This window comes from Ambystoma mexicanum, chromosome 10, assembly GCF_040938575.1.
Source record: "Ambystoma mexicanum isolate Mex_15411 chromosome 10, UKY_AmexF1_1, whole genome shotgun sequence".
Taxonomy (NCBI): domain Eukaryota; kingdom Metazoa; phylum Chordata; class Amphibia; order Caudata; family Ambystomatidae; genus Ambystoma; species Ambystoma mexicanum.
In genome coordinates this window covers 772,279,828-772,856,543 of record NC_090932.1, presented here as the reverse complement: position 1 = coordinate 772,856,543, position 576,716 = coordinate 772,279,828, and the positions used below count along the sequence as shown (strand labels likewise).

Genomic DNA, 576,716 nt, shown 5'->3' with positions numbered 1-576,716 from the left:
AAAGGGAGTATCCTTTTTCAACAATGTAATAATCGGTTGAACTATCTCAGAAAAGGAAGGTATGAATTTCTGGTAAAAGTTGGCGAATCCCAGGAAGGGTTGAATCTGTTTCACGTTAGTTGGAACAGGCCAGGATAATATGGCTTTTACTTTTGAGTGATCCATTCCAATTCCTTCTGGATTAAGGACAAATCCTAGATAGTGAACAGTAGAGACATGGAAAAGACATTTCTCGGGTTTAGCCAGGAGCTTGTGTTCACGTAGCCGCTGTAAAACTGCCTTAACATGCTCTTCATGCTTAAGATGATCCTTGGAGTATATCAGAATATCGTCCAGGTAAACTATGACGAAGAGGAACAGCATATCGGAAAAAACACCCGATCCATGAAATGTTGGAAGACCGCTGGGGCATTGGCGAGTCCGAAGGGCATGACCAGATGTTCAAAGTGACCAAAGGATGTTCTAAAGGCTGTTTTCCATTCGTCACCCTCCCTAATACAGATCAGATGGTAGGCACCTCTGAGATCCAATTTTGTGAAGACTACAGCTCCTCTCACCGCTTCCAGGATATCTGAGATTAAGGGCAATGGGTAGCAGTCCTTGAGGGTACATTGATTTAAACCACGATAATCAAGACAAGGCCTAAGCTCTTTAGTATCTTTCTTGGGAGCAAAAAACAACAAAGCCCCCACTGGAGATTTGGAAGGTCGTATGGTGCCATTTTCAAGGTTGGTATCCAAGTATTCTCGGAGGGCCCTTTTCTCTGGTTCGGATAAAATGAACATCCTTCCAAAAGGAATCACTGCTGAGGGTTCAGTATCAATAGCGCAGTCTTCAGGTCTGTGAGGGGGTAGGGCCTGAACTATGGCAGTTGAAAACACATCAGTGTAATCCTGATAGGCCCTAGGAACCTGGGTGATATTTGAGACCATGAATGGGCCTTGCTGGTCTGTCAGCGTACCTTCAGAAGATGTCGACGAGGAATCCAGGGATAGACAGTGAGACATACAATGCTCGGAACCAAGAAACAAGGATCCTGCTGCCCAGTTGATGTATGGGTTGTGCTTCTGTAACCAGGGCATACCCAGTACCATTGCGTAATGAGCAGACTTTATGATGTCAAATTTGATCACCTCTCGATGATGGTTTATCGAGAGCTGGATCTCTTTGGTTTGTAGGGTTATGGGTCCTGAAGAGAGTGGTCTTCCATCGATAACCTCTACAGGTTGCATGATGCCTCGAGTTTCATATGGAATGTGGTGGGTAGTGACCCAATCTTGATCTACACATTTCCCCATGGCTCCACAATCCACCAATGCCAAAATGGGGTAGGTTTCGTTCTTGGATGGCGATAGAAAGGCCTGCAAGATCACAAGATTGTTTTGTCCAGGAGAGTTCAAGGATGGAATAGATGTGGAGCAAACCTCTCTCTCCCGAAGCTGTCCTCCATCTAGGATCAGGAGCTGGCATTTCCCGAACGCCGTGGAGGAGCTAAGGGACATTCTCTCACAAGATGTCTGTCTGAGGCACAATACATACACAGCCCAGTGTGAATCCGTCGCATTCTTTCTTGCGGGGATATGGGTGCACGGAAGGCCCCCAGTTGCATGGGTTCTGGATCTGTATTGGGGGAGGAGTGGGCTCAGCTTTAGAGGAAGGTTCTATGGAGGTCTTTTGGTAAGGCATTCTAGTCTTCTTCTTTTCTGCCTTCCTTTCCTGGATACGGAAGTCTATCTGTAAAGAGAGGTCCATAAGAGCATGGAAGGAACCTGGGCGAGCCACTCTGGCTAGCTCAGCTTTTATTTCTTCATTCAGTCCTCTTCGAAAAAGGGTAAAGCAGGCCTCTGAGGACCAATCTGCTTCTTTGGCCAGTTGCTCAAAGCATGTCACATATGTAAGCTTATCCTGGGAACCTTGTTGGAAATCCAGTAGGCGTTCCTGGGCACTGTAGACCTGTTCTGGGCGGTCAAACATGGTCTTTAGGGCCTGTACGAATCCATCATAGTCATTCAGGAGGGAATCTCCAGAATTAACTAAAAGCGTAGCCCAAGTTAATGCATTTCCGGAAAGATGCGAAATCATAAAGTCCTCCTTTGCCCTGGGGGTAAAGAAGTAGTAGGGCTTAAAGGTAAAGTTGACTAAACATGAATCAAGGAATCCGCGAAGGTTTTTTGAAGAACCGTCGTATTTATCTACTACTCTGCCCAGCAATACGCTTTCCTTGGTCGCGGAATCACAGGACAGGACTAATTGTTTTAATGCGGCATTCTCAGCTTCAAGATTCTGCACTTCTGTTGTTAACTCCTGCTTACCGCGCATGAGGTCTTGAACTGCTGCCTACATGTCCGTATCAATTTCAGTTTGTTGGCGTCTCAATCTGTCACAGGTTTCCCCCTTCTCACCTGTCTGTGTTCTTTATTGGAATTCTTTGAAGGAGTCTTGTTGCGCACAGTTCAGGTCTTGTATAACCCTGTGCGAACGTCCTCGGGTTCCAGCGTGTGTTCAGCGTTCCGACTCTTGGAACGTTCAGAATGTCCGGGAAGTCCTGGAAAACGATGAAGAGTGTACTCGGAGACGGGTACATGGAGATCCGGGATGCAAGAGGTAATAAAGAGGAAAGGAATGAATGAGGAGGGAAAATTAGGGGCCAGGAACCAGGAATCAAAGAAGGTAGTGAGAGCGAACTACGGCAGCACACGTCTAGACACTGCAAGCGGTAGCGCTGAGACGCGCGGCCCTGCTGGAGCTGTCTTCTTTATAGAATGTGCTGCGTCTGACACGGAAGCTGGTAAACAATGTTCCATGTTTGACGGCCATGTTGGGAGTACTGCTGAGTGCAAGCCCCTATGTGTCAGGGACCAGGAAGTCCAAAAGGGACGCGTCCGATGGTTCATGACAGTGCGTATAAAATGTCCTGCTTGCCCACAATAGAGACACAATTTGTTAATCTTACGTTGTTCCTTTTCTGCCGCTGATAACGGTTCTCTTACACTACCAATCTGCGTTGGTTCCCCTTCACTTGTCCGTCCTCCCCTACTCCTATCTAATCTCACAAATGGGGCTGCTTCTGGTCTCTTCTTGGCTCCCTTCCTTGCGTAAGCCCTGATAAAATAACACTGTTTGCTTGGCCACTGGCCACACGGTTTCGATCATCAATCTGTTAAACTGTGTTACATATGTTACTAAATCCGGGCTCCCTGCTTCAATCCCAACAACTCTTTATCCTGTGCTAGTGACACCTCCCGTCGGTCAAATAGCCTTCCAAATTCTGCTAAAAACCCATCCCAATTATATAACAGAGGGTCATCCTTTTGCACCAATGGCATAGCCCATGCCGCTGCATCTCCTGTTAAATATGAAATTACAAAGGCCGCTCTAGCCTGAATTGTCTCGAACGCTGTGGGTTAACACACAAAAAAAGTCTAAATTGAATAAGGAACATAATGTATTTTCGAGGGTCCCATGAAAAGCGTTCAGGCGCTGCTAAAGGTACAATACTGGGAGGTTGGACAATTACCGTGGGATTCTGACTTGTGGAAGCTCCCATTGCACTGGCACCCTCCAAAGGGGTACGCTGTGCTACCAAACTCTGTACTTGTGTCTTTAAATTATCATATTCCTGTCGGGCATGAGCTAATTCCACCTGAATGTCTTGAAACGGCTTTAGCACATCAGCCAAAGACGGAGGAGTCGCTTCCATTTGGCTTGGGTGGTCGTAAGTATCCCAATATGTGCGTGGTTTATTATGTCAATGATACACAATAATGGGTAAGAGAATTCGACACTCTCCCCCGAACCACAGAAGCCGAATTAATTCGACCCTCCCACTGTGGTTGGCACAGGTACCTGATAGATAGAAAAACAGGTCACCACGTGGCAGCAGGTGGGGGCAAGAGGAGTTAGGGAGAGGTTGTGGATAGGGTAGGGGATTTTAGGAACACCGAATAGAGGGTAAGGGAGCACTTAGTTTGGATAGGACAGGGAAGTAACAGGGTAAAAACCCTAACCTACCTAAGTCAATACTCAGTACCTTGTAATTACCATGTACATATAATTCCTACCAATAACCATGCACCATATGTTCCCTGTTTAGTAACACCAATGAGAAGTACACCTTGATACGTGTACTGATTTCACCCTAATACATGAATAGCATGCGTAGCAAGCAAGATGAACACATACAGCTGGGAGTGTTCCCACAATGATAGACAATACACATGGCCCTCAGGGCAAGCAGAAGCAACAAGTACAAACATTGAGCATAACTGGTAAACCCCCAAATGAGGATGTCACTGGGCATTGACATTAAACACAGACAATATGCAGCCTGCACACTCACGTCATGAAGGTTCCCCAAAACCTAGTTAACAGCACTGGCTATAGGTGAATTTCTGCACACCAAGATTTTGAGCCCCTAATATTCAATAAGTAAAGAACATGCTGGAGCTGTTCCCCTCCGGTGCGTTTCGACCTGTGAATAGTCCATGCTGAGCTCATGTTGATTCACGGATACCATTGTCTCTCAATCACAACGCCCCCACCTTATAAATGCAAGTTCGTATGAACAATAAATGCTAGTTTAGAGCGCATACACATTTCAGTCCCTGAGAGCCCTTCCCGCACTTATTTTAGGTCCGGGAAGCCCCATGATCCTTCCCGGACTCTTGTTTTGCAAAAAGGCAGCCGCCAGAGTCCTCTCCGCCCACCGCTGCAGAATCATTCAAGCCGGTTCAGAGAACGCAGGAAACCATACGCGGGCGCCTCTCTCGGTCTTCCTCCAACACAGCTCCATGCAGAAACAAAATAAGCCACACCTGCCATGTGCCGTTGGCCCGTAATAAGCTGTCTGCAATCAATGTCAGCTGGCCACATGCGCGAACGGCTATCAACTACATATTTTTCCAAGTGCTGCTGGGAATTGTAGTTTTTAGTTTATTCTGTGCCCCTGGCCCTTTCAGAGCCCTCTACACACTCCTCTCCTACTCCAAACCGAATTCCTGACACCAATACTCCATGTAAGATGGTTTGCACTTGGTCTGTGATTTAAAGAGACTAGATAAAGCTAATGGCAAGTTTACATGTTTCTGGGAGACAGTAGTCAGTCCCAGAAAAATTGAGTCAGGGGGAAGTCTAAAAGACAACCCTTTGTCACTGCATTGAAGGTGCTGTGTAACACACAACAAAATGATGGTCATGGAGTAGGTGAGGCTCCAGAGCCCAAGATCACACAAATGGTAAAAACACACACAGCAAAACACATGTATGAGTGGGAAAAAAGGCTCACGCTCTTACCAGGTGAAAAAAATAAATCCTAGAAATCCAGCAAAGCTGCTCGGGGACTCATTAGGTAAGGGAAATTACTGCATAAAAACGAACAACATCAAAGCGAAATATTCACAGGACATTGCCTGTAAATTCGACGTCAGACCAATTAACAAATTATCAGAGTACTTAAAGTCATTCCCCTCACCGAAGATCAGAGACATCTTTATGAGAATGAGGTTAAATATTTTTCCAACACGTGAAATCATGGCCGCTAGGAGAAAAATCACAGATAACAAAACATTCTGCAGGTTCTGTGGCAATGAAGAGTCAACTGAAAGCCTGCACCACATCATGATGACATGCCCAGCCTTAAGCGAAAAAAGAAACCTATCGAGAGGGTGGTTTATGCAGAATCAAACAACATTCTCCCCAGAAGATCGATGGGCCCTAATCATAGCAGGAAATGAGAAAAAACTGATATATGCAGTAGTGCCGTTTGGAATAAAATCATGGAGAATACTCAAACTGGTTGAGATCCAAGAAAGAAATGAAACAACGTGACACAACAATCGCTAACAGGTTTAATTGTAAAAACGTTTTTATAAGTTCAGCAAATTAGACAAAGTGACAATCAAAACAATTGAATAAGATGAAAGGTTTGACATGCAAACCAAAGCATTTTAAAAATAAAAAATACATTTAAAAAGTATGGAAAATTAGCCATTTATGAGAATTCTCCCTAACACTCGCCCCCACCGCCCCAGACTAAGGGGCAGGATTTTATCCACTCCCGGATGAATCTCTACCTCAAGTCGTTTAAAAACATCCTAGAGAGACCATTAGCATTTTGGTGGTGACATCCTGCTCTGTGCTCAATGGTGAAATCAAACCCTTGCAGGCAGATTGACCATCCTAGAAGTTTTGGGTTGTCCCCTTTCATTTGCATTAACCATCTCAAGTGTTGGTGGTCTGTCTGAATCACAAAGGTAGATCCATACAAGTATGGAGACCAAACAATGGCAAAACATTCACGCTCTATGTTTTAAAAAAAAATATTTTATTGATTTTATTTCAACAAACAACACAAACCAAACTTGCAGCGCATATAGTAACATTTTGAATATACATTACATTGTCTGTGTCCACTGCTTCACCCATTCCCTCCCACCCTTCCGAGCCTACTCTCCCTCATGTTCTATTTCAGCATCTTGCAGTGGGGATTCATTTACAATGGTTTCTGCTGGATCCCGGTCACTTGACCCATCTTGCATGGGTCCAAATAGTTCAGCAATTAGTTGTTTCCAAGCTAACAAGTTCTCGGCCTCCTCCTCCCCCCCCAGTCTTGCTCGCTTCCTGCCATACTGCAGTCTCAGCCTCAGCCCATTTCTGTAGGTCTTTCCACCATGCTTCTATTCTTGGTCTGTGGCATGCCTTCCACCCATAGCTATTCTCCTCTTTGCATGCACGTACACCAGATCTTTCAGTTTACTCACATGCTTGAGTTTACGTGGTCTAGGAAACCCTCCTATGAAGCAAGCCCACACTGTATCCACCACTATCTCAATCCCTTTTTCTTCCAGCCTATGTGTTATTTCTCCCCAAAATCTCTCTATTACTGGACATGACCAGAACATGTGTACCATTCCGGCATTTTCTTCGTCACATTTGGGGTATGATTGTCGTCCTGCGTTTTTGAATTTGGCTATCCTCTGGGGTGTCATCTACGCTTTGTGGGTTATATATAATTGTATCTGTTGTAGTCTCGCATTTCTTGACACTTTCTTGTGGTACCCTTGGGCTCGCTCCCACATCCCATCACTCATTGGGGCACCCACTTCCTCTTCCCAGTCCCGTCTCAGTTGTACCACTTCCTTTCCCATCATCAGCTCATATATTCTAGATATTTCATGTCCCCCTTCCACTATGTCATATATTGTGTCTATGGTGGCATCCGGTTCATCTTCTAATACTACTTTGGACCATGTCTCTTTGATTCGCTGACCACCCTATGGTATGTGATATACTTCCCCGTATGTATCCCCGTTTCCTCCACCAGCTCCTCAAAATCCTTTATGCTCCCTGCTTGCCACATACCTCCCATTGTTGCTATCCCCACCGGTTCCCAGTGCTTCCTGATCATCAATCTTAATTGCTTTTCCTTTCCCGCCAGCGCGACTAACGGCACCTGCAGGGAACACAGGGCTGGTTTCTCCATTAGCTGACAGGCTCTTCGCCATATCTCCCACTCAAGTATCATCATCTTTGGGCGTCCTTCCATATCCGATTTGAGCAAACACATCATTTCTTTTGTGAAGAAAGGGGCACAGTCCAATCGGAACAGCCTGGCTTCTGAGGTTGGTTCCCCAGAGAGTCATTTAGCTACATATTGCAGCTGACTTGCTATATAGTAAATTTCGTAGTTTGGCAGTTTTATACCCCCATTCTCATGTGGGTTTTGTAGCTTCCAAAGGGCCACCCTGTTCCTTGTCCCATGCCAGAGGAATTCCCTGCATATGCTATTTATCCTAGCAGAAAATCGTCTCAGTATCAAGTATGGGATATTCCCAAAATAGTGCAACAGTCTTGGCAGGACCACCATATTAAGCATTGCCCCTCGTCCCATCATCGCCAAGGGGAGCTTCACCCAGAATTTCATACTATTTTCAATATTCTTGATAGCTTTCTCAGTGCTGTATTGATGCTCTGCTTCTACCGTATAATATATGTCTATCCCAAGGTATCGGAATGTGCTGACCTCCCATGTTATCTGCAAAACTGGTAACTACTCTAAAGGGATCCCTTTATATCGGCCCAGTGGAAATATACAAGATTTTTTGGGGTTCACAGCTATGCCTGAAAGCCTCGCAAATCGCTCCATCACTTCCAGGACATACTGGAGGTTTTCTTCCGGGTACCGTAGATACAGCAACGTATCATCTGCGTACAGGGAAACCAAATGCGGTTCCCCTTTTATGGTGATGCCTATTATGTCGTACTGTTGTCTTAGATATATCGCCAGAGGCTCCAGGGCCAAAATGTACAACATGGGGGACCACGGGCATCCCTGCCTAGTGCCTCTGCTGAGTTGCCACCTCTCTGATATTACCGCTTTTTTTTTAACCCTAGCTAGCGGTGCCCTATATAATAATTTGGCCCATTTTAGATATCCAGGTCCTATTCCATAGTTGGCAAGGGCTGCAATCAGCCATGCCAATCTGACAGAGTCAAAGGCCTTTATTGCATCCAGCGATACTATTGCTATTTCGCCCACATCCCCGTTTGTGTGTTCAATGACTCGGTGGAGTCGTCTGAGGTTGTTGGTTATGTTCCTTCCAGGGACATATCCGGTCTGGTCTGGATGTATTAATTTACCAATGATCCTCCTCATTCTGTTTGCCAGGACCGCAGTTAGTATTTTACTATCTTGACTCAACATTGATAGAGGTCTATATGAGCCGCAATCATAGCCAGGCTTGTTTGGTTTGGGAAGTGGTATGATGATCGCCTCTCTTAGGGACTCTGCTAGTCTTCCCACTTCGTATGCCTCGTTTAGCATCTCTAAAAGCGGGGGGAGCACCTCATTTTTGTACATTTTATAAAATTCACTAGGGAGTCCATCGGCTCCCAGGGTCTTGCTGGTGGGTAGCTGCATCACTACCTCTTCCAGCTCCTCCAGAGTGATCGGAGCATCCAGCTCCTCTCGCTCTTCTACGCTCATCTGCGGCAATCCAATATCCTCTAGTGTTTCCCTTATTTCCCTGTTATCACTTTCCTCTGCATCTCCATACAGGAGTCGGTAATAATCTGCAAATTCCTGATTAACTCCTTCTTGGGTGTCCACTATGCGCCCCTTATCCTTCGTTATCGTTCTGATCGTGGGTCTAGGGGTCTCGCTCTTTTATAGCCATGCCAGGGCTCTTCCTGGTTTATCCCCTCCTGCATGCTGTCTCTCTATGTACTTTTTATAGCTGAGATTGCACAATCTCTCCCAGTGTCCCGTACATTTCTGCTGCAGCTTGATTATTGTTTCATTGTTTTCCTTGGTATTACCTCCCCTTCTCAATGCTATTTCTAGCTCTGTTTCCGCTTCTTGTAGTTCGGCTACAATCCCTCCTTGTAGTCCCTTGGACTTGGCAATGGCTATCCCCCTCAATACCACTTTAAAGGCCTCCCAGAGCATGCCTGCTGTCTCAACACTGCCTGTGTTAATCTAAAAATAGCTTATTATTTCCTCCCTCATGTCCTCCCTAAAAATAGTATCTTTCAACGCCTCTGCTCTGAGGCGCCATGTCGGTATTTTTGCTCTCGGAGTCGGTATTGCCATACCAGTATCAGCAGCGAGTGGTCTGAAAGGACCCTCGCTTTATATTCTGTCTGCACTACTTCTGTCATGAGCTCTTTTGTGACGAACACGTAGTCCAGCCTGGTGTGTACATTTTGTGGAGCTGAATAATGCGAATATTGTCTGTCCTGCCGATGGTGTGACCTCCATGCATCCTCAAACCCAAAGTCCGTTAGCAGTGACCGCAGTCTCCTGGCGGCTGGAGTGGGCCTATCTATCTTGCCATCTGATCTGTCTATTTTCGGGTTTAGTGTGCAGTTAAAATCTCCTCCCCAAATCACTGCCCCACCTAGGCACATGCTGAGTTTGTTATATAGGGTCCTAAAGTATGCCGCTGTGTCCTGATTCGGGGGATATGAGTTTATAATACATATTTAAAAAAAAAAAGTCTACATTGAATAAGGAACATAATGTATTTTCGAGGGTCCCATGAAAAGCGTTCAGGCGCTGCTAAAGGTACACTACTGGGAGGTTGGACAATTACCGTGGGATTCTGACTTGTGGAAGCTCCCATTGCACTGGCACCCTCCAAAGGGGTACGCTGTGCTACCAAACTCTGTACTTGATACACAATAATGGGTAAGAGAATTCGACACTCTCCCCCGAACTACAGAAGCCGAATGAATTCGACCCTCCCACTGTGATTGACACAGGTACCTGATAGATAGAAAAACAGGTCACCATGTGGCAGCAGGTGGGGGCAAGAGGAGTTAGGGAGAGGTTGTGGATAGGGTAGGGGATTTCAGGAACACCGGATAGAGGGTAAGGGAGCACTTAGTTTGGATAGGACAGGGAAGTAACAGGGTAAAAACCCTAACCTACCTAAGTCAATACTCAGTACCTTGTAATTACCATGTACATATAATTCCTACCAATAATCATGCACCATATGTTCCCTGTTTAGTAACACCAATGAGAAGTACACCTTGATACGTGTACTGATTTCACCCTAATACATGAATAGCATGCGTAGCAAGCAAGATGAACACATACAGCTGGGAGTGTTCCCACAATGATAGACAATACACATGGCCCTCAGGGCAAGCAGAAGCAACAAGTACAAACATTGAGCATAACTGGTAAACCCCCAAATGAGGATGTCACTGGGCTTTGACATTAAACACAGACAATATGCAGCCTGCACACTCACGTCATGAAATTTCCCCAAAACCTAGTTAACAGCACTGGCTATAGGTGAATTTCTGCACACCAAGATTTTGAGCCCCTAATATTCAATAAGTAAAGAACATGCTGGAGCTGTTCCCCTCCGGTGCATTTCGACCTGTGAATAGTCTGTGCTGAGCTCATGTTGATTCACGGATAGCATTGTCTCTCAATCACAACGCAGACACCTTATAAATGCAAGTTCGTATGAACAATAAATGCTAGTTTAGAGTGCATACACATTTCAATCCCTGATAGCCCTTCCCGCACTTATTTTAGGTCCGGGAAGCCCCATGATCCTTCCCGGACGAAGTCTTATTTTGCAAAAAGGCAGCCGCCAGCGTCCTCTCCGCCCACCGCTGCAGAATCATTCAAGCCGGTTCAGAGAACGCAGGAAACCATACGCGGGCGCCTCTCTCGGTCTTCCTCCAACACAGCTCCGTGCAGAAACAAAATAAGCCACACCTGCCATGTGCCGTTGGCCCGTAATAAGCTGTCTGCAATCAATGTCAACTGGCCACATGCGCGAACGGCTATCAACTACATATTTTCCCAAGTGCTGCTGGGAATTGTAGTTTTTAGTTTATTCTGTGCCCCTGGCCCTTTCAGAGCCCTCTACACACTCCTCTCCTACTCCAAACCGTATTCCTGACACCAATACTCCATGTAAGATGGTTTGCACTGGGTCTGTGATTTAAAGAGACTAGATAAAGCTAATGGCAACTTTACATGTTTCTGGGAGACAGTAGTCAGTCCCAGAAAAATGGAGTCAGGGGGAAGTCTAAAAGATAACCCTGTGTCACTGCATTGAAGGTGCTGTGTAACACACAAACAAATGATGGTCATGGAGTAGGTGATGCTCCAGAGCCCAAGATCACACAAATGGTAAAAACACACACAGCAAAACACATGTATGAGTGGGAAAAAAGGCTCACGCTCTTACCAGGTGAAAAAAATAAATCCTAGAAATCCAGCAAAGCTGCTCGGGGACTCATTAGGTAAGGGAAATGACTGCATAAAAACGAACAACATCAAAGTGAAATATTCACAGGACATTGCCTGTAAATTCGACGTCAGACCAATTAACAAATTATCAGAGTACTTAAAGTCATTCCCCTCACCGAAGATCAGAGACATCTTTATGAGAATGAGGTTAAATATTTTCCCAACATGTGAAATCATGGCCGCTAGGAGAAAAATCACAGATAACGAAACATTCTGCAGGTTCTGTGGCAATGAAGAGTCAACTGAAAGCCTGCACCACATCATGATGACATGCCCAGCCTTAAGCGAAAAAAGAAACCTATCGAGAGGGTGGTTTATGCAGAATCAAACGACATTCTCCCCAGAAGATCGATGGGCCCTAATCATAGCAGGAAATGAGAAAAAACTGATATATGCAGTAGTGGCGTTAGGAATAAAATCATGAAGAATACTCAAACTGGTTGAGATCCAAGAAAGAAATGAAACAATGTGACACAACAATCGCTAACAGGTTTAATTGTAAAAACGTTTTTATAAGTTCAGCGAATTAGACAAAGTGACAATCAAAACAATTGAATAAGATGAAAGGTTTGACATGCAAACCAAAGCATTTTAAAAATAAAAAATAAATTTAAAAAGTAAGGGAAATTAGCCATTTATGAGAATTCTCCCTAACACTCGCCCCCATCGCCCCAGACTAAGGGGCAGGATTTAATCCATTCCCGGATGAATCTCTACCTCAAGTCGGTTAAAAACATCCTAGAGAGACCATTAGCATTTTGGTGGTGACATCCTGCTCTGTGCTCAATGGTGAAATCAAACCCTTGCAGGCAGATTGACCATCCTAGAAGTTTTGGGTTCTCCCCTTTCATTTTTGAAACCCTGTCCGGCGTTTGCATGTTTGGGGGGCTACGGTAATAAAAACCGTAATTATTTTTCACAACACTTTCAGCATTTTGAAGTTGGGGGTTTGGCTCGAACCCCCAACCTCTCAGGTACAGGTCAGAACACTTACTGACTGTGCCACGGAGACTGGCTTGCAAATGTGTGTCCAGCAGGCGATGTAATATCAATTAGAGCTAACGCTCATCTTGAATTAACATGCCATGATTCAGAGACAAAACTGCACAAATGAGATTATAAACAGTTTATAGAACGGAGAAGTGCTGGAAATATGGTTGGGGGGTGGTTGTGGGGGCGTGTTGGGGGAGGGGCGGTAATTGGTGGGCTGCAATGGGGTAGTCCCTCTTTTATGTTGTTGGCCGTCCTGGTTTTTTGTTTTGAAAATCTGGTCACCCTAAATTTTATGTTCAGTGCAGCACTTAGTCCCTGCCCTCCCTGCTCGGTGTGATATGTGCGGTTTCAGAGCCGCAGGTCCCCAACACGCTGTGTTCTTAGCGGGCGTCCCCGCCTCCAACAGTTTGCTTCATGCGCTCATAAGCGCTACTGTTTTTGGGGAGGCGCCGGTCACCCGTGTGCCTCTGTGCCTTCCGGGCCTCACGGGGGCCAGGCTCGCTGTTCGCTCAACCGGCCAACCCGACTCATGGCGCAGTCTTCGGATCCCACACGGTACAGGTCACCGTGCGCTCTACCCTCCACGCCGGGCAGTCAGGGATGCCATATATACGTCGCGGGTCTACGGACTCCGTGTCCTCCTCTGTCTATGGGCTTGTGTTCGTGTGCTGTCATGACAGCCTTCCTGCTTGCAGCAGCTCATCAGCTGTTCCCTTCTCAGAAGTCTGCTCCTTCGTCGCCCTGATCGCCTTCAAGAGTCCCTTTGTTCCGAAGTCACCGCCATCTTGTTGTTGTTGTTCCGGGACGCAACCCCGGACACAAAGTAACACATCTCTTATTCACTTGATCCGAATCATCCTCTGATACGCGTTTCCTGGTCCTTTAATGTTCATACGTCTATGATGTTGATTTGGAACCTCAATCTTCCGTCAGGCAGCTCGCGCTTGGACGGATCATTTGCCGGATCACAGAGCCCTCTGGAGATACAGCCTACTCCATGGCTGCCAAGCCACGCCCCAGCTCACGCTCTATGGTTGCCCACCTTGTTTCTGGTTCCTTCAGTTTCCTACTGATGAAGCAAATGGGGTGCTCCCTACCTCCAGTTGACTAAGGACTGCACCTATACCTATATTGGAGGCATCTGTCTGCACAATGAAGGGTTGGTGATAATCTGGAGCTCCTAGGACTGGAGTTTAATAAAGGGCTTTCTTCAGGTTTTCAAAGGCTTGATTGCACTCCTCATTCCATTTAACCTTTTTTAGGGAATTTTGGAGAAGAATATTTTTTCACATTCAAGGGAGAAGCTATGGACCCATAGTTCTCTATGAAATTCATGTAGTACCCAGTGAGACCTAGGAAAGCTCTCACTTGGGTTTGAGCAGTAGGGGTGGGCAAGTTTTGCACAGCTTGTACTTTGCTGGGCAATGACCTTATCTCACCTCCTCCTACCTCATGACCAAGGTAGACCACTTTACTCTGACCAATTTGCCATTTTCTTGCCTTTATGGTCAGATGGACCTACTCAAGAGCCTGCAAAACATATCCCAGGTGATCAATATGTTCTTTCCATGTAGGGCTGAACACTGCAATGTCATCCAAGTATGCCATGCAGAAGTCCTCCATCCCATTCAGAACTTGATTAACCATCCTTTGAAATGTAGCAGGTGCATCCTTTAGTCCAAAAGGCATAACCTTAAATTGGTAGAGGCCTGCTGGGGTAGAAAATTCAGTTTTCTCCTTGGCATGGTCTGTCAGTGCTATTTGCCAATAGCCTGAGGTTAGCTCAAATGTACTGAGGTACTTGGCTGAACCAAGTCTATGCACCCGTTCATCTGTCCTTGGCAAAGCATGGGCATCAGTCTTAGTGACTGCATTTAGAGCTCTATAGTCCACACAGAATATCAACTCCTTGGATCCTGCCTTTGGTACTAGAACAACTGAACTAGACCATGGACTTTTAGATGGCTCTATAACCCCGAGATCAAGCAACTTGTTGACCTCTCCTTTGATGTGGGATCTCACATGTTCTGACATTCTGTAACCTCTGCTTTTCACAGGTAAACAGTCAAAAGTGAGAATATCATGCTGGCCCCAAGGGGTCAAGCCTGGTGTTTGTGAAAACAGGGAGGCAACCTGATTCAGCAGAACTTTGCACTCCTCTTGTTGTTCAGAAGTCAGCTGAGAAGAGAGATTAACTCCTTCTATCTGTTAATCTAAAGGTTGGCTTCTGAGAAGGTCCGGTAGAGGTTCACTCTCCTCTTCCTCTTGAGCTGAAGCTGGAAGCAAAGCTCACACTTCTGGTCTCGAGACATAAGCCTTTAAACGGTTGGTGTGAAAGACTCTGGGAGCCTCCTTAGGTCTGCCTAAGTCCACCAAATAGTTCACCTCTCCAAGTTTGCCCACAACCTTGAAGGGTCCTATCCATTTGTCCTGCAAGGCCCTCTGCCTTGTTGGCACCATAACTAATACAAGCTGGTCTTGAGTAAACTCAACCATGCTGGCCTTCTGGTCATGCCAATGTTTGACCAGAACCTGACCTGCTTTCAAGTTATCACTTGCTTCTGCCATCATGTGTGACATTCTCCTCCAGAGACCTATCACATAGTCAGTCACTCTGACTGGTTTGGGGGAAGGAGCACTCTCCAACCCCTCCTTGATCAGGGCCAATGGACCTCTGACTGGATGGCCATAGAGAAATTCAAAGGGACTGTAGCCAACTCCCTCCTGAGGGACTTCTCTATATGTAAAGAGAAGGCATGGCAGTAGAAGGTCCCACTTTCTTATAAGGGTTTCTTCTAAAGCACCTATCATGCTCTTCATAGTACGGTTTTACCTCTCTACCAATCTATTTGTCTGTGGATGGTAGACTGTAGAGAACTTGTAAGTGACACCACAGTTTTTCCACATGGCTTGCATGTAGTGGGACATAAAATTGGATCCCCTGTCGGATATCACTTCCTTAGGAAACTCTACTCTGGTAAAAATACCAGGTAGAGCCTTAGCCACAGCCTGGGTTGTAACAGTTCTCATAGGTATGGATTCTGGGTATCTTGTGGCATGGTCTACTACAACCAGGATAAACCTGTTCCCTGAAGATGTGGGAGGGTCAAGGGGACCGACAGTTTCACTGCCCACCGTCTCAAAAGGAACTCCCACTACTGGGAGAGGCACCAGAGGTGCCACATTCTTGGCTCCACTCTTGCCAGAGGTTTGGCAAGTGTGACAGCTCCTACAGAATTTGTCAACTTCTGCACCCATCTTAGGCCAGTAGAAGTAGAGAGAGAGCCTTTCCTTGGTCTTCTTGAAACTTCAGTGACCAGCCAAAGGTATCTCGTGGGCTAACTGTAGGAACTGGAGTCTGTTGGCAAGGGGCACTACAATTCTTTTGCAGTCCCCAGGGATATACTCAGTTGGTTCACTGTAGAAGAGGCCATCTTCCCAGCTTAATATGTGCTTTCCAACCTCTTGCCCATCAAGTTGGTTAGCAGCCTGTTGCCGAAGAACTTCAAGAGTAGGACACTCTCTCTGTCCTTTGCTGAATTCTGCCCTGTTGGGTCCACCTTCTGCCAGTAAAGACTGCAGCTCAGGATGTTCAACAGGGTCAAGATCTCTAACTAAGACAGTGTCTTCTTCCAGATCGGATTCTTCAGATACTGGCTCAACCACACAAGGTTGCACCTCACACTCTGCCTCAGCAGGTGGAGTAGTCAGTGACTTTGGACAATCTTGGGGATATCCTTGTTGGTGGCACAGGGGCGCTGTTTGACTTTTTCCTGGAGGTCTTGGGTTTCCCCTTTGCCTCTGTTTTCTTAGAAATGGTAGTGAGCAGCTCCTGTGGAGTGGGAGTGATCGTTTCCTCTATCAGCTTCTCTGGAGAGCCTCTCAAGGTTCTCTCCCTTGCAGACCTAGTGATCTCCTGTTTCCTTTTACTGGGAGGCCTGGGGGTGCTTGACACAACTCCAAGAGTTTTCAGGTCATTACCCAACAGGACTCTCCCAAGCACTTCACTCTGCACACTAACAAGTATTTTGACAGTCATATCATTACACTGGATGAGAGCTGGTAACTGGGGAAGCATTTGCACAGGGCCTCCAGCTAACTTGGTGAGGCGTTTGGGTGCCTTAGCAACATCCTCCACCTTGAAAAATGATTCATCCACCACAGTTATGCTGGCTCCAGTGTCTCTGATGGCAGGGGTCTCCTGTCCATTCACAAGAACACTATCTTTATAATACTCTTTAGTATTATCTGGGATGGAATTATAGACATCTAAATTCGGTTGTACCCACAAGCCCAGTGACACTAAAGAAACACTAGCTGAGACTCTCATGGGTTCATCAGCCAGTAGGTGAAAGTTTCCACTTGCCCTAGATACTTCTTCCTTAGGGGAGAAGGCTAAGGAGACAGTGTGGACCCCTGAAGGTTTACCCTTACATCTGGGATCCCCTTTCACATGGTCAGTTGACCCACAAACATAACATTTCCCAAATGTCTTGATGAATGCAGGTTTGTTCTGACCTCCATCTGGTTTGGGTCCAGATGGTGCACTAGCCTGATTTGGTTTCGCTTGGGGTTTACTCTTATGTTGCTGTTTGTGGCCCTCTTTTGGATTGGAGGTATTAGAATTCTCCCTGTTGTCTTTCTTTGGCTGTTTCCCCTCATCCTTTTTCTGAGTAGCCCCAGAATCCTTGTGAGTAGCCCTGTTAGCTAGTTTCTTTGGATCTATCTCATTAGAATCAGCCAAGTGCTGTCTGAGCTCAGGAGAGCAGACATCAAAAATAGACTCCTACATTACAAGATTTCTCATTCCTTAACTCTGTAACCCTTAATCCAACCATCTAAGTTTTTCAAACACTCACATACCCAGGTAGCCCAAGGGGTACCAACATGCTTTTTGAGGGCCCTGAACCTCTTAAGGTACTGGGAAGGGGCCTTCCCAAATCTAGCAATTAAAGCTAGCTTAACATACTCATAATCCATCCTATCCACCTCCCCCAACTCCATTACAACATCAGATGCAACAGGGGGTAGCCTAGAGAAGAGCCAGGGAAGCAATTGATTCCCTGTAAGACTTTGAATCCCATGGTTATATTTCAACATTGCCAACCAATCCAAAATATCAAGCTTAACCTCATACATACCCACAATTTCTTTAGGCATACGGGGTCTCTTAGGACTGGAAGACCTAGAAGACTCTGGGAGAGAAGTGTTTTCAAGAGACAATCTTTTCATTTCCAGTTCATGATTCAACTCCATTTCTCTGAGCTTAAGTTCTTGGTGTTTGTGTTCAGTTTGAGCATTTAAATGTTTGAATTCCAGTTCAAGCCTCCTTTTCTCTAGAGCAATGAATTCAGGACTGAGTGTGGGACCTGTGGGGGTCCCAGTGGACAAGGGTTGAGGTTGCTGAGCAGGCAAGGGAGCAGACAACCTACATTAAGAGACACATCTACGTCTTCCAACTCATCATTAACAGACATATTATCATCCTCAATACTTTCCACATTTGCTAGGGGGTCAGGCATTTCAGACCCACTCCATAGAATTGGATTCTTTAACAAATTTTCAATCAATTCAGTCTTTTCGCCTTTGGCAGAGAGTTTCCTTTCTTTACAAAGATTTTTCAGATAAACAGCAGTGTAACTCAGGAGGGTCTCCTGAGTGTGGCTTTCCATATCAGACATGATTAATATTGCTTTTTAGTGATGTTAGCCTTGTGGTTAGTTGATCCAAGGTAATAGCAGGGTTGCCAGACATTTGGTCGAAAAAAATTGGTCGACCAGACAAATGGTCGAACCAATTTGGTCGAAAACCAAATGGTCGAATTATTATTTTTTTTTATTTTAACCCTTTTTTTTATTTTTTTGGGGGGGTCCCCCCCCAAGCCCCTTTTATTCTCTAAAAACCCCTTTTTTTACTAAACGAAAACCCAAAAAAAAAATATATAAATAAAAAAAAAATTCGACCATTTGGTTTTCGACCAAATTGCGTCGACCAAATTGCAGTCGACCAGTTTTTTTTCGACCAATTGACTGGACACCTAATAGCAGCACTCTAAGTGTAATTACTATACTTTTATCCTCACCGCTGTACACCAGTGTTAGGCAGAATTATATGCAGTACCCTTTTGGAACACCACACACAATTAAGACTACAAGTGACAGTACAAATTGACCTTTGGTACAAGCTTGTACTACACAGTTAAAGTGGTAGCGATGGCTGAGCAGCTAGACTTATCTCAAGAGTAAGTGAGCAGTATCAAATAGTTACACAAAGGACAGCAATTACTATGATTCAGGCAAACACTGACTCAAGGTGTTCAAGTAAAATAATATACATTTATTTCACTTTTCAGTTATATAACATTACACTATTATAAGGAGTTTAAAAATCACACTCTTAATACACCACACAACTTCCCTTAAATTCCAGACAAGTTAAGCTCACAAAATGAAGTGGGAGGAAAATGGCACTCCAGCAATTTAAAAGGGAGGGAAAGACAAAGTTAATAGAAATTGAACCACACCAACAGGTAAGTACTCAGGGTAATAGAGCAAGAGGAACTACAGTGATAGAATCAGGTAGAAAAGGCTTAGGGCCAAAGTCAATAGGAAAAAAGTCTTTTGCTCAAGATCACACGGTTCAGGGTAGTGTGCGGTAAAGTTCGTGCCACGCATTTCAGACAAGGTTGGTTGGTAGAAAAGTTAGTTGAAAGAGAAGAGAAGGACAAGCCCTCGGATTGGAGAAAGATTTCACACACTTTCCCCGCAGCTGTACACTTTCCCCGCAGCTGAACGAAACGAGCAACCGGGTTTGCACAGTAACTTAAAACGGAGAGGAAGCTGTAGCTGAGGTGGACATTCCTGGTGGTTCCAGCCGGCTCACGGTTCCTGAAGCGACTGTCAGACTGACACAAAGTAGGAATACTGGAGGGGCCTGCACTACCCAGGGAAGAAACCAGCAGCAGAGCAAAGCAATGAATAAAAGGTGCGCTCCTTAAAACCCAAGTAGGGTCCGACCTCCCAGGCTATCCGGCCAACTGTAGCTCTGTACAGCCAATTCGACTATAGGAGGGGTCCTGGCTTGCAGTTTGGGCGAACTGGTTGGTCCCATCAGCTCAAGAGAAGTTTCCTGGAGGATCTTCTCTTTCAATGGATTCTGAAGATTCTGACCTGCAGCAGGGCTTCACCGGGCGGTTCAGTCGTGTTAGGGGTCCTCTTCCATCAGCTCCTCATTGGTTCTTTTGTTCCAGTGGCGACTCTGCCTTTCCAGTCCCAGAGACCTGCTTCCTATGCAGTTTTCCCCCATTCATTGAGCCTGACTGTCAATCACACAGCAGGCTGGCTGTCCTGGCAGGACAGGCACCCAGCCAATCAAACAGGAGTGCGACTTGGGTTACCAAGGGAACCCGTGGCAGGTGTTAAGGTGAGAATCACGGGAATGTTGCGTACCTGAATTCCTGGTCGATCTCGACGGGGCAGCCAGGCTGACAAGAAGATTGGGTGACGCAAGCAACAAGCCCCTCCTCCACCCTGAATGGATACTGGGTAGAAGATGGCAGATTCCCAACGCCACAAGCTGGATTCAGTGACGACGGAACTGTGCAAGCACAGGCAGGTGAAGTAGAAGGAGATAATCCTTGAAGAGGCGAAGCTCCGGAGTTCAAAGATGAGAGAGTTGTTCTCCAGAAACTAGCAGGGGATGTCTTGAGAAGTTGAGAGTCCCAAGTAGTGGGAGCGTACTCCCGTAGCTGGCAATGGGTGTTGCGGTGACGAGAGTCCGAAGGTGTGGGAGCCTACTCCCGTAACAGTCACTGGAGGCTGAGGTAATGAGAGTCCAAAGGTGTGGAAGCTGTACTCCCGTAGCTGGTACTGGAGGCTGTGAAGATGAGAGACCAAAGGTGTGGATTCCGTACTTCTGTAGCTGGTACTGGGGACTGAGATGATGAGAGTCCAAAAAATGGGGAAAGTCCCAAGAGAAGCACTGGAGGGAACCACAGAGAAATGGCCTGGCCAGGAGGATAGGAGGGAGTAGGCAGGCAGGAAAACCAGGGCTGGCAAGGGAGAGGAACCAGGAAGAGAAGGGAAGCAGACTGGAACCAGGGGGGAGAGACCTGGGAACAACTTGCCCAAGGGGAGACCAAAAGGCAACAGGCAAAAGGAGAAGGGGAGCAGGTCAGGAAACTGGGGAAAAGGCTAAGCTGAGCTAAGCAAGGGTGAGCGAGGACATGATCCGGAACAGAACGCGTTGAGACGCGATCTGCTCCAGACTGCGTCTCTCCCTATATGGGCCGCCGGCGCCTGCGAGGCCCGGAGCGCAAGCCTGATGGTTGCCAGGCGCCGGCGGACCCAGAATGAGGCTTGAGCAGCAAGCTGCTCCAATCCTGGGTGACCGCCCCACGGCGCATGCGCGGGACCGTGACCGTGGTCCCTGATGCACGCGCCGAGGAGCCGCAGCCCATGTCCCCGGAGCTCTCCCCCCGGCGCCTCCCCAAGCGCGAAAGCGCGAATAGAGGCGCCAGGGAGGAAGAGCGCGAGCAATGAACCCCGGTCTCCCGGTAAGCGTGACACTATACCCCCTCCCAGGAAGGCCCGGAGCCCCAGGTTTCCAGGGAAACCGGTGATAGAACTCGCGCACAAGACGCGGAGCGTGCACATGTCGAGAGGGTTCCCAAGTGCGATCACAGGCCGGGTACCCCTTCCAATCCACCAGGAAATGGAGCACCCCCCTGCGATAGCGGGCATCACAGATCTCCTGAACCTCGAATTCTGGAACTCCCTGTACCAGAACAGGGGCCGGACAAGCACCGGTACGACCATAGGGATCTACCACATAGGGCTTCAGGAGGGAAACATGGAAACAGGATGACCATGCCACGAACGGGGCAGCTGGAGACGAAAAGCTACAGAGGACAGGCGTTTAACAATCCTAAATGGGCCAAAGTACCGAGGAGCCAATTTAACAGGTAGGTTGCGAAGAGGCAGATTCTTAGAGGACAGCCAAACCCTATCCCCAACCTGGAAATCAGGTTCCACCCGCCTCCTACGGTCAGCCTGAACCTTCATATGGTCACGAGCAGCCTTCAAAGAGTTACGTGCCAATTCATGCTGCCGTTGGATAGTTGACCCCAAGGCATCAGCGGAAGGAACCGTACTGGTCGGTGCAGGGTGGAAAGGAAACAACTTGGGATGTTGTCCCATAGAGCAATGAAAGGGGCTGGTCCCAATGGAAGAATGAAAAGAATTATTGTAGGACACCTCAGCTAAATCTAGATAGGTACTCCAATTGGTTTGCGTGGCATTTGCAAAACTACGGAGGTAGGTTTCCAGTGTCTGGTTCGTTCTCTCCGTGAGACCATTGGACTGCGGATGATAACCCAAGCTTAAGGCTCTATGGATACCAAGATGACCACAAACTTTACTCCAAAAGGAAGAGAGAAACTGAGCCCCTCGGTCAGAGATGATTTTCTCAGGAAGACCATGTAAACAATAGATTTCGTGTAGAAAAGCTGTGGCCATCTGGACCGCGGTAGGTATCTTCACGAAAGGGATGAAATGGGCATATTTCGTAAAACAGTCCACAACGACCATAATACAAGTGTGCCCTGCAGAGGGAGGAAGGTCGACAATAAAGTCGGTAGCAATTGAGTGCCAAGGGTTTGGCGGTAATTCAGTAGGAGAAAGCAACCCCAAAGGATGTTGTCTGGGAACTTTGGATTGAGCACAGATCGGACAGGCCTGTACATATCTCCGAACCTCTCCAGCCCAGCCAGGCCACCAAAATTGTCGTGATAGTAATTCTTGTGTTGCACGAATCCCTCGATGGCCTCCAATGGGGGAATCATGAACAGCGTGCAAAATGCCATCACGTATCTCTCCTTCAGGGACGTACAGTCTTTTCCGAAAGAATAAGAGGCCATGATTTTCAGATATTGAGGGCCGTCGAAGCAAAACTGACCTTCAGGAATCAGACCGGGTGGCGTCCGTTATTGACTGTAAGAGTGGTGATAAGGTCGATAGAAAATGATGAGAAGAGATCAGTGGTTGAATCTGACTGGAGTTGTCTTCTTTCTTCTCTATCTCCAAGGACCGAGACAAGGCATCTGCTCTTAAATTCGAGGACCCGGGGATGTAAGTAATATGAAACACAAACGGAGAAAAGAAGAAGGCCCACCGAGCTTGCCTGGGTGTCCGACATTGCAAGGAGCGCAAATACTGCAGGTTTCGGTGATCAGTACGGACCTCAACCGAGAAGCGGGCTCCCAATAGGTGGTGTCTCCATTCCTCAAACGCTATCTTGAGAGCCAACAGTTCCTTCTCAATAACTGCATAATTCCTTTCGCTAGGATTCAACTTGCGAAGTAAGCCACGGGATGTTCAACCGATGTAGCGGGATCCTTCTGTAGAAGTACTGCCCCAACGGCAAAGTCCGAAGCGTCTGCTTCAACAATGAAGGGCAATTCATCCTGTGGGTGGCGTAGGATCGGAGCGGCCATAAAGGCTGACTTCAAGGCGTCAAAAGCTTGTGTGGCAGAAGAGTCTCACAGGAAAGCAATCTTGCTGCTCGTCAGTCTAGTGAGAGGTGCAGAGATCTCAGAGAAGCGTGGAATGAATTGCCTGTAAAAGTTGGCGAATCCCAAAAAGCGTTGCAAGGACCTTACATCATGAGGCTGTTGCCACTCTTGAATTGCTTGGACTTTCTTGAAATCCATCTCAATACCATATTGACTTATTACGAAACCTAGGAATTCTATCCTGGATTGATGAAAGGAACACTTCTCCGCCTTAACAAACAGATGATTGTGGAAAAGTCGATTAAGGACCTCTCGTACATGACTTATGTGTTCCTCCTTTGATCTGGAAAAGATTAAAATGTCATCCATATAAATCCAGACTGAGATTCCAATTACGTCTCCAAAGATGTGATCCATGAGCCGTTGGAAAACCGCAGGGGCATTGCACAGACCAAAAGGCATCACCCTGTATTCGAAATGCCCAAATGGTGTCTTAAATGCTGTCTTCCATTCATCTCCACTCTTGATGCGGACCAGATGATAGGCCCCTCGAAGATCAAGCTTAGTAAAAATCCGAGCCTGATGTAGGGTCTCAAGGATACTACGAATCAACAGTAGTGGGTACCGGTCTTTGATGGTAATATCATTTAATTGCCGGTAATCTACACAGGGTCTTAAAGTGCCTTCCTTTTTCTTTACAAAAAACAAAGGAAATCCAGCGGGAGATTTGGATGGTACGATGTACCCCTTACTCAAACAGTCCGATAAGTAATCCTGCAACACTCGTCTCTCCTCCCGAGACAAAGCGTACAGTTTGCCATGGGGAATCTCAACACCAGGAGACAGTTCTATGGCACAATCGAATGACCGATGAGGTGGCAGGGGTATGTTACTTGGTTCAGCAAAGACTTGTTCGAAGTCGGCATACTCAGGAGGAATCAGTAATGTGGAACAAAGGCTGGTCCCCTTGTCGCGAAGTTCCAAATTAGTCGAAGAAACCAGAGTCTGGACTGGCAAGCTGCATTTCGAGGTACAAGAGGTGGAGGAGAAGGTCAAGGTGTGCGTCCTCCAATCAATAACCGGATTGTGATGCTGGAGCCAAGGTAACCCTAAGACCAACTTATAGGTAGGTGACCTGATAACGTCCAAAGCAAGCCTCTTCACGTGATCGGCGATCCGAAGACTTAATCCTACAGTGTGCAGACGAACCGGTCCAGAAGACAAAGGAGTGCCGTCAATAACCTCCACAGGAAGGGCTGTGTGTCTGGGCAAAAGAGGAATCTTGTGGCTGCTAGCAAAATCCTCATCGATGTAATTGCCAGACGCTCCACTATCCAACAGCCCAAAAACTTCAAGCGTCCGACCGGGCAGTTGAATCTGAACCCTCAATGTTTGTAGAACAGCAGGTTGCATGGGAAGAAGAATCGAGCAAAAGGTGGAAAGGTCTGAAAAAGGGGTGAGACCTGTCGTTGCCTTTCCTCCACACGACAGGTCCTCTAGTTTCCCGACTTCTTCTTCTGTGGCCGTAAAGGACACATGCCCAAGTAGTGTCCGGCAGCACCACAGTACAGACATAGGCGTAAAGTTCTTCTTCGTCTTCTCTCCTCGTCCGATAACGGCCCTCTCACTGCTCCCAACTGCATAGGTTCTGGTCCAGATTCTGTTGAACCAAAAGCCCCAGCGGGAAGACTGGCTGTTCTGGGATCGACTTTCTCCAGCCGACGTCTCTCAGCCTTTCGTTCGGCTAGTCTCTGGTCAATGCGAAGCACCTGATTAATTAAGAGTTGGAGACTCTCAGGTTCGGTGATGTGAAGTAGTTTGTCCTTGTATTCCTCCCTCAACCCCTGGCGAAACAGGGTCTTTTGCGTGACTTCTGGCCATTGTGAATCTGTAGCCAGCAGGCGGAAGCGACTGATGTATGTTATTATGTCGGAACTGCCCTGCTTGACGTCCATTAGCTGATTCTGTGCAGCGGCAGCCAGATTGGGTGTATGAAAAACCTCCAAGAATGCCTTCTCAAAAGCAGCAAAATCATTCAAAATGGGGCTATTAGTAGCCACAAAAGGTGTAGCCCAGGCTAGGGCATTCCCAGTTAAATTTCCCAAGATATATCCGATCTTGGCCTTATCATTATTGAAATAGGTAGACCTGAAAAGGAAGTGGATACGACAGTGGTTGCAGAATTCCGCCACTCGACGTGGGTCTCCATCGAACCTGATTGGGGCAGTATGGGCCAAAGAACTTTCAGCCTGCGGAGCACCTCCTGTCCCCTGAGTTACCATCTGACGTAAGACTTGATTTTCTTGGTGTAAGGCAGTCATTTCTGCTCTGAGGGCTTGCAACTCGTTCCGCAGGTCCTGTGTGTCTTCCATTTCCAGATCGGAAGGTAGGCGTCTCAATCTGTTAAGGTGAGAATCACGGGAATGTTGCGTACCTGAATTCCTGGTCGATCTCGACGGGGCAGCCAGGCTGACAAGAAGATTGGGTGACGCAAGCAACCAGCCCCTCCTCCACCCTGAATGGATACTGGGTAGAAGATGGACCGATTCCCAACGCCACAAGCTGGATTCAGTGACGACAGAACTGTGCAAGCACAGGCAGGTGAAGTAGAAGGAGATAATCCTTGAAGAGGCGAAGCTCCTGAGTTCAAAGATGAGAGAGTTGTTCTCCAGAAACTAGCACAGGATGTCTTGAGAAGTTGAGAGTCCCAAGTAGTGGGAGCGTACTCCCGTAGCTGGCAATGGGTGTTGTGGTGACGAGAGTCCGAAGGTGTGGGAGCCTACTCCCGTAACAGTCACTGGAGGCTGAGGTAATGAGAGTCCAAAGGTGTGGAAGCTGTACTCCCGTAGCTGGTACTGGAGGCTGTGAAGATGAGAGACCAAAGGTGTGGATTCCGTACTTCCGTAGCTGGTACTGGGGACTGAGATGATGAGAGTCCAAAAAATGGGGAAAGTCCCAAGAGAAGCACTGGAGGGAACCACAGAGAAATGGCCTGGCCAGGAGTATAGGAGGGAGTAGGCAGGCAGGAAAACCAGGGCTGGCAAGGGAGAGGAACCAGGAAGAGAAGGGAAGCAGACTGGAACCAGGGGGGAGAGACCTGGGAACAACTTGCCCAAGGGGAGACCAAAAGGCAACAGGCAAAAGGAGAAGGGGAGCAGGTCAGGAAACTGGGGAAAAGGCTAAGCTGAGCTAAGCAAGGGTGAGCGAGGACACGATCCGGAACAGAACGCGTTGAGACGCGATCTGCTCCCGACCGCGTCTCTCCCTTTATGGGCCGCCGGCGCCTGCGAGGCCCGGAGCGCAAGCCTGATGGTTGCCAGGCGCCGGCGGACCCAGAATGAGGCTTGAGCAGCAAGCTGCTCCAATCCTGGGTGACCGCCCCACGGCGCATGCGCGGGACCGTGACCATGGTCCCTGACGCACGCGCCGAGGAGCCGCAGCCCATGTCCCCGGAGCTCTCCCCCGGCGCCTCCCCAAGCGCGAAAGCGCGAATAGAGGCGCCAGGGAGGAAGAGCGCGAGCAATGAACCCCGGTCTCCCGGTAAGCGTGACAGCAGGGGTCCGAAGATCCCTCCCTCACCACATCCTGCCTTCCCAGACCTTCAGGCACCTTAAGGAGGGCTTCTGTGCAGAAGTAAGTGGAAAGACATCGAACAAAGGAATCATCCCCGGTTTGGCGCGCAGAGAAAAACACGAGAAAGACTTTAACAAAAGAAATGGTGAATAAACCCAGCCGGAGCCAAAATAAAATGTATTTGGTCAAGCGGGTTTATGTTCGAGGCTAATATAATAGCCTAAAACAATACCATGGTTATGTAAGATAACCGCATTAGAAAATTTAGGGTAGTTACCACTGCCACCAGCCAAGTCTTGATGTAAAGGGAGCAAAACAGTGCTCCAAGAGACACAGGGGGTCATTCCGAGTTTGGAGGTAAGTAACAGTCCTTACCGGCATGGCGTAAATAGCGTGTCCGTGCTGTCATTAGTCCGCTAATAGAGGACTATTAAGACTTCGCGGGCACGAGCTTTGCGCCATGCCGCTAAGGTCATGATCGCCATGTCGTTAAAGGCACGAAAAAAGGCCCCTTGCGGCATCTTGATGTCATGCCTGCACCATGGGCACACACATTGGCAACCATCATGGACTATTTGTTATTCATTTATCTTCAGAATACTCTTGGAACAACCCCTATTCACACTTTGGTAGTTAATTCCCATTTGCGTGACTTTGGTGCTTTCTTATTTAACTCAACTAACTACATGTACCACAATGCACCTTGCTACAGCTACCAATTCCTGGCCATTCCCATTCATCATCATTGGAACCATAATCCCCAGAAGCCCTAGGGCTCTGTGCTGCTTCCACCATCTCAGGACTAGAGAGGGAGGAGGCAGATTGTATTCAGGTGTGCTGCTCCAGGTGCTGCCAATTAGCCTGCCTCAGTACAAGGCAGGGCGGTATTTAAGCAGCCGTCTGCAGGAGCTCTGTCTCTTGCATCAAGAGTCCTCCCAGCCCCTTTTTGCCTTTTGACTCGAATTTGTATGCTGTTCCTGCTGCTGCATTTTCCTGCTTTTGTTCCAGTGCTCTTTCCGGGCTCCCTGCCTTGCAGCCTGCTACACTCTGCTGCCTACAGCCCTAGCCTTTTGGGCTCCCTGCCTCACAGCCCTGCTCCTCTGGGCTTCCTGCCTTGCAGCCTGCTACACCCTGCTGCCTACAGCCCTAGCCTTTTGGGCTCCCTGTCTCACAGCCCTGCTCCTCTGGGCTTCCTGCCTTGCAGCCTGCTACACCCTGCTGCCTACAGCCCTAGCCTTTTAGGGCTCCCTGCCTCACAGCCCTTCTCCTCTGGGCTTCCTGCCTTGCAGCCTGTTACACTCCGCTGCCTACAGCCATAGCCTTCCGGGCTCCCTGCCTCACTGCTCTGCTCCTCTGAGCTCGCTCCTTGCTGCTCTGCTCCGCTGGACTCCCTGCCTTGCAGCCTGCTGCTCTCTTCTGCTTTCAGCCCTAACCCTCTGGTCTCCCTGCCTCTACGCCCTGTTCCTTTGGGTTTGCTCCTTGCTGCCATACTGCTCTGGGCTCTCTGTCTGCTGCCTACCACAGCTCTCAGTCCTGCTCCTCTGGACTCTCTGCCTTGCAGCCTAACACAGTCCTCTGCAATCCACTACAGTGTTTCTGTACCTTGTAACATTCGGTACTGCAGCCCTGCTTCCTTGTTTGCAGCCCCCCTCTTACCCATTTCTATTGTACTGTTTCTTCCTTCATTCCCTTCTGCTTGATTTCTCTTAGACTTCCTTGTCCCTGGTTATTTCTGTTCTTGTCTCTCTTCTGTCTTATGTTGATCCTTTGTACAGAGCTTGACTGTTGGTTTCCTGCAGGCAACCTCTGCCCCTTCCCTTGTCTCGTTTTCTGTTTAACAGACACCCACAGCTGTTGTTCCCAGCCATGAGCAAACAGAGTGGGCCTCTGTAATAGTAATCCGTGCAGAAGGCTGGAGTTTCCAAAGGTCCGTGGAACACTCTTTTTCCATATCTGCATACACTCCAAGAGGGAATCCAGTTTGTTTGTATCTTTGCATTTCCTGCCCCTTTCTGTTCACAACTACAGTTGCCTACTTTTCTTTCCTGATGAGTTTCCTGCTGTGTGTGTACTTATCTGTCACCTTACATCAGCACAACCACCCAAACCCTACCTGGGGGCCCTGTGCCACTCTTGACAGAGTGCCATCCTTGACACTTGAATAGCACAGATAGCACTACCGGCATGGCCCAATGCGGCATTATCGGTGACTGTAATTAGCGGTCACTGCTAATAACGTTCACCGCTAATAAGCGGAACCGGAAGTAGCGTCATCGCACAGGAACGGGAAGGAGCACGGCAGCCATCTTTAAAAACATAATCCATTGCCATTCAGACCACACAGGACCTGTTGGACTCTACTGTTGTTTTGAAAACATCCTCCTATCACACCACTATGCCCAAGGCCCTTAAGAAGAGAGCTGCCCGCCAGCGGAAGGAGAGATTTAATGAGGATGAGCTGGACATGCTGGTTAGGACAGTGCAGGAGCATGCAGGGATAGTTTTCTCCAACAACATGAAGAGGCAGGCAATACTAAAAAACAGGAGATCTGGGCACTTGTTGCTCAGAAGGTCAGTGCTGTTGGGAACACCCCACGCACCATCAAAGACTGCCGTAAGCGCTGGGACGACCTGCAACTCAGAGTTAGAAATATACTCTCAGTGAACAGGAGCCAGGCAATGGGAACAGGAGGAGGTCCCAGCTCACCAATCAAGCTCACCCCATGGGAGGACGTCTGCGCCAGCATGATAGGAATGGAGGGGATAGAAGGTGTTGGCGAGATGGAGTGTTGTGCCACAACATTGGGCGATGGAGGTGAGTGTCTTAAGAAAACATTGTATTGCCAAGTCTGATGAAAGTCAACCAATATGTCAGTCCAAAGAGTCAAGCCATGGTCCAACACACACACACTCCCAGCAAAGTAGGCGGATGCATCACAGAGACATGCAGATGCCTGCTGCAAGGCAATGCCGTACCTGACACATACCACACAAAGATGTAAATGCCATGAGTCACACAGCGTGCAGGCCCAAAATAATATGCATGTCAGATAGCATTGCTCTTGGCCAACATGAGTGACGCCGACGTACGCCTGCATAACCCACCCATGTATCAAACAACGTGTTCATCCAAACACAAATGCCTTTTACACCCAATTGTGTGGATGATCAATTGTCCAAATGTATGTATGATGCCTATCAAAACATCACTCATGCCGTCCCACTCTTCGACCCCCACAGGCTCTGACCATGACAGCGATGAGCAGGACGCACCCCCGCAAAGACCACACCCCGGAAGAGGTCCCGGGATGACGCCAACTGCCCTTCGACCTCGAGGGGACAACCCAGGGGCCGCCGTGCACCAACAGGCAAGACACCCCAGGTTGCCATTGCACCGGTGCCGCCAAGGCCCATAGAGGGTGAAGCATCAGCACCCATTGGCCATCCTGAGGAATCAGGCGAGGCACTACATTCAGAGGAGTCCAATTTGGCTGGGGAGGTGACAGCCACAGCACCCCTGGCTGTGGAGGACCAATAGGATGACATATCAGTGCCCGTTGAGGACGATGCATTGGAAGTGGTCCATACGCCAAGTCCACCGGCATCCCCCCAAATATCGTCCCTCGATACTGACCACGCCACCACCCTGGAGCAGTCTGGTCAGGAGCAGATGGAAGGACACTCAGTCCCATTCTGACGAGTATGGAGGCTGAGCAGGCTGAGCAGGACAGTCAGGGACCATCAATCTCCACAGGTGCACCCACAGGGCCGCAGCGGTCAGAGCAGCTGACTGCCCTTGTGCGGCAATTTGTTGAGGACAACAGACTGGCCAGACAGGAGTGGCGTGAGAACTTCGCCTCTCTAGGCAGGTCCATCACGGAGAACACCGCCTCCATGACCAGATCCTTTGCAGATAACACCAGCCGCCTCTGCGAGGAGGTGTCGGCCCTCCGCCAGGTCTTAGGCCGCATAGCCAATGCCATGGAGGCAGGGCATCTGGCTACCCAATCCCAGCAGGCGGCCACACCGTCTTCATCCAGTTCGACCTAGACGAGCCCGCTTTGCAGGTCGGCACGTACCCTACGCCGGCAAGACATGCCACCACCTGGACCAGGGAGTGCCAATTGATAGTCAGGGCAGCCTCATGTAGGCATTGGAGACTTGATGGGACATTTGTGGGGGAGTTGTGGGGGAGGCGGAGGGGGGTGAGGGTGTGTGGGGGACTTGTGGGGGAGAGGGAAGGGTGTGAGGGTGTGTGGGGGAGTTGTGGGGGGAGGCGAAGGGGGAGGAGAGTCAGGGTGCGTGGGGCAGTTGTAGGGGGAGGGGAGTGAGGGTGGTGGAGGCTTTTTGCACTTTCGTTAACATTGTTATATTTAATACACCTGATGTGTGAAAAGCAAGACCTGAGTGGACATTCATCATTGCGCATGTGTCATTTATTCATATACAGTGCATAGTGTACATGTACCCCCACACCCAGTGCCCTCTGTCCAACTATCATGTCACCCTCTGCTGCCATGTGTGTCAGAAATATTGTGCAATCACTGACTGGCACACAGCACGTCCCTCCTGTGCATCGGCACAGCGATGATGTCCAGCCACATCTTCTTCATCCCCTTCATCATCACCAGGTGGTAGCAGTTCAATGTCAGGGGGCAGGGCACGTTCCGGCGGATACACATATTGTGCAGCATGACACATGCCATGATGATCTTGGCCACCTTCTCATGCCTGTAGAGGAGTGCCCCACCCGACCGGCAGATGCAGCGAAATCGTGCCTTCAACAGGCCAAAGGTCTGCTCGATGACCACACGGGTACGGGTATGGGAATGATTGTAGTCCTCCTCGTGCCTGTTCTGTGGGTTTCGGACAGGGGTGAGGAGCCACGGCATCAAGGGATAGCCACTATCACCTGCATGAGAGGCAATAAAAGGTAAACGTTAGTCGATTCATGATGGAGAGCTGTACTAGTCACACATGCCTGCAGATTATCATTGCCCACATGCACATGTCCCTGTTGTATTTACGCCATTTTCAGTCCCTCAATGTGTCCTGTGCCATGGACTAATGGTGTGGGTTGCATCTTCAAGATGATACATCGTGTGCACTGACGCCCTGTTGCAAATGCATCGTGTACGCATACAGCTGTGTTAGTGTCAAATTTGTGAGGTGTTGTGTTCTGTGAGATTTACTTAGATGGAGCGTTGGCAGTAGTCTGTGCAATATTGGGCAATCAGCACTGATCATTCCCATGGTGACATGCAGCACTCCTGTGGGTGTGGCGGCCCTGTGCCAGACAGTGGATTCCCTAGTTGGTTCAGTTTGATGCACTCCCAGGGATGCTTGTCCTGTGTGGTGATATGCTGGAGACAGCAACATAGTGCATATGCACTGCATGGTGCTGGATGGTGTTACGGAGGGTGAGGGCCGCTGATGAGTGGTGCACGTGTTGTGGGATGTGGGGTGGTTTCCTGGTAGTCATGTAGTGATAGATGTCGACCTTTCTTCACTCCTATGGGATTTGGGTGTCATGTACCGTTTGTGATGCTTTGGGGCACAGTGTTCGGTGATGTGCACATCGTGCAGTCACATCAACATTGGCAGCATGGTTGTGTGTGCATCTCTCCCCCCATTTCAATGCCATGTGCCAGTCCTGCAATTTACCAAGCAGCCAGGCACATCGTCCAGCATGTCGCTCCATGAAGCATGGTAGCGTGAAGTTCCGCAGGACCATAGAGGCATGAGTTGATCTGGGATATCGGGCACAACAATGTTTGATGATCTTGCTGGCGTCACATACCATCTGCACATTGATGAAGTGGTATTGCTTGCGGTTGCGGTACACCACCTCCATGGCATGCAGGACCTCCAACTCCACGTGGGTGCAGTCGAGGGCACCTACACAATTTGGCATGCCTGTCAGTGCATGGAAGCCAACTTTTGCATCAAATATCTCCTGGGGAGTCCGTGGTAGGGATATGTAGTCCCTTGTGTGCTTGAGGAGGGCATCCAGCACTTGGTTCAGAATCTGAGAAAATAAGGGTTGTGATATGCCATGCATGTGCCCCACTGTGTGCTGGTAGGTGCCTGTGGCAAGGAAGTGGAGCACAGACACTACCTTCAGTAGAGGGGGGATGGCGGTGCGTATTTCAATGAGGCTGACAATGTCGTTGTGTATCAGGTCCACAATGGTGGTCCACAATGGTGGTCCACAATGGTGGTGATGGTGTCCCAGTCCAGATGGTACAGGGTGTGGATCTGCTCAGGGGTTAGGTTGAAAGGACTGGCTCTGATGCGAGGGATTGGTGGCTGCCTGTGTGGTAACGGTGGCTGCACTGGTGGGGCATGCTGGGCCTGTCTCACCCTCCTTCTCCTCCTGCGTCTCCTCTGTGGTGCTGGCCGTTGTTGTTACTGCTGTTGTGGCAATGCAAGCATGTACTCCAGCTCCAGTAATGCTACTACTATTGAAATCATCTTGGTGTGGGAGGAGGTGTGGTGTGTGGGTGTACTCCATTGCATCCACCTGTGCTAATTGTGTGCACCAGTGGCAGTTGGGATCACTGCAAATGACATTTTACGGTTGGTCTGCGATGCCGGTATTTACGGCATGCCGGTAAACACTTTTAACGCCTTCATGAAGCCGGTATTTGCATGTCCGCTTCACTTGTGATCTCCTCCAGTTTACGGCATGCCGCTAATGCCGGCATGGTGGGCTGCGTGCCCGCGCACATGCCGCTATTAGAGATGCTGTAATTTACGATGCCGGTAATAGCGGTCAGGCTGGTCAGAATAGCCCGTAGCGGTAATCGATGCCAGTAATCCTTTACCGGCATCGTTTTTCCCTCAGCACTAACCTCGGAATGACCCTCACAGACAAAAAGGGATGGGAATGAATCCTTTCCAATACTCCATGTAGGATCATTTGTACTGGGTCTGTGATTTAAAGAGACTACATAAAGTTAATGGCAACTTTACGTGTTTCAGGGAGACAGTAGTCAGTCCCAGAAAAATGGAGTCAGGGGGAAGTCTAAAAGACAACCCTGTGTCACTGCACTGAAGGTGCCGTGTAGCACACAAAAAAATGATGCTCATGGAGTAGGTGAGGCTCCAGAGCCCAAGATCATACACATGGTAAAAACACACCCAGCAAAACACATGTAAGAGTGGGAAAAAAGGCTCACACTCTTAGCAGGTGAAAAAAATAAATCCTAGAAATCCACCAAAGCTGCTGAGGGACTCATTAGGTAAGGGAAATTAGCAATTTATGAGAATTCTCCCTAACACGGAGCGAGGAGACACCTGCTTCCGTGCTAGCGGACTTGACTCCAGTAAAGAGGAAAGGCAAGCAATTAATCACAACCGGTGAGTCAGCGGTGAGTCAACAGGAGAGCAGATAAGAACTGGCTGTGGTGAATGAAAGTTGTAAAGTGGCAAAATGAGACCAGTCCAAAGAACTGTAAAATTGTAAAGGGGAGACCAGATGCAGAAGGAGACCGGCACCAAGTGGGTGCTGCTCTGAGAAACTCTGGTCGATCCCCGTCTGAGTAAAACTAAAGAAAACAGAAGGCCGCAGGAAAGCCGCCATGATAGGTGAAAGTGGTCATACAGGAGGCCAAGCAAAATCCCTGTACAGTAGGCCTTTGACCTACAAACTTTAAAGAAAGCAAGGGAAGTGAATCCCACCACATGAGAAAGCAAGGGAAGTGAATCCCGTAAGCATTGAAAGTATAAGTGAATGTGAAGTTCACAAGTGTGAACCCGGAAGAGGGATGCTGACAAGAAGGGGGGGAGCAAGTCTAAAGTCCCAAGGAAAAGTGTGTTGACAAAAGTGAACCCGGCTGAGAGATGTCCACTGGAACTGTTTAAAAAGACATAAGATTTGTGAGTGAAGGAAAAGCCAGGAGGAGGAGGGAGGCTGAAAGTAAAGGCGGTCCAACGCCCCGAAGAGGGGGACCCAGCGGTGGATAATCCTCACCCTACGTAAAATCAGGAAAGTTACTTTAATTTTGTTGAAGGAACTTTTGTTTTGTTATTGAATACGTCAGGCACTCAAAGGCAAGAGACTTTCGAGGAAACAAGACTTGGCTATCGACGGTCCTGAAAGCTGCAAGTGGAACTGTCGCCTCGTGCTGGAAAAGCTCGAATGTGTGCTGTGCTCCAAGATCCCATCTTACTCCGCTCAAAACGTGGGGAAGGGAGATCCAAGCTACCGCATCCTGACATATTATTTTGGAAAACTTCCGTCTTTTCTTGAAAACCATCCCACACTCTTTTTGTATTAGTTGTAAGGTTTGGCAATAGGTTTCTTAGTATAGGCCCCTTTTATTTGACACAACGCCACAAGGACTGCCTTATTTTCATTTGATGGTCGACGCTTGCTCCAATATTATATTTAGGTTTAGATTAGATGTTTTTCCAACCTGCATACAGTTTAATGCTTAGTCGCTTGTGTCTGTCTTTACTGTTGCCACCATGAGTTGCTTACAAAGAGTATATCAAAGCGGCGTGATCCCGACCCCACAGGAAGAACCAGTGATGCCAACCTGAGAAGCTAGAGGTAAAGGGAACAGTGGGAGACCTGGAAAGGGCCACCGACAGACGCTAAACAGAGAGTATCACAAATACTGAGAGATTCATCACACTCAACCCATTAAGGGTAAAAGCAGCAAAGAGTATAACAAATATCAAGGGACTCATAATTCTCATCCCAGTAACTGTGCAAGCTGCAGAACTTCTAATGACTACCAAAAGATTCATCATACTCATCCCAATAAGTGTGAAAGTAGAGTATATATCAAAGACACACTCATCACAGTGATTATGAGTGACTGTTAAACAAGTACAAGGGAGAGAGATATTGAGGCAAAAGAAATCCAGAGGAATAGAAGCCGTGTCAGGCCTGTGGCCTGTCACCGCAGCAGCCTCTTACCTGGCGATTATATCCCCAATGAAAGGCATAGAGGACCCTGCAGGCAACACGGGCAACCACGAGTTGGGCGTGGTATTCCGGGAGCAGGCTAGTTACCGACACGTCCGTGATGGGTGCCTCCATAGTTCTTCCTTGTGCGCATGCATGCTCGTTCACTCTGGGTTCCTTTCTTCTTGCCGGCATGATGTCCCTGTTACTATGGGGATGACGCCTGCTGCCATGAAGGCACAGTGGGAGTAGCGGGCTATTTAAAGGTAGCCTACCCACCACACGGATGCGTCTTATTGCCCTCTGTGTGGTTGTCTTTTTCACTTCCAGCGTCTTTCCTTGTCCTGACCTCTGTTTCCTTCCTTCTTCGTTCCTCACCTGATTCCCTTTCTTTAACCGGCCTCTACTGGCTCCATTCTATGTTCCTTCTCTCATTGTCCTCTCTCTGCCTTTCACTCCCTGGGATTGTCTGTCTGCCCACCTTCCGGTCTGTCTGCCTGCCCGTGGTCAGTCCTTTTCCTACCGGAATCCTGGCAAAAGTACTACACCTCCCATTATCTGCATTGGCTTATTCGGGCATTATTCGTGGCAACTTCCAGCTTTTCCGGCCCGCGATCGCACTGTCTCCACATCACACTAATCCGGGAAAGCTGCACTGTGGTGTGGGGAGATGGCCTTCGGATCCTGTAGCCTATCACTCATATAGGTGAAGGGCACAGGGGCCACTTCCTGCACCATATTAGTCATCTCAAGAAGCCTGCAGAAGTACGGAAGACAGACCAGGGAGACCACAAAGCCAGCTGCAGTGTGACTAGGTGCTTGGCACCAAGACCCTTGAGTGGGTAAACCACGAACTGTAAATAGGTCAAGACTGGATACCTGAGAGAAGATGGAAGAGTCCCCTTGAGAAATTAAAGGAACTGATTAACTACGTCACAAGGAACTTTCTCAAGATACATTATTACGGCTGAGAAGGCGTTTCCAGGAGAAGGGAGTCATTCTCCTGGAACCTTTTGTTTATTTTGTAGGTTGATTCAACCTTCAGTGGTAGGATTCAGTGTAGGGTAGTTTTTGGATGGAGGACGGACTATTTTGATTTGGACTACCTTACTGACAACAAGCACCATAATTAGATTTCAGTTAGTTAGGGAAACAGCTTTATGGTAGGAATAGATAGGGCTTTTGCTTATTGTTTGAATAGAATCACTGGTAGAAATGTTAACTTTTTGTCCACCTTCCTCTGACCTGCCACACTTGATAATGCTTGAATCAGATAACCCATTCTGCACCATATCTTTGTAGGATTCGGCAAAAAGAAGGGGGGTGTGACGAATCAGAAGAAGGACTCGGACTACTGTGTGCCATGTAAAAGGTTTTTATTTAAAATAAAAGGAAAATTCCTGTCTGGCCCTAAAACTAAAGGTCCCTGTCAATGTCCAAAATTAAATAGCTCTGAGTACAAATCTTAGAAGCTAACTGGTCCTACCAAAGTCCCTTCTAAAAACAACAAAAAGAAGGAGGCTGGAGCAATGGCCTCTGTCTTTGGCTTCTGGTTTGCCCCAACACTTGAATCTCTTTTCCTATGTACAAAGTTCAACAATGTCCCAAAACACATTTCCTAACTTACTTTAGGTTCAGGTATCGAAAGTTAATGTCTTTCATACGGTTTCCTCTTCCTCAGGAAAATTAGTGTTTTCCACATACCGTTTCCGCAGATTCGATTCGGTTCTTGAAACCCCCCAGGTTCTCTTCCTCTATAGTTATTAAATGTCGGGTTGTCAGACTCCTCGAGGTCCCCTGGTCTTCTGATAGGCTTATCTTCTCACAGTCTCAGTGGGGCCTCAGCCCTTTTGGGTTTACTGGGTTCCCACAACCTGGCTGGCTCTCCCAGCCTCAATTATTAGTCTATTTGCTTCTCAGGACTCCCTATAAGCCTCTGGTCTTCTTCTATCCTTGTTGTTGTTTGATTTAAATGGGGCATCTGCCCACTCAGGTTTCCCAGTCTTAGTTTCGCAGGACTCTCCAGAGCCTGATGTGTCAGGAATATGGGGTGGTGGAGACGAAAGAGGTGTCAGGGACTTCGGGCAGCTTAAAGAATGTTATATAGGCCAAGAAACTACCTTTCCCAGCAGCCTCTTGGGCATCTAGTAGTTCTTACCGTGCACTCGTGTGGCCAGCTGATACTAATTAGTGACAGCTTATCAAGGGCCAACGATGCACCGTAGGTGTGGCTTATTTTGGGTTGTGAGGTGAAGCCATGCCGGAGGACTGCTGAAACCGCTCGAGTCTGTATTTATTTTTTCTTCGAGCAGACATTTCGAGCAGATACGCAGCAACAGGAGGACAAGCGCGGTTGCTCGACCGGGACGTTATGTTTCCCTGAGCGGCTCTTTGGAAGGTGCAACGGCTGGAAGAGGAGCCGCGTTGCTATCACGGCTGAACAGGATTACGTCCGGGAAGGCTTCCGAGCTTCCCAGAAGATAAGATAAGTGCAGGCAGGGTTTTCTGAATTCTTTTTATGTTACGCGTTCATGTTGATGCCACGTCTATAAGGAAGAACTTATAATGTGCAGTGCATATGTGTATAAGAACTTGTGAATTCACAGTATTAGGGCCCGGAGAGGAAAAATAGAACTTGAGTTTGTAGAGGATTGGTGCTTCCATTTTCGGGGCACTAACACTGGAAAGATGCACAGACTTCATTTGAGTATCAGTGCTGCTAACTTGATTACTCAGATTGTGCCCAGCAGCACAAGATAATGTTTGGGTTCGTTATGACTCTACATGTTTTATGTTTGTAAGTGTGCTACCGCTTGTCCATTGGGCCATGTGTTCTGTTCCTTATGTAGGGATGACATTCCCTGTGTCTGTTTCATTTTCACTTTCATATATGTGGTCCATGTAAGTGTATGCCAACCTGTGCTTGTATTAAGGGGTATTAGGGAGTGCACGTTTTTGCTAGAAGGTGCGTTATTTGACCTGTATTAATTGATGTACTGATTTTTGTGTTCTGGGCTATGACACTCCATAAGGTATTAGATAGTGTAGGGTTTTTCCCTGTTACTTCCCCGGTCCTATCCAACCTTGGCATTTCCTATTTCCTCTATCCGGTTTTCCTAACATTCCCCCTCCCATCCACAACCTCTCCCTAACGCTCTTCCCCCCACTGGCTGCCATGTAGTATCCTGTGTATATATATATATATCAGGTATCTGTGCCAACCACGGGTGGAGGGTCGACTACATTCGGCTTCTGTGGTTCGGGGGATAGTGTCGACACACCTTCCCCCATTATTGTGTTCTTGCTTACTGACATGATGGCCCTCTGTTAGGCTTGTTTTGTTTTTACTCGGGTTTGTCAGGCTCTCGTAACCTTGTCGGTTTCCCCAGCCTTGATTATCAAATTGTGTCCCTCTCAATTTTCTCCTCAGAAGCATTTGCTTCCCTCCTGTTGCTCATCTCTGCAGCAAATGCACTTCTCGTGTGGAGCTTGGGGATCCGGGATCTCTTCTGCAGTCAGCATCGGTTATCGGGTTCCAAGCCCACCACGGCTTCCCTGTGGTTGTGCCACCATATGAAATAGTTGCTTCTCCATCTCTTCCCGACCGTGTTTTCCCGTTCGATCAAAATGCCAGCCTTCCAGTGTCTGGCTAACGATTTGCTTGTGCTCTGCAGTGTAGCGTGGCTCCGCCCAACCAGGACGTCTTCTCATCAGAGGCTCTGCGTAGCAGTCACCCTCCTCCCTGCTTAGGAGTTTCCTAATCGGAATGGGAGTCCTTGTCCCTGAGAGGGGAGTCACTGCCAAGGTGGTCGTCCTTGCCCAGACCCCTATGAGGAGAAGGGACACATTGTCCGGATTCGGCATGGTCACAGGACAATTTTATCTTTAGCTGTCAACAATAGTGATGAGTATACATGCTTGGATAACCAATAAGTAACAGTAGTCTAATTCTGATGACGACAACGCAATAATATATATATATTTTTTAAATGTATTTATTTTATTTTAATTATTGGATTTTCTGATACAATACAATGTGCAAAAAACACATTTCCCAACACCCCTATTCAACGCCCCATCCTCTCCCCGCTCCGCTCCCAGTACACGGATGGGGAAAAATGCAACAGTGAACATGAGTTAGGATATTCCTAGTAGATGTAGTCTGTACGAACAGTACTGTTCAATAAAATCCCCTTGAAGAGAATCCAGAATTGGTGCCCATTCCATCGAGAGCTTGGTCTGTTCCCCCATTATCGCACATTTGACCCATTCTAGGGACACATGCGTGTCTAGGGACACGAAGTTCCATAATTTGTGAAAGCAGTCCATAATATGCAGAGGGTCTGTAGATTTCCACTTGTGGGCTATAAAGAGTAGAGCGGCTATGTGGAGGATGTAAAATGCTTCCCTTCTATGTTTTGGCCATAGTCTATTGTCCAGTTGCGCCACGCCCAGGAGGATTTTACCCACAGATTACTGTGCTCTTGCCCCAAACATTGCCTGCATATTTTCATTTACTTTGTCCCAAAACTCCTGCACTTTGGGGCATGACCACCATATATGTAACCAGTCCTCCGACCCCCCACATAGTCTCCAGCAGAAGTCCTGAACAGTCGGGTTTATCTTATGTAATCGTTCCGGGGTATAGTGCCACTGAAACGTGATTTTTAGCCAGAATTCCCGGATCTGACAAACGATAATCGTCCGTAAGCAATTTATGATATGATATGGTATTTATAACGCGCCTAAGGTGCACCGAGGCAAGGGAGGGGAAACAGAGGGAAGACAGACAACGATCTTACTAGGCAAGGTGTCATTCAGATTGCGCAAATGTATGGGAAGGGGGAAGGGAAGAAGGGAGGGGAGGGGACAGTGCAGTACATGGGATAAATGGAATAAATACAACAATAAGTAAAACGTACGGCCAGCTGGTGGCAAGTGCAGGGGTAAGTGCAGACAGGAGGTGTCAAGTGCTTGTAGGGGTACTGTAGGGATACAGAAAACAGTCCCTGAGTGCAGGAGCTGCCAGGGAGGCAGTGCTGGTGTGCAACTGGCAGGTCAGGGGACTTGGGCCTGAGATCAGAGGGTGGCCAGGTAACCAGTGCAATTTCAATTTCAGCCTGGAATTCAGCAGGGGAAAGGAGGAGAGAAAGCAGAAGCAAAGATTAAGGTTTTGAGGTGCTTCCGCAACCGGAGATGATTCTCCTCAAGTTTCAGAGAGGCAGGGAGGCTGTTCTAGAGGGAGGCCCTTGCTAAAGAAAGAGATCTACCACTAACTCGTTGCTTGAAGTAGCGACTGACCCTGAGGGAGTTGGAGGCGGATGAGCGAAGAGCTCGAGAAGGAAGATATTTAGCAAGAGACAGTTGAAGGTATCGAGGCCCCAGGCCCCAGAAGGCCTTGTGGACAACTGTAACGCTCATCTGATTCCCACGGAGGCGCTGATCCTGGCTGGGCTGCTATCGTTTCTTCAATTGAGAAGCGTAGAGCTCGGACGACTCTCAGGACTGGGCTTCCTCTTATCGAATGTCTGACTTGCAGGGTAAGTTTTCTGCAGGTGGAAGAAAAAGGGTTAATCACCGTTTGATGGGATTCCTTCTCCCACCAATCGCCAGTTTCTCCCACAGCCTAGCTTTCTACTTGTCTCGGCGAGCTCTCACCTTAGGCGTATAAATGCTGAGCTCTCCATCCTGCGTCTGGTGCAGGGGTGCGTGGATTCCAGTTACGTCACTGGATGAGTTCAGTGTTGAGGCTCAAGTCTTTTGCGGCCTTAGTTGTGGCACTGGTGCTGGGATGCTGAAGAGCGATGCCGCCGTTACTGCACGAGCGGATGCCTGTAAGTATACTGTAGTCTTTAGGCTTTAAAAGATGGGCACCTCAATAATGTCCCTTTTCCTTTGTTTCAGGCCTCGGGATGCTGTGGGGATAGTTTTCCGTTGCCGCTGCACGTGCCGATGCACGTAAGTATAATGTTCGTTGGCCGCTTTTAATGGCACCTCTAATAATGTCCTTTTTCTAGTTTTCAGGTGCCGGGATGCTGCGGGCTTTATATCCGTTGCCACTGCACGTGCCGATGCACGTAAGTATAATGATCGTTGGCCGCTTTTAATGGCACCTCTAATAATGTCCTTTTTCTAGTTTTCAGGTGCCGGGATGCTGCGGTTGATGCGGCCGCTTCTGCGCGTGCAAAAACTGGTAAGTTAAGATGAATGCGACTGCCTTCACCCGAACCCCTTTTTAATTATGTCCTTTGCCTTTCAGGTGCAGAGAAGCTGCCGAAGAGAAGGCCGCGGTTAGCTCCGTTGCAATCACGGATAGATCAGGTAAGCGGGCGCGGCTGCGAGCGAGTTGCACTTTTCTAACCTTATGTTTATTCTTTGCAGGTTTTGCCGGTGACTGGATTCCGGGATCTGGTAAGTATTGTTTTGTGTCTTTCTTCATCCACAGGTTGCTGCGCGGAAGCTGAAGATGACTCTGGACCTGGAATGCAGGAGCCGACTCGGTGAGCGTCCTGCTGCTGCTGCAGAATAACGCGAAGCACGTGTTTTTCATCGGGCGTGGTTTAAATAGCAGAGAAGTGCTTCCAGTGTGTGTTCTTCCACCGGTTCCACCCAGGTAAGAAAAGAGTTCCTGAATGGAGGGAATAGTTCCTCCCAGCCCTGATGGCTGGGGACTTCAACCAGACTGGATTGTTCTGGGTAAATATGCAGCATGGTCTGCCTCAGGTAAGTCCACCCAAGCATTATTACACTGTTTATCAATATGAGCCCGGCGCCTATGGTGCCGGAACTGAAACCCTTCATGAGCCTGGCGCCAAGGGCGCCAGGACACTGTCCAAAGGGCCCCTGTAGGGGTCTGCTAGGTCCGGAGTAGTGGAAGACGGGTCTGCTTCTGAGGGCGCTGGGCCAGTCCTGGCCCCTCGGGAGTAGCGCCCATGACAGCACCCCCTCCTCAAGGCCCCTCCCAAACTTGTCCTCCCCGGGGGTTTTGGTTTATCGGGAAAGGTTCGGTGAAATTTCTGGACTAGACGAGGAGCATGGACGTGGTCATAGGGTTCCCATGACCTTTCCTGAGGTCCCTAGCCTTTCCAGTCGATTAGGTAGAATAGCTTCGATCTGATGATTTTAGAGTCCAAAATGTCTTTTACTTCAAATTCGGGCTCCCCATTCACTTGAATGGGCTCTGGAGGATTGGTCAATCTGGTTCGAGGTTGCATGGGTTTCAAAAGAGATATGTGAAATACAGGATGTATTCTCATATGGGTTGGCAATTCTAATTTAACGGCCACTGGATTAATTATGGCCGTAATTGGATATGGTCCCAGGTATTTGGGGTTGAAGGTGCGAGGCCCTTTAAGCGATAAATGTTTGGTGGACAGCCAGACTTGATCCCCAACCTGGTATTGAGGGGCATTGCTTCGGTGTTGATCTGCTCCTTTTTTGTACCTCTCTTTAGCTTGTTGTAGATGTGCAGTCGCTTCCTTAAAAGCTTGGGTAATAACAGTGTGCAATTGATCCACGGCGGGTGTTCCAAGATCTTGAGGTGGATCAAGGTTGGAGGTTCGAGGATGAATCCCATACAAGATGTAGAAGGGACTCTTCCCGGTACCCGAATGAACTGAATTGTTGTAAGCATATTCAGCTATCCAAAGGATGTCCTTCCAGTTACTCTCCGACTGTTGTAGCATGCATCGTAAATATTGCTCGAGAGTCTGGTTTGTTCTCTCGGTTTGCCCGTCGGTCTGGGGATGATGGCTGGTCGAAAGTCTTACATCGATTTGAGCTAATAGACAACAGCTACACCAAAAGTGGGAAATAAACTGGCTCCCCCTATCTGAGATTAGTACTGACGGGAAGCCGTGTAGCCGGACGATGTTTTCAAGAAATACTTTGGCTAGGACTGATGCTGAAGGTAAGCCTTTTAGCGGAATGAAGTGGGCCATTTTAGAAAACAGGTCCACAATAACAAGAATGGTGTTGTACCCGGAACAGGAGGGTAAGTCTGTGATGAAGTCCATGGAAAGGGTATGCCAGGGACACGGTGGGATGTCTAATGGTTGCAGAAGACCAGCCGGCCTCTTCTTCTGACCCTTGTTTTGAGCGCACACACCGCAGGACATCACAAATTCCTTTATGCCTTTTCTCCACGAAGGCCACCAGAAGTGTCTCTTCACCTTTTCTGTGGTTTTGGCAATGCCAGGGTGACCCTCAATTAATGAATCATGATAGCAGGAGATTACCTGTCTTTGTAAATCGGCGTGTGGTAGGAACAATCGTCCTTGGAAATAAGGCAAGTCATTGCTTACGGTGAAATCTTTTCCATTTTGTAACCAGTTCAGTAAGTCTGGTGAGGTTACAAGTTGTTTAGTTTTTTCTTCAATATCCTCAATGGATTGTGAAGAAATCAGACCCACGATCCTTTGTTCAGGAATTATTGGTACAGGTTCTGGATTGGCAACGTTATCTCCCATTCCAATTCGGGAAAGAGCATCCGCTTTGCCGTTCTTGTTGCCGGGGCGATAAGTGATCACAAAGTCAAATTCAGCAAAGAATAGAGCCCAGCGAAGCTGTCTGGAGGATTGAGCCTTGGCGGTTTTCAGATACTGCAGATTTCGATGATCGGTGATCACTGTGACGGTGTGTCTGGCCCCGAGGAGATAATGCCGCCATGCCTTAAAGGCTGATTTAATCGCTAGAAGCTCTTTGTCTGTGATGGTGTAGTTGATCTCAGGCGCCGAGAACTTCCGAGACCAGAATGCCAGAGGATGCAGTTGGTTAGTCTCTGGATCTCTTTGTGATAGGACTGCTCCCATTGCTAACTGGAGGCGTCGGTTTCAACGATGTAAGGGAGGTCTGGGCGTGGGTGTTTCAGTATTGGCGCCGAGGTGAATTTAGCCTTTAGCTCTTGGAAGGCTTGTTCTGCTTCTGCGGACCATTCAAAGCGTTTATTTTTTCTTAAGAGGGCGGTGATGGGTTGTACCACTCGTGAAAACTCTGGAATAAATCTACGGTAAAAATTGGCAAAGCCTAGCATGCTTTGAACGCCTTTCACGGAAGTAGGAGACGGCCATTTGAGGATAGCGTCTACTTTTCTCGAGTCCATGTGGACTCCTTTGGGTGTCAGAATAAATCCCAAAAATTCGACCTCAGTGACATGAAAAACACATTTTTCGAGCTTGGCAAAAAGTTTATGTTGGCAAAGTTTTTCAAGGACAGCCCTAACATGATTTCGATGGTCAGCTTCTGAAGATGAGTACACAAGAATGTCATCTATGTAGACGACAACGCAGACATCAATGAGCTCTCTGAGGACATCATTCATAAAATATTGGAAGGCGGCCGGTGTATTGCATAGTCCAAAGGGCATCACTTGGTATTCAAATAGCCCATACTTGCGAAAGGCCGTCTTCCATTCATCTCCTTCCTTGACCCGTACCAAGTGATAAGCTCCCCGGAGATCAAGCTTAGTATTAATACAGGCATTTTTTACCTGGTCAAGGAGTTCCGGGATCAGAGGTAAGGGGTACCGGTTTTTTACTGTTATCTGGTTCAGAGCACGATAATCTATACAGGTTCTGAGGTCACCTTCTTTTTTTGGTACGAAGAACAGAGCCGAGGATGCAGGGGACTTCGACGGACGGATAAAGCCATTGGCCAGGTACTGGTCTAAATACTGTCGCAGATGAAGGTTCTCAGGCTCGGTAAGGGCGTAAATCCTACTGCAAGGGGGAGTTGCACCGGGTAGCAAATCTATCTGACAATCGTATGATCTGTGGGGTGGCAAGGTGTTAGCCTGTTCCTTTTGAAAAACATCTTGGAACTCTCGATACTCTAGAGGCAATTGTGGACCGTCAGCCGTTACTGACGCTAGGCCAATGTTGGGTCGTGGATAACAAGTTGGTGTGCACTCTGGGAATTTTATCGTCTTTGCTCGCCAATCAATCTGAGGATTGTGTTTCTCCAACCAAGGAATCCCTAGAATTACTTGGAATTGAGGAGCCTTGATCACGTCGAACACAATTACCTCCTGATGCCCGTCTTGGCCTAGTATCGTCACTTCAGTAGTGGTATGGGTCACTGGTCCGGAGGCGATTTCCGTCCCATCCACCGTGGTAATGACGTCTTTAACCACCTTTGGACAAAGAGGTAAGTTCATCCTGGAAGCCAAGTCGCGGACCACATAATTTCCAACTGCTCCGCTATCAATGTATGCCTTAATTGCATGCAAACGATCCGGTTGCTCTGGGTTTACGAGGACCATTGGCATTATGAAGTGCGAGGTCAAAGAACTGGTTTTTACGCTCAGCAAGCGGACCTCTACACTTGTCGGGCGAGGTCGTTTCCCGGCTCAGGCTTTTCAGAACTCTTATCAGAAGCTCCCACTGTCTTCTTAGGTGGTTTCACCGGGCAATCTCGAAGAAAATGTCCTGAATTTCCACAATAGAGACATAGTTGCATTTGTCGTCTCCTGTCGCGTTCTTTCTGGGTTAGGGGACCCTTTACAACCCCAATTTGCATAGGTTCGACGGCTTCAACTCCTTTGGTGTGACTTTGAGGCTTAGGGAACACTCGTGTTTCAAACCTGGATCGATCCGCCTTTCTGTTTTGTAGTCTGTGATCCAATTGGACCACCAAATCAATGTACTCTGAACAATCCTGAGGAGGATTCACTACCTGGGCAAGGACGTCTTTGAGTTCGCCACGCAAACCCCTGTGAAAAAGCGTGATTCTTTTGTCCTCAGGCCATCTGGTTTCCACAATTAGCCTATTGAATGATGCAATGTAGGCCAAAAGATCTTGATTGCCCTGTCGTAGGGAAAGGAGTTCGTTGTCCAGTGCCTGCCCCCGGGAATGCCTTGCAAAAAGTCTTTCCATATTTGCCTGGAAGGTCGGGAAATCACGAAGGATCGGGTCATCCTGTGTAACCAGAGGGATCGACCAATCAGCGGCACTGCTGCTAAGATACGAAAGCACAAAGGCTACCTTATTCTGGTCAGTTGGAAAGGCTGCAGATCTACAAAGAAAGTGCAATCGGCATTGATTTATAAACACCGCAAACCTTTTAGGGTCACCAGAGAAGCGTTCAGGCGGTGCCAATGGCACATTTCCAGGTAGGTTGATTTGAACAGGATTGGCTGAAGCCGCTGGTATATAGCTCCCTCCTGAATTAGGTAGCGGGGTTTGCCCCGCTTGTGTCTGTAATAACTGTCTGGCGAGATCATCAGTTCGTTCTTTTGATATTATCAATTCCCTCCTAAGGGCATTCGTTTCCTGGCGGGCAGCATGAACTTCAGCTCTTAATTCCCCTAATAACTGGGCCAGTTGGTCTGTGTCGGAAGTTTCCATAGCGCCTGGGTAGGAGGTTATTGGTGGGCTTCGCGTTCTGTAACGCTCACCTGATTCCCACGGAGGCGCTGATCCCGGCTGGGCTGCTATCGTTTATTCAATTGAGACGCGTAGAGCTCGGACGACTCTCAGGACTGGGCTTCCTCTTATCGAATGTCTGACTTGCAGGGTAAGTTTTCTGCAGGTGGAAGAAAAAGGGTTAATTACCGTTTGATGGGATTCCTTCTCCCACCAATCGCCAGTTTCTCCCACAGCCTAGCTTTCTACTTGTCTCGGCGAGCTCTCACCTTAGGCGTATAAATGCTGAGCTCTCCATCCTGCGTCTGGTGCAGGGGTGTGTGGATTCCAGTTACGTCACTGGATGAGTTCAGTGTTGAGGCTCAAGTCTTTTGCGGCCTTAGTTGTGGCACTGGTGCTGGGATGCCGAAGAGCGATGCCGCTGTTACTGCACGAGTGGATGCCTGTAAGTATACTGTAGTCTTTAGGCTTTAAAAGATGGGCACCTCAATAATGTCCCTTTTCCTTTGTTTCAGGCCTCGGGATGCTGTGGGCGTAGTTTTCCGTTGCCGCTGCACGTGCCGATGCACGTAAGTATAATGTTCGTTGGCCGCTTTTAATGGCACCTCTAATAATGTCCTTTTTCTAGTTTTCAGGTGCCGGGATGCTGCGTGCTTTATATCCGTTGCTACTGCACGTGCCGATGCACGTAAGTATAATGATCGTTGGCCACTTTTAATGGCACCTCTAATAATGTCCTTTTTCTAGTTTTCAGGTGCCGGGATGCTGCGGTTGATGCGGCCGCTTCTGCGCGTGCAAAAACTGGTAAGTTAAGATGAATGCGACTGCCTTCACACAAACCCCTTTTTAATTATGTCCTTTGCCTTTCAGGTGCAGAGAAGCTGCCGAAGAGAAGGCCGCGGTTAGCTCCGTTGCAATCACGGATGGATCAGGTAAGCGGGCGCGGCTGCGAGCGAGTTGCACTTTTCTAACCTTATGTTTATTCTTTGCAGGTTTTGCCGGTGACTGGATTCCGGGATCTGGTAAGTATTGTTCTGTGTCTTTCTTCATCCACAGGTTGCTGCGCGGAAGCTGAAGATGACTCTGGACCTGGAATGCAGGAGCCGACTCGGTGAGCGTCCTGCTGCTGCTGCAGAATAACGCGAAGCACGTGTTTTCCATCGGGCGTGGTTTAAATAGCAGAGAAGTGCTTCCAGTGTGTGTTCTTCCACCGGTTCCACCCAGGTAAGAAAAGAGTTCCTGAATGGAGGGAATAGTTCCTCCCAGCCCTGATGGCTGGGGACTTCAACCAGACTGGATTGTTCTGGGTAAATATGCAGCATGGTCTGCCTCAGGTAAGTCCACCCAAGCATTATTACACTGTTTATCAATATGAGCCCGGCGCCTACAGCGCCGGGACTGAAACCCTTCATGAGCCTGGCGCCAAAGGCGCCAGGACACGGTCCAAAGGGCCCCTGTAGGGGTCTGCTGGGTCCGGAGTAGTGGAAGACGGGTCTGCTTCCGAGGGCGCTGGGCCAGTCCTGGCCCCTCGGGAGTAGCGCCCATGACAACAACACAGAGGGTTTTGAACGTAATCCTCGCACCCACTGGGAGACAGTGCAGAGATTTCTGTCCTGGAGAGATACGATCCCTGGGCTTGAGGCCAAGGACAAGCCTCGCAGTCCTGTTCTGTATGAGTTGCAGAGGGCGGAGAGTAGAAGCAGGCAGATTGAGAAAGAGCCTGTTGAAATAGTCTAGCCTAGAGAGAACCAGAGCTCTGGAGACAGTGAGCTTCTGGGCATAGGATAGGAAAGGAAGAACACCTCTGAGGCGGTGCAGCTGGTAGTGTGACTTCTTAGAGACTTCAGAGATATGAGGAGAGAAGGAGAGTGTGGAGTCGAAGATGACCCTGAGTTTTTTAGCTTTGCAGGCGGGAGCAGCAAGAGAGGCCCGCCAGAGAGTGACAGGAAAGGAGGGAGCGGGTGTGCTAATGAGGAAAATCTCAGTCTTGCTGGCATTAAGGCAGAGATCATCGGTGGCACACCACTCCTGGATAGCAGACAGACAGTCAGAAATGAGTGAAGGAGAAGAGGTGGCTGAAGGTAGCCTGAAAATGTGCTTAGTGTCATCCGCATAACACTGGAAGTTGGGGCAGAGAGCAGCAATGCGGCGGGCAAGAAGTGCCAGGTATTGGTTGAACAGCCAGGGAGAGAGGTTAGACCCCTGGGGAACACCACAGGTAGAGATAGAGGAGAGGAAGGACCTGAGTTGGACCTGGGAGGGTCGATCAGAGAGGAAAGAAGTCAGCCACGCCAGGGCCTGACTGGTGATACCCAGGTTATCATGCAGACGGTTGAGCAGGATGGCATGGTTGACCGTGTCAAAGGCAGAAGAGCGATCCAGTAAGATGAGGACACAGTGGGTGTTGGAATCAAGGTTCGAGAGCAGGTCTTCACAGATATTCAGGGGAGCAGTTTCTGTGCTTTTGGCAGCTCTGAAGCCACACTGATGATCATGAAGACAATCAACAGATTCAGTGTGTAGATTAAGCTGGGAGATAGCCAGCTTTTCCAGGAGTTTTCCCAGTGATGGAGATTGGGCGATAGATAGCCGGGCAGGTCGGGTCGGCATAGGGTTTCTTAAGAAGAGGGTGCACAAGGGAGTGCTTCAGGGGGGATGGGAAGACTCCAGTGGCAAAGGAGTGGTTACAGAAGTCAGCCAGAGCAGGAACCAGGAAGTCAATGTGGTCCTTGATGGTTTTGGAGGAACTAGAATGAACCTGTTTTGACGAGACTTTCATAGATCAGACTTGTCTAGAAACCTTGTCTACGGAGAACAGGGGAAAGGCAGAGAAGGAGGGAGGAATGGTGGCCAAAGAAAGGCCAGAGGAAGAGCAGAGAGGAGGCGCAGAGGAAGAGAAAGAGGACAGGATGTCCTGAGTTTTAGAGATGAAATGAGAAGCCAGAGCCGTGCAGGTGGCCTGGAGAGGGACAGGAGAGGTAAAGACTGCAGCAGGATTGGTCCGTTCCTTGCAGATTTTAAAGAGTTTGGCCGGGTTGTTAGATGAGAGATGCGGGTTTAGATGTGAGCTCTTTTCTTGGTGCGGTCAGAGAGCCTGTATTGCCTTTGGAGCAGGCGGCAGGCCAATATGTCAGAGGATGTACCAGAAACCCGCCATTTCTTCTCAGCCACCCTATACTTGCTTTTGAGGGTGACGAGGTCTGAGTCATACCAGGAGTTGCACTTGGCTTTGGGCTTCAAGCAGATCCTCATGACAGGGGCAAGAACATCGAGAGTATCAGATATAGCAGAGTCGAGCATGGAAAGGGCTGTGTCAGGGTGTGAGTCAGCCAAAGGGATGTGAGAAAGTGGCAGCGAAAGCCTCAACTGACACACGCTTCATGGGTCGGATGACGGAGAAGGTGGGTGGCAGTGCTGGAGTTGGCTTGGCCTGAATGGTATAGAGGGTGAGCATGGAGGAAAGGACAAAGTGATCACTCCAGAAGAGAGGAGTGGTGAGAGGGATAGAAAGGGGAAGGTCAGAAGAGATCAGAACATCCAGAGTGTGCCCTGCAGAGTAAGTCGGGCCAGAGGGGAAAATAGAGAGTGAGAGAGAGTCGCAGAGGTCACAAAAGAGTCCTGAGGAAGGACAGGAAGCATCCAGGTGGATGTTAAAGTCTCCAAGAAAGAGGCGTTTCGTGGTCGAGACCAGGAGGGAAGAGGAGAGGTCCGCCCATTCAGAGAGGAAGGAGGAATCTGTCATGATTCCTGCCCCTCATGTCCCCAGCCCTCCAAGATGTCAGGCTGGAGCCAGGCCACGACCACCTACATGGCCCTCAAGGGCCTCTCCATCCCTCCAAAGACCCACTTGGAGTCAGACTTGGCGCTTGTGGCACCAGACTCACTCACTCCCATAGGATAACATTGGGGATTGGACTTGTAGTGCATTGATGGGGACAAGATGGATGCCCCCACATATTTTGGTTCCCAGAACTGCATGTGCAGTCTTGTCTTTTGGGTGTGGTTCAGCCCAGAGGCACCTGGGATACCCAGAGACTATTTAAGCCATGCCCAGGCTGAGAAACATGCTTTGTGTTTTCTGCACCTGCAGCGTGACACTCACCGTGTTCGGATCGGTCTCCAGTAGGCCTGCATCTTTCTTCTGCGCTCAGCTCCTGCAAGAACAAGAACACTGTTAGGAATAGCCTTACCTTGCGGTGCTTCTGCCCATCATTCATCGCTCCTTCTGTTCTGCGGGCATCTTCGGCGGTGTCATTCCCATCCCGGCACGCTGCTTCCTAAGGAAAAGGGAAAAGACCAGAAAAAAGGCATTAGTAAGCATTTAGTAAATCTTCGCTTATTTTTAAAGACTGTACGAGCTTTAAACGCTTACCTGAATCCCAGAGCGCTCTGGGGTTACTCTGTCTCCGGAACTTCTCATACATCTGCAAGAGGGAAAAGACACTCCAGGTTAGCGTGGAAACATCTGGAGGCGCCGCATACCGTGCTTACTCACCGCATTTCTTCTTCATAACTGGCATCCATGCTGAAAACGTTGTGGCACCTAAAAGACACAGAAAAAGAACTCAGTTCAATACAAATACGAAAGGGTCGTATCGCGCATCACGCTCTCACTCACCTTCAGCGCTACTCATCTAAGCAGCACGTCGCCATCCCCGGACGCCGGCCATCATCTAAGAAAGGAAAGGAACAAAGTTAGAGAACTGTTCAAAAGACTCATTATGCTTACCTGTCGGACTCTTGCCAGTGAAGTAACTAGGCAGCAACGAGCCCGCATCAATCAACGCGCCCCTGCGCTGAAAGCAGGACGGAGAGCACACTTTCCAAGAAAACAAGGTGAGCTGTGGATCAAAGGGAAGTGTTGGACCCCGGGGAAGAAGGGGTTCAAGCACACAGAGACAATAGGGAGTTAAACTCTACCAATCCTGTGTTTCAGGCCCAGTCTCCAGTTGAGTAGACTCCAGGGAAGGGTTCAAGGTTGTAAGAGGTCAGAACAGGCTGAGTGACGTCCCTGTGGATACCAGGTGAGCGTTACAGATCTAACTAGGTGGTCGATAGATAGTAGCCACATTAAGGGAATAGCTAGGAGAGAGAGAGAAAGCCTGCAGACGAGGCATTCAAAAGAGGAGTAGGCCTGTGTAGGAATGACAGATGCAGGAATCCACTTGGGGAAGATCAGGGCTACACCCCCTTCAGAACATTTGGACCTGGGTGCATAAGAGGATCTTGTAGCCGTCAGGGAGGAGAGTGTCAAAGCTCGTGACAGAGCTAGTCGTGAACCATGCCTCGGTGAGACCGAGGACATCGAGGTCAAGTTCCTCCAGGAGGCGGCAGATGTCAGAGTAGTGTTAGACAGCTGAGCGAGACTTAAGAGTGGCAATATGGAGAAGGTTACTGTCCTTGAAAGACTTCCGGGGAGGGGTCTAATTTTTCATTTTTGAAATTAGATGTTTATCGCCAGTATTTGTGGTGAGAAAGTTTTCATATGGCGTAAGTGGTCTCTGCGCTGCTGCTCTGTTGGATGGAGCCATCAACCAATGGCGCACCTGAAAATATGTGATCCGCCCAATTCGTCTTTGCATATACAATAAAGGATTTAATGTAATTCCCATGAAACATGTCTCAGTATTTTGTGCAACCCACCCTTTTCCATTGTTGGTATGAGTTAGCCTTTAGGTTTAGGCACAGAGGGAACTATAGATTTGCAAAAAGCAGGGTGAAAGGGGAGGGGAATGTTGTGATGCTATGTTGGCGGATCACCCTTTTCCACAAATCATCCACCACCTCCGTAATTTCACTAAGTTGTATGTTACGAGGCCAATCTTTTCTAGGTAGCCATAGTTTTTCTCCCATGTGCGGACCCACTACTGCTTTTTCCATTTGCCCCCATCTCTTGTACATGTCCCCCAAAACCATTATTTTATGACTTGTAGCTGTGATGTGTGGTAATATTCCCGAAAATTTGGGAGGCCTACTCCCCCTCTATTTGGAGGAAGCATCAAAGTTTTCAAGGCGATCCGGGGGCTTTATTTTTCCATATGTAGTTGGATACCAGTTTGTGTAGTGTTCAAAAGAATGTGGCTGGGACTGGGATCGGGAGAGCTTGGAATAGGTATAGCACCTGGGGCAGGACTACCATTTTGATGGAATTAATCCTCCCAAGCCATGTTACTGATAGGGTGGTCCACCTCTGCAATTAGTTTTGGATATTCGCCATTAATGGTTGGAAGTTTACTGTATAAAGTCCCCTTAAAGATTGTGTAATAGTAACCCCCAACATTATAATACTTTTGGGAACCCATCTGAGTTGTGTCACCTCTTGCGCCTTTACTAATTTATCTTGTTTAACTGATAAGTTTAGTTTTTCCGATTTTGTGATATTAATCTTCAGGCCGGCCACTAAGCGAAACTGTTCCAATTCTTGCAGTGCCATGGGGAGTGATATAACCGGGCCCGTAACCATGAGGAGCATATCATCCGCATACACCATCACTGTGTGGGCGTTATCCGCCAAAGGTTATGCCTTTGATCATCTCTGATTGCCATGATCATGATAACAATGGTTCTAAGTGTAAGGCATAGAGAAGAGGAGATGCAGAGCATCCCGGTATCGTACCCCTCCATAGAGGGACTGGAAGAGACAGCTAGCCATAGGTCTGTTATAGTTGGCTCGTACCATAGCAATACATCTAGGGCCAAAACCTATTGCTTGCAGGGTATTAAAAAGAAAGGACCATTCGATTCTGTTGAATGCCTTTTCTGCATCAAGCAATGCCAGCACTTCAGCATCCCCCTTTTTGGCTACTTTTTCTATTAGGTGGCATAGCTTCCTAAGGTTATCATGGGTCTGGCGATCTTTTATAAACCTTGTTTGGTATGGGTGAATCAGGTTTGGCATTAGGCGCTCTAGCTGGTTCGCCAGGACCTTAGTGTAAATCTTTGCTTCTATAGTCATAAGCGTAATTGGCGATATGATCCAGATTTATCCGGATCTTTCCCTGGTTTAGGGAAGAGCACTATTTTGGCTTCTTCCATAGTGTTGGTTATCTTGCCAGAGGCCACAAATGAGTTGGAACCCATCTGGACCCGGCGATTTATTGGCCGGGAGATTCGATATCGCATGCAGTACCTCCTCTCAAGTAATATAATTCGCGAGCATTTCCCTGTCCATCGTGGGGAGGTTTTGTACATTTGTGGCCTGTAAATATTCCTGTTGGAGTGTTTGGTGTGGTTGATCTGACTCATGCCCAGAGGAATAGAATGCCTTAAACTGTACAGCAGTTTCTTCCGATGTCGTCATCCTTTTACCCGTAGAGCCTTCGATTCCCAGAATTGTTTGGGCAGCATTTTTATGTTTACATTGTCTGGCTAGGAGTTTGCCTGCTTTATTAGCTTTAATATAATATTTTAGCTTTAAATATATCAAGCTCCTTTCAGCTTGCTTTGTATGGAGAAGGTCTAATTTACCCTTTGCATTTCTATATTATCTTTGAAGTCCCGCACTACAGTCATCTCCATCTGTTGCATGATGTGTCGAACTTCAGCTCCAAGATATAATTCTATCTTCCTCCTGAGCATCCCCCTGTGTGCCTCTGCCGCAATAATCTCCCCTCTCAGGGTTGCTTTGAATGCATTCCAGGTCACATCCATTCTTGTCTCCGCACTGGTATTAATTAAAAAGAATTCTGCTATTTTGCACTTTAAATAGGCGCAAGTGACTTGGTCCATTAGCAGTGTGCTTGGAAATCTCCAACTTCATAACTTAGGTTGTGATCTGGGAAGGGTGAGGGCAAGAGTCTTCGGGGCATGGTCTGAGACAATTATGTGTGGATTTCTATCTGCAAGATTCTCCCTATCATCGTGGCCAAAGCTCAGATGTAATCTATTCTAGAAAAGGATTTATGGACATGAGAATAATGAGTGCATGCAATTTCATCTCCCCGCAGGGATGTCCAGGCATCCCTTAATGCTAGTTGGTCAAATTTTTCAGTAAGAGTATGCAACGCCGAAAGTTGGGAATATTTTGTTTTGGAGCTTCTGTCCCGGGAAGGATTCCAAATGATGTTTAGGTCCCCAATCGGTATTGTTTCGCCATCGCTAAAGTGTTCCAATTTCGAGAGGACCATTTTCAAAAATCACTCTTGACCTGAATTTGGTCCGTACATAGACACCGCTGTGAGGATTCATGGTCCTAGCTGAAGTAGAAGGAAATGATATTGTCCTTCTTTATCTGCGCTCGTCCTGAGAATTGTTACCTGTGTGCCTACCTTAAATGCGATTAGTACCCCCGCTTTCTTCCCTTTGGCATTAGCCTGCACAATCTTTGGGTATTTTCTGAGTTTTAATCTGTATCTGTCTTGTAGTTTAATGTGGGTTTCCTGGAGTGCAACTCAGTTGGGTTGATGTATGGCTAAAAGATGTTTAAGTTTTCTTCATTTGACAGGGGTATTTAAGCACCGAATATTAAGTGTCAGACACTGGAATATATGTTGGTAACTTGGTGTGCATTATTTGCGGATAGTCTAACGAATCACGCTTAACACTACTTTCAAAGTATCCCTGTGTATCTCCCAACCCCCCAACATTTCAAATGACCCAATCCACCTACCCCCCGCACACCCAACTTTTACCCTTCTGAAGGCGTCCCTCCTCCTTCCTCCTTCCCTGTTGTAGGCCACCCTTGCTAATCCAACCTCAGACTCATCCCTCAGAGATAGCCTACCTATGAGACCAGGGACACGTGCGGGTATCCTAAAACCCCTTCAATTACTTTTTATGGATTCCAAGCTGAGCTCTAATCGTGCCCCACTTAACTTATATGTTAGGTTTGCAGCTCGATGAAGAGTTATCCGTGTCTGCCGATTACTCCTTTTGCCAGGGTGTCCTTGGCTTGTTAGGTGTGTGGGGCCAGGCGATCTAGGGAGCCCTCCAGCTTTTCCTGAGAGACCGTTCCGTAGTGGACCATTGCCAGGGACGGTTTTGACCAGGGGTGCCACTAGTGTGCCATTAAGGTGACCTGCTATTGTCAATGTCTGGCATAATAATGTCTTTGGGTAAATATATTTATTAACGTTTTCATAAATGTTCTTCATACCACTGAGATATTTTTCTATCCTTTTGTATCTGGATGCCCTATTAAGGAAACCAACATGGATGTGGGTTTAAAAATGTGCTAATTTTAAGTGGTGCTATAGAGCACGCCCAAGATGGCTTCGACACTCTGAGCTCTGTCTTGCCTAGGGTAATCAGTCCTGATGTCCTGCATCATCTTGACGTGTTCATGGAGCATTTGACTGTGTATTTGTTCCTGATGCTGATGTGCCACTGTTGGTAGCCTGAGGAGGTGTAATCGGCCCTGTGAAACAGGCATTGTGTCAAGAGAGACACAGACTCAAAAGCATTCATTTTTAAAACCTTTATTTACTAAGGTTCTGGGGTTGGTGGAATGCCTAACTGGCCCTAACTCTAAAGGGATGGTTCCCTTAACAGATGTTTCTAATGGCTGTCCTTGTCCAATAGTCCAAAATAAAAGTCTGTGGGCCTCATTACGACCCTGGCGGAAATCGAAAAACGATGGCGGAAATGCAATACCGCCATCGAATAGCGCTCGGTGCGATCATGACCCGTCACCGCAAAGTACGATGCCATTAGCGACACCGTAGTGAACGCCAACGCTAACTGCACCAAATAGGCGCGCGCGCGCCATGCCAAACCGTAATTACCACCATGGCGCAACGGTACGCGATTTCTGACCCTAGCGGACATGCACCTAACGCCATCAAGCACGGCGGAAAGTACCATTCCGCCATGGTGAGAAGTACGGCATCGCGAACCAACCGTAAACGGCCCTACTGAGTGCCTGTACACCGCTCCCTGGCCACATTGTATAACTCCCCGTAGGTGCAATGAAGTCACACAATGCAACCAGTGAAATGTACTAGTCATCCATGCCTGCCAACGAACAAATGAATCTCAAGAGGGGCCAATGGGAGCTGCAGGGCACAGATGGCACGAATACAGAAGCTATACAAATGGACATGACCTCAGTCTCCCACCAAGAAACGCACGCAAACACAGGCACCTGTGACCAGCCATATTCCGATAATCACATCATTCCACCAATCCAACTGGCTGACCGGCATCTGTCACACAAAAGCTAATCCCCCGCCCCTGAGCATGACATCATCAAAACAGTCATATTGGCAGCCCTTATCCCTGACCTCACTGGGCTTCGTAGGCAAACGCGCCCAGCACAGTACCACGCAACTATACTCCGAAGCTGGAACCCAATGCAGATCTCCTCACAATACATCGCTCCCCAAATAGGAATATGCCACATCACTTGCAAAGAAGAACGCTACACGGTTCATATCAGAATAGAAATTTAATGCACAACAAATTCACCAAGCCCATACAGCCATTAGGCCATGAACTCCAAAATACATTTCACCATTGTGGGCTGCATCCGCAATAAATGACCAGCTACTTCTTGTGTGACGCCCTGTTCCTTCATGGTACACAGGGGCTACATTCTCGTACGAAAAGGCAACATGGAAGCGCCTAGAACCGCAGGGCCGTCCCAATAGGGAGGCACTAGTCCAGCTGAAAGGCCGAAATGTTGCTCCTAGCCACTAGTACTGCGTAAGGGCATGTGGCCCATTGGCGATCGTCCCATAAGATCGTAATGCTGCTCCACTGATTAACACGAAGCAGCAGGTGTCGGGAGTAAAATCCATCTGCAGGAGTGGCATACAGATGGCAGTGGCAAAAGGGGAGGAGATACCTGTCACCCAAATGAAATGAAAAAGAATAGTATGGCCATCAGAACTACATTTGAATTACTCACTTCAATGATCACACCAAATCCACAGCCATATGCATGCTAGCCCACTCCAAAGGATCATCACCACCCAAAAACCACTTGCGAATCATAACTATCTATATCGAGGTGAAAACACTATCACAAACGAGTGTACCTGTGCATGCGTCTGTTAAAACAGAATCCATCAGATGAGATTGGTAACGTGCATAGACACAAGTGTCTGAAGGCGCGTCGAGACAGGGAGGGCTCAACAAGGCCAGATAGACGATGGTCCCACTATGGCAGCCCTGCACCACATAGCGCAGGGGAGGCGGATAGATTCCAAGAAGCCCTGTACATGGCAAACTCTGTATCAAATCATCTGTCCATGCATCCATACATCATTCCCTCATCCCGTAATGAAAACACCTGTTTCCATACTCACATAACATGTGAAATTTCCATTGAGTCTGTGCGTTATGCAGCCTGCAAAATCCACTGTGCCCCAGCCCGTAATTCCAGTGTTGTGAAGTAACATGTATTTGGGAACGTCCGGCCTTATCGCCCACTTCGCTATTGCGCATCCCAAACTATTCATATCAATCATTGCATCCTCGCCATGGCCCCTGTCCCAAGGACATTGAACAATAGAACGTTATATTTGCAGTCAGACCTGTGGGCATCTCCTCGCCGCTAGCTGAAAACCGAAAGCGCCGCCCTTCGAATTCCTCATTTGCAACATCACGTCGAAAAGGCATCTGTGGCCGCTTGAAATCACAAATTAATCCATCTAGTGCAGCTGTGTGTGAAAATGGCAACTGCCTTCACTCACAAATGGGACGCCCCGCCCGTCGGTGAACCTCGGTACAGTGTTGCATGAGGGTCCACCGTTACTCGAGTACTACGTTCCACTGACCCTTCACAAGTCTGTTTGCGACTGCAAAGATAGTATGTGAAACAATGGGACCATAGCCGAATGAACATATCAACCAATGTTACACTGCCATCGGGTACAAATACATGATTGTAATAGCAAGATGCCATTCGTCGAATTGCAGCGTTGTGTGCGGGACGTGCTCGCCCAAAGGGGAGAGCAGCTTGCACAGGTGGAATGAATCACCACAGGTGGAGGCCATACAGCCTGAAAACACATAAATTGCACACCCAGTCTCCTCCCATAACCACACCCACTCCGAAATGCTACCGGCAGGACTAGCTATGTTGGCCCTGGGGGACCTGATAGCACTGCAAGTACTCCAACTTCAAGAAGAAGACGAACACCAACTACAACCGGCCGCACGGAGGAGACGCAGGAGGAGGAGGAGGGCAAGGCAGGGCCAGCAAGGGCCGCCAGCACAGCCACTACCACCATGCAGGCAGCCCGCAATCCCACGCCTCCGAGCACATCCGTTCAACCTCACTGATGAGCAGATCCACACCCTCTACCGTTTGGACCGGGACACCATAACCGCCATTGTGGACATGACACAGGCTGACCTTGTCAGCATGATAGATAGCCCAACCACCATCCCACCCCTACTGAAGGTGGTGTCTGTACTCCACTTCCTGGCCACAGGCACCTACCAGCACACAGTCGGACAGTTGCATGGCATATCACAGCCACTGTTCTCACGGACACTATTGCAAGTGCTCGATGCCCTCCTGCAGCACGCAGACGACTACATCTCTCTACCACGCTCGGAGCAGGAAATTACCAACACAAAAGTGGGATTCCATGCACTTGCCGGCATACCGGGTTGCATTGGTGCCATCGACTGCACCCATGTGGAATTGGTCGTCCCACATGCCATGGAGGCCCAGTACCGCAACCGAAAACAATTTCATTCTCTGAATGTACAAATGGTGTATGACTCCAACAGGATCATTACACATTGTTGTGCCCGATTCCCTGGATCAACCCATGATTCTATGGTCTTGAGGAACTCTACAATACCACGCTACATGGAGCGACACGCAGGGAACAGATCCTGGCTACTCGGTGAGTCTCATTTCATGCATGATGATGTGGGGTATGTGATGCGGCAATGACCTGGCAGGAAGTGGGGGGGGTGCGTACGTAGCAATGGCATTCCTCAAAATTCCTTTATTGTCCACATACAGGTGATGCCGGGTATCCACTGAAGAGATGGCTCCTCACACCAGTCCGGAACCCACGGGACCAGCATGAGGAGGACTACAACCATGCCCACTCACGTACCCGTGTAGTCATAGAACAGGCATTCGGACTACTGAAGACTCGTTTCCGCTGCCTCAGCAGGTCTGGCGGGGCACTCCTGTACCGCCATGTGAAGGTTGCAAAGATGGTCATGGCATGTGTCATGCTCCACAACATGTGCGTACGTAGAAATGTGCCCATGCCCCCTGACGCAGAACTGCAAGCACCTGAAGATGGTCATGATGAGGGTGGGGATGTGGCAGCACCTCAAGGAGTCCGCGAGGCACAGGAGGGCCGTGACATTCGTCAGCATCTCATAGATGCATGCTTCTAGCACTCACGCCTGGTGGCTGATACATGGACACGGGACTCGTGGCACTGTGTGTGTCTGGAACATGCACAATATGGACTGTACGCCTATAATGGCCTCGTACACAAAGATCAATGTCCACACATCTCATTGGATGATCGTGCATTGTTTATGGCATATGTGATATCATGTTAAACACCCTATCGACCCGCCACCCAAGTGAGCCCAACACACCCCCTCCACCCTCCTACCTCCCCCCCGAACACCAGTGTCCAAAGATGCTCATTGTCAGTGGGCAGTCGCTATTGCAAGCCCCCTCTCCGGGTATCAGGGGCACCCCTGCCTGTGGAGCGCAGGTTCCTCCCAGATCTACGTTGGGGGCTGCCCTGGACGGAACTTGCAACGGATGATGTCTCTGCCTGCTCACGTCCATGCATGTCCCTAAGGGTTTGTGAGAGCTCAGTGAGCACACGGCGCACTGCGGCAAGTTCGGCACATACGTCTTTGGACGTCGCATGCAGTTCCCCCCTCAGGCTCTCGGTGCTTCTCTCCATTTGTACTCTCAGGCTCTCGGTGCTACTCTCCATTTGTACTCTCAGGCTCTCGGTGCTACTCTGAATTTGTGCCCTTAGTGTCTCTGTACTTCTCTCCATTTCTGCCCTAAGTGTCTCAGTTGATGTTTCTATGTCTGCCTTAGTGCCCCCACATTCATCGGCATGGTCCTTGAGGAGCGTGGCCAGTTGCTGCTGTTGCACGATTACCTGGTCGAGGGACTGTTGCCTCTGCTGGGCCATGGCCACAGAGTGGCTGATCACCTCATGTTGCCTTGCCACAGGGCTTGTGGGGATGGCCAGTCGTCGTCTTGTGGGTGCCCCTGCGTGGTATCCTCATGGTGTACGGGATGGAACAGACAGGGGGATTGAGACAGGTCATGGATGGATCTAACTTCGACATCCCCGTTTTCTGTGTCGGAGCATGCTGCCATTAATGCAGTGTCACCTATGGTGCTGCTGCCACCAGAAGCAGTGCCTACTGTGGCATCCATTGGGGGGACCTGTGGTGGTGCTGTTGTGGGCATGCTGGCTGCTGGGGTGCCCGTTGGAGTTCCCTCCTCTGTGCTGCCACTTGATTTGTGCTGCTTCCGTGTCTTGATGCGTGCAGCTGAGGTGGAGGGTCTTTGGCCGTTGGTCTTGGCCCTCTTTGCAGGTGTGCTGGTAGGGGTGTCCTGGAGCTCGTCGTTTGGATCGGACCCTGTGGTGGAGTAAAGGAGGGCGAGCGTTATTAATGGGTCTGTGGGAATTGGAATGGCAATGTATCACATGCATTGGGGTGGTACCTGAGGGTGATTTGGGTCGGGGCCTTGGAGGTGGTTTCATTTGTGTGTGGAGTGAGGGTGCAGTTGTTTTGCAGCCTGCAGTTAGGGTGTGCCTGCTGCACGTGTAGAGGGTGTTTTTAGGATTTTTAATTATTTATGTATTTGATGTGAGTTTTAAAGTGTGCTATCAGGCCTATGTATGTGGACGTTCTCCTGGACATGTGTTACTGTTGCACTATGTGGACACGTGGTACTTCACATGATTGGACATTGTGGTTTTGGCATTGTTTTATTTGGGACACCTACCTGATTCTTCGGATGTCTGCACTCCTTTCTCCATCCCTCCGACTCCCTCTATGCTCTCCATTCCAATGGTGGAGGCACAGATTTCTTCCCAGGGGGTCAACTTGATGGGTGATTCCGATCCTCCCCTGGTAGCTGTGGCAATGTTGCGGTTGGCAGAAAGTATGCTACGGACGCGTATCCGCAGGTCGTCCCATCGCTTTCTGCATTGCTGTGGGTTGCGGGGTGCGGTCCCCACCGCACTTATCCGCTGTGCCACCAGGGCCCATATGGCCTTCTTGTTCGCAAGTGCCGTCCTGGTCATTTGCGTGGAGAAGACGGCGGCAGCATTCTCCTGGAGGGTCTCTGTGAGCACGGTGAGTTCCTCATGGGAGAAGTGGACCTGCCGCTTGCGGTCGCACGCTTTCTTCGCTACTTTTCCCATTTTTCTTGGTTTCACTAGGGTGGATGACGGGTTGGGATGTGTCTCAGGGTAGTATTTTTAATGGTTGTGTGGAATTTGTGGTTTTATAGGTGTACGGCGTGATGTTTCCCGTTCCGGGACCATGCTTTTACTTCCGTTTCCGTATATTTCCGGTCACCGTACTTTCCGGTTGGCGCTCACTGCGGTGTCCGCTAAGATGGGTGGCGGTATTGCACCTAGGGCGCCGTACGGCGGCGGTGTGGGCCGTTTTGGGGTCATTTCCGCCATCGCGGACTTTGCACTTCCGCCATGGCGTGGTGCTCGTGCCCGATGGGTCGGAATGAGCCGCACTTTGCTCCGTCGTGCAATGGCGGAAACGCTATTTACGCTATGGCGGTCCGGTCGGTTGATTTCCGCCATGGTCGTAATGAGGGCCTGTGTCTAAACCTATGCTTGCTGTACAAAATGTGATAGGAAGTCTTCTTAAAGGAAAAAATGGTGGTTCAACAAAAATGGCAAAACCAGAGTTGCTTTCAGGTAGTCCTCTCACCATGTTCAATTTGGTCAATGTCACAAAGATGGTTTCACTCAACAGGGCTGTTCGTAAAACCTTCTCCACACGGCCCTTACACTGATTTCAATACCCTCAGTGTCCGTGAGTTCCTTGGCATTCCCTTCCCCTTGGGGCCACAGTTGCAAACCCTGGGACACCATTGCGACCCCAACTTAAAAATAAATGTGAAAAAAAGAATTATTTTATGACCCTCCTCCCCAAAAAAACGGGTGCTCCTGGTGTAGCAGGCTCTCCTGTGGCACGGGGGGACCCGCCACACCGGTATTACCCAAGTTGCCCGCAACCAAATTGGCTGAATTTGTTTGCACCTGTTTTGACCGGAAATATATGTGGGGGGTGGGTTTGGGGTAATACATAATATAGGGGATTGGGTCGGGGGTTCCCCCTTATATATTTTCGGTCAAAACAGCCACAAATAAATTGTCCAAATTGCCCATGGGAAATTTGAAACGAGTAATTCTTATACATCCGCCACAGCAGGTCTGGTGGGTCCTTGGCTCAGTCCTCACCCATCAGGGTGAAGGCTGGGACAGGGAGGCACTCAGAAGGGGTTGGAGCTGACCGTGACATGTGGCACATGTCACATGCCACGTTCAGCTCCAACCCCTTCTCCCTCGGCTTCCTTGCAGCTCACATACAGGTGTGGTGTCACGTGTCCGGACGGACAGAGTCACGTGACACAGTGCGCGAGTAGTAGAAATAAAGGTATCACCGGAACTGGCGGGGTTACACCAGTCCGGGTTTAAGCAACCAAGAAAGTGGTCGCGTCTTGTGTCCTGCGCTGCCCCGCGCATCGCGTATCAGCGCAAGCATCGGCCCGAGGCCCTACCTCTGCCTCGTGCATCCGCACGTGCCCAGCGGATGAAAATATCACACTGGCGACGAGGCGGTAAGTGGTTCGCGAACCCCGAGATCAAAGGGAGCTATCGCATCCACGGACCCGCGTCCTAGGAAAACCACGAGGCCGGTAAGCGCCGACGCCGGCCCCACCCGTTTTCGTCAGAATCCACCCGCATCAGCTGTGAGCGAAAGCAACATTTCGAGCTCCGGCAGCTGAAACAAGCCATCAGCAGCACCCACGCCACATGTGAGGTGAAAAGCCCACGCATCACACGCGGCCCGCCCTGCCATCATACGCGGCCCGCCCTGCCGACAACGCCGCACGTGGGACCACGCGCCCTTGAAAACACAAGGCCCAACAGCAACAACACGGCGAACAGCAGCATAGCGCTGCAACACTGCGCAGCATAACATGTCAGACCCGACATCTAGCCCAACAGGGGCCGGCACTTGGTCTTCGTCAAGGAGGAGCATCACCGACGAGCGCACTGACCCCACGCTAACTACTTTCATGCCGCCATTCGACTCTTTCACCAATGGAGCGGCCATCAGGTGGGAAATATGGCTACAGCAGTTTGAGATGCACCTAGATGCCAGAGACATCACTATACCCAAAAAAATGCGCACCTTTCTCCTACTCAACATAGGATCTGCCGCCCTGCGCCTATTCAACGCCACGCCAAACCGCGGAAGCAACGCCAACTACGCCGCAGCAAAAGCCGCACTCACCAACATGTTCAAAGCAGACCTCAACCCGGACTACGAGCGTTTCGATTTCTGCATGACGAGACAACGAGAAAAAGAAACAGTGGACAAATTTCACGCTCGCCTTCGCGAAATGGCTGTAGGCTGTGAATTCCCAGACGAGGAGTTCGCCATCCGCCTCCAAATCATCAATGGAATTTCCTCCGAAAAACTTAGGAGAGCGATACTCTCGGAGAAAAATGTACGATTATCCCGCATCCTCGAGATGGCGCGACTCCGCGAACAAACAGAAGACCAGGTAGCAGTAATGGAAGCGGCCATCCAGAAACTACCGCTGGACGACCATAGACCTGCGGAAGACGTAGCAGCCATCTCCCGACAACAAGGCACTCGCCCAAAACAAAACCGGAGACCTCACTCATCACAGGGACGAGATCAAACCTGCAAATGGTGTGGAGGCCCATGGCACAAAGGCGAATCCTGCCCGGCGTGGGGATCCACGTGCAGGAAATGTAACCGTTTGAATCACTATGCCGCAGTCTGCCTGAACCCGCCGGGCAAGAGTGACAAGGACCCTGACCCACGGCCTACACGGGAACCGCGAAGGAGATTCGCGCCCAGAGGATCCCGCCAACAAACGCGAAAAGGAAAAGCCAGAGCAGTCGATGAATCGCAAAGATCACCAGCCACGAGTGACAGCGACGAAAGCGACAGCGACTCCTCTACTGAAAGGCAAGGCAAAGAGAGGAAGAAAAAAGTGAAGAAGCGAGTACACCGAGTACATCTAATATCAGCGGTCGACCCACGAAAGTCACGACGGAAGAGGAGACCATCATGCACAGTCCTCTCCAACGGAGACCCACTGAAAGTAATCATTGACACGGGCGCTACAGTAAACGTCATGCCCGTGACCGAGTTCAACAGACTCAACCCCAGACCAGAACTCCTCAAGAAGAAAGTCAGGCTATACGCCTATGGATCCAAGAAACCCCTGCCAGTACAAGGGTCGTTTAAGTCGGATTTTGCTCACAATAACGCCAACTGCCGTGCCCGTATATACGTAGTTGAGGCTGGGTGCGAGACCCTCCTGAGCTGCAAAACAGCCGAAAAGTTGAAGCTGATACACTTTGCATTCAGTGCGCAACACGACGAACTACACAACCTCTTAGGACGGCACAAGAAGCTGTTCCAGGGCATCGGACGCCTCAAAGGGAGAACCGTCAAGCTCCACATAGACCCCACTATCGAGCCCAAAGCAGTACGACATAGACGAATTCCATTTCATCTGAGAGATGCTGTAGAAAAGGAACTACTCAAGCTCGAAAATGCAGGGATCATCGAGAGGACGTCAGGACCAACCCCGTGGGTTTCACCGATGGTAGTAGCCCAGAAACCGAAACAACCAGGCGCGGTAAGAATATGCATCGATATGAGGCTCCCCAACATAGCCATCGGCCGTGAACGCCACGTCACTCCCACCATCGACAAACTCATCGTGGACCTCACGGGAGCGACGATCTTCAGCAAGCTCGACCTCCGGTCTGGCTATCACCAGCTGAAACTATCCAAAGAATCCAGATACATTACAACATTTTCGTCCCGCCTTGGCCTGATGAGGTACAAGAGACTCAATTTTGGGATATCGTCTGCTGCGGAAGTGTTCCAGCACGAAATCGGCAAAGTCATCACAGGGCTCGAAGGGACCACCAACATCAGCGACGACATCCTAGTGTACGCATCGAACAAGGACGAACACCATGGACGCTTAGCAGCGGTTCTAAAGAGGCTCGAAGATGCAGGCCTGACCCTCAACGCAGAAAAATGCGAATTCAACAAAAAGGAACTATGTTTCTTCGGATACATATTCAGCGCAGCAGGTGTATCCCCTGACCCGTCCAAGGTACAGGACATAAAAGAATTTGAACCACCGCAATCCGCCTCGGAAGTGAGAAGTTTCATGGGGATGGCCACCTACTGTTCACGCTTCATTCCTGATCTCGCAAGCATTGCAAGCCCACTCAGAGACCTAACCAAGAAGGACCGAAAATGGGAGTGGACGGAGACACACCAACAGGCATTCCAACTAATAAAAGACACCCTGTCCGCTTCCACCACCATGGCGTTTTTCAACATAGATCGACAGACCGAGCTTCTCGTCGACGCCAGCCCGGTTGGCCTGGGAGCAGTGTTGACCCAAACAGATAAAGATGGCAGAATATTCCCAATCGCATTTGCCAGCAGAGCCCTCACAAAACCCGAACTGAACTACGCGCACATCGAAAAGGAAGCCCTGGCAATCCTGTGGGGGTGTCGCCATTTCAAGGTATACCTGCTAGGAAAACAAGCAAAGGTCTTCTCCGACCATAAACCCCTAGTCCCGATATTCCGGGGCTCTGCCCCGCATCCTCCAGCCCGCATAGAGAAGTGGATGCTGCAACTGCAACCTTATAACATCGAGGTAGAATACCGCCCAGGATCAGACAACCCGGCAGACTACCTGTCCCGCCATCCGCGGCCGGCCACAGACAAAGAGCAACACCATGCAACAGAAACAGACGAGCACGTCTGTCATATAATAGCGTGTGCCCGACCGCGAGCCCTGACACTGCAAGAAGTATTGCAGGAAACAGAAGAAGACACCGTCCTGCAACACACGACCGCTGCCATCCAATCAGGAAATTGGAAAAACTACCTCATGTCAATGACTCACCGAACAGCCACAGCCCAAGCCAGACTCAGGGCCCTGTTCGGTATTAGACACAAACTCTCAGTAGCCCCAGAAGGAGTGATATTGAAGGGACACCGAATCATACTACCAGAATCCCTAGAAGAAAGAGCGCTCAAGCTGGCCCACAGTGGACATCAAGGGATCGTCAAGTCAACAGCTTACCTAAAATCCAGAATGTGGATGCCAAACATGCACCAGAGGATAACCGAGCTCGTAGAGTCTTGCGCAGCCTGCCAAGCATCACGGAGACCAGCAAACCCAGAACCAATCAGCAACGCCCCACGAAGCCGAAAACGGTGGGACGCAGTTAGCATGGACCATTGCACCATCGCAGGGGAAGGATACCTGCTAGTAGTAATTGATGAATTTAGCAGATACCCCGAAGTAGAACATGTAGCTTCGACCAACGCCGAGACCACCATCCTCACCCTGGAGAAAATGTTCGCCACACATGGGATCCCGAGGAAAATAAAAAGTGACAACGGGCCATCGTTCACCAGTCAAGAGCTGCGTGAGTTCTTCAAAGAAGTAAACGTCAAGCATCAACGCATTACCCCAAGATGGCCTCAAGCAAATGGTGACGCTGAACGCTTCATGTGGTCACTGAACAAAGTCATCAGGATTGCCAAAGAACAAGGACACCCCTGGTTGAAGACTGTGTATCGGTTTCTGAGGACACACTGGCAAACCCCACACTCAGCCACTGGAGTCAGCCCAGCCGCCCTCATGTTTGGAGTGCCTATACAGGCGGAATTACCGGTGCACCCCAACTGGACAACGCCAGATCCGGACATCCTCGAGATGGATGCAAAGCGGGAAAGACACAATGAACGAGAAAGCATCGCCAGACGAGCCTACCACAGAGAACTAAATCCAGGTGATACAGTCCTCGTCAGGAACCGGGCACCGCCAAAGAAAATGTCCCTCAACTTCGAAGTTCGCCCATGGACTGTCAAGACCACCAACCATAGCATGATCACAGCAACCCGAGGAGAAGAAACCGTAACCAGGAACGTTTCCCACTTCAGGAAAGTGCCCCAAGAAATGTGGGAAGAGCACCCGTCACCCCAGAGAGGAGAAGTAACACGCACACCCCAAAGACTCACACCACAGCGGAGCGCAGAGGCACCGCAAGAAGAAGGGATAGAAGCGGAGGTTGTCACCGAAGATCCACCCCGGGAAAGAAACACCCAATACAATCTGAGAGAAAAACCCAAGCCGTCATCCCGCCTCCAGGGATACGTGGTGGATAGAATACGTCGTAAAAGACTGAAGCAGAGACACCTACCTGTTCAGAAGTAAGACTGAGTACACATGCTGTTGTTAGCCATAGTGAATTGTGTTGTTGTTAGCCGCAGTGAATTTACCTCCAAGTTGGGGAGCAATGTGGTGTCACGTGTCCGGACGGACAGAGTCACGTGACACAGTGCACGAGGAGTAGAAATAAAGGTATCACCGGAACTGGCGGGGTTACGCCAGTCCGGGTTTAAGCAACCAAGAAAGTGGTCGCGTCTTGTGTCCTGCGCCGCCCCCGCGCATCGCGTATCAGCGCAAGCATCGGCCCGAGGCCCTACCTCTGCCTCGTGCATCCGCACGTGCCCAGCGGATGAAAATATCACAACAGGAACCAGAAGGCTCTCATAGCTTCCTGGTTCCTGTTTCTGAGCAGCATCGAGGGGCCTGGAAGGATGACCGAAGCTGCAAGAAAAAGGTAAAACAGCTTTTTTTTGTAATATGATGTGTGTTTTGCATGTGTGATCTGCGTGTCAGATGTATGTATGTGAATGGTGGGTGAATGAGAAGTGACGTGATGTGAGTTTTTGAACGTTCTGGGTGGGTGTGGGTGTGTTTGTGCCTGTGCACAGCGAATGTAATGAGTGGATGTAAGAGAATGTGCGAGTGACTGATGGGTGAATGAGAAGTGATGTGATGTGTGGTGTTTTTGAATGTTCTGGTTGGGTGGGTGTGTGCCTGTGTAGACGATGCAATGAGTGGATGTAAGAGAAGGTGTGAGTGACTGGTGGGTGGGTGATTGAGAAGTGATGTGTGTTTTTGAGTGTTCTGGGTTATGGGTGTGTGCCTGTGTAGAGAATGCAATGAGTGGATGCAAGAGAAGGTGTGAGTGACTGGTGGGTGAATGAGAAGTGATGTGATGTGTGTTTTTGAGTATTCTGGGTTGGTGGGTGTGTGCCGGTGTAGAGAATGAAGTAAGTGGATGTAAGAGAAGGGGTGAGTGACTGGTGGGTGAATGAGAAGTGATGTGATGTGTGTTTTTGAACGTTCTGGGTGGGTGGGTGTGTGCCTGTGTAGAGAATGCAATGAGTGGATGGAAAAGAAAGTGTGAGTGACTGGTGGGTGAATGAGAAGTGATGCAAAGTCTGTTTTTTAATGTTCTGGGTGGGTGGGTGTGTGCCTTTGTAGAGAATGCAATGAGTGGATGTAAGAGAATGTGTGTGTGAGTGACTGTTGGGTAAATGAGTATACATGTAATGGTGTGTTTTTGAATGTTCTGGGTGGGTGTGTGCAGCGCCATTGTAGAAAATGCAATGGGCGGAGGTAAGAAAAGGTGTATGATTGAGTGACTGTTGGGTGAATGAGTATGAATGTGATGGCATGTTTTTTAGTGTTCTGGATGGGTGGGTGGGTGCGTGTGTGCCTTTGTAGAGAATGCAATGAGGGCATGTAAGAGAAGGTGTGAGTGAGTGACTGGTGGGTGAATGAGCATACATGTGGTAGTGTGTGTGAATGTTCTGGGTGGGGTTTGGTTTTGTGCCTGTGTGGTGAATCCAGTGTGAGCGAGTGTGAGAGGAGATGTATGGGTGAGTGACCGCTGGGTGAAAGGGGATGCATATGTGTGTAAGGCCCTGGGAGACTGGGGATCACTTAAGCTTTATTGTCACATCCTTTATTGACTTTGGTATTTTTGGGCAAAGGCAAGTTTATGTGTGCCATTCCCTGGCTAGACTGGCATTTTGATGCAGTCAGTCTAGCCATTGCTTACTGTGGCATGACATTTATTACTCTGCATCTTTAAAAAAGCAAGCATGATAAGTAGTGTTACCTCGCTAGCCTGATGTTTTGGCGTAACAGCCTGTATATTCTTCACTGTAACATGACGTTTTATTAACTGAGCATCTATGATGAATCAAGCAAGATCGTGTTCTTATGGGTCTAGACTGGCTTACATTGGAACCAGTTTGGACAGGTTTTCCTATTGGGACATGTCACTTTTAATGGCCAAACCAATAGGGAGTATGTACTAACATAGGAGTACTGGCATATATTGGCAGAGCCAGTTTTGTGCCCAGTGCCAGCAATGATACTATAGAAAAACATCTTAAAGCGAACATAAGTGTGGTATTATTTGGGAATACTAGCATAAGTTGGTGGAGCCAGCATGGAAATATATGGGCACAGCCAGCATACCAATGTTTTTGTACTGGCATATATTGAAGGTCCGGCATGATAATGCATTGGGAAATGCCCTGTGCACTTTTGGGACTTGCATCTATTGTACGTTTTCTCATGATTTACCCTACACCCTACAACACCGATTATTGGCCTTTTACGCACATTGTTGGCCTTTTACCCACATTTTCCCAGAAAGTGTGCTTTGTAATGCACCATTTTAACTAATTATTCAAAGCATATACTCTGGGGAGGGAGAAGAATCCCCCCACCACCTTCCCAACCCATTTTGGTTAGTTCGGGCTCCCTCGCTATGCTCAATTTCAATCACATACTTGTGGCAAATATTTACACCCTCAAAAAAAACAACTCACCACTGGTGGCTGGTATAAATGTGGACCAGGCACCTCCCCCTTCTCTATATGTTACGTTAAACATTTAAGCTTTCACTTGCAGTAGTGCATTCCCTGCAGCGGCATAATCATCATGGACATTTACGCACACGTGGTGGTCCGGACCGGCCCGGTGTATGGCGTGCCCTGTGCTTTGTTAAGGAGCTTCGGGGTGGGGGGTGGCACAGCAAGCTTTGCAGGGGAGATGCCAAATTCTGTGCTACGCCATTGGGCACCACAGGGTCTGACAAAGGGGTAGTGTGCAGTGCGCGCCTTGAAGTCTGCCAGTGAGGCCCCGGGTGAGAAGCAACTCGTTGGTGTTTTCAATTTTAAATAACTGTGGTGCTATGAATTCATGTGTGCTGCAATTAATTTAATTAAATGGTGTATTTTTTTTAAATCCTCTGGCACCCAGTATTACGCTAAAATAATAAAAACTATGGGGGGGTTCTTGGGTACATTGAAATAAACTTTCCCAGGTATTATACTCCAGCAAAGATAACATTATCAGGTGCACTGCCCTCTGTGTACGCAGACCAGTCTAATAGGTTTTTTCTATCGTAGTGGTTTGTTGATACTAAATCCTGGTCAATTATTTAATTTTCAGGCCTTGCTTGTGAAGCATTTTTCTCCTGGTTAAACAGCAGCGTACACCTCCTCAGGCCAGTGCTTTTTTGGCTTGTTTAACACAGCAACGCCACAGATAACACATACTTCTGTGTCCATTGATCTATAGATGTTTCAGACACTAGCTGTCGCCTGCATTACGGATTTCGGTTACCCTGTTAGAAATATTGCATTATGTATGTTTTACATACACACACCACATAGAATCTGGAAAATGGCCTTCCGCGTATGTGTATTCGTGGACAAATCATGCCTCCCTCTGTGCTTCGGGTCTTATATCTGGCTGAAATGAGAGCATCTGGAAACATGGGTGCTAGATGCATCTTAAAAATCTGAAGGTCATTTGCCATCACTTCCTGTGATGCCATTTGGGGGCGGGGTCAAATTACACCACTTCCTGTGATGTCATTGGGAGTCAAGGGACATGTGATGTCACTTCCGCTACCCCTGGTATTTTGGTGAAATGATATCCCTAACTTACACTGTTACATTCACATCGTTGAAGTCTTCTCTTTAACGTCACTCGAATACTCAAGCAAACACGGTCCTCTTTCTTATGTGTTTCAAATGCCACTTTGTATCGTGCTTTTCATAACCCGGCTCTGCAATGCTTTCAGACGCAGCATGCTGACTTCTGAGGTTCGTCTTCACAACGGTTCTTCGTTCTGAGGTCAGGGTCTCATCGCCTGCCCCTCAGACACTACTGGGCTCTCTCACGGGCCCAGAGAAACGAGCACTTGCATCTGCAATTTCTGCAGGAGACCAGCTCGTCTTTCGGCTCCCATACGCGGACTCTCCTGGGCTCCCTGGAGACACGGCTCCCTCGCCACGCTTTTGCTCTTAAGAACTGCATCTTATTGGCATCTTGGCGTACCAGTCTCTGGCCCTTGGTCCTGGGCACCTCTGGCATCTCAGCTCTCCTCCTAACTCGCTCTTCTGCTTGCCCTCCCACTCATTCTTTCCTTTGTGTTAAACCGCACCTTTTATAGCAAATAGACCAGTCAAGTGGAGTCAGGTGTAGTTACTAGGGAATGCCTGACCATGCCTGACTCTATTAGTTCGACAACGTGAGTTCTTTCTATTTCTCTTATTTTCCCAGTGTTATTCCTATGGGCAATCTTTAATGATCTTAGTTGCCTCTTCCTCGTCTCAGTGTTTGTTGGAAATGGGGGGGGGGGAATTGGGTGAGATTGAATTTGACATTGACAGGCTATAGAAGGGGATTGGTAAAGAATATGGGAAGACCTCTCAGCCCTAATTTAATAGACAAAAGGTGAATCCTTTTTATTAAAGTATTACCTATGTTACGCACCCGGATATGAGAGTACAGGCCTGTACAACCGACCCATGATCTGAATAGGGAAAAGACAAAGAGACGTTGGAATTGAGATTCGGTTTTTGTCTCACCTGGCTTCCCCCTTTTTACTGGGGTTGCTCTGGAATACTCGATTTGTCTCTTTCTTGGGTTAGGAATAATGGGGTCTGCACCCATTTTCCCACTGGAATACCGCACCTCTCCTAGGGTATTCTCCTGAGGGCAGCCTCGGTCTCCCCTTCCCAAGTGATCCTCCCTCGCTTGTCCACCCCCAGGTTTTGGATCCATAAGCGATGGGCCTCCCCTGGATACCTGAATAGAGGATTCACAGGGTCTACATGGGAGAAAACCTCTAGGTTTCTCAGAGCCCTCTGACTGCTGAAATCCTGCAGTGACTGTTTGGTGCCGAGCCCTGCTGTATCACTGCATTTGTATTTCCGGAGCACTGAGGCTTGGCAGCGCTTGTGCTTGCCTGGAGCTGGATAGGAGCTGACCTGGTGGTTCCTCAGCTCACAGCGACGAACGGTGGAAGACTGGAACTGGGGGGGTGACACCGGAGGCACTGGGAGAGCTGCACCTGGAGTGGTCGGTGGAGTGCGGCTGCGAGAAGGGGAGCCGCAGTGACTAGCTGGGACACGACAAAGGTTGTCTGTGCAGGGCCTTGGGCACCGTGCCTCTTTGATGGCATCGCCCAGCGTGGACTGGCACAAGACTGGTGCTTGCCTGGTTGGTGGAATGGACTGTTTGGTGGTGGCACACTGGGGTTAGTGGGCCTTGTGTTGGCCCGTCGATGAGCACTGCAGCCTCAGCGTGGGACAGCGGCGCTCGCCCACAGATGGATGGTGCAGCTGTTGACAGAGCATGGCGAATTTTGGTGAAGAGGCAGCGGAGGCCATTTTGGGGTCCCTCCTGTCCTCCATTGGCCCACGCAGAGTGGGGAAACTGTCACCGACGCAGGATTTAAGACTGGGAGTCACCCGGTTTGGGATTTGATGTTGTTCATTCATGCAGATTCTGCCATTGTCAGTTGTTCTTGGTGGCTGCCTCTACCTGTGAGGAGCGGAGGTCAGTAATTACACTGTCACAGCGCAGTTGGGGACTGTAATCTATTCCCATCTGTTAACTGGGAGTGCAGGGGATGGGGCCTTTTTTGGAGGGGCGGGGTGCCTGGATTTGTGGTTTGGGTACTGCAGGAGCTGATGCTCTTCCTGTGGAGCCAGTGGGAGACGGGAGCTGTTGGTCTGGGGTGGCAACTAATGCCCTAGAGAGGACTGGCACTGGTCACTAGGAATGGCTGCAATTGTACTTCTTTGGGTCCGTCTCTCTGGGTGTACTTACTGGAGCATGGCTGGGGTGTGCAGTGCTTCACTACCTTGGTGAAGAAGGCCACAAGATGCTGAAGGCACCAGCAAAAATTGGAGAAATACACTGGGGGCTGGAACAAACAGCCTAAGCCAGTGATATTCAAACTGAGGGGCGCAGGACCCCAGCCTGAAATGAAATACTTTTTTTTTGTTAAGAAAAAAGAAGGAAATAAAAAGATGGCAACATGCAAGTTGGTGCTTATCCCATTCTACCATTGCCCCCCCCACACATATGTCAAGGCCAGGCTTAGGTGTTGTGGGAGTGGTTGACCGAGGAAATAGATACCCTGTGTGAGAAACCTGAAGGTGTCTCACCCGCTAGTCCCTGGGGATCTGTCATCCAGGTGGGCAGGACATGGCCATCGCTTTTGGATCGAGTTCCTGGGGGTGGACCAGTGCTGGAGGATCACCTGGGTGAGGGGTGTTCAGGGAGGGGGACACTGCATCGGGAGACGCGGTATCCCCTTCCCTGTAACACTTTTACCCCATCCTACCGGGTAGGATACTTAGGAACTCAATCCCCGCCCCCTTTACCACACAAAAACGTTCTCACAGACAGCCCGCTAGGAAAGAAAACAGACTAACACTCGAGCCTGACATGTCCCAATACAATGGTCAGGCAGATTCAGGCAATCACTGACCATCGCACACACCTGACTTACATTACACTTCCCCGCACTGATAAAAGGCGGAGCATGAGAGCACCCTCCGAGCAAGGCAAAGCACATGAGGAAGCAGCAATTCCAAAATGGCAGTTTAACACGAGGAGAATGACAGCAAAACAGAAGAGGATCGCAAGGAAGGAAGTGCCCTCAACCTTTTTGACGAGGAACTGTTACTTTCACAAACCCGTGAGAATAGAAAGTGTAAGGCCAGGAAACCAGGCTGAAGAATCCTGCATTGTGTGTCAGAGTTACCCAGGGCTCTGGTGCGTCGATAATCACGGCGCGGAGAACCGCTTACCGCTGTGGTACTGTCCTTGGCTCCTACAACAACGCAGCACCAGTGAAATCAATACATCCGGTGAGTTTGGGAGGCCAATACCAGTCCGGTCTGTGTTGAAGCCAAGGTTGCAAGCAGCAACATTGTATGGTGAGCGCTGAAGTGAACAGTGTATGAAATGCATGTGGTAACTAATGTGCGTTAAAATGGAACAACAGATGAGTGATTGAACTTTGAAACAAAGATACAATAGCCTTGACAGAGTGGTCCGGCATAGTGTGGTTGCTCATTCGAAGGTGTATGTAAGGTATCCAACTGAGAGTTGAGAAAGTTGAAAGAGTGGCAAAGAACTGTACATTGAAGTGGTCCTGCGACAGGTCAAGAAAAATCCTGTGCACAATCGAAAGTCTTCGTTGTTGATACTGCCAAACAAGATGATGACAAAATAGAGAAAGTTGGTCCTAGCCCGAACGAGGAAGATCAGTTGAAAAAGTTGATGGCAAGATAGAGACAGTTGGTCCGAGCCAGAACGAGGGTGATCAATTGAAAAAGTTGATGGCAAGATAGAGAAAGTTGGTCCGAGCCCAAACGAGATAGATCATTTGTGATAAAGCAAGTTTGTGTTAAAGTGAATTAAATCGGTCCGAGCCCAGCGGAGCGCGAATGAACATTGTGTTGAAACAGATCTGACCCTGGCTGAGGTGGATGTGGGGTGAATAGTGAATCACCCAAGAAAGTGGACCCATGAAAATCCTACAAAGTTTGTATTAAAAGGAACCTAAACCTGGCTGAGGGGGATCGAGGCTGAATAGTGAATCACCTAAGAAATTGAGTATGTGTGAGATTCCGAGAGGAAAGGAACTTATTATTTGTTCATTGCCTCAGGCCCTCTGCAAGAAGAAACTTTGAAAGGCACAGAGACATGGCCAAAGAAGGCCCTGATGCTAAAAGTTTGAACTGCACCCTCGTGCCAGAGAAGCCAGAGACTGTGCTAAGCTCGAGTGTGCCGCCCTGTCACATGCAGAAAAGGTGGGAAAGAGAGGCCAACGGCCAGAATATCCTGACATATAATTTCTTGAACACTTCTTTCTGTTGCATAACATTCTTTCCCACCCTATTTGTATTTAGAGGTAGGTATTGGCAGTAGGTTTATTAGTATAGGCCCTTTTATTATGACAAGACACTACTAGGACTGCGTTATTATTATTTGATGGTTGTAGCTTTCTCCCATCAGTAGATTTAGGATTAGATAGGCATTTTCCAAACCCTTTTTGAAGTTCAATAAAAACCCTTGAACTGTGGTCATTTGTGTCTGTTTTACTGTTGATATCATGCCTTCCTTACACCTGAAAGCGTGCTCTCTATCCTTTTCCAGAGAGCACGCCAACAGGGTGTTTCAATCCAGTCGCAGGAACTAAATGGGATCGGGATTATATAAGGTAAGGGGGGGGCCCTGGGGTTGTTTGTGGAAAGGGCGGGTGGTCTTGAGTTGTTTTTGTAGCAGGCTAGGAGAGCCCTGGGGTTGTTTTCAGAGCGAGTGGCGGGACCGCTCCAAAAATGCCTTTGTTGCACAGTCCCCCTACACACCTGGCAAAATCAGATCTCCTTCTGAGGTGCTGTGGAGCCCAGGGGACAGGGATGATATTGTTTTATAGGACATCCCTCACAGATGTCCAGCAATAAATAACATGCCTGCCCGTGTGCTCCCCAGTGCCTCGCATACACACATAATCAAGTTGATTGTGTGAGTGTGTTAGGCAATGTGGGGCCCAGGGGACAGGAATGGTATATTTTTACTGGACATTTATCTGGATGTCCAGTAAAAAAATACCATACCTGCCCTCTGGGCCCCCCAGCGCAAATTGAAAACTGTTTTGCTTTTTAACCAATTTTTAAATACATTTTTTTAAAGTATGATCTAAAATGCAACATTTTAACCCATAATTTAAAAAAGATTCCCTGGGGGAGAACCCCTCCCAAGCCCTCCTTGATTGGTTCGGGCACCCTCGCAGGCATATCTGGGGGAAATATTTATGTACCTTCTTTTGAAAATTTCACCAGCCGCCACTGGCCCTGGGACTCTGCTGGGAGTGTGATTGGGGGAGCCCAGGGACTGTGGTGGAAGCAGAGTGGGGAGAGCCCAGGGTCCGTGACTGGGTAGGGAGAGCCCATGGACTGGGCTAGGACTATGTTTGGAGCAGGTGAGGGAGCCCAGAGACTATACTGGGAGTAAGGTATGGTGACGTCGTGTGACAGTTTATAACCATTTGGACTTACTGGACATTCAGCATTTTAGGGTGGTATGGCCTGTCCAAATTGTGCTCAGGAGGTGCCCATGCCAAACATGTTTGAAGACTACTGGCCTGAGCAAAAGCTGCAACCTGCGGATGAAGGGCCAGAACCGGGTCCTGCTGAAGGTGTGGTGACTATGGCCCAGCTGATGGAGGCTATCCTGAACTAGCGAACATCACTGAAGAGTAAGGTGCAGACAGTACCTGATGAGCTCTCATTGGTTAGAATGGACCTCAAGAAGATGGGTGAACGGGTCACAGAGGCTGAGAAGAGAGTGTGGGATGTAGAGGATTTGGTTGCCTTGCTGCAATCTCCGATCAATACGTTGGCTGCGGCCATACGAACTATAGAAGTTAAGGCAGAGCACACAGATGATCGGTCCCGGTAAAGTAACATCAGGATTCTGGGGGTTGCTGAGTGGGAGGAGGGACCCAGCATAGATTTGTACTGTGAGCAGCTTTTTACAAATACTCTGAAATTTAAGGGATTGTTGATGTGGTTCATGCTCAATGGGGCGCAGAGGGTACTGGGAAGGAGACCCCCGGTCGGGGGGCCCACCAAGGGCCATCATGGCAAAGTTGATGAACTGCAGGGGCTAGGGTGCTATCCTTCAAGATGCTCGGAGGACCTCGGTCCATAAGGCGGGGGGAATGCGAATACTGGTGTTGGGGTAGTTTCTCCTGGGTATACCAGAGGGCGTCTGGGGGTCTACCTAACTCTTGAGGGCCCAACTCCCTTCCCCAGAATAACGGAGGACTCAGTCAACAGCAAGTTAGAACTGCAGTTTATTGCAAAAACCCACAGGGATCATACAAGACAATCAAGTTCTCCAGCACGTCTCAGCTCTCCGTTGTGTGTGGTTCAGTTTTGTACAAATATTACGTCATCGCCTGGATCCTTCCCCGAAAACCTATGCACACAGAGGATTGGGTATCGTGAGTAATAGTACCTATGGAGGTCACCTATAGAGGTTAATCTACTGGTCCTTGCATGTCAGGTGGCTGGCCTGTCCTGTCCCCAAGGAAATATCTATTACATTGTTGCAGAGTAATGGGCTTACCACTGGTTCGTACCTTTTTCCATCCATCCCTGAATTTCTAAGCTGTGATTGGTTAGGGCTGATCTACCCAGGCCTGGTACTCAATTCAGATTTCATCCCTCTGTGCACCTCTTCAAGGTGATGTGAACGATTATGTGTCTGCATTGTAACTTGTGTGTACCACTTTTGCCTATGAGAATGTGCTCCTACGTTGCAACACTTGTTGCTTTCTACGTCTGACTTTGCTGGGATCTGCTCTGCTTTCCCACCCCGAGTGAATGTCCATTGTCTGGCTTGGCTGTACCAGGTGCTTAGAGACCACAAAACTAAGCTTGCATTCTTGAGGATTTGTTCGTATTTTCTGCAGCTGTCCCCTGTCTTTCTGAGTCTGCAATGTACCTTAGTTATCTCTGACCTTGGCTGTGAGCTCGACTTGCACATCTTGCAGCCTGAACCAGCTCTTCTCATCTCATGCTCAGTGGCTTGAGGCCTTCTGTAACTTTCTTAAACTTATAATGCAGTTTCTGTATTGTTCATGTTATGCTTAGTTTCCTATAGGTTAGTGCTACGTGGTTCTATCAGGCTCCATATATATGCCTGTTGTTCCATGCGGTTTATTGATATAAGTATCTGCAAGCTTGCTCAGGATCTCTTGTGCCTTGTGGTTCTGCGTTGCTCCATTTGGCTAATGACAAAAATAATAAAGCTATGGTAGTATGTATATGTATCTGTCCTCTAGCTATGGAATTGTGTAAGCATGTTCTTCATGTATGCAAGTGTGTGTTCGTGTAAGCGGTGCAGGGCTGCAACTGTGCGTCATGTCTAACGTTGCTACATCGTGGTATCACTAATGATGTCATCAAAATGGGGCTTTGTGTTTTAGTCGAGACTGTTCATAAAGGTGTTTCCGTCCACAATCTTTGTTTCTTCTCCTATACCTAAGGCTGGCTGAGAGGATACCTTGCTGTGTATTTGTCAATCATTGGTGCACTCGGGATCCGTCGAAAATAAGATGGGTAGCTGCAAGCTTTTCTGGCTCTTCGTCTTGTCATGAATCTGGGGGTGAGGAGTAGCATTCTTGGGACAATCTCTTCAGTCCCCCCTCTGGTTGACTTCTCAACCAAATCTTCATATTTCATACCCTTCGCTTTTGGTTGCCAAATCTTTGTTATCCCTCCAAGGTGTCCATGATAATTTACGTGAATGCGAAAGTCACACCTGGGTTACACCACACCCATTTTTCTTCATAGATCTTAGCATTGAATGGATTGTCCCGCTTCATTGCTCATGTAGGAATAGTGCACATTCTGCTATTCTTGCTCTCAGCTTGTCTCTTTCGTCCACTATTTTGTCCTCTGCTCCTCCTATATTCACATCAATCATCACTTTCATTCCTATCGATTTCTCTGCCGTCTTGCGGCATTGAGCGATGCAGATCTTGATCACACACAGTGCAACTAGTACCAATATTACTGCTTCCAGTAATACCTTCAGTCCATCTGGCAGCCATGAAGGCATGCACGACCAGAGGTATGCCATCCAGCTTTGGTCCTTCCCAGTCCCCTTGGCTTCTTCCTCCATTTTGACATGCATCTTTGACAGCTGGGTCACTGATTCTGTCAGAGTGCCATTCTCTCCATCATTGGCAGGTATGATGTGCAACAGGAGCTTCCAATTTTTGCGCAAACTTCTCCTTCTATTGCTGTGAGAAAATCCAGAACATATCTATTCTGGAGCGCCATCAACCTTACTGCTCAGAGCTCTTCTTTTATTGCGTTGAAGCCATTCACCATAGAGTTGATCATCAGCATCAGCTCCCACCTGGTAATCTGCAGCCATTTCACGTTTGTATATGTCTGTAATGTTGGAACCACTGACGCGAAAAACATTTCAGTCCTGCTAAATAACCTATGTTCTAGTGGCACATCATCTAGTGCTGTGTCCAATGCTTCTGGGAAATAGTTACCACTTCTTTTCACTCTGCTCACCTCTTCTGGTCGTTTCTCTTCTTCCTTGTCTTCTGATCTCCTGTTCTCAGTGACCTTTTCTTTCTTTTGTCATTGTCCACTTTTGGGAAGTCATTGAGTTTTATATCCTTCTGGGGCACTATCAGTAATGGCATGTTGATGTGTCCCAACAAGCAAACTCCTTCCCATTCTGGTGGTAGCTTCTTGTATGCCTTGGATCCGCACGCCCAATAATGATCCATCAGTACTGCAGTGCCTACCTTCATTGCTGGGTGCTTTTCAGTGTACCTGCATTCCGGTTTTCACCAACCTTTACTGCTCCATTACTCTTCTAGCATAATGCTGTTTTTTTCAGGGGTATTATAGGCATTGGCCCAGCTTCATTCTCTACCCAAGTGATAAGATTTGCACTCCATTTCTTTAGGCACTTATCGTTTTCTCCTTGTACTGTATTCACTGGTGATTGTACTAGTGTTTGTGCTTTACTTCCCACTACTTCATCTTTCAATCCTTATTCTGTGTATACTTGGCCATAAAGAAGTATCTGTGGTCTTTCCCAGCATCCTGGTTCTCCACCTATTTCCTTTACCCCCCTCTTCGGGCAATACTTCCCCTTCAATGTTATTGTTTTTGTGTTGCCTTTCTGAGACCCATCAGTTATGTACTTTATAGCTTGATCTAACTGTCAATAATTGTTCATTGTAACTGTCTTTATACGGAAATGTTTCTCGAGACATCTTTCTCAATGTGGCTGTTTTCCCTTGAAATCTTCCTCGATTTGTTACCATTGACAGGGACATCAGGCATTGAGCTCTTGCTGCCGGTATTTCAGTTGCTATGAATGTTCTGGAGGCACTCATGGCATAGGGGATTCATGAGCAGACAGCTCTCCCCAGTGATTTCCTCACCTACTTTGGTTATGTGCTTGTACCACATGTTGTTAGACACTCAAGCAGTGTCAGTGATATAGAGATCCACTCCCCTCATGTCTGTGTCATGATCGCCTCAAGAATCAAGGGTTCATTGTGCAGACATGCCAGGACCAGATAGTTAGCAGCATGGCGTGTCAGACATTCCTCTCATCTATCAGTGTTAGAATCCAGAGTGGGCTCCCATAGAGCTTAATGGTAGAGGGTTTCCCCCAAGATGGCTGCCTAGTTGGTTACGGACAGAATAGCTCGAAGGAACTAGTAGCTAGGATTGGAGGACTACATAAGCCCTGCCGCGCGTTGCCTCGCACTTCGCGTTCGTTCTGCTGACAGCAGTGCAACGCTTACCGGCGCTCTGTTCACAGACGTGTCAAAACAAAAGGAAAAGCATGTTATAAAACTTATCGAAGTATCAGGAAGTTCCACAGAGCAAAGACCCTATGTACCTGACTAGAAGTTTTCACCGCAACAGTTCTCCAAGTAAGAGGAGCTTATCTCCGAACTCCGTGTCACAGACAACTACATTCTTCTTCTACCTACGACATTCCGTAACCTGCAAAAAAAGGTTTTTTGGTTAAAAGAGACATAAATTACAGAACGCACGCAGATACAAATTACGCACTCACTTACCACATTCCAGAAGAAAGCAGCTTCCGAGTTCTCCAAGACTCGGGCCACACAGCGAAGTCCTGCAGCAAGCCACGACGCCCATCATTACCGCGCGCCTTCACTCACTACGTGCGCCACCTTAACTCAGGACTGCTAGACTTTGTGGTGTTCATTGTACACGCCTGTGAATCCTCACGTGTGAATTATTTCTCTCTTCAAAACCTGCAAATAAAAGAGAGAAAACGCCCCTCTAAACACTGTTGTCCCCAGCGTCTTCCACACAAGCAAGATTACAGCAAAACCAGAATTGTCAAGATACTTACCTCTTCAGAAGATCCCCAGCAATCTTCATTCTGGAAAAGTCTTGCCTGCATACCAACGCACCCCTGCATGATAGCAGGATGGAGAGCTCCCCAAAACCAAATCGCAGCTGAGAAGGGAAGCGGGCACCCAACACAAATTGTAAGAGCTCACAGCAGGGGTAATGGGAGCCACCCTTAGAATGTAGAGTCCACATTAGAATCATTCCTATTTCTTTTCTCTTTCATTTAAACAGGGGGAAACTTTTGACCAGTAACAGCAGCCCAAAGAGTTTTCAGGCCACTTACGCTCCTGCAGTGACAAGGTAAGCGTTACACTGTGTCAGTACTGCGTTTACCTCTCCTTACCATACTTTCAGTGCTCTCCTGTCCACCTGACATGGTCGTTCCACCTGCTGAGGTTGGGGTAATGTTAGTAGAGGATACAGCAGTAGTACTAGCTACGAGCAAAATTCTCCAAAATACAAATACCAATACCCCACTCGGGAATAAGAGACACTACAAAATAAGCACACTTTTTATTATTTCACTCATCTTTTACCTGTGCTGCTGGATCCTTGTGCAGCTTGAATATATCAGTTGCCTGCTTCAAATGTGCAAAAGTAGGTGTTATTGTGTTAGTGTTAAATTAGTTGCAAGCCCCATAGACCATGTAGTCATTTATTGGTATCAGGTAATATTATCCCCACCCAAAATATTGCCGTATATATGGTAGTCGGGAACGTCCATAGGAGATATTTTTAGTGGGGATAATATTGGGTTTTTTTGGGAGCAGGGGTTGCAGGGGTGTCACCCACTCCTTTAAAAAAAAATTGGGGATTGCAGGGGTGTCCCCCACAGGTTCCATGCCTTAATATCGCCGCAAAAATATGGCAATATTTTTGTATGGTGATATTTTTGCGGGTATATTAACACATGGAACCCATTTATTGTGAAAACAAATAGCTGTTCCCACACATTTCTAATTCCAGGGTCTCTTGTTATGGCAAGAACTGAAGGGTTTTCTCGTTCGAGTTGTGGGAAAGCTTGGGCCAGGTATGCTATAAAAACAAGGAAATATACTCTAGGTGAAAGTGCTTGGAATCTGCTGGGTCTTCTAATAAAATGCAGGAATTGGCCTGATAATGTATCAGGTTGGAAATCATTGGGCAACATGAACAGTCATCAAATATCACAGTCTGCTTTCTTGAAGAATGTGTGTAGAGAATAAAATAACAAACAGACAGTGTATCCTCACTCTGGATGTTCAGGAGGTCCTTGCCCTGCTGACCTTGAACGAGTAACCTTTGGGTGTCCTCCACTCGGCAGTGTACGTTCAGAATTATCTTGTTGCCTTCTTGCTGAGAATCATTGGCCCTGTCGATCTCGTTGCCAGGTGAGGCTTCCGCTTTGTAGGGCTTGATGTCAGAGAGGTTGTTCCAGACAGTTTTACCTGTCCGCTGCCACCCTGTCAGCGATATAGGAACCAGTAAATCTGGGTGCATCCCATCTCCTGATAAAGTTTCTCAAAAGGACTGTAACCAGAATGAACAAGTGGGTCTGTCAGCGAGTCTCTCTGTTCGTTGTCACTGTTGCTTTCTCCGCTGGCTTCTGGGCCTCCCTGGTGTCGTATCCGGTGAGAGATAAAAGAGGCACTAGCAATCAAGGAAGTAATGTAGTCAAACATTTCCTGGCATAACACAGCTGCACTACTGTCAGCATCCTTCAGTACCCTAGTGGGAGGAGCCAGGGAGAGATGGATGCGCCGTCCTGTCACCACCTCATGGGCCTTTAAATAGTGGTTGGACCCGGGCTTATTGCACAATGCAAAAAGTGCCAGGGAGAAGCAATGAAGCCAATTTTTATTTGTGCTCTGTTTGGTTTTGGCAATAATTTCCTTCAAAAGGCCATTAAGGCATTCACATGTCCTTTTTCTTGCAGTGATAAGCACGTGGGAATACTTACCGGACCAGGAACCTGGCTGCCCTGAAGGCATCTGGATGGGAACAGGGGCCTGCCTCAATCCACCAAGAGAATGGGCAGACAACCACTATCATGTAGCGGTAACCTTGGCAGACTTGGACCATGTCAACATAATCGACGTGGAGATGCTGGAATGGGCCAGCTGGGTGAAGTATGGCTCCTCTCACAACTCTCAAAGTATGTCCTGCAGTGAACTGTTTACAGATCAGGCATCTACTTATAAATTCAGCCACGTGTTTAACCAAATTAGGACAGAACTGTTATAATTACTATTGTAACAATTCTCTGCATTAATAATTTCAGACCTTTCCCAGCAACGAAACGAAGTAAACAATAGCACTCTCACTAACCTGAATCTTGAGAATTCTTTGGAGAAAGTGAAAATCCCCCGAGTATCTCTACCTCCTCCATTCCAAACCACTGGGAGGATGAGGCAGAGAACCCCGGGAAACCCTCTGTGGAAAAAAAACCCAGGACGTCCTGGCTGGGTAGATCTTTGAGTCCCCTGAAGGAATAAGAATGTCTTCAACGGAGGGGATTTCTGATGGTTGTCCTCCCAAACTCTGGCACAGAATTAAAGGACCGTCTTAAGTTAGATATCCCAAGTTAAGTAACAACGTTCATATATATTTCACCAAGATTACCTGATCTACTGGGATTCAGAGCTGGAAATATCGGTGTGGGATGTTTCAACCCACTAATCCAGGCCCTGCAACATTACTGTGCATTGCTGGCAGCAGAAGCATCAGAATGGCCGCCGGAAAGCATGCTGCTTGCTAAAAATCACAAGAAAGTGCACAGTAAAAATCTTAAAAATAGGCCGCCATCCACTTTTGCCTATGTCAGTGGAAACACAGGAGACCACTGCCAAAACCCATCATTTGGCTGCCCAGAGAGCAAAATCATTGCAAAAGAAACACAGAGCTGTTTTCAAAATCCGTTTCCGCTGGCTGTCAAATTTGCAAAAATCATGGCTCACAAACCACCCAAAAAGATCCAACCTCCTTGTTGGGTGGTGAACATCATTCTACTTCAAGAACCCACATAAATACAATGTCCACAGAAGTATCTGAACAAAGTCCACTTTTGAGGATGGTTGAGCTGGAAGAAATCTGACAAAAATGGGTGTAATACCGTTACTCACCTCTGTCAGAAGCCAGCAATTTATAACTTATCATGTGTAAAGTTGTACTTTGAACTCAAACTATGCCAAAGAAAGACTTGCTATCAGAAGCCTAAGAGGTGGATACAATTCAAAACTATATTATAAAAAGGCTTGAAGTAAGAAATTGGTTGATGTATTTGTTAAAAATGTAAGTTATATTTTAAGACAAGTCAATTTCAGACATTGGGCCTCATCACGACCTCGGCGGTAATGCCTGCGGTATTAGTGCGTGGGCTATTAGCGCGACCGCCATAGCCCCGGGCGCTAAAAGCGCAGGATCAAGAGTTGGGTGGATTTGGAAGTCCCCATTCCCCATTGAGCCCATTCGGGAATGCCCTATTCCCCATTAGGCTTCCCCATTTCCCGCCGGCGGTATGAGCGCGAATTCTCGGCGGATTTCACACCAGCTCAGAGCTGGGTTGAAATCCGCCGAGGCCCTGATTCGGCGGACCCTTAAATCCGGTGGTAATAGCGCTACCGCCAGATTTAAGGGTTACTGTCGAGGTCGTGATGAGGCCCATTGTGTTTAAAAGTTAACGTTTCCCACACTGGGCTTCAAACACATTCCACATCTCGTCCCTAAACAAAGGAACCTGTTCTCCTGTGCTCTGCTAAGAAACTGGCATGCTGGTGTGAAAAGGAACTGGGAGGGGCACCCTGGCCTATTGCTCGGAGTGCAGACAAAGGGCTCCCTGGAGCTGAATGGAGATGCTAATTTGGGGTGTCAATAGAAACTGCCCTGGCAGGAAGTAGGCCATATGACTCTCTGACTCAGCCCAGCTGTGGAGGCGGGCCAGACTGGAAATGTGGATTTGACATTGGATTAAATATATGTTTAAGGAAAATACTTCTAAAATATTGTACCGAACAGACAAAAATATGAAACGTAGAGATTATTAAAATGAAAAATTCACTCACAGTTTAAAACTAGTCTGAAATCCGTGCGATGTGCTGAGACTGAACCACAAAAGTTTTTAATATGGTAGCTATTGTAGTTGTGCTAGGAACATGAAAAATTACAGAAGTATGACCAGTTGGCATGTGCATGTATATGTAAAAAATTGTACAGATCCGAAAATGTATAACCAACCAAAAGCGGGAAAAACTGTCATTTGTGAACCGAAACTCGTAGGAACATGGGACTTGAACAGAGACGCGCCGTAATTAATCGGCGATGTGTATATGTAATATGAACAAGTTGTGCATATGGGAAATATGTTTTTGGGGAAAAATAGATTTTCTAAGTAAAAGCAAAGGGGCGATTCTTCCCTAAGTTGTAAATGGCAGCATCATGATGACACCTGATGACACACAGTTCCTTTCTCAAATCAGCGGACAGGGAATTCTCTGACCTATCAGATCCTTAGAGGGTTGGGCATAGACAATCAGCCTCCCCACCCACTTTGGAAAATGGATAAATAGGGACTGTTGAGGACCCACAGACACACTTTCCACTCATCAACTGATTCCTTGGCGAAGCACCGTGCAGGAAGATCCAGGCTCCAGACATAGATCCAGAAACCAGCCTCTAGAACTTTGAAGCAGAAGGAACCAATCCCAAAAGCTGAACTCTTCTCAGCTGGCCTTCAGAATCTTAAGCAACCTGATTCTAACCCCTAAACTTCCAAGCGGCACCACAAAATCCAGCAGCCTGGCTGCGCTGTTTTGTTGTTCTAGCTAAGAACCCCATGCCAGAACTAAGATCCAGACCCGTAGAGCAGAGCTGTAACCCAGAACACGTCAGATGCAGTCCAAGAGGCTGCGCAGACCAGAGTGCCTTGCTGAGAGCAGAGTCCAGGTGCCCTGATCCTGTCCGGTGGCGAGTGAAGTCCAAACCCTTGACCAGATCTTTGACGGGCACATTCCATAACAAAGCCATAGGAGTGAGTATTTAGTATAGAACTGTCCATTGTCATCTCTTAGTTTAAAGTAATCCTATTCAATCCATTTAAACCTATCCAGAACTGCATTATAGAATCTTGTGTCCATCCTGAATTCTTCTCATTATATAGCCTGTGTTAATTGTAGCGATAACCATCAGTGCGCAGATATTTTCTGAAGAAAGTCAAATGTCCTGGCGCACAACAATCAGAGTGGAAGGTGCCCTGTTCTGGTGGTTGTCCCATTGGGTATCTTATACTTTCATAGCCCCTTAGTATAAGTCCATATGGATTCCTAATCTTTAAAGCGCAACCTTTCATTTTGAAATTTTGACTCTGTTTCTGAGAAAAATCTACCTTCACAAAAATCTCTGTAACTTTTGTACCACACGTCCTAGAAACGAAATTCAAATGTCAATGAAGCTAACATCCTCAGCTTTCAAACGAACCCAAAACGACATTCCAATTCCTTATAGTTTTTCCATAATTGCGTGTGCCACACGTGGAAAAGTTGCAGCGATTTGCAATTTGGCTCAATTTAATTCTATGTTAAAACAGCTATTTCTTGATTTCAACTTCTGGATTTCGTTTTCAATCTGCTAATCATTCTACAATCATCGCTAGTGTTGACCTGAACCAATCCAAAGCAACTCTCACTAGTTCTGAATTCAATTTAGCGTATTAAAATCATTTTTAGCATTTTTCCCATTCAATGAAAATCACATTCAAAAGCATTTTGACTTGTTTTTAAAGCATTCCTGTTCTCTCTAAGCTTGCTGGTGGAAGTGGGATTGAAACTGCAATTGTTGTTGATTGTTATTCCTAATACCTGTGTGCCCTCATTCCATCTCTTCATATTGCATATTGGGGGAGTGAGTAACAACAGGGGGGAAAGAGTGATTACATTGTCTTTGGTTAATTTCATTTCAAGCTTATTTCTGTGTTGCATTTCTTCCTATCATTGCAATCTCTTGAACCCATAAAAGTATTCTCTGCTATATTATTCTTCCTAGTCCTACTCCTAATTGATTAAAGAGATTGTTTATATTGTAATATTACCCATTGCTGATCATTGTTCATATTCATAAGTGTGATATTCAGATATTATCCATATTTATAAAAGTGTGATATATATTGTTCAATTCTTCAAATAAATCTTTTAATTTGCAAAACAAACCTATTTCTTGATTCAGTGAGACCAGGGGAATTCAAAGAGAGGGGCGTTATAAGGGTACATCATCCAGAATTAAATGAACCTTTGACATAAAAATATATAAATAAGGATTTCCATTGGGCATCCGTTGGAGTGGAGTGCTAGATTGAAATCACTTACAGATTGGGGGCTCGTCCGGGATTTCTGGATTAGATCTACCACTTGTGCAGCTTAATACAGTGAGCTAACGGACAGGATACATAAATCCTGTTGGGCTACCATGCTGTGTTACGCTGTAAAAGCACCCCTCAAAAGGGAACACTCTAAGGAAACGGTCTGTTTTGCAAAATAAGATAAAAAACTTCTGTAAGTCAGGAAGGAAATCAACATTTCCAAAATGGCGACATTGGTAGACATCAAGATAGCTAGAGAACACCTTTTACATAAGTTATTTGTAAGAGGTGAATGGACTGAGCAGGACCAGAATGTGTGGTTGCAGGCAATCACACCACAGGTCACTGCAACAGGGTCAGGCATATGGAGAGACCAGGATCCCTTACATATGGCCCTGCGCGAACTATATATGGCCTCTAAGGCCAAGGATGAGCACAACAAGATTTCCAAGATAGCGGCATATCTATACTTGTCCATTGGAGCCATACAGGATCAATATGCTGAAGACCAAGATCTGGCAAGTGGTGTAACGCTCACCTGATTCTCGCAGAGGCGCCGGTCTTGACTGGGCGACTACCGTATCTTCAAAGGTGATGTGTAGCACCCGGTTGGCTCTTTGGGCTGGACCTCTGTGCACTGTAGCAGAGTAAGATGTCTGCAGATAGAAAATATGGGGTTAATGAACTGGGGTTATTGGGGTGTCCCTATCTCTTTCCTCTTCTCCTCTCCTGTAGACCCCCAAAGGTTAACACTCTCACCTTAGGTAAGTGAATGCCGAGCTCTCCATCTGCCTCGGGGCAGGGTGCTGTAACCAGTTTCTTCACTGGGTAGGTAGCGCAGGCCTCTTGACTTCAGAGGACTGCTGTCCGTCGTTTACTGCACGAACGGTAAGTTTCGAGTCATTCAAATGTCTTTAAAGTCTTTAGTAATGATGTCTCTTGTTTTGCAGGGTTCCGGCGATGGCGGATGACGGGCTGAAGTGAGTTGAAGATGGAGCCCGTGTGATGAATAGAAGCGCCTGGAAGCACGTAAGTAAGCGCTTGTTGCCTGCTTCACTATGCGCTCTAACTGTCTTTTTATTTTGCAGGTACGAGTTCGGAGCGGCTGCAGGGTGCCGGAATACCCACTGGATTAGATGTGGAAAGGAGTAATGGCACGTGAGTATTAAAGTTCCCCAATGTCTTTAAACGCACCTTGTTTTGTCTTTCAGATGCGGGATGCAGCGCCGAAGGCCTCCGGAGCGTACGAAGAGTAGGTAAGCCTTTGCCTTTCAGATGCCGGAATGCTAACCTGTTCTTTCTTGTCTTTATAGGTGTTGCTGAAGACTGGATTCAGGATGGTAAGCCTTTGCCTTTCAGATGCCGGAATGCTAACCTGTTCTTTCTTGTCTTTATAGGTGTTGCTGAAGACTGGATTCAGGATGGTAAGCCTTTTTCCTTAGGCCCAGGACCGGATGCAGAAGACACGATGAGCGTTCTGCTGCAGAGGTTGCAGAATAACGCAAAGCAAGATTCATCCACCGGGTGTGGTTTAAATAGCATCCTGTAGTGCTTAGGTGTCTCCTTCCACAGCCACGCCTAAGTAAGAAAAGAGTTCCTGGTAAGAAAAGAGTTCCTGCCTTCCAGAACAGTTCCAGTGTTCTGAATCTAGGGAGTGGCTCCAGCCCCACCCAACAGGAAAAGTAGTTCCAAACAGAAGAGGATCAGAGGCTCAACTGGCAGGCAAGTAAGCAGCATGGTCTGCTGAAGGTAAGTCCACCCAAGCATTATGAGCCCGGCGCTTCCAGCGCTGGGACTGGGCATATTTATTAGCCTGGTGCCACTGGCACCAGGACTGGGTCCAAAAGGTCCCAATTGGGACTGGTTGGCACTCGGAACCTGGGTTATGGATCTGCTTCCAAGGGAGTTGGGAAAACCCTGACCTTTTGGAAGCAGAGATCATGACAAGTGGGCAACTGATGGCATTAGATAAGGCCCAATCTGATCTGGACTCTTCTGAGCAGAGGCTGCAGAGGAGTCAGGAGTCAGAAAATGAAAGCAGGCAGTACATAATTAAAATAAAAGAGGACATGGGTAACCTGCAACAGGAAAAGGCAGAACAGGATACTAGAATTCTGGCCTTGCAGAAGGAGTATCAAGAAGTTTGGACTCCCCACTGCAGAGCCAGAAAAAGCTGGAGCAACAACTGGATTTCAACAGGGCATGCACAGAGCAGATAGTCACCCTGCAAAGCCACCTAGATAGAGAGAAGGCAGAGAGCAATAAATTGATTTTGAAAGACCTGGATACCCAGGCAGAGTTTGATGAAGAGCGCCAGAAAGCTAGTGCCCTTCAAAGGCAGAAGGACGACCTGGCGGCACAGAGGCAGGCTCTTACTCAGGGAAGGGACACCTTAGGCCAGGAAGGCTGTCACTTAAAAGGGAAATTGGAAGAAAATCACCTGGCCCTCCAGGGACTGGGTGACCTCCAAAAAGAGCATCGAAACTTGTTAGAGCACACCAGCAGGGTGGAAGATGCTCTGGCAAGGAAGGAACAGGCTAGTATGGACAGGACTCAGGAGGTAACCCTCCTGCAGCAAAGACTGGCCCAGTCCTCAAAGACAAACCAGTAAGCACAGAGAGAAAATGAGGCTCTCTGTGAGAACAATGATAGGCTCCTCAGACAGATAGCCATGCAAGAGAGACTGATAGAGACTAGTAAGGCCTTGATTGAGGAACAGAAAGCTCAGGTTCTTGCATGGCAACAGGGAGCAGGGGCTGATAGAGATGAGGTTCACTGGGAAAGGGAAACACCTGAGCATAACCTCAGGAACACTGGTACCAGAGGCCTTCATCTCTCTCAGTCCCTGTACTCTGCCACCCCCATGTCCCCTGGCACACATGAGTCCAGGGCCACGGGAATGCTAGATTACTATCCAGTTAGAAGTATGGGTCTCATAGATCAGCACCTCCCAGGTATGGATGGGGGGGCATCTGGGTATGGGCACCCAAGTACTGTGAAGTGTAGTGGGGAATTCCAGGAGAGTAGGCCCACTTAGGGCATCCTGAAAACCACCGCCCAGTTAGGACAGTGAGGGGGTACCCATCAAACCCTGGGAAGAAGGAGGAATCAGACTACTCCTCTGAGCGCCCCAGGACACAGGAGACTAGGTCCCCACATTCTGCCAGCCATTCCCAGGCTCGCAGAATCTGGGAAAACCTGGAAGACCAGACGGGCACCTCTGGGAGCAGTGCCTCTGAGTCAGAGGATGATTGGACCAGGGTTACCCGAACCAAGAAGACCAATAAGGCAAAAAGGGCCTTGCTTAAGGACCCTTTAAAACAGATCAAGGCAATAAGGAGCGTCATCACGCCTTATCATAAGAACGCTAAGTATTCTGTTTGGGAACACTTAGAGCTCTTTGAGCAAATGATGGAGACATTCCATTTGAAAGACAGCAGTAGCTGCATGCAGTATGTGAAATGGACATTCTCCCCAGAATACTCCAGTTTCTTTGCGGGGCGGGAGGACCAAAATCATTCAAGATGGTCCACATATAGGGCGGCCATCTTGAAGCATTTTTCTGTTCACAGAAATCCCCAAGAGGCTCGCAAGGCAGCCTACAAATTGCAATGTGGGGAGGATCAGGCCCCACAAGAATTTGTGCAGGAGTTAAAGCGTGCCTTTGCGCAGACTCCCAGAACGGTGCGCACGGACATCAAAGAATTTGTTAATACTTTTTTCCATGCTCTACCAAAATACATCATGACCCAGCTAGTGAGAGATTTTCATGAGAGAAGATCACTAGACTGGGATATTGAACAGGCCACCCGGATCTATGAGGTGCAAAAGCCCATAGACAACAAAAATACTCGGAAAAGCCCCAAAACAACCAACCCGCCTGCTGCTGCTAAGGTGGCAGAGGTAAAGGTTGCCCCCATTTTGGATTTGGAGATGGGGGGCCTAAAAACTTGCCTGCACAGCAGAATAATTCCAAGCCCAGAAGGCCCTCGGGCCAGTCACAGAGAGGGAGCCAAGGAGGTAGTCCCACCAATGGGGTGCCTCACTCCCCTGACTATGTAAGTCCCCGCTACAAGGGGAACAGACCCATCCTGGGTTATGTGTGGACTCCTCCTACCCAAGGAGGGGGATCCAACCAGGCACCCAACCCAGGGAACTTCCCTCCTAACTTCCCCCAGGAGGGCAGAAATTCCCCAAATCCTGGGCAGAACTTTTTCCCAGGTATCCACAAAATGTTCAACCCCAGAATAATCCATCCTTCTTTCCCCACTTTCCTGAGCCCAGACAACCTAATCTGGGAGAGGGGAGGCCAAGGGTGTGGAGGGGGACCCAAATCTTCCCAAACCGGGGTATTACCAGAGAAGGGATAGCTACCCTTCCTAGGATCAGCCCAGGGGAGAAAACAGAACCCTGTTTCAGCCTGAGCGTGTTTCACAGTTAGAGCGCCAGGTCCAAAACATGGCACAGGATCTGGGTCGCATGCTGAGGGCTCAGCAGAACCCTCAGATGGGCATGCCGGCACAGAATGCCTCCAACTCTGGACCTGGTGCTCCAGAACAATGACGGGGCAGCACCCCGGCAAACCACTGGTTCCCAGGGAGGAGGCACAAGGGGAAGGGGGTGTAAAGCCTTGGAGGAAGCTTCCTTTCCCACTTGTAAACAGCCCCTGGAAACCCAGGAACCGGAAACAAAATCTCCTGCCCCTGAAAGTCTGCCACCCAAGGAGCAGAGGGGGGGGGGTAGGAGAAACAAAGGACCCAAACAGACCCATTTTGTGGAGGAGGTACAGATCTTTAAATTTGAAGGAGAGGGGTCCTCAGAATATCCTGGGAAAAGGATCTTCTCCTTCAGAGATGGGGGAACTCCTCCCAAAGAAAAATGGGTCCCAAAGGATTCAAATCCAGACTGGGTAGATGTGGGGACTGAGCTAGCGCCGCCCATCATCCAATCCCAGAACCAACAACATGAAAATCCCCTGGTTCAAACCCATCTTGGTGACTACCTCCAAAAAGGGGGGGCGGCCCAGAACCTGAACCAGGGGAACTCAACACTTCTCCCATCTCCAGCTGCCAACTTTTCTTTGCAGATTCCCAAGGCTCCCCACAGAATTCTGTCCACATCTCTTCTCTTTCAGTGTCCAAAACTAAAAAACGAACCCACCAGTTGTCCAAAAATATACATTGGCCCTCATTACAACACCGGCGCTAAACCATGGCGCTATTAGCACCATGGTTGGTGCCGGTGTTGTAACGGGTCCGCCATGGTTCAATGGGGAATTACCACCCTATTCCAGGGTTGGCGGGGCGGTAATTCCCCATTGAACCATGGCCATTCCCTATTCCCATTTTCGCCCCATAGGGCTCTATGGGAATGGGGAAGGCGCTAAGTACGGTACCGCAAATTGCGGTACCGTAGTTAGCACCAAGGTCCCTTTACGGGTCCCTACTTTAACGGCTGGTGTAGACCAGCTGTTAAGGTCGGGTCCCGCAAAGGGACCCCGTAATCAGGCGCTAATGGGGTAACGCGCCGCAGCCTTTTATGGCGTTGTTAACCCATTAGCGCCAGGGCCATAATGAGGCACATTATCTGTGCCCCCTTGCGGAGAAGGAGGGAAGATACTATGCCCCAGTTCAAGTACAGGGGCAGGGTACAATGTTGGCACTGGTGGACACTGGATCCCAAGCTACCCTTCTGTCTAAAAAGGCCTTTGATGAACTGAATTCAGGAAGGGGGGAGAATTACCAAATTCCTCTCACCTCTCGTCCTGGACAATTTCAGAACTTTGACGATAAGGAAATTCCTGTTGAGGGGACTGCGGATATGGACATTAAAATTGCGGATATGGACATTAAAATAAACATTGAGGACCCTGAGAACTTTCCCCTGATGGATACCGATTACATAGGGAAAGAGGACCTCAGAGTGTTGATGAAATGTCCAAAAATGTTCCGAATCCAAGACGGTTTGTTGGTGAGGAAATCCCTAGCTGGCCATGATCAGTGGGTGGTTCCTACTTCATTCCGAAGCCTGATGTTAAGTCACGCCCATGATGCGGCCACAGCCGGTCATAGTGGGTTTCATAAAACACTTGAAATCTTAAGAGAGGTTGCATTCTGGCCACACATGGGGCAGGACCTCAACAAATACTTGAAGGGGTGTCTTGTGTGTGCACAATTTCAGCCAACATCCCTCACACACCGTGCGCCTCCCAAAAGATGGAATGACACTGCCATGGTCAGATTTGCAAGTAGATTTCATTGGGCCCGTGATTCGCTCCTCTAGGGGGAATAAGTACATGTTGACCGTGACATGCTTGTTTACTAAATGGGTGGAATGTCTCCCGGCCCCAAACTGCAAGGCAGAAACAGCAGCTGCCCTGATGATCAAGCACATCTTTTCGCGTTTTGGACTACCCCAAAGGATTGAGTCAGACAGAGGTAGCCATTTCACCAGCAAAGTAATGACAAAGATGTGGGAGATACTTGGGGTTAAAAGGAAGCTACAGATTGCTTACCGGCTAGCCTCTAGTGGTGTAGTAGAGAGATATAATAGAACAATTGTGAGCATATTAAAAAAGTTTGTGGCAGATTCTGGGCCAAGTTGGGATATTCGATTACCTCTTGTCCTAATGGCCATCAGATCTACCCCTTCATCTGCAACTAATATTTCACCGTTTGAGCTGATGACTGGACGCAGGATGGTGCTTCCCCAGCATCTGCTGTACGGGACCTAAGAGCAGACATTGATCAATGCCTCGACAACTCATGAGTATGTTGAAAATCTAAGAAAACACCTTCACTTCAAGAATGCACATAAATACAATGTCCACAGTGTCATAAAGTGACTTCCAGGCTTCTTGGGATTACTTATATGTTTATTACAAGTACTTAAGTCACAGTTACATGAAGTTATATACATAAGTGGACAGGACATAACACTGGCTCCCATCACCCAGGCTGGGGAACTCTCACTGGCTGGGTGTGGAATCCTTGGGTAAACATTCCGACATTCACAAAGCAACACTCCCCATGACATCACCAGCTTTCACATACAGAGACAAGCACATCACAACACATCTCCTTCCTTTATTGATAAACATTACAAACACACTCAGGCACAATATAACACATCTCCTTCCTTTACCGATTCACACTGCACCCAACAGATACATCAAATAGACACAACATATCTCCCTTCTTCTCAAACGTCAACACACACGGACAAGCACACCACAGCATATTCCCCTCCTTTCCACATCCATCACCAGCATGAGTGTGTTTGTAATGTTTATCAGTAAAGGAAGGAGATGTGTTGTGTTGTGATGTGCTTGTCTCTGTATGTGAAAGCTGGTGAAAGTAATGTCACGATCCCATCCTCGTTGCCATTGTAATGAAGTTGAACACACCAGGTACGTTTATCATATGTTTATTATCTCACGTGAAGACATCTAACAAAGACCCCCAACACAACCAACAACCAGGGCTTAACTGTCAAAGCTTAAGGAATAACAAAGTAAGCAGCTAGGCATTCCGGAATGGATTTATGTAGTAATCATGCGGAATGGTAAGGCTTATATTTTAAATTAACTTTAATACAGCAAGCCCGCCGAAACATCTACTGCTCCAGCTGCCTCCAGTAACTGCCACTGCTCATTCGCAATTTACGAGCAGACAGAAGCTCACGCGACGGCACGAGCCAAACTAGCTATTGCAATTCTCTACATATCTTCCCCCTTAGAAGGACATGTTTATTACAAACATTTTATAATATAAACTCTATCATAAGACAAAAACATTTCTGCAAATCAATATCAACAGAACTAGAAATTATTTTAAAAATGAATTAAAATGGTTGCGTTTAAATCATTTACCAAATCACAAATTAATTTACTCACGAAAAATAATCTTTCATCCATGCTGGTTTAAACTTCAGTCTACAAGTGGTACCGCACTTATTCACACCACTCATATTTCCACTCTCACCTCCTTTCTCAAATGATTTCCCATCATCTTGGACAGTTTCTCCCATATTATAAGCCTTCGCAATTTTTCCTTTTGACCATGCTTGTCCTCCTTCCAAGATTACCACTGACTTCCTGACCGCTAATATTCTCTTAGGACCCAAATATTTACTTTCACAACACTTATTCACCAATCTAGGATTCTTTACATACACATACTCCCCCACCTTCCACTCTCGTTCTTTCACTTTTTCACGAGCATTGAAGCCCTCTGTATTTTTTTCTTGTCCAGCCTTTATAAGTCTCATTATTTGCTCTCTATCTACTTGAACCACTTTGGCAGTCCCCAACCACCCCAGACACAATTTGGTGCCCGGTTCCCTACTCTTCAACGACACAAAAGGTGACACTCCTGTTACTGAGTGTGGAGTAGTCACAAAACTCCACGTAATCAAATTCAAAACTTCCCTCCATGGTTGCCCCCTCTCATGGCTAACTTTAGACCTTCCTTCAACCATCGGTTGACCCTCTCCACCAGACCATTCGCCCTTGGGTGATACAACACTGTTTTGATGTGCCTAATACCATAACTACTTAGGAACCTCTTCATAGATTCCGACACAAATTGAACCCCATTGTCTGAAACCAGTTCCATTGGCACTCCTTTCCTGAAAAACACTTTTTCTAAGAATGCTATCAACTCTCTAGCTGTAACTTCTTTAACTGCCTCCCATTGAACCCATTTAGAGTGAAAGTCAATTAGTACAAATATAAACCTCAGACCTCCTCCCAAACCTTTTACTGGACCCATAATATCTACTGCAACTTTGGACCAAGGCTGAGAGGGAACAGGATTCAAAATCATGGGAGTTTCACGCACAACTTTAGTCTTGTCACTGGTCTGGCAAATCATACAGTCTTTTACCCACTTTTCAGTCATTTTATCAATCCGTGGCCACCAATAATTCTGTCGAAGTTTTCTTTTCATGGATCCCTCTCCCAGGTGACCCTCATGAGCAAGTTCAAGTAGCCTTGACCTGACCGGCTCTGGAGGAACAATACACCTCCCTCTTCTGAGTTTACCTTCAAAAATATTTAACTCTTCCTTAAGCTCCCACCACACATCAAAATTCCTTTCCAAATTACTCTTTTGGGGCCATCCCTTCACTGTCCACTCTTTGATCAACTTAAGTTCTTGATCAGATTCTTCTCCTTGCAACCATATTTCCTGATTAACCGCTTCCTTTACTTCTGCCACTACTGACTCTTCCATTCTACCATCATCAACCTCACCATCGTTGTCCTCAATCGGCAACCCTGGATAAGCAATCTGCTACTATATTCCTTTTTCCTGGAAGAAAGCTCACTTCAAAGTCATATGTACGTAATCCTAAACCCCATCGACTTATCCTGGGTGAACCTAAAGCCCACCTTCCACTTTCAAATATTTGCACTAACGGTTTGTGGTCTGATCTAACAACAAATTGTCTGCCCCACAAAAAATACTTAAAGTGCTTAATGGCCCAGTACATAGCTAAGGTCTCTCTTTCAATGACCGAATATTTCGACTCCGCTCCCCTCAATGCCCTTGAAGCAAATGCAATGACCCTTTCCTTCTTATCTTTGTCATACTGTATTAATGTAGCTCCAAGTCCCAGTATACTTGCCTCTACCACTAAAACTGGCTTATCATACAGATCGAACCTTCCGATTGAAGGAGCTTCACTTATTCCTTTTTTAATGCTTTCAAATGCTGCATCACATTCTGAAGACCATTCAAACTTGGCACCCTTTTTAAGTATCATTCTTATAAGACTTGAAACCATGGCAAAATCCTTGACAAATCTATGATAATATTCAGCCAGCCCCAAAAAGATCTCACTTGATCTTTGTTAGATGGTACTGGCGCATACTTCACTGCCTCCACTAAACTTTTCTTTGGTTTCACTCGAGACTCATCAATTTCATGGCCAAGATATTCCACTTTCTGAACAGAAATCTTGCACTTATCTCGCTTCACTGTCAAACCAGCTTCGAACAGTTTACTCAATACATTGGATAAAATCACATCATGCTCAGCAACACTACTTGCATACACAAGCACATCATCTTGAAACACTATAACATTCTTTATCTCCTCTAAAACAGTGTCCATCACTCTCTGAAACACTGATGCCGCAGAGTCAAGCCTAAATGGCATTCTGCAATACTTGAAAGTACCAAACGGTGTTATGAACGCAGTTAGATGTTGACAATCTTCTTTTAAAGGAATCTGATGATATGCTTGAGAAAGGTCTATCACAGAAAATACTCTTGCACCTCTGAGAGTAGACAAAGTTTCCCCAATTATCGGCAAAGGATGCCTGTCCACAAGAATGTTCCTATTTACGTCTCTCATGTCCACACAAAGTCTTATCTGCCCATTTGGTTTCGCAGCTACTACAATAGGGGATAACCATTCTGAGCTCTCACATTGCTCTATGATACCCTTCTGCATCAGAGACTCGATTTCCAATTTAAGTTTCTCCCTCAACTCGTGAGGTATTGGTCTCACTTTGTGCACCTTTGTTATTGCTCCTGGTTTCAGACGTATTTCATGTTCAAATCCTTTGAGCATCCCTAAATCTTCCTGGAATACTTTTGTAAAATCTTTTTCCCACTTGTCCTTTACTTCTGCTACCGTAACTGGCTCCTCTGCATTTGCTTGAATTCGAATGCCTAATTTCTGTTGCTCACCCCAACCTAAAAGAGCAGAACCTTCTTGCGTTACATATACATCTGATTCGCAACTTCTCCCTTTATACTTAATAGCCGCTTGGAACTTTCCCAACACCTCAATCTTTACGTTACCATAAGCATATGGTTCAATGCTGTGTTCCTTCAAATCAGCCAGTCTTCCTTGTAAACAACTTTCATAAGTTTTTTTGGATACTAAAGTCCAAGGTGAGCAACTATCAACTTTTAGGGTAACTACTCTTCCATTTACCAAAAACACGTCTGTCGGAGAACTTCCTCTATGGGAAACCTCTTTAATCTCCAATACATGTTTGGCCTGTACATTCTGGATTGTGCAAGCTCCGTCTTCTTGTTCAGGAATTCTCCCTCCAAATTCAATGTTCTGCACTTGACCTGCCTCTCGACAAACTCTTGAGAAGTGTCCTCTCTTTTTGCATTTTTGTCACATCGCGGCAGGCTTGGCGACTGTGGAATCGCTGGCGTAGGATTGCGGGCGTAACTGTCCGCCATTGCGCTTCCCGGCACGGTACCTCTCAGTACCGTTCTAGACGTTGCACGCTTGCGAAGCCGGAGGTATAAATACCATCACTTCCTGCTTCAAACGCGTTGCCACGTTTCCAGTTTTCTTCCATGTTGCTGCCGCTCTGTTCTATTCAGCTGCTTCCCTTCTTGGGGGTTTTCTTCGCTGTTTGTTTCCTTTTTATAAGGATTTCCTGCCCTTTTTTGGCCCCTGTTGCTTCCTTTTTGTTTCCCTTCTCATTACTTTTTCCCCTATTATTCCAACCCGTTCCATTCTCTCTTTCTCTCTCTCTCTCTCTCTCTCTCTCTCTCTCTCTCTCTCTGTCTCTCTCTCTCTCTCTCTCTCTTTCTCTTCCCTTTCCTTCTGGTTTACTAGTTTGCTTTTACCCCTTGCCTACTTTCTCTGACCCTCGGCCTTTCTCCTTTGTCCTCCTGATTACCCGACCTGTGCCTGTTTTCCGGATTGCCTTGGTCCTTCCACTTGCACCTCTTTGGATTTACTGTTACCGACCTGTGCCTGCTGACTGAATTGTCTTGTCCTCCCCCTGGTACCTCCTTGGATCCGCTGACACCGACCTGCGCCTGCTTTCTGGACTGTCTTGCCTCATCCTTGTGCCTACTTGTTGCTTCCTGTATTCGTTGCTGTTGCAAGAGACACTTACTTCTTCCCACGCCTCCCTGTTGGAGTCTGTTTGGTCCGCACCGCTTAACATACCCATCTCCGGGGAACTCCATTATCTTCTCCAGCGCACTCAAGCAAAGACATCAGGGTTTTTTTGTGCCTTTGGCTTTTTCCCCTATTTGGTACTCCCGGTGGGTCTACCCCAGTCGCCCTTATCCTAGAGGCACGGTGGCATCCTATCGAGGGCGTCCGTTTCTTCACAAAAAAAAGGAGAGATCTTCAATACGTCAGGAAGGTAAACTCAAGAAGAAGGTGGAAGGTGAGGAGTTGGGGAAGGGGGAAGAATCTGAATTATCGTCTGAAGTAGAGGACATATCTGATGTGTGTGACAGTTTGCAACGCCTTCAAATAACTGAGATGGCTACCCCCCAGCAAGTACAGGAACTGGTGGCTGCCGTTCAAAACCTGAACTTGGAGGTCCAGAACCTCAAGACAGCCAATGCTAAACTACAACAAAGAATGACCGAGAGAGAACGACTCTCAGCTGATCTACCCCCACTCCCGTTGGTGTCTGGCAAATTTGATGGGTCGCCTAAATGGGTGAAAGAGTTCCTAGATGCATGCAATCTCCACTTTTCTTTCCGTCCACAGTCATTTGCTTCAGACCATGCCAAGGTAGGGTTTATGATCACCCACATGATGGGTAATGCCTTGGCTTGGGCCCCCACTTTTGGTTAATCAACCTGATCCTGTGCTGCACAATTATGATGATTTCAAGATCCTACTGCAGCAGACTTTTTTGCGAACGGAAAGTACTTTTCTGGCATCGGAAGATCTTTTGGATATTCGACAGGGCAACACAGATTTACTCTCCTACATAACCACCTTCAAGCAGATAGCCGCAGAAGCCGGCTGGCAAGAACAGGCCCAATACGCCATCTTTCGTCGAGGGCTGCGAGAGGACCTCAAGGATGAGTTGGCACGGATAGCCCGTCCTGCATCCCTTTCGGATCCCATCACTGCCACTCTTCGGATCGATTTCCGTCTGTCAGAACGACGCTCCGAAAGAAAGAAGGCCAAATTCTACAGTCTCCCTCCCCCAGAGACTCAGTCACCTTTCTCTGTTCCGACATCTCGTCAAGGTAAAGATGAACCGATGCAGATTGGTACAGCTCGAGCTCCACTCACCCCGGAGGAACGCAAGAGACGACGGGATGGTAATATGTGTATGTACTGTGGAGCCTCTAATCATTTGCTGCAAGACTGTCCGGATGTTGCCCCTAGACGTTCGGAAAACGGACGCCCTCGGTAAGTGTTAGGACGCACTCCCAAGGGGTCATTCCAAGTCCTTATGCAACTCTTTCAGTGACTTCTTCAGAGATACCCGAGGATTCCAGGTTAATGGTGCTTTCTGTAGTCCTTTCGTTGGGAAACACAGAGATCTTCACTCAGGCTTTGCTCGACTGTGGCGCTGCACGCAACTTCATCGACACCCTGTGGGCTGAACAGAAGGGAATCAAGCGACTGGCCAAACAAGAAGATCAGAAGGTAGAGGGAGTTGATGGAGAACCTCTGAGTTCCGGCATGATAACCCACACTACGGAGGAACTCAATCTACGCATTCGGAAAGGATCTCCTTTGATATTATTAGAGCTGCTCACTTCCCCATAATATTGGGGATAGGGTGGCTTAGAAGACACAACCCTCACATTGACTGGTCCTAGAATTTACTCAGCTTTCAATCCGCTTTTTGTAAGGCAGAATGCCTCCCGGAGCCTAAATTCGAGACTGTCCAGACTACTTGTATCTACGATTCTAGACTCATTCACTGCCTTCCTTGTCACCTCCAGGAATACGCAGAGGTAGTTACCGAGAAGGTTCCTAGTGAGCTTCCTCCCCACAGACCGGAAGATTGTTGTATAGACCTGGTCTCAGGAGCACTAGTACCTTTTTGTAGGATGTTTCCTCTCTCGCTCAAGGAAAGACAATTCCTCCGGGAGTACCTGGATAACAATCTGGCCAATGGGCTCATCAGGCCTTCAAGATCTCCGGCAGCAAGCCGATAAGCATTGCAATCCAGTACCCAGGTGGGAGGTGGGTTCCTGAGTCATGTTATCCACAAGATACTTGCCGCGATGGGTACATCCTTCCAAGCTTTCCCCTAGATATCTGGGTCCTTATACTATCACACAAGTAGTCAACCCGGTGGCTTTTAGATTAAGATTACCCAAAAGGCTACATAGGGTTCACCCTGTGTTCCATGCTTCCCAACTGAAGCGTTTTCATGAAGACACTTGGTCCCGCCAAGTCAAAAAGACCCCCTTGCCTGCTAATTCCACACAGGAGGAATTTGAGGTTGCCCAGATCTGTGATTCCCATTACCGCCGGGGCAGATTGGAATACCTGGTGAGATGGAAGGGTTATCATTGGTCGGAAAACTCCTGGGAACCGGTCACTCATGTCCATGCCCCACTTTTAGTCCATATGTTTCACACCCTTCATCCGGGCAAACCTGGGGGAGGCCTCCTTAGGCGGGGGCATACTGTCACATCGCGGCAGGCTTGGCGACTGTGGAATCGCTGGCATAGGATCACGGGCGTAACTGTCCGCCATTGCGCTTCCCGGCACGGTTCCTCTCAGTGCCGTTCTAGACGTTGCACGCTTGCGAAGCCGGAGGTATAAATACCATCACTTCCTGCTTCGTACGCGTTGCAACGTTTCCGGTTTTCTTCCGTGTTGCTGCCGCTCTGTTCTATTCAGCTGCTTCCCTTCTGGGGGGTTTTCTTCGCTGTTTGTTTCCTTTTTATAAGGATTTCCTGCCCTTTTTTGGCCCCTGTTGCTTCCTTTTTGTTTCCCTTCTCATTACTTTTTTCCTTATTATTCCAACCCGTTCCATTCTCTCTCTCTCTCTCTCTCTCTCTCTCTCTCTCTCTCTCTCTCTCTCTCTCTCTCTCTTCCCTTTCCTTCTGGTTTACTAGTTTGCTTTTCCCCCTTGCCTACTTTCTCTGACCCTCGGCCTTTCTCCTTTGTCCTCCTGATTACTCGACCTGTGCCTGTTTTCCGAATTGCCTCGGTCCTTCCACTTGCACCTCTTTGGATTTACTGTTACCGACCTGTGCCTGCTGACTGGATTGTCTTGTCCTCCCCCTGGTACCTCCTTGGATCCGCTGACACCGACCTGCGCCTGCTTTCTGGACTGTCTTGCCTCGTCCTTGTGCCTACTTGTTGCTTCCTATATTCGTTGCTGTTGCAAGAGACACTTACTTCTTCCCACGCATCCCTGTTGAAGCCTGTTTTGTCCGCACTGCTTAACATACCCATCTCCGGGGAACTCCATCATCTTCTCCAACGCACTCAAGCAAAGACATCAGGGTTTTTTTGTGCCTTTGGCTTTTTCCCCTATTTGGCACTCCCGGTGGGTCTACCCCTGTCGCCCTTATCCTAGAGGCACGGTGGCATCCTATCGAGGGCGTCCGTTTCTTCACAAAAAAAAGGAGAGATCTTCAATACGTCAGGAAGGCAAACTCAAGAAGGTGGAAGGTGAGGAGTTGGGGAAGGGGGAGGAATCTGAATTATCGTCTGAAGTAGAGGACATATCTGATGTGTGTGACAATTTTAAGCAGGAAATGTTTCTCGCCGGACAGAATGTGCTCGTTGAAATATGTCGATTGCTGCCACACTTATAGCACTTGACCTCCTTACTCATATTCAATCTTCTAATACCTTTCACAGCCGCCACTTCTCCTCTGGCTTGTCCCCCTTCATAGTGGACATGCACTTGTGCGTCTGTTCCATGCCTCTGGCCGTTTCCACTGCCACCTCTAGAGACACATCTTTAGTTAGGAGCCTTTCTTGAATCTTCATGTTGTTAGTACAACGTACTAACTGGTCTCGTATTAGGGAATCTGTCAACTGACCAAATTCACACGTGTGGCTCAAAGATCTTAGTGCTGCTATGAAATTCTCTACTGGTTCAGTGGGGTCTTGGATTCTCTGGAAAAACTTATGTCTCTCAAAAGTTATGTTCTTTTTTGCCTAGAAATGGATTTCTAGCTTCTTCTCCGCCAGGGCATACTGATCCACCTCTCCCTGGCCTTCTTGTGGAGGTAGCGGTAAACCATCGTAAACACTGCGACCTTCTGTGCCCAGATTGTGTAGAAGTATTGCCTCTTTTCTAGCCGCAGCAAACTTGTCACCACCAATTGCTATTAGATAGGTATCAAAAAGCTTCTTCCATCTGTCCCACCTTATTGGCAGGATGCCTGGTTCCATCAAGAAAGGTGGAGGCGGGGCCATACTAGCTGCAGCCATTATTCCATGTTCTGATGCCAGCCGCTACAATAGTTTAGATTTCAAAACACCTTCTCATTTTATCTGATCATGTGTACTTTCCATGTAAGGTCACTAATTGTCCTTGTGCAAACACTTCTCATACTTCACTTCTGTATTTATAATGTGCAGCTTTACTTTTGTCCAGTAGTACAATTCTCCCCTTTTTTTTTTTTTTAATTCGTGAGAAGTTGTGCTTGTTTCTCAGTTGTCTTTGCAGCTGGAGCGTTTATATATAACTTTCAGACCACGGGGCGGTTGGGCTTGTTTTATCCTTATCTGTAGGCGTGCCAAGGGAATCTGTTGTGACTTTGCTTAGATTAGCATCCGAAGCAAAGAACTGCCCTTGTCTTCAGGCAAACTCCTCCCCGCTTCCCCTGTGCCCCTCCTCACCTGGAAGTACACTTTCTGGCGGAGATCGGGGTCGGTGTGTGTTCACTGCGCTCCCCTGTGCCTCAGTGAGCCTTGACTCAACACAGTCAGCAGCAGGCTCTAGCGGTGCCTCAACTGCGTACCCCTCCTCGACCCAGGTAGCAGGAGGCGCCGGGGCACATCAGCCGTTGTGCGTGTCTTGACGCGTGTGGGTCCCCAGCCGCGGGCTCACCCTGAATCCTCATCGCCAATTGTAGTAATGACGCAGGACGGTAAGGCTTATATTTTAAATTAACTTTAATACGGCGAGCCCGCCAAAACATCTACTGCTCCAGCTGCCTCCAGTAACTGCCACTGCCGTCTCGCGACTTCTGCTCATTCGCAACTTACGAGAAGGCAGAAGCTCACGCGACGGCACGAGCCAAACCAGCTATTGCAATCCTCTACAATTTACCTCACAGGCCATTCTGGAATGAGACTGCTTCACTCAGCCATACTCTTTACCTATTGTGAAATACAATACATAACTTGCCCTTTATACAACACACCACCCTCCCTTATAAATAAATTATTTATTCCAGCAATAGTACAGAGAAAAATATATAACTATTTATGAAGATAACACGTGTGTCTATCTCTTTAGCTTTGCAACTCTAGACATATTCCAGATTTGACTGTTTTCTAGCCCCACAGCATTTCTGTAGACCCGTACAACTCTAACAGGGTCGGTATAAAGAGGCTCTCCTTTCTTTGAGACAACAGCTCTCCTTATCCGAACCCAATCTCCAACCTCAACCACAGTTCTTTTTCTTGGATGTGTCACGGCCGCCAGCGACTGGCGTTTGTGGCGAAGGTGGACACGAGGACGCCATTAAAATGTTCCATTACGTTCCTCCTCGCCTATCAGACTCGGTCTAGTTGTTTTCAAGATGGCCGCCGCCGTTTGTATATATCTCACTCGGCTGCCGGCGGTTCGGCGCGTTGCAACTGAGTTTATTCCTCGCCCTGTTGCTTGCGCTAGTTTGCCTTCTAATAGTCTGACTTGCTATTCTTCCTGTTTTTTTTCTCCACCTCCCGTTCCCTACGGGCCCCCCCCTTTCTCTGTATCCTGTTTGCCTTCTCCTGTGTTCTGTTCCCGTGCTGAATCTCCTACACCTACCTGTAAACCGCCCTATCCATTCACGCCGACCTTACCATTTTTCTGGGTTTTCGGCGAAGGATCATTCAACCTACTAGAGTGCCGACGACTCCCACAATCTTCACGTCTGTATTGGATCCAGGGTTTTTTTGCAGTTCCAGTGGCTTTTTCCCCTCTGGCTGTCGCGGAGGGGAGTCACCGGGGGTTTTCTCTGTCTGAGAGTCACGGTGGCTTCTTTCCGAGGTAGACCATATCTTCTAAAAAAGAAGAAGCCGTACACAGGACTTACCCGCCGGAAGAAACTGGACTATTCAGGTGAGGAGGAAGAGATTGGGGAGGGTTATCAATCGAGTGAAGACGAAGATACAGCTGATCACCTAGCAAAACCCGTAGCCCATAGTGCCAGTCGTGATAGTTTGCAACGCCAAACAGAAAACATGGCTACGCCACAACAACTGCAAGAGCTGGTGACAGCTGTCCAAACCCTCAACGTAGAGGTCCAAACACTAAAGGCTGACAATGTGGCGCTCCAACAAAGAGTAGCGGCAAGAGAACAACAGACAACTGATTTACCCCCACTACCCCTGGTGTCAGGTAAATTCGACGGCTCGGAAAGAAAGGTTAAGGAATTCCTGGAGGCCTGTAATATTCACTTCACCTTCCGCAGAAATGCCTTTTCCACAGATCATTCCAAGGTGGGTTTCATGATCACGCACATGACGGGAAACGCCTTGGCATGGGCTACTCCATTGGTATCCCTATCAGACCCAGTGTTGCAGGACTACGTGGCCTTTAAGGAACTGCTGCGACACACCTTTTTGCGAACCGAATGCTCACACGTGGCTAGCGAAGACCTGCTGGATATACGTCAAGGGAGTACCGACTTACTATCCTATATCTCCTCTTTCAAGAAACTTGCTGCAGAGGCAGGTTGGCAAGAGCAGGCCCAGTATACCATATTCCGCCGGGGCTTGCGAGAAGAGCTCAAGGATGAGCTTGCCCGGATCCCGCGCCCAGACACCTTTCTAGATCTTCAAACTGCAGTTCTAAGAATCGATTTCCGCCTGATGGAACGAAGAAATGAAAGGAAGAAGGCTCGAGGTCCACATTCTTTCTTGGATATACCCCCCGCCTCCTCCTCACCTGTATCGCGTCACGCCAGAGAGGAACCCATGCAGATCGGAAGCACCAGATCTCCGTTGACTGCCGAAGAAAAGAAGAGGAGACGTGAAGGGAACCTTTGTTTATATTGTGGGGCAGCCAACCATTTGCTGAGAGACTGTCCCGATGTGCCCCCAAGGAGGTCGGGAAACGACCGCCCTCGATAGTCAGTGGAACGGACTATCGAGGGGCTACACCTTGTTCCTACACTACACTTTCTGTGGCCTCATCTCAGATGAGCGAAGATGTGCGTCTCATGGTGATAGCCATAAAACTCCGCTTCCGGAAGAGGGAGGTAGAGACGCAGGCTCTACTGGATTGTGGGGCGGCTGGAAACTTCCTTGACACTTTTTGGGCTGATAAGATGGGTCTGCTAAGGATTGAGAAAAAGGAGGACCAAAAGGTTGAAGGAGTGGATGGTACACCCCTATGTTCAGGTCTCATTACTCACACCACCGAGGAGATTCAGGTGTCTATACACCAGCATTCTGAAATCATAAAGTTTGATATTATACGGGTGGCCCATTTCCCTGTCATCTTAGGAATAGGCTGGCTCAGGAAACACAACCCAACGGTGGATTGGTCTAAGAATCTACTAAGTTTTCATTCCGCCTTTTGCCTAAGAGAATGCCTTCCAGAACCAACATTCGCAACTGTAAAGACCATGTCCGCTGTTGAAGGCAGTACAATCCATTGCATACCGAAATGTCTTTCAGAATACAACAAAGTCTTTCAGGAGCAGACCCCCATTAGACTTCCTCCACATCGCCCAGAGGATTGTGGTTTCGACCTAGTGCCACAAGCATTGGTCCCCTTTGGGAAGATGTATTCCTTCTCAGTATCGGAGAAGGCTGTACTCCGATGCTACCTTGATGATAATTTAGCAAACGAACTCATAAGACCTTCCAAATCCCCCGCTGGGGCCTCTCTGTTTTTCATACCCAAACGGGATACAAAGGAGCTGCGGCCCTGTATCGACTATCGGGGATTAAACAGAGTGACCATAAAAGATCGATACCCTATGCCCATTATATCAGAGATTCTAGAGGCGGCCCAAGGCTCTGTTGTATTTACTAAACTTGATCTACGGAATGCGTATCATCTACTCCGCATAAGAACAGGAGATGAGTGGAAGACGGCGTTTCGCACTCCCTATGGGTTGTTTGAATACCAAGTCATGCCGTTTGGCCTAGTCAATGCACCATCTATTTTCCAGAGATTCATGGACTGATTGTTTTCCGACCTTCTTAACCTTAACACAGTGGTTTACCTGGATGACATTTTGGTCTTCTCACGGAGCCAGGAGGAACATACCCGACATGTCAAGGAAGTTCTGCGCAGACTACAACATCACAGTCTTCTGGTAAAACCTGAGAAATGTGCATTTGCTCAATCCTCATTGTCTTACTTGGGATTCATCCTATCCGACAAAGGGGTTACTATGGACCCAAGGAAGGTGGATGCCATCTTGTCATGGCCATCGCCTTCTTCGGTTAAGGACATTCAACGTTTCCTGGGGCTGGAAAATTTCTATAGGAAGTTCATTCCAAGTTTTTCCTTACTCACTCTTCCTATTACATCCCTTCTCAAGAAATCCACAGGCCCTTTCATCTGGTCTAGTGAGGCTGAAGAAAGCTTCCTCAGCTTAAAGCACAAGTTCTGTGCAGCTCCTATCTTGAAACAACCAGATCAGCTACTACCCTTTATCCTGGAAACTGACGCTTCTGCAGCAGCCGTAGGTGCTGTTCTTCTTCAGAGAATCAAGGACCTAGAGCATCCAGTGGCATATTTCTCAAAAACTTTAAATCCTAGCCAACGCAACTACTCAGTCATAGAGAAGGAATTACTTGCTATGAAATTGGCTTGTGTGGAATGGAGGCATTTGCTCCAAGGGAGCCTACACCCGTTCCAGATACGAACAGACCATAAAAATCTGCAAATACTCAAGCAGCAAGAGTGTTATAACACCCGCCAGGCCAGATGGGCTCATTTTTTCGCACAGTTTGATTTTGTCATCACATTCATCCCTGGCTCTCAAAATCTAGTGGCCGATGCTCTCTCCCGCAGAGACGATGTTATCTTCCCTTACAGAAAGGAGTTTATGTTTCCTCGTACCCGGATCATATCTACAGTATCTAACTTCTTGGATGAAGTACGAGGAGCCTGCCTCCAAGAACCTACTCTCAACATGGGAAATCAACCGGTCACCACTAAGGACGGGTTGCACTTTATCCGTGGAAGACTGTTTATTCCTTCCAATAGTCTCAGAAGACGAGTCACTCAGTGGTGCCACGATTCCAAGACTGCTGGTCACCGAGGAGTACGAGGTACTCTGGAACTTCTCCAAAGGGCTTTCATCTGGCCAAACATGAAGGCTGACACGCAAGCCTATGTTCAATCCTGTATGGTATGCTTACAAAGCAAATATTCCACCTCGAAACCTATGGGGCTGTTACAACAGGAGCCGGTTCCACTTGGCCCCTGGAAATGCATTTCTACGGATTTTATTGTGGAGTTGCCGGTATCCCGAGGCTGTACCTGCATTATGGTAACTGTAGACGCTTTCTCGAAACTTGCACATTTTTCTCCATTGACAAAGATCCCATCCGCCTCGGTCATGGCTGACGTATTCCTCAAGGACATTTTTAGGTTACATGGGCTTCCTCAAAAGATAATTTCAGGCAGGGGCAGCCAGTATACCTCCAGATTCTGGGCAGCATTGTGCAATTCATTGGGCATGGAGAGAGCTCTTTCGTCGGGGTTTCATCCCCAGACAAATGGACAAACCGAGAGGTTAAACGGTACCTTAGAGCAATACTTAAGGTGTTTCATAAATAAACAGCAAGACGACTGGGTGGACCTGCTTCCCACAGCAGAGTTTGCATACAATAACGCTGTCCACACGGCTACAGGAATTAGCCCATTCTTTTGTACCTACGGATACAACCTGCAGTCCATAGTTCCGTGTTTCTGGGAGGAAACTAACGTTCCTACTTTGGAGAACACCCTTGCGCAGATCAAGGAGGCCCATAACACAGCCAGTCAGAGCCTCTCTAAGGCTAGCAGTCATTATAAAGAGCAAACGGACAAACACCGAAGTCAAGTTCCTGCCTGGGACAAAGGTTCCAAGGTCATGCTGTCCACCAAGTTCCTTCCTCGATGGGTTCGGCCTTCTAAGCTGTCACCCCGCTACATCGGACCTTTTGAGATAACTTCAAAGATAAATCCTGTGGCCTTCCGCCTGAAGTTGCCAAAGGGACTCAGGCGGATTCATCCCGTGTTTCACTCATCTCTCTTACGCCCCTTTGTGCCAGATACCCGGAAACAAGCATCCCCCAAGCTGTATACTTTGCCAGTTCCAGCTTCCGAGGAATATGAAGTTTCTCGGATACGGGACTCCCGTTATCATCGGGGACGTCTTGAGTATCTCGTTCATTGGAAAGGATATCCCTCCTCAGAAGACACCTGGGAACCACAGTTCCATATTTACTCTCCTCAACTGTTACACAAGTTCCACCGACTACATCCAGAAAGGCCGGGTGGGAGAAGCCTTCGGAGGGGGCATACTGTCACGGCCGCCAGCGACTGGCGTTTGTGGCGAAGGTGGACACGAGGACGCCATTAAAATGTTCCATTACGTTCCTCCTCGCCTATCAGACTCGGTCTAGTTGTTTTCAAGATGGCCGCCGCCGTTTGTATATATCTCACTCGGCTGCCGGCGGTTCGGCGCGTTGCAACTGAGTTTATTCCTCGCCCTGTTGCTTGCGCTAGTTTGCCTTCTAATAGTCTGACTTGCTATTCTTCCTGTTTTTTTTCTCCACCTCCCGTTCCCTACGGGCCCCCCCCTTTCTCTGTATCCTGTTTGCCTTCTCCTGTGTTCTGTTCCCGTGCTGAATCTCCTACACCTACCTGTAAACCGCCCTATCCATTCAGGCCGACCTTACCATTTTTCTGGGTTTTCGGCGAAGGATCATTCAACCTACTACAGTGCCGACGACTCCCACAATCTTCACGTCTGTATTGGATCCAGGGGTTTTTTGCCGTTCCAGTGGCTTTTTCCCCTCTGGCTGTCGCGGAGGGGAGTCACCGGGGGTTTTCTCTGTCTGAGAGTCACGGTGGCTTCTTTCCGAGGTAGACCATATCTTCTAAAAAAGAAGAAGCCGTACACAGGACTTACCCGCCGGAAGAAACTGGACTATTCAGGTGAGGAGGAAGAGATTGGGGCGGGTTATCAATCGAGTGAAGACGAAGATACAGCTGATCACCTAGCAAAACCCGTAGCCCATAGTGCCAGTCGTGATAGGATGCTTTTCAATGACTCTTTTCACCCATTTGTCTTTGCGAGCATCCATCCTTTTTATCACAACATCCACAGCCACATCTGTTTCTCTTCTCTGCCCAGCCAAGCTGGCGATACCAAAGTATTTGCCCTTCGACCTCTCATACGTTCAAATGGGCTCGCTCCTGTTTCAAGACCTGGAGCCATCGATAACGCATATAACCATTCTCTCACAGCTACTCTCCTGTCTAGTCCACATGCATTCGCTCCACGAATAGCTTCCATGATACATTGATTAACTCTTTTGACCATACCATTTCCTTGGGGATAATATAGGGGAGTTCTTCTGTGCCCAATCCCACACTTATCAAGATATTCTTGGAACAAATTCCCCTTAAATTGCGGACCATTATCCGTGAGAATACTCCTGGGTAGACCTTCCCTCTCAAACACACCTTCCTGGAACTCTATGATACGGTGACATGACACTTCCCTCATAATCTTGAATTCAGTCCACCTCGAGAACGTGTCAACCAGGACAAAGATAAACATTCCTCGACCCGCACCCATATCCACTGGCCCCAAAACATCCATTGCTAAATACTGCCACACTCCCTCAGGTACATTTGTCATCCCATCAAATTCTTTCCTTATTTAATACAATCAATACATGCACCAACAACCCTCTCAATTTCGCGGTCAATCCCTGGCCACCAATAATCTGCCTTTATCACTTCTTTGGTCTTACACACACCAATATGTCCTTGGTGGGCAGCTCTTATCAACCTTTCCCTCAGACATCTGGGAACAACCAATTTGTCCCATCGATAAAATCCTCCTTCACAGACAGTTCAATCCTCACTTCCCATAGTGATCTTTCCTCACCACACAGTAATCTTTTCTCAGGCCATTCCTCTTTTACAAAAGTCATGATGCGTTTCCACATTTCATCAGATTCCAACACCCGAATCCATTCTTGCTTTTGTATAATACCTTCCACTGTAGCAAAAACCATATCACTCTCACCTCACACGTTGCTTCCTCCCTCACTTTTGCAGTTTTCCAATTTTAGTCTTGAAGCATGATCAGCTTGCACATTCGCTTTGCCCGCAACTACTTCTATGGTAAATTTGTGGCATTGTAATCTTGTCACCCAATAGGCACCTCGCCTTGAGACTTTGTCAAGGCCTTTACTCTCAAATATCGACTTAAGTGGCTTATGATCAGTTCTTAAGGTAAAATCCTGACCCCACACAAAATTCTTTAATTTCTCTATGCCCCAATGGCACGCCAAAGCTTCTTTTTCCAGAACGGAATAATTCAGTTCTGCACCTTTCAACATGCGAGAGGCATGCATAACTACCACCTCTGCGCCATCAACATCGGCCTGCAACATTACAACTCCTATGCCTGTGTCACTGGCGTCAACAGAAAGAATAGTTTTCTTCCTCGTGTCAAACATCGCTAAAGGTTTCGCCAAATCGATCTTCCTTTTCATTTCTGCGAATTCTCTCTCACACTCCTTGTTCCAGTCAAAATCAACACCCTTTCTTAACAACGCCCTTAAACTAGTCACACAATCGGCATAATTCTCAACAAAGCGATGGTAAAATTCAATGGTGCCCAGAAACGATCTTGATTCTGCTTTATTCTTTGGTGGTTGGATTTTCAAAATGGTATCCACCAAATCCCTTTTTGGCTTGAGTCCTAGCTCTGATATCTCATGACCCAAATATTCTACAACCTGAGTCATAAAAACACACTTTTCTCCATGTCTTAAAGGGATGGTGCACAAATGTGCTAGGTGCGTGATGCGCTGCACACCCGTCACGTGATCAAGTCACTTGTGCCGCTGGTCATGCACCTAGCACATTTGACGGCCAAAAATGGGGAGGGGTCCGTCCCTCGGCCAATGTCGCACTCCTCGCCAATGTTGCACTCCTTAGAAGTCGGGTTGGAAACAGCTCCGGGCACTCCCTCCACCAAACAGCACGAACGGGTACCGATCGCACTGCTGTCCTCGTATCAACGTTTCCAATGCAGGGTTTCCAACAACCAGGGCTTAACTGTCAAAGCTTAAGGAATAACAAAGTAAGCAGCTAGGCACTCCAGAATGGATTTACCTCACAGGCCATTCTGGAATGAGAATGCTTACTTTGTTATTCCTTAAGCTTTGGCAGTTAAGCCCTGGTTGTTGGTTGTGTTGGGGGTCTTTGTTAGATGTCTTCACGTGAGGCAATAAACATATGATAAACGTACCTGGTGTGTTCAACTTCATTACAATGGCGATGAGGATGGGATGGGAGGAGTGATCCCTGCTTCTCTGGACACAAACACAACGTTTAGACCCCCAACGGCTACAGGTTGGGAAAGGACGGTATTTGCTGTCAGAGCCGCACTGAGGGAGGAAACTGGCATCCAGGTGGCGGTCGCACCGATTCAGCCGTGAGCCCGCCAAACCCAGGTTTTCACAGTGTGCTGGTCCGGCATTGGAAACGTTGTCCGCCTGCATTGGAAACGTTGATGCGAGGACGGCAGTGCGATCGGTACCCGTTCGTGCTGTTTGGTGGAGGGAGTGCCCAGAGTTGTTTCCAACCCGACTTCTAAGGAGTGCAACATTGGCGTGGAGTGCGACATTGGCCGAGGGACGGAGCTCTCCCCATTTTTGGCCGTCAAATGTGCTAGGTGCGTGACGCGCTGCACACCCTTCACATGATCACGTCACCTGTGCCGCTGCCAGGCAAACAACACGGAAGCAGTCAAGTCACGAGTGATACGTTCAGGCAAACAACGCGGAAGTAGGAGCGACGCTGTGCTGTGCTCAAAGCCACCGCGGTGCTCATTCGTTCACAGATAGCGTTTAAAGGAAGGTGAGCACAACGACCCGCCCAGGCCCCAATCGGGAAGGCGGTTTTGGGAAGTGCTGCCAGTGAGGACCACAGGTGAGCAAGAGCGTGAGCACCACCCTGCTACGCTCTTATTGTGGATTTGAAAATTGGAACGGTTTTGTGTCCATCAAATGATTAACTGTTCTGTGTCCAATTCGGCTGAGTACAGTGGACTGCACTTCAATAATTCACATTACTCTGGAATTTTATGCTGTGGATGTGTAAGTGACTGCCTCTGTCTCGCATCTTTTACTTTGGGCGAAACTCACCAGGATTTGTGAGTGACTGCCCCTGTACTGCATTTTCCCCTTTGGGCGAAACGCACCACTGCTGCATTGCATACCGTGAACAGAAGATATGGCATTGTCCGGAGTTCCTGGTCCACAAGTGTTTATGCCCACACCTGGCCCTCCCAGAATTAAGTGGGCCCCTTGGAAAAAGGGATTCTTACACTATGTTAAAGCTACGTGTGGGAATGGGATATCTGTAGAGCGTTGTCAGGTTTCATGGGGTTTGGTTTAATGTGGTGGAATGAGTGTATGATTAACATAAAGTATGGTTTGGGCCTTAACTTTTAGTGCAGAGTGTGGAGAGCTTCCCAAGCCAAAATGGAGACTTCCAAAAGGATCAGTGATTGGTCAGAAGTAAAAGAAAGGCATTGTTGGAACATTCTAAACTGCCTTTCATTGTCAGAAGCCCAGCTGGAAGGTCTTATGTTTGAAGCTCTTAAGATTTAAAAACTTTAGCTAGGCCCTTATGCCTAGGATTTGTTATTTGGATCAGGAAAGTGTTGGAGAATTTAAGAAGAAACTCAGAAAAGTTCTGGTAGCAAAAAGAAGCAAGTTAAGTGACTTTATTATTTTTTCATGGAACTTTGTGAAATTCAAGAAAGAGTTAAATTTATATACAATTTATTAACTAGTTCCTGTTTTCTTATTCTTTGTTTAAAGAGTAGTTTGTTTTGTTCTTTTAAGACTTTATTTTTGGATTTCTTGAACAGTACTCTTATTTAATGAACTGCGTCACATATTTTGGGCTTGGCAAAAGGAGGTCTGTTCATCGTTTCAGCGTCGTGTGTTTTTTCGGCCGTATAAAAATGATTGAGCATTGTTCCTTCTAACAGTAACAGTGCTTTCTTTTAACGTCGGGCTAGCGTTAGAAATCTTACACTGTCTCCGCAAGTGACAGTGTTATAGATACGCGATCCTGAAACGTTTTGTTTTATTTACTAACATTCTAACCTGGCGCGTGTACCTCATTAAGCTGCCTCTTCAAGGATTAGTGTCAGGAACTAAGTTATTTCCTCTTTCCTATTTGAACAAATAAAATGAATGAGAGAGAAATACTAATCAAGTACGCATGCGCATATGCCATTTTTGAGCTCTATTTTCTGTTCCTATGCGCACACCATTTTAGAAGGAAAAGGAATCTCTTCACGCATGCGCATACCTCTAGTCAAGTGAACGCTTCTTTGAAGAGCGATTTTTACGCAAGCAAAAGATCCAATTAGTGAACACTCCTATCTTTCCACATGCACAAACAATTTTAAATGGAATAAGCCAGAGTGTCATATTTGGAATTTGTGTTAAAGCTAGAGATTCATACAAAAGACGGATCTAGCATTTCCAGATGGGCGTGTGTGTGTTTTGGAATTTGAACTGCTAGAAGATTAATTCATGGAACTGAGAGAGTGAGCTAAAGATAGCAGTTTTCCAATACTGAATTGAAGACGTTAGTAAGAGCATCAGAAACTCTATTTTTTCTTTAGTAGAAAATAAACACTTCCTCTAGGTTATTCATAGAGGATATTCAGGTATGGTGGCGTGTTTATTTACTCAATTTGATAAAGAGAAGTCAGAGCCTAGGAAAAGAAAGGTTAGTGACTAAAGTGTATTTGTTGTTATTTTATCTACAGGTTAAAAGATAAAGAAGCTGAGCAAAACCTGAACTTTATTATTTTGTCCCATTTTCCCCCTTTCCCTTGGGGATGCTCTCAACTGAACTGTTTGTTACCAGTTAAGAGGTTAGCGTCCAAAGGGGACTGCGGGGGTTCAGCAGCTTCCGGGGACAACATCCTGATTGAAGATAAGCCTGACAAGCGTAAAGTGGCAATGTTGATGCATTTCCCTGGTTGTGAGGGTCAGAGGATATATGACACCCTCTCTGATGTTGCTGAATTGGATTTGGAAGGGGGAGCTAATGACTTTGATGAGGCATTGGCTAAGCTAGATAAACATTTTGAATCCAAAACTAATACGGTGATAGAACGGTCCCATTTTGGCATGAGGTGTCAACATGAAGGAGAAACTGTTGAAGATTACATTATAGCTTTAAGACATTTGTCTCTAAGTTGTAAATTTGGTGGTGGGTTGGATGAACACATTAGGGATCAGTTTATGCTTCACTGTTCCAATGATAGAATTCGTGAGGAGATTTGGTAGAAGGATGATCCCAATTTGGAGGAAGTTATTAGTATTGCAAAAAGGATTGAGCATACTTTACAATGTGTAGCCAAATTGTCAGTAAAGGAGAGTAAAACTCCCCAAAACAGTGAAGTCTTAAAAGTGGGAGATAAAAAAAAGAATTAATGTGAAAGAAAAGAAGAGACAGAAAGTCAGAACTAGTAAGCGTTATGAGACTGATCAAAGTAAAGGTGGGGGGTGAGCAAGGAAATAAACGCATCCAGAAGGATAGCGTGCAAGTGAATATTAAAAGAGATGAAAGGTTGTGTTTCCGATGTGGTAGTGCACGCCACTTATCCACATCTCCTATATGTCCAGGAAGGCGTGTAAATTGTGGGATTTGTAAGAAATGGGGTCATTGCAAAAATTGTTGTAAAAACTATCGGATTGGTGGTGGGAAAGGGACCCTTTTGATTGAAGAGTATGATGGTGTGTCGTCGGAGGAAGGCGATTCGTCAGAGAATTAAATTGTTACTGTGCACATGGTACGATGCTCTGGGTCTGATTAATGTGAACACCCTTCTGCCTGGGTAGAAGTGAATGGACATCAAGTGAAAATGCTAGCAGACTCATGTTCGAAGGTCACGTTAGTGTCCAAAGTGGTATTTGAGAATGTGATAGGTGGTTCTATGAAACATTTGGTTCCCTCTGACAAGGTCCCTGGTGGGTACAATGGAGATAAAATAGATATTTTGGGATGTTGCAATGCTGAGTTCATATTTAAAGAAAGGGTGACATAGGGAAAAATATATGTTACTAGAAGGGGGGAACTTTGCTTGAATGGAGGGAGCAGAGGGGGTTATGCATTAAGTTAGACCCCAATAGTGAGGAACAAGTATTCAATGTGGCCAATGTGACCTCCAAAGGTCATGAGATGATTGTGAAATACCCAGAGGTTTTCAGAAATAATGTAGGATGTCTTAAAGGGATGGTGCACAAAATTGTTGTAAAAGAGGGAAGTAGACCAGTTGCAGCTAAACTCAGACCATTACCGTTGTCAATACGGAAGGTGGTGCAGGAAGAGCTTGTAAAGATAGAAAAGGAAGGTATCATTGAGCCTGCCAAGGCAGTGGAGTGGATTTCTCCTGTGGTGGTGGTGAAGAAAGGTAATGGAGATTTGAGGGTGTGTATTGATCTAAGAGAACTCAATAGGTGTGCTGTGGCTGATCGACACCCACTTCCTAATATGGGAGAATTGTTGAGTAGAATTGTGAATGCTAAATTCTTTGCACAACTAGACATGGTAAGTGCTTACCATCAGATCAGTTTGGACATCGAATCTCGCAAATTAACTGCATTTAGTACTTATGAGGGAATATATCAATTTCGGCGCATGCCTTTTGGATTAATATCAGCATCCTCGGTGTTTCCAAAAGTTATGGATAAGTTATTAAGGGATGTCAGTGGAGTATGGTGTTTCCAAGACGATGTCCTGATATGTGGAAAGGATGAGAGCGGGTTGAAAGAAAGGCTTGATGTAGTCCTGGGAATTTTCAAGGCTAGAGGTATAACGTTACGTGGAGAAAAGTGTGTTTTTATGCCTCAGGTTTTGGTATATTTGGGTCATGAGATATCAGAGCAAGGACTCAAGCCAAAAAGGGATTTGGTGGATACCATTTTGAAAATCCAACCACCAAAGAATAAAGCAGAATTGAGATTGTTTCTGGGCACCATTTAATTTTACCATCGGTTTGTTGAGAATTATGCCGATTGTGTGACTAGTTTAAGGGCGTTGTTAAGAAAGGGTGTTGATTTTGACTGGAACAAGGAGTGTGAGAGAGAATTCGCAGAAATTAAAAGGAAGATCGATTTGGCGAAACCTTTAGCGATGTTTGACACGAGGAAGAAAACTATTCTTTCTGTTGACGCCAGTGACACAGGCATAGGAGTTGTAATGTTGCAGCCCGATGTTGATGGCGCAGAGGTGGTAGTTATGCATGCCTCTCGCATGTTGAAAGGTGTGGAACTTAATTATTCCGTTCTGGAAAAAGAAGCTTTGGCGTGCCATTGGGGCATAGAGAAATTACAGAATTTTGTGTGGGGTCAGGATTTTACCTTAAGAACTGATCATAAGCCACTTAAGTCGATATTTGAGAGTAAAGGCCTTGACAAAGTCTCAAGGCAAGTTGCCTGTTGGGTGACAAGATTACAGTGCTACAAGTTTACCATAGAAGTAGTTGCGGGCAAAGAGAATGTGCAAGCTGATCATGCTTCAAGAGTAAAATTGGAAAACTGCAAAAGTGAGGAAGGAAGCAAAGTGTGTGGTGAGAGTGATATGGTTTTTACTACAGTGGAAGGTATTATACAAAAGCAAGAATGGATTTGGGTGTTGGAATCTGATGAAATGTGGAAACGCATCATGACTTTTGTAAAAGAGGAATGGCCTGAGAAAAGATTACTGTGTGGTGAGGAAAGATCACTATGGGAAGTGAGGATTGAACTGTCTGTGAAGGAGGGGTTACTGTATCGATGGGACAAATTGGTTGTTCTTGGATGTCTGATGGAAAGGTTGATAAGACTGCCCACCAAGGACATATTGGTGTGTGTAAGACCAATGAAGTGATAAAGGCAGATTATTGGTGGTTTGGGATTGACCGTGAAATTGAGAGGGTTGTTGGTGCATGTACTGATTGTATTAAATCAGGAAATAATTTGATGGCGGTGTCCCAGCCGATGGGAAAGTCAAATGTACCTGAGGGAGTGTGGCAGGATTTAGCGATGGATGTTTTGGGGCCGGTGGATATGGGTGCGGGTCGAGGAAGGTTTATCCATGTCCTGGTTGCCACGAGGTGGACTGAATTCAAGGTTATGAGGAAAGTATCGTGTCACCGTATCATAGAGTTCCTGGAAGGTGTGTTTGAGAGGGAAGGTCTACCCAGGAGTATTCTCACAGATAATGGTCTGCAATTTAAGGGGAATTTGTTCCAAGAGTATCTTGATAAGTGTGGGATTGGGCACAGAAGAACTCCCCTATATCATCCCCAAGGAAATGGTATGGTCGAAAGAGTTAATGGATGTATCATGGAAACTATTCGTGGATCGAATGCATGTGGACTAGACAGGAGAGTAGCTGTGAGAGAACGGTTGTATGTGTTACGGATGGCTCCAGGTCTTGAAACAGGAGCGAGCCCTTTTGAACTTATGAGAGGTGGAAGGGCAAATACTTTGGTATCGCCAGCTTGGCTGGGCAGAGCAAGAGAAACAGATGTGGCTGTGGATGTTGTGAGAAAAAGGATGGATGCTCGCAAAGACACATGGGTGAAAAGAGTCAATGAAAAGCATCCAAGGAAAAGAACTGTGGTTGAGGTTGGAGATTGGGTTCGGCTAAGGAGAGCTGTTGTCTCAAAGAAAGGAGAGCCTCTTTATACCGACCCTGTTAGAGTTGTAAGGGTCTACAGAAATGCTGTGGGGCTAGAAAGTGGTCAAATCTGGAATATGTCTAGAGTTGCAAAGCTAAAGAGATAGACACACGTGTTATCTTCATAAATAGTTATATATTTTTCTCTGTACTATTGCTGGAATAAAGATTTTTTTTTATAAGGGAGGGGGGTGTGTTGTATAAAGGGCAAGTTATGTATTGTATTTCACAATAGGTAAAGAGTATGGCTGAGTGAAGCAGTCTCATTCCAGAATGGCCTATGAGGTAAATCCATTCTGGAATGCCTAGCTGCTTACTTTGTTATTCCTTAAGCTTTGACAGTTAAGCCCTGGTTGTTGGTTGTGTTGGGGGTCTTTGTTAGATGTCTTCACGTGAGACAATAAACATATGATAAACGTACCTGGTGTGTTCAACTTCATTACAATATCCCATCCTCGTCGCCAATGTTGTAAAGTGACTTCCAGGCTTCTTGGGATTACTTATATGTTTATTACAAGTACTTAAGTCACAGTTACATGAAGTTATATACATAAGTGGACAGGACATAACACTGGCTACCATCACCCAGGCTGGGGAGCTCTCACTGGCTGGGTGTGGAATCCTTGGGTAAACATTCCGACATTCACAAGGCAACACTCCACATGACATCACCAGCTTTCACATACAGAGACAAGCACATCACAACACACAGAAGTATATGTATCTGAACAAAGTCCACTTTTGAGGATGGTTGAGCTGGAAGAAATCTGTCAAAAATGGGTGTAATACCGTTACTCACGTCTGTCAGAAGCCGGCGATTTAAAACATATCATGTGTAAAGTTGTATATTGAACTCAAACTATGCCAAAGAAAGACTTGCTATCAGAAGCCTAAGAGGTGGATACAATTCAAAACGATATTCTAAAAAGACTTGAAGTAAGAAATTGGTTAATGTATTTGTTAAAAATGTAAGTTATATTTTAAGACAAGTCAATTTCAGACATTCGGCCTCATTACGACCTGTGCAGAATGTGTTTAACGGCGCCGGTAATGGTGCCGGCGCCATTAAACGCATTCCGCACCATTATGAGTTTCCCTCGCGGGACCCGATGTGGACGTCTGGTTTTACCAGACGTCCAGAACGGGTCCCGTGAGGGGACCAGGGAGCTAACAACAGGCCGGTCGTAATCGGCCCGTTGTTAGCTCCCGCACCCATTCCCATTGAGCCCTATGGGGGCTCAAAAGGGAATGGGGAAGGTCCGGGCCCGGGTTCCCTGAAGGAGGAATTACCGGGCCCTCCAAACTCGGAATGGCCAGGTAATTCCCCATTCAGGGAACCCAGACCCGATTTTGAAGGCAGACATGCCCTTATTAAGGGCATGGCTACCTCCAAAGTCGTAATGATGCCCATTGTGTTTAAAAGTTAAAGTTTCCAACACTGGGCTTCAAACACATTCCACACCTCTTCCCTAAACAAAGAAACCTGTTCTCCTGTGCTCTGCTAAGAAACTGGCATGCTGGTGTGAAAAGGAACTGGGAGGGGCACCCTGGCCTGTTGCTCTGAGTGCAGACAAAGGGCTCCCTGGAGCTGAATGGAGATGCTAATTTGGGGCGTCAATAGAAACTATCCTGGCAGGAAGGAGGCCATGTGACTCTCTGACTCAGCCCACCTTTGGAGGCAGGCCAGACTGGAAATGTGGATTTGACATTGGATTAAATATATGTTTAAGGAAAATACTTCTAAAATATTGTACGGAACTGACAAAAATATGAAATTTAAAGACTATTAAAATGAAAAAATTGCTCACAGTTTAAAACTACTCTGGAATCCGTGCGATGTTCTGAGACTGAACCACAAACGTTTTTAATATGGTAGCTATTGTAGTTGTGCTAGGAACATGAAAGATTACAGAAGTATGACCAGATGGTATGTGCATGTATATGTAAAAAATTGTACAGATCTGAAAATTTGTAACCAACCAAAAGCGGGAAAAACTGTCATTTGTGTACCGAAACTCATAGGAAGAGGGGACTTGTACAGAGACGTGCCTTAATTAATCAGTGATTTGTATATGTAATATGAACAAGTTGTGCATATGGGAAATATGTTTTTTGGGAAAAATAGATTTTCTAAGTAAAAGCAAAGGGGAGGTTCTTCCCTAGGTTGTAAATGGCAGCATCATGATGACACCTGATGACACACAGTTCCTTTCTCAAAACAGGGGACAGGGAATTCTCTGACCTATCAGATCCTTAGAGGGTTGGGCATAGACAATCAGCCTCCCCACCCACTTTGGAAAATGGATAAATAGGGACTGTTAAGGACCCACAGACACACTTTCCACTCATCAACGGATTCCTTGGCGAAGCACCCTGCAGGAAGATCCAGGCTCATGACATAGATCCAAAAACCAGACTCTAGAACTTTGAAGCAGAAGGGCCCAATCCCAAAAGCTGAACTCTTCTCAGCTGGCCTTCAGAATCTTAAGCATCCTGATTCTTACCCCTAAACTTCAAAGGGGCACCACAAAATCCAACAGCCTGGCTGAGCTGTTTTGCTGTTCTAGCTGAGAACCCCGTGCTAGAACTAAGATCCAGACCCGTAGAGCAGAGCTGTAAAACAGAACCCGTCAGATCCAGTCCAAGAGGCCGTGCAGACCAGAGTGCCTTGCTGAGAGCTGAGTCCTGGTGCCCTGATCCTGTCCGGTGGCGAGTGAAGTCCAAACCTTTGACCAGATCTTTGACGGGCCCATTCCATTCCAAAGCCATATGAGTGAGTATTTAGTATAGAACTGTCCATAGTCATCTCTTAGTTTAAAGTAATCCTATTCAATCCATTTCAAACTATCCAGAACTGCATTATAGAATCTTGTGTTCATCCTGAATTCTTCTCATTATATAGTCTGTGATAATTGTAGCGATAATCATCTGTGCGCTGATATTTTCTGAAGAAAGTCAAGTGTCCTGGCGCACAACAATCAAAGTGGAAGGCGCCCTGTTCTGGTGGTTGTCCCGTTGGGTATCTTATACTTTCATAGCCCCTTAGTATAAATCCATATTGATTCCTAAACTTTAAAGCGCAACCTTTCATTTTGAAATTTTGACAGTGTTTCTGAGAAAAAATCTACCTTCACAAAAGCCTCTGTAACTTTTGTACCGCTCGTCCTAGAAACGAAATTTAAATGTCATTTTGAAGCTGACATCCTCAGCTTTCAAATGAACCAAAATAGTTTTTCCGTAATCACGTGTCCCGCACGCGGAAAAGTTGCCGCGATTTGCAATTTGGCTCAATTTCATTCTATGTTAAAACAGCTATTTCTTGATTTCAACTTCTGGATTTCGTTTTCAATCTGCTAATCATTCTACAATTATTGCTAGTGTTGACCTGAACCAATCCAAAGCAACTCTCACTAGTTCTGAATTCAATTTAGCGAATTAAAATCATTTTTAGCATTTTCCCATTCATTGCAAATCACATTCAAAAGCATTTTGACCTGTTTCTAAAGCATTCCTGTTCTCTCTAAGCTTGCTCGGGGAAGTGGGATTGAAACTGCAATTGTTGATTGTTATTCCTAATACCTGTGTGCCCTCATTCCATCTCTTCATATTGCATATTGGGAGGAGTGTTGTGGACTTGATGGTCGTGCAGAGTATAAATACCTCCGTCCCCAAGTACCCCACAGACAACACCAGAAATACTGCCTGTGCGGTCTTTGAGGCCACAGGTGGAAGTCCGTCGAGCCGATTTGGGAACAGCCGGAAGAACCCCTTGAACGCTGTAAAGCAAAAGGTTAGGCAGTTATGCACAGAACAGGAAGGGCAACTAAAGACACAGGTAAGTCGGTGCTGCTTACCTAGATGGCCCAGGGATGTGAGGAAGGGCTGAACCCCGGAGCAGGAGTTGCTGGAGGCTAGGAAGGCGGATAGGTAAACACCTAGAGTGGAGGCTGGAGGCCAGGTTACCAAGCAGACAGACGTGATCCGTAGAGTATCCAGAGACGAAGCCGAGGTCGAGTAAACAAGAGGACCAAAGTTCGAACAGGAGGGCGAGGCAGAAGCAGTCCGTGGAGCAAAGCGTGATTCGGTAACTGAAGATCCAAAGTAGAAGGGCAAAGCGAGGCAGTCCGTGAAACAAAGCGTGGTCGAGGAAAGAAAACAATCCGTAAGTTCCAAAGCGTCACGTGATCCAGGAGGAAAACAGCTGTGAAGCAACGCTCCATGATTCCGGAAGTCTTTTATATCCTTTCAGGGGTCACGTGATACGTGACACGGGAGCGTTGCTGCGTGAAGGGCAATCACATGATCCGTGCCGCGCGGGTCTCCGTGGGCAACGCTTTGCGTTGTAGCGAGATGTCAATCTCCAGTTCAGTTGCCAAGAACGGGAGGGGCGATAAACGCCGGGTCTGCCATACAGTGTTCTAACAGGATGGTTGAGGGTCAATGGGTTACGTGGACCCAGGTAAGTGTGTGGGGTAGTGGGAGACGTAACAGAGTCCCCCCTCAAAGGCCCACGACCCCGTGGGCAGGCAGGGCAGTCCCTATGAAAACGGGCAACAAGAAGTGGGGCATGGACATCATTGGAGGAAACCCAAGAGCGGTCCTCGGGACCGTAACCCACCCAGTCGACGAGATATTGAAGGCGACCCCTGTGAAAACGGGAACCCAAGATAGCACTGACCTCGAAAACATCCGGAGAGGACACCGAGACAGAGGGTGGCGGAGCAGTGACACGGGTAGGGGCCAGACAAGGCTTGAGGAGAGAGGTATGAAAAACCGGGTGGACTCGCCAAGAAGGAGGGACAGCAAGGCGGAAGGCCACAGGGTTCAAGATCCCAGTGATTTTATAGGGACCCACAAAACGGGGCAAGAGTTTGCGACACCCAGGTATACGCAAGTGTCGGGTTGACAACCACACCCGATCCCCTACGCGATAAGCAGGGGCCACCGACCGTCTCCGGTCAGCCTTTGATTTCATCAAGGATTTGGCCTCACGGAGATGGACAAGTGTTTGAGCATGGACGTCCGCAAGGTCGCGAACACAGGCGTTGGCAGCAGGGGTGTCGGAGGAGAGATCCGGAAGCGGAAGGGTGCGCGGATGTTGACCATACATGGAATAGAAAGGAGAGAAACCAGTAGCTGAGTGTCGTGAGTTGTTATAGGCGAATTCAGCGAGGTGGAGCAGATCGTACCAGGAGTCCTGGTATTGTAGGGTCAGGCACCGCAAGTATTGTTCCATGGCTTGATTTACCCTCTCAGTCTGTCCATCGCTTTCTGGGTGATAGGCAGAGGAGAAACGAGCATCAATTCCCAGTAGCTTGGTAAGGGCACGCCAGAAACAGGAAGTAAACTGCGACCCGCGGTCCGATATGATGACCTGTGGAAGACCAAAGAGACAAAAGACTGTCCTGAAGAACAAGCGGGCTAGCGTTGGGGCCGAAGGTATGCCGGTGCAGGGAATGAAGCGTGCCATCTTAGTGTAGGAGTCCACCATAACCCAGATGGCATCATAACCTTGTCGGCGTGGCAGATCCGTGACAAGGTCCATGGAGATAGTATGCCACGGTCGGAGGGGTATGGGCAATGGATGGAGTAGGCCTAGGGGGCGTCCTCTACCTGACTTGCATTGGGCACATATCGAACAGGTGTTCACGTAGTTCTCTACATCCCTTCTCATGGACGGCCACCAGCACCACCGGTGTAACAGATCCAGGGTGCGTTGCTGCCCGGGGTGAGCGTTTATGGCAGCATCGTGAGACCAGGCCAGCGCTTGGTTGCGCATATCGCATGTGGGAAGGAACAACTTGCCCTGAACAAACGGCAACCCCTCTCTTAGTACAATATCCCATTCTGTGAGTGTATGCGGGTGTTGGGAGACCCATTGTCTAATAGAGGCAAGCAGTGGCTGGGATGGGGTACACAAACAAACAACATGTCCCTTCCCCAACAATGTGTCTGGAAATGAAGACAGTGGTTCCCCCCCAGGTGAACGGGACAGGGCATCAGCCTTACCATGAACAAGACCTGGCCTGTGCTTAACCACGAAATCAAAAGCAGCGAAGAACAAATGCCAACGCACTTGTCTGCTGTTCACGCATTTAAGAGAGGCCAGATCCTGTAGATTCTTGTGATCCGTGTATACTACGGTTTGGTGTTTCGCCCCCATGAGGTGGTGACGCCATGATTGGAGGGCGTCCTTGATGGCCAACAGCTCTTTCTCGGTCACTGTATAGTGTGACTCGGCTACAGTGAACTTCCGTGAGTGATAAGCCACCGGATGCAAACTACCCGTGGTTGGACATGGTTGTGACAGTATGGCACCCAGAGCAAACGAGGAAGCATCAGCCTCTACTACGAACGCAAGGTCCGGGTCAGGGTGCTGCAAAACGGGGGCAGAAACAAATCTGGATTTAAGTGCCTCAAAAGCCTCCTGGTGTACGGAGGACCAGACGAAAGGGACGAGAGGGCTGGTCAGCGCAGTCAGGGGAGATACAATGGAAGAAAAACCGGCAATGAAACGCTGATAAAAATTAGCAAAGCCGAGAAAAGACTGGAGCTGTTTGAGGCTGACAGGGACTGGCCATTCCGTGACAGCACGGACTTTTGACTCATTCATAGACAACCCTCCAGGGGTGATGTGAAACCCCAGAAACTCCACCTCCCTTGTATGAAACAGACATTTCTCGGGTTTGGCAAACAGGTCGTTCTTCTTGAGACGGGAGAGTACCTCTCTAACATGAGTAATATGTTCTTTCAAGGAGGATGAATAGATCAAAATGTCATCCAGATAGACCACCACGTACGTATCCAAGATGTCCGAGAATACATCGTTGACGAAACGCTGGAACGTTGCAGGTGCATTACAGAGTCCGAAAGGCATCACTGTATATTCGAATAAACCCTGTCTGGAGCAAAATGCCGTTTTCCATTCGTCCCCACGCCGCATGCGGACTAGGTTGTATGCCCCTCTCAGGTCTAATTTGGTAAACAGGGACGCCTTTGTCAACCTGTCCAGTAGCGTGGAGATGAGCGGAATGGGGTACCTGTTCTTCACGGTGATAGCGTTTAACCGTCTATAATCCACGCATGGGCGCAGATCACCTTCCTTTTTTGGGACAAAAAAAATAGGGCTGGCAGCTGGAGAACAGGAAGGACGGATATGACCCAAACGCAAGGCTTGCTGAATGTATTCTTTCAAAGCCCGTTCTTCCGACTGTGATAAATCCGGGAGAAGATCAATAGGACAGTCATAAGGTCTGTGTGGAGGTAGACCTTCCGCTGTGACTTTGTCAAAGACCATATGATAATCATGGTAGTCCACGGGAATACCTGCCATAACGGCTCCCACCGTGTGTGTTGGCGAGGTGTCAGTGGCTATTACCCTGATACTGGAGGAAGCCAAGGCGCCAAGGATTCTGGCGGGAGAGGAGAGGGATTCTGGTTCTGTTAGGCAGAAGTGCTGGCATTCTTCTGACTCGAACGTTACCTGTCCCGTTCCCCAGTTAATCAAAGGGTTGTGGTGCCTTAACCAGGGGATACCCAAAATAACCCCGAATTGTGGCGTGGTGATGAGGTCAAATGACAGGCTCTCCTTATGAGTGCTCTGTATCACCACTTCCAAAGGAGCAGTTTGGTGCTTAATCGGACCAGAGGCCAAGGACGTGCCATCGACCGCTTGCACTGGTTCCGGGTGTTCTTTTTTGATCAAAGGCAGATTGAGACGATGGGCTAATGTGATGTCTATAAAACAACCCGTGGCCCCGGAGTCGATCACAATCTGAACGGCATGGACGATCTCCTGGGTAGGTTTCAACAGGGCCTGGACCACAACTGGTCTGATAGGACCGAAGGTGGGTTCAGCGGGGGTCGTGGATAGGCTCGCCGGTGCCCCCTGTATCATGGGCGAGCCTTCTGAAAACCCGGTGCCTTGTTCTTTGGTCGTCGGGGGCATTCTCTTACGTAGTGACCATTTAACCCGCAGTAAAAACAGGCGTTGTCGGTTCTCCGACGTTCCCGTTCAGACTGCGTTATTGGGCTTCGGATCCCACCTATTTGCATGGGTTCAGTACTGGTGGGGGAAGGAACAGGGGTTGACTGGCCAGCAAACGTGGTTTCTGCCTTCCGTTCGGACCTCCGGGCGTCCACCTGTAGTGCAAGGTCTACAAGATCCGTAAATACAGAGGGAAGAGCAGGAACCACTGATAGAGCGTCCTTCAAGGAGTTGCATAACCCACGGTAGAACACGATCGCCTTTTTCTCCTCTGGCCAGGAGGTCTCAGCGGCGAGTTGATTATAACGGGTGATGTACTCGATAAGTGATTGCTTTCCCTGTGAGAGATCTAGTAATTCCAGGTCCCTTGACTGGGCCTTGTAGCGGGTGTCAAACACTTTAGCCATTTCCGTTATGAGGAGCTCAAAGTCATATAAAGCAGGATGGTCGTTCTCTAACATTGGGTTTGCCCAGGTAGCCGCTACACCAGAAAGATGGGACAAAAGGAATGCAGCTTTTGTGATAGAATCGGGGAAGGCATGGGGTCTACACAAGAAGTGGAGTTTGCATTGGTTTATGAAGGTGCGGTATTTCCGCGGGTCACCCTGATAGCGTTCTGGGGCGGCAAGCGGGAAAGAGGTCGGTAGCAAAACAGGTGTGGGTGCGGAGGCCGGGGTCGGGACAGGCAGTACTGGAGGGGCAGGGTCTCCAAACTCGGCGTCTGCAGGCAAAGGATAACGTGTGCTTTGCAAGGCGTCCAAGCGATGGTGAATGGCGGTCGTAGCTGCCGCCATGTCGGTCCTAAGGGCCGCTACGGCCTGCATTAGAGCGGTCACTGGGTCCCCGGCGGAGGGATTCATACTCTGAACGGCCAGAGGCTTCACAGTCTGTTGTGGACTTGATGGTCGTGCAGAGTATAAATACCTCCGTCCCCAAGTACCCCACAGACAACACCAGAAATACTGCCTGTGCGGTCTTTGAGGCCACAGGTGGAAGTCCGTCGAGCCGATTTGGGAACAGCCGGAAGAACCCCTTGAACGCTGTAAAGCAAAAGGTTAGGCAGTTATGCACAGAACAGGAAGGGCAACTAAAGACACAGGTAAGTCGGTGCTGCTTACCTAGATGGCCCAGGGATGTGAGGAAGGGCTGAACCCCGGAGCAGGAGTTGCTGGAGGCTAGGAAGGCGGATAGGTAAACACCTAGAGTGGAGGCTGGAGGCCAGGTTACCAAGCAGACAGACGTGATCCGTAGAGTATCCAGAGACGAAGCCGAGGTCGAGTAAACAAGAGGACCAAAGTTCGAACAGGAGGGCGAGGCAGAAGCAGTCCGTGGAGCAAAGCGTGATTCGGTAACTGAAGATCCAAAGTAGAAGGGCAAAGCGAGGCAGTCCGTGAAACAAAGCGTGGTCGAGGAAAGAAAACAATCCGTAAGTTCCAAAGCGTCACGTGATCCAGGAGGAAAACAGCTGTGAAGCAACGCTCCATGATTCCGGAAGTCTTTTATATCCTTTCAGGGGTCACGTGATACGTGACACGGGAGCGTTGCTGCGTGAAGGGCAATCACGTGATCCGTGCCGCGCGGGTCTCCGTGGGCAACGCTTTGCGTTGTAGCGAGATGTCAATCTCCAGTTCAGTTGCCAAGAACGGGAGGGGCGATAAACGCCGGGTCTGCCATACAGTGTTCTAACAGGATGGTTGAGGGTCAATGGGTTATGTGGACCCAGGTAAGTGTGTGGGGTAGTGGGAGACGTAACAGGAGTGAGTAACAACAGGGGGAAAGAGTGATTGCATTGTCTTTGGTTAATTTCTTATCAAGCTTATTTCTGTGTTGCATTTCTTCCTATCATTACAATCTCTTGAACCCATACAAAGCATTCTCTGCTATATTATTCTTCCTATTCCTACTTCTAATTGATTAAAGAGATTGTTGATATTGTAATATTACCCATTGCTGATCATTGTTCATATTCATAAGTGTGATATTCAGATATTATCCATATTTATATAAGTGTGATACATATTGTTAAATTCTTCAAATAAATCTTTTAATTTACAAAACAAACCTATTTCTTGGTTCAGTGAGACCGGGGGAATTCAAAGAGAGGGGCGTTATGTACGGGTACATCATCCAGAATTAAACAAACTTTTGACATAAAAATATATAAATAAGGGTTTCCATTGGGCATCCCATCCTAGGCATTGACTTAGTTGGAGTGCTGGATTGAAATCACTTACATCAGTGTTCGGATGGGAGACCAGAAGGTGAGTAGCAGGGAGAAGGCTGAGTATTAGGACAGAGCGGAAACAATTAAACAAAGAATAGAATCTGTAAATGTTCGTGAAATTGTGTCGAGGCAGAACCTATCCTGTAGAGTGAAAATACTCGGCGTGGGCGTTCTGCGTACTACCCTTCCCTTTCCTGGCTTCACGGACTGAGAGTGTGGTGAAAACGAAATGGGAAAGATCCCGCTGTCTAAAGTGAAACTAATCACGTTAGTAGACAACAGAGGAGGATACACACAAAGAGACACTGATAGCTAGAAAAGCATAGCAAACTTACGAGTGTTGAATTTTGGCAGTAGCAATGCGTAGACATTCTTGGGAAGCCGGTAGATGAAGCGAGTGAAGAGTTAGGGGCGGAGTCAATAGAACAGGAAGTAACAATGAGACTGGAACTGCACATGGCGCTTCAGCCACCATCTTGGGAGTAGAAACAGATAGAGATGCGATCCGCCGCCATCGATGCCACAGGGACCATCGAAAGTGATCCCTCATAACAAGAACCATGTTTCTCCAATATGGGTGGCAATGACTTCCTGCCATGTATGAGTTGGATAATGTTACTGTGTCAGTGCAGTGTGCAATAATGCTAATGGTATCACCACTTTCCCTGTGTTATTCTGTCACCATAAGGCATCTGTTGGAGAAACTGTACATCCCATTTTGATCCACAGATCTTTCTCCTCCCTGGGTGCTGCTCCCTTCAACTCTATTATCTGTGTTTCTGGTAATACATTGTACCCCTACATTGTACCCCTCCTTTAGTACCATTGTCCTTGCATGGTCACAGGCATGGGATGCAGCCTCCATTTCTAGTAGTTCTCCAAAGTATGCGGTGCACTTTGCTTCTGAGTCTGCTGCTTCGTTTCCCCTTAAGATAGGGGGCCTCATTCCGAGGCTGGCGCTATCCATGGAGTAAATAGCACCATGGTAAGCAACCATGGAGCTATTTACTCCATGGAAATCCGGCATGGTGAATGGAGTAATTACCGGTCCATTCCAAGGTTGGAGGGACCGGTAATTCCCCATTCACCATACCGGTTCCCCATCCCCATTCCTGCCCCCATAGGGCTCAATGGGAATGGGGAAGGAGTAAATTACGGCACCGTAAATTACGGTGCGTAATTTACTCCAAGGTCCCTTTGCGGGTTGGATTTTTAACGCCTGCTAAAAGCAGGCGTTAAATGCCAACCCGCAAAAGGGAATTCGGAATATGGTGGTAAGTGTTAACGGTCACCGTTGCCATTAACGGTGACCGTTAACCCTTACCGCCAGCCTCGGAATGAGGCCCAGGGTCTTCCCCTCTTGTGTGTGCCTGGCACTTCACTATCGCTATCTGCACGGGATACTGTATAACATCAATTAATTTGGCCAATTAAAGTGCATGCTGCACTGGTGACCCGTCTGCCCTCCTGAAGCCTCTCCTCATCCATTGCGACATTCTTGAGTGTACTGTTGACATTGGGCCTCATTACACGGTAGGCGCTAAAAAACGGGATTTACCGGCATGGCGCTATTAGCGTGTCCGCCCTCACAGGAGACCGCCAATAGCGCACCATTACGAGTAAGCGGACACCCGCATAGGGCCATGCCGGTAAATGACCCTACCGCCATGGCGCAAAAGCACCTTACCGTGCCCGCCCAAAGTGCTGATAGCACCTCCGCCCTCACTGTACATGCTATTTGCGGTCACCGCTATTAGCGATGACCGCTATTAGCGGTGACCGCTATTAGCATCGACCGTTAAATAGCGGAAGCGGAAATAGCGTCATCGCACCGGAACGGGAAAGAGCACGGCGGCCATCTTCAAAATTACAATCCATTGCCATCCTCTGCCCCCTGGACCATATTGGAGTAGTGAGCTGTGTGAAATCGACCGTGACACCTGCATCATGCCCAAGGCCCTGAAGAAAACATGTGACAGGCAGCGGAAGGAAAAGTACACCAACGAGGAACTGGTCATGTTGACGCAGACCCTTGCAGAGCATGCAGAGGTCGTCTTTGCAAATGATATGCGCCGTGCCACCCTGCTCAAGAAGAAAGCCATCTGGGAGGAGGTGGCGGTCAAAGTCAGTGCCGTGGGCACCAGCACGCGCACTGTGCGTGAATGCAGGAAGAGGTGGGACGACCTCAGGCTGCGGGTGAGGGGCATCCTGGCGGAGAACCACCGCATTGCCACTGCTGGCGGAGATGGCTCCCCAATACACCTGAAGGAATGGGAGGAGACATGCGCCAACATGATAGCCACCGAGAGCATTGAGGGAGTGGGCAGCATGGAGGTCGGCGTGGCTACCACTTCTGATGCAGGTGAGTGTACACATGACGGGATGCGGTGTGAATGCACAGTCACCCCCATATGTGAGCCCAGGCCCCACTCATGCATGGACACACATCCACACATGCACCCATCCATCACCATGTCAGTGTCAGACCCAAACACACACACATGCACACATCACCAGAGACAAGTCCCAAACTCAAACATGCATGGATGAGGCACTGAACTGGCACATCACCTGCATCCATAACTGCTAAGTCCCAATGTCCACAACTGCATGAACCCTGTGATTCACATTGAGTATATTGAAACGCAACCAATGCCATCCCCCTTCTCGTCCCTGACAGGCTCACATACAGATGGGGAGGATGCTGCTGATGCATCAAAGGCACCACCTACATCAAAGAGGCCAAGGGCACAGGAGCCGGAGGAAACCCCTGCAACATCCAGGGGCAAGGGTGGAAGGCCACACCTGAAGAGTGGCAGCCTACGTCACAGTGCCACTGCCAGGGCAGCAGTAGCTGCACCACCAACTGTGGGCCCACCACCGGAGGCAAACCCACTGGCAACAATGCCAGACACCCAGGGCCCACCATCAGCTGCGGCAAGCTCTGCTGGTGAGGCAGCCGCCACTGGCCCCCAGTCCGATCCAGAGGACACCCTACTCCAGCAAATGGAGATGCACACCCCAAGCCCCCCAGGAAGCCCAGAGCCCATGGCATCCCAGACCCCTGGTTCTGATGGGACTTACGAGGACACCAACCCTGCAATAATGTCACCCATGCTACCATCACCAGTTGCATTGGAGCCATCTGTGGGCACGGCATCCAATGCTCGGTCACCCGGCACTGATCAGCAATTCACCGCCATCCTGCAGCGCCAACAGGAGCTGGCCGTGCTGGTTGGGCAGCATGTCGCTGAGGCAGCAAATCTCACCGAGAAGATAGTCCAGACGGCGAGGCACTCCACTGAGCGCATGGACGCCAACACGGACAGGATCTGCAATGAAATTGCAAGTCTTAGGGAGGTGCTTGTCCGCATGGCAGACACAATGGACCGCCACTTTCACCCACAAGGCCAGTCTGCCCCATCCTCGACTTCCGGGTCGACTCAAACAAGCCCCCTCAGGCGCTCGATGAGAACCACCAGGCGCACGTCTGGCAACCCTCAAGACCCTTCCAAGGACAATTGCAATTAGGGGGCTAATGGGGATACCCCGTTGTGCATTGGCCATGGCAGAAATGGCAGAGACATGAGGGACTGTTGTGGGGGGTGGTGGGAAGGGTGTTATGGGTCTGTTGGGGGGGGAGGGTGTTATGGGTCTGTTGGGGGGGGAGGGTGTTATGGGTCTGTTGGGGGGGAGGGTGTTGGGATGTTGTGGGGGGGTGGGAAGGGTGTTATGGGTCTGTTGGGGGGGGAGGGTGGTGGGATGTTTTTGGGCTTGCACTACTACACCTTCATGTCACTCAATACACTGGTTTCTGAACAAAACACAGGCTTGGACATCTTCATTGTGTGTGTGTACTTTATTGGCAACAGGGTCCATTGCGTGCTTCAAAACATACACCAGTGCATTACCCCCCATATCCATGTGACAGTACGGAAACATGTTTCTCAGAATATTTGGTGGATCAGATGCCGTCTCACAGCACGTCCCTCCTGGCCATCCCCTCTTGCAACACCTGCATCCCCTTCACCTCCGTCCTCATCACCATCATCATCCTCATCAGGTACTTCTATTTCTACGTCAGGGGGCAGTGGCACATTCCGTCTGATACACATATTGTGCAGCATGACACATGCCATGGTGATCTTGGACACCTTCTCATGTCCATACAGGAGAGCACCACCAGACCTGCTAATGCACCTGAAACGTGACTTCAATAGTCCAAAAGTCTGCTCGATCACGATGCGGGTACGGGTATGTGCACGATTGTATTCCTCCTCGTGCCTGTTCTGTGGGTTCCGTACAGGTGTGAGGAGCCAGGGCTTCAGGGGATAGCCCGCATCACCTGTATGGGGGAATGAACGGGGTCCTGTTACTGTTCACCTCAAAATCGGCCTGTTCACATCACACAAATTGACATTGCATTGTGATTCAGGTACTAAATTGACAGCATTCATGCAGATGGTCTGTGTGACAGCAACGTGCAAGGGGGAGGTCGACCCTGCAAGTAGAAATGCCACATTCATGCCTTCAACAGTAATTGACATGTCATGGGTGAGGGCAGGTCTTAGGTGTCCCTGGCCCATACAAATTAGGTAACACACTGCTAGTGTAATGACATCCTGACACCGATGTTGCCATGCTGTGAAGCATCACTTCAGTGGTGCCATAGGTGTGTGGTTCAGTGCTATGTCTAGGGGTGATCCCTTTGCATGCATTCAAGGGCGCGTTGCTGGATTGATGTTGTGCTGCACTGATTCTGTATTACGGTCTTGACACCATGTTGCAGGTTTGTGTAATATGTGGCGTGGCATGATGTGCAATGTGGATGGATGTGTGATATTTTGCAACCTGCATTGTTCTCAATGTTCTGCACCTTCGAATTGCGTGTGGGTTCCTCTCAAGTACATCGTGGCCTTCCCTGAAGGACATTGGCGTACATCTGTATGTCCAGTTCCCCTACGGACGCCAGTCAACACCCAGTTGGAGTATGTATCTCTCCCCCCCCATTCCCCCCATTCACACCCAGTTGGAGTATGTATCTCCCCCCCATTCACACCCAGTTGGAGCATGTATCTCTCCCCCCCATTCCCCCCATTCACACCCAGTTGGAGTATGTATCTCCCCCCCCCCATTCACACCCAGTTGGAGCATGTATATCTCCCCCCCCATTCCCCCCATTCACACCCAGTTGGAGTATGTATCTCCCCCCCCCCCAAATCACGCAGCCATGTGCTTGCCCTGCTACTCACCAAGTAGCCACGAACGTTGTCCGGTGTGTCGCTCCATGTAGCGTGGGATAGTTGAGTTCCGCAGAACCATGGAATCATGTGTTGATCCTGGGAATCTGGCACAGCAATGTGTGATTATCTTGTTGGCGTCACATACCATTTGGATATTGATAGAGTGGAATTGCTTCCTGTTTCGGTACACTACTTCATTGTGATGTGGGACCACCAATTCCACATGGGTACAGTCGATGGCCCCGATGCAACTTGGAATGCCTGCCAGTGAATAGAAGCCAACTTTTGTGTTTGCAATCTCCTGGGCAGTCTGTGGCATGGATATGTGTTCAGGTGCATGCTTCAGGAGTGCATCGAGTACCTGGTTCAGCGTGCGTGAGAATACTGGTTGTGAGATGCCATGCATCTGTCCCACTGTATGCTGAAAGGTGCCTGTGGCCAGGAAGTGGAGCACACTCACCACCTTCAGTAGCGGGGGGATGGCAGTTCTGATGTCTATGAGGCTCACAATGTCGTCGTGGATCATGTCCACGATGCTGGTGATGGTAGCCCTGTCCAGACGGTACAGGGTGTGTATCTGCTCAGGGGTCAGGTTGAATGGACTGGCTCTGATCCTGGGTATTGGTGGGTGCCTCTGTGGTATGATTAGGTGGCGTTGTGGTGCCTGCTGTGCCTGTCTTGCCCTCCTCCTCCTCCTCCTGCGTCTCCTTTGTGCTGCCTGTTGTTGTAGCAGCTGCGCTGCAATGAGGTCCTCCAGGCCATGTAATGCTGCCAGTATTGGAACCATCTTGGTGTGGGGAGGGGTGTGGGAAGGGGTGTGGTGTGCTCCTTTTGAGCTGCCACAGTCTCCATTGCCTTCACCTGTGCTGATTTGGTGCACCTGTGGCAGGTGGGAACACTGCTCATTTCCCTTAACGGGTGGTCCGCGATGCCGGTATTTGACCATGGCGGTAAGGGGTTTGGGGGGATTTACCATGCCGCTATTAGCATGTGCAATGGCCTTGTGATGCTGTGCTAATAGCGGCATGGCGTAATTAACGGGATGGAGGGTCGCGCGCACGCGGACTGCCCGCTATTAGTGGCACCGTAATTAGCGGTGCCGCTAATAGCGGTGTGCCGGTCGTGATCCACATGGGGATTTAACGTTACCGGTAATACATTACCGGTAACGTTAAATCCCTACCGCCATCCGTGTAATGAGGCCCACTGTGTACATGGAGTCTGAGTATACTGTCACCTCTTTCCCTCTGCTGTGATCCAATGCTAGTATTAAGGCCACTAGCTCTGCTGCCTGTGCAGAATAATGTGATGGCAACCGTGCACTGACCACTACCTCGCTTGCTCCATCCTCTGTGAGCCTCACTACTGCAGTTCTTGTATGTCTGGCCCAATTGGTCAATTGTTGAGGAATCATCAATGTAAAGAACGTATACTACTCAAGTGCATTCTCCTGTATTTTACGGGTGTCACTGAACTCCTGTATGTTTTCTGTGCAGTAATGTGCGTAGTCACCTTCCTGTAGGATGTCTGCGAGGAAAATTGCTGGGTTAACCACTCTGCACCTCACCGCCTTAAGTGATGGGTTTGATAGTAACACCTTGTTTCCTGATGCTCTCTGTTATCAGTGTGTTTTTTGATTTCGCCAATATTGAAAAGAGGGCATGCTCCATATAAAGAGTGGTGCTGCACCCCATCATAGTACCTGCTGATGTGTCTACTCCAAATGCGGCAGCAGCCAAGCATTTCGGTGCTGGACTGCCCATGTGGGCGGGACAAAGACTGATATGCAAATAGTATTTCCCATCTGTGAAAGGTACAGTGAGCAAAAAGCAGATGGCTTCAAACTCTCAAAGTGGTTTAAAACCACTGAACAGGTTATCATGCCATGTTATTTCGAGAGAGGGGCGCCTGCTACCACCTTTTTTGTATTTCCCACTGTAGTAGGCTATGGGCTTGTGTCCCAAACTTGTCTTTTGTGTCAGTAGTGCTTTCATTATCATCCCATCGGTGTGTGAGAACAAAAAGAATTCCTTTTTATAGTCTAGGATCCCTAGCTCTGGAGCTGTGCATATTGTTTTTTTCAGCTCATCGAATGCCTCTGTCATTTCTGTTGTCCATTTAATTGGCTTGTGTCCCTTCAGTGCTTTCTTCAGAGCCCCTAGAAGAGGCCTGGTGTAAGTGTTGCAGTCAAAGACCCATGCTCTTAGATAATTGCATAACCCCAAATATTGCTGCATCTCTCTTATTGTCGTGGGTTTGGCAGTCTTGTGTATTGTCTCTGCCCTCTCTGGCGTCACCTATCAGCCATTTTGTGAGATCATCTGTCCAATGTATAGCACTTCCTTCTGGCAGTACTGTAGTTTGGCTTTGTCCACCTTGCATCCCTTGTCAGCTATCACTGTCAACATGTGTACTGAGTAATTTCTGCACTGTTCTTCTGTCGTGCTGCAAATCAAAATGTCATCTATGTACTGTATGACTGTGCTTTCCATCTGTACATTGCCTAGATCCATCTGGAGGACCCTATTGAATATGGAGGGTGACCCATATTACCCTTAAGGAAGCCTTGTATGTTTCCACTTGGTATTTCTATACATAGAGGAAGTCAAGTCTTGTGAGTCTGGGTGTAGTGGTATAGAGAAGAAGGCATTCTTTAAGTCTTTGGGCCTCATTACGAGTTCGCCGGTCCGGATTCAACGCAGCCGGTAAAACTGTACCGGCACTGTTTACTGGACCGGCAAACTCTAACCTCCGATCCCGGAAACACCACCAACTGCCACCTCGGAGACAACACACCCAAATTGCATTGGTGCAGTAGACTGCACCCACATAGAGCTGACCGTACCACGTGCAATGGAGATGGTGTACCGCAATAGGAAACTATACCACTCACTGAATGTACAGATGGTATGTGATGCTGGACAAGTGATAACACATTGCTGCGCATGTTTTCCGGGGTCAACACATGACTCCATGTTCCTGCGGAATTCGACATTGCCCCGGTACATGGAACGCTATGCTGGACAAAGCACATGGCTATTGGCTGAGTACAACTGCCAATGCACGGCCCTGTGAAGGGGGGGTGTCCAGGGCAATGACCTGTGTGTCCCTACAACTGGCAATGCATCACCCCCTGGCCAATGAAATGGACAGTCACCACAACCCACACTTTCCAAAGCTACACATCACAGGTGGGCACAGTGTGCCCGTACACACCCTGACAAAGGAGATTCACAACCAAGACATGTACTGGTAGCACAAGCCAACACGACATGAGGCAGTGATTACACCCACTCACCCAATGCACCAGTGCCCCCCCAATGCACATGATGAGTGCACATCCAACATTGTGCATCGACCACATCATCACAGTGTCCAATCACTGACTCCTCCATGTACGTACACCACTGCACGATGCCAATCTTATCAACCACAAATGAGCACGAGGGCAACTACATATGCACAGCAAGTCGTTGCACAATGTCCAAGCACCAATGTGGACAACAATGACCCATGAATGGCATTCGTACACTGGTCAGACCATTGCTTGCACCATATGGATGAGTGACTAATGACACATGATTGCACTGCATCTGATCAAGGCATGGATACCACAATCACTAACATGTCCCCTCCATTTACATCCCATGTACAGGATGAAGGATATGCACTCACGCCATGGCTAATGACGCCCGTATGGAGGCGACAGAACAGGCATGAGGAGGCCTACAACAGGGCACACGTCCGCACATGTGGCATGATCGAGAGGACATTTGGCCTACTGAAGGCCAGGTTCCGCTGCTTGAGCAGATTTGGCGGGTCATTGCTGTACAACCCAGTGAAGATGGGTAAAATAGTGCTTGTGTATGCCATGCTGCACAATATGTGCATGTGCAGGAACGTCCCTCTACCCCCAGACACAGAGGATGATGGTGAAGTAGATGATGAAGATGACAATGGGGATGGGGATGGGATGGCTGCACCCCCTCGCAGGGGGGCACATGATGGACAACTTGCACGGGATGCACTCATTTGCATTTACTTTTGAGAGACTGTACATGAACATCATTGCATGATTATGATGAAACATGTCAATAAATGGATTGATTGCAAATGAAATAACGGATGTCCACTCGTAAAATCATTTCAAGAAGTGATTTATTTTCAACAAAACAGGTAAGAAGGTGAATTGGATAGGAAAGCTGTACACCCGTGCCCACCCACCACCCAAACATACCCACCCCCAACCATGCCCCAGACCACTAACCCCATCATGGACCTCCCCCACCACCCAAACGTACCCACCCCCATACACCCAATGTTTCCCAGATTGTCTTGTGGACAGTCATTGCCAAATGGCACTATTTCCAGCCGCGCTTATGTCCATGAGCGTCCTTGCCAGAGGGCGCACTCAGCTGACTGGGGCACCTCCGTGGGCTGCCAGTGGCAGAGCTTGTTGGAGTGGTGCTGGTAGGTGGCACTGGTGTTGCGACTGGGTGCACACGTCCAAGAAACGCCTGCTGGGCCACATGCATGCACTCGGCAATGGAGGACATGACACTGTTGCCCTCCCGGACATGGCGCGCCAAGTTGACATTTGTACTGGCGAAACGCCCGATGGCCCTGGAAAGCCGACGCACCGAAGTTGCATGTTGCTTCTACTCAGTCACGCACTGTGTGCATGTCCAGGGGGCATGTACGGAGTGTGTGTTGCTAGTCATCTGGGTGATTGATGTGTGCATTGGGTCACTCCTGCCCTGGCTGGGGTGGGGGAGGGTCATCAATGGATGCATTGGTTCACTCCTGCCCTGGCTGGGGGGTCCTCAATGGGTGCATTGGGTCACTCCTGCCCTGGCTGGGGGGGAGTTAATCAATGGGTGCCTTGGGTCACTCCTGCCCCAGCTGGTGGGGGGGGTTCATCAATGGGTGCATTGGGTCACTCCTGCCCTGGCTGGGGGGGAGTCATCAATGGGTGCATTGGGTCACTCCTGCCCTGGCTGGGGGGTTCATCAATGGGTGCATTGGGTCACTCCTAGGGTCCATTCACACTCATGGCTTTGTACATTGTGCACTTACCGGCATTAGCAGGTGGGCTCACTCCTGCCTCTGCGTTGCCAATGCCCTGTATGCCCTCAAGGTGCAGGACATTGCTGCACCGCTCTTCCCACGACTGCAGTTTCAATGGGGATGCTGGGCCACCACCAATGCCAGTGCTGTGCTGGCGGTGTGCAGCAATGAGGTTTCGCACTCTCAGCCGGAGGTCATTCCACCTCTTGTGGCAGTCCTTTACAGTGCGTAGTGTCACCCCTACTGCAGTGCACTTGCATGATGCTTTGGGCCAGACTTCCTTACGGTGTTGCTGGGTGTTGAGCCGCTGGTCTGCACTGAACAGCATTTCTGCATGTTCCACTATGTGCTCAACAAGCACTGTGAGCTCTGCCTCACTAAACACACTGCTTGTGCTGTCTTCTTGCTGTCTTCTTGCAGGAATCCTTGATGCCATTGTGGTGGATGATTCTCACAGCTCAGGGAGGTGATGTGGCCTGTGGTCTCTGAGGATAGCAGTAGATTGTGGTTTAAATAATGGCTGCCTCCCTCTTTCCGGGTTTTCGCAATCATGGTGTTTCCGCATCCCGTGATTCCGTGTCCGTGCAGGCGGGGGTGGTCACGGTTATGCCACTGATTTTTGAGGCGATATGTCCATGTCCTTGGGTGTTTACGTGCCGGCGGTGACACCGTTTCCGCATTGGTCTGGTGCGCACGACCGACAAGCTGTAATCGACCATTGATTCCGCAACCTTGCAGTCACGGAAACGGTGTCACCGTCGTCACGGAATCTGCAGGTTCCGGGTCGGTGAACTCGTAATGAGGCCCTATGACCATGAAACAGGCAGCTTCCACTGGAATGCTGCACAAAATGTTCTCTGGATTTGGAACCAGAGGATACTCTGCTTCTACAATAGGATTAAGAGGGCACAAGTACTGGATAAAACTCCATGACCCCACCTTTTGATTTCTTAAATGGGTACACAGCAGTTTTGCATGGGGACTCTGATGGTACTTGAATGCCTCGCTCCACTGTCTCATAAATGCCCTTGTCTTCCTCCTTTGAGAGTGGGTATTTTCTTACTATGGGTGAAATTGCTCCTGTTTTCAGTTTGATCTTTACACCTCCCACTCCTTTCAGCAGCCCCAAATCATAGGGACTGGTGGTCCATAGAATGTCTGGCACCTTGGCCAAATCCTCCTCGCAGAAGGATGGTGCTTCCAGCGCCATTGCTGTCCTCTTTGGTACCTCTCTGTATTGTATTTTAAACCAATATGTCACACTCTTTTCGAACACCATCTCATGTTCTGACCCTTCGTCTCTGACTAGCTCTTTGTCTGTCACTGTGGTTAGACTGTACCATTCTGCTACCGCGATTACTGCTCGCCATGGTTGTCCTGTGTCGTCCATCCCATGTACTGCTATCCATTCATCCCCTACAATGACTGCCTCAATCTCTATTGGTATTATTGTTCTTCTGCCTCATCCACTGGTATCTCTTGTCTGAACAAGTACTCATTTGGAACTCGCCAAACCTTCCCATCAATCCCTGGGAGCCATGCAATTGCAATCTCAGTCCCGTATTGGAACAGCTCCTCATCCACTGGCAACCCCCTCTGTATCTTCCGTCCGCATTATGCTTGAATGATTTCTCTTACATTAAGGAAGTGTATTCCTGGTGTAGAGCACAGTATTCCCTTGTCTGTGAAGGATATGGTCATGTTTAGTCTGCTCATAATATCTCGTCCCAGTACGTTTACAGGTGTCTGTCGAGAGTAAAGTAAAGGCATGGATAAATCGTGTTCCCCTATAGAAAGGGAGATATTGTCTGTAAGGAACCAATCCTTGAGTATTCATGGCATCACCTGAGAACCTAAATGTTCCATCTCAGATGCAGGACCTTGTCGCCCTTGTGTCTACAAGAAAGGAAAACATTTTGTCCCCTGTCGCCACCCCTATGCGAGGTTCCCCCGCAGGGTTGGGTATGATCGACAAGATGGAACACATCAAGTCTGTATGTGGGCTGTCCTATTGAGAGTATAAGGACATCCCATTCCCAGAAATTTGATTGTACCCCACCATGGTGACCCCCCAAGTTTCTAATGGGGGCCATTGCTCTGGAGTCTATGCGTGCCACTGTCCTGTCATTTGTCTGCATACTGTTCTGCACTTGCTGTGTGCTGCCTTGAGTCTGTGGTGATTGCATATACTGTGGTATCTGTGCCATGGGCAGGTCTGCTTGCGGGTGTGCGCTTGGTGTCGGTCCTGACTGTTGCTGTGGTTGGTCCTGTGTGTAATAGCTATCCTGGTGTCCTTGATAGGATTGCAGGTACTGTGCTCCCCAATTCTGTTGCATCCCCTACTGCTGCACACTCTTGAAATGTGCCCTATCTTGTCATGCCGTTTGCAAGAAGGAGTCCCTGGCGTCTAGGAAACCGATGGCCCTCCTCCGCCATTAGAATGTTCCACCCTGACTTTTCACTTCCTGTTGTATCGCTCTAGTCTTTTCTGCCTGTCTTTCCTCTGCTTCCTTATTTAACCACACCACCTTGCTTGGTTCAGTGTGTTGCAACTTTTTGCCGTAACGCTCCGTACCTCGCACTCTGTGCCTTGTTGTTCTACCGTGCCTACTTTCGCTTTCTTACCGGTCCCAGTGCGGTGCCGCCTCTTCCTTCCCGCGTTATTTTTTGTCTTTTTCTGCCTGCTGTCGGAAGTACCTTTTTGTTTTCCTGTACCTTCTTTGCCTTTGCTTTCCCTCTGTTTACTTTGCTTCCTCCTTCTAGTCTACTCCCCTTTCTCTCGGCTCCTCAGCCCCTCCCTCTCTTACTCGCACCCTGCCCTCCTACCTGTTTTCCGGTGTCATTTTCCTCCTCTTACCTGTCTCCCTTTTCTGTCTTGGCTTCTGTCCTTTATCCTTTTTTCGGCTTTTTTTTCGCCCTGCTTACGTTCCTTCTTTTTGGAATCCCGATCTGCCGGTGTTCACGGAAACAGCACCCAACTCCTTCCATCACGTGATCATTGTTACGGTCACGAGGTCCTTCACGTACCTGGAACCACTATACACCTGGAGCCAGCGTCTACCTGGAATCAACACTCACCTGGAACCAGCCCTTGTCTGGAGATACCGCTACTCTGCAACAAGTCTCAACATTCAAGAGAGGTTTTTCTAAGCACCCGCTTTTTTCCTCTCTTCGTGGCTTCTTCGGGAGGGGGTCCCTTGCATTCCTGTTCTACCAGGGAGACAGGGTGGCTTCTTACCGCAGAGGGCCTTTTCTCTTCACTAAAAGGAAAACATCAAGGAGAAAGGGGCGAAGAGACAAGTCATCCTCAGAAGATTCAGGTGAGGAGGAGTGGGTTCAGGATAAAGACATTCTAGTTCCGAAGAAACCTGTGACAAGTTTGACAACCTTGACAGTTTGCAACGCCTGAACATTCCTACAATGGCTACTGCTGAACAGGTTCAGGAACTGCTAACTGCTGTTCACAATCTCACTCAGGAACTACAGACCGTAAAGGCTGAGAACGTTGTTCTTAAACAACGAGTGGACAATTAAGAAAGAGCCCGCATGGAACTACCTCCTATTCCCTTGGCCTCAGGAAAATAGGACAGTTCCCCACACAAGTTCAAAGAATTCATGGAGGCATGCATCATACACTTCACCTTTCAAGCCCAAACATATGCTTCTGATAACACCCGTATAGGGTTCCTCATCTCAAATCTCACTGGTAACGCCTTGGCTTGGGCAACACCACTAGTTACCATTGCCAGCCCGTTGTTACAAGATTACAGTGGATTCACTGCTCAGTTCAAAGAGACCTTTGAGAGACAAGAAATAGCCTTGGTTGCCAGCGAACAGTTACTTGACATACGGCAGGGTAACTCCGACTTGCTATCCTATATCTCTCATTTCAAGCGAGCCGCTGCAGAGACAGGGTGGCAAGAGACAGCCCAGTATGCCATGTTCCGCCGGGGTCTAAGAGAGGAATTGAAAAAAGAACTGACACGGGATCCCAGACCCGCAACCTTGTCAGAATTGTGGTCAACCATCCTTCAGTTGGATTTCCGCCTTTCCGAGAGGCGTACAGAATGACGAAAAGGCTGAACCCCTCTTACCTTCCCTGAGCCCTGTTCTACCACTTCCTCCTCATTACCACAAACCAAGGAAGAGCCCATGCAGATCGGTGTCATACGGGGGCCTCTTACTCCTAAAGAACGAAAGAGAAGGAAGGACAATAATCTGTGTCTGCATTGTGGATCTAAACAGCATCTGCTAAGAGACTGTCCCGAAGTTCCACCCCGACGGTCGGGAAACGCCAACCCTCGGAACTGGTAGGGACAGTTTACCGAAGGGAATTGCCTGGTCCCTATGTCTCAATGTCAGTCACTTCTCTTTCATCCACTGAGGACAATCGTCTTATGGTTCTGGCCATTCAGCTAACCCTTCGCTAAAAGACCCATGACGTCTTGGCGTTACTGAATTGTGGTGCAGCAAGGTGCTTTATGGATATCATGTGGGCTGAGAAGACAGGTATTGAACGTCTTGAGAAGGACGAAGACCAAAAGGTGGAAGGGGTTGATGGTAAGCCCTTAAGTTCCGGTCTGATCACCCATACTTCACCTACAATGACCATGAAGTTGTTGCAACATACAGAGACTATTCAGTTTGACCTCATCTGAGCTGCCCATTTTCCGTTCATTTTAGGGGTTTCTTGGCTATGTAAACACAATCCTACCATAAACTAGAAAACAAATCAAATGTCCTTATCATCTGACTATTGCCTAAGAACTTGTTTCCCTGCGACCAATTATGCCACTGTTCAGGCTATTACTAATTCTTCTACAGCATCCAATACCTTGGGTATCCATACCATTCCCATCGACCTTGCCCAGTACAGTGAAGTCTTCCAAGACAAAGAACCCCAAGAGTTACCGCCTCACAGACCCGAGGACTGCGCCATAGACTTGATTCCAGACGCGCTGGTGCCCTTTGGGCATATGTTCTCACTGTCCCTTAAGGAAAAAGAAGTACTCAAGAACTATCTGGACTCCAACTTGAAAAATGGGCTGTTTCAACCATCACGCTCCCCTGCTGGGGTATCTTTGTTCTTTGTTCCGAAAAAAGACACAACAGAGCTAAGACCTTGCATCGACTACCGAGGTTTGAACAGGGTAACGATCAGAGACCGGTATCCGATGCCATTGATCAAAGATGTGCTAGAAGCCGTTCAGGGGGCCACTATCTTCTCCAAGATCGACTTACGTAGGGCATACCATCTACTACTTATTCGGTCTGGAGACAAGTGGAAGACTTCATTCAGGACCCCTTTCGGTCACTTCGAATACCGCATGATGCCCTTCGGCCTGGTTAATGCCCCGTCCATGTTTCAATGGTTTATGGATCGCACATTCTCTGACCTGTTGTATCATTGTGCAATTATCTACCTGGGTGATATTGTGGTGTTCTCAAGATCCCCCGATCTTCATTCACAACATCTTCACCAGGTCATTCAACGACTTAAAGACGCTCGCCTAACGGCTAATCCAGACAAATGTGTATTCCAGGTATCCACAGTCACCTACCTGGGGTTTATCCTGTCTGCCGAAGGTATCCGAATGGACCCTGGCAAAGTAGAAGCGATTTTACAGTGGCCTAGTCCTAAGTCGGTAAAGGAAGTCCAGAGAATTTTAGGACTGGCCAATTTCTACCGCAAGTTCATTGCAGATTTCTCTTATAAGGTTCTGCCCATCACCAACTTGTTAAAGAAATCCTCATCTCCCTTTACATGGTCCGACAGAGCAGAGGCTGCTTTCCAACAACTTAAAGAAGCCTTTTGCTCTGCCCCAGTGTTACATCAGCCGGACCAAAGCCTGGCTTTCATAGTGGAAACCGACGCATCTTCTGCAGCATTGGGGGCAGCATTGTTACAAGAACATGAAGGGATTGAATATCCTGTGGCATACGTTTCCAAAACATAGACACCTAGTCAGAGCCATTACTCGGTTATCGAAAAGGAGCTTCTGTCTATGAAGGTAGCTTGTGAAGAGTGGCGACATCTCCTGCAAGTGGCGGTTTATCCTTTCGAATTACGAACTGACCACAAGAACCTAAAGCTTATACAGGACATGGAATGCATCAATTCTCGGCAGGCCCGATGGGCCCATTTCTTCTCCCAATATGATTTCGTGCTGACCTATTTGCTAGGTACTAAAAAGCTACTTGCAGACACCCTTTCCAGGAGGCCTTTTTTTGGAGATCAACAGGAACAGCAGCCTGATCTCATGTTACCTCAGAAGAGGGTAATATGTACTCTGAATTCTTTTCTAGAAGGGGCACGCAAAGCTACTGCAAATCTACAAACCCCCCCTTCGGTTAAACCTCCAGAGGATCTTCTTTTACAGGATGGTTTATATATCTTCAAACAACATTTGTATCTACCAGACCTTGAATCCCAGCAAAGCGTCTTGAAATGGTGTCATGACGATCCGGTGGCAGGACATAGAGGAGTCAAAGGCACTCTCGACCTCCTGAAATGTCAGTTTTGGTGGCCTGGAATGGAGAAGGTGGTCAACGACTACATGTTGTCTTGCCCGGTTTGCTGTAGGTCTAAATACAGCACTCAGAAACCATTTGGGTACCTTCAACAAGAAGATCCACCTAGAAGACCATGGAAGGTGATCTCAACCGACTTTATTGTCGATCTACCCCCCTCAGAGGGTTGTTCATGTGTTATGGTAACTGTGGACAGCTTTACCAAGATGGCGCACTTCACTCAGTTGGCCGGACTTCCTACAGCTGCGGAAATGGCTTCCGTATTTGCCAAAGAGATATTCCGCCTACATGGGATTCCGGACAAGATCATATCTGACAGAGGATCCCAGTATGCCTCACGCTTCTGGAAGGAACTCTGTCAAAGATTGGGAATAGAAAGAGCTATGTCCTCCAGTTTTCACCCACAGACTAACGGCCAAACGGAACGGATCAACGCATCCCTAGAGCAATACCTTTGTTGTTTTGCCAACTCGCAACAAGACAACTGGGTGGCTTTATTGCCCACAGCAGAATTTGCCTATAACAACTCAACCCAAAGCGCCACCAAGCTTAGCCCTTTTTATTGTACTTATGGGTTTCATCCTCGTTTTTTACCTATAAATACATTCCCACAAGCTAATACTCCATCCGTCGATGTTTTGCTTACCAGCACTTCCGAAGCTCACAGGATGGCATATGATTGTCTACAAGCCAGCAAGACTCGGTACTGCTCCTCCAGTAACCCCCGGCGTCTTCCTTCTCCCAAATGGCAAAAGGGGATTAAAGTATGGCTGTCCACGAAATATCTCCCCCGATGGTTGCACCCCTCCAAACTTACCCCTCGCTATTTGGGTCCATATACTACCCTGGACAGAATTAATCCTGTTGCCTACAGACTTTGGTTGCCCAACTATATAAAGCGCATTCATCCAGTGTTTCATACCTCCCTGTTAAAGGAGTACTGGGAAGACACATACAAATGGGGAATACCGAGAGGCTAAACACCTAAGGACCTGCCTCCTGAAGAGTATGAGGTCGCCTCCATCCGGGATTCCCGATATAAGGGAGGTAGGCTGGAGTAGCTCATACATTGGAAGGGGTACTCTCTATCGGAAGATTCATGGGAACCCGTTACCCACCTTCATTCCCCTCGTCTGGTGCAAAGATTTCATCGTCTTCACCCTGGGAAGCTGGGTGGTGCACCCCTCAGGAGGGGGCATACTGTCATGCCGTTTGCAAGAAGGAGTCCCTGGCGTCTAGGAAACGATGGTGCCTCCTGCGCCATTTGAATGTCCCACCATGACTTTTCACTTCCTGTCGTATCGCTCTAGTCTTTTCTGCCTGTCTTTCCTCTGCTTCCGTATTTAACCACACCTCCTTGCTTGGTTCAGTGTGTTGCAACTTTTTGGCGTAACGCTCCGTACCTCGCACTCTGTGCCTTGTTTTTCTACCGTACCTACTTTCGCTTTCTTACCGGTCCCAGTGCGGTGCCGCCTCTTCCTTCCCACGTTATTTTTTGTCTTTTTCTGCCCGCGGTCGGAAGTACCTTTTTGTTTTCCTGTACCTTCTTCCCCCTCCTTCTAGTCTACTCCCTTTCTCTCGGCTCTTCGGCCCCTCCCTCTCTTACTCGCACCCTGTCCTCCTACCCGTTTTCGGGTGTCACTTTCCTCCTCTTACCTGTCTCCCTTTTCTGTCTTGGCTTCTGTCCTTTATCCTTTTTCGGCTTGTTTTTCGCCCTGCTTACGATCCGGGTTTCCCTCTTTTTGGAATCCCGATCTGCCGGTTTTCACGGACACAGCCTCCAACTCCTTCCATCACGTGATCATTGTTACGATCACGAGGTCCTTCACATACCTAGAACCACTATACACCTGGAGTCAGCGTCTACCTGGAATCAACACTCACCTGGAACCAGCCCTTGTCTGGAGATACCGCTACTCTGCAACAAGTCTCAACATTCAAGAGAGGTTTTTTTAAGCACCCGCTCTTTTCCTCTCTTCGTGGCTTCTTCGGGAGGGGGTCCCTTGCATTCCTGTTCTACCAGGGAGACAGGGTGGCTTCTTACCATAGAAGGCCTTTTCTCTTCATTAAAAGGAAAACATCAAGGAGAAAGGGGCGAAGAGACAAGTCATCCTCAGAAGATTCAGGTGTGGAGGAGTGGGTTCAGGATAAAGAAAGTTCTGAAGAAACCTGTGACAAGTTTGACAACCTTGAAATATCTGCCTGCACGACCAGCATTGTGGTGGCTCCCTCCCTCGACTCTGAAAACCCCCTGCATAATCCCCTGGGCCCTGTTGCGCCAGTGGCGTATACCCTCAAAACCCTCCACGGGAAACCCCCTTGATTGTGATCTATCTGTTGCCCATACCCAGGTCGTCTCCATGGCCCCCCTCTTCCCCAAACCTGTGCCGCAAGTTCCCCCACCCCATGAATCTTCCCTGCATGTGCGGTGGTGCATAGTGCTGCTGCTGTGTCCCCTGTTTGCTTGTGCTTGTCATTACCGCCCCTTCCATGGCGTACTTAGATAGTTTTTTTCTACACTAATTTTGCTTCCTCGAACTTTCTGTCCTCCGCCTTCTTCTTAATTTTCTCTTGCAATAGCCCACAATGATGAACGATCGTAAGCTGTATATTTGGCCAAGATTTTGCTTCCATGCCTACCAACTTCTTCAGCTACTTCTGAACAGTTTCCGGCAGTCCCAGGCATAATATGTGGTGAATACTGATACTGTTTTGTCCCACGGTTCTCGCATTTCAAGGCCCCAAAGCTCTTGGATCACCTGAATATAGTGTAAGGGGTCTTCGTCTATCTCCATCTTGCGAGACATAATTGCACTGATGTCTGACGTGTCGAGGTATTGCGTCCTTAAATCTTTGCATACGGCAGCTCTGCAATTTGCAAATGGCGAACCATTGTGTGCCGTGTTTTGGGTTGTAACTCTGGGAAACCCTGCTCTCTTCCATACGTCATCAGCCGCTTCCTTGATGATCGCTACCAGTAGTCCTTGTACGTCCCCTACTGCTAACCTCTGCCCGCTGTCATTCATTCCCTTTCATAAATCCATTTCCCAGCACCCGCGGTCAATAAGGGTAACCTACATCTCATATTTTCCTTTTCAGTGTGCTTCCATGGTATATATTGAGGTCGCTCCCCCCTTTTACAGTAGGGGCATTTGTGTAAATCCTACCTCCCCACTTGCACTTCTAGTCAGTCTGATCTCCCTGTTGGCGTTTCTAATGTCAGTGTATACATCTATTGGTTTGTCGATGGGTATTCGAGCACAGTTGTCAGATCCCCCCTGTGATCCTCTCTCTAGAACATGCTATGGCTGTCTTCCCCTTCCTTCACCCTGGGAGATCTCTAAGTCTCTCAACATATGGTACTAGGTCATCGATGTTGCATAATTCATCCACCGACCGTGGTGTTTGAGCGTCCTTGCTACCTCCAATTCCCCCAACACCGGCACCTCTCTCCCATGTCACACTTTTGTCCGCACCAGTCCCCGTGGACTGAGGCCTAAGTCGCTCACCTCCCATGTCCCAGCTATCCCTTCCTTCGTTGTCTGAACCTGAGCCCATATTACTGCAAAAATCGTCCACGAAACTCAGTCTACTAGTAGTTGTATCTGTGTTAGGCTTCATGAGGCGGTCGATGTTATGCAAGTCATATCTGCTCCCTCCCCCACAGGAACCTAGGCCTGCTCTATCCGATATCATGGTAGTCCCACCCTGTGAGGTCGTCCTATCTGGCTCTTCTCGTCCGCCCCCTCCAACTCTATCATCTTCCCTGCTCAATGACCATCGTGCCTTTATGTCCCGAATTGCACGCTCATCCTCCTCCTTGTGCACACGCTCTCTCCCTAGTCTCTCCACCTGCAAATTTCTTCGACCCCTGTCTACCAACATTCTTTTTCCTGCTCATCTGCTTCCCTCCGACTCTCTATTTCTTCTTGTTCTCTTTTCCTCATTTCCCACAGCTCATGCTCCTCTCTCTTCCTTTCTCTGCATTCCCTCTCTAATTTCTCTTTGTGCTCCCTCTGCCCCTGTTCTTTCTATTCATCCTTTCTCCTCTCTCTCTGGTTTCTCTCTAGTCTCTCTTCTCTTTCCCTCTCCTTTCTGTCAGTTTCCTCCATTATCTCAGCACAATCCGATGCTTTGTTGCTCTCCTTAAGGCCTTGTATTGCTTTTGTTTCTCCCTCTACCTCTCCATTCGTCTTCCCTTCCAGTTTACGGAGAATCTGCCCCCTACCCACTTGTTTGTGGCTATGCCCACTAGGCCCTCCTTCTGTGCCTTGCTGTTCGCTCCTTTTTCATGGGTCGACTGCCTAATGACCCTCTGTCCTTCTTCCTTGGTGTATCGTGGTGGTTTATATATTGGGTTTGAATACCCCTCTGCTGCTTTTAGCTCTCATAATGGGTACATTGCCTGCTCATCGTCTGTGTCCTCAGAGGTCTCGCTTGCAGGACAGGGTGGGGAAGCAGAAAGTGGGGGCGCAGGCCCATGCACCTCCTGCGGGCGCAGCATCCACTGACGCCCCCTGCGCCCCACTCGCCCTCCTGAAACATTCTCAATAATTTGAATATTGCCATGCAACTTACTAACTTCTTCCCCTTAAAGGTATCCTGTATGTGTCTGAAGAGTGATTGCTGCACATCCTTGGAGAAACTTCTGTATGCCATGGTTTGGTCACTCTGTTTGCAAATCTTGTCTTTATAAGGTGGGAGGGTCTTACGCAGCTGCTTTAGGGGCATGTCACCCTCGCACTTCCCTTGATACATTGCTCTTGCTCTTACCTGACCTCAAATTGAAGGTTTAGATAGTCTGCTGTTGAGGGAGAAACACAATGCCTTTTAATTCACTACAAGCCTCTCAGGCTCCAAAGCCTGTCAGGCATGCTCCGCGCACTGCCCCTTTCTTCTTTTTTTAATTATTTTTTTTTGTTTATGGTTTAAAATATAAACCTTTACAAAATGAGTGCAGTAAATTAATTAAAATAGAGAACATAAAATTCTGTCATACATTATTTGTTGTTAACAGAAGAATTAAAAGCTCATAGTCAAAAAACAATTTAGTTTAAGCAAAACCTTTTGACAAATCTTAGAAAAAAACCTATAAATCATACCACTTTGTACTTTTTCCATTAACCATCTGACGTTCTCTCAAATAATTCGGATTATATAGTCAGTCTTACTCCATAAACAATTTTTTTTTATTTTATAAACAAGGAATCGGAATAATCTCAGACAATGGACAAACTAGCATATTAATGATTACACGTCGATTTGAATAAACGAGGACCACTTAGTGTTACGCTCATCTGGTCTCTGCTGAGGCGTTGGGTCATGGTTGCAGCCCTCCCTGAATTTGAATCACCCCCTCCAGGCCTCTCCCTCAGTAGAAAAGGTGTGAGCAGTGGTACGTGGTGATACTGCTCCTGCGTGGAGATAAGAGTGTGTGAGTGCGACAATCTGTGATTGTTATACCTCTCAAACCCTTCACCCTAAAGTACGGTTTCTGTGAGCATACGCCGGCCCATAAAGCTCATCTGTGAATTATGGAAGATAAGCTCTCCATCCTGCTACTCCTGGTAGGGGCACGTCGAATGGGATCTAGTTCCTTCACTGATCCCTGATAAGGATTAGTCCAGTCCAGCTGCGACTTATGATTGGTAAGTCTTTGTTGAGCTCTTGTGATGCCGTTCGTTCTGTTTAATGTCTTCATATGTTGCTCCTATTTATGCCCGCAGTAATGTCTCTCTTCTGTTTTCTTCCCTTAGATGGAAATGCGGCCTCAATGCAGCTGTGAGACACGAGACACGGACGGATGGAAGATGGTTGCTACCGCAATGTTCGACAGCAGGCAAGTGATGGTTTAAGGAAAGCGCAAAGTATGGCGAAGCGCAACCTTAAGCTGACTGTTTTTTCGAAGTCTATCCTTGTCTTCTGTTTTTCCTTGCAGGCGCTACTGTCGACGATGGAGTGTGTTGTGCTGCGGTGGCAAGAAGAATCTTCGGGATTCCGGAAAGTGTAAAGATGAATACTTAGTTCGCCGAAGAGATGTACAGGTAAGAACAGCTTTGTCCAGTTGGTAAGTATGCTGGTAGGAAGCAGGATGTCCAGGGAGCAGGATCTTCAAAGGTAAGTCTGACCTCAGGCGACGGTGAGCGTTACGCTGCTTGCAAGTGCAGAATAACACGAAGCATGTGTCTTGAGGATCGTGTCAGCTTATATAGCTGAGATCGTGGGCACGCCCATTAGGGCCGGCTTACAAGCCACACCCTGCCACTCCTAGGGAGTGAGCATGTGCAAAGGCAATCCATTAGCATCCACAACCAAGAATACACTTGGGGCTGCTTAATGGATGGAATGTTCAAGGTTAATGCATCCTGCTTAATGGATGGAATGTTCAAAGTTAATGCATCTAAAGTGCTATGTCCATAATAAAAGCTTTTTGAGGTTAAATGGATGTTCTTGTTTACTTTTGTTCATGAGCCTGGTGCCAAAGGCGCCAGGACATTGTCAACCCAGGTCTCCTGTGCATGCGACCCCTGCATGCCTGTGCCCCTGACTTTATGACCATGACAGCACTCCCCCTCAAGGGTGGATCTCCTCTCGGTCCTGGTTTGGTGGGATTATTGTGATGGCACTGTCTGATTAAACGCAGAGCATGGTGTCACGCAGCGCGCGCCACTCACCTGGTCTGGGGGTCGGGGTCCTCAGCTGCGGCGGTCTCCCTCCTGGAGATTGTATCCGCGTTGGCGCCTTTCTCCTTGGCGTACCGCGGTCCGGGCTCCCGGCTCCCTGGGCGCGGCCATCTTGAATGTCCTGCGCATGCGTGGAACGTCAGTATCCGATGTTTCGCGCATGCGCAGTGACAGCGGTTTGCGTTCCAGGCCTCACTTTGGTCCCAGGCTATAAATAGCCTTCGCAGACACGGAAACAACGCGTCTCAACGCGGTTTGTTCCGTGTACACGCTCCAGGAGCCCAATCCTGCCTGAGTCTCTGTTCTGCTCCTGTCCTGTTCCTATTTCTACCTCGTGCTTAGCCCAGTGCCCCTTATCCTTTGCTGTGTTCCTTGTGCCCTGCCCTGCCTTGTTACTTGCCCCTTTGGGTTCCAGTCTGGTACTTGGTCCTTGGGGTTAGGTAGGTCCCTGCCTGGGTTCCTCTCTAGTCCTGCTCCATTCCTTTGTTGGGAAGGGGTCCGGTCCTGGGGTGTTCGTTCTCTTCCCCAACTCCTTCTTCCTCCTTGAAGGGTCTGCCTCCCCATTTCCTTTTCTACTGGTCTTGTGCCCTGCCGGTATCTGTGCCATTACTACCACCGAGGAATTACCGAAGATCCGTCCCTCGAACTGCTGGTACCGAAGAGGACTTCACCTGGCCTTCTCTGTCAGTGTTTTCACTGTCCTGACGTCACGCAAATACAGAGAAGTGCTACCCGTGACGTTGGGAGCTGGTTCAGCTCAATCCTGTCATTCATTGTCAGGAGGGTGTTGGGTCGGTTCCCCGCGTTGCTCTTTCATCTTTGCGAAGATCCATCGACAGACTGGCAGCCTCGTCTCCTCGCTCCCCAGGAAGAAAAGGTAACCAGCGATCTCGTGACGCCTCTTATAACAGATTGAGACGCCTTTCCTCCAGCTCCGACATGGCAGACATGCAAGAACTACGTGAGGAAGTACGAGCCATGCGTCTCGAGATGACCACCCTGCGCCAGGAGAATGACACTCTCCGGCAAGCAATGGGTCGAGGATTGAATTTTGCTCCACATCCTGAGAACTCTATGGCCCACACAACTCCTATGAAGTTCGATGGTGATCCTCGTCGAGTGGCGGAGTTTTGTACCCATTGCCGGATTCATTTTCAGTTTCGATCAAGCCATTTCAATCAAGACAAGGCCAAGATAGGGTACATCCTAGGTAACTTGACCGGCAACGCTCTAGCGTGGGCTGCTCCCCTGGTTTCCGCCGATAGTCCCTTGTTGAGTGATTTTGCTGCTTTTGAAAAAGCCTTTCTGGATATCTTCAAACCACCAAACCTGGCTGCCGTGGCCCAGAACCAGCTGATGGAAATCAAACAGGGATCTGGTGACATCATTAACTACATTAGTCGGTTTCGGCAGCTTGCAACTGATTCCCAATGGCCCGAAATTACTCAGAAGACTTTGTTCCGTCGTGGGTTACGAGACGAATACAAGGATGAATTGCTGCATATTCCTGAACCAGAAACCCTACCCGCATTGTTGGATCAGGTCCTCCGTATCGACCACAGACTGGCTGAAAGGAGAAGTGAACGTCGTCGAACGGAGAGATACCATCCGGGTCTCTCAGTACACCCTTCAGGATCTACAACCCCGACTGACGTGGGTCCTGAGCCCATGCAACTAGGAGCTATTCGCGGACCATTATCTGAGGCTGAGAAGAAGAGAAGACGTCAACAAAACCTATGTTTGTATTGCGGAGGGACTGGACATTATCTAGGTACCTGTCCTCTACGTCCCTTGAAGAAGTCGGAAAACTAACGGGCCCGCTGTGTGGTAAGAAGGCAGCGGTGGGCCGTTTTTCTGATTCAGACCTTCCTCCCATGCACTCGGTGCCCTTATTGGTCATGGAAGTCGGTATTGCATGGCAAGGGAAATGCATTACGACCAGGGCTCTTCTGGACTGTGGAGCATCGGGCAATTACATTGATGCCTCGTTTGCGGTTTCCAATGGGATCCACCTGTATCGCAAGGAACATTCAGCAGTGGTTGAGGTAATCGATGGTACACCGTTGTCTTCGGGTCCTGTGTGCCAACATTCCGGTCAGTTATGGCTATCAGTGGAAGAACATCTTGAACGGATTTCGTTGGATGTGATCATGTCTCCCTCCTTCCCGGTAGTGCTCGGCTTGCCTTGGCTGCTTTACCACAATCCACAGGTCAATTGGACTTCCCGAACCATGGTCTTTTCTTCTGCACGTTGTTCTCAGGAATGTCATCTTCGTGATACCCTTCCAGCGAAATCTGGTTTGGGGCTACCCACTCCTGGAAACACCTCTGTCCGCCTATATGTTACTCAGTCCATACCACAGGAATATGCTGAATTTCTCAAAGTATTCTCCGAACCAGAAGACATTCCATTGCCTCCTCACAGACAGTTCGACTGCTCCATTGATATACTGCCTGATGCAGTCATTCCTCATGGCAAGGTTTATTCTTTGACGCAATTAGAAAAGGGTGTCCTGCAGGAGTACATCGAGGATTGCCTTGATAAGGGCTACATTGTACCATCCAAATCCCCTGCGGGATTTCCGCTTTTCTTCGTCAAAAAGAAAGAGGGTACTTTGCGCCCGTGTATTGATTATCGTCGGTTGAATGAAATCACGTGCAAGGACCGATACCCCCTGCCACTCATCCGGGACATCATTGAATCCTTGAAATCAGCTCAGATTTTCACCAAGTTGGATTTAAGAGGAGCCTACCACTTGGTGCGGATTAAAGATGGTGATGAGTGGAAGACGGCCTTCAAAACACCTTTCGGGCATTACGAGTATAGGGTAATGCCGTTTGGACTCTGCAATGCCCCGGCAGTCTTCCAACGGTTCATGGATGTTGTCTTTTCAGATCTTGTAGGAGTGTCAGTATGGGTATATCTGGACGACATCTTGATTTTTTCTTCTACTCGCATGGCTCATGTTGAACATGTTCAGGAAGTCCTCCGTAGATTATCTGCCAATCATTTGTATGCCAAAGCTGAGAAATGTCAATTTCATCTGGAAAGTGTGGAATTCCTAGGCTATGTAATCAGCCGCACAGGAGTTCGGATGGACCCCACGAAACTGCAAGCCATACAGGAATGGAAACAGCCCCATGATGTTAAGTCACTGCAACGGTTCTTGGGCTTCGCTAATTTTTACCGACGTTTCATTCCTCATTTTTCTCGCTTAACTGCCATGTTGACTCGTCTGACCAGCAACAAGATTCCTTTCTTTTGGGATTCTCAGGCCGAAGTGGCATTTCAGGAATTAAAAAAAGCCTTTATGTCAGCTCCTATTTTGAATCATCCGGATGACAAAGAACCATTCTTAGTTGAAACGGATGCCTCGGACTATGCAGTTGGTGCAGTCCTGTTGCAGCATGATCCAGTTACAGAAACAGAACATCCTGTGGCCTACTATTCGCGGAAGCTGTCACCCAGCGAAAGAAATTACGCTGTGATCGAGAAGGAACTTTTGGCCATAAAAGCAGCCTTCGAAGAGTGGCGTCATCACTTGCTGGGTGGTAAATATCCAGTGGAAGTGCGCACAGACCACCGTAACCTTCAGTTTTTACGTTCCTTGCAATGCAGAACCTCACGGCATGCACGTTGGGCCTTTTTCTTTTCTCAGTTCGATTTCGTGGTGACTTACATACCTTGCTCTCAGAACATAAAGGCTGATGCCCTGTCCCGATCCTTGGAGGACGACATAGACAGAGCCAAGACCAAGGAACCCTTGATTGCTTCGAAGCATTTCCTATCGATGTTGACTCCTCAGCTTCAGCAACTCTTAGATGCGACTCGGGCGGATCCCTCCAGATCCCTGGTATTGCGACTTTATGATATCTGTGAACGCGACGGATTGCTTTTCTTCAAGGATCGCCTGTACGTCCCCACTTTGAATCTTCAAAGGACTGTCCTACAGAATTGTCACGATTCCGTTGTCTGTGGTCATCGTGGGGTCAATACCACCCAAGAATTGGTTGCACGACAATTCTGGTGGCCAGGATGGGCCAAACAAGTTAAGCAATATGTGGATTCTTGCCCTGTTTGTGCTCAGGTGAAAGTTCCACGCAAGAAACCCCTTGGTCTACTGCGGCCTACGTCTACGCCACCGTACCCATGGCATACTATTGCCACGGACTTCATTGTTGAATTACCGCCCTCTGGTGGGAATACGTGTATCATGGTAGTGGTGGATTGTTTTTCCAAATTGGCTCACTTCATACCTTTTCCGAAGTTGCCCACTGCCTCCCAGATGGCTCGACGTTTCTTACATGAGGTGTATCGTCTTCACGGTCTTCCTGAGAAGATTTTGTCGGATCGTGGTTCGCAGTTTATTTCTTCTTAGCGCGCGCCACTCACCTGGTCTGGGGGTCGGGGTCCTCAGCTGCGGCGGTCTCCCTCCTGGAGATTGTATCCGCGTTGGCGCCTTTCTCCTTGGCGTACCGCGGTCCGGGCTCCCGGCTCCCTGGGCGTGGCCATCTTGAATGTCCTGCGCATGCGCGGAACGTCAGTATCTGACGTTTCGCGCATGCGCAGTGACAGCGGTTTGCGTTCCAGGCCTCACTTTGGTCCCAGGCTATAAATAGCCTTCGCAGACACGGAAACAACGCGTCTCAACGCGGTTTGTTCCGTGTACACGCTCCAGGAGCCCAATCCTGCCTGAGTCTCTGTTCTGCTCCTGTCCTGTTCCTATTTCTACCTCGTGCTTAGCCCAGTGCCCCTTATCCTTTGCTGTGTTCCTTGTGCCCTGCCCTGCCTTGTTACTTGCCCCTTTGGGTTCCAGTCTGGTACTTGGTCCTTGGGGTTAGGTAGGTCCCTGCCTGGGTTCCTCTCTAGTCCTGCTCCATTCCTTTGTTGGGAAGGGGTCCGGTCCTGGGGTGTTCGTTCTCTTCCCCAACTCCTTCTTCCTCCTTGAAGGGTCTGCCTCCCCATTTCCTTTTCTACTGGTCTTGTGCCCTGCCGGTATCTGTGCCATTACTACCACCGAGGAATTACCGAAGATCCGTCCCTCAAACTGCTGGCACCGAAGAGGACTTCACCTGGCCTTCTCTGTCAGTGTTTTCACTGTCCTGACGTCACGCAAATACAGAGAAGTGCTACCCGTGACGTTGGGAGCTGGTTCAGCTCAATCCTGTCATTCATTGTCAGGAGGGTGTTGGGTCGGTTCCCCGCGTTGCTCTTTCATCTTTGCGAAGATCCATCGACAGACTGGCAGCCTCGTCTCCTCGCTCCCCAGGAAGAAAAGGTAACCAGCGATCTTGTGACGCCTCTTATAACACATGGACGTGTTCAGTGGGTTCCCAAGTTCGGTCTTGAGGTACGTAACCTTTCCAGTCAATTAGGTAATACAATTGTGATCGAACCACCTTGGAGTCCAGGATGGATTTGACTTTATGTTCTGGTTCTCTGTCTATTACTTCGGGCTCTGGAGAGAACTAAGCCATGAATTGGACTTCATTGGTTTGAGGAGAGAGACATGAAATACGGGGTGAATGCGCTGCTGTCGGCGATGGAGCGTGTCATGCTCCGGTGCCAAGAGGAAGCTTTGTCGTTCCGGAAAGTTTAAAGATGAATACTTGGTTCACCGAAGAGATGTACAAGTAAGAACAGCTTCCCCCAGTTGGTAAGTATGCTGGCAGGAAGCAGGATCTTCAAAGGTAAGTCTGACCTCAGGCGACAGTGAGCGTTACGCTGCTTGCAAGTGTAGAATAACGCAAGCATCTGTCTTGAGGATCGGGGCAGCTTATATAGCTGAGATCGTGGGCCCACCCATCAGCGCCGGCTTGCCAGCCACACCCTGCCACTACTAGAGAGTGAGCATGTGCGAAGGCAATCCATTAGCAGCCAAACCCAAGAATACACTTGGGGCTGCTTAATGGATGGAATGTTCAAGGTTAATGCATCTGAAGTGCTATGTCTATAATAAAAGCTTTTTGGTGTTGAATGGATGTTCTTGTTTACTTTTGTTCATGAGCCTGGTGCCAAAGGCGCCAGGACAGTGTCCCCCAGGTCTCCTGTGCATGCGACCCCTGCATGCCTGTGCTCCTGACTTCATGACCATGACACTTAGTTATTATAGTCACTCACCCGAGTCCATCTTTATAAAATTAGTCAAATAACTAGCTTTGTTGGTACTAATTTCTCTTAGAGAAAAACAAATAAGGCCATTAGCACCATTAATGATGTTACATTCTGAATTTGACTTACTTCATACATTCGCCATTTACTGCCAGACAAAATACTTCATTTATTTCGGATTTCCGCCTATTTGACACAGTCAGTTTTAAGTGATTTATATATATATAATCTAATACATGGAACTAAGCTAGGCAGATAGCCACTTGGTTGAGGCATTTAGTTTGCTGAGATTAATGTCTCTCTATCAGATGCATTCACTAGCCCACAAACTTCATCTAGGAATATAACAGTGGCCAATTTTAGTGCTATTGATTTCCCATTAAGCATATTCCACCAGACATCATCAATATTGAAACATTCCAAATTATGGACAAACTTACCAAATGCACTCACACGTTGGGATTTTAGGCCATCACATTCCAGCAAAAGATGTTTCAGTGTTTCAATTATTGAATTATTATAGCAAAAACGACATGGAATGTGCTTATCTTTATCCCCTGCACGGATTAGCAACATTTCTCATGTGAGTAAAACATTAAAGCGAAATCTCAAATAATGCACCAATTATGATCGAGGAATTTGATAAGGTATGACTCCGGATTGGCCCTAGGTTTCCCATAAGGGACTAGATTGTAATAAATCCTAGAGGCACGTGCACTCTCAGTTATTCTCAACCAATCTCTATACTGCAGAAACCGCTTTACTTTGTCGGGATTAGATAATAACATTTTATACATTAGCCCAATATTTTCAAGAGTTAAACACAGGAAAGCCCAAGTAGTGCATTGATCTTATTTTTATAAGAGTATGGTCATTCAAAGTCCATCTGAAACAAGGGATTTTTGTCCGACTTATGAGACAGATTGTAACTGATTTCTTTTCATTTATGGTTAGGCTGTTTTCTTTAACATAAAGAGAGAGAGCAGCGAGTTTACGCTGAAGGCCGATAGGTGTACCATCAACCAACAGAAAATCGTCTGCATAAGCACACCAACTTATCTTATTTCCCTCAATATTAGGAGAAAACAGGGAGGCAATTTATAAGGACTCACCCGCATCCGACACATATAAATTAAAAAGTGTTGGGGCAAATAAGCAACCCTGCCTAAGTCCATTAGATGTATTTATGTTATGCGATAGGTTGCCTTCCAGTTTAAACGTATCGGAATTACTGAGCCCTCATTCAGATGGATTAGAATTGCTAAGATTTCCCGGGGCATCCCAAGATAGAGAAGCTTTGACCATAATATTATTCTGTCTACCTTGTCAAAGGCAAGAAAGAGATCAATTGCGGCCATAAGAATCGGGCTAGCTGATTTCTTACATGCTTTTTCAAGTAGTAAGGTAAACAGGAGGCCCACAATTTCTGTTCCCATGCCTTTCGGAACACCAAATTGCTGGTCAGATAAGATGTTATTTGATTTGGTCCATTCAACTATGTGTTTCAGGACGAGTCCTGCAAAGATTTTTGAGTTCACATCCATAATTGCTATAGGCCCATAGTTTGAGGGCAACAGCCTATCCCCTTTTGTATATGGGAATGATATATGAAACAGCTGGAATACTACGGTTTGTCTTAATTTCAGAAAATAAGAGAAAGAGAGCTTTTGCCCAAACCTCCGGATTTGCTTTTAAGGTGACATTTGCCAAACCGTTAGGGCTTGCAGCCCTAGATGAACTGGAGGAGTTGATCGGATTTGCAATAAGCAGGATCGACGAATTACAATCCCAGGGGTGATTTCTGATGGCCCTCAAATATTCAGAATTTGAAAATGTTCCTGCATACACGGAGGTAAAATGGGTGACCCAATTGTCCTCTTGGACACAAATCATTGTAGAGCTACCTGTGAGGATTCCAAATGATTTATTAAACTCCAGAGCTGACTGCTGGAGGTCTCTCTTAAAGCAGTCATCATGGCTTCATTATCCGCTTGGAGCATAAAAGACTTGTAGTTCTTTAACCAGTTTTTCTTTGCCTGTTTGATTGCTTGAATTCTGTTAACTTTTATCTCATGATCTAATAAGGAAGTTAATATCCTTCTAATACATCGGTTAAACCAATTTTGTTTTTGTCTCACCAATGAATCAAAAACGTGTATTCTGCGGGATAGATGTGGCGTACTTTTGGTAAGTTTGATAGAATGTCCAAGCTGAGATTTTAAATAATACTGAAAGATGGTAACAGAAAACAGATGTTGCCTTTTGGACCAGGTAAATGTATGCTGTTCACGAAGTTAAGTAGAATTTAATCTGCTTACATTTCCCTCATGCCATTTAATACGATTACATGCACCGTTTATTGACAGTCCTTCACTCATTTTACCATAGTTAATGGGGTTAGGAGCCCATGCCTCCAGGAATTTATGATCACTTCATTCTGAGTTTACCACAGAGAATTTCACACATACATCGAAAAGCGTCTTGGACAGAAAGATATGACCAATGCATCATTTTGATTGTCCATTAGACCATGTGAACTCATTTATAGAAGAATTAAATGAGGCATTCACATGAGATAGACCCCAACTTTCAAAAAGATTGCGCCAAGAGGGCGCTAGAGAGCCATCCAAGATGGCCGCCTCCTAGAGAGCTCCGTGTGGCTCTCCATTAATCCTGCGACATCCTCACCTCTGCGGCATCCGATTCACCCAAATTTGCCACCGGGTGCGCTCGGGAGGCGCCACTGTTCACCCCGAGCCCATTATCCTCTCCAACGGCGGAGCGCCGGCCGAGATCCGGCCCGGGCGCCAAGGCCCGCGGACCACGCCAGCAGCAGGCCGAGAGGGGAGGAGCTGTCCTGGCACGAAACACAGAAGAAGCGGCGTGCCACCCGGCGCCCAGAGTTAGCAGCGACCCGCTGGGTCAGAGAACGAGGCCACACCAAGAAACGGGCTGACGTGCGCACGACAGCGCCAAGAGACACACGATCTCCGTCCCTGCCGCGGCCTGGCAGAAAATCCAGCAGAGAGCGCGAAGGACTACGCTACGCAGGTAGGATCCCCATTCGGCACGCAAGGTCGGCCTTCCCGACCCACCAGGCTGCATAAACCCCGGCGCTCTCACCAGACACCGAGAAAAGCTCAGGAGGCGTAACGACGAACCCCTCACAGACTGCCTGCCTTGGCGCCCACCAGAGTAACGGCCACGCTCGGCCTAACCGACACATTGGCAACACAAAATAAAAGGGAGTCCCCCACCCCAAAACGGCAGACAACATCTGAAGAATTCTCCCGCTGCCCCTTCATCCCGACACGGCACAAGCCCCATCACCTGGCGACGACTCCCCACTCCAAGGCCTGACCAAGTTCCAACAGGCGGTAGCAGGAGCGCCCGCCTAAAGCGACGGAGGCCACCCCCGCCACCAGACGCCACGAGTCCCCCGCCAAAATCGGGTACTCCAAACACGCGCAACGCCAGCCATATAACCCCCACACTCAGCTGCTTCCAGCTTGACAAAGGTGGACATCGTAGGCCAATCTCTCAAAACAGCGTAATACCCGCCAAAACCACGACGAAAGCATCGGACTCGTCACAAACGCCAGTGGAGGGTCGCCAGCTCCGCAACCGCCACACTCTCAAGAACTCAACGCAGAAACAAGAGCGTAATGGGGAAAACAGATAAAAACCAAAAGAAACTGAACTTCGAAGCAAGCCATACCAATAAACCTCCCAACGACGGGAGCAGAGCAGCGTCCCCAACGCCCGCTACTTCCAGGTCGGACGAGCATATACAAAGCTTCGACATTAGGGAAATCCTGATGGACCTCAAGGCGGGAATTGGCGACCTAGGCAGCAAACTCGACAATCTCTCGTCTAAAGTGGACCAACTCCAACACAGACTCGACAAGCACGCCGACAGGCTGGACACCGTGGAACAACGGGTCTCCGACCTAGACAACGGCACGTCGGCCCTGACCACGCGAATCTCCACCCTGGAAACCCAAATGAAGGCAGTCTGCGCCAAAAATGAAGACTTAGAAGGGCGCTCAAGAAGAAACAACATCAGAATTATAGGAGTTAGGGAGAAACAACTTCAAGGGAAAATGGAGGACCATGTTGAACTGATCTGCACGACGCTCTTCGGGAAAGAACTCCTCTCCCAGCTGTTTGTAGTCGAACGTGCCCACAGAATCCCAAATTCAAGACCAGTCCCCGGCGCAAACCCACGGCCAATTATTGCAAAACTGTTAAACTACAAAGATCGCGACGCGATAGTCAAAGCAGCTAGGGAAAAAGGGAACCTCCAGTACGATGGAGATCCAATTCAGTTCTTCCCAGACTTCTCTCCCAGTGTACAGACACAGAGACGCTCCTTCACCACCGTAAAGAGGAGACTGCAAGACAACCAAATACTTTACTCAATGCTATACCCGGCAAAGCTTCGCATTCAACATGATGGGAAAGCTCTTTTCTTCCACACACCTGATGATGGCGACGACTACTTGGACCGTGCTGGCTGCAGACCTGCCCCAAACAACCCCAGGCCGCAGCGCGAAAACCAAAGGCGCAGAGAACCACCATAACTAATTGTCCCGGGCAGCTAAGAGAGATGAACTCGTACCTCCAGCGCATCCACGCAAGCCTTTACCGCAGAGAGACACTCCTAGTTTGTAGGAGAGCCACCCTTACCTCTCGGGAGGCACCTAGTGCCCCATCACAGCAACCCTCACTGTTTGTTTATGAAAGGGGAACACCGCGGGTCTGTTGGGGGTTGCCCGCGCGAGGGAGGGAAGTTACGTACACCACACCACCTCCAGTTGAGGTGTGCATCCTCACAATGGTTCAACAGTGAGGAGCGTCCAGGTTCCACGCCATCTCCCCCACACCCCGCAGCTTCATCAACGCCAGCTCAGCGCCCAGCCTCCGAACCCCCCGACTCCATCCAATCCGCCAGATCATCCCTAGCTGCAATACCAGCAACCTTGAGACATAAACGACGAATCAACATAGACCCTAATCTATTCCATTCAATGTCATAACCTGGAACATAAGAGGAGGCAATGTCCCATCGAAAACCAGGAAAATCCTCCAATACCTCAGAAGACACGAAGTGGACATAGCCATGATCCAAGAAACACACTTGCTCCCGGGGAAGGACCGCCAGTGGGCCAAGAGTTGGGGATGCCACAGGTACTTCTCCTCTTACTCGTCGTATTCCAGAGGGGTCACGATCCTTATACACAAGAGGATCGGCTTCCGCCTTATCCACACATCCAAAGACTCCGAGGGGAGGGCAGTCCTCGTAAGTGGCATCATAGAAGGCCAGAAAATCACCCTCGTCAACTCCTACGCACCAAACGTAGACGGCCCCGACAACTTCAGCTGGGTGCTATCCCATCTCTCGTCTCCAGACCCCGCAACCATAATCTGGGGTGGGGACATGAACACAGTACTGGACCCGGTGAAAGACAGATCCCACGTTACCCCACATCCTCCGTCCAGAGCCTGCCTCCAAATAAAAGAAATATGCAAAGCATTCGACCTGAAAGATTCCTGGAGAGCATCTAATGGAGAGCTGCGAGATTACACATTCCACTCCGCGCCGCACAACTCGAGCTCCAGAATCGATTACCTTTTCACTTCAAGGTACGGCCCATGGACCAGCGGCTCATGCGATATCCTACCAAGAACTCTTTCGGACCACTCCCCGGTAACTCTCGTCCTCAACCCAGCTAATCCCAAACGCTTCAAAACAGGCTCCATGCGAGACGTGGTCTTCGCCTCGGAACTGAAAGAGGAGATCTCAATGTTTCTAGAAGCCAACACAGGGTCAGTTTCCTCAGCCAGCACGCTCTGGGAAACTCTAAAGTGCTACATCAGAGGGGTCTGCCATGCCAAAGAAAATGGCATCCTGAAGCTAATACGGCGGGAGCTGGCAACCAGCGAGGAGAAGCTAAAGCAGCTAGAACTTCAAGGCACCAACACAAACAACCCAACAAGTTCAGTCGCCCTGAGAGAAGAGCTACAAAAATTCAGGAACGCTGCCGATCGCGAAGTGAAATTCCTAAACCGCGACAGATTGGTCAGGCAATACGGCGAGGGGCAAAAACCGGGCGCTCTTCTGGCAAACCTGGTCAGAGCCGACAACAAACTGCCCCCGATAGAAGGGATCAGGACCAAACAGGGACAAATAGCCCACACCGACGAAGACATGGCAGAAGAATTCAGGCTTTTTTATCAAGAACTCTACAGCACTAGACACAACGGAGACCCGACCGCCGCAAGGGAGTACCTAGAGGACACTGAACTGTACTGGGTTGAACAGCCCCTGCGGGAACCACTAAACGAGCTAATCACACAAGAGGAGATTACTGCTGCCATAAAATCCCTCCCGAACTCTAAAGCTCCCGGCCCAGACGGCTTAACCGGGGAATTCTACAAAGCCTTTGCACCCACCATCGCTCCCCTTCTGGCGGCAGTGTACGAAGAGTCGTTGGATAGGGGATCCCTCCCCCACTCTACCCGCGAAGCCAACATCATCCTCCTGCACAAACCAGGCAAACCATCGGAGGACTGTGCATCATACAGACCCATCTCCCTCCTCAACCTTGACAACAAGATACTCGCGAAGGTGCTTACCAACAGGCTTCTTCCACTGATGCCCGCCCTGGTACTGGCAGACCAGGCGGGTTTCATACCGGGCCGTAATACAACCTTTGGCATCAGGAGGCTGTTCAGCGTCATCGAAGCACTCGATCCTTCAAGTCAAGCAATCGCAGTCCTCCTCGACGCCGAGAAGGCATTCGATTCAGTGGAATGGCCGTTCATGTTCACTGTACTCACCAGAATGGGGCTGGGCGCTCGCTTCATCAAACTTGTCTCTTTATTGTACAACAAACCACGCTCCAACATCATCGTAGGCACGGCAAAATCTGCTCCCATAGAGCTCCAACGGGGTACCAGACAGGGCTGCCCGCTCTCGGCACTCATCTTCGCCCTGGTAATGGAACCGTTGGCCTCCAACCTAAGAGAGCATAGACAACGAAGAGGGCTCGTAGTTGGATCACACAAGCTCATTACATCCCTCTACGCAGACGACGTGGCACTGTTTATCCGAGATCCCGAGGAAAATCTAAACCCGGTCATGAGGGAAGTAGTCAAGTTTGGAACAGCCTCCGGCCTGAAAGTCAATCCAGCAAAGTCCATTATATTCCCGTTGACCCCTGCTACCAAACCATTCATTGATGACTTTCAGCTCACATGGAAAACGTCCAAAGTCCGATACCTGGGGGTCCAAATGTCCCTGAATTACCACGAGGTGTTCCGCGACAACTATGAAGAGGTAGTTAAGTCCCTCCAGGATAAAGTGACGCGGTGGAAGTCATTACCACTAACGCTCTGGGGGAGAGCTTCCCTAGTTAAGATGGTGATTCTGCCAAAATTGCCGTACCTATTCACCAACATCCCTATACTGCTACCCCAAACCTTCCTGAAAAAACTGAAGAGTATGGTCCTTGAGCTGCTCTGGGCAGGCAAACCAGCCAGAGTGGCATACGCAACACTGACACTCCCAGTGACGAGCGGCGGTCTCGCCCTCCCAGACCTGGAGAAGTACTTCTGGGCAGCACAGGCACAATTCCTCAGCCATTGGTACACCACCCATACAATTAGGCCTCACATGCAAGTAGAGCGAGCCCTGGCTACACCAAACTTGTTAACAGCAGTCGTCTTCAGCCAAATTCCCGTTCCCAACCACACCATGAATGCAATGCTTTCAACGTACAAAGTCTGGAAGAGACTAGCTCAAATATACGGGGTACAATCACGATACTCTCCACTATTGCCCGTAAAGTTTATCCCGGGGTCCCACTGACATCTGAGAAAGTATTTCACCAGTGGGTTGACAAACTACAAATAAAGACCCTGGGAGACCTCTTCACGAAGGACGGCTTTATAACACCACAACAAGCAAAATTGAAAGGTGGCAACACCGCACTTGACGTATTTCTATACTTCAGGACCAGGTACACTTTACAAGCTCTCTTGCCAGACTTTCCCCAGCAACCCCCAACCTGGCAACTACTACACAATGCCATACAGGCGCAAGGCGAGGGCAGGCTGGTGTCGCAAATCTACAAATCCATCATCACGGACACGACACCTAACCTTACTCAGGCAAAGACCAGATGGGAGAGGTCCCTGCACAAAACTATTCCAGACGAAGACTGGACCTACATCCTGAAACAAACACAGAAAATAGCTCTCAACTCTCGCCTCAAGCTAATTCATTTCAACTTCCTCCACCAGACCTATCACACACCAGCAAAAGCTAACAGACACCACCCTGAGGCGGCTGCGAACTGCGAGAGATGTGGGACGCAACCAGCAGACTTCGTCCACCTCGCATGGGATTGCCCCGAAATAATACCTTTCTGGACCCGAGTCTTAGAGACGACAGCAGCAATAGTGGGAGAGGAGATACAACCGAGCCAAACTGCAGCCTTACTCGGCTTGACAAATTCACTTTCCGCCCCGTCGAGGAAATTGGCAGGACTCCTGCTGACACTGGCCCGCAGGAGAGTGGCCATGGCCTGGGGTCGAGGCCCACCTCCAACAATCCCCGCCTGGCGCAGGGACATTCTTTACTGCCAGGATGTGGAAACGGACTTTATTAAATCACTACCCTTACATGCCCGTCCACCTGACATCTGGGTACCGCTAGTACAATTCCTGCTAAATGAAGCTGAGGAGACACCTGACATTCGAGCAAGCACCTCTGGCACAGGAACAAGCCAGCTGTGAAGATACAGAGCTAACAGCACCGTCCACATGTCTCAAGTAACTAGAACAAGGCAGCACATCCATAGGAGTCACAAGACTGAGCGGGAGAGCAGGGGGTGGGGAGAGGGAGGGGGGAAGCGAGACATGGCGCTGAGTTAAAACCACCCTAATGTGGGTGTGTAGATGTTTTGTTTTTCAAAAAAACCAAAAATAAAGGTTTTAAAAAAAAAAAAGATTGCGCCAAATCTGGCCTTGGACCACTTTCCTGGAGGGTCCGTAAGGGGCACTATCGATTGTCTGATTTTTTTTTTACAATATTTCCTGTGGAAATTGAGCCCATGTTTTTACTTAAACCAAGACCATATTTAATCTCTGAGTTCAAGTCTCCCGCGACTAATGTGTAATCCTTTATAGTTAAGCATCATGGTCGTCATACAAATGTTAAGTCTGTCTATAACATCTGCCAGTTCACAGATGGGGTTCCAGTATATGTTAATGGCTAGAATATGAAGAGGTAGACGGTCATTAGAAATTTCTAAAACCAGGGCCAAAACTCCAGAAGTTATATCCATAGCTTCAAGGATTTTTGTTCCTACAACATTTTTTACTGAAATTACTAAGCCACCTAAGGGTCTGCCTCGAAGCCCATTCCTTGCTAATTGTTGTGTGCAATTGCAACCATCTAATTGTAGAGCAGTGGTCATCCAAGATTCCTGGATACAAATCAGCTAATATGATTAAAATTTAGCACAAAGGTCTTTAGACACCATGAAATTAGAATGACCTCTAGAATTCCATGAGAGAGTATTCCATTGAATAGGTAAGGGGCGGGGACTAAAGTTTTTGGTCAATGATTTTATATGGATTCCCTCAAAGAGAGAGAGAGAGCCATCTCCAGCCTTGCTCTTCCTCACCCTCTATCTGGGCTCTTCCATTGTTGTAATTGTGCGTTTTTTGTTCAATGGTTTGTGGTCTGTTAGAGTACTCTTCAGGGCCCTTGCTTGTACCAAGCCATTACTAAAGATGAGAAGATCATACCCCATTTGGTGGAATTGTTCAGATTCTTGTAGAATGGCATCAAATATCTTTCTAGAGTTTAGAACAATCCGTACACGGTCGAATCTAGTAGGATGTATAAAGTCCACAAGTTTTAGATCAGCTGTAGAAATCAGCCTCAACTGTGGAATTTTATTCAGTAAGTTTAGAATATGGGAACGGTGTAAAATGATGTACCCCCTACATCGCATTAATTATAAAGAAGTATACTGGGTAATTCAGGAAATGTTATTCTGCGCCAGTTAACATTTCGCTGATCACTGTCATTAACATGAATGGGCAATTGGGGCCTATATTCAATTGGCATCATCTCCACCTCAGAATCATTTGCCTGCTCTTCCATTTGGACTTTATTAACCAGCAAATTGATATACGCTTTATCATTTTCTTGATCAACTCTGGAATTTCTATTGGTTGACAGTGCAATATGTGTTTGGTTGGTGTGTCCCTCTATTGCTGGTGCCAAAAATCAGGGATTGGTACTTAGAGATGGGCCATATTTTTGGTCTGGGTTACTTAGACTAGACAAACCAGGAAGTAACTCCATTATCGTTGATTTTCTGATGTTTACTAAAGCTTGATTTTGAGCATCTTCATCAGCAAGGTCAGGGGTACACAAGGGAGAGTTTTGAATGGGCACCAAACAGGGTTCGAGATTTTGAGTCTTAGCCTTAAATATTGATCTCGAGGGGGACTTTCAGGGCTGATAGTTGTTCCTGAAGTCCATAGACTTCAGGTCGGCATCAGAAGGCAGGATCTGTTTCACATCCGCAGGTTGTGATACATACCCTAATTTATTTGATTGTGCTGATGTAGTAGGAATAACAACCTCTTTGCCCGGTATTCCTTGAGGGATGGTCTGCCTGGAGGTGGATTTTTCAACTACACGTTAAAAGGCAGATAACTGTGATTGTTTTATTTCTTTACAATCGCCTGTTTGTTTATCAATAGGTGGGTCTGTTGATCCATTAGAAGATCCTATCTCCCCTTTATTGTTGTTATTTTATTGACAAATAGTTTGGGATTGACATCATGAAATTGAAGGGCCACTCGACTTTCTTCATCAAGTTCGTTTCAATCTGAGATGGCTACTTCAATTGGTAATATATTTTCCTTTTTTTAAGTGCTATTTGCCTTCTGGTTTTTATGGAGCATCCTATTTTTGGCCCTTTGATCCAGGTGATTCTGTCGCCGGATAGAGTGTATCCCTTGGAATTAGTACTTGGTTGGTATGTGTGATCCAAGCTTATTGATACTGCTATCTCCTTGTGAGTATGTTGTCATGCGACGCATTTCTAGTTGGCGTTTGTGGCCCCGTGTGCACCTTTCGCTCGGGTGCACGTAGCGTTACTTAGCCACGCCTTCTTCTCTGCTCTGCGTGTTGCAACCTCTCACAGTGTTTTTTTCTTCGCTGCCGCAGACTTGCGAAACGCTTTCTTTTTGCACCTCTGTGCATATTTTTTTCATCCTCCTTTTCCCCCTTGTGCTTTCTCCGTCCTTTCCTCTCCCTTCTGTCTCCTATTCTACTCACGTCCTCCCCGACACTTCACTCTCCTCACGGGGCTCTCTCTATCTGGCTCCTCCTTGTTTTCTCTCAAACTGTCGCCTGAGGCTCATTGTTCTCAGAAGTTTGATTTTTGGAGCATGCCTTTCCCGACGCCTCCTGTGGTGCTACTTGTTTTCATCGGATTCCTCTGCAACTCCTACGAGCCCAGATTCCATAAGGAGACCTGCCGGATCCTCATCAACAGTGTTTTTTTTTTTGCCTACATCCGGCTTTTTTCCCCTTTCTGTCCCTCCGGGAAGGGGGTCATGGAAAGAGCGTTCTTGGCAGCCCTCACTGTGGCTTCCTCCTGTGGGAGACACAAGCAGCAAAGAAAAAAAGAAAAAAGACTAGAGCACATCGAACCCTCAGCCCAGTAAAGGAAGACCTTGATACTACAGGTGAGGAGGTTGAGGAGGGAAGTCGGGACTTTTATGCCAAACCAGACGAGGCAGTTGACAGTTTGCAACTTCAAAACCCAAGGATGGCTACTCCCGAGCAAGTGCAGGAGTTAATAGCCGCGGTACAAAATCTCTCTCTCGAGATGCAGAACATGAAAGCGGAGAATACTATCTTAAAACAGATGGTGGCAGCACGCGAGCCACCCACTACAGACCTGCCTCCAATGTCATTGTCAACAGGAAAGTATGACGGGTCTCCCAAAACTCTAAAAGAATTCCTTGATGCCTGCAGGGTGTATTTTTCTTTTAGAACCTGCACCTATGCTTCCGATCATGCCAAAGATGGTTTCCTGATATCAAATATGATAGGGAACGCCCTAGCTTGGGCCACCCCTCTCGTTACAGGAGCTGATCCAGTGCTCCAAAATTTTGATGCGTTTGTGGATTTAGTAAAACGCACTTTCCAGAGACCCGAAATATCTACGGCAGCAGGGGAAGACCTGCTGGACATTCGTCAGGGACAAACCGATGTGTTGTCATACACCTCTTCATTCAAACGATTGGCGATGGAGACCGGTTGGTCCGAACAATCACAATTTATTTTGTTCCACCGCGGTCTACGGGAGGAACTAAAAGACGAATTGGCTCACTTCCCACGACCTACCTCCTTACAGGACTTGATGACTGCTGCGCTTCAGATGGCATTCAGGATGCAAGAAAGGCATGAGGAGGGACGCAAGACACGCACTTCTTTTACAAGGACCCCCTCTCCTCCTTCACCTACGGTCAAACACCACGAAGAGCCCATGCAGATTGGAGCTGCTCGTCGATCTCTGACTCCTGAAGAAAGAAAGGGGAGAAGGGAACAAGGCCTATGTGCTTATTGTGCTTCGGATCGTCACACAGTACGGAATTGCACCGAATTGCCCCATAAACCGGCGGAAAACGCAAACCCTCGATCCTAGAAGGGACAGGTTATCGAGGGCAGTCTTTTAGTCCCTATGTAACTATGTCAATCGATTCCTCGGATGCTTCTGAAGACTCCCGCCTCATGGTGTTGACAGTGAAAGTTACTGTTCATGGGAACCAAGTGGAGACCTTGGCGCTCCTGGATTGTGGAGCCGCAGGGAATTTTGCAGACACGCTCTGGGTGGACAAGGTTGGAGCTAAACATATTGCTCGCAGACACGGCCAAAAGGTAGAGGGAGTGGACGGAAAACCTTTGAGTTCAGGACCCATTATCCAGACTATCGAACCTCTGCTGCTCACCATTCTCCACCATTCGGAGGACATCTCTTCTGACATTTTCGAGCGGTACGCTTCCCGTTGATTTTAGGCATCACCTGGCTGCGCCAACATAACCCCAGTGTGGACTGGAAGTCAAATCATATGATTTTCAATTCCAACTACTGCCAAACCCATTGCTTCCAGGAGATACATTACCAAGAGGTGAATATTTCTTCCACCCCTCTTAACACAACCGTTGGTGTTCATTCTCTTGCTCAATTATTGGAGGAATACCACGCAGTGTTTGCAGAAGCTACTCCTATGGCGTTGCCTCCTCACAGACCGGAGGACTGCGCTATAGAATTGGTACCCAATGCTTTAGTACCCTTCGGCAGGATGTTCGAATTGTCGAAGACGGAAAAAAAGGAAGTACTTTGGAAATATCTGGATGAAAATTTGTGCAACGGCTTCATTAGACCTTCAAAATCTCCTGCTAGTGCACCCTTGTTTTTTATCCCCAAACCGGATTCCAAAGACCTCCGACCATGTATTGACTACAGGGTACTAAACAAAGTAACTCAAAAGGACAGGTACCCCATGCCACTCATCCCCGACGTCTTGGAAATTGTTCAGAGTGCATATGTTTTTCTAAATTGGACCTGCGCAACACTTATCATTTACTCAGAGTGCATTCCGGAGATGAATGGAAAACTGCGTTTAGGACACCTTTTGGCCTGTACCAATACCACATGATGCCATTTGGGCTTGTGAACGCTCCTGCCATCTTCCAGAGGTTTATCGACCGGATTTTCTCAGAACTCTTGTTCATGTCGGTTGTCGTTTATCTTGACGACATACTGATTTTTTCACAGAATATGCAAGAACATCTAATGCATCTCAAGGAAGTATTAAAGCGCCTCAAAGAGCATCATTTGTTGGCTAAAAGGGAAAATGCGTTTTCGGAGCTTCTTCGGTACCCTATTTAAGGTTTATTCTTTCACCTCAAGGGATCCAAATGGACCAAAAGAAGGTAGATGCCATTCTCCAATGGCGAGCTCCTTCCTCTGGCAGAGAGGTACAACGATTTCTGGGCATGGCAAATTTTTACAGGCGATTTATACCAGGGTTTTCCAATATCGTCTTACCAATCACCAGTTTACTAAAGAAATCTTCGATGCCATTCATCTGGAGCACTCAGCCCGAAGACAGCTTTCAACGTTTGAAGATTTTTTTTTGTAGTGCTCCCATCCTACAACAACCAGATCAAAGTAAGCCTTTTATCCTCGAAACAGACACCTCAGCCGCTGCCATAGGAGCCGTTCTGCTGCAAGAACATGACAATGAAGAACATCCCATAGCCTATTTGTCAAAAACCCTCACAACGAGTCAACAAAACTATTCAGTCATTGAAAGAGAGCTCTTGGCCATGAAAAAAGCCTGTGAGGTTTGGAGACATCTGCTGCAGGGGAGCAGTCACCCTTTATTTATCCGGACTGATCATAAAAACTTACAAGTTCTGCAGTCTTTGGATTATATTAATTCCAGGCAAGCACGATGGGCATACTTTTTCTCTCAATATGATTTCCCCATCACTTACATCCCTGGAAGTCAGACCACCTTGGCAGACACCCTATCTAGAAAAACACTTACCTCACATACAGCCTCCTCCCCTGAAAAACTGTTCCCCAGGAATAGAATCGTAGCTACCATCACCACCTTTTTTCAGCAGATCAGAGAAGCAGCCGCCTCTCACCCGGAACCACGAGACTTGATTAAAAAGGACTGCCTTTTTTTTAGAAATCAGAAGATATGGGTACCGTCCAAGACTCTTCAAGAAGGCACTTCAAGAAGACATCCTGTCTTGGTGTCACGACCATAAAACAGCAGGCCATAGAGGGCAAGCCAGTACCCTTGATTTGGTAAGAAGAGCCTTCTATTGGCCGGGTTTATCCAATGACGTCAAACGATATGTCAGGACCTGCGGGTGTGCAGTCAGAGTAAATACAGCACCAAAAGACCTATTGGTTTGTTGCAACAAGATACTGTCCCTGATCGTCCTTGGAGCAACATCTCTACAGATTTTATTGTGGATTTGCCACCTTCACAAGGATGCACTTGTATTATGGTGACTATGGATTCTCTCACCAAGATGGCTCACTTCTCTCCGCTTCCAGGTCTCCCAACTGCTGACGGCATGGCACTGATTTTCATTAAAGATGTTTTTAGGTCTTCATGGTCTCCCAGACAAGATCGTATCTGACCGAGGTAGCCAATATGTGTCCAAATTCTGGAAATCACTTTGTGCCGCTCTGAATATCAAGCTTGCGTTATCGTCTGGTTATAATCCCCACACAAATGGGCAGACGGAGCACTTGAATGCCACACTGGAACAGTATCTACGCAGCTATACTAACCTGGAGCAGGATAGTTGGGTGGACTTGTTGCCTACGGCGGAATTCGCCTACAATAACGCCAGTCATTCGGCAAGTGGGATGTCACCATTCTATTGTTCATACGGCTTTCATCCCCGAGCCATTATTCCTCTCTCTCCTCTTCGATCTGCACTCCCAGCGGTAGAAGAAGTACTGTCTCGTATAAAGGACACTCAAGAAAAAGCAAAACTAAACTTGATAGACAGCCTTAAGGCCTGCAAAAGGCAGGCCGATCGACACGGCAGGTCATTCCTGATTGGAAGGTGGGCTCCAAAATGTGGCTATCTACTAAATACCTTCCAAGATGGTCTCATCCATCCAAACTGTCCCCTCGTTTCATTGGGCCCTATCATATCACCTCTAAGATCAATCCGGTGGCTTTTCGTCTGAAACTGCCTCATGCTCTAAGGCGAATTCACCCGGTGTTTCATGCCTCTCTTCAAAGAAGCGCTGAACAGTCTCGCAGGGTCTGATCTTTCCTCGTTCCTTCTCACTCACCTAATACATCAGAATATGAGGTTTCCCAGTTACTGGATTCTAGATTCCGTAAAGGGCACCTGGAATACCTTGTGCACTGAAAAGGGTTTTCCCATGCGGAAGAATCTTGGGAACCCATATCGCACATCCATGCCCCGGTCCTTCTCAGGAGATTTCACCGGTTGCATCCAGGAAAGCCGGGGGGTCTGCGCCTAAGAGGGGGGCATACTGTCATGACGCATTTGTAGTTGGCGTCTGTGGCCCCGTGTGCACCTTCATGTTTCCTGATTCCCGTCATGTTTGAGTACCTACGTGCATTTGACGGTCTAGTCTTTTCCGCTCGGGTGCACGTAGCGTTACTTAGCCACGCCTTCTTCTCTGCTCTGCACGTTGCAACCTCTCACAGTGTTTTTTCTTCGCTGCCACAGACTTGCGAAACGCTTTCTTTTTGCACCTGTGTGCATATTTATTCCATCCTCCTTTTCCCCCCTTGTGCGTTCTCCGTCCTTTCCTCTCCCTTCTGTCTCCTATTCTACATACGTCCTCCCCGACACTTCAGTCTCCTCATGGGGCTCTCTCTATCTGGCTCCTCCTTGTTTTCTCTCGAGCTGTCGTCTGCGGCTCATTGTTCTCAGAAGTTTGTTTTTTGGAGCCTGTCTTTCCCGACACCTCCTGTGGTGCTACTTGTTTTCATCGGATTCCTCTGCAACTCCTACGAGCCCAGATTCCATAAGGAGACCTGCTGGGTCCTCATCAACAGTGGGTTTTTTTTGCCTACATCTGGCTTTTTTCCTCTTTCTGTCCCTCCGGGAAGGGGGTCACGGACAGGGCATTCTTGGCAGCCCTCACTGTGGCTTCCTCCTGTGGGAGACACAAGCAGCAAAGAAAAAAAGAAAAAGACTATAGAGCACATCGAACCCTCAGCCCAGTAAAGGAAGACCTTGATACTACAGGTGAGGAGGTTGAGGAGGGAAGTGGGGACTTTTATGCCAAACCAGACGAGGCAGTTGACATATGTCTGCAAAGGAGCACTTTTGTATCAGGTCCTGTGTCACCCCCTTAGTTGACAGTAAATTGGTTTGACTTTCCACCCTGTCACTTGTATGGGAGCCTTGGGATCTCATCAAGTTTTTGGTAGATGAGGAATCCCTTGGCTCACACTTTTCTGGGCCCGTGGCTCTGCCCAACAGGAAGCCTTCCAATCTATTTACCTTAACTAGTGTTTCTGAGGAAATACGCTTGAGTTCTCTTATTTCCAGATGTGTGAGCTCATGTCCTTTGTCTAAAAGATTTAATATTCTAGAGATCACATGGAGTGATTTTTCGAAATGTTCATTATCGCCCATAATTGGTGAGCTAGTCAAAGAGACAATAGGGGAGGCTTCCTGTTTGGCAAAGAACGGCTGTTCTTCAAGTACTGAATTTCGATATGTATAAGATGGTTGCATCAAAGTAGGGTCTTCGATGGGATTAGACATGGATTCTTAATGCGGACATATGAATAATGGTGCAGATGGTAATGGGATATTAGCATTTGGCCCAAAAAGCCCATGAGTAGAAAATCTACTGTTAAGTATTCCAATCGGGCGTCACACACTCGACCAGGATACTTGGTCTTACCCTGGAATGTGGTGCTCAATAGGAATACTTTTTCTTTAATTTCAACAAATTCAAATTGAGCCGGTACCCGACCCGTCTCACCCCCCCTTTTACAAATACCCTGGGTCACAATGGACCATGAACCAGGCCGGTTGGTGAAAATACAATATTTATTTATTTTTAAAGTTCACAAAAATAACACTAATTGTAATATTGGGTAGCAATCACCAATGGGGTGTGTGACAATGAGACAATCAGACGGTGTTAAAGGGAAAATAAATGCTTGTCTTTTATTCAGACTCAACAAGGTTGGCAGTATAGTCAATGACGCAAAGTCTTTTCTGAAAAATTCCTTCTGAAGTTCCTTCTGGTTGAACAAGGTTTTCTCTGTTTTTCCTGTAGGGCACTACGTAAGGACCTCTCTCCATTCTTTTCTTCTTAGTCCTCATACACCCAGGTGCTCCCTGTAGCTCCTGACTCCACATCTGGTCCGTTCTGAAATGAGAACAAGAATGAGCACACCTTGACACACTTTCAGGCTGCTTATATAGGCAGGACTTAACTGGCCAATCAGCATCTACTTCCGGCCACAGACCATAAGAACCCAACCAAGCCCCGCCCCCTTTTTCCTGGGAGTATGGCGTCTGGTGTATCCCTACGGCCGGGTTGAGTGATCCCCTCCCGTTGCCCAGGTAAGTACAGAGTGAACGGAGGTATGGATTGTATGTCTGTGTGTTTTGTGGAAGACTTCTATGTTTTAGGACCCTTTGTATTCGGCCATTCAAACCATGTGTGGCATTACTGCACCGAGGTTGCCTCTCGACCATTCCGCGGTCGGATGGTACGTTGCAACACTGTGTGTTTAGTGGTTGACTCGTGGCTCCGCCGCTACCCCGAGCCTCCCCAACCTCCGGTCTTTGCCTGGGTCGGTGTCCAACATGCCGTCTTCCTCTAACCGCAAACGGCAGACTGCCTCTTTGTCCAGGGAGCCGTGAACCTCATTTCGGCATGGTTGCTCAAACAGCCGCGGAGATGCTACTCGGCCTCGTGTCGGCTGTTCGAGGATGGGATGCCCGTCTCGCGGCCTTCCCTGTCTGCAGTTTCTTTCCTCCATGGGTATGGTGGGAACTGATCTCTCCACGGGTTGACTTTGCCACTCTTTTGAAAAAGGTTTGGTTAGGTTCCGCTGTGTAGGGGGAACTGGGTTCTGATTTGGTGGGCTCCACCACCCTTCTTTTAAGTTGGCCGTGGTAATTTCCTTTTCTCTGATTTCCGCGGGTAATGAAGCCTCGCCACCACTGTCCCTGGGTACTTCATAGGGATATAAACTGTCGCCTTCACTGTCCGTGGGTGCTTCACAGTGGTATAAGCTGTCCGGGTCTTCACATACACCCCCCGAAGCATTCAGCCGATCGGGCTGATCTAGGTTTCGAGACAGGTAATCCGGTATTAATTGGAAAGCTGCTGGATTGTGAATTGTTTCAAAATAAAACTCTAAGTGAGGAACCACCTTAAAACTCGATGGTTGGAATCTTTGTGGGTAGCCAACCACTGTAAAGGGGCATGGTTCGTGAAGACCGTGAACTCCCGTCCCAGCAAATAATACCTGAGAGTTTCAATTGCCCATTTTATCGCTAGACACTCTTTTTCAAGTGTTGAATAACCAACTTCATGCGGTAGTAGCTTCCGGCTGATAAATGCTACCGGATGTAACTCATCTTCTTTGCCTTGTGAGAGTACCGCTCCTAATCCTAGACCCGAAGCATCCGTTTGTACAAAAAAACGTTTACTGAAATCCGGACATCTCAATACTGGTTGTGCTGATATGATTTTCTTGAGTTCTTGAAAAGCTTTATACGCCTCTTGATCTGTCCCCAGGTTCCCCGATTACGTAGATTTGAGGGCTTCCGTTAACGGACTTGCTATGGAGGAGAAATGTGGTATGAAGTTGCGGTAGTAGCCTATGAAGCCCAGGAATGCTCTAATCTGTTTCTTGTTACTGGGCATCGGTAGTTTCTCAATAGCCTCTACTTTGTCCAGTTGGGGTCTAATGACCCCGTTCCCAACCAAATGACCTAAGTACCTGGTTTGATTGGTATCCAACACTGTTTTCTTTGGGTTGATATGGAGTCCTGCCGTTTGTAGAGAGGATATTACGGCGGTAAGATGTTCTTTGTGTTCTTCCCAGGTTTAACTATAAACCACTATGTCGTCTAGATAGGCAGAACTGTATTGATGGTGTGGGGCCAACACCTGGTTCATAAGTGACTGAAAGGTTGCGGGTGCTCCATGCAACCCAAAGGGCAACACAGTAAATTGGAATAGTCCGGATGGGGTGGAAAAGGCGGTTTTTATCTTATCTTCGGTACGTAGTGGGATCTGCCAATATCCCTTGGTCAGGTCAATGGTGCTGATATAAGTGGCACAACCCAATTGCTCTATAAGTTTGTCTATCCTGGCCATGGGATAAGCTTGGTACGTTGATATTTAGTTTAATTGTCGGTAATCCATGGAAAATCGGATATGCCGTCTGGTTTCGGCACCAAAACAATAGGAGAGGACCAGTGGCTACTGGAGGGTTCGGTTCAATCACCCCTAATTTCAGCATTTCCTCAACTTCCGCTTGTACGGCCACCCTTTTGGACTCCGGGAGCCGATATGGCCGGATTCGTACCGTTTTTCCTGCTTCAGTTTCTATTTTGTGTTCGGTGAGATGCGTTTTCCCCCAAAGATAGGAGAACACATTTTGTAAAGGCTTTAGTTGCTCCTCCATTTCTTGTTTTTCCTTGGAAGTAAGTTGTTTTCCCCACTGAATTGCCGCAAAGGCGGTATCTGGTTTTTCACAAGTTGTTACTCGAATGTTAGTGGTCTCGCGGTCTGACGGTTTCCATTCTTTTAGTAGATTTATATGGTAATTCTGGAACCTGGTTTTTCGATCAGGTTGTTCTACCAAGTAATTTACTGGGCCCAATATCTTTGTTATCTTGTACGGCTGCCTCCACTGTGCCAGCATTTTGTTATGGTTGGTGGGTAACAACACTAGAACTTGGTCTCCAACCTTGAATTGCCAGACTCTGGTTCTTTTATTATAGTATTTTTCTTGGGTTACTTGTGATCTTCCAAGATTGCTGCTCCTGGCCAGTTCCCTCAATTTAGTCAGTTTTTCCCTCATTTCCAACACGTAATCAGTCAGAGTAGTGGTCTCCTTTTGTTCCTCCCACTCGTTTTTAGTGATGTCTAGTACTGTTCTTGGTTGGTGTCCAAATAGTAATTCATAAGAGGAAAAACCTGTGGATGACTGCGGGGTGTCCCTTAATACCATGAGGACCCATGGAACTTCTCGGTCCCAGTTTCTTCCTGTGGGAGCCGTTACTTTCTTCAGCATTAGTTTGATAGTTTTGTTATATCGTTCTACCAAACTGTCTGTCTGGGGGTGATATATGGATGTGCGTAGTTGTTTGATTTGTAACTGTTGACAGACATTCCGCATTATTCCGGACACAAAATTCCGGTGTTGATCGGTTATGATTTCTGATGGAATCCCTACTTGTGAGAAGAACGGTACCAACTGGTTACAAACTTGTTGTGCACTGATTCCCTGCATGGGGAAAGCCTCTGGATATCTGGTCGCATAGTCGACTATTACCAACAGATACTGGAACCCGTGACTGCTGGGTTCCAAAGGACCCACCACGTCCATTCCGATTCTAAAAAATGGTTCTTTTATCAAGGGCATAGGTAACAGGGGGGCGCGTAATGGTTTGATGGGGTTTGTTTTCTGGCAGGTTGGGCATTCCTCACAATGTTTGGTTACTTCGCGGTAAATCCCCGGCCAATAGAACCTTTTTAGGATTCTTTCTAGGGTTTTTTCCCTGGCCATATGCCCTCCGGTAGGATTGTCATGACCCATCTCCATAATGGATTGCCTGAAACTCGTGGGTTCCAGTAGTTTTTCTACCACCTGGTCATTCTGATCTTTGGTAATCCTATACACAAGCCCCCTCCTGTGTTGGAACCTAGGATACGAGGTCTAACTGTCTGGATCTTCCATAGCACATTCACAGGCATTCTTTAGGGTCGGGTCTGACAAGGTTTCACTTCTGAATGAGACTCTTTTATCCTCTGGAATCCAGTCTACTAGTCCGCTGAATTTTCCCACCCATTTCTTTTTTCCTTCTCTTACTTCTCTCCTGGATTTTCTAACCTGTCTTCTTTGTTTCATTTCAACCTCTTCATTGAAAAACAGTGCTGTTTTTATCCATTCCAACTCTTTTACACAGTCCTCAAAATTGGGTAGATCAGTTCCTATTAGTACTTGTGTGGTTATATGTGGCATGATGGCCACTTCCATTGGTGTACTAACCCTGTTTATTTCAAGGGTGACCTGTTTGGATGGGTATACCTGGACATCACCATGAACACATTTTACCGGAATATCATGATCCCCCTTTTTCCCAGAATCACTTACTTCTGGTCTTATGGCACTCTGTTCGCTTCCACTATCGATCAGGTCTTGCCATGGTATCCCGTCGACCCGGACCTCCATCAGGTAGGGCTCCCGTCTTCTTCGGCACTCTCTCTGGGTATATCCTATTTCCATAGGTTCTGGTCTGTTTTTCTTTGGGCAAAACCGGGCTATATGGCCCCATTCCCCACAATCAAAGCATTGGGGTTGTCTGTTGTTTGGGGTCCATGTTGGTCCTGTGGGTTCCATTCGTATGGTTTTGGTACCCACTGGCTCAGTGTTTCTGTTAGGATTTGGTTTGATCATCTCCAACGGGCCTCCCCTGGTTCCTCCCACTTTTTGGAACGCGGAAGCAATGTCTTTGGCTTCATAAAGGTTGGGTCTATGGTGTTGGCACACCCATCTCTACATGTTATTGGGGAGGGCATCCCCAAACTGTTCAAGCTTCACTTTTTCTAATATTTCTGGAATAGTCGAGCTGGCGGGTTTTAACCATCTTTCGGTTAAATCATGTACACGGTAATACAGTTGTCGTGGAGTCTCTCCATTGCGTAGCTTGGTTTCTGGCGACATGCCTCCTCGTCTAGACCATCCTTTCTAGAATAGTTCTTTTGATGTCGGTGTAGGCTGTGTCTCCATTGCGGTTTGCCGCCTGATAGGCCCCTTGCATCGATCCGGTTAACAAAGGGGCAATAAAATGACCCCATTTATCCACGGGCCACTGGGAATTTCTAGCCACCCTTTCAAAGTTCGTAAAGAAATATCCCGGATCATCCCCTGGTTGGTATTTCTGCAGGATGTTGGAGGGAGCTGGCGTTGCTCCTCTATAGGCAACCACTGCTTCCGTAACTTTCTTGAGGGCATCCTGGCTGGCAGCTTGTAATTGCAGGGCCTGTTGTAGGGCTTGCCGATCTGCTTGGGCTTGGTGTCCTTGTACTTGGACCAACTGCTGTAGTTCTTGTTGTCTGTCAGCCAATGCCTTGATGAGTGCCTCCATGCGTGTTTCTGATCCCACTGCTGCCACCAGAATTTGTGACAATGAGACAATCAGACGGTGTTAATGGGAAAATAAATGCTTGTCTTTTATTCAGACTCAACCAGGTTGGCAGTATAGTCAATAACGCAAAGTCTTTTCTGAAAAATTCCTTCTGAAGTTCCTTCTGGTTGAACAAGGTTTTCTCTGTTTTTACCTGTAGGGCACGACGTAAAGACCTCTCTCCAGTCTTTTCTTCTTAGTCCTCATACACCCAGGTGCTCCCTGTAGCTCCTGACTCCACGTCTGGTCCGTTCTGGAAAGAGAACAAGAATGAGCACACCTTGACACACATTCAGGCTGCTTATATAGGCAGGACTTAACTGGCCAATCAGCATCTACCTCCGGCCAAAGACCATAAGAACCCACCCAAGTCCCACCCCTTTTTTCCTGGGAGTATGGTGTCTGGTGTATCCCTACGGCCGGGTCGAGTGATCCCCTCCCGTTGCCCAGGTAGGTACAGAGTGAACGGAGGTATGGATTGTATGTCCGTGTGTTTTGTGGAAGACTTCTATGTTTAAGGACCCTTTGTATTCGGCCATTGAAACCATGTGCGGCATTACTGCACCGCGGTTGCCTCTCGACCATTCCGTGGTCGGATGGTACGTTGCAACACCGTGTGTTTAGTGGATGACTTGCGGCTCCGCCGCTACCCCGAGCCTCCCCAACCTCCGGTCTTTGCCTGGGTCGGTGTCCGACATGCGGTCTCCCTCTAACCGCAAACGGCAGACCGCCTCCTCGTCCAGGGAGCCGTGGACAGCAGTTCGGCATGGTTGCTCGAACAGCCGCGGAGCTGCTACTCGGCCTCGTGTCAGCTGTTCGAGGATAGGATGCCAGTCTCGTGGCCTTCCCTGTCTGCAGTTTCCTTCCTCCATGGGTATGGCGGGAACTGATCTCTCCACGGGTTGACTCTGCCACTCCTTTGAAAAAGGTTCGGTTAGGTTCCGCTGTGTAGGGGGAACTGGGTTCTGATTTGGCGGGCTCCACCACCCTTCTTTTAAGTTGGCCGCGGTAATTTCCTTTTCTCTGATTTCCGCGGGTAATGAAGCCTCGCCACCACTGTCCCTGGGTACTTCATAGGGGTATAAGCTGTCGCCTTCACTGTCCCTGGGTGCTTCACAGTGGTATAAGATGTCCGGGTCTTCACAGGGTGATAATGACAATGGAAATGAAAGCAGTGCACTTGGTTAACCGTTTAGTAAAACATACCCAAAGCACAAATGAATAGGAGCACTTTTTGAATTAGGATAGATAGCACCCAAGTTAAGGTTTCCCCCTGCAATGTTCCGTCAACCCACAAATAATCGAATTACCAAAAACCTGGGAATGAGCTTAGTTGCCTACCTGACAGTAGAACCCCAATCACGTCCCCCGTTAGTATGGAACATATACCTCGATGTTCCATGTAATCCTATCACAAGTAGGTTTTGTAGTTTGGCACATAGTGTGACAGCTCTTATGATGAGTTTTTACTATAAAGGATTGTATTTTTTATGAAATGCTCTGAGAGAAATCGAGCGAACGCCGGATGATGCCCGTTGTAGCTCCCTGTTTTAGATAATTGCAAATTAGACAGCACCATTTTGCCAACTTCCTGAGTCGGTTTGATTATTGATGCTTGAGTAACTTCTGCATCTCCATCAATCTCAAAGTATTGCTACCTCATCTTAAAGGGCCCTAAGTCTAGGGGTTCATTACTGTTGCACGTATTGAACAACTCTTCCCCAACATGGTGACATTAAGGACAGTAATAGGATGTTTCACCAGTTGTCTATGTACACAGTTTACAACCTAATAACCCAGTATCTACCAACCTTCTGGTAGTAAACTAGCTGGTATAACTGAGGTTTTACTTCCAGTGTCTAACTGGGGCCAAATAGTCCTATGTTGGAATACCACAGGTATTATACAGCTGGTTTTCTCCCTTGTACAAAACATTTTCTCTGGTTTCTTTCTTACCCTTTTCTTATTATTCTTCCCTTTTGTAGATGTTTCTCTGAGCTTTCTGTTAGCATTCCCCAGTTTGAACACAGAGGATACTTGTATAAGATGGATCATCCCCTGTGTCCTTATCTTGCCCACCCTGACAGGGATCTTTTAACAATGAAGTGGTGGGGAGATCCATTCTATTTGAGGGGCAACACCTCACCTGATGACCATGCTCCCCACAAGAAAAACATAATTTCTGATCCAAGGGCAGAGATAGGGTTAGGATAGATGCAATATCTTCCTCAAATACTTCCTGTTTAGGGGGTTGTCAACCAACAGGATACCCAAAGTCCTGCCATGAGAGAACAAGGTCCTCTTCATTCTCGTCTGTCAAGGAATGTGCTAACTGTGATACATTATCTTCCTCAAATGCGGTAGAAATATCACTCACTGAGGAGGTCTGAAACATTTTGGGCTGGCAGACTTCACAATTCTCTGTCTCTAAAGTTTTAAGGTTTTCCATTGATAACGGTAAGGCAGAAAGGTTGTGATATCCATTATCTGGGATCATCACTGAAGAGACCTCTATTAGCTGTTCACTTGTTCCATCACTCTGTAAAGCATCAATTGGAACCACAGTTTCAGATGTATTACAACTTCCTGTTTTCTCAGGGAGAGGAATCTCTGATAGAAAAGACATTTCTGGATTTGTGCTTTCTTCCTGTGTCAATCTTGACTCATTCTGTGTGTAACTAGATTCAGAGATTTTGGGCCTCATAACGAGTGTGGCGGTCCGGAATTAAGGGTATTGGTAGCAATGTACTAGCACCCTTTCCGGACCACCACACTACAAGTTTGCCTGCCGGGGCCATTGTCACAGAAGCACTGGCACTGTTAGGAACAGTGCTGGTGCTTCCATCTCCCCACTTCCATCGAGTCCTATGGGGCTCCATGGGAATGGGTAACAACATTTTCCGGCGCCTGAGATCCCGGTGCCACCGGGAAGTCAGGCGCAGGTAAAGTGTTACGAGGCCGGCGGCAACCCACTGGTAGCACTGGCGGGTTACCGCCGGACTCGTAATAAGGCCCTTTCTCTGTTACCCACTGTGAGTCAGGCGAAAAGAATTCTGGGCCTCCCCTCATCGCAAATAGCTTTTCTGTATTCTCATCATCTCCCTGCCCGATAGCAAACTGGGGCAGAGAGTTCCATGGTGTTTCATGTACCAAAGGTCCAACCAGCTCGCCTCGCTCAACTTGTACTAATCTATGTGATCAATTCAAAAGGGCGATTTCTATTTATTTCTCACCATACATCAGAGGTAGCACCCTTAACATTCCCTTTTGTCTCTCTACATTTATGGGCATCAGATACACAGCTGAGCCGGATGGAAATTCCACCATGAGCTCTAGGGAAATTATGATTTTGTCCCTCCTGGGTACTTGGTGAGACCCGCAAAAGAAGACATTATTAGTGTTACCCTCCACATGTTTTCTAGTGGGAAGAATAGTCTGGTTGGTTAGATGTTGAAAAGCAAACCCCATCTGAGAAAGGGGATAGAGTAGGGGCTCATCCTGTCTTTCTAGGGGTTCCAGTCCACCAATGAGGAGTTTGATTGTTTTAAATCTTTCTTCAGTTATAAAATAGGATATGATTGGACCCCATTTTGTGAGAAGTGATATTCTTCTCCTTACTCACAGATAGACCAATGGTAAGGCTTGCATCTGCTACGTTCATAGTGGGTCCCCAGTATATATCAGCTGATTCACATCCCATTCTGACACCATATATGAGGGGTAAGTACCGGGAGACCGACAACTGCTTGTAGTTTTTTAGCATTTGACATTTTATTAACAAAAGAGAATGTGAAAAACACCTAACTAAGCCTACTCTTCCAGGGAGTTCCCTACCTAGTCTAGGTTCTAAGGGGAAATCTCCTAGCATACACAAAACTGGCCCTCACAGTGAACAACAAAAAATTAAAAGTAAATTATAAACAACATAAATACATGATTACCAAATAACCAGTGATAATAGCTTCCACTTGTCCTGGGCAGATCACTTTTCCCAGGTATGTCAAAGTAAATTTTTCACAAAGAGAAATAAAGTCTTGAACCACTTCTTGAAAGTTCCAAAAGAAACAAAAGTTAATCCAAACGAAATTCCACTGGTAACAGTTATTTCTCCATTTGTTGAAAAGTTCCCTTTCCAATTTCCACAAAGAAAACAGCACCAATGGTAATCCTGGATAACCTCCTTCCAGGACTTCTGCTTCAACATATGTCTGTCTTTTTGTAACCTCTGCAGCGTCTTGGATATCATTTGTCAAGATGCTTCTTCTAAGGGGGTTGCTTTCTCCTTAACAACTCCCATCTGTGAATGATACTGTGAAATGTAGGAAAGGCAGGCACAAGTATGACACTGACACAACAGATACAATTTGTAAAACCTTTATTGAAAATGTTGGGGTTGGAAAAACTCCTATTTTGCCGTATAACTAAGATGGGAGTAGTGTCGACCATCAAACAATAAACAAAACAGTCCTAGTGGAGTCGCCAAATTAAAATGGCCCATGCTAACAAAAACCTAATGCCTGCCCTATCTCTTGTAAAAAAAAAAAAAGTCTAAAAAGGAGAAATGTATCTAAAGGAAAAATCAGTGTTAAAAAAGAATAAAGGTAGTTGAACCAGCTTTCCTCCTGATGTTAAACCTCACGGAGTAAGGCTGCCTTTGTATGCAGGATGACACACTCTGGCTCCTCGGTTGCCAACACTCTAAGCAGTTCCAAACCATGGATTGAGGCCTGCCTGGCCTTCCACATTAAAGTCTCTTTCTTGACTTTCAAAATTGTATTCCAACATAAAGTTCACAAAGGTCCCCCTCTGCTGGGATCAGACCTTACAGCACACCAATCACAAAGGTACCCCTCTGCCTGTCACAGGTTTCCCCCTTTCTCACCTGAGTTCGCTGCTTGCTGGAATTCTTGGGAGGAGTCTTCTTCCATACGGTTCAGGTTTTGTACAACCCGGCACGGCCGTCTTCAGCTTCCAGCGTTCGTTCAGCTTCTACGTCCAGGATCAATAGGAAACTCCAGGAAGTCCAGGATTCGAAGGAGGTGTACTCGGAGGCGGGTACACGGAGTCTGGAAGCAAGACAGGATAAGGAGGAAGGAGGATAGTAGGAGGAAGCGGGGGGTCCAGGAACCAGGAAATAACAGAGTTCAGAGAAGGCGAACTACAGAGCACACGTCTAGCCACAGCAATCAGTAGCGTTGAGACGCGTGGGGCCGCGGGGGCGTGGCTTCTTTATAGAACGTGCTAGGTCGGACGTGAAAGCTGGTGGGCAGCGTTCTGTGTTTAATGGCCATGTTGGAAGTACAGCAGAGTGTAAGCCCTGATGTGTCAAGGACCAGGAGGTCCAAAAGGGGCGTGTCTGGCGGTTAATTACAGCATGCCTCCTCCGAAAACCCGTCCCACCGGGTTTCCCCGGGTGTATGAGATGGTACCTTCTGAGTAATCTGGGGGTATTTAAGTTTGAGATTGGTTCCCAAGTGCGTTCACTGGGAGTGTATCCCTTCCATTCAACCAGGTACTGGAGCTGATCACGTTTGTATCTGGAGTCACATAGTCTGGACACTTCATATTCCAGTTGGTCATTGACAAGTACAGGATTGGGCCTGAGGGTAGTCCGGGAGGACTGGATGTATGGTTTCATTAGAGATGTATGAAAAACTGGGTGAATTTTCTTCCAGGAGTCTGGTAATTTGAGTCGGAATGCCACTGGGTTAATGATTTCTTTTATGGGAAAGGGCCCATAATACCGGGGAGCCAGTTTATTCGGTCATAGATGTCGGGGCAGTAGTTTCGAGGATAGCCAGACCTTATCTCCTACTGCGTAGACTTTGGAGTGATCCATTCCAATACCTTCTGGGCTAAGGACAAATCCTAGATAGTGAACAGTAGAGACATGGAAAAGGCACTTCTCAGGTTTAGCCAGGAGCTTGTGTTCACGTAGCCGTTGTAATACTGCTTTAACATGCTCCTCATGCCTAAGATGGTCCTTAGAGAATATTAAGATATCGTCCAGATACACAATGACGAAGAGGAATAACATATCTGTAAACACCCGATCCATGAAGCGTTGGAAGACCGCTGGGGCATTTGCAAGTCTGAAGGGCATGACCAAGTACTCAAAGTGACCAAAGGGTGTTCTAGAGGCTGTCTTCTATTCGTCTGCCTCTCTAATACGGATCAGATGGTAGGCACCCCTGAGATCCAATTTAGTAAAGATTACGGCTCCTCTTGCTGCTTCCAGGATATCTGAGATCAAGGGCAATGAATAGCGATCTTTCAGGGTGCACTGATTTAAACCTCGATAATCAAGACAAGGTCTGAGGTCATTGGTATCCTTTTTTGGAACAAAAAACAGTAAGGCTCCTGGTGGGGATTTGGATGGTCGTGTGGTGCTATTTTCAAGGTTAGTATCTAGGTATTCACTGAGGGCCCTTTTCTCAGGTTCGAATAAGATGAACATCCTTCCAAAAGGAATCACAGCTGAAGGTTTGGTATCAATAGCACAGTCTTTGGATCTATGAGGTGGTAGGGCTTGAACAATTGCAGAAGAGAACACATCAGCGTATTCCTGATAGACTTTAGGAACCTGGATGATATTTGAGACTGTGAGCGGGCCTTGATGGTCTGCCGAAGCTCCTTCCGATGGTGTCGGAGCGGAATCAAGGAGTAAGCAATGAGACATGCAATGTTCGGAACCCAGAAACAAGGAACCTGCTGCCCAATTGATGTGCAGGTTGTGTCTTTGTAGCCAGGGCATACCCAAAACCATTGGGTAATGGGCAGACTTTATGATGTCAAACTTTATCTTCTCTCGATGGTGGTTTATTGCAAGCTCAATTTCCTTGGTTTGATGGGTTATGGGTCCTGAAGAAAGGGGTCTTCCATCGATTGCTTCTACGGGTTGCATGATATCTCGGGTTTCATATGGAATATGGTGTTTACAGACCCAATCTTGATCTATGAATATCCCCATGGCTCCACAATCCACCAATGCCAATATGGGGTAGGTTTCCTTCTTGGATGGCGATAGAAAGGCCTGTAATATTACCAGATTGTTTTGTCCAGGAGAGTTCAAGGATGGAATAGATGTGGAGCAAACATCTCTCTCCCGAAACTGTGCTCCATTTAGGATCGGGAGCTGGTGTTTCCCGAACGCCGTGGAGGGGCTATAGGACACTCTCACTAAATGTTTTTCCAAGGCACAATACATGCATAAGCACGTATGGATCCTTCGCATCCTTTCTTTGGGGGATATGGGTCCACGGAAAGCCCCTAGTTGCATGGGTTCGGGTTCGTTACTAGGGGCAGGAACAGAATCAGACTTCGAGGAGGTCCCTATAGGGATTTTCTGGAAGGGTATATTGGTCTTCCTTTTCTCTGCCTTCCTTTCCTGGATGCAGAAGTCAATCTGCAGAGCGAGATCCATAAGGGCTTGGAATGAACTTGGGCGAGCCACTCTGGCTAGTTCATCCTTGATGTCTTCATTAAGCCCTCTTCCAAAAAAAGAGTGAAGCAGGCTTCTGAGGACCAATCCGCTTCTTTAGCCAATTGTTTAAACCGTGTTACATATGTGAGCATGTCCTGGGAGCCTTGTTGGAAATCGAGTAGACGTTCCTGAGCACTATAGACCTGTTCTGGGCGGTCAAACATGGTCTTAAGAGCTTGAATGAATCCGTCATAATCATCCAGAAGGGCATCTCCGGCATTAACTAAAGGTGTGGCCCAGGTTAATGCATTCCCGGAAAGGCGTGAAATAATAAAGCCCACCTTAGCCCTGGGAGTAGAGAAATAATAGGGCTTAAAGGTAAAGTGGACTAAACAGGAATCAAGGAATCCACAAAGGTTTTTTGCAGACCCATCGTATTTGTCCACAATGCCGCCCAATAGTACGCTTTCATTCGTGGCGGAGTCGCGGGACAAGACTAATTGTTTTAACGCAGCATTCTCTGCCTTTAGGTTTTGTACTTCGGTCGTTAATTCTTGCATGCTGCGCATAAGATCTTGAATGGCCTTCTCCATGTCTGTATTGACTTCAGTTAGGTGGCGTCTCAATCTGTCACAGGTTTCCCCCTTTCTCACCTGAGTTTGCTGCTTGCTGGAATTCTTGGGAGGCGTCTTCTTCTGTACGGTTTGGGTTTTGTACAACCCGGCACGGCCATCTTCGGCTTCCAGCGTTCGTTCAGCTTCTACGTCCGGGATCAACAGGAAACTCCAAGAAGTCCAGGATTCGAAGGAGGTGTACTCGGAGGCGGGTACACGGAGTCCGGGAAGCAAGACAGGATAAGGAGGAAGGAGGATAAAAGGAGGAAGTGGGGTGTCCAGGAACCAGGAAATAACAGAGTTCAGAGAAGGCGAACTACAGAGCACATGTCTAGCCACAGCAATCAGTAGCGTTGAGACGCGCGGGGCCACGGGGGCGTGGCTTCTTTATAGAATGTGCTACGTCAGACCTGAAAGTTGGTTAATGGCCATGTTGGAAGTACAGCAGAGTGTAAGCCCCGATGTGTCAAGGACCAGTAGGTCCAAAAGGGGTGTGTCCGACGGTTCATGACACTGCCGGGCTCAGACCTTACAACACACTGTTCACAAAGGTCACCCTCTGTTGGGCTCAGATCTCTCAAGTCACAGTTCAACACAAACTTGCAAGAGGGCTCCCTTCCCCAAGCTTATTGTTCTTCGGGTCTCCCTCAATTGGGCTCGGACCCCTTTCACATGTTGAAGACTTTCGAATGTGCGTTGCTCTCTTTCCAGACCACCGCAGGACCACTTCGACTCAAAGTTCACGTTTACTCTTGCTTAATTCACGTTTGCTGTTTGTTCACTTTTTAGCTTCAAACAATGTACCTTTCACTGAGACTTTTGAATGGGCTACTTCTTTTCACCGGATCACTCCGTTACTTAGTATGACTGATCTCACAGTTCCTTTTACTTCAAAGTTCATTCACATGTCTGCCTTTCTTCCTGTCTTATCCATACGCATGCAGCCTTCACTTGTGATATAATATTGCTACTTCATTCACTTTAACAAACACCAGTCTCTCAGGTCGCTTGCCAACTCACCGGCTGTGTGCGCTTCTTTCTTGTTTTGCTATTTCCAATTCACGAGTCAAGGATAGTACTGCAGGCTTGGCCTCGCCTCCCCAACTCTGCCGTTCACCCAGGAGGGTCACTGGTGTCATTGGAACCCAATGCAATCTTCACTTGTGGGCTCTGTCCTTCCCCACGTGTCTTTCATGGCCTGTCAGAGGCAACAACCTCCAGTAGGGAACCCATGGGGTTTTCCGCCCGCTGCTCTCATCCCTTGGCCTGTTGCTCTGCTCCAGTAGGTGTGCCTTCGTCCCAGAAGCTCTGCTCATACTCGTGTTTCCCCCTTGCTCCGAGTGTGTCTTTACGTGTTGCCTTTTATTCGTGTGAGGAGAGCTAACTGGTATCAGGTGTATGCACTTAGTGTAAAGTGCCTGACTTTGCCTGATCTGATTAACGGGACAAGTCCAGTACAAGGATGCGGGGGCTGGGACTTGGAAAATCCTACAAAATAGGATGGGGTAGATGAACAGAAAAGGGGGGAATACCGCGTCTCACCATCGGCTGTCTCACCCCACTCCACGAAGACCCCTCACCCAGGTGATCCTACCACACTGGTCCAGCCCCAGAAACTGGATCCAAAAGTGATGGCGATGTCCTGGCCACCTGGATGACAAGTCCCCAAGGTCTAGCGGGTGAGACACTACTACTTCAACTACATTCAATTTAAAGTGTTCTGACAATATTATAGACAACCACAGTTTTAGAGATTCTGCTGCAACTCATCCAAACAGGTGCTCCCCTGTTCCTCTAGAACTATAAAGGACAACATTGCCTCTCTCGCTCCCTCCTTGGCTGAGTTCTGTAACCATTCATTTACCACTGGCTCCTTTCCATCACCGCTCAAGCACTCCTTTGTGCACCCCCTCCTAAAAAAGCTGTCTGCGGACCCTTCCTGCCCGGCTAATTACCACCCCATCTCCACTACCCCCTTCTTGGGCAAACTCTTGGAGAAGTTGGTGATCTCCCAACTAATCCACCACATTGAATCTGTTGGTTGTCTCCATGACCACCAGCCCGAGGCACGGAAACTTCTCTCTTGAACACCAATAATGACCTGCTCCTAAACCTTGATTCCAACTCTCCTTCTGTTCTCATCCTCCTCAACCTTTCCTGCGCCTTTGACACAGGCAATCATTAAACCCTCATAAATCGGCAGTGTGATACCCTTGCATCACTGGCCAGGCACTGGACTGATTGACTTCCTTCCTCTCGAACAGGCCCTCCCAAGTGCAACTGGGCCTGTTTCTCTCGTCTATCCCCCTCTCCACCTGCAGCATCCCTCAGGACTCTATCCTCTCGCTGTGGCTCTTCAACATTTACCTTGTCCCTCTCACCCACCTGATCTCCACCTTCTCTCCTCATTTTCAATGCTATGCTGATGATACACAGCTCTCCTTTAAGCTTCCCTCCTCTTCCTCCTCTCCTTCCTCTCTCATTCCCGACTGTCTGACTATTCAGGCATGGTGTGCTTCTAATGATCTCTGCCTTAATGTCAGTAAGACTGAGATCTTTCTCTCTTTCCCTCCTATTCTCCTACCCTCCATGGGTCCCCTCCCCTCACCTTCTTGTGAGGCAAAAAACCTGGGTGTCATCTTTGACTCCTTCCTCTCCTTTTCACCTCACATCGCTGACCCTGTCAAGAAATCTCACTTTCAGCTTTACCTACTCAGAGGCATTCTCCCTTTCCTCACCTTCCCTCAGAAACTCAATGTCTCCAGAAGTCTGGTTCTCTCCAGGCTTGACTACTGTAACTGCCTCCTCCTTAATCTACCTCTTTCTTCCCTCCGCCCTCTTCAACTAATCCAGAATAGGACTGCAAGACTTATCCTTGGCCTCAAACCCAGGGGGTGCATCTTTCCAGCCCTAAAACCTCTCCACTGGCTCCTTCTGGCCGCAAGGATCATATTCAAGACCCTCTGCATCATCCACAAGGCTTTCTGGGACCTGGGACCTTACTACATCCAACTCCCTCTCCTTAATACTTCCCTGCTAGAGTTCTTCGGTCCTCTAGCTCCAACTCTCTACAAGTCAGACGCTTTGGAAGTAGTGAGTGGGGGTAGATCTCTCTCTTCGGCTGGCGCCTCCATCTGGAATGGCCTCCCTTCCCCCTCCGTCTTGTTCCAGATCTCCTTAAATTCTGGAAGCTACTCAAGACCATCCTTTTCTCCTCCTCCTTCTCCTTCCCCCTCCATGGTAGTTCCACCTGCCTCTTGTCCGGTTGCCTGTTTTTCTCACGTGCCTTACTGGGCCCGGGCCCTCCTTCGACCAGTTTCCCCCTCACCCTTAGCAGCACTTGCCTTCGGGCACCCTTCCCTGAGTAGCCTACTGAGTCTAGTGACCCCCCCTCGCACTAGTTGACCCCTATCCCTTTTCTCCTTGAGCACTTAGGCTACAATTAAAAATATCCAAAACCTGACTTTCCAGGAAGTGCAAGCGCTGTTCAAATCCACGAAGCAGGAAAACACCAGGCTGTAACAAGAGAACAGTGTTCAGTACCTAGCCTTCAGAAATGTAGATGTACTATCTAAGAGACCTCTAGACTCACCTGCATAATTGAGGTTCCAGACCTTCCTTGGAATTAATTGGAGAACTCCCCTAAGAATGCAACTGAAATTGAAGTGAGTAAAAGGCCACCTGCCTCTCCCCTTTGGAGCCCTTGAAATCCCCCCAGGTGTTCTCTTACCGTAGAAGAGGTCAGTTGGCCTTCCAGTGTATTTGTCCAGGGAGTAGAGGTGATTGGGAAAACAATGCAAAAAGGGAAGGAATGTTAGTAGAGGGAATGGCCTGCATGGCACGAGGAATGCACTAGAGCCGGGGTAGTGCACTGGATGAATAGATCTGCAAAGAGTCCATATTTCTGTGCACTTTTTACTTCATGGAATGAGACCTGGATGAGGTAGAGATGACTGGTACAGCGGATCCTCGTAATGTGTAGTTAATGTGGTAGGAGGTGGATGATCTAATATGTCTCCTACATATACAGCCTTAGTATGGTGTATGAAGGTGCGATGTGGATAGTTCAAGATAACCTCAGTGAGAAAAGCGAGGCTAGCATGCAGGTGGAAAAGAACAGTAAGGCTAACTAACGCCCTGCATTGCTGCAATGTCGGTAGCCAGGAACAGGAGAACCGTGGTATGGGTAGAAAGGCTAACATGCTGGTGTGAACAATGAAAACCGTTCCTTAGCGCCCTGCGCATATGGTAAATGCGCACTTATTGAAAGGAAGTTGCTTGATGTCGCAAGAACCCCAACTAGTGAAGCAAGGCTAGGAAAACGCTGTAGTTCAGAGCTGCGTGAGTGGTGGAGAACAGGTAGCAAAGGAAACCATGGGCAGAGCCAAAGCAATTCTGTAAGAAATTCCGAGCCGTAGGAAATGTTCACAGGAATGTGAACGAAGCTTCAGAGTAGCGGAGAAACAATCAGAATCACCTGTTTGTTCCGCGGGACTTGTTTATATAGAATGAGGCAGATTGCAAAAAGCAACGTCTGGTGTCACGTGACGGCGGGAAGGCAAGGACCTCACATTAGCCAATCGATGTCCCAGAACCACAAAACGTCACCACGGCAACTGCGCCAACAACCTCCATTGAGTGTAAAATGGCATAGCAGCTGTTCTGAATGCAAATGCTGTTTGATCATTACAGGAACCAGCCAAACGCTGCATACCAGCAAAGACACGATCAGCAGGCATTACACTGATATACTCCCTGCCAGCACTTCTCATATTCACACACTTGTAATTGCCTGGTATACTCTCCTGCCCATATCCCAGGCAGCAAACATCTGACTAGCAAAAATGGTTATTCTGCTTAAATTACTTTATATTTTTAATAATGTGCCCATTTGCCCCCCTCCCCGCCAGCGTTTCTGGATGCGCACTAAAGGTTTCATCATACAACTGATTTGGGCGGGAAGGCACACCAGGATGACCTACGACACTCTAATACAGCCTTATGACCAGGGTGGACTAGAATACTCTGATCTATATTTGTACTATATGGCGGCACAGGTTCAATATATAGCAGTGTGGGGGACCCCTGCCCTAGATGCTCCCCATTCCCTTTTGGCGAAAGAAGTGGCAAACCCGGATGACTTGGTGGGAATGTTATGTGGAACTCTGGTGGGTGCGCCGAAGTCCGAGATACAACCCACAGCGGTTACATACAGCGCTTGGGAACAGATGGGCCGCATGATCGGTGCCGAAGTCCCCTACTGCCCAGACCTTCCAATATAAAATGTGCATGGGATACCGCTCACACATGAGAGATCTTTTCAGACCCATCTCTGGAAACTAGAGATCGAAGTGCTAGGAGATTTGCTCCATGAGGGACTGTTCAACTCATTGCAAGCCCTACGAACAAGTGGGGAATGGGCAGCGGTTACCCTACTCATGTACTACAGGATTAGGGAGGAACTGAGAACCAAATGGCCCGACTTCCCCCAAGCGCCCACGCCTCATCCCATATTCAATGTGTTGTTAAACCATTATCTACAAAGAAACGGATGTCGACCAACGGTTTGGTCCTCTGTGGGAATAGCTAACCCACCACAGAACTGGTCACTTTAAATAGCCCCAGCTCTTCAGCTAGCCTAGAACCATCCGACTAGCTTCTATTCCTCTTTAAACAAAGTGTATGAACACTTCCCTGTGGTGAATAAGTATAAGGGAAAATGTATGGTACCATTGTGTGCGCTTCTCGCACTTCTGCATGTTTATGTATCAACACTGTTCATTCTGCCTCTTGCTTTATACATAAAGGTCTAAATATGATGTAATATTTACCTCACAAACAGTACTAACACACCATTGATGTAAAAATTACACTGTGATTAAGTACTGTTATAAGCATTACAATATTTATACTCTATCCATTAGTTGGAACTTGAATATGATATGTGTAAACCCAGCCAAAGGACTAGATTTTCTAAATAAAAGCAGCTTAATTTTGAACATAAAACTGATGTCTCAAAGTGTGTACATGGACTGAAATCCAGAGTAAAACGACCCTACTATGGGGTACTTATCTTACTTTTTGAAGCACTAATACATAATGTTAACTGACACAGCACAATAGACACTCAAAATTGGACAATAGTGTCAGCAAATTGATATGTGGTTGGAGCCCCCCCCTTTTTGTTGACCATATACAAGATGGCGAGAGGGAGGAAGACAACACAGGGACAGAAATATAGGAAAACCTGGGAGACCACACTGGGAAAGGGAATAGATGAGGAGGGCTTGAAGTCCATTTGCATGCAAACACAAACCTTATCCATAAACGCCAGGTTTAGATTGATCATTACAAGTACCTACACCAGGTTTATTACTCACCAGCCAAACTAAGTAGGATATATCCCGAGAGGTCCTCTGCCTGTAGGAGGTGTAACATAGAAACAGTAGATTTGTATTATGTGGCATGGGAATGTTTACAGGTGTGACCCTTTTGGGTGGGGATTTGGGAAGCTATGACTGTAATGTTACCGTCGAAATGGAACTGTGCACCAGAACTATGGCTCCTAGCTTTAATTGAGAAGGGACCCTGAGGCGAGACAAAGCTACTGCGGATGTCCACTATGATTGCTAGGTACTTGATAGCCAGAGCATGGGGAAGCGTAATGCACCAGGGTTTGTCGGATGGCTAGAAACAATTAATATGTGTGAACAAAGAGAAACCAGGTACGTGCTGATGCTCCCGGCCAGTAGTAGACCAATTGATTACTGGCCCCTTTTCCGCCAATACTACTCTGAGTGGAAACAAGGGGCATCAACAGAAGGTGAAGGCTCTTCAGATACGAGCCCCAGGACAATAGAGGGAATGGCCCCCCATAGACAATGTGAGTGGGCGAGGGTGGCGAAGACATGTAACAACATGAGGACTTGCCGTGAACTGGTACCTATCTTTGCAACATTGACACTGGCTGGCAAACCCGAGGACGATGATACAACGCCACTGAGATGTTGCTAATGTAATCAGTAGTGAAGCTGCATTAGAAGTGTGTCGGGACATATACAACATGTATACATTGTCAATGAGTCGGAAGTAAGGGGTGCGGAGAGAGGGAGGGACATGTTTGGGGGAAGGTGCGGTTACTAGTTGTTTACTTGTTGACAAAATCAATAAAGAAAGGTTTAAAAAAAGACACAAAGGTGAAGGATTATCCCGTCCAGTCAACCGTTACATGACCTAAATGACAATTGGATGTTATGCAGATGTAATAATATTGTCGTAAACATTTTGGTATCATAACGATCACCCACCCTATCGTAGCTAGCCTGAGCTTGTTTGTTTGATTACCTAACAGGAACATAATCGAAGGCAGAAGAATCCTGAGTGAAGCAGGGGGAGACCACACTATGTTTCAGCGTCAATTGGTTGGGGTGCAGGACTTATAATTTGATACAGACAAAGAAAGAGGAAGGACAAGAGAAAGAAGAAGAAGATACTGGAGTAGCAGTGAGAGGATTGGTTAAGGATGTCACATGTTCTATATTATCAAATCAAAACATGGACTACAAAAAAAGACAATTTCTTGGGAAATGTAGATTTTATTGTGTGAATTCTTTATATGTATTGCAATGGTTATAAGGCTGCTCAAGTTTAAAGTAAAGAAAGAAAGCATAATCAATTGCCTCCTGTCTTTAATAGAATCTTGACTTTCTATAACGTTAGTATGGAAATCAGTATTAGCCATTGTGGTGATTGCCCCTTTAAGGCCACACATACGCGGCAGAATGAAGTAACTCTGCTGCATGTGCTCTATATAAATGGGCCGTTCCACGGCTGCGTCAGACCGACCGTGGAGCCTGGACTGTAAGCACGTCTCAGTATGTGCTCCATGACAGAGGGTGCTCACGGTGCCAGAAGAGATACTTGGCCACATGCAACACTGGCAACACAGGGGACAGTCTTGTGCTGAGCATCCTGCATTTTGGAGTGTTTTACACACTTTAAAGCATCGAGTGAGAGGTGAGGAGCTGGGGAAGACCTTTGTTCTTGTCCCCTGGACCCACCCCACTCAATTATTGGACATCCTATCATTGGACCAGGAGTGCCATTCCATTCTTCCTGGCTATTTGGGCATTGGTGGAATGGGCTGTTGTTGGTTGGCCCTTGGGTGATACATAGTGGCAAGTGACTATACGCCCCATTTTTGGCCAGTTGGTGGCTCTGTGGTGGTGGTGGAGAGGAATCATCAGAAGTGACTGCAAGGGGTGTGTCTGGCCAACATCATCACATTCAACATCTTGGTGCAGTTTTGCCTGGAGGAGGCCATCAGTGAGTTGCGGCCCCAGTTCTTAGGTGGGGTGCCTGTGCGCTCACTGTAATAAATGACCAGGGTGCCGGGGCAGGAGCCCCAGCACCAGTACCAAGACCAGCTGGCCCAGTTTAGAAACCAACTCATACAGGGTTGTTCTTCTAGCAAGCTTCACAGGCAGGTGTTGTGGGAACTTGGACTCACGCTGTCTCGCATATTGAAGATCAGACGCTGCCAGCAGGTGCATGCTTCAAGAATGGAGGCGCCTGTGCGTCAAGGAAAGATGGAGGAGGTATGTGCTGTGGGTTGCAGTCAAGCCAGAAGAGGAGCCCAACGTCCAAGTGGGGGACAGTGGGACAGATGTGCTAGGGCCCTCGAATCATGCACAAAGTGTGGGTATGATCTCCCGCACCCCGCAGAATGCCTAGTGCAGGGGAAGGCCTGTGGCCGTTGTGGGGCCTTGACCATTACACCCACATGTGCAGGGCTCTGTTGCCGCTGATGGTACCAAGGGGGCCTGTGCAGGCAGGACTTTTTAGACCACAACGCCGGCCCAATGTCTCCCAGATAGACCAGGGGGAGGATGGTTCACCTCATGAGGAGGACGAGGAAGAAGAGGAAGAGAATTGTTTGCTCATCTAGAGCGTCAGTGCACTGCAGGCCACCACCAGAAGACAGCCATGGTGCCTTGTGAAAGTCAACGAATCAACAGTGCCGGTGCTGGTGGACACAGTGGCATCAGTTAATGTGATGGCCAGGGTGCACTACGACGCCATGGTGGTGCCGCCCAAATTACAGAAGCCGAAGGCACGCATATTTACCTTTGGCGGCAAGCAATCGATGCCGTTGGCTGGGGCGTTTGTGGCCAATGCTGAGCATGGAGGTCATCCATCAAGGCCCAATTTTACGCAACAAGCGTCAGCAGCAATACCCTCCTGAGTTGTGCGGCAGCGGAAGTACTCAGCATTGTGAGTTTTGCATACTCGGTGTATGTGGAAGATGTGCAGGGGCTGCTAGTGAAATACAGCCAGCTTTTCGAGGGAATTGGCTGCATGGCTGGTGACCCAGTGAGGTTGCATATTGACAAAGAAATACAACCGATTGCGCTCAAACACGGCTGAGTCCCATTTCATCTGTGGGAGCTCATTGACAAAGAGTCGGACAATTTGGTGGCACTAGATATAATCGAGAGAGTAGATGGCCCAACCCTGTGGATGTCTCTAGTTGTTATTGCAAGGAAGCTCAAGCAACCCGATGCTGTGCGAATTTGTGTGGATATGAGGCTCCCAAATAAGGCCATTAAGTGCAAAAGACACATCACCCCTACGATTGATGATATCATTGCAGAACTGCAAGGGGCAAGTTTCTTCTCGAAACTTGACCTTCGGGCGGGGTACCATCAAGTGGTGTTGCATCTGGATTAATGGTACATTACCACCTTTACCACCCACCGAGACCTCTATCGCTACAAACACCTGAGTTTTGGAGCATCATCCGCGGCAGTGGTATTCCAGAATATTATTCGTGGGGCCTTGACAGACTTCGATGGAGTCCTCAACATCAGTGACAAAATCCTGGTGTTTGCAAAGACAGAGGCGGAGCACCTGGAGGGGCTAATGAAGACCCTGGAACGACTTGGACTAACTCTGCATAAGAACAAGTGTGAGTTCCTAAAGAAAGCCATCAAATTCTTCAGATTGATATTTAAGGAGGGGGGTATATCACCTGATCCTCGTAAGGTCAAAAACAATGTGGAGGCGAGACCCCCGGAGAATGTGTCCGAGGTCTGAAGTTTCTTGAGGATGGTCACTTACTGTGGCCAGTTAATCCGGAACCTGGCATCCTGGTCGGAGCTCCTGAGGACCCTAACCAAGAGGCAACATGGCAGTTGGGTCCCCTTGAGCAGCCCGCGTTCGAGGACATGAAGGGAGCGCTGACAGCAGAGGATACCAATGGTGTTTTTTGACCCATCTTTGTCCTCAGAGATTGTGGTGAATGCCAGCCCGTTTGGTCTGGGTGCAGTCCTGACTGAGATGGACGCAAATGGGGAGGTCCGGCCGATTGCATATGCAAGCAAGGCTCTCTCGGAAACAAAGCAGCAGTACTCCCAAATCGAGAGAGAGGTCCTGGCAGTTGTGGGTATATTGACCCACTCAACGGCATTCACCACATCACTAAGCTGCATTTGCGCAAGAAACAGCAAAATGGCTGCGCTGGCTCTGTGCGCACACCAGTACCTCAAAACTGCGTTTTTGCAACAACCAAAGACATGGCTGCATCATCCTGCCACACACACTTCAGGCAGGATGAAACAGGGGACACACTGCAGGAGTGTGCCAGTGTGCCCTGAAACATATAAATGGAATTAAATCAAGAAGCAGCATTGCTTTGCTGAAAACCCAATATTCCCCTTCAAAATTGAACCTTTTCACCCTTTAAAAATGCTGCTTTGGTGCTAAATCCATCCATTCATTCTGAAACCACTGTGATGGAAAAGACCCGGCCAGGCCCAGGATAATTCATTGTGCCTCAGAAAAACAGGGCATAATTCCTGAATGACAGTGTAACGCTCACCTGGTTCCCACGGAGGCGCAGATCCTGGCTGGACAGTTACCGTGTCTTCAATTGAGAAGCGCAGGACTCAGATGGTTCTCTGGACCGGACCTCCTCTTATGGAATGTCTGACTTGTAGAGTAAGCTGTCTGCAGGCGGAAGAAAAAGGGATTAATGGCTGGTTGTTGGTTGGGCTTCTCCTCCTTATTCGTTTCTTCCCTGAGGCCGCCCAAAGTCTGAATGAGCTCTCACCTTAGATATGTAAATGCTGGGCTCTCCATCCTGCGACTGATGCAGGGGCGCTGGGTTCCAGTTACTTCACTGGGATTGCTTTAAGTCTCTTGTAGCCTCAGAGGGTTTAAAGCTGCTGAAGAAGCGATGCCGTCGTTTTCTGCACGAGCGGATGCTGGTCGGTTTGTAAAGTTCGAGAGCACCTTTTAATGAAGTCTTTGCCTTTGTTTCTTAGGTGCCGAAATGCTATATGCTGAGCATACGGATGCACGTAAGTATGAAGGTCCGTGCACGTGGAGGAGCACGTAAGTAATATGCTTGCTGGCAGGTTTATTCGCACCTCTTAATGTCTTTTTCTTGATTTGCAGGTGCGGAGATGCAGCAGAAGAGGAGATGGCGAGGAGCGCACAACTCCGGTAAGTGAAAATATAATTGCGTCCAATTTCCCCCTTTTTTGCACTAACCGGAGTTCTTTGTCTTGCAGGTAGAGGCCGCGGGATTCGGAAGATGCCGTGGGTTCAGGTAAGTAAGCGCGGCTGCTAAAACGTTGACCGGAGTTCTTTGTCTTGCAGGTAAAGGCCGCGGGATTCGGAAAATGCTGTGGTTTCAGGTAAGTAAGCACGGCTGCTAAAGCGTTGCCTTTTGCTAACCTGATGTTCCTTTGCTGGCAGGTGCAGCCGGAGACTGGATCCCTGGATGGTAAGTGAAGATCTGACTTGTTTTCACAGGCTGGAGCAGAAGATATCACTAGAAGACTGGAGCTGACTCGGTGAGCGTCCTGCTGCAGATGCAGAATAACGCGAAGCACATTCTTCCAATCGGGTGTGGTTTAAATAGTGTTGAGGTGATTAGGTGTCTTCCTCCTCAGCCTCGCCCAAGAGAAAAAGAGTTCCTGTGTTCCAGAGTCAAGGAGTGATGCCAGCCCCACCCAGGTAAGAAAGTAGTTCCAGATTCGGAAAAAATAGTCCCACCCAGCAGAAGGCTGGGGCTTCATTTTGCCAGGACTTGTGAAGGTGAGTATGCAGCATGGTCTGCTACAGGTAAGTCCACCCAAGCACCTTTATCCAAAGTATGAGCCCGGCACCTCTGGCGCCGGGACTGGTGATTCTTATGAGCCTGGCGCCAACGGAGCCAGGACATGGTCCAGAGGGCCCCGATAGGGGTCGGTTGGGACCAGGGGCGGGGGTTGTGAGCCTGCTTCCGGGGATGTTGGGCTTGTCCTGACTCCTTGGAAAGAGTGTGCTTCCGGGGATGTTGGGCTTGTCCTGACTCCTTGGAAACAGTGCTCATGACAGCACCCCCCCTCAAGGCCCCTCCCAAAATTGTCTCCCTCGGGGGTTTTGGTTTGTCGGGAAAAGTTCGGTGGAATCTTTTGATTAGGCGAGGTGCGTGGACGTATTCAGAGGGTTCCCATGATCGTTCTTGAGGCCCGTAGCCCTTCCAGTCAATCAGATAGTATAGCTTGGACTTAATGATCTTGGAGTCCAGGATGTTTTTAACCTCAAATTCGAGTTCTCCATTAACTTGAATAGGTTCTGGAGCTTTAGTCAATCGGGTTCCAGGCTGCATTGGTTTTAGTAGAGATACGTGGAAAACTGGATGTATTTTCATGTGGGACGGCAAGCTCAATTTGACAGCCACTGGATTTATTATGGCGGTGACAGGATATGGTCCCAGATATTTTGGATTGAAGGTGCGAGGCCCTTTAAGAGTTAAATGTTTAGTGGATAACCAAACTAGGTCTCCAACCCGGTATTGGGGGGCCTCCCTTCGATGTCGGTCTGCTCCCTTTTTATACTGTTCTTTGGCTAGTTGAAGATGGGTCGTGGCTTCCTTGAAAGCTTGAGTGATAGCAGTGTGTAGATGATCTACGGCAGGTGTTCCGAGATCCTGAGGTGGATCAAGATTGGAGTTTCGAGGGTGAATCCCGTATAAGAGGTAAAAGGGACTTTTTCCGGTTCCTGAATGGATCGAATTGTTGTAGGCGTATTCGGCGATCCAAAGGATGTCTTTCCAATTACTTTCCGACTGTTGCAGCATGCAACGTAAATATTGTTCCAGAGTTTGATTTGTCCTCTCGGTTTGACCATCTGTCTGGGGGTGATGGCTGGTTGAAAGTCTCACATCGATTTGAGCTAGACGACAGCAATTTCGCCAAAAGTGCGATATAAACTGGCTTCCTCTATCTGAGATCAAAATTGAAGGGAAACCATGTAACCGAACAATGTTTTCGAGGAATTCTCGGGCCAGGACTGAAGCTGAGGGTAAGCCCTTCAGTGGGATGAAGTGGGCCATTTTAGAAAACAAATCCACGATTACTTAAATGGTGTTGTATCCGGAGCATGAGGGTAAATCAGTAATGAAGTCCATGGAAAGGGTATGCCAGGGGTGTGGCGGGATGTCTAGTGGGTGTAATAGGCCGGCTGGTTTTTCTTTCTGACTTTTGTTTTGGGTGCACACCCCACAAGACATTACAAAGTCCTTGATATCCTTTCTCCATGATGGCCACCAGAAGTGTCTCTTGATCTTTTCTGAGGTTTTGGCAATGCCAGGATGTCCTTCCATTAAAGAATCATGGTAGCAAGAGATTACCTGTCTTGGTAAATCAGTACCAGGTAAGTATATTCGTCCTTGAAAATAAAGCAAATCCTTAGAGACGGTGAAGTCCTTTCCTTTCTGTTGCCAGTTCTGTAGATCTGAAGGAGTCACAAGTTGTTTGGCCTTTGCTTCGATATCTTCGATGGATTGCGAGGAGACCAGGCCCAGGATTCTTTGTTCGGGAATTATAGGCACGGGTTCAGGATTGACCATGTGTTCCTCCATTCCAATCCGGGAAAGGGCATCTGCTTTGCCATTCTTGTTGCCTGGACGATAAGGGATTACAAAGTCAAATTCGGCAAAAAACAGAGCCCAGCGAAGTTGTCTGGAGGATTGAGCTTTAGCAGTCTTCAAATACTGTAAGTTGCGATGATCGGTGATTACTGTGACTGTGTGTTTGGCTCCAAGGAGGTAGTGCCGCCAGGCCTTGAAGGCGGACTTAATAGCTAGAAGTTCTTTATCAGTGATGGTGTAGTTGATTTCGGGCGCCGAGAACTTGCGGGACCAGAATGCCACAGGGTGTAACTGGTTCGTTTCTGGATCCCTCTGTGATAAAACCGCCCCCATTGCCAAGCTGGAGGCGTCAGTCTCAACGATATAAGGAAGGTCCGGGCGCGGGTGTTTTAATATAGGTGCTGAGATAAACTTGGCTTTTAACTCCTGAAAGGCCTGTTCTGCCTCTGCTGTCCACTCGAAACGTTTATTCTTTTTTAAAAGAGCCGTAATGGGCTGAACTATTCTTGAAAATTCCGGGATAAACCTGCGGTAAAAGTTGGCGAAACCTAACATGCTTTGTACTCCCTTCACGGAAGTTGGTGATGGCCACTTGATGATAGCGTCAACTTTCCTCGAGTCCATGTGGACCCCGTTGGGGGTCAAAATGAAACCTAAAAATTCGACCTCGGTGACATGAAAAACACACTTTTCAAGCTTGGCAAAAAGTTTATGTTGGCGAAGCCTTTCAAGAACAGCTCTGACGTGTTTCTGATGCTCTGCTTCAGAAGATGAGTACACAAGGATGTCATCAATGTAGACGACTACACAAACGTCTATAAGTTCTCTAAGGACGTCATTCATGAAGTACTGGAAGGCGGCCGGAGCATTGCAAAGACCAAAGGGCATCACTTGGTATTCAAATAGTCCATACTTGGTGCGAAAGGCCGTCTTCCATTCGTCGCCTTCTTTGATCCGTACCAAGTGGTACGCTCCCCGAAGATCTAGCTTGGTGTATATACAGGCGCTTTTAACTTGGTCAAGGAGTTCCGGAATTAGAGGTAAGGGATACCTATTCTTTACCGTGATTTGGTTCAGGGCACAATAATCTATACAGGTCCTAAGGTCACCTTCTTTTTTCGGCACGAAGAACAGAGCTGAGGATACTGGAGACTTTGAAGGACGGATGAATCCGTTGGCTAGGTACTGGTCCAGATACTGTCGCAAATGAAGATTTTCAGGCTTGGTAAGGGCATAAATTCTACTACAGGGGGGAGTGGATCCGGGTATCAGGTCTATTTGACAGTCGTACGACCTGTGGGGAGGTAAAGTATTCGCCTGCTCCTTCTGAAAAACGTCTTGGAATTCCTGATACTCTATAGGCAGTTGCGGACTTTCGGATGTTGTCGCTGCTAGTCCAATACTGGGTCGAGGATAACAAGTGGGGGCACACTCTGGAAACCGTATTGTCTTTGCTCGCCAATCAATTTGAGGATTGTGTTTCTCTAACCAGGGAATCCCCAATATTACTTGGAATTGAGGAGCCTTGATCACATCGAACATGATCACCTCACAATGTCCATCTTGACTTAATAACGTCACTTCCGTGGTGGTATGGGTCACTGGTCCAGAAGCTATTTCCGTACCATCCACTGTGGTAATAACGTCTTTTATTGCCTTAGGACAGAGGGGTAGGTTCATCCTGGAAGCCATTTCGTGGTCTACATAATTACCAATTGCTCCGCTATCAATGTATGCTTTAATAGCATGCAAACGATCCGGTTGCTCTGGATTCATGAGGACCATTGAAACTATGAAATGCGAGGTCAAAGAACTGGTTTTAACGCTCGGCAAGCGGACCTCTACACTTGTCGGGCGAGGTCGGTTCCCGGCTCCGGCCTTTCGGTATTTTTATCAGAAGCTCCCACTGTCTTCTTTGAAGGTTTCACTGGGCATTCTCGAAGGAAATGTCCTGAATTTCCACAATAGAGGCATAACTGCAACTGTCTTCTCCTGTCGCGTTCTTTCTGGGTTAAAGGGCCCTTCATGACCCCTATTTGCATAGGTTCTACGGTTTCAGCTCCCTTGGTGGAATTCTGTGGTTTGGAGAACACTCGAGTTTCGAACCTGGAGCGGTCTGCCTTCCTGTTTTGCAATCTGTGATCCAATTGGACCACTAAATCGATGTATTCAGAACAATCCTGAGGAGGATTCACTACCTGAGCTAGAACATCTTTGAGTTCTCCCCGCAGACCTCTGTGGAACAGCGTGATCCTCTTGTCCTCGGGCCATCTGGTTTCAACTACTAGCCTATTAAATGACGCAATATAAGCCAGGAGATCCTGATTGCCTTGCCGTAAGGAAAGGAGTTCGTTATCCAAGGCCTGGCCCTGGGAATGTTTTGCAAACAGTCTTTCCATGCTGGTCTGGAATGCTTGGAAATCGTGAAGAATCGGATCATCCTGTGCAACTAGAGGAACCGACCAATCAGCAGCACTGCCGCTAAGATATGAAAGCACAAAGGCTACCTTAGTCTGGTCCGTCGGAAAAGCAGCTGGTCTACACAGAAAGTGCAATCGGCACTGGTTGATGAAAACCGCAAACCTTTTAGGATCTCCAGAGAAGCGTTCGGGTGGAGCCAAAGGCACATTTCCGGGTAGGTTGATTTGTACCGGACTGGCCGAGGCTGCAGGAATGTAGCTCCCTCCCGTAGGCAAAGGGGTTTGCCCCGCTTGTGATTGTAACAACTGTCTGGCAAGATCATCAGTTCGTTCTTTCGATACAATCAATTCTCTCCTCAGGGCATTCGTTTCCTGGCAGGCTGCATGTACCTCTGCTCTTAATTTCCCTAGTAGCTGGGATAGTTGGTCAGTGTCTGAGGTTTCCATTGCGCCTGGGTAGGAAGTTATTGGAGGGCTTCGCGTTCTGTAACGCTCACCTGGTTCCCACGGAGGCGCAGATCCTGGCTGGGCAGTTACCGTGTCTTCAATTGAGAAGCGCAGGACTCGGATGGTTCTTTGGACCGGACCTCCTCTTATGGAATGTCTGACTTGTAGAGTAAGGTGTCTGCAGGCGGAAGAAAAAGGGATTAATGGCTGGTTGTTGGTTGGGCTTCTCCTCCTTATTCGTTTCATCCCTGAGGCCGCCCAAAGTCTGAATGAGCTCTCACCTTAGATATGTAAATGCTGGGCTCTCCATCCTGCGACTGATGCAGGGGCGCTGGGTTCCAGTTACTTCACTGGGATTGCTTTAAGTCTCTTGTAGCCTCAGAGGGTGTAAAGCTGCTGAAGAAGCGATGCCGTCGTTTTCTGCAAGAGCGGATGCTGGTCGGTTTGTAAAGTTCGAGAGCACCTTTTAATGAAGTCTTTGCCTTTGTTTCTTAGGTGCCGAAATGCTATATGCTGAGCATACAGATGCACGTAAGTATGAAGGTCCGTGCACGTGGAGGAGCACGTAAGTAATATGCTTGCTGGCAGGTTTATTCGCACCTCTTAATGTCTTTTTCTTGATTTGCAGGTGCGGAGATGCAGCAGAAGAGGAGATGGCGAGGAGCGCACAGCTCCGGTAAGTGAAAATATAATTGCGTCCAATTTCCTCCTTTTTTGCACTAACCGGAGTTCTTTGTCTTGCAGGTAGAGGCCGCGGGATTCGGAAGATGCCGTGGGTTCTGGTAAGTAAGCGCGGCTGCTAAAACGTTGACCGGAGTTCTTTGTCTTGCAGGTAAAGGCCGCGGGATTCGGAAAATGCTGTGGTTTCAGGTAAGTAAGCACGGCTGCTAAAGCGTTGCCTTTTGCTAACCTGATGTTCCTTTGCTGGCAGGTGCAGCCGGAGACTGGATCCCTGGATGGTAAGTGAAGATCTGACTTGTTTTCACAGGCTGGAGCAGAAGATATCACTAGAAGACTGGAGCTGACTCGGTGAGCGTCCTGCTGCAGATGCAGAATAACGCGAAGCACATTCTTCCAATCGGGTGTGGTTTAAATAGTGTTGAGGTGATTAGGTGTCTTCCTCCTCAGCCTCGCCCCAGAGAAAAAGAGTTCCTGTGTTCCAGAGTCAAGGAGTGATGCCAGCCCCACCCAGGTAAGAAAGTAGTTCCAGATTCTGAAAAAATAGTCCCACCCAGCAGAAGGCTGGGGCTTCATTTTTCCAGGACTTGTGAAGGTGAGTATGCAGCATGGTCTGCTACAGGTAAGTCCACCCAAGCACCTTTATCCAAAGTATGAGCCCGGCACCTCTGGCGCCGGGACTGGTGATTCTTATGAGCCTGGCGCCAACGGCGCCAGGACATGGTCCAGAGGGCCCCGATAGGGGTCGGTTGGGACCAGGGGCGGGGGTTGTGAGCCTGCTTCCGGGGATGTTGGGCTTGTCCTGACTCCTTGGAAAGAGTGTGCTTCCGGGGATGTTGGGCTTGTCCTGACTCCTTGGAAACAGTGCTCATGACAGACAGGTCTTGTCAAAGTGGATTTCAAAGAAATCAACAAGAAACTTTACTTTCACTCATACGGGAACATGTGTTTATTTTCTTTAAAATGTAGCAAACACCAACTGTCTTCAAAGGAACTCCAACTATCTGAGCATGGTCAGTTTAATATATCAGTTTCAGATAAAACTCATGCTTACAACAAAATGACTTTAGCTGCAAAGACATTGTGGAAAACTAATAAAGCTGCCAAACCGAATTAAAGAAAGAAATGTCAGCTTTTCACAACGTTTAAAAAAATAGGCTTTTGCAAAATAAAGCAAAAACGAATGTCTGTGTTTTTAAACAGTACACTGGTAAATAAAAGCTTCACAGTCTTTGGTAATATCAAGGGGTTTGTTACTGGTGAGACTGTATCAGATGTGTTATTTGATGCAACAGGCTTTGTTTAATTCTGGATCTAAGATCAAAAAGTGAAGGATTTTAAAACCAGGGTGGCTGGAGTTGCAAAGTTGAAAAACAGGTTTCTGCCAAAAGGGAGGGCTCTCTTTCTCAGCAGATCCCGACAACCCCCTGATAATTATAGGGTGGAACAGACTTTCGTCTCTGCTGGGACCCAGGACAATGATGTTCCCAGGAAAGGAAGCTGGATGTGTGAGAGACAATAAAAACGTCAATCAGTCTGAGGAACCCCCCATCCTGCTTGGAAGGAACTGCCAGTTGGTGTCAGCAGAAAAGAAAAAAAAATGATTCAGTGACTCCCATTTGTTTCTAAAGACTATTTCATAAGGAAACTTTAAAGACTTGTATCTCGGCAGCAAAACTTTGTAGAAATGTAGAATTTTCGCAGCGTAAAAGTGAATTTTCAGGCTTTCGTTTAAAACTAGAATGTATTGACACTAAGGGGACAGAAAGGGTGATATATGTTGGATTACAAGAAAAGTATCAATTTTGCAAATGTAAAATTGTGTACATACATTCCTCATGACAATCCCCACCCATGTATAAAGTTGTAGAATTTTGAGAAATGTAAATCCCATTGAAAAGCATGAAAAACTGGTAGAGGAGCGAAACCAGGCCTCACGGACTGGAGATTTGGATTGAAATATGATACACAAAATATGTAACCTGTGTATCTGATTTGCTAAGTGGTTGCAACTATATACATATATGTTTGTGGAAAAATTAGATTTTAGTTCCAGTAACTATGGGAGGTTTCTGGACAATGTAAAACTCACCCCATAAACCTGACATAATTTTTCTGAAATCGAACCAGCAAAAATCTAGGCAGAGACTATTACCCCTGTCCAATCCGGTTGATAGAGGCGGGTGTAGTAAAGCCTGCCCCAGTCATTTACTGTGATGATGTCACCAGGCATTATAAAATAAGAGCCCCTGACAACACACAGAAAGACACTGGGGGGTCATTACACGTTTGGAGGTAGCCATGGTGCTATTAGCGCCATGGCTGCCTCCAAACTTGTGTCCGGGTCTGGGTTCTTTGAATGGGGACTTACCGGGTCATTCCAACCTTGGAGGACCCGGTAAGTCCCCATTCAAAATACCTATCCCCATTCCCATTCAAGCCTCCATAGGGCTCATTGGGAATGGGGAGGGAGCTAATAACGGGCCTGTTAATAACGGGCCCGTTATTAACTCCCTGGTCCCTTAGTGACTCCTGCTAAGGGCGGCTGGTAAAACCAGCCGTCCTTAACGGGACCCGCTAAGGGACCTCGGAATGCGGCAGTAAGGGGTTAACGGCACCGGCATCCTTACCGGCGCCATTCACCCCTTACCGCCGCACTCGTAATGAGGCCCACTGATTCTTGATTTCCTATGCCGGCATCCTGTTCTTGTCTGTTCCTGTCTTCATCTTGCATTTATCCATCTAGACTCCAGATCCCAACCACAAGGCCAAGCATTGCTGATCCTGCTTCAACTAGACCTCAATTCTAAAATAATCCCAATAACCAAGGGAAACGCTGTGGTGTTTTGAGAAGCATCCTGAATTAACCTGACTTGCTGCTCACTAAATGCATGCCTGCTGCAAACTTGCCATCCAGCTGATCTGTAGTATCCTGTGACCAGTCCATTGCCAGTCCAGTGCCATCCGGTAACCAGTCCATGCCCAGCTGATCCTGTCCCGCTGATTTTGTCTGCCTGTCCTTTGTTAGACCAGATCCGTCTGGTGACCAGAGCACTGACTGTCCAAAATCCAAAAAACTAAAAAGTGGACTGTGAGTATCAACAGGAACCATAGAAATTCAAAGTATACCTTGCCTTGCTTTGTCCTATCCCAATCTCTGAGCTATCCTATTCTGACCCCGATATCTTGTTAAAATTGTCAGCATTATATGTGAAACCCTGCCTTTAATTCCTAATGTCAGCACTGATTTACCTCTTCCTTTTTGTTTCGCATAGTACATAAGCCATTAGCGATTTTGATTAAATAAATTAATTTTCCATAAAGGAAACGGGGTACACCACGTGAAGCGTTACAAAGGCTGCGTACCTGTGGAGATTCACTAGTGACATTCTCTTTTTCTTAGTCATTAAATCCAGTTTAAGTCAAGTTTGCAATCCATTTTGGGGGGGGGCGTGGTCAGCAGCAGAGCAATGAGGACGTGAGTCCCTGGAGCTCATGCGGCCGCAGCAAACATCCTGAGCAAACAGCCTGCTACGAGTGGCAAATCTTCAGAATACGCATATCCTCCAGAAGATAAACACCCCAGGCGCGAGCGAATGAAATTCCAGCCCAAAACGCACCTTCCTGAGTGAGTTCGGAGCTGTGGAAAGAAAACAGCGCGACCGCGGCATCGCACAAACAAAATGGCCAAGTTCAGAGCGAAGGCGGGCAACGGAGTCTCGCAATGAGAGGGACCTGCGACTGGCTCCCTGGACCGAAGAGCGAGCGATCCGTCAGCCGCATCCGGCCAAACAGCGGGATTGCCGGACGGCGGCCTCCGTGTGGGCTGCAGAGGATCTCTGGCTGGTGGTGCGAAGCAGGCGGGAAGCCCACAGGACGCTGTTGCGAACAAATGAAAACGAGTCAGCCTTCGGCCCGCATGATGGCTGTCGCACCGAGAGCCGGGGGAGAGCTGTGCCGGGTGGAGTACTGAGGACTGCCCTGCCGCCAGAACCACGGTCAGTGGGGGAAGGTGGAAACTAGAGGGATTCCCCGGAGAACGGACGCCCCCTACACCCGCGAGGGAATCTCACCGATCGGCAGTGACTGCGGACCCTCAATGGCCCCGCGGCGGCCCCTCGGCGCCTGCTGGCCCTCCCGCACACTCCAAAAGCCTGGAGGAGACGGAACAGATCCGGAGAGCAGTTCCGCCAAAGCAGCCGGAGCGGGAAGGAGGGAGAAAGCCTGATACTTGCGCAACCCAGAAAACATTTGTCAGACCCTGCCACGACCTGACCTGGGGAAACTGCCATAGACCCCTCTGAGGCAGCGGCCTGCACGCGAATATAGCTGGGATCCCCCCCTGCACTGCTCTGAGGTCCAGATGGCGCAGATACCCCGGAACATAAAAGAGTTTCCCATGGCATAGTTGACCCCCCTGAACAGACAAACATAAAGCGCCGAATGGTGCAGCCAGCCCACACCCGGTGTGCAGGGTGATATGGGCTGAACATTTGCCACATGAAGCCTCGGAGTGGAAAATAAAGAAACCCTGCAAGGACACGCATGCATGAGCTACTGCACACGCAAAGGGAGCACATCTCACGAGTACACAATACCTGGACAGCGGAGTCCGCAAGGACTGAAAACCGGAAGCTCTCCCCACTGCAATCGTACTGCACTCGCACTGGGCAGAAACAACCCACCAGACATCCCAGCCAGGAGAGGTGAGACACGAGACCGCAACACTCTAAAGATACTGGGCACTGAAAGGGTTCTCAGGCAATTACTCCTGCAAACCTGAAACTTATGCCAGCCCTGCCGCACTAGAACAGAGCAAGGGGACAAGCGGCTACGCGGCCCTAACCCCTTGAACCACTGGACAGCTAATCAGTACTGATAGCCACTGGCACCGCCTGGCACCCGCACCACCCAGGCCAAGTGGACACCGCAGACCCGGAGAAGCGCTAAGAGAGCACCAAAGGAGCCGTTTCCAACCCCAGAAACAACACGACAGCCCAGACAGAGACACCCAATCATCTGCACCCATCATGGGCAAGGACAAATCAAAAAAACTGATCTCCCAGAGCAGGATAGATCAATTTACCATACCGACAACAAACGGCCAGCCGGAGCAAAATCAGCTAGACACCATGGCGGGAATAGAGGGCACAATATCACTAAAAGACATCATGGCGGTGTCAGGCTCCGGCCCTGGAAGGTTTGGCATCGATGGGTTTCTGCTTACTGTATGTGTTGATGGCATTCTCAAGCGTCAGGCGCGGTCTAGCCTTCCACCAAGATGGCCACCGCCACACAGCGTTTCCATAACAACGCTCAGAAGCTTGCTTCCGGTGCGTTGTATCGCTCCTTGGTTCCTGTTGCTGTTCGGTTGCTCTAACCGGTCGCCATCCTTCTAGTTGTGAGTTGTTCCACGCTTTCCTTTCTCTGGGCAGCCTTCGGTCGCATCCTCCCTCTCTCTTGCTCTTCTCTACTTCGCTGTCCTGGGCATTGCCTGGTCTTGTCTCCGGCTCTTCTCCCGCTGCCCAATTTCACTCTCCGGTTCTCCGGCTTTCGTATTACTCCTTCTGCTGAGCCTTCACCCCTCTTTCGACCCCCCTCGGGTCCTAGGTGAGTTTCCTCCTGTTCCTGTGCCCCTGCACATGCTTCAGCTGCACTGGCATTCACACTCTTTCTACCTCTTTCCCACGCATTCATTCATTCCTCCTTCACCCTCTATTTTACTTACCGTACTGTATTTATGGGAGAATCCACTGAGGCCATTTACCACTGCAGGTTTACTGTGGCACACTCCCGCCTGCATCTCGAAGGACATACCTCTTCAGAGCCGAGTCTTCATCCAGAGCTGTCAGAGTACTTCAGAGTTTTTTGGTGCCGAAGAAGCTTTTTCTCTAACTCTGAGGCGGGCTTTCTGGGGGTCCCTTTTGGTCAGGAACTTGTGCCCTGCCACCTACCTACACGAGAAGAGGGTAAAGGTGAAGAAGAAGACCAAGAAGGCAACACCCCGGAGCAGAGAGACCTCACTGGCAAGGAACATTTCATCAGATGAATCAGGTGAGGAGGGGTCAAGGGAGAGTTCTATAGACATTTCCAGCCACGACAGGTGGCCATAGCTGACTCGCGCGCCTCCATGGAGCAGAAAATGGACGACATCAGCATGGACGTCTCCCTCCTGGGACACGATCTCCAGAAGCTGATATCGTGCGCCGGAGAGGCAGAGCAACGCATATCTGGTGCGGAGGATGGAATAAGGAACATAGAACGACAACTGGCCAGAGTCACGACACGCTTGAAAACCATGGAGGAGCGAGTAGATGAGAGCGAGGGGAGATCCAGACGCAACAACGTTAGGATCCTGGGATTGCCGGAGAAAGCAGAGGGCCCACACATGGAGCTATTTCTGAAGCAGTGGCTCACAGACATGTTCGAAGCAAAAACATTTTCCAACTTCTTTTCCATTGAACGAGCCCACCGCGTACCGATGGGCCGCCCAGTACCGGGCGCCCCACCATGCACAGTGATCGCCAAACTATTGAATTATCGAGACCGTGATGCACTGCTTCAGACCGCAAGGGCAAAGGGCACTCTCACCTACAACGGATCCAAAACAGCATTTTTTCCATACTACTCCAGGGAAGTGCAGAAAGCCAGACAATAGTTTGACCAACTCAAAAAACAACTGCAATCCCTGAAGGTGAATTACGGCCTAATGTTCCCTGCCCAACTTAAAATATACCATAAGGGCCCAACGGTCCACTTCACTGACCCCAAAGAAGCGTGGAAGTGGGCAAAACAACACATCGAGGGAGATTGGACGGTCACAAGGGGCAACAGAAACAGAACACCCCGAGCCCGGCCGGGACATGAACCGCCAGACCAACAACCACCAGTACTGGGAAACCCTCCACAGTTGCAAGAATGAGAGCACCGACACCTGAAACACGTGCAAACAGAAACCTTTGATACCCTACTGAGTGGGGTTTAAGGTACTGTACACCAACAAAGTGCTAAACACACGATCAGAATAGCCACGAAGAGACACACAGCCAAGCGGCCAGCCCAGATGGAAGTCCCCCCTTCCCCTGGAATGCCACTCTGTGCCATCGCACTGGAGCATGTCAGGAACTCTTACACAGGGGAATAACCCCAAATAGTTGATTTGTTAGCTGTCCTATTCAGCTGCCGTTAGCTGAGGTTTGTTGTTGACTGTTCGGGTGACAGATGCTTCGAGTTGGAAGGAGTATAGGGCGGGGGATGGGAAGTTTGTTCAACGTTAGCTTTGTTAAGAAAAGGGTCCAGAGATGAAATCCAGAACGCTTTGCCATAACACCACCAACACGAGACACATGTGCACTGTGCTATAAGCTATTGACTGCCCCTTATCTTTCACCAAATGGCCTCCACTAACACAGATGTCAGAACCCTGCGACCCCTAACCTGGAATGTTAATGGGATGGGAGGAGGGATCAAAGGACGGCTCATTACACAACTCCTAAACCAGAACACGACCGACATGGCCTTCCTAACAGAGACCCACTTAGTGGGCACCACATGTAACCTGTTTAAATGCACTAACTATAGAATTGCAATACACGCCGGTTTCCCCACAGGCTCCCGTGGAGTACTTATACTAATACACAAAAGGTTGCCCCTGACCCCGGTGCGGGTGACCCAAGACACCGGTGGCAGATACGCATTCCTCACAGGAACACTCTGGAACCAGACAATAGCGTTGCTGGGGATCTACTCGCCACCAACACTGATCACCGCACTGATACAGGACATTACACCTTGATCTCTGGAGACAATTCAGATCTAATGATAATTGGGGGCGACTTCAACGAAGTCATGGAGGTGGGGATAGACCGCTCACACCTAAGAGGAAGAAACCCCTCTGTCCGAACTAAACTAGCAGTGTTTGCCACCGCAATGGGACTGCGGGATGTGTGGCGCGACTTGCACCCGGATGTGAGAGAATACTCTTTCCACTCAGGGGTAAACACCTCTTTATCTTGATTAGACTACTTCTTTCTGCCGGGATCAGATATCCACAGGGCCTCTGTGGCAACTCTATTGCTTCAAGGTATATCAGATCACTCCCCCCTGCTAATTGAGCTCAACACGACTAGACCAAGTCCACCCCCCTCCTGGCGCTTGAATAATTACTACCAGGCTTCCCAGATCTTCTGGAGCAAATACAACAAACGACGAAAACATACTTCAAGATAAACACAGGATCGGTAGATGACCCAGGGATCCTGTGGGAGGCATTCAAACCGGTACTGAGGGGTGAGATTTTGTCATGGTCTGCTGCTCACAAAAAGAAACACCAACAGGAATTAACAGAAGCCAAAGGGCAAGTGACCCAGGCCGAACTAAACCACCTAGAACTGGACCAACCTGAAACAAATCGAGCATTGACGCTAGCTCAAAAATGTTTACAGAACGTTGCACTAGATAGTGCTAAGCAGGCACATAGGATGAGAGCCAGAATATATGAGACTGGCGATAAGGCCGGCAAAATGCTGGCATGGTTAGAAAAGCATGAAATGGGCAGTGGCCAGGTTAGAGCGATATGGCCAGAGGGGTCAGACCCACTACTGACCGACCGAGACATAGCCGAGGGCTTTGCATCTTACTATGCAGAACTATACAGACAACCCACGTCACCTATCGATAATTTGGTACTACACGATATAGCCCTCCCCACTCTCAACACAGATTAACAGGCCCTTCTTGAGAGAGATATTACAGAGGAGGAACTGATAACGGCTATGTTGGAACTCCAGACGGGAAAGACACCAGGGCCAAATGGCTTACCGATTGAGATGTGGCGCAAACTGGGTATGAACGAGATCGCCCCCCCGCCTACTGCAAATGTTCCTACAGTCCAAGGAGCAGGGATGCCTACTGGCAGACCTCCGGAAAGCCACGATAATAGTGATCCCCAAAGCAGACAAGCCGCCAGACCTTTGCAGCTGATACAGACCAATCTCACTTATTAAAAGTGAGAGCTAGATACTAGCGAAAGTACTGGCCAACCGCTTACAACAGGTCATCACAACACTAATTCACCCTGACCAGTGAGGATTCATGCCGAAACAGTCAACCGCATGAACATTCACAGGCTGCACACGGTAATAGAATATGTATCCACCATTCAAGGCCCCCTGGCTGTACTGGCAATTGACTTTGAAAAGGCCTTCGACTTAGTGTACTGGGAGGCAATCTGGGAAATAATGCGTCGGATGGGGATTGGTCTGCAATTCCTGAGCTGGGTGCAACTCCTATATGAATCCCCCTGGGCACAAATGAGGGTGAATGGGTGGCCATCGAAAACTTTCAAGCTAGGGAAGGGAACCAGGCAGGGATGCCCCCTATCCACGATTGTAGACATACTAGACAGCCACGGTGCTTTCAGTGGACCAAAAGTAAACTGGCCCAAATCAATGCTGTTCCCAATAGGCAACACAACTTTCATACCACCAGTTAACTGTCCCTTTCGCATAGTAACAGAGCAGTTTAAATACCTTGGCATACAAATCACTAATGACTCAAACAATTATGTGGCTAATAATCTCCACCCGGTAACAACCAAATTTATGGAAGATATCCAGCACTGGGTCTCTCTCCCACTGACCCTACTACGAAGGGCAGAACTATTCAAAACGTTGGCTCTCCCACGCTTCCTATACATATTGCAAAACGCCTCACTACACATTCCAGTGAATGAATTCAAAAAGATAGACAACGCACTAAGGAAACTCCTTTGGAACAACAGACACCTGCGCATTGCGTTGGGCACTCTTCAGCGCTCCATCTGGGAGGGGGGGATAGGGCTCCCTCGCCTACAGTCCTACTAATGGGCTAGTCAAATGGCAGTGGTCAATGACTTACTGCACGGGGATACCACATTGCTACACAATAGACTGGGGAGCACCGGAGGACGCGATAGACCTTAAACTGAACTCCTTTACAGGACGATATGTAACTCAACCCCCCAGACTATGCTATCAAACATCGCCCGAGTTTGGAAAGACACACATAGGTTCATGGGGTGGGATGGGAAAGTCACCCCACTACAACCACTGTGGAACAATAGGAACCTACCTGAGGTAAATATGCTTCTGAGGTGGCATATTTGGCTACAACACGGAATTAGAACAGTGGGCGATATCATCGAGGGAGGCAGATTTGTATCCTTTGAATCCCTAGAGTCCCGATTTCACCTCCCAAGCACTGAACGTTTCCAATATATGCAGATGCAACATGCTCTACAAGCCCACCTCCCAGCCCTGGAAGACATGGCCGAAAGCACTCCCCTCGAAAGAAACGTAGTCCAGGCAAATATCGAGACTAAAGTCACATCTACCATGTATAATGTAATGAACTCCTTTGCCACCACCGAACTAACCAGTCTGAAAAGCAAATGGGAAAAAGATATAGGGTTTGTACAACCGGAAGACTGGGTGGGGGCCCTCATGTACCCTCGGGAGGTAGCCATTTCAGCCAGACTTAGGCTTATTCAGCTTAAAATACTGCACAGGATCTACTACCCAAGGGTGGCACTATATCGTTGGGGGAAAACCACTGACTCACACTGTCTACGGTGCAAGAGGGAGGAGGGAACGTTCTTCCACATACTGTGGGACTGCAGCTGCATACAACAGTACTGGCAAAAATGTTGCAATGAACTCTCAGGGGTACTGGGGAGAACGATACACAGGGACCCAAAGCTGCTCTTGCTTGGGGTGGAGGAGGAGGGAGAAGCGTCCAAATACGAGAAGTTGCTCTTGTCGACGACCTCGGCAATAATTAAAAGGAACATCGCACAATTGTGGGGCTCGGAAACAACACCGCAGTACGAACAATGGGTGACGGACGTCAACATATGCATTGCAATGGAACGAAGAGTGTATAAAGCCCGGGGTTGTCCGAAAAAAGCAGACTAAATATGGAATAGATGGGAGGAAGCTCAATGACTACACCAATCTGTACAATGGACGATGAAACACAGTGTACAAAAGTAAACCAATTTGGCATATAGCGTGAGATACAATGGACATTGTAAGACCCTTTTCTTTCTTTTTCTTTTCTTCTTTTCCTTTTCTTGTTCTTCTTTCATTTAACCAAGAACTGTCTAATTATTTATTTTAGGTTGAATGTTAATATGAAGAATGTATGTTTTGCGATGTTAAAACGATAAAAGAAGAAAAAAAAAGTTTGCAATCCATTTTAAAGCCGCTTTTCTGTTTTTCTCTGCTCTATTTCCTAAAAACGAACCTCACTTTATCTAGCATAACTCACTCAATTTACCAGCTAGAGACTTAATTTCACCTCCAGATTGTACCTAAGATCTATAGCTACACCCCAACTAAACCGCACTCCAAATCAGTGAATTTCACCCGTTTGTTTTTATCAAAAACCGTCTGGTTAATTTTAGGCAGGAATCAAAATATTTGCAAGTTTCCCACCTGTCATTTTTATTATAAACTTTTTTCAATCTTCCATTCATTCTCGAATTGTATGCTTTTGCTCAATCCATAGTTTGTGATTGCTAGCATCTTTCCAGTGTTGCTCCAGTGAAAAATTGTATTTGTTTCAAGATTTTTACACACATTCATTGCTTGATTCAGCCATTTCCGAGTGTCATTTTTAACATTGCAAGGGTTTCAAATCCGTTTTTCACTCTCATTTGAGGAGGGAAAGTTAGATTTGAATTCCGTTTCCAGATTCATATTCCTAACTGCCTGCTGCTTCCTTATATCCATCCAGAAGTGATTATTTGTGGGTTGAGGGAACATTGCAGGGGGAAATCATAACTTGAGTGCTATCTTTCCGAAAATCCAAACGTGTTCCCTGGTGTTTTCTATCTGTGTTACTAAAGGCTTGAATTAAGTGCATTGCCTACATTCCTATTGTTATTATCACCCCATTGGTGATTGCTGTCCCATATTGAAATTGTATGATTTCTTTTGAAATTTTAAATAAATAAATAAATAAATATTACCTTTACCCACCAGCCTGGTTCCTGGTCCATCGTGACCCGGGGTATTTGAAAAGGGGGTGTGATATGAGTGGTGTATCTCTCAAATATTGAATCTATATATAAATAAATAAGCATTTCAGTTGTGCGCTGCATAATAGGCTGAGACCAGGGTGTGTCGTCTGACTAAAATCCTTAACACAGTCTTGTGGGGATGTCAACATTTTCACTTGTATGCGCTGGGACGGCCGTTGAGAGTGGTAACTGACCACAAGCCCCTGCTATCAATCATGGCGGGTTCATCTTCCAAGCCTCCAGCCCGCATCGAGAGGTGGATGCTGGCACTACTCAAATATGTGGTCACCCTGGTGTACCGGCCGGGCAGCAACAACGCTGCAGACTACCTGTCCAGGCACCATGGGTGCAAGCCAGAAGGACGTGGATACATCAGTGCAGACAAAGGAGATGAACATGTGAGGCTGGTGGTAGAGGCTGCATGCCCAAACTCAGTGCCCATCCTGCAGCTAGAACAGGCGGCGGCTGAGGACGAGTGTTTTACTATCCTAAAGGTGGCCCTTCAGCAAGGGTCATGGAGGTCAGTGGTGGACACACTGTCCCAGAGGACCCAGGAGGCAAGATCAGCATTGGAACAACTGTGGAGGTTCAGGGATGAACTGGCTTTTGTGGAGTCAGGACTCCTACTCCGGGGTGACCACATAGTAATATCGAGGTGCAAGGTCCCCCAAGTTATTGAGTTGGCACACCAGGGCCATCAAGGCATTGCCAAAACCAAGGCCTGTCTACAACAGAAGGTATGGTTCCCGGACCTTCAGAGACAGGTGGAGGAGTTTGTATCAGACTGTGTGTGGTGCCAGGCGGCGGCCTCAGCACAGAAGGAGCCCCTGATCAAGACCATGCCCCGGATGATGAGTCCCTGGGAGAACGTCCATGCGGCCTTCGGGTCCACAGGCCACGACACTCACTTCCTGGTAGTTGTCGACGAATGGTTGCGGTATCCTGATGTCGAGTTCATCGACTCTGTCTCTTTCGATAAGGTGGCTGTGCCCTTTGAGATGATCTTTGCCATCCATGGCCTGCCTCAGACCCTGTGTTCTGACAATGGACCGCCATTCCAGGGGGACAGTTTCGCCCAGCTGATGGTGGAGTATAGGATACAACATCGAAAGATCACACCTGTGTGGCCCCGTGCAAATGGCGAAGCGGAAAGGTTTATGAGAACGCTAAACAAAGTCTTTTGCATCGCCCATGGCCACATGTACTCCCTGCAGCGGGCCTTGTATCAACTCCTGAGGGAATACAGGGCCACCCTGCATGCATCCACTGGAGTGGCACCAGCAGAGCCGATGTTTCTGCGATGTCCGAGGGATCTGAGTCCCTAAAGTACGAGTGCGTGAACCAGCTATCATTGACAACGCTCAGGTGGAACGTGAGAGGAGACTCAGGACAGTGGTAGAGAACATGAGGAGAGGACTCCGGCCCCAGCAGCTAGCTCTGGGAGATGAAGTGCTTGTGAAGAACCGGCACCCCCAAGGTGAGCTGTCCTTAACTTACGAGCCTGGTCCAATGGACATGGTGGCGGTGCGCGGCTCAATGGTGACTGCTTTCGACGGAACTGGTCCTGTCACCCGCAACGCCAGCTTCTTCAAGAAGGTTGGAGAGACCAGGCGTGAGGCAATTGGAAGAAAAGACTGTGGTGATGTACCGGATGAGGGTGGTGGCCTGGCCCATCCGCCGAGTTCCCCAGGTCGGGGGGACACAGTTGATCTGGGAGGCGGGCAGGAGGTATCCCCAAAGGGGGAACCCTGCCCATCTCAATGACTATGGGCCTTATTACGGGTTCGGCGGTAACCATGCTGATAAAACTGGCAGGTTGCCGCCGGACCTGTAAACAGTTACCAGCACCTAACTTGCCGGTAACACCGGGGGATTACAACCCCAGTGGCCAGTAAGTCAGGCACCAGTAAAATGTTGTTCCCACTTTCGGATAGAGTCCCATAGGACTCTATGGGAATGGGACCACAGAAACACCGGCATCGGTAATAATGGTGCCAGTGCTTCCATGATCCTCTGTGGGCGGGTGCCGGTCCGCCCGGCAGGTCAGACCTGCCAGGCAGGAGGGCACCCGCCCGACAGAGTTGTACTTTGCCGGTCCGGAAAAAATGGTGCTGATAAACTTACTGGCACCATTGTTTTCAGACCGGCAAGGTCAGAATGAGGCCCTATGTCTTGGACCCCTGAGGTGGTGGGCCCAGCCCATGGACTGAAAAGTGACTTGTGGGACTGGGAGGAATGTGATTAAAGGGGTGTTTGTTTTGGGCGCAGTGTAATGTTTTGAAATGTTTGAAGTTTACCTCTTTTGTTGTTTGATATGAAAAAGGAGTGTGGTGACTGCCCCTTTAAGGGCCCACACTGGGTTGTCCAACTGTCCCGTATTTTGCATGATTGTCCCGTAATTGGGGACTCTGTCCCGCAGTTTGCAGAGTGGCTCTACGGGATGCGGGTTGTCCCGACTTGCTCTGTGAGAGCACAATTAGGCATGCTGGGGGCTGGGGCCGGTCGCTGCAGGGCGCTCAGGCCACAGCTAATTGCTATCCATCCATCCACTTGCCAGCCACTGTTATTCCGATTCACGGGAAATGTATGTATATGAGCGGGGAGGGGTCATATACATACATTTCCCGCGAATCGGAATAACAGTGGCTGGCAAGTGGCAGCTAATCTGTGTGACACCCTAAATACGCTGCGTTACTGTGTGAGAAGGATTACACAATAAAGGGCATTATAGTCGCCCGTCTCTCTACATAAAAGCTGGCCATTAATACGAGCTTTAATGTGAGGTGATCAAGTGGCTGGCTGTCAAGTGTAATAAATCACAAATGAGGCAGGCCAAACGTGAATGACGATGTGGTGTCATCACTGCCTTGTGGGCAAGTTTCCCGCAAAAGGATATCAAGAAGTTGGCCACCCTAGCACACACACGCAGCAGAGTGACATAACTCCATGCTGCGTCAGAGAGACAGTGGAGCCCAGACTGTAAGCACGCCTCACATAATTCCCAACCGTACAGATTTAGGCATTAGGCTACTGCTTTATAAGCAGTCCTACCGCCTACATATTTTGGTGACAGATCCTACTGCTTTTTACAGTGGCAGGTAATTTATGTGACTCTAAGGCAGGCTGCAGGACAAAGCATGCAACACATTAATTAGTCTGTCTGTACAGTAGAATGGTAGGTGAGTGATTACTTTGATTGGGCTCAGACTAATCCACTGACTTGACAGCTACGTGACTCTGTCCTGCACTCTTGCCGGTACAACCCTTGGGTGAACCACCAGAGAAGGCAAGTGGCAGAGTGTAACACCATCATACATTATCTGCCTATCAGACTGAGGGGGGTATCAGTCTCCATGTCATTCAGTGTTCAACTTGCACTGCAGGAATACATATGTATTGCCCAGGCTGCTGCTACAGAGCAGTGGCAGACATTGCCTACCAACTCTGTGTGATTACCTTTTGTGTAATTGAATATGGTGTTAACTTACTGTGACGTCGTCAATTACTCATGGCACGTTGGGGAGGACACAGGGCAGTGGGAAGAGAAGGGGTGAAGGACCGTTAGTTCAGTTCCTGTTTAGCACAGATGAATAAAGACGTGTTGTACCCCACCTCCAGTCTCCGCTCGTTCTTTAAGTGAGAACGCGCAGTGTACCAGGCTCTTGGGGGTAAGGTGGTCGACGGGATATCACACTGGCGAAGAGGCGTTTCATGAACCGTCACGCCCCACAAATATTGGCTGGTGCAGCCGCGCCTGTGACCGAGGAGCAGATGCCAGAGCACGAAAAATCCATGCAACGAGGTAGTCCTTGGGACGGCAAAGAGGGAGTCAGCCCACCGGTGGCAGGCACGCATCATCAGCGGGTGGGAGCGCAGAAGCTCCCTGCTGCAACGATCATCAAAACAAGGGCAAATAGCCCTACCAGCCTCACAGCAACGATCCACCCACCGGTGGCAAGCACGTTCCATCAGCGGGTGGGAGCGCAGAAGCTCCCTGCTGCAACTTTTATCAGAACAAGGGCAAATAGCCCTACTCGCCTCACAGCCCCATTCTACAGGGCAAAACAAGGAGAGGAAAGGATTTTGCATCTGCACACAGCGAAACCTACCGTGCAGAAAAATCTCTTTGCCTGCCAACAATCACAACAGGGCATAACCTGGCCCACCCAGCAGGACGCAGGCGACACACACACCATCTGGAAAGTGAGACTCGAGTCTAAAGCTGTGCCCACTCCATTTCACCACGCACGCTTTAAGCCAACAAAATGTCAGAGGATGAATCACTGACTGAACAAATGACTCCTGCCCGCGCTCTCACGCAAAGAATATCTGACAGTCTGTTGATGCAACTACCCACCAATTTTGACCTCAGTGACACCAGCATCCTGGGACCACGGTGGTTGGCAGTTGGCCCAATCGATGATGAAAAGAAACACAGTCTACTGACTCATGCGATAGGCTCAAACGTAAGAGATATTGTGGACGAGCACCCTGAAGGTGACACAGACACGTACATAAACCTGCAAACTACTCGCACTGACTATTTCACGCCCCACACAAATGTGGATTATGAGAGACACATTGTCCACAGCACCAAGCAAATCAGGGGCGAAGCCATGGACGCATTTGTAATAAGACTAAGACTAAAGATGAAACATTGTGACTTCAACAAATACTCCAATGAAGAAGCATTACACTTGCAAATAATAGTCGGATGCGAGAGCGCAGACTTCAGAAAATGACTGCTACAAAAGCCACAAAGCCTCGAAGAGATCCTGCGCCTGGCCCACTCAGACACGACACTAGCATAACAAGTAGAAGGATTTGAAGACATCAAAATCACACATGGGAAGCAATAAAGTCTAAACACGCTTGAAGGGACCTCGAAAAGCAACCGCGACCCTTTTTGTTACAGGTGTGGTCACGAGTACCCACATGAAGGACAGTGCCCCGCAATGGGCCAACAGTGTTCCACGTGTGGAGGTGAAAACCACTACTATGCAGTCTGCTTCATATTCCGCAGCAAGATGCGTGGCGCCGGGAGAAATGGACGACTAACACTGGACAGAGATCCAAGGCCACAAAGTCCACCCCGCAAATCAAGCCATCCATACGACTCTGTCCGCCGTAAATACTGAGAAGACCAGCCAGACAGAAGAAAAGAGCGAACCTCGGGTGACGGGAGAGACAGCAAACCCATGACATCCAGGAACAGGAGGAGACCCCAAAGATACGTTAGATATCTAGTGGAACAATCACAGTCTGACAGTGCATCAAGCACATCCTCCGAGGACAACACCAGAAGAAGTGGAAGACCCAAGGAAGAGCCGCGAAAGAAGGGCTACCTGTACGTACTGGGCAACCCGACGGCGAAAGAGCACAGCCCGATCTTAGTCATCCAGGTCAATAAGATGACAGCTGAGCTTCTGGTGGTGTTACGCTTCGACAGCGCCACTCTCGCCACTCTCCCTCCGCATTTACGCTGGCTCACACAGCCCAGGGAAAGACATCGGTGTGGCAGCGTTATCAGTTTCCATGGAGACTGTATGGAGGCCGGCATCGGTCGTGTCAGCTGACATGTTCATTACGCACAACGCGTACACCGACGCTCCGCCCCTTGCCTTCTTAACTCGGTTCCTCTCGGGGGTCGGTACTGCTAATTGTAGTTAACACGTATCCCTACGTGTGTAGCCCCCGTGCTACTTTCCTTCTTCAACCTTGTGAACTTGCTTCTACATTACAACGTGTTTTCCCTGGTTCCTCGACATTGACTGCCACACGGACTGCTTACGGATTGCCCTGTTGTCTTTGGTTCTACACGCTGTTACGACTCGGAACGCTTCTTGGATTGCTGGCGGCTTTCTGTCAGAAGTCATTTTCCTACGCTCTGTAGCCTTTTTTGGTTCCTTCCTCAAGGGCTGCAACGGAGCGGTCACCCATGGCACTTTAGGGTTCACTTCCTTCAGTGAGTGTTCCTTCAATTCAACTGTGCTCATTGCTTCTTGTGATTGTTTGTTCTTGGATGAACTTTGCCTGCCCACGCTGTGAAGAATACTACACGTTACCTTGGACATTGTGCTGGATTTGTACTATTATCTTACAAGTGCAGTTCAGGACGCTTTCCAGTTACATGCAGCAACCCGTACCTAGCGCGTCCCTCGTGCCGTTCGGGTGTATCCTACCTCACTATCATCCATGTTTATTATTTTCTCCTGTCGTTGTGTCCTTTCCAGCAGGAGTTCCTTTTTGCTCCTTATCCAAGTCCTTCCAGGTTAGTCGGGCCTTCTCTAGGGTTTAAGGGGAGTCCTTTAAGTCTGTTAGTTCCTCATTGTCTTTTGAAATTGTCCTTCTAGGCACTGTACATACTCTGCTACTCCAACCAACTTGTTATTCAGGTATTCATTAATTGTTGATTGTACTTTCAATTGCTATTCTCATCTGTACCGCGTATAACCCTTTCTGTGGTTTCTTTTCAGCTGTTGGTCTAGCGGTGCGTGTTTACCCCGCTCTTTTATTTGATTGATACCTCTGTCTGTCATATCAACACAGCAGAGGGATACATCATATAAAAGAGTCCCTCTTCTTGAGAAAGCCTGATTCACTGAAATCAGGGTAGCTGAGGTTAAGACTGGTTGCTCTGAGAATTCCACCACTTCTGTCTTCAAGGTCCGGTTCCAATCTTCCGACCTTTGGTGTGGTGAGTAACAGGTGGACACAGGGGCCACAGTTAACGTGATCATAGAGGAGGTTTACAATAACATACCACATGCCCCCCGGCTGCAACCTGCAAGAGCACTCATATTTCCTTATGGATCAAAGATACCCCTAGCTTGCAAAAGCTTCTTCACAGCATCATGCAGCTAAAAAGGTCACACTAAAGACATACCCATGCACGTCCTAGAAGCTGCCACCGACAGTGGATGCATTTTTAGCTACAAGGCGGCTATTGATATGGGCCTCATTCACATCCTCTACAGGCTCATGATGCACAAATTCCTAGATCCCACTGCGAACATCAAACAGGTATTTCCAGCCTTGTTCAAAGGACTAGGAAAATTGAAAGGCCAAAAAATCGAACTACACATTGACACCAACATCACTCCTGTGGCACAACATTACAAGGGGATCCCCATTAACATACATAAGCGGATGGAGAATGAACTAATTAAATTGCTAGAAGCTGACATCATTGAGCCAGCAGAAGGCCCCACACCATGGGTATTCCCCATAGTGCCAGTATCCAAAAGAGACTTGTCCGACATCCGCATATGTGTGTACATGCGACGGCCAAATGAAGCCATCATGAGAGAACGTCACCAAGCCCCACGCATCACGGACGTGGTGCACCTTCTAAACGGGGCCACAATTTTCTCGAAGCTGGACCTCAACAAAGGGTACTGTCACGACTCTCGCCCAAAACCCCCTCTGGCAAACCCATTGGCCAGGTGGAGTCAGGACTCGGGCCTCTAGAGCCTGGCATCCTCTTCAAAAGCCCTCATGGGGCCAGTCCTGGCTGGCGCCAGGCTCATACACCATGAAAAACAATGTGCTTGGGAACTACTTTATTGTATTGTCAGCCAAAATGGAGGCATCCACATAGCTTGGTTCCTAAGAACCAAGCTATGCGGTCTAGTGTTTTGGGTGTGGTAGCCTAGGAACTACTTTACCTGGACCATTTTCTTGGGGCTTTTTAAACCACACCCGAGCAAGACAACACGCTTCGCATTACTTTGCAGCTTGCAACGTGATGCTCAGCGTGTCCAGCTATTCCCTCGAACCTCAGAGAAGCAGAACCTGCAAGGAGACAAAAGGAACATCATTAGCAGCAGCATCTTACCTGCAGTCTTCATCTTTAAACACTCGCAGCTACTGAGAACAGCTTCCTCGAATCTGCACGCCTCACGGACAGAACAACCTGAAAGAGGAAGATAGAGGCAACATTAAAAAAGGCAGTCGAGACATTTACAAATTACGAACTGCTCGAAAGGCTTACCTAGCTGGTCGCCTCTCGGCTGGCACCACTCCGGACATTCCACTCGCGCTGAAGAACACCGCAACCTACAAGGAAGGAAAACACAGGTTAGCAAAGGCAAGACTTTGCAGCACTGCGCGTAGCGCTTAGTTACCACATCATAGCGCTCTTAATGCGCCATCATTTACCAGCGGGGCTCAACCAAGCCAGTTCGCCGCGCTGAAGCTCTGCATACCTAAGGAAGAAAAAAGAGACATTTTAAACAAAGAAAGGCATGCAGGATAGCAACAAAACTAAAGAACAGCAATAAGACCTACCTGAACAATATCAAACGGGCCGGCGTCAGTGAAGTAACTGGACCGCACTCCCCCATTAAAAACAATGCGCCCCTGCAAAGAAGGCAGGACGGAGAGCACGCCTAATTCTACCTCAAGGCAGAACCTTCCCCCGCAGACCACATCAGGGCAAAGCTGAGAAGCATACCAGTGAGTAACCCGGCTGGGTGGTGTCCCTGTGGATACTAGGTGAACGTAACAGAACGCAAAGCCTACCATAACAAATCCACCTGGGTGCCATGGAGACATCAGAAATGGACCAATTGGCCCAATTACTAGGAGAGCTTCGTGCTGAGGTTCATTCTGCCCGACAAGAGACTAATGCCCTCCGGAGAGACCTAATAGTGACCAAAGAACGCACTGAAGAGATTAGCAGGCAATACTTGCAATCACAGTCAGGACAGACACCTCTACCTAGAAGCAATCCAATGATGCAAACCCCGCCATACCACCCACTCCGGTACAGATCACGTTACCTGTAACAGTGCCCCTGGCACCACCAAAAAGGTTCTCAGGTGACCCACGGAAGTATGCGGCATTCATCAATCAGTGCCGCCTTCATTTTCTTTGTAGGCCTGGAGCATTTCCAAACGACCAAGCTCGGGTAGCTTTTGTATTCTCATACCTGAGTGGTAGTGCAGCAGATTGGTCAGTGCCGTTGGTAACCCATGACGATCCTCTATTACATGACTTTGGGGGGTTCCAGAGAGATATGGAAAAACGTTTTGCTCGCCATACCCAGGAACAAGCAGTAGACAATGAACTCTTGTCCCTCCGACAGGGGAATCAGGACTTGTTAACGTACATTGCTACCTTCAACAGACTGGTTGCCGAAGCTAGATGGCCAGATAACAAAAGAACCACGTTATTCCATCGAGGCTTACGAGGCGAATTAAAGGACGTCTTAGCCCAGGTGGTTGATCCACCCAGAGACTGTGCAGAATTCATAAATCTGGTTGTGCAGCTAGACCACCGGTTGCAGGACCGAAAGGCAGACCGGTCTAAGACGGACCCTGGGACCGTGTATGTTCGACCAAGGGAAAACACACCCCGTGTACCTGAAAATGCTGTAGAACCCATGCAGATTGGAGGGATACGGCCTCCATTAACAAAACAAGAGCGGGACAAAAGAAGACAACAGCTTTGTTTGTATTGTGGGAAACCAGGACATTTCCTGAAGGACTGTCCAGTAAAACCCCCAAGAAGAACAGTCGGGCCACAGAGAAGGATGAAGCTAAGGAATCGGAAAACTACCAAGCTCGACAAACGTAGAGGTCAGTTTGTCGAGTGAGAAGAAAGAGTTGTTGACCTCACACTTTGCAATACCAGTGATCTTAATTATCCACTAACAGTCGTCAAGAATGCATGCCGTTGAAGCATACATCGATAGCGGAGCAGTTGGAAATTATATTGATCAAGAACTGGCAGCAGAGATGGGGCTTCCTTTGTGCTCTAAGCCAACTATGGACAAGGTAACCACCGTGGATGGGACAGAAATCACTTCCGGACCAGTAACCCAGTGCACAGCCAGGGTAACCTTGCTGTGCCAGGACGGACATCGGGAGTCTATTTCATTCGATCTCATCAAGGCACCTCAGTTCAGGCTAATACTAGGGATGCCATGGTTGGTTGCTCACAACCCTTTGATAGACTGGCGGGCATGTAAATTAACCTTCCCTGGTGACTGCTCCCCTGCCTGCTATTACCAAGAGGAGAAACCCGACGTCTGTATCCCCATGACTCCCGGAGCGACAGTATCAACCCTGTGAGCAACTAATACCTTGCCAAGTGAATACCATGATTTCCAGGATGTTTTCCGAAAGGACCAAGTCAATACATTGCCCCCGCACAGGCCCTATGACTGTCAGATCAACCTTGTTCCTGGTGCACAAATCCCTTGCGGCAGGATCTATGCTCTCACAAAACCAGAAAACCTTCATTTGAAATCCTATTTAGACCAGTACCTTGCAAACGGATTTATCTGTCCTTCGAAGTCCCCCGCAGCCAGTCCTTTGTTCTTTGTACCGAAAAAAGGAAGGAGACTTGAGAACCTGTATTGACTACCGCGCATTGAACCAGATCACTGTGAAGAACCGCTACCCCTTGCCACTTATCCCTGAGATGCTAGACCAAGTTAAAGATGCCTAGATTTATACCAAATTGGGCCTTCGAGGGGCGTACCACCTGGTCTGAGTCAGAAAAGGAGATGAATGGAAAACCGCCTTCCGTACTAAGTACTGCTTGTTTGAATATCAAAGTCATGCCCTTCGGGTTATGCAACGCTCCTGCGGCATTCCAATATTTCATGAATGACGTCTTAAGGGAGTTAATCGATGTGTGCGCCTTAGTGTACATGGACGACATCTTAGTATACTCAGCCTCGGAACAAGATCATGTCAGGCACGTTCGTTCAGTCCTCACCAAGCTCTGTCAACATCGCTTGTTTGCAAAGCTTGAAAAATGCTTTTTTCACGTCATCGAAGTAGAATTTCTTGGTTTTATCCTTACTCCAGGAGGCATCAGAATGGACGTGCACAAGGTAGATGCAATTCTGAAATGCCCTTCACCAACGTCTCTGAAAGGGGTACAAAGCATGCTGGGCTTTGCGAACTTCTACCGGCGGTTCATCCCAGACTTCTCTCAGGTTGTGCACCCAATCACAGTACTATTACGAAAAAACAAAAAGTTTGCTTGGACCAAAGAAGCAGAAGAAGCCTTTCAGGAACTTAAACAAAGGTTTACCTCGGCTCCAATCCTATGACATCCTCGTCCAGACCTCCCTTATGTCGTTGAAACTGATGCGTCCAGTCTCGCAATGGGGGCTGTCCTTTCACAGAGAGACCCGGAAACCGGCCAGCTACATCCTGTGGCCTTCTGGTCGAAAAAGTTCTCACCTCCAGAGATTAATTATGCCATCACGGACAAGGAATTCCTGGCTATCAAATCCACCTTTAAAGCCTGGAGGCACTACCTTCTGGGGGCCAGACACACCATTACAGTCATCACAGACCACCGAAACCTGCAATATCTCAAAACAGCCAAGGCCCAGTCCTCGCGCCAATTACGGTGGGCCCTTTTCTTTGCCGAATATGATTATGTAATCACATTTCGACCAGGAATCAGAAACGGAAAGGCGGATGCCTTATCTCGCATCGGCATAGATGAAATAGTATATACAACTCCAGACCCAGTACCTATTATACCTGAAGACAAACTCTTGGGTATCACGACAGCCTTAACACAAGCAGAACTACGAAAAGAAATCCAACGGACAATGAATCCTGATGCCTACCTCGCATGGCAAACTCAAGGAGAACAATATACCATCAAGGACCATCTACCCTTTTTTAGGGATCATCTATATGTACCCAAGAAGGAATTACAACAGCATATTATTTCAAACTATCACGATTCACTGATCGAAGGGAATCCTGGGATCGCCAAAACCCTAGCTAAGGTGAAAGAGAACTTTTGGTGGCCGAACTGGCGTAAGGACATCATTCAGTATATTCAGTCCTGCGGTGTCTGCGCACAAAATAAATCACAGAAACAAAAACCATCTGGTCTCCTACAGCCATTGGACATTCCTCCAGTTCCATGGCACACTCTTTCCCTTGACTTCATCACTGATCTACCTCCAAGCCAAGGGTTCAACACCATCCTTGTAGTTGTGGACTTATTCTCAAAGATGGCCCATTTTATTCCTCTCAAAGGCCTCCCCGACGCAGTCACTTTAGCAAAAGCGTTCCTGGAGGGCGTGGTTAAGCTACATGGCTTCCCTTCGGTTCTGGTCTCTGATCGAGGCAGCCAGTTTGTTTCAAACTTCTGGAAAAAATGTTGTGCAATGGCGCAGATCGATGTTCGGCTATCTACCAGTCACCATCCCCAAACGGATGGCCAAACCGAGAGAACCAATCAGACACTCGAGCAATATTTACGGTGCATGTTGCACCACGAACAAAGGAATTGGAAAGGCCTACTATGGATAGCCGAATATGCATATAACAATTCTTTGCATTCAAGCACGGGACAAACTCCCTTCTATACCCTTTATGGCAGACAGCCACGTACCTCTGAACTAGACCTTCCAGCCAGCTTGGTGATGCCAGCGGTAAAGACTCTACACACAACCATTACTCAGGCTTTCAAAAGGGCAAAGGAACACCTTATTCTTGCCAAAGAAAAACAAAAGAGATTCGCCGACCAACACCGGAAAAAGGCTCCTGATTATCAAGTAGGAGACAAAGTTTGGTGATCCGCTAAATTCGTACCCATCAAGGGAATCCGGACCTTTCATCCCAGATTCTTAGGACCCTATACCATTAAGGCAATTATCAACCCAGCAGGCGTGAAACTGGATTAACCACCTAATCTACACATCCACCCGGTATTCCATGTGTCCCTCGTGAAACCAATGCAACCCGGCACACGGATTGGGACACCACCTAAGGCCATACTTGTTGACGGAGAACCAGAATTCGAAGACAAAGATATCTTGGACTCTAAATACTCTAGGACCAAGCAATATTATCGAGTTGATTGGAAAGGATTTGGACCACAAGACAGATCCTGGGAGCCCAGTGAGAATATCCACGCACCAAGTCTAATCATGAAATTCCATCGGAACTTCCCAACCAAACCTGGGCCAGAGAGAAGGAACACCATGGGAGGGGCCTTAGGGGGGAGTGCTGTCACGACCCTCGCCCAAAACCCTCTCTGGCAAACCCTTTGGCCAGGTAGAGTCAGGACTCGGGCCTCTAGAGCCTGGCATCCTCTTCAAAAGCCCTCATGGGGCCAGTCATGGCGCCTATGGCACCAGGCTCATACACCATGAAAAACAATGTGCTTGGGAACTACTTTAGTGTATTGTCAGCCAATATGGAGGCATCCACATAGCTTGGTTCCTAAGAACCAAGCTATGCGGTCTAGTGTTTTGGGTGTGGTAGCCTAGGGACTACTTTACCTGGACTATTTTGTTGGGGCTATTTAAACCACACCCGAGCAAGACAACACGCTTCACGTTACTTTGCAGCTTGCAACGTGACGCTCACCGTGTCCAGCTATTCCCTCGTACCTCGGAGAAACAGAACCTGCAAGGAGACAAAAGGAACATCATTAGCAGCAGCATCTTACCTGCACTTTTCATCTTTAAACACTCGCAGCCACTGAGAACAGCTTCCTCGAATCTGCACGCCTCCCGGACATAACAACCTGAAAGAGGAAGATAGAGGCAACATTAAAGAAAGCAGTAGAGACATTTACAAATTACGAACTGCTCAAAAGGCTTACCTGGCTGGTCGCCTCTCGGCTGGCACCACTCCGGACATTCCACTCGCACTGAAGAACACCGCGACCTACAAGGAAGGAAAACACAGGTTAGCAAAAGCAAGACTTTGCAGCGCTGAGCATAGCGCTTACTTACCGCATCATAGCGCTCTTAATGCGCCATCATTTACCAGCGGGGCTCAACCAAGCCAGTTTGCCGCGCTGAAGTTCTGCATACCTAAGGAAGAAAAAAGAGACATTTTAAACAAAGAAAGGCATGCAGGATAGCATCAAAACTAAAGAACAGCAATAAGACCTACCTGAACAATATCAAACGGGTCGGCGTCACTGAAGTAACTGGACCGCAGTTGCCCATGAAAAACAACGCGCCCCTGTAAAGAAGGCAGGAGGGAGAGCACGCCTTATTCTACCACAAGGCAGAACCTTCCCTCGCAGACCACATCAGGGCAAAGCTGAGAAGCATACCAGTGAGTAACTCGGCTGGGTGGCGTCCCTGTGGATACCAGGTGAGCGTAACAGGTACCATCAACTAGAGCTCAGTCAGCGGTCCAGATACATAACGTTTTCCACCCACCTGGGCCTATACAGGTACAAACGACTCTGTTTTGGAGTCTCATCGGCGGCAGACATTTTTCAATCAGAGATCCACAATGTGATCAAACACGTGAAGATATTTTAGTATTTGGCCAGACGCAAGAACAACATGATGACACACTGATGATGGTATGCATGGCCCTTGAGGCAGCACAACTCACTCTAAACAAAGATAAGTCCGGAAAAGGACACTTCGGTTTTTCGGCCACAACTTCTCTGCTCAAGGAATGACATCTGACCCCGAAAAAGTCAGTGCTCTCACCGACGCACAACCACCTGGCTCCACGTCTGACTTCAGGTCTTTCTTAGGACTAGCGAGCTATTGTACGCAATACATTACAGATTTTGCATCCGTCAGTGAACCCCTCAGGGCACTCACAAAACTCAACTCAACTGGTCCGAAAAATGTCAAGAAGCTTTCCAACTCATCAAAAGTCACGTAGCAGATGCCAAAAGCATGGCCTACTTCGACCCCAGAAAGCAGACTGAATTGATTGTGGATGTGAGTCCAGTAGGCCTCTGTGCCATCCTGACACAACTGGACGAGAGAGACGGACATTCCAAACACATCGTATCATAAACAAGCAGGAGCCTGTCGAAGACAGAACAAGCATACTCGCAAGCTGAAAAGGAAGGCCTAGTCGTGGTCTGGGCTTGCGAACATTTTCACTTATTCCTATACGGGAAACCTTTTACAGTTGTCACAGACCACCAGGCGTTATTGTTCATCTATGGCAATCGACAGGCCAAGATGCCCCCAAGAATAGCGAGGCGGGCGCTACGGCTGCAGGATTATTAGTTCAACATAATTCACAGAAACTGTGGTTCCCTCATCTCGACACTCAAGTGGAGGAACTACTCAAAAACTGCCCACCTGTACTGTCATACACCTGCATACCAGACCAGAGCCCCTGTGCATGACCACGCTACCTGAAGGAGCATGGGAGGAAATCGCGGTGGACTACTATGGGCCACTTGAAGGAGGGGAACACATATTGGTGACAGTCGGCGAATACGCGAGATTTCCCGACATGTAGATTGTGCCAGCCACCTCGACGCACCACGCCATTCCCGTTCTGGATAGAATGTTTGCCACCTATGGAATTCCCAAAGTCGTAAAAACAGACAACGGGCCCGCATTCACGGGGCAGGACTTCAAAACGTTCTCCGAGTACATGGGATTTCACCATCGCAAAATAAAAATAACACCATTATGGCCCCAGGCAAATAGCACCGTAGAGTGATTCATGTGCAACATCAAGCGCATGACCCAAATTGCTCGGCTCACAGGGGAGCCTGTAAAAAAGTTACTGGGTCAACTGATGCAAGATTACAGAAACACCCCACACAGCACCACAGGAAAAACACCATCCGAAGTGATGTTTGGAAGAAGTATAAGAACCCGACTTCCCCACCTCTTGCCAGAAGAAGACAAATACAAGGGTGATCAAGAGATGAGAGCAAGACGCTCGGAAAAAGGCTGACATGAAGAGAATAGTGGACGGAAAGAGACGAGCCAAGGAAAACGACCTGGAGCCAGGGGATGTGGTAATTGTGAAACAACCCCAAGGTCGCAAAAGCATGGCTGCTTTCAATGACGAACCCCTCACCGTTGTCAAGGTAAAAGGATCCCTCGTCACTGCTGAGGGTGGCAGGAAGACCACAACAAGAAATTCCTCACACTTTAGACGGATGCCCAGGATAGTGACAGTTACAAATTCCATCTCGCCAGCCCCACCCCCTGAATGGGATGCACCCTACAAAGGAGACAGAGACGACTCTGGCACCAAGATGCTCCCCTAGATGTCACCAGGACATTCTGAGCAAGTAGACCGGCGGCCCCAACGAATTCGGAAAAAGCCTCACCGGCTCAACGAAGAAATGAAGTGAAGTAGGACTTCATGTTTAGTATCGTGGGGGGGGTGTGATGTCACTTACTCATGTCACGTAGCGGAGGACACGGGGCAGTGGGAAGAGGAGGGGTGAAGGACCGTTAGTTCAGTTCCCGTTGAGCACAGATGATTAAAGACGTGTTGTACTCCACCTCCAGTCTCCGCTCCTTCAAGTGAGAACGCGCAGCATAGCAGGCCCTTGGGGCTAAGGTGGTCCACGGGATATCACACTTACTATTCAGAATTATAATTTTTTTTACATTTGAACATCTTTCCATGTTGTGCTGTTTGATGGCTTTTGTATTTTAGAATGCTTCAATGGTGCCAACAATGTATGCTTTGCATTTTCCTGTGATGTCATTGTTATGCGAATAATTTTTTTTGAAACTTGAAAAATCCTACATCTTTTTGGTCACAGAACGTTGGCAAATATGGTCTCAGTGTGTGCTCCATGAGGGGGGGCGGAGGGGATTAAAGGGGGCCAGAAGAGATACTTGACCACATGCAACAGCCATTGATCATGTGACATTACCCATTCTATTGCCCCCTAATGGAATGTGTAATGTCATATATGCGGGGGACGGGCAAAAGTCAAGCCCTGGTTTTAAGTTTGTAACCACCAAATTTAAAACCAGAAGTGGCGTAGTGTCCCTCGAATGGAGTGGCTAATATGTAGTATCTGATTATTTCGTTTTTAGAATTAACATGTCAATATCCCCACACTTTAATTTCAAGGTTGGGCTCGTTACTAAAATAGGGAAGCTTTCCCATTCAAATATGGCCACCGCGCTATCCTTGTCTTCGAACCATCTGTGTTGTCATACGTCTAATTTGAATAACAGATCTCAAAATTCTCTATGGGATAACCGTTTCTTACAAACGAGCATTCCTATGGCCTTGCAGCTTCACAGCAGCCCTGTCATGTATTACAGCTGTTGGCCATATAAAAGTAGGTTGAAGATACATCACAAAATTCGACCAGTAATAGAAGATACATCACGCTTACGACCGACGTAGAACTGTGACTGTCAAACATACTGCGCAAAACGTGACGATACAGTGAAGGGAGGACGCAGAAGCGTTGCTAGGTCCGTTCCTCTAATCGGAACTAGTTGCTACGTGTAGTTTCTAGCAGGAAAGACAGGTTCTCTGTGCCGTGGAGGTTTGAACTTTCTGTGGTTCAGAAAGGTGTACCACTCAAAATGTCCAGGATTCTGAAAGGGGCACCGACACGAGCAAGAGGACGGAAATAAGCGGCTGAAAAATGCTTACGTGTCTGGATGCACAGTTAATACAGGTACCGTATGCCTTAAGCAGGCTGACTCGAATCATTCTTGGGGCGAAAAATGTGCTATGATGACTAGCAAATGGTGTCCGGGAGCTAGGATGTCTAAGTGACTTGAGAAAGTTGCTTTCGGAGTGCTGTTAGTTGAGTCTGAGAGGTTTTGACAGCTGGCAGTGTGCTATTTCATAAGGGTTGTCGGGCGCTGAGGACCAGTGGATAGGAACATACGGAGGTTGTTAGTACAGGAGGGTGGGTTGGCTGGTGAGTGGTAAGGTTGAATGCTGGTGTCTAGGTGAGCGGTTTAAGGTTGATTGGTGAGAGTCGGCCCAGACTTTGCTGGGCTGAGGGTCACTAGCATGCTGGATGGTTGAATGCCAAACGAGAGCTGGATATTTAAGTGGCCTCTGTGATGATGGAAAGCTCCCAATGACCAGGGCGGGTTAAGGGAGGTTTATTTGTTGGTGAGAAGAGACATTCTTCAGTATGTGCAGTCCCGGTGTCCATTGTACTGTTCTTCAGGGGACCTTCTTTTTACTTGCGCATATGCCCTACCACTAACTCAAGGTCTGTCATACTGTTTGTTTTGCTTTGTCATATGTTTGTTCACCTACTGTCTGCTCGTCCCCGTTTGCCTTTGTGTCTGTGTCCAATACAAGGGCTAGCTACTCGTTTGTAGTCGATCTGCTACAATCTCCCGTTCCCCTCATCATGGGTGCTCATCCGGGCTGAAAATGACGCCGCCCCAGATCAAGATGGGGCCTTTTACATTTGGAGGAAGGGGTACATGCACAGGCAACACTTGTCATAACTGGCACTCAACCTGCTGCCCTAGCTTTGCAGCTTCCTATGTAAGGACTCTTCACTCAACTTTCACCCTTGAGCTGCTGGGATATTATGCAATCAACATCGGCTGTGGATCCCTAGTAATGCTCAAAATTGCTGCGTTACCAATAGTGCGGTTCGTATATATTGCATTGGCAGCATCATAACACTGCACACAATCTAATTTTACTAAGTACGGTCAGAACGTGAAATCGGAAACACCTGTACTTGGGCGGCAAAGTGAGATTCCTTCCCCTGTTGTTAAGAACTAACAGGGGCAGTTGCCTTGTCAAAGACATTTCTTTCGCCCTAAGCATCAGGTCTCCTGTACCTTTTTTAACTTGTATCCATTATACACTGAAAATCGTATACTGCAGCCCTGACCCGCACTGCACCAGTCATGGCACACGCTACTCACCTCGTAGCCTACTTCAGCGCTATCTTGCCACAATGAGAACCTTGCAGCAGTAGTTCCGAGGGCCCCTCTCCTCTAACCCCCCCTTACCACAACATCTGCTATCTTATCAAATATAGATAATAAGCATCCAAGGCACTATCCATCCAGATCCCAGGATCTGGTCTGTCGGATACAAGGATCCAGCCAACCAGAGCCCAGGCTCTGGTCTGTCGGATACAAGGCACCACCCATTCAGATGGGTAGAACAGTCTTGAGACTGTTGAGCATAGTCAATCGGGTCCTATTTTATTTTAGCTTCATTAGATATGACATCTGCTTTCGATTGTGTAATAAGACTAATCTTATGGAATAAACTCCTGAAATATGTAATTCCCCTGAGATTGGTACAGCTAGTGGCTGTGTTACATCGTGACACTACCTATAGAATTCGTATTACACAAGAAGGTGCTCTGACAAGACATATATTTGGGTTAAGCAGGGCTGGTGTATGGCATCCACACTATTGAATTTATATGTTAGTGATATCGATGAAATTTGGACTAATGATAAAAGAACTCCTGTAAAACTTGGCAGGTTAAGATCACACTGGATGGCATTTGTTGACGACCATATTTGTTTTGATAGGACGCCTATGGGTTTGCAAGCAAAACTAAATTTATTCACGCAGTATGGCACAATAAACAGTCTCCAGGCTAGTGCCCTTAAATCGTTGTTTTTACAGGATCCCAGGAGTTAAAAACAATGGTGTAGACTTTTGCTATACAGAGAATAGAATGAGTTTTGAAACTGCGATATTTAGGGTATAATTTGTGTAACTCCTCCTATATGTATGTGGAAGGAGTCCTTGGTAGCTAAAGTACAACCTCTCCTGTCTCTCATTTTTTTCCAGGGTCTGTAAGTTTTCATTGTTTGCAATTCTTGGCTATTATGTGCTGAAGATTAAGCTAATTTTACATTACGGTTTGGATATGTGCCTTTTAGACACAACTCCATTCAGGGTCGGATATGGAAAGAGGTCTTCCGTTTCTCAACTCCTTCCCTAATGTAATCATGAGGCATGGGCTGGGTGTGGTCTCCTTATCCTCAAGACTCCAGTGGCGCAAACTCTCAAATTATTTGAAAATCTTGGATCCACCCTCAAATTCATTATGAGGATCTGGGTTTAATGTTTAAGGAAAATGCCTCGAAATCAGTGGATCTGTATGGGCATAGAATGCATTCTTTACACTGCATTATTAATTCAACTGAGGAGGAATTGATTCACAGCCCAGAGAAAGTTCAAAAGAAGTTGTATGACTACGACTGGTTGAAAACTATTGAGTCTATGGAAAGCTATAGACTTCATAAAGAATATGCTTGTTTTCCAAATATGCTCGTACATTAAGCTATTTCTATGTAATAAAGCGCGTGTACTTTTATATGCATTTTCGGTTCAATCATTTCTCAACAAGGGAATGAACTAGGCACTGGATTGTTTGTAAGACACCAAATCAGAAAATGCATTGCCGCTTTTGTAATCTCTTTGAAGAAGTAAAAACGCTAAAACATTGGATAATAAACTGCCCCCACTTTAGTCCTCTTACATTAAAAATATTTGGCGTTGACATTATTTTTTGGTCAAGACATATGTAGGGTGACAATGTTGCGCTCATTATAGACCAAACTCGTTTTTTTAGCTTTTATGAATTCTCAATTGTAGGGGTATGGATTATAGAATGTGTATAGGTTGTTTGAAGTTTTTATATAATCTTTATTAATGTCAAATCCCACCCAAAAAATCTTAAAGGGCCTCTGCAATGGTAGGCTGATTAGATTTTAAAGGATGTTATTTAGTTGTTGAATAATTTGTATTTGATCGGTTTTCATTGTTGATGTTTGACTTCCAAGATGAAAATTGATCATTTTTTTGTGTAATGAAATTGTTAAATTATTAATAACGTGTAATTTTTGGTTTTAAGATGAAATTACATATTTTTGTAAAGGTTGAATAATTCTGGCGAATACAATAAAAAAAAAATCCCAGGCTCTGGTCTGTTGGATGCAAGGCACCTAAGGAGTGACCAGACGTCCTGGTTTTGCCGGGACTGTTGGGCTACCAATCTTCCAGGTACCAACTGTATGCATGCATTAACTGCTTGTACCACAGAGAGAGGCTGAGAAGCTACTTGATAGCAAGGCATGTAATGTCAAACCGGGAAACGGCTCCTTTTTGTTAATTACGTGCTTATATCAACATTCAAAACCGCACAATTTGTATGCAGGTAGTGTGGGAAATTGGGGGTGTGGTGCCGGATGCAAAGGTTGAGTTTGGGGTGAGTGGGTTAGTCCTTTTTATATTGTTGGCTGTCCCCTTATTTTGTCTTGATCATCTGGTCACACTATCGTTAGCGCCCATGTACTCTGTGCCTTTGCTCTACAGTACTTTTCAAATGCTCTTCTCGCTGCAATGTCCACATGCCCTAACTGAATGCCTCCCATCCTCCCTTGAAGGATGCTGAGCACACATCTATTTTCATTTAAGTTAGGAATTTATTGGCTCTTGCTTTACGCATGTGTTTTGCCATACTGTTCCTGAGTGACCATAGCAATATAAATATCTCTATATTGTATTGCTCTTGGGCGTCTCTCACACTATATAGATTTCTGTGCCATACTGTTTCTGCATGTAATGTAATACCACAACTCTGCAATTTTTCTGGATTTGATGGGCATGGTTCTGCAAGGAAAGAGCAGGCGATGGAGTAATAGTGGGATGGAGGGGGAGGCAAATGCAAAACACGAGCAGTTGGTAAGTGCAGTTTGTGAGTACTAGAATCTGGAATGCTGGTGTAGTTCTGTGTGGTTCTTGATAGACTGGTGGCACTGGGATATGTGTGTTATCCGGAAGTGAAAACCCCAGATCTATTTTAACATAACGCAGCGAATACAAGAATAGTTTAACTCTCGGTGGATGGACAGTCAAAGGGTTTACTGACAGCGATTTCTTGCAAGAAAACAGAGCATCCCATCTCTACCGCCAGTTTGCTTCCCATAAACCTCTCTGGTCACTCGAATGGTCTGCGTAGGCCTTCTGGCACACTGCTCCCGTCTCCCACAAACAAAAGGACTTGTATTATTATGAGAGTGGCCACGTACATTTCAATGACCCCCAGGTGCCACATCAACACTCTACTTCTGGGTCATGATGACAGATTTTACAATTTCCGGTTCCATCCTCGGCCGAGTGGTAAAGGTCCACCACCCCTTACACAACCTGTTCCCTATCAAGGGCTCACTGTCCGTTCTGACTAGAACTGGTTTAGTCCACAAAATGGTGGGCGGGCGACCTTCACCCAGCTACCTCGAGCATACCGAAAAATTCCTGAGCTCAGCATCTTCTGGGTCACGTATAGCCTGGTCTTAGGGTCTCGTACAAGCATTGGTTACAGTAAATAGAACGGGGAAACCTTGCCCAAAGTCTGCTGTCTTTTAAAGAAAAATAGCAGACGCTAGCATCTGCAAAGCACAGAGGTGGGTGGCAAAGGCATCATAAAAGAAAGGGGCACTCCCATCAGTGCTGTTACCGTCCTCTCACCCGGACACTTCCCTGTAATGACTTTATTATGCTTCATTATTTTTGTGGTCCACGCTCACAAATATTACTTCTGCAAGGTCATGTTGGCCTGTAGTATAAGTGTGGGGAGTGGTTGTCATAGAGCTAAATATGTGAGCTCTGGCATTGCTTGGTCAAGGATAATGTAGTATTAGTAGGCATACACCTGTCCTGCACGAGGTTGTGTGTGCGACAAGCTTGTAGGAGATGGAAAGTTATGTAAATTAGGTGTATGTCAGAGAGGAGGATTATGATTTGTAAAGATTCCTGTTGTTTGAATTTATAGCTATACTGAACTGTTTGAATTCCAGTCTCTTGATGACCTGGGGTTGTTGGTGTTAGTCGTGTTGTTCGTGGCCATGCAGGGTTTTTACTGTCTGGGTTCCATTTTAAGCAAAGAGAGCAGGAGACTGCCCTCCCTGAGTCCGAATATCAGAATTTCTTGATTTGATGCATTGTGTGCAAGAGTATGGCAGGTGTTGTTGACAGTAACCTCAAAGGATCCAGTCTCTCTGTCGTGGTTGATCTAGACTTTTTTTTTTTGCTTTTTTTGCTTTGGAAGGTCTTTTGGGCCCAGAAGAAATGAGGATCCTCTGTGATATTTCCAGTTGAAACTTGGTACAGCTAGTACAGTCACATTGCTGGTTCAAAGAACTCCGATACAAAAGGTTTTAAATTTAGCCAGGTGCCTGACAGTGTGCTTGGAAGGACCCAGTTAATGCCCCCCCCATTAGAGTTCAGGAGTTTAGCTGCAGCATTTTGGGCAATTGTCGTCAGTTATTGTCGTTTGGAGGCCCAGGTGGAAGCTTTTGATGTAGTCTAACATGGGCACTTCTAGTGCAGTGATTTCCAGGGTTCTGTGTGGGGAAATGTACATACAGCATGAAATGCTAGCTAGTTCAGCATTGGAAGAAAACATTTCGTTTGGTGGCTTTTACATGGGGTTTGTAGGGTATTTTGTGGAGATTTGGGGCCTGACGGTATTTTCTTACCGCCGAAAAATAACTTAGCAGCAATCACTCCTTGTATTCAGATTGGGCCATGTACAACAATAATACAGTGGACATGCATTATTTCAGCACCCAGACATGCGTATTTCGTATGCGTGGTTGGTATGCGTGGTTGGTATGCGTGGTTGGTGGTATTTTGGTGAGCATAATTCCCTTGTTTTATTTGTGGCCCCAATATCCAGAATCCCTTATTTTTGCTTAGATTTTTCGTGTAATCACTAGAGAGACCTCAGGCTTGCATTTCAGGAACACCACATTTTCATTTTTAGTGTGCCACCATGGGCAATTTCTCTGTGTCTTATCTACGGCAGCGAGCTATCATGTGGTATTTTCACTATCTTATATACGGTAGTGAACTATGTCCCGGGCCTCCCTTTTTGCCGACTCATAGAGCTCCGACAAACTACAACACACACAGTTAGTTATAATTGCTCATACTGAATTACATTGTGCACACGGCTGCAACCAAATTTGATGTTTAGCTAGCTTGAAAATGACAATTGCACTGTCTAAACATCTCCCCACATCATCAGCACTGTTTTGGTAAATATAAAACACACCACCCGTCTGCTTTCAAATATTTTTGTGTATTATAAAAGTTGCATTTGAACACGATCTCACTCTTTACAGAAATAAATAAAATAGCACAGTACCAGCATTGTCTGTGATGCACTGAAAAGAGAGTGGCGGAGGCAAGAACTCAATTTGCAACATTAACATGTGATTAAAGCACAGGAATCTCCTTTCCTACACTGACTGAATATTCTCGTACACACTCAGCCCCCACACTTCTGTAATTACCTTATCTGTTCAGCCTGAGTTTTCTTCAGCTGTTCTCTTTCTGAATTTGGCTCCCTTGAAGATTAACCCCGGTGAAAACAAGCGTCTTTCGTTTTCAAACCGGGGTTATTGCCTGGAATTCTCAGCTTTTGCAGCAGGAATGCTCCAGCCAGGAAAACAGGTCCTTCTCCCAGCTCTGCCAAATCCCGACTGTCCTCCCCCTCTCTTCAAACTCCCCCCAGCAAAACTCTCATCACTGCCTCTAGCATGATACTTGCTATGATGCTGCTCCAATCCATGCCATCTCCTCCCTCACTACACAATGGCTCCTTTTTACAGTAACCATTTGTAACCAACTGATTTCCTGTACCTTCGAGCCCTTGGCTTCCTGTAGTTATGTGGACAGAGCAGCAGAGAAAAAGAAAAAAAAAATGAATGTGCGTTTAAAAGTTCACTTTCAGAGTAGGCCTATTTCTGCAGTGGAGACACATTTTTATTAGTGGGTTATGTTAAATGCAGTTTTATTAGTCAGGTTAGTTATTAATAATGTTAGTTATTAATTTTCAAATGTGTCTCTTGCACCATAGGCATTTCAGGTGAAAAATAGTGTGCATTTTTGAATGTGCACGTGTGCTTTTAACTGTAAAAATAGATTTGCATCTTATATGTTAAAATCGTTTTTGACTGAATAGCCTGTCTTTACTTATATGTCCATGTTAATCTGGTAACACATATAGCAATGCACCGCACCCATGTGGTGCTGCATAAAAAAAAAAATTGCTACCTGTGCTGTACTCTGTGCTGTAACACACCAAATATCCTTACATACCCTCCTTTTGTTTTTAGAACTTGGTTACAATCCAAGCCAATTCCTAAAAACAACTTGTTCTTCTTTTTTTTTTTTTTTTTTAAATGCATGTGTATTGGGATATCTTTCTCTTCCTGACGTAGCTAGTAAAATCAGTAACATTTTCATTTTTACTGATAGCACAATCAACCATCCACCCATGATTAGCACCAGGACAGCCAAACCCACTATTGAGCGTTCCCCCCAGGTTCCCCAATTAAATCTTTCCACTTCTATTATCCCCAGATTACTAATTGTAATCTTGTTTTTTCTCAAATTCATTTTTATAACATGTCTTTCTTTGTGATTCAATAAATATTCCACATCCGGATCTATTGGAAAAGTATCCCTTTGAAAAAAACCGATATTTTCCACTTGGCTTTCCCAAACATCATTTGTTACATGAAACAATGTTAACCCCCCAATTGACACAATTGTATCCTTTGGAACCTGTAAATAAAAAACATTATATTTCACCTGTTTAACCACGTATGTTCCATGGTTTAAATGTACTACCGTCATGTTCTTTAAACAGGTGCTGATCAACCATTTACCTCTAACCATTTCTTCACTCCCCATATTGCTAATAATCACTTTACATCCCTCTGATATACTTGGGTCAGATTTCAAACCACAAATAGCATCTGTGGCATCAGGAACAAACGGTTTACCTGGACACATATAATTTTGTTCTTTAAATTTTACACATGTTTCCAGGTTTGGTATTAAATAAACTTCAGGTTCCCATGACTGAAATGCCGCCACTTCTGAAGTCTTAATCTTAATAAATTTGTCCTCTTGCCAAAATCCCACGTTGTGTACCCACTTCGTTTGATAAATAAGTTCAGGGGCTACATATGGGATGCATAGCAAAAATCCGATCTCTAGTCTTTCCAAGTCCACTTATAACTGCATTGCATTACCCATTTCGAATGCAATTTTTACCTGTATTATATCAATTTCCCTCCTGGTCAATCTTTCTATCATTTGACGAATAATATCCTGCGAAACAAAATACAAGGGGATATGTTCTTGAATCAATTGTGAAACTGCAGTTTGAACTTCTCTCATATAATTCGTTAATAGTCTATCAACAGGACTCATTATGTTCAATATTTCATTTAAAGTTCTGTCATGCTTAAGTATTATTTTAGTCGCCCGTTGCATTACATCCGCTTGTTCATTTAGAATGATTGCAGTTTCATTTATGAATCTTACTTGTTCATCCAGTCCCCCTCTAATTCCATCTAATGTTTTTTGTATTATTTCTAGGTCAATACTCAGTTGTTGCGCTTTAGTACTCAGTGTTCCTACTGAAATAGAATTGGCTGTTGATATTGTGGTACCTATTATGGCTCCAACTATAGACATTACCAATGATGTCGCGAGCATCACCGCACCTCTCTTTCCTCTCTTCTTCTTAATGTCTGCTGAATTCACAAATGTTTTTTCCAATTGCATTAATATATCTCTTATTGACTGCTTAGTGTCCTCTTTTCTTATTTCCAGCCACTCTTTAGTCTGTTCAATCTTAATTCCGGTATTGTTCAAGTGTTTTTCAATCAAAATCTCAGGATTCAATGGTATGTATATATTTTGGAAAATCATCCTTCTATCACTCATGATGAATCCTGGTGCCTCTTCCACCGCGATACCAGATGCTGGTCCAGGTTCAATGACAAACTGTGCTTCTGAATTCTTGAAGATCCCTCCAAATATCATCATCATTTACCATATCATCGGTATCATCTTCAATGCTGATCGCTTGCAGCCTTGGTCTTCACCCCTCTTTGGGGCTTTCCCGGAATCCGTCCACGTGGGCTCCAGGACTCCATCGTCTCCCGTGGGCTCTGATCCCGGAACCTCCGACAAAATAATGTTAATTTTCTAAATCAAATAGAAAATAAACAAATTAAGTACATAGCACAATACTAACTTCACCCTTTTTCCAAAAATAAAACATGCTTGGTAAAAATATTTCGTTTTTTTTTTTTCCTGAAATTAAACACAAGTTAAAAGAAAACAAGCACATATAAAACAGCATTCAATATTTAATACATTTTCTCTCTGCACACCAACCATGAGCTTGCATTATATATATTTATTTATTTTATATTATATATTTTTACATATATTACAGTGTTTATGTGCCATTATAACAATCAACTTTTTAACTTCTTTGTCACTGCCTCCTGATTGTACCCATTTATTTTCTCTTTTTGTGTTCAAGGGACTTTATCTGTTTCTACATGCTCAAGCTGCCTGATCTCATGTCTGGGATGGCATGGTTTGATTTACATGGACAAACTGCTCTATTGCCGTTTCACCTTCATTTTTCAAAATTTTATAAACTACAGGAGAGACCTTATCTATAATTCGAAATGGCCCCTGCCAGGCTGCTAGAAATTTAGAATTTTTCTGTATACTTTTTCCAAAATGAAACTTGTACACCTGATCCCCTACACTGTATTCCTTTACTGATGTCTTTTTGTCATAATAAGACTTTGCACTGTCAGCAGCTCTTTCCAGATTTCTCTGCACAAAAGCAAATGCATGTTGCAAATGCCTCCTCAGTTCATCAATATATTCATGAACTGTGGATGCACTCACAAGTGTCTGCTCATGTGTTCTGTATAGTAGGTGTTGTGGTAACACCATTTTCCTACCTGTCAAGACCTCATGGGGGCTAACACCTGTTGCCTTGGCAGGAGTTGATCTGATTGCCATCAAAACCAACGGTAAACGTAAATCCCAGCTGGAACCTGCTTCTGCCACAAATTTCTTTAAAATATCCACAACAGACCTATTGCTTCTTTCAACTGTACCTGAAGACGCCGCCCGATATGCGATATGTAGTTTCCTTTTCACACCTAGTATTTGCCATACCTTACTCATTAGAGTACTTGTGAAATGACTTCCTCTGTCTGACTCAATTCTTTGTGGCAACCCAAACCTTGAGAACACATTCCTCTGTCTGACTCAATTCTTTGTGGCAACCCAAACGTTGAGAACACATGGTTCACCAGCAATGTGGCTGCTGTTTGCACACTACAATCTGGTGCAGGAATGCATTCAATCCACTTCGACATCAAACATACCACACTCAAAATATAACGGTGTCCCCTGCTCGACCTTTTTAAAGGACCTACATAGTCTATTTGCAAATCTGACCATGGGAGAGTTAGGCCTCTTTTCATCAATGGTGCTCTATGCATTGGTGAAGCAGGTTTAAATTGGGCGCATACTAGACATCCTCTAGTATATAATTCCACATCCTGGGACATATGTGGCCAGTAAGCATAATCCTTTAGTATTTCTAATGTTTTTTGTGAACCTCTATGGCCTGCAGTTATGGCATCATGTGCATGGTGTAGCATTAGTCCTCTGAATGAAAGGGGTACTACCCACTGTATTTGTCCTGTTATGGACTCTCTAATCATGAGTCCATCCTGTAATCTAATTCGTGTTTTGTTCTTTAATAACACCCTCAACTCTTCTTTTCCCATACAATCATTTTCTGTTAAAGAATTTTGTTCGGGATCTATCAAATGATTATAATAGATTCCCAAAATTTGATCATTCTTTTGTGCCTCAATCAAATCTTGGTCTGGCGTGTCATGACTCCACTGCACCACCGGTTAATCTACCTCCTTTGGTGCTTTAGAACGTGTGACTGCATCAATTTGTATTTCACCCATTAAATAATCAATAGGTAGCAATTCTCCCATCACAGCCCCAATCTTAGCCAGGTGGTCTGCCTTATCATTTCCCTCCTTATCCTCTCCTGGCGTTTTTAAATGCCCACAAATTTTTCTCCAGTATATTGTTAACTTATTCTCTGACACCAATTTGTCTATGGCTTGTATCATTTTTCCATGCTTTTTGTTGTATGTAACCATGCCTCTTGCTTTCCAACCAGGCAAATACTCCACAAAGCTATTCCGTGCATAGTCGGAATCAGTCACCAGGACAATTTCACTGAACTTTTTATCAACTGCAGTAGCAATTGCTTTATAAATGGCTGCCAATTCCGCCACCTGACTGCTCCTATCTCCAATCCTCATCCCTATACTGGGGACACCTTCACATTTCAACCAGACATTTCCTATTCCTGCCACTAACTGTTAAATACTGTCATTTTCAATGTGAAAAGCACAACCATCCACATATACAGTTGGCAAATCCTTGCATGTTTTTTCATCAAAAGCTTTGTGTGGTGATTGTTCAAATTCCTGCAAACTAGTTTCCACTTCCACTTTCATTTGGTATTTGTTCAGCTGCACAGTCATGTAAGTCAGCTAACCCTTGAGCAATTGGGTTCTTTTTATTTTGTCCATATCTCACTTCTACGGGAAAACCTTGTAATGCCAGCGTCCATGAAGTGATTCTGGATTGCGCTAGATTACCTGATCTAATTCTTTTACTCTCTAAAAATTGCAAAGGTTGGTGATTTGTTTCAATAATCACCTTTTCTCCCTGAACAATGGGGCGGAAATGTTGTAGCGCCCACACAGTGGTTAATAGGGCCTTTTCACATTCATTAAATTTCATTTCAACTTGGGAAAATGCCTTACTTGCATATGCAATGGTTTTGTGATTCAAATCGTGTTTTTGTGATAACACTGCTGACATACAATGTTCAGAAAAACCTATTTCTATAAAGAAATCCCTGTCCTTTATGGGGTATGCTAAACATGGTGCCTTTACAAGACATTCCTTTAATTTAGCCACTGCATCAGACTGCTCTTTTTCCCATTTCCAGGGAGTATTCAGTTTGAAGCAGTTTAGTCAATGGTTGAGTGATTTCTGCATAATTTTCAATGAACTTTCTGTTATAGCCTGTCATCCCTAATAAACTTTTTACTCCTTTCACATTTTTAGGATCTTTTAATCTTTGTATGGCCTCTATTTTCTTCTTTTGTGGATTTAGCCCATGTTCAGTCACTTCATGCCCTAGAAAGTTCACTTTTTTCTTGCACCATTGTGCTTTTTGCAAAGATACTTTGGCGCCTGCTTTCTGCAATTGGCCAAGTACATGTCTTATTTCATCAAAATGGCTTTTCAGGCTTTTATTTTTTATCAGGACATCGTCCACATAAACTATTGTTCCTCTTTCCGCTCCATCCGGCATGGCCTTTCTCAAAAATATGCCAAATTCACTCCCACTATTGATGTACCCGAACGGAGCTCTAAGCCAGGCATATTGAGTCCTGTCAAATGTAAAGGAAAATAAATGTTGTATCTCCTCTGCCAATGGCACGCACCAATATCCAGAGGTGAGATCTAATGTGGTAAATACATTTGAACCATGTACCTGAGCTAGGCCCTGATCAATGAATGGCAGTGGCCATCTAGATACTGGTACTCTTTTATTTAACTCTCTCAAGTCTGCACACCGCCGCCATTGACCATTTGGCTTTAACACACCTAAAATAGGTGTATTGGATGTGCTATGAATGGGCCTGATGATTCCCCGCGATTCCAAATTTTTAATAATCTCTGCCAATGATTCTAAACATGCCAGCGGTAGTCTATACTGGCGTACAAACACTGGATTTCTGCTACACCCTTCTGGTAGTGTGGCCACATGTAAATCAGTTAAACCACAATCATAAGCATCTTTTGCAAATACATCCTTAAACTCCATAAATATCTCCCTCAGATTGTCCCTATCTTCATTGCTTTCACACGCATTCGCTAAGGAGATCTGCTCTTCTACCATTTTGGAAAATTCTGGAGAATCTTCTGGTAAGGGAATCTCGGCGCTTTCCTCTAACTGTGTGGCTGTGTCTTTTTGTAAAGCTGCCACTTTTAAATATTTTGGCATATCAGCTTCCACTTCAATGGGCTGATTTTCTGTTTCATTTTCATTTTAATTAAATATTATGCAATCCTCTTGATGGCAGCACACTGTCTCATTTGAATCATAAGGATACACAGAATGAATTTTAAATATTCCTTTGGGCTGAGAGTCCAGGTGTTCTGGCAACTTACCCTTGGCATCTACATACTTTTCAGGAATATTTCCAATCACCGTGTTATTTAAATCTGCCGTATAATGTGATTTTTGTATGGCCATTCCTAATGGGGAGTTTTCCTCTAAATGAATATCCTGACAACCTTTATTATTTACCATAATTTTTACAGATCCTTCACCAATATCTACCAATGGAATGTATTCATAATCCAGGCCTTGCTGTTTTATGGATTCATTCAGGCATACAAATGCATCAGAGCCTTTCATCTGCTGTCCATTTTTGCATTTCAGTGTTATTGCAAACTGTTTTGTAAATGCAGGAATAATAGTATCTTTCCTCATTTGTAATTCGATTGCATAAGGAACCAGTTATGCATAATGATAAGCCCTTCTTTTGTCTTCAAATTCAGGTGCCGGACCACCTAGGCGTGACCATATTTTTTGATTAAGGAAATCTAACACCATACACATTCTGTGCATGATGTCATTGCCCATGTAAAATTCATTTTGTGCTCCACTCACTATCCATACATTATGGTAAATTGTTTTCTGCCCAATGCTAATTTTAAGCATGCATCTGCCTGCAATTCGGTTTTCAAAGTCTGGACTGTCCAACCCAGAAACATATTGGTTTTTAATCCTAAATCTCGGGATTTCTTCCCTTTCCATTATTTTTTGCAACAATTTCTCATTAATGAAACTCCTTTCATGTTCAAGCGCTAAAGTGGCTTTTATTGTTTTAAAATAGTCATTTATACCAACATGAACCCATGGTTGCTCATCTTCCATGTGTATTTCTGCCAGAGTGGTAATGTGTTTTTCTGAATCTGTTTTAGGAGCAATATTCTGTTTGCATGTTTTCTCTTTTAAGTAAAAACGTAATGTGTGCTCATCTATGGCAGTCTGCCAATTTTTCCTTGGGTCCAAGTATATTTGTACAGGTAGTTTTTCATTGTCGCTCTGCATTTTGTCTTGACACATTAATATAACAGTGACACTAGGTATGCAGCTATTCTGGAGATATACCTCCACAGCATCATTTGTTTTGGCAACGGTGTGACATTCATTTATATTGCTGTTTTGTGATTTTAGTTTCTTAGGCCTCAATGGTTTTTTGGTTAAGGACCACAGCACTCCATTCACCCCATCTATTAGAGGAGACAATCTTTTCAGACAATCTGTCCCCATCAGAAATGGAACTTCACAAATAGATGTGATCAATACCTCTTGTTTCATTCTGTGCTTTCCTATTTTTATGTCGACCTCAGTTACACCTATGATGGGCACCTCCTCCCCATTAAAGTTATGCACTGGGCCTTGATTTTCCATCACTGTGATCTGACTCCGTGGGGGTCTCCCTTCATTGATACTCTTTACCAGCTCCTTGGACATAATTGTGGCCTGTGCGCCAGTGTCAATCATAGCAAAGGTGTGGCATTTTTCTTCTACAGTGATGGGTGCATAAAATCTGTCCTCAACTTCCTCTAATACACATAAGAAATGTGAATTCTTACTGATTTCAGGGCTCACCTTTCTCAGGTCTTTTTCACTTTTGGCTAAACACATTGGTAAATGGAAAGACATTTTTCCCTCCTTTTTACCCATTTCTGCGCGAGAGACTTTATTCATTTCTCCATGATCAGAGGTTTTTTGGAGTGTGGCCACTGTTCGCCCATCCATCTGGGTAACATCAGAGACCACATTACAACCTTCCAACTGAACATGTGTAACAACATCATTCAGCAATTTGTCATTTTTTAATTCTGTGCATTTGTGATCATTTAGTGTGATACCAGCCCTTTTAGCCTCTTCAAAAATATGTGGCTCAAAGAATTCTTCAGGTGATTGATTTGTACCCTCCTTGTGAGTATTTCCTTTTTCTGTCTGTGTTTGGTCATTGTTTTGCTTGCCCAGGGAAGGAGCTATAGCATCCCCACTTACTCCCTGTCCACTGGTATTCCCCATGCATGAGTAATTTTTCTTAAGTCTGTCCCTTTGTTCTTTTGGAATTCCTAATGTTTCTTTTTCATTTGTACAAATCTTTACTGTTTTATTTAGCTCTAGGTTAAACCGTACCTCTTTTTTAGAAGTATTTGCACTTTCTGTCACAAGTTCATTTACTGGCACTTTCACATTTAATCCATTAGGCATCTCAGAGTCGTTATGCAAAATTATATCAGAGCAATCTGTCATTTTGGCACTGCAGTTATCATGAGTACTTAGTCACTTTTCGGAAGCCCCCCGGTCATTGCTATGGCCATCAGCCCCCTCTTTGGAAGGTTGTTTTTGCGCTGTACAGAGCTTTCCTATTTGCTCAGCTAACATTTTCACTTGGGCCTCAAGGCACTGGAACCTTTCCATCCCTCTAGGATCCTCTTTCTGTGGTCCAGGTCGATATTGGTTGTTTTCCCCCTGATTGGATCTATTCTGATACCTCTCAGGTGAATGATGTCGGTTGGGATGGTTTCTGAACTCTTGATTCATTTGTGGAGGGGAGCGGGTTGCACCCATCCTTTGATTATAGTCCCCTGGTGGGGAATCATTGTACTGGCGTGGATTGTAGTTCACGTTTTGCCTCATGTCCTGTCTCTCAGATTGTGGGTACTGGCCCCTAGGTTGATTTCCATTATCAGTAAATCGATCCACATATCGGGGCCTATCCTGATTACCATATATCATGGTGTTGGGATCAAATCTGCTCTGTGTCCCCAATGACCGGTAGGGACCATCATTTCTTTGATCTTGATTTTGTCTCTGGTTATTGTTCATACCTGCCATATCAGGCCGATATCCTACCCGGGGTCTGTCCCCTAAATAACTAGGGCTGATGTAGCTCTCTCTATTACTAGGATCATGTGATTGGAACATTGGTACAGGAAATGGCGATCTTTGTTGATTACTCCTTTGTTCAGGTGTCACATTATTTTTACCTTGGCTTTGAGCAGACTCAAGGGACATTTTGGCTGACCTGATTTCCATTACTGTGGCTGAGGGTTCTTTAGATTTAGGTCTAGTATCTTTCATTTTATCACTTTCTCTACCCTGACAATAGAGTACCTCATATAGTTTTGTGCTTTGATGTACAATCCATTCAAGGGACTTGTCACGGTCAAATTCACGGACCAATTGGGATATGATGTCTTTCTGTAGCCCATAGAAGTATGCAGTTTTAAACTCATTGGAATTTGAGTCAAAAGATACATCAAAGCGAGAAAATGCTCTTTTTAAGTCTTGTAAAAATTGGCGAGGGGATGTATTAGGTCCAGCAGTAATTGTGTAAGCGACTTTCTTTGCCTCCTGCAATGACTGAAAAGGAGAAAAATGACGCCTAATTTCTTTTTCAAACTCCAACCAGGTCATATTCTGATGTTCATTTAATCCCCTTATGATGCTGGCCGTCGGGGCATCTAAAGTTAAATGAAAATATTGTCTGTACTGTTCCTTGGGTATCTGGAGTGCTTTAAAAATGTCATGCACCGCTTCTAAGTGATCCTCAATGCAGCATTCACCTCCCTTTTTAAATGGTTTGATCAGGGCTTTAATGGATTTCATTATTTTTATGGGGCTACTTGTTGCAATGCATGGAATTGCACTATTTTGTGATTCAATCCTGTTTTCAGGTGTATGAGATTGGTGGCTGCCCCCAATGGGAGTATCAAATCCCCCAAGGGTGCTGCAACCAAGTTCAGTCAAGTTCAGTCACCGGCCCAGTCACTGGAGCACTAGCTCTTTGGGCAGAGCTAGAATTCACCTCCACTCCATTGAATGTGGTACCCTGCCGCCTCTCCTGGGACCTGGGAATGCACATTTGCTGTTCTAAGTCCTTACACTTTTTAAGGAGTCTGGCTTCATTTTGCAAATAGTTGTTTTCATCACTCATCTTATTAATCACCTCCTGCATGTCGCACATTTGCATTTGGCATTCATTGAACTCTTTATTTCCCTTGTCTCTTTCTTGAATCATTTTAATCATTTCTTGTTCTGCACTCTGGAGATCACATTCTTTTATCGTACAAGCATTGGTTACAGTAAATAGAACGGGGAAACCTTGCCCAAAGTCTGCTGTCTTTTAAAGAAAAATAGCAGACGCTAGCATCTGCAAAGCACAGAGGTGGGTGGCAAAGGCATCATAAAAGAAAGGGGCACTCCCATCAGTGCTGTTACCGTCCACTCACCCGGACACTTCCCTGTAATGACTTTATTATGCTTCATTATTTTTGTGGTCCACGCTCACAAATATTACTTCTGCAAGGTCATGTTGGCCTGTAGTATAAGTGTGGGGAGTGGTTGTCATAGAGCTAAATATGTGAGCTCTGGCATTGCTTGGTCAAGGATAATGTAGTATTAGTAGGCATACACCTGTCCTGCACGAGGTTGTGTGTGCGACAAGCTTGTAGGAGATGGAAAGTTATGTAAATTAGGTGTATGTCGGAGAGGAGGATTATGATTTGTAAAGATTCCTGTTTGAATTTATAGCTATACTGAACTGTTTGAATTCCAGTCTCTTGATGACCTGGGGTTGTTGGTGTTAGTCGTGTTGTTCGTGGCCATGCAGGGTTTTTACTGTCTGGGTTCCATTTTAAGCAAAGAGAGCAGGAGACTGCCCTCCCTGAGTCCGAATATCAGAATTTCTTGATTTGATGCATTGTGTGCAAGAGTATGGCAGGTGTTGTTGACAGTAACCTCAAAGGATCCAGTCTCTCTGTCGTGGTTGATCTAGACTTTTTTTTTTGCTTTGGAAGGTCTTTTGGGCCCAGAAGAAATGAGGATCCTCTGTGATATTTCCAGTTGAAACTTGGTACAGCTAGTACAGTCACATTGCTGGTTCAAAGAACTCCGATACAAAAGGTTTTAAATTTAGCCAGGTGCCTGACAGTGTGCTTGGAAGGACCCAGTTAATGCCCCCCCCATTAGAGTTCAGGAGTTTAGCTGCAGCATTTTGGGCAATTGTCGTCAGTTATTGTCGTTTGGAGGCCCAGGTGGAAGCTTTTGATGTAGTCTAACATGGGCACTTCTAGTGCAGTGATTTCCAGGGTTCTGTGTGGGGAAATGTACATACAGCATGAAATGCTAGCTAGTTCAGCATTGGAAGAAAACATTTCGTTTGGTGGCTTTTACATGGGGTTTGTAGGGTATTTTGTGGAGGTTTGGGGCCTGTCGGTATTTTCTTACCGCCGAAAAATAACTTAGCAACAATCACTCCTTGTATTCAGATTGGGCCATGTACAACAATAATACAGTGGACATGCATTATTTCAGCACCCAGACATGCGTATTTGGTATGCGTGGTTGGTATGCGTGGTTGGTATGCGTGGTTGGTGGTATTTTGGTGAGCATAATTCCCTTGTTTTATTTGTGGCCCCAATATCCAGAATCCCTTATTTTTGCTTAGATTTTTCGTGTAATCACTAGAGAGACCTCAGGCTTGCATTTCAGGAACACCACATTTTCATTTTTAGTGTGCCACCATGGGCAATTTCTCTCTGTCTTATCTACGGCAGCGAGCTATCATGTGGTATTTTCACTATCTTATATACGGTAGTGAACTATGTCCCAGGCCTCCCTTTTTGCCGACTCATAGACCTCCGACAAACTACAACACACACAGTTAGTTATAATTGCTCATACTGAATTACATTGTGCACACGGCTGCAACCAAATTTGATGTTTAGCTAGCTTGAAAATGACAATTGCACTGTCTAAACATCTCCCCACATCATCAGCACTGTTTTGGTAAATATAAAACACACCACCCGTCTGCTTTCAAATATTTTTGTGTATTATAAAAGTTGCATTTAAACACGATCTCACTCTTTACAGAAATAAATAAAATAGCACAGTACCAGCATTGTCTGTGATACACTGAAAAGAGAGTGGCGGAGGCAAGAACTCAATTTGCAACATTAACATGTGATTAAAGTACAGGAATCTCCTTTCCTACACTGACTGAATATTCTCGTACACACTCAGCCCCCACACTTCTGTAATTACCTTATCTGTTCAGCCTGAGTTTTCTTCAGCTGTTCTCTTTCTGAATTTGGCTCCCTTGAAGATTAACCCCGGTGAAAACAAGCGTCTTTCGTTCTCAAACCGGGGTTATTGCCTGGAATTCTCAGCTTTTGCAGCAGGAATGCTCCAGCCAGGAAAACAGGTCCTTCTCCCAGCTCTTCCAAATCCCGACTGTCCTCCCCCTCTCTTCAAACTCCCCCCAGCAAAACTCTCATCACTGCCTCTAGCATGATACTTGCTATGACGCTGCTCCAATCAGAAATTAATCCTGCCATCTCCTCCCTCACTACACAATGGCTCCTTTTTACAGTAACCATTTGTAACCAACTGATTTCCTGTACCTTCGAGCCCTTGGCTTCCTGTAGTTATGTGGACAGAGCAGCAGAGAAAAAGAAAAAAAAAATGAATGTGCGTTTAAAAGTTCACTTTCAGAGTAGGCCTATTTCTGCAGTGGAGACACATTTTTATTAGTGGGTTATGTTAAATGCAGTTTTATTCAGGTTAGTTATTAATAATGTTAGTTATTAATTTTCAAATGTGTCTCTTGCACCATAGGCATTTCAGGTGAAAAATAGTGTGCATTTTTGAATGTGCACGTGCGCTTTTAACTGTAAAAATAGATTTGCATCTTATATGTTAAAATCGTTTTTGACTGAATAGCATGTCTTTACTTATATGCCCATGTTAATCTGGTAACACATATAGCAATGCACCGCACCCATGTGGTGGTGCTGCATAAAACAAAAATTGCTACCTGTGCAGTAGTGCTGTACTCTGTGCTGTAACACGCCAAATATCCTTACAGGTTCTCGGGCAAGAATGCTATTCAGAAAGAGTCTGAGGTTTTTGTATCTTTCTGGTCGGCTGTGGGCAGGTTCCTATTTCTTTAGTCTTGGGTTTGATGTGGGGTCGGTGTTGTGGTGCTGAAAATCATCATTTTGGCTTAGGTTGGGTATCTTGTGAGTCCAGTCGTAGTCATCCATGAGTTGACTTGTGTGAGACAGGTGATTGGAGGTTGAATTGTCAGTACATTTTGTAGATGATTTGGGTACAGTCTATGACTTCCAAGAAGGTGGGGTGTGGTGGATCGGAAGGAGAAGTAGGACACTCTTGGGACATTTCTCCTACTTTTATTAAAATAATAAAGAGAATGCCTACCTTGCCCTATTGCTATAGGGGTATTGCCTGCCTACCAAAACCAACTAAGGTGCTTGTCGGTCATCGGGATGTCGAATCAAAAATGTCCACAGTTCCAAACCTAAAGCTACCTGACCCTAGCACTAAGTATAACGACTAAAAAAAGGAGCCAAAAAAATGTCTTTTGACTCACTTACTTGCTTCTCTTCAGGGTTTGCATGGTTTACATTTGTATCAAAGCCACTTTTCCAGATAACAACTTGCAAAGAAAATGTTCCTCGTCTTAATGAAACTCTTGTAAGATGCTCATGGGTTTTATGTTTCATACTTGATATAAGATGTCTTAGAGTTCTGGCTATATTCTCTTAGCCCTTCCTCAGTGTTTTAGTCTTTCTCCCTTCAAGCCTTCTGTCTTCTATTAGGGTGATGGGGGGGGGGGGGTCATTCAGTGATGTTCCACTTGCCCAGACTCCTAGGGAGGGTCTTGCAGAGCGGGCTCAACTGCCTAGCCGCAAGGGGGTGCCCCTCCCGGGGAGAAGGGGCGAATGCTTTGTCACAGGGGTCATGCACATGATGGAGAGAAGTTGTAAAAAGCGAGATTCTTTCAGTAATTGGGTACTTGTAATTTTAGTACATTTCAACCATTTATAAAAAATATATGTATTACGTGTTTCTTAGAATAAGACCTGTATAGCTAAGTCCTGATTGGCTTCACTCCTCCTTGTGAGTCCTGCTTTGAGTCTCTTCAGCAAAATCTCTGGACTTACTTACAGCTCCGCTTTGCCAACAGGGCAGTGCGACCAGCATGCCATTCACCCATCAACCATGGGCAGCCAAGAATCAAGCTTAGCCTTGAGAAAGACCCTGATGGGTCAAAATACGTGTCGGTTGACCTTCATAAATCACTGATTAAATCCTGTGTACGAATAACTAGAAAAACTGCCATCTACCTTTATCAGCGCAAGAATTATGGGGCCCAACCCTTTCATGCTAATTCAGGAGGTGTGGGCACCACCTCTCCCTCCCGTGTACTTGCTGCTATTCCTTGTGACTGTCTAAATCATCAAATACAATACCAGTTTGCATATGAGCTTTCTCATTTCTGTAATGTCTTGTCAGGCGAAGATCAGTGGTCTGAAGGGTTGCAAAGAGCAACGCCAGAGGTTAAGATTAATTCTAAACCTTCCATCCATCACCTCCTTTTGATTTGCAGTAATCTTGAAATCGTAACCCATCACTAAGTCATGTATCCGTTCGTTCTAGGCTTTGAAGGTGTGCTTTGATCAGTAAGGCAATTGTAATTCTCATGACTTTAATATATACTGGAAGTGATAATTGGAAATGAAGAGCCAGTTTACAATTGTAGTACAAACATTTCCTTTTTTTAACTATTGGAGTTTGCAACAATAAAAACACAGACCATCCCATCCTATCCCATTCTTATTCCCGTTATCTGGTCGTACTGCTGTCAGTAGTGGCTGGGGTAGCTCTGGCAAAGGCATACCCGACAACACAACTCTGCACCCCATAGAAAGAGACTGAGACAATGAACGAGGGAGACATGGAGGCAGGCAGAGAGGAATGGATTGATTGATGGATGGATGGATGGAGGGAGGCAGGGTGGAAGAGATGGAGATGGTGGGAGTGAGGCTGAGGGGGGCACATGGTGGGGGGAACCTAGGGAGGACACCTGGGGAGGGACAGGGGGAGCGTGATTGTGGAGAGATGGGGGCGGGGATGAAGAGGGGGCAGGAGGGGAGAGATTTGTGGAAGGGGGAGACAGAGAAGGCATGGATGGGAGAAATGGGGTGATGATATGAGGAAAGACCCTAGAAGTAAAGGGATGGAGAGCGCAAGGTTGACTTTGAAAGGTTTAGTGCAGCTAGTTGGTCATACAATCCTTCTCAGCCACCTACACCGCTACATGACAGTAGGAAGAAAAGCACTCAGCCGGTTTGACACCTTATCAAAGGTCTTCACGCCACATCCATTTGAGTCCACTCAACTTTCACCTTATGTCCCAATTATGTGGGGTTCCCAACAGATCTTCAATCTCACTATGACTCTTTAAAATGGGTTCTATGTTTTATTTGTTTGCATAAGCCATTCAAATCATGTGCACTCTGCAACCACCTAACATATGTATCAGAAAAAGGTTGGATCATAATCCCGAAAGTTTGGGTAAGAGCATAGAAATCGTACAATTGCACTTTAGTGTTTTGGAATAGATGTATTTCCCAAATAATTCCTCAATTAGGCTATCCCTTTTCCCTCTTTCAAGGGCCCACCATGGCTGCATTGACTAGTTCTGCTTTCTGGCGCCAAGGGGCCAACTTGGTGTATGCTTCCACTGTTCATGCTTTGTAAAGAAATGAACGAGCCACTGCACAATTTCACACGCTGCCAACTTGTCACCTGGCAAAATTGCAGCCTTAAAACCCATCACATCAAGAAGCATTGTAATTCTGATCCAGACGTTTTCTTTACTTTACAGTTGTGCTTAAATACGATACATACCTGCAATAAGCCCTCAAAATGAGGGACATGCAGAGATACGGTGTACATCAAGGGGAAAATACAAGACTGCCACTCCAAGTAGCAAAATACCCCCAAAGTGTGGGGTGGCAATAGTTTTTTTTGGGGCTGGGGTAATGTGATTGGGCAGGGATCTAAAAGTTGCTTATGTCTAAAGGTCATCCCCTAGTGAGCCGAACCTATTGACGCATTGTTCTTGAGTTTGTGCTACAGAACTTTAGTCATGTAAATAATTAAAGCAATAGTTTCTACTATGTTTTTTAAATCCTGCTTGGATATACCAAAATGAATGAGAGTGTCAGATCAGTATTACGTCTCTGATACGCACCTGGCTTTGAGGTGTGATAAATTCTTCAACCAAAAAAAAACACACAAGATTTACGGTTCCATGTAATAATGTCCCCGCAAAAAAATCGCCGAAAAATTGATGTGGGGACATTATTACATGGAACATTCGGGAGACACCCCCGCAACCCCCAAACCTTTTTTTTTTTTTTTCTTCATGGGGAGCGGGGGACACCCCCGCTGCCCCTGTCCCCATATACATGGTCACCCAAATAATATTGCCACGACTTTTTCCCAGCGATATTATTTACGGCGACCATATATATGGGGATAATATTACCTGATACCAGATTTACTCGTTTATCACATTGGATAATTTTGCACAGTTAAAATAAAGCAACATTAATGTCAGGTAGTAACTTCATCACTGACCTTGACTCTCAGGAACCACGTTACTAGTACTCCTTGTAGAGAAAAACGAACGGTACACTCTGATTTTGTAACAGTCTAGAGTTCGCTTCCCTCCCCAAGCGTGAGGGGCTTTAGGACCGGTGATGTGATGTTCTGTCCTCTTCTAGGCAGTATGGAACAACAGACTTGGAACATTATGGTTGAGATGTGAAGATCGAGATTAGAAGAGATAAGGGAATACATAAGGTAAAGGTCACAGTGCATATACAGTCTCTTCCCCTTAGTTGACAATGGATTACCTGGATTGGGGGAAGTGGATGCATGTAATTCAACAAGGGCTGTTAGCCTTCAGTTCGCCATTCTAACTAAAAAGCCTGTGGGCTGGTCCAGAAAGTATTGTCCCGACAAATAGACTGTAACTTGAATACTAAATTCCTGATACCTCAAAATATCTTTGGATGGAAATCGGTCTGTAAGAGCGACTCAGAGTCTCCGGTCCTGGAACTGGAATGTTTGCAAGATGCGGCACCTTTGCTAGCGGTCCTTCTTATACTACGCGGCAACCAAGTTAGTGGCAGCCATCCTGGTGAGGTCGGAAGCGGCTGTTAGGGCTGCCATCTTAGTGCGGTCAGATACTGTCGATGCCCCGCCATCTTGGGGAGGGTAGCAGTCATGGCAACCCGATGTCACAGTGTAGACGGTCTGACATGGGGGACTTGGGTGCTGGCCAGATAAGGCTGTGTCCACCGAGGTTGCTGCGCCCGCCCTGGGAGTAAGGTACTCAAGCGGCCACGGTCAGGCAGGAGAATCCTGACAATTAAGAATGAAGATGCATGTTTATGGGCATCATAAATGACGAACACACAATTGATGTCACCTATTTGTATGATAGCGCTACATCTACTCTGTTTTTGTAATCTGGCTCCTCTAAGCTACAAGCTGGAGCCAAATGGCTCTGTTAATTTGATTGTCGCTGTGGGATATCTGGGTCACAATCCATGCCATGCATGTAGTCAGTTTAACTGAGGCTGGTGACAGACTGACATCCTAATTGATTGGGTGAGCAGAATCTGTGATTCGAGGGCTGTTTGGGAAAGGCTGTGCGTCGCATGCAATTGTGAACTGTTGACCTAGTGTCAGTGGGGTGTTTTAAAGGATAGTTCCGGGACTTTTTTTTTATTGTCCCTACGGTTCGGCCATGTGTTTTTTAAGCATAAATCGGTAGATCGTAGAAAACTTTCCTATGGACCTTACCCGACTTTTCGTCCATTAACGCACTCGAAATCAGCCGCCATTTTGTGATAATCCTATCATTTCCCCCCATCGACCTGGCTCACCTGCGTTTGCGGCACTAAATCATATCCCCCGCCCCTGAAACAGACGTTATCAAAACATTCATATTCCCCGCCTCTATCCGTGACGTGACTGTGCTGCGTGGGCAAACGCGCCCAGGCGTCTTCTACGTGACTCCACACAGAACCCGGAAACCAACACAGATCAGCTCGCAACACAGCGCGCCACAATTCGGAATATGAAACTGTACTTTTAAATCAAACCGCAAGATTGTAAATTTGGTAAAGTACATTTATTTGACATCAAATGTTTAGAGAATATTCAGCGATTTGCATTTTTATTTGCTCACGTTCCAAAAAGTTCGTTTTGAGGCACGCGATGTTCCTTTGCTGTACACAGGGTCTTAGATCATCTCACAATACAGCGCCACAATTCGGAATATGAAACTGTGGTTTAAAAGCAAACGGCAAGATTGTACATTTGGCAAAGTACATTTATTGGACATCAAATGTTTAGAGAATATTCAGCGATTTGCATTTTTCTTTGCTCTCGATCCAAAATAGTTCGTCTTGAGGCAAGCGATGTTCGTGTGCAGTACACAGGGTGTTGGTTTACGATAAAATAAGCTCTTCGGTCGCACTGAATCGCATGGCTGTTCCAACAACGAGGCACTAGGCCACCACAACGGTATGTATGTTGCATCTAGCCATTAGTACCGCGTAAGGGCATACTTGTACTTGGCGATCGTCCCATAAAATGGTCAGGGTGGTAACGTTGTTCACGCGGAGAAGCAACTGGCGGTTGTAAAAGCCATCCGCCGGTGTCTGGTACTCGTGACACAGACAATAATGAAGGATGTACCTGTTTTAAAAACATAAAAAATGAAATTAGTCTCACCATCAGATCTTTATTAAAATTATTCATTTTATATATTAGGTCGGGAAATTATTTCATAGCTAGGACAGTGCAACTGGGTATTATACGTCATTTCCAGTAACCCACCCCCTCTCCTCTGCCTTTTTCAGAGCCGCCTGAGCGCCAGTGGACCACTTCGTCACTGATATGATATAATATGGCATTTGCAACGCGCCTATACACAAGTGTTTCAAGGCGTGGCGAGGCAGGGAGGGGGGGGGGAAACAAGGAGAAGACCAACAACGATCCTACTAGGCCAGGTGTCATTCAGATCGCGCAAGTGCAGGGGTAGGGGGAAGGTAAAAGTGCAAGGGGAAGGGGAGGGGGGAAGTGGAGTACAAGGTAAGTAGCATAAAATAATAAATACATAGGGCCAGCTGGTGGCGAGTGCAAGGTAAGTGCAGAACAAGTGCTGGGAAGGGGGGGCTGTAGGATACTGAGACAGTCCCCCAGTGCAGGGGTTGACAGGGAGGCAGTGCAGGTGGAGAGTGGAAGGGCCCAGGACCGAGGTCGCAGACAGTGGATCAGTTGTAGCAGGGGAGAGGGAGAGAGAAAGCAGAAGCAAAGTATAAGGTTTTGAGGTGCTTCCGTAAAAGGAGATGGTTCTCCTCAAGATAGTGCGCGGTACAAAACAATATGCCACATAGAACGAACAAGTACAACATAACCCGTCTTTAAAGCTACTGTATAGTAATATAATTGCGGTATAAACTCATCTAAAGAGTTACTTACATTATATTTGCATTTTCCATTGTGTCTGTGCATAGGGCAGCCCCGAAATACCACTCCTTCTATGCCGACGTTATTTCTTCTAATAAACGAACATTAAATGGCTATCGTTTCTGAAATTTTATTCATTATCGTTTCTTACGTTATTGCACCACACCCCCAAAAAGAAGTCTTTCGGGATGGTCCTGGCCTGTCAAGGTCAAATAACAATAGAACCTTATACTGAGTCGTGGGCCATTCCGGCACCCGAGCAAAAAATCAAAGCAGCTGACCTTCACTTTGAACGAGCACACATTCCTAGTTAGCTACATTCAGTGTAAGGCCATCTCACAGGACTTGAAATTTACACTCCATCTTTGCATTTTGTCTGCGTGCTTTGCAGCCCCAGAGAACCATAAATAAGGAGACATTCTATATTTTTTGAAAAATGATTTATATTACTGTTCGGTTTAATTTAATGCGCAAATGAACAAGGTTGGATAGACACATTGCATGTACACTGAGCAATCACTTTTATTTACACAATACATAGCTACACATATTCAATGGGCCTGCGACATGAGGAGACTCCAGAGCAAAGTCACAGGTGACACCCGGGTGGTTCGCACTACTGCACGGTGAAGGGAGGGGCAAGGGTGGAGAGACACATTGCATGTACACTGAGCAATCACTTTTATTTACACATTACATAGATACACATATTCAATGGGCCTGCAACATGAGGAGACTCGAGAGAACAGACAATCAAATTACAATCATTTAAACCGTGATGTGTATTTCTCAATGAGCTCTGCTTTAGGTGGACATGGAACAGAGGCAATGTTGGGTGGCAATGCAGTTGTCCCCTGCACAGGTTCGTACACAACTCCATGTATGTGCCTATCTAGGACATCAACAATAAGTCTCTCAATAAACTCATATTGCATATCCTCAAACACTGGTTTGATCACCCATTGTTTACTTCTTTTAGTGAAGGCCTTATTGTAGCGAAGCGTCCCTAAAGTTCCGGTCGTCCTACTTTGTTGACGGCTAACATTATGGTTATGTGCCAAGACCGCTAGAAGAGTCCGATTTATCATGCCCTCCATGCCAAAATGCAATCGTTTTGGCCTGTACTTTAGGCACATATCTCCTGTGTGGCAGAATTCCGTGAGTCCCCTCAAATCTCTTGTTATAGTTTTATCAAATACAATCTTTTCAATGGCTTTGTGAGTGGGTGATGAAGGAATCAACCACTTCTTCTTCCGTGCCTCCTCTGTGGACAAATGGCCATGTTCACAATTGTGGAAATGTTGGTTTGTGGTCCAGCGGTGAAAGTTGCTACAGTGTAGCATTACTGACCGCCATTTTTCCAGTAGAATTTCCAACGACCCTCCACATGTTTTTGAGCTCCACCAAAGATGGTTGCTGATTGACTTGGACCACTGTGAAATACCTTGCATATCTTTTTTTTTACCTGCAGCCGACATATTTTTATTGATTGTTTTTGCAAGATGCCATACGTCAAATTGGTGATTTATATTTTTGTACTCTTCTCTCATTGTCTTGGCAATTGAAACGTGTCTGTCCGTGGCTACCAGGTCGATCACCATTCCCCGCGATTGTAGTTCTTGCAATGATGCTACAAATCCAACTTTCTCCATGGCCACTGAGGATGTACTTTGTGACACCTGCACGACCACCGAACTCACAATTTTCTTACTTTCCATGTCCTGAAAGTGGTAGGTGCAGTACTTGGCTGAAAATCCTGGGCTGTCGCACTGTCCATCACCGGCTAGCCTGAACCGTTTGCCCGCGAATGTAATTTCAATAGACATTTTTTCCATTCTCCAAGCTTCGCTAATGGCTGGAAATAGATAATCGGTTTGGTATTTGTAGAACTGAGTTTTCGCAATGAAATGGATTCCCACAAACTGAAAGACAGACTCTAACTTTTTAAAACTTGAACCACTAAAAAGTGCGGCTGCTGCACAAAGTAGATTGCATGCTGGCAGTTGCCCCAGCATGGGTTGTGCAGACCATGAGAAAGGATGATATTTTGTACAGGTGGCATGTATTTTAAGGTTAGTGCCTCGAATTGCACGAGTCACATTAATCAATGGCTCCCAACATACTTCCCCACCAACCGAATGCCCACATTTCATCCTAATAATAATATCAATCAAACAACTATCGAATACAATGAATTTGGCCTCTTTCCTTATACTGTCACTCTGCATCCCAGCTGGTTCGGCCTGTAACGTTGAGGACATGTCACTCACATTAAAGGTACAATCTCTGATATCGTCTTCCGCTATGTTCAGTGATATTGATGGTGTTTCATTGTCGTCCATTTCATTCTCTTCCATTGCAACATCTGTTCCTTCTCCGGCGATGGGAGAATAAAACAATTTCTTCAACTTTCTCGCGGTCTTAGTTTTTGCGGGTGTGGATTCTGTGAATTGATCTCCGACTGCATCCGAACTACCAGGAGGACATTCACTATCAATGGCTGGTGGTGGTATAGCTCCGTTGTCAATCACTTCATATTCTTCCCATTGGCACGATGCATCTCCAGTCTCAAGTCCCTGCCAAAAGGTTTGACAAACAACATCTCTCGTTCGCTTCACTGTCTGTGTAGATCTAGTTCGTACACCCACTCGCAACTAGAGGACAGATTGGAAAAGGGATGTTCAGTTTAAACACAACTTACAGTATTGAACTATTAACAGTGAAAAACAACATAATATAGTGACCAGGACACTAACCATCTTTTGCTTTCTTTTCTTTGAAACTTTCTTGCCTCAAACTTCAACATCTGGATGCTGTTGCTCCGACTCGTGTGTGCATGTCTCCACTTCCTCTTGCGCTGCAACGACTATATTTTCATAAGCACATCCATCACGCACTGACGCTCCATCGACTCCCTGAAACATAGAACTTTCATTAGTATGTATAATAATATTGAAAACACAAAATGTACTTGGGGACCAATACCCATGTACATCTCAATAGCAAAACACAAATGAACGCATTGTGTAGAACATTCAAACGACAATTATTCACGCATTGTTGATCTAGTTGGATGGAACTGTCAAGATCCATACCTCGGGCTCCGCATAGACTTCCATTGATGATATTATTGAAGATGACGCTTCAGCAACTCCCTGAAACACAGTAATTGCATTAGTATGGTTTTCTATTTTGTTAAAAAGAACATAAACTTTGTGCAGGCGTCAACGGCTCATCTAAATAGACCTGCACAAATGATCAGTTGTCTAAAATAAATAATGGATATCTAAATATGATTCGATTTGCTCGATCTTTGGAAGTGTCACCACCCAGAGATCTGCATCAACTACTAGGGGTGATGTTCTTGTAGAAGAAGCTCCGTCATCTCCCTGAAACATAGTACTTGCGTTAATAAAGAAGGAAGTGTAGCGGATGTAATCACGTCATATGATCTCGCTTGATCGAACTGTCAGTATCCATACCTCGAAATGCATAAGAACATCAAGGGACGCTGTAACTGCGGTGCACACTTCTGCAAGCTGTTGCGCCGACCCGTAACTGCATGCTCCCCCTTCTTCTTGGACTAATGCTCCATCGACTCCCTGAAACATAGGACTTTCATTAGTAATGAACACAATATTGAAAAAAGAAGACACATAGGAGGGCGACGACAGAAGGACATATCAATGGCTAAAAACGAAAGAAACATTGTGTGTAACAATCACGCTACAAGAATGCAAGATCTGATGATCTCCATCGATGGAACTGTCCGGAAACGTACCTCGAGCATCTGAGTGACATCAACGGTTGTCGTCAATGCGTTGGACTCCTCAGCATCTCCCTGAAAGACAGTACTTGCATTATTTTGGATAACAATAATTATAACTGAAAACAAAGACTAGAGGACGAGTACTAGGGTGTACCATTAGGTAAAATAATTACACGATAAATTAAAACTATTGATTTACATGCCTAAAACAAGTCAGTGGCAGAATAGCTAAGTAAGATTACCCGATAGGCGCTTGAAGTGGCTGATGACTGCAATAACGACACGGATGGAGAATCTTCCGCCTTCATATTGAGTGGATACATAAATGGGGAAATTATTGTTAGCTAATGCTACACACTACCGCAAGGCCGAGAGCTAAATCCGTAAACTTGACTCACCAGTGGAGGGATGTGGACGAATAGAGTGGGAATAGCGGTTGAGAGCAATTTTCGCGTCGCTCGCAGTGTTTTCTTCTTTATTAGCAATGATGTGGAGTACATGTCTGAGCTAAAGTGCCTGCTGCAGATGCGGTATCGATCACCCCTCTTGTCCGCAAAGACTTCTAGGACTCTACTTTCAAGCTCAGACGGTGGATATCCACAATATCAGACCCATTCTCTTATCTGATCTATTGTCTTAGGGAAAACATGCATTATAGTACCTTCAGATTTATTATGGGTCTTCGAAGGGCAACCGCCAATGGAACAGGCAGGCATTGTGGAAAGTTCTGAATTTTTATTTTTAAATGTCTTTATTGGCATTTGTGAATAAACTTGTACAAGGATAAGATTCTGAAAGCAGTTACATTCAAAATGCAATAACTGGCGTAAATGTGATATGGTGATCAGCTTATAACCAACGACAAAACTATTAATAAAGAACAAACAAACTAAGGAAGAAAGGGAAAAGAAGAGAAAAGAAATAACAATAACAGTAACAGTGACTGTCCCAACTCTCGGTGTGGTTTCTTAATCGATGTCACCAGGTTCGGGGAGTGGGTCCGGAGGCGGGTATCGGCTTTGCTCCCTCAGTACAGTTGCTGGGTGGAGCCCTTGGGTGTGGTGGGCTAATCTGTAGTGTCTGTTGCTTTCTAGGATGCAAGGGGGATGGGTTCAAGGAGGCTTGTAGCTCGTTGCAAAGACCATGTCTCTAAGGAGGGCTTTCCAGGCCTCCAGCACATTGCTCACATCGACGCCACCACATCTGTTTCCCTCCTCCCAGGCTACAGTCTCGGCCGTAGTCCATCTTTCCATTTCCCTGATCCAGGGGTCATACCTGGGGCCCGCTGGGGCCTTCCAGGCCATGGCAATTGTTCTCTTAACTAGAAGGCAGGCCATATCCATAAGCTTCGTCAAGTGTTTGATTTTACCAAGTCTCGGATAGGTGCCCAGTAGGCACTCCTTGGGTGTCCACTCGTAAGTTTCTAGGCCAGCATTCCTGCAGGTCCGTTCAGCGGCCTGCCAGAGTTTCTGAGATTTGGAACAGGTCCAAAACATGTGAATCATGTCCGCCAGGTCTGAGGAGCACCAGGGGCACCTTGAGTCCGCTTTGTTGTTGAACGTGGATATCCGGTGAGGGGTCATATACGTTCTGTAGAGTACGTTCAGTTGGATCAGTCTAAACCTGGCGTTTCTGGATACCTCCTTTGGATATATCAGGGCTCTCGCCCATTCGGCCTCTGTGATTTCAGTCCGGAGGTCTGCCTCCCATTTTACCTTCAGCCGGGCGCTCTTTGGGTTGGGTTGATTATTCAGTTGAGTATACAACCTGGACGTCGGTCTCCATCCGTCACCAACGTCATACATTTCTCTCAGGAGGGGGTGAGTTTCTGGTTCCTAAGGCCATGCGACCCAGTTCTTTCTGGCCACATGTCTCACTTTTTGGTACCAGAGGAAATGGCCCAGTGGCAGTCCATCTCCTTCTCGAAGTCCCTGAAGAGGCCATCATGAAATATGTCCCCCCATGTGTAGAGACCATGGTTCTCCCATCTCCTCATGGTTGCCAGGTCGGTGGAGGTTTTGCAGACATCCGTCATCATGGGGGTGTCGGGTGTATAAGAGCGTTGCAGGCCCGCCATGGATCTCACCTTGTTCCATACCCGCCTTCCGACCTCTAGTATAGTGGGTGGGTTGGGGGGTCCAAGTCGGGGGTTCCAGAGTAGCTCCTTGGGATACAGCGGTGAAGAGGAGTGGGATAGAAGTTCTAGCTCAGCTGAAGGTTCATCTGAGAGCCATTTTGCCAGGTGTGTCGACTGAGCCGCCAGAAAGTATCTCTGGAAGTCGGGGAGCTGAATGCCGCCCTCTGCGTAAGGGAGTGTGAGGATATTCAGTGTGAGTCGGTGCCGGGCTCGTCCCCAGAGGAAGTCCCTGATCAGAGAGTCGAGTGTCCTGAAAAAGGGTGGGGGAATGTAATACACCACGTTGGTGAAATAGTAGAGGAACCTGGGGAGGATAATCATTTTAGCTATCGCCGCCCTCCCCATCATGGAGAGCGGGAGCTTTGACCAGAACTGTATGGATCTCCGCACTCCGCCCATTGCGGCCTCCGTGTTGGCTTTGTGGGTGGATATTGGTGAATGTGTGATGTTGAGGCCTAGGTATCGAAAAGTGTCCACCTGCCAACGGATCCCGATCTCAGGAAGCTCCTCCTCAGGTTTATTTTTCAGTCTTGCTAGTGGGAACGCGCAAGACTTCTGCCTGCTAAATCTTATCCCCGAGTATCTTGCAAAGTTGTCCAGAACATCCAATACAATCGGGGCATTCTCCAAGGGGTCGCGCAGGTATAGGAGGACGTCGTCGGCATATAACGAGATGATGTTGTCTGATCCTCCAATGCTAATGCCAGCGTCAAAGAACTGCTTCCTGAAGTATATTGCCACCGGCTCCAGGCCTAGAATGTACAGCATTGGAGACAGTGGGCATCCCTGTCTGGTACCCCTCTGGATGGGCCAGGCCCTCGATATCATGACACCCGTTTTAACTCTTGCCAATGGGTCGCTGTACAGGACCTCTATCCAGCGGATGAAGTGTTCGCCAAGTCCGAACTCCCTCAGGGTTTCGATCAGCCACTCCCAGTAAATAGAGTCAAAGGCTTTTATGGCATCCAGTGAGAGTACTGCTAGATCTTCCTCGCTTTCGGACGTCTGTGAAATGATATGTTGGAGCCTCCTGAGGTTGGCGGAGGTGTTACGCCCCGGAACGAAGCCATTCTGGTCCTCATGTACCAGGGAACCGATCACCCTCGAGAGCCTTTTGGCCAATATGGTCGTCAATATTTTGCCGTCGTAGTTTAGGAGCGCCAGTGGGCGATATGAGTCACATCTATCGGCTGGTTTGCCCGGTTTGAGCATCGGGACGATGAGGGTTTCTCTCATAGTGTTAGGGAGAGTGCCCGACTCATATGCCTCCGTATATACTGCGTGTAGTATAGGAGAGGTGATCTCCTCGTAGGCCTTGTAGAATTCTGGGATGAGGCCATCTGTGCCAGGAGCCTTGCCTGTGGAGAGGGATCTGATTGCATCTGTGATGTCCTCCACCGTGATAGGCTCCCCAAGTTTGTCCTGTTGTTCCTGGCTCAGCCTAGGCAGTCCCACCTCAGCCAGCGTATCCTTTATATCTGCTATGGGGACCTTCGTCTCATGAGTGTATAGGTCGTTGTAGAATTCCGTGAAGGTGTCATTGATCTCTTGTCGTGTTCTGCAGGTCTTTTCATTCGTATCTTTGATCTCCTTGAGGGCCTGTCTCGGGTGCTCTTTCCTGCATAGCCATGCAAGTATTCTGCCCGGTTTGTCAGCTTCCCTGTGGGCCTTCGAGGTGCGCACAGAGAAGTCAAACTTCGAGAGTCTTTCCCATGCCTCCCTGCAATCCTCTCTGATCAGTTTCAGTTCAGCCTCCCTTTCGGTGGTTGGTGGGGCGCCACTTTCAAGTCGCTTTATTCTCTCCTCCACAACCTCCAGTTCTCTCCTCAGTTGTCGCCTGATCCCGCCCGCCTCGGCGATTATCTCCCCCCTTGTCACTACTTTCAGCGCCTCCCAAAGCGTGCTCCACTTCTCGACCGAACCCTTGTTTATCGCTAAGTATTCTTCCAGCTTTTCTCTTAGGGTTTCCTTGAATACTGGGTCGGTCAAGGCATCTGATGGCATGCGCCACGTCGGGATGGGGGGGTGGGGGCCCTTGAGGGAGAGCTGCAACAACAAAGGGGAGTGATCAGATATTGTTCTGCCCATGTATTCTGCCAATTCAACTTGCGGGGTTAGTTCGTTGGCGATGAAGAAGTAGTCCAGTCTCGTGTGGAGGCTATGGGGAGCCGAGTAGAATGAATATGATCTATCCGAGGGGTGGAGGTCTCTCCAAATGTCCGTCAGGTGTAGGTCTGCCACCATCCTGGGGAGGGCCCCAGGAGAGGCGCTATGGGGCATGCGTGGAGCTGTCGATCTGTCCAGTTCCGGGTTCATAATAGAGTTGAAGTCCCCCCCCATATGAACGTATACTCTCGATAGTGCAGCAATTTAGCGCATAGGTCCTTGATGTGTGAGGGTATATTGTGCTGGGGAAAATACGAGTTTACTATACACAGGGGAGTGTTCTCAAGCATGCCCCACACTATGACGTACCTGCCCTCTTTATCCAGCTCCGTTCCCATTTGATGAAATGGTGTGTCCGGGCTCACCCATGTATAGACTCCTCTTGCGTACTTTGAGAAGGATGCGCCGCTGCCCTGGCCTCCCCAGTATTTCAGGATTTTGTCTGTGTCCTCCAAGGTGAGATGTGTTTCTTGCAGGAGGGCCAATGATATTTTTTTCCTCTTTAGATAAGAAAAAATCCGGTTTCTTCTTATGTATGTTCCCATCCCTCTAACGTTCCATGTAAGTAGCTTGAGTCTTGCTGCCATTGCATAAGTGGGTTCCTCGATGAGGGGTGTGCCACCCCTTCTCCCAGTGTTGCATGAGCCGTATTGTAGGGTGGGTGATGAGCCATTTGTGTGGGGTGGGTAGGCCCGCCCAGGCCCAGGAAATCTTTATTCATCCGGGTTGGGACAGTCATAACAATAACAACTTGGAACAAGTAACTAAAACTAATGCACCCAGCTTCAGCCACCAGGGTGGAGTGCTCGGGGGCCCTCGCGCCGTCCGACCTAGTCCAGGTCTCTGGCGCGAGTGGTTGTGTGCAGGAAAGAGGTCTGCACTGGTCAACAGTGGGTCCGTGGTCTGTGTCCATGGGCGGGAGGTCGAGTGAGCCCGCAGTCATTTAGCGTTCTGATGTGGTAGTTTTGCTTCAGTATTGGTATAGCCTCGGTTCGGTTTGGAGTATAATACCAAAGAAATGGGTGCTCCAGCCGCGTTAGTATGCGGTCAACTTTTTGGGCGTGCTAAGTGCTTTCCTCTAGCGTGGTTTCTTTGGGAGCCTCAGCAAAGTTATTGTGTTCCATCCACATAGTGGCCGCTTCTGGTGATTCCAAGAATATCGCCCGCCCATTGTGGATTACTTTTAGTCGTGATGGATAGAGCAGCATGTATTTTATGTTCAGTGTCCTCAGCTGGGCCTTGATGGGGACAAAGGAATTCCTTGCTCTCTGCACCGATTGGGTATAGTCGGGGTAGATGGTAATCTTTGAGTCACCCCGCTAGATTATACCTCCTTCCCTCGAGAATTTCAGGATCACCTCTCGGTCGCGGAAGTTGAGGACCTTGGCGATGATGGGGCGGGGGTAGGATCCAGGCGGGGGGCGCTTCTGGAGGGATCTATGAGCTCTTTCGATGGCGAATCCCTGCGAGAGTTTCGACACCCCTACTTCCTGCTGTATCAGGGATTCCACATAAGCCGTCGGATCCATGGTCTCCGACCCCTCCGGTACGCCCAGGATCCTGATATTGTTCCATCTGGCCCGACCCTCTGCTTCTTCGGATCTCGCCTCCAAGAAGTGCACTTTCCGTTTGAGGTCCGCTACCTCTTTCTGTAGAGACGTCGTCTCATCTGAGATGTCCTTCTGGGAGGATTCGACTATGGTGACGCGCTCCGTTAAGTTGCGGGCATCTTGCCTGATAAGTTGTATGTCCGTCTTAACCTCCCCGATTTTCGTATCGATGAATGTCCTCGGGGCCGCGATCGCCTCAAGCACTTGATTATGCCTGGTCTCATCCCCAGGGGCATCTTGTGCTGGTGAGGTCTTCGGTGTGGATTGAGCAGCAGGCTTGGATGTTACAAAGGGGTCCAGAGTAGCGTGCTTGGCTTTGTTCCTCGCGGCAGCCATCTTGCCTCTTTGATGCCGTCGCCACCCTCTCCCCCGTGTCTATCGGCCGCGTAGCGATCTTCCTTCTGGCCCTTCTTGGCTGCTGCACCGGGTCCTGACGGTGCCCTCGAGTGGCCCGAGCCAGGGTGCACTCGACTGCAGGGTGGGACTGCTCGAGTCAGCGAGTCGCTGGCTTCCCGATCCAGTGCGAGCCGCTGGGTTATCAACGCGAGGCGGCCGCCATCTTGTGTGCCTCGCCCGGGAAGAAGGGGGAGCCAGCGCCGGGTCGCGGTAGAAGCTTCTCAGGCCCCGATTTTCGTCGGGGTTGGGTGGAAGACAAGGTCTCCCGCTTCGGCCGCCGGTGGATCTCCTCGGATGCGGTGTCTGTGGGCTGAATCACCTAGAAAAGGATCGGACTGCTGCGGCCCAGACGGAGCTCAGGGAACTCGCGTCCTCACTCCGTGGACATCAGGCCACGCCCCCCTGGAAAGTTCTGAAAAGTAAAGATCAACAATTCTCTATGAATACCAATGTGTTAAAAAATTAAATGACACATAAAAGGTTCAATGCAAGGTTCGTTTTGGTTCTTGGAACTATACACGTTATTCACATGCGGATAAGTATTTGAATAACTTTAAAAAAATAGAAAAATAATTTGACTAAACTCAGAACATGTGACTAGTTCCTTGCATGTAGTGTCTTGAACGAAAATAAAACATGGATGCAATTTGATGACTACTAGCAAATAGATATAAATTAAAAAATTGGACGCAAAATGATTATGGTACATGGCCTTACCTTGACGAACAAACAGTTAGATGCAGGGATCAGAGTAGTTTCTTGTCGTAGAACAGGGAGCAGTTCACAGGTTGCAAACTGACGAGTTTGTTCGAAGTGGTCACGGAAGTTCACAGAGACGAAGAGCAGATAACCAGCACCTTCACGGGTTGACTAGCAAAGCGCAAAGAAGTTCTCATTAGAAATATGAATTCTTATAAAGAATTCGAAACAGGGGTGTGTTTGTGAATGAATGATGTGTATATGTCGTGGCATTATGCGGTTTGCAGGGGGGCGTCCAGCGTGAGGGGGGATGCTTGGCAGGAGACACTGGGTCTGGAGGTAGACATGGGAACAACAACCCATGCTCTATAGACCACTTTGAAGTGTACATGGTCTTTGGCACCTCTTGGCCTTTATCGCTCCCTGACAGCTCCACTTGCCAGCGCAAGTACCCCGGTGCGAACTGCCTTTGATAGGGCGGGGGGTGGATTGGGGCGGTGGTCGTGCAGACAAGACTCGTTTGCCGCAGGGCCTCACCAAGCAGAGGCCATCTAACTGCATGTAAGAGGCAGGCTGCAGGATCTAGTACATGGAAGGCAGGGGGGTGAGTTTATAAATACCTCACCCTCCCAGGAGAATATATGGGTGCAGTTCACCCTGGAGACCCTGGATGCCTAGGCAGTTAGTCAGCAGCAGGCTGGCCTGTGGTGGCAAGGCGGCACGGGCCAGAGGGGTCATCTCTGTACCCGGTGCCCAAAAGGATGATTTATTATGATCAACCATATTGATTATTTACCTATAACCATGTTTTGTATCAATAAAATCCAACGGCCTTTTATTGCCAACGCTTGAACAAAGTGGTGTGGTAAGTATTTTTGGGGGAGGAGGCAAGGCCGGGAGGCTTGATGCCAACCCGCAAAATAACATATGTATGTCTGCTGCATATGGGTTCAACGGTTATGTGGATTGAAGGTGGGCGGCCAGCGTGAGGGAGGATGCTGGCCGGAGACATGTGGTGTGACAAGACAAGGCACAGGAAGACTATTCAATGGAGACACACTAGATTCATTTAAAAAATCAAAACAACCATTGTTAAAATATATGTTGGGTTTTATTTTAGATCTTAATTTCAATTGAACATAAATAATAAACATTACACATTGTAAAGTTCCGGTTGCAGCACATCCAGGGAAAATCCGCGGTATTGTCCACTGTCGCTGGGGAAATGTTGTCTAATGGCAAGTACCGCACAGGCAGGTATTACTCTCCGAACGCGGTGTCCGAGCCTCCCGTGAAGCCACCAAGTGAAGCAACGATAGGCCACCAGCCTGTACCACCTGTGAAAAAGAAAGATGCAAACTGTATTAAAATGACAAAACTTTCTTATCAATGTCGATTCAGGTAAAAAATGTCATTCTGCTTTGAAAAAAATTCTATCTAGAAAATGCACAATATGGAACCAATTTACATGCGTTCGAATGATATGTAGATGTAATTTTATATGTGGGAGACGACCATGAAATAGTAGTGGCATCACTGACATCACAACCAGAGTATACTTACTCGTTACTCGGATTACGCGGATGAACAGTGCCGCGAAGTTCGTGCATAAGCACCATCATCATCCTCAACACGGTCCGTGAGAGGCAGGCTTCCCTGAACTCTGGCAGCTCGGTGATGCATTGCGGACTTGGCTCGCCTTCCGAAATGTAGGCCAAGCACCCGGAATTTTCACGGCAGCAGCAGTTCTCCTCCTCAGTTGGCATTAGCTCGCACCGATTGCACGTGCACCAGGTGGAGACGCCGTCCATGCGACATGGTCCAGGCTCTTCATCCGTTGACTGGTCCTCCCAACTGCCGTCCGAATCCCCATCGTTTTCGCGTGCTTGCCTTTCCAGTAGTTCCTCCTCGGTGTACTCGGGCTCGTACATATACGGCATTATTGTAGCCATTGTGTGGTAAAGAAAGTAAAATAATTTACAGAGATGGTACAGGTGTTCACAAGGCCTAGAAGCGGCGAAGGTAGCTGACCAGAGCACAGAAACGAGTCACAGAATACTCAAAGTAACACAGAGAGAGTAATGGAATCGAAAATCTGCTGCTGTGTGTTGTGAAACGGTGTGTTTATACTTATTGAGGAAAGAGGCGTCCTGCCATTTCCATGGCAACACTTCATTAGCTGAGGCGCAGCGATTGTTGACACGAAACGTGCTTTGGCGTTGGGAAATGGGCGGTACGCGTCTGCTGATGTCAGGCTCAGGGGCGGGGGATTTGATTTAGTGCCGCAAACGCAGGTGAGCCAGGTCGATGGGGGGAAATGATAGGATTATCACAAAATGGCGGCTGATTTTGAGTGCGTTAATGGACGAAAAGTCGGGTAAGGTCCATAGGAAAGTTTTCTACGATCTACCGATTTATGCTTAAAAACACATGGCCGAACCGTAGGGACAATAAAAAAAAAAAGTCCCGGAACTATCCTTTAAGTTGGATCCAGTTGCTAATCGAGCTGTTGGATAAAGAATAAATCAAGACTGAGTGCTAGTGGCACTGCCGAAACAACCTCAGTGGGCTGCCGGTACAAGATGGAGCAGTCTTGTGGAATGCCATAGAGAGTTGACCAAGTAATAATAATAAACAACCTATGCAAAAGCTCTGTTTCTTTAAGAGGGCTTGTTTTTGTTTTGCAGCTAAAATATTTCTTGACGATCTAGATTGTACCCAAAGCATTTCAGGGACCGGCTCCTCATTATTTACAACCAAAAACCTATGTACGCGCACTAAGATGCTTATGGTTTGCTAATGTTGGCTCTTGTCCCAATTGAGCTTGCTGGCTAAACTTTGCTTACTAGCCTGTAGATTTTCCTTGTGAAGTATGTTTTTGCAGACACAAATGAAACCTCTTTCTAACATTGTACCTTTTATCACTTGAGTACTGTTAAAAAGTGCAGGGTTCGATTAAGGTTAGATGAGCAGGAGTTAAAACCAGCTCCTGGGAGCCGAGCACCATCTAGGAAGCAGGCGCTACCTCTAGGGAACCAGATGCGAGTACCCATCACTCTACAAATCTAACTTACACTTGCACACTTTAACTTTTTTCCCATTATTATGTTTACATGTGATTTATTCTTCCTTACTAAAATTCGTAACCCCCAAAGTTAATGTCACATATGCATGTTTTGAAGGCACGAGTTGGCCTTGGGAGCCAAAAGTAGCTCCTGGCTTCAAGCTAACCAGACTCTCCTAGCGTAGAAACTGGAGCTAACTGGTTCCCAGCAACCTTGAAGCCTGAATTGAAATACGGTCATTGTGAAATTAACTTGCCAATGCCATCCCCAGGTCCTCGAAGCCAGCGGTGCCCTGCAGAGTAATAGCCACAGTCCACATCATCTGAATTGTTTTGGAAAATCCTTAATTTGGGTATATCTCCCAGAATTCCTCTTGTTGAAAACCTAGAACTGATCTGGGAGAGTGCACTACAGATTTTGGCAGACGCCAATCATGGAGAAACTCTAAGGTGGTACTTGAGACCAGGAGGGATGCTGGAGTATAAGGTCCAAAATCAAGTTCTCCAGACCTCCCCTAACAAACCAGTCTAAGAAGAACTAATTCTCCTATAATCTGACCAACGCTACGCAAAGACGCCCGGACACCAAATAAAAAGCCCAAGTAGCCTTTGTCCTTCCTGAGGAAGAGCTTTGTGGAGGCCCAAAGCAGGTCTCCTTGTCAAGGAGAGGAAGACCAAATACCCGAGGGAGCCGGCCAGAGGGGAGCAGCAGACCCTGGGAGAACTGGACCAAAGCGTCTCGATCAGAGGAAGAAAGCGTGACTGTGAAGTGCTGCCGGGAAGAAGCCATGGTAGACGGTCAGCGTGTGCGTGGAAAGTATAGAAGGCTTGGGATTACAAGTAAGTGGAGCACTAGAAAATAAGGCTACCAGTAAGTATAGTTTAATGTTGCATAAAGGGAGTTAGTGATTGGAACCGAAGAATAGCTTGTAGGAACTTGAGAGGAAGAAAGTTTGTCAGTGAATGGAATTGCAAAGGTTACCACTGCCGAGAAGGGAGTGAGGCTTACCACCTTGGAAGTAGGAGGCAGTGATACTGTGAACATGATTGTGAAAGAGAGTGAAGATGAGGCAAGAGAAGGAAGAGGAAAGACTTAACGTATTGAGGTCGAGAGAGGGAATGCAGACAGGGAATTGTGGGCTTAAAAGGACATAGAGAGAAGTTCTGAAGAGAAAAGGGATTTGTGACAAAGAAAATGAGAAGTATTTGCTATTGGGGAGAAAGAAGTGAAGTCTAGCGATGGGGAGCGAGCCTGACCATCAGGGGACTAAAGAAAGTGACGGGTCCAAGAGCCGGAAGGTTCTAGATGACCACATTAGTCCAGAAGACTGCATAGAACTGGGGGAGATTTGTGGCTGCAATGTCATGTCCGGTTGCAGGAAGGAAGGAATTGTAAAAGAAATGAGAAGGGACGAAGTGGACGGATAAGAGCATGGCCATGCTTCTCAATACAAACCCACCTGGGTCAGCAAGTTCTCCCGGTAAGCAGAACCCTGAGCAATGAGCTGAAAATCAACCAAGATGGCAAAGAGCTACAAAATACCACTGAGAGCTGTTTTTTTGAGTGAGCCAGAGGACTACCTGTGGGATAAGGAGATGGCCAGAGGAGCAAACCACCACCTTCAAAGGTACAGAAGGAGGAAATTAGATAATCACCTTAAAGCAACATGTAAGATACTTTGTCACAGGAGGTTTGTGTTTTGAATTGAGTTGATGGCTAGCACTGCTTTTGGGAACTTTGTGGAATTTTGATTCTTGGGAAGGAACCTTTGGTGTTGAGGGAAAGCCTGGTTATGTGAGAAACCCAGCGACCTGAAGCCACACTTTAGGGACGGCCTTCCAAAGCATTATTCATGCCTTCAATTTGAGGTACCTTACTATAATTTTACTCATGATATTTTAAATAAACATTTTGAATGGATCTGTTGTCTGTCTTTGTTTCTGGTGGCTCGGGTGACGAGGTGACGCCACACATGGGAAATGCTTGAAACGAGACTCCACGTAGCTGCTGTTCAAGTGTCTTAAAGTGGTATGTTTACTAGAGCAACCACTGAACGTGCTTTTACTCTAATGGTAGGTACTTTTTGCTTTCCATCCAAACCATTCCTAATAACTGGTAGATCAACCGAACAATCAAGTGATGCATGTTTCAAATACTTATTCTTGTCAGAATGGGTTATAGGATAAATGCTTTTCCGTACTGGAGGCTCCCCTATAAAGTAAAAGGGCTCTTCATTCTGAACAGTCTTGGTCAAAGTTAACGGACTGGGATAACACAACAGTTTTGCTATCTAATAAGAATACTGGGATCCCCTTGGTTCTCTGTTCCAAGCACAGTCTTCGGGCTACAGTGCCCTGCACAACATTTTAGTGTTGGGCACATCAGGCACGCTAACTTTTAACTAGATATAGTGCCCCGGCTCTCGCTTATTGGATGTAGTACCTCTGCTATCTCTTCTAGGATATAGTGCCCTTTTCACCATGCACTTAATATAGCACTATGACTGCTTTCTCAGCTAATGGCAGATATCGTCAACCTCTAATTGAGTTCTCGCCTTGGACCGCACACAGATTTTTGGGTCTCCTTGGCCTCTCTTTACCTCTCTTTAGATCTCTCAGGACTCGTTTCTATGCCTTCTTTTGGGCAGGTCTGCCGTCTTAGCTTTCTTGGTTCTCTCTGCGGTCTTGAACAACTCTGCCGTCTATCTCTCATCTCTCCTTGGCTTTGTGTGGGCCCCTCTGTCCCCCTGCTCTTCTCTCCACTCTGCCTCCCTCTGGGGGCCCGTTTACCCCATATGCTCCTGGGCTCTCTGCCCACCACCCTCATCCCCCTCCCTCTGTTCTTCTCAGCTCTTCTGGGCTCTACTGGCCTCCTCTGCCCCTGCTCTTCCTCCCCCACTCGCCTGCTTTTTTTCTGGCCACTGCTTCCCTTTTTCCGGCCTCTGCTGCACCTCTGCCCTTTTTTCTGGCCACCTCCTCTTCGGGCCCCTCATGCTCCTCTTCTGGCCCCTCTGCTCTTCCATGCAAGGCCCCACTGCCCTCTTGGTTCTATTACCTCTGCTTGTAGTGTCTGGCTGTTTTCCATCTTGCGAAAAGCAACTGATGATAAATGAGGTCTCATCCAGGTGATTTACCTAAGTATATTTTCCTGCCTGTGACCCCTGTGGCTCCAGTCCACCCTTAGCTTGTTTTTCCTTCACTCTGTGGCAGTCCAGATGGCATCCTACTACTTCCATACAAGCACTGTACAGCGGTCCGGGAGAGGGACAACATACAAACAGATAATGGGGAAGATCCCACTCTTTGCCACCCCCAGGTAGCTGCAGGCACAGGATTGAGGGTAGGCCCCCAGTGTAGGCCGGCTTTCTTGGCCCTCCTCCCATTGTCTTGGGACATGGTCGGGAGACTTACTTCATCACATGAGGCAACTTGATGCATTGTTCAAATCAACAACTTCATTGGCTTACCAAATGGGTCATAGTTGTGGGGGCTTTCTGAGCTTCCTTGTCTTCATAAATATATTACAACTTGCATTGCATCCAAGGTGTGCAAACTCCTTTTTGGATTAGCCTCTTGAGTAGTAAAGACGACTGCTATCTCAATAGTCCAATGAAGTTGAATGGCCCCTTTGTTCTTTTAACCATTTTCTTCTGACAAGCATGTGCGTGAATTGGTGAATCGCTGATGGCGATATGCAGCGCAAGGTTACATTGACAAATCGTCTGAAAACGAGTCCAGCGCCATGCAACGCCATCCATCGAACAATCGATTGCTGATTTCGCTCCATGGACTTCGTTTTGGACCCTTTGTGTAGTTTGTTAACCCTTAATTGGTCTGTTTTGGGGTTTGGTGCCAATGCTCTTAGTGTTACGGATCGATGGGAATTGGATCTCTGAGCTTTCAAGGCCATCTCCCAACTTAATCTATATACTGAATCTGTTGATTGCCTCCATGACCACTAGTCTGGCTTTAGAGCTGCCAGAAGTACAGGAACTGCTCTCTTGAACACCTGTGAAGACTTTCTCTCCAATACTGACTCCAATCTCCCTTCTGTCCTCATTCTCCTTGATCTATCCTCTGCTTTTGACACGGTCAACCATGCCATCCTGCTCCATCGTCTCCCGGACAACCTTGGTATTACTGATCATGCCCTGGCCTGGTTGAACTCCTTTCTCACCGACCGACCCACCCAGGTCCAACTGGGGTGTTTCCTCTCTTCTATCTCTCTACTTGTGGTATTCCCCAGGGGTCTAACCGCTCTCCCTGGCTCTTCAACTACCTCTTGCCCATGCCATTGCTACTTTTTGCTCCAATTTTCAATGTTATGCATATGGCACTCTGCTCTCTTCCCGGCTCCTCTCCCTCCTCTGCTTCTCTCCTACCAGACTGCCTGGCCCCAATTCAGGAATGGTATGCCGCCTATGATCTATGCCCATAATGCCAGTACGACTGAGATCCTCCTCATTGGGACACCCACTCCCTCCTTTCCTCTCTCTCTCCTGCCGCGCACTCTCTGGACCCTCTTCCTGCTCCTTCCTGTGAGGTTAAGAACCTTGGTGTCATCTTCGACTCCACTCTCTCCCATCTCTCCTCACATCTCTGACGTTTCTAAGAAGTCAAACTATCAGCTGCACCTCCTCTGAGGTATTCTTCCTTTTCTCACTTCCCCCAGAAGCTGTGTCTCCAGAGCCCTGGTCCTCTCTAGGCTGGACTATTGCAACAGCCTCTACCCTTCGACCTTTACAACTTATCCAGAACAAGACTGCAGGATTTGTCCTTGACCTCAAGCCCAGGGATCGTATCTCTGCAGCTCTGAAATCTCTTCACAGGCTGCAAGGTCCAATTTTATGGGGGTCTGGGACAGCTCTACCTCCAACTTTCTCTTCCAAAACCTCTTCCTTCACGAGCTCTCTGCTCATCCACCCCCAACTCTCCGAGGGTCAAACGCTTCTCCAAGCAGAGGGTTGGGGGCAGATCTATCTCCTTGTCTGGGGCCTCCCTCTGCAACAGCCTCCCTGCCTCTCTCAAAACTGAGCAGAATCAATTCTGGTTCCGGAAGCAACTCGGGAACTGCCTTTTCGCTTCTGCCTTCTCTCTTCTCGCCTGCGATGCACCCGACTGCTCCGCGCACTGGTCACTCTCTGAACTCGGGGCCCAGGCTCCTACATGTCCAGTTGTCCTCGCACTGCCTCCGGGCTCCCTACACTTAACGGTCTGTATCTGCAACCCTACAGTCCCTTCTCCCTGCACTTATGAGCCACCCGCTGGCTGCACTTGTGAGTTAACTGCACTTCCCCCTTCCGCTCCCCCCTGACACTTCTCCCATTTCCTCTTTCCTGCAATTGCGTGATAGAAACAAGGCCTAGTAAGATCGTTATTTTGTCTTCCTTTGCTTCCCCCTCCTTGTATTGTCGCGCCTAGAGACACTTGTGTTCAGGCACGTTATAAATGCCATATCATATATCAATGTTAATATTGTTGAGAGGCTCCGCCCCCTCCCCGCTTCCCGTCCCCTCCGCCAAAGGCAGTGATTTCCACCTCCGGCTGTTCTTCAAGATTCAAAGATGCAGACACCGATAGTTACATCTTTCGAGCTCGCTAATGACTCGTGTGCTATCTTTTGTCTGACCCTAATATGTAATCTTTTATTTGTAGACCTCTTGTACTCTGTCTGTTCAGAGGTTTGTCTCTTGTAATTTCACTCGGGCCCCCATAGCCTGTTGGACCAGGTCTTCCCTGTGTAGCTGAAACGTTTTGTGACTCCTCTCTGGCAAGCTGAACAGTTTTTTTATTTGTATTTTTATTTTATTTATTTTTTTATTCTTTCTTTTGGGTCCTGTGCAAGCAACATTAATACATCCGATGATGATACTGAAGCTTCGGGCATGTGTGTTTGTGGCACTGCAGAGAGGCTTATGAGATGCTTGTCATCGGTGGTGGACAGCCACAATAAAAACCTTTTTTTAAAAAAAAAAAAAAACAAATAAAGACTTTGCATGCATTTTCGTACCCAACCTCAAGTTTACAGGACAGTGCACTTTGTTTCAATGTATAACGGAATCGCACTGAAAATATGCCTTTTAACTAGTGGTTGATTGAATCATTTCGGCGGGGTTTGCTAGCGTACATCTGTAGCTGGGTGCGCTGACCCAGAGATGTCTCGACGCTGCTGTATTCTGGTGCTGGAGTTGGTCTTGTATTTGTGTGCAAAATGTTATTGCATTTCCCTAATATTTGAAACCATAGCATGTTTAAGCAACAACCAGTTTTCCCCAGATGGCAGAATTTAAAGCGGCAGTACTATTAACATTTCCCCATCAATAAATGGCTTTGTTTGTCCTTCTGTGGCTTAGGTGTGATCCTGTTTTATCAGAGATTGTTTCATTTTGCGTTTTGAAATAATTGACATGGTGTGCCTTATATTCACGCTGCATCCTCTGACATCTGTCTCCTTCTCGAAGACTTTCACCTAGATGTCCTGACTCTTACTGAGACGTGGTTCAATACCAGCTTTGTCACTGCTCTTGACAGACTCCTTCCTGAGGGCTACAACCTCTCCAAACCCAGACCCAACAAGCCTGGAGGGGGCATGGCCTTGATTTCTCTCTCCTTCTCTCTCCTTCTCTCTCCTTCTCTCTCCTTCTCTCTCCTTCTCTCTCCTTCTCTCTCCTTCTCTCTCCTTCTCTCTCCTTCTCTCTTTCCTCTCTCTTTCCTCTCTCTTTCCTCTCTCTTTCCTCTCTCTTTCCTCTCTCTTTCCTCTCTCTTTCCTCTCTTTCCTCTCTCTTTCCTCCCTCTCTCCTCTCTCCTCTCTCCTCTCTCCTCTCTCCTCTCTCCTCTCTCCTCTCTCCTCTCTCCTCTCTCCTCTCTCCTCTTCCCTCTTCAATATCCACCTTGAATCATCCGCTTCACGGTTCTGTGACTCCCTCACTATTCTTCCTTCTTGCCTGACACACTCTGGATCCCTCCTCCCACCCCCGCCTCTGACTCTCCCCTTGCTAATCTGCACCTCTTAATCCCTAACACCCTTGACATCCTTGCCCCTGTCATGAGGATCCACCTAAAACTTGCCTCTAAGAACTGTTGGTATGAGGGGGCGTGGCTTGATGGCTACGTGAGAGGACGTTCCTTGGAGGAGCTCCCGATGATCCGATCCTGATCCTGGGAAAAAAGTGATGGTTTTTGGCGGACTTTCGAGCCCACGGTGCATCTAAAGGTGTATGAAAGTGGGGGGCATACGGTGCGTGCCCCCCCCAACAGCGAGACTGAATATTCACAGAACTAGACCCCGAAGAAGGTGGCTGTCGCGCAAAGGAAGGGGAGCACCCAAGATGGCCGCCTGTGGACAAAGGGCCATAAAAGGTCCGACGAGCTGAGGAAGACAAGGTTGATAGACGGGTCGCATGCGCCTCGGGCTGAAAGCAAGAACATAAGGGCGAGCCCCCGCTGCAGAGGCCATGGGTCGTGGCGGGCTAGCAGAGTGAACCCAGGTTCAGCGAAACCTCGCTGAGAAGGGGCCGGCGAGCGAACCCCGCGAGGATACAGCTGGGCGCGTGGGCCCAATCGACGCAACAGGATGTCTTCCAAGGTGGTGCGACCCCGGATCAAGCAGCCTACGATGGAGACCTATGCTAGGTCGCCCTCGGGCGCGGAAGGGGGCAAGAGCAAAGAAACCCCTGCGGCGGCGACGGACCCACCGGGTACCATCCAGGAGGTGCTGGCAGCAATTGCTGACCTGGGAGACGAAGCTGGGCCTGGCCATGAAAGAGTTGCAAGAGGGCCTAAACCTCAAGGAGTGGTTCGAGAAGAAGTGAACCTGTTGCGCCAGGATGTGCGAACGATCGCGGAGCGCACTAGGGAACTGGAGAAGGAGTTGGCTCCGACTGTGGAGGCATGCAATACACACGCCAAGGAACTTCATGCCCTCGTGCAGGGAGTGGGTAATTTGGAGGACAGAGCAGAGCAGGCGGAGGGGCGCGCCAGGCGCAATAACATTCGCATAGTGGGGGTACCGGAGGGAATGGAAGGATCAAACCCCACGGATTTCGTTGAAACCATGCTTTTGCAGGAGATTACATGCGGAGAGCTGACCCAGGGGTTCGCGGTCGAAAGGGCGCACAGGGCCCTGACCAGGAGATCGGCCCCAGGAGCCCCCCCGCGGCCGTTGATTGCAAAGATCTTGAACTATCGTGACCGCGAGAAGATCCTCGAATTTTTCCGGAAAGGGGGCACGATAGAAAGGGGGTCAGCGAATATAACAGCGTATCCGGATTACACGCTGCTTGTACAACGGAGTCGAATGAACTTTGGAACGGTGAAGAGGAGGCTGAGAGAAGTAGGCCATCGCTACATGTTGCTTTACCCGCTAGGTTTCAGGTGATTCATAAGAACAGATCCCTCTTCTTTGAGACGCCGAGCGACGCGATGGAATGGCTGGATATGCAAGGTCGACCACAGGAATCGGATGCCCAGACAGAAGCGGATGGAGATAAGTAGCACGCTGCAGAGGCACCCGTAAGGCCATAGCTATGACATTGGGACTAGAATATAGTTTGATATTGCGCTTGTGTGGGGGAAGTCACGGCATCTGCCGGCGGGTCCCGTTGAATTCACTTCTCCTAAATAGATGACTGGGAGCTCCTGGGGAGCAACCTCTGTACCCGATAGTAGTACACTTAGTTAGGTCACTGTTAGATTGGTGACACCCCGCGGGGTCCTTGTTCTTGGTCACAAGACGGGTCCAGACATGGGTAGGCCTGAGATCCAGGGATGGAGCTGGGCTATTGTTGGGGGTTGGTGGGGAGGGGGGGAGGGAGTTGTGTGCAGTGGTGTGAGGTTGGGGAAGAGGAGAGGGGGGCACAGTTCGTTAATAGAAGGGAAAGAGCCAGGAAACGACCCTACATGGGGAACATTATGGGGAGGGATGGGACGGAGACAGACCGACTAGATGGCATCGGGTAATCTCAGAATTGTGACCTGGAATGTACGGGGCCTCAACAGCTACCTTAAACGCAACAAAGTGATGATGTATTTAAAGAGGATGCGCGTAGACATAGCCCTGCTGCAAGAGACCCACCTCACTAGAGAAAGGCTGGAGGTGGTCGGGAGGAAATGGAAGGGCACCGTTGTGGGGGGCGGCGTACTCGGCGTATGCCAGCGGGGTTGTCACTTGGGTGGCGCCCCATGTGCCGTTTCGAGTGCTTGATTCTACGGTGCACTCGGAGGGTAGAATGGTGGTGGTAACGGGTCTCTTGGAAAACAGAGAAATACACATCATAAATTTGTACGCCCCCAATAACGATACAGCGGCTTACTTTAGGACCCTTTACGGTAAACTTGGCCCCCTGGCGGGGGGTACGGTAGTGTGGGGGGGGGGACTTTAACTGTACCGTAGACCCCAGTATGGATAGGTCCAAGGACAGGGCAGGAAAAACGGCACCAGCGGCTAAAGCGCTGAGTACCCTACTGAAAGACCTAGGCCTAGAGGATGCGTGGAGAAGGCTGCATCCCACGGATAGACAGTACTCGCACTACACAGCGCCACATGATTTGTACACAAGGTTAGACTACATGTTTGTAACAGCCGGGATAGTGAGAGAAATAGAAGGAGCAGAATACAAAGCCCGAGTACTGTCGGACCACTCGCCCTTGGTGGTAGACTGGAGACGCCAGCCCCCACGCCCGCAGATCCCTACATGGAGACTTAGGACCGAGGCTCTGCAGGATGAGGGGTTTCGGGAGGGCCTGAGGGACGCCATTGAAGAATATTTTGATACAAACACGGGAAGCGTAAGCTCTGTGGGCACACTGTGGGAAGCGTTTAAGGTGGTGGTGCGTGGGTAGCTATTTCCCAAGTTAAGGGGCTACAGGGGGGGGTCGAAAGGGAGCTCCGGGAGGCGGAAAGGGAGCTAGAGGAGCTCACGCGTTGCGTGAGCACCGCTCATGATAACAGAACCAAAGTAGAGGAGCTACAGTTGTCCTGCAGTGCACTCTGGGATAGACTGTGCAGACTCAGCCACAGGAAATATACTGAGAGGATACACGCAGGGGGCGATAAGCCGGGTAGATTGCTGGCTTGGCTGTACAAGAGTGAGACCCCCCCGCTCGGTGATTAGTGAGATTCAGGGCGAAGGAGGTGGCATATGCAACACCCAGAAAGAGGTAAATGAAGAATTCCTTAAGTTTCACAGACACTTGTATGAGGACACGGGGGAGGATATGGGCCAAGACATACTAGACCCATTGGGGGACATTGAGCTGCCCACCTTAGATGATCTAGAACGTTCTGAGTTGGACGCACCCGTCACCTCGGATGAACTGGAGGTAGTGATTTGGAACTTGCCCACATGCAAGGTGCCGGGTTTGGATGGGCTGCCCAGCGAGTTCTACAAAACATACCAGCAAGAATTGCTCCAGCCACTGCTTGCCACTTTCAACGAGGCCTATGAGAAGGGAGAACTCCCGTTGTCCCTCCGTGAGGCTGTAATCCTCCCACTCCTGAAACCAGGCAAGCCGGCCGTGGAGCGCGGGTCTTACAGACCGTTGTCCATGCTCAACCAGGACAGCAAAATACTCACGGGTGCTGGCTAATAGACTGAAGAGGGTGATTAAGAAACTGATACACCCAGATCAGACGGAATATGTTCCGGGCAGGAACATCACCGATAACCACCGGAGGCTACACCATGTCATAGACCAAACTGAGGAAGACACGGGCGAGCTGGCTATAGTATCATTAGACGCGGTCAAGGCCTTCGACTCAGTACGATGGCCCTGGCTGAAAGCGGTCCTGAAGGGGTATGGAGTGGGACCCGGATACCTCCGATGGGTACAGTTGTTTTACAGCACCCCGATGGCGAGGGTCAAGACAGGGTCCACGGTCTCAGATTCTTGGCAACTGGGCAGGGGGACCAGACAGGGATGTCCCTGGTCACCTATGCTATATATACTGGCATTGGAGCCGCTGGCAATATGCCTGCGTCAACAATATAGGGAGGTGGGCATAAACACGGCCAGTGGAGAGCATCTGATATTATTATATGCGGATGATATGCTCCTTTATTTACGCTACCCAGAAGAAAACCTACAGTACGTCCTAGAGGTGATAGAACGGTACGCCATCCTCTCCGGTATATCGGTGAACCCTGGAAAGTCCAGCCGATTCCCTTTGGGTAGATATAGGAATGGCCCGGTGCAGAAGCTGCCTGTTCTGCCAATACCATGGCAGCCCGTAACATTTAGGTATTTGGGAATAAACATTTACCATAGGATCGAGACAGAACACAAGCACAACACGGAAAAGGCGATCGAGGGGATTAAGAACAGTATGGTATTTTGGTCTAGACTGCCCCTGACCATGATGGGGAGGGCGGCCTTGCTCAAGATGGTGGTCCTGCCTAGACTCTTGCACTTTTTTATAAACGTCCCGTTTCTGATACCCAGGAGCCTATTCTCGAAACTTCACAGCGTGTGCCCGGGTTTTGTGTGGGGTAGCTCTAGGAATAGGGTGGCTCTGTGGAAGCTCCAGAACCCGTGCGACAGGGGGGGGATAGGCCTGCCTAACTTCGAACTCTATTACCTGGCGGGGCAGCTGCAGTACGTAGCCAGGTGGCTCTCGACTGAGGATTCGGCGGAAGCCAGGCTCCTGCGCGAAGATACAGCCCCATACTTTCTGATGGAAGTAGTGTGGTTGGGCAGAGATAAACTGGTGGGCAAGGGGCAGTTACTGAGGTTGGGCTGGGAGATCTGGCACAGGACATGGAAGATTGGGGGGACTCGGAACCATACTCCCAGCAGGCCCCTTTGGCGGCTCTGTGTGGGAGCGACTCTCAACTACTTGAATCGGTCCGCAGATACTGGGAACAGGTAGGCCTAGCCACCCTTGGGGACATATGGCGGGACGGGGAGGCGGTGGACTTTCAGCGGCTGCAGGAAGAGACAGGAGTACATGGTGGCCAATATATAACCTACACTAGGCTGGTGAAAAAGACTAGAGAAAGATGGCCGGAGACAGTGCTCGCGGAGGATCCAGATGCCTCCCTGGAAACCATGTATGATGTATCGGAGGGCAGGCACGAAATATCGAGGATATATGAGCTCCTGCGAGCAAGGGCAGGGAAGGAGCTGCTCCAATTGAGACAAGATTGGGAGGAGGAGGTGAGAGGACCCATGACTGATGGGCAGTGGGAACGGGCCCAGAGGTACCATAAAAAGGTGTCCCGTAACATGAGATTCCAACAGCTTCAATTGTATGTTACCCACAGGGCTTATTTAACCCCCGGGAAGATTGCAAAGTTTGGGGGATCAGCTATACAGCAATGCCCCAGGTGTGGGGAGGTGAACGCGGGACTGCTACACATGTTTTGGGCTTGCCCGGAGGTGCATAGATTTTGGAACGAGATCAAGACGAAACTGGCTGGCGGGGGGGGGGTGGTGCTGGATGTGGAATCGGCCTGGTCATGCTTGCTTGGACTATTCCCTAGACCCCGGCATTTGAAACACATAAGCAAGATGAAGGACCTGGCCTATGTCTTGGCCAAACGTAGGGTCGCCATGGGCTGGAAGGCGGCCCACAGACCTAGGGTGGAGTTATGGTGGACAGACCTCTTGAGGTGGGCGGAAGCTGAATCCGTAGTCTGGTTTGAAGCGGTCACCAAGGGGGGGGGAAGAAGAAGTAGGGCCCTTGCTGGCCTGGCGGCAATTGGTGGCCTCGTTGGCAAACCCTCACCAGGGTGACGACGAAACGGAGGACCCGGTTGATGGCTGTCTGGGTAGTGTGCCACCCAATGATGTTCCCGTAAACTATATGTAAGAACCGGCTCTAGTTTAAACGGGGAGGGGGGAGTTGGGGAGTTTGAAAATGTGTTGAAATATGTTTTGAAACAGTTGTAGTGTGTTTGTTTGACCTTAAAAAATAAAATAAAAATATATTTTAAAAAAAAAACTTGGTATGGCTCTGATCTAGCACCTCAGAAATGCAAGTGCAGAGTTGCTGAACGGAAGTGGCAGACCTTGAGTTTACTCTCTGACAAACTGGCCTGCCGCCTGATCCAAAGGCAATATTGTTTCTCCATCTGCTCCAAGAAGCGGGCCCACATCCAAGCCTGCATTTCTGGAGCCACTAACAACACGGCCAAGCTTTTCAACATCTGCAAGGTACTGGCCAATCCAGCGGCCGTCTCCACCTGCTCCCTCCTTCCCAGGCGCTCTGCACCGCCTTGGCCTTCCATTTCACATTAAAAAAACGCAGGACATACTTTTCTTGCTCTTCCCCGCTCCTACCCATAGCACTGGACAACAATTCTAAAGTTATCTGCTCTATGAAGGTCTCCTCCCAAACCTGTGCTCCCCTGCTCTTCTCAAATCAATGGGGCAACATCTCCACTCTCGCCCCAGCTCCCGATGGCTTCAACCACTCCTTTGCTACTGGCTCTTTCCCTCTATCCCTCAAGCACTCCCTTGTGCGCCCTCTTTTAAAGAAATAGCTGTCTGCTGACCCCTCCTGCCTGACTATCTCCACTACCCCTTTCCTGGGTAAACTCCTGGAGAAACTGGTCCTCCTCCAACTGACCCTCCACACTGAACTGTTTGGTTGCCTCCATAACCATCAATCTGGATTTAGGGCATCCCGAGGCACAAACGGCTCTTCTGCTCACCCGTGAAGTCATGCTGGCAAATCTCAACTCTAAATCTCCCGCTGCTCTCATTCTCCTTGACCTCTCTTCTACCTTTGACACTGTCAACCATTCGTTCCTCATAAAACGACTGTGATATCCTCTGCATCACTGACCAGGCACTTGGTTGTCTGACCTCTTTCTTAACTAATCGTCCATCCCAGTTGCAACTGGGCCCTTTCTCCTCCATCATAACCTCTATCTTGCTCTATCCCATCGCCGTGGCTCTTCAATATTAGTCTTTCCCATCTGGCTCACCTGATCTCCTTAGAGACATTCTCCCTTTCCTCACCTTTCCCCAGAAGCTCTGTCTCTGGAGCTCTGCTCCTCTCCAGGTTGGTCTACTGCAACAGCCTCTTCCTCAATCTCCCTCTTTTCTCCCTGCGCCCCCCACCCACCCCCAAATAATCCAGAATAGGGCTGCAAGACCTATCCTTGGCCTCAAGCCCATGGACTCTATCTCTCCAGCCCTAAAATCTCTCCACTGGCTCCCAAGGGGGTGCAAGGATCAAATTCAAGAACCCTTGCATCATTAACAAGGCTTTCTGGTTTCCCTCCCTAAATAGTCCCCTGCTAGAGCCCTCCGCTCCTCTAACTCTTTGATTGTAAAATGCTTCTCTAAGCAGAGTGGGGGTTGGGGGAGGGCAGGTCTCGCTTCTCGGTTGGTGCCTCCCTTTGGAACAGCCTCCCCGGCCCTCTGACTTGAGCCGGACCACCGTACATTGGAAATTGCTCAAAACTCTGTTTTTCTCTACCTCTTCCCCTCCCTGCTATTCACCCCACTCCCTCTGAGACTGTTGACCTGGTCCACATGAATCTCCCAGGATGCCAGGCTCTTCTACCCAGTAGATGCCAGCACTGCCACCCCCCCCCCCCCGCTGCACTTCCCCTGCAGGCCTTTGCTTGGTGACTCTACATCCCATCTTTGGGACTCACACACACTAGCGCTTAGTCTGAGGCCTCCTTCTTGGCACATCCTTCCAGCCCCACCCCCACTATCCCCTGCACTTCTCCTGACTGCATGTGCACGTCTGAATGCCACAAGGCTTAGTAGGACCACAACTATATATTTACTGTTTTTGCCAATGTTTTTTCTCTCCCTGTTCCCTTCCCATTTATCCTTTTGGCGCTTTGAAAAGCAATTCTGCCGTATAAGCGCCTAACAAATGCTCAATAAACTAAACTATGCATACCAGCTATGTTAAAACTTTAAAGAAGGGGCATGCCGGTACTTTGAATAACCACTGGTGTCGTAAGTAAGTTATCTTTGTTAAAAGCAGCACAGTGTAGGAAAGCCCCCTAGACGCACCAGAAAACCATACAACCCACTAGGGGGAAAAAGGCCCAGAACACCTCTTGCAAGTTACAAAAGGAAAAAGCGCCAACAAAGAACTCTGCTGCCGCGGAACATTCTGGCAGCCTCAGCATGTGCAGTACATCATAACGGTATGCTGCGTCATGGGCGGCGTCGCTACCTACAGTAGAAACCTGTGCTGTTGGTTGGTGAGACATAGATATAGGTCACCTGCTCCATAGGGGATGACAGGCCATTGGTCTCAGCCTTGTCCGTCCATCTTCTTCCACATGGGCGATGTTGCTGTCATTGGTCAGCCGATGGTCAAGTAACAATTATATTACTAACTACGATATGTAACCGGGCAACTGGCACGAAGCAGACAGGGGCCCGGGGGGGTGAGGGGGAGCCAATGTCGCACTAAATCGCACACTTCCCTCGGTCCCAGGCAGACTGGCATTCCTCCAAGGTCTCCCACCCTCGCTCTCTGCTATAATTTCATCCCACCCTGCACCTCGCAGCACAAATCTCGTGATCTAGGAGTGAAGGCAGGAGGGTCCTGCTTTCTGATCTCTTGATCAATTAGGTGTTCAGCAGGATTATGGGCAGTGGTCTGGGGGTTATCTGGTACACTGGAATTCAGGGCTCCTAAAGCCAAAGCATTTGGGTGCTATAATTATTTAGGATTAGGGCCGGTGGGGGTTGGAAGCCTGTGCCCTCCTTATGGGATTGCGCTGTTCACAGGCCCACATCCCACCTCCCGTGGCCTTGCAGGGCACATTCTTCCCAGGGCGCAAAGGTTGGCAACATTTTGATTGGACAATGAAGGTTTTTAGGCATCAGGTTATAAAATTGCGGCAAAAAAATGTTGCCGGTAAAGAATCGTGGCAAAAATGCAGTGGTTTGACCCCGTAAAGGTATACCCCATTATACCATTTAAGGGGAGTGGGGGTTGCGGGGGTGTACTCCCACATCCTTTACATGATTGTGGCGGAAATACCACGGCATTCTTGCTGCAATATTTTGTATACATGCCCATTTTTGCCACTATTGTAAGACATGGAACCGTTTTTTATGGATCTGTGTAGCTCTGGGTTATCTCCATTGTTTGGGATACAACCTATTCCTGTGCTCATGTTTTCGGCCTACGCCTGGGATGCTGACTGCCGCGCCACGTTTAAGCTGAATGCCACAATATGGCTGCTAATATCCAAGATGGCTGCTACTCCCGCATGTATACTACACCTGCAAGATGCACAATAATATAAACATGTGAAGGCCAATAAGAGCACCCCTTTGCCCCTGGTGTCTTACATTACTGATGATGGTATTTGCTTTATTTTAAAGCGCATGTGGGTGCGGGAAGAATATGTCCCCTTCCCAACAACAGCAAAACGTGTTTTGTATGGGACTGCCAGGTTATGAGCGCTCAAGAGTAAACTTTGCGTACTTAAAATCTCAGTAAAATACAGGAACAGTACACGCTTTCGGGCATCGCATTATTTTTGCAGTGTTTCAGTAACCTTGTTTCCTCAGTTGAAAAGCAAAATAATACTTGCACACAAAAAATGCAGCACTAATGAACCCTTTCATATTTTTCTTAGATTTGAATATTTCATCACCGGAAAGCAGTTTTGCCAGCAGAGATGTCGCCTGCATTAACCCAGGACAGCAGGCAGCGACGGCAGCATTACGAGCCTCCGGACTTAATCACCAATAATCTAGAGTTCAGTACAGCTTTAGCTGTTGAAGAAAGAGAAGTTTTGCTGGCAGACTCGGATGCATTACCTGTCCCTGGACCATGCACAGGCTATAAAGGAGAATTGGGAAACATTCTGCTGCTACTATTCTTGTATGTCCTACAGGGGATTCCCTTGGGTTTAGCCGGAAGTATCCCCTTGATTTTGCAGACCAAAAATGTTAGTTACACAGACCAAGCTTTCTTCAGTTTTGTTTTCTGGCCATTTAGCCTCAAACTACTCTGGGCCCCATTGGTGGATGCTGTGTATATCAAAAGGTTTGGACGCAGGAAATCGTGGTTAGTTCCGACACAGTATGTTTTGGGGCTTTTCATGATGTACTTGTCCACACGGATGGATGCTCTGCTAGGTGACAATCATGTTCCTGATATTGTTGCATTAACAGCAACGTTTTTCTTGTTTGAGTTTCTGGCTGCTACTCAAGACATAGCCGTAGATGGCTGGGCGTTAACTATGCTATCCAGAGAGAATGTTGGCTATGCATCCACTTGCAATTCAGTGGGTCAAACGGCTGGGTACTTTATGGGCAATGTTTTGTTTTTGGCCCTTGAGTCTGCAGACTTCTGTAACAAGTACTTGAGATTCCAACCACAGAAAAAAGGCATCGTAACTCTTGGAGGTAAGGTTTTGCTCAGTATTCACATTTGTAATTTTTACTGACCAATTGCATGTCATGCTTTTGCTGAACAGTATGAAAAAACATAGAGCTGGTTGCACTCTTTACCATGCTGAGCTAATTTTGTAGAATGAATTTAATATATCACACAGGTGTTGAACTTAAAGCTTGTATTGGTCTTTGCACGCACCAGGTGGTAGCATAGATGTTGTACCCCAATGTTGCTAGGCCTTTACGTATCTATCTAGAGGTCTGTGTCGAAGGGGTCTTTGGATACTTTCAACACTGGGATTCCTTGGCAACTTAAGATGTAAAGCTAAACTGCAACTTCAGACCAAGAAAGAAACCAAACCTTTTGGGCAGGCTATCAGAAACTGGGAATCAAAAGGGCAAGAAACTGCTTTATAGAATTATGCAGTGGGAACTGCATTGTGTCTGGCTCAGCGATGAACTCCTGACAATGTTTGATGCCTTGATTTTATTTAGTGGAGTTTTGTATCGGTCTATATTGTGTGAAAGCCAGCCCTGCATCATGGGATCTTGGTTTATATCTGCAACCAATGAATATCGCTGACTCTGACCTTGGTATCTGAACACTTTTAACAATAGAAAGAAATAACATCAATGTACCTAGTGTGACTAATCAAAGGTATTGGTCCCTTCTCCCTTTGAGGATAGGGAGGTGATGCCGCTCCGCAAGACCCTCCCTAGGGGTAGGGGGCAAGTGCAACCTCACTGGGAGAGACCCCTCCCACCTCCCTTGGGGGCCAAGGTCTCCCGTGCCTGTGAGGAACTTCCTAGAACAACCACCATAATGGCATATGTGGGATTGTCGGATGTCACTTTTTGATGATTGTTCCTTCTTTGGCGGGTACAAAGTTGTAGGAATCTCAGCAGGCCTTATGCATTGTTTCTCCTCCAGGAAGAGTGACCAATTTCGGTAAAACATTTTTTTTTTTTAGAAGGTTGAAACAAGGTGGTCATTAGGGGGAAGGCAACATTGGTTATGGCTCTAGAATGTTCCAGGACTCTGAGTCCTCTATTGTGGGGCAACAGCTCTCAAAACTCGCAAACTGTGACTGGGTCCCTTGACTCCTCAAGGGCATGCACTACCCCCCCTCCCCCCCCCCCGGAATCCCCGAGGAGTACAGGCATCCACACTAAAGGACAACTGCCTCGCTGACAAAATGGTTGCTGTCAAGGGTGCCTTGGCATTGAGTCATCTCGCTCTGGACACCCTGACGGTTGAGCAGCTCTGGGCTACTTTCATTATCTACCAAACGCTGCCTAGGCCCGTCACACCACAGATACACCTCTCAACTGCAAGACTAGGAGATCCCAGCTTAGTCTGGACACTGTCCTCTTGAGTCACCAGTCTCTATACCAGCCAACTGATGACTTGGTGACTTTTTTGTCGGGGTTCAGAAAAGAGCAGCATTAAAACTGAACATGACTGCCACAGTCAAAAGACCCAGTGTGTCCACTCATCCCTCTGGTGCTAGCACTTCTACAAACAGCGATACTTTCCTTTCATTTACAATGTTGGTACATAATACAAACCAGGGATAACAAATGCAGAGCTCCTGACGGATACCCTATTCGTGCATAAAAATCCTGTGAATGTGTCCCTCATTGTTTGAATGGCTTATTATTATTATTATTATTATTATTTTTTTTTTTTTTTATTTAATTTTTTTAGGCCAATCAGCATCTACTTTATATTCCCATCAAAGATTCTCAGAATGGACTCTTATCGGCAGAAAATCTGCACCCCTTCTGCATTAAGTTTTATTTATTTATTTGTGAAATAAAATCACATTGAACCCATATGGACATATGTTCCAATAAATACTGTGTATTTAACAAAGTTCCTCATGGCTTACACAGTGCACTTATGAGCTTTAGTTAATCCCTTCCTTAAAGGTTTGTGTAAAAACTGAATTAATGCACTAATCTACAATATTTGCATACCCCGCATTAAGCTTACCCAAAATTCATCCCTCCATACAAAGCTCGATTTGTACACAAATTTCTCAGATAGCTGCCTTCTGTACTCCAGAGTGGCTGGACAATAAATGATAAGATGCTTTAGTGTTTCATTCTGTGCAGAATTGTTACATAATCTACATGAGCGATTCTTTTGATCAATACCTTGAATTGGGTGCCGTTTATCCAGTGTTCAGAGTAAATTAAAACAAAATCTCATAAACATACCAAACATGTCGATTAGGATATTGTGCCAAATAGTTAAAAAGGTGACCCCTCGGTCTTGTCATTTTTTTACAGTATTCTTTAAATTTATATTATTTATTGAATTGTTGGGCTGAATCGCGGATTTTTAATTTCTGTATTATTTTCATAGGATTTTCTAAACATTTTACGATATTACAGACCACTCCTCTAGTAATCTTTCACATTCTTGTTTAAATGTGTTTACCACTGCTGTATTTCTTTTATACATTACATTTAAATTGGTGTATACCAAATTATTAACATGATTCAATATTTTATAAAACTCTGATCATTGCAATCCACAATTGTAGTCCTAGCTTGTACCAAGTAATGACTTGATGGATTGAATTTGGAAGATCCAGGATCTTCTTAAAAAATGTACCATCTAACTGATCCAGCATTTTGGTTGTACGTATAGTTAAGTGTCATCCGCCGCCGCTGCGGTTGGCGGCGGCTTCCGTGTTATAGGTGGCGGCACAGGCTCACTGTGTTCTAGTCCTCTTTTTATGGTCATCAAACACGGATCAGCCTTGTGGGCGGAACCTGCTGGGAGTTTCAAAGCCTGCATTCTCCCGGCAGACTCCACGTTGCAACCCGGTTCGGAAGTTTCTCTTCCGGGTTATTCGCTCCCGAGGCTTGGCGCTTCGTATTCTGTCGCGGCCCTACCTCGCTGCTCTGCTCCTGCTTCGCGTTCCGCGCGAAGCTCTTCTCTCTTCTTCTAACCTTTCTCCCTGCCTTCGGCGTCCTCCAGTATTTCCCAGGTCCGGGTTCCCTCCCCCCCCATTCAGACCTGCCTCTCCTCTCCTTACCTTCTTTGGCTCCTGTTTTCTCTGCTGGGCTTCCCGGTCCTCCAGTTCTGTCGTTCCTTTTCTTCTTCCCATCTGTTCCGGGTGTCCTTCCCCAGAGATCACCGTGTGCCCACACCCGTACCAGCAGTCCTCTCTGCATCCTCCCCTGCCAGCGTTGCTCCTTCTCTTCACTTCTCTCCAAGAACCTCCTCGTGCAACACATCGCCTGTCCGCTCAGCTACTGTTGGCACCTACGGAGAAAAAGGAAGAGGTTCCAAGTGTTACAAATGGTTTTTTCTTCCCTGTTGGGTTTTTCCCTTCCTCCGGCTTGATTCTGGAAAGGGGGCCACGGAACTGCTGTCCCCTAGCGGTAACTGTGGCTTCCTTCCGTGACAAGCACATCGACCCAAGAAGGGAGAGGAATTACTTGGCCAGGCGAAACGTACCGTCTACGGATAACGATTCCAGCAGCTCAGGTGAGGAGAGTCCAAAGGGTGGGGAGAGGAGGGAACCAAAGAAGCTGAACATCCACATTAAGTCAAAACCATACAGCAAGGAAGGTATCATTTTCCCAAACACAAATTTTCTTAAGGGATTTATAGTAAAACCACAACATTTACTTGATTCCACGCATTTGGGCCGATGACAGAGCTAATTTCCTTTTTAATATTAAAAGCGATTATAGAAGCATTCGTTTTTAAATTAATTGTCACTGCAAAGGATGTGATGGATCTTGCTGCTATTGTGAACTTCCATGGCCTGTAAATGAGTAGTAATTTGGTCTGCGTTACATTGCTTGATAGTTGCTGCTGGGCCTTTTCCAAGGGATACATCTTTGGCACTGTTCCTGACCATCCGGAAAACATGGGTTGGCAAATTAAACTAGGTTGTCCTGAAGCCAAAGAAAAATAATCAAATTGTTATTTTTCCAAGAAGCATTTCCATCATCCTTTGGCTAGAAATGGCAGCCTTTTTTTATCAACCTTCGAACATCCATTAGCAGCTGAGGCATTGGGCCAAATGAGGAGGAAAGTAGCAGCAGTGGGCAACTGCTGCACCACAGAAGCATTCAGTCTACAGGCATTTACCCACTACTAGTCCATGTCCGGGGAGGTAGGGGTTATTAGTCAAAGCCCTTGTGCAGACTAGAATAACATCACAAAAGAAAATTGTGTACTGTGACGAATCGAGGGAATTTGTCCCTTCTCCTTAAGAGGACACCTCCCCTGTCCCCCCTTCCCACCTCTGTGAGGCTAGGGAGGTGAGCCTGCTCCGCAGTACCCTCCCTAGGGGTAGAGGCACGTTGGTCATTACCGGGAGAGACTCCCCCTTGGGGGACAAGGACTTTGTTCCCAAGAGAAACTCCCTCAGGCTAGTTATGCCATGGCCTACATGGGAGGTATTGCAACACAAGAAAGCATGACCAGTTACAACTGGGACGAAGAAATTACTAAAGTATATCATCCTATGTAAAAGGATCCTGATACTTTAGTTTGTGACATGTTCACCATACAGTTACGGGGAGGGGGTAGAAGGGAAGGGGGGGAACAGCGGGAGGTGGAGGGGGGAGAGAGTCTTCCTCTCCCTCCCTCGAGTTGTGAACTTGCAGCAGTCCTGAAAGCTGAAGAAGCAGCAGGGCAGGAGCCATGGAAGAGGTGGTGGTGGAACCACGGGAGCTAATCCGGGGTGGACAGCCGGTCCGAGGAACGTAGCTGACACCACTGGCAACAGGAGGTCTTGCGGCATCCAGGTGTGCGGTCCAGCACCAGGATACCAAGAGAGGAGGAATATAAACCAGTACTGAACACTGAGAACAGACAGCGTCTGGAACGCTTAGAGAAACCCTGAATCCCAGAGAGGGAGAGCATCCTCCTGCAAGACCGAAGGTAATCTGGACACCGGGAGGTACAGGAAGATTCAGAGCAATCATGATCTCGACCAGCTAACGTGTCACAGTAGGGAATGCTAAAAAGATTTAACTTCAAAGCCAAATTACTACGAATGTTGTGAGTCAAGAGACAATCGTTATAGCATACAGTTAACTCAGTGCAGACAGCAATACGGAACGGAGTTAATTTTGAAACCGAGACAATCATTATTTCACACACTTTGGAGTTAATGTTGAAACTCGATATAGATGGATATCGTCTCATTTATTTATATACGAGACACTGAGAAAGGGATGATCCCAAGATGGAAAGCAACTGACCCAAGAGTAGTAAAGTTACAACTAAATCATATTCCCTCAAAGGGAAGAAAGAAACGTCTCAACTCCCCACTACCGGAGTTAAGGAGATTAATACGAGAAGTCACAAGACTAAATGTGGATCATTCTCATGGTCGAAGTTTTTCTCTTAGTGGTAGGGTCAGTTAAGGTAGCTTTGGACAACAGACTTATTTTCTTTGGACAATCGTGACGGACGAACGAGCACTGTAGTTAGTATATCGGGTAAGGATCAACCATAGTCCTAGGGAAAGTTAGGCCTTCTATCTTTAATTTAATAAAGGAATCTAAATCATGTCCTCACAGTCTGTGTCCTTCTGACTCACCACAGTACTCCATGTTGTATAGAATGTTTACCTTCTGTTGTAGTTGGCCATAGAACACGCCAACTCCAAAAAGATGGTTCAAGGGTTTTTATTAGCATTCCTTTCACAGGATTTAAGGGCCACCCATCTGTCTTGTATCTAGAAACGTAGAAAGCAGGCTCTCCTAATCCCCTAGTTAGAATATACTGATTTGTTTTATCCCTACTATCCCATTTCTAGCTTGCTGATGGCTTCTAGATGACTGCCTTATCAACCTAAGCTCCCTCCGACACTCCCTAGGCTTACCCTACACACTTGTTGAGGTTACCTCTAAAAGGGGATGTAGGGTTGTGCCCTTCAGACTCTCAAGCCTGACTCTTGTCTCCTTCCTCTCGTGGCCTGATGTACATCTCTTTCTCTCACTGTTACCCTCCTCTAGGTGCTCTCCCACCCCTTACCCCTTATGATGGTCTCTTGCTCTGCCACCCCCTCCTATCTCACCTGAATAACCCATACCTTCCTGTTTCTGATCACCCTTTTTATACTCCTCCCACTTTCTCCCGTTGAACTTCTGTCTCTGACCAATCTGATCCTACCTTCCCCGCCCCGGGAGGTGTTACAATAGTCGGCATTTACAAATGGGGTGCTAAGTCCCACCTCTTCATTCTGTGCAGGCTGCAATAATGACAGCCTGCTTTGGCAAGGGTCCCCGTTTCTGTTACGGGGCATTTTGCAGTAAAATCCCTGGGGGATTTTGCAAAGGGCTGCTTTACACCACTGTAAGAGTCTCTCTTGTGCCTCTGTGTTGCCAACTGGACCATGGCATGTGCTGTTGACCTTTGGCGGGTGCCGCGTTTGCAGCGGTGGGATCTTTTTAGTTTTCTGCTTGGCACTGCTCTCTGCTGGCTGGAATAATCTATCTGGAGGCTCTGATGGATTACACTCTTGCGGGTGAAGCACTATGGCTTCTGATGTCTGCGGTCACCTACAATGAAAATAAAAGGACTGGCAAGTATTTTTTTGCAGATGTATGGTGTGAAACGATGTGGTACCATTCAAATATAAATAGGCACTTAGGGAGGGGACAGGAGAATTGCATCCTTCTGAACTGCTAGCACCAACCCACACAACTCTGGATAGGACAGCTTGACTTCCACCCTAGTAGCCCTCTCATCCCAGACCGAGAGGGCTTCTTTTCCCCTTGTGACAAAGTCAGACTACCGACCATGTCCAACCTCCTGAAAACTCTCCCTTCAGTTTCCTCAAGCAATAGTCGAACACCTGAATTGGCTGATTCTGAAACTAAAAATGCTCTTTCAAAACGGTGAATATACTCCTAATATACTTTGGGTAAAAAATGAGTTCACAGACTAGCCTGATCTTGAATTTTAGAATATCAGACATGGATAACAAAGGAGACCTGAAATATTGGTGCTTCAACAAGGTTTCTCTCATTTGGCAAAACATAGCATGTGTGGTAGACTTCTTGGATGCTTAATTTGTTTTACATTCCAAAAGTAACCAAACATTGAAAAGAGATCAGATTTGCAGTGAGCAACCAGCACTAACATTAAAAAGTTCTCCCATTCCCCCTAAAGTCGGTCCAAGAGTATTCTCATAATACAGGACAGTGGCTTATTTGAGAAAATGTAGTTTGTTTAACCTTACCGTGATGGCCGACTCATAAAATCTAATTTGGTAGGACCAGCAACTGTGGAGATTCTAACTCTTGGTGACAAAATAGGAAAAATACGATTTGTCAGATGAGGTATTTTTATTTTCCCGATAATTCTTTTGGGGTTTTATGATGCAGTTTTCTGCCAGGATCCCACAGATAATAAATAGATCTTCAGAATTCGACCTGGGACAAGTCCCAGTGTGCATTACTTCCTGCAAAAGTATCCAGATTCTCAGATCAGTTTCTCATAGGTCACTATGAACTTTGACTCCCAATTTTGGGGTTCACCATTTTCCCCAATAAAACTCATTAAAATATGGTACTAGGACACCCCACTTTCCAAACGTCAAGGCTTCTAAAATTAAATGTTAATTGTGCTAGTAAGTTCCAGGATTCAGCACATCTCATGTTGATCTTCTTGCTGGGCTGCTCACCAGCCTTCCTCCTGTATATCCCCAAACTCCTGGAGCTCTTTGCCTGTGTTGTTACCCTTAGTAGACTGTTGTAGTACAGTGCCTGGGGGAAGTCAGTATGCCTCTTAGACTAAGAATCCTGACACCTTGTACTTTAACCAGGGGAAGAAATCTCAAGTTGCAAGCTACTAGTCAGCCATAGAAGTAATTTGCCACCTCAATTCTGTAAATGCACACAGCACGCCATCTTGCTCACCAATAGTCAGTTGTAACTAGCCAATGGCTAGTGGTGAGTGCAAATGTACCCTGCTTTAACCCACCTCAAATCTTTTTGCCTTCTTGTTTGAAAATGGTCCATCAACAACTAAAAAAGGTATTTCTGAGTCACTATAGGCATTTATCCCAACCAATGCGTTATGAAAAAGTGTAAAAAGCAATATTTTGTGTCCTGTGTTTTGTCGGTCTGCTGCATTAGGCTGTCTCCTGTGGGGCCGATGGTCTAATAGGCTAATTGTAAATTACTGGTTACTAGGAGGAGTCATGTACTGGTCCCACCTTACTTCTGGCCTAGCTGCACTCCTGTCTTATGTCTCGAAGTGCATAAAGAAAGCAACTGAATTCTCTCTTTTATGTTTTGTAAACATAAATGGGAATGTTTAGATTGCCTTTTGTTGACTACTAAGTTGTTTGAAAGCTTGTTGTTGACTTAACTGGGCTGCTACTTGCTTTGGTTTTGAGTTTTAATGCCTCATTGAAGCTTTCTTTATCCAACCACCAACATGTGTATGTGAGCTTCCATGATACTTATTATCCTTACTGATCTTGGACTGGATCTAGAGCTGGCATTGGAGGCATGAGAATCTGTCTTTTGGTGGTTGTCTGACGTTCAGTCTTGATAGTCGGCAAAATTCCGTTCCCAGTCACCATATTCTGAAGTCTACTGGGCATGTGAGTTTGTTTGGTTAGTCACGGTATCTTCACTCTGCTTTGCACTCTTAATATCCTCCTTGAGATACAATGTCATTCTAGCATCACTTTAGTCCATATGAGTTTCGACATTGGCTAGTAATATATCTCTGCAAAACCTCATCATTCTTTGGTTCAATTCCATGGGTTGGACTTTCAAGTCTGGTCCAGATGAGTCCCTTGAGTGACAAATATAGAGCAATAAAAATGTCTGACAACAGGGGGCAAAAATTAAAGTTGCAAGCTACTAGCCAGCCATAAAATAATTCCCAACATCAATCCTATACATATACACAGCACACCATTTCTAACTCGACAACGGTCCAATATCACTAGCCTATAGCTAGTGGCGAGTGCACATTTCTGTGCCCTGTGACAAGTTACATTGAGTACAAAAGCTGTAATTTCTTCGAATCTTCTGGAACTCCATTTCTTGTTACTTGGATGCCATTTGAATAAAATTCATATCTCCAGCAATATACCTGTAATTCAACGTGAAGCCCCATTTATTTGCACCAGTTCCTTCAAATGGATGAAGGTTTCTGAGATCCGTATCCTTCTCATGAGTGCAACAGGGTCATGTCACTGTCGCGGGGGGTGGGGGGAAGGGTGACGGGGATGCCTCCTGATCTGGTTAGATGGCCTACCAGTCTGTATACCAGAGACAGTCCTACTCCAAAGATGAGTGAGAAGAGACAAGAATGGACTGCCCATCAGAGATGGCGCACTAACACCTGAGCCACCAATCCTAGTGTGACAAGTCCAACATCGGAGAATGATTTAAAAAAAAAAAGAAACCTGTTTGGACAGTATCCTTTATTCAATGAATAAATGTAATCTCCTCTACACCCAATAACTATGGATTCCTTATGCTAGAAAATAACAAAATGAGTGATTGTCAGGATGTCTGACAAATAAATTCAGTTTTCTGTACAAACCTATGCTGATTACCAACTATCCTACCACTATGCTAAGAGAGTCAAAAGAGATTCCAAGCTACTGCTTAGGATGCGGTTACTCCCTCTTGCTGGCTGTATTCCTGACCCTGTCCCTCGCCCACCCCGCCCACCAAAGAGTTCTTGAGGCTTCTTTCTGCTCCTCGACTTCGTAGAACCATTCTAAACAAAAGAAATGTCTCTCAGCTTCTCTGGGTCAAAACAATGTCCTTGTCATGTAGTGCAGTTTCTATCCCTTCTCTTGGGATGTAGTCTCCCTATGGGTGGAGACTGTGTCCAACAAAAAACAAAGTTCATTCTTTACCCTTCCTGGGTTGTTAAATTTGTTTTATATGGCTCTTCGAACTGCTCAGCCTGGTTTGTTTTGTTGCTTCTCTATCACCTCCTGGGGTAGTCTGATCATTGGCCCTGTATGGGCTTCAGGCTTGCTCAGCCGGGCGTGCTCGGTTACTGTTTTGATCTCTTCCTGTGATAGTCGGTTGTTAGTCACGTAAGTGCTTCAGACCTTCTCAGTGGTTGGTGGTTTCTTTCAACCCTTCCTGGTGTATTTCTTTCGTTAGCCCCACGTGGGCCATGGGCCCATACAGCCCTGTCTGGTCGGTCACCCGTTACACTCCCTTCTGGTGTATTTGTATTGTTAGCCCAGCCTGGGCTCTGGTCCTGCTCATCCCCGTTTAGTTGGTCATTGCTTCGTCCCCCTTCTGGGGTATTGGGATGGGTAGCTTGGCGTGGGATTTGGGCCTGCTTAGCCCTGTTTGGATGGGCCTTAGTTCCACTGCCCCTCTGGGGTAGTTGGATCGGTAGCCCTGTGCAGATTTCACCGCCCTCGATTTCGTCCTCTGGCATCATTGCGTACCTGTGCGCCAGCGTTGTCATTCTGCACTGAAGACTGTTATGGCCCCTGCGGGTTGGCGTTCTTCTGTCCCGCAGTACCTCTTCCGTTGCTGGTTTTTGGCATTGGCAGAGAATGTCACTGGTGTCCTGTTCCTCTTTTGGTTCTCCTGTGGTTCCCTGTTTCCTGGGAGTCTTTGTTTCCCTGCAGCAACTCTCTGCGGGCTGTTGTGGGGCTCTGCATATGGTTGTCAGCTCCTTGTGACTGGGAGCAAGCCCCTCTGTTGCATATCCGCGCAGGCCGAAGCTTCCTGCTCTCCGGCAGATTCTCTCCTTCTGGCTTGATGTTCCACTTTGAGTCCCTCTGAGGTTTCCTACGACGTACTTCAAAATAAAAGGGGAAACTCTTAAGGGGGGGGTGTACCACATTTTTATTTAATGCAGTTTTAAACTCCTCCAATATCTTCATAAACACATGGCTAGAGGCCTCAGTATGTGATGGTGAAAGGAGAGTATGGTCCAAAAAAAAGCGAGTCCTCTTAGTTTCTAACTACATAATCAATGCTGACGATGCCCTCACAATCTGATGGCCTGGGCCGCATGTTGCCTTGCATAAAGAGATGTTTACAATTTCCTCAGCAAACCAAGTTTAGCGATTCTTTTTCTTTTTTTTTTTTTCCAGAGACCATTTCACATGAGCCATCAGATAGCTGAGGAATCCAACTAGCCATTAGTCTAGCCATCATTTGAAAAGCAAACATTCTGTTCACTTTGTTGCTCACCTCATAGTATCGCTGGTTTAGAGGTATTCCATTTTTGTTTATTTGTAGGGCATTCATTTTTTAACTGGCACATTTTTAAATGCTTGTATTCCTCCATGCAACCTTTTTACCTTTTGCTGGTTTTCTAAATCCAGAATGGCTTTGTGTAATGACTCTTCTTCTCGGCCCCAATCTTCTTCAGCTCAGCCACTTTCTAAATGAGGTCAACCTTTTATGAAATCATTCAAATCCTAGCTCACCCCTTCCCCTCTGAGATCGGTTGCACTAGCTTCTAAAGAGCTACCCAGCCATAGCGTAGCCAGGGCAGTCGCTTTCAAGACGTAGGACTTTTTTTCTTTTCTTCTTGTTGCTGCAACCTTTATATGATGACTAGGGGTTGCATGGGAGGCCATTGCGTTCTGGATGCTGCCGGGTGTAAGGACGATGTGTAGAAGAGTGCCACCCAGTTGGTGTCATAGAACAGGTCTACTGGGTCGGGGTGTCTCTGCACTGGGTTAACTGCGCAGGGGTGCTGCAGTGCAGAAACAGTGGGTGTGGTGAGACTCCCCTCCCAACCTCCTTCCCTCTGCCCCCCAAAAGAGGTGAGGTGGAAACAAAGCTACAATGCAGGGGGAGGGGATTTTAGTTTGTGAACTTCTGCAACATTGCTCTCTGCGGGGGTGGAGGGGTCACATACGGAAATGGGTCCATCCAGGGTATGATCAATAAGTTTCCTTTGTCTGCACTCCTCAATTTAATTTTTTCCGTCTGAAAAGATCTGTTTGGTAATACGTGTCATGAGCATAGAAGCAAGCAAGATTTTGAAAATGGGGTTATGCTCTCTCAAAACGTCCCCAAAGACCTTTATTCTTCAATGCCCCAAGGAATTCCTTGGGTTCTTGGTTGCCTCCCCATCTGTCCTTCCCAGACCCATCTTAAGTGCTTATCCAAAACCAAATTTAAATCTACCATAATGATCTAAGGACCAAAGGCCAACTCCTGAAACCTGGGAAGAAAATCTGTAAAGTATGCATTTTGGGACAAATGATGGTTTAGGGCACTAGAATACGGGGACCACTGTGCTGGGCAACCAATAAATAAGCACACCAGTGTGTTTGGGTTCAGGACAGACAGTGCCCTTCCGTCCCCGTCTGGACTGCCACAGCTCTGTGAAGAGCCCCCTGTCACAGGCTCTAGGGGAATAAGAAGTTGGGACTTAATTGTCCAAATTCTAAACAACAAGCAGATACTGTAAATTCAATACACAAATTATTTAATTCTGTAGTCAACGTGTGTTTCGACTCTTGTGGGTCTTCATCAAGGCAAAGACCCACAAGGGTCGAATCACGTGACTCCTGTATAAAGGCAATGCCAACTTTCTGGTCCTTCACAAAGTTTAAAAGATGTTATGTGCTTGGGAGAATGTAAAGAAGGGGGTGAGGTGAGATGAAGGGTAGGAAGCTTCTCTCTGCTGGAGAGTGAGTGTTATGTGTCTCTGCGGGTGCAGTGATTGTGGGCGTTGGGGCAGTGTTGCATGGTGTGATACAGTCATGGTATCAAGAGATGATACAGACACGTAACCGTTTCAAAACCTTTATTAAAGCATCAGGATGGATGTGCCTAACTTGCCCTATAACTATGGTGGGAATTGCCCTACCTAAAGAAACTAGGGGACGTTGGTGTCTAAAAGTCCAAAACAAGAATGTCTGTGTGTGTCAAAACCTATGCTTGTCCTCTCATTTAACACCTTAATGTGTAGTGTAGGGATATTCTAACTCAAATGTCATGTTCAAGTAAAAGTCTGGAGCAATCGCTAGCCTCCTTCCTTAGATTCAGGATACAGCTCGAAAAGACAATGTTCTCAAGAGGCTTGGGCTCCCCCTTCCCCAAGCTTCAAGTATTAAGTCATCATACAATGTTCCAACAGAGCTCGGGGCCCTTCCCCAAGCTTCAAGTTCATAACACCAATGTCAAAGGGCTCAGGGCTTCTCTTTCCCAAGCTTCAGCCTCTTTCTGAATGGGTTGGTACCTCCCTGGTCTAGAGGCAGTTTATGAGCCACACGGCACACCCATTACAGCTCACGCAACCAGTAGTCCTTGCCCCACTCTCGACCACCCTGGCGATTCTTTTAAGCGGAAAAGTTCACAATAACTTGTGTAATAGAAGTTTCTTTCTTGCTTTAATGTGGGTTGCTGTTTTTTTTCCACTTAGTTTTTATTAAACATTTTATTTAAACAAAACAACACAATCTGTGAATACTATTATGTCTTTAATCCAGCTCAGTAGTTCGACCAAAAAATCTGAATAGAAGGACAATGCCACCACATATGAAACCAGGAACCCTTGTGGCCACACTCCCGGGGGCAAAAGGGCGAAGTGCCCCGATACATTTTCGACAATCTCTCCGAGGGGAGATGCCATGTATGGAGGATTTTAAGATTATGCTCCATGGCCGCTGTATAAAGGGAACCCGATAGGAGCCCACTAAAGGGCCTAGACCAGGTGTTCTCCTCCAAGGTCTCTCCCCACTTCTCCTCCCAAAACTGCTTAAACCCCTGGCTACCCTCAGGCTGGGCCGTGATTGATTAAGATCTTGTACAGCTTTGAAAGGACTCCTCTTCTCGAAGTTGCCTCAACTAAGAGTTTCTCCAGGTGATTGAGGGGAGAAGACAAGTTAACGCCCCACTTGGGGCTAGACAGGAGTCCCTTTATTCGAAGAAAGTCAAAGATGGGCATCAGACGTTCCCCCATACCCTCCGCTAAGGCAGCTTACTCAATAAAGGAGCCATTCTGGAATAGCTGGGCGGCTCGCTCCAAACCCATATCGGACCAGCTTTGGGTATCTCTAAAACCTCTCCTCCCAGGTCCAGAGGGGGGCGCCATAAAGAGGACAGAGGAGAAGGCCAAGAAGAGAGGAGGGCATTGGATTTGTCCTGCCTCCACAGGGACCACAAAACTGCCAAAGTTGGATGACTTCTGACCCCAGGTGGGATATCCTTAGATGGAGCCCACTGCGTCCACTCTTCTACTGCTCTTCAGCTCACGTAGTCTCCATGCCAGAATTTTATCAGACTTCTCCCTCTTCTCTGTATACCGTTGTTTGAGGAGAGACAACTTTCTCTCTGTCTGCCCGACCAAAAGGGTGGCTAATTTCGCCTTAAATTGTTGTAGTTCTGCCCATTTACCCGGAAACGGTTGGGAACGGAGCTTGCCCCCCCCGGCTGGATCTCTTTTATTCTATCTCTGAGGTTCTTCTCCTTCCTGACCTTGATTCACTTTCTTGCAGTCCCTAACCAAGACCCCTCAAATTGTAGCGTTTAAGGCTTCCCACACTCCCGCCTCTCCAATCTCCCCGTTATCGTTAAGCTCAAAGAACTCCTTGGTGCTCGTGAGGAGGGACTGAGCAATCTCTCTGTCTTTCAGCAAGAGATTGTTGCGCACCCATCTCCCAGGTACTGGGGGGGCCCGGAGAAAGACCCAACTGCACGCGAACTGGACTGTGGAAGGACCATGGAATCAACTCCACCCCAAACCTGTAACACTCTCATGCAAGGAGTTATCGAGCAAAACAGTCAATCCTAGAGAAAGACGAGTGCGGATTAGAAAAGAAAGTAAAGGGCGGGTTTTGGCTCTGACGTGTCGTATGTGAGTCCAACTGGAAGGCTGCAGCCAACCTCTTTTTGGGCCTGCAGGTCCGAGCTAGGGCGGCAAGACTTCCTATCCACTTCAGGTTGGAGGACCATATTAAAATCCCCACCCACCAGGAGTAGGCCCTATGCGAATCCCATGATCTTTGTTTTTGTCTCATCCCAAAACTGGTCCTGGCCTTCATTCGGAGCCACAAGGGTCACTTTCCTCCCCCTAATGTCCCCCTCTACCATTTGGGCCTGCCCAATTGGCACTCGCAGAGAAGTGGGCATTGGAAGATACCACAATTGCCACTCCCCTTCTCTTGGATGAGGCAGAGGCTCGGAAGACCTCCTGAATGGACCTGGATCTGAGCACCAACTCCCTCCCCCTCGCCCAGTAGGTTTCTTGCAAAAAGAAAAAGTGCAACTTCAACCTATTGAACTCCTTAATTACCAGAGATCTCTTAGTCAGAAAATTCAACCCCTGTACATTTAGCGAACCCAGTGTCGGCAAGGGTAAAGCATCAACCATTGAACAAACGGACCACTCTGCAAGGCTCTGTGAGGTGGGCTATACGCCCCATTTGACTCCCGTGGGCGATCCATTTGGATAGGTTCCCAGGGAATTCGGTTTTCAATGACCTCAATCTCCTGTCCGGTCCTGGCAACCCACAACCCCAACTCCACAAACCGAACCCCAACTTGCGCCGCACGCCTGGTCTTCCTGCGCCATAGGAAATGCTGTCCAGCCAGGCCACCGCTGCCCCGCTCCAATGGGGCAACACATCAATAAGATCAAGATATGCCAAGCACCCCACCCCCCTCTCCAACACCAATAAAACAAAAACCAAAGCTCAAGATTGATTTCCCCCCACCACCAAGGAACTAACAGGGCACAAGATGCGCTCAGCACGCCGAACCCCACCACGGTCCCAACATCATCAGCAGAATAGGGAATAGTTCTCAGCTGTCTGGTAAGGTCTCGGCACCCCTCCTCACTCTCTTACGGATCCCCCCTCAGGGGGATGGTACAACCACCCACTGGACCAAGAGAGCGGCGCCAGTACCAAAACTCAAACTAGGGTGTACCAAAACAAAAGCCCAGTGAGTACTGAGCGGCAACCATGCCCTCTTCAATGTCACCATTCAGGCCGCCTCAACCTGCTCAGTCCTTGGCAGACTTAGGGGAGGCCGGGATCACCCTTCTAAACTTTGTGTCCTCGAACTTGCCGTCTTTCCGAGTCCTTTCCAGATCTCCCATTCGGCTTTCGGGGACTTCCCATACCCTTTTCGCCGGACTCTTGGCTGCGGTCCTGGGCGGGCTTACCCAGAAGCTCCTGGGACACTCTTTGAATATCTTCCTCAGTGACCAGGTAGTATTTATAGCCTTCATACTCAAAAGAGATGACCCCATCTGTAGCGGACTCCTTTTGGTTGGAGCCATTTTATAAGGGGGCCGCAGAGACGCCTTCTAGCCAAGGTGAGGGCCGACAGGTCCTGGTAAATTGAAACCTTCACCCCTTCCCAAACACTCTGACCTTTCTTCCGAGCCCGCTCCAGGATCTTACTCTTCTCAGCGTAATAGTGAAACCTCACCAGAATTGACTGGGGCCTCTGGAGCGGGCACCTGCCCTGTGGGCCCTATCTACTGTCGGGTTAGTGGTGTTGGCGTCATCAAATAGAGTGGTCAGGGAGGTAATCAGTAATCTATCAATGTCTGACTGCGTTTCACCATCTCGCTCCGGAATCCCTAGAAAACGCAGGTTACTCCGCCGGTCCCTATTTTCAAGGTCGTCAAGGGGGGGGGGGTTAACAGTTCCCACCCAGGGCCAAGGAGGTTCAGCAGGCGGAGACCTCAGGTCAATGACCCGCTAATGTGCACACGCAGCTGGGGACTTTTGAAATGCTTGGAGCCAGACTGAATAGCGAGTTAGACAGGGTCACTGTGCTGAGACTCCAGCTCGCCCTTCAAGATTCTGCACCTCTATTTTTCCACAGTCTCATGCACCCTTGCCACAAAGATTGAAGCAGGCCCCCCTCAGGGCATCGGACTGGTTGCTGTAATAAACTCCTTGGTTTGACTTAAAGAAACAGTGAGCTCTGACAAAGCACTGCTGAGATCCCGTGTATTGGGACAAACAAAGTCAGTTAGCGGGATTAAATACAGGTTGTGGGGTCCCACGTAGACAAAGCAGCTCAGCCCCTCATCCCCGCTGTGGGCAAAGCTCAGCGACTCTCACTGGAGTACAGCCACAGCAGGTTCAAGCAGGCCCCCACACACTCAGCAGGGCAAACAGCTTTACACTACTTTATGAAGGGGGCAGGGGCTGTGCAGCTGCCCAATAGCTCTCGCGCTTCTGCTGGGGCTGGCCGCAGAATGGCAGAATTGCAGGAGAGCCCCACTGCACACAGGGCTGGTCAGGGACCAGGGGCGGGGTGTCCCTTAAATGAAGAAGGAAAAAAAAAAGATGCTCCTCTCCTCGTCCGGACCAGCTCAAGCTCCACGTCTCTACGAATTCCAGTTCCCTCCAGGATCCGCTTCTTCTCTGGGCGCGGCACTCCTGTCTTCCCTTGGGGGCGCTGGAGGCTACATCCAGCACTTCACAGCCTTCGCGACCCGCAACAGCTGCCAGGATCGCCACGGAGCGTGGCCAGCTCCCAACGGACGCGGAAGGCAGGCAAGGTCTTTTCCTCCCGGCTGGCCTCAGCGGCCTGCTGCTGATATTGGGTGGGGAGGGCAGGGACTCCCCTGGTGGCGACCCGCCCACGCCAACCAAGACTCCTCCAAGATCTCGGGGGTGTCCCTCAGCCGTGGGTCCAGCAGGGGAGCGGTACCCTCAGGGAGCCCCCCCCTGCCAGCAGGAAGCTGCATACCACAGGTGGGCCCCCGACTCGCAGCCACCCGTGCTGACCTCCTCGGTCCTCACACCAGACAGGAACCGTCAGCCGCCCGCTCACCGTACCGGGCTCCGGCCTCGGGTTTGCCTGCATGTCGAAGAGCCGGAGCTGCGCACCAGGCTTTCCCTGTCACTTCAGGGTCCCAAAGAGGGGGTTGGGGGGGAATCAGGCCGTTAAATCGTCCCCCATGGAGAAGAGCTCAGAGGCGTCTGCACATCTCAGCGCCCCCTGGTGGCTCCCCGGGTTGCTGTTTTAACATGCATCTGCTTATTCAGTATTTTGCTCCCACTTCGCTGGTTCCCTTCGGCTGCACGTTCACACTGCCAGCGTCTTTAATGTTAGCAACTTAAATGTCCTTGCTTTCTGAACTTCAAGGCTTTAGTCTATTTAAATGGAGGCTTTCGGAGACATGCCGACTTCACGTGAGTACCCCTGATACATTCCAATGTCTTTGCTTTGCTTACAGACACCGGGTTTCAGGACATCCTCTTATTGAAACTCATTGGTTGCCTTGTTTGTAGTCCATTGCTTTCTGGGACTTGATGTCAGGATTCTATCGCCTGCCCCTCCGACTACCCTGGAGGACTCCTCCTTTCAGGAGAACAAGCATTTCTTGACCGCAGCACCGGGACCGTCCAGCTTCACGGGTCTCTCTTGCGTTCTCTCTCTTGCGCTCTTACTATCTCTTGCTCGCTCTTTCCGGCTTCTTGAAGACAGGGCTCCCTCGCCACATATTGACGGTATAGCGTCCTTTTATTGACACCCGTTTTTTACAAGTGGTGTTTTGCTGCAGAAGTTTTTCCAAAAAACTCATCGAAATATTTTGAAAAACTGGTGTTGGTAAAATGACATGGAACCATATTGACACTTCACCACACAGGGTCTTCCTCTAGCACCTCGTTCTCCTCTGGTTTTCCATGATTTGTGCTGGCCACTCTGCTGCTCCTCTGCTCTCTTGCTCCTGGCTGTCCCACCTGTTATATACTTGACAATTGATAACAGGCTGCAGGTGCAAGGTCTCGGGCTCAATTGCCTGAACTTGTTTACGCCTGTTAGTGGGACATGTCTGACCTTTTAGGTCTGTAACTCTCAGGCTCCCTCTTCGGTGTCCCATTACTATAATGCCACTTTCCATAGGTGACCTGCATTACTCTTGGGCTGGTCATCTTCTTCCCAGTACTGAACTTCGCTTCAGGGGAAACAATAGGATAACAATGACAATATCCTTCAAAAGCTAGGGAAGGGGAAGGGGAAATTACACCACTTTCAGAGGAAAGGGAATACTGTATCTCGCCTCTGGCACGCTCTCCCCAAGGCCGCTCCACCTGGGTATTCTTCCCTCGCTAGTCCACCCCCAGGTTCAGGATCCAAAAGTGATGGCTCTTCCCTGGCCACTTGAACAGAAGAGCTTCAGGGAGTAGATGTGGGAGTACCTCCAGATTTCTCACAATGGTTGCGGGATGGCTCGCTGACGGTCTGCTGCCCTTGCAGAGCCTGCAGGCACGGGTAAAGTGGGGGGAGGAAGGAGCGAGCGTGAAACGCGTGTGCCGACTGTTGGTGGCCTGCTGCAAGAGGTGAGCGAAGTGGGGCGGAGACTGTAACTGGCTGCGGGGCAGTGTTTTGGATGCTGCAAATGCACCAAAAAATAAATGCATTAGTCTTCACAAATCTGCAGCCTTGGTGGTGATTGGGGTCCCGAGGGTCCTATTCTATAATGCAAAAATCCCTGCACTTCTGAGAACATTCACTTTTAAATTAAGTGCCCAAGATTCAAACCCAGCCCCCTAACCCCTCTGCCGTTGCAAAACCAATAGACCAGCCAACACTTCACTACAGCACACCCTTGCAATGAAACTAAAAACAGACATTTTACTACTACCATAGGAGGTTAAGAATGGCCCCACAATTGACCCAAAAATAACAGTAAACCGTAGAAGTCCCACCTGACCTTGGTGTGCCCACGTTTGAGCTGAAACTTCTGTCTTCAGTGCCTCCTTCCATGTCATGTTGAAATAAATGCCATGTGCATAGTGATTAGATGGCAGAATAAGTCAACCACTTTGAGTGATTGCCTAAGTGTTTGTTGTAGAATCACACAATTCTAAAAATAAAGCATTTGAAATAAGTGGTTGGCAGGTACATTTGCAAATAATCATCTCAGTGGAGCACTTGCTTGCAGTGTAAATTTTAAAAATAAAGTATGTATCTAAATACATAACCATCCTACTGGCAAGGATAACGATCAGCCAAGGTCAGCGTTAGCAGTTGAGCTGCTTCCGGACGTATTTTGTGGAGGGAGTTTTCTTGAAGTTCTTTTATTACATTCTGATGTATTGCATTTGGGTAGTCGCTCTAGTTCACTAATCTTCATCGGGCAAATCAATTTCTAGGTGCTGCATCATCTGCTTTTGTTACTCAATGAGTTTTGTTGTGCCAGGTGAAAATAAGTTTGAAAGTTAATGTTGTCGATGTCTGACCTAGCTTTCTCTGTGATGTGAAGAAAGGTTGATCTCTTTTGAAGGGCCATAGGTGTAATGTCCTTTTAAATATGCAAGGTCTGTTTTTGAGGCGGTTTTATTCAAAGTGCTTGCTTGTGTTAGGATCTTTTCTTTCACACTCTAAGTATGACGCTTCATCACCACAACTCTGTTACATTCTTGACTCTGTGAAGGGGGGTTGACTTTATGAACCCTGTGCAGGACGATGCCCTCTCCGTCAAAGGTGGGTCGATATTGGCCAGAAACAGGTGGTCCTAAGCTATGTGGTCAATACTGCTTTTGAAGGTTTTCAACTCTATTGCATTTTTCCAAGATTTTGATCTAGTTCAAGGCCCTGTTCCACAGCGCTTGCTGTTCAGTTTCGCATTTATTTCATTGTTCTGGTTCATTGATAGCTTTTTTTTGTTGTCGTCACCATGTTAATTTTGGTAAGAGTTCATATCGTAACTTTCCCATTCTAGTGCCGATTGCTTTAGTTGAGGCTTGTATTTCTGAAGTTATCTTGCCTCCAATTTCTTCACTGAGTGATGCCACAGAGAAGCACAAGTTCAGTTTTGTAGGCAGAGATGTCACATAGGTATGTTAGCCTCAGCTATCATCACTGCTCAGGGTCTGTGAGCTCTTGCTCATTTTCATTGTCCTAGAGAGTTTGTGTGGAAAACTCCACGTTTGCAGGAGTCTGTTTTTCTTGATGCCTTCTTGCTGCTTCTTTATTGAGAAATAAACTGCTGAGAGGGTAATATGCAATGCTCAGTACCGGTCCAATCTTTGCTCAGAAGAGGAACTTGTGCCAAGTGTTTTAAGAACAGCCCTTGTATATTATGCTTCAGAAGAATAGTGTTCAAGTACTAGGATACACAAGTAAAATTCAGATCAGCAGCCCATAGTGCCTTCAGCCTGTTTCCCACTTTTGGGACTACCAATCATTACCCTTTATTGATCTAGGTATATGAATGTGGAGTTCAATTTTCACCTTATGAATATGTACTTGCTAGCAGATCTTTCTGTCGAATTGTCCCACGTGGATTCATGTTCCTTATTTGAGCCCTCTTCCCCCATCACTCCTTTTCCAAGTTTCCTCACAAGCATTGCAGATTCCCCCCCTCGGTTCTGTCCCAGATAATTTCTTTCTGATGTCTGCTTGGAGAAGGGTGAGTGCGCGAACCCTCCGGTGCCACCTTCTTTCCCCCATGTAGAGGAATGAGGAACGAACAACTGTTGGTTTAGTAGCCCTTGTGACAATTACTTTGATGATTTCCTTTCGTTTCTGCCGAACGATTATCTGTATAAAACGCACTTCCAGGCATATCCAGACATGTTGAATTTGACCATTGGATTGTCTAAGCAGCAAGCCAAGGTGTTTGAAGGTGACCATTTCTATGTTTTAAAGCGAACAATAACTTGGCACATAGGTTCCGATTACGCTGACACGAGGCCACTAATGAACTGAGTTGACTCTTTTCGTAACACCCATATAGTTATGCACAACCAGCAGACTTTGAAAATTCCACATTGCAATGATTGACGTCAGGGCTTCTTTGGTACCTATGTTTTGCAATGTGTGTCAACTTTAACAATAGTTTTGGGTTTGTTCAAAAATGTGTGCGACATAATGGTGTGGAATTTGTTTCTGTGGCGAGTCCACCAGATTATCAAACTGGCTTATTGTGTTTAACACCTTTTTCAGGCTCTTCATTCCATGTATCTTGTGGATTAGCCTAGATATTGATCCATAATTAGTTGCTGTTTGGAAATTAGTGGGATTTCACTCCTAAAACAAGGTATCCTTTGTAGAACCCGTGACCCCATAATTTGCTTAAAAAATAAAGCTTTGCTTTAATCGGCCAACCTTGATTAGCCCCACTTGTAGCTCATTTGGCCTAATTTGCAGTGGTTATTCTAGCATTTATTTACTGAATTTTAATATTCAACCATTTACCCATGCCACAAGTTCATTGTTTTTACTATATGCTTTTTCCAAGGGGTTTGCCACAACTGGAGTCTTTCTGATAGGTGAAGCTGTGAAACCTTGTTTGTTTTGTTAAGTCAGATTTCCTATTGTGGGGTTTTCTGGGGCCACTTTTTTTAGGTCCCCTTAACAATTAGCTTTTTCCTTTTTTTTTTTTGTATTTTTTTTTTCAATCACTGACCTAATTCTGGTGGCCAAAAGGACTTCTCCTGTAGTTCCCTTGTCACTCCCCTCTTTTGACCTTACTTAAGGTATATCGTATTGATTTGCCCCTAAGACGCCGATTCCCATGGGGTGCCTCTCAGGCCCCGCCCCATTTATGCCCTCTGGTGTTTTATCACCCTACACAGGTTTTACAGAGTATGTCCGTGGCAGTTATACTTTAGTTTTAGCTTCACCAGGGGTGCAAGCCATTTTACTGCATTGGTAGCCCAATGTATCTTTTTGGTAGCCATTGGGGGGGTGTTTTTAAAAAAAAAAAAAAAAAATGTAAAGCCTGCCCTGTCATTTTGTGATTCAGAGCTTCTTTGTTCAGGGTGACCACTAGGTAACAACATGTCTGTTTTGATCACGTAGCCTTTTTGTGAGCCCACAATGGCAGCCTCCGTGTTGGTACTAACTAGCTTAGGCCAGTATACATCCATGGGCTCTCCTCTCACTTCCTGTAGGGGTGGCTTTGGATAAGTGGTAGTCCTAACTAACCACCCAGAACAAGCCATATATTAGTTTTCAAAAATGGATTTACAGAGTTAGCTAAGTAAACGTTTTTGATTTAGCAAATACATGTATTTGAGTGTGTACAATTGATTTTAATTTTACCTCAAGGTATTCATACCCAAGACATATAATGAACAACAATACAGCCTTTTTGTGTAATTCTGAAATATACTAGTTGGGGGTGGGGGAGGGTCTACACCCTCTGGCTTTCCAGATGTTTTGCACCCCAATTATCATGTCTAGCCACCGTAGTCAGTGGTGTGGGGGTGATGGCAGTCTTGGTCCAAAACATCTTGAGAGCCACAGGTTGCTGACCTCTGCACTAGTGAATGATTGATTACCTTAAACATGTAAAATTTACCTGCAACAAAAAAACACGGCTCTCCCCCACCCCCTCCTAAAATAAATGCTCAAACATTTTTCAGTGCAAGACTCTGTGCAGCTGGGTGCAGTCAATGTTAGAAAGTTAGAAGAAAGTCAGAGCTGCATACTTTTAGTAGTGTATGGTGTTTCATTGGGCAGAGTAACTTGAAACATCATATGAACAAGATAGGTGCTGCCTGGAATTGGTATTACCTTGATTTCATATAGTAATGAATACAGCTTTTGGCTGTGAGCAGGATTGGTAACCATCCTCAGCCAGTTAGGCTTGAGCGCAGTGTTACTAGCCCAACAGCCCTTGAAAGTGGTATATTTCGCTATTATCAACCCAGTCGCCAACCAAGGTGCTGATACTTTATTTTATCATTTTTCAAGGGAGCTGCATTTAAGGGAAAGTAGGCAAAGTTGAATTATGGTAAGCCAAATTACAAATATGTGCATAATTGGAAATAACTATTTCCGGCACTTGGTGGCGGGCTAAGAGGTGCGTATGTTGTGGTGGTGGGATGAGGGACTTCAGTGAGGGAGTGAGAGATCAGGAGAGGGACCTGTGGGGGTGATGGCAGGTGCGGCTTGAGGCACTGGCACCAAGATGGCAGCCAGAAGAGCAGCACAAGGGGCGTCGTGGAACGAGGGCAGTTGCTTGCAAGTACCTCTTTCCCTGGTTGCTTATTTTTCAAATTTTATATTTTATTTATTAAAGCTTTAAGTTAAAACAACTTTTGCTATCAATTACATATCACAGCCAAAGGATTTTTTATTTCAAAGTCCCACTCCCTTTCAGCCAAAACCCATTGACATCAGCGCTTTCTCCTAAGAGGGGGTGGACCATGTCCATCCTTGAATTCCGTTTTGTCGTTTCCTCCATGAAGAGGGACTGATCTTTTGGCTTGTATAGAAGTGCTCTTATTTATCCACAAGTTCATTCATGAGGAGGTCTTTTTTCCCCCTTTTTCCAAATGCGACCTCCAGAAACCCCACCAATGATCTAGATACAGATGCATTATGTGCTCCATATAGGGTTTCCCACTAAGCCTCTGCATTGGTAAAATGGTTTATTCTGTTTTCAATTTGGGGCAAAACAAAATCACGTGTTGCAAGGATTCAGCCTCAGTGCCACAGAACCGGCAGGCGTCGTCCTTTGCCCAACCCTATCTGTATAGTATGACTTTTGTATGTAGCACATTCAGGTGGAATCTCAGGAGCCAGTCTCTAAATCTTTCACTCGGGGCTTTTCTTAGATATTTCTGGCGTTCTGTTCAGGAGGCCGGTAAGAGTTTTAGGTAATGTGTGCCTTCCGGCGGCCGATCTTTTCATCTCCGAATCCCCCCAGTCTGTCTTAGGGGACCAAGTCGTCGGCGTATGAAGGCCATTTATTCTCGGAGAAAAAGATCTTGCCAGGTCCAGTGTCTCCTTCATGTCGTTTACAAAGAAGTTATGTAATCTAGGGGCCAAAGGGAACCCCTGTTTTAGACCCTTACATGTTTCGATCTCTATGGTAAGGCTTCCTTCTTGGTCCAACCTGATCTGTAAGGAGGTCCCTGTGTGAAGATCTTTTATTGCCGCCAACAGGTCTTTTGGGCATCCTCTGTCAGATAGTTTTGTCCACAGGCTAACTCTTTTGATACTATCAAACGCAGCCTCCATATCTATACAAGCCAAGTATAGATTTTCATTTTCTTGTTTCGCCTTTGTTTTAAGGAGGTTGATGCGCATCAAGTTCAGCCCACAGTCTACATTATTGACAAATCCTGTTAGCCTATTATCGTAATTTTCCGAATGTCTTATCCATTCTTTAAGTCTTCAGCAACATACCTGCCAACATTTTCCCCAGGACATCTAGCAAGGAGATAGGGCGGTAGTTCTTAGGACTTGGACACTCTCCTTTCTTAAAAATAGGACTTGAGCTCTCTCCTTTCTTAAAAATCGGAACTACTATCGCCCTCTTCCATGAAGCCGGCGTTCTGCCATGTTGCATTATTCTCTTAAATAGTTCCATGCAGAAGTCGCTCCAGAATTCAGAGGCTTCCTTGAGCTGGGCATTTGTCATGCAGTCAGGGCCCGGGGCACGAGAAGAACTGACCTTGTTGATGATACTTCTAACTTCTTCTTTATCGAATTTAATCACCCATGCCTCTTGTTGGACCGGTAGATGTATGGCACTTATAACGCGTCTATACAGTGTTTCAAGGCGCGACCAGGCAAGGGAGGGGGAAATAGAGGGAAGACGGAGACAGCGATCTTACTAGGCCAGGTGACATTGAGATTGCGCAAGTGCAGGAGAGGGGCAAGGGGAAAAGGGCAGGGGGAAAGGGGAGGCGGCAGTGCATAGAATAGACATTAAAATAAATAAAATTGCGGGCATCTGGTGGCAAGGGTAAGTGCAGACATCAGGTGTCGAGTGCTGGTAGGGGGCTGAAGGGATACATAGACCGTCCCTGAGTGCAAGGGTTGCCAGGTGGGAAGTGCAGGTGTGCAACTGGTGGGGAGGGGACCTGGACCCGAGATCAGAGGGTATCCAGGTAACCAGTGCAGTTTCAGGTTCAGCCAGGAGATCAGCAGGGAAGAGGGGGAAGAAAGCAGAAGCAAAGAGGAATGTCTTGAGGTGCTTCCGGAACCGGAGATGGTTCTCCTTAAGTTTGAGAGGCGGCAGGCAGGCAGGCAGGCAGGCTGTTCTAGAGGGAGGCCCCAGCAGAAGAGAGGAGGAGTTTTTTTTTTTTCTCCCTTTTTCTGGCCCAACAGTGAAGCAAAGTGGTCCACCCATCCGGATTACTGAATTGGGTTAAATTGTAATGCCCCCTGGTTGTCGTCTTTCATTTATAAGGGACCAGTTCATCATAGTTAGTGCTCTCGACATGTCTTCTGCATCATTTTGATACAGCATGTGTCTGTACCTCTGGACCCAGTTCTTATATTGTGCTTTTCTTTTTCTTATTTCAAGGTGCCTTGTTATTGTTGGGGATAACTTTTAGGTGTTTGAGATCCTGGCTCAGTTGGTGTTTTTAATTACCAGTCTTTCATCATAGACTTGTTTTCTCTTACATTGGGGTTGCCCCCCTCCCTTCGTTGATTCTCAAAGTTTTTAAACAGAATTCGTACTTTGCCCCCTCTTTTGGATTCTGTTGCCAGGACCCCCCACCAGCTCCCTCAACAAAGAAATAGTCCAGCATGGTACTTGACGCTAATGATCGCCAAGTTTTTGCCCCATCTAAATCCCTTTTTACTTGTCCATTTGCCATGTGCATGTCTCTTAGTGAAGTTTTCACCATCCAAAGCTGTGTTTGAGTTAGTTTTTCTTGTCAGCATCCTTTCTACTTGCCAGGCAATCTATATTTAATTCTCTGCATACGACTATCCATGGATCGATTAACTGCTTTCTTAAATCCTCAATCCATTTTGCAACAACTTCTACAAAGGACTTTGATTCCTTGGCTTTGGATTTCCAAGAGGACCATCATACTCTCCTTGTGGTTTGGATTTTCTGTTATTTTTAGTATCAAAATCTGTATCAATGAGTTAGGGTCTATGACTCTCTGTACCTCTCCCAGTGTTTTTGTACTATCAGTCAAAAGCCTGGAGCTAGGTCTTCCTCTTAGCTCTTTTGACGCCTTGTTCAGAAATCCTGTATAATTGTCCATAATTGGAAGTTCTCTTAACCAGGATTCTTGAAACCATAGTACATCCAATTTCGCTAGTATTGGGTCAAGGGAACGAAACAAGTGGGAGAATCCCCTCAAATTCCAGGAGCCGATTCAAATCCATTTCACAGTGACTATCCTGCTTCTTGCTCTAGGCTCTTGACCTAGCAGCTAGAGTTTTTGAGAGCCAGGTCCATGTTTCTTCCTTAGGGCTCCTTGTAACCAGCTCCCCTCTCTTGACGATTGTTGCTTGTTGACTTTCAGACTTTCTTCCTTTTATTGTGATTCTGAGGGCCTCTGGGCCCTGCACCAAACCTGGAGACTGTCTTCTAGATTTCACATGATCTTCCGTATCTGCCGAAGATTTTCTGTTTGTTTTACCACTCTCTTTCCTCTCAAACCTTAATTTTCGTTTTGTAGCTATCCCCGCCTCTGCCTCGCATAAATCCCAAGGTCCTCAAGTCATCTGTAGCTTTTACCAAGAGAGCTGTTGCAGCTGAGGTGGCCATATGGAGACACACCCTGTCATTTTCACTTTCACGTGGAAATCCCACAATTCTTATGTTTTTCGGTTCAATGACCCTCAACTGTGGGACATTATGCAATAATCCCATTGTATTTGCTCTATTTGGTATGAGGCCATCCTCTGCTTTTAGTACTTCTCCAGAAAGACTTTGCGGTCGGAATTGTGTTTTTCATTTCTCTAGGTTATCTTATTCCCCACTTGGTGCTGCTCTGAACTCCTGGTCCTCTTCTTCCTCAGGCTGCCGAAGGGTTTTTCCCAGAAAAGGGGTTCTCTTGTTGATTGTTTTAACATTTTGTTCATTTTCTCTAACTGTCTGGGATAGCTATTTTTGTGCCCCTTTTACTCGCTTATCTTCTAAAGTTTCAAAGCCTTTTCCTGTTTGATCATCCGCCCCCAGTTTTTTCATCAACTTCCCCCCAAACCCCCAAATGGAGGAGTCGTACACAGAGCTTATCTCGTGTGTTTCCTGTTCCTCCTCTTCATATGTCAAATGTTGCATCAGATATTCACTTTCCAAGTCCTGGTCGATAAGTTCATCTTGTGGAGGCAAATTGCACCCTTTTTGTCCACTATACCCTCTTTGACCACCCATAGTTTTTTAACTTGCTCTACCCATTAACTCCCTCGGTTGAACTTTTTTAGGGGTAGCCACTGATACTGATCTTAATTTTTTAATGAAATTTCTGACCCCACCTCCGGTTGTAACTTTCCGCCCAACAATATTTTTGGGCTTTTTCTTTGGTCCCATGGGTTTCTGTTCTGACCCTGGTGTTTGTAATGTTTGTTATTTATGTTGAGCCACCTCCATTATGGAAAAAAGGTCTGAGGGCAACAAACCACTTCCTGACGCTTCCGCCTCGTCGGTAATGACCGTCCCTCTCTGGTGTAACGTTTGATTGTTTATAGATTTCTGTAAGGGGACGAAGGGTGGACACCCATCTGTCTGTCGTTTAGAGATGGGTTTCCTTTGCAGATCACCCAAGTCGTTACTCGTACACCCCCTCCCGATTCCAGCTGGTGCACCTGCAGATCAGCCGTCCACTTCTTACTTTCTAGCTTCTCCAGCCGGTTCTGGGTCTGCTCCGCAACGTGATCCTGCTGATGTTTGATCAATGAAACATTTCTTCCTTTCCTTCTGCTCTTGGGATTTCATTAATTGAATAGTGTTTTTGAAACAAGTTTTTGTCCTTTCTAGCATCTTCAATTAGATCAGTACGTGAAATAAATATCACCCCTTCTGATTCCTTTTCTCTTTTTTTTTAAATTATTTTTTATTTATTTTTTGTGATGCTTCTATATAAGATTCAATAATATAAATTCGGAATGCATCAATGCAAGCAAGGTTGACTGGTCCTTCAAGTTTTTGTTTAATGATTCATAAAGGATTAAGAAGGAGGCAAGTGTAATAGAAACCATTGATCCCATAGATGCTTGTAACTGAGCACATTGATCCTCCCACAGGTTTTCCTTCCCTGCAGTAGCAGTTGACTTCATAGCTCCTATGAAGACCTGAGGCCTAACTGCTTCTGCTATCGTCACAAGGGGGTACTCCCTTTCTGAACATCCTGATTCGGAGTTCTCTGAATCATCTGTTGAGCTCAGTCGGTTCCTCCTGTGCACCTCCCGGGGTTGTGATTCTCTGACCACCCCCGGACTTATCCTTCTTTGTTGTGGAATATCCATCAAAACTTTTTCTGTAGTTACTAGGTACTGTTGTTTCTGCTTCTTTTCAGGTATGGGGGGTGATCGTCTGAAACTTCCACCTCACTAATTGACCTCTTTCTTTCCTCTTCTCTGTTCGATAATACTCCATTGCATTGTTAGTGCTGCAATATCTTTGGCCAAGCGGGCTGCCACCATTTGTTCACCACCCTCTTCGGGTTCAATACTTTCCTTATCCCTCTTTGTCAACCTAGTTAACTACTGGTGGTCTATAGTTTGGTTGTGCTGTTCTGTCAAATGGGTGTCACCGCTTTCATTCACAGACACCCCTGTTTCACCCCCTTTATGGGATTTCGTTCTAATTTGCCCGAGGGTCTTGGGCTCAAAGTCCACACGAATCTCAATACTTGGGCAGGCCTTTGTCGTTTCTGCCACCATTTGGTCACCCACAAAATCTGGGTCAACTTCATCTTTGGAGACCACGATCTGCTCTATGCTTCCCAAAAGGTCTACATCCGATTATATTGAACCACTCCTCAGCTGGTAAATTCCAACCCTTGAATGTCTCCTCCCTCTGTATCTGGTCGGTATTGATCGAGGCCCTCAGGCCCGTGTCTCTTACTTTGAAGTGCCACTTGATTGTTTTTTTTTCTTCTGCCAGTGACTCAATCCTGTGTTTCAGGTGATTGCCCCCTGTCCTGTTCCTCGTACCTGGCCCCATCACTGTCTTGTCCTCCTGTTTATATTCGGTGCAAGCAGCTGGGAGGATTTATACATCTTTAGCATCTCAAAATGTCCCTTCAACTGGTGAGAAAAATAGGCCGGTAATTCTGATTCCCTTCCAATATGGTCTCCAATTTCTTCACTTCTATCTGTGATTTTCATCTGTGTCCGTCGTGGGAGAGGCCCGCCACACATGATTTTGTGTAAAAAGATCAAGAATTGATCAAGACTGGCTTATTCATGGAGTTCACTAATGAGGCAGTACCACTGGAGGTGGCCTGTTTGCTGCCAACCCAAGGCCCCAGCTCTAGCAACGACAAAGGAGGGATAAAAGTCTCCCAGAGCTCCTGCTGCGAGCTCTCCGTAGGAATCGTAGCTGCTGCCTCGGTTGGTGAAGGGCTCGCTCTAGTCCTATTCTGCAGGTTCATGCAGGGACCATTCTCCCAAAGGGGCCAGGGCTTGTGATGGTAACCCCCCCCGCCCCACACCCACACAGGCCCGAACTCTATTCCTCCAGTTCCTCCATTCAAGTTGGCCTGGCTACGAGTCTGCAGAGCAATCCTTTCTGGTGCTTCTGCAGAGCAATCCTTTCTGATGCTCCCTCATCAGATCTATCAGGCTCCATACCCTCGGCCACCCCTTCACGGACACTCTTCTTTCTCTGCTCGGCAAGTCACTCTATTCACTGTCAGTTTGTGTGCGCGCAGATCAAAGGGAATGATCCCCTCAGTCTCTGCGCACAGAGTGTTCGATCAAGTGACAAAGGGGGACGAGGTGCCAAAAAGATGTAAAAAAACAAAGCCGCAGAAAGCCTGGTTGAGTCAATGGTTGTGGCTCGGATAGTCAGCTCAGTAATGAGATGCTTACCACCGCCGGTCTTAGTTCCCCAGGAGTCACCGGAAACACGGCAACACACTCCAGGTAACTCTGCGTCGCTCCGCTTGGGTGAGGAGGTTTTGATGAGATTAGCCCTCAAGTAGGCTGCAGCAATAGTAGAGCTGCCACACGGCAACACATTCGGGTCATTCTGCATATTTAATAATATCCTAATTGAAGAGAGAAGTAATCTTGAGACTAAATATAGTGTATGCTGTTGCAGTATGTCTGTAGATGTACAGACTGAATGGAAATATTGATTGCTACTTTGTGTAAACCTCTAGTTAGCTTTGTGTATTCATTATGAAGACACAACTAGAGACTGAAATGCAAGTCCTGCTGCAAGTATCAAAAATCAATCCAAAATGAGCCAAAAAAACAAACGCACAAGATATGAGAAGAACAAAAATGTGTTATAACTGCCTAGGCAGGGAAACACTTACAAAAGACATTATTCTTATTCTAAAAAATGGCCAGCTATACAGTGTATTACAGCAAGGAAAAGACCACAAATGTTACAAATCAATTACATTTTCCAGGCTTCTGATTTGCCAGCATCATCTGCACTATAGGCGTTTCCATACATTTCCTAACTCTATTGGTTTACACTAACCTTGTGACTAAGAGATTGTTAAAAAGGTTAACTCATTTGCATTGAGCTAATCGTCTTTCACATGCTTTCTAATTGGATCGCTTTCTTTTAAACTTTTATCAGCTAAACACAACTTGCAATTGGTTGCTCCACAAGACTTATGAGTGGAGTGAATGATTACATGCATTTCAACCAATCCCTATGTGAGGCGTCCCAGTTTGGCATTGAGATTGTAACCTGACGCCCCTCTCAGTTTGACGGAAGTGGTTTGGCACCATCTTATTATGAACTGTTTCTTTCCAGTACACTTTGCGACTCTGCATTGAAAACATTACTTACCTGGCTTCCTTCTCTCCTGATTTAATCTATACTGCCTTTTGACCTTTCACGCTGGGATTTGGCTACTTGCAAATTCTCTTATGACACAGATATGTGTATACATGTGCATGTATCTATATAGTTTGTGACTTCATGAAAGTTTCTTTATATCTATTAAGTACATGTGTTGAGGGTTATTGTAAATCAATTATTTCTAATCAATTCTACTTCATGTGTAATGGTGCACCTGCATGACTTATTCTTGAACAAATGGCGCCTTCTTGGTGCAATTTATCCTGCAGAGGGCAGTGTTGTGCCTTATTCACTCTGTCATAACAGACTTATCTTCCACCAGTAATTGCTCCGCTCTGTCTTATGACCTTCATTGTATTACATTTTTACATATTGCTCAGGAACACAAATTATCTCTTTCGGATCTGGGCTTGGGAACTTAGCTAGGCTGTTGTGTTTTGGACCAATCAATGTGCGGTTTCTTGTCCTTTAGCTCTGGGGTCTAATATATTCCTTTGTTGCTCTCTCATGCCCTACTACCGCATCTCAAGCTTGGGAACTGATTCACGCCCTCCCACCCCCTTGTCTTGGCCAACCCCTGTTCAGCATTTAGCCTTTCGCGCCGGAAAGTTGCAATTGTGATGTGTGCATGCTTTCTTGCAAAGATTTGGCTGTTATTTTCTGCTGTGGGGTGAAGACTTTCATACTTGTGAGGTGGCCAACTAGACATCAAGGCTTACATGTACTGTGTGCTCAGTTTAGTGTAAAGGGTTACGGTCATTCATTATTATTAATGTTTTATATTTCACTAATTATGTTAAATGCAGCTGTTGTCCCTATAAATGCACTTGTTTTCACTATGGCACAAAGTTCTGGTCAGCTATAGGTTAAATATGCTTTGCTTCACTAAAGCATGGCTGCTTGTGCTTTGTTGGGTCTGCACAAGGGAATCTCTTGGGTGTGTGGCTGCTCACTGCCATGCTGTATGCTCATTTTACAAGAACGTTTGGAGCCTGTACTTTTGTGCATGTTTAGGGTGCTGGATGTGCTTTCAAACACTGTTGTAATGCCCCCATATTCTCATACCCCCCCAACAAGACTAAGCAATGGCATTGTAGATGATCACCTAGCAGGCAGAGAACTGAGCATACTAGGTGGAAATAATAGCTTGTGACCTGTTGCTTTCAGGGTATTGGGTTAAAAGTGACCAGTGGATGAGAGAGAATGTCAAGGAATATGCAGAGAATGTCGAGGAGTATGCAATCGGCTCATGGGTTGAGCACCAGCTGCCCAGATCTATGTAGCCATCTGGTCATACAACTAGGTTTTTCCATCAATCATTTAGCTGTGTGGTAATGTACATTTTCAAAGGTGTTCTATCATGCTTTTCATTATGATGTGCCTTCCCGTAGAACAATTAAATTTAGTCCTCACTATGAGATTTGGATACACGAACTTAAACTGAAATTTTACTGAAAAACATGCAGATAATGCAGTGTTTATAGTAGAGATACTGCATGTCTGCTTAATTATTATTAGGAATGGCACTGCAGGACTGACTTAAATAAGCACATACTGGCCCTTAAAAACAAAATCTAGTTAGCTTAATAAAAGAATCACCCTGATTTTTGCTGGTTTGCATTTTTAAAAAAAATATAAAATCTTTTCCTGGCTAACACTCCGACACAGGTCCTTGGCACTTTTAGTTGAGGGATAATTACTGCTGCACTCTACATTAGCCCCTTTGAACTTAATGTGAACAAAGGAAGGAGGGTTTGGAGAGTCCTAATGGCAAAATAAGAATGCAGGGTTAGCTGTTTTCTTTGTACAGGGTAATTTAAATCTCCAGCTGTGTTACACAAGTGTCAAAATGATGAGCAAACCTATGAAATTACACAGCAAATTGCAGTGTGTTGCATCTTATTTTATGTCTTGTAGAACGGTTGACCTTCTGACCCTTTACTCCCAGCCTGCTTTAATGATTGGTGAGCTGGCCCAGGCTAGCCTCAGTGTGCAATGGGATTTAGGCTTTGTCCTGTCTGCATATCGTTTCCTGCTTTGCTTTTGGAACTTGGAGGTGCAGGTCTGCTGACCTACTCGAGTAATTTTCCTGTGCTTCAGAACAGTTTTTCAGCTTTAAAAGCCTCACTAGGTGAAACTTGCAGTGCACAGCGCCTTGGGCATAACCCGGTTTGGATTTTTTGCCTTTGGAAATCAATCGCAGAATTCCTGGAACCTCTGCTGACTCATACTACAACAGGATAAATTCAAAAAACATACTGGGAAAACGAATGCCTTCCCTAACCGTTAATCAAACAGTCTTATACCACAACATAAATGGTTCTTCGGGAGAAAAGATTGATATGGACTATATTGTCACGTGATTACGTTAGAACAGGAAGAAAAACAATGTCCTGACTGTCCCTAGTGGCAGAACACCCTGACACTAACCGGAGTGCGTAGCCCTAGGTAGTGAGTGGTGCAACGCCTATCTAACTGGGATAGTAAAAGGGGAAACTGTCCCTCATTGCTACCAATTGAATGTGTGTGCCAAATTGTATTAAAATTCAAACGGAACGAGAGACAACCAATCTGCTATTGTGGACAACAGGACTGATTATTAGATCCTGTCGAAATAGCTGATTCTGCTCATAATTTATTCACCCACAGGCGTCAAGTATACCCAATGCAATTGGATGTACTTGAAAGATCAACATATAAAACTGATCCCATATAAATGGCACACCTTAAAAGGCTCACAATGCATGTGTTTGGGTGCAATTTAAGTTTCTTATATCCCTCCTTATTGTTGGGGATATCGAAAATGGTCATGAGAAACCTCATGACCAATAGATCGACCGGTTTCAATGGTGTGTACAGTTAAGCCATCTTCTTCAGGACCATTATTTTTATCAGTGAATCAGGTTCTAGCGTGCCTCTGTGTATTGCAGTGCGGGCGAGCACCTCCGTCCCCTGTGTCAGTGTGGTGTTCAGTATGAGGTCGGATACAGCGTGGATAGGGACGACAAACATTTTGACGGCTGGGCGAAGAAAGTGTTTTCTTCAGGGGGTATGAATTCAAGGTGTTTTGACTTTATGAATTCATTACACCTGAGAATTCAATTTGCTACACGTTACAAAACAGAGATAATTCAGTTTCTTGATGTTGAAGTGGTCAGGAGTGAAACTGGGTTGGAAACCACCATTTACTCTATATTGAGGGATAAGAATAGTTTATTGTTGAGTAGCTTCCATCCAAAGAGATTAGAAAGTATTCCTTTCAGCCAATTTATTTAAAAAAAGGTATAGGAGAATAATATCAACACAGTAAGAATTGATCGAGAAGAGTCACATTTTGAAGAATAAATTAATTGCACTTCAATACCAGAGAGAGAATTTGAAGGATTCATTTCAGAAAGTTCAAGAAATGAATAGAGAGGATCTTCTACAGAAAAGAGTTAAGAAAGGGGAACTAGGTTTGGGTCATGTTACTACCTATTGAGCTCAAAGTAGGAAAATGAAGCAAATAATTAACAAAAATTGACAGTTTGAAATTAGATCCAATTCTGGATACTTTTTTTTAAATGCACCAACTTTTGCCTATAAAAAGTCATTTGTTGAGAAATCTTTTGGTGAAGCCAGAAATCGGAGAAAAGGGTGAAGGACAGAGTGAGTGGAGAAGGACACAACCATGTGGACACTGTGAACATTGTCACAATATCATGAAAGAGAATACATTGAACCATCCATGAACTCTATTAAAGAAAGATCTAATTATTAATGTCTGGGACTTTTTTTGAAAATAGGACAGTGGTAGGATGAAAGGCTGTGACTAATGGGGCGGTGAAATGGTTTGACAGAGGGAGCATGTTTTGATGGAGGGTTTGATTTACCCAAGGCACGGGTGAATAACAAATGATAGAGGGACGTGAGGAGAGGGATCGGAGTTGTAACAATTGGAAGGAGGGAATACGTCATACTAGGTAACAGACAGAACGGACATCTTGGAGTGGAGCATGGCAGATGGGTCAGTATTTACCGATTTTTACAACTATGAAGAATGTTGTCGGTAAATATAGAAGAGGGGGCATGGTGGTTGAATGGTTCTATTTTGGTATAAAACTGGTCACAACATTAAATTGATGAGTTCCGCTGGAAATACGTCTGGTGCGCACAAAAATAAGGTGATGAGTAAGGTCTATTCTAGAGCAATCGCGGCTCCATAGAATTTAAGAGGAGATGGAAAGAAAAGACTTCGAATTAGATTGTCATGTGGACATTAATAGGCGGAGGCCGCTTAAAGATCGGCCATTTTGGAAAATATAAAACATTCGAGTCTGGGAGGTTCCGGTTTGGAGTCCAGTGCAGTGCGAGCACAGGCACTGGGAAGAAAGCTCGCATAACTTTGCTTGTAAGTTTGCTTCACGGTTGGGGGATGAATGATACTTTAAAATGGGGTGAGGAGCTGGGATTCTGGGGAAAAGGCAAAGTTTTGTAAGTTATGTTAAATCCTGGTGGTTTGTTTTGTAGTGGGCATAGCCAATTGGAAATCCGAATAGAAGTGAAGTAGAGGACATACTATTGATATTGGATAGCCTACAAGGAGGAAGATCTAAAGTTGAGTATTTAGATATATAAATATTAGGTTGTGGTCTATGAACAAATATATATGAAAGGTAATATCCTCTTATGCAGGTTTTCAATATCTTAAGGAATACGGGCAAACATTGGAGTGAGGAAGATTCAAAAAATTGAAACTGGTCAGTGACCCTTGTGAGTTTTTTCCGATTTAGGACGTTTTTGAGCGGGGGTGGAAGAACGAATTTAATAAAGAACCATAAATGTATATGTTTATTAGAGAAGTACACCATACTATCCTGAAGAAGGGATGAGAGCCACAGCACGTAGAGATGTTTCAGAGGAGCGGAGTGCAATACAGTGTGGGAAAATGATTGAGAAATTGAATTATTGATTTGCACTTTATAGTTTGTAGAGGAAGTACTTGATGGGATTTTTTGCATCACAATTGAATAAATATTTTTTTAGATGAGAATCTTTTTACAAAAAATGTAATTGTTTGCATAATAGAATATTTTGTTCTGATTTGAGAAGGAAAACCTGAATTGTGTAAACATTCCATTTATGAAGATTTTTGTTAAAGAAATGCCTTTAAAAAAAAAAGAATGGTGTTATACATATGTATGATTTATTTTCTATATTGCTTTAAATGACTCTGAACTTGAACATTAGGAAGGGTCATATTGATCCGAATGGAGTGTGCCTGGGATCCTCCTCTGACGGGGGAGGTTTTGTATATTTCATTTATAGACACACCAACCTTGAGCCTGGTTAGTTTTCCCATGCGCACTGAAGGAGTAGCAATTAACGTGAGATACGAAGGATTGCAATTTGAGTTATGGAAATATTTAGTACATGCGTTCCCCCCTCCCCCACTTGTTTTTTTCCTAGGAATACCATCCAAAAATGACCTAGCATCTTCAGGTGAATTGAAAAAGTGCACTCTGCCTGCATGTTGGACTCAATGCCTTGCAGGAAACATGGATTACTTGATATGCAGATCCCAAAGTCTGTTTCACTCCTATACATTTCCTCCATGCGATCTGCACAGAGGTCGACAAATCCAGGAAAATCTGCAGTCTGTCCCCATCAAAGGACCATGCACCCCTCTCCCTGGACAATCTGAAGAGGGTATCCCGTTCCTTATAATGAATGATGCGTGCGATAATGGCTGCAGTGGGGCTCCCAGGACTGTTCGCGCTGATGGAACCCTGTGTGCTCTTTCCACCACAAACACCGGGGAAAGCTCTTCTTTACCAAAGAGCGATGTACACATCCTCTCGGAAAAATCTTCCATGCGGTCCGCGGATTGTAGATCCTGACAAGTCGAATATTATTATGCCGCGCCCGGCCCTCTAAATCCTTGTTCTTAGCAGGGATCACGTTCACTGTTGTTCCTAGGGCCGCTAGTCTGGCCGGGACCGTCGCATCCTCCATGCCAGAGATCCGTTTTCGGCCTCAAGTCTGGGCCCACGTTTGTCCAGACGCAGCTGTATAAGGTCTACTTTAGTGTCCAGGGCATCTAGTTTCGTGTCCAGCTTCCTAATGTCGTCCTTAAGAGGGATCAGCATGTCTCTCCTATCTGAGTCTGCATTCTCGGGTTGATCTGCTGCCCCCTGGGTCTCGAGGCCTGATCCATCGTGTCACCCCCAGCCTTGGGCCTCTTCGCAGTGTTCTGCCTCTCAAAGGAGAGGCAATTCTTTTTTTAAATGTTTTTTGTCCTTTTACCCGTTGTGGGCATAACAGACTCTGGCGCAGACTTTACTATGTCTAGGATGGTTCCCAACGGTGTCCCAGCTCAGCTACTCCACAAGCTGTCAAACCACCAGGACTGCAATAGCGGAACAAGCTTTTATTTATTATTAATGTGTTTTTAGTTATTTACAAACTTAACACACCTATATAAATTTTGAAAGTTTGAAAATTGATCCAACATCTGTCACATATTGGAACAAGCTGTCTAAGGGACCTTCTCTCTGATGGTGCAGCACAGCCCACCCTTCCGATCACAGCAATGGAGCCGCTCACAACAGCTTTTTGCCTCCAGCCACCAAGCATGGTTCTTCCCAGCCCCCCCTCCTCCTTACCCCCACGGTGGGCCTCTGCTGCCCGCTGAGCAGGGCCTACACAACAGTCGGCCTGTCCTGTCACCACACAGACACCAGGGTAGGCGCACAGTCCACACCACTAACTGGGCCTGCCTCACAGACAGCAGGGCCAGGGCCTAGCACCTCCGCTGGGGACTGCTCAGTCACAATCCACGCCTCTCAGGGCAACGTTGCCAGGGCCAGCCACAGCAACCCGGAACGGCCAGTGCCACTTTGCTGACAGTTATTTGGCCCCGGAAGAGTCCCGACTGGCCGTCACCCGCCAGTATCCCCTGCAGGCTTGGCGTCTCCTCCTCTGTGGCGGCTGCACACCATGGTGTCGCCTGCTTCCTCCAGTCCTAAATTGCTGGGTCCGTTAAGCCACCTGCCAATCGGCTGCCTAGCTGAAAGGCCTGGCTTCGCTCTTGAGAGTTTTCGAGATGGGGCATGCACCGGTCTACCCAATACGGGACACCTTGAAAACACTATCTGTGCGCCTTGTATTCTCCAGGCGGGTTGGCGCCACCAAAGATATCGCTTGACTGTGTTACCAGATCTTGGATGATTAGCTTTGTACTGGTGTCGAAATTCATGGCCCAGGCTGGGGAGGGAGATTTGGTTGGAGGGCTTGAGCCTGGCTGACTTGATACATGGCAATCTCATTCTTCCCAGCATCTTACATAGGTGAGCCCTATGGCTCTCTTCCCCCACTCCCCCCCCCCATCCCCCACTCAACCGGAGTCTCCTCCTTGCCACCTCATTGTAAGCTTGTGCCTAACGGGACAGTTTCTATCCTATCTTCCGTGCTCTGGCTTCCCACTAGTTCCTCCAACCTCTCCAACATTCTGCTGCAAACTCGTGCTCGTCCCAATGGTCTTGCACCCTTTGTAAGCTTGAGGTGCGAGTCTCTGTAGCCTTCCTCCAGGTTCCTTGATAACTCTCGGCTTTGCCTACTGCCACCTCCTCCTGGAGTCTTCTTACCTTAAGCTACTCTGTGCCTCCTTTCACAACCTTCCCATCAGATTCTACACCCACCTTTCACTGCATCCATCCTCTGCTCTACCTCCAACCGTAACTAAACTCACACATTTTGTCTCCAAACTCCAACACATTTGCTTTCTTGGGGCCTACTTTTTATGATCCTCTCCCTTCACACTGGGCTTGGCTTGCTATGAGGGTTTGCACTTGTGTGGTACGTTTGACTGGAGAAGGATTGGTGGATTCTAAATATGCATTGTCTAGCATGAGCCTTTGGCTTCCAAAGGCCCATTTACCATATAGGCTGTCTCTTGTCTTGTGTGCAAGAGTGCATGGGGCTGTGTGTGCATCGGACTCCCCTTTAGCAGCAGCTTTTCTGGTAGGCTCTGTATAAAGCCAGTACACAGCCCTGCTGGGCAGGGCAAATATGACTTCACTGGTATTGAACGAAATACGTTTCTTAACCACTGGGCTTGTGTTAAAGGGTGTGTGGAACCAGCATACTCACTACTGCTTACTGATGCATTTTGGACATCATTCAAGGCCTGATGTCTTGGTGAATTAAATGTGTTGAGCCTCTGACTAAGGTATCGGGTTGAGGGGGGGAGAGGCAACCAGGGGATCCACCCCACTGCACCTCTGTGCCCTGCATCATGTAGCGGGGGGCTGCACCTAGTGCCATGTTAAACACGCACCACAGACCTGCAGTCGGCCAGGGACATTTTCAGAGTGATTGTGAAGGAAAGTGGGCTATACCTTGTTATTTAGTTTGTGCAGATTAGAAATTCTTCATGTCAAAGTGCTATCTGAAAAGTTCAATACGAAGCCATCATCAGTGTGTTTTAAGGTAGAAGCGCTGGCCAAATAACACCATTTTGGGAGCTACCTGCTCTAATTGTATTGCTCACTTCAACGTTGTCATCTATATGCCCTTGCAGAGTCCAGGTCAATCGCTTAAAATATTTTTTTTCCCTTGCTCTCCGATCCTGTCTGTGGTGCCATTTTAAATATCGAGAAAATGTTTAAAAACTGTCTGCGCAAGTTCACTCCTTTTTATGTTCTATTGTGCGGTGAGGAAGAGCAGCACCATTTTAGCTACCTAGAAAGTGTGATAACGAGCGCCCGTCTCGTCACTTCCATTTTGAACTTGGGTGTTGCCGTCTAAAATAGAAAAAAACGTGTGGATGGCTATATTTCCATGGTGAGTCACTGATGGCAGTGAGAAGTGTATACATTCTACATCCAAAGTGCAATTTCCTTCAGGTATTGCTGGGATTTGTGAAGCTGCACTCTATAGAGATGACTGGTATTGGAGGAGCGCAAGTGTAATTATACAGTCGGTTACCTTGGAGCAAACTAAGCATGTGCTTTACAAGCTTTCTACTTTCGTAGATGCCAAGAGAAATGTTACTGTGTCTCAATAATAAGCGTGGCAGTAACCATAAAACTGGTGGTATTCCCAAATACTGATTCTTTTACTGCCTCACAATTATTCTGCTTATGAGTGGAGGTGTTACCTTCCACTCAATAGCAGTAATGGTGCCAGTGAGATTACATCATGTGGTAATGCCACCACTCCCTAATGAAGCCCCATGAATTCAGAATGGGGAGTAAACAATTGCCTGAATCAGGCAGCCCTTATTTTTTCCTCCTGCAGTAAAGTAATGCAGTTTGACTGGATCGGCACTGCCAATACTGCCAAACTCGTAATGAGGACCTATGTTTTACTCTTTGCTGGGCAGATATCCAGTGGCCTGCCTCCCAGTATCTAGATTGTTATTCTGTTACTTGTTATTGAAATTGAATTCATTTTTTCAGCTTGATGTTTGTAACACCACTGACAAAAACACAAGTTCCTGTATCTTGTGTAGTCTTCTTCTAGTAAATGAACACATTTTGCATTGCTTCTATGTTCAGCCACTGTTAATTTAAAGTTCCAGCCCCCCCTCACCCCCCAAAAAAAATTCGGAAATGTCTCTGTGTTTAATTTGCCTTAGTGAACAATTGCGCCAAGACTGTTACTGACTTTTGGGCAGAATGCTCCGCCCCCAAGGAGATCTAAAATCAAATCTAAGATTTAGAAAACTGTTAGCAAAAATGTTTGCCTTGTTAGTATATTCTGTCAAATTCGTCTCCAAGGCTGATTAACCTAATTCATGCTGTAATGTTGACTGCAGCCATGTTTTTGTGTTTAAGAAATTGGAAGGGAATTTGACATTTCCGGACCAGGTAAGTAACGTGTTTACTGTGCTATGTCCTTGGCCTGCCAAATTTTTCGCTTGGTTTGCTGGTCTTGTATGCTTACACTTTCTCAACGAAACCGGTTTAGCTGGGTTTGTTTCTTCATTCATGTGCTTTATTTGCAGTGAAGCTACACACTTGCGTAAGAGTTGGCTGTTCCGTTGTAGTTTGAGCTTGAGTCATTCATTAGTATGCTTCTAATGTGTATCTGTATTGCAACATAATTTAAAATGTATTAAACATTCTGTGGGAAATCTCTGAAAGGGGGAATTAAGTTGTTATTGGCGCAAAGCGTAATAGGTAAAGTCCAGGCTTGGGGATTTCATATTCAACTAACTTGGTGTTTTACTCATAAAAGCATTCCTTTGTAGGAACATGTTTTGGTGTTTTTCACAAGATCTTTGATATTGGAGCTTGAAAAAGGAAATTTGTTTTAATGAGGGACATTTTTTTTTTTAATGAAAGCCTGACAAATGTTTGAATGTTATTGACCTGGATTTGCAAAGTGTATTATTAAACAATGCTTAAGGCTAGATACTCTACAACGCCCTGCGTTCTGCCCAAAATACCCAGCAGCTCTGTGTACACACAGCCGGCCTTAGGGCAGGGTGGGGACGGGTGACCGCCTGTGGCACCATGTTCCCCCCCCCCCCCGGGTGCCATTAGCCTCCCCACCACGCCAGCTCGGGGAGTCTTTCAAGGACTCTCCAGAGCTGGCATAGTGGGAGAAGGCGCAGCAGGCGCCTTTTTGTTGTTAAATGCGCCCGCGACAGCGGGGCAAATTTAATAACAGTAGGGTGCTGATGGCACCCTATTCGCAGGATGATTACCTCCTTGCTCCAACGCTGGAGCCAGGAGGTTTTCATTGGAATGGGACGCTCATGCATTAACGTGCATGAGCGTCCCATTCCAATTATTAACCCCCTGAGAGGCGCCGGAGCAGGGAAGGACAAAACAAATGTGGCGCTCCTGCCCCTGCCTCTTCCCCTGTTGACCAGTGCACGCAGGGAGGGGTGGGGGGGGCGCCAATTCGGCCAGGGCGCTGCTGCCTCTAAGGCCGGCCCTGCGTGTACAGCATACAGAAGCACAAGCTAAGGCTCCATAGTGCTTGAATTTTTGTTCCAGATCCACTGTGTGAGCCCCATGTTAACCAGACGCCGCCACCAAGCATGTAAGAAATGGTTCTGTTCTTGCGACCAGCCCACTGTTTAAAAACTGCATCATCTGGTTTTTTGCAGACATTTCTTATAAATACTGCTTTCCTCAATGATTCATCTTTTATGAATTATGTTTTCCCCCACGTGATGATGCCAGGGTCCTGGCCAAATCCTAAAAGATACGACTCTGAAAACAAGCAAACCTGACATAGTTGGGCAGTTGGGCCTGTCCCATCAATTACCTGCTAGAGAATAGGTGAAGGATCTTAGCCCATCTCACAATCCATTCTAATCCCATCACCTTCATGACAATTTTTTTATTTGATTTTATATAGCACTCAAACAAGGACCACATGCATAAAAAGTGAAAACATTAACAAACACAATACACCTAGCAAAATAAGAAAACGAGCAGCGGAAGCAAGCAATAAAAAAGCATAAATGCAAAACGCAAGATTTTAAAATACACTACCTATGTTGGATTAGATGATGAACCCTGATTAAAGTTTTTGCAAGTGCTGAGGAAGGAGTGAAAATTACGGCCACCAACAGTCTCCTAAGGACCCTAATGTCAGACGATCTTATAGATGCAGCCCCAGTTCTCTGACGTTACCAATGCAAAGTAAACGCACTAAGGGTGGGTGTAACCTGTACACAGTCCCTAATATTGTCACACATCAGACAGTACAGGTAGAGTATCTCAATTCATTTTTCATCATATCCAGACTAACTGGCCCTCCAATCATACTAACTGAGCCTTCACTGTGGGATCTATCCCTAGACGTCGCTGGTGAGCCACCTATCTGGGGTGAGGGGACAGAGAGAGGCTGACCCTATTGCAAAAATGTATACTTAAAAAGACACAATGCGACACTTCGCGCTGCGCCTAAATGTTACGTTCTAACGGTAACACCTATTTTATTTGTCCTGTTTTATAGAACTCAAGTATTCTAAAAATATCATAATTTTTTCGATGTCTCAGGACAGATCCCACAGTGAGGGCTCAGTTAGTATGGATGGAGAGCCGGTTACCAATGCAAAACCATGTGGGCCTCCCTTGATTCTGGTCCATTAAGCTTCTCCACATCCTCGATTAAAAAAAACTTCTCTGGTTCAAAACAAAACCTCTTAGATTATCATCTGTAACCACTGGCATATTTGCTCTTTTTGGGAGGCCAGCTATTATTTTTGGATTACTAAACAAAATAGTGGATGGTAACTCTTGATCAAATTCTCCCACTTCAGGTGTTGATACCATTGTTAGGTGTCGCCTCTCCCACAACTTCAGGCAAAGTACATAGTGATGATAAAGGATCAAACAAATCATTCACATTACTGTCCTTCAGGCATTGTGCCCCATCACCCTCAGTTGAGTCAGTCTGGCATGCTGTATCCTTTCCATGAGCAACAAACAGGCCAGATTAACATTAATTCCTTACTGTGGTCTTGAATAGTCTGATCATACTTATCCATTTTAGCTGGTAAAAATTGCAATGCACATTTGTCAATAATCTTTACCCAGTGGTAAGGGAAATGTTGACATAAATTGAGTTCATGCAGAATATTCATCTTAACTTGAAACCACTGCTCAGAGCCAACATGCAAAATGTTGCTGTTCATGCAGCAAATGTATTCGAGCTTGAGGCAGGGCCTCAGTGTCTTCTCACACTTTCTATAGACTAACAGGAGGATATAGGCCCAGTTGAATTTGGGCCATAAATGCTTCAATTTTGAGATTCTATGACACTTTGAAAACCAATACCTCCTTCACCAGAATGCGACTCAAAGTTAGATGTGCAAATGGCAACCTCCAACTTCAAAAACCTGCCCCCCAGGGCAGGAGTCAAACCAGGTTCTGACACAATTTCGGCACTATCAGCTCTTGGCATTCTGGAGCACCAGTGTTTGCTTTATTCAGTCTTTGTCTTCTCCTAGCGCTAAGCGCCATTACTTCAGCCAAATGATCTTTACCGGGGGTTGAAGGTATTAAAGTACTTTGATCATACAATCGTTTTTTTTTTCTTCTATCCCTAAAGCCAAGGACTTAAGATAGCCCAATGGTGATTCAAACGCATGAATAGAAGTCGCTTTAGAAATAAATGCTCTTGTGATGGGCATATTTGTATAAAGGAGATCACACTACCATATAGCAATAGCAGAATACTAGATATGCTACAGAATTTCCTATAGTATATAGTGAGCACTATACTCCCTAACAGAGCTCTAACACAGCAATGCACAAATTGCAGAGAACAACATAATAGAAATTCTAAGTGTGCTTACAACACTGCAGCGTTTTGACCTGACTCAGCTGGATAAAAGCATAGCTGATGCGACATACCCCATGCCATAAACCGTTGATGCTGGCACCATATCATATGCTCCAGAACTCCTTGCTGGCTCACAACGAGGGAGGCAGCACCTCCGACTCACAGAAGAGGAAGGGAAGCAAAGCACAGTCCCGTCCAGGCACTCACAGATCCAAGGACCCCTCCCCTGCCATGGGGGCGAACGGAACTGACGAACAAGGCTAGATGGAAGCAGAAGGTAGGCAGCACTGCGAGTACGAGCATGCTCCTACTACTATGCACGATCCCTTCACGGCCGCTTCTGCCAACCGCTGATTGAGATAATTGGGGATTACCCCCAAACTGACAAGAATAAGGCTTTGCGCAATCTTTTGCTTGCTTTTGTTCCACACAGGAGAACTGACTTGATTATTACAGAGGGTGCCGGCGGTCTGATATAAGAAGTTCCATTGAAAAGTCAAGGCACGCTCACGCCAGAAAAAATACAAGGGGGGAAAAAAGGGCAAGAAATTCTTGCAAGGATAACTTTTTTTTTTAACAGACCTTTAACAAAAGGCATTTCATCATATATGGTTACACAAATCAACTGATATCATAATATATGTATGTACATATTGTACGCGTCTACAACTATTTATCAAAAATACATTATTTTATAAAAATACACCATTAAAATAGTAATTTATTATAAATAGTACTAGCATTTAAGTCGGCAATCAATTAAAAATGTAATCCACTTTTATTAGGGCAATTTGGTGGTGAGCTTCTTTCTATACATGCTAAGCTGCTGCAGATATAACGATACTCTCAGCACCATATATTAAGCTCCAGAATTGCTCTTCCTGTGTAGAGCAAATGTTATACACAAAACAACTATAGCCTTTAGTATAACAAATCCTCAACATATGGCATTGATTAAGAAGATGGCAAACAGTTTCTTTCATGATATGCCAATCCATTCCAACGACCCGTGTGTTCACACGTGGGAAGTATATTATAATGCAGATAGATAATAATCTGTGAATATTCAAAGGAATTAACTTAGGAACGTAGGGAGGTGATCACGGCAAAATCATTGAGCACTAAAAACACTAATTTGACTTTTTACTTAAAAGGGAAATATTGGAGAGAAAATCATAGTTACTATTTTTCTTTTTTTAAATAATATGCGCATTGGGAGCTGTGATCAACTCATCTAACTCAATGTCCATATTTTGAAAATGTTTTGTTGTAGTGTCCCATAATAGAAAAAGGAATTTATTGGTGCATACCTTACCATATGTCCGAGCTAGAAGGCTTAATAAATCATTAGCCAAAGGGGAGGAAGAAGAGATAGAAAGAAATGGCTTACATTGTTAATGCTACCAAAGTGATTGGATGGATGTTACCCCAAGTTCACACCGGAGCGCCTCTACAGGGACAGAAGAAGGTATTCCTAATATCGATCTCAGGATTCTTCCTTGGAATCCGTCCGCCCACATCATCTGGTCATTAAGGATTGATAAGTCCTATATGTGATCCCAGGAAGGATACTCTTACGGTACACAGCCACTAGGCCTTCATTGTTATGGCCGCCCTTTTTTCATATTTCTTGATTATCAGCCATTTCTTTATTATTTTTGCTTGAACGAGTTATCAATGTTTATTCGGTATAAACCATTAACATCCAACTCACAAACAATTGAATACATATTATAAAAAACAAAGAACCACAAAAAGAATACATATTTTTTAAAAGTTAGAAAAAGAAATGTCATAATAGTCCTACCACACAGGGCCTCTGTCCTCCCATAGACTTTCACAAAAGACACAAGATCATACATAAAAAACCTCTATTGAATTCATTATTAAAATCATTGCTTCTGCACAATTACTCACTTTATTCTTTAGAAAGTGTAATTTTAGCTATTTTTTTCTTGAACCAATATTATCCTTACATACCAGCAAAAAATGCATAAGGTTCCCAGTCAGTCCCAGCCCACATGGGCATTTCCTGTCTGTCTGCAGCCACAGGGCCCCTCTAATGTACCGGTAGAACATTTAACTTTATCATAAGGATTATACTTCTGTGCTTGCGCGATTTCACCCTTGTGTTAAGATTTCTGACTGTCCTTCTGTCACAGTTCTCCTATATAATTTAATTGACAGTTTTGGCAGAAGCCCCTCCGTGCGCTCCCAGTCCTTTCTCGGCGCAAATCACAACCATGCTCCTCCTTTGCCCTTTAGATGAGGTGCATAAATAGTTTAAATTGCCTATCTCCCTTGCACAGCTATCCCTTCTGTGAGCCATGTGTATTTGCCGCCTCTTTGGGGGGGGGGGGGGGCGGAGGGGAGAGGAACTTGTCATTTCCACCAGGGCATTATATACATTCGAATTGGTTTTGGCGTCGATATGGATTTTCAGGAAATACTGGAGGAATTGGCTACACGCCTGGCATGCCATACTGGGAACCCCCCTTGTCTCGGCGCAGTGCTGCCCCAGGTGTTGCTGGTGAAAGCCCAGTCACTTTCATAAGGAAACATTTTGCACCACCACCAATTTTGCACAAGTTGCATATACCCATAGCTCACTTCCATACAGTGCAGCCATTTTGGACTTATGGTTCAGTACTTCTAGACATTTATCTAGCCCCCCCCCATATAGATAGTACAACCTTTGGAGACCCTTCAGACTTACTTCAACTGCTTGACTGCCTGATTTATTTGGGCAGTCCATCTGCCATTCTTTGCAAAGATTATCCCAAGATATCTGTATGAGGTCACCTCCTCTAGTCTTTCCTGATTGATGCTCCACTTCCCGTTTTTTGCCTCTACCAAAGGTTACAATTTTGAATTAAGTCACCAAAGAATTGTTTGGTGAGGGTACTACAAATGGCTAACCAGTTTTAATCACACATAAAATAGGTGTGTCAGCAAAGAACTCTTCTACTCAAGAACAATCTGGCAAAAAATGGTACAAGCAGAATGTTATAAGGAACAACATTGCCAATAATGACGCACACATATACAGTAAAAACCCATGGTGGCTGGTTGGTGAGACCCTATACATGGGCGGCATTTTCCATAGGGGATACCAGGCTGCTATTGGTCCCAGCTCCATCTGTCAGTCTTCCATCATGTGTGGTCTGCTCGACTCATCTCCAGGGACCCAAGGTCGAGTTTGCAATTAGTTACCATGTAAGACAATGCTACTCTATCATGATGGTGTGCTCCTGGGAGGCTCGGGGACTAGCCGAGGGAGGAGGCTTATGATCAAGGTGGCCCCCACAGTCTTCACTCATTCAGTAACGCTCTATCCGCACCCAAGGCTTCCACCCTCGCTTTGAATGATCATTTATTCCACCCTGTACCTCGCATATTTTAAAATAAGGTGGAATGGTTGTGTTCTTTTAGATCTTTTATGATGTGGGTTTATGCTCTGGGGTCACCTTCTAATGTGGAATTCAGGGGTCTTGGATTGGCACAGTTGTGGGTGTCATAACTCCTGGTGGGCTGGGGGTTGGAGGCCTGCTTTGGCCTGGCTGCGATAAATGTGCATTGTGAGGCGCCTGGTACTGTCTTGTGGGTTTGCAGGGCACATTCCTTCATGGGATAACATGTATTGTGGGGACTAACAGCGTGGGCCTCTCTTTCGTCAGTGCTTCCTCAGCGATTGGGCCTTTTCATGTTTCTTCGTTGGCTTTGTGTTTACCGTTCAGCCATGCAGGGTTTAATGTTTCTACTATAGCTATGAAAATGGCACCTACTTATATACGCACACCAAGTCTAAGCATCTGTTTCTCATAATGTTTTGTCTGTACAGGGTCTCTTAGCACACACCCTTTCCCCCTGGCACATAGCAAGTGTAGTTACGGTATTCGCCTTCACACCAAAAGCATAGAGAACTTTGTGCAGAAGGCTTTTCCTAGGGGGTGCCTGCGTATTCGGCGCCCCTGGTTCCACACCTTTTTATAATCCCAATAACCGCATCCCTTTGTCCACACCACCTAGATATGCATAAACCGGATGGGAGCCCACTTTAAATTTGGCGTCAGAAGAGGTACGGAGAGACAGTGTGCCTGGAGCTGCTGCATCACCGGGGATGCCAGGAGCTATGAGGGGAATGGACATGAAGTTGCACAACGGTAGTACGACTTCCACCTGCTTCTGAGATGGCCTCAGAGTGCACACCTGGAAAGCAGGTTAACCAAATTACTGGTTTTCCCCAATTCATCAGCAGGACTGTAATCCAGAAGAGGAGGCTAATCTATGCCAAGCCAGGGTATCAAAATGGAAGCCTATAGAGACATAGAAAAGCCTCAGAGCAGCAAATGAGCAAGTATTCAAGGGAAAGCGATCCAGACACCAGCAGAAAGGAAGGGGAGAACTTCACAAGACCAACTCTCTTAACCATGTGCGCGCAAATTCTAGGTACACTAGCTTATCTACCAGATGGTGTGGCGAGGTAAGAAACGGTTGAGGGAAATAAATTGCTGGAGAAAACAGCCAGCTCCCAATGGTCTGAAAGATTTAAACCGGCACAGAAACCTGACACTGTGGTTTTCCTGAAGGGAAGCTGTGCAACTGCTCCTTGACCCAGGAGAGACCAACCCAACCAGAGGGTAAGAGGAATCTGGGGCTGGTTGAAGAGTGAGATTGGCACAGTATCGGTGGGACAGAGTTGGCCGCTGTATCGGTGCGAGTATGCTCGGCGCTAAATTCCTCACTATAGTGGCAATAAGTGAGCTTATCGCTGTCGTTTTGCGACTGCTTTAGATTGCCAGGATGGATACTGGCCTCTTGTCCTCTTGTAACCCTGGGCTATCAAGACGCTGACTGAACACTAGAGTCTGGCTTTGTGAGAAGGAGATTCCATGGGGAGCAGTGTTCCTGTTGGATACAAAATTCATACTCCAGTATACTTTTCTCCCTTAGTTGCACCTTTTAAGTTTAGATTTTTCAAAAGACCAGAGCACCCTTTCCTGCTGTAGAGAAACCTGTACAATCCATGGGCATTTATCCCATTACCCATTCTGATGGGAAATATTTACTTGTGTTTTGAGTTTGTTGCCACACTTCTTTAAACCCCCCTCTGGGCCCCCTACTCCTCAGCATTTAATGGGTGGCAAGAATGCATTGAACCAGGATGTCCATTTCACTCCAAGCCTTTCCTGTTATATTTTCCCTCTTGCGCTGTCCCTCACTTATCAACACACCTTGCCCTCCTTACCCGCCTCCTTTCGGTCCAGCTGTTTAGTGCTAGGGCTTCACGGACCCATGCATGTCTCTTTATGCCATCATTCTTGTTCTGTAGGCACTCCTTCAAAGCCTTCTTGTGCAGCAGCATTTCCATTTGAGCAGGGCTTCCTGTGTGGTGTTGCGAATGGCAGTAATGGCGGATTTATGATGCTACGTGTAAGTGATTACTATAGATTGCATCAGACTGGTTCGTGAGGGGTGCACACAAACCACACGACTGTCATTTTGTATGAAAATTAGGACAGTCCAGATTTAGGCACAACTAGATGCCTGGAATACTCAGAAATGCACGATACAGGGTTGTGGGGTGGCAGGTATTGGTTTGCTAGAAAACCTAGTGAAGAAATGCCAAAGAGATGTGCATGGGATTTATTGGTGATCAAGAGATCTGGTCAGTTCTGGAAGAAGCAAAGGTGCGAGCAAGACTGCAAGTATCCTGCCAAAACATGAACTAAATACAGAGAGCAGGCTTGCAACTTGAGAAAACTCAAGAGGGCATAGACTTGCATTGGTAGTGCCAATAGTTTGGGTTTTTGTTACCTGCCAAATGCCTAATACTTCTACGCTAGCCAAAACTATTGGCGTTTGATAAGACTCCAGAGAAGGTCATGCAGTGCTCATAAATTGAGTGGCTGAAGCAGACCTGGTTTTATTACACCTACAGTAGGTTTACAACTCCAAACTAAGCCATTACCTTTCACATGGCCGCTTTGAAAAAACACTGCCAGGCACTTGGAGTGCAAACGTTGGTGGTAAGGCTGGATTAAAACGAGCTCAAAGACTTCCCACAAGGACGTGTTTTTGGGCTGGGGGGGAGAGGGGGAGAACTGGGTGGGAATGGCCATATGGATTAGCATGCCGAGTCAATGGGTGGGTAAATAAACTACTGAAAACGTGTCCCTCGTCATTCCTCCCTATCTGTACTCCAATGCAATAGTTTTGGCGTATAGATGTCGCAAGCGACACTTAATAAATAGCCCACAAAAAATGCATCTGTACAGCGAGAGAAAGCAGGACCTCAACCAGACGAAATAAAACCGCTGCCTGAAAACTGTAGGCATGTGTGATATAAGAACCATACAACAAATTGGTATTATTGCTATTACCCCAGTGTGCACCACAGCTGGTCAGGCAGATCCATCGGAGTACACCTGGCAGGACCATCACATATCCAAACGCGTAGCAGGTGTACCAGCCCGCGCAGGGAGCGCTAGAGGGGCAGGTGACCTAGCAGGCTGCTCCTCTGGGTACGTGGACTCGACTCCCCTCTGGTGGGGGCCTAGTGCATGTTCCCCCATGGGTCCGACCAAAAACAGCTGGCCCCTTGGGGGTGCATAAATAGCCTGAGCTGAGAGAGACCAATCTCTATTCCAGAAATGAGAGTTGAGGGGAGTAAACTCAGGTGTGCGCTGGCCCAAAATTTCACATGAGAGGGTCTTTTAGCAGCAAGAAGCAACTAGTGTGGTCCCCCAAACCAACACCAAGGAATCAAAAGTAATGCAGACAGTGCCGCTTGCGCATAGACCCGAAGTTTGAAACCGTCACAATTATATATACAAATTGATGTTGTATGAATTGATTCTATTTAATTGGTGTAGCCCAGCCGACACCTGTTTCGACCTGACGGTCGTCCTCAAGGCTGGTAATAATTACAGACAAATCATAAGTGTATAAGATTCAACATCAACATTAGACGAAAGCAATAAAATCGAACATAGTTACATACCAATTATAACAGTCCATTGCAGTCGGGTTTGAGCGTTGTCTACGAATACTGCAGCTACATGGCACCGGCAAACACTGCGCAATTTAATTTGTACTGCATTCAAGTTCACAGGGGTAAGTGATCGTTCGCCAACAATTCTCAAGTATATTCCCCCATTTGGGACTTTTATTTTTCCAGGTTCTTTTGAGATAGTAAGGTCACGTACGATCTGGGTTTTATGTAACTGATTTGGCCACCGCAGTATTTATTTTTAAGTGGCTTCATTCGTTGAAATAGGGTACTACTTCTTCATACTAAGACTCCCTCATATATACCTATGAGATATTATGCATTACTGTTACTAGGTAGGGGGGTCCATAGTAGGGCTTATCCCTGCTATGCGCATTGAAGGAATTAGAAAGATCAGCCACTGAACATACAGGAACCGAAAAATCACTGAGCTCTCTCGCTACATCACCCTACCTCACATGCACACACCGTGTGTGGATTGCAAACGTATGCTATGCGTAAAATTAATAGGTGCAACTGGAACCAGATGAGCAGGCAAGAGTATGAGGTCACTCTCTTCTGGAAGGAAGAAGGCAGAGCTGCTGCAGAGGAAGGGAAGTTCCAGTAATGTATCGGAGCCCTGCGAACGTGCCCAGCTACTTCAAGGCAGCAAACGACTGTGCAAACCACACCACAAGTTATGTGGGTAACCGTGAAGGTGTTGAAGGCTCAAGGAGGTTGGGGCACAAATTGGAAGGAGGGTCTGGAACCCTTAATGCAGTGGGAGAAAAACAAAGTAGTACATGGAGTTCTACTAAGGCTTGGCAGGAGAGTGAACCAAGCCCACAGAAAGTAAAATAGAGGTCGGAATTGCAAGTCTGGGATTCTCACCCAAATAAAGACAACTGGAACTTGATGGACAGTGTATACGGTGCCTGGCAGGTTAGTGAACCAAGCCTGTATGACCCACTACAGCCTGAGTGCATCCAGGCTACTCTTCTTCGCAGTACCTGATAAGTAGGACCCAGGTCTGCTCACCAGGGTCGGGTGTCCACAACAGCTTGGGGAGTGAATTCAGGATGTTCTTCTACAGTGCAGTATATAGCTAGAGGGAGCTAGAGTTTCCAACCAGGGTCTGGGACCCCAAGGAACAACATTGTAAGCCTGAGGAAGGCGAGGGGAAGAAGGACAATGTCCACCCCCCCCGCCCCACCCCACCTCACCCCTCCCCAACAGTCAAGGAGTGGCTGAAACCACATTGGGAAAATCCTACTAAGATGAGAACTGCCTTTTGTCCAGGAGAAGGGAGGCATTCCTCTGGACCAATAAGACCTCTCCTTTTGATTTGGTTAGCTTGGTGTGCTAGGGTCGGAGGTAGGATTTTTGCTTTGGCATTCTGACACTAGTTTCAGTTAAGGCAGGGAACCCCTTTTTTGAGTTGGGGCGAGATAGGGTTTTCTTTTCCTTTTTTATCCTTGAAAACATGTTTATTGCGAACACTTTGACCACTCCTTGTCAGAGTCTTACTTCTGCACCCAGTACAAAGGGATGATCCTAAATATAAATATGGAAACCAATCGCAAAAGCAAGTGACCCAAGAGACGTGGAACTTTGATAATCAGAGGGTGAAAGAATTGCAGCCAAATCCTATTCTCTCAAAAGGGATACAAAGGGAATAAAGGAATTTCAATTCTCCACCACAGGAATTGGAGATTAATGTGTGAAATCACAAGAGACTATCTGTGTATCGTATGTTCAAGACTCTTACTAGCCGTCCCGTTGGAAAAGGGAGTCATTCTCCTGATAGAAGTTAATAGTCTCTTAGTGGTAGGGTCAGTTAGGATAGTTTTGGACAGTGGACTTATTTTTTTTGTACAATCATCACTGACAAACGAGCACAGTACTTAATAAAGTAGATGGGCATCACCCATAGTCTTAGGGAAAGGTAGGCCACGGAGGATAGCTCAGGTGCAACGTGCTCACCTTGGAAGCAAGACGACACGGAGCAACACCGGTTGGATCCCCGGGTCCATGCTTAGAAACCTCTGGGTATTAAGCGGGTTATAAATTACTGATCATATCACATTTGCTTTAATAAAATAAACCATATGTCACATGAGAGGCTGTGCCCTTTTTCTGACTCACCATAATTTCCAAAAAGAATAGCTTCACCGTCCCAAAACGAGTACTATCTGACCCCATCACTTATAGAAACAAAAATTAAGGGCAGGAGAATGACTCCCTTCTCTTTCTGGGTGCTTTCTGCACTTGTCTTAATTGCAAAGAACAACTTCTTAAAATACGATTTTTCAATAGTCGTTGGCGACTCTTTATATCAGTTTGTGTTAATCTTTCCAGTTTAGGAGTGCCTTGCCTTGACTCATATTGATTTATCATAACGGCTACCTAGGCCTTCAGTTCCTCATACCCTTTCTTTCTGATCTCCTACTATTCTGCTTCTGACAAAGGTTTTGATTTCACCTCTTCCGAGGGTAGAGAGATAATCGCTTTATTATTCACTCTTTTGGTTATCTCTATTATTCGCTTCATTTCATTGCAAGTATTAAGATTTGTTCATTTTGGTTCCAATCTCTTCTCGCTTTCAATGAGTTAATTCTTGATTGATTTCACCTCCCTTCTGGGGAACGTTATTAACTTTCTCACATTATCACGGTTCAGATGCATCTAGTTTACTTGGATGTTCCAGGCATAAATTCGTTTTCAGAAATTGATTAGCAGAATTTGCTAGTTACATTTTGGTACTCCTATTTTAAATGTCACCAGAAGTTATTTGTATGCAAGACATACAATTGGCAGGTATACAGCATTTCTATGTACCTCTAAAGTAATACATTAGTGTAATGAGTGTCTGTAAAATGTAAACGTTAGCTGCATGAATGGATAAAAAAAAATTAGATATGATAAAAAGGCTCTGAAAACATTTTTCAGTGTAAGGGTCTGTGCGGCTGGGTGCAGTCAGTGTTGCACAGGGCAGTGTCCTTCAAATTGTACGCTTCACCCTTCATTTAAAAAACCAGAAAGTTCACAATGTTAAAGGAAAGTCATAGCCTGAGACGTAGTATGCTTTGCGGTAGGGAGGGTAATAAAGATTTTCCATAATAACTTACTACAAAGTCTTAATTCTATTAAAGACTCGGAGGCGAGCATTATGCTTCTTTCTTTTATTCGACAATAAAGAAAAAGCTCAGCAGCAAGATATTTGTGCACTAAATGTGCCCTGAGTAATGTGCACCAAATATATATAATAAGCATAGCAATATAACAGTAATATAACAGTAACATCATAACATAAAAGGTAAGAGTCTCTGAAGGAACTACATTTCTCAGGGAGCTTGGCTGCAGTTCATTTAGAGGCCATCAACACGTGACCTAGTCCACCAATAATAGTTCAGATCCCCTGCATAAACAGTCCTAAACATGATGACACTTCCTCTTTCTAGGCTGCGAACTTGGCTGTCCATATTAGAAGATAACTGTAGTGAACTTGAAGAAGAACTTGTGTCGGGCCGTGATCAGGCGGACTTGTCTGTAGGCACTGTCAAAGAAAAGGAAAAATGAGTCTCTTGTATATGACAACCCTAGATCCCTTATCAGGGTGGGAGAAAATCATGGAGTTATTCAGATAGAACATGTAAATGTAAATTTCAGAACATTAATCTTTTCATTACATATTTAATCAACATCAACTAACATGCTGTTATTTTCTCGCCGGGTGGGATAATGCTCGCCTCCGAGTCTTTAATAGAATTAAGACTTTCTAGTAAGTTAGAATAAAGATTTTCCATAATATGTCAAGACCGGAGGCTCCCATTATGCTTGTTTAAAGCTTACTTACCACAATGGATGCCGGCTGATCTACCGGTTTTAGGTAGAATTGTTTGAATACTGATTCACTTGCCCAGTCTGCCATCCTCATGATGTCTTCTAGGCGAACTCATGCCTGAAAGGCTTTGGAGGCCATGGCTCCTCTAACGGAGTGGGCTCCAAAGTGCTCAGTGTCTATCCCTGCTTGAGCTAGCTCCCACCGGACCCAACGTGCTAAGGTCGGCGCTGATACCGCTTTGTGTGGTTTATGCAAAGCTATCAGTAGCTGCCCGTTAGGGGAGGTTCTGAGTGAAGCCGTCTTTTCTTCGTAGACTTTTAAGCATTTAACCAAGCAGAGCTTAGATTGATCTCTAAAGGCGGGATAAGAAATCGCCCTGGAATTGCACTTTGTTCTTCTATGAATATGGAATACAATGCCATCAGGAGAAAAGGCTCTGCCTGCTAAATCGAGAGCTCTGATGTCCGAGACTCTCCTGCAGGATACCAAGCAGAGTAGAGTAGTGAGTTTGCCAGATAGGGCCGTACGTGATAGTTCTTCATTACGCGGCCATGACAGAAAAAGGTTCAGTACTTTATTAACGTCCCAAAGCTTGTCATAGCGAGCTGAAGGTAGGACGGTAAGCCTTACACCCTTGAGCAACCTGCAGACGAGGTGGTGTTCTCCTGCTGGTACTTCTTGGATAAGGTCATGACCTGCGGAAATTGCTGAACGGTAGGCGTTCACAGACCTGTAGGCAAGCCCTCTTTCCGCTAGGGATGCTAGAAAATTCAAAATCTCTTCTGCAGGTGCTGAAATTGGATGTAATCCTTTCTCACTACACCAGGAGCTCCAGATGCTCCAAGAGTTGTAATATCTCTTCCGGGTACTAGGATCCCAGCTCTCTTCGATAAAGTTGATGGCTTTGTGAGACATGCCTGGGACTCCATCTTGACCTGAAATCCTCCAGGCCGCTAAGGTCAGAGATCCGCTGAGGAGGCGAGGATGACGCTGACTTGATGGATCAAATGGGAGATCCGGAAACTGGGGTAGTAGGATTGGAGAATCCGAAGAAAGCTCCAGAAGAACTGGATACCAGGTCTGAGATGTCCAGACCGGCGCTATAAGGATCAGATTTGCATGCTCCTGATGGGCCTTCGCCAGGGTCTTCGCTATCATAGTGAAAGGAGGAAAGGCATACAGTATTCCCTGGGACCATGACTGCAGGAATGCGTCTGTTGCAGCTGCTGCCGGGTCCGGCCTCCAGCTGTAGAACGTTGGTAGTTTGGAGTTGAGTCTGGAAGCAAAGAGGTCTATGGACATAGGACCCCAGATCTCCTGAAGGCGGAGGAAAACCTCTGTTGATTCTCCAATTGCTGTAATCTGTCGAGTGGCGGGAGTACCAGTCCGCTACTACATTTGAGAGGCCGGGAAGGTACTCCGCTGTAACTGAAATCTGATGATCCAGACATAAATGCCAGAAGTCCTTGGCTAATTCTGCTAGGGGTCTCGACTTGGTGCTGCCCAGATGGTTGGTGTATCTTACCGCTGAGATGTTCATCTTTAAACTCGCTTTGTCTTTGGCAAAAGAGCACACTGAAAAGGAACCTGCAAGAAGCTCTAGACAATTGATATGAAGGTCCAGCTCTTGAGGGGACCAAGTCCCTCCCGTGGCTACGGAACCGCATCTCGCTCCCCAACCGGAGCGACTGGCATCCGACTTGATAATATCTGGAGCAGAGCCGAAGATGGCTCTGCCGTTCCAGGCTTCGATGTGAGTGAGCCACCAGTTGAGCTCTGTCCTCGCTTGAGGAGACAGTATCAGGAGTTGAGAATAAGAAATGCTTCGCCTTAAGTGTTGGCCTTTTAGTCTTTGCAGTTCTCGATAGTGAAGAGGGCCAGGAAGTATTGCTTGAATGGAAGATGAGAGCAGCCCTATCACTCTTGCTAGTTCTTGAAGAGAGAACATGTTCTTCTGTAAGAGTCTGCGTATCTCTCTTTTGGTAGAGTGAATCTTGGCTGATGGGAGTCGAAGTTGAGAATTCTGTGTATCCACTATGAATCCCAGAAATTCCATATTTTTGGATGGAAGTAGAACTGACTTCTCCCAGTTTATAAGAAAACCGAGGCTGTGTAGCAAGTTTGCCAATTCGGTTTGTTTCTGAACTCCTGTGAGTGGGCCATGAAAATAATGTTGTCTAGATAAATTATGAGACGGACACCTTGCTCTTTTAATTGAGCTACTACAGGTTTTAAGAGTTTGGTGAAGACCCAAGGCGCCGAAGAGAGTCCGAAGGGGAGACTTGTGAATTCCCAATCTCGATTTCTCCAAGAGAATCTGAGGTAACTGATGTGTGCTTGATGAATCGGCACTGCGAGGTAAGCGTCTTTTAAGTCTAGGCGCATAAGCCAGTCGTTCGGTCTCAGAAGATCTCTGAGCATGTGTATACCTTCCATTTTGAAATGGCGGTAAAGAATGAATTTGTTGAGCGCTCTGAGGTTTGACTGGGCGCACTTTTTGCTTCCTGCGTACCAGAAATATGGGACTGAAAAAGCCTCCCTGACTTGCGCAGGGGCGAATCACTTGCTTCTGATGGAGATTGAGTATTTTGCTGTCTAAGGCGGTTTGATCTAATAGAGACATTACTATAGGAGTGGGGCGACATGTCTGAATAGGCTGCGTAAAAGAAACTCTAGGCGTAGACCCCGAGCTGTGTCCCTTACCCAGGCGTCTCCCGATAAGGTATCCCAAGCATTTGCAAACATCCTTAACCTCCCTCCTATAGGTGTTGGTGGTGCTGGCGCTGTTATCAGTACACTGACCTGTAGATTGTTGTTGGGCTGGGTATCTAGCTGCTCTCCTCCAGGTACGTCCTCTTCCACAACCTCTCGAGGGGAAGAAAGTGTCTGGGCGTTCTTGCCAGGAATTATGCTGGCCTCTGGATTGTTGAGGTCTCTTGTCGAAGAAGTAACGGCCGGAAGAGCGACCTCTTCCTCGTCCGGCCCTGGAGAAAACCTTGGTTGCAAATACTCTTTTTATTGAAGCCTGTGCTTTGTCAAACGCCATGAATGTCCCGACGAATTTTGTCATCTCCTTCATAAAAGGATCTCCGAAAAGCTGGGCTTGCGCAGTTGGGCTGGATTCTGTGTCTGCCAGTTCGGTTAACTTGGCATCTATTTTGTATAGGATGCCTTTCTGTCGCTCTGTTGATATGGCGCAACTGGCGTTGCCCAAGAGGCAAATGGCACTCTGGACCCAACCAAACAGTATCACTGGGTCGATGGGGTCCGAGGAGGTGATGGCTGCATTCGCAAGATCCGAGATTTTTGCTAGTGGACCTCCTATGTCCAGTACTTTATCCTGGCAGGTCTTCCAGGCGCGATCAGTACCCTTCCTGGGGTCTTTAACGTTTTTACCTAGAAAGGTAATAATTTTAGAATCAAGCTCTGGAGTCCAAGCTACTTTATCCGCAATGTCTGGTCGTGGACATTCAGCACGTAGTCTGGCCCAAACTTCTTTATCGAGTGGCTTGCGCAGCCTAAGGTGGATGTAACTCGATGTCTTGGAAGATGGTTCCCAGTCGGTGGACCTGGGGTGTATTAAGTCTTCCGGGGTAAACCTACCTTCAGTAGAAGGTTTGGTCCCGGTTGTGTCTTTAGGGATGGGGTCTGCCGCAATCCCTGACGCAGAGGGTTTTGAATCCTCTAAATGAAATTCCCATCTGAAGAGGAGTGAGAAAGATCAGCGTTGTAGACGTTCTTATTATGATCATCTTCTTCCGAGCCCTGTCCATATCCCTCTGGGCTTGAGGGTCTTTTTCCCCTGATTTCCTCCTCGGGTAAGAGGGTTGATGGGAAGGGGTTACCTTCCTGTTCATGAAGGCTTGTTTCAGCCTTGAGAAGGCGTCTGTTACGGCAGCTGTGGCATTAGATGGCTGGCTCGGGGGGTGGGGAGGTCGTTGAGCTTTTACTCTTGCGAGCCGGTGTACATCCCCTTCGGTAAGCTGCTTCCTTTTCTGTGTTCTCTTCCCTCTGAAATGCTCCTCCATAGTGTCTAGGCGATTTTGTATGGGAATGAGCATATCTGTTACAGCTTTCTTAACACTGGTCTCCACTGAGGATCCCAGAACCTTCTGTAAACTATTAGCCATTGCCACTTCATCTATGTAGCTGTGATCTCCCTCAGCCTCAGACCAAGCCTGATCTGATTGAGGCGAGTACTGTTCTGCCATTATAAAATCAATGCAACGTACTCATTTTTTTTTTCCTTTCCTGGTCTTCTGCACGCCTTCTCTCACTGGCCAGTAATCTTATTTCAGTTCAGCTTTGTAATTGTTCTTAATATTCTGAATAGGAGATTTCTATCCGCGGTGAAAGAACCATGAGCAGAAACACTCGTTCTTGTCTGAGGAAGGATTCCGGCGCTCGAGCTGCAAGAACCCGTTAAACTATAACGGGCATGCGCGCTCGAGCGCCGGAATGCAGAGGAAAGGACCAGGAGAGCAGAAGCTCCCCTGGCGGCCTGCAGGCGGTGCAGCGTGTTCCGGCTAGGCCGCGCCGGACCCCCAGTGCTTCAGGAGCGCAACAAAGCTGCGGGGAAGCCGGCACGAGTCCGCCGAGGGATCCGCTCAACGAGCAGATCAAATAACAGCTGATCAGCTGTGACCGCGTGAAGCGGAGCTTCACATTAAGTGGTCTCCGAGGCCAGAGGACTGGTGTCAGAGCGCAACATAAAAGTACAAATTATTTTAATTTTATTTTTTTTAAATATTCGTATAAGCCTATAACCATGCAGTAAACATATATTATGAAATTTTGCAACGTTATCTTTAAATTATAAAATCATGTCATAAGCAGTGCTAAACATGAAGTACTTATCTCTTGCTGTGAGCAGCAAAGAAAGAGGAATTGTCATCATGTTTAGGACTGTTTATGCAGGGGATCTGTGATATTACTGTTATATTGCTATGCTTATATATATATTTGGTGCACCTGTTTTCTGCACATTACTCAGGGCACATTTGGTGCACAAATATCTTGCTGCTGAGCTTTTTCTTTATTGTCGAATAAAAGAAAGAGAAGCATAATGGGAGCCTCCGGTCTTGACATGGAATTGTCAACTTCAGCTGGACAAGATGGCCCTTGCCTGTAATTCATATGGCAAGGGCCATCTCCACACACCCTGCACACACACATAATTGCACATCAACTCTGCCATAAGAAGCTACTTTTAATGACCAATTCGAACTGTAATTTCCCACATAACTATCTTCTTAAACACAACCCCCTCTTAGCCCATATTATTCCTCCGCTGCGCCCATACACACTTCATCTAGACATGGGTGACTACCAGGGTTCCTGACCATCCTTGCATAACTTTAATGGCTGAAATACACACACGCATAATAGCACTGCCAAACTCTACCAAAAGTTTGGACTCTGGTCCCTCCGAGGGCGGTCAACCAAAAGCACGCTCTGACCATAATTATGGTGAAACGCGCTATAACAAATGAATGAATATCACTAGTTTTCAATAGTGTTAATGACCACTTTTAGGGGGCAGGGCCTCTAACGGTTCTCAAACCCGAGTCGGGTAAGCACAAGCGCAGAATTACAGCCCTCCACATTCATGAAAGCGATATATATCGCTATTGGCACTCAGAGCAGTAGATCTGTAGCTGTACATACTGGATGGAACCATAGATTACTATTTTGCATAAACTTCTAATTAGCTTTGTGTGTTCATTATGTAAGAGAAAATTAAGTAAGCGACTAAGCAGAGTGGAAGGTGTAGCAGGTAGAGAACTGGGTACACTAGGTGAAATATTGTAGTTTTGCGGCCATCTCACTCTCTGGGGAGCTGGTATAAAGCAACAGGGTGAAACAATAGGATGACAAGGAATTTGAAATCAGCTCATGGGTTGAGCAATAGTTGCACAGGTTATGCAATCAGCACTTCACAGAACTAAGTTTGCCATCAATTTGGCTATATTTTCTAAAGTGTTCACTTGTCAATATGATGCACTTTCCCAAACAAATTGAAATATAGTTCACACTATGAGATGTATATACAATTACTTAAACTTTACTGAAAATCATGTGGATAATGCAGTGTTGCAATACTGTAATTATGCATTATTTAACAAAAATGCACACATAATGGTCTTTGCCAGACAGTACATAGTTAGTTTAATAAAAGTATAATCCAGATTACTTCTGGTTTGAAATTCTTTGAAAAAAGAGAGAATGTTTGCCTAACACTCCCACACTGGGCTTTGGCAATTTAAAAATGGTGATGATCTCTCTCCCATTAGCCTCTTTGCACTTGCCGTGAACAGATGAGGGCGGAGGGAGCCCTGAGGGCAAAACGGGAATGTCTGCTGAGCTATGCTTTCATTGAACAAGGTAATTTTAAATTGCTAGCTGTGCTACACAAGTGTCAATTTAATTGTCAAACCTACAGAATTGCATCGCAATTTGCTATGCGACACTGCCTATTTTATGCCTTGACGTTTTTCTCATTCGTACTGAGACTGGTTTTCTGGTTCATATGATTGTCAGTTGGCTTCCCATGTTCCCCTGTTGCCTTACTTATCCAGCAACGTCTCTGGTGTCTTCACAGTCCTTACCGTTGTTCTGTTCCTCCACTCCATTGTCGAGCCATTCTCCTCAGTGGCCTTGTTAGGCGATCTTTGCTCTTCCTCTCGGCTTATCCGTATTTCAAAGGGGACCTGCACCGCTTGCTGCAGCTTCCCTACGTAGATATCTGCACCGTTCTGAGGGCAGGCTGCCTACCATGACTCTCTCGGGATCTCGCCACCACAAACTTTCAAGCCCTACTTGGCACAACTTCTCGCAGGCTCTCGCTACGCTGGTCTCTCAGCAGTCCATATGCTGCCTCCCAGCAACTTTGGATTTCGCAGGATCTGTGCCCTGCTGCAGCTCTGCCTCCTCCCAGTTTTATATTCTCAGAGAACATCCCCTGCTTGGACATACGTTCCTCTTTCCTCTTGTCCCTCTTCTCTCTCTCTCTACCTGACGAGTGCTCGTCTTTTAATACACTTGTCACAGTGAATTGATTAATTTTGTTTAAAGAAATGGTTTCTCTTTCTTCTGGATAATAGCATCTTTTAGCTGCTTCTTCAGCCCAGTCTTGGTACGTAACATTACTTGATAGGTTTGACAGGCCCATCCATGCCATCATGTTTGTTACAGATAATTCCTTACCGGAATAGATTCCTTGTCCCCGAAAGGGGATGTCCCTCCCTGTGAGGTCCCACTTGCCTCGACCCCCGAGGTAGGGGGTTGCAGAGCTGGCTCACCTCCCTAGCCTCACGCCCAGAGGGGCAGCAGTGGGCACCCCCTTGGGGAGAAGAGACTAATTCCCTCGATTCATCGCAATACCAACATGAATCTGGGATTGCTGCAGGCACAGAGACTCTAGTGATTAATCAGGTGGCAGATGTACATCTTGGATTTTTTGTAAACTTATTTAAATTTCCTGTGATCAATATGTTTCTTAAGTTTGAGGATGAGTATTGCCTGCAACTGACTGGTACGAACAAGAGTGCTCTTTTTGTACAGTTTGGCAAATTTCATAGAAGGGTTCCTGACATGGCCCCAATAGTTGCAATGATTGGGTGTCTAGTGGAGATACATGGACCTCGTCATAATAATATTGCAGTGTGCGATAAGTGCTTTGCAATTTTGATGTTTCTTAATCGTATTGACGGACATATCCCATTCACTATGAACTTTTGCAATCTTAACAGTGATTTTTTTTAAAATAAATACTTTTTAAATTAATTTGCATGTAGACTGAATGTAATCGTAAATCATAGCATAGCCTTAAGTCATACTTTTTCCCTTGCCTGCTGCCTCTCCTGGAAAAAGTAGGAGCCACAGCTCATCTTATTTACTTCTAATAATACATTCTAACATGATAGGCATTTCCATTAATTGGCAGTCAAACCTGTTTAGCGCCTTTTTAACCTAACCGGGCAAGAGATCTTCTACATATTTTTGTCACATATTCTATCAAGGGTTCTTAAAGACTGTTACCTGTACCAGAGAGTGTGGTGCATAGTTTTTCCATGCAAATTATCTGCAGTTCTTTTGGAATGGTCCCACATTGCATGTGTATAGGAAAAAGGAAAAGCAGCTCCTGGGTATACGGCATTACCTAATAAGCAAGAGCTACCTCGGGGTAACCACAATCTATTTCAGTGTGCCAGAAATGTAACTTTCGCATGCGATTCAAACTAAAACATATTGTCCATCATATGTTCTATAATGCTTTAAATATTCTCATTCCTCTTATACATATGTCAAAACATGCGTAGTGAACGCCACATAGGTATGTTTTAAATGGCACAGAGAGTCAAAAGTACTTACTGATAGTGGTTGGTGTCAAGATGGCCAGGCTCTGTTAGGCTAAATCTTGGAACTAAATGCTATTATCACTTGTAAAGGTTTAGGGGGGAGAAAATTGAATTTGTATATTTTAGTCTCCACAGAACAGATTTCACCCTATAAAACAGTTTCTTTTTTTATTTATTCTTTTTTTTTTATTGTTGAGCACCAAAAGTGGGGCAGTATATGGGGTTCTCCTTGCTTTGTCGACCAGCTTTAAGACTCTGTTATCAGGTATGTTGCTCTCTATAATAAACAGCGGTTGGTCCGGCTAGGCCAGAAGTCATTAACATGTTCCAGTCTGTTGGCAGTAAGGCATATGAGCATCTTTATATCAAGATTAGAGTGAGGGTCATAATGATTACAACGGCTTGTAACATAGGGTCTGCTAAGCAGGGCAACCCTTGAATTGAATTGAAAAGGTATGTCAGGTCTGGTGCCTTTACCATATAAAAATGAGCAATTTTTTAAAAAAATGTTTTATTGTCTTTAGTTTGAAAACAAACTTTTACAACATAGGAAAACGTAATATATACATTTTAGCTTCATTCGCAAAAATTACATTACCATAGAGTTAAGATTACAAGAGAATCGTTCTAGAAGATGTTGATTTCTCTGCATCGATATTTCCATACAAAAAAACCCACACACAAAATTCAGCTTTTGCGTATAATACAGTTCATTCATAAATATTCTTAGAAGACAACCAGTAATGCATGATACAATCATCAATCAAAAACTTAAACACATATTAAAACTTAGAATAAATCAACCATTAGTTTGTTCAATTCATACATATCGACTCTAGCAAGGTCTAAATACACCCAAAACTGTTCAGAGATGAACAATGGATTACAATATTTAGGAACACCAAAATAAATGTTAACAGGGTCATATGAAGACCGCCTCGTTGCTGAATGGACACTGATTTCAATTATCTCCAATACATCTCAAGTGACGAGATTGCTTGAAGAAGGTAGCCTATACACAGGGCATCGTCAGTTACATACGTGGATGTCACTAACAAACACTTTATTGTACACCAATTAGGGCTTCATCAATTTTATGTAGCATTCTAGTTAAAGGGATAGTGCTCTCAAAAATTGTATTGGCTAAAAAGATGGCCCATAATCAAAAAAAAAATAATATATATAAAATATATTTTTAAACAAAGTCCCTATGTAAAGTTTTGAGCAAATGATACGCTGATCTTGCCTTTTCGCATGGAAATTCTATGAGCTAAGGTGAAATGTCTCTTTCTTGGGAACAATGCATACTCTGAGTACGTAGTATAGGAGTTATTGGTTTCGATGGTTCTGATCCAGTTGTACTCATATAGTTTGCATTTCCCATTTGCTAAACCCAAGGCTAGATCGTTGGTAGAAGAATTGATTTCAGCCAAAATTGCATTGATACGGTAAATGAATGCTACCATTGATAGCAACTTACCCTCTCATGTTCTCATTGAGGTCCTGAAAGAGTGAGTTGCGAGCTGGAACCAATATTTTCACGTATCCAGCTAATTTACGCCAAGACCATCTAGATGCAAGCAATGAAAGACCAATTCATGCAAGATTATTGTATTGGGTACTGAGGATTCCAGACCTAATGTGTGCTTCCATATATGGGCCTGGATGCTGTTTAGCATATCATCCACTTGTAATAGACAAGAATCCAGCCCATACAATAATATAGGATCTACCTTCAGCATATAGAAATCAATGACTGGAAGCAATGTTTCCTAAATATTATTCTCATCATAGACGTCAAAGGACAAGCTTTTGCTTTTAAACCAATAGCCCATGATCTTTTTGAATTGGCGTCAGATAGTATGTAGCCAAGATAACGTAGGCTATTTAGACGTTCGATCCTAGAGCCCGCAATATGTAAGTGATAGGATTTGATTTTTTTGCGATTGCTAAAATGATTTGATAGAGTTGGCCTTCAAATTGTGAGTGGAGGCATATTCATGAAATGTATTTGACTCATTTCGAAGACCGTAGGGTGTCCTGTCCAGCAATATAAGGTCATCTGCGAAACATAGCCAATGGAGCTTAGTTCTTCTGAGTTTCAATGGATACATAGATGGCACATTCCAGAGTTCATCCATGTCGCAAGTGTAAAGATTAAACATGTTTGCGGCAAGGTTGCATCCTTGTTTTACTCCTGTCGAGGTCGAGATGGGAGGAGTCAACACGCCATCTTGGGTGACCCTGACTTGAAAGGTCGTGTTGTGGTGAAGCAGAGCGATCAATTGCACAAGCCTTTGTGGGGAAACCCATAGACAATTATTTAGACCAAAGTAATTAACGTAGTATTGTATTGAAGGCACAGGAGAGCTCCAAGGCCGCTAAATATATTGGGACCAAATTTAATTGCTTGGATTTAGCGAGTATGTGGGCGACCAAGGTGGCATTTAAGGAGGTCCCCGTATCTTTACAGAATCCTACTTGATACCTGGAGTAGATGTTCTGTTCGAGAATAAAAGAAATGAGGTGTTTCAGCAGCAAGATAGCGAATACCTTGGCAGAAGTGTCCATCAAGGCAATTGGCAGAAGTCACCAGAACTTGTTGGTCCCCTTTTTTAAAAATGGGAATAATTATTGCGTTCAGCCAAGAGCCTGGAATCGTGTTAGAACAATATGTTAAAATTTCGTGAGGAGAATAGCTGCCCAAAAGTGGGGGTCAGATTCGAGAATACACGATAGTATCCATCGGGCCCATCCGCTTTGGAATTTTTTTTCATTGTGTATGGCTAAAATGATCTTGTAACGAAAACAACCAACAATCAACCCTTCAGGGTGTAGGCTTTTGAGTTTTTAAAGTTTTTAATTGCTGAGTGATATGATATGATTGGTTATTTATAACTCGCTTAGGTTTCTAAGCACGGATGCGGGGATCGAACCTGTGTTGCTCCGTGTCGTGTTGCTTCCAAGGCGAGTACGTTGCCTTGAAGTAGATTTGTGCATTCATTAAATTAGGCATTGTCGGAGCCAAGTATGTACTCTGCTGTTAAAAACTTCTTCTAATATATATATATTTTTAAACCCTTTTGTGAGTTTCATCCCCATCAATAATCATTTTGATAAAAGATGAACTTTTTAATTTTTTAGGCTATCAATCGATTCACTGACAGCCTACCAGCTTTATTTCCTTGTTTAAAGAATATCTGCTTAGTCTTCAACAGTAAAGGTTTCATTTTTTTAAAACTCTTAATGTGTTAGGTTGACTACCGTTTGTCTCATAGTTTTTTTTTTTTAAATGTATTGCTCATCGACAATGGCTATTTCTTTAAACTGGGACTATCTGGTTCCAATTTCTTATTTTTTTTATTATTATTTTTTTTTAGCTTGTATCCTGCGGATTCCCTGGTGAAGTAACCTGTAGGGAATTTAAAACTATATGCACTTTTTTTTTCTTTCTGTGCAGTCGGCCTCAAAGTATAGCCTGTTGGTAAACACTTTGTCCATCACAAATTTCCAGAATTCGATGACCCAAGAACGTGACCAGCATTATTTCCATTATACTGACCATACCTATTTAGGATTGGGGAAATCTGTTTACTGCTGATGTTTGAATTTCCAAGAATTTGTATTTTGTTTATTTATATAGCGCGCCTGACCCACATGCATCTGGCCCATATCTTAAGTTACATGCCATATTTACAGTCGGAATACAGAGTAAAACAAAGTAGAGTGTACAGAGCAAGAATACGACGGATGAGGAACAATAGGTGAAAGTAGCCTATATATACAATTCAGGTAGCAGGAATTGTATACAGGTAATAATACAGTGAAGCAGTAGCAGTGCAAGTCGGACAGTATAGATGTATCGATGCAGGGTTTTAGGTAGCACGGATGTCTTGAGCAGAGAGCCACAGTTTGGTTTTGCTCTTGAATGATTGAAAGGATGGATCTACTCTCAAGGGGTTGGGCAAGGAGTTCCACAGTTTGGAGGCTAGAACCGGGAAGCTGACTCCACCCTCTTTCTGGAACTTGAATCTAGGGAGGGAGAGGCAATGGCCTTGGGCAGCTCTCTGAGGATGGGTAGAAGTGTGGGGGGGGTAAGTTGGTTGGCCAGGTAGGTGAGAGCTTGATTAGCCAGACACTTGTGGGTAAGGGCAAGCATTTTCAGGGAGATTCTCTTTGGTACCGAGAGCCAGTGGAGGTTGTGTCTGTGGTCAGTGATTTGCTGATTCCTAGGAATATTTAGGGCAGCACTGAAGGCATAATTCTGAGTGAGTTGAAGTTTATTTAAGTTGCAATGGGTTGTTCCTAGATAAAGGACGTTTCAGTAGTCAATCTTGGACATAATCAGTGTTCTCGCAAGAATGATGCAGTTCGCAGTAGTCAGGAAGGGTCTGCATGCAGTAATAAGTTTGCACGTATAAGCAGATGCTGAGCTAACAGCGTTTGTCTAGTCAAAGATAGGCTACAGTCAAGGTAAATGCCTAACGTTTTAGTGTCATTGGCTACCTTGATCGTATTGCCATCAATAGTAAATGACTTGAAGGAAGGATCAAATTTATTAAGACATTGTTGGGATCCCAGGATGAGTAGTTCAGTCTTGTCATCGTTAAGGCAGAGTTCATGTTGAGCCATCCATGCCTGCACGACCAAGGAGATATCATTCAAGGATTTGGTATCTGCAGCGTGGTCACCAGTGATAGGGATGAGGATCTGGGTGTCATCTGTGTAGGTGACACCCAGATGGTCAAGAGTATCGAATAGGGGTTTGGTGAACACGTTATAGACTGTCAGTGACACGCAGGATCCTTGAACACCGCAGTGAATAGGTGACGTCTCGGCGGATGCTGAGGGGGAGAAAACCTGCATAGATCTGTTATCAAGGAATGATCTAATCCAGGAGGTAGCAGATTCAGAGAAGTGGGCAGCTGATTTGAGATGTTGGCATAGGATTTGGTGATTGACCAGATCGTCGGCTGCTGAGAGGTCTAGTAAAAGAAGGGCCAGTTTCCCATTATCTTTCAGTTCCTCAATTTGGGTTTGTAAGCCTAATAGGGCGGTTTCAGTACCGTGCTTCGGCCAGAAGCCAGATTGCCTGAGGCCCAGGAGTTTGTTGGATTCCAGATAATCCTGAATCTGCAGGTAAGCCGCTCGGTCTAGTATTTTGAGCATAAATGGTACTGTGGTGATGGGCCTATAATTCTTGGGAATGCTCAGATCGAGGGTGGGTTTTTTAAGAGGGATGACCCTTGCGTCGTCCAGGTTATCCGGAACGATGCCTGTTTTGAAGGACGAATTTATGAAGGCAGTGATAAAGGGGGCTAGTTCGTGTGAGGCCTCCTTAATAGGTGCTGGGCAGGTATCGCCTTGGCAATTGGAAGGTTTAAGTTTGTTGATGATGCTTTCAACCTCAGGAATAGTAAGGGGTGAGAAGCTGAAGGGTTTGACTGTGATTGGAGGGTGTGTTAGTGGTAGTAGGGAAGGTGAACTGCTGGTCTAACTGTAGGCATCTTTGTTTAGCGTTGATTTTACCTTGGAGAGTAGTAATTTTGTCCAAAAGAATCTGTAAGGAATCTATCCCTTAACTTTTTTATTGAAGTGAAGGCTTGTCACCTCCCAATGATTTTATTTCCAATGAACTGTCAAGATCCCATATGTTCTTCTCCAGCAAATGTTTAAAAAAACCTCTAGAACATGTATCACAAATGCCTCCTGACTAGCATTCGGAGTAAAAATAAGCAAAAGTGTGAAGGGCAATAATGCAGTTTTGCCATAATTGCTATGCATCTTCTGTATCTTTCTTTATTAACCCCCATACCGAAGAGGGGAAAGCTTTGTGAAATGGTAATGCCAGACTTGCTTTTTTACCTATATTTGAAGAGTGAAATTGTTGGCCATAGTCTTTGTCCAAGACTCATCTGATCCAGTGCCAACTTGTGGTTTTCCAGGCAATGCCAAATCACACACTTGTACCCTTTGTAATATAACATTTTATTGTTTTTTATTAACACAAAGAAAACATACAGCCCCGACCAACGGGGTAACCAATACTTCCCTTTCCTGCCCATTCGTAGTTCCACACCTTGCTTTACATACAGAGGAACTTAGCATAACCGGACATTTTACCACATTAATATTACGCAGGCTGGTTCCCTTACGAGTTCTTGGGTTTTAGCACAGTATATCCATATAGGTTACTGCTCAGTGTGCATCTTCCCATTTTTGCCATATTTTGAGCTTTCTCAGGACATCCCCGGGCTGTATATACTTTTTTTCCCCATTGCAATACAAATGTCCACATCTTTGATCCATTGCGTAAGATTTCGGTGCTGTTGCAGAGCCCCAGAGTTGCGCTATATTTCTTTTGAGTATTGCAGAGGTGGTAGATAAACGCTTTTTCATAACGTGTTAGCTCGATATCCTCTTCTATTCCCAGCAGTAGTTGTTTGTGACTCATGTGAATTATTTTGCCCATTACCCTTGACAGTTCGCTGCAGCACTGCTGCCAGTATTGTTGGATGACGGCACATTCCCACAGTATGTGATAATAGGAGCCTTCCTCCCTTTTACATCTCAAGCAGTGCGGGTCAGTGGTTTTCCCACAGTTGAATAGTGATACCCTCGGGTAATAGATTCTATGCATTATCTTCAGTTGTATTAACCTGAACCTGGAGGAGATGGCCACCTCTCTGGGGAACATTAGTGCAGCCACTCAGTCCTCTGGAAGTATGGCGCCCACATCCCTTTCCCACTTGGCCTTCAAACCTGACAGTTCTTTCGTGGCGAAAGAAGTTATGGCACCATATAAGGTGGACGTGACTTTGTGTCTAACCATTTCTGGGAATAAGTTGCGTTCCAGCGGGGAGTAGTCTGGCATGTCTATCATATCGGGGAGATGAACCTGTAATGCATGTTTAAGCTGCACATAGTGGTACTGTTCATTAGGGGGAAGTGTAAAGGTGGTAGCTAAAACTTTGAATGTTATTATTTCGTTTTCTCTCACTACATCCCCAATTTTAGTAATGCCTAGTTGGGACCAGGAGTGCCATTTAGGGAGTTTGTTCACTTCCGGGAGGTGTTTATTCCACAGTGGTTGTGCTGGGGTTAGCTTCCCATCCCAGCTTAAGTATTTGTGAGCATCTGACCATATCAGAGTTATGTGTCTGCATGGATGGGACTGCAGCCTGGTCTTTTTGGCAATAGAGGTATTTCATGATGGGTCTTTCTTGTGGGTTGGAATCCGGCATTCTATTGTGCGGTAGTGTGGTGTCCCCATGTAGTTTATCATTGCCATTTGACTGGCCCAGTAATATGTTTGTAGCCGGTGGAGTCCGATTCCGCCTTCCCATATGGATCTTTGTAGGGTCGTGAGTGCCATGCGTGGGCGTCCCCTTTCCATAGCAGTTTCCTGAGTGTCTGATCTATTCTATGAAACTCACTGGGCGCTATGGGTAGTGGAGCATTTTGTAATATATAAAGAAAGCGGGGGAGTGCCATCATTTCATTTTGGAAAGTGCAGCACGTCCTAATAGTGTAAGTAGTAAGGACATCCAATGTTGGATGTCATCCTTGAACCTTAAAGTTATAGGGAGTAAGTTCTTGGACACATAGTCTCTTAGTTTATGTGCAATTTGTATGCCTAAGTATCTAAATTGCTCCTTTTCAATGCAGTATGGGCATTCGTCTGGCACTGCATTGTCCATCTGCCTCACTGGGAACAGTATGGATTTAGACCAGTTGACGCGAAGGCCGCTGAACATGCCGTATCTTTTTAACAATTGCGTCACGATGGGGCAAGAGTCACGTGGGTCCTGTAGGTATATTAGCAGGTCATCTGCGTATAAGGACACCTTGTCCTCCCAGTCTTCTGCCCACCTGAATCCACTCCATGTTTGCGTGGTTCTTAGTAGGATTGCTAAAGGTTCGATCGCTAATGCGAATATCAAAGCTGATGGGGGCAACCCTGTCTTGTGCCCTTACCCAGCCGGAAAGGATTTGAAACTTGCCCGTTTACCTTGGTTACAGCTTCGGGAAGGTGGTATAGCAGCTTAGCCCAGCTCATGAAGTACGGTCCTATACCCATTTGTTGCATAATCGCCCATATTGCTTCCCAATAAACAGATTCAAACGCCTTTTCAAAGTCTATAGCCGGCAAGGCCAGGGGGCTCTGCAACCCTGGTAGTTTTTCCAGTGCTGTATGTAGTCTTATATATATTTTGTCTAGTGGATTTCTGCGGCATGAACCCACACTGGTCTGGGTGTACCAGTGTGTGTATAACTTGCTGTAGCCGGTTGGCCAGTACCTTTGCACGTATCTTGGCCTCGCAGTTTATTAGGGAGATGTGTCTGTAGGAGCTGCACCTCTCAGGTGGTTTATTTGTTTTTGGCAAAACTATTATCGTGGCTTTCGTAAGGTCTGGGGGAGGCAACCCTGTGAATGTGAGTGTTGAAAAAGGCGTAGCAGGTGCGGGAGATTACATTTGCGCCAATTTTCTTCCATATTTTGACTGGGAAGCCGTTTGGACCTGGGGTTTTCCCTGATTGGAGTTCTGAAATTGCCTTGGTTATTTCTTCCTCAGTGATTTCTTGTTCTAATATGTTGAGCTGTTGCACACTCAAAGTAGGGAGAGTGATTTCGTCCAGTATGTCAGTTGATAGCGGTGAGGATGGTACTCTGTACAGTTCTGTGTAGTACTTTGCGAACCCCTCCGCTATGTCCTGGTCTGTTACTAGTGGATCTGGTCCTTCCGTTATTAGTTTCCTGACTTGAGTAAGGCCCAACTCCCTACCTTCTAGCCATGCTAGTATTTTCCCGGGTTTTATGTCCACTGTCTCGTATACCCTTGCTCGCATCGCTGCGTGTGCTTGTTTAGCATTGTTTAAAGTTATGTGTTGCAGCTGTTTTTGTGCTAATTGTAGAGTACGGTGCGTTGCGGGTTGGTCATGGGTTATATGCTCAACCTCTGCGTTCTGTACCTTTTATTTCGGCTTCACGTATTGCTTCTAGATGTTTTTTTCTGTGGGCTGAGGTCCAGGCTATGACCTCACCTCTTAATAACGTTTTTAGTGCCTCCCATAGCGTTATCGGGCTGTCTACAGAGTCAATATTCATTTCAAAGTACGATTCAGTGACCTTTTGAATATGTTCTACCAGTTCTGGGAATCCTAGGTAGTAACTGTTTAATCTCCAGCTGGGTGGGGGGGGATTGATCTGTTGGTCTTAATCTTTACTGTGAGTGGAGAGTGATCCGATATACCTCTGGGGAGTAGGTGTGCCTCACATGCTTCATGTATATTGCTTAATGGTAGGAAAAAATAATCTAACCTGGACAGTGAGGCATGTGCTCCAGAGTGGTACGAGTATTCTCTTGTGTTAGGATGCAATGATCTCCATACGTCTTGCAGCTCCAGAGCATTAGTGAATGTGGCGAGTTTAGTGCGTGCTTCTGGGTTTTTGGACCTTGCATGTGTTCTGTCAATGTCTACATTCATTACTTCATTGAAGTCTCCCCCAATTAGTGTAAGATCTGCAGAGTTGGTAGCGAGTAGGGGCGTAATGTCATTGGTCAGAGAGGTTAGTAGATTGGGTGGTGCATATACAGCGGTCATGGATATGGTGCGTTCCCAGAGGGTTCCTGTTGTGTGTTCGGATCTGCCTCCCGTGTCCTGTGTAACAGTATTGAGCATATATGGGAATCTTTTGTGTACTAGGATTAATACCCCTCCCGATCCCATCGTGAAACCGGCGTTTAATGCCAATCTGCAGTTCAAGCGTTTAAATAATGTGCACTTTGTACCAGCGAGATGCGTCTCCGTTAGGAAAGCTATGTCTGGGGAGTTTCGGTTCAATGCCTGCAGGACCAGTCGCCTTTTGATGCTATTACCGAGCCCGTTTACATTCCATGTCATCACCCGGATGGTTCTATTGCTGTTCATGTTGGAGGTCCCTGCCATTTGAGCTGTGTGACTATAGTGACGCTGTGTTGGGTGTCTAGAAATGCTGCGTGATACGGCTGCCTGTCCAGGGATTGGTCGTGGTCGTGCGTAAGGTGGTTTTCTGTCGACATATGTACTCCAGTGTTTTGCGTGGCTTATTAGCAAGGAAGATGTTACCATGCGTGTGTCGGAACTGGTGCGGTGCTTAACATTACAACTTTGATCCCCCCACCCCATACTCCACCCAACTTGAAGCATCTGTCGCCCAAAATAACAAATTCAACACACTGTCAAAAGGACAGTCATCTCATTAACTAATAACTATTACCCTATTTTCTTTTCTCTACTCGTTCTGCCACACCACCCAGATGTTCACAATCCTCACGGAACTCGGGATTGTAGGTGGTGGCCCTTAGGGGCCCGCTGCTTACATCATGTTCCTTTGACGGATTTACGGCAAAGTGTTAACAGGGTTTCACAGTACCCTTGCATGAGTGTCTAGTGCGTGCCCTGGTGTAGTCTTGCTGGGTGTATATCAGTTGCCATACCTGGTTTACTGCGTCAATTTTCTATCTCTTGAGCCGGATCATTCGGTTCCAGTCGAGGGGGGAGCTGCCCTCGTCGCCCTCTGTCTCCCGGGAGTCTGGGCCTGCCCCCAGGGTCTGGGGTCCTCGGGTCCCAGCGATATGTGTCTCGGCCCATTTCCAGGCCTCTTTTGGGTCCGTAAAGTGTACTGTAGTGCCGTTATGCTGGATCTTGAGTTGTGCCGGGAAAAGCAGTCCATATTTGATCATGGAGTGCAGTTTCCTCTTTAGATGTTCGAAGGATTGCCTGGCTTTTTGCACTTCCCGGATGTAGTCAGGGAAGAACGCGATTTTGGAGCCGTTTTATGTAGTCGGGCCTCCGGATCAGGCCATCTGCAGTATTGCGTCCCTGTCTCGGTAATTCAATAGCTTTGCGATGATGGTCCTCGGAGGGGCCCCAGGTATTGGGCGCCCTGATGGTACTCGATGGGCTCTCTCTATTGAAAAGAAATTAGAGAAGGATTTCGGTGCCGCCAGGTCCGCCAGCAATTGCTCGAGGAAGAGTTCCATACTGGGACCTTCTGCCCCTTCCGGCAGTCCCAAAATGCGAATATTGTTACGGCGTGATCTGCCCTCTCCCTCTTCCACTCGTGCTTCCAGAGATTTTAGATGTGTGATTGCTTGTGATAGCTGCAGGTGGACCCCGCCAAGATCGTCCTCTACGTTCGAGACCCTCTATTCTACTTCCCCTGTGCGAGAGGACAACTTTTGGAGGTCGTGTCAGAGGAATGAGACCTCTGCTGAGATGCCATCCATTTTTTTCTCCATTGAGGAGAGTGAAGTAGCAATGGCGGCCATCACATCCTTTAATGTCAGGTCTCCAGCCTCGGAGGGGGAGGCCGTCGGTGGTGGCACCTCCATTGCAGTGGTGGGGGTGCTAGTTGCGTTTTGGTCCATGGTGCTTTGCGTGGTTCCCCGTTTCATTTTATCTTTGCCCATGGTATGGGAATCGTTTTGGATCCCCTGCTCGTTCTTTGTGTGTGTGGCTTGTGGTGATCTCCACCTCCCCCCACCTGTGTACTAGACGACAGGCGGCCTAATTTCGATCCGTGCCACCGCTCCCAAACAACAGGTAGCAGGTCCTTGTGTTTTCTGCTCCGCCCAATACCAGGCCTTTAGTCACGTCCTCACTGTTCTTGTGACGGCACCCGTTATAGGCTCCTCTTATCTACCCCACAGTAGGTATGTGGTGCCACGCTGGGGTTTCATATGTATGTGGTCAATCAGCATATGAGTGCCATGGGGGGGGGGGGGGGACACTTCTTGCAGGCTTGAGATCGGGCGCCCTCCGGGCCACGGCAGAGTTGTATATCCGGATTTGCTGTTCTCCAGTAAGGCCAACCCTTCCGGGTACGTGTGGGAGTCAACTCTTCGAGTCGTCGGAGTGTGGGGCTCCGGCGAGTGCTAAATAAACTGTTTAGGGTCCCTTTTTTTTGGGGGTCCCCCCCGGTTTGTATGTGCTCAGGTCTATGGTATTGCTCTGGGTACAGGATCGTGTTCCGGGTTTCCGCACCGTGCCGTGGCTGTCCGCCTGTTGCCACCGCTATACGTCCCCTGCGCCTCCCCCCGTAGGGTCTTGGGGAAGGTGGCAGCCGTATTCGCTGTGGTATCTGACCGGTTCCCTCCGTGCTTGGGCCCAGAGCCCACTCTAGTGTTTGTGAGGTTGGTGGTGGGGTGCGGGGCAATGCTGGTTGGCTCACCTCGTTTCAGGCTTATATGCAGGTTCCCAGATCGTCGTCGGGTCGGTGGCGCGGAGCTCCACACCCTCACTGCCGGGTTGCCGGCCACACCACTCGACCCAGGCAGGGTCGGGCTCCGCGCAGGGGTTCCAGCGGATTGGGTGGTGTTCGTTGCCCCGCGGTGCAGCAGGATGTGTCCGGGGCACCAGCGCTTGTCTCACCCCTCGACCCAGTCGTGCCTGTGTCTCCGACACAGAGTAGGTCCAGCTGCCAATCTAGGATCCCGCCGGGCAAGTGCACGCTTGTGTTCCTTTCGTACGAAGGAGCTGGCTCCGGGTCCCTCCTCCCCTACTTGCAGTGCTTCGGCGACCCGTGTCTTCCTCAGTCTTGTCCGCGGTGGCCATTTTGGCAGGCATTTCCTCGCGCCCAGGGGGCCTCCGGGCTTGTCGAAGTAGATGCGGAGCGGATTTCGTCCGGGAGTCAGGATTTCTTCCAGGCGTGCTATACCGCTTTAGGTCGGCTCGGGTGTCTTTCCAGGCCGTTTCGGTTTGTCCAAAGGATATTTAAACAGGATATCGCGGGCGGCCAGAGGGAGCTCGCGGGACTCGCGTCCTTGCTGCTTGCATGCTGGCCACACCCCACTTGTACCCTTTGTAAATCACTGACCATCTGGATTCTCTTGTTCGGACTACTGAGATAACTTACAAAAGAGATCAGATCTATGGCACGTGATGCCTTCATATCGCCCATGCGATCCCTACAAAAGACTAAGATCTCCAAACTGTCAGGCTTACGCCCATCCCACTCTATCCAAGCATATGTGATTTCTAAATAACCAACACACAATGACTATCCACACCTCTTCCAAGTTTCCCTTCCTAACCCTATACTCCATTTCAACAAATATGTAAGAATCTGTCTCCCTCTTCTTTGGGCAAAAAGGGCAGGATGCAGAAATCTTTTTGGTCTTCTTTCTTATGGATTAAATATCTGGTAAGCCTCTGATCTGGTCTCTCTTCTTACTATAGGTAGGCACTTATGCTCAAGGGGACAGCCCAATCAAACTGCTTGATTTGACAAATGTTCTTATGTGTGTGGTTGCTGTTTCAGCAGCTAAGCGTTTGATGTATTTTATGACACTGTTCTTGCTTCTTTGGCTTTTCTCCCAAACGTCTCGGCCTTTACACAAAAGCACTCGCATAGTGATGCACCGAGTTGTGGATAGTTTTTCTCCCTTTTTACTGTTCCTCATATGTTTAAAAAAACGTATATGCAGCCTCCTCATTAAATTTTCATGTGACTGAATCCCTCCTTATTCCTTCCCACTGCCCACATTTCCCTTCTGATACTGCACTATTTTGTATGGATGAGAGGTAGTAAATCTTGGGGTTATCTACATCCAGTGCTATTCGCATTTGAGCCTATGGAGTCTGTTTCTCCCTCATTTATATGCTGGGTGGTGGTAGGTTAGCTCATGATTCCTGCTGGCTCCCTGCTCGCTGTGACTTACCCGTTTGATCTCCACTGCCCCTCTCACCTTCTGGGCCAAACAGCCACACACCATTTCCGCCCAGAGCTCAGATTTGTACAGCCCTAACGCTCCACAGGTGTATGCAAATAAAAAACCACAGTAACAACAGTTTAAAATGAACACAATAACATTTTTGATTCAAAGAAAAAAATATGACAATTGAATTCGAACCTATTCAAAAATAAGAGAAATAATCGTACATGTTCTATTTAATCTGGTTAAAAACGTATAAAACTTAGCATGGAGGGCAGTAATATACAGGTAACTTTGCTTTAGTTGCGTGCTGATTGTATCAAAACCATTTGTTTCAATCCTGTTTACCTATATGATATTTTATTAATCTTTAAATGGAGTTTCAATTTTTCGATAGTATGCAGATGTAATAAACGTGTTTAATGAATGTCTTATTTCCAGGATCTGTAGAATGTTTAAGTTCTTTTAGACTGCCTGTTTCTTGCATCATGTGAGAGCCTGGCATACGGCGCAATTTTTACTCCTTGTCCCATGAATCCGGTAGCACTGTTTGCTCATGCATGGCTTTAGCATGTGAAAGGTTCTTTCCGTTACTGTAGATTACATCCTGATGTGATGGTTGCAGTCACAATTTCTGCCTTGAAAAACCTGTGTTGCCAAATTAGTGTGCCCCTTTTAAAATGAATGTTTTAATGTTTTCCATTCTATCACAATTTAGGCTTTTTATACTTGTAAATAAACATGCATAAGATTAATCGTTGTGACAAAAGAAGTGATTCTCTTAAGTAAAATTCCATCTAAAGGACACATTTTCTGTTCCAGCCCATTCAAAGAAAACACATTTTGCGCTACTACATGACTAACACTGCTTATCTGCCTCTTTTTGCAGATTTCATGTTTTTCTGGGGTGCTGTTTTTCTAGTAACTACCACGCTGGTGGCATTTTTGAAAAAGGAAAACAGTAAAGGCAGGCCACCCAAAGAAGAAACGCAGAGCATTAAGGAAACCTACAAGTTGCTAATCTCCATCATCAAGATGCCTGCTGTTTTTACATTCTGCATCATGATTCTAACCGCCAAAGTGAGTAAACTAATGTCTGGCATGTCCTTTTATCCAGATTTTATGACTACAGTGTTTGTGTGTTTAAATATCGGCGTACACTACTCTGAATAGGTGGCACTTGGGGTTCCTAAAGTAACAGTCACTGCCATGCACTTATAGCGCTGCTCATGCCACCACAAATGACATGCATGTACCAGCTGTTTCGACAGGACACAAGTAACACAAATAGCTAATTAAACTATTGCAGGCTGGTTATGCTCACATTTGATTTGAGGGCATAAATGTACTGCAAGGATTATTTTCAAAAGCGGATTTCCCATGGCAGTTAGCACAACATTGGAAGTTATGAGCAGTGCATGGCCGTGGCAGTTATGGCACTTGTGGTTATGTTTTTATGGGTATTTTGTGTTGCCAGCATGATGTCCTCCTAACCAAAGTTTCCGTTTCGGGGAGGGATGCAATGTGCCCACAAAAATAGTAGCAACTGGCTGTTTTGGCATTTGGGGACCTATTGCGCCCACTCTTCTCCCCCCCCCCTCCTGACCAGGTCTAGTTTTGGCGGTTCCCCTAGTGGGATGTATTATCTCTTTCCCTCTTTAGGAACCCTGCACATGTCTTTGGGCCCCAATGGCAACCCCTAGGAAGAAAGATGGTCACGTTTGCACGGTTGTGGGAAAAGTCCTGCGGGCCCCACGTCTGGGCATACATTTGCAGAATGCTGGCAAGATGCCCCTACAAGATCTGCAAACCCCACACCACAGAGCTGGTTATTGTACTTTCAGCAGGGTGTCCTCCAAAGTCTTCAAATCATGTGGCTGAAAACAGGTTCTGAACCTTCCAGACATCACCTCCATTGCTTTGCTCATGAACCACTAGCAGCATTCCACAGCTCGGCCAGTGAACCTCATGCCACTATAATACACTACAGAAATGAGGCATTACTTGCATCATGTTTTACTTCAAGGGATGCAAAGTTACCGATCTGGGCGGATGTCCCCTAAAGAATCTATCATTGGTCGGCTTGTTAAAATACAACCCAGCGTGAAAAGCACACGCTGAGGAAACCAGAAAGTGGCACCCTCCCGACACATCCCATGAGACTATTGTAAGGGTGTAGAAGACGAAGACTGACGCACAGGTGGCATGCTTTTGGCTATAGACTTTTAATTAGATACAAATGTAAAAGGAACAACCCTACCCGTCCCTATTTCTAAGAGAGGTTTCTTTGCCTCAAACAAACTAAGGATTCCATGAGGAGGTCACTCAAAACCAAACAGTTCACTGTCGAGTTAAAACCCATTTACTTCCTTTACATTCTAAATTAACTAACGAAAAAGGGGCGATTTTGTTGGTCCAGAAGAATTACTCCCTTCTTCTGGACAACAGCCCAGTTCACTTCTGGATGTGGTAAATGAAATGTTCTTCTCAGAAAGGTACAGATCAAGCAATCTAAACAATGTTCCTTGGATTGGAGCTCCACCAAGACGCATTAAAAGAAAGTCTTCGGTCTTCATTGTGTTAGAGGGATGACTCCATCACCTCTAACTTTCCTCAGGTTTCTTTATGGTTTTCTCAATACCAGAGGAAGTGGCTTCCCTTGCCTGGCTGCTCGGTGCAATTCACACTGGCAAGAGAATGACTCTTGGCTTTGTTTCACAATGTTCACCAATACCGGGCCAAATGTCTACCTTACCCTGGTTTCCCATAAGCTCTTCACATGGCCAAGAGAAAGGACTCCCTTCTCTTGGTCTTTCCAGTGTCTACGCATGCCATGGGGAATTATTCCCTTCCCTTGGTTCTTCTTAGCTTGGTGTCCCCACCAACCTGGCTTACCACTTCCAGGTACTGGGACTATGAATATCAATGTCCACTGTGTCATGGGTAATGCTTTCCTTCCCCTCTCTTGGATTCAGTCATCCTCTGTCACCTCTCTGCCAGGTACTGTGACAATGAAGATTAATCAACAATCTTTTCTTGTTAGGGTTCTGAGTCCCAGACTCTCCTTTCTCAGATAGTTCTCCTTCCTAGTAGACTTGGTTCTCTCTTGCCAAGTACTACCATACATTTAAATGGCTGTGAAAGTCACTCTCTTCACGACTGCGTTTCAGGTCCCAGACCCTGTACTCGGGCTGCTCTCGCCCCCTTCTGCCTGCCACCACCTCCTGTGTTCCCTGGCGCCTTTCTGCCCACTTGCGTACCTTGTTTTATCATGCGTGAGGTCTCTGGCTCCTTTCCAGCACCTGCAGTCAGCCGCGGGACCCATGGTGCTCCTGTGAGCTTAGTTTAGTCTGCAGTGGTTCCACAGCACCAATCTTCCTCCTTGTAGCTGTCTTGCTATCCACGCTTCAGTATTGCCTTGTGCCTTATGTCCGCCAGTCTGCCATCCCTGCTTGCTGGGAACAGACTCTGGATCTTCTGGCTTCTTCCCCGGCATCCCGGTTTTGTTTCCTTCTCTCGTGCACACAGAACCGATTCACGTGGTTCCTCCAGAGAGGACTGACTGTCGTCTGGTTAAGTCCTTCTATTTTATTTTGGCTTTGGCCAATTGGAATTTGATAACCACGAGACTCTTCAATATGGTTCACAGAGGGACTCCACATGTCTCTGCACTTCGTCGTTGTCAAAGTATTGAACCTACTGTTGTCTCAGGAGTCAGCAGGGTTCTTCGTCTCAGTATCTCGCAAGGAGGCTCCACTTGGGTAGCTCCCATTCTTCCTCATCCTAGTAATTTCTACGGAAACCGCATTCTTGACCTTACAGACATGCATAGGAGTGTGTGGTATGTAGGTGTTGTGTATGGGAGGGAGGGTTGAGTGAGTAAGTGCTGGAATGGGGAAATATTGTGTTCTCCTTGGATAGCCTGCACTGGTCCCATAGGGGACTTCCCTCCCCATGAGAAGCTCCTGCTGAGTACCACCCCCAGGTGGGCTTTCGGGTAGCGGCCTCACCTCCCTGACCCCTTGTGACGGGGACTCCTCATAGGGGACAATGAAAACATCCTGGGATGTGTCACACTATGCATACATGTAGAGTGAAATCCAAGATGCCGGGGAGGCGAAATGAAGACTTGGTGCACCTTTGTCCGTCAGGTGATCTCGGGTGTTTTCAGAAAGAGTAACCATACGCAGGGAACCATTGGAGAGACGGGTGCAGCACTCACCCAAAGTACAGCCCAGTGGGAGTGGTCACCATTGTATATAAAGATATACGCCCAGTCAGTCGATGTGAGAGATTTAGGAAGGACCGAGGTTGGCTTCTAAAGCTAGATTAGGAGTGAAAAAGGAGATTAGCAAGCACAGAGAGCCTAGGGAGAAGTTGGAAACCAGCTGGGGCAAAGGTGGTAAGAGTAGGGAGGAGGTTGGAGGCTAGAGCAGGACAAAGGGGCGGTACAATAGTTGGAGGTTAGTGTTAGGGGACATCGGAAGAAGTAGGTTGAGGGGGGATGGAAGGGCTAGGTAAATGGAAGGGCATATCGAGAGGAGGAGGAGGAGGAGGAGGGGAGGGGCAAGGCGAACAGGAGCTTAGTGGAAGGGAACACCAGAAGGATGTGATTGGAATGGAAGCAGAAGAGTTGTGAGGAGAACATCAAAAGGTGAAGGAGGCAGTTGGGAAGAGAAAAAGTTGGTGAAAGAGAACATCGGAAGGAGAAGGCTGCTGGAAGTGAAGACTACAGGGACAACATTGGGAAGAAAGAGAATGTTGTTGGAAGAGAAAAACAGATGGAGTTTAGGAGGAACGTGGAGGTTGTGAAAAAGGACAGAAGTAGAAGGCGGGTGAGAGGTAGAGGAGGTTGATAGGAGAGTACAGGAGATTGGAGGAACAATTCAGAAGCTCTGAGGTCCGAGACAATCTGGACGTCTTTTTTGATTATTGTGGGGAAGAATAGCCTTGATGCTTACTAGAGTCAGTGTATTTTGGGCCAATTCCAGGGTGCGTTGCATAACTGGCAGGCATGGGGTAGTGCTGAAGGGGGAGGGGGCTGGTATTGACTGGGTGGAGGGCCTGGTAACCTGTGCAATTCATGCTGATAAGGCCACCAATCTCGGCGGCAGTGGGGTGATTAGCAAGGAAGGGAAAGAGGTAGAGAAAAGCAGAGTTTTTAGATGTTTCTGGAACTTAAGGAGGTCTGGCTCAAGTCTGAGAAGGGCAGGGAGGCTGTTCCCAAGGGAGGCACCTGCTGAGGAGGGAGACCTGCCCCCCACTCTCTGCCTGGAGAAGCGTTTGACAAGCAGAGTTGGAGGAGTGGAGGGCCCTAGCAGGGGAATATTTAGGGTGGGAAAGTTGGAGATGGGGTCGCCCAGGCCTGGAAAGTCTGAGACCCAGATGTAGGAAGTAACCAGGAAACCTGGTTGGCACAAGGCAGATGCTAGAGATGGGAAGGAGAACGAATGCCAACAGGGAGCCTTTAACAGGATCCGTGATGGGAAGGGGAAGGAGGCCCCAACCAAAGTCCATGCAGGTGAGGTACCCTCTGCCATGGCTCTGCCTGTTTCCCCATGTTAATCTTCTTTTTTTTTAAACTTTTCTTTATTGGCAAGAAGTAGAGACGGGCACAATGCACATTACATCAACAGCTCATAGTACAAACTTCAGGGCTTGGATGCTCGTGACAGGGTTCAACAGCAATACTAAATATCAACAGCAGCAGGATACTAACAATATTGGCCTTACTTCCACTTGCGCAGTCGTATGCGCGGGCGATGGGGGAGAAGACAGAAGTTCCAAGTCCGTTCTGCGGGGGGGGGGGGTGAATGGGGGGAGGGGGGAATGGGGGGGGGGGAGGGGGGGAATGGGGAGGGGGGAATGGGGAGGGGGGGGAGGGGGTGAATGGGGAGGGGGGGGGAATGGGGGGGAATGGGGGGAGGGGGGGGGTGCCTCGTCCGGGTAACAAGGCCACATATCTCGGACTGCCGCTCTGAGTCTAAAGTACTGTAGCAGCTCAAGTGAGGTCCTGGAGTGCCCCGGCCTCCATGTCTGCGGAGTTATGAATTTCCCATCGGGGAACAGATCAGCAAAAGAGCGATATCCCAGGTCTAGCCAGTGACGCATAAGGAGCTTATCTTGTGTAGGGGCTAGGCCCGGGAATGACCACAAGGGTAGCCATTTGTAGTACGGGGGATTGTCAGTCTGGGGTAGCAAACCCTGTCTCCACGCCCTGATGGTGGTGGCCACTGGGTCCGCTGGGGCGTCCGAGTGATACGAGTGGAAAAGGATCAGGGACTTAACGTTAACCTCTCCTGTCGCAAGGATCTCAAGCTTAACATGCGGGGGAGGGTCCTGGTGTTGGTACCAGTGTGTGGCGTGTTGGGCTTGTGCAGCTATCCAGTACAGGGCCATGTCCGGTGCATTGAAGCCCCCTTTCTCATAGGACAGTGTCATGTGCTGCCACTTCCTACGCACTGCGCCAGAGTGCCATAGAAAGCGGGCGAACCCTGCATGCAGATCAGCAAAGTATCGTTTCCCGGGCCAGAGTGGGACATTAGCAAATGGTACCAAGATCATTTTGATTAGCGAAAGTCTCCCTGATAGTGAGAGGGGGAGGTTACACCACTTCTTTATTCTGGCCTCGGCGTATTGTGCAGCAGCCTTGTAGTTATCGGTCAGCAAGGAGGCCCTTGAGAGGGACACCTGGACCCCAAGGTACTTGATACCCCCAGGAGCCCATTTGAGCGGGAATTCGCACCCAGGTTGGGGAGTGGCGGGTGTGAGGGGGAAGATTTCTGATTTGGAATCATTTATAGTGAAGCCCGAGAATGTACCAATTTTGATTATTTCACGAATGATCGGGTCGAGATGAGCCGAGGGGTCTCTGATGTACAGAAGTACATCATCCGCATAGAGTGATATAATCTCAGGGGTATCCCGTAGCCGTATCCCCTTATGTGTGTGATTATCCCGTATGCTGTCCGCCATGGGCTCAATAGCCATCGCAAACAGCAAAGGAGAAAAGGACATCCCTGGCGCATCCCTCTGTGGAGGGTGAATGAAGCCGACAGATGAGAGTTAACCAGGACTTTGGCCACAGGGTTGGTATAAAGCAGTTTGATGTAGGACAGCATGTTAGGGCTGATTCCCATCCTCTCAAGCACTGCCCATAGGTATTGCCATGAAACCATGTCAAACGCCTTCTGGGCGTCCAGTGTCACAGCAACCGCGTTGGCATTGGGATCGATTCTAGAGATGACGTTAAACAGTCGCCGTATATTTAGCGCGGTGGAGCGGGCGGGAACAAAACCACTCTGATCCAGGTGTATCAAGTATTTCATGATGGGGAGGAACCTGTTTGCTATAATCTTGGTGAATATTTTGGTGTCGGTGTTCATAAGAGACAGAGGTCTGTAGGAGCCGCATTCATCCAGAGGCTTGCCCGGCTTGGGGAGCACAGTGATGACAGATTCACGCAAAGATTGAGGGAGGGTCGCATGGCGTAGCGACTCATCCCATACCTCGTACAGGCGTGGGGCCAGCAGGGCAACATGGTCTTGATAGAATTCGGGGGTTAGGATGTCTGGACCGGGAGCTTTCCCCTTAGGGAGGGAAGATATGACCGCAGTGATTTCATCCAGGGTGAAGGGCGTGTCTAATTGCTCTTTAGTAGCATTGGATATAAGGGACATAGGTATGCGATCAAGAAGCAAGTCCAGATCTTGTTGGTTGTGCTCTCGCTGCTGAGCGTAGAGGGTTGTATAGAAGTCTGCAAAGGTCTCAAGGATGGGCTGGTCAGACCAATGCCGGACTCCATCTTTATCGATAATACTGTCTATTCGGGCTTTACCCCCCTCCATCCGGGCTAGGCGGGCCAAGGTGCGACCGGGCCTCTCACCCTCGCCATACTGTCGAGCCGCAGCGGGTCGGGCAAAGTGTCTTATCTCGCTGAGGGCAAGGGACTCAAACGTGTCTAGTTCAGAGCGTATTTGTGCTAGCTTGGGTGGGGAAGGGGCAGAAGCGTACTCGCGCTCCAATTCCTTGAGTCTGGTCTTGGAGCGCCGCAAGGAGTTCCTAATGTCTTTCAGGACCCCCGCCTCCCTGGAGATGCACATGCCCCTGATGTAGACCTTGAATGCCTCTCATCTAACCACATCTGTTGTGTCGTGTCGTTTGTTGTTGTCAAACGAGGTGATATCTGCAAGGATGTCGGCCCTAAAGACAATGTCGTGCAACGCCGCCGACTTAAATCGCCAGTTGGAGCGATGGGGGAGAGGAGGGTGCAGAGCTATATCCAATGTGATCGGGGAATGGTCAGAGAGGGTGCGCGGCAGTATCTGCGAATCAAGGGTTTTGCCAATGAGTCCAGCTGATAGGAGAAAGAGGTCAATCCTGGAATGGCTGTCGTGTACCGAAGAGTAGAATGTAAACTCTTTAGTCAGCGGGTGGAGTGCTCTCCAGGCGTCAACAAGACCAGCAGGGACCATGTGGGCGTGGAGGCGGCGGGCGGCTCTGGACATCACCCTGGGAGCGGCTCCCGATCTGTCCAGCTCGGGGTCTAGTATGAGGTTCATGTCCCACCCCCCCAAATAATCGGGATCCCAACATATCTTTGGAGTATGTCGTCGATGTGATCAAAAAAATCAGGTGCATCAATGCTTGGGGCATAGGTGTTAACCACAAGGCATTCTGTGTTGGCAAGTAGGCAATGGAGGATTACGTACCTTCCCTCTTGATCTATGTGACTGGTGCGAGGAGAAAACTCCACGGACTTGTGAATTAAGGTGAGGACACCCCTGGACTGAGAGGAGTAAACCGTCTAATATTTGTTGGGAACCCATGTCGGATCAAAAGAGGACGAGAGGTGTGCAAGGGCATGGGTTTCTTACAAGATGAGTATTTGGACCCCGTGCCTCTAGGCATATGAAGTGACCCTGCGGGCCTTCGTGAAGTTGCTGAGCCCTCTGATGTTCCAGGACATTAACCTAATAGCCATTCTGTGGTTCTCAGGGGGGATTCCAGCAGTGTGTAACATTATCTGTTGAACCTGTGTTGGCTATCAATGCAATGGCACGCTGATTCGTGCCCAGGGTCACCACAACCTTGCCATTTTTGTTATAACATCCCACAACTGTACCCCCCCCCCTCCCTCACTGCCCCCCGAAACATAGCAGTGTGCAACAACCCACCCGAAGATCAAGTGCGTGCGTGCCAACCCCAACTGGGCAACGCTCGCCTATACGCCCAACTGGGGCGCATCGAGGGATCACAACAAGCCAAACGCGGCATTGCAATAGCAGCGGGGGTCGCTGCTGCCGTGAACCTGTATTAGAGAAGTGAATGGTGTGGTACACCGTAGATCGTGCAGCAGTATCACATATTAGGTTTCAAATAGGCATTACAACAAGTTAAACCTAGTAATGGATATACAAAATAAATGATTCACAAAATAGCAAGGAAATGCACATGTCAAACACGCCATTGGTGCGGAGGGAGGCGCAGACACCAGAGTCCGGGCAGGCCATCTCAGCCCTCCTCCAGATGAATATCCACCGGACCAGGAAGCGGTATGTGGGCTTCAATAAATGTAACCGCCTAATCCGGGACCGTGAAGAAGTATAGCTTATTGCGATGGGTGAGCTTCAGTCTTGCAGGGAACAGCATAGCATATTCCACGTTCCTTTCCCTAAGCAGCTTTTTCACACCGTTGAACTGCCTGCGTTCCATTTGAACATTTACGGAGAAATCGGGAAAGATACGGATAGTCTGGGACTCCAGTTTCAGCTCACCCTTCTCCCGGGCAAAGCGCAGGATGTGATCCCTGTCCCTGAAGCTGAGAACCTTAGCAATAATTGGCCTGGGGAAGTCACCTGGCTTGGGGTGGGGGGCCAGTACCCGATGGGCGCGTTCAGTCGTGAAGAATGGGGAGAGCTGAGGGTTACCCAATAGGTCTCTCAGGAGATTTCCAACAGCTTGTTCCATTTTGCCTCCAAGGGCCGACTCCGGGACCCCTACAATACGAATGTTGTTCCGGCGGGATCTGGACTCTAAGTCATCGCACTTCGCCTTAACTTGTTCATATCTCGCACCAGTTCCGAGTCCGTGTTTTGGAGCACATGGACCTCGTCTTCATTGGTCCCTATCCTGGTCTCGGCCTCGACCAGCCTGGCGCCATGCTGATCGAGTTTGGTGCGGAGCAAGGCTACGCTAGCGTTAATGTAATCTAGTTTTTCATGGAATGACGCGAAGTTCTTTGCCATAGTTTCCATCAATGTAGTAAGGTCTGGCTGAGGGGAGCAAGAGGGTGCAACCGGATCGTCCTGAGGCGAGGGATCCCCCCCTGCTCTTGCCTAGGGAATGTCTTGGCATATTTGTCCATTGCCTCCGCTTTGTTAGCCCCGCGCTGCCTATTGGACATGTTGGGGACACACTGAGACCCGGGGGGAGGCCAAGTAGAATGAATGCGCCGACCCGTCCAGGACCGATCCCTGTGAAGGAGCTAGGGTGCAATCCACACCAGACAGATGCGTTCCAGGGCGTGGGACCCCAGTGCAAGGGAGGACAGGGCGATAGGTGATCCCGGGTGGCAGCGTGTACCGGTGGAATGCAATGGGCAACAGTAATGTCAAGCAGATAGCAGTGCAGTTAGAAGACGGTCAGCATACGCGGGGTGTTGGCGTGTGGGTGAACAGTTCGTGGATCAGTCCTGGTGCCACAGGTCGCACCGCAATAAGGGAACAGCACCACACGGACCAAAGGGGGCAGCGTAGCCCTGCCGGGGTTGAAGACACTTAGTCCGAGGCAATCAACGTGAATATGGGGGCACCTATGCCCTGTGGTCCCTCAGTATGAAAATGGGCCGGTATACCACACTCCCAGTCCCCAGTTCCTCACCTGAAGCAACAAGGTCCTCGGGGGATGTAGGGGGTAGAGGGAGCGATGCCAGGCCCCCCATCCAGGAGCGGGAGCCGGTCAGCTAGGCAGCAGCAGGAGACCAGGCCGTTGCGGGGGAATCCGGAGGACGAGATCAGCACAGGATGCGCGCTGCAGGGGAGCAACAGAGGCCCCCGCGGAGCTGTAGAGAGAATCCGGGCGCCACCCCAGCGGCGCGCAGAGGCCAGCCCAGGAGGGCCGGGAAGATGAAGGATATGTCCGCCGCCACCAGAAGCGGCCCACCATGCAGCTGGGCGTGTCAAGGTATGTGCCCAGAGCGGGGCCCCGAATGTGCGGCCCCGCAGGCCACAGCAGAGCAGCTGAGGCACTCCGAGATCCGGATCTTCTTTGCGGTGGGGCCGCTCCGGAGGCCGGCGGCGCGGCGGAAATCAGGCCGCCAGCTGCAGGAATTGAAGTCGCCGCCGCCGTCCCTCCACGGACCGGCGGATAGGGGAGCCGCACTGGCTGCCACCGGCACCCAGCCCCGGGAGGAGCGGGGGGCCAGAGAAGGGGACGCCTCCCAGCGGAGCGCAAGGCCCGGCCCAGACGCGGAGCAGGCAGGGAGGCGGGCCGACCCGCCGTACCAGCCCGCAGCACAGCAAGGCGTGGGAGCCCGGCACCCCGCCCAGGTCCAAAAGCCATCTCCCACGAGACACAGGGGGGGACGGGGCCGCAGCTGGAGAATGCGGCCCCTAAGGCCTCAGTCATCGGGCGCCGAACACGGGGTGAACTCGGTCCCGGAGCCGCAGATTTCAGGCAGACACGGCTCAAAGTGTCGCGGAGACCATTAGCTGTTTGATGGGCACGGTCACAGCCTCCGATGGAGCAGGGAACCGCTGCTTGAGGCGGATATAGAGCAAACAGGGCACGGAGAAAGAGAGCTAGGCAGCCATCTTGCAGGCTGCTCAACAGCGCCCCCCTTAATCTTCTTTCTGATATTCCTTATTAAGGCTCTATGCTCTTGGGGGAAGGTGGAGATTCACTTGCACACCAACGAGGGGTTTGTGGGCCCCAAAAACCTGCAATGGACATTGGAGACAAATAGGATCTGGGAACCAACAAACCTGCAACAAGCAGAGACTAAGAATCATTCTCTCTTTTTTCCTTTCTCTCCTGTGCTCTCACTCTCATTCTCGGGCTCCTTCTGGCCTGCTCCTGCTCTCATTCTCTGGCTCCTTCTTTCCCTCTCATCCTCTTCCTCTCCATCTCCCCCAGGCTGCATCGGCTGCCTCAGGGGATATTGAGACTACTAGTCCATGTCCTCTGCTCATCCAGGAACCTACATATTGTGCTCGTATTTGGAGCTGTTAATACTAGTGGTGGCCAACAAGGGCTGACACAGAAGACAGGGCATGTTTCAATATTTTGGGGCATGAATTGTGCTTTCTGATTGCAAAAGGTACTTGTGGCGAACAAACATGTACTTTTGAAGAGCAAATGCATCCTTTTATTGAGCCCTGGTTATATATAGGGCACGGTGCTTAGGCCTGCAGGGAGGTTCTACTCTGGTCACGTGGTTGACTGGTTGTCTCAGGCTAGTCACCTGGTAAGCCTGTGACTTATGGACACCAGCCACCACTGAAATGGAAAGCCCTTTAGGTTTGGATAGTTGAAATACGCAGCACAAAGATGGGGGATTACCAAGAAAGTGCAGAGTCTCAAGTCAGACAATAGAAGGGGTACAACATGCGTCTACCCTCTTGCAAAGAGCACTTGCAGAAGAGGTTGTTCTCCAGCATGGGGTCTGGCATGGATTCACATGCTCATGAATATTCCCCGTCGTCAGGCTGGGAATCCTCGGTAAAGAAAAAACCAGTATCAGTTTCGTTTCTGATCTGTCTTTCGTAGTAATAACCAATCACTGGTCTCTGCGTCATACTGACCACAGCCAATGACTGCCCTCTACCTAAGCACCGCCTCTGGCAGCCATCTTCAGATTTTTACCGCACGTTCATGTGTTGGGATCCTCGTGCTATTGCTCTCGAGCGTTAGTGCTATTTTTCGCGCTTTTTTAACAAAAAACTTCGATTCTTTCGGTCAAAGAGCCTCAAGCTCCACCGATCCTACATCCGATCAACGGGGACCCGTGTCGGATTCATCTGTGCCCCTCAAGGGTGAAGATTTCGTCGAGCTACACTTCGGAGGAATCCAGAAGCTTCTCAGGCCCGGTCTCGGAGATGGCCCAGGAGAAGGGAAGCTCGACGCCCGGAAAGCTGTTCAGGGTCTGCCCTGGATGCCAGCTGCAGAACGTCTTCAAGGAGGACGAACACTCTTTCTGCCTTTACTGCCTTCATGAGGACAAGACGCACGTGGAGAAGGACTGTGCGTTTTGCGGCAACATGTCGGAACGGACCATGAAGGACCGCCATCAACGTCTCGCCAGCTGGCTGGAGGGTAAGAGCCCGTCTGGCGAGAAGAAGAAGAAATCCGAGCGGTCTTCTAAGACCTTTGAGGGCGCCCCGGCGACGGGGGCCCAACATAAGGCCAAGCACCGCGAGTCCGCTGGCACCGGGAGCGCCGAACGGTCGGGCTCTACGGGCGCCAGGCAGGGCGCACCCTCCCCGGCACCATCAACCACGAGCCAACGCTCTGGGTCGGGTAAGAGGAAGGCCGAGCACCCGGCGAAGCTCCTGGAGAGGCCCCGGTCGAGCTCGAAGGCGGAGGGGGAGCGTGGCAGTGCCCCCTCCCTCAAGGATAAGGCGGTGAGCGCACCTAAGGTGGTGAAGGCCTTGATCCATCCGACCAAGCCCTCTATCGAAACGGTCGCGGCGGCCCTGGCTCAGCCTGTGGTGGCTGCACCAGTGGTGGCGACCTCAGGGCCCAGAATCTCCCTGCCTCCTCGGAGGGAGTCTTCCTTTGTGCCCATCGATAGGACCCCCGTGAAACCCTCCGTGGGGAAGAAGGGGGGGCAGGGCGTCGTCGGAGATTCGGCCTCAACCTCAGAAGAGGAGCTGATCGAGGTCTTAAGCCACGGCCTAGGCGTGGAAGAAGGCCAGCCCGTCGGAATGGACCCCGACGCAGGTGACGACGACGACATCGTCGAGGATACCGACGGGGCCCCTGCTCGCCCGTCGGATTCCCCTCTGCCAGCGCCGCAAGACAACTCGGCGGCCATTTTGTTGGCCATACAGTCCTTATGCTCCGAGATAAGGACGAGGCTACCGTTACCGACGGAGGAACCTCTCCCGTCGGGGGATCCAGAACCGGGACCTTCTGGTGTTCCCCCTACCAAGAAAAGAAGGATCCATCCACCACCTCCTTTTCAACCGTCACGCCCCTTCCAGCCCTCCTCCCCGTCCACCCGAGGGGATGATACGGGGACTGACACGGCAGCGACGGGTACGGACGACGAGGCATACGACGAGGATTTTCCGTCGTCGCCTCCCACCAGGGCTTCTCCGCCCGACGAGATCGGATCTTTCCACTCCATGATCTCCAGGGCTTCCGAGCTTTTCCAACTCTGCCCTGAGGAGAAGAAAAAGGAAGGCTTCCTTTATCAGCGGCGCGAGGCCAAGAGGAAGACGGTCCTCTCAGTGCCTCTGTTGGACGACATTTGGGATGAGGGCCTTTCCCTCCTCAAGAACCCTTCCACGACGCCAGCTAGAAGAGACCGGTACGAGAAAAAGTACCGGGTCCCGGACACGGCCCCCCTGTGCCTCCGGGCGCAGCCTACCCCGGACTCCGTCGTCTCCGCGGCAGCCAGGAAGAAAGCGGGGGGGGGGTGCGGCCTCCACATCGACTTCCCCGCCGGACGGCGAGGGAAAGAAATTGGATGCTATGGGACGTAGAGTCATCTCGTCGGCAGCGACGACGATTAAAGCGGCCAACGCCTTGGCTATCGTGGCCCGCTATGACAGGGAGCTCTGGTACAAGATAGCTCCCCTGCTGGATTTTCTGCCGGACGACAAGAGGGCGGAGGCCCTTGAGATCCTGCAGGAAGGTGAGGTGGCCTCGGACCACGCCATCACCGTGGCGACGGACATCGCCGACACCGGGTTCCGCCAGCTGGGCAACGGCGTTTGCCTTCGACGTCGTGGATGGCTCAAAGCTACGGATTTCCGGCAGGACGTCCAGACCAGAGTCCTGGACATGCCCTTCGACGGGAACAACCTGTTTGGGAAGACAGTGGACGATTCCCTTCAGGCCATCAAGGCGGATACTGAGACGGCCCGGGCCCTTGGAGTCCTGCAACGACGGACGCCCTTTCGGAGCGGCGGAGGCAAGGGCGCCTCCAAAGGTTCCGGCGGCGGTTTCGCTTCCTACCGTCAAGCGGCCCGCTCGTCGTCGCTAGAGGCCTTCAGAGGACGAGGCAAGTCTAGCGGACCCCGCCGTCGTCGCCAAGGAGGTCAAGGCGGCAAGGCCGCGCCCAAGCAGGATTGAACCGGCCGTGGGGTCGGGCCCCCACCGAAGCACCCCGGTGGGAGGCCGGCTGGCGGGCTTCGTCAGCGTGTGGGAGTCCATCTCCACCGACCGTTGGGTGCTGGACGCCCTGGCCCGGGGCCACGCGCTCGAGTTTCAAAGAAGGTGCCCGCGCGTCCCCCCCGTGGCCAGGAAAGAACTTCACGTCCCTCAACTTCTCCTGGAGGTAAAGGCGATGCTCAGAAAGGGCGCCATCGAACTCGTCCCAAAGAGGCTTCGGGGCTCCGGAGTCTACTCGAGATACTTCCTCGTGAAGAAGAAGACGGGAGGATGGCGCCCCATCCTGGACCTGCGACGTCTGAACAAGTTCATCAAGGCGCAGAAGTTCCGGATGGTCACCCTCCAGCACGTCCTGGGTCAGCTGGAGGAAGGAGACTTCCTATCGTCGTTGGATTTGGAGGATGCCTACTTCCACATTCCCATCCTAAAGGGGCACCGCAAATTCCTCAGATTCGTGGTCCAAGGGCGTCATTACCAGTTCAAAGCCCTTCCCTTCGGACTACGGTCGGCACCCAGGGTATTCACCAAGTGCCTCGCACCGGTGGCGGCGCATCTGCGCCGCGAGGGGATTCACGTCTACCCCTACCTGGACGACTGGCTCATCCGCGCCAAGACGAGGGAGCTCGCCGTGGTCCACACGGCAAGGACCGTCCAACTCCTCACGGACCTGGGATTCTCCGTGAACTACGCCAAATCCCACCTGGTGCCCGCGCAAGTCGCACTGTTTCTGGGAGCCAGGCTCGACACAGTGTCCCTTCTGGCCTCCCCGTCGGAGGAGAGGACCAGGACCATCTTGGGCAAGGTGCAACGGATGTTGGTGGCCGACGCGGCCAAAGTGAGGTCCATCAAGTCCCTCCTCGGGATGATGTCTTCCTGCATCTACCTCATTCCCATGTGCAGGCTCCGGATGCGCCCGTTGCAAGAATTCCTGGATGCGCGCTGGATCCAGACGACGGGCAGCTTCGAGGAAAGGATCAAGCTCGACGAGAGTTTCCGACGAGCGATACGGTGGTGGGGCACCCGCGCGCATTTGACGGCGGGCATGGACTTCCAGACCCCAGCCCACCAGGAGACCGTGACCACGGATGCCTCCCTGGAAGGGTGGGGAGCGCACACCGAAAATCTGCACGCAAGGGGACTCTGGCTCCTGACGGAGAAGTCCCTGCATATCAACGTCCTGGAGCTCCGTGCAGTGTTTTGGGCCCTCAGGTCCTTCCTTCCGTCCCTCAAGGGCAAGGTGGTGAGGATCTTCACCGACAACACCACCACCATGTTTTACATCAGGAAACAGGGCGGAACCAGGTCCCCAGCGCTGTCCAAGGAGGCGCAGGACCTGTGGCATTGGGCCGTTGCCCAAGGGATTTTTCTGGTGCCGTTTCATCTGGCAGGGATAAAAAACACCATCGCCGACTCACTCAGCAGGGAGCTGCGCTCGTGCCACGAGTGGGAACTACGGCAGGATCTGGTGGATCGCCTCTTCCGACGGTGGGGCACACCCCAGATCGACCTGTTCGCGACGGCGACGAACACCAAGTGCCGGAGGTTCGCCAGCAGGTTTCCCCAGACGAGGAGCATGGGCGATGCTTTCTCGTTCCCCTGGGAGGGCCTGTTCCTCTACGCGTTCCCTCCCTTGCCTCTGCTAATCCGGCTCGTCAACCAGCTCAAGAGGTCACGGTGCAGGATGATCCTCGTCGCACCTGCGTGGCCGAGGCAGATATGGTTCCCGGACCTTCTGGACTTGTCAGCGTCCCCGCCGATCAAGCTGCCGGCGGACGCGGATCTACTCTCCAGGGAAGGAGGCGCCATCCTCCACCACGACCCGAAGTCGCTGAACTTGCAGGCCTGGCTCCTGCAGCGCTAGAGTTTGGAGGATACGACATACCGGCCGATTGCAGAGAGGTTCTTGCAAAGGCCAGGGCGTCCTCGACTCTTAAATGCTACGGACACAAATGGAAGAGGTTCTCTGTCTGGTGCCACGCACAGAAGATTAACCCTCTACGGATTACGGCCCCCCAAGTACTGCCGTACCTGCTGACGCTGGCCAAAGCTGGTCTGGCACACGCGTCCATCAAGATTCATCTTGCTGCGATCTCCCGATACACCAGAACCACGGGGCGGACGTCCTTGTGGTCTCATCGTCTGGTGAAAGAGTTCATGAAGGGACTGTTCAGATCGTTCCCGCCGGTGAAGGCTCCGGCCCCGGCGTGGGAGCTCAACGTGGTGCTGACCAAGCTCATGGGACCTCCGTTCGAGCCTCTGCACTCGGCCCCGTTGAAGTTTCTATCGTGGAAAACAGCTTTTCTTGTGGCCATCACCTCCGCACGACGAGTGGGAGAGATCCAGGCCCTTTCCTGCAAGGCCCCGTACTTGACTTTCCACGACACGAGGGTAGTGCTCAGGACGCACCCCTCCTTCATGCCCAAGGTACCGTCGGACTTCCATCTCAACGAACCCTTGGTGTTACCTGTGTTCTTCCCGTCGCCTTCGTCGCCGGCTGAGAGGACTTTGCACTCGCTGGATGTAGCTAGAGCGCTGAAGTTCTACGTGGACCGCACGAAGGGTTTTCGGAAGACGTCACAACTCTTTGTGAACTTTGGACCTGTCAATCAGGGGAAGGCTCTCTCGAAGGCTTCCATTTCCAGATGGCTCTCCGGCTGTATCATGTACTGTCATCGGTTGGCAAACCGACCGCTGCCTGGCCGTCCGAGAGCCCATTCCACCAGAGCGATCGCAGCTACCACAGCGTTCCTTTCTGGTGTGCCCCTGCTGGACATATGCAGGGCTGCTGCGTGGAGGTCGACGCACACCTTCACAAAGTTCTACTGCGTCGATCGGGATTCCAGGGAGGAGTCCAGGGTCGGCCAAGCAGTGCTGCGCAACCTGTTCGCCTGAGGTGAGCCTGGTGAGGAGGTAAGATGCTTAATGTTGAGTTTGATGTAATGCTTAATGTTGAGCCTTTGCCACCTCCCGTGGTTGTGCATGTGTGTACTGCTATGTATTCTTTATTCATGAGCATGTGAATCCATGCCAGACCCCATGCTGGAGAAGGAACAAGTTACTTACCTGTAACTGTTGTTCTCCAGCATGGGTCTGGCATGGATTCACATGCGAACCCTCCCGCCTACCCCTCTGCGGCTCTTCACTTGGTCATACTGCCACTTCACGTGCTTCCAAATCTGAAGATGGCTGCCAGAGGCGGTGCTTAGGTAGAGGGCAGTCATTGGCTGTGGTCAGTATGACGCAGAGACCAGTGATTGGTTATTACTACGAAAGACAGATCAGAAACGAAACTGATACTGGTTTTTTCTTTACCGAGGATTCCCAGCCTGACGACGGGGAATATTCATGAGCATGTGAATCCATGCCAGACCCATGCTGGAGAACAACAGTTACAGGTAAGTAACTTGTTCCTTACAAAGACATCCAAACAATTTTGGAGAAAATAAAATCATTGAGGGAATCTGCAGTCGTCTCTAATGGAATTGAAGACACAGGTTTACAATGTGAAAGATGAATTGGAAGTGCTGGATTAGACCAGTTGAATTATAATAAGCAGGTGGCGGACCTACTTGAAATAAAATGCGACTCCCACTTCAAGGACCTGGACGAGAGAGAGGTGAACTATGCCTGAAAGCGGATGACCTAGAGAACTGTGAAAGATGGCATATATGGAGAAAGATGGCGAGAGCCTAATGGATCCGAAAAAAACAGTTAAAGGAATTGTGAATGGCCTGTTCTAAGACAAGGGATGGAAGGGCATCTCCTTTGACAGAGTACACTAAGGTGGAGGCCCTAGAATAATGATAGCAAAATGCCACTGTCGGGGAGAAGGCAGAAACTCTACTGAAGGTGAGAATGAGCAGTGAAATGGACTATGATGGGTTCAGTGTTTGTATATTTCAAGATTTGTCACTCCGAACATTTATCAAACGTAAGGAGAGTAGACCGCTGAGAACATGGCTGAGACAACATAGGACACAGGTGGGCATCCCCTTTTCTTGATTTTGAGTTTTAAGGTGAGGTGCTATACGCTGCCACTCTTCTGCAAAGAAGAAGCGGAAGTGGCCTTAAAACACCTGGCAGAACAACAACGTGGATTCAGAAGTGGAAAGAAGCTCGAGGTATGACTAATTGACTTAAAAGTATGAGTAGAGGCTAAAGTGTTTACCCATCCCTCACACTTCTACAAACTAAAAGCCAACACAATCGTAAAGGTAAAACAGGCACACTAAGATATGCCTCCTTTGCCTTTCGTGGGACGAGGAAAGGCTATACTCAAGCGAAGTGTGAATCTGATTCAGTAGCAACCCAAACAGTGAAGTTTAACGGTCCAAAATAAAGTAATGCCCAATCAAGTTTCTGTAATAATGTTAACTTTTATTAAATACACCATATGCAAGAATAAATAGAAAACACTGCACACACCTCTCCCTCCTCCCCCCCTTGGAAAGAACACTGAATCGGCAAAGGGAGAAAGATGAAGCACTCGGGATTCATCGCAAGTAAAAGCCACAATTTTCTTTAAAAGTGTCACCGGGATCGGTGATATCTTCGTCCGAAAGTGTAGCTTCTGAAATCTCCCCCTCCCCCGACTCCTCACCTTCTTCTTCCTTCCAAGAACCCTTCTTTTCTTTTCTTCGAGTAGACACCTTTTTTTTATGAAGATAGGGACGACCCCGGAAGGAAGCCACCGTGCTCCCCAAGAAGGGAGAACAGGGGGCCCACCCCCGGGATCGACCAAGAGGGGAAAAAGCCTTAGGCACAAAAAACCCCTGTAGTATCGTTGGGTGTCTTGGAGATGTGGAACCAGGAGTTCTTATAAGGTAAGATTTGGTAGCAGTGGCTGGAGACAACACGTGGAGTGAAGACTCAGAAAACACAGGCAGTCCATTAAGAGGTCCGAGGAACTGGTACACAGGCTAAGTGAGGAAGTACTAATGCAGCAAGCAAAGGCAGTCCAGGGGAACAGGCCGGAGTCTGGTACACGGGAGGTCACAGAAGCAATGCTGAAGGTAGGCGAAGGAAGAGCGGAGAGAGTAACAGACCGGAAAAGGAAAAAAGCGGTAAGTGAAGATGGGAAGGTGGGAGGGGAAGCAAGATGGAAGGAGGGCAAGGGAGAATACTGCGGACCAAAAGAGAAAGGGAAAGGCAGACAGGTACAGCGGAAAGAATAACAGAAAGGTTAGACAGGGTACGAGGACCCGACCAGCAGCAAGCGAGAGAGCAGCACGAAAGCCACAGGTAGCAAGCAACACAGCCTACGGACGAAACCGGAAGCCTTGCAACGCGTCCGTGACCCGGAAGTGGCCGGTTAAAACACCGGGCCGCGGAGCGTCTAGCCAATCGGAATCAGCAAAAGGGAACCAGGAAATAGGGGGCGTGGCCGAAGCGAACGAAGCTAGGTTCCGCGTCGCCAGCGGCTCCATAGACGCCAGGAACTCGGCGGTATGACAAAAAGGATATGTTCTTGGGTGCAAAAGGTATCAAAGTGCAGTCACTTGGGCCCACAAATGGACCAGGGGGCAGTTAGCAGTAAATAATAACTTGTTGTGGTTCAACAGTGTTGACCCTGGCTTCGTGTTGTGCAAGTGGTTTGAGCTAAGTTTGGGTGCAGCAAGTTGTATTGGTCCAGGTGGCGAGATGGCATCAAGCTGCGGAGAATATGGTGGCTCAGAGCGGTTAGATGGTGGCATTTGGGTGATACAGGTTGGAGTACTCACCAGGATTGGTTCAGTCAAGCCGGTTGGAGTCTGGTTGCCTCTGGGTAGGGTTGGTAAGTGAAGCTGAGGTTTGGAGGGATTGTTCGAAGCAGTTATCCTGATGCACTGGTGTACAGTTCGGCGAAGTGGCAGTTTGCGGTTGAGCTGGGTCCAGTCGTTTCTGTAACTGATGGTTGGAGTCGGTGAGGGACATTCCATCGGTTCGAGCTGGGATCTCGCGATGAGCAGCTGATTCAAGCTGAGCAGGTGACTGGCTCTATGAGGCATGACGCAGCATTGAGCTTGTTCAAGATGCAAGAATGCTGGTTCAAAGAGTTTGGTTGAGTGGCAAAGGCAGGGCCAGTGGGTCCTGTGGTTCGTGATGCGGTGAACCCGGTTTGAAAGCAGTTTGACCGGTTTAATGCAAAAAATAACAGGAATCCTTGCTTTCTTGGCTCTTTTGAGTGCTGTGAATCCCAATCCAGGGATTCAAGGAGCATATTGGTCTTGTTGTCAGGCTTCCAAACATAGGGAAAGTTGGCACACAACTGCAGGGGTCCTTTAACACTGAGTTCCTGGGTACTGCTGTGGCTGGCAGAGAGGCAGATCTTGTTTCAGCAGCAGTTCATTCCCACTGGTCGCAGGGGATGGTTAGGCGACAGTTTCCATCTCCCTTGGACACGCTGTCTTAATCTCACAGCCGAACACTTTGGAAAGATCAACTCTCCCAACTGAGGTACAATTAATTCTTCAGCGTTTTGTCTAAAAGTGAAGCAAAGGAGTGATGGACCGCAACTAGCCTGCTTTATGGGTCCAATTCCTGTTCTTCGAGCAAGTGGACTTTGTCTTCTGGCATCACACCAAAAGTGACTTGTGCTAAAGGAAGTGGAGAGGACAGGAAGGAAAGCTGGAGGCAGAGAGAAACAAGATGGCATACACTTTCTCCAGCTGTAAAGAGTTCCCTCTGTCTACACTATGAACTCTTAGAACTTGGAGTCCTTTAAGACGAGGTAGCAATACTTAGAGGTAGATGAGGATGCAGAAGTTACTCAAACATCAATAATCAAAATGACTCAGGAAGTTGGCAAAACTGCGTTCTGTTTTATTATCCGTTATCTAAAACGTAGTACAACGGACATCATCCGACGTCACAAAGCACAATCTCAGCCAATTTCAGAAAAAACAGTATTTTTATCACAAACTCTTCATTGCTGACGTCATACTACATGAAAAAGTACAAAACCATATGAGTAACGGTGGTTAGCTTTCAGCGAACATCTAAGTATACGTTCTATATAGCCGCAGGTTATGATTGGGTATCTTAAGTCAGGTGGGCAACTAAGCCCATCTCAAATAAATGGTGAACATCGTCCCTAAATACATGACGATTGATTGGTTACATAAACTATAGGGCTCTTTACTACGTGAACCTCTATGATTGGTTTGGCACTCTTGCACCCCTCTGGAAATTCACACGCTAGCAGCACGCAGGCTACCACTCCATTTCGTTCAAGGGTCTAGCCCTTTAAAAGCTTTATCTGCAAAAAGGCTTCATCTACGCCATCGACGTCATTGGCGTCAAGGTCGTTGATGTCTCCATTGTCGAATGTCAACGCCATCTATATCGAAAACCGTTGAAGCAGTTGACGCATTTAGCAAAGCAGGGGGAGAAAATGTATAAACCTGCACTGAGGGAGGATTTCTTTCTTCAAATTCTTATTAATCTATGAAAAGCATGAGCCTTCTGATGCAGACACTCCATCCTTTGGCCTAGAGTTTGGTACCCCTAACGTGCCGTAGGCCCTGGTGTCAGAAGAATCCAAGATTGAAGTATATGAGAGCCTCCAAACAGCCAGTGGTGTGGATACATCACCAGAATTGGAATTTGCGTAATCGGACCCTTCAGACGATGCAGAAGCCTTCTATAGGCGACTCATGAACAGGGTGGTTGAATTTCTAGGTTTGGGCAGGCCTTCTCCCCATTTGAGCAGGACAATGTAACAGATATCCTGGACCCAGGGCCACAAAAGGATCCAATCATTCCCTTTCACATTGCCCTTCAAAAAAGGGTTGAAACAAATTGGGAGACACCTGGGACAATTGCTGCGGTGACCAAGAACTTCATCAAAAATATAGGATATCTAGCAGTGACCCCGACTATTTAGCAAAGCGCCCCACACCAGAAAGCCTGGTGGTTCAGGCGGCGATGTCCCTATCTAAACAGGCTGTTTATCCCTCTATCCCTCCTGACAGACAATGGAGTAGACGCTTGGGCAAGAAAGATTTTTTTCTGCGGGAAGCATAGCATTGAAATCTGTCAACGTCACTTGCGCCTTAGCAAAGTTCATGTTCACCCTGTAGGATTGCATAGCAATGGGAGGCTGACCATATTCCTGGGGGGGGGGGCGCGGGGGAAGAGATGGCTTCCCGACTATGTGCGAGTCTCGGTTATAAGGGTACCTGTACTTCCAAAGGTCGTCCAGGTAAGCAATATAGTGATCTACAAATAATGGACCTTGGTGGTGAGGTTGGAAAGAAACAACTAACAAATGATTTCAGTACAAAAATAAATGTATTGCAAAATGCACCAAGATACTAAAACCATGCTATTTATGAAAAAAAATCTCAATTTTGACATACAATTCATTCCACCATACTTACCGATACTCACAATCACGCAACCAATGTCAACTTGAACAATACTAAAGGTCAACCCTTTCGTCGAACCCTTTTTATATATCCACACAGTATTTTGTTTTTCCACACCCGTATCACCTAAGGGTGTTTGTTTCTGTACAATGGCAACCCAGGCTTATTGCCAAAGTCTGCATAGGGCTTTCAAATTCAGCCCGACTTAGTTTAGAACTTCAAGACATATGTGAGGCATAAGTCTTCCCTCACACTTATAACACAATCCGGTGGAAGATGTCTTCCAACATTTACTCTCCAATATGGACTAATGATATGATATGGCATTCATAATGCGCCTATACACAAGTGTTTCAAGGCGCGAAGGGGCAAGGGAGGGGGAACAGAGGGAAGACTGACACAATGATCTTACTAGGTCAGGTTTCATTCAGATAGCGCAAGTGCATGGGAAGGGGGAAGTACGGGGGGAGGAGGAGGGGCCAGTGCAGTAGCATAGAATAAATAAAACAATAATAAATAAAAGCCAGCTGGTGGCAAGTGCAAGGGAAAGTGCAGATATCAGGTGTGAAGTGCTGGAAGGGGGACTCTAGGGATACAGAAAACAGTCCCCAAGTGCGGGGGTTGCCAGGGAGGCAGTGCAGGTGTGTAACTTGCGGGGGAGGTGACCTGGTTCTGAGATCAGAGGGTGGCCACGTAACCAGTGCAGGCTCAGTTTCAGCCAGGAATTCAGCAGGGGAGAGGAGGAGAGAAAGCAGAAGCAAAGAGGAAGGTTTTGAGGAGCTTCCAGAACCGGAGATGGTTCTCCTCAAGTTTCAGGGAGGCAGGGAGGCTGTTCCAGCGGTAGGCCCCAACCGAAGAAAGAAATCTACCACCAACTTGTTGCTTGGAGAAGCAACTGACCCTGAGGGAGTTGGAGGAGGATGAGCGAAGAGCTTGAGAAAGAAGATATTTAGGAAGAGAGTTTAAGATATTGAGGCCCCAGGCGGTCTTGAACTGAATCCTCGCAGCCACTGGGAGCCAGTGCAGATTTCAGTCCTGGAGAGATACAATCCCTGGGCTTGAGGCCATAGGCAAGTCTCGCAGTCCTGTTCTGGATGAGTTGCAGAGGGCGGAGAGTAGAAGCAGGCAGATTTATAAAGAGACTGTTGCAATAATCCAGCCTAGAAAGAACCAGAGCTCTGGAGACAGTGAGCTTCTGGGGGAAGGAGAGGAAAGGAAGAATACCTCTGAGGAGGTGCAGCTGGTAGTGTCACTTCTTGGAGACGTCAGATATGTGAGGAGAGAAGGAGTGTGGAGTCTAAGATGACCCTGAGGTCTTAAGCCTCGCAAGTGGGAGCAGGAAGAGGATCGGGAGAGGCTGGTTCGAGAGTGACAGGAAAGGAGAGAGCAGGAGTGCTGATGAGGAGAAACTCAGTCTTACTGGCATTAAGGCAGAGATCATTGGCAGCACACCACTCCTGGATAGCAGACAGACAGTCTGAGATGAGTGAAGGAGAAGAGAGGTGGCTGAAGGTAGCCTGAAAATGAGCTGAGTGTCATCCGCATAACACTGGAAGTTGCGGCAGAGAGCGGCAATGCGTTGAGCAAGAAGTGTCAGGTATTGGTTGAACAGCTAGGGAGAGAGGTTAGACACCCGGGGGAACACCACAGGTAGAGCTGGAGGAGAGGAAGGACCCAAGTTGGACCTGCGAGGGTCGATCAGAGAGGAAAGAAGTCAGCCACGCCAGGGCCTGACCAGTGATACCCAGGTTATCACGGAGACAGTTGAGCAGGATGGCGTGTTTGACTGTGTCAAAGGCAGAAGTGAGATCAAGTAAGCTGAGGACACGGGGTGTTGGAATCAAGCTTGGAGAGCAGGTCTTCAAAGATGTTCAGGAGAGCAGTTTCCGTGCTTCTGGCAGCTCTGAAGCCCAGCTGATGATCATGAAGACAACCAACAGATTCAGTGTGGAGATTGAGCTGGGAGATGGCCAGCTTTTCCAGAAGTTTGCTCAGGAAAAGAGTGATGGAGATGGGAGTAGTGCAAACTCAGGACCAAATCCACAGTGCTCCAGGGATAAAAGTTCCGAGAAGCATCGAGCAATACATCAATGATCTAGTAATCCAACTTCTGGGTAGGCAATTAATTGGATATCCCAATTGTATATTTGGAGTCAGTCAATGGTTTTTGAGAGCAAATAGCTGCTAGCGTAGCTGTCTCTAGAACAGAGCTATCAAGACGGCATGTCCGCTCCTTCACAGGTAACGTTTGTTGCCAGATGAATTTCTTCCCACAGTGTAGACGGAGTAATCGCACTTCCTCTCAACTGTGATCTGCAGTAAATTATGCCATTATTCGGGATTTGCAGTCCAGCCTTCTCAATATGCCTTTTGACGACTCTCTCACGTTTGGTAGCAAAGCTGACGAAAGCCTGAAGAAGCTACAGACCTCCAAGGTGGCGGCGGTGGCAAAATCACTTAGCGTCGCAATCGGACAGCCTGTAGAGACGGGGATAGATTCTCTGCTCGTTCCTATTAGGTAGGCGGTGCACCAGCTCTGACCAAGGGACAGCATCACCCTATAGGGAAAGGGTGTGCTTCTACCTAGGGATAGTGCTAGCATATACTTTGTGTCCGTTGTTGAAATACTGATGATGCAAATAAGAAATATTCTCTCGGAGTGTTGCTGTGTGATATAAAAACGTTGAATACCTAACAGTAGGGCTAACACCCCTCCAAGGTGCATTTTTACCCTAACCAGGTGTCCTGATTGTTGTTGGACAGTTGCCGTTGGAACAGGTTCTGCAACTGGTGCAGCGATCAGAATGTGGACCCGTTTCAATGTAATGCACCTATGGTGTTGTCTTTCTTGCTACATTTGGAAAATCTGGGGCTCCACATTGGAACCATTAAAGGTTATTTGGCAGCGCTTTCAAATTTTCAGCACTCTTTCAAGGAAGTGTCATACTTTAAAATTCCTTTAGTCATACAATTTCTCAAGGGACTTGCCAATGGGTTTCCCCCAACTCCTTTTCATGTCCGTGTTTGGGATTAAAATTTTGTTTTAACATTTCTCAAGTGTGCTCCTTTTGAGCCGTTTCATTAGTGTCCTTTATAGCTTCTGACATTTAAGACCATTTTTTTATTAGCTCTAACACAAGCCCGCAGGGTGGGTGTGTTGCAGCCGTTATGTTGTAGAACCCCCTTTTACTACTTTTTATAAAGACAAGGTTGTTCGTAAGGTAAAATCTTTGTTTCTGCCCAAGATATGTCTCAAAAGATTGTTTAACCAACTTTTTACCTGCCGCCTTATCCTGCAAAGGAAGATGAGAGGCTACACAGACTTGACCCAAGAAGAGCTTGAGGTTTGTATATATTGCGCGAATGGCAAAGATTCGCCGAGATGATTAGCTCTTCATTGTCTACACAGTTCATAAATTAGGACTAGCAGTAACAAAACAAACCCTGTTCAGATGGATTATTCTGAGCATTGGAGAATGCTATAGATTAGCTGGGATAGACCCTCCGGAAGGCCTAAGGGCACATTCTACGTGGATATGGCAACATCTTCTGCCCTACAAAGAGGGGTGCCAATAAGGGACATTTGTGCGGCAGCCACTTGGTCTACCATCCATACCTTTTGTAAAACATTACTGTCTAGACTCCGCTACACCTCGGGAAGGAGGATTTGGGAAGGCAGTCCTTCACTCGGTCCATGACTAATATTAACTCTGAAAATTCTTACTCCCAGCATCCAAAACCAACACTGCTTTGGGAGTCTATCAAAAGATGACGAATACGTGGGAGGACACAATCCATTAGAAGAACCAGTTGTTTAGCACTTGTAATGTTCTTTCGACTGGATGTTCCTCCCACGTATTCCTCATTGCCCCTCCCAACCTACCCTGCTGTAGAATTTCCAGGTATTACACTTTACTGCTCTTTTAGAGTCTGGTACGGTTTGATGCTAAGCAGGTAATTCTGCAAAGGAAAACAGGAAAACCAGAACTGAAGCCAATGGGTGCTTCACGTGCTATATGTACTGGTGATTACGTCATCCTTGAGATAGAGGCCCTCAAGGGACATCGAGTCGACTGAATGGATGCACAGCGACCTCTGCTGAATTTTTTTTTTTTTCTCAAGCTGGAAAAGATGTATCAAAAGATGAGGAATACGTGGGGGGAACATTCAGTTGAAAGAACGTTATCCGGGGTAAGTAACTTGTTTTCTGGGGCCTTTCGTCTGGTTTCAAGTATCTTTTGACTTTTATCACAGCGGTTTGGGCTTAACTCTATCTTTATCAGCATAAGCTATGCCATGTAACTCTTGCTTTCCTCCAATGCAGGGCTTCCCATTCTCTTAGGCTTTCAGCCTCAATATTGCTATCCCTTTGGAAAAGTTCATGCAGTGCCTGTGCCCCCCTACCCCTTATTAGAATGCCCCTGGTACTTTCACTTAGCGTGGGTCGATTCACCTGGCTCGGCGATGGGACGTATCTGCTTTGGCTGGTATTTGTCTTCGGTTTCTCACCTCGCTCCCAGCCTCGTCTCAATCATTCCTCATCCGCACAGCAGTTGCTTCACTGTTACGCCATGGCTCTAGCGGCTCACTTCGGCATTCTTCTTTATTCAGTTTGCTGCTTTATTTCAAGTTTCAGCGTTGGTGTAATACCTAACCAGCCCTAACTCTAAAGGGACATTTCACTGAAATGATGCTTCTAAGTGCCGTTGATGTCTAAAAGTCCAAATAAAAAGTCTGTGTCTAAACCTATGCTTTCTCTCACTCTATACAAAAATGTGTTAGTGGTGTCTTTTGTTAAAAATGAAAAGTAGTGGTTCAACAGAGAAAATAGGAAAACCAGGGTTGGTTTCCGTTGGCATTCTTGCTAGACATGGTTTTAAGCTTACCAAAAATGAGTTCAATCAAACAGGGCTACTTGCAAGAAATTCATATACCCTCAGTGTCTTTGAGTTCCTTGGGGTTCCCTTCCACAAGCTTTAGCTTATTCAAGTTTGAAACTCCACAAAAAGAAATGTCAGTTCCCTTGTTAAGCCTCTTGGGGTTCCCTTCCCCAGGCTTCAGTCTTTTCCACATTATAAAGCAAATCAATAAGTCTAACTTGGCCCGGCCTCTTCCCCCAAGCTCGGGCCCCTCTAGTTCCAAACATAAATTCTGCTGGTCAGGATATGGCTTTTTCTTACAGCTTTTCTTGCATACCATCTTCTTATGGGGTAGAATAATAAGCTTTCGAAAATGCCAGGCTCTTTACATTTCCTTGATGCAACCACTCTGATCCTTTGCCCCTCTTGATTCCTTGCTTGTGGTTTCCTTGATCGCGCACACTTGAACTGTTCTTTTCAACTCTATACCTCTTTTGTGTTAATTGCACCTTCCTGCTTTACTGGGCTCCTTGCAGCCACTTGTTTTGTTTGCTTCTGTCTTTGGTTGGGCACACTTGCACTTTGTTTCCTCTGCTGTACTTCATTGTACCTTTTTTTTAAAAATTGTATTTATTTATTATTTTTTTAAACTCACTTTCCTTCTCCGTGCCTACTCGCACCTTTTCTTTCCTTTTAGGGCCACTTGACTTGTCTTGACTTTAATGTGTGCTTTCAGACTCTCCTCTTACTTTGGTTCAGTCCACTTTGACTTTCGGGCCACTTGTCCCTTTCTTTCAAATCTATTTGCTTTCTTTCCTTTATTTCTGTGCCGCTCGTGAGTGCAGTTTTGGTTCTGTTAGTTTCCTTCGCTTGCTTTCTCTCTTTACACTGTCTGTTTCTTAAAACTGTCTTTTTTTGCTTTCAGCTTCGTGCCATTCCACCAATCTTGCTTTTTCCTCCCTTTCCCGTTCCAGCCACCCGCACGCACCCGAGTTTCTCTCTGTCATGCGAAACTCACCGGGTAGCATAGCACTGGTGAACGGTATCTCTGGGATGCTTTGGGTCTGGGTCAGGGTCTCTCCATCTGCCCCTCAGATCCCCTTGGGCCCAGCCCACGGCCCAAGGGAACGAGTATTTGCATGGACTCTGCAAGCAGCAGGGTCAAAGCTGACTTGCTACTACTCGCAGGAGACAGCGTCAGTCAAGCTGCCGCCCTCTGCGCACACCGGGCCAGCATTGCAGCACGTCGCTCTCCTCCAGATCTTTCCTCCTGCAGCTCCCAGCTTCGTAGCTTCTCCGGTCCAAAATGCCTCTCCAGCTCGTTCATTCACATGTGAAAAGTCATCCCTTTTTATAGCTGAACACTCAGTTAAGTGGAGTCTGGTGTGAATGGTTACTTACAAATCCCTGACTGTATTAATGGGACAGTGGTTTGCTCTAAAGTAGGTTTCTCCAGCATGGGGTCTGGCATGGATTCACATGCTCATGAATATTCCCCGTCCTCAGGCTGGGAATCCTCGGTAAAGAAAAAATCAGTATCAGTATCGGTTTCGTTTCTGATCTGTCTTTCGTAGTAGTAACCAATCACTGATCTCTGCGTCATACTGACCACAGCCAATGACTGCCCTCTACCTAAGCCCCGCCTCTGGCAGCCATCTTCAGATTTTTACCGCACGTTCAAGTGTTGGGAGTCCTCGTGCTTAGCTCACGAGATTTTACTGCGTGTTTTGCGCTTTTTCTGGTGAATTTTCACATTTTTTCGGTTAATCAAGCCTCAAGCTCCACCGTTTCTACTCCCGTTAATGGCTACCCATTGCGGGATTTTCCTACGCCCCTCAAGGGTGAAGATTTCGTCGAATCAACTTCTTGGAGGATTCCAGAAGATTCGCGGCCTACTTCGAGATGGCCCAGGATGCGAGTTCGTCGCCCGGACCCAAGCTGTTTTGCAGCTGCCCTGGATGCGGGCTGCAGAATGTGTTTAAGGAAGACGAACATTTGCGATGCCTCTACTGTCTTCATGGGGACAAGACTCATGTAGAGAAGGACTGCCAGTTCTGCAAGAACTTGTCGGAGCAGACCATGAGAGACGGTCGATCCCGTCTCGCCAGCTGGTTGGAGAAGGGCTCAACGGGTGAGCAGAAGAAGAAAGGGTCTGAGCGGGCTTCTAAGTCCTGTGCGGGCACCCCGGCGACGGGGGCCCAACACCAGGCCAAGCGCCACGAGTCCGCTGGCTCCGGGAGCGCCGAAAGGTCGGGCTCTTCGGTCGCCAGGCAGGGCGCACCTTCCCCGGCACCGTCAACCACGAGCCAGCGCTCCGGTTCGGGGAAGAGGAAGTCCGAGACCCCGGGTAAGCTTCGGGAGAAGCCCCGTCCGATCTCGGAAGAGGGGGAGCGAGGCGTCGCCCCTCCCCCGAAGGAGAAGGCCCGGGACGCACCTAAGGTGGTGAAGGCCCCTACCCAGCAGGCAAAGGCCTCTATCGAGGCGATCGCGGCGACTCTGGCCAAGCCGGCAGAGACCCCGCCAGCGGAGACTGCCTCCGGGACTAGAGTTTCCCTGCCGCCAAGGAGGGAATCCTCTTTTCAGCCCATCGTCGTGGCCGCCATGATGGAAGAAGCGAGGGGGGGCACGGTAGCCTCCTCGAGCTCGGAGTCAGCCTCGGAGGAGGAACTGACCGAGGCCGTGAGAAACCTCGAAGCCCAATTCGAGAAGGTTCGATTCCCGTAAGGAAGATCCTCGGGAGATAACCGAGGAAGACGACGATGGCGAGGAAGAGCAGCCTTCCCTTCTGGCGCAGCCGGAACCTAGGCCTCAGGATGGCTCGGCGGCCATTTTGTCTGCGATCCAGTCCTTATGCTCTGAGATAAGGACGAGATTCCCACGGCCCAGGCTGGAGGACCCGCAACCTGGCCCGTCGGGAAGTCCTCAGAACAAACGACAGAGGACCCAACCCTCTCCTCCGCTCGCCCCCCGTAAGGCCTACAGTTCCCTCCTCATCCTCCCACGAGTCGGGAGATGACGGTGCGTTGGGCTCGACAACGGTTCTGAGGGCGACAACGATGGAACGGGTCTCCCGTCTCCCGTCGCACGGGCCTCGCCGCCCGACGAGATTGGCTCATTCCACGCCATGATCGCCAGGGCGTCCGAATTGTTCCAGCTCTGCCCGGAGGAGCAGAAAAAGGAAGGTTTCCTCTATCAGCGCCGGGAGGCCAAGAGGAAGACTGTCATCGCGGTGCCTCTAATCGATGACATCTGGGAGGAGGGCCTGTCGGTTCTCAAAAACCCCTCCACGGCACCAGCCAAACGGGACCGGTACGAGAAGAAGTACCGGGTCCCCGAAACCGCTCCCCTGTGCCTCAGGGCCCAGCCAACGCCAGACTCGGTCGTCTCGGCGGCGGCAAAGAAGAAAGCGGCGGGGTCAGGAGCCTCAACGTCGAATTCCCCGCCGGACGGTGAGGGAAATAAGTTGGACGCCATGGGGCGGCGGGTCATTTCGTCGGCGGCGACGATGATCAAAGCGGCCAACGCCCTGGCGATCGTGGCCCGTTACGACAGGGAGCTCTGGTTTAAGCTGGCCCCCATATTGGACTTCCTGCCGGACCACAAGAGGTCCGAGGCCCTGGAAATACTGCAAGAGGGCGCGGTGGCGTCGGACCACGCCATAACGGTGGCTACCGATATTGCCGATACCGGGTTCCGCCAGCTGGGCAACGGTGTTTGCCTACGACGACGGGGTTGGCTCCGGGCGACCGACTTCCGTCAGGACGTCCAGACCAGGGTGTTCGACATGCCGTTCGATGGCAGCAACTTGTTCGGGAAGGCGGTGGACGAATCCCTCCAAGCCATAAAAACGGACACGGAGATGGCCCGCGCCCTAGGAGCCCTTCAGCAACGACGGCCCTTTCGGAGCTCCGGAGGCAGACAGGGTGCCTCCAAGGGATCAAGCGGTGGCTCGTCCTACCGCCAGGCGGCACGCTCCTCGTCTCAGGTGGCCTACAGGGGTCGCGGCAAGCAGGGAGCGCCTCACCGCCGTCGGCAAGGTGGCCAGGGCGGCAAGGCCACCACCTCCAAGCAGGACTGAACCGGCCGTGGTCTCGGGCCCCCACCGAAGCACCCCGGTGGGAGGCCGGCTGATGAATTACGTCGGCGTGTGGAAGTCCATCTCTACCGACCGTTGGGTGCTAGATACCCTGGCAAGAGGACACTCTATCGAATTCCTGAAGAAGTGCCCTCACGTTCCACCTGTGGCCAGGAAGGAAAATCACGTCCCGCAACTGCTGTTGGAAGTACGGGCGATGCTCAGGAAAGGCGCCATCGAGCTTGTCCCGAAGAGGCTCCGGGGTGTACTCAAGGTACTTCCTCGTCAGGAAGAAGACAGGCGGCTGGCGCCCCATCCTGGACCTTCGTCGTTTGAACAAATACATCAGATCACAAAAGTTCAGGATGGTCACCCTCCAGCACGTACTGCGACAGCTGGAGGAAGGCGACTTTCTATCGTTGTTGGACCTGGAGGATGCATACTTCCACGTTCCCATCCTCAAAAGTCACCGAACGTTCCTCAGGTTCGTCGTCCAGGGACGCCACTACCAATTCAGAGCACTGCCGTTCGGATTGAAGTCGGCCCCCAGGGTCTTTACCAAGTGCCTAGCACCAGTGGCGGCACGGCTGCGCCTGCAGGGGATTCACGTCTACCCCTACCTGGACGACTGGCTCATCCGCTCAAGGACGAGGGAACTCGCCGTCGAACACACCGCGAGGACCGTCCAGCTACTCACAGACCTGGGATTCGCCATAAACTACCCAAAGTCTCACCTGGTGCGGTCGCAGGTGGCCCTGTTTCTTGGAGCGAAGCTCGATACAGTGAGGAGCCTGGCGGCCCCGTCGGAAGAACGGACGAAGACCATTCTAGGCAAAGTGCAGCGCCTGCTAGCCACGGACGTGGCCAGGGTGAGGTCCATCAAGTCCCTCCTGGGGATGATGTCCTCTTGCATCTACCTGGAAGGTTGGGGCGCCCACACCGGAGATCTCCATGCAAGAAGCCTCTGGCTCCCGGAGGAGAGGCTCCTGCACATCAATGTCCTGGAACTCCGAGCCGTGTTCTGGGCTCTCAAATCGTTCCTCCCGTCGCACAAGGGCAAGGTGGTGCGGATCTTCACGGACAACACCACAACAATGTTTTACATACAGAAGCAGGGAGGTACCAGATCCCCAGCCCTATCCAAGGAGGCACAGGATCTGTGGCACTGGGCGGTCGCCCAGGGGATGTTCCTGGTTCCCTTCCACCTGGCAGGAGAAAGCAACACCATCGCCGACTCGCTCAGCAGGGAGCTGCACGCGTGTCACGAGTGGGAACTGCGCCAGGATCAGGTGGATCAACTCTTCCGACGATGGGGCAAACCCCAAATCGACCTGTTCGCAACAGCGACGAACTCGAAGTGCAAGAGGTTCGCCAGCAGGTTTCCCCAGCCGAGAAGCATGGGCGATGCATTCTCGTTCCCCTGGGACGGCCTATACCTGTATGCGTTCCCTCCGTTGCCGTTGCTGCTTCGACTCATCAGCCAGCTCAAGAGGTCCCGGTGCAGGATGATCCTCGTCGCACCAGCCTGGCCGAGGCAGATCTGGTTCCCGGACCTTCTGGACTTGTCAACGTCCCCTCGCATCAAGCTGTCGGCGGACGCGGACCTTCTCTCCAGAGAAGGAGGGGCCATCTTCCACTACGACCCGGCGTCGCTGAACCTGCAGGCTTGGCTCCTGCAGCGCTAGAGTTTGGAGGCTACAATATACCGGCCGATTGCAGAGAGGTTCTTGCAAAGGCCAGGGCGTCTTCGACTCTCAAATGCTACGGTCATAAGTGGAAGAGGTTCTCTATCCGGTGCCGAGCACAGAAGATCAACCCCCTACTGATTACGGCCCCTCAAGTGCTGCCGTACCTGCGATCGCTGGCAAAGGCTGGGCTAGCCCATGCCTCCATTAAGATTCATCTGGCGGCGATCTCCAGATATACCAGAACCACAGGACGGACGTCCCTGTGGTCCCATCGACTGAAAAGAGTTTATGAAAGGACTGTTCCGGTCGTTCCCGCCGGTGAAGGCCCCGGCGTGGGAACTTAACGTGGTGCTGACCAGGCTCATGGGGCCCCCATTCGAGCCGATGCACTCCGCACCGATGAAGTTTGTGTCGTGGAAGACTGCATTCCTGGTGGGCATTACCTCCGCACGACGAGTGGGAGAGATCCAGGCCCTATCCTGCAAAGCACCGTACTTGACTTTCCATGCCTCGAGGGTGGTGCTTAGGACGCACCCCTCCTTTATGCCCAAGGTGCCGTTGGACTTCCACCTTAACGAGCCCTTCTTGGTGTTACCTGTTTTCTTCCCGTCTCCTTCGTCGCCGGCCGAGAGGACTTTGCACTCGCTGGATGTGGCTAGAGCGCTGAAGTTCTACGTGGACCGCACAAAGAGTTTCCGAGGACATCACAGCTGTTCGTGAACTTTGGACCTGTGAATCAAGGGAAGGCTTTGGACCTGTGAATCAAGGGAAGGCTCTCTCGAAGTCTTCTATTTCCAGATGGCTCTCTGGCTGCATCATGCACTGCCACCGCTTGGCTAACCGACCGCTGCCAGGCCGTCCGAGAGCCCATTCGACCAGAGCGATCGCTGCTACTACGGCGTTCTTATCTGGTGTGCCCCTGCTGGACATCTGCAGGGCTGCTACGTGGAGGTCGACGCACACCTTCACGAGATTCTACTGCGTCGATCGGGATTCCAGGGAGGAGTCCAGGGTCGGCCAAGCAGTGCTGCGCAACCTGTTCGCTTAAGGTGAGCCTGGTGAGGAGGTAAGAGATGCTTAATGTTGAGTTTTTTGTATTGCTTAATGTTGAGCCTTTTGCCACCCCCCGTGGTTGTGCATGTGTGTACTGCTATTTATTCTTATATTCATGAGCATGTGAATCCATGCCAGACCCCATGCTGGAGAAGGAACAAGTTACTTACCTGTAACTGTTGTTCTCCAGCATGGGTCTGGCATGGATTCACATGCGAACCCTCCCGCCTACCCCTCTGCGGCTCTTCACTTGGTCATACTGCCACTTCACGTGCTACCAAATCTGAAGATGGCTGCCAGAGGCGGGGCTTAGGTAGAGGGCAGTCATTGGCTGTGGTCAGTATGACGCAGAGATCAGTGATTGGTTACTACTATGAAAGACAGATCAGAAACGAAACTGATACTGATTTTTTCTTTACCGAGGATTCCCAGCCTGACGACGGGGAATATTCATGAGCATGTGAATCCATGCCAGACCCATGCTGGAGAACAACAGTTACATGTAAGTAACTTGTTCCTTCCATTACTTTCCCCATGTTATTTCCATGGGTAATCATTATTGCTGCTAGTTGCCTCTTCTTTTCAGTATTATGTGAGAATGGGGACGTGCAGATGGAAGGGGTGTTAAGGTACCCCATGAAGACTGAAGGGAAGGGGCCCAGGGTGTGATGAGGGGCCAGGTCACAAGGTAAGGGGGGTGCTTCTTATACAATGGAAGGACTTTCGCTTCTGGCATACTACTTCCTATCTCTGCTGTTCCACTCTAGACATGTGGTTTCCGACAATATTCCCCAGAATCTAGATTGATAAAAGATGGGCAGATCTCAGTATCAAGGGTTTGTCTTAGTCCAATTTTGGCTTTTTTTTCTTCTTTCTTCTTTCGATCTCGGGGGTACTGAACTCTTTCCCTCCTCGCCCATGGGTCATGAAGGGTAGGATTGGAAGGAGAGGGGGGTTGAGATTGGGACAGTGCTGACTGGTATTCATGTATCCCATGAAAGCGTTTGCGATGTTCTCCTCCTTCTTCACTGTCCCATTCGGATACCGTGTCTCGCCTAGGGTCTCTTCCCCCGTGAACAACCCCAGGCTTCCTCCCTCGCTTGTCCACCCCCAGGGTTGGGATCCCAGAGCGATTGCCCTTCCCTGGCCTCCTGAATAGGACTCTTGGGGCTTAAATGCAGCAATACCCCTAGGTTTCTCACATTGTCTGTCGGAGCTCTTCCCCAGCATATGCTTCTCTCCCTGCCTCCACGATGAGCTCATTCTTTTTACAGGCTGTTTTGCGTTCCAAGCAACATTACGTTTTTCTTCATATATCTTACTCTGTCCAGCATTACCTGACGCCATTAGAAGGGAAACCGTGTTATTGGTATTTAAAGGTAATTCCATATATGCAGATCGGTTTGCTTGTGTAGGAATGGGAGTACTTGTTACCCTAGAGGGGGAGTCGCTCCCAGTGAGTTCCCACTTGCCCAGACCTCTGTGGAGGGTGTTGCTGAGCAGGCTCGCCTCACAGTGGGTGGCTCCCTACAGGGGAGAAGGGAGGAACACCCTAGAGACGTCACAGCAGTCTGTTTTTTCCCCTGTATTGACTTGTAAAATGCCAAAACATTTTGGACTTGCATTGCGCCTGGGGAAATTGCCTGTTGCTATAAAACAGAGCGTTACTATAACAAGTAAACTGTTAGATTCACAGAGAAATGGGTGAATTCATGGTGGCAGATCTTTTAATATATGTATGTGAGATGAGAAGATGTGTTTTAGTGGAATTCTAAACCCATGCTAATTTAATGTGGCTATGCCTTCCCCTGTTTTGTAGCATGAATTACCTCCTTATTAGCTTGTTTGTTTTTAGTTGTATATTTGGAGAGGGTTTTAAACATCATGCCTACTAAACAATAGATGAGTAGAAGATCTATTGAGTAGGCTTCAGAGAAAATTCTTGACCTCCAATGCAGATCATAATGTAATGATTTCCTTTGTGGGTTCACACTTTCCCTTTCCTTCTGTCTTGTAAATGGAAGAGGAAGGGAAATCTTATTTTGCCTTTTATTTAAAAAGACACACAATGTACATATCTAGTTTATTCTGCACATTTACCTTTCTCCCAATATTTCTTAGCCAAATTGTTTCTGCTTTATACTTGAAGAAATGTAAACGTATATGGACAGTCTGTGAGGTTAATGTCCACCCATTGTTGCCTGCAGAAGAGAAATTAGACATTGAGTTGCTTTAATGCAACAGTCCTTTTTAAAAAAATGTCACCAGTGTTTGTTCCCTATAGACTAGCACTGTTCACCTTTTTTAGACAAACTACTGATAACTGTTGGGTATATCCTCAAAAACTACATTTAGTGACCTCATACCATTAAAAGAACTCAGAAATGCACAGCTGCTACTTTGTGTTTTCACTTGTATTGTGTGGCTTGGGAAACTCCACTATATAATAATTTGCTGTGAAAAAGAGACATATGTAAGAAAGATATAAATGCTGCAAAATAACCTAGAATTAAATTGTGCAAATGGATATGAAATTAAAACTTGTATTGCCAGAGAATGTGCGGCTTCTTTGTCAGGAATTTCCTATCATTTATCTGCGATTCAGAAGGTCTCCCCTTTATTGCAGATTGGTTTCTCAGCAGCAGATGCAGTGACTGGACTGAAACTAGTTGAGCAAGGTGTACCCAAAGAACATTTGGCTCTGATGGCTGTTCCAATGGTACCTTTACAGATACTTCTGCCTCTGATAATCAGCAAGTATACGGCTGGTCCTCAGCCATTAAACATCTTCTACAAAGCCATGCCATTTCGGTAAAGCAACATTTTGTTACCTATAGACATGGTTTTGCATGTTTGTGGATCTGTATTTTGATTTAGAAAACAAATGAATGCCCATTGCCTGTCAGAGGATCTGTTGGTCTATGCAAGCTTCTTTTTGAATTTGTGTTTTCATGTTAAAACAGTACTTCAGCTACCTTTTTCCCTTATACATTTTAATTACTTTACACTGAAGTAGTTCTTGAACAGTATACAAACTATGATGACGCCTGTTGGGCTATCAAAAAAGTAAAACCTTCCAGAGCACCCGGCCCAGATAACATCCCGCCGGTACTATTAAACAAAACTTAGAGCTCTGGGCCCACCCACTTGGGGAACTATTCAAACATGTCTGTCTTACCATCAAGGTCCCGGACACTTGGAAGCTATCGTAGATAATCCTGATCTTCAAGAAGAGGGAAAAAATGAAAGCCAGCGAATTTTAGACCAATTGCTTTGCTGTACTTGTCTAGTAAAATATTTGGCACACTGTTGCTCAAGGAATTGAAAGTATAGATAAATAAACTTAAATTACTATCTGTCTCCCAAGTAGGTTTCTGTGCAGTTATGGGCACCCTCTAAATACTGTGGCTCTGGTGGCCCTGCAGGCAGCTGTGAGGGAAAAAGTGCTAAGCACCGTCTACATTCTCTGTTGACATGACAAATGCATTTGATACAGTCAGTAGAGGATGGTTGTGGGACAAACTTTGGGTGGCAGGTGTTCCACCCAAGCTAATGCAGCTGCTCGCCTTGCTACATAGATATACAACAGTTAAAGTAAAATTGGACAGCGAGGGCTCACGGACAGCCCCAGTCCACACTTAGTTGCGTAATTGTGTGTGTTTTTTTTCCTTAGTTACGTATTTATAACGCGCTTAAACACCCAAAGGTTTCTAAGCGCGGACCCGGGGATCGAACCTGTTGTTGCTACGTGTCGTCTTGCTTCCAAGACGCGCACGCTGCCGCTGAGCTATCCTCCCGGGACAAGGAATGACCTGTTATTGCATCAAAGCAATCTTTTTGGGTCCCCAAGCTCAAATCGAATGCAATGAAAATCAGATTTAAAAAGTTACTTTGAGACCAGTGTTCAGCTTGATACTGGAGTAATGGTGTCTCAGAAAGAACCTGCAGAGAATTTTATTATGGAAGCAGTCTTCTTTGATCCAGACATAAAATACCTTAATAGGTCTAAGGTTTTGCATGACTTGCCTTGTTTAAAAAATAATTGAATCTAGAGACATTGTTCGAATCCAGTTTTTGACTGGGAAAGATGGGATGTAGCACAGATCATGATTAGCTCTCGATTAGTTACAGAGCATATTTTTGCTTCTATTGATGGGATCGGACAGAGGGGTTTCGATGTATACAACTTGCGAAGGGCTTCATTGTCCCCTATGGTGTTCTGTCATAGTCTGGACAGACTAAATGAGATGGGAGCTAGTTGTCGCTCCGCAATGAATGCTAATGATAGTTTGGGGAGGACAAATTGAAATCCTCAGCGTTTGGTACCAGGAACAATAATGATTAGTTATGGCTCCTTCAACCACAAGTTACTCGACTGAGTAGGGAGCCAAAGACCTTAACGGGTCTTTAGCATTTGTTCTTGGAATACACAGGGATTCTGTAATCTCCTTAATTCTGGGGAATCCTGTAAATTATTGAGTACATATGACTTGATAATTTTTCAAGAACCGTTTTTTTGGAGAAGGTCATAATGGTTGGTTACTTAGTATGCCAGCAAGAAGTTGTTCAGGAAGTGGTGGAGCGCCTTAAAGGAGGACTCCTGATTGGGGCTAGATCAGACATTTTTATGGAAGTAAAAAGGATTGATACAATATATGGTGTATTGGCAGCACGAATTACAATCAAGGGTGAGAAGGCCCCATGTTAGTAATAAATGTATATTGCGGCTACGAGGAAAAGCACCAAATGACTTTGTTTGACCATGTTCATGGGATTCTGTCTGAAAGGAGGACTCTACGGTCGGCAAGGGGCATGAAAGTAGCAGGAGATTTTAATGCAAACTGCCTAGATCTGTCGAGGTTCTCCAAGCTCCAGATTGTCACAAAAATGCCTAATGTACAGGATGCAAAAGGAAAGAGGTGGTGGTCCTTTTTTGTGAGCTGGAATTTAGATGTACTGACTAATAAACAGTCAGGGGCCAGTGCTATCGCAATACTTGGAGTAGGTGGTCTAAATCTTCAATGAACAAATTCATTTCAGAGGATTTATGGAAGATGGAATATAGCTTTGAGATTAGTAGTGGAGTCCCTAGTGACCATAAACATCGAACAGTGTCTTTTTTTTAGCCCATAGCAATTGAGATTGATTGAGAAAAGAATGTGTGGAATTCCCCTTGTTTATAGAGGGCTCCTTGAGGCCAAGTAAATTGGACTATGTTTCGAGTAGGCCGAATTTTGATCCTATTGTTCAACAGATGGACTTTCGGCACCTCTTGTCCATTTGCATAAGCATTCGAACCTTCGAATTAGGCTGAATTGTGAAGGAGCATTGTCCTCAAAGATTGAGACAAATAATGGTTTACGCCAAGGTTTCATGTTGGCACCATTTTTTGTTTAATGCGTACATTGCAGACTTGGGGGAGCACCTTAAGTCCTTCTTTTCTTGCACCGGAGGTTTTGGACACTAGATTCCACTAGAATACACTGGGTTACGTATGCAGATGTTATGTTCATAGGCTGTAGAAAGGTGAGTAATAAGAGAATACTGAACAGTCTTGAAGCATATTGCAAAGAAAATTATATAAATGTAAACAAACGGAAAACCCATTTAATTACCCCAACAGCAGGGAAGCGTACAAAAAGAAAATCATTATGGTTAGGGAAGATAAGCCACAGAGGTGAATAGCATGGGGTATCTGCGTTATGACATGCTGAGTACTCCAAGTAAGAGGGGAACTAGGACTTTCCTCCTTATGTCATCTATATGTGGAAGTTATGCTGTCTCTTGAAAAAGTTTCTTAGAGCTGAAAAAGATCAAAGAATATTGCATTCTCTGGCAATCTATGCTCTTACCTCATTGCATCTTTTTGTTGTAAAATGGATAAACCAGATTTATAACGCCTTGGCTGATGCAGATATATCTATAGACCTTCTAATACTCAATCCTGATGGGGCTCAGAAAAAGCTATATAGTCTGGATTGGATAAATACACAATATAAATGGCAGAAATATAAAGACTTTCGTCACAATCCCTTCCATACTAAGAAGCTTAACTGCACGGAAGTCTATCTTTTAAAATTTCAGTGAGCCAGATCTAGAAGCACATATCTTAGATTTAGACTTAATCTTCTACATACTAGAGATATCTTAGCTCGCTGAGGCGTTATATAGAAGGAACTCAATTTTTGTTGATTCTACAGCAATCAAAAACAACCAGAGACTTTAAAACATCTGTTTGTTGCTTGTCCGGATCTCATGGACAAACGCGTTAACTGCTTTAAATGACGTTTCATTGATCTTGAAATTTTGTGCACGTGGGATCTGTGGTCTAGGATCTTTGCGACCAATTTGAACTCTGTACGTATAGCTACTATTCAATTTCTTAATCTTTTGAACTTGGATATGGCTTAATATTCATCAGTGTATATAATTTTATTTTTGCATTCTGACGAATAGCATTTGCAAGGCATTCATTCTTTTTAACTAAGTTTTAAAAATGTAACAATCTACTCGTATCCTTCTTCAAATCTTAATTTCTATTGAAACGTGCTTGTGAGATACTCCTATGTAAATATGAAGAATCGAATGTAACTATTGATATTCAAATATTGAAAGGTTGATTATACAGCAAAACAATAAAAAAGAAAAAAGAGGGGAATACTGCAGGATTTCTGCACAAATGTATTAGTGGTTGTGGCCCAAATGAGAAATTTAAATTTTAAGTTTTGCAAATTGTCCATCTTTTAAAATTTTAAAAATCCAAGATAATCCTCATGCTGATGTATGGAGCAGAAATTCATGTTTGTCTATTGCAGGAAAGTTTTCTTCATCTGGTAGGTTTCCTCTGGAAGAAGTTCCTTAGGCTCCCTAAATCTATTTCGATTAGTGTTATTAGGTTTGAGCTTGGGCTTCTATCTTTAGAGGTCCACATCATATGTAGAAGAATACTGCTATGTGATAGTTTAAAACCCGTCCTCCCAACACGATAGTTGCAGAGTTTAGAGAGAATGGCACGTTCTCAACAGATTGGTTTTGAGCTACTCAAGTGAATAAGTTGAGAGTGGGGGATTGCTGGAGACTTGTGGACCCTTGGAAGCTATAAACAAAACATATGGCAAACTGACCTGTGCCGCACGTGTGACATGGAGGGCGGTTGATACATTTCAGAATATTATCCTGACCCATAAAAAGTGAGGTGTGGTTTCTCAATACCTTTGTAAATATCCATCATGGAAAGTAGGATACACGTTGTTTAGATTTAGGCTTGGTATCCTACCTACAAGGGTAAACGGTGTTAAATGGAAAAGGGTAGTAAACCTGTCTGATATATGTAGATTTTGTGCCGAACGTAGAGAGACTTTGGAACTTCTATTTTTACTTTGTGGTGACTTAAAATCGCACCGAATAAGCTCTTTAAAAAAAAAAAATCATGATCTGTGGTAACCATACCCGGACTGTATTATGGAAATTGTGCTGGTCACAACTGCCGTATTATCTGAGCAAAACCATGTTTGATTAAATTGGTAGAAGGATGGAATCAGAATAATCCTGGGAATTAAATTCTGTTTACAAAATTGATTTAGTTGCCCTGTTCTGATGGTGCCTTAATCTCTATATTTGCATTTATTGGGTACGTTTTTTAGATTGAGAAAGGTTACACAATGTGGCTGTCCTGTGTGGTTTTGAGACTAATTTTTTTTTTATTTTTAATATTGAATGCCTGTTTTATGTATTGCATTGATATTACATTTTGGATGTATGTGTAAGGTTTTAAAACTATATGCACAATAAAAAAAATAATTCTACAAACCAAGGACCAGCACAATCATAAAGGTAAAACGGGCACAGTTGAGAGATGCCTCCTTCGCCTTTTGTGTCAACGTGTGCCAAGGGAACGCTATACTCTCAAGAGGGGCATGAATGTGCTTCTGTAGCAACCTAAAGAGTGATGTTTTAACAGTCCAAAACAAAGGATAGTCCAATCAAGGTTCTATACAAAATATATTCTTTAATCCAACACAGTGTACAAAAATAACTGACAAACACTGTAAAACCCACTCCTGTAGAAGGAACACAGAATATGCAAAGATAGAATAGATGCAGCACTCTGGGTAATGAGGCGAGGAAGAAAAGGCAATTAATAGACTGCAATGTTCAAAGGGTTATGTCGTGAGCTTTCAAAAGAGATTAAAGTAACCTCTCCAGTCTCTAGGGCTCAAAGATGGACCAAGGGGGCAGATATTGGTCAATAGTGACTTTGCCAATCGACAACATCAAGCCGGACGTCTGGGTTCAGTTAAAAGATTTGGTTGGAGGATGCGGCGGGTGCAGTAATCCAGCGGCAAGCTGGGGTCAAACGGGAAGTTAGCTGCGGTTTGAAGCATTACTACAGCAATGCGTATTGGGTTGTCACCATGTTGGGTTCAACGGCCGAAGTTTGATGGAGGTGAGCTGGTACTAGGATAGTCACGGGAGCCTTCAAGCTTCAACACTGAATGATTGCGGTTCAAGTGGCACCAGGTTCAGTTGAGTTGTTGGTGGCGGCGATGAAGCAGGTGGGGCGGTTTGAAAGCGGTTCACGCTAATGCAACGGCAGTGATACTACTTGTTTCTAGCCGAGGTAACGGTGCGCTTTAGCAGACGTAGTGCAGCAGCAAACTGGTTTGAATGGGTCAACTTGGGGTTCGAAGAACAAAGAATGGCAAAGGCAGGGGGGAGGGTGAACTGCTGATTTGAATTGTGTCGAATGTGCTTGAATCACGGCCTGGTGGCAGAAACACAGGGCTTCTTGCTCCGATGCCTAATCCAGGGCCTCTGGGACAAGATGGGTTCTTGTTCTCGTACTCCCAAACCTGGGAAAGCTGCCACACAACTGTAGAGTCCTCCAACATGGATACCTGGGTACCATTGTGACTGGCATAGAGGCAGGTCTTGTTCTAGCAGCAGGTCGCAATGCAAGCAATGGTCCCTGGGGATGATTAGGGGACAGAGCTCACCTCTGCCTGCACCTCACAACTGGAGGATTCTGGAATTGACTGCTCTTGCACCAGTGCCCCATGAAATCTTATTTCTGGACTGGAGTCCAAAGGATGATTTAAGATGGTTACCAAGATGATTGAAGGAAGTAGTGGAAGACCCCTTATTTTAAAGTGTAAAAGTGTGCAGATTATGGGACTAAAGCTAGCCCGCCTTAATGGTCCAACCTCTGTTCTTGCACTGACTGGACTTTGCACTTCTGACATCCCACCCAAAGTGCTTTGCTCCAGAGGAAGTGGAGGGGACAAGGGGGAGAGGGCCGCTGAGAGAAACAAGATGGTGGAAATCTTTCTCCACTGTACGGAACCCTCCTGTCTACTCTAACCCCACCCCTTTCCGTTCTCACTAGGTTCAAAGGCCTTTAGAAATGAAGCATCCTGGGGAGCGCTGTTGAGCAGCCTTGAAAATGGCTGCCTAGCCTGAGAGCTCTGTGCATCAACGACCTAAGATCTGTCTTCATCGGCGGATTAATTCACTGTTCCTTCAACATACCTGCTACCATGCACAGTGTATAACCTGGAGTACTCCTACATCCAATCCTGAGTGAAATCGGTGCTTCGATGCCTCCATAACACTGCTGGCTTTCTCTGGCTTTCTCAGGCTGCCACATCTACGCTGCGTGGGGGCGCTCCAGCGGTTGCCGGGCCGCCAGTCTGCTGCGGTCCCGTCCTGCTGCCCTGTATGTTCTTTCCGGCGACCATCGGTGGCCATCTCCCCCAGGCGTGTCGACACTGGGCCCTGCCTGCCCTGTAATTGGAGTGGGGTGCCGGACCAGGAGTTGTCGGCCCTTGTCCTCAGCCGACCTGCATTCTGTGCTACGGCTCCGACTCAGGGCATCTCCATGTCTCGGATTGCGGCACCTCCGTCCTTAATCCGACCAGCGGACTGATCATGCCGGCGGCCTGCTCCCACCAGGCTGCCGGTCCTGTGTCTGTACGACCTCCATCGCACTTGATCCGGACCTGCTGTGCGGCCATGGGCTGCTTGACTGCCCTCTGCCCGCCATGTCTGGGCCCCCTCTGCTGGACGCCTCCGGCCTCCTGTTTCCTTTGGGAACTCTTCCGGCCCTTGTGTGGGACTCTGCTGCCGTTTGCCGCAGGTGAGGGGCTGGGGCGGGACTGCTGCTGGGTGCTCTGGGTGGCGTGTGGCCCTGTGCCGATTCTTGCTGCGGCCTGGATGGGGGGCCCCCAACGTGGGGGGGGGGTGGGGGCGCAGTGCCACTTGACCGTGCTCGGCACCTTCTCAGCCGGCCCTGCAGAGTCGCTGGAGGTGTCTCCCCCTGCTCCCTTGCCGGACCTGATGGCACCAGTCATATCCAGCAGCTCTTCCTCATATGAACCTCTGCAATCTCACTGGACACTTCTCCCCGTGCTTCAGGGCAGACCAGTCTGTGCATTCACCCACTGGGCCCCACAAATATCCATGGGTTGAATACTACAAACTATCTGCACTGTCTCCCGTACTTACCATCACTACTGGTTACATCCACAGTATGGTGAACTACCTCATCTACACTTTGGCACTACGAAGTCCATGCTCGCGAGGTGACCTGCGGGCTTCAGCATCTACACTGTAATCGCCACACTGGGCCCCGGCCCTGACCTCTCACCACCTTTCACCCCTCACTGCTTCTCCCGGGTGTCTCCTGCGTTGCCTGGCACTCATGCATCAGTGACTGTTCCCTCTGGGGTTTGCACCGTGGGCAGCCCGCTCCTGCATATGTCCCGCTTACCGCATGTGGGACCATCCGGCCCATTCGCCTACATCATTTTCAATACCTCCACTGAAGGCTGTCTAGAGCCTCCCCTTCACAACTGTGGATCACCATGTGTGAGCTGTAGCTATTTGGTCATACACACGTCTGACCTACGCCACTGCTTGAACTGTGGAACTTAAACCTGTTGGTGCTGCCGGCGGACCAGACCGCACTGCTGTGCTGCGGCCCCTGCCATCCTAATCGTTTCCCGCCTCTCAACGACTGGGTGATCCTTATCTCACTGGGTTGGCAGCGTAACCTCCTTGACTTTTGGCTGTGGTTCTTGGCTGCCGGTAAATCTCACTGTTGGTAACCACATTGCACCATATCAGGAGCCATACATTCAGATAGTGGTGACCACCGGCCACATAGCTATGTCGAATAGAGCTTGTGGCTCTAACAAAGTGGGGGCCATGGACAAATGTGCGAAGGCGACCTCCCGCCCGTATCCCCCAACCACCAACCAGGCAGAACCTTACTCCAACCCAGGCACACCAACTCCTTACCTGGCGGAAATGATGGAGTCCATGGCAAAGAACTTAGCTTCCTTTCATGAGAAGCTCAACGACATTAACGCTAACGTGGCATCACGTAAGTCTCAGATCGACCAGGCCGGCACCAGGATCACGGATGCTGAGTCCAGAATTGGCGCCAACGAAGATGGCCTACGCACTCTTCAGGATACAGTTGCATCACTTACACGCAACATGAAGACTGTTGGAGCAAAGTGTGATGATTTGGAATCTAGGTCGCGTAGAAATAATGTTCGAATTATTGGAGTCCCGGAAAATGCCCTCAAGGGTCGCATGGAACCTGCAGTGGAAAACCTGCTTAAAGAGCTACTGGACGACCTTGTTTCTCTCTCCTCTCTTCACAGTTGAACGTGCACATCGTGCTCTCACCTCGCCCTAAGCCCGGCGATTTTCCTAGGCCTATCATCGCTAGGATCCTCAACTACAAAGACAGGGATCTTATCCTTCGCCTAGCGTGAGAAAAGGGCGAGCTGCGTCTCGGCTCCCAAATCAGGATCTTCCCCCGACTTCTCTGTGGGGGTACAGCAGGAGAGGCGTGAATTCCTTGGGGTAAAAAAACTGAGGGGGCGCAACGTTCCATACGCCATGCTCTTCCCAGCGTGCCTCAAATTCCCCTTCAGACAGAAGCTATACTTTACAGTCACGGATGAGGCTGTGAAGTTCATTGAATCGTCAGCCCTTGAGTTAATGGCAGGCTGACACACTTGCTTCTCATGATTACTGCGCTTTGCCTACCATATCCTAGATATGCTGTCATTCCGAGCTGCAACCAACCACCCTCGGGTGACCTATCAGCTCCCGTGTTTATCACCGTTTGACGATGTCATGCTTTTACCATACCTTTTGTTTACAGCATCTGTTGTTGAGGGTCCCGGTTATTGTTACTAAACTGTATTCTTTATAACTGTTAGTACCGGTGTGTTGACCCTCTTCATGGTATTGCACCCCGCTGATCTATATACCAGTTCTGATACTTTATTGCTCCTGGTTAGTTTAATGCATGGCAACTGCGCACCCCTCTGCAGTCGCAATGGTTGTGTTTGAACGTTCTCCGTGTATAGGCCCCGGTTGGGCCAAAAGTGCAACCGGTCCAGGTTGGGGACTGGTCTGCTGATGCCTATTTGGGGACCTCTGTTGGGGAATTTGGGAGGCGGGATGGAAGGGACACTGCTGGCCGTAAGGGGGAGGTGTTGTTGGGGGAGGGGTGGGTTATATTGAAAACTGCAGAGGTGGTTCATCATTGCACATGTTGGTGCGCAACAACGGTAAGGCTCCTTCACATGGATGCACCTTGGGACACGCAACTTGGGATGTTCCCTGAAAGTATATAATGTCCTTCACTGTGATGTTCTGGAACATCCGGGGGTTGAGTAATCGCAACATCACTGCCTATGCTCCGAGACATGGGGCTAAGATACTCTTCCTGCAGGAAACGCATTCACGAGGCCACCTTGTAACTAGTATCGCACCTGCTTGAGGTCCGCATAGATGCTACACCACCTATTACACACAAGCCAGAGGCGTACTCCCGCTGGTCCACACATTCATCAAATTCACACTACACAAGAGTAATATAGATCCAGTTGGTAGATACATCATACTCCACTGCGCAATGGTAAATAGAGTACCTCCTTGTGAATACTTATGGTCCCAACATAAACTCCCCTGAATTCTTTGATGCCATTGTTTCCATATTACTGGGCTATGTTGGGGTCCAGATCATCTGGGTAGATGATATGAATTGATATGGACCCCAGCGTGGATAGGACTGGTACTGCACCCAGGGCCCTGTCTCGTGCAGCACGCAAACTATTTCAACATCTTCCTACACTTGAGGTGAGAGATGCCTGGAGGACACTTCATCCTCTACTATGAGAGTATACCTACTACTCGTCGGTTCACGACAGCTCCTCCAGAATTGATCTGTTCCTGGTTTCCAACAACCTGATGGGCAAGATAGACAGAGCACAGATACTTACCCGCACATCTCTGACCATGCCCTGATCACCCTGTCCATAGACCTTGGAATACCCACACTCACGTGCAGAGCGTAGTGTTTCAAATCTATTGCATTACTCGACATTGTATTCAAGACTGACATAGATACCTTCTTTGCATGGAACTCCCTGCAGGACACCACCGCTGGTGTCCGCTGAGATGGCTTTAAAGTGTATATCGGGGGGGATGTCCATCTCGAGGGAAGCCAGAGTGCTGAAAACCATAAGAAACTACCTCTGTAGATTAGAATCTAAGCTCTCGAAAACGACAGCACGGCAACAACAGATACGGCCAAACTTGCACTGATTATTTAGGAACTCAAGGTCTTCGAGTCACATGCTGCTAGGGAGGTACGATTCTTTAGTCGCCTGCTGGCTGCTAGGAGATATGGGAAGGGTGAGAGACCAGGTAAGATGCTGACGAAACTAACCAGAGCAGAGTGGGGGCAGGCCCAGGTCACGTCCATCAAGGATGCACATGGTGTTCCACAATGGTCAGACCAGCAAATCCATAAGATCTTCTCTGATTTCTACACTGACCTTTACACCTCGCCCCTGGAACATGGTGAACAGCATATGAGAGACCTCCTGGATCAGATTCCCACTAGTTATCTCCCCCTCGACTAGGGACCAATTTCCCCAATTCTCCTAGAGGAGATCGTTAAAGCCATATCGGACCTACCGAAAAGTAGAGCTCCGGGCCCTGATGGCCTTAGCCCGAATTCTATCAAGAGCACGTAGCCATCTTGGGACGAATCCCTCCGTTGCTCTGTCTCCTCCCCCCCCCTCCCATCCTGGCAGGTCCGCCTCTCACAATATCCGGCGGCTTTTCAATGTGATGGCTGGAATCGACCAGGACTCGAGTGCTGTTGCTGTCACATTGGATGCCCAGAAAGCATTTGATATGGTCTCGTGGAAATACGTGTGGCTTGTTCTGGAGACAATGGGGATTGACCCAAACATGATTGAATACATTCAATTACTATACATTGACCTGGTCGCCAGGGTCCGGGTCAACTCACTAACCTCTTCATTATTTACGCTTTTTAGGGGCACCCGTTAGGGATGCCCATTCTCGCTCATTTTATTTGCGCTTGTAATAGAGCCCATGCGGACTATGTCAGGGAGCGTCATACTCGTAGAGGGATACGGTTAAAGGACACCCCCAAGATTATTTCTCTTTATGCAGACAATGTACTGCTATACATCAGCGACCCCGTCACCCACCTAGGCACCTTCTCGGGGTTCACAATCAATTACTCTAAGTCCGAGATTTTCCTGCTCACTGAGGCCACCCAACAACCTGCCTCGGAGTATCCGCTCCCCTGGTCCCCCGGAGGTATTAGATATCTAGGTGTCCGTATGTCCCTGTCCAAGGCTACTTTGCTGACTGATAATTACCTTGCAGTGGCACAGCATGCCGAGTCGAAGATGGCACAGTGTCGCTCTCTCCCACTCTCACTCGCTGGGAAGCTCTCCCTCATCAAAATGGTTCTGGTTCCCGAATTCCTCTACATCTTCAGTAATGTGTACCCATTTGGCCGGGAAGCAATGCTTCACGAAACTACACAAATCATGTGTGCAGTTTCTATTGCATGCCGGGTCGGTCTGTAAGAAATGGGCAGATATGATGCTTCCATATGATGGAGGGGGTTTTACAGCTCCGGAACTTGCGCAGTACTGGGTGGCCTCCCAGGCCCAATACGCCACTTACTGGTACCAGAGTCCCACCATCCGTCCTCATGTTAAGCTGGAGTCCCTGGCAGGTGCAGCTGCCGATATCATGACATTGGTATTCCAGCGTGACTATGTGCCGATTCCTCTTCTGACCCTCTAGTGGCCACCCTGTTCGCCTGGGACCGCCTCCTGCACACAACCCCTGAGTCCTGCCCCTACTATAAATGGCTCCCCATCTGGGGGTTCCCCGGGCTGGATCCTACGCACAATGCAGCGCTGGCTCAGCACTGGGGTGCTCTAGGCTATAAGGCACTGACTGACTTATTATTTTTTTCCCTGATGGGAAATTTATCAGCCCCGCAGACATGGAAGCCGGGTCACTGCAGTTCTGCACTGGAGACGTTGCAATACCATATGCTTCATGCCGCCTTTCGGGCCATGTGGCCTACATTCCCTGATGAACACCCCCACTCTCTTCCCCCCCCCCCCCTCCCGACACCCTGGAGATCGCCTACATAGCCAACTCGAGTGGTGCCTGTGGGGTTGTCTCTTAGCTTTACAAAATACAATTGGCAGCAACCCCCTCCAAGCCCCCCAAGGTGTGCATTGAATGGGCAGATGAGCTTGGACTTGAGATCTCCGACCCCCTATGGAAGATGTGTTCGCACAACACATCCTTCAACTCTCGTCACCGAGTCATGCAGTATAAATGACTGAATAGACTATACTATACACCCCTCAGAATGTCAAAATTTGCTCACACTGCCACACACACACCTGTGCCCGCTGCAAAGCTGAAGGTGCTGATGACTTACACATGTTCTGGTCATGTCACAAGTTGAGTGGGTTCTGGGATGGGGTCTTGAAGCCAATCTCTGATATAACTGATACAGTGATTGATCCTGACCCACTGGGAGTCTTGTTTGGGGTTTGGAATACTGACGTCACTAGGAGTATTGTAAAATTCTTGAACATCAGCTGCATGATTGACAAGAAATGTGTACTCCAATCTTGTAAAAGCCCTTCCCCACCGACCTATCAGAAATGGCTCTGTCAACTCACCTGGTCCCGGACTTGTGAAGAAGAGTACCTAATTATGCTTCCTATTCACTCTCCCAAGAATATTTGGTCCGCTTTTAATAGTTGTCTTATCAACCTGGCTGAAAATATATCCGACAATGGTTCTATCCCGGCTCCACAGAATTAATCTATAACGCGGTGTTACTACAACATTGACTGTGCCTCTCCCTCCTATCAATGTTGCCTCCCGTTTATTGATATGTAGTGCTATGAGTGTATTCAATGTATGTTTTGCCCTGACGTGTCTGTATGTTGTAAACCTCTCCCAACAAAAATAAATGTTTAAAAAAAAAAATTTTAAAAAGAAGAAAAAAAGAAATGAAACACTGTGCTATAGATTTGAGACTCTTGAGATGCGGAGGTGGCGGCAGCGCAATAGTCCCCAGCTCACATGGGATCCTGCACCCTCCTGAGATGCCTCTACAAGCATCTGGAGCAATCGAGCAAGCCCATTGCCATCATTCTCACTGGGCATGTGTAATCAAAGTTGCTCTTTTAAAATATAGTCCAAAAACCAACCCCACTTTACACAGAATACTCTATTACAGTACTGCACTGTGTAAGACTCTCGTTAATCAGCATTGACCACATATGTGGCCACCAATCTTCTCGTAAGGGCCCTGGTTGTCCTCCAGCAGGCCGTGCTTGCATTTTTTAGCGAGAAGGAGCATCAGTTTCAATATAGCTACCATTGTGTGGAATGTAAGCCCCATTTCCTCTGAACATGCTGAAAAGACGAACCTCAGGTTCTAGCAGGATTAGGGCCCCCGCCATTAAGTGTAGTGTGTAACACTTCAATCCAGTACCTATTTAGCATGAAGCAGGACCACCAGACCTGCAGCTAAGTACCAGCTCCTCCACACCCACACCTGAAAAGCCTGTTCTCCCCATATGTTGTTCACTCTATCAGAAGTAAGATAGGTCGCCATAAACTTAAAGCTCTTCTTTGCATTCAATACGCTGGTGGTTGCTATATGCAAACCCCTCCATGCCTCCTGCCAACAGCCAAATGTGTGCCCATCTCTCCATGCCAGGCCTGTGCTAAGGAGGTGTGATACATCTGATGATATCACTTCTTTCCTGGTGGTGACCTCTCTCCATGTGGACAGGGAATGACATCCGCTACCTGATCCTGACCCTGAAGGCAGCTATACAAGGGAGGATCACATGGGGGAGGCAAACCCCAAGGGAAGGACATGATCTAATTGGATGAAACATGGTATCCCCCTTTTTCTTTTGAGGATACCACACCCATTCCCCTGCCTTAATTGCATATTGACATGCCTTCCCTCACCCACATAAGATTACGGAAAATGATTCCCATACTCTGTAAACAAGTCATTAAAACATGACTTGCCTTTCAAAACTACTGGAAACACTTTTCCAGACTTTTCATACAAGTCATCAAGAACAGATCTCCTTTTTTTCTAAATGCGGAAATACTGAGACGATGAAAATGAGCTGAGTAATGAAGATCAATGGAGGCCAAGAGCACAAGCTGCGCTCTAGCTTTTGCAGGAAAAGGCGAGCTGCTGGGAGATTTAAACCAGCGGACCAGCTGACAGATGCTGGCTGGAGAACTCTAGTCCTCTATCGACTGAGAGACTGCAGTGTTGGTGCAAGGTCCGTGGAGCCAACCGGCTCACGAAAGAAGGAGGTGAGCTGACAGCAGGAAACTGAACGCCGCAAGGAGACCAGAAGCAGACAAGAAGCTTCAGAACGTTTGCAGGTACCGAAAGGCAGTCTCACCTGAACCCTCAGTCGCCGAATGAAAGAAGGGGAGCCGCGAGAGGCACATCAATCGGCCATGAAGCGGAGGTGGTGAGAGGGAACGGAACGGCGAAGAGCTGCAAGCTTGCCACCGGAGAAACTATACAAGCCATCAAGTGACGGTGGGTCTATCCCAGGAAAGCTAGGACACCAGGGCGTATTGGCAACACTCTTGAAAGCAAATAACATTGAATGAAGTGTATGTGGAACAGCGAACAAGTGAATATTACTTGGAGACAGAACGAAGGAAATGTAAGACTGTGAAGTTTGTAAGTGTTTGCTGTACACATATAATAGAAAATCCCTGGCAGGATTGTATACCAGGCAGATTCAAGACGGAACATAAGAGACTCAAGTTTCTAAGTGTGTGCAGTGCACATATGAGAAAAGCCCAGATTCCAGTCACAAGAATGTGCATATGAGAAAAGCCCTGGCAAGAGTACCAGGCAGATGCAGGCTGCAAAAGTAGTCCCATAAGAAAGTCCTTGTAAGGAAGCATATCGGGCAAGGTCAAATTGAAAGTGTGTAAAATACATCGCTTAAGGATGTCCTGCTAAGATACAGTGGGACTGGCAAAGGGCGGAGTTAACATACCAAAGAGGAGAGAAAACCTGGCCGGACAGTACACCAGGTATCCTACCAAGATACAGACGAACAGCCAATTTGTTTTTTATGCCAATTGTTTTTTTGATCAAGAGAAACCTGATATTCTTGATAGTATAAAACAGTGGAGAGAAATCCAGCAGAAGGGAACAACCCTCTGGAACTCTATCCTTCTGTAACTTTTGTGTTGGATTTAAGCTTTTTTTTTTTTTTTACATTTGTACACTACTCAAGACAAGACCTATTTTTCCTTTTCACCAAGTACATTTTTAGAATGTGCGTGCCAAAATAGTTCTTTGGACACAGACCTTTTTGCTTTGGAAAGCTTGACATTGGACCGGCCCATAGTTTTTTTTTTTTTAGGGACACAGGGGCATTTTCCAACGCCCTTTTTATTTGCAATAAAGGTTTACTGCCAAATCCATAAGTGCTTGTCGGTGTCTCATTCCTAGTTCTTCACAGATGGTCGGGCATGGTTTTGCATGGGTTTGCACTGTACAGCGGCAAGCGTACAGATGCGACATTAGACCATGGAAGAGGGGGAGATAACAATCACTCTCCAACTCTGTAAGTGGCCTTCGTGCGGGGTCCAGTGCCTTCATTGCCAGTAGTGAAGCCTCTCCCTCTCGTCCATCACAAAGGTAGCTTTGCATGACTCAAATTATCTTATTTGCCCCTTCTCATAAAGATTGGCTAGGGATTCACACCTGTCTGCTCTTCTGACCGAGAATGCCTCCCCCTCGTAGGCTGGGTGAAATTCTGTGTTGTAGTGTATAGGATTAATGGGTGAACAAAAGGAGGACAGAGCTATTTGCAGTTGGAAATTTGTACTGTGAATGCTGGAAATACTTTTTGGAGGGCCAGGGCCTCCTAGTCCTTGTCCTATCACTTCTCTGTGTTTTCTTTGTTTTCTGCCACTGAGATCCAGCCTGAACCTCTGGCAGTGCAGCTCTTCATGTTTTCCTTTTGATGAAATCCCCCCATCGGATACCCTTATAGCACTCATGGGTGGGGGTACACTCTTATGTGTGTTTTTGGGCACCTGTATGTTGCCCACAGAGCAGGGTATGGGCTGGTGGCAGCTACATGCGGACTTGCTAGTGGCTCCGAGTGGACTCACTTTTTGCGACACCCAGGCTCTGCCATAGGAATCCATGGATCTCTGCAGGAAGGCAAGATGGCCCCTGTGGCCTCTTAATTTCTGTTGCCTTTTACCTTGTTTTCCAAGTCCTGGGAAGCCCTGACTGTCCCTTCCTCATTATTGGCTGTTGCGTGGGAATACCATATGTAGCTCTGGGGCTCCCTCCTGTCAGACTGACAGGAGCCTTCTCAGGGGCTGTGTTGTGGGTTCACCCTAGGGGTGGTACCTGCTTGAATGGAGTCTGAAGTGAACTCACATTCTGTTGTGTCTTATTTCTGTGTGTGACACAATGACTGAGACTGCCCTGACTGAAACTGACATGAATGCAGTGTAGAGTCCTGAAAGGCTGGGTGCTTACCCCAATCCACATTCTTTCGTATTGGTGTCTAAATTGGAGTGAATGGCCTGAATGCCTGTGAGCCTGATTGGCTGCCTGCCTGCATGAATGCCCTTTTGCGTGATCGGTTAACTGGGACTGGCTCAGCCTGAGTGAATGGGAACCAATGTGTAGAAGTGGGGACCTCTCACTCAACAATTTGTTCAGAAGCTGAAGCCAGAAGAAGCTGTTCCTTGAAGCCCAGTCTGCTGCTGCATTTTTTTCATGTAATCCAAAAGCTGCTGTGTTCTTCCAAGAACTGATCTAGAGAGGACCTACAAAGGAGTCCTCTTTCCCAAGCTACGAGGGATCATCGTACAACCTGCTACTCTTTATCTGAAGTGCCCTGGAAGCTAGTCCTGTGTGCCTGCAGTCTGGAGAAGGGGTCTTTGTGAGTCCTGAAGATGAGTGCCCGGATATCTTGAGTTGAAGTCCATTGGTGCACCCAGGGTCCAGACGTGCATTTCGTGACTGCTGGAAGCGTTTCTGTCTCCCGCCCAGAAAAGGGGGTACCCTGGCATAGCTGGACACCCGTAGGTGCAAGAGTTCCAAATTGCCGAAGAACATTTCAAAGGACATTTTTGCCATCATCACTAACCACCTTTTCCCGCCGGAGAGAGTCCAGGGTCGTGGACTGCAGAGGAAAGTCTGCCGGTGTATAGGTGGGAGGCCAAATCTAACCTTCATGTCCACCAAAGACCCTCCGCATGACGTCAAAGAAACGACAGATGTGCCTCACTTCTAGGCCCATCACCATAAACTGCAATGTATCGCAGGTGTGAGAAACGCTATTCACTCTGACAACCTTTCAGACCATACCCAATCGACTTGGACGATATGGAAATGATATTGATCGAGCAAGTCGACTGACTGCAAAGCCAGAAATCTATGACGTCATCACTGACCTAAAGATGTAGCCTCATTAGACATAATTATCTATTCATCCATCATGAACCTACGCAAAAATGCGCTCTTTTATTGCATTTAGGCATGAAGCACATTCTCATGACCCATGTTGATAAGAGGACAGTTCATATATTTAGCTTGCATATGCTTGACTGCTATTAACATGGAGAAGCTATAGGCAGAGATATAGAAGCTATAGGTCTGAAAGAGATGGAAGGGGCGATACTGGCTTCGAGCACATGGAAAGGCAGACCCGATCGCTGCAGCTAGAGGAGAGCAGAAACAAGGCACTCGGGCCAAGGGCAAGTGGAGGTGGAAATATTCCAGTTACCAAGAAAATATGCCACCTGGAGAAAGTCAGGCTAAAATCCTCATTATTACAGGCGAGCGGGCTTCATTTTGTGGTCTCAACACACGTGACCCAGCTGAACTGAACAATGCCCATTCAACCAAGGTAGACTTGGCGAGCCATTCCCATCGAACCAAGGGAGAAGAAGCTACAAGTGTTGCGGCTGAATGTTCAACTGAATGCACTCGCACAGGCTTAGGTGATCAGAGAATGGCAACATTAGGGAACACTTTGCACCTCCATGTTCATTCTTATAGCCTTGATAAGGTACACTCAGTCTGTTAACTGTCCAGGGTCCATGGGATGGGAGGACACACTCTGACCAATCCAGATTCATTTTTCACAGGAGGGATAATTTGTTGTAAGGGCCAATGGTCTCTCTGCGGCCTTGCAGCATTGTAGCTTGATACCAGTAGGGGCGGTCTTAGGAGGAGCTTCTAGACCTGGAAATCCAATCGTAGCGCTAATCTATAGATTATATGTAACTTGCTCAAACTAACCAATTGGGTTGGAACCTGAATTTGTGACATCAAATCGGGATAGAACCGAGTGACACCTGCTTAGCTCTGGAGAATACCTGTTTATGTGGTGTGATCCCTGTCATTTTGTTTGCTAATAAAAGACCGTAACTTCGGCACATGGCTGAGTCTTCGATGTTGTGGCAGGGAGTTTTTGATGGGCCCCAAGTGTTCGCTGATAATTGAGGTGACAGCTAGAGTCCTCCGGCCACCTTTTACAGGTGGTTTTCCCACCACCAGAAGCTAACAAAGATGTCCCGAGGGTCCAGACTTGGTGATGGTCCGAGGTCCACTCCAGTGGTCGAGTCCAGGTCACCAGAAGCCGTCCAGACGTCTGTGCTACCACTGCAGCAACGAAGAACCGAAAGTCGGATATCCGCATAAATCTGAAACCTGACACCAAAAGTGACCTATGCACCTGTCTCCACCAGAAGTCATCGAAGGTTCCCATGGGTCTTACATGGGTCTTACACTTGTATGCCAAGCCTTTAAGGAGCCCACAGCAAGTTTCATCTTCCCAGGACTTCTACAGCGAAAGAAATCGTCAACCAACGGAGAGCACTGAGAAGAGCAAAACTGCTGCAGTTCAGAAAGACTTGGGTTAAATTTTTCTTTTTGGGCTCAGCATCCCAGTGGCTCCTTCCAAGGGGGTCCATCCTCTGAGGCAATCGTCGAGTGAAACTGAGAAACTCTGCCACTTCTTCTGCCACGGCACCAAAGGTACTGTGAATGAGCAAGAGCATCTTATAGCCTCAGGAGTCATCCAAGGGTCTCAGATTCGTCTTGGATACTGTTCTCCTGGGGCCTCTCAGGTACCTTGGGGTGGTAGAACCTTTAAGAAGAAAAGGTTATTGAACATTATTGGACTCGGCTGTAAAAGACAGGATAAGTTACTCACTAACGTTTCCATTGCAGGTTGCCCAGGTGGGGGTCCTCATACAGAATTGTGTATCTAGTATAAAGTAAGCATTCTGCCACTGTTCCTCGCTAACCTGCCTTCTTCCCAAATCTATGCTGTTACGGCTCACTTAAGAACTCGCATGCCTATTTAGAAATGTCTGCATTTATTACTGAATTGAAGTCTTGTGTGGTTCCACAGAGTGTATATATTTGTCATTCTTTTTCCCAACGCGTAGTTTGGTTGCTTTGACAACCGCTCCGGTTCCCTGATCACACGGCTCCAGCCAGCATTCTTGCCGCAGGCGCCAATGAGGGATGACATAAAGCAATGTCTCCGCTCTCCCATACCTCGTTTTGAAGCTACCAGATTTTGGCACTTCAAGCCCTCTGCTTACAGCAGCACGTCCCGGGCCACTCACAATGAGATGTACTACTTGATGTTCCTTACAGCCTGATACTCGTGACACTGGCATCCTCGCTTACAGACCCTTTTGCTGGTCCTACGCAATTCAGGTTTCAGTTTGCCTGACTGACATTTGACAACTCTAACTGGATTTTATGAGCATCTCTAGCCCTCTTGCATTGATACACACGAGACTGAGTGTCCACTTCCGTTTCACTCATTACCATCCAGCCCCGTTCAGAGCTGCACCCGTTTTGATCACCTATCAGTGGGTCCTGCTATCTACTGCCCTGATGAAGGCGGAGTACTTTCCTCTAATGCGAAGAGTATCGTTCCGTTGAAATTTGAACCGCCGAAATGCATTGTTTCCCAGAGGGGACACTAGGTCCTCCACAGAACACTGTGCCAACCAGGATCTTTTTCTTTATTTGATACTACCAATGGACATGGATGCTTTTTCTGCATAGCTCCTGTTGCCAATTATCCTGTTCCCCCTGATGCGTTATCCCAACACACATTAAGATTTGATTTTGGGATTCCCTCACAATTGTATAACAAAACTGGTTACTTGCTTTACCTGTGTAATTTCAGCAGGAACACAGTCATTATCAATATAATTGTTTTTTCAATTCAAAATTTATAAATGTATACCTTCTCTGTTTTGGTTCAAATTGTACACCAAAGTGACAAACAACTAATTTATGTTAATGCTCAGATTTGATTCATGTTTCACTTGGTTTAAATTGAACTTCAAAGTGACTAACTACCAATTTATGCTAATGCTTAGATTTGATTTGTTTTTCTTTTATGCACTGTTCTTCGTTTTTTTTTATTGTCTGAAGGACTTTATACCTAATATTTGTATGTGCCAATTATATTATTGATTACATATGTTCTTACATGTTGGATTTTACCATGCTCTTTACTTTCTTGACATAAGTTTCATTTCGATTCCAACAATTCTTCTAGTTTCTTTTGAAGGAGTGTCTGAATACACACCAAGGCATGCAACCTCTATAACCTGAATAGTTACATGGGTTTGGACCAAGTGAATGACTTTAATTCATTTTCAGTTCACATTGGCCAACCTCTGACGTACCAGGACCTTTGCTTTGTTGTTTATATTGAACATTATGGGACTGGGCTGTAAAAGACAGGATAAGTTACTCACTAACGTTTCCATTGCAGGTTGCCCAGGTGGGGGTCCTCTTACAGAATTGTGTATCTTGTCTAAAGAAAGCATTCTACCACTGTTCCTCGCTAACCTGCCTTCTTCCCAAATCTATGCTGTTACAGCTCACTTAAGAACTCGCATGCCTATTTAGAAATGTCTGCATGTATTACTGAATTGAAGTCTTGTGTGGTTCCACAGAGTGTATATATTTGTCATTCTTTGAGTAAGTATTGCCAAAGTACCAAGTGTTATTATTTAAGTGTGTGTGTGTGTGTATATATATATATATATATATATCTTTATTTTATGTAAAGAAGTTGTGTTATCACCTAACAATGTGTGGACATTCCTTTGTGGGGCTCGGGGTCTTGCTGTACTTAAGAACCAGCCTGCATCACCTCCTGAAAGCTTGAACCTGGCTGCTCCTCCATGGCTACCAAATTCAGTGCCTTGGCTGGGGTGCTCTGTGCCTTTACTCTACCATATAGGGGGCAGAAGTACAGATGCCCTCTCCAATCTTTACACGTACATACCCAGGGGCCTATCTTTACGAGGGAGACATGGCATATATCGTAGAGGCCCACCCACCACCTCCTCCAGGCACTGCTTTTCTTTAGTAGAATGGGTATCCGCACAGTCATGTAGTACCCTCACTTGTGCTGCCTTATGGTATTTCTTAATGCGAGGAAGTGCCAGACCCAAGCTGTCTGTATTTTTGAAGAGGGTAGCTCTAGCGACTTTGGACCTCCCCTTTAGCCAAATGAAATGGCTGATGTCCTGCTGCAATTGCTTAAGGGTTCCCTGGGAGGAATACATATCGGGAGGGCCTGAAAACTATAACGCAATCGCGGGAGAACGATCATCCTTATTGAAGCAATTCTCAGATTAGGGAGATTGCCTTTGTGCTCAAGGTATGCAGGTCTGCTTGGATTGCCGTGACTTACTGAGGGTAGTTGGTCTAGAACTTGTCAATCGTATGCCCAAATATTCCAGCGATTTATCGCCCGAGCGAAAGGGGGCCCTCTGTTATGCTTTCTATTACCGGGTGATCCATGTCAGAGCTTAACTTTCATCTAGATTGACCTTGAATCCTGAGGCCTTACAAAACTTCTCTGAGTTGCACAAGTGGTGGAATCGAGGTTTCAACCTCTGTTAGCAACTAGATAATGCCATTGGTGAATAGTGCAGCTTTATGAACTCTGTTTTGGTAGTTTATACCCCTAATTGCTTCACTTGCCTGATTCTGTACGCTAAGGGGTCTACCATCAGGGCAAACCTAGGTGAGAAGGAGCAACCTTGCCTGGTCCCCCTGGAGAGGGAGAAACCCTGAGAAAGGAATACACCAGCGGCTGCCCTCGCCCTAGGTGGGTAATAAAGCGTGAAGACCTCCCTGATAATAATGTCTCCTCAATGACATCTGCTCAGGACTCAGCGCCATTCCACCCAATCAAACGCCTTCTCCGTAATGCCCACCAGTATGACTGGAAACCTGTTATTAATTTCTACCAAATGGTTGCTTCTTTGTATCAAAATTCTAGGTGTATATTTTCTTTGCTCCATAAAACGGATCTAATTTGTCCCTTTCGAACCACAAAATTTTGATTTAATTTATCTGTAAACTTCCTCTAATGCCTCACGCTGCGACGTATGTCTCTATTTCCATGGGCAGTTTTTAGGGGTGTGTGGAGGGGTCATGTCATTGTTTTTGAGTTGGATGCAACGATTGTGGGGGCATACGTCGGAGGGGGAAGTGGAGCACCTAAAATGCAAGGGAAGGCTGCTGTTTGCCCAGTGTCATTTCTAGCGATTTGACTTGGCGAGTTCAGTGCGGAACGAATGTCGAATGCTTTGTAGTTTCAGTGCTACCTTCCCAGATGGAGGAAGTGTACGGCAAAAGAAGGTGGGTTTTGAGAAATTTAATGAACCTCTTTCATTTGCCTTCTTTCCATATGTCCCAACTCATACTTGTAGATAGTGCAGAGATCAAAGTTCAGTACATGTTGCCATTGTTTACTGTTGCAGTGGACAAAAACCTTCCACGCATCCAGGTGCTAAAAAGTTACCTTGACTTTCTTATGAAGGTTTTCACCTCAAGGCATCACTTAACTGTCTCATCACACACCATGTCATTTTTTTAAATGTACTTGTGCATCGTATCTACACAAATATTATTATTGTAGCTGTGTTCTACATATCTAATTTACACTATGCCCCACCTTTCCTTTCAGGTTATTAATGGGTTTGGAATTTTCTCTGCTGGTATGGTGGACTGCTAAAGTAGGACATGAAGGCGAGTTCCCCATCTATTACTATATTGTTGTGTTCCTGAGTTATGCCTTTCATCAGGTAACACATTTTATGTTTCTATTTTAACAAAACAAGTGATTTTCTCTCTATCCCTTTGAATGGTTTTTAGCTCTTCCTTTGGTGCAAAATTATATTCTGGTGCATTACCAGATTAAGAATAGTGTATTAATGTACATGTTATAATTTGACTTATTTTATATTAGATATCCAATGGAATTTACCTTTTTGGAATGCAGGATTTCATTAGCAATCTAGAAACCTACAGATCTGAAAATTAAATGCATAGTGCTTTTGTATCTCAAAATGACAATGTTTTTTCACTCTTAGCCGACATTTTGTGAATATTGACTTTCTTCATGGCACATATACTACTTTTTGGTTTTTACGTTATGAAGGGGGTCTCTGCCACTTATTCCACACTGCCTTCAGTTTAAACTTAAACAATCGGTCTCATTTTACAGCTGATTCTTCAACCTTAAAAATGTTGGTTTAAAATAAAACTTGCTCCTTTCAACAAAACTCCTGCTGCACTTTGTCAGGAACCCGCCCGATTCCGTATTGGCTAAGTAACAGGCTGTGACTTGAACAAAAGCAGCACTCTTATGGCAATGTTCCTACATTGGCACATGGAGTGAATTTGTGCATGTTATTAATTAACCTTAATCCGGCATTAAGAAAAATCCCTCAATTTCGTTCGCATCATGTAGCAGCGTGCAGCCAGTCTGCCCCTAGCCTCACCCTGCCAGTCCTTCTCTGCACGATGGACTCAATGGAGACCTCAGTGTGCCTTTTTGTACTCTTTATTTCTCCTTTTTCTTTTTCCTCGGCCTGCGTGTGCTGGCACAAGCAGATGGTTGCTGTGGACCTGCACTGACTCTGCCTCGAGTGTCTGAGTCGAAACATCAGTTGGCTGGCTGCTGGTGCTGCAACTTTCTTTGTGTGTCCTCTTGCTAGTCTGTTGCAGCAGCGGTAGGAGCGTTTCCCCCCAGGCTGCCTCCTCATCATCTATAGGACTTCTTCAAAGCAAAAAGGCGGCGAGAGGTAAGAACTCTTCCTCCCTTTACAGAATCCTAGCAGGGTGGATTCTTCCAAGAGTTTCCCCATCAGGGAGGCATCCCTGATGGGTAGTTTTTCCTTCCGGACCGTGAAGAAGATCCTTATGTTGGAAATTTGTAAGAGAACACAGGGGGCTTGGGGATGGAGGGGTGTACTGAGGGGGAGCCGATGAGGATTAAGGCTGCCCTGCTCAATGCATGCTCAGCAGTGGCCCATGCGGTAGAGATGGGGGAATTCATTAAGGTGTTCTATTTTGACCTTTTACTGTTAACAGAAACCTGGATTACAGAAGGGGCACAGGCAATCTTCCCCAAACTAGTGCCTGATAAATATTGCATACAGGCTATTAAAAGAGAGGGGGAGGTATTGCGCTAATTTATAGATCCTCACTACTTGTTTCACAATTGGTGATGGACTGGCTGGATAATTCCCAGATGGGACAATTCACTTGATCACTCTTCCCCTCGCGGTCAGTGAAAGTAATTTGGGGGTTACAGACTGCCCGGACTGGCAGGACATTTTTTTGAGAATTTAGTTATGCACCTGATGTTAGTTGGGAGTAAATACACAGAACTCCTATGTTTAGGAGATTGAAATATTTGGCTGGACAGTAATACCCATTTAGGCTCCGTAGAATTAGCTGAGGTCTAGGGAAATCATGGTTTATCCATATTGTCCACTGTGATCTTGCATGTAAAGGCACATTGTTTGGATTTAGTAGCATCTGGGGGGGTGGGGGGGTCAGTCTGTAATGTGGTCGGACCATTGTGCCCAGTTGTTTTGTTTGTCTGTAGAAGAGACCGAGACAGGTCAAGGGTAGTTGACCATGTTTGAAAGCGAGTGGTTTGGCTAAAATTCCAGGGGAGGAGGTGCAGGCCAGATTGGCAAACATTGATATTGCACTTCCTTGTGAGGAATTGTTAAAGATTGGCACTGCTATATTGGAAGAAATATGTTCCAAGTATGTGCCCCTGAAAATAGAGGACTGAGATTTCAAAGCCCTGGTTTGGGCCCTCTTTGGTCGAGCTTTGTAAACAGGTGATCCAAACTAATGAGCGTTGGAGGAGAACCAAGCTGGGCACTGATGCGGACAGGGCAAAGATGGTACTGAAATCATATAAAGTAGGTCTTTTTGAAGCAAAATGTAATTTTCTTCATGGTGAGATTGAACAAGTGGGGAATAAGGCAAGGGCAATATTTTCAGTAGTTTCTAAATTTAGTAGTCCAGCTTGTATTGCAGTATCAATAACTCCTTCACAGGAACAAGCCGATAACTTCAGTGCCTTCTTCAAGGAGAAGATCATATCGATACAGAAGAGTATCGATAGCGTGAGAGGCCAGGAAGGACTGTTCGATCATAACAAGGAGGATATCATGTTGGGGAATGGGGCACAAGAGGAACATTTTGGTTTCTAGCATGTGACTGTGGAACTGATACATTCCCTTATTCTTCAACTCAAGCCGACAAATGGTCCGGTATTTGCAATGCCCGCCTATCGTGAATAAGTCCCTATCGGAGGGTTGGGGTTCCACATGCCCTTAAAAATGTAAGAGTGAAACCCTTTTTTAAAAAGAAAAAGAAAAAAAAAACCTGGACGCAGTTGTGCTGAAGAACTACCGCCCAGTGGCCTATTTGATCTGGCCAGCTAAAATTTTGGAGAAGGTGGTATCCTCTAAATGTCAGGCCTTTGTAGACAAAGAGGGGCTGTTGGATGAATTTCAGTCTGGTTTCGGGCCCAAACATGGGACAGAGACAGCGCTATTGGCAGTACATGATGATCTGATTGAAGCCTAGGATGGTGGTAGATCGATGTTATTGCTGATGTTGGACCTATCGGCAGCGTTCGATACAATGGATCTTAAGATTATGCTGGAGCGCCTTGGAGGAGTGGGAAAAGCATCAGAACAAGCTGCGAGGTGGTTTAGGTTTTTCCTGATAGATTGAGTCCAACGGGTGTCGATCGTGGGCTTCACCTCCGAGGCGGTTGTCCTTGGCTGTGGGGTCCCTCGGGGATCATTATTATCCCCACTAATAGTTAGCTTATACATTCGTTTAGTCTTAAATATTCTGAGGAGGCATGGTTTGAGTTTTCACTCCTATGCCGATGATGCACAAATCTATATTGAGACGCAGAACATCGAGGGCGCATTTATGAGGATCAATCAGTGTATAGTGGATATCAACAATTGGATGGCAAGTAACCAGCTTCAATTGAATGCTGCAAAGACTGAGCTTATTCTTTTTGTCCCTAAGGGGAGAATTGTGGAAGAGAAGTAATTATTCACCGCTCATATCCTCAGGGGCGGTGGGAGGGAGGGGGAGGGGGAGGAGAAGGGAGGGCTTCAGTTTGCTAAAAAAAGAAAAAATCTCGGTTGTGGGGGCATGGCCAGCAGCGCCACTAATGTGGCAGCTTTGCTGATGGCCTTCATACAAAGCCCGATGCCTGAGCAATAATACTCTGTTCCCGCAGAACCTGCAAGTCGGCAAAGCCGTCTCCCACGATAGGAGGGGGCCGTGCATAGCTGATGCGTGAAATCTGCTGCTGAGCCTGTGACCGCAGCTCCGGCGTTCCAAGATGGCGTATGCCCGCTAGAAGCATGAAGGAAGGGCAGGCCGTCCACCGGTGAGTTAATGACCGAGGGAGCCCTCTCAGCTGACCAGAATTTCGTTTTGCAGCGAGGTAGACCAATCGCCCAGCCTCGCGGGGCTGATCAGTGCGCAGAGGGTGCCCTTGACCCCAGTGAAGATGCCGGAACACTGACGCGGTGCAGCGGGAGGCATCCTGTTCCTCCCCCACACCGAGGCACCGAGTGAGATCCAGACTCCAGGCAGGGTGTAGTGCCCGGGCAGCTGCTGCACACCTAATCTAAAAGCCTGGTTCCGAGCTGTACAGCTGAGCCCCACAGGTCATCACAGCTGCTAGCAGCGGTGACTCAGCCCATGAGGATTGCTCCCGCGTGTGGCTGGGGTGAGCTGGCATGGGATGAGGCGATCCCCTTATGAGGGCAATATGTCAATGAGCCCGTTGGGCAAGAAGAGAGATCTGCCCCCCACACCTCTGCTGCATTGTTAACACAGACTTTGGTGGAGGAAGTGATCAAAAAGACCCTGGCTCACCAGTGCAACCAGATCCTTAGCCCAGTGAACCAAGGGAATCAAACGGTGGGGATAGGAGGGCTACTAGCCCCTCCATCCCCACTCCTGCTCTACGAATATTGGGTCCATGAATAGGACTCCTCCGCACATGTTCCCCTGGAGCTGACAGGGGACTCCAGCGCGCTGCACCGCCAGTTGACTGGGTCCATAGAAACGGATCCTACGCTGCTGGGACAGCCCTGCCGGGTCCTGGAGTAATTTGACGGTTGGAGAAAACCTGGCTTCTAACCAGCTGCCTTCATCCTCTTCCCCTACCATAGAGAAGGTGGAATACAAGACCACAAAGCCCCGGATGCACTCCAACAATCGCTGCAGAGCCCGGGAGCCTGAAGTTGAGTGTTCCCTATAGCAAGAGTGAATGTTGGCAAACTGTCCCAGCTCGGGAGGGCATCCACCGACTATCTCCTACACAGATAGAAGCTCTGCAGAGCACAGAGATAGTTAACACTGCTATGGCCAAACATATTAATGCCCTGAAGAGTGGCGATATCTCCACCATGTTGCTCCCGGGGGGAAAGGGAAAGAAACTGGAGACAGCCAAATTCACACCGCAAGCATCACGTGGAGGGACCGGACACTAGCCTCCAAGGAAGATATTCAGGCCTTTATGTTGGATATCAAATCAGAATTGCGCTCCTGTATGACAGAATTTACCACCAAACTCGAGCATACGGATCAAAGAGTGATGGAGGCAGAGCAAAGACTGGGAGAAGTAGAGGACCTGACTCGGTAGCATGCAGCGTCGCTTCTTGAAATGCAACAGATCTGGGCCTTAACAGACAGAAACGAGACCTTTGAGTGAGACCTTGGAGCACAAGCAGGAGGACCTGGAGAACAGGGCCCGACGAAATAACTTGCGAATTAGGAGAGTGCCTACTTCAGTTCCAGACCACAACCTAGCGGAATACATAAGGGACCTATTTCAATCCCTTCTGCCACACTTCGAGAAGTCCCAGCTCCTGTTGGATTGCACCCACAGACTGCGTCCCCGCAGAGGTTTGAGCACAGAGTGCCCTCCGGATGTGATCAGCTGAGTCCACCTCTATACGTCATAATGGCAATTGCCCGCTTCCGGGATGAACTATCATTCCAGGGGTCTCCCCTGCACATTTTCCAGGACCTAGCGGCAGTGACTATACAGAAACAGAGGGCCCTTAGGGCTATGACACTGTTCCTCCAAGATCACAAGATTAGTTATCGCTGGCTGTTCCCCACCGCGGTCCAGTTTTCCTAAAAAAGAACCTCCCGAGTGATTGCACATTTAGAAGACGTGGAAACAATCCTGAACCCCACCTCGCTGGACAAAGAAGGTGGCTCCTCTGTCACCTCCACCAGGGATGCAGACAACCTCCCCCCAAAACAGAGACACCCGGCCTGGTCAAGGGTCCAGAAGGGTCTAAATGGAATGTAAAGGGTCCCTACAGCCCGATCTACCTCTGGCCACAGACGGCGGTAGAGCTCAAAATCTATATTGCCTTCACCCGATGCCCCGGACAGCTGGTCCGATGGAGCTTACGTAAACCTGGTACATAATTTCAGTATTGGTGGGTTTCACACAGTCTATGCCCGACTACAAAGTGGATGTCACCTGAAGGCCCTTGGAGTGCACTTCCGATCTGTGGCAGTCGAACAGTTGGGAGTCCAGAGTTCGGACTCAGTTCAAAGTTACGTAGTTTTTTGTTAAAGGAACATTCAGCTGGAGCAGGTATGCAGAAATCCTTACACCTTGAATGGCAACTTCTGATCACTTGACTCCCCCTCGACCACCCCCCCCCCCCACCCCCCCCACAAGGTCAACCGAGGAGAGCTTAGAAACTCCATTCCAAGAGGTGAACTTCATCACTCTGAATGTCAAAGGCCTCACCTCTACGGTGAAGCGGAAGTCCATACTGAAACGCTTGAGCGATCTAGAGGAAATGTTGATATTCCTCCAGGAAACTCACCTATACTGCCGGAGGACTATGCCCGTTTTAGGAGCAGACATTTCCCAAGCAGTTCCTGGCCTCGGGGGGGGGGGGGGGGGCACCAAGAAAGGGGGAGCAGCTATCCAGGTGGCCAACGATGTCCCATTCCAGGAATTAGACTCCATCACAGACCCTGGCAGCCGTTTCATAGGGGTGAAGGGGATGCTCCTGGGCCAGCTGCATTCGCTGGTCTTGATCTACGCCCTGAATGCGGGCCAGGAACGCTTTCTGGCAGACTTAGAGTCTGCCCTCCTCTCATTCTTGGAAGGCCAGATCTTTATCGGAGGTGACTTCAACCTGGTTCCCGGATAAGGACAAAACACATGTGGCTGCCCCAGAGACTACAAAATTGCACTGGGGATTCTCCACCTGTTCAGATCCCTGGATGTGGTGGATGCCTGGAGGGTGCTGCACTCAGAGGAAAGCGACTACACCTTCTCACAGGTCCAACGCACTTCTTCACGCATTGACTTGCTCCTAGTCTCACCCCAGCGCTTATCCTTGACGAATAAGGTGGACATCGCCCCGAAGGTTGTCACGGATCACTCCCCGGTTTCACTTCAGATTAGATCCTGAAACCTGACCCCCGTATCCAGACCACAATGGCGCCTGTATGACCCGATATTGAACGATCTGGCCCTAAGAGATGAGGTGGCAAATAGAATTAAAAACTAGTTTCAAGAAAACTCCACGGAACTGACCTCCCCTCCCACAACATGGGGCGCCATGAAGGTGGTTATTATAGGGCTTTTAATAATACACACAGCGGCATATTACAAAAGGATGAAATGGATGAGAGTTCGTCTGGAGCAGGAGATAAGACATTCAAGGTAAATACAAGAAGGGATGGTCACCTAAGGTGCACGCTGCACTACGGGTGGCACGTAATAAACTGGAAGCCCTACATGGGGAGGAGACGGAGCAGACCCTACTATTAGTTAAACAGACTTATTATGCTAAAATTAATGAGGCCAATCACCTCCTAATGAGGAAACTAGCGAAAACCAGAAGGCCAAACTTTATCGCTGGCCTCTGCAACCAAGCGGGGTAACTCGGTATGGAGAACAGGAGAAATAGCAGATTGCACACAATCATTTACTGGAAAACATGGCCAAAACGGACAGATCGATGGAAGCGCAGGGGCAATACATTGCGGAGGCCTCTGATGCAACAGGAGGAAGTGGAGGATGCAATTAATTCCCTGAAGTCACGCAACCTGGGCCCAGATGGCTTTTCTCCTAGATTTCAACTGCTCGCCCCCTTAACATCCCTTTTTCATTAATTCTGGGTGATGGGAAGTGTAACGTCCTCGATGAGAAACTCCAACACTATCCTGGTCCTGAAACTGGGGAAGGATCCTAAGGATTGTGCCGCGTGCAGGCCAATATCACTTATCAATATCGATGTAAACATCTATTCCAAGGTGATAGCGGATCATCTTCCCCGACTGATTAACTAGGACCAGACAGGCTTCATCCTGGGCAGGAAAACGGGGGACATCAGGCGGGTGCTAAACCTGATTGAACTGGCTGCTCATAACCAGAAGAAACTGGCCCTCCTGGCATTGAACGCTACTAAAGTGGTTGATAGGATGGACTGATCTTTTCTGCACCTGATTCTGGAGGTGTGCGCCTTCGGGCCGCAGTTTAGAAAGGTGATAGCCGTCAATTACTTCGCCCCGAACACCTCACTTCAGATCAATCGGGAACACTCTCTCCTAATTCCCATTACTTGCGGAACGTGTTTGCACTTATTATGGAGCTGTTGGCCCAACACATTTGAGGGAATAATGCAGTTCAGGCCCCGGTAGTACGGGACACCCCCCGAATAAGGTCTCGGTGTATGCCGATCTATCATTAAAATCATCCCCTCCCTAGGGCGGGCTTATGGGAGCTTCAGGCGTTCGGGCAGGTGGCTGGGTTTGACATTAATTTTGGGAAATTAGTGGCTCTGGGGGTGGGCCTGTCCATACAAGAGGTAAGGGCCGTCCAGGCTATCTGCTCGATCCGCTGGGACATGTCTTCTATATCCTATCTATCCTACCTAGGGGTTCACTTGACAGCCTCCCCGAGAGACCTTTACAGGGCTAACTTTCCTCCTTTGTTTTATGGAATTGGAACAGGACCTGGAAAGGTGGGCGAGACCAGAAATGTCATTGATGGGACAGATTACTGTTGTCAAGATGAACTTCCTCCCCCGGCTGCTATATTGCTGCTCATCCCTCCCTATAGAGGTCCCCAAGCCCGTACTGGGAAGACTGCAACGCAAACTATTGGGTTTCATTTGGCAGGGGAATAAATCTAGGATCCCTGGGAGGGTGATGATGGGGTCAGGGGGAATCCCTAATCTTCTGAAATATGCAGAGGCTGCCCAACTGTCCCACTTGGCCACGTGGCCGGTGGATACCCCAGCTCTGAGGTGGTTGGAGATGGAGCAAGCACAATGCGCTATGCCCCTCCGTTTCCTGCCCTTTATCCCCCACTCATTGCGTAAGCAATGGCCTTGTCTGTTGTCGTAGAAAGCTACTTTGAAGGTATGGGACTGGGGGTTCTCTGAAGGAAAAAGATCGCTCGGGAGGGAGGGCCCGCTTACCCCAGTCTTTGGCAACCCGGCCTTCACACGGGGTATCCTGCGGGGAGCATTCAAGCGCTGGAAAGAGGGAGGCTTAATCACTTTGGGGCAACTCTATGCTGAGGGCCAGCCGCGCTCTTTTGAAGATTGTAAAAAAGAATTTAAACTCTCCGAAGAGGATAGGTTCGCATACATCCAGCTCCGCCACTGGATTGCTCACCGCGAAATAAGAGAGCAAGCCACGTAATCCCTATGCCCAGTGGAACTTAATATTGGGGAGCACATGTACAAGAGAGGTATTTCAAAATTGTACAGACTGTTGTGGGAAGACCTCCTGTCCCCGTGCCGCCTGGACTACATGTCCTGTTGGGAGACCGATCTAGGACTCCAGCTGAATGACGTGGCCTGGATGGAGATTTGGGCTTGTGCCTCGTCCACATGCGTGACAAACGAGGAATGTGCACTGAAACTGTTCCGGTGGTATTATCCGCCAGTGCAGATTCACCACTTCCAGGCTATAATCCCCCCTACTTGTGGGCAAAAATTGTGGGGCGCAAAGCTCATACTTCCATATGTGGTGGGATTGCCCCCTAATTCAGACCTTCTGGGAGAACATTGTACAGGTGATTCATGATGTTACTGGTAGTCTTCTCCCGCTGTGCCCAAAAATCCAGCTGCTTTTGGTGCCATCCATGTGAAGGGGTATACCCAAAATCGGGGAAGCGGGCGAAGTTAATGACCCATTTGTTGCTGGCAGCGCGCATCACTACCACCCGCTGCTGGAATATGGCAGAAGACCCAGAACTAGGTCGATGGCGGATCAACGTCTGCGACATTTTGGTAGCCTAGAGTGTTTCGGCTGCAAAAGAAGGAAAGCTCCACCAATTCCAAGCAGTCACGGCGCCCCTACAAGAATATGACCAAAAATTCCCATGACCTTCAAACCACGGCTGATGCAGACATACCTAGGACCAGAGGTACATAGATGAGAGAGATGGACTGAAAGGTAGAAGGACAATAAGCAGGAAGATAGGATGGGGAAAGGGGAATCGTTGCATTTAGTTATACATTTCCTCAGAGGTTGCTAAATGCTGAAATGTAACGTTGCTGCTCCAACTGTGAAACTAATAAAACATTTTTAAAATTAATAAATCTGGGTTGTCTGGCAGGAGAACCTGGCCAGTGAAGCCCAGGTGAAGTCTGTGTACTATTCCCTGCGGATGCTTAGGAATGTGCTTCCCTTTCTGACCGCAGTAGATTGTGCAGTGGTGGGGGCAATAACGAACACTCACTTGGATTATTGGAATAGCCCGATGGCAGGTATTTCAGCGAAGCAGAGATCTAGACTCCAGAGGGCCCACAATGCTGCGATTAGACTGATGGGTCATTTGAGAAAAAGGGACCATGTTTCTTCCCTCTGTAGATCTTTGCACTGGTATCGGTCGAGTTTAAAGTAGCATGTCTGATATACAAATGTCTCAATGGCTGTGCCCCAGACTACCTTAGGGCAAAGCTTTGCCTCGATCATCGGCCAGAGCACTACGCTCAGGAGACAAACTGTTGTAGACTGTCCCATGTTTCAAACTTGTCTCCAGAGGGGATAGGAGATTCAGAATGTATTGACCTAGGCTCTGGAACCATCTCCCATTGGAGATCAGAGCTTGACAATCATTAGACCAGTTTTCAAAGACATAAAAACCCACTTGTTCAAGTAGGCCGCCTGACTTGGAGATACTAAGATATGTATTTTTGTCATTTTTGAGTTCAGCTGTTTTGACCATCTGCACCTGGATACAGTTGAGTCGGTCTTGGAGCACGGTATAAATAATCAAAATACCATGACGACTTAGCTTCTGGAGGTTCCTCTGAGGTTGGTGCTAATTTCAGAGGTGACGCCAAAGTTGTGGCCCACACTTGTTCAACCATCTCTTCCTGCTGGACCCCGATAGAAACTCCTCCTGCTCCATCAAATTCTTTGCCGGTGATAATGTGGACCCCAATGACAAAACTGAGGAAGTGCTTCTGTCATCACCAAGGGCCTTTCACAAAGAGTTGCTGACCTATTGGAATTAATCAACTTAGCAATGACTGAAGTCCTGCCTGTAGAGCCTAGCACACTGGCTCCTCTCTTGGCTTCAGATTGGTGAAGAATTTCTGTGTGAAAGGACAGTATGGCGGAAGCTTTGGAAATCTGGCAGGAGCCTCAATCTCGTTCAGTAGTAAACACAAGGATAAATATGCGATAACACCTTTTGAACCTTATGCCATAACTCTCAACCTCTGCTCCTTTCCTCCATGGTGGCTGTGGTCTCGCTTCATTCTTAGTCGATGGCTGGGATGCAAGGATTATCAGCACTGACTTGTAGCTTTGTCAGGCCAACTACACTACATTTCTTGGGGCAGCCAATCAGTATTTTAAGACCCAGCCCGAGTTGGAGGTCATCCTTTCAGCAGACTAGGAGAAAGCCTGCAATTCTAGTCCAGCTGAGCTGAAATGTGTTGCTCAGGACATTATACAGGCTACAGTGGTCCATTTAAACATGTTGGAGAGGGGCATTTAGCTTGGATTTGTTAAATGTCAGGCCTTCATGTAGGCCACAAACATGTTTGCCTTTGAAGGCTGTGGCTTTTCTACTAGCCCATGGATGAGAATTTTCTCAAGAAAAAGAACAGCACCCAGAAGGCCTTTTAGTCTCAGACTGATTCACATTCTCACTTAAGGGATTTCAAAACATTTTCAAGATAAGCCAACTATTAAACATCCCCCTTAAGTTCTTCCAGTGGCCTCCCCAGAACCAAGCAAAAGCAATGATCGGCTGGTTAGATCTCGTTCTTCTCCAATGCCAAGGCAGTGGGTAGGATTCTCTTCCTGTTGGCCCAGTTGGTATCTCGGTCAGTGGATTTTTAGCCCCCTCTTTCTTTTCACCACCACTTCTAAGCTCCCCCTGCTGCAGCTGAGCACCCTTCTTTAGTTTCCAAGGACCAGAAACTACTGACACATTTTCCCTTCCAAAAATGGGGCAGGATATTTTTCCAGGCTGTTCACGATGCCCAAGAACAAAAAGCTTGCCTGCACAGAATTCTGGACCAGAGTTCCTTCAATTATTACTTTGCACTGATTTCATATACAGACTTATTTGTTTGTGGCCTGGAAATGCCAATTCACAGCTAAATTAACTTCTCTTGCTGCCTGATCAGTACCTTGGAAGAACAGATGATATTCTTTCTCTGCCTGAGACTTTAAAATTCTATTGCACAGCTACATTAATTTATCTTACTGCCTAACAATCTCAGTGCATAGCTTGACTAATTAGAGTAGTTGAATCTTTCACTGCCCAGTTTCAAAGAGTGCTCTAGGAATCTGCTCAAATATTTGCCTTTGATTAGAAAACTAAGCTAAGTATCAACCACCCTCTAACCTGCACCTAGCCCCTCTCCTGGCCCCTGAGCTTCTCTGCCCAATCTCACAGGTCTCCTCCAAGACTTGTCGCAACATGCCTAGAGACTGCAAATACAGTCTGGGCAGAAGACGAGAAGGAACCAAAAACCCTGCAGGAAACCCACTTCCACCACACCCCCCACCCAACACCACTACTAGCCAGATATCTCTTGAAGCATCCACCCGAGCCAAGCTACTTTAACCATCCTGCCAAACTCCAGATAGAGTCCACAGTGAAACAGAACACAACCCTGAATCAGTAATGGTGATCACTACACCTACCAACCAATTTGCCACAAGGCCAAAACCGGAAGAGCCTTCTTTACTAAAAGTTTAATCACAAGACAACCAGCAACTGAGTATACCAGCTCCTGAGGATTCGAGAAAGAGAAGCCACAGCACAAGAACCACCAACCCAACCTCTTGCGGCCACTGAAAACTGCAGCAAATGGCCACAAACACTGCAGATGGTCGTGTCAAAAATAGGAGATGTTGATACAATATGCCTCTTGCTCATCCCTCGCTCAATAGCCAAATGTGCCTCTGACATTTTTGACCACCTCTCTGAGGACCAAATAGATATACTTTTCTTCACTGAGTGATGGCTGTCCAATGATCAATCGCCAGTTATTCAAAGAAGCATCCCTCCTGGCTTTAAGATCAAATGCTCAAATTGCACCAATAGGAGAGGTGGAGGAATAGCAATGGTCCACCGAGATTTGTTGATAGTCCCAACATCTACAATAGACCACAACCCGGACTGTGAATTTCTTGCCCTAACTGCTAAATCTGATACCTCATTACTAATGTTCCTCATCTTCTAAGGACCACCGTTCCGTAGCCCAGCCTTTAGTGACAAACTTGCAGACTATTTGAAAACTTAAGTATCTCGCTCAAACAAGACCATCCCAACACAAGTTCCTTGCAACAGATGTTCCTGCATTACATCTGAAAAAATGCTCGAGCTTTCCACTTCAGCTAATCCCACACTGATGGCCTTTTCTGTAATGGCAGCATTGTCAAGGTTAGTTCTTCAGGTCGCCTTTCTGGGGCAAGCACCTATCCATCCTGTTCACTATTTTACAAAGACACTCTCAGAACCATCCAAGGGACCCATCACCCTGATTAGACCCTGGAAAGATATACAACCTTACAGACTGATGGAGAGTGTGAGAAACCAGAAGGTGTCTTACCGCCTAGTCCCCGGGGATCTGCCATCCAGGTGGCCAGGACATGGCCATCGTTTTTGGATGCAGTTCCGGGGGTGGACCAGCGCGGGAGGATCACCTGGGTGAGGGGTCTTTGGGGAGTGGAACACTGGATGGTGAGACAAAATATCCCCTTCCTTGTAACACCTTTACCCCATCCTACAAGGTAGGCTATTTAGGAACTCTAACCCCCCCCCCCCCCATTTTACAACACAAACACTTTCTCACAGACAGCTTGCTATGAGGGAAAAGAGACTAACACCCGAGCTGTATACCTGACTTGTCTCAATACAATGGTCAGACGAGGTCAGGCAATTGCTGGCCATCACACGCACGCACACTGAGCGAGGCAAGGCACACAGGGAAACTGCAGTTCCAAGATGGCAGAGAGTAGAAAGACAGCAAAACAGAAGGGGGATCCCAAGGAGGGAAGTTCCCTTGACCTTTTCGCCAAGGAACTTACTTTTCTGAAACTTCGGAATAGAAAGCGCAAGACAGGAAACCACTCTGTTACTACTCTGTTAGCAAGCCATAACTGCCACCAATGGGAAAAGTAGCTTCTCTAGTAGCCTCTGCACCTGAACCACTTTAGGAACAGTTTTCTTTTTTAAACAATTTTTATTATTTTTAAAACAAACACACCAAACATGGCAACTTTTTAGGACATACATAATCAATATCAAAACATCACATTATACAGTGTTATTTTCCGTCCTCCCCCCTCCCTCCCCACAAACTCGAGCCGTCTCAACCGCATCATCTACATGAGCATTTTCAGGAATCTGTGTTTGTTGACTCATCTGAGTCTACTGTTTCATGATTGAGCTGGTTGGGGTTTGCCATTGAGGTCACCAGTTGCCTCCAGGTTATCAGGGGGCCCACTACCTCCTCTTCTCCCCCCCCCCCTCGGTGGCAGCTCTTCAAACCATACCGCAGTTTCTGCTTCCGCCCATCTCAAGAGGTCCGCCCACCATATCTCCACTCTGGGCCTATGGGCCGCTTTCCAACACATTGCGATTCTGCGTTTAGCCAAAATATAGGCCAGGTCCTTCATCTTACCGATATGCTTTGAATTACATGGCTTGGGAAAGTTCCCAAGCATGCAAGCCCAAGCAGACCCTACGTCCAGTACCACTCCCCCACCAGCCATTTTCGTCTTTATTTCTTCCCAGAATCTGTGCACCTCAGGGCAAGCCCAGAACATGTGCAGTAGCCCTGCCTCCTCCTCCTTGCACCTGGGGCATTTTTGTATAGCCAAACCTCCAAACCTAGCTATTCTACTGGGGGTCAGAGAAGCTCTATGGGTTACATACAACTGAATCTGCTGGAGTCTCGCATTCGGGGACACCTTTTTCTGGTACCTTTTGGGCTCTATCGCACTGTCCCTCCGTCATAGGTTCTCCCACCTCCTCCTCCCAATCATGCCTCAATTGCAGCAGCTCCTTCCCCGCCTTTGCCCTCAGAAGCTCATATATCCTAGATATTTCATGCCCACCCTCCGAGACATCATACATCATTTCTAGGGCAGCATCGGATTCTTCCACTAGCACAGTCTCGGGCCACCTCTCTCTCACCTGTTTCATGAGCCTGGTATAGGTAATGAATTGGTCTCTATGCACCCCTGTCTCCTCCTGCAGCCTCTGGAATCCCAATGCCTCCCCTTCGTGCCATATGTCTGAGGGTGGCCAAGCCCAGTGGTTCCCTGTATCTGCGGACCGCTTCAAACAATTGGGAGTCGTCCCCGCATAGCACCGCCAGCAGGACCTGCTGAGAAAGCGGATCTGGGTCACCCACCGTTCTCCATGTCCTGCGCCAGACTTCCCAGCCCAGCTTCAATAGTCTCCCCATCCTCGCTATTTTAGTTTTATGCAGCCATACTGTCTCCCTCAAAAAGTATGGTGCTGATTCACCTTGCAAAAGCCTAGCTTCGAGGGGATTGGGTCCTCCGACGTATTCCATATCTGACAAGTAATGTCCACAGCTGTGCTGCTTTGGAAAATCTTTGGTGTCTGCGTCCTGCGTCGATGCGCCGTCTCCGAGGACCTCCTCCGACGGCCGATGTCACCCGATATGATAAGTAGGACGCACGACGCCCATAGCCTCAGTTCTGTTTTTTCCGCGACCGTGCTCGCTTTGTGAATCTCGGTACGCCTCGACTTGTTGGAGTTTGCTGTTTTCAATTCTCGGTTCGTTGAACCTGTTCGGTTTGTTGTGAAGACCTGTTCGTGGCGGTCTTTTTCATCTTCAACCCCGTGTCCGGGCTTCAAGAACTGCGGGGACTGTGGGTCCAAGATGTCGGTCACGGACTCGCACGACGCCTGCCTCTGGTGCCTCGGGGAGGCCCACGAAACGGACGACTGTGTAGACTGCCAGTCGCTCACGGCGAAGGCCTTGCAGGAACGCAAGAAGAAGCTGTCGGTAGGCCCGGTGTCTAAGCCCCGGAAGTCAAGGTCTGCGGGGCTTTAGACAGATGACTCGAGGGGCGACTCTCTGCGTCATCGTCGGAAGTCTGGTGGGTCTCCTTCCAGGAGTCGGTCTCGCCACTCCTCCGCCTCTTCGAGGCATTCCAGGAAGTGCCGGCATAGGTCGCCTTCCCCGTCCTCTTCCGAGGACTGCGCCCTTCGGCGGGTCGCTTATCCCTCCATGCAAGCGACACCGGAGGAATGGGCTTCCTTCGGGAAGCAGATGCTAGCGATTCTTGAATCGCAGGGCACCGGTCCGTCCGCGCCTCCGAGTGGGGTCGGTCGGCACCAGTCGAGAGACACCGCTCGTACGCCTTCGGGCTCGGGTGGTCGGCACGGCTCGCGGGAGAGGTCCCGCTCGGACAAGGGTAGCTGTTCTCGCCATGCCCGTTCCAGGTCCCGGTCCTCGGAACGCTCGAGACCGTGTGATCCTGTGCCGTCTTCGAAGAAGACGTTGACGCCTGTGGCGCCGAGGTCGTTGACGATTTCTCTCGAGGCTCTGCCTCCGAGGGGGTTGTCGGCGCCTAGGTTGTCGAGAGACACGCTCGGAGCTCCGGCTTCGAGGACTGTGTCGACGCCGCCGATGCTGGCGGCGCTGCAGCTGACGTCGACGCTGATTCGCTAGACGCCTTTTCTGTCGACGCCGACTCGTTCGGCGCCCTCGACGCCTTTCGAGGCGGTGGTGTCGGAGGGGCCCCGTGGCACGGGGTTTGCCCCTAGAAAGGCTATGGCGAAGGTCCGCACTGCTTTGGTCCACAGAGGTCTTTCTCTCCCCGCCTGGAGTACATTTCAGAGGGTGATGAAGGCTCTGATGGCGGCCTGGTTCCGGTTACGGTTCCAGATGACCTTATCTCGGGCCATAGCCAATTTGATGACCTGAGGCAGTCGCTGCATGATGCCAGTGGACTGGACACCTCTCCGGAGGTGCAGTTTTGTCGGCCGGAGCCTGGCTTTCATGCCGATTCTTCATATCGGCGCCTTATGTCTCGGGTTACCGAGTACTTGGGCTGGTCAGCTCCCCCAGGGGAGTTCGTTCAGGATGATCTCACAGAGGTGGAAACAAAGGTACTCGAGGTGCCAAGGCCCCTCGGGCAGTTGCCTCTTGGCCCTCAGGCAACGCCGCAGCCGCTACCACTCAGTCATGTGGCCAGGTCCCATTGTTCGCCGGTTGGGGGAAGGCTGGCGCAGCATCTTGTAGAGTGGCAAGCCATTACTTCGGATGTGTGGGTTCTGGAGATCATAACCCACGGCTTCTGTCTTCCTTTTCGGCAGAGGCCTCACGACAATCCACCAGGGAACCTCTTTGAAGAGTCCGGATCCGCTCCTTGCGCAGGAATTTCAAGCCCTGCTGGAGAAAGGTGCCATAGAACTGGTGCCTGTAGCGGAGAGGAACAAGGGATGGTATTCCCCTTATTTTTTGATTTCGAAGAAAGACGGGGGATTGAGGCCCATCATGGACTTGCGCGATTTGAACAAGCTCCTCAGGAAGGACAAGTTCAAGATGGCAACTCTTTCTCAAGTCCTCCAGGCCCTTCAACTCCAGGACTGGTTGGTGTCTCTCGACCTCAAGGATGCTTACTTCCATGTGCAGATCCATCCCAAGCACAAGAAGTACCTGAGGTTCGCGGTTGGCGACTCGCACTTTCAGTTTCGGGTCCTGCCGTTCGGATTGACCTCCGCCCCGAGGGTTTTCACCAAGCTTATGGTGGTGGTGGCAGCGCATCTTAGGAAAGGAGGGATTCACGTCTACCCCTGCCTGGACGATTGGTTGATCAGGGGGAGCTCTCCCGAGCAAGTCCTGGATCATCTGTCCATCACCTGCCACTCCCTTCACAGGCTGGGCTTCTCCCTCAATTTAAAGAAGTCCCATTTGACACCAACGCAGCGGCTCCAGTACATCGGAGCAGTGCTCGACACGTCCCTGGGGCAGTGTTTTCCTCCTCAGGTGAGGGCTCTTCACATTCAGCAGATGGTGCACAAGTTTCAGTTTGCCCAGAATCTCCCAGCGTCCGAGTTCTTGAGACTGCTCGGCCTCATGGCATCCTGCATTCTTCTGGTGCCAGAGGCTCGTCTGCGGATGAGATCTTCGCAGTGGGCACTCAAGCTCCAGTGGTCTCAGTCCTCCGGCAGGCTGTCGGACCTTGTTCAGGTGCCGCCCTCGGTTGCCCGGGACCTTCTGTGGTGGGCCGTTGAGGGCAATCTGATGAAGGGGGCCCCATTTTGGCTGACATGGCCGGAGGTGACGATCATGACGGACGCATCCCCCAAGGGATGGGGAGCTCCTGCCAACGAGTTGACAGTCAGCGGTCGTTGGTCTCCGTCGGAGTCCAGACTCCATATCACTCTGTTGGAGCTGAGGGCCGTCAGGCTAGCCCTGAAGGCTTTTCTGCCGATTGTGCGCGGAAAGAGTGTCCTGATTCTAACGGACAACACGGTGGCCATGCACTACCTCAACAAAAAGGGAGGGGAGGGGGGTGGGGGTTAGGGTCACTTCCGCTGTGCAGGGAGGAGATGCAGCTCGAGTTCTGGGCCATACAGCAGGAAGTTTCGATCTCGGCGGTTCATCTGGCCGGAGACGACAACGAGACGGCGGACGCTCTGAGCAGGCAGAGCACGATCTCTCACGAGTGGGAGCTGGCTCAGGAGATTCTCCTGGAGATCTTCGCCCTTTGGGGGACCCCTCAAGTGGATCTCTTCGCCTCCAGTGTCAACCGGAAGTGCAAAAGGTTTTGCTCGCGGGAATTTCCTCCAAAAGGAGCCTGAGGAGATGCGTTTGTGGTGGAGTGGTCATTCGCACTGCTGTACGCGTTTCCTCAAGTCCCCGTCATCCCGCAAGTGCTACGGAGGTTACGGAGGTTCGGTTCCCGGATGATCCTCATTGCTCCGGCGTGGGCCCGGAGGACGTGGTACCCGGACCTTCTAGACTTGTCCATCTGCCCTCCACGTCGTTTTCCCTACCGAGACGATCTGCTCTCATGGGAGGGGGGGGGGGGGGTCAGGTTCTCCATCCAGAGGTCAGATCCCTCAATCTTCACGCTTGGCTTCTGAAAGGTTGAGGTATAAGGATTGGGACCTCCCTGAAGACGTGATGGAGGTGTTGCTCTCGGCCAGGCGGCCGGCAACTAAGTCTCTGTACCGTTGCCGTTGGAGAAAGTTCTGCGACTGGTGCAGAGTTCAGAATGTGGATCCTTTTGAATGTGACATTCCCATGGTTCTGTCTTTTTTGCTTTCTTTGGCCCACAGGGGCTTGCAAGTGGGGACCATTAAAGGTTACCTGGCGGCGCTGTCCATATTTAAGCGCTCGTCTGAAGAGTGTTCCTATTTTAAGATTCCTTTAATTTCTCAGTTTTTGAAAGGGCTCACTAATGTGTTCCCTCCGTCACCTTTTTTGGTGCCAGGTTGGGATTTGAACCTTGTTCTCAAGTTTCTTATGGGTGCTCCGTTTGAACCTTTACATTCTTGCCCTTTGAGGCTGTTGACTCTGAAAACTGTGTTTTTGGTTGCGGTTACTTCCGCTCGCAGAGTGAGTGAGTTACAGGCACTTTCAGTTAAGCCACCCTTCACAGGGTTGTCCTTAGAGTTCGTCCTTCTTTTCTTCCGAAGGTGGTTTCGGAATTTCATTTGAGCCAGAAGGTTGTTCTTCCGGCGTTCTATCCTCCTCCACATCCTGGTAAGGAAGAGGAGAGGCTCCATAGGCTTGATCCTAGGAGAGCATTGAGCTTTTATATTTCGCGCAAGTCCCGGGTCAGAGTGGACGATCAACTTTTCATTGGTAACGCTGAAAAGCGTTTGGGACAAGCTGTGACGAAACAGACTTTGTCTCGTTGGATTATTTTAGCTATCTCCGAGTGCTACCGCTTGGCGGGTAAGGACCCTCTGGCTGGCTTGCGGGCCCATTCTACCAGAGGAGTGGCTGCGTCTACTGCCCTGCAGAGGGGAGTTTCTATTCGTCACATCTGTGATGCAGCCACCTGGGCTTCAGTACATACTTTTGTACGTCACTATTCCCTTGATTCCATCAGAGGGCAAGATCTGGCCTTTGGCAAGGCAGTTCTCTATTCCGCAATTTGATTGGGCATGCTAAATCTGTATTCTATATTCTTTCCCACCTCCTTGCTTGGTACTGCTTTGGGAGTCTGTCATAGATCTGGAATACGTCGGAGGACCCAATCCCCTCAAAGAACAAGTTACTTTCTTACCTGGTAACGTTCTTTCGATGGGATGGTCCGACGACGTATTCGATATCGCTCCCTCCCTGCCTTCCCCGCTGCAGAATTTCTTTTGCGATTGCACCTTGCGTTCCGCAAGGCCTTGTGTGTCTGACTGGCAGAAAACTAGTGGCACACGTTCTGGGAAAAAACTATAACTGAGGCTATGGGCGTTGTGCGTCCTACTTATCACATCGGGTGACGTCGGCCATCGGAGGAGGTCCTCGGGGACGGCGCATCGACGTCATCGACGCAGGACGCAGACGCAAAAGATTTTCCGAAGCAGCACAGCTGTGTACATTACCTGTCATAGATATGGAATACGTCGTCGGACCATCCCATCGAAAAAACGTTACCAGGTAAGAAAGTAACTTGTTCTTCTGCCGAGTCTTCCGCAGACAACCACCTAGCCACATACAACTTTCCCGCCAGGTAATACAGCTCGAAATTTGGTAGGTTTATGCCCCCCTTATCACATGTGTTGTGTAGTTTCCACAGGGCCACCCTATTCCTGGAGTTGCCCCATATGAAGCCCCTGCACATGCCATGAAGTTTCACAAAAAGCGTCTGGGGATCAAGTACGGGACATTCACAAAAAAGTGCAAGAGTCTGGGCAAAACCACCATTTTGAGCAGAGCTGCTCTCCCCATCATGGCTAGGGGTAATCTAGACCAGAACACCATGCTATTTCTAACTCCCTCCATCGCTTTCTCTGTATTATGTTTGTGCTCTGTCTCTATCTTGTGGTAAACATTTACGCCCAGATACCTGAATGTCACGGTCTGCCAGGGTATTTGCAAGATGGGCAGCCTCTCCAGTGGGGTACTCTTGTACCTTCCCAAGGGGAACAAACTAGACTTCCCAGGGTTCACTGATATGCCGAGAGGGTGGCGTAACGATCCATCACCTCCAACACATATTGCAGGTTCTCCTCCGGGTAGCGCAAGTAGAGGAGCACATCATCTGCATACAGTGATATCAGGTGTGTGCCCCCCGTTGTGCGGATCCCCACCTCCCCGTATTGTTGCTGCAGGCATATTGCCAGCGGCTCTAATGCCAGGATGTATAACATGGGTGACCAGGGGCATCCCTGTCTGGTCCCCCTGCAGAGTTGCCATTTATCTGAAATTGTGGTCCGGGTTTTAACTCTCGCCATCGGGGTGCTATATTGCATCTGGACCCATCTAATATATCCTGGTCCCATACCGCATCCTTTCAGGGTCGCTTTCAACCACAGCCACCGCACTGAATCAAAAGCTTTAACCGCGTCCAGCGACACGATAGCCAGCTCGCCCGAGTCTCCCTCGGTTTGATCAATGATATGGTGTAGCCTCCTGTGGTTGTCTGTGATATTTCTACCGGGGACATAACCTGTTTGGTCTGGGTGTATCAACTTGCCAATTACCCTCTTTAGCCTATTGGCCAGCACTGCCGTGAGTATCTTGCTATCCTGATTGAGCATAGACAAGGGCCTATAGGATCCGCATTCCGTATCCGGCTTGCCTGGTTTCAGGAGCGGGCTGATCACCGTCTCGCGGTCACTTTAGGAACAGTTAGCCCAAATTGCAGCAGACGGTAGGTCCGTGTCTGGATGCATCCTTAAGGCCAATTTTGATGTGGCAGACAATAATGGAAGGTTGATAGACGAAGGCACAGTCATAAAGCGCCATACTTGGCTACGACAGTCCGGCTTCAAGCTCGACACCCAAGCCACGCTCATAGACATGCCGGTAGAGCCGAATGTTCTATTTGGGAAAGCAGTGGAAGAGGCACTAACGATGGCTAAGGACGAATACGAGACTTTAAAATCTCTCGGCCAACTGACAAATAAGCCCTCCGGTCAGAGGGGAAATAATCATTTTTGTTGCTTTCGCAGCCAAAGCTCCCAGAGTGGTTCCAACTACTATCAAAATCAAGGAACCTCATGGGGCAACAATCAGTCCCAGGCTACACAGGGTCTCACTAGGGGTAGAGGCAGCCCCGGTAGAGGTGGTACGCCACCCAATAAACAGTGACGTTCCGCTCCGGGTCCCTTCCCATGCATCCCCAGTAGGGGGGGGCGCATTTCCACCTTCACCCACGCATGGGAAGGGATCACTTCAGACAGATGGGTGCTGTCCACAGTGTCCGCAGGGTACTGTATAAAGATACTAGAACGCCCCGCAACCATCCTCCAAGACAGAAAGTACACTCCTTGGAGCACCAGAAAATCCTCCTCGAGGAGATTGCCGTTCTACTTGCAAAGGACGCAATAGAACTCGTCCCGGGCAACCAGGTAAACAGGGGTATTTATTCAACCCACTTCCTTGTGCCAAAAAAATCTAACGATGCACCCAGCATTGGACTTGCGCCCTGCAAACAAGTATGTCAAGCCACAAAAATTCTGCATGACTACACTCCAAGAGGTAATCCCGCTAATAAAAAAGGGGGATTACATGGCAACATTGGATACGAAAGATGCCTATTTTCATATTTCAATGTTCCCAGCGCACATAAGATTCTTAGGTTTCAAGATAGACAGCCAGCACTACCAGTTCAAAGGGCTGCCCTTCGGAATAGCCTCGGCTCCAAGGATATTCACCAAGGTACTGGCGGTGGTGGCGGCGCACCTACGCAGGGAGGCAATCCCAGTGTGCCCTTACCTGGACGACTGGCTCATCGCAGGGGAAACCCCCGTAATTTGCAGATTGAACATTCAAAGAACAATCAACCTCCTCTTCCAATTGGGCTTCTCTATTAACGAGAAAAAATCAAGCCTGGTGCCAAGCTCCTCAAAACAGTTCCTAGGAGTTGTCCTAAACACCAAAGAGGGGTTGGCCTTTCCATCAGAGGAAATAATTCAAAATCTGTTGCTGCAAATTCCTCTATCAGTCTGGTCGCCAAATAATGGTATGCAAAGCAATGTTTGCGCTAGGCATGATGGCATCTTGCATTTACCTGGTTCCCCACGCGCGCTTGCGACCCATGCAGGAATGGTTGGCGAAACAGTGGTCTCAGGCAAGTGGTCAGTAGGACGATCTAGTGGTCGTTTCACCAAGACTGGTACAGAGTCTTCGCTGGTGGACAAGAGAGAATCTTACAAAGGGGAAACCCTTTTACGATCCAGAGATACAAGCCGTCATCACAATAGACGCCTCCCTGGCAGGGTGGGGAGCTCACTACCTTCACCACACAGCTCAGGGTCTCTGGTCTCACACAGTGGCTCTGAACCACATCAATCTGCTAGAACTTCTGGCAGTCTTCAGAGCGCTTTGGGCATTCAAACCCCTCCTATCCAACCTGTCGGTGCAGATCCTAACAGACAGCACGACGGTGATGTTTTACCTAAACAAACAAGGGGGCACTCGTTCGCCGAATCGGTCCAAGCTTGCCCAGAATATTTGAAAATGGGCACCCAGACGGAAGATTTACCTGTTATCCCAACATGTTCCAGGGGATCTCAATTCACTAGCGGACGCTCTGAGCAGAGATCCCCTCCCAAAGGAACACGAGTGGCGACTACACAAAGTCGTAGAAGATCTCTTCTCTCAGTGTGGTTTCCCCACTATGGACCTATTTGCCACAGGCGAAAACAGACAATGCCCAGACTTTGCATCTAGCTTCCCCCAGCCAGGCTCCAAGCGGAACACTCTATGGAAGAATTGGTCAGGGATGTTTGCCTACGCTTTTCCACCAACCCCTCTGATGAGGAAGGTGGTCAACAAGATACACAGGGAATCGATGACGCTCATCCTAGTTGCTCCTATGTGGGTGAGACAACCATGGTTTCCACACCTACGCAAACTGGTGGTGTGCGACCCCATCAGACTCCTGTGATGGTACAACCTACTATCCCAGCACGGAGGACAAACAGTGCATCCTCAACCCAACTCGATGAACTTGGCAGCGTGGCTCCTGAAGTCATTCAGTTCGGCCATCTCAATTTACCCCAGAGATGAATGGATATCTTGAAAGAGTCAAGAAAACCTAACACAAGACACTGTTACTTTGATAAGTGAAAAAACATTTGTTATTTGGTGCCAGAATAAACAAATCAACCAAATTGATTCTACTCCTTCCAATATTTTCACCTATATGCTCCACCTACTGGATGCAGGGTTAGTATTTAATTCACTCAAGTTACACCTGGCGGCGCTCTCAGCCTACACCACCTCCCATAACAAGGTGTCATGGTGGAAAGTGCCAGTTGTCAAAGCCTTTATGGAAGGGGTAAAAAGACGCAACCCTCCAATTTCTAACCCACCACCAGGTTGGGACCTTAATGTGATGCTTGCTAAACTCATGGGACCCCCTTTGAACCCATGCATAAAGCTAATCTCAAGCACCTGACCTATAAAACTGCCTTCTTAGTAGCCATTACATCCATAAGAAGAGTTAGTGAAATTCAAGCTCTGTCAGTGCAGGAACCTTTCTTTACTGTTCATAAGGATAAACTGGTTTTACGCACTCACCCTAGGTTTTCACCCAAGTTAATTTCAAAATTCCATGTTAACCAGTCCATTGAGCTACCGGCCTCCTTCCAAGAACCCAAGAGCTCTGCTGAGGTGAAACTCCACACACTAGATGTGAGGAGAGTCGTCCTCTACTACGTAGACAAGACCAGACCGCTAAGAAAGACAGACCAACTGTTTGTCTCCATAGCTCTAGGCAGAGAAGTAGATCGGGTCTCTAAAGGTGCCATCTCTAAATGGATAGTCAGATGTATCCAACTGTGCTACTCCCTTTCCGATAAAACTCTGCCTTTTACGCCGAGGGCCCACTCTACAAGAGGTACTGGGGCCACTCTGGCTTTCATTGCAAATGTACCCCTTAACACCATTTGCAAAGCGGCTACATGGAGCTCTATTCACACCTTTACTCAGCACTACTGCATTGACACTCATTCCAAGACAAATACTCAAGTGGGACAAGCGGTTCTAAGACATTTGTTTGGTCATGACCCCTCTCACATCCCACCTCCTCCTTCTTCTAACACTGCTCGCTAATCTATGCACATCATGTGATCTAAGCAGATTCTACAAGCCTCAGAAGGGATACATTACTCACTGTAATCGTAAAATACAATCTGAGGGTCCTACATGCGCGAGGGATCATGGGCACAGTGGACATCACACTAGGGATAGTATTACTGACACGCCCTAGTTCGCCCCTTTTCGAGTTTCGAAAAACAAACTGCAATACTTTGCACATTCCACTAGATGTCGGCCTATGCAGAGCATGCGAATCTAAGCAGATACAAGCGTCAGAAATACGATTACGGTGAGTAATGTATGTTATATATATATATATTTATTACGCTCCCCCTGGACGAATCCTCACCAAACTTTGTAAAAAAAAAAGTATATGGCCCACTCTGAATTTTTTTGAAAAGTTTGGTGATGTTTGATCCGAGGGTGGGTCCCAAAACGTTTTTTTCCCCCCATAGACTGAATGGGGGAAAACTTTGCGCCCGGCTGCAGGCCAAACCGCTGGACGGATCTGCACCAAATTTGAGGCAGTGGCAGGGGCTTGGGCGTGAAAGCGTGCTTTTGCAAATTTTGTGACAATCCATCCAGTAGTTCCCTTAAAAACGATCAAAAAATATGTCTAAAAAAGTGTGATATATGTCCGCTCCGCGGTCACACTTCCCTGTTCGCTCCGTGGAGAAGATTGCAATTGGCTATTCCGTGGCGTGCTGCCCGCGACCATGTTGCGCTTTCACCGATTGGTTGTGGCCCAGCATGAAGTGCGTCGTAATCTTTCGATACGTCTGCCATGTTTACTTTGTTTTCTGTTGAACACAAACATCGGCGCTAACATACCAAAATGAAGAAGGCACCAATGCACTTATAATACTTATGGAACACTGTTTCGAAAGGTGAGCCTTAATGAGACGTAGTAGTAGAAAGGCAAACATTGAAGTATTTTTGTTAGCACTGTCATACGGTACAGTGGGACTTGCTACTCATTTTACAAAATGAACTGACCGCGTCCATTTTACAATAGATAAATACCATAACTGCGGTAAGAGTGGCGGGAATCTGAGGCAGCCACCTGCTCGATTTCGTAGACACAGCGCTTCTTCAGCACGTGTACGCTAGTAGCGGTTCTCATAAATAAACACTGATATGTTGTTGCAAAATGAGAATGTATTTGCATTCAGAGTGAAGGCCACTGAATTTTCTCTTTTCAACACGAGCTCAGTAATGCCGCATATTTGTCGATGCCCATAAGGGTCCCTTGTTTTTTACCCTTGAGGCCCAGGGAAAGAGTAGAAAGAATGTAGGGAGTAACAGTTTGAAAAACGTATCGTTTGATAAGGTTATGCTTCAAAAAGTTTTGCACCGACCATGAGAAATTAGTTCCTGAACAGGCAGTCTTCCACACACACTAGTGTCTGAGTACAGAGAACGCAATGGAGCTGCTCCACATAATGTAAGTGTATTTTTGCCGCCTATATTCCGAATTGACGTTACGTTTTAGTTTGTAAAAAAAAAAAAAAAATGAATAATTTCCCTAATGGTTTACAGGTTTTCTGTGCCGTTGCAATTTTGTTCCTCTTATGGACATTGCACATTGTCGTCGTTTATAGGGTGCCACTACATTTCCCCAAATTAAAATAATATTTAATAAGAAATGTGTTAGATTTTTTTTTTGTGTGCACAGGTTGTGCAGTGATGCACGTTTTATTTCACCTTCCACCGCGCAGCTACTTGCAAAGAAAAATTGTATTATTAACTACATTCCAGCTTTCTGTGCCGTTCCCTTTATTTTTCCAATTATGGACATTGCACATTGTCGCCGTCCCTAGGGTCCCTCTACATTTCCACCGATTGAATTAATTTTTTATTGAAAATGTTATGTAGTACAACTGTGGTTTATCCAAAGGTTGCATACTCAAACATCTTTTACTTCACATTTCCCCCTCAGATACTTTCTTCCCTATTGTGAATGTCACGGATTACAGATGCCAAGTGACGGGTTCTTTAATCGTCAAATGCAGCTGTTCATAACCGGCTGCTTGAGTATCATAATTCACTGGGATGATCGTGTGGGCCCTCTCTGTCAGTACGCTGCTGTCGATATAAGTAACATTCCATCCTTTATGGTGCTGTAGATCACAGCTGTTGACGTCGTCTTGCACATCAATGTGGGAGGAAAACGACTATTGTGGCGGCAACGCTTACTTCCTGTGTGTGGAAAAAAACATGACCTCTAACATTGTCATTGTCGACCAAAGAGACAAACTTCATACTTGTATGGCAAAGCGAATAGTGCCATCTTTTTGCACACAGTTCATTGTGAAACAAAACTACTTTATTACTTGCATAGGGCGATCATTTCACTCACTTTCTTGTGAAATAAAACTACTGGACAAATTTGTACATGTTAGTGTTTTCTTTACAAATGTACTCTTTTTTCACAATGTGGCATGCTATGTTGCAGGTCGTAATGGGTTCTTTTGTAGGTGGTACAGCCCGCAATCAAAAGCGAAGAAGGCTTTCTATCCAATGCCCGTCTTCCGTTTGTATGGTGGCCATTTTGTAAAAGATTTCTTTTCTTCAGCCGGGAACGCCAGAGGCGTTCCGGTTGAAGACAAAAAATCCTCTTTTGGTACTGCTGTAAAATCTCGCTTGCCAATGGCATTCATCCCCCACTCTTTGGGGAGGAATGGGGCTGAATGATCCAGAAACGTTGGTATGCACTCTTGCTTATATTGTGTTGCACACTTGCATTGTGGAGTTCTGCACCTGAAATTTTACAGTTGGAAGTTCTTACAACTATACCCAATGTACTTTCGCACTATCAACCAGTTAGACATGTCCTTGTGAAGTGTATGACTGTTCGACCACGCCCCCATGCTATACGTCAGCCTATGATGTGGAATTCTTTGAAAGGTGGGCAGTTACTTCAAATGTTCCTTTACAGTTGGAAGCTTACGTGTAACTATTACAACTCTGATAAATGTAGTTGAAAATCTTTGTTAATGTTATGACGCATTTATACTACTAAAAACCTATGGCATTCAGTTAAAAAAAAAAAATTGTGACTGGGACGTTATGGTTACGTTGGCCTCCCAAAAACCTGTAAAATTCACTACAAAAAAAAACTTTGTTGAGAGGACGTTATGGTTAAGTTGCCCTACGAAGAACCTGTGCACTTCAATAAAAAATGTTCACCCTCCCCATTGTGGTTCAAATTAAAAACTAAAAACCCCCTGAAATTCACCAGTTATGGCAGACTGAGCCCCCTTACTTGCCATCGCCACTTGCACTGCTAACACTAACGCCCAGAACATGAAAGCTGTCCTCTGAAATGTCACTGATGACATCACTGACGACATCACATGTTTAGCCTATTTGTTTTCGTTGCCTGTCATATATATCTATATACATATAGATTTCTGAAGTTTGTTAATCTGCTTAGAATCACATGCTGTGCATAGGTCCGACATCCAGTGGTCACTGCGGAGTATTGCATTTTGTTTTTTGTAGTCGAAAAGGGGACGTCGACAAGGCGTGTCTGTAACACTAACCCTACACTGACGTGCGTTGTACCCACAATCCCTCACGCGTCGAGGTCCCTCAGATTGTTTTTTTCCGCCCAGCTACTGGTCGCCTTTATGTGGAGCTCCTCGAGAGACATTGCCAAATAGTTTCTTCGACCTTTGGTCGTTTGCTATTAATATCAATAACATAGATCCCTCCCTCGACGCAGAGCTGTTTCTCCGCCGAGCAAGATCTTCGACGGAAGGACGAGCGGAGGAGATCCTTCGGCGCTGCCAAACACGTGGCCTGGCCTCGCCGGCCATACACAGTAGGGAGGGTGGGGTTGTGTGGTTTTTCTTTCTCTTTATGAATGCCTTTCTCTTTCCCCTCCCTCTCTTTCGAGGTCGTAGTCACACTTCTTGCCCTCGGCTATGGAGAGGACGCCATTTAGGTTTTGCCCGCTTTGTAAGGGTAAATATGCCTGGAAGGATAAGCACAAACGGTGCAAACGTTGCTTACCCCTCGATCACCAGGAGGATGGCTGTGCGGCCTGTAAATTACTAAAGCCCAAAACTCTAAAAGACCGCAGGGTCAAAAGGTGGGCGGCCTACGCCATGTCTAGGCCTGACTCCTCGCCCGCCGCCGAATGTGACGAGGACAGTGACTACACGGCCCCCGTAACAGAGGTCGTAGACCTCTCAAAGGAGCGTTCACGCTCCTCGTCGTCCTTCCCCAGCCCCGACAAGCCCGGCTCACGCCCACCTTATGGGGATGAACACCCCGGCGACAAGGACGCACACGGTTAAAACACCAAAGCACATACCCCCCGGCATGCATTCGTCAAAGACGAAGGCAGCCATAGCGCCAACGGGGGCGCCGGGCCCACCGGCGTCGTCCGCCGACCGTAAGGGGTTGTCAGCCTTCCCCGCCACCGCCTCCGCGACAGGCGACTGGGCATTCTAAAGATAAGGGCGCTAACACCAAAACCTCCGGCGATGCGCATCGTAAGAGCGCTCACGTTGCCAGCAAGGACTCGACGTTACATAGCGCGACGGCGACCGATCCCTCGGAAGAGAGAATGATCGCGAAAGCCTCGCGCGCATATCATCTAAGGACGGACAGAGACGTACGGCGAGTGAGACGCCGAAAACCGCGCACAAGGCCAAAGATACGCCGAAAGCGCTGGAAAACAGATCAGGCCAGTTCCCGATGCCGACGGAAGGCCCTAGCCAGCGAGAAGGCTACTCAGAAGGCGAAGGCTCACTTTCTTTGACGTCATGGGACAGAACCAGACAACTACAGGAGGAAGAAACTCCTTTTTCATTCCCAGACCGTCCTGGCTGACCTCAGTGGACTCTTGAAAGGTTCCAGACCTGTATGGATAAACTAGACCGGTTCATGTCCATCCCAGAAGACAGGGCACCCAAGAGACCAAGGGAGGCACCCCTGGAGAGTCCAAGGTCTAAATACCAGAAGTTTTATAACCCCATACAGGAGGACATCTACTCTTACGACCTCACTGAGGAAGACACCCTCTTCCAGGAGGAAGATGAGTTCACCTATGTTGAAGACCAACAAGAAGAGGAAGGTTTTCACGAGGACACTAACCTAGGTGAGGAGGGATTCCAGGAGGACACAGGCGAGGGCGACCCCAATCCCTGGCAGTCACCAGCTAGGTCTACAGACACAGGCAGTAGCAGTATAGTCATCAGGTCTACTGAAACTACACCAGTCAGGAACCCTGTTGATGATCAACCCACCTTCAATGCACTGCTGAAGAAGGCAGCAGCACATTTTGAACTTGAAACTTGGGAGGTCACCCCAGACACCGATTTTGTGGAGAGGATTATCAAAGAAAACCCCCCTACTAGCCAAACTATCCCCATCCTCAATTAAGAGACGTATTACCCCTTCTCTGTCCACTCCTGCACTGGTGAGAGGGGGTCAATCCGAGGATTGAGAAACTGTTCTCTCCCTCTCAATCAGACCCCTTATATATTAAGGGTCACTCAATCCCGGACTCCCTGGTCGTGACCAACACCAGGAAAAGGGCCGGAGTCCCACGATCTACCAGCGAGGCACCCCCAGATAAGGAGGGGAAGAAGCTTTATTCCCTAGCCAAGAGAATCACCACCTCTGCAGCATTCTCTACCAGAATTGCCAATAATAACACACTATTGGCAAGCTACGCTGATGCTCAATGGGAAAAGCTTAAACAGGACATTGAAGAAGCTCCCGAACCCCTAAGAACTCGTTTGCTGGCTACAGTTAATGAGGGCTCTCTGGTCAACCAAAGCATCGTCAAGAATACCCTCGATGCAGCAGAAACGGCTGGCCGCACTTTGGTACAAGGAATTTTGCTGAAGCGTCACGTCTGGCTTCGCAATTCTGGGTTTAAGGCAGAAACACAAGCGTCCCTTATTAATAAGCCCATAGAGGAGTCCAACCTCTTTGGGAAAGCAGTTGATGACGCGCTGGAGAACGCGAAGAAAGAATTTGACACAATAAAGACCTTAGACCAAATTTCAAAACCCCCTAACGGGCGGGGATTTGGTAATAAGCGCTTTTTTCGTGGCCAACGCCAGCAACAAAACCAACAGTATTCTGTCAGCAACTACCAAGGAAATAGTGGCCAGTACAATCAGAGGGGTCAACGCCATGGCAAAGGGAGAGGCCGGGGTTCCACCCCCAGAGGCTCCCAAGCCACCAACACCACCAAGTGACACGAAGATACGCCTCCCCTCCCATGCAACGCCGGTCGGGGGCCGGTAAACATCCTTTCTTCCAGCATGGGAGGGTATAACATCAGACCGCTGGGTGCTTTCCACCATAGCCACCGGCTACTGTATAGAGTTCAACAGTTCTCCAAGATACAGACCCCCGAGGGGACGCCGCATGACACCAGAACACCTCACCATCCTTCTCCAAGAAGTGGACCAACTGCTGGAAAAAGGAGCCATAGAGGTCGTGCCTCTATCTCAGGTAACGGAAGGTATTTATTCAGTGTACTTCCTTGTACCCAAAAAGGATCTAACCATGCGCCCAGTATTAGATCTGCGCCCAGCAAACAAGTGTGTCAAACCCCAAAAGTTTCGTATGGTGACCTTACAGGAGGTGATCCCACTGCTATCACAGGGAGATTACATGGCGACACTGGACATGAAAGATGCATACTTTCATATTTTAATGTTGCCAGCGCACAGAAAATACCTCAGATTCATGATAGAGGGCAAACACTACCAGTTCAGAGTGCTACCCTTCGGCATAGCATCTGCTCCAAGGGTATTCACGAAGGTACTGGCAGTGGCAGCAGCCCACCTGCGCAGGTTATCCATCCCAGTATACCCTTACCTCGACTACTGGCTCATAACAGGGGACTCTTACGGGACATGCTTCTCAAACACCCAAAAGACTGTAGACCTTTTGTTCCAGCGGGGCTTCTCCATCAACGAGAAGAAGTCCAGCTTCGACCCCACCCAAGTCAAACAATTCCTAGGGGCTCTAATTCGAACAAAGGACGGCCTCGTCTTCCCCTCCAACGAGAGGGTCCAAAACATGCTGTTTCAGATCCCCCAATATGTGGCAGGTCGAGAGGTGACGGTGCGCAAAGCAATGCGCTTGCTAGGAATGATGGCGTTGTGTATTTATGTGGTACCTCACGCGCTCCTGCGCATGCGCCCAATGCAAGAGTGGCTCAACAGCCAGTGGTGTCAGGCCAGCGAACAATGGGACGATCTAGTGGTGGTCTCGCAGGCCTTGGTTCTCTCGCTACGGTGGTGGACAAAGGAAAACCTGATAATAGGGAAACCTTTTGCCACACCCGCGTTGGAGGCCACTCTAACCACTGACACATCCCTCACAGGATGGGGGGGCTCACCTATCCCATCAGACTGCTCACATAGTGTGGACCCCGAGTGTAGCATCCAACCACATAAACCTACTGGTGCTACTGGCGGTGTTCAAAGCACTAAAAGCCTTCCAAGAACACCTACAAGGGAAGATAGTGATGGTCCTTACAGACAGCACCACAGCCATGTACTACATCAACAAGCAGGGGAGCACCCACTCTCCAGGACTGTCCAAGCTGTCCCAGAATATATGGAAGTGGGCTCTCAGACACAACATGTTCCTACTGTCACAACACGTACCAGGGGAACTCAATCTGCTAGCAGACGAACTCAACAGAGACTTCCCCCTGCCCGAAGAGTACGAATGGCGATTGCACGAAGACATCGTCTTAGACGTCTTCACGCAATGGGGATTCCACGAAATAGACCTGTTCGCAACTCTGGAGAACTCACAATGCCAAAGTTACGCCTCCAGGTACCCCCAGAACCAGTCCAAGGGGAACGGTCTGTCGATTCAATGGTCGGGGAAATTTGTTTACGCTTTTCCCCTGGACTCCCTTTCTCAACAAAGTTGTGCACAAGATGCCCCAGGAACAAGTTACCATGATACTAGTGGCCCCTATGTGGGCCCGGCAGCCATGGTTCGCTCACTTGATGGAGATGTCTCTATCTCCCCCAGTGAAACTTCCCTGCCCACACAACATGCTGTCACAGGACAAGGGCAGGACACTGCATCCATGCCCTCAGAACATGAACTTAGCAGCCTGGCTCCTGAGATCATAGAATGTGGACATCTACAACTCCCGCAGAGATGTATGGACATCCTCAGGGAAGCCACAAAACCTAATACTCACCACTGCTATTCTAGCAAGTGGAGAAGATTTGTCATCTCGTGTAGAGGAAAGAGCATCAACCCGGTTGACTGCTCTCCCACACATATTGTTCTGTACTTGACCCATTTATTGGATTCAGGTCTAGTGTTCAATTCCATTAAAGTCCACCTGGCGGCACTTTCTGCATACACCACTTCCCAACTTAGTGTCGTGGTGGTAGATCCCAGTTATCAAGGCCTTCATGGAGGGGGTAAAGAGAATACACCCTCCGATAGCTAACCCAGCTCCCGGATGGGACTTAAATGTGGTACTTACCAGACTCGTGGGCTCGCCATTTGAACCCATGCACAAGGCAACTCTTAAGGACCTCACTCTTAAGATTGCTTTTCTAATAGCTATCACCTCCATTAGGAGAGTAAGTGAACTACAGGCTCTTTCTGTTCTAGACCCCTTCGTAACAGCTCACAAAGATAAGGTGGTTCTACGCACACACCCAAGGTTTGCACCGAAATTCATCTCGAAATTCCATGTAAACCAGTCAATAGAACTACCAACGTTCTTTCAAATCCCTTCCAACTTGGGAGAAAAAAGTCTGCATACACTGGATGTACGCAGAGCTGTCATGTTCTACATGGAAAGAACCAGGCCACTGAGAAAGACTAATCAGTTCTTTGTCTCAGTGGCAGCAGGAAGAGGAGATGCAGTCTCAAAGTCCACTATATCTAGATGGATTGTTCAATGCATCACTGTCTGTTACACTCTTGCTAAGAGAGAACTACCCTTCAAGCCAAGAGCACATTCTACTCGAGGCACTGGGGCATCCATAGCATTCATTGCAAATGTTCCCCTTGAGTCCATCTGCAAAGCGGCTACCTGGAGTTCTGTGCACACCTTTACAAAACACTACTGTCTAGATGCACACTCTAGATCTGACTCCCAGGTGGGACAGGCAGTATTAAGACATCTTTTCTCTACTGTTCCTTCTCATAACCCACCGCCATCTCCGGGTACTGCTCGCTAGTCTATGCACAGCATGTGATTCTAAGCAGATTAACAAACATCAGAAGACAATGCATTACTTACCGTAAAAGTATTTCTGATGGTTGTATCTGCTTAGATTCACATGCGACCACCCTGCCTCCCCTCTCGGATGGAAGAAACATAGACATCTTTCTACATCTCTCTTTTTTCTGTACTCACTCACGACACAGGAAACATTCTCGGTCTAGGTCTCGAAGCAGTTCCCACCACTCTTCGAGATCCAAGCATTCAAGTAAGAGACATCGAAGATCCCCTTCCTCGTCGTCTTCTTCTGTTTCTCTGGAAAGAGTCACCTGCCCCACAAAACATAGCTCTCCGGCTGAGTGGGAGGAATTCCGTAAAAGGATGCTTAGCGTCTTCGAGAAAGCGGTCACGACCCCCCTCGAAGACAGCTGAGGGTGATACCCTAGGTGAAAGACCCGAAAAATCTAAACGCTGCGAGTCGTTGCACCCGGCGAAAGAAACTACTCGAGAGCGTCACGAAACCTCAAGCAAAGGCACTGTGCCATTGACGCCATCATCGAAGGTCCCTTTGATGCATAAATCTGCATGATCGACGCCATTATCGAAGGGCTCATCGACGCTTAGGTCGATCGAATCGACGCCAAAAAAGAGCAAACCCACGGCCGTCACTACCTCACAGCCAGTGGTCATACCCAGAGCCTCTAACATGACTTCGAGGTCATCGACAACCTCGAGTAGGATCCCAATCCTCTCGAGTTCTTCGAGGCCACTTCCAATCTTCTCGACGCCTTTTTCAGTGTTTTCGAAGCCTTTAACGTCCGCGTCGACGACGTCGACGTTTTCCCAACCAATTATGACAAATTTAGCCCCTTCTTCTCTGGAAATGTCATTTAAGCCATTTCCAAGGTCTGATCATTTCAGACCTTTGTCTTCAATTTATGAGGAAGGGGAGGATTTGGATCAAGAAAGACCCTTTGGGTTGCAGAGATCTGCAACACCAGAGCCAGAGGAATTTACCTCTGAGGAAAATAGGTTGAAGGACCTTCGAGAATCCTTACATGAGGCAAGTGGGTTAGATACTTCCCCAGAAATAGAATTTGCCAAACCAGACCATGGGGAACATGCTGAGACCCCTTACAGAATTTTAATGGCAAGAATCATAGAATTCATGGGTTGGTCTACACCTTCACCTGCATTCCAACAGGATGACCTTACAGACATTTTAGTTAAAGGCCCACAGGAGGATCCTGTGGTTCCATTTCACGCTGCATTACAAAGAAAAATATTGGCTAACTGGGAAACTCCTGAGGTTATCCCGGCGGTTAACAAAAAGTTATCAGCCAAATATAGGGTATCTACTACTGACCCTGAATTTTTGTCTAAACATCCAACTCCAGAGAGTCTGGTTGTTCAAGCAGCAACTGCATCAGGCAGTAGATCGGCATACCCTACTGTTCCACAGGACAGGGATGACAAAAGATACGACTCTATGGCTAAGAAAGTCTTTTCTGCATGTAGCATGGCGTTGAAATCTATTAACGCTATTTGTACGCTCTCAAGGTTCAGCCATACACTTGGGAGTGTGCTTCATCAGCGGCTGACTGCCTCCCAGAAGGAGAAGAAAGGGGAAGTGTTTCTAAACATCATTAAGGATGGTAAAGACGCAATGTGCGAATCCCTTCAAACTGGCATTGATTCTGCTGACAGCATCAGTAGGGCCATGGCGGCAAGTACTACAACCCGCAGATTTGCGTGGTTGCGAAAGTCTGGGGTTTGCTCCAGATGTACAAGCCAGACTTATAAATATGCCCTTTGACGGCTCTTTGTTTAGAAGGCGGATGACAGCCTAGTAAAGTTAGACATCCAAAGCAGCAGCAAAATCCCTGGGTGCTGCATTCCTTCAAACGCCATATCGCCCCTCAGGAACCTCTTGGAGAGGTAAGTCCTTTCGCTTTTATTCCGCATTCGGAAAAGGCAGAGGACAGTCGGTTCAAAGAGGTCAAATAAGATTCACCCGAGGTGGACGGGGTAAAAATACAAAAGCCGCAGCAGCAGCAGGTAGCTCTTTACCTTCGGCACCTGCATCAGCCGCCTTTAAATCACTCTGAGGACTCTCCTCACAAGACCACCAGTAGGGGGCAGGCTAACTCAACATCTGACAGAATGGCAGGCTATTAAGTCAGATGCTTGGGCATTGGAGACAGTTGCCCAAGGAGACTGCCTGCCTTTTCTACGCATTTCTCAGTCATCCACTGGGGAACAGCTCTCGGAAAGTTCCAGATCCGCTCCTCTTGCAGGAAATTGTAGACCTGCTGGAGAAAGGTGCCATAGAACCGGTACCTGTAGTGGAGAGGAACAAGGGCTGGTTGCTAGGCCTCATGGCATCCTGCATCTTCCTTGTGCCAGAGGATCGCCTGAGAATGAGATCTCTTCAGTGGGCACTAAGAACTCAGTGGTCGCAATTCTCAGGGAGAATGACAGACCTCCTTCAGGTTCCGGACAAGGTGGCTCGAGACCTTCAGTGGTGGGCCTGCAGGAGAACATCTTGAAAGGAGAACTGTTTTGGCAACCATGGCCGGAGATAACAGTATTCACAGATGCCTCACTCACGGGATGGGGAACCCATATCAACGACTTGACCATCAGCGGTCGTTGGTCTCCATCGGAGTCCAGACTACATATCAACCTGTTAGAGCTGAGAGCAATCAGACTAGCGCTGAAGGCTTTTCTGCCATCTGTACAGGGGAAAAATGTCCTTATAATGACGGACAACACAGTGGCCATGCACTACCTCAACAAAAGAGGAGGTGTAGGATCACTACCTCTGTGCAGAGAGGCGATGCAGCTCTGGTTTTGGGCAATCCAAGAAGGAATCTCTCTAACGGCAGTTCACTTAGCCAGAGAGAAAAACTTGACAGCGGACGCTCTGAGCAGGCAGAATACAGTCTCCCACGAGTGGGAACTAGCTCAGGAAGTCCTACAACAGATCTTCACCCTTTGGGGAACCCCTCAAGTGGATCTGTTCACCACCAGCATCAACAGGAAGTCCGATCAGTTTTGTTAGAGGGAATTTCCCCCGAGAGGAGCTCTAGAGGACACGTTCGTAGTGGACTGGGAGTTTCCACTTCTGTACGCATTTCCTCCAGTCCCTGTCATTCCTCAAATGATCAGGAGGTTGAGAAGGTTCCGGAAAGCCATGATCCTAATTGCCCCGGACTGGGCCAGAAGAACATGGTACCCGGACCTTCTGGACCTTCCATCTGCCCCCAATTAGTCTTCCACTCGAGAATCTTCTCTCGCAGAAGGGAGGTCAGGTTCTCCATCCAGACATCAGAATCCTCAACCTTCACGCTTGGTATCTGAAAGGTTGAGATACAAGGATTGGGACCTCCCAGATGACGTCATGGAGGTGTTGCTTTCGGCAAGAAGGCCAGCAACAAAGACTTTATACCGCTGCCGTTGGAACAAATTTTGCAGCTGGTGTAGAGAAAAGAATATCGACCCCTTCAGGCGATTCGGGCCTTCAGGGTGGCACTATCAAGGGCTATCTCGCAGCGCTATCTATCTTCAAGTGCACTGCAGAGGAACCATTGTATTTCAAGTTGCCCTTAATAATACAATTTCTGAAGGGATTAACCAATGTCTATCCTCCAAGACCATTCCAAGTCCCCTTATGGGACTTAAATTTAGTCTTAAATTTCCTGATGGGTACACCTTTTGAACCACTCCACTCTTGTTCACTAAGGTTTCTCACCCTTAAAACTATCTTATTAATGGCATTGACATCTGCTAGGAGGGTGAACAAATTACAGGCTCTATCTTGTAAACCCCCCTCATACAATTTTTCATAAAGACAAAGTTGTCCTACAAGTGAAGCCTAAATTTCTCCCAAAGGTGGTATCTGAATTCCACATCACTCAGAAGATTACCTTGCCTTCATTGTATCCGCCTCCCCATCCGGGGAAAGAGGAAGAAAGGCTGCATAGGCTGGACCCAAGGCGTGCTTTGAGCTTTTACATCAGCAGACTTGCTAGGATTAGGCAAGCACACCAACTGTTCGTAGGTTACTCGGGACACAAATTGGGATTACCGATAACAAAACGGACCATTTCCAAATGGATTATTTTAGCCATTCTGGAATGTTACAAACTGGCAGGGAAAGAGCCTCCTCAAAATCTTAGGGCTCATTCAACCAGGGGTATCACAGCCTCTTCAGCCCTCCAAAGAAGGGTACCAATTCGAGACATATGTGCGGCTGCCACATGGTCGTCTGCACATACCTTCAAAAGATTTTACAACCTGGATGCCTCCTCTAGCCAAGAGACTAGATTTGGCAAAGCTGTGTGGCACTCTGTTCACTCTTGAAGGGAAACATGGCAATTTTACTCCCACCTCCAGTTACACACCACTGCTATGGGAGTCTATCAAGATAAGGAATATGTCGGAGGACACAATCCCTTCGAAGAACAAGTTACTTCTTACCTGGTAACATTCTTTCGATGGGATGTTCCTCCAACGTATTCCTTATCGCCCCTCCCATCCATCCCCCTCAGTAAAACTTCCCTTGTGGTTACAGCTTACGCTCCTTCTGGGTCATTAACCAATTCATGTAAAACAACTGTTAACGTCAAAACGGAACTGAGCAACGGAAGCTGCGCGAGTCTATTTATAAGCATGATGACGTCGGCGCCGGTACGGAGGCTGTCGAGGGACATCGGCTCGAGGGACATCGACGCGCAGCGCCCTCTACTGGAAAAAAAAATTCCGAGGCCAGCAAGCTGGAGACGTATAGTACATACGTCTATCAACATAAGGAGGAAGGAACATCCCATCGAAAGAACGTTACCAGGTAAGAAGTAACTTATTCTTCTATGCCATTATGGTACTCCCACAAGACACCATTCAATATAATGGGAAGAGATATGATGAGCAAGCTCAACATGACCGTATTGTTCACTGGCCAGGGGATAGTATGCTCTAGTCCCAGAAGTATTTCATTATGGAGTATACCTTTTGTTATCTTGGCTATCTGGGATAAGGATTAAAACATTGTGAATACCTGCAGAATTTGTACTCAAACCAGAAGTACCTATGGATGACAAGGAGGGATGGGTGAATCCCATCTAAATAGAGGAAGTCCCAGTGAGAGAAAGGGTGATTATTCATGGGACCGATGACGAAGGAAAATCATGGTGAACAGTAATGGCCCTCGACGAAGGACAGAGTGAATGATTTGACAGATGAACTATTCAGAGACGATAACTCGGATGATGAGGTAGTGTCATTCATAAGCCTCACGTATTGGATGAAAATTGAGAGCAGGGAAGTGCGGCAGAGAATGACATTGGTAAAAGACATTTTTTTTCATGAAGATTTGGCACAGATAACCAATGTACTGTGGACCAGCAGTCCATATGACGTTGGCCTACTGAAAGAAGTAGGTGCAGTTAACATCAAACTGAAGCCAGGAGCAATTTTGCCATGGGTAAAACAATATCCCATGTCAAAGAAAGCAGATGAGGGCATTCATGAAACCATTTCTGCTTTAGTGCAACAGGTAATATTAGTGTCATGAGAATCCCCATGTAACTCTGGTGTAGCCAGTGAAAAAAATCAACTGGGGAGGGTCGTAGAGATTTATTCAGGATTTACACCCCCTTAACAATATTGTAGAAGCAAAATTTCCATTGGTCCCAATTCCAGCCACAATATTGGGTAACATTCCCTCCAAAGGCAAATATTTTACAGCGATCCATCTAAAGAATGCTTTCTTTTCAATCCCCCTTCATGAATAGTCACAAGACTTCACCTAGTTTTCATATAGAAATCTGAGGTGGAAACACACTGGTTTGCCCCAAGGGTACTGAGTGTCCCCATCCATATTCAACAGTGTTCTACAAATGGAGCTGTGGAACATACACCTTGACAGTGTAGTGATTAGTACATAGACAATATTTTGGTGCGCAGAGGACCAGTGCAGAAAAGACGCAATACAGTTGAGAAGGTATACAAAGTAGACAAGGAGAAATTACAATATTGCCAGGAAGAAGTCCTGTACATAGGACAGTTGATATCTGAATAGGGCAGACAGAAAAATAACACCTGAAAGAGCAGAAGCAATCATGAATACCCCTCAGCCAAAGACCGTGATGGAGATGCAACAATTTCGGGGGCCTTTGCAACTACTGCAAGGCGTGTTGTCTTGATCTATAGTACATACGTCGGACCCCTTTTAAAAGGGCTTGAGGAAGCTCAGAAAGATGAGTGCCATAGCTTGGATAGGCGAAATGACAGTAGCATTCAATGCCTTAAGAGGCAATTTGCTCATCACCAGTTTAGGGTATCCCTGACTACAGTGCAGAATTTGTCCTATTCTCTCATTAAAATGGGGCAGTACTGACAGCAGTGCTCACACAGAAAATGCCCTACAACACAAACCACTAGAATATTACAGTGGTATCTTGGGTCCACTGATGAAAGACCATTATCCCTGTCAGCAATCGTTGGCTGCAGCTCTGATATCGGAAGACTGGTTTGTGACCAACCTCACTGACCATGTTGCTGTTTTTATCATAAATTGCACAGTCTGCCAAATTTTAGACCAGTGAGAGGAGCAATACCCTGTCCTACTAGACCACTCCAGCATTTACCTATTGATTATGTAGATATGCTCCAAAGTTGTAACCGCTACATATAAATGCTGGTAGTAGTGTGTACCTTTTCCCCCTGCATCAAAGCTAGTCCATGCGCACATCATGATGCTCCATGTGCTGCAAAGTTACTTGTATGCAAGGTCTTCCCGAGATGGGGAGTATGTGAAGTGCTTCGATCTGACAATGCACTGCATTTTGTGAATGAATTGTTCACAATCCTCCTGGGTATTAAGCATACATTTTCTTCTGCTTATCACCTGCAGGCAAACTGGATTTGTGAGTGCCTCAACTGCTTTCTCAAAGAACATTGTTAAGCTAATATTCACCCTAAGGGAAAGTATGGCTCCATTGTCTACCCTTATCCCTATTTGTATTACGCAATCAGCCCGGCTCAGACCATCACTGGACTCCTCACGAACTGGTGACGGGACGCTGCATGCATATATCTCTTGCTCCTCCCACTAGAGCACAAACTGATGCCCATAGTGTTGCTGATGTTTTTGTTTCTGAAATGCATGAATATCTGGCTGCTATGACAGTGAGTGCCGCTTTTATGCATTGTATTTGTTAATTATATAGCGCCCTTTCCCTATTATTATTATTATTATTATTATGGCCTCAGTGCACTTTGTGGTTGGAACTTCCTATCTCAACAGCTCTGAGATCGACAGGAGGCGTCAAAGAAGAATGAGGAAGACAGCAAACCTTTCTATCCCCAACACTTACTCAAACCCCCACCTTATACCCTGGTGATCGTATTCTTATAAAAAATGTTGTACGTCATTGCCACAAGCGTCAATCTGAAGGCCTCTGTTGTCGATGAAATCACACCTATTGCTGTAAGAGTACAGGGCAGAAGAGCCCGACTCCACCTCACTGATGTCAAACCATACAAAATGAGAGACCCCCACCCTGCCGCCAGTCCCTGACGTTGAAGGTGAAGAGGCAACGCAAATAGACACCATATGCCACCAGAAGCAGACAACAACCATTAGTGAGAGACTTAAGGAATCGCACTTGTCCGAGCAGACATTCAGTGCTGCCCCTACACACACAGTTTGCAATTTTCTCTTATATAGTCTATTCCTATTCTGCTTTGCGATCCCGAAACTTTACTCTTGCCTCTTTGGTAACACGCAGACTTATTTTATGCTTGTAAGAGTCTTCCTTGCCATCATTGTGCAGTTTTTCTTGTAGAAGCCAACAGTTTGGCCCCTCAAGAAGATGTGATGGAGGATTCAACCAGAGGGTGCAGGGGAGGTCCAGAGACAGATGAATACATCATTCATAACGGATGTCACTTCCCCACCTCCAAACCGTGGAAACAAGAGTACATCATTTATGACGTTGGCCCCTTCCCCTCCCAAATACCTTAAGCACGGGAGACGCTACTCACTAAGACAACCCTACCGACCTTTACCTGGAACCATCGAAGAAGATGTGAATTTGCAAACTCAAGATTAACTGAACATGGTGTAACTAAAGATGATGATAACGAGTGAAATCACTGCCAAACTAAGACACGTAGACGCATTAGACACGAAGCAGATATGTACTCATCAAGAAGATATACGAACATTAGGTCAAATGTGCATGTCGACATGAAGAATGTTACCTGCATTCAATAGACGCTAGAAACTTATCCTAATCAATGTATTTGCTGATATACAAGGCAATAAGATGCATGCAGAGCTTGCTTAATGCAGAAATGCAACAAGTAACGAGTGTCCATTTTGGATTAAATGGACGGCAAACCCATGTTTGAGGGAATGGAAAACTAGAAGACGCTGCAAAGCAGCAGGGGGGAGGCGATGTGCTGAATTACATACTTGGGCAGGCACCACATTACCTATGTGGTTCCCTTCCAAGGTGATTGTAGAAAAGGGAGGTTTGGACTGCTCTAAATATAAGAAGATAATTCTGAAGAGCAAGGCATATTTTGCTTCGATTAAGTAAAGCACAAACAACCTTTGAGTGCCCGGTGCTGGCTAATTAAAATCTTAAAGTTGCCTGAAGAATAGCTCGACCAAGTCTCCAGTGGCCAGAGAGGGTAATGACACTTGTGCTAATACGAGCTAAAATCCTAAGAAAAGCTGAGCAGAATAATTCAAAACGTGGTGCTCTCACACGTGGCTCATAATTGGAGAGAAGTGTCCTTTCATTAGCGCCAGGCACTGAGATGCACCTGCCTCAACTCCCCAAAAGTTCTCGGAATGAGAGTTGCCAGGCAAGGCTGAGTTCAAAGTTAGACGTCCTGGCTTGAGGCCTAGGAAATAGGGAATGGCCTTATTCAATGGAAAGTCAGCTCCATATTGTCGCTCCACCTTCACTATTTTTGCTCATGTGATTATGACCGGCCAAGTGTTCAAGGTTGGTGAGACCAATGCCCACCAACAAGTGCTCTCCAATGATGCTGTCTTGCAATTGTTGCAGTAGCCAATCATTTGTTGTGATATGTCTTTCTTTATCAATTTAGGGGGGGTCCGTGGTGGGGCCATCGGATAAGCGTACCCAATGAAAACACTAAACCCTATGCATTGCATATATAGATAAGTCTCCTTAGCAATCCTGTTGGGTTTTTGTAATCAAGGTTGTGATGTGACGTCAATTGTGACATATGTATTTCTTGCTTTTAAGCTGCTGTCATGCTGGAGAAGGACTAGAGCATGGAACCTTTGGTGTTTGTTGCTGTCCCTGTTGTACATGGATTATTAAAACTGATATTTGCCATTTACCTTAACTATTTCCGTAATTGGACACCTGTCTGTTCTTCTTGGACTGGGGCTTTCCAGTCCATCCATACAGTTGCATAACATTTTACATGGGGGGGGTGGGAGGGGGGAATGAAAGGGAACCCTTTGTTCTTTAACTTTTGACCTTGTCCAAGATCGGTCACCAAAAGTGAACGGAAGTGATTTGGCCAGAACCGAAAAATTCATGCTAACGTTGGCAAGGTTTCATGAATGTTTTCACATAGAAATAAATGTTGGAAATAAACTTCTTTGCACTGAATTCCCCATAGACCAGCAGAAACTATGCTTTCGGAGCACTTATTCCGTAATTATCCTATTTGATTTTTGATACAGACCTAGCCCTAATTTGAACTGTTGCATGTCGCAAATGTTTACAAAGCTGGATCAGACAAATAAGTGTTTTTTAAAAAGTAAACATCTCCAGGTTATTACATTTTCGTACATTCACTTTAAGATAAATCCTACATTCTTTTAAAAAAAAATGTTTTTATTTCAATTTTATAGCATTAACAAGGAAACATGAAGGTTGTACATTACAATAACCATCACAATCACCCACCTCCCTCCAATAAGACTTCCCGACATAACACACTTTTCAACCCCTACCCCCCCTCACACACCACTCCCCCCATGTGTTGGGTCATCTTTGTGATTCCAAAAGAAAATATTAACTTTCTGATGTGATATAGCTGAGTCTTAACACACAGTATGAACCAAAATCTGTAGCCTCCTCCAGGGGGCCCAGTGCCCTTATGAAATCGTCCCATAGAGTGGGTCTTTCCAAGGTTGTGGGTACTCCCAACCCTTCAGCCCCCTAAACGATCCAGTTCCCTTCCATCACAACATCAACTGTTTAACCGTGACGTTCCCATATCATTCCCTCAAGTATCTGGTCATGAATTCCCCCCATAATATCTTGTGTGGTGCCCCCCTCCCGTGGAGCGCCGCAGTTATCCTTACCATTGTACATATATTTATCGCAACAATAATCCAATCTTTCTTTAACAGTCTCTTCGCGCCTTTCCACTTCAAGACTAGGCAGGCACATGCTGCCAGCAGTAGGGGCCCGCCACCTCCGTCAACCTTCTAAATTCCCCATTGTCTTCCTCCATACCAAACTGTATCAACAGCAGCATTTTTATGCGCGGGATCCCGTTGAAATTTTTGACCCACCCCAGGACATCACCCCAGAAAACTTGAATATGGGGACATCCCCGCCACGTGTGCCAGTCGTCGGCCCTTTTTTCACTCAGATGCTAGCACACGGGGCTTGCGGACTGAAACATTTTTGATATCCTGACCGGGTCGCATTGCATTGCTACATGTGGAGGAGCTTTAATAGCACGATGACACAATATCTATGTCCGCAAGGCCCCCATGCACAACCTCCCCCATACCTCTGGGTCAATTTCTCTTCCCATATCTTTTTTTCCCACCTCCGTCTCAAGCTCTCTGACCCCTACCCCGCGGTCACCAATGCACTGTACATGGCTGAGATCAAGCCCTTTGTTCACCTTCTTTCATCCAATATTTGTTCAAAGGGGGTGAGGTCCCTCTGTATACTCTTTCCATTTGCCGCTTGTGAAGCCCCCCTTTAGTTGACGAAATGAGGAAACTGAAAGAACCCCTATACCCAATACTTCCTCCAGATCAGCGATTTATGATAAAGGTTCCTGCCTTCCACAGTTGGCCCACCCTCTCCAAACCCGCCTCATACCACGTTTGGAATCTCTCGGAGTTCGGTATTTCCTCCCTGGCGCCCAGAGATGGCTCAGGGGAGACGGCCATGTGCTGACCCCTCGCATGTCTGCCTTTTCCCTCCAAATTTCCCATATGGTTCCCAGTATCTGTTCTGGGATTCTGCATGGCAGCGTACTACTCTGTGCCCACAGCCACTCCGCCACGGTGGCAGGGGCTAAGCTGGTAATATCCAATATGACCCATTGGAGTTCCCTCTGCATCCTAAAATGGAGTACAAGTACCCTCAGCTGTACTGCTTCGTAATATGTTTTAAAAAATTGGGAATCTCCCCCATCCCCCCTTCTCTTTGGGCAGTGCAAGAACATTGTGAGCCACTCTTGCTTTCTTACCTTGCCACAGGAACTTAAGCATCGCCCCCTTTGTTTGCCTAAAGAATGACTCTGGGTCTCGGATCGGGAGCATCTGGAATGCATACAAAAACCTTTGCAGGCAGACCTTCCCCATTTATCCAGGTCACTTTGAAATCCTGTTACTAGGGGGACAGAGGGGGGGGGGAGTTTGCCTCGAAAAGGGCCCTGATCTCCCTTCTGAGATTTTTCCCCAGATATCGCAATGTGTCCCATTGAACCATTAATCCCAGTGGGGCAAATCTATTCACCTCCCCTTGATCCCCCACTTTCAGAGGAAACCGTGCCGATTTTGCTCTCTTAACCTTAAAGCTGGATAGTGCCCTGTATTGTTCAATCAACTGTAACACCCTTGGCACAGATGTTGACGGGTTCGTGAGGTGCAACAACATATCATCCGCGTAGAGAGCCACTTTGTACTCTAATCCTTCTACCCTAAGACCTTCCACCTGGTGGTCCCCTCTGATTTTCTGTGCCAGAGGCTCTAGCGACAGAGCAAATAAAATTGGTGAAAGAGGGCAACCCTGCCTCGTGCCCCTACTTAAATCAAACCAGCATGAGTACTCTGCATTGACTGCTACTGACGCCCTCAGGGAGGTCTACCCTGCCATCAACCCCCTCCTAAACCTCGACCCCCAGGCCCACTTTGTCCATGACTGCTTCCAAGAAACCCCATTCCACTCTATCAAACATCTTTTCGGCATCCACCAAGAGAAGCATCGGATCCTCCTCCATCTACCGTGACTCATGGATCAAGTGCAAAGTCTTCCTCATCGTGTCAGCGCTCCGTCTTCCCATTTATAAAGCCCACCTGGTCTGAGTGTATTAAGTGTGGCATATGGGCCTGAAGCCTGGAAGCCAGAACTGGCGTCTGTGTTCAACAGGGAGATGGGGCAGTAAGACCCACATCTTGGGGATCTTTACCCTGCTTATGAATCGGTTATTAAAGCCCGGGAGAATGATTCTGGGGCTACCCCAGTCTCCAAGATCTCCTTGAAAAGGTTGTTATGTTGGGCCTACCATGAAAGGGAGGAGCAGGGAAATAAATGACTTTTAAAAGCCTGCTGTAAACCAGTCTTCCCCCGGGATTTTTCCTGGAGGCAACCTCATCACCACCCTCTTGACTTCCTCCGCCGTTATAGGAGCATCCAATAGTGCAGCCTTTTCCCGTGACAATCCCGGCATTAATGTTTCGGCTAAGTAAGACGATATGGCTCCCCTCTCCGGGTTGGCCTCGATTTGTACAGGGTCTCGTAAAATGTAAAAATTAATTTCCTGGATCCCCACCTTCTCAGTCCCCCACTTCCTACCTCTCCTCTATGGCTGCCACCCACCTCAGACCTCTGCCCCGCAATCTGGCCACCAGCAGTGCATCTGCCTTATCACCCTTCTCGTAGAACTTTTGTCTGAGGAACTGTAGTTTCCTTACTGTTTGGCCCTCTTCAAGGATTCTAAGCGCCTTCCTCTTCTTCCTTGCTTCCTGGACTTTGTCCTCCCTCCCTTCAGTGGCTCCCCATGCCTCTCTATCAAGATGTATCATCTCCTCCCTCAGCCTGTTTTCAATTAAGGCCCTCTCCCTTTTTTCCCCCTAGATCGCTCCCTGTTGAGGAGCCCTCTCTGCTTGGCCTTCCCTGCCTCCCAAACCATCTTCCTAGGGATCTCCTGTATCATTAATTCTGAAATATTCCACTATTTCTTCAGACATTTCAGCTTGAAACACTGGGCCCTTGCACAGTGACTCATTGCATCTCCACTTTGAACCCTTGTCTGGTAGATCTTCCCAATTTAGATCCACAATTTCCATATCCTGGTCCGACCATGCGACCGCAGAGATCTCAGCTCCCTTCATAGCATCCCGCAATCCCTGCAAGACATAGGTGTAATCAATTCTAGTGAATGTACCATGCAGGGCTGAGTAGAAGGTGTACCCTTTTTCATTTTGGTGATGATGCCGCCATTCTTCCCTGAGCCCATATACCCCCCAACAACTCTGTGACCTCTGCATGCCCCCTACACAGAGGGTCCTGTGTCCCCACCCTACCCCCCTGCCTGTCAAGCTTAATATCTACCCATAAATTGAAGCCCCTCCCGCCCCCCCAGAATTATGACCACAAGCCTTGCATCATTTTCGGAAGTGTTCAACAAAAAACGCTGCTGGCCCTGGTTAGGGCATTATAGCGTCACAAAGGTAAAACAGACATTCCATATATTCCCCACAATCAAAAGGGGCCTACCCTCTACATCTGCCCAGACCTTGGTCACCTCCATTCCCAGCCCCCTCCCGAGAAGGATCGCCACCCCTGCCTTCCTCAATGGACCCGAGTCCCAGTACGTCTGGCTCACTTCCCCCCCACTGAATCTTCCGTTCCTCTCCTTTAGCATACTTGGTCTCCTGGAGGAACATCACGTTTAAACCCGTCCTGTGGAATTCCTTGGCCTCCAGCGACCTTTTTGTGGGAGAATTCATCCCTTTGACATTTAACGTCCCCACCTTAAGATGGGTATCCGCCTGCACACTTGGAGTCACTGCCATTCTCTACCTACCACACACATCTCACGCTTCACCACCCCAGTCCACCACAACCGTAACTCTGCCTTCACACCTCCATAACGATAAAACTTGAAGACCCCATTCCCAACCCACTTCTTCTCTCCCTGCCTCCTCCATCCCTTTCCCCACCCTCCCCCTAAAGGGCATCCAACACCTCCCGGTTAACATCACTGGGCTAAGCTCGGACCACCAGCTGGGACCATCTCCTACCCGGTCCTTCCCTCACTCCTGCCTCTTACCTTTGAGAACCCTCCCACCGCCCCCCTGCCTTTCTGGCTGTGTTCTGTGAGAGTGTGGGTTAAGTAGATTTTGGATTGCCCCCACAATGATTACAATTAGATGTAACCTTTATCACTGTGAATCCTTTGGTCAAGGGTGCCAATACAGGTGTAGCACTGGTACTTAAATCTTTCCCACTGGACAATACTGTCTGCCCCAGCCTAACCTCAATGGTTTTGGGAACTTCAAACACACCAGACTCTCTAATACAGGGTTCACAGGAAGACATCCCTGCTTCGACCAGAGAGTTCACAATCCCTATATCAACCTCTTGGTTATGCTGTGGCTCCCCCTTGTTCGGTCCCCTCCCTGCAGGGTCCACCAACGTCCGGACCAGTTTCTTAAAGATTAAGAGTTCAGCAAGTAGTGCTGCAATGGCAAGCAGTGTGCACTAGCCCCATCTCACCAGATCGCTTATGCAGGTGTTTTGCTACATGTTCACCAGATGGAAATAAAGTAGTCTTTCCTCTCTGGACTTGCAAGTTTGATTGCTTCCTCCTGCATCCCCTGGTTCTACTGAGCCTCGTTCACCTCCATAGTCCGGGAAGATGATATCCCTGCCCAGCCATAGCCCATCAGGTAGGCCCTGTGAATGCTTCACCCTGTGGGGGGGGGTGAGGCTGGGATGGATGTAGTAAAGGGGGCGTGGCCTCCCAGAGACTGTTCACAAGCTTCGTGGGCTCCGTCTGGAAATGCGGTGACTCTCACAGCAACTCCCGCTCCCTTTCTCCCGCTGTTATCGTTAGTTCTCTTCTGTGCCAGTCCAAACCCTTGGCTGGGATTTTGTGGCTATTGCTGTATGCTCTGGTCTGCATTTTCTGCTAGTTCAGCGAGTCGGGTCCCCCTGCAGCTTCAAGGTTCGAACTGGGTTGTGCAGCCATCTTTTCCAAAATGGCTACTCGTCACTGTTGTGTTTATACTTTAAGCAAGCTTTGCATGTGTTTCTCTTGCCTTGCATTTCAGCATACGTATTGATCATGATATGGGTTCTAGTGTCAATTGATGCAGGTAACGTTCTTCATGTCTAAATGCAAGTTTGACCTAGTGTTCGTGTATCTTCGTGGTGGATGTATAGCTGCTTTGTGTCTAGTGCGTCTACATGTGTAATGACCTTACTACTCATCACGTTAGTTGGTTACAGCATACCCATTTCTGCTAGAAGTTGCAAGTCCATTTCTTCTTCGCCTGATCAAGGATAAGGTCGGTAGGGTAGCCTTGGTGAATAGCGCCTCTTGTATCTGCAGTATGGCGGTGGAGAGGGGGCAGACACCATAAATGATGCATTACTTTTGTCTCTATGATATCTAGGTGGGGGAGGGGCTGACGCAATGAATGCTGCATTCAATTGCCTCTCGACAGTCACCTCTTTTTCTCGGAGGACCCTCTCGCTCGTAAGGTACCTTGGGGATCCATATCTTGGTGACCCCCCTCAGGTCACTGGAGTTTTGTATATGCTCATCCGCTCTCCTGATCATATAGCAGCACTGTCCATCTAGTTTGCAGAATATCCAACGTCCCACGTAATTACAAGGGTCTTGGGGATAACAACATTTTGAGCTTGGAAGGACAGGCAGCAGCACGGGCCAATTTGTGTGCACCCGCCACCCTCCCTGGCTGTTGGGACATAAATGTTTTGAAGAGTCATCAACCTTACTGCTCTCAGCTGTTCCTTTTGTAGCGTTAAAGCCTTTCACTGTCATGGTAATTGTTTGTAGCAACTTCCAGCCGGTTATCTGCAACCAATGCAAGTTTGGCCTAGTGTTTGTATCTTTGTGGTGGGTGTAGATCTGCTTCGTGTCTAGTGCGTCTACGTGTGTAATGACTTCACTTACTCCCATCACGTTGGTTACCGAATGCCCATTTCGGCTAGATCTTGCAAGTCCATTTCTTCTTCGACAGATCCAGGATAAGGTCAATAGGGTTTCCTTTGTGAATAGCATCTGTGGTATTTGTGGTATGGCGGTGGAGAGGGGGCGAACGCCATAAATAATGCACTACTTTTGTGTCTACGATCTTGAGGTGGGGAGGGGCCAACGCAAGGAATGACTCGTTCATTTGCCCCTCGACATCTCCCTGGCCCCAGCCCCCTGGCCATCAACAGTTTGCTTGTACCCAACGGGTCTGCATCAATCTTTAAGGTCTCTGGTGTGTGAGGCATGTTGCCAAACTGAACTGTACACTGCACAGGGCATGGCTCCCCTCATTGCCTTGCATTTATGTGAAACCCATACAGAATACTTGTTTCAGGCCCATGAGAGGCGTGGGTAGAACCCGGTTGCTGGAGATGTCCCTCTGATAGAGGGCGATGGACAATTTGGAATTGTACTGTGGTTTGCCACCTGTGTGGCTGTTTACCTCAGTGCTCCCCAACTTCCCTGCCTTTCATGCTTTTTCCCCCTTACCTGACAGGTGAGCAGTGCCCGGATATTTCAATTGTGATAGGTGGTCTCCCATATACTGACATTAAAACCCAGTTTCTGTATTTCCAGTATAAAAATGGATGAGAACAAAACGACGTTCTGAATTTAAGTGAGACTAGTTTGCACATCTTTGATCACACTGAAGACCATGCTGGATTTTATTATTCAGTAGTTTGATGTGTCCTGTCCTAGGAGTCCTGATGTGCATAGAATATTGCTGCAGGTAAGTAACTTTTTCTCAATGCAGATTTATTTGTATATTTTGTGTGCAAATAAATTAAAGTGCTATTCAGTGGTTAGGCTTGTAGTCTGAGACCTGATTATTGTACTATGTAGCCAAATTAAATATATGCAACTCGGTCTTCTTATTAAGCCAGTTTTCCATGTTTTGTCAACAGATTTCTGTCTACAGCATGTATGTCGCTATTATGGCTTTCAACGCTAAAGTTAGCGACCCATTAATTGGAGGAACATATATGACCCTTTTAAATACAGTCTCAAATCTAGGTGGAAACTGGCCTGCCACAGTTGCGCTGTGGCTTGTAGACCCATTGACTGTTAAGGAATGTGTAGGAGCTCCACATCAGGACTGTGGAACATCTGATGCAGTAGAGGTAAGTGTTGATCTTCAGTTCATTGATATATAAATGAATGTGTACGATGTGGATGATTGTCTGCAGTAGAAATGAGGTTATGCATGTTGCCTTCTCTATATTAGAGCCTTATACAGACAAATGTGTAAGTTCTATTCTTCTAGCCCCCGCCTCTTCCATACAATTTCTAGCCTAAGCGTCATACTTTTTGAACTACAAAGTTAAACTGGTGACTTGTATTGATGTGCACTACCAATAGAGCAATTTCTGTGCATTTCGGTGTGCGAAGTTGCGAATACTTGCTGCCTAGACATGGCCGGGAGTCCTTCAACAGATGTGTCTCTTAGACTATGAAGTTTGAGATACTGGAATATCTGTATATCTATATAGAGTTGAGGTTTGTGGATCTGCTTAGAATCGCATGCTTTGCACAGGCAGACAACTAGTGGTTGGTGCAGAATATTACGTCATTTCTTTTGGAATTTGAAAAATAAAATCTACTGGGCTCGTTTGTAATATTATTCCTACTGTGACGTGTACTGCACCCATGATCCTTCATGCGCCGAGGTCTTCAGATTGTTTTTTTGTTTCGCCATCCTGTTGGTTGCCTTTCATGGGGTTCCACTTTTCTGAGTTACTGCTTAAGGGTGCACTACTATAACGCTGACAGTGGTGGCATTTTGATGATTTAAAGATTTTAATTAATACAAAAAAAGGGAACAGAAAATCTGATCTTGCCCTACTTACTGTGATGGGTTTCCCTGCCTCAACAGAAATACTAAAGACCCAGTCAGGATGTCCATACAGTAAAATGTCCACTTTCCTGCGTCTAACCATATTTTCGTCCCTTAAACTAATTAACTAAAGAAAACTGGATGTCTCTTTACTTCCAAAGGTAATTTCTCACTCAGGATGGTGACTCCCGAAAGTGTAGTTGCTTTGCAAAGAATGTCTATAGTTCAATATTCAAACCAACACAAAGAAAACCCAGCTCCCCAGTCTCCTGTAGGGAAACTCTCCCTGGTCTCCTGTTTTTTCTTCCATAAACAAAAGATCCTTGCAATCTTCTGGTGGTATCCTCCTCCCAGCCATTGCACAGAATAATCCTTTTCAGTTGTTTGTCAGGCCTGGTTCACTAACCTCTCAGACTTGATGTTAACAGATTTGAGTTAGCTTATACGGAAATGGGTCTTTGACCATTATTCATTCCACATGTCCATCTGGGTACCAGACCCTGTTCCTCTACTTCAACTGGATCCCTGTTCCTACTTCACTCATTGTCCATTTGGACATACCTGGTATACTCTCCTGACAGGCACTATCCCTCGTATCAGAATCTATGCCTTCTGTTATCTCTTTTTACCCCTTCTTATAGGTTTATCTGTTTCACCAAGTTGGCATCTGTCTGTTTCATCATTCATCCCCTTGTAAGTGTCAGGGGGTTTTTATGTGGCTTCCAAAGTTTGTATGAACTGGTATCAGATTCCTTTCACCCCCTTGTGCTCTTCAGGATTTTTTCATGTAATTTACAAAGTTCCCATTCATTTGTATAGGATCCCTTTTGCCCCTTGGGGTCAATTCACAATGCTTCTTAATTCCTTTAGCTCCCTGAATGCTCTGCTAACCTGCCCGGCCCTTTTCCTACCTTTGGGAAGTCTCAGCACAGTCTCCAGTCCCTTTTGCAGATGGAGCAGAGCTTCTTCCTTGTTGCCGCTCTGTATTGCTCTCCTCTAAAAAGTGCACGGAACTACCATAAATCACCAGTGCAATTATAGAGCAAATACTTCAACCCAAAAACAGACACAATAATTCACAGCCACGCACACTTTAGAAGATAATCAGCTCTTTACGGCTATTTATTCAAAGCTTACAGGTACATAGAAATAACTCGTACAACTCACATGGGCATAGATCACAGAAAACATAAAGAAGTCAAAGAAAGAAATACATCACCGTGGGCGTAGTTTAATGGAACTTCATCTCGCCAGAAGCGGCTGAAAGACCCCGATAACAGCCAGGCCAAGAGCACAACAACCCACAGGAGTGTCGGACCGAAGCGTCCCCCCTCCGACTGAAGTCTTTGTGCTTATCCCGTCTGACCGCTAAGGGCTTCCGCATATATGCCCTCCTCAACAAGGGGTGGCAACTTCTCGAACCTTCTGGCAGTGCGCTTGCGCATTGATGGGTGACCGTTGGTTGCCAGCTGAATCAACCGACAGTAACCTCAAGGAGCAAAGCACTTCTCTCTCCTAAACGCCCCGGGAAACAATTCCATAACTCATCTCAAAACCTTGGCACAGGCCGAGCAAACCCAAAACAAACTTCGCTATCAGGTACCAGCCGGCACCTGCGGATCTTAGCTTTCCCAGCGCTGTGTCCTTGGCTGGGAATGCCTGCATTCCAAGCCCATCAGCAATAACGTTGAAAACATGTTGTTTCGCAAAGCAAGTGTAGCTTTCCACTGAGGCATGGATAAATATCCATCATGGCTCTGAGTTCCCCCAGAATGCACTGCGCACCAGCGCCATGTTTTAGCTCAACCATCACACGCTCTCAGCGTTATCCTTCCCACAGCTCCAGACTCTCTGCCTTTGGCTGCCCGCAGCCTCGATCTCCATATCCTTTCGCGGGTCAGGCTTCCTACTTCTCTGGCCAGATCCATCCTGGCAGGACCTCCTGGATACTTGTGACCCTTTGCGTCTCGGCCTCCAGCCTTTTGGTCTTTCACTGCAGTGCGAGCGTCTTCCCTGCTACTCGAGGGCTGGCTTGATGAGACGTTTTAAGTTCCTTTTCTCTTTTTAAAACCAGGGTTCTCGTGCATGTTGGTTCTGCGGTAGGCCTTCTCCTCCTTGCTCAATCTTACTCATTGCATTGATCGTTTGCATCAAGCTTGGGTGAGTCTTTCTCTTCCTCCTCTGTCCTATCATGGGCACCCACTACCGTACTGCAATACATAGTGGTGTGGGGGACACCAAGGGCCCCAATCGATACTGCATTCTCCCAGGGCCATTGTCACCAATCCCATGAAGGGTTTCCCCTCCCTATGAGATCCACCTGCTGAGCACCACCCCCAGGGGGAATATTGGGTAGCGGCAATCACCTCCCTGTAGAAGATGTGACAATACCCTGGGATTCGTCTCACTGCTAGCTACAGACCACGTATAGATACATATGTATATATAATAAGCTTTACATAAGTCTTCGGCGACCATTCGTTCGAATCAACCTGCAGCCCTTAACAGCGTCTTCACAATGCCTGGGATTCAGGAACCTCGCAGACGGCCTACAGCTCTTCAGTCTATGGCCTATAAAGTAAGATGAGTGGGGGGGAAACATTTAGTACATTTTTAGAGAATGTCTCCACACATTTCCCCCATAAGTCATGTCTTACTGTCCTCCGGTGCTGATAACTGAGCAAACTCCCTTTTTTAAATGTTGCCCACCTTGCAAGAGGAAATTTTCCTTGAGGGACACACACAGCATGTGTAACAATTGTCTTCCAAGAGACCACCAGTAGTCCAAATGTCGAGCATCTAAGCTCTTCAAACCGAAGACACTGAAAGATCGACACTGGACAGCCTATGCACGATGCAAGGTGAGGCATCAGCAGAATATCCCGCGGGCATGGAGGAATCTCAGGCGGAACTGGACAGTTGCAGCTTCATTAGTGACAGAGGCAGTCCGATGCAGAAGCTTCCTGGAAGCCAGTCCCCAGCTCTGAATGGCAAGCATCCTGCATGGCTATGGAGGTTTCCCCTGGGGACAAGGGCAGACCTATACAACAAACATAGGGACCAGTGGTGGCACAGGAGGTGCCAAAAAAAATCCTGTTGGATGTAAACAAAGACGCACCTTGCCCATGCGTTCGTGAAAAACATTGAAGGCGGCAGCAGAACTAATCTGCTCAGCTGGTGGCTTGGCAACTTGTAAACCCTATTCGGTCAGCCCTCGGTGCATGTTTAGACCAAATAAATGCTGAGAAAATGTTTTCACGCCTAAAATAGCATCAGAGCTATTGAAACATCAGAAGCAGGGCCGAAACATTATTTTGGCACCTCAAACACCAAGATCAGGGGCTACCTCACCTTTAAAAAAACAAGACTAAAATACAGGGTTTCAAGAGGAAGAGGTACCTTTTCCCCCTCCAACATGCACCCTCTATTATTGCTTGGACCTAGGATAGGTTTGTTGTCACCCTTAACAAGATGGCTTCATTTGTGGAATTCCTAGAGAAACACCCTATAAAACATAAATATATAGCTCATGATGAGGAAGAACCTCTGTCTAAGACTACTAGGTTAGATCCCACACGTTCTTATGAAGAATCCATTATCGAACTAGACTCGGATGAGGAGGCTGATGTTTTTTAGACTGATCCTGGCACATACCCTGAGGATTATACAGTCCCATCTCCGGCCATCACCAATTACCTGATTTCGTCCTTGCCCATTGATGACCAGCTGCTATACAAGGACCTCCTAAAGAAGGTGTTGGATTTCTTTTAAATTAACGCATGAGTCTGAAGACGACTTCGACTTTGTTGATGACAGTCTCAATGGGAAGAAACAAGTCAGTCATTATATCCTGTTGCAATCAGACGGTTATTACACTCCCTTTCTACTCGGGCACAAATCAGGAATGTTAACCCGCTTATAGAGAAACTCTTTAAACGAGCACCTACAGACCCACTTCTTTTCTTAAGCGGTAGTTAAAACCGTATTCACTGAGGGTCACTTCCACAAGCAAAACGGCAGCCACCCCCTTCAACACTTCTGAGGCCCCGCCAGACAAAGAACAAAAAGATATATGCTCTTGGGGAAATGTGTAGCAACATCAGCTGCTTTTCAAATGCTCATCACCAATAATACCAACCTCATGGCCAGTCTTACTTAACGCATCGCACCATGGGAATCTGGTGGAGGACCAGGTTAACAGAGTCCAGGAGCCTCTACGGTCTCATATCTGGTGGCAAACAGACAGCAAATACCTTCATAAAAAAAATACACTTGATGCTGCGGGTACAGCTGGTAGAGAAGTGGCTGAGGGGACACTGATAAAAACGCCAAATATGACTGAAATTCTGGGTTTAAACCTAAAACTCAGGCCACGCTTATTAATATGCCTATTGAAAATAATGTCCTGTTTAGCAAAGTAGTGGATGATGCCCTTGAAACCGCCAAAATGGAGCATGAAACTCTTAGAACACTAGGGCAGATTGCGAAGGAACCCTTTATACAAACAGCCATATTTTTTGTGACCGGGGATATGCACGATCCTTTGGCAAGTCAAACTTTAAATCGGGAGCAGGCTTCAGCTCTTGGTACAGTCAACCTCTGCAGGTCAGGCGAGGGCTAACCAGGGGTAGAGCCAAAACCGCTAAAGGTCTGGCTGCCCCCACTAAACAATGACTCTACTTCACCTCTCCTCCCATGTCATCCCAGTAGGGGGTCGTATTTCGCTATTTACCCACGCATGGGAGGAGATCACATCGGATAAGTGGGTACTGTCAATGGAAAGCTACTGCGTGGAATTCGTTAAAACTACCGCACAATCGTCTGCCAACATACAGAAAGGTGTCTCTAGAACACCAACCTATTCTCCAAGCAGAATTAGAAGCGCTGCTGCAGAAGGGAGCCATAGAGCTTGTCCCTCCATCAGAGGCAAACAAGGGTATTTATTTTGTGTATTTCCTTGTTCCAAAGAAAGACAAAACATAATGCCCAGTACTCAATGTAAGACCAGCAAACGCATATAAACTTCAAAAGTTCAGAACGACAACATTGCAAAAGGTCATCCCTTTACTCAGAAGGGGAGACTACATGACAACACTGGATATGAAAGATACATACTTTCATATTTCAATGCCGCAAGCACATCGAAAGTGCCTACGATTCAAAGTGGGGTCCAAGTTTCTCCGCTTTGGGATTTTGTCAGCCACTTGGCTCTTCACAGGGGTACTTACAGTTGTAGCGGCACATTTACATACCATTCCAGTGTACCCTTATTTGGATGACTGGCTCCTAACGGCACACGCCAGCAGGCACCTCTGTTCTTGAGTAGACTCCATTGGCTGCCGGCATCGGGAAATAGCGAGGTCCGGCTAAGCTGGGAGGCAAAGCCGGCCCTGTCCGAAGGCCTTGATTTAAGGCCAGGTACCACCCCGTCTTGCCCTGTCTGGGAATGGAAGAGCTTCAACCCTCCATGCTGTTTCTTCCATCCGTCAGAATCATTTTCCAGCCTTTACTGAATCTCTGCTGCATTCAACATTCCTCCCAGCAGGTAAGATTGCCAACCACTGATGAAATCCTTACCCAAGTCCATCACCCGCGAGACCATCCCCCCTTCCTTTCCCCACCCCATGCACCCTGCCCTCTTCTTGTTTCGGTATGAATGGGATTACCCACAGCAGCGCTGACACTTCTACCTTTACAAACCGCCAGGTGCCCACAGCTTACTGTAATGGATCAGAGGAGGCCACACACTTGACTTCACTTGTAAAATCGTTATCATTGACTAGATTTTGCTGAAAACACGCACAGCTGATGTAGTGTCATGGTCATGAAGTCAGGGGCACAGGCATGCAGGAGTCGCATGCACAGGAAACCTGGGTGGACACTGTCCTGCCGCCTTTGGCGCCAGGCTCATGAGCAAAAGTAAACAAGAACCTCTAACACCAAAAAGCTTTTATTATGGCATGACACTTCAGATGCATTAACCTTGACCATTCCATCCATTAAGCAGGATGCATTAACCTTGAACATTCCGTCCATTAAGCAGCCCCAAGTGTATTCTTGGGCGTGGCTGCTAATGGATTGCCTTCGCCTGTGCTCACTCTCTAGGAGTGGCAGGGTGTGGGTGGTAAGCCGGCCCTAATGGCCGTGCCCACGATCTCAGCTATATAAGCTGCCTCGATCCTCAAGACAGACGCTTCGCGTTATTCTGCACTTGCAAGCAGCGTAGCGCTCACCGTCGCCTGAGGTCAGACTTACCTTTGAAGATCCTGCTTCCTGGACATCCTGCTTCCTGCCAGCATACTTACCAACTGTGGAAAGCTGTTCTTACCTGTACATCTCTTCAGTGAACCAAGTATTCATCTTTACACTTTCCGGAACGCTAAAATCTTCATCTTGGCACCGCAGCACGACACGTTCCATCGTCGACAGCAGAGCCTGCAAGGAAAAACAGAAGACCAGGTTAGACATCGAAAAAACAGTCAGTTTAATGTTGCGCTTCGCCATACTTTGCGCTTTTCCTTAAACCATCACTTACCTGCTGTCGAACATTGAGGTAGCATCCATCTTCCATCCGGCCGCGTCTCACAGCTACATTGAGGCCGCATTTCCATCTAAGGGAACAAAACAGAAGAGTGACATTATTGCGGGCATAAATAGGAGCAACATATAATGACATTAAACGGAACAAACAGCATCGCAAGAGCTCAAGAAATACTTACCAATCATAAGGAGAAGCATAGTCGCAGCTGGACTGGACTAATCCTTATCAGTGAAGGAACTAGATCCCATTTGACGCGCCCCTGCCAGAAGTAGCAGGATGGAGAGTTTATCTTCCATATTTCACAGGAGCAGTATCACCACGTACCACCGCTCACAGCTTTTCTACTGAGGGAGAGGCCTGAAGGGGGTGATTCAAGTTCAGGGAGTGCTGCAACCGTGCCCCAACGCTTACACAGAGACCAGGTGAGCGTAACATGTAGCCCCCAGTTAGCTTTTGGTGAGGCTTTACCAGTGTACGCTGCCATGGTCTTCATTGCCACACGATCCCCGACATTCTTCACCATAATAGAGCATCGACCAACGTGCTACTATCTCTCATGTTTTTCTGTTTCAACCTTGCACACCGACCGTGCCCTACTTTGGTTACAGTAACGGGAGTTGTTGCTATGCATTTTAGATTGATTTCTTTTGTCTGCACTGTAACATAACCTGCATCTGTCCCATCACCATTGTCGTAAGGTCCCAGGGGCCTACAGCTCCTCATCTATGCATTGCCTTGTTCCTGCTCAGTGGGCCTTGCTATTAATATGAGTTTAGCTATTCAGGGTTGTTTTTACGAATTCACTGCTAAACCTGTAACATACCTGAAAACATACCGATTTGGACTTTCTAGTGCTATACCTGTAAGATTCCTGTAAAGCACCTTATCGTCGTCTCTTTTCCTAATGCGAAACCTGTAACTTACCTATGCCGACCTTACTTTTTTGCTCTGCTCCATCATTCAAGCTAGCTTGCATACCTGAAGTAGCTCTGCGTACAATGAGGCGAGGCTCTACCGGATTGTGTTCTCCAGATATACACTTATGTATTTGACCCTTTATGTGGTAACGTACCTTGTGGACTATGCTATTGCACTTACTGTAACTAGTGCCTACATGCCCCTGGGCTTTGTGCGCTGCTATAAATGTAAACCTAAATTAACATATGCACAAGACAATAGAGCTTCTACATGAACTAGGGTTCCTTATCAATAAGAAAGTCAAGCTTAGATCCCATAGTTTCTAGGAGCAGTAATTCCAGCAGACTTGTTAGTTTTCCCCCTTCAACGAGAGGGTCCAAACATTCTGCATCAAATTCCATGTTGTGTAGTCGGTCACCAGATACGTTAGACTGGTCATGTGCTTTATTGGAATGACTGCATGGTGCATCTTCACATCGCATGCAAGGCCACACGTGCATAAAGTACAAGAATGGTTAGCGAAACAATGGGCACAGGGCGTTTGGGATGATATAGTGGAGGTTTTGCAATCAATGGTGTTGGCGCTTCAATGATGGACAAAGGAGAGCTAGTACAAGGGAAAGTCCTTTGTCGACCTGCCAACGCACATCACAATCGCAACACACACGTCAATTTCAGTGTGGAGAGCGCATTGCCTGTACCAGAAAGCACACAGCAGGTGGACACAAACACTAGCAAACAGCACATCAGTGTTCCCGAATTGCTAGCAGTGTACAAGGCACTTCAAGGTTTCCCGCATCAACTAGCGGGAAAGAATGTTTTATTACATACCGCACAACTGCCATGTTCTACATCAACAAACCGGTCGGGATGCACGCCTTAAGTCTGTCCACTGTGGTGACATTGAATGAGAAGTCTGACCAGGATTTTAAAGTTTTGGCTATAAACTTTTATTGGATATTTCAAAATCCTACCTTTCCTTCTCTCTAGAGGTGGTTTACCTACCTCAACCAAACTGAAACTCTGGTCAGTCCAGAAGTCTGTGATGTCCAAAGAAAATGTACTGTCCTGGTCCAAACTTCTAAACTATCACTACCACTGAAACACAAAAAGTTCAAAACCACAAACCCATTACCCAGGAGGCTACCTCCCTTCTGCGGGGTCAATGTCTATGGCTAGGAGAATTCCTCCCTTAGTTTGTGAGTTAAACCTTGACTTGACAGTCTCTTCTTATTCAGTTTTCTCTTGCACCGTTTGCTTCTCTAGTCCCTTCTTGAAGGGGTTTAAGGATTTCATCCCTTTTTGTTGAAAAGAGAGGGTGGGGGGATAGAGCTCTGAAGGGATGCCTTGATGCTTTCAGAAACCAATTATAACGGATGTTGGGTTCTGTTTACCATGCTTCTTTGGTTTCCGTTTCCACAAATTACTAAACTGAGGGAAAGAGTTCTTATCCTAACCCAGGAGAATGACTCCCTTGTCCTGGGTAGAAGTCGCTCAAACTTGTTCCTGAAATATCACAGGACTAGGAGAATGGCTCCCTTCTCCTAGTTTACACCCAGTTTTCAACAGGTTTTCCTTGAGTTACTATAATTTTAGATACTTCATCAAGTCTTTAAGTTCTTTTCATGGACTTTGTTCAACTGGAGATAATACAATGTCCTTCATCTTGCGGCTACTGGGATGAGGCTCCCCGAGTCATCCTTGACTCTTCAATACCCCACCCTTGTGGAACTGACCAGGGAGTTGCCTTACAAAATGATCCACTTCTCTTGTCTTTTTGTTTCACTTTCTCAAGTTTTCCCAGCCCCCATTCGGATTTATTAGTGTTCCGTCACATTCTCTCTCAGAACTTTTGACTGGTTTTGCCAGGGGTTGCAGGATCGTTAGTTCTTTCTTCTTCAAATCTTCTTCAGCCTGCTTGACTTTGCAACCCGTTCCAGTTGACAGTCTGGGCGCACTTTTCGGACTAGACTGCCCACCCATTATAGGTCCTGCAACCACCTCAGTTCCTCGTACTTCGCATGCAATCTCCTATGCGGCTCTGCAGTAAGCTAATGTTGGTGGTCTCGGTGTAGTTCTTGGACCGCACGGTCCATCCACCACAGGTCATGCCACCACCATACTTAATCCCTGGTCATTTCATCTTCAAGGTTGTTGACTCTCAGCCGACTGGCAAAACTTTTTCCTGGCATCCCTGGGTTCGTTGTCGTCACTCCACACTGCTGCTTCAAAACAACCTTCGCTCACCCTGTTGCCAACTTACTGGCTTTTTGGCGGCCTCCTAGCTCAACGGCTTCCCCTTCCGGATGTCCTTGTTCTTCTTTCATGTTTAGCTTAAGTAGCTGGGACTGCCCCAGCGTAACGTCAGTTCGATTGACAACGGATGGTCGAACACTTTTCTTGCTTGACTGCAGCGTTCTTGGGTTCTTCTTCATCCCAGTACCTATCCTAATGATACGGTCTGACATTTTACAGTAACACATAGTATTGAACTTTATCATAAGTAAGGGTTGGGTGTTATTACCCTGTGGGGTTTAGGGATAAAGGGGCTGTGTCCCAGATTCACAACCTTGTCCCCAGGAGGGAAGTTCCTCCCCATGAGATACTCCTGCAGGTTACCACCCCAATGGGGAATATCGGTTAGCAGCCTCCCCTCTCTACCCTCATGGAAAGGGTCTCCCCTCTGGGGAGAAGTGGCGCTATCTGGAGGATCGTCCCACCACACTAGCACAGAAGATTTTGGAAATGGATAGTCCGGAGACAAATTTCAGGGGAACACAACTGCCTAGCAGATACACAAGTTAGCCTTCCGATCATGAATGGGAGTTGCATTCGGACATTATACAGTACATCTTTTCACAGTGGGGGTTGTGAGAAACCAGAAGGCACTCTCACAACCACTCTCCACGGATCTTCTACTTGGGTGGCCAGGGAAGGGCCATCGCTTTTGGATGCCGAACCTGGGGGCGGACAAGCGAGGGAGGATCACCTGGGTCGAGGGTCCTTGGGAATTGAAGAGGGTGCCAGACGGCACAATATGGCATCTCCTCCTTTCCTAAAACTGACTTACCCTCCCTTACCTCAGCCTTCATGGTCTACTTCCACTCATGACCTATTTTTACCTGTAAAGACTCACCAAGTACTGAGGAGAGGAAGAAGCAATCCATGGTCATCCCGAAGCCCAGGTGCAGCTGGAGCTGCTGAGAGCCGGGCAGTCTGCTTCCCGGCTACAGCGAAGTTGAGCAGGAGCAGTGAAAAACACTGATTGGTAGACGCGAAGAGCCGTTAAGTGTCAGAGGACACTGGAAGACCGCAGCGCTCCCAGGGCACCGCATGCAAGTAACGTTCCCTGTATACAAGTAACTACAAACTATATTGAATACTGAACTGCATGGAAATTGCTGATTGAATGAAAGCATGTTTTATTGAATACTGTAATGAATGGAAAGCACTGAGTGAATAAGAACACATTGAATACCGACAAAACATTTGAAGTTAATCCGACCCAGTGAATGTCAGACTGTATGTGAACAACATTGTGAGCAAACATTTGAACAATCATTTAACAGCCAATGTGAGAAAAGATTCATGAGTCTGAAAAGGAATGCAAGTGTAAGAAATCAAAAGCCTGATGCGAAAGAACCTGTGAAGGGCCAAACAAGGCTAAGGGGAATTTATGGTTTGCGCAACATGTAATGGGTGAACGTGTTGTCTGACGACCACGCCTAGATCAAGGTACCCAAAATTATGACAAGCAGAGGCCATTATGAGCAACTCACCGAGAACTGTGGACCTATTGTTTTCTTAGTGATCATTGAGCAAGTGAAAGCAGAAGTGCTAAAGTGAAATCTTTGGGACAGGAACCCTAAGAACCTGAGAAACACTGTCTTGGGGGAAGGGAATCTCAAGACCTGGCGGTACATTGGTGAAACAAGCAGCTATTGAAACTGTGTTGAACTTGGGAGGGGGCACCCAAGAAGAACTTAAGCTTAGAGCAGCCGAGACTTTACTTTTGAACACTAATCTTTTGGTTAAGAAGAATCCCGCACCACTTTTTTCTAGATGCAAGGGCAAGCATAGGTTCTGACAGACATTTTGATTTGGACTTAGACGCAGACTTCCTTTAGTTTTCTTTAGGTAGGCGAAATCCGTACCTTAGTTATGGGCAAGCTAGGCTTTACACCTTTGTGACAATTGAATAAAATATTCTTTGAAACTTAAGTTCTGTTGTCTGTGTCATCTTTCTTGATACCATGCCTGTCTCAGGGTTTCCAGACATTGATCTGTTTGCAACAAGAGAAATTGCAAAATGCTGCACTTGGACATCTAGGTTCTCACAGAAGGGATCTGGGGGAAACGCACTGTGGATCAGCTGGTCAGGGACATTAGCATACTCTTTTCCACTAACACAACTCTTGAACAAGGTAATCCACAAGATGCATCAGGAATATCTAACAATGATCGTAATTGCTCCAACGTGGGCATGTCCAACATGATATTCCCACCTTCTCAGGATGTCCGTTTGCCCTCCAATGAATCTAACCTGTCCACACATGTCACAGAATCATGGGGCAATGTTTCATCCACATCCTCGGACAACCAACGTCGCAGCTTGACTCCTGAGGTCATAGAGTTTGGCTATCTTAATTTACCCAGCAGATGCATGGCAATATTAAAGGAAGCTCGTAAACCTAACACTAGAGGCTGCTATTTTAACAAATGGGAAAAGATTTGTTGTGAAGTGTACAAAGTCAAATGTAAAGCCAATTGTCTGTTCGCCATTTTATACAGTACACTATCTACTTCACAAGCTTTAGGCCAATAACTGCAAAGCTCATCAGCAGTGGGGAATCTTAGCTAATGGGCGTTCCTTTCAAGTCCATACAGTCAATCTGACTACAATGACCCAGATGAAGTATGTGGTTCTCCAGTTCAGGATCACAAGTCTGCCTTTAATGCCAGCATAAATGCAGCACAGGCCAAACCCCTACAGGGGCAGCTTTGGACATGAACTGACGGAGTGGTGGTACTCTTATGTGTTAGCCCAGTAGGGGGGTTTCGTAACATCTTATACCCACCAGGGGCGGGGATAACCTCCTCAACAACTTCCTGTAGCCTTAACCCATCAGGATGGTCACCCTCCAGCATATTCTCTCACACCTGCAGAAAGGTGATATCAAATGGATTGTGTCCTTCCACGTATTCTGCATCTTTAGCGGTCTTCCCTGCCATTGTCAGCTGCTTGCGAAATGTTTTTCTCGGCCGAGGCTGCTGTGCGTCGGTTCGGCTTACTCAATGTCCTTCGAGGGCCTCTGTCTCGGGGTCAACGTCATTGTAGGTATAAATGACACCTGCAGCACCCATTACTTCAGTTCTGTATTTCCGTGATAGCTTATGCTTCAAAGATTATCGCACGCTTTAGTTTTCCACCCAAAACTGTGACACACGAGAAAATGGCCTCTGTCGACTTAATGAACCCCAAAGACAGGCTTTAAGAAGTGTCATGATGTCGATAACTGATCCACATGGTGTCTCTCTATGGTGTCTTGGTGTCGAGCACAGGACAACAGACTGTGGGTCATGCCCGTCAGTGACAGGTCAAGCTTTGAAGGAACGCATGGGGAAGTTGGCAGCGGGTAGGCCCCTATTAATTCCCCTTTGACGACACCGTCAAAGGCGCTCGTCGGACAAGTTTAGAGGTTACTCTTCACGGAGGAAGAGGTCAAAGGAAACGCTCTCGCTCCCAAAGCGGTTTGCACCACTTCTCATCTTCATCTAGAAAGATGGAAAAAAGGCACCATAGATCTCCTTCCACATCCTCTGCCTCCTTGCCAGAATAATAGCCTGCCCAAGTAAGTCGGCGACTCCAGCCGAATGGGAGATATTTAGACAGGAGATGCTCAAAATCTTTGAGAAGGCTGCCCAGCCCCCTCAAAGGAGATGCTTGAACAAGTTCCTCAGGAAGGACAAGTTCCAGATGGTCACCCTTTCTCAGATCCTTCAGGCCCTACAGCTTCAGGATTGGATGTTGTCATTGGACCTTCAGGATGCTTACTTTCATGTGCCTATCTGTCACAAGCACAAAAAACCTGAGGTTCGCATTTGGCGGTTCTCATTATCAATTTTGAGTTCTGTCATTCGGGCTGACCTCTGCCCAAGGGTTTTCACCAAGTTTATTTTTATTTTTTATATTCACATTTATTATAATTTATACAAAAATTGACATTCAGTATTACATCATTGCATCACATTTTACAAAAACAAAGATTCACAATTGTGGTTAATGCAACAGCTCTAAAGTAACTAAAGAAAATAGTATTGTTTTGAGGCAAAAATCCTAGATCCAGGAATCTTCACCACATACCCTCATATAAGTCTTTTTTTTGTTCCTACTCAAGATCACCCTTTCTATTTTTGACATCTGCACCAAATCTGTCATCCATTCTGAAACAGAATTTCAGTTCCTTAAATTAATTTTCTTTGCAGATGGCGAACCTCTAAAGAACCAACATCTCCGTGGATATGAGAGATCTGCTATAGGCCATCCCTCTCTAGAATAATACTCTGTCATGCTCCACATCAATCATTAAAACTCTATTCATTGTCAGTGTCACATCCCTCCAGAAATTCCTCACAGCTCCACGTTCCCATATCATGTGTTCGAAGGATCCTACTCTGTATTTGCATCTCCAACATGCCTCTGACATTACGAGCACCTCTTAAATAATTCTGTGGAGTCCAGTACACCCTATTCAGGATCTTAATCTGTCTTGCTCTTTCCCTTAGATTCATTGAGGTCAAAGACACATTCCTGCAAATATTGTTCCATCTACTCGGACATCTCCGAGCCGATCACCTTTGACCATGTTACTAGTAGCGTTTCATTGGGTACCTTATACTCTGCTTTGAGTTTAAACACCTTGGAGGCGATGTGTCCAATCAGCTTGAAATCTAGCAACCAATCCTTGCAAAAGTCGGGAATCTTATTCCCCCACTGCTTTTTTCAGTTTCCTATATTCACTGTATGTGACATTCTCAAGTTTCTTTTCAGTTTTCAATCTTTCGAAGGAGATCCATTTCCCTTCCTTGAAAAGGTCACCCAACCACTGAATGCCACTCAAATACCAATTGGGCCAAAACAGTGTTTTCCCCGCCAGTTTAACTTCTAGATTTAACCAAAGTGAAGGGTTGATGGCGGTGGTGGCAGCGAGTCGCGGGCAAGGGGGGATTTGTGTCTATCCCTACCTGGACGATTGGCTGATCAGGGCCAGTTTTCCCAAACTGGTCCTGGAACATCTCTGCATAACGTGCCACTTTCTCCACAGACTGGGCTTCTCCCTCCATTTCAAGAAGTCCCTCCTGATACCATCTCAAAGGCTCCAGTTCATGGGAGCAGTCCTGGATGCGCCCTTGGGAAAAGCCTCGCCACCCGAAGTGAGGGCTCAACACATTCTGCAGATGGGTCACCAAATTCCAGCATGCCCACCGTTTTCCGGCCATCTGATTTTTATTTATTTTTTGTTTTGTTTTAGGTTGCTCGGCCTCATGACATCCGGCATTTCCCTGGTGCCAGAGGCTCACCTGAGAATGAGATCCCTCCATTGGGCTCTCAGAACACAGTGGTCTCAGTTCTCGGGCAAGATGTCAGATCTGCTTTAGGTTCTGAGTGGGGTCGCACAGGATCTCCTGTGGTGAACCTGTGAGGACAACATTCTGAGGGGAGAACCTTTTTTGCAACAATGGCTGGAGATAACAGTAGATACGGGCGCCTCACTCACAGGGTGGGGAGCCCACACCAACATTTGTGACAGTCAGGGGTCGTTGGTCTCCTTCGGAACCCAAACTACACATCAACGTTTTGGAGCTGAGGGCAATTGGACTAGGGCTGAGGACTTTCTGCCCTCTGTACGGGGGAAGAATTTCCTGATCATGACAGGACAACACAGTGGCCATGTTCTACCTCAACAAGAGGTGTAGGGTCACTACCACTGTGCAGAGGCAATGCAGCTCTGGTTCTGGGCAATTCAAGAGTATCTCTCTATCGGCAGTTCACCTGGCCATAGAAGAGAACATGGCGGCGGGCGCTCTGAGCAGGCACCGCACAGTCTCCCATGAGTGTGAACTAGCTCAGGAAGTCCTTCAAGAGATCTTCGCCCTTTGGGGAACCCTTCAAGTAGACCTGTACGCAAACAGTGTCAACACGAAATGCAAACTGTTCTGCTCCAGGGAATTTCCGCCAAGAGGAGCTCTAGGGGACGCGTTCGTAGTGGACTGCGAGTTTACACACCTGGACCTGTTTCCTCGAGTGCCCGTCATTCCTCAAGTGATCAGGAGGTTGACAAAGTCTGGGAAATCTTTGATCCTAATTGCTCCAGATTGGGCCAGGAGGACTTGGTACCCTGACCTTCTGGACATGTCCATCTGCCCTCCAATGTGTCTTCCTCAAACAGAGGAGCCTCAGGTACTCCATCCAGAGGTCAAGACACTCCACCTTCACACATGGTTTCTAAGAGGTTGAGATACAAGGATTAGGACCTCCCGGAAGACTTAATGGAGATGTTGCTTTCGGCCAGAAAGCCAGCGACTAAATCTCCATTGCTGCTGTTGAAACAAGTTCTGCAGCTGTTACAGAGAAGAATGTGAATCCTTTTCAGTGCAACACACCTGTGGTGTTGTCATTCCTACTGCATCCAGCTAATCTGGGGCTCCAAATTGGAACCATCAATTGGTTCTTGGCGTCTCTTTCATTCTTAAAGTGCAGGTCGGAAGAAACCTCATATTTCAAGAGACCATAGATTGTTCAATTTCTAAAAGGGCTCAAAAATGTGTTCTTTCCAGTCCCATTTTTGGTCCCAGTTTGGAATTTAAATCTAGTGCTGAAGTTTGTGCGCTCCCTTTGATCCGCTTCACTTGTGTCCGTTGAGACTGTTGACTTTTAAGACCATCTTATTAGTCACTTTAACATATGTCTGCAGTGTGATCGAGTTACAAGCCTTATAAAATGTTGTAAATGGTGCTTTACATGATACGGATAAAGTTGTCCTGAGGGTTAAGCCTACTTTTCTTCCTCAAATAGTATCAGACTTTCACATATCTCAAGATTGTTCTGCCAACATTTTACCCGTCTCCGCATCCTAGCAAGGAGGAGGAAAGACTACACAGACTAGACCGTAGCAGGGCACTTAGTTTTTACATATCACAAATGGCTAAAATAAGACAAGATGACCCTTTTTATTGTGGGGTACACTGGACACAAATTGGGTCGGGCGGTACCTAAACAAACATTATCCAGATGGATAATCCAATGCATCGCAGAAATTTACAGGCTTGCAGGAAAGGATGCCCCAGAAGGCCCGAGGGCTCCTCACTCCACAAGATCAGGGGCATGGCTACGTCTTCTTTCTTGCAAAGAAGGGTGCTGATTAATGACATTTGTGTGGCAGCCACCTGGTCTACCATTCATACCTTTACAAAACACTACTCCCTGGACTCTGCTTCAGGCTGGGGGGTGGGGGAGGTTTATTGGAAAGGCGGTTATGCATTCTATCCATGACAAAACCTGAAAATGTCATCTTATGTTTCGAAAATTCATACTCCCTCCTCAAAACCTGATACTGCTTTGGGAGTCTATCTAAAGATGAGGAATACGTGGAAGGAAAGAATCCATTCACAGAACAAGTTACTTATCCCTGGCAAGGCTCTTTCGACAATGTTCTGCCCACATATTACTTATCGCCCCTCCCAGCCTATGTCGCAAAAGAATTTCTGTGCTTTACACCTTGCATTCCTTCATTGTCTGCTGTCTTGGACACGCTAATACCAGTAATCCTGTGGGAAGAAGACTAACAGCTCAACTGAAGTAACGGGCGCTGCTTGTGTCATTTATACCTACGATGACGTTGACCCTGAGACTGAGGCCCTCGAACATTGAGTTGACCGCATCGATGAATCGATGAATCGATGCACAGCTTCCTCTGCTGAAAAAACAATGTCCGAAGCAGCTGACATTGGAACGGAAGGAACATCCAGCCGGAAGAACGTTACCAGGGGTAAGTAACTTGTTCTTCTTTTCGTCCCACCTAGAGGAAACTTACTTTCACGTCCCAATCCATCTCCAACACGAAGATACCTGCAGTTCACCATCGCAGGGCAACATTTTCAGTTCATCTGCTGTTCAGCTTCGAGGGTATACACGAAATGTGTGTTTACAGTGGCAGCTAATCTATGTTGGTTGGGGGGTGCACATGTACCCGTACCCGGACGATTGGCTGGTTTGGGGGGGGGGGGGAAGCTCTTCCTCTGTCTCCGCGCCACATGGAAGCCACAATCTAAGGCTTGACATTGCTGGTATTCTCGGTCAACTTTGCCAAATCCTGCTTGACCCCCTCGAAATGTGCTCTGTTCTTACGAGCTTGGCTGGGCACGCTATCCTAATCCATCTTGGGATGCATGTTGGAATGCACATACAGCATCCCAGTCAGGCAAAAAGGTTTAGGTTGAGAAAAACCTGTTAGAAATTGCCACATTGTGAGCAGGTTGAGTTTTGCGCAGCAGAAGGTGCACGTATCCTTTGCAGTTAGATTTGACATCTAATGGATACATCACATAGCAACACAGAATGTATTCATGTTGCGGTCGCAGAGGTTACAGATAGGGTAGTGTGTTATTGGCCCTGTGTTTAAAGTTAGTTTTGAGTGAGGTGCGAGAAGGGAGCCGAAGGAGGTGAAAGTTGGAGTCAGAAAGGTATTGTGGTAAATGTAAGGGCAACATGTCGACATGGCAAGAGTGCCTCCATATTGGATTTCAAGGCCTAGTATGACCCAAATGAAGGCCATGATGTGGACCTGAAGCTCTGTTTAGCTGTGTCCCAAGACAGATCTCCTTTCCATCCCCCAAGAGAAGCCAAGGTCAGAGACACCTGTGCTGCGCAGATAAATGCTAATTGTATGCAGCTGCAGAGCTCGAAGGCGGTGGGAATGGAATGTTTGTAGGTAGGGATGCGCCCTTTTGAAGGACAAATTCATGAGAACAGGGCATGAGGTTTTGTGATGCCAACCGGCCAGGCGAAGATTTAGAACACTACTGTCCTCACCCAAGGAGTGATCTTCCCATTTGAACTACAAGTAGACTCCTAACCTAAGCAAATAAATCCCTGAAATTCAGACTCTAGTGCTGCCCTGGTCACGTCACTACTGGGCGCATGCGGTCTGAAGATGACAGGGGTGCGTGTTTGGACCATTCCATGATTTGGGATACGAGGCGCAGATGTGATGCATGTAAATTTAGTACATGGTTGGGGGTGCAGTTTGTATGCGCTGTGGTGTCTGGTCTAATGAGGAGGCCCATTATCTTATCAAAGCATAGTTGGCCTTGCCAGTCTCACTTTGAACGTGCCTGGGACGGGAGGGCAGGGGTCCTTGGGTGGGGGTCGTTGCACATCACGTGACGGTGAAGATTTATTAGTATATCAATATACCAGTTATCCAATGCGTAGGGGAATGAGGGGTTTAAATCTGTCCATGGACAATAGTGGCGTATTAGCATGTTTATATAGGTGACAGCCAATGAGGGTGGTGGGATGACTATGTAACGTATGTATGATAATGTGCGTTTTTTCGCTATGTAACCTGTAACTTCTTGGGGCGTGATGAGCTCTGTGTCAGTTCAGTTCTACGGGACCGTCTGAAGCCTTTGCATGTAACAAAACCTTGTTTTCCCTTGCAAAGCGGTGCAGTTGGCCTTTTAGAATTTTTTATCGTACAGGTTTCGGGTCCAGTTTCTCTCCACCTGCTACTCCTTCAGAAGACAGGGTGAAGGCCACGCTCGCAAACTCTACTGCCATCACCAAAAACATTGTCAGTCTGCATGTTGAAGTCCCTGCTAGGAATGATGTCCTCCTTCATCCCTTTTAATCCAGTACTGCAGGCTTCAAATGCAGCCTCTCCAGGAATTGCTCAATGGCAACAAGTCTCCAGCGCATGGGAAAACGAGAATCGTCTGACGCACACTTTTCATGATGCTGTTTGCTGCTGGATGCTTTGCTCCAATGTAACCCAAGGAGCACCCTGTTGACTTCTGGACCACCAGGTCCATCACAATGAACATGTCTCTGGAAGGCTGAGGAGCCCACACTGGTCATCTCCATGCAATTGACCTCTAATCTCCAAAAGAGAAGGTATTGCACATCAATATGTTGGAATTGCATGATTTATTCTGAGCCCTGAAGTCCTTTCTACTGCAGCTCCATGGCCAGGTGATCCATGTGTTCAGACATCATGACCACAATGTTTTACATCTCCAAGCAGGGTGGCACTGTCTGTTCTATCAACGGAAGCTCAGGCACCATGGACTTGGGCTGCAGTCCACAACCTCTTCCTCATTCGACTTCATCTGCCAGGGGTTGCCTCAGCACAGAATGGCAATCCTGCCATGAGAGCGAACTTCTGGCCGATCAAGCATGACCTGGGGGAACAAGAAATCTGGGGCATTCGCCAGCAGATTCCATCATGCAAGGATCATAGAGGGACGCATTAATTTGCTCAAGGGAAGGCATGTTCCTGTATGCGTTTCCTCCAATTTCTCTTGTCCCTTGAGTGATCAACTTGTTCAGATCGGATCAGTGCAAACTGATATTGGTGACCCCAGCTTGGCAGAAGCAATATTGGTTCTCTGATCTCAGCCTCTAGTGGGCAACTCCCATCTGGCTACCACCTCATCAACCTTCTTTTCAAAGTCCAAGGAGCTGTGCTACACCACCACCTGGGCTTCCTCAATCTGGCTCATCCTTTGTTCGTGTTTGGAAGAATGCCTATGCCACCAGAATGTTGTGAGGTTCTGACCAAAGCCCCACCTTCTTTCCTTCCCTGCTAAAAGAGCAAGTGGAAGCGTTTATCCATTTGGTGTTCTGATTGTGGCCTCGACCCTTCCCCCCCGCCCCTCCCTTCCATATGCATACTCAAGACTTTGTGTGCTACCTTTTTTGTCTTAGCGTGGGCATTTCTGACCCATTCTTCCATCAAGGTACACTTGGCTGCCATCTCCATGTTTACGTGTTCCCCTGGGACATCTTCTCTGTGGTCGCACAGATTCATCAAGGTATTCCTTAAAGGGATGTTCCCCTTCTGTCAGAGCACCTGCTCCAGTGTGGCAGTTGAACATGGTCCTTTCCAAGCTTATGCAATCTCCTTTTGAGCCTTTACACAGTGCCTCTATGACGTTCTCGTCCTGGAAAGTTGCTCTGTTGGTTGCCATCACCTTCGCAAGACATGTGGGGTAAATCAAGGCTGTCATATGCAGTCGCCCGACTTGACTTTCCACAGATCCCAGCTGGTCCCTCGTACTAACCTGACGTTTATGCCCAATGTTCCGTCTTCATTCCACCTAAACGAACCAGTTTTGCTACCTGTCTTTTTTTGGCTCACCGTCCTCTCCTGTGGTAATGTTTGTTGCACTTCTCGGTTGTGGTGCAAGCCCTAAGGTTCTACATTTCCTCCATGAAAAGCTTTCACTAGTATTCACAACTGTTTGAGACTTTTAGTTCGACATGCCTGGGCAATGATCTCTCCTAAGCCTCCTTTTCTCGTTGGCTGTCCTTCTGCATTTCCTACTGTCATCAACTGGCTAACAGGCTGCTTCCGGGCAGGCCCAAGTCTCATTCTGCAAGGGGGTGTGGCTGTTACCACGGTTTATTTCTCCTGTGCCACCCTGATAGACATTTGCAGGGCTACCATGTGGAGATCAGTGCATACCTTTGCAAGGTTTTACTGGGTCAACCGGGATTCCAGGGAGGAGACAATGGTGGGCCAGGCTGTGCTACGCAACCTGTCGTCTTGAGGTGAGCTTTTTCTGTGGTTGGTATTTCCTTCAGGTGAACTTTATCTCCACCCATTGTTGCCATGTGGGTGTCCTGTTTTGTAATCTATTCGATCAGCATGTGAATCTGTGAAGGAACCAATGCTGGATAAGGAATAAGTTACTTACCTGTAACTACTGTTCCCCAGCATTGGAATCTTTCATAGATTCACATGTGACTCTCCATCTTGCCCAACATAGGGCTATCATTAGCTCAGACAGCCACATTCAAGCGCTTGTCGAAATCCAAAGGTGGCCTCTGGGGTTGGAGCTAGGGGGAGACCTGGCGATTTGGCTTTGAGGCAAAAAGAACCAAAATGACTGATGGAGCACTAAAGTGATAGCAGTTTTAAACATAAACTGCTTCACTATTACCAAGGATTCTCAGCCTGATGGGGAGCATTCAAACGGCTTGTGAATCTATGAAACATACCAATGCTGGAGAACAGGAGTTACAGGCTAGTAACGTATTCCCGGTTGAGATAAAGTCCCACATACAGTCAGTTTAAAATCTTCACACAGTGTTGCCGGAGGTGGCGGGGAGGGGGGAATTCCGGCACATTTGGCTCATTACAAGAATTATGTGATGACATCTATTTTAGAGCAGTAGGAGAGATCAGTCCTCTTCCTTTGGGTCTAGTCTCCAAGTCAGGATTGGAGGTCTAACTTCATGTATTTCAAATTCAGTCAACTGCTACTAGTCTGACAGAGGCCTACCTAACCAGCAAGAGAAACAATTGATTTGAGCATGAATGGTCATACTGCATCTGTGTCTCCATTCATACTGGATTGATCAACATTTTGTTGGTGGTTCTGGTCCTTGAGAGGGGAAGGACCTTAACTAAACATATTTCTAGTTGTATTTTCGTATGCATTAATGCCGGTTATATGCTGATGCTCTGGACCAAGTCCCATTTGACCACCGGTCAAACATTTAATTATACTTTGTAGAGAAGGGACGGTTTTGCTGGTCTTCTCCCAGATTGCCCCCTGGGCCTCCCTTCATACTTTTAGCAAACATTGTCTGGAGTTCTTTGCAGAAGAATGTCTTCTTTTGGATGCAAGTCTTGCAGGAGTTTAATATTAAAGGGCATCAGGTTTTTGTTACCTTGCCCACCATCCTTCATTAAAGATTCTCTGACGAGATGCATGCTCTGGGGAAGGGCATGGATTTTATCTTTGACTTTCACACATCTATTCTCTGTCACGGCCGATGATCAACGGACACCATATGACTTGTAAAGTTTTGTATGAAAAAGGTTTTATTTCAGAAAAGTGAGCAACCTGAGGGCATCAGCCCATCTACTGCCCCTGGATCTTCTTCTCAGGTGGCCATGGAAAGGCCATCGCTCTTGTAACCTGACCCTGGGGGTGGAGATGCGAGGATCACCTGGGTGGAGGGACCTTGGGGAGTGGGGAAGAGGATGTCTGCAGGTGAGACATGGTATCCCCCTAGCCTTGTTGAGAATGAGTCCTACCCTCCCCCGACCTTCGTAGGGTATTGGAAGTCATTTTTCCTTCCCTATACACCTACTGTCCCACATTCGCATACCTTTACAACTGGGACGAGGACGAGGCAACTGTGACTAATCCACACTTCTAGTCCGTTTCACCACTATGGTACTGAGACGAGGAAGAGGAATATGGAAGGTCAGGCATGTCCAGTTAATTACTATAATTGTGGTGAGGCAAAGGACTTGCACCTGCAACCAATTGAAAGCCGACAGGTGCATAAAACGGTAGACCAAGAGAGGAACTTGGGGAACCTGCCTGGTGAGAAGGTGGCAGCTGGGAGGCGAGTAGTATGCTGGAGCTGGGCCGGTGGAGAGGACGCTGTGTGTTGGCAGGAGGTGAGAGGCGCTGTGACCTGAGAGGGCCAGAGCCCACTGCTGTTACCTGAGCCGGGTGTTCCTAGCTAGAGCTGGGGAACACAGAAGACTCCCAACCCCTGTGGGCCGCTGCAGCAAGGTTTCCCTTTTGAAATGTACCAAGATTTATTGAATACCGAATTGAAGAGAAAGATAAGGAAATGGGGTGAAAATAGTGCGCAAGTGAAAAGCGAATGATGTACAGTTGTGAACACAGTGAAAACCCGTTCAGAAGCATTTAATGAACAAAGTGAAAGTTCATAATAAGCACTGTTGAATTAAGCAGAAAAGCAAGTGTGAAAGACAAGTTGATTAACTTGAATGGACTTTGCGAAAAGCCAAATGTAAATAGGATTTACACCACAGAGTGATTTGAATACAAGTTGTGGCAAAGCCAACAGACTGCCATTTTGAAATTAACACTGAATATGAATTACTGACGCAGGACCCTGTAGAAATCCTGTGTTGGGCAAGGAAAACAAAGTGTCACAAAGTGCCAACGGTTATCAGTTGAGTGACCTGTAATGGGTCAGACCGTGTTGTCAGACTGCGCCTCGAACGAGTACCCCTATTGGAGGAAGAACGAAAGAAAGCTAGGATACAAAGGCTATGCTACAGGACAATTGTTGAAGTGAAGGAAAGCATTTGTTTGAGCCATTGGAGTCTAGATGATTACAAAGTTAAACTGACAGCATTCTTCCAAGTCAAGAGGCTCATAGCAGTTCTTGTGGAGGAGCTACATGAACCCTGAGACATTTTGGAACTATTTTTGAACTTTGGAAAGGTGAAGCTGAAAGCAAGCCAGAGCTGGAAGAAGCTCAGAACTTTACTTAGAACACTTTGTTCGAAGGGATTGTGTCCTCCGACGTATTCCTCATCTCAGATATCTCCTTCCAGCTCTGCTGGCCTCAGAATTTTTTTTCTCTAGAGGGCGCTGCGCGTCGACGTCCTCCGAGTCGATGTCCCTCGACAGCCGCCGTATCAATGTCGACGTCATCCTGCCTATAAAGGCCGCGCGCAGCGTCCGTTGCTCAGTTCCGTTTTTCCGCGCTTACTCAGTGCCTCGGAATACCGTTGCTCAGTTTTTGTCAGGTTAAATCTATTTACCTCGAGTTATTCGATCCGTACTCGATGGATTCTTCGGAACCGACAACTCCTCGATCCGGCTTCAAAAAATGCCGAGATTGTGGGAAAAAGATGTCGCTGACTGACCCTCACAGAGTTTGTCTGTGGTGTTTGGGAGCCGAACACCATTGTTCGGAGTGCGAGGACTGTATGTCCATGACAGCTAAGGCCCTGAAGGAGTGTAGGGGGAAGCTGGAGAAAGGTGGGACTTTTAAAGCTTCTTCTTCGTTGACGAAGTCGAGACATTCGACTCCTCGTCACCATTCGCGTTCCAGGTCTCGGAGTGGGTCCCATCACTCCTCGAGATCGAAGCACTCGAAGAGGAGACGTCGAAGATCCCCTTCTCCGTCTTCCTCTTCCTCTGTTTCACCAAAAAGAATCCCTTGCCCCACGAAACATAGTTCCCGGGCTGAATGGGAGGAATTCCGCAAAAATATGATGAGCGTCTTCGAGAAAGCAGCCTCGACCCCCTCGAAGACTGCCGAGAGCGATGCTCTGGTCGAAAGACCCGAAGGTCAAAAACGCCGCGAGTCGCAGTACCCAGCGAAGGAAACCTCTCGAACCCTCGAGTAGGACTATGACCTCCAAACCTTCCTCGAAGGTTCCGTCGACGCCGAGGTCGGTGTCTTCGACGCTGTTGTCGAAGGGACCTTCGACACATGGGTCTGTCGACTCAACGCCAGCTTCGACACCGGCGTCGACGCCAAGAAAAGTCACGGTCACGACACATCCAGTGACTATCCCCAGGTTCTCGATGACGATGGCTTTGAGATTGTCGAGTAGAATCCCAATTCTGTCGAGGTCATCGAGGCCTTCGCCTTTGTTTTCAACGCCACGCTCGAAGCCTTCGGCGTCGACGACATCGACGTTTTCGAGGCCGATTATGACAAGTTCGGCACCCTCTGCCTTGGAAATGGGATTTACACCCTTTGAGTTCAGAACAATTGAGAACTATGTCCTCAATTATGGAAGAGGGTGAATTGTCTGAACAGGAAGGGACATTTGAGTTGCAGGGACCTGTAACCCCAATTAGAGAGGAATTTTCCTCTGAAGAACGCAGGTTAAAGGATCTTCATGATTCCTTACATGAGGCAAGTGGGTTAGACACTTCCCCTGAGGTGGAGTTTGCTAGGCCAGACCCGGGGGAGCATGCTGAAACCCCCTATAGAGCCTTAATGGCCAGGATCACAGAGTTTATGGGGTGGTCTGCACCTTCACAATCTTCAACAAGATGACCTCACGGATATTCTTGACAAAGGCCCACAGGAGGATCCTGTGGTGCCTTTTCATAAAGCTCTTCAGAGGAAGATTATGACTAACTGGGAAACCCCAGATGTCGCCCCGGCAGTAAATAAACTGTCTACAAAATATAGGGTATCCTCTACAGACCCAGAGTTTTTGTCAAAACACCCATCCCTAGAAAGTCTGGTGGTACAAGCAGCATCTTCTACCGATGTCAAGACGGCTTATCCTACCGTCCCACAGGACAGGGACGATAAAAAATATGATGCTATGGCAAAGAAAGTTTTTTCGGCATGTAGCATGGCGTTAAAATCTGTTAATGCTCCTTGCACCCTTGCTAGATTCAGCCATACACTTTGGGAGTGTGCTTCTACAGCGGCTGACTGCATCCCGGAGGGAGAAGAAAGGGAGGTGTTCCTGAATATCATACAGGACGGTAAAGACGATATGTGCGAATCCCTCCAGACGGGTATTGATTCGGCTGACAGTATCAGCAGAGCAATGGCGGCAAGTACAACAACCAGGAGATTCGCTTGGTTGAGAAAGTCTGGTTTTGCCCCTGATGTGCAAGCCAGGCTCTTGAACATGCCATTCGATGGCTCTTCTTTGTTCGGAAAAAAAAGGCGGATGACAGTTTAGAGAAACTTCAAAAGCAGCAGCAAAATCCCTAGGCGCGGCAATCCGTCAGACACCTTTTCGTCCCACAGGAACCTCTGCGAGGGGCAAGTCCTTTCGCTTCTACTCCGCATTAGAAAGAGGTAGAGGACGTCCGGCTCAAAGGGGACAAAGAACTACTACCCGAGGTGGACGGGGTAGATATTCAAAAGCCGCAGCAACAGCAGGTGCCTCTTTACCATCGGCATCCGCATCAGCCACCCCAAAACCACTCTGAGGACTTCCCTCACAGGACACCTGTAGGAGGCAGGTTGACTCAACATCTGGCGGAATGGCAGGCTATCACGTCAGATGCTTGGGCATTGGAAACAGTTGCCCAAGGTTACTGCCTGCCTCTCCTACGCATACCTCAGTCATCCACCGGGGATCAGCTCTCAGAAAGCTCCAGATCCGCTCCTCTTGCAGGAAATTTTCGACCTGCTAGAGAAAGGTGCCATAGAACCGGTACCTGTAGCGGAGAGGAACAAGGGCTGGTACTCCCCTTATTTTCTCATTCCAAAGAAAGACGGAGGACTGAGACCCATCTTGGACTTGCGAGAATTGAACAAATTCCTCAGGAAAGACCAATTCAAGATGGTCACTCTTTCTCAGATCTTCCAGGCCCTTCAGTTCCAGGACTGGTTGGTATCTCTGGACCATCAGGATGCTTATTTCCATGTGCCTATCCATCTCAAACACAGGAAATACCTGAGGTTCGCAATTGGCAACTCTCACTATCAATTTCGAGTGCTGCCATTTGGGCTGACCTCCGCCCCGAGGATCTTCACCAAGTTAATGTCGGTAGTGGCGGCAAGTCTAAGGAGGGAAGGGATTCACGTCTACCCCTACCTGGACGATTGGTTGATCAGGGCTGTCTCTTCGGAACAAGCTCAGATCCAGCTAAATCACGTGTGCCACTCCCTTCACAAACTGGGCTTCTCCCTCAATTTAAAGAAGTCACAAATGATACCATCACAGAGACTCCAGTTCATAGGAGCGATCCTGGACACTTCCCTGGGAAAAGCCTTCGACTTATTGAGGTTGCTAGGCCTCATGGCATCCTGCATTTTCCTAGTGCCAGAGGCTCGCCTGAGAATGAGATCCCTCCAGTGTGCACTGAGGACTCAGTGGTCACAATTCTCAGGGAGAATGACAGATCTTCTTCAGGTTCCCGACAGGGTGGCTCGAGACCCTCAGTGGTGGGCCTGTCAGGAGAATATTCTGAAAGGAGAACAGTTTTGGCAACCCTGGCCGGAGATAACAGTAGTCACTGATGCCTCACTCACGGGGTGGGGAGCCCACGCCAACGACTTGACCATCAGCAGTCGTTGGTCTCCATCGGAGTCCAGACTACATATCAACCTGTTAGAGCTGAGAGCCATCAGACTTGCGCTGAAGGCGTTCCTGCCAGCTGTACAAGGGAAAAACGTCCTGATAATGACGGACAACACAGTGGCCATGCATTACCTCAACAAAAGAGGAGGCGTAGGATCACTACCCCTGTGCAGAGAGGTGATGCAGCTCTGGTTTTGGGCAATCCAAGAAGGAATCTCTCTATTGGCAGTTCACCTAGCCGGAGAGAAGAACTTGACAGCGGACGCTCTGAGCAGGCAGAGCACAGTCTCCCACGAGTGGGAACTAGCTCAGGAAGTCCTTCAAGAGATCTTCGCCCTTTGGGGAACCCCTCAGGTGGATCTGTTCGCCACCAGCGTCAACAGGAAATGCGATCTGTTCTGCTCAAGGGAATTTTCCCCGAGAGGAGCTCTGGGAGACGCGTTCATAGTGGACTGGGAGTTTCCGCTTCTGTACGCGTTCCCACCGGTCCCTGTCATTCCTCAAATGATCAGGCGGTTGAGAAGATTCCGGAGACCCATGATCCTAATTGCCCCGGATTGGGCCAGGAGAACGTGGTACCCGGACCTTCTAGACTTGTCCATCTGCCCTCCTATTCGACTTCCACTCAGAGAGAACCTACTCTCACAGAAGGGAGGTCAGGTTCTCCATCCAGACATCAAAACCCTCAACCTTCACGCTTGGCTTCTGAAAGGTTGAGGTACAAGGATTGGGACCTCCCTGATGATGTTATGGAGGTGTTGCTTTCGGCAAGGAGGCCAGCAACAAAGTCTTTATACCGCTGCCGTTGGAACAGATTTTGCAGCTGGTGTAGAGAACAGAATATCGACCCTTTTTCATGTGGTACACCAATGGTTTTGTCCTTCCTTCTATATTTGGCGAATTCAGGCCTTCAAGTTGGCACCATTAAGGGCTATCTCGCAGCGCTATCCATCTTTAAGCGCACTGCGGAAGAACCATCCTATTTCAAGTTACCCTTGGTAATACAGTTTCTAAAGGGGTTAACCAATGTTTATCCCCCAAGACCATTCCAAGTTCCCCTATGGGATTTAAACTTAGTACTAACTTTCCTGATGGGCACACCTTTCGAACCACTCCATTCTTGTTCGCTAAGATTCCTTACCCTTAAAACTGTTTTATTAATAGCACTTACATCTGCTAGAAGGGTGAGCAAATTACAAGCTCTTTCTTGTAAACCCCCTCACACAATATTTCACAAAGACAAAGTTGTCCTGCAAGTGAAGCCTAATTTCCTCCCAAAGGTGGTTTCTGAATTCCATATCACTCAGAAGATTACCCTACCATCTTTCTATCCTCCTCCCCATCCGGGGAAAGAGGAAGAGAGGTTACACAGACTAGACCCTAGAAGGGCTTTGAGTTTTTACATCAGTAGACTAGCCAGGATAAAACAGGCAGACCAGCTGTTTGTAGGTTACACAGGTCACAAGCTGGGGTTACCAATAACTAAGCAGATGGATCATTCTAGCCATTCTGGAATGTTATAAACTGGCAGGGAAAGAGCCCCCTCAAAACCTTAGGGCTCATTCGACCAGAGGTATTGCAGCTTCATCAGCCCTCAAAAGATGCGTGCCGGTTAAAGACATCTGTGCGGCCGCTACATGGTCGTCTGTCCATACCTTTACACGATTTTACAATTTGGATTCCTCCTCCAGTCAAGAGACTAGGTTTGGAAGGGCTGTACTGCATTCTATTCATCAATAGAAGACAGCGTGAAGTCAGTACTCCCTCCTCCAATAATAGAATACTGCTATGGGAGCCTATCTAAGATGAGGAATACGTCGGAGGACACAATCCCTTCGAAGAACAAGTTACTTCTTACCTTGTAACGTTTTTTCGACGGGATATTCCTCCGACGTATTCCTCATCGACCCTCCCATCCATCCCCGCAGTTCTACTTCCCTTGTTATTGCAGCTTTCGCTCCTTCAGGGTGATTAGTCTAGTCCAGAAAGTATTATTGTGGGCTACAAAACGGAACTGAGTAACGGATGCAGCGTGCGGCCTTTATAGGCAGGATATTGTCGACGTCGATACGGCGGCTGTCGAGGGACATCGACTCGGAGGACGTCGACGCGCAGCGCCCTCTAGAGAAACATTTTTCCGAGGCCAGCAGAGCTGGAAGGAGATATCTAAGATGAGGAATACGTCGGAGGAACATCCCGTCGAAAGAACGTTACAAGGTAAGAAGTAACTTGTTCTTTTAGTGCTGACATCCCTACATATTGTATAGCTTCAGTTGTGAGGGCAAGTCTATGTTTTGGACACACAGCACCCAAAACCCTGAAACTGGTGGGGCCATCCCGGACTTTGGCACCCTTGGGGGCTTATCAGGCCCCAGCCAGGCTCACCTGGACTCAGTCCTGGGGCCGCTGGCGCCAGGCTCATGTAGGTGTTAGCTACATGGTCCATTAACTTGGCTCTGAGATGCTGAGCCATTCAGTTCAGTGTGTGGCCTGGAACTACTTACCTGAGAGAAGGGATACAGAGAAGAGGACTATTTTCTTGGAACTACTTGCAAGGCTATTTAAACCGCACCCAACAATCTGAACACGCTTCCCGTTATTCTGCACTCCTGCAGCATAAGCTCACCGTGTCAGATCAGTTCTTGCTTCTTTCTGCCATGCCCGTCCACAGTCTTCCATCCATCGGCACCTGCGAACAGAGAATAACAGGAGTTATTTAAGCATCGAAGGCCTTACCTGCAGTACATCCAGATCTCATCTCATCTGCTTTCCCACGGACCGCCGAATCTGCAGAACAGAACGAAAAGTACCCTCTCGGGTAGCTACTCGCCTGATCGGCCCGCTCCAGGAACTTGATCGGACAGTTCTTCACCGCCACACGATCTTCTATTCTTCTTCCTGGAATCGCGCCATACCTGCTGAACAGAAAAAGACAAGCAAGTTAGTCGCACGTAGCAAAGGAAAGCTACAGAGGCGAACATTCACGCGCCCAGCACATCGCTATACTTAACGGCAGGAATCCTGAGCCTCATTGTCGGGAGGGTCATCCATCATCCGAAGGTCGCTTAACGCCGCACCTGTAAGACAATAACGGACATTAGTTATCTTGAACAGAAAGACCTAAAGGCAGTCATTCCAAGGTGTTATTGGAATAGAGACTTACCTGCTTACTCCCGGGCCTTCTACTTCAGCAACCTCCTTCGGATCAGTGACGTAACTCGATCCAAGAAAGACTGTGAACCGCACCCCTGCCAGAGTGTGCAGGACGGAGAGCTCGCCCATTAAAAATCCGAGGTGAGCCAGAAGAAGTGAAGGAAAGATCGGAAGGAGGTGAAACTACTGACCAGCTCCCTTCGGTAGCTAATATCTTGTTTCGACTTGCAGGCTAACATCTCCTGAAGTAAGGACTAAGGGGAGACGCAAGCTAGCATCTCCAGCCAAGCAGAGCAGCATCAGGACAGGCAACACCCTACGCACACGAGCACGCCCCCGTGGAGACCAGGTGAGTGTGACCGAGACCGACTGGCCTTAGTTTCTTTTGGTAGGGAGAATCTCACCTTAGTTTAGGGCAAGTTAGGCGTTACTCCATGCTGAAAAATAAAGACCAATACAGTCTTTTTATTAAGAAAAGTGAATCTGCTGTCTGTGTCTTGCTTCATGATGCCTTCACAGAACACAGAAATGCCAAGGGCTTTGGATGAGCAGGAGTAATGGGATAAGAATGATCAATTCCATCTTGCCTAAGCGCTTGATTAGGTCATTTGTCTCTTGCTTCTCTTGGGTTCTGTCCCCTGTCGGTCATATAAATTAACTTAGTCGCTGGGATTTCATGCGCCCCTTTTGCTTGGCTCTGGCTTTTCTCCCTTATTTTCTTGGGAAGGATATAGATTGTGGGTAGGCTCTGCATTTGTCAATGAGATGATGCAATGCAAGGCTTTCCAAGGGCTGGATATTGCAGGATACAGCACCTTTGATTAACAAATCCTGATAGCATGCAATGGAGTAACTTTGCTGGAAATGTTGGCGTGTGAGGGGGAGAAGAGGCCCCTGCCAAATGAGGGGGACAAAATGGTGTGCCACGAAAGTTTGGGAGGGGGAGGGTTGAACACCCCCGCCCCCCCTCTAAACTATGCCTGTGGTAGTGCTTTTTAGTTACTTTGTTCAGTCCAAAATGAATGTTCTTTGAGGGCTTTTGCCATCCTACTGGAATTTAGTCATGGCCCTATGTTTGCGAACAGGTAGTGGCAGAATAAATGTACCTTCAGTAACTTTGGGCAATGGATTGATGGGGCTGGGTTAGGATGATTGGGTGCATCAGCTGTTAAGTCTTGGACAATGGTAGGTTAAACGGTTAATTCCCTTACACTATGGGCTTTTTGGTTTTGGCTGCCGCACTGATGAAGCGTTACAATAGTCTTGGGGCTCAGATTCTGCACCCTGACCTCTGCCCTTACCTTTCCCGGGGTCCCCACCATCCCTGCTACGTTTCAATTTAGCCCACTTTTGGGATTCCACAGGTTTTGTGGAGACTGTTTCCAATAAGACTTTTGATGGCCTGGTGGGATCCTTCAGGTAGCTCTATTGGGCCCCATATCAAATAGTAGTGGTGGCACCTGGCCCCGATGGTCACCCCTTCCCCATCACTCAGCCTGAAGTATGCAATTTATTTGCAACTCCCTAGTACCCCTCCTAAAGAGTGTTATTGATAACTGATTTATTTTGATTATGGCATTTATACCATTCCTTGCCACTCAATAGTCTATGGATAATTAAATTTCTCTGAAAAGGAGGGCTGTGTATGTGTGTTGAATAATTTCTTTTGCTCCAATAGCTGCTCCTTCATGTTTGGCCTTCTGGGGGGGGACTTCACGACCATGACGTCCTAAAATGCAACTTTTAGATGTACCTTCCTTATTTCTTGTTGTATGTGTAAATGTTTATTTATATCACTTCAGTGTAACCTTACCATGCATAGGTGTGGTTGTAATGAATGCATTGATCTTATTACTATATAGTTCTTTTTATATAAGCTGTAAAATGTAGCTGAAATATTTATTTCCTTTCCTCCTGCAGCTGTGTATAAAACATGGCGGTTCGTGTGTGACAACCATGGATGGTTATTATGTAGAGTCCATTGCGTGTGTTATCCTCGGAATTGGTTGGTGGCTGCTACTTGGACAGAAATTTAAAAAGCTCCAAGATGAAGGACCAGCTGCATGGAAATGCAAGAGGACCCTATAACTGACTGTCTTACAAGGGACTTGGCTTAGATTAAAGTGGGCTGTAGTAGTTAGGCTAAATTTCAACAGCGGAATTGAATTTGGTGCTCAAGATCATTTCAAATGTATATTTCAACTTTTTTTATATGAAGATTTGTAAAATGAAAAATATTTTAGATAAAATAATTGTTATGCTTTTTTAATTTGTCTTGCTGATTTCTTTTTTTTTGTTCATAAAGATTTTATGTGCCGACTGGCAGTATGTATTTTGAATTGTATTTTTGTAAAGTAACAGAAATGTCATAGGTCAGTCAGAGTTCCAAAAAGTAGAAGTCTGTGTATGGTTGTTCCATTGCAGAAGGCAGTTAATTCGTAATTTGTATTCCTTCTTTTATACATTTTGTTCATTTTAACAAACATCCCTCAATGCAATACACGGATTATCGTTTATATTGCATTGTATTTCTCATTTATATAGCACACTTTTCCCATTTGTATGACCTCAATGTGCTTTGTGGTTGGAACGCCCTTGGTGAGCGTAGTCCATGAGTGGGAGATTCTAAGTGTTAATTTAAAGATGTGTTTTTCCAGGTTAGGACTTAGGTGGGCTGGCTAAGCTCCAGTAAGCAGCCTGGAGCTCAGGCACAGGGGTGTGTGCTGTTGGTGGTTTAGTATAGAGTGCTAGTGCCGGAGATTAGATGTGTGCCTAGCCTAGACCGAAATGTTTTGTAAGTTGTCGCTGTATACTAATGGCAGAGGTGTTGAGGTTTGTCGGGGGTTTCAGTGTGGACAGCTATGCAAGCTGCTATACCCGAATTGTATAGCGACAGCTGCATTCTAAAGTACATGGATGGATGGATGGCCGTGACTGCAGCCTGACCAGAGACGTGGTGGTGCAAGGTATACATACCTTAAACTCGGATGGAATTCATCTGTCGTTTTTCTAGGTGCAACGTGATTGGCTGGTCTTGCCAGTTGGTGTCTCCCTAGATTGTGTGTCTGAGCAGTGAGAAAGGGGCCCAGAGGGACAGGGGAACAATGTACCATCATTTGTCAGTGGGGGGGATGGCACATAATTTGTCAGTGTGCCGCTGGGAACACTCCAGGCATCTGTGGGGTTTGGTTGGATAGGTGTGTTGGGTTTGGGCCAGTGTTTCTCTGCGCGCATCAACAGTATAGTGTGAGAGGGATTCAAGAGGAGGGATGGAAGAGCCAGGTTTTGAGGGCCTTTCTGAATGCCAAGTGATTGTCAATGTTACAGATGTGCAGGGGATCTGTCCATGTTAGGTGGCATGGAGGCAGTGTTGATATGAGGTTTGTGGTGGTAAAGACCGCATAGAGGGTGTATCCTCCAGTGTGGGCGTGTGTGGAGATGCGTTGTCAGGTTGAAGGTTTCTATGTTGTCTGTGAAAGATAGTGTTGGGGTTTGGAACCAGTTGTTGAAATCATACTATGGCAAGTATGGGATGTAGGTTGAAGTTTGTTTTCGGAGCGTTGCAGAGTGTGTCTGAAAAGTTTTTGTTCTAGCCATGGGGTCTGTAAATGAGTAGGAACATGTGTGAGGTGGAGGGTGAGAGTGGAGGTTTACAAGTAGGGATTCATAATTTGTGGTGGTAGCGGAGGTATCCTTAATTAGTAGTGGAAATTGTTTTTTGTGAAGTCCCCCACCCTTTCTTGATCTGTTCCGAACAACAATGTTGTAGCTGGGTCGGAAGGCCTTGTGCACAATGGGCTCGTAATTGTCAGCAAACCAGGTCTCTGTGATGAAAATGATGTCTGGGTTTTCGTCTGAGATAAGGTCAAAGATGTAAAAAAAAAATTAGAGACTGACCTGCCGTTGATGAGGATGCAAGAGATTTGGTGGGGTTTGACTGCAAGTGCTGGACGGGACAGGTTGTGGGTTGTAGGAGTGGAGGACGGGGAGGTTGCGGGTTTGAGAGGGTTGAGGGAGTGGGTGGCCAGAGGAGGGCATGGGTGTTGGTCGTGGTTGGTTGGGAAGGGTTGGTCGGAGGAAGGCTTTGGGGGATGGTGTGTGGGGGGGTGGCGTGGACCAGGGGAGATGGGGGTGGAGGGCAATGGAGCCAAGACTGGGTTGGGTGCCGGCAAGGAGGCTTGGGCCAGCGAGGTGGCAGGGATTGGGATCTGGGTCTGAGCACGGGTGATAAGTGGGGCCTGAGGTGGCCTATGTCAGTGCTGTTCCTTGACTCTTGGGTGGCCCATGGTGTGTGGCGGGGCTATGGAGGTTGGAGTTCTGGCCAGGTCAGCTCTGACTGCGCTAAGAGAAGGGAATCGTGAGTACGGGGTTGGGGTGCTATGATGTTCGGGAGAGGTGCGAGGTGAGGGCGTGGGTGAATAGGTAGCTGGGGAAATGAATTAGGAAAGAAGGCTTACCTGGCTCGCTGGACGGTGTGGTATGCTCAGGGGGGTCAATGTTTTCAACTTCCGCTCTCCATAATGCCGCTCTCGCTGAGAGATCTACGTGGAGAATGTAGCGGGGTGATGAACAAGGGTGCAGGAGGGGTGTAGGGTGGCTGCGAGACGAGGTGGAGGGTTGGGAGGTTGGGCTGTGCATTGGAGAGGGTTGGGTTAGGGTGTGGTGGGTCTCGTTGGGCATACTTTCACGTCACAGTGCGGCTCTGATTTGGGCAGTGTGTGGGATGGTGTCTATCCTATTGGTAGGATGCATCCTTAATTGAGAGGTCACACATAAGGACGTGCAGCTGGGTCAGGATTGGGAGTAGGCGGTGGTGGGTCCGGCCAGTAAGTTTAGAAACTAACACCTAGATTTGGGGCACCTGAATCGAGGGAGACCCATCTTCCTGGGGCACAACAGTAGATGAAGACTCACCCAGCCATGGGACACCTGGACAGAGTCAGAAAAGCCCAAAATGTGGGCACAACATAAAATGTGGTAACACCTAGATTTTGGACACCTGGGTAGAGGGAGAGCGCCTTAAAATGAGGGCTCAACGGTGAACAGTAAATGCAGTAACACCTAGATTTGGACACCTGGATAGAGGGATAAACAACTAAAATGGGGGCACAACAGTAAATTTGTATTTTGCATTTTCTTTTTTATTGAGCACTTTAAGCCAAATCGATAAACATAAAAATGAAACGCGGTACAATAAAAGTGAATAAACCGTTTGGGTCCAGGAAATGATCACTCTGGGATGTTGAAGTGAATGCCATTTTAAAGAACCATGGAAGAGAGAGTAGACAGTGATAGAACGAAGGGAAAGTGGAAGAGCATTCCAGTGAAAGGGGGCAAGTAGTTCAAAAGATCTAAAACTAGACTGGGCGCACGGGGGACGAGGAAACAAATGTCTGAACTGAGAGGAGACTGAAGAGAGTGACGGGGAATGTAAAGGATATTAGTGCAGCAAGCTATCTAGGGGCAAGACCATGGAGAGACTAAGACAGGACAGAGAAAATTGAATTTAATTTGAGAATGAAAGGGCAGCCAGCCAAGTGGGGCAAGAGAGGAAGAAATAGAATCTTTAAGTGAGTAGACACGATGGACGCATAGAAGAATTAAAGACCGATCTAAGAGGAGCAAGACTAGAATTGAGAAGCCCAAACCGAGTGGTAGAACAGTAGAATAGTTGAGAAAAGATTAAAAAGGAGATTGAGTTTAGATGCTTGAATTGTGAGAAACTGGTGGGCCTTACAGATATTTTTGAAGATGGAAACGACAAGAACGAGAGGTTAGAGAAATGTGATGAAAGAAAGAAAGATTGGAGTCAAAGTAGAGACAAAGATTACAAGCCATAGTTGAGATTGGGAGTTTAGAAGGAGGAAAAGATATAAAAGCAGATGGAAGATGCGGAGGAACAGTGTTAGCAGTGAAGAACAGTACTTCAGTCTTCCCACCATTAAGAGTAAGAAAGTGGGACGATATCCAGGATTTAATATCAATTAAGCAGGCCTGAAAGAGTGTGAATTTCCGGAGAGAAAGAAGAGGTAGTAACACCTAGATTTGGGACACCTGGATAGTGGGAGAAACTCCTAAAATGGGGGCACAACAGTGAGCAGTACGTGTAGTATCACCTAGATTCGAGAATGGCACATAATATGGGGGAACCAGGAGTTAAAGAAATAGTTGACAATCAAGTCTAGCAGTGATGGGACTGTTCCTAGCAAACCTTGGTAAGCTAAGTTAGGAGGCAGAGAGGAGCTGAAAGGCTTTCCGGAATACAGTAATTGCTGTTTTCCCCACCCTGACCACTCTTACCTTGTCAGTTGCTGCTGGTAGACCGCGACAGGCTTCACTGGCAAACATCGACTGGAGCGAGTGGCCTTTGCCTTAGGGCACTTTGCCGGAGGGGATACATGGACAGGGGGCTGCCCTAGAGACTTGACGTAAAGGCCCAAAAGCCCAATCCGGGCACAGGGTGAACTGAGAGGTGGGTGTGGGGAGGGGTATGAAAGCTTGGGGTGGGACTCTGTGCATGCCGCAATGCAGCAGATCCACACAAAATAGCAACACACTTGTACTGCCAAGCACAGTCATTTACAAAGCCCTCGCACTTTCCACCTTACCAGGAGAAATGTCGGAGAAGATTGGCCTGCCAACATAGTCTGTACTTGGCCCAGTGTGCGTTTTCCCTGCACTTGGTAACACCAAGGACCCAACAAGGCCGTGAGGCGGGCTAGGAGGTCGGTGCCGGAAGTGGTTGGAAAGCAGGAAGAAAGCTCAGGGTGGAGGGAGGGACTCGGCACAGGCCCTGATGCGGCAGATCCACACAAAATAGAAATACACTTGCACCGCCAATCAAAGTGATTTACAAAGCCCATGAGCTTGCTCTTTCCAAAATGCAACCCCTTATCAGCAGGAAGGTTGGAGAAGATGGGCCTTTCAACGGAGTCTATCCTAATTGACTGAAAACATTTTAGCAGAAATGTTCATGCTACAGAAGTGGGTCTAAAAGGCAAGGAATTACTGGGAGACACCATTGGGCAAGTATGCCTTGTAAAACATGTAAAGTACAAGCCAAATAATGGATTCCTGACACTGAAAAAGAATGCTTGAATACAAGCTCTAAAGGATGCCTATATACTAGAACATTTGAAATCTGGAGATAATCTTGCAGGATCTGACCTCATTTGCTGTTGGAGGCGGAAATTTACCACTGGCTGCTAGAAATACTCCCATCAGTTGTTCAAGAGGTTGGAATGGCTTAGTGTTTTGCCAATGATGAAGCTCAGATGTGGCAAACATGAGTGCCATTAGGGTTGGAGTCAGGGTATATCTTTCCAGATAGATATACATATCCAGGTCTTAGGGTGTGATGTATGCTTGGTCCAGGACAATGAGCTAGCCCAGTCCTAATGTAGGAGCATAAGTGTAAGTCCCAGGTTTTGGAGTCGTGGGTATTAAGATTCTCATGTGGTTTGGGTTGGCACGGTCAGCTTATTTGCACATGAGCGACTAGGCCATTGTTGCAGAGCTGGCAACTTCTTGGCGTTGAAATTGATCACTAGTGCCGGCTTCCGTGTCCTGATTGTTGTTACCGCCCATGCTGATTTGTTTCCAGCCTTTTCTGGCCATTTGTGGTAGGACTAGTGGCCCAAGCGGTCCCTTAGATGATTTAGAGAGAGATCCAGGTTTTGAGTGCTTTCCGGAAAGCCATGTAGTCTTGGCTGTGTCTCATGTGGGGAGGCAATGAGTTACAAAATGTTGTCCCCAGAGTTGAGTAGGGAGACCCTCCAATTCTGGCTGAATTAGAGGCAGGAACAACTAGGAGTGCTGTGCTTGACCTTAGGGTGCAGGTTGGGAGGTAAAGCATAATCTGGTCTTGTAGGTATTTGGGGCTGGCTTTGTGCACCGCTCTGAGAGTAATGTACAGGATTTTGAAGGGGGCCCTTCGTCCAATTGGGAGCAAGTGTGGGGTACGGAGAGCAGGTGAGATGCGATTCCCTTCGTCCCAGTGCAAGAAGCAGTCTAGCAGCCCTGTTTTGGCCTCTCTTGAGATTTGTTTAGTTGGTAGGCTAGTGCACCTAGGTAGAGGGAGTTTGCATAGTCCAGTCTGGACAGACAATGGATATAAGCCAATCTATTAGGGTAGGTCGGGTAAGGGAAGATGCGCTTCGGAAGCCTAAAATGGTAGTGACAGAAATAGGATACATTATTGATGCGGTGCAACAGGGTTAGGTCTGAGTCCATTGTGCAGCCAAGGTGTTTGGTGGTGGAGGTGCGGCGGGGGGGGGATTTTTAGTGGGGGTGGCCATGGAGACATCTGTGGGGAATAGAGCTATTTTGTGGCACACAACAATCTGTTTTCCCTGGGTTCAGAAGGATATGTCATCCAGATTTCTGTCTGTAAGACATGCTGCTTGGTCAGAGCGAGGATAGGAAATTGATTTGGGAATTCTCAGGATGATTTGTCATCTGCATAGTTATAGCAGGTGAGTTTGAGAGAGCGGATGATCGCTGGCAGAGGAGTCATGTAAAGGATGAAGAGAAGAGTTGAGAGGCAGGGTCCTTGGGGTACTCCAGTGTTCACTGGGCATGCGGTGGCGAGGAAAGTAATATGTTGTCCGTTATTGGGGAATGAGGCAATCCAGTTAAGTGCCAAATCTCAGGTTCCTAGAGAGTGTAGTCTGTCAAGAAGTATTGTGTGGTTAATGGTGCCAAGGCTGCTGAGAGGTCAAGAACAAACGCTGCACATCCTTGAGGCTGCAGACATTGAGGTAATCCCCGATCGAGATCAGTGTTTCTGTTCCGTAGCGCGGACGGAAGCCTGATTGCGAGGTATGCAGTGTTTTTAGCGAAATAAAATAACAAATTAAATAACTCAAAAATAGCAAAAATATATATGTATTTCTGAGGCTTGTGGAATCTGCTTAGATCTCATGCTCTGCATAGGCCGACATCTAGTGGAAGCTACGTAGTATTAGTTGTTTTCGAAACTTTGAACTTTCAAAAGGGCGTGCCAGTAATACTATCCCTAGTGTGACGTCCACTGTACCCATGATCTCTCATGCATCGAGGTCCCTCAGATTGTTTTTTTCCACCATGCTCGACGGACATGTATAGCGCAGTTCCTTACGGCGCTAAACCATTGACTTTTCACAATTAATGATAGTATTTATTTCTATTCTTTCACCGACCTCCGAAACACCACGCTGGTGAAGACCGAAAGACTGCCTGGCGGAGACAACCGTGATGGACCATTTGGCCTAGGAAGGCCGCCCGTGCTGTGGCCCAGAGAGTGGGGAGAGAGGGGGGCGGCCATTCCTACACTTTGTTCGCCCAGCTGCCATAACCTATAATGATGGAAAATACACAGTTGAAATTTTGCCCCAAGTGTAACCGAAAATTCCTGTGGTTAGACAAACACTTGGTTTGTAATTTGTTTCTTCCAAGAGACCACGTCGAAACGTCTTGTCGAGCGAGCAGGCTCTTCAAACCGAAGACGTTAAAGGGACCGCTCCATGAAACGCTGGGCCCACTACGCCAGGCAACTCGAGGCCATGGAGGTAGAGGGAACCTTTAGCGATGTCAGCAACGCCGTACATTCGGACTGCGAGGGTGACGGAGTAGCTTCAGCTACTCCAGTTCAGGCCCCCGACACCGTAGGACAGGCCGACGGCCATGTTGTGGGATTATACCCAGCGGCGGCAGCGCTACAAAACCACACACCACCAAGCACATAAGCCCTAGTCGACACAACACATGAGTCAAGTACTCGACAATGTTCGACACCCAGATAAAGGTCCACTGAGTCCAGGTCCTCTGGGCAATCACGTTCAAGATCACTGCACGACAGGGACCAACCGTTGAAAGACGGTAAGGGTGTCGCCTAAAAACTCCCTCCGAATGTTGAACGTCTGCAGACGACACCTCGGCACACACATCCGAAATTCAATGCTCAATGTCGGATAAAGTGGCAGGCCCCAAAAAGTCTGTAAAACACTCCTCGGGGCCCCAGGGTGTGGGGAAATATCACAAAAAGACCTCGAAGACCCCTCATAGGGACAAAAGCCCTTTTAGGAAGAAGACACCACAGAAGGAAAAGCCTACATTATCCAAGCCTATAGAAAAACCTAAGGATTCTAGGCCTAAAGTAATACCTCCCACTAATGAGGACTTAGGACTTTCCCCTCAATCTGTGGTGATCCAAGGTCCAAGGAATTGTCTTCCCAAGATATTGACAGAGTAATGCGAAGAGTGACCTTTATGGCCAATTTTGTACGGGAAAAACCCAAATTACTTTCAGAGTTTCCACTCCTCCCACCACAGCCCCTTCTGGCTCTCAAGCCTTTGCCTTACCTTCTCTAGCCCCGTCTAAGAGGTCTTGCGCTAATGTTCCCTTATAAAGTACGGTCATAGATATCTTTGATCTTGAATCAGACCAAGAAGATCTCTCCTTTGTGGAGGCATCTGACCCTCAACTTATTGAGGAGGATACAGATGAACCTTATTATGGGGATGAGGACCCAGAGGCAGACCAAGAGGCTAATATGTACTCTATAGATTCCCCTCTTAACCAAGACACTCCAGTTGTCGATTTCCCCCGTTGATAATCAACCCCTCCTCAAAGAAGTATTAGCCAAGGCAGCTGAACACTTTCAGATTGACACACAGGAGGTATAGGAGGATAGAGACTTTGCAGAACAAATCCTTGGGGACAAAAAGACAGTGGGCCAGTTTATCCTGCTACTAAAATCAGTACAATGCAGAATACAGCCATCCTTAGAAGCCCCCAATCTCACATGGGCCGTTAACCCACGTGTGGAGAAATTATTCAGGCCTGCCCCCTCAGACCCTTTAGATATCAGAGGGCAACTAAAACCAGACTCCTTAGTTGTCACCACAACTAGAAAGCGAGCAGGCAAACCCCTTGCTTCCTCCGAGGCTCCACCTGCTAAAGAAAGCAAAAAGATCTATGCCATGGGCAGAAAGGTCGCCTCCTCTGTGGCCTATCAAACCAGGATAGCGAACAATGCAACCCTCTTTGCTAGTTATAATTGCCACAAGTGGGAAGAAATATCTGCTTTACTTTCATCTGCCCCGGAGCCAGTCTTATCCCAACTAGCTCAGATGGCAGTAGATGGAAGGGCTGTATCTACCTGTCTCCTTAAATCAAATTTTGATGCGGCGGACAATGCCGAAAGAGTCATTGCGGAGGGGACTGTTATAAAAAGGCATGCATGGCTGCGCCATTCAGGCTTTAGGCCGGAAACACAGGCGATTCCAATAAACATGCCAGTGGAACCTAACGTGTTCTTCGGTAAGGCTGTGGAAGACGCACTCGAAACCGTAAAGGACGAGTATGACACTCTAAAATCTTTAGGTCAACTCACTAACAAGCCTTCTGGACAGAGCTGTAACGCACATTTTTCGCTGTTTTCGGGGCCAAAATTCTCAACGACTGTGATGCTGGAAATGCATTGGAGGGGCAGGGCTTCCCTGTCCTTGTCCTGTAGTCCTTTTTCGTTTGTGTTCTGTACTGTTTTCTGGCCAGGAGTCCATGTGGGACTCCTGGCAGTGCAGCTCTTCTTGTTTTTGGTTTGGTGTACAGACCCATTGGATACCCTTATGACACCCATGGGTGGGGGTGCAACCCTGTGCCCCCTGTGTATGTTTCTGAGCACCTGTATGTGGCCCACAGAGCACGGTATGGGCTGGTGGCAGCTCCATGCTGAATTTGACAGGTGCCCCGAGTATCCTCCATTTTGGGATACGCAGGCCCTGCCATTGGAATCAGTTGATTCCTGATGGGGAAACAAGATGGCCCCTGTGGCCTCTTGCATTCTATTGCATGTTACCTTGTTTTCCCAAAGTCCTGGGAAGCGCTGACTCTGTCCCTTCCCCCTGATTGGCTGTTGGGTGGAAGTTCCATATATGGTGTTGTTGTGAAGTCCAGGCTAGACTGGCTGGAGCCTTCCCAGTACTGTATGTTGTGGGTACACCCTGTGGGTGGGACCTGGGTGAATGGAGTGTGTGACCAATATGCACGTCTTGTTGTGGATGTCTGGTTTCTGGGTTTGACACAATGACTGAGACAGCCCTGCCCAAAACTGGTATGAATGCAGTGTGTAGTGTTGAATGGCTGGGTACTTGTCCCAATCCACATTCCTTGTTGTGAGTGTCTGAAAGGGAGGAGTGTGGCCTGAATGCACTGTGTGCCTGATTGGCTGACTGACTGCATGAATGCCCTCCTGTATGATTGGCTGCTGAGTGTGTGCCAGCAGTGTGGATGAGAGACAGAATAGTATATCTGGGGACCTCTCACCACTGGTAGTTGGTTCAGGAACATTCAGAAGCATTCAGAAGCATTCTGGAGCCGAGTCTCCAAAGAGTAACTGGAACTGCTGATCCTCGACGTCCAGCTGGAAGAAGAAGACTTGCTGTGGCATTTGCTTCGACCGATCCGAAGGCTGCCGAAATCGTCGAAGACTGACCCGAGAGAGGACCTGGTAAGGCGCCCTCTTCCCGTGCTCCGAGGGACCATCGAGCACCGCTCCATCTTCGCCGAAGCGCCCTGGAAGACAGACCCTCGAAAGGCTGCCGACCCGAGACGGGACCGCCGAGGAGATCGAAGTGAAGCACCAAGAAACACTGACGCTGTCGAAGTCCATTGCCGTCGACCAGGGTTCGCAGGTTTGTGTAACCGCTGGAGGCCCGTCGAAGTTGTGTTGCCCAGCCATGGGAACCACTCAACGCCGTGCCGCCGACGACCGGAGCCGTCCGCTCCTTGCCTAAGAACATTCGAATCGAAGGACTCCCTCGTCCGCACCGTCGACCGCTTTATCCTGCCGGAGAAAGTCGAGGACGACCAACGCGCCGAGGAGAAACCTGCCGGTGGGTTTCCTGCCACCCGAAGACCACAAAGACTCGAACGACTCGACGCCCTTGCTGGGCCTCCGTCTCCACAATCTTTGCGGTCCAGAACTATTATCACCGAGGTGCCCCGCACGCCTCTACCTTGCAGGACTCCGACGCCGACGAGCACCGCTCGGACGAAGCTGCCGCCTCATCGACGCCGTTCTACTCTGTTTGTCGACGGACGTTCGACGCCCCGTGTCTCCCGCTTGAAAGGGAAGGCATTCAAGAAGGGCCGTCGATTCCCCGCCGCCGAACGCCGAGTTCCTCGACGTTTCTCGACGCCTCTCGACGATCCGTGACTCCCGCTTGAAAGGGGGGTCGCTCAAGAAGGATCTGTCGACGCCTCTTCGAAGAACTCGACTCCACCAGGTACATTGGGGGGGGTAAAAACATTATAGGAGGGAATAAGACTTGCAGAGCAATATATGGACTGGGCTTGTGCTATATCTTTATTTTACAGGTTGCCCAGGTGGGGGGGATCTCCACACAGAACTGTGCCTAGTGGGTAGGGGCCAGTATTCTGCCTATTGCTCAACCATCTTATTTCCTCTCCTCTCTCTATTGCTGGTTTCACTCTATTGATCTGTGTGACATTGTTACAGTATTGCTGATGCACTTTAATAAGATCTAATACAAAGGGTGGTACCACTTTAGAATTGTATATATTTGCCATTGTTGATTTTCCTGAGTACAAAGTGAGTTGTTATTATAAGTGTACATAACCTTGAATATTGATTATATAAAGACTGTGTTCTAACCAATACAGTGTGTGGATATTCCTTTGTGGGGGCTTGGGGACTACACTGTACTTAAGAACCAGCCCGCATCACCTCCTGAGAAGCTAGGCCTTGATTGCTCGACCATTGCTACCGTACTAGAGAATCTTGGCTGGGGTCCTCTGTGCCTCTCTTCTACCATATAGAGAGCAGAAGTACAGACACCCCCCACCGGTCTTCTTTACAGCTGGTGGCAGCGGTGGGATGCTTATGGTTTTAAGAATCAGTGTATAACCGTGCCACTTACAAAGGATATCTGCACTTTATTAAATTAAGGTTTAGTTGTGTACAAGATAACTACATTACAAACAATGGAGTCTATTGCAAATGGCAAATTGACTCGGATGAGCTTGGAGGCTCTCCAGAGTGCTTGTGAAGCCAGGGAGTTAGACTTTGTGGATAAGTCTAGGGCTGAGCTGATAGCTGCCCTGGTGGACTACCAGACTGATGGTGAAACTCTTGATGAGGGGGGGGAATGCAACCAATGAGGACTCTGCCCCTGGGGTTTCTGCTGAATCTGTTTCTGGGAATGCCGCCATTCCTGCTGCCTCTGTTCCAAACCCCAGCAATTCCTTGGAGCTTGAGTTATTAAGGATGAAATTGGCCTTTGAATACCGCAAGTTGGAAATAGATGCTGAACTTAAGAAAGAGGAGTTGGCTCAACAAGTGGAGCTCAAGAATAAGGATCTTGAACTCAGAAATAAGGACCTTGAACTCAAGAGCCAGGACACTGAATGTCAGAGAATCCAGCTAGAGAAAGCTAGAGTGGAGACTTCAGTTAAAACCAGTGAGAGTGTCAGGTCCCCAGCCACCAAGTTTATGAAAGATTTGGTTGGTGTATTTGTGGAGGGTTCAGATATCCTCCAATGGATTGAAGCGTTTGAAATGGCTTGTGCGATTCATGATGTTGATAAAAGAGATTGGGCTAAGTGTTTGTTAAGCAGAGTGCCTCAAACTGGATATGACTGTATTCTGAAGCTGAGTGTGGAAGAAAGGGGTCAGTATGAGTGTATGAAGTCTGCTTTGATTGCCAAGTTTGGCAAGACACCTACCCAATACCTTAGAAGGTTCAGGGATCTTAAGAAAAGAGAGAATGTGTCTTGGGTTGACTGGGTGAGTGCTGCGCACATGAACATGATGGGGTGGATCGATGGATACAAGGTTAAGACTTTTGTTGAATTGTCCCACCTCTTGTTTTTTGAGCATTTTTCTGAAGCCTGTTCACCAGAGCTGCGTCAGTATGTGGCTGACCAGAACATTTTGGACCCCTTTAAGCTGGCTAGGTTGGCAGACAAGTGGGTCTCCCACCGTGTGTCCCCTAAGGACTCCAGTGGGAAGGACAAGGACAAAGAAAAGGGGGCCTCTCAGAAAGCTGAGGAGTCCCACAAGCAGTCACAGTCGGGTAAACCTAAACCTTCCTCTCCCAAGACCCAGAAATCTAGTGGGAATAAGTCCTCTGTGGGTGGGAATAAGAGTAGTGGCCCACCTGCTGCAAAGCAGGCTCCCAGTGGTTCCAGTACCGTACCCCGCACTCCTGGCGCTTGTTGGGACTGTGGGGTTCTGGATCACAAAAGGGGTGACTCCAAGTGTAAAGGTAAGGCACTTGGAGTACAGGCTGTCAGCCTGACCTACCCTTACCCCGTGTCTGAGGTGAAGGCCACTGTCCTCCCCTCCTCTACCGGGATCACATTTGGTGCTCCGGTAGAGATTTCCTTAGTGTCCCTTGGGGCCTGGGACCAGTATGCAGAAGTACTGGCGACTATCCCACAGAACACCCGTAGGTTTTTGAGAAGTGTCCTCCTGAATGGCCAGCCTTCTACTGGTTTGAGAGACACTGGGGCAAGCATGACAGTGGTGGACAGGACCCTGCTCAAGCCAGAGGACTATGTAGGTGCTCCTCTGAGAACCACCAGGTTAGCTGGTGGGCCTCCCAAATTATCACCTGTAGCCTTAGTCACACTCATGATTGGAGACAAGACAGCAAAGCTTCCTGTCCTGGTTCAGGACAATGTCCCTGCTAACATTCTGTTAGGAAATGATCTAGTAGAGTTGGGGTTGATCTCGGATGGTCTTCCCATGACTGCTGCTGCAGTCACTAGGTCACAGGTGACACCGGGTCTGGCTGTGGGTCAGGTACCCGAGCCAAAGGCGAGGCCGAAGTCAAGAAGAAGGAAGACCAAGAAGGCCACCTCTGGAGGGAACACCTTCTCTTCCTGCTGTTCCGACAGCACCCATTGGGATCCATGCTCCGGACGGGCTGGGTCCAGTGGAAAACCCAAACTCCACTCCTGTGGGAGAATAGGCAGAAGACTCTCCTGTGGGAGAGGTTCTCAACCCGGAGGATCATCCCGACCTTCAATGCTTGTTAGCTGAAGGGGGACCCTCCCGGGCAGACTTCTGTAAGGGACAGAGAGAGAGCCACTCTCTCGAGGGACTGAGGAAACAGGCCCTGTCCCAGGCACAAGGAGAAGTGCCTAGGACATTCCGGATTTATTGGGAGGGTGAGCTCCTTGTTAGTGAGCCCACTAAGCCTGAACCTGGTGCCCTCAAGAGGTTGGTGGTACCCCAGGTTTACAGGCCCTTCCTACTGCAGTTGGCGCATGAGGTGCCCTTGGCTGGTCATCTTGGGACCAAGAAGACTAAGCAGAGGCTCTCTGCCCATTTCTACTGGCCACGGATGGGAGTAGAGGTGGAGTCCCACTGCAGGACCTGCCCAACTTGTCAATTGTCTGGCAAGACTGGAGGCAGTGTCATTGCCCCACTGCAGCCATTGGCAGTGGTTGGCACACCATTTGAGAGGGTGGGCATCGACATCGGCGGTCCCCTTGACCCTCCCACTTCAGGTGGACATCGGTTCGTCCTGGTCTTGGTAGATCATGCCACCAGGTACCCTGAGGCAATACCCCTTTGGACTGTTACTGCCAAGGTGGTTGCCAGGGCTCTCCTGGGCATTTTCACCCGCGTTGGATTCCCCAAGGAGGTTGTCTCTGACAAAGGATCCAACTTCATGTCTAGTTACATGAAAACCATGTGGAAAGAGTGTGGGTTAACCTACAAGTTCTCCACCTCTTACCACCCCCAGACCAATGGTCTGGTTGAGAGATTTAATAAAACTCTCAAGGGCATGCTAGGGGCTTTGGAAGAACCCCTAAGGAGGAAATGGGATCTCCTCCTGCCATGCCTGCTGTTTGCTTACAGAGAGGTACCTCAAGAGGGTGTTGGTTTCAGCCCCTTTGAGTTACTCTTTGGACATCCTGTGAGGGGGCCCCTCGCTTTGATCAGAGAAGGCTTGGAAGCCACCCCTCCAGGTTCCGCCAAGCAAGTGGGGGACTATGTGTTAGGCCTCAGACGGAGGATGACACAGATGATGGGCCAGGCAACAGCAAATCTCAAGGCCAGCCAGGAATTGAATAAGTACTGGCATGACCTTAAAGCCTCGCAAGTGGATTGGACTCCGGGACAGGAAATCCTTGTGATGGAGCCTACCAAGCCTAGAGCTCTGGCAGACAAGTCGACTGGACCCTTCAGGATCATCTCCAAGATGGGCGAAGTCAATTATCTGGTTGACATGGGAGCCTCTGGGGTAGCCCCTCAGATATTCCATGTCAACAGGCTCAAGCCTTTCCACCGGCGAGCAGAAGTCTCATGTCTCTTGCTAGCTTCAGGGCAAGAAGAGGATGAGAGTGAGCCCCTTCCTGATTTGCTGCATAGCAACCCTCAGGATGGCTCAGTGGAGGGAGTACATCTCTCTCCGGATTTGACAACAGAGGGCCTGCAGGGCTTTACTCCAACAGTATGCCTCTCTGTTTTCACTGACGTCAGGCCTTACACCGTGGTGTAGGCATGAAATTGACACTGGTGACAGTGTGCCTGTCAAAAGCAGGTGCTACCGTATGTCAGATACCGTCAAGAACCACATCCAGGCTGAGGTCGCCAAGATGTTGGATCTGGGTGTTATTGAACCCTCAACCAGTCCCTGGTCCAGTGGTCCTTGTCCCCAAGGCAAGTTCCCAGGCGGGTACCAAGGATTGGAGGTTCTGTGTGGACTACCGAGGAGTCAATGCTGTCACCAAAACTGACGCGCACCCATTGCCCAGGGCTGATGAGCTCGTGGACACCATAGGTGCTGCCAAATTTGTGAGCACCTTTGACCTTACCTCAGGCTATTGGCAAATAGCTCTGACGGACCATGCCAAGGAAAAGACGGCCTTCTCAACACCTGAGGGACTCTACCAGTTTAGGGTCATGCCTTTTGGGTTGAAGAATGCCCCTGCCACCTTCCAGAGATTGGTCAACCATGCGCTCAGTGGGCTGGAAGCCTTTTGTGTGGCTTACTTAGACGACATTGCCTTCTACAGTTCCACCTGGGAAGAGCATTTGACACATCTGGATAAGGTGTTGCAGGCCTTGAAAAGGGCTAACCTCGCTATCTAGGCCACCAAGTGCCAGATAGCTCAGGGGAAAGTTACCTATCCTGGTAATGAGGTAGGAGGGGGTCAAATCCAACCTCTCTCCAGTAAAGTACAGGATGTACAGAACGGGGAGACTCCCACTACTCAAACCCAGGTGAGAACCTTTTTGGGCCTCACTGGGTACTATCGCAATTTCATGGCAGACTATGGAACCATAGCTGCACCCCTGACAGCTCTAACTTCACCCAAACAGCCTAGGAAGGTTAATTGGACCGAAGACTGTCAGAGGGCCTTCGATGGCTTGAAAGAAAGTCTGTGTAGGGCACCTGTGTTGTGTGCGCCTGACTACAGCCGACCCTTTATCGTCCAGACGGATGCCTGCAACACCGGAATTGGAGCTGTCTTGTCCCAGTTAGATGACAAAGGGAGAGAACATCCTATCATATTCATCAGTAGACAACTCAAGGGTAGAGAACTTAGGTGGGCTACTGTTGAAAAGGAGTGTTTTAGCATAGTTTGGAGCCTTAGGCGTTTTAGGCCCTACCTTACGGGGTCTACCTTCAAGGTCCAAACAGATCATAAGCCCCTGAAGTGGCTTATGCAGATGAAGGGTGAGAATCCGAAATTGCTCAGGTGGTCCATTAACCTGCAAGGGCTAGACTTCACCATAGAGCACAGACCAGGGAAGAGTCACGATAATGCAGATGGCCTTTCCAGAAGGTATGTTGACCGTCTGGATGAGGGTGTCTATCCCGTGGGAGATTAGACACCCTCCACCTCAGTCTGGGGGGGGCGACTGTGATGCTGGAAATGCATCAGAGGGACAGGGCCTCTGAATCCTTGTCCTTTACTGCTTTTTATCGTGTGTTCTGTCATGTTTTCTGCCCAGGAGTCCATGTGGGACTCCTGGCAGTGCAGCTCTCTCTGTTGGTTTGGTTGACAGACCCATGGGATACCCTTATGGCACCCATGGGTAGGGGTACAACCCTGTACCCCTAGTGTATGTTTTTGGGCACCTGTGGGTGGCCCACAGAGCAGGGTATGGGCTGGTGGCAGCTCCATGCTGAATTTGACAGGTGCTCTGGGTGTCCTCCATTTTGGGATACGCAGGCCCTGCCATTGGGATCAGTTGATTCCTGATAGGAAACAAGATGGCCCCTGTGGCCTCTTGCTTTCTATTGCCTGTTACCTTGTTTCCCAAAGTCCTGGGAAGCCCTGACTCTGTCCCTTCCCCCTGACTGGCTGTTGGGTGGAAGTTCCATATATGGTGTTTTTGTGAAGGCCCAGCTAGACTGACTGGAGCCTTCCCAGTGACTGTATGTTGTGGGTACCTCCTGTGGGTGGGACCTGGGTGAATGGAGTGTGTGACCAATATACACTCCTTGTTGTGGTTGTCTGGTTTCTGGCATGAGAGACAAAGACTGAGACAGCCCTGCCCGAAACTGGCCTGAATGCAGTGTGTAGTGTTGAATGGCTGGGTACTTGTCCCAATCCACATTCCTTGTTGTGAGTGTCTGAAAGGGAGGAGTGTGGCCTGAATGCACTGTGTGCCTGATTGGCTGACTGACTGCATGAATGCCCTCCTGTATGATTGGCTGCTGAGTGTGTGCCAGCAGCGTGGATGAGAGACAGAATAGTATATCTGGGGACCTCTCACCACTGGTAGTTGGTTCAGGAACGTTCAGAAGCGTTCTGGAGCTGAGTCTCCAAAGAGTAACTGGAACTGCTGATCCTCGACGTCCAGCTGGAAGAAAAAGACTTGCTGTGGCATTTGCTTCGACTGATCCGAAGGCTGCCGAAATCGTCGAAGACTGACCCGAGAGAGGACCTGGTAAGGCGCCCTCTTCCCGTGCTCCGAGGGGCCATCGAGCACCGCTCCATCTTCGCCGAAGCGCCCTGGAAGACTGACCCTCGAAAGGCTGCCGACCCGAGACGGGACCGCCGAGGAGATCGAAGTGAAGCACCCGGACATTGACGCCGTCGAAGTCCATTGCCGTCGACCAGGGTTCGCAGGTTTGTGTAACCGCTGGAGGCCCGTCGAAGTTGTGTTGCCCAGCCGTGTGTCATGATCTCTGCTTCCAAAAGGTCAGGGTTTTCCCAACTCCCTTGGAAGCAGATCCATAACCCAGGTTCCGAGTGCCAACCAGTCCCAATTGGGACCTTTTGGACCCAGTCCTGGCGCCAGTGGCACCAGGCTCATAAATATGCCCAGTCCCAGCGCTGGAAGCGCCGGGCTCATAATGCTTGGGTGGACTTACCTGCAGCAGACCATGCTGCTTACTTGCCTGCCAGTTGAGCCTCTGATCCTCTTCTGTTTGGAACTACTTTTCCTTTTGGGTGGGGCAGGAGCCACTCCCTAGATTCAGAACACTGGAACTCTTCTGGAAAGCAGGAACTCTTTTCTTACCTAGGCGTGGCTGTGGAAGGAGACACCTAAGCACTACAGGAGGCTATTTAAACCACACCCGATGGATGAATCTTGCTTTGCGTTATTCTGCATCCTCTGCAGCAGAACGCTCATCGTGTCTTCTGCATCTGATCCTGGACCTAAGGAAAAAGGCTTACCATCCTGAATCCAGTCTTCAGCAACACCTATAAAGACAAGAAAGAACAGGTTAGCATTACGGTCTTCAGTGACAGCTCTTCACTTACCTGGTCCATCGGCTGTCACCAACGCCTCGCGCTGCATTCCGGCATCTGAAAGACAAAGGCTTACCTACTCTTCGTGCGCTCCGGAGGTCTTCACACTGCATTCCGGCATCTGAAAGACAAAAGCTTACCAACTCTTCGCACGCTCCGGAGGCCTTCGGCGCTGCATCCCGCATTTGAAAGACAAAACCAGGTGCGTTTAAAGACATTGGGGAACTTTAATACTCACGTGCCATTACTCCTTTCCACATCTAACCCAGTGGGTATTCCGGCACCCTGCAGCCGCTCCGAACTTGTACCTGCAAAATAAAAAGACAGTTAGAGCGCATCGTGAAGCAGGCAACAAGCGCTTACTTACGTGCTTCCAGGCGCTTCTATTCATCACACGGGCTCCATCTTCAACTCACTTCAGCCCGTCATCGGCCATCGCCGGAACCCTGCAAAACAAGAAACATCATTACTAAAGACTTTAAAGACATTAGAATTACTCGAAACTTACCGTTCGTGCAGTAAACGACGGACAGCAGTCCTCTGAAGTCAAGAGGCCTGCTCCCCTTATCCAGTGAAGAAACTGGTTACAGCACCCTGCCCCGAGGCAGATGGAGAGCACGGCGTTCACTTACCTAAGGTGAGAACGTTAACCTTTGGGGTTCTACAGGAGAAGAGAAAGGGAAGAAGAGAGAGACATTCAATAACCCAGTTCCTTAATCCCATATTTTCTATCTGCAGACATCTTACCCTTTAAGTCAGACATACAGTGCACAGAGGTCCAGCCCAAAGAGCCAGCCGTGTGTTACACATCACCTTTGCAGATACGGTATACGCCCAGTCAAGACCGGCGCCTCTACGGGAATCAGGTGAGCGTTACACCGTGGGAACCACTCGACGCCGTGCCGCCGCCGACCGGAGCCGTCCGCTCCTTGCCTAAGAACATTCGAATCGAAGGACTCCCTCGTCCGCACCGTCGACCGCTTTATCCTGCCGGAGAAAGTCGAGGATGACCAACGCGCCGAGGAGAAACCTGCCGGTGGGTTTCCCGCCACCCGAAGACCACAAAGACTCGAACGACTCGATGCCCTTGCTGGGCCTCCGTCTCCACAATCTTTGCGGTCCAGAACTATTGTCACCGAGGTGCCCCGCACGCCTCTACCTTGCAGGACGCCGACGAGCACCGCTCGGACGAAGCTGCCGCCTCATCGACGCCGTTCTACTCTGTTTGTCGACGGACGTTCGACGCCCCGTGTCTCCCGCTTGAAAGGGAAGGCATTCAAGAAGGGCCGTCGATTCCCCGCCGCCGAAAGCCGAGTCCCTCGACGTTTCTCGACGCCTCTCGACGATCTGTGACTCCCGCTTGAAAAGGGGGTCGCTCAAGAAGGATCTGTCGACGCCTCTTCGAAGAACTCGACTCCACCAGGTACATTGGGGGGGGTAAAAACATTATAGGAGGGAATAAGACTTGCAGAGCAATATATGGACTGGGCTTGTGCTTTATCTTTATTTTACAGGTTGCCCAGGTGGGGGGGGATCTCCACACAGAACTGTGCCTAGTGGTAGGGGCCAGTATTCTGCCTATTGCTCAACCATCTTATTTCCTCTCCTCTCTCTATTGCTGGTTTCACTCTATTGATCTGTGTGACATTGTTACAGTATTGTTGATGCACTTTAATAAGATCTAATACAAAGGGTGGTACCACTTTAGAATTGTATATATTTGCCATTGTTGATTTTCCTGAGTACAAAGTGAGTTATTATGATAAGTGTACATAACCTTGAATATTGATTATATAAAGACTGTGTTCTAACCAATACAGTGTGTGGATATTCCTTTGTGGGGGCTTGGGGACTACACTGTACTTGAGAACCAGCCCGCATCACCTCCTGAGAAGCTAGGCCTTGATTGCTCGACCATTGCTACCGTACTAGAGAATCTTGGCTGGTGTCCTCTGTGCCTCTCTTCTACCATATAGAGAGCAGAAGTACAGACACCCCCCACCGGTCTTCTTTACAACTACGCTATAAGAGGTAATCCTGCTACTAGAAAAGGGGATTACATGGCAACACTGGATATGAAAGATGCCTATTTTCATATTTCAATGTTCCCAGCGCACAGAAGATTCTTGCGTCTCAGGATGGCGAACACTCACTACCAATTCAAAGTGCTGCCCTTTGGTATAGCCTCGGCTCCAAGGGTATTCACAAAGGTACTGGCGGTGGTGGCAGCGCACCTGTGCAGGGAAGCAATCCCAGTGTACCCTTACCTAGACGACTGGCTCATAACAGGGGAATCACCTCTGACTCGCAGACAAAACATCCAAAGAACAATCAACCTTCTCTTTCAATTGGGCTTCTCCATCAAGGAGAAAAATTCACTTCAAAACAGTTCCTAGGAGCTGTTCTAAACACAGAGGAAGGATTGGTCTTTCCTTCAGAGAAAAGAGTGGTTGGCAAAACAGTGGTCTCAAGCAAGTGGTCAGTGGGACGATCTAGTGGTTGTTTCACCAACAATTGTACAAAATCTTTGCTGGTGGACCAGAGAAAACCTAACGAAAGGAAAACCTTTCTACGACCCAGAGATACAGGCAGTGGTCACAACGGACACCTCACTGGCAGGGTGGGGGGCTCACTACATTCACCACACAGCTCAAGGTCTGTGGTCTCACACTGCAGCTCAGAACTACATCAATGTGCTGGAACTTCTGGCGGTATTCAAAGCCCTTCAGGCATTCGAACCCCATTTAACAAACCTGTCTGTGCAGATCCTGACAGACAGCACTTACAGCGATGTTTTAGATTAACAAACAGGAGGGTACACATTCTCCAAATCTGTTCAGATTTGCACAAAAATTCTGGAGATGGGCACTCTGACAGAAGATGTTCCTGTCATCACATGTTCCAGGGGAACTCAACACTCTAGCAGACTCGTTGAGCAGAGATCCCCCTACCAGAGGAACATGAGTGGCGTCTACACGAAGGGGTCGTAGAACACCTTCTCTCAATGGGGTTTCCCAACTATAGACTTATTCGCCACAAGTGAAAACCGTCAATGCCCAGACTTCGCATCCAGGTTCTCCCAGCCAGGCTGCAAGGGGAAAGCCCTATGGGTGAGCTGCTCAGGGAAATTTGCTTACACTTTTCCACCAACTCCTCTCATGAGGAAGGTGGTGAACAAGTTACACAAGGAACCGATGATGCTTAGCCTAGTTGCTCCTATGTGGGCAAGACAACCATGGTATCTACATCTGTGCAAACTGGCGATGTGTGATTCCCATCAAACTACTGTGCCAGTACAACCTACTCACCCAGCACGAGGGATTAACAGTGCACCCTCAACCACACTCCGTGAACTTGGCAGCATGGCTCCTGAGGTCGCAGAGTTTGGGCATCTCAATCTACCTCAAAAATGCATGGATATCTTGAAAGAATCAAGAAAAACAATCACTAGGCACTGTTACTTTGACAAATGGAGAAGATCTGTAATTTGGTGCCAGACTAAGCAGATCAACCCCATTCAATGTACTCCATCTAACATTCTCACTTATAGGCGCCACTTACTAGATTCAGGGTCAGCGTTTAACTCCCGAAAGGTCCACCTGGCGGCCTTGTCAGCCTACACCACTACCCACAATAAGGTCTCATGGTGGAAAGTGCCGGTCATCAAAGCATTTATGGAAGAGTAAAGAGACTCCACCCTCCAATTTCTAACCCATTGCCAGGTTGGGACCTCAATGTGGTACTCGCTAAGCTCATGGGACCCCCTTTCGAGACTATGCACAAGTCGGGTCTCAAACACCTGACTTACAAGACTGCCTTCTAAGTGGCTATCACTTCCATAAGAAGGGTTAGTGAAATCCAAGCATTGTCAGTGCAGGATCCTTTCTTTAATATACATAAGGACAAGCTGGTTTTGCGTACTCACCCTAGGTTATCACCTAAATTCATCTCCAAATTTCATGTAAACTAGTCAATTGAGATACCGACTTTCTTCCAGGAGCCCAAGAGCTCTGCTGAAATAAAACTCCACACACTGGATGTGAGAATAGCTGTCCTCTACTACGTAGACAAGACCAGACCGCTAAGAAAAACAGATCAATTGTTTGTCTCCATAGCGCCAGGCAGAGAAGGTGAACGCATCTCTAAGAACGCTGTCTCTAGGTGGATAGTCGGGTGTATTCAACTTTGCTATTCCTTATCAGATAAAACACTGCCTTTTACACCCAGGGCTCACTCCACGAGAGGTACTGGGGCCACTCTGGCATTCATTGCAAATGTTCCCTTAGACAGTATTTGCAAGGCAGCTACATGGAGCTCTGTTCATACTTTCACTCAGCACTGCTGCATTGACGCCCATTCCAAGACAGATACACAAGTGGGTTAAGCAGTTCTAAGACATTTATTCTCTCATGAACCTGCTCACAACCCTCCTCCTCCTGTTCTTCCTCCTTCTTCCACTGCTTGCTAATCTATGCACAGCATTGATCTAAGCAGATTCCACAAGCCTCAGAAGGGATACATTACTCACTTTAATCTTATTTCTGATGCTGTATCTGCTTAGATTCACATGCGACCCACCCTTCCTCTCCTCGGAGAGTAGGCGCATGGATGCTTATGAGCTTGTCTGGTACATATCTGCTTGGATACAACTGTACTCGCGCTACACCTCATGCTACCTCATGTCAGAAAAAATAACAATCTGAGGGACCTCGACACGTGAGGGATCATGGGTACAGTGGACGTCACACTAGAGATAGTATTACTGGCATGCCCTGTCGACGTCCCTTTTCGAGTTTCGAAAACAACTGTAATACTCTGCAGCTTCCACTAGATGTCGGCCTATGCACAGCATGTGAATCGAAGCAGATACAAGCATCAGAAATACGATTACGGTGAGTAATGTATCCCATATAAGGGGGATAGGGTAAAGGAGTAAAAGGTGTAAGGAGTTTTGGGGGGGCAGTTGGAAGCATTGGGTAAACAGGGTTTGTTCCCCCACAATTTTAAAGTCTTTTTTCCCCTAGTTAATTCAGTTTTTTTCGTTCGTTCAAATCACATGTAAACTGATTGTGCGGGGGTCTAGGAGGTTGTTGGATTCCATGAAACAGTTACTCTGAGAGTATGCAGATCGGTCGATTAGAAAACCAGCCAGCAGTCATTTTCCGAAGGTGGAGTAACCCTTATGAAGCCTAGTCTCTTTCTTTATTAGTGGAGGGCAGGAATAAGTTTGCATAGTGAGGACAGAGTTTGTTTTAAAAGACTGATTGACTAGCACCAGTTTATTTTATAATGTAGGGAATTCATCATAGAAATAGGACTTAGAGTAGGTTTTCTTTAAATTGTCTTGTTCAAAGATGCCTCTTGTCTGTCTCCTGTGTCTGACCTGCCACACACCACTCGCACCCTCAACTGGATCTGATTTGATATGGTCTGCTGCTTCCAAGAAGGGAGATAGGGTGTTGCAGGTGACTGTAATGTTTATATTCTGAGGCTGGGTACAATGGAAAATGAATACTTTGAGTATGACCACTTGTCTCGCCTGTGAATCCACTCATACATTCAAACATTGTGTAGATACACAAGCTTTAACTCGACTGAATTCCCAAGTTGCTGCCATATAAATGTCCTCTAATGGTACATTAGCTGTTCATGGTAAAGTTGCACCTGTGCTACATGGGGAATGGGCATTTGGCCTGAATAGAAGAAATGTGTGTATCATTGTAGAATACATTTAACAATCCATCTGGCTTTGGTGGCTTTTTTCACTAGGTCACATTATCTACTAGGACAAGTCCCTAGATGTTGCTTCTCCCTGAGCGGGCGCCCCTTCCTATGAGACCAGGGAGGTAAGGCAGCTACCCCTGAGGGTGGTATAATGCAGGAGGAGCTCATGGGGAGGGCTGCCCCTTCAAGGATGAGTACAACCATCTAGGGTGTAGTCCTGGTAACATCAACACACACCAACACTCTAGCCTCCTTCCTTGAAGAACATTTTTGTATAAACCTATGTACTATCTGGTAGAGAACTATAGGGAACCTGAAAGCACTGTGACAGGGAAGAGGCATACAGACATGCCGATCACTCTCCAGAACTGAGAGCAAGATTCTAGTCCACTGTAAGAAAATTAACACTTTAAAAACCAGAGAAGGACAACTGAGTGTGAGAGCCTGGCTTGTGATCCATACAAAGCGGAGATGCAGGAAGTTGGAATCCTGTGACCTGAGAGCGTTGGCTGAAAAGGAAGGAAAGCCTTGTCCGATCCTGCAGGAGAAGGACTGCGCCCAGCTCTGGCCGCCAAGAGGAATGGTAACACTGGCTCAAGAAGTTGGACTGACAAGCCCTTGTCAAGTGTTAGGACCGTGGTGAGCGGGAAGATGCTGAACTGCCACAAGAATGCAAGAGACCAGCGAAGCCAATGAGACACTGCTTCCAATCCCAGCGAGGTCCAGAGATATGCTGCGCATCCCTACAAGGTAAGTGCACAGGCCAGCGGGGACATGAGGTAGGTGAGAGGGTGCCTACTGTAATCCCTATTACATGAACATTGAGAGCATGGGCAAGGACCCCGAAAGTCGAGATTACTATTTATGAACCAGAGAAAATCTTCCTTGTGTCAGTGGAAGGAACATAACTACCTATCAGATTCCTGGGTCAAAGACCCAAGACCAATCTTCCTCGTGGCAGTACTTGGCAGGTTAGTGAACCAGGTCTGCCGACTCAAAGAACAACCTGGGTCAAGGCAAGGGAATCCCCCCCACCCTCTCCTGGCCTAGTGTGACTAGCACACTATGTAGAGAAACATCCTCCTCCTAATATCAAGTGTTAACATGCCACCCACCCCCCATGGGGGGGGGGGACTACTGAATGTCCTGAAGTGAACTGTGATCACAAACAAAGGAAAAGGGAGCCATTTCTCCTGGCCAGCAAACATGCTATCCTTATATGCTTTAATTATAAGTGTTAGGGACAGAACTAGGGATTTTGACGCATGACGGTGGACATTTAAGTTAAACTAATATTCTGATGGATCCATTTTAGTCTTTCGTTGAGGCATGGAACCCCTTTTAGAAATAGGAACATTTAGGCCTTTTTCTTTCTTTCATCTTTTTAAGATGAATAAAAGTCTTTGGCAACCACCATGCCACCTTTGAGTCAGTCTCCCTCTTCTGCACCCTTACGCTACCCAATGCAAAAGAAGCAGATAATTGTCTGGTCTTCTGCATTTACTTAGTTTGGTTTAGTTGGAACATAATCCTCTGTGGGTATCTAGAGTGTGCAGTACTTTACCCCACTTAAGTGTGTTTTTGAATAAAATGACGTCAATCCAACGGATCAACTGACATAGAATTTTGAAATGTATTGGGGTGAAAAATGTACACTAGTTGTTAAGCAGTATGAGGAAGGGTACCTGGTTAATGCCTTGCTCTGCCCAGGCGGGTACAATAATATCCAACAATGCAAGTGAGCAAGGTCATGGAGATTTGCCTGCTGAAAAACGAACAACTTAATCCTGGGTACGTCACCACATGTTTTGGTAGACACAGAATTATCACAAAATCTGTAAACTGCAGTTCGAATTTATTTTGAGTGCAGTAAGTGTCAAAATACTCTTGGATTTTTAGGAACATAGGACATTCGACATTTAAGACATACAGAGTATAGTATCTGGGTTGAATAATTCAAATGGTAAATATTTGAAAAGCCAAATTCCATTTTGTGATGAGCTAGGTGAGCTCTAATGGTGTAGGCCTTCATCAGGACAAGAGTTTCTTGGCAGTGGAGTATCCTATGTGGTCTGTTGGAATAAAACAGACGGAGAGTATGTCAGGATTTGGTTGGTCAAACAGTCTAGCAGTAGATATGTAGGTAAATACTAAAAACAAGGGTATGCCGTTGCTTACCGGGTCCAAAGACCACAATGGCTTGAGGCGTGAAAGTGTCCAAATACACTTCAAGAAGATGGAACCTTCATCTTAAGCAAACGCGGTAATTCCTGTCCAAACAGATAAAGGAATGATCAATGGGGCTGTATCTAGCCTTGATACAAAGTAGAGGTGGTATAGTCTAGTGTCTTACCTCTAGGGTCTGTACCAAATAGTCAACAGATCGTGGTAAGGGTGTAAGGAGCGGTCCAATTAGGATCATATTCCAGATCGTAAATATTGTGAGCTCCACTAAATATATACCGCTTCCATTGCGTAGAGATGCCGGCGTCTCCGCCAATGTGAACTCTCCAGATCCAATACATTGTCAGGCTGACCCACCTCACAAGAAATACAAGAATTACCAGCCTCTGATGACGAGCCTCTTAGCTCGAAACACGTGTCGGGCTGTTCAAGAATTCTTCAATTAAAACTCATGCTAACTGTAGTTTCAATTGTGTTTTTGTGCGCAGATATCAGGCAAACCACCTTTTTGTCTCATATTTATAAGTCAGGTGATCACCTACAAACTGAATTATTCCGTAAACCCACAGATCACTTTGGGGAGTTATCACCCAGAAAGCTTGAAGTACAACCTGCCCTACGGGCAATTCCTGAGGATCAGGAGAAACTGCACCAATCGTGATACATATGACAAACACGCCACAGATCTGCAAAACCGCCTGCTCGACAGGGGATATCCGAGGAAATCCATCAAACATGCCAACAAACGAGCAGTGAACACCGATCACACAATCTGCCTCACCAAATCCACAAAGAAACAACTGGACAGGTTGGTCTGCGTAACAACCTACAGCCCCCTCAGTAACTTAATTAAGAAGACCATCAAACAACATTGGCCTCTGATCAAAAACACTGGATCTCTCCAGAAAGTGCTGCTGTTTGTCTTTAAGAAAAAACAAAACATCAAGGAGTCATTGGTATACACCTTCCAAGAACCACCAAAGCAATCCAACACTATGGAACTTACCGCCTGTCCAAGGCCACTATCGCTGTGGGAAATGTACAGCCTGCCAGTTCACAGAGACTACGAAAGTTTTCACACACAAAGACATCACCTGGACCTTATGAGATCACACCAACTGCAACACAAAGCAAGTGATATGCACCATTATGCGCCCCTGTGGACTTCTATACGTGGGGAAGACCATGAGAGCAGTGAAAATGAGAATCTGCAAGCACTGATCTTGTATAAAAAACAAGGGCCAGACAAGCAACTAGTTGAACATTACATCAAGAAAAACCACACCAACATGAAGTGGTGTGTTATTCAGAAAGTGAGTACCACCAAGAGAGGTGGGGACATTGATAAAACTCTCACCCAATTAGAACAGAAGTGGGTCCACAAACTACGCACTGTAAAAGAAGGTTTAAACATCACCATATAGTGGAAGCATTTTTTTGTAAAATGAGGTAGCACGACCACTTACACATTTTGCTCCTTTATAATGCTGTGATTGCCCCGCTTTTTCCACATAATTGTTACTTAATGCTGTACCGTGACTGTCTTGTATGTACGACGCAAATTGGACTCATGCATTTGTGGCATGACTACCAACCATAGTCCAGTTGAGGCCACAATCAGACGCAGTGGCCATACACCGTTTGCACCTAACAGCCCTCCTCCCAACGGTGACTTCAGAACACACACACAAACAGTTGATACCCACATGTTCACTAACTCCATCACATTGGAGACATACTGGCCTCCCATTACCATTATCCCAGTATGGGTCAATCATCATACTGTGACAAATCACGTGTCACTCATGCGCACGTCATAGACATGACTGTTCGCTTCCTTGTGTTGTCTGTTTTTAAAGGCGCCATCATGTACAATTTCCACGGGCATCCGCAGTGCCAAGTATCACACATACCCCACGGCCGCTTTAATTTCTCATTCTTATTTGTGTCTGGTAATATAAACCTGGACCTTACACCGGCACTTGCTTAGGCACCTCCCAAAATGGCCACTGCATGTATAAACTTGACTCTTACTATGGTAACGGCATGCACTCGCAGCCGCGCTGCCACTAAGACTCTGTACCACGGGCAGGTCCCTCACTGCGGTTCCTTGCTCTCACAAAAGGTACGTTTTTGCTGCACGCGCCCTCTTGCGTCAGCAATGAGGATCTCAATCACGGCATCCCCCGCACAGCATGTTTTGCTTTTTGCTGACACTCCTTGCTTCCGAACTATGTACTCAGCCCCGCACGTACCCACACAGGCAGCATTTTCTACTTGGTAGCGCGCCACATACCATTTGCAGCCCCCCCCCCCCTTTAGTCACCTTGGGCGGACTCACACTTTCACTCGGTGTAACCATTACCACTGCAGGCCGCCATAGATACATGTTGTAAGGCACCAACATCGGTCCTGAACGTCTTCACACTGGCAGCACTATTATCTTCCACAACTCCAATTGGTCACCGTGGAAAGATACACATTTGAAGTCTTTCTGAGCACACAGCACCACTAAATACCACTATAGCGGCACCGCTGACCGCCATTAAGTCCTCTTGACATTATTTTTATTTCTAATTTATCCACAGCAAGGATCCTAATTGGACCGCTCCTTACACCCTTACCACGATCTGTTGACTATTTGCCAGAGACCCTGAGGTAAGACACTAGACTATACCACCTCTACTTCGTATCTAGGCTAGAGACAGCCCCATTGATCATTCCTTTATCTGTTTGGACAGGAATGACCGTGTTTGCTTAAGATGAAGGTTCCATCTTCTTGAAGTGTACTTGGACACTTCCACGCCTCAAGCAATTGTGCTCTTTGGACCCGGTAAGCACCCGCATCCCCTTGTTTTTAGTATTTACCTACATATCTACTGCTAGACTGTTCGACCAATCAAATCCTGACATACTCTCCGTCGGTTTTATTCCAACAAACCCCACATAGGATACTCCACTCCAAGAAACGTTTGTCCTGATGAAGGCCTACACCATTAGAGCTCACCTAGCTCATCACAAAATGGCAGAAACACTGTTATGTTGACATGTTATATATGTTGTTATTCAGCTCTTGATTGTGCCCACACTGAATGGGCTATTTACCAGATTATGACTCCACTAAATTCTCTGGTTTCCTTCCCAAGGAACCTTTAGAGCATGTTCAAACACAAGAATTTGGTTTTTCAAATATTTGCCATTTGAATTATTCAACCCAGATACTATACTCTGTATGTCTTTAATGTCGAATGTCCTATGTTCCTAAAAATTAAAGTGTATTTTGACACTTACTGCACTCAAAATAAATTCAAACTGCAGTTTACAGATTTTGTGATAATTCTGTGTCTACCAAAACATGTGGTGATGTACCCAGGATTAAGTTGTTCGTTTTTCAGCAGGCAGATCTCCATGACCTTGCTCACTTGCATTGTTTGACACTAGTTGTTAAGACCACTTTGTTTGTGAATAGTGACAAATGGTTCTGTGACGGAGCGGGCCTGTAGATCACTTATCCTTCTGATCTTTCCACAAAATCTAAAAGAAGGTAAAATGTGTGTAAAGTGTGGATTAGAGTTTGTTTGTCTAGATACATGTTTACACCTGAATTGCAATGAGCTCTAAACATAACAATATTAATAAGATGAGCGAGTCAGTAATCACATCACAGATGCTACACTAGAGTGTATCTTGTAACAATCTTTTACACAATCTTCTTATAGCCATTACATTTGCTCATATCGACTCAGCAAATGTAGGGTCTGCAGTCGCATAGCTCACATGTGCCCCAACCTGTGAACTTTAATGTAATGGCTCCTTTTTTCCTCGTGGGGTTTTATGAAATTTCATTTCAAACTGTTGAAACTTGCACGCTCCCTCAATTCCCTGCGTCGTGAAGGGAGGGAGGAGTGGAGGCTGCCTTCAGCAGGACCACCGATTATCATTTTGAATGACTGAAGCTTTCCCCTTCTCAGTTTGTTTGGCGTGTGTCATCAAAACCCGTAAATGTTTTTGACCATTTACCTGATCCTTTTAACCAGTGCAACATTTGTTCGAGTATTCTGAATGTTTACAAATGGAGTAGTATTCTATTATTGGCTTCTGTGTTCCCTAGCAGTAGCTATGCCGTGGACTGAAAGAGGTGCTGTTTGTTCCAATATCCCCCACAACTTCGCCACCCTCACCCCCCCAACTTCGCTCCCCCTTCACTCCCCCCCCCCCATGTTAAGGCCCTCCGCCACCAGGGACCCAGACCTCTGGGCCCCTTAACATTGGCGATGAAGGTCGGATCTGGTACCCCGCTGGTCTCGAAGAAAAGGGGCTTGACCTGCCCAACGGCGTGGATGAAACTGTGGTGTGCAGGGCACAATGGCCAAGACGGAGCCACAGTGAGGGACAGCTGGTCCCTGCAGCGCGATTGGCCTGGCAAAGCAGGCCAATGGCGTGGATGAAGCTGTGGCATGCAAGGCACAACGCCCAAGATGGTGGCCCCAACGAGGGGCTTGACTGGCACCTGCCATGCAACTGGCATGGCGCGTGGCAACATGGGACACAACCTGGCTGTCCTCTCTGGCCTTGGCAAAGCTCGGTTGCCAACGCCCAACAGGAGATCTGCTGGTCTCCCCGGCATAACATGTGCACATTTCTCCCACCTATGGGAGCCTGCCCAGTGTGCAGCCCGGACCGCTGCCTGTGATAGCTCCTGCCTGGCGGTGATGTAACAGGGCTTGGTGGGAAATTTTCTGTCCTGTTATGGCTTGGGTTTGCCGCCATCAGGAAATATGCTGGGGGCTGCCTGTGGTGGGGCCCCTACCCTGTGACGATCAGTCCCACCTAGGGAAGGAAGCGGGCGGCAGGTGGTGCCGCTACAAGAGATGAAGGAACTCCTGCTTGGGAGAGAAGCACCCAGCAAGGCGCTCATTGCCGCTGCCAGCAAGAACTCCAGCATTTATTTTATTTATTTGGATTTATAAAGCGCCCAACGGCATCGTGGCGCTGTTACAGAATATCCACTTCATTTAATACAATATTCACTTAATACAATATTCGTTTAGTACAGGTTAGGACAGCAGTTTCAAGACAGTAATGCAAATTCAGTGACAGTGCTGAAGGGGTGTTCTGAGGTTACAGAGGAATAGTATAGGAGACGGAACAGTATAGGAGACTACAGTTTGGTAACTAGTTAAATAACTTTGTTTTTAGCACCTTTCTGAAAACTGTGAGGGTTTCTACCTGAGCGGAAGCGCATTCCAGGCTTCTGGGGCTAATACTTCAAAACTGGTGCCGCCAGCTATCGCTCTGTTGAATGCTGGGACTGTGAGTAGGTGAGAGTATTGGTCACGTTTTGGTCTGAAGGCCGGAGCCTGGTGTATTCTTTCAGCTAGGTAAGCTGTGGCGGTCTGGGAGAGGCATCTGTGTGTGATTGTGAGGGCATTGAATGTTTTGCGTTCTTTGATCGGGAGCCAGTGGGCATCTTCTTGTGCTCTCTCCTAGGGATACTGAGGGCGGCTCTAAGGCCGTTGTTTTGCGCAGTTTGCAATCTGTTAATGTTATATGCGGAGGTGCCTAGGAGTAGGATGTTACAGTAATCCAGCTTTGTGCCAATGGTGGCTCTAGTGATGTTAAGGCAGTTGTTTGGCGATAGGTGGGGTTTCACTGCATTTATGATTTTTGTTGTAAGTGCAGCTGATGATGAGAGGGCGCTGACTTGCCTATCCATTGATAGGGTGGAGTCCAAGTATACACCAAGGGTTTTCACTGCAGCAGAGGCTGTAATAAGTGTTCTCAATAGTAAAGGAGCTGTATTTGTCGTCTAGTTTTTTTAGTGATTCTTTGGGGCCTACCAGTAGAATTTGTTTTTCCCTGTTTAGACATAGGCCATTGGCTGCCATCCAAGCCTGGATGCGCACATATGTCTTCTGGAGGGTGTTGAGGTCTTGCTCATAGTCACCTGTTAGGGGGAGGAGAATTTGTGTATCGTCGACCTAGTTGGTAAAGGCTATGCCAAAATCTTCTAGGTCACTGAACAGGGGAAGAGTGAATAGGTTATAAAGAGTGGGGGAGGTACAGGATCCTTGTGGGACTCCACACTCAATGGGGTATGGAGAGGCTGAGGCCTGATCAGAAAAGACCCTCATAGCTCGGCCCTCCAGGAAGGAGGTGATCCAGGTGGTGGCTTCTTGGGAGAAGTGAGCAGTGTCCGTAAGGTGTTTACACAGGATCTTGTGGTCAACCAAGTCAAAGGCGCAGAGGGATCCAAGAGTAGGAGGAGTGAGGACTTGCCTTTGTCCATGCCTTCGAGTAGTGGGTCCTTGAGGTCAAGTAGGGATGATTCTGTGCCGTGACGAGGGCGGAAACCAGATTCTTTTACCAAGGATGTTGTGAGCTTCCAGGTACGACAAATCTGTAGATATGCAGCCTTGTCCAGAATTTTCAGCAAGAATGGCACAGTGGTAATTGGACGGTAGTTGTTTGGGGAGTCAGGGTCAAGGGTAAGTTTCTTTAATAATGGCCGAACCAAGGCTTCCTTAAGGGCGGGCGGGACGGTGCTCGTGGCGAAGGAGGCATTGATAAAGGTGGTGACAAATGGGGCCAAGGCTGTTGCACAATCTTTCACTAGGTTGGCTGGGCATGTGTCCCCTTTACATAGCGATGGTTTGGTACGCTTCATGATCAATAGAACTTCAGGAATTGTTACTTCCCTGAATGCAAAGGGTTTGGATGTGTTTGTGCCCTGTGGAGAGTCTGTGGCTGGCAGGGTGGAGGGGTTCTTTGATGTGGGCGAGGTGGCTTTGGGCAGTTGGTTGAGTTGAGTCTTAACTTTGTTCTGGAGTTTTGATTATGTCCAACATGGCATGTTGGATGTTGTTACACCATGTTCGTTTTTCGAGGTGGGTTGTGTCGAGGTGGGGAGGATAGTAAGCTCATTATGAATGGCGAATAACTCTTTGGATTGGGAGTTAGCTTTCTCAATTCTGGAGTTGTATGTGGCGGCTTTAGCTTTTGAAATGGCCTTTTTGTATTGTTTAGTGACTGTGAGGAGGGTATCCCTTGTAGTCGTGAAGGGGTTAATTTACCATGAGGTTAGTGCTGCTCTTTTTTTCAGTTTGGGCATCCAAGAGTTCTTATGTGAACCATGAGTTTGCATGAAGTATATGCTTGGCTTTTTTCTTTTCCAGTGGGGCAATAGCGTCTAGTACCTCTTTAAGAGTGGTATTGTAGATCTCTCCTAGTTCTGCTGTCGGATCGTTAGATGTGGGATGGGCAAGTGCCGAGGTTTCAAGGAGAGGAGGATTCTGTCCACGGTGAGTAGTTTTTTTTACCTTGCCATAGTGGCTGGCGCAGGTGGGTTTGGGTTCCCTCCTGTTTTTGAGGGTAAGAAGAAGTGCAGAAGATGGTGGTCAGTCCATGAGCGTGGGGTGTGAGAGCTGATGTCGGCCGCATGTTTGTGATCCACAATCCAGTTTAATATGCAACCTTTGGTGTGGGTCGGGTCGTTGACTAGTTGGGTGAAGCCTAAATCTTGGAGAGCTTTAGCAAGGGCTTACCTTTTTTGTCTTTGGGGTCTTTGAAGCCCAGGTTGAGGTCTCCTAGAAGAATTGGCTCTTGAGTTTGTTTTGAGGTTGTACCCTAGGATATGAGTGATGTTGGATTGGAAATCAAGAGTTGGGCCTGGAGGGCAGTATACAGTGTGTAGTGTTATGGTGTCATTTGGCGAAGGAGATATTTTTACTGATAGCGTGTCAAAGTTGTTTCCCTCAGCGGTTTTTAGTTGCCCAACGTTAAGTTTCCTTGAGAATTAGGGCGACACTTCCTCCTTTACTAGAGGTTCTGTCTTGGCGAAGGATGATGTAGCCTGTTGGTAGGGTTTGACAGACGGCTGGACCAGAGGCTTCATGTAGCCAGGTCTCGGTAATGGCTAATATGTCTAGGTCCAGATCCGTAATGAGGTTGTGTATCTCTGTGGCATGAGCTGGCAGGGAGCTTGCATTGATAAGTGCACATTGGAATTGTGTTTTCTGGTTGTTCCCTGATTTGGTATTTGTAGGGATGCTATTGGGAGTGGTCGTTTTACTGAAAAAATGTTTGGCCTGGTGGTGGCGGTCGGTGATGGCGAGTGGTGGGGTTGCTTTTCAGGATGTGTTTAGGAGTGGCTGAGAAGCAGGCAGGGCGGGAGCCTAGCCTCTGATTTCTCAGGTGGAGAGGCATGGGGTGCATGTTAGCTTGTGTGCTGTGGGGTGGTTTGGGCGAGATGGTGTTGCGGTTAGGCAGGGGAGCTGGGGTGGCATGTTTGATATGATATGATATGGTATTTGTAACGCGCCTATACACAAGTGTTTCAAGGCGCGACGAGGGAGGGAGGGAGGGAAACAAGGGGAAGACAGACAAACGATCCTACTAGGCCAGGTGTCATTCAGATCGCGCAAGTGCAGAGGTAAGGGGAAAAGGAGAAAGTGCAGGGGGAGGAGGTGGGGGGGAAGTGCAGTACAAGGTAAGTAGCGTAATAAAATAATAAATAATAAATAAAAAGGGCCAGCTGGTGGCAAGTGTGAGGTAAGTGCAGAGCAAGTGCTGAGAAGTGCTGGGAAGGGGGGCTGTAGGGATACAGTGACAGTCCCACAGTGCAGGGGGAGCTAGGGAGGCAGTGCAAGTGGAGAGTGGCTGGGCCCTGGACCGAGGTCGCTGAGAGTGGCCCAGATGCAGGTTTAGTGCAGAATTCAGTGGGGAGTTAAGCAGGTTTAGCAGGGGAGAGGGAGAGAGAAGGCAGAAGCGAAGAGGAAGGTTTTGAGGTACTTCCGGAACCGGAGATGGTTCTCCTCAAGTTTCAGGGAGGCAGGAAGGCTGTTCCAGAGGGAGGCCCCTGCTGCGGAGAGAGATCTACCCCCAGCTCGTTGCTTCGAGAAGCGGCTGACCATGAGGGAGTTGGAGACGGATGAGCGAAGGGCTCGTGAAGGAAGATATTTAGGAAGAGAGAGTTGAAGGTATTTAGGCCCCAGAAGGCCTTGTGGACAATGCAGAGGGTTTTGAACTTAATCCTCGCAGCCACTGGGAGCCAGTGAAGAGATTTCAGTCCTGGAGAGATACGGTCCCTGGTTTATATACGGTTTAGAGCAAAGGTTAGGTATGCCTGAGGATAGTGCCGGTAGGAATGGTGTAGGTGGTATGTTGTGGGAGCGTGGGTGACCGGTTTCAGAATGGGTGATTCTGAATGGTACGGGGCGATTCAGTCAGTTCCTGTGAACTAGTATTTAGGTGGGCTGACGTATAGTTATATACGGTGGTGAGGTACTGCTAAAAGTTGAGATGGTGCAGCAGTATTCCATAAATTGGCATCAGTATTTCAGAAGTGGGCAATATGCATTTCAAAATTGGGAAGTATACATTTAAAAATGGGAAACATACATTTCAGAGTGGGTAACAGTGTTTAAAAGGTGGGCGGTAGGCATTGCAAAAGTAGGAAACACATTTCAGAGTGTGCACTTCAAAAGATGGGCAATCTGCGTTTCCGAGTGTCGTTACAAGGTGGGCAATCTGCATTTCAAAAGGTGGGCAACATAGATAATCAGCAAGCATTTATAAGGGGCACCAACATAAGTAACTGGTAGTTATAATAGGCAGTGGCATTTCAGCAGGCAGGGAGTGCGACCTGTTTCGGGAGGGCAGCAGTGTGTAGTTGGTGCAGCTGGCTGGCTCAAAGGAGGCAATCCGTGCTGAGAGGCTTAGGCTAAGCGAGCAAAGGGTAGAGGTCAAATAGGCATTTATGCAATTTTAGTCTAGCAAGCTGATAAGAGGGGGGGTCTGGACATGGTGTGAACCACACTGTGGCCTGCAGCCCCTCCTCACCCTCTTCACAGGTGGGCTCCTGACCGTGGGCAGGGACATAGCCCACCAGGCCTGAAGAGTGGGCCCAGCAAACTATGTGGGGTAAGGAACACACTGGGCCGCGGCTCCCACATTGGGAGTGCTCGTGCGGCAGAGCCAAAGAAATGGGACGGCCTCTGCCGCAGTGGGCACCCAATGCCAGCCTCATCCTGCTCCTTCCCAGGGGTAAAGACGGTGGAATGTCGCAGAGAGGAAATAAATGAAGTGGCAGCAGTCCCACTGTGATAGATGGCATGAGGCCACAACACATGAAAGAATACAACCCACTGTGCCCTGCAGATCTAGCGCCTACCACTCTTACCTTGAGGGAGATAATGAGTAGAGCGGCCAATGCTGCAGTGATGAAAGTGGTGCGCTACAACACGAAGGATATGACAAAAGCCCTAACAGATCATCAGCCTCCCCATGGCAGATGTGGTGTCTTTTCCTGACCCACACTTCCTGGACTTATACAATTTTCCTATGTATCTGCCCCATTACCCCAACTGGACACTACATGGCAGATGTGGCCCCCGGCATGCCCAGGTGCGGCTTTTCCTGCCTCCCACAAGGACAATAAATGGAATAAGCACAAGTATCAATGTATAGGCCCAATGTCCCCATTGGCTGACTGGGCTATAGCAATTGCAGAAGAATGTAATTTTGATGTTGTGTCATTGTGTTTTGTTGTACAGACCTGGCATGGGATGTTGTGACCAGGCCCCCTCCCCGCCCCCCCTCGACTTCTGTAGAACAATGTGTCAGATGTCACGTGAGGGACGCGTCATTAGCACAATAAAGGGCAGAGCAGCTTACTGCTTGGCATTCAGTTTCCACCATGACTCCTGCCTGCAGTGTATTGCATGTGAAGGCCCTCCACCACTAGGCACCTGGACCTGTGGGCCCCTTAACACTATCTGGGCAAATGTATCCATAATCTGACTGGTCAGCATCATTCGAAGTTTGGCATTACAAGTCCTCCTACCTTTTACACAAGCATTAATATTTAAGTGTGTGAGTGAGAAAAACAGAGGGTCTTCTCAAAAAAAGTAATGAACATTAGGACAACCACATGTTTATATTGTTCATGTGCCACACGGTAAAAAGACAGGATAAATATGAAACCCGAGGATATGTCAGTGCGTAAAATGGGGATGACGAGCGACAAAATAAAATTAAAACTACGGCAACAGAGTCATCTTTCCAGTTTGAGAAAAGTAACTCCAAATGACCTCTTGGTTTTTTAAAAGCCTTGCTTGCATATTTTCACCACAAATTGTATTGACATTTTTGCAGTTGGCATTGTAAGGAGGCAGATGTAAACCCTTCATTTTGTAACTTTTTTCCTGTTTTGGTCCAAATAACATCTCATGAAACCGGTCAGAAGCATCTATGATAATACATTATGATGAAAGAAAATGTTCTTTCTACTTTAGTTTGCTAGAATTTAAGTTTCTCCAGCATTGGATCTTTCATAGATTCAGATGCTTGAACATTCCCCGTCATCGGTCCTGTAATAATCACATCCAGGGTTCAGTCTAGATTCAGGAGTTCAGGCCAGGAGGGATTCCTTGTATAGATCAGTGGGTTTAAGGTGGGTGTTAGCCTGGCACACATGGTATTCACAACATTAAATAACCGCAGACTTCCATAGGGATTCAATAGCTTTTCATTACCTATAAAATGGCCGCCCAGTGAGTCATGGACAAGTTTCAGCAGAGAGCTAGACATTGGGCACTGAGGGCACTTAAGCCCCCGCCTCTGCAGTAACGTGCGCTTTGCATTTGGTCCACTGACAGCGGTGTAACGCTACCAGCGCTTCTGCTCACAGAACCTCTAAATTGAAAGAAAAAGTCATATTAATACTTGGAATAGCTCACAGAATATCTATTGACCAAAGACAAGAATCACCTGACCGAAGTTTTCCGTCACCGCAGTCTTCCAGGAGAAGAATTTTCTTTTCTCACAGTTCCTCTTCAGTTATCAGTCTCTGTTTGCGCCCACAGCACATTCTTCGTATCCGAAGACCTGCAAAACAAAAAGGTGCCTTATTTATAAAACTAAGATTACAGCATTAAGAGTGAAGATATTCCTACGAGCATACGTACCTGAAGCTCCACAGAGTGTTTCCTCACAGTTCTTAACCGTGCTTCGTAGTAGAAGGTTGTAGTATTTTCTGACAAGACAAACACACTGTGCAGCGTTTCTTCTTCCTGAATACGCGCGCAAACCTTCCTCAGTCAAAACTCCCTGCCAGTATACCGAAAATCCCTTTGTTTTGTGCGCTTCATTTGTAGCAAGCGCGTCAACTTTCCACAAGAAAAGGTTTTCATATTCTTTTCCTTGAAACTTCAAACTCTTCTGTTAAAGCCTTTATCCTCTGAGAATCTGCAAAAGAAAGAAGAATAAATTAGATAGCAAGAGAGATCTCTCAAACTTAGAAAATATTCATCCTTCAGAGACAAAAGTTTCTTCTCCTTGGTTCTGTCAAGAGTCACATTTACTTTTAAAGACACTTGCCCCAGAGTCTTCCTGAAGTTCAACAGCATCCTAGTCTTCAGAAACTCAACATCCACGCGCCCCTATTTGATAGCAGGATGGAGAGCTCCCTAAACACAAAACACAGGTGAGGAGAGTGTGAGTCTTAGAATTGGAGGAGTGTTACTTCTGGGTGGAAGACAGACATAGACTTTTAGTAGTTTTCACCATTCTTCTCAATTACAGCGCACCCCTTTCTTGTTATCTTTATTTCTTGACAGGAAACACCTTTAAAGCTTCAGTTTTAGCAGATCAACAGGCTTGGGGATCATTACGCTCCTGTGGAGTCAGGTAAGCGTTACAGACCGGGAATCCTCAGTGATTTAAATAATTATTAAAAAATGTAATATATATACATTATTTCCATAGAAAATTAATGTAGATTGTCCATTATGGCCAATGAGCCATTCAATTGTGTAGTCCCTCCACCTCACTTTGGTCCTTTACGACCCTAACCAATGAGGTGGCAGGGCTTAAGTTCCGCCCCAGGCAGCCATCTTCAGATTTTTCACCACAGTCTAACAGACAGGAAATACTCAGCTCTCTGAGCTTTTCGTTTTTCTATTGTTGGCTGTTTTCAAACTATTTTTTCAAAATATATTCCATCTTGATCTTCTGATAAAACACTACTGATTGTGTGTTTCTGGGCTCAGAAAACACAAGAATTCGACCTGTTTTTGTCGAGTGAGCCTTCACTTCACACCATAGCTGAAGAACCAACTGCCAAAAAGCCTTCCATGTTCAGGGATTGCACCAGGTGTAAGAAAAAACTTGTTTATATGAGGGACCCTCATGAGCACTGTATCTACTGCCTCTACGCTCATGACATCCACAAATGCGACATTTGCAAGACCTTCACCAACAAAACCTTGCAGGACAGACACACAGAGACTTTTGCTACACCTCGAGTCCAATGGGCAATCTTCTGATGAGGAATCTGTGAAGACAGCCCCTGTCCCATCTATAAAACCATCTGAGAGGCAAACTTAAAAGAGAAGGGCCTCTTCAATGGAAAGGAGCACTTCCCCTTTGCATAAAAGCTGGAGAAAGGTGGAGATGGCTTCCCTCACACATTCTCTTGGCTCTGGGGACCAGAAGAAATGGCATCCTGAGGAAAAAACTACCTCCAAAGGTAAGGAGGCGTTTTCTAGAAAGTTATCAGGGAGGGGGGGGGGCAATCGACCATGAACACGCTGTCTACGAGCGGCACCAGTGATAAGGGCTTGTTGAAGACCAGCTGAAAACGTCCACAACTCTTCATACCTTGTCATCGACGAGTAAGTCCTTGCCGTCGAAATCATCATCCACAAAGCAATAGTCGACGAATCTCATCAGTCGTCCACCAAGGTCTCGTCGACTGAGCCAAGTGATCATCACTTGTCGACGAAATAGTCATCGACGAGCAACCAGTGTTGTCGACGAAACCGTTGACTAAGCTATCGACACCCTCATCGATGGAGAAAAGCAAGCCTAAAACACAGTCCATGCACATCCCAGTTGTGCGGTCCAATGAGGGCAGCACAGATAAACCAATGGGTACGATTCCTTACACCCCAGAGGTCCACGAGGAACCAATTGGAACGCAGTTATCTCCCTTAAGAGAGATGACAGAACTGCTTGACATCATTTTACAGGAAGAATTTTCAGACACCGAATTCGTACGTGAACAATCTATTCGAGGGGATTGGGTCCTCCGACGTATTCCATATCTGTGACAGGTAATGTCCACAGCTGTGCTGCTAAGGAAAATCTTTGGTGTCTGCGTTTTGCGTCGATGCGCCGTCCCCGAGGACCTCCTCCGACGGCCGACGTCACCCGATGTGATAAGTAGGACACACAATGCCCATAGCCTCAGTTCCGTTTTTTCCGCGAACGTGTTCGCTTCGTGAATCTCGGTACGCCTCCACTCGTTGGAGTTGCTGTTTTCTATTCTCAGTTCGTTGAACCTGTTCGATTGGTGTGAAGACCTGTTCGTGGCGATGTCTTTCTCATCTTCGACCCCGCGTCCGGGCTTCAAGAACTGCGGGTCCAAGATGTCGGTCACGTACTTGCACGACGCCTGCCTCTGGTGCCTCGGGGAGGCCCACGATACGGACGACTGTGTCGACTGCCAGTCGCTCACTGCAAAGGCCTTGCGAGAACGCAAGAAGAAGCTGTCGGTAGGCCGGGTGTCTAAGCCCCAGAAGTCGAGGTCTGCGGGGCTTTCGACCGATGACTCGAAGGGTGACTCTCCACGTCGTCGTCGGAAGTCCGGTGGGTCTCCTTCCAGGAGTCTGTCTCGCCACTCCTCTGCCTCTTCTAGGCATTCCAGGAAGCGCCGGCATAGGTCGCCTTCCCCGTCCTCTTCCGAGGACTCCGCCCGTCGGCGGGTCGCTTATCCCTCCATGCAAGCAACACCAGAGGAATGGGCTTCCTTCGGGAAGCAGATTCTAGCGATTCTGGAATCGCAGAGCACTGGTCCATCCGCGCCTCCGAGTGGGGTCGGTCGGCACCGGTCGAGAGACACCGCCGTACGCCTTTGGGCTCGGGTGGTCGGCACGGCTCGCGGGAGAGGTCCCGCTCGGACAAGGGTAGCTGTTCTCGCCATGCCCGTTCCAGGTCCCGCTCCTCGACGCGCTTGAGACCGCGTGATCCTGTGCCGTCTTCGAAGAAGACGTTGACGCCTTTGGCGCCAAGGTCATCTACGATTTCTCTCGAGGTTCCGTCTTCGAGGGGGTCGTCAATGCCGTCGGCGCCCAGGTTGTCGAGAGACACGCTCGGAGCTCCGGCTTCGAGGACTGTGTCGACGCTGCAAATGCTGGAGGCGTTGCAGCTGACGTCGACGCCAATTCACTCGACGTTGACGCCTTTTCTGTCGACGCCGGCGCCGACTCGTTCGGCGCTCTCGACGCCTTTTCTGTCGACGCTGACTCGTTCGGCGCCCTCAACGCCTTTTCTGTCGACGCCGACTCGTTCGGCGCCCTCGACGGCTTTCGAGGCGATGGTGTCGGAGGGGCCCCTTGGCATGGGGTTTGCCCCTAAAAAGGCTATTTGCTAAGGTCCGGCACTGCTTTGGTCCACAGAGGTCTTCCTCTCCCCGCCTGGAGTACATTTCAGAGGGTGATGAAGGCTCTGATGGCGGCCTGGTTCCGGTTCCAGATGACCTTATCTCGGGCCAAAGTCAGTTTGATGACCTGAGGCAGTCACTGCATGATGCCAGTGGACTGGACACCTCTCCGGAGGTGGAGTTTTGTCAGCCGGAGCCTGGCACTCATGCCGATTCGTCATATTGGCGCCTTATGTCTCGGGTTACCGAGTACTTGGGTTGGTCAGCTCCCCCGGGGGAGTTCGTTCAGGATGATCTTACGGACATCCTTGATCTCCGTCCACCCACTGACCCGGTTTTGCCTTTTCATATAGCTCTGCAGAGAAGGGTGGCGGCGGCTTGGACTGCTCCGAAGAGTCTCCCGGCAGTGGGCAAGTCTTTGTCGCGAAAATACCGTCCAGCCAGTAGCGACCCCTGCTACTTCTCTAGGCACCCCACCCCGGAGAGTTTGGTGGTGCAGGCGGCTGTGGCTACGGCCCCGGCAAAGTAGGCGTCGTATCCTACCATCCCTCCGGATAGGGACGACAAACGTTTTGACGGCTGGGCGAAGAAAGTGTTTTCTTGGGGGGGGGTATGGTGCTTCAGGCGGCCAACTCCATATGTGCCTTGTCTCGTTTCACACACACTCTGTGGAACTGTGTTGCATTAGCAGCTGATCATATTCCCAAAGGGGACGAACGGGATGGTTTCCTTGCTATTGTTCAGGATGGCAAGGATGCTATGTGTGAGGCCGTTCAGTCGTGTTTGGACTTGGCGGATTGTGTCAGCCGGTCCATGGCGGCGAGCACCGTAATGCGCAGGTTTGCGTGGTTGCGGAAGTCTGGGTTCGCTCCTGATGTGCAGTCCCGGCTCCTCAACATGCCTTTTGATGGTGAACACCTTTTTGGCAGCAAGGCTGACGAGAGCCTTGAGAGGTTGCAGACCTCCAAAGCTGCAGCAAAATCGTTGGGTGCTGCAGTTTGCCAACCTCCGCCTTTTCGTCCTAGGAGACAGCAATGGAGGGGAGGTTCCTTTCGCTATTACTCGTCCTTCAGTAAAGCGAGAGGAGCTAGCAGTCAAAGAGGCCATCGTAAGAGTGCCAGAGGTGGAAAGAGAGGTACTCGAGGTGCCAAGGCCGCTCGGGCAGTTGCCTCTTTGCCCTCAGGCAATGCCGCAGCCACTCAGTCATGAGGCCAGGTCCCATGGTTCGCCGGTTGGGGGAAGGCTGGCGCAGCATCTTGTAGAGTGGCAAGCCATTACTTCGGATGTGTGGGTTCTGGAGATCATAACCCACGGCTACTGTCTTCCTTTTCGGCAGAGGCCTCACAACAATCCACCAGGGAACCTCTCTTTGAAGAGTCCGGATCCGCTCCTTGCGCAGGAAATTCAAGCCCTGCTGGAGAAAGGCGCCAGAGAACTGGTGCCTGTAGCGGAGAGGAACAAGGGATGGTATTTCCCTTATTTTTTTATTTCAAAGAAAGACGGGAGATTGAGACTCATCATGGACTTGCGCGGTTTGAACAAACTCCTCAGGAAGGACAAGTTCAAGATGGTGACTCTTTCTCAAGTCCTCCAGGCCCTTCAACTTCAGGACTGGTTGGTGTCTCTCGACCTCAAGCTTGCTTACTGCCATGTGCCGATCCATCCCAAGCATAAGAAGTACATGATGTTCACGGTTGGCGACTCGCACTTTCAGTTTCGGGTCCTGCCGTTCGGCTTGACCTCCACCCGAGGGTTTTCACCAAGCTCATGGTGGTGGTGGCAGGGCATCTCAGGAAAGGGGGGGATTCACGTCTACCCCTACCTGGACGATTGGTTGATCAGGGGGAGCTCTCCCGAGCAAGTCCTGGATCATCTGTCCGTCACCTGCCACTCCCTTCACAGGCTGGGCTTCTCCCTCAATTTAAAGAAGTCCCATTTGACACCAACGCAGCGGCTCCAGTACATCAGAGCAGTGCTCGACACGTCCCTGGGGCAGTGTTTTCCTCCTCAGGTGAGGGCTCTTCACATTCAGCAGATGGTGCACAAGTTTCAGTTTGCCCAGACTCTCCCAGCGTCCGAGTTCTTGAGACTGCTCGGCCTCATGGCATCCTGCATTCTTCTGGTACCAGAGGCTCGTCTGCGGATGAGATCTTTGCAGTGGGCACTCAAGCTCCAGTGGTCTCAGTCCTCCGGCAGGCTGTCGGACCCTGTTCAGGTGCCACCCTCGGTAGCCCGGGACCTTCTGTGGTGGGCCGTCGAGGGCAATCTGATGAAGGGGGCCCCATTTTGGCTGCCCTGGCCGGAGGTGACGATCGTGACGGACGCATCCCTCACGGGATGGGGAGCTCAGGCCAACGAGCTGACAGTCAGCGGTCGTTGGTCTCCGTCGGAGTCCAGACTCCATATCAATCTGTTGGAGCTGAGGGCTGTCAGGCTAGCCCTGAAGGCTTTTCTGCCAACTGTGCGCGGGAAGAGTGTCCTGATTGTGACGGGCAATACGGTGGCCATGCACTACCTCAACAAAAAAGGGGGGGGGGGGCAGGGTCACTTCCGCTGTGCAGGGAGGCGATGCAGCTCGAGTTCTGGGCCATCCAGCAGGAAGTTTCGATCTCGGCAGTTCATCTGGCCGGAGACGACAACGAGACGGCGGACGCTCTGAGCAGGCAGAGCACGATCTCTCACGAGTGGGAGCTGGCTCAGGAGATTCTCCTGGAGATCTTCGCCCTTTGGGGGACCCCTCAAGTGGATCTCTTCGCCTCCAGTGTCAACCGGAAGTGCGAAAGATTTTGCTCGCAGGAATTTCCTCCAAAAGGAGCCTTAGGAGACGCGTTCGTGGTGGAGTGGTCATTCCCACTGCTGTACGCGTTTCCTCCAGTCCCCGTCATCCCGCAAGTGTTGCGGAGGTTATGGAGGTTCGGTTCCCGGATGATCCTCATTGCTCCGGTGTGGGCCCGAGGACGTGGTACCCAGACCTTCTAGACTTGTCCATCTGCCCTCCACCTCGTCTTCCCTACCGAGACGATCTGCTCTCACGGGAGGGGGGGTCAGGTTCTCCATCCAGAGGTCAGATCCCTCAATCTTCACACTTGGCTTCTGAAAGGTTGAGGTATAAGGGTTGGGACCTCCCTGAAGACGTGATGGAGGTGTTGCTCTCGGCCAGGCGGCCGGAAACAAAGTCTCTGCACCAGTCGCAGAACTTTCTCCAACAGCAACGGTACAGAGTTCAGAATGTGGATCCTTTTGAATGCGACATTCCCATGGTTTTGTCTTTTTTTGCTTTCTTTGGCCCACAGGGGCTTGCAAGTGGGGACCATTAATGGTTACCTGGCGGCGCTGTCCATATTTAAGCGCTCGTCTGAAGAGTGTTCCTATTTTAAGATTCCTTTAATTCCGCAGTTTTTGAAAGGGCTCACTAATGTGTTCCCTCCGTCACCTTTTTTGGTGCCAGGTTGGGATTTGAACCTTATGGGTGCTCCGTTTGAGCCTTTACATTCTTGCCCTTTGAGGCTGTTGACTCTGAAAACTGTGCTTTTGGTTGCGGTTACTTCCGCTCGCACAGTGAGTGAGTTAGAGGCACTTTCAGTTAAGCCACCCTTCACTGTGTTTCACAAGCACAGGGTTGTCCTTAGAGTTCGTCCTTCTTTTCTCCCGAAGGTGGTTTCGGATTTTCATTTGAGCCAGAAGGTTGTTCTTCCGGCGTTCTATCCTCCTCCACATCCTGGTAAGAAAGAGGAGAGGCTCAATAGGCTTGATCCTCGGAGAGCGTTGAGCTTTTATATTTCGTGCATGTCCCGGGTCAGAGTGGACGAACTTTTCATTGGTTACGCTGGGAAGCGTTTGGGACAAGCTGTGACGAAACAGACTTTGTCTCGTTGGATTATTTTAGCTATCTCCGAGTGTTACCGCTTGGCGGGTATGGACCCTCCGGCTTGCGGGCCCATTCTACCAGAGGAGTGGCTGCGTCTACTGCCCTGCAGAGGGGAGTTCCTATTAGTCACATCTGTGATGCAGCCACCTGGGCTTCAGTACATACTTTTGTACGTCACTATTCCCTTGATTCCATCAGAGGGCAAGATCTGGCCTTTGGCAAGGCAGTTCTCTATTCCGCAATTTGATTGGGCATGCTAAATTTGTATTCTAAATTCTTTCCCACCTCCTTGCTTGGTACTGCTTTGGGAGTCTGTCATAGATATGGAATACGTCGGAGGACCCAATCCCCTCGAAGAACAAGTTACTTTCTTACCTGGTAACGTTCTTTCGATGGGATGGTCCGACGACGTATTCCATATCGCTCCCTCCCTGCCTTCCCCGCTGCAGAATTTCTTTTGCGATTGCAGCTTGCGTTCCGCAAGGCCTTGTGTGTCTGACTGGCAGAAAATTGTTGGCACACGTTCTGGGGAAAAAACTATAACTGAGGCTATGGGCGTCGTGCGTCCTACTTATCACATCGGGTGACGTTGGCCGTCGGTGGAGGTCCTCTGGGATGGCGCATCGACGTCATCGACGCAGGACACAGACGCCAAACGTTTTCCGAAGCAGCACAGCTGTGGACATTACCTGGCATAGATATGGAATACGTCGTCGGACCATTCCATCGAAAGAACGTTACCAGGTAAGAAAGTAACTTGTTCTTCTCACTCCTAAGGGGAATAGCCCGCCCTGGCACCCCACTTCAGAGGAACCCACGGATCCATACGACCCAACACTCATGGAGTCAATGCAAAGGATTATTAACGAATTCAAGAGGCGTCCGAGACAGAGAAATGGTGTCTACTCCGGGGGATGCAAGGTCTCCTCAGAGGGACAAATCGCCTCACCATAGCACGCTCAGAAGCTCACCTCCCAAGAGCAGACCTCATAAAAGGGCACGTTCACCCGAACTGTAACGCTCACCTGATTCCCGTAGAGGCGCCGGTCTTGACTGGGCGTATACCGTATCTGCAAAGGTGATGTGTAACACACGGCTGGCTCTTTGGGCTGGACCTCTGTGCACTGTATGTCTGACTTGAAGGGTAAGATGTCTGCAGATAGAAAATATGGGATTAAGGAACTGGGTTATTGAATGTCTCTCTCTTCTTCTGTAGAACCCCAAAGGTTAACGCTCTCACCTTAGGTAAGTGAACGCCGTGCTCTCCATCTGCCTCGGGGCAGGGTGCTGTAACCAGTTTCTTCACTGGATAAGGGGAGCAGGCCTCTTGACTTCAGAGGACTGCTGTCCGTCGTTTACTGCACGAACGGTAAGTTTCGAGTAATTCTAATGTCTTTAAAGTCTTAGTAATGATGTTTCTTGTTTTGCAGGGTTCTGGCGATGGCGGATGACGGGCTGAAGTGAGTTGAAGATGGAGCCCGTGTGATGAATAGAAGCGCCTGGAAGCACGTAAGTAAGCGCTTGTTGCCTGCTTCACGATGCGCTCTAACTGTCTTTTTATTTTGCAGGTACAAGTTCGGAGCGGCTGCAGGGTGCCGGAATACCCACTGGGTTAGATGTGGAAAGGAGTAATGGCACGTGAGTATTAAAGTTCCCCAATGTCTTTAAACGCACCTTGTTTTGTCTTTCAGATGCGGGATGCAGCGCCGAAGGCCTCCGGAGCGTGCGAAGAGTTGGTAAGCTTTTGTCTTTCAGATGCCGGAATGCAGTGTGAAGACCTCCGGAGCGCACGAAGAGTAGGTAAGCCTTTGTCTTTCAGATGCCGGAATGCAGCGCGAGGCGTTGGTGACAGCCGATGGACCAGGTAAGTGAAGAGCTGTCACTGAAGACCGTAATGCTAACCTGTTCTTTCTTGTCTTTATAGGTGTTGCTGAAGACTGGATTCAGGATGGTAAGCCTTTTTCCTTAGGCCCAGGATCAGATGCAGAAGACACGATGAGCGTTCTGCTGCAGAGGATGCAGAATAACGCAAAGCAAGATTCATCCATCGGGTGTGGTTTAAATAGCCTCCTGTAGTGCTTAGGTGTCTCCTTCCACAGCCACGCCTAGGTAAGAAAAGAGTTCCTGCTTTCCAGAAGAGTTCCAGTGTTCTGAACCTAGGGAGTGGCTCCTGCCCCACCCAACAGGAAAAGTAGTTCCAAACAGAAGAGGATCAGAGGCTCAACTGGCAGGCAAGTAAGCAGCATGGTCTGCTGCAGGTAAGTCCACCCAAGCATTATGAGCCCGGCGCTTCCAGCGCTGGGACTGGGCATATTTATGAGCCTGGTGCCACTGGTGCCAGGACTGGGTCCAAAAGGTCCCAATTGGGACTGGTTGGCACTCGGAACCTGGGTTATGGATCTGCTTCCAAGGGAGTTGGGAAAACCCTGACCTTTTGGAAGCAGAGATCATGACACGAACCTCCTTGCAGATCTAGGAACAGGACACGTAGTGCTTCACCAAGCGTCTCCCCACCAAGGTCTTTGCCTAGACCAAGACCACACTCGCCTACAAGGGATCCTACAGTTGTACCATCGACTGCTTCGTTTTCAGACTGACAGGAGGACCCGTTCAGAGATTTTTCAGACCCCGAAGAGGGAGAGATTACTCATGACCGGACACACAAAGCGAGTGGGATGCCTACATCATAGAGAAACCCAGGAAGAAGGATTCACCAGGAGATACTTCACTACCTGACGATTTGGTATCGTTCCATACGATTATCGCACAGTAGCAGACCTTTTCAAGTTGCAAGTTATGATAGAAGAAAAGAAGTCTGTTTTTATATGAACATAGGGATAAGCATAGGGGAACAATTGCCACTATCCCTATTTTAGACACCATATGGGACTCGGGAGAAAAGATGTTGTCTACACCTCTGTCCACACCTGCACCTGTCTCGCAGCCAGAAAAGAAATACAAAGCCCCGGATATGGCACCACTATGCCTAAAAGGGCATACTAAGCCAGATTCCGTAATCCGTGGCAGCCAGAAAGAAATTGGCTAACCCATCATCCCCTTTATCAGCACCACCTGATAAGGAAGGCCGTAAATTGGAGTCTATGGGTAGAAAAGTGTCCTTGTCCACTTCCCTTACCATTAGGACGGACAAAGGTCTGGCCATGACAGCGCAACTGGACCGTGAGCTATGGCTTTGCATGGTTATCCAAATACTTACTAGCGGAATTACAGGAAGAGGCTAGGGTAATCATATCGGACGGTGAAGCTACATCCGATCATATGATTTGATGCAGCGGTGGACGTAGCAAAATCAGGCTTTCGGCAAATGGCCCATGGTAAGGTCCTGAGAAGACAAGCCTGGAAGATAGCAGCAAACTTCAGGCCGGAGGTCCAAGCTCAAATATGCCCTTTGATGGACATGATCTCTTGGGAGAAAAAGATTGACCATCTCAAGGGAATAAAAACGGACACTGATAAAGCCTGAGCCATCAGTTCCCTTAAAGATTAAGGATCAGCAGCGCAGATGCTTTTGAGGATCATCGTTCAAATACAGAGATTTTAACCGCCCATCCTACGGTCAAAAGACACAGGGCAACACCTTTCAAAACAACAGATGCCATCAGTCGACAGCCATATACAGCTAAAGGGGGAGACGTGGCTCAAACCAGACCAAAACACAAAGCAAACAAAAGTGACAACTCCTATCTTCCCCTCCCACATCACACCCCAGTGGGGGCAAGAGTAAGCCAATATTACCAACGCTGGCAGACAATAACATCGGACAAGTGAGTGTTGCAAGTAATTCGAGAGGGTCACACTATCGAATTCCTGGATTAACCCCATCCCTTTGATCCCATCCCACACAAGGTACATCTCATGAAACCTATCAGGTTGGAAATTCGCAAGTTGTTTCGAAAAGCAGCTATAGAACCGGTTCCAGATCAACAAATGGGAAGAGGCTTCTACTCCTGGTTTTTCCTCGTGAGAAAAAAAGAATGGTCAGTGGAGACTGATATTAGATTAAAGAGCGCTAAACAAATGTATCAAGCGCATCAAATTCAAGAATGTCCTCCCATAGGGGACTTACAAACACGATTTCCTAGCCACCCTGGACTTGGAAGACGCCTATTTTCATATTCCCATTCATCCTGCCCACAGAAGGTTCCTCAGATTTGCAATAGGGGACTTACATTTTCAATTCTGTGTTCTTCCATTCGGACTAAGGTCAGCACTGAGAGTCTTTACCAAGTCACTGAGAGTCTTTACCAAGTGTCTGGCATCAGTGGCAGCAAGACTCAGACCAACAGGAACAGAGGTTTATCCATACCTGGACGACTGCTTAATAAGGGCAAGTTCGTTCAAACTTGCAACCTTGGCTGGGACAAAAACAATGAACCTACTGAAGGGGCTAGGTTTCTCAATAAAACATGTGAGCCCCACAGCCGGTTCTGGTATCTGGTGCTGTCACCCCCTGCCACTGTTTTGCTCGTGTTGTCAGGAGGCGGGCAGTCGTATGTGCGCCCTCTCTCCCGGTGTTCACTGCGCTCCAGAGCCCTATGCTGCAGTTTCCATGTGCCTAGCTGTTTCCCGCTTGTATTACAAGCTCCGCAGTCAGGTCTGGGAAAAGCTGTTCATCTGGCGTTGTGGGGAACCAATTCCCGGCAATTCGTTTCGAACGCCGACTCAGTGTCTGTTGGTGCGTTTTTCTCCCTGCTGCAGAGTCGGAGTTCGTTTTTCCCCCTGTTCCGAGGCTCGGATCAGCATGGAATTTGGACAAGTTGTTCCCCAGGGATTCCGCTCGCGTTTTTTATGTTTGCCTGTCCTGAATTCATTGGTTATCCACAGGATTTATTTCTTCAGGATATTTTTGGCTGCGGAGCGCGCGAGTCAAGCGGCCATTTTCTTTGGCGCACAACAGCACCCCCCAGCTTTGTTAATCTTGATAGCTGGATTGAGCCAGATAGAAGCACCCTTTGCACATAATATGTCTCGGTTTAGACATTTTGAACTTTTCAACCAGCAATCCCATATAAATGCTGTCAGGGCTGCTGTCGCCTTTGTTTCTCGAGGTCAGCAATGCCCTGGTTCCAAAGGCCCATTTACATTAACCTCAGCCAGGGAATTTTCCAAAAAGGTATCCTATGCCTTGACATGAAAGCAGGATTATACTTTCAACCCCCCTTTATCACATGGCAGTTGTAGTTCTCAGAGTTTTGTCCTGGGTATGTGGGGGGTATGGTCCCAAAAGAACTCCTGAATTAATTGTTCTTTTCTTTCTAGCAAACCTTTGGTGGCCAGAAGAGTAATCACGCTTAGTAAGTAATGGATGCAAGGGGCAACAGTCAATGCATGTACTTTGCCCCACAAAGATAGGTTCAGTGAATTCCATCTGGGCTAATCCAGTCTTAGTCTGTCAGGAGCCACCTTCATTTTCCATCATCAACTTGTTTGTCATTGATTAGCCAGATGCCCAGATACTTCATTTTTGAAGGGCACCAACGAAATCCGTGGATCGCAAACTCATTTTTCCTTCAAGCCAGAGAACAAGGCAAAGCTAATTTATCTTGTATCCTGAAAGATGGCCAAACTTTTCTATCCGATTCATCAGAGCTGGAATAGAATTGGAGACATCCTGCAGGACCAATAATACATTGTCGGCATACAGCCATAATTTTTGTACCACTCCACCCAATTTAACTCCAAAGATGCTGTCATCATTCCTGATTGCTATTGCTTGAGGTTCTAAAGCCAGTTCAAATAATAGTGGCAAAAGAGAGCATCCTTGTCTTTATCTTCATTCCAATTTAAAGCTTTCTGAACAGATGCCCTTTGTCAACACAGCTGCAAAGGGACTTGAATAAAGTTCCTGTAGCGTTCTAAAGAAGAAGCTCCAATTCATATTGTCAACAGCTTTCTTGGTGTCCAAATAGAATACTGTGACCCCCTGTTTTCATTTTACGGCCCTCTGGCATGGTCAGGATAAGTTTCCTCATATTTATCGCAGAATGTCTTCCTTTGATAAAACCAGCCTGATTTGGATTCACTAGCCTTCGTAAAACCTTCTCCATACTTCTTGATAAAATGTTTGACAATATCTTGCAGTCTAAATGGTTGAGGCTAATAGGTCTATAATTCCCCAATGTTGTAGGTAATCTATCCTTCTTCAGAAGGACTGATTATCTTAGCGTGAAGTAGAGTCGTCGGGAGAATACCTCAGTTCCCGCCAAACCTATACATATCCTCTAGGAGACCGAATACACTTTCTGGCCTTATCCTGTCAAATTCAGCAGGAAGACAGTATGGGCCTGGGCATTTCCCCATGTTAAGGCTTTATGCCACGTTCTTGGGCTCATCTGTTGAAAATTCCTCATTCAAAGTTTCATTTGCATATTTTGTTAACCTTTGCAATGTTATTGTTCAGAAACTTTGATATGTCTTGTTGTTTTCAAGAGCATCGTTATAGAGGTCATTATCATTTCTTTGAAATTCTTAATTTAGCAAATTGGATCATAGGTCATTCCTCCATAATGTTTCTCTACGGCATGTATCGCTCGGCTTCCATTAATAATCTCCAGATGGTAAGCTTGTAAGCAGCTACACCTTGCTCCCCCATCAAAGTATGAACATCTATTCCTAAATGTATATTCTGCTTTTTCACTTAGCTGCTTATTCAAGTCATACTTTTTCCTAATGAGTTCCTTTCTCTTTTCTTAAATTGGAGCGTATCATCTGCTCTTTTCCAAATATTTAACTATAATACCCAGTGACTTCAGCGCATGTTCTTGAGTCTTCCTTTTTTTTGCTAGAGAGTCATCAAAGCCCCTGCATAATACACTTAAACGTTTCCCAGATTATATTGTCACCGACTTCACCATTCCTGTTATTCAGGGACTTGGTGTAGAGGGAAGATACGTTTTTTCCCCCTAGATATGGTTTTTTTCGTAGAATGAGGTCTAGAAGATATGCAGAATCTGACAGCCAGGATAGGCCTTTATCCTGGTCGATTAATAGTGATTATGGCCCTTCTACGATTGACAGTACATTTTTCGCCACAAGGGGAGAGAATGCACACTCCACTGGTATAAATTTGGTATTCCTGCATTATTATCATTATTACACCTCTTAATTTTTCTAATCTTGTCCCCACTGGTCATTTGTTAGTTAAGTATTTAGTAAGGGCTTAATTAGTTTGGTTGACCGATCAGCAAAGTGTCTTGCTTGATAATGCACTCTCAACATCTATAATTATCAAACAGTAAGAGATTTGCAATTGGGTAAGGCACCTGGCTCCAATGGCATTTCAACTGATTTGTATAAGGCTTATTCAGAACTACTGGCCTCCTACGCTTTTAAAAATGTATTCAAAATCACTCCAAGCAAACTCCTCCCTCTACAAATGAGGCTTGAATTATTGGTCTTTCTAAAAAGGGTAAATACCTTGAAGACTTTCAGTCCTATAGACCGTTATCAGTGTTTAATATTCATAATAAAATTCTAGCCCATGTGCTTGCTCATAGGATACTCCCTTATTGCCAGCTTTGATTCTAGACAAGCAATCTGGTTTTATACTCTGTTGATCCCCCTCGCATAATCGAAGGAACCTATCTAGTGTACTCTCCTTGATTAACCTGGGAACTCTGCTGAGAAAGTTATTCTCTTATTGGTCTTTAATGTTTGCTGTGCTGAAGCGTATGTAGGTTGGTCCCTTTTTTGTCACTTGTTGTGGTATTGCTCGCCATAGCTGCAGCTTGGATATGCACGAATGGGATTAACTTTACAAATTGCTTATTCAGAGCCCCTGGCCGAGGTGCCCTCTCACCTATTTGTTTTACCCTCTCAAATGAGCCCTTGGCATCCATTCTACGTGATTATCATTCTGAAAGGGAACACAAGTCCTTTCATCAATCTGTCCTTTTTATATGCAGATGACTGCCTATATATAAAGGATCCAGAGATCAATCTACAGCCATTACTGTAACAGATGAGACAGTGGGTCATTATGACCCTGGCAGTAGCCGTGCCTGTAATACAGGCATGGCTGCCGCTCTATCATTTTTTTCCAGTGCCCAGGAATGGGCAATTACCTGGTTATTACGGCCTTGCCGGACCCAGTAATCGCCCATTCCTGGGCGCCGGAAAAAATATTATTCCCCATTCCCACTTGTGGGACTGGTGAAGCCGGATGCACCAAGTAATAGTCTTGACCAGCAATACCCTGGAAAGCATCCTGGGGCAAGTGTAAAATGTCTTCAAACCTTCAATGGGAGAATTGAAAGAGTGCATGTATATATCACACTGCAAGAAAAATCAGCACCAGTCAAGCAAAAGATGAGACTGGTCCCAGTGATGGCACAGGAAGAACTGCAAACACTGTTAAAGAATCTGTTGGAAGAAGGAATAAAGGAAACTGTGGAAGCAAGATAGTGGCTAAGTCCTGTGAGGGGTCAGAAATGAAAGCCGGACACAGAGTTGTCATGTTTTTGGTTGAAGACTGTTATTAACTTAAACGGGTTGGAAATATGATGCCTCTCTGACCCTATTCTAAAGAGGAGTTTGCCTGCATATAACCGAAACCTAAGTAACTGTCTTTGTCAGGATGTCAGAAATCAAACGCCGTTCTTGTGTCCATAACGCTCTATCCTGGCCCTCACACTACAAACAAAATCACAAAGTGAGAAGGGAAATGTCCTTAAACTGGTATTTGAAAAAGTGTCCATAAATGAACATTTAACAGCTCCAACATAGTTCTTGAAGGTAACCGCACCCTGGTTCCAGAGGGTGGCTCTGTTCCCCTAGATTTTTCAATGGGATGGCAATGTCTCTTGTTCTAACAGTTCTTTGTGTCTTTCCTTGGCCCACAACAATCCAGTTGGGTACAAAGATGTTCAGCTTTGTGGTTTACTTCTTTATAATGTTCAATTTTTGTTCAATCAAACACTGTCCTTTTCTTTGGACTTCTCTGTAGGTTTGCAATTTCCCTGTCAGGACTTCTCGTGCAATTCCAACTGTCTGGTATGCTTCTTTGCCAGGACTTCTTAAGCACTTCTTATTGCCTGGTATACTTCCTTGCCAGGACTTCTCATAGACGTGTAATTTGCCTGGTTTACTTGCCTAGCAGTACGTTTTATTTCTATATATATTTCCCTCATTGCTGGCGAGCCCCTTGTATCTGCCACACCGACTCGTGTCTCCAGCTTCTGATCGCCTTCCAAGGAGATGCAACGTCTTCGCCTGAGCTTCTTCCCCTAGTTTGGCTTCCATTTTTAAATGTCCTGCGCATAGGTGCTTTCTCAAAAATCTAGCACGCTCATTGAACTTGAGGCTGCATTACTTTCTGCATCTTCCTAGTGTCAGTACTATGGCGGTTGTGGGAATTGGAGCCCTCTGATAACAACTGATACATTGTACTTGGAGAACCTCTCTCAATGATTCCATATGAAGGATAAGTTCTATATGAAGGGGAATTAGAACTGACAAAGGGTTTCTTGGAGCTTTTACCATGCAGACCACAAAGGGGACTATGGTCTAAATGATTTCACGAAAAGGTTTCTCTATTTTCCCTAAGGGGGGGGAATAGACACATGGCAATAGGCCATTAGGTTTTTGGATATAAGGGGGTCTTTCTCATGGGTAAATGGGGGATACTGCGCCTCATCCAATGAAGCCATGACATCTCCCCGGTGGCTGTCTCCTCTCATGTGATCCTCCCTCATAT

At 47.6% G+C, this 576,716-nt stretch overlaps 1 protein-coding gene across 1 annotated transcript; it reads left to right on the top strand.

Annotated features, from left to right (window-relative positions):
• The first annotated feature begins 238,125 nt into the window (after positions 1-238,125).
• Positions 238,126-521,380, top strand: SLC33A1 (solute carrier family 33 member 1). Its single transcript, XM_069618428.1, has 7 exons — positions 238,126-238,450; positions 295,599-296,373; positions 375,060-375,250; positions 412,159-412,343; positions 435,980-436,097; positions 487,440-487,655; positions 520,976-521,380. The coding sequence occupies exons 2-7, from the start codon at positions 295,641-295,643 to the stop codon at positions 521,141-521,143; spliced, it is 1,611 nt and encodes a 536-aa protein (XP_069474529.1). The 5' UTR covers positions 238,126-238,450; positions 295,599-295,640; the 3' UTR covers positions 521,144-521,380.
• The last annotated feature ends 55,336 nt before the right edge of the window (positions 521,381-576,716 follow it).

Excerpts from the sequence above, each read along its gene's own strand:
- SLC33A1 (XM_069618428.1), top strand. The coding sequence starts at position 295,641 with ATGTCGCCTGCATTAACCCAGGACAGCAGGCAGCGACGGCAGCATTAC. Across the intron at positions 412,344-435,979 it reads TACAAAGCCATGCCATTTCG|GTTATTAATGGGTTTGGAAT; the intron begins GTAAAGCAACAT and ends CTTTCCTTTCAG. Across the intron at positions 436,098-487,439 it reads TGAGTTATGCCTTTCATCAG|ATTTCTGTCTACAGCATGTA; the intron begins GTAACACATTTT and ends TTTTGTCAACAG.